Below are 576,716 nucleotides of genomic sequence, written 5' to 3'. Positions count from 1 at the left end.
TTAATTAAAAAGTAAAAATAAAATAATAAACCCTGGGGTGTAGTAGATGCAGGAGATTCTGGCTCAATCCCTTGGTCGAGAAGACATGCTAGAGGAGGCAACGGTGACCCACTCCAGTGGATTAGTCTTATGTTTTGTATTCATTATTTGTAATTTAAATGATGAGGAAGATCTGCAAAAAATAGGACAATCATTTATTTATTTATTTATTTATATTTTTTTAAATATAAATTTATTTATTTTAATTGGAGGTTAATTACTTTACAATATTGTATTGATTTTGCCATACATCAACATGAATCCACCACAGGTATACACATCTTCCCCATCCTGAACCCCAAAACTATGCCTATATCTTTGCTAAATATTGGAAGTCTAGCACTAACAGACAAACCATTCCTGACAGGCTTCTATATTTTAAAAAGGGCAACAGAAGTAAGGCTGATCTTTTGAAAGTTTTGTATATTAAATAGGTGAAGTCATCTTAATCAAAACAATAAATAGTAGCTCCACTCCAAAACGGGTTTGTTAAGGTAGCAAAGCCTGGTAATTGTGTAACACTTAAAACTTTCTATTCAGAGGGGCAATTCTTCTTAACAATATGTTCATTAGTAATGACTTATAATTAGCTGCCTGTGTGCTTGAGCATGCCCAGTTGCTCAGTTCAGTTTAATCGCTCAGTCGTGTCTGACTCTTTGCGACTCCATGAATCGCAGCACGCTAGGCCTCCCTGTCCATCACCAACTCCTGGAGTTCACTCAGACTTATGTCCATCGAGTCAGTGATGCCATCCATCCTCTGTCGTCCCCTTCTCCTCCTGCCCCCAATCCCTCCCAGTATCAGAGTCTTTTCCAATGAATCAACTCTTCGCATGAGGTGGCCAAAGTACAGGAGTTTCAGCTTTAGCATCATTCCTTCCAAAGAACACCAAGGACTGATCTCCTTCAGAATGGACTGGTTGGATCTCCTTGCAGTCCAAGGGACTCTCAAGAGTCTTCTCCAACACCACAGTTCAAAAACATCAATTCTTCAGCGCTCAGCTTTCTTCACAGTCCAACTCTCACATCCATACATGACCACTGGAAAAACCATAGCCTTGACTAGACGGACCTTTGTGTGACAGAATGTGGTCTACCGGAGAAGGGAATGGCAAACCACTTCAGTATTCTTGCCTTGAGAACCCCATGAACAGTATGAAAAGGCAAAATGATAGGATACTGAAAGAGGAACTCCCCAGGTCAGTAGGTGCCCAATATGCTACTGGAGATCAGTGGAGAAATAACTCCAGAAAGAATGAAGGGATGGAGCCAAAGCAAAAACAATACCCAGTTGTGGATGTGACTGGTGATAGAAGCAAGGTCCAATGCTGTAAAGAGCAATATTGCATAGGAACCTGGAATGTCAGGTCCATGAATCAAGGCAAATTGGTAGTGGTCAAACAGGAGATGGCAAGAGTGAATGTCGACATTCTAGGAATCAGCGAACTGAAATGGACTGGAATAGGTGAATTTAACTCAGATGACCATTATATCTACTACTGTGGGCAGAAATCCCTCAGAAGAAATGGAGTAGCCATCATGGTCAACAAAAGAGTTCAAAATGCAGTCCTTGGATGCAATCTCAAAAACGACAGAATGATCTCTGTTCGTTTCCAAGGCAAACCATTCAATATCACAGTAATCCAAGTCTATGCCCCAACCAGTAATGCTGAAGAAGCTGAAGTTGAATGGTTCTATGAAGACCTACAAGACCTTTTAGAACTAACACCCAAAAAAGATGTCCTTTTCATTATAGGGGACTGGAATGCAAAAGTTGGAAGTCAGGAAACACCTGGAGTAACAGGCAAATTTGGCCTTGGAATACGGAATAAAGCAGGGCAAAGGCTAATAGAGTTTTGCCAAGAAAATGCACTGGTCATAGCAAACACCCTATTCCAACAACACAAGAGAAGACTCTACACATGGACATCACCAGATGGTCAACACTGAAATTAGATTGATTATATTCTTTGCAGCCAAAGATGGAGAAGCTCTATACAGTCAGCAAAAACAAGACCAGGAGCTGACAGTGGCTCAGACCATGAACTCCTTATTGCCCAGTTGCTCAGTCGTGACCAACTCTTTGCAACCCCATGGACTATGGCCCTCCAGGCTCCTCTGTCCATGGGATTTTCCAGGCAAGAATACTGGAGTGGGTTGCCATGTCCTCCTCCAGGGATCTTCCCGACCCTTGTATCAAACCTGTCTCCTGCCGTCTCCTGCACTGGCAGGTGGATTCTTTACTACGGCACCACCTGGGAAGCGCTGTGACTAGCTATTCCTGTTTAATTAACCATAGTATTCCTAGCACTAATGGTACAAAAGTTTCAGGGTGTGCATAGCTTCAGAAAAAAAAATCTAGTTTATTGTCTTCTATGGAATACCTATACTAATTTCTGAAGTTCTAAGATTATTAAAGAATCATTATACCCATAAAACATATAGTTCAGCTGTTAGTCCTGAGAATAAAAACCTTCTTATAATTCAATGGTGGATTCCCAACCCAGGGGCTTCCCTGGTGGCTCAGATGGTAAAGCGTCTGCCTGCAATGCGGGAGACCCGGGTTTGAGCCCTGGGTCAAGAAGATCCCCTGGAGAAGGAAATGGAAACCCACTCCAGTACTCTTGCCTGGAGAACTCCATGGACAGAGGGGCCTAATGGGCTATAGTCCTTGGAGTTGCAAAGAGCTGGACACGACTGAGTGACTTCATTTTCTTTCTTCTCTTTTTCTTTTATAATTCAGTGGATGAAGATTTTCAAAATGTAAGCACACTCACATACACTCATGAGTACAAAAACACTGGGGAACCCTGAAAAATCAGTCAATAAAATACTTGAATAGGACTGATGTCATTATCCTGGTGTGTTATTATGCTATACTTTTGCACATCACCCTTGGGGAAGCTAGGCAAAGTGTCTAAGAATCTGTGTATAATGTCTGAGAGCTACATGTGAATTTACAGTTATTTCAATGAAAGTTTCAGATAAAAAGAATTTTAATGACAGCCCTGGAGGTTGGTTCCTTCAGCTCTACGGCACTGTGAGGTTACACAGATTCTAAAACTTTATTATACATCAGCAACTTGGATGACAGTTTGCCATACATATTTGTTGCTAGAAAACACCCAGACCACTAAGGTTGACTTCATCTCTCTGAAAAAGAAAGCTTCCCAACCGTTAACAGTCCCTGTCTAAAGCCGACTGACCATCCTCTGCTTACCCACCTTCTGGTGTCTAGAGCCTCCACCTATACAGGCTTGCCCAAGCTGGGCCAATAGTCTTCCCTCCTAGGGTTTCATTCAGGACATATACATTGTATGCGGCCTGTTTCTATTTTTATTTTTGGTTTTGATAACATGCTTCCCTAATGAAATATAGTATTTATTTATTATAAGAAACAGCTGGACAGATGGATGACTTACAGATTTTTGTACCCAATGTGTCACCTGTAATTGAAAAATAATTAGATGATCCATCTGCTTCCTGTCATGCATGCCCCAATTTTCTTCGCTATCTGTGATATTTAAGAATAATTGGCATTTTTTTTGTACTAATTAGTCACTAAGGAAAACTCCGTAGAGAAATTGATTGACCTTGCAGTATAATTTTGCCAACACTTAACGTACTGTTGTTCTTTTTTAAATAGATTTAAGTCTGACAATGATGCAATGATGAACTTTCTTCTTACTAATGATTTTCATTTTATCATGCCAATGCTATTTAGATAGTAGACACTGCTGAAAATAATATATCATATAATAGGTGGAACAATTATCTCATCTATTATCCCTGTAGTATTCTTGATAAGAAGACCAAAAGTTCACATAGGTTACATCTGTCTGCTAATTTTATTCAGAGGTAGAGGTTGAAATAGACAATAACCTTTGGAACTAATTAAATATAATTGTACCAATTTCTCTCCATGACTTGTAATTATCCCACCGTGAGATAACACATGTCATTGCAGAGGAAAGCTTAATTTTTATTTTTCAAGAATTTGTATTTTAATCCTTTCCTGCTCAGGAATGTTTGGCTTTTCTTCAATCCCCTGATCCAGGATAATACTTCAACAGTTTGGGAGGGGGAGGGATAACATTTTTTAAAAATTTCTTTATTGACTATCCTTTTAAAATTACACATCTATTTTTACAGTTAAATATAACACATAGATTAAAAATAACTACATGCATCACCTAAACATTACTAACACTTTGTTTTTCCTATCAGATTTTTAAAATATGCATTATACCAATTCAGTATCATGCATTTTAAACCAATGCAATGTTATAATACTGTTTATTTCTTACTTCTTGTTTTCTCAACACTGTATGGAGTGCAGCATCTTTCCATGTCAAAAACGTAGATCATCACTGTCTTTTCTAGAGGCAGAATGTCCCACTGTTATTTTACTAGACCGTATTGTTGACATCTAAGTTATTTCAGTATTGCCAGAACTTTAGATTCGTGTTCAGTTTATTTCTGAGCGCTTCCCTGAAGCCTAGAGGGCAGACATATATGATCAGGTCATCCTTACCTGTAATGAGACCCTGGGGCACAATTGCTTTCTCCATTTCTGTAAGTCACTTTATTTTACATAGGAAAAAAAAGCCTGAGATTTATCTAAGGCTTAAGAGTTTCTAACTTGAGTTCAGCTTCCTTCCCTCTGTGCTCTGTTTGCCATTTTTGCATACATAGACCTTGACATTGGGGTTATTTTTGAACATTTTACCTCAAAGTGGCCCCAGTGATGGGAGCAGCTGGCTCAGAAATTAAAGCAGCTCTCTCTTTTTCATGGTACATCTGTTATTTGTGGCTGACTCAGCATACAGTGGCAAATTTTAAGTACTCTTGTTATTTCATAGCTTGGGGGAAAAACAAACAAACCAAATCTTAATAACAAAAGGAATTCTATTTTTCTCTTTCTCCTTCTTCTTTTCATTGTGGTAAGAACATTTAGCATGACATCTATCCTCTTTACGACATTCTAAGTGTACCTCACTCTAATGTTAACTGCGAACTCAGATCTTTAGAACTTACTCATCTTGCATAAATGAAACTTTACAAATGTTGAACCACTTCCCTTTTCTTTGCAAAGGATGTATAAAAAAGTGATATAATCATACAATGACTTATTATCCAGCTTTAAAAATAAGAAAATTCTGCCGTATGAGACAATATGAAGGCATCTTGAGGATATTATACTGAGTAAGTCAGTTACAGAAGGATAAGTATTGTGTGGTTCCACTTATACAAAGTATTTAAAGTAGTTCACTTTCTTAAGAATATGATAGAAAATCACACTGAACGCTTAAATCTCTCATCTCTGTCTTCCTTCTCTCCCTTTAAGAATTCTTGGGGAAAAAAAGAGACAAGACTAGGTAGTTTGATTAAATTTCCCCACATTGAATGGTCATCCTGAAGTTAGAGGGCTGAGTGGACATGCCTATTCTTGGATGCCCCACTTGATCCCTAGAAATGAGCCTGGAGACTCCCCATCAGTGAGGATGTGCAGAGCTCCCCACAGTTCCTCCATTTTTTGCTGTCACTGCTTAAGTGGTCTGGCTTCCTCGACCAACCTGACCTTCTTCAGAAGGCAGGTGAGAGTCTAAATTCATCAGCTCACAGGGGAACATGAGGCTGGGCTTGGTGGCCAGCTCTGAAGATGAACTTCACCTCTGAAGCTGGGGGCTTGGCTATGTTTTCAACAAGGCCCTTACTTTACAGCTCACTCCTGAGAATACGCTCCCTCAAAACCTGGCAGTGACCAACAGGCAAGAGTCAGTCCTATCTTCTTCCGGAATTTTCATCTCTTTCCTTGTGTCACCATGGACGTGTCTCTGGCTCCTGTGGCCTTGATTACACACCTGGACTTAGATGCATCATGAATCCCCTTCAATGTTCTGGATGACAATGGAAATGTTTTCTCGAACTTTCTGGACTTCATGCTTCACTACCCTGCTGCTGTTGAGTTCTTTCTTCTCTGAGGTTTCATCCATCAGCAACGGGGTAGAATAAAATTGAGATTCAGAGCCTTAGTTGTGAACCACAGGAGTTAAACACCTCTGCTCTAAAGGTATTCCTCTGGGGTACGTTTAACCAACAATTCTGCTTTGCTGGCTGTTCCTTGTCTCTGGGTCACTTTCCCACTACCCTCCTGTGGCGGGATTGCCTCCAAAACAAATTCCTAGGATTGAAATCCTCCTCTCAGTGTCTGCTTCTGGGAAACACAACCAAGACTACCCTTTAGCTCACATATACTTTCTGGATCTCCATTATCTGCAGAATAAAACCCAAACCTCCTCTTACTTACAGTCCATTGTGAGTAAGGGCTCCCATCCTTCATTTCTAAGGGTCCTTTTCTCTACACCCCTTAGGGGGCTATTGGTCACAGCCAGATTAAGTCCCTGCTGTCCTCTCTCCACACCTTCTCTTATTTCTGCACCAGGGCGAGCTCTCTCCTTTCTCTCTGACCTGGAAGACCCTATAGTAGGGCATGAGAAGCATAGAACCTAGAGGCAGAGAAGAGGAATAGAAAACTCTGAATTTAGGGCTCTATTCTATTTACAGGAAGTAAAACACAAGTTAGTACTATGAAAATTGAATAACTTAAACAAGAGTTTAGTCCTGCCTATTGAGAAACCTATATGCAGGTCAGGAAGCAACAGTTAGAACTGGACATGGAACAACAGACTAGTTCCAAATAGGAAAAGGAGTACATCAAGGCTGTATATTGTCACCCTGCTTATTTAACTTCTATGCAGAGTACATCATGAGAAACGCTGGGCTGGAAGAAACACAAGCTGGAATCAAGTTTGCCGGGAGAAATATCAATAACCTCAGATATGCAGATGACACCACCCTTATGGCAGAAAGTGAAGAGGAACTAAAAAGCCTCTTGATGAAAGTGAGAGAGGAGAGTGAAAAAGTTAGCTTAAAACTCAACATTCAGAAAATGAAGATCATGGCATCTGAACCCATCACTTCATGGGAAATAGATGGGGAAACAGTGGAAACAGTGTCAGACTTTATTTTGGGGGGCTCCAAAATCACTGCAGATGGTGACTGCAGCCATGAAATTAAAAGACGCTTACTCCTTGGAAGGAAAGTTATGACCAACCTAGATAGCATATTCAAAAGCAGAGACATCACTTTGCCGACAAAGGTCTGTCTAGTCAAGGCTATGGTTTTTCCAGTGGTCATGTATGGATGTGAAAGTTGGACTGTGAAGAAAGCTGAATGCCGAAGAATTGATGCTTTTGAACTGTGGTGTTGGAGAAGACTCTTGAGAGTCCCTTGGACTGCAAGAAGATCCAACCAGTCCATCCTAAAGGAGATCAGTCCTGGGATTTCTTTGGAAGGAATGATGCTAAAGCTGAAACTCCAGTACTTTGGCCACCTCATGCGAAGAGTTGACTCATTGGAAAAGACTCTGATGCTGGGAGGGATTGGGGGCAGGAGGAGAAGGGGACGACAGAGGATGAGATGGCTGGATGGCATCACCGACTCGATGGACGTGAGTTTGAGTGAACTCCAGGAGTTGGTGATGGACAGGGAGGCCTCAGTTCAGTTCAGTCGCTCAGTCGTGTCCGACACTTTGCGACCCCATGAATCGCATCACGCCAGACATCCTGGAATGTGAAGTCAAGTGGGCCTTAGAAAGCATCACTATGTACAAAGCTAGGGAGGCCTGGCATGCTGCAATTCATGGGGTCGCAAAGAGTCGGACATGACCGAGTCACTGAGCTGAACTGAACTGATCCGGTGGTTCAGGTGGTAAAGAATCTGCCTGCATGGCAGAATACCTAGATTCAGTCCCTTGGTTGGGAAGATCTCCTGGAGGAGGGCATGGCAACCCACTCCAGTATTCCTGCCTGGAGAATTCCATGGACAGAAGAGCCTGGCAAACTACAGTCCATGGGGTGGAAAAGAGTCGGACATGACTGAGCAACTAACACTTGATCCTTCCTATTAAAAGTCAGGTCAGGAGAGATTCCACTGTGGAGCTTCATATATAATCCCAGAAAAAGAAAACATAATAAATGAGCAGACAAGGCCTCACTTTGTCCTTAAAAAAATAAAAAACTTTCACAAATGCCTGAGTCAGAGTGTCTGCCAATTCAGCACGATGCTTAGGAAACGCACAGCAGCTGAAAGAAATTCAAACTCTCACAAAGGAGCATTTTCGCCATCTGAACACATGTTTCTCCCAGTGTCTTCTGTGCTTGCAGATTTAAGAATCTGTTCAGGGCACACATACACACACAAAAAAACCCACCACGTTAAGAGGGTAATTTGGGAGGTGTTCTTGGAACAGTGTAGGTTGTATAATTGAAGAGATGCTTCTTCTCGTACATACATGTGGGGTCTCAGAGCTCCTAGTGCAAGTCACTACCAGTTTCTGAGAGGAGGTCTGGTAATGCTTCAAAGCAAAAGCTAGGATGAATTTTTTTAGCACAGAAATGGAGTGGGGTTACAAATTTTCCTCTCATTCCTGCACTTTCCCTTCTCTCCTTAGCTTCTGGGGATCATGCTCCCTGGAAGCACATGTCTCAGGGGTACTAGATCAGTCAGGCAATATTCATATGTTGCCTGAGGACCTACTGTGCACCCAGCGCTGCACAGATAAGAGATGGAAGGGTCTGCTCCCACCTAAGGATCAGACTGGCAGATCACATCTCAGACCTCTCAGGGAGACTTACCCTTTCTTAAGGGCAAGCATATTTTTGTTTTTAGGTATTATTATTGAAGTATAGTTGATTTACAATATTGCAAGGCAGGAATAGAGACATAGATATAGAGAACAAACTTGTGGATACAGCAGGGGAAGGAGAGGGTGGGATGAACTGAGAGAGTAGTGTTGACATATATACCCTACCATGTGTAAAACAGATGGCTAGTGGGAAGCTGCTGTATAACACAGGGAGCTCAGCTCGGTGCTCTGTGATGACCTAGAGGGGTGGGATGGAGTGTGGGAGGGAGACTCAAAAGGGAGGTGGGTATATGGACACTTAGAGCATAATGTTTTGAATCTTATTCTATTGCTGCATTGCTGCAATGATTTTGCAGAGAACATTGTGCCCTGTGCAAACGTTAAATCAAGACAAAGACTGACCAGGTGACCAATGTGCTCCCTCAGCTTAGGTCAGCCCCAAAACCTTTGCTGCACCTTGCTCCAGGAAAAGGTTTATCCCTGTGATCTCCTGGAGGTGCTTGGGATTAGGGTTGCTACAAAAAACTGCCTGACTTTAACAACGAGCACATCTATCTTACACAGCAAGAAGTTAGAGTTGGCTGGATCCAGGGTCCTTCAGCCACAGCTGCCTCCACCATCCCAGCTGGACAATTTCATGCTTTCTCCTCCTGACACGGAGCCTAGTCCTTCCAGCTGTTCGCCACACTGATAGGATAGCATCTTTCCAAAGAAGTCAGATTTTCTCTTCTCATTTCTTTCTTTTCAACAGTAGATGCTTTTCTCAGGACACTCACCTTGTATCTCTTTCATTAATGCTACAGCAACCCCTGTAGCCACTGGCTGACTGTAACCCCTGAGAGACAGAACTGAATTGAACAGCAATCCCTGGAAAGAAGGATTATGGTTATGCTATTTGGCTGAAGATAACCAGTATGGGCTCCCTGAGTCACATGTGGAAGGGATGAACACTCAAGACCGATTCTTGGGTTGGCAGACAACCATGCTGATGATTCTTTGGGACTCAGTTTTACTACTTTTCCAACTGAGGAATAATATCTTACCTCTAAATAAGGGGTGACTAGGAAATCTAATTCAACAAGTATGACTATGCCTCTCTGGTTACTGAACACTGTGCTAGATACCATAAGGTGTGAAGAGATGACTAAGACACTCCCAGTCTTTAGGTTATTTATGAGCTCACAGGGAGAGTAAGATAATTCATCTGATATGAGAAAAAGTTTATTATAATAAATGCCACATGAGAATTTAAACTACTTTGGGCACTAGATTGTGTCAAGATTAGAATCTGCTCAGTAACAGTCCATGGGGTCACAAAGAGTCAGACATGACTGAGCAACACACACACACACACACACACACACACACACACACACACATCCCAGATTGGTCCTTCAAGCAGATCCCTGCTTCTAAGGGCAAGTTTAAATCTGGGCCATAACTGAGGGCCTGTACCTAGGAGTAAGATAAAGGGCGTGGTCAACCACTGGTCTGGCTATCAACTTTCATCAGTGGATTATTCTAGGACTACTGTCTGCTGGAGGTGTAGCAAGTGCAAGTCCATGGAGGGGAATGAAACAGCATTTATTGAGAACCAGTTACAGGTCAGACTTTTTCATACGCTTTATCTCATATAATACTTGGGCTTCCCTGGTGGCTCAGGCAGTAAAGAATCTGCCTGCAATGTGGGAGACCTGGGTTTGATCCCTGGGTTGGGAAGATCTCCTGGAGGAGGGCATGGCAACCTACTCCAGTATTCTTGCCTGGAGAATCCCCATGGGCAGAGGAGCCTGGAGGGCTATAGTCCATGGGGTCACAAAGAGTTAGATACGACTGAGTGACTAAGTACAGCTACCTCATATAATAAAATTGAAGAGCATCCAGCAAGGTTTGAGGTAGTTGTTATTCCTGTAGTTGCAAAGAAGGCGGTTGAGACATTCAGAAGAGTTAAATAACTTCCTCAAATTGCCATAAGGCAATTATCATATCAAAGTAGCTGCAGTCAGATCTTTTGGGAGTCTTGAGTTTCCTAAGTCTTACAGATAGAGAGTAATCCAAGTCCCCACCAGAGTCATAGAAATCTACAGGCAGGAAGCATAGTGGTGGTTAGCAGGAATGTCCTAAAATAATCAGCAGAATGCTAGACAGGATAATGGACATACTGATGGCTGTGAATTTAAATCATCTGCCTGAAGACGACTATGAGACCCCAAGAAGTGAATGTGGGATTTGGGAGAGGAGATCTAATGTGTTTTTATTTCTCCGCAGACTTTACTCTTGAGTTTTTATATTAAGCCACTGCTTTCTTTATTCATTTGAGTAGTCCTTTCCTTCAATGAACTTATATGCTAGCTGTGATTTGAGGGCAAATAGTAAAAAGAGAGTGCAGAAAGAGGGTGTGACTACGTGGAAGGAAGTACTGTGCTGGAGTACACAGTGGGAGCATCTGACCTCAGTAAGGAGGAGGCCAAGGAATCTTAGAAGAAGGGAATGAACACAGTTTACACATTCTTCGTTGGTGAGTCAGAGGAAAGAGCCAAGAAACAATGGTGTGAAGGGAAAGAGGGAGCCCTTAGAGATCGTCATCACTAAAGAATTCTCTTCTTTATCTGTCTTCTCTTTCTTTGCCTACGGAAGTTGGATTTGTTTTGTTTTAGTTGCTAAGTCATATCCGACTCTTTTGCAACACCATGGGCTGTAGTCTGCCAGGCTTCTCTGTCCATGGGATTTCCCAGGCGTGAATACTGGAGTGGATTGCCATTTCCTTCTCCAGAGGATCTTCCTGACCTAGGAATGGAACTCTAGTCTCCTGTATTGATAGGCAGGTTCTTTACCACTGAGCCACTGATGGAGGTTGGATACCAAACTGAAATTCTGAAAAACTGTGGAATCCAGGACAGAGATATTCACACTCAGCGAGCAGGAAAGTGGAGCGGTACTAGTTAATCCTTAGAAACACAACATCTGAACCAACCGCTCTGTTCCCTAGTCATTCCCCAGCTGGTCTAACTAATTGACTTTTGTTGTTGTTTACAAGTTGTGCTTTTCACTTTAACATTTGTGGAAAGCACAGAGTCATTACTGAAAATACGAGAATCATGAAAAAAGAGCAAGAAAATAAAATTAAATGAAAATAGGGAGTAATAGCTATTAAAAGTAATTGAAAAAATCTTCATAAAATTTAAAATCTTTTTTCATTTAATTACTAAGTAGACTGGGAAAAATATTTCCAGTAAGTATGTGAAAAGATTATTATACTTTTATCACAACAGCTCATACAAACAAATAATAAGACACTGATAGAATGATTAAAAAATTAGAGGAAGGATATTAAATTGTAAAATAACCATGTGAAAGAATGTTCATTTTTTTAGACATACTAATTGAAGCAATCAGGAAGATATCACTGTCACCTGTCAAATTGGGCAAGATTTTTTAAAAAATGAGAATGGGCAGTGCTTGTAAGGATGCAGTTAACAGTCATACATTGTTGGCAGTGTACGCCTCTTAAAGGAATTTGAATTGAAGTGTTCAAAGTACCCAAAGCCTTTAACTTGATTGTTCACTAATTAAGACATCTATTTTAAAAAACCCTAAATGTAAGATATCCTTAAGAACAGATATATTTCCAACCCAAATTTTCAAATGTAGAAATCTGTTGAAGTAGAGGATACACAATAAATAACTGAAAAGATCTTCTTAAAGAGATTTTATGGCAGAAAATTCTTGGGAAATGCTGACCCGTGCTAATACAGATCAAAAACTTTAGATTGAAAAAAATACATCTGTACTTGGTGATGATAAATGTTTAATTTTAACCTGGTTGTCACTGGAGAAACTACACTCTAATAGAAAGAGAGAAATTATTTGCCAATCCTGTTCCACTCCACTCCCCTAGCTCATCTACTTTCTCTCTCCCCTTTCCACTGTGAAGGAGCTGATCATCTATAAAATAGATATTAAATGGACTCCCTAAAGAAGAGTTAGCATCTCTCTCTAAATCTACTCATATATATATATATATATATGCTTTTCTTGCAGTAGTCAAGCATAAATTTTCATTTTAATATCCTTCCTCTCTAGTCTCTGCTGATCAAAAGATTCTATTTCAGAGGGGTAGGAGAGGAGAATATTAATCAGATTATTGGAAAATTTCATCATATTTAGAAATCCAATTCATTTCATAGGCAAACAATAGGAATGACTGAATCTTTCTCCTCACTTAATGCCCTCAGTCTCAGTTTATTTAAAATGGAAACCGGCTATTCTTTCTCTTTCAATATATAAATAATCATAGACCTAAATTCATTCACCAAGGGCTGTATTTTATAATTACAGATTGTTTCTTGCTCAGTATGTTGTTGGTTTGAGGTTAAAGTCTAGGTTTTTTGTTTTTGCCTATTGTTTTGGGCCATGTTAATTAGTTTGCGTTTACTTTGGCAATAGCTGTCTAAAATCAGGTTGAGTCAGGTGGGAATAGAACTGGCACAAAGTCTGTGACTTTGCAGAACACGTGGGTGCTGGCGGGGAATGCACCTGGCCTCTGGGGGATGGGCTCTATTATGAACACGCCTGACCACTTGTCAGAGTAATTCGTGTTTATACTATTTGAGTGCCTGTTGCCTTCAGTGACTGTGATGACATTTGCTCACTCTCTGGAATGCCTAACAAAAGAAATATAACCACTGCTCTTGTTCTTAGCACACTCTCCACTAAAGAGTAGGTCAGTCCTTGAAGGAGGCACGTCCTTACTCTCATTCATAAATGCAGCTACTTTAAATCACAATGGATAGCTATGTCTCTCACATCAGCATTATCTTTCACCCCAGATAAAGGCTTTCTGCCTATTTAAATAAGACAAACATGTTTTAACTTTACAAGTGGCAGCTACCCGACATTAAAAACCAATTCTAAAGAGCTGCTTGTGGCTAATAAAGTGGTGCAGTAGGTCATCTTAGATGCTGAAATGCACTAAAATTATAAAAAGGAGAGGGAGAGAGACAGACAGAGAGAGAGAGACTAGCTGCCTGGTGGCATCTGGGTCCCATGTTATAGCACAGAGAGAGAGAAGATTCAAGCCACCCCACCAGTCCCAACTCCTGGACTGAGTTGGGCAGAGGCTATGCCTTAGCCAGTGTGATGTGTGGACAGGGGAGGACAGAGCACCTACAAGATTAAGACAATTTTCATGCCCAACTTAATTTCCAAAATATACAAACAGCTCATACAACTCAATGACAAAAATCCAACAACCCAATCTAAAAATGGGCAAAAGAACTAAATAGACATTTCTCCAAAGAAGACATATAGATGGCCAACAGGTACATGAAAAGATGCTCAACATTGCTAATTATCAGAGAAATGCAAACCAAAAGTACAATGAGATATCACCTACAATGAGAAACCACCTCACACAAGTCAGGATGACCATTATCAAAAAGTCTACCAACAATAAGTGCTGGAGAGGATGTGGAGAAAAGGGAACCCTTCTACACTGTTGATGGAAATGTAAATTGGTGCAGCCACTATCAGAGAACAGTATGCAGGGTTCTTAAAGAAACTAAAAGTAGAGCAACCATATGATCCAGCAATCTCACTCCTGGGCATATACCCAGACAAAGTGAAAGTGAAAGTCGCTCAGTCATTTCTGACTCTTTGTGACTTCATGGACTATACAGTCCATGGAATTCTCCAGGCCAGAATACTGGAGTGGGGAGCCTTACCCTTCTCCAGGGGATCTGGATCTTCCCAACCCAGGGGTCAAACCCAGGTCTCCCGCATTGTGAGTGGATTCTTTACCAGCTGAGCCACAAGGGAAGCCCAAGAATACTGGAGTGGGTAGCCTATCCCTTCTCCTGGGGATCTTCCCAACCCAGGAATCGAACCAGAGTCTCCTGCATTGCAGGCGGATTCTTTACCAACTGAGCTATGAGGGAAGCCTAACTGTAATTCAAAAAGATATATGTACCCTTATGTTCATAGCAGCACTATACACAATAGCCAAGACATGGAAACAAGCTAAATGTTCATCACTTGATGAATGGATAAAGAAGATGTGGTACATATATACAGTGGGACACTGCTCAGCCATTAAGAAATAATGAAATAATGCCATTTACAGCAACATGGTTGGAACTAGAGATTATCATACTAAGTGAACTATGTCAGAGAAAGACAAATATGATATCTCTTATATTTAGAATCTAAAATATTATACAAATGAACTTATCTACAGAACAGAAACAGAATCACAGACATAGTGAACAGACCTGTGGCTGCCAAGGAAGGGGTGAGGAAGGGATGGGTTGGGAGTTTGAGATTAGAAGATGCAAACTATTATATAGAAAATGGATAAACAACAAAGTCTTACTATATGGGAATGCCCAGAAATAAACCACAAAATTTTACTAGCTTGAGCAACATGACACCTTGGAGAGAAAGTCTTTCTAAGAATTCTTATTTCCATGACCCCAAAGGGCTTAAAAAAATCAATGCTCTAAATTCAGTCACTGAGTGATGATCTTGAGCAAACTGCTTGATTATTTAGTACCTCAGTTTTTCTATCTGTCAAGTCAGGATGATTTAATCCCTGTCTGACACACCTTAGAAAGGGTATTAGATGAGATAAAGTATATGTAGTCCCTCCCCTTTTTCTCTTCTGAGAGAGTTTCTGCAATTTAGTCTGCAGACTCACAGGCATTCCTTTGGACCAGCTCCATTTCCCTGTGTCATTAGATATTCTCTTCTGATGTCTTGTGTGTTTCCCCTGTCTCAAATATTTAACATTCTATACTCACTGTTTCCTGAAAATTGCTGTTTCTGTTTGCTCCCCAAAGCCAGTAAAATTTTAAATTAAGAGTAAATGAAAACAGTAAATATTGCACTTTTACCAATCAACATGTGGATGGGAGAAGAAGACGCCAAGTGAACACCCGAAATGACACACAATTGATTCCAAGTAGATTAGGAAACTGCAGCAGAGGTTGTTTTAAATCAGAGTCACTCTGAGGAAGACAGACAATTCTAGGTGGCTGATTGGGGCATATCTTCCAATATAAAAGTATTTCTACTTAGAAATCCCAAATGGCATGATTTTGTCTCTTAAAGGGGGAGAGCTGGGAGCCCAACTCTGAGAAGGCACTGAGGTACTTGCTGTTATTTATGCTTTCTCTTGATTTCACTGACTCATGGGAGGCGCATCAGATATATAATACATATGGGCTTCACAGGTGGCACTAGTGGTAAAGAACTCACCCCAGTGCAGGAGACATAAAAGATGTGGGTTCAATCCCTGAGTTACAAAGATCCTCTGGAGGTGGCGTGGCAATCCACTCCAGTATTCTTGCCAGGAGAATCCCATGAATAGAAGAGCCTGGAGGGCTACAATCCACAGGGTTGCAAAGAGTCAGACACGACTGAAGCAACTTAGTGTGCAAACATGCACACACACTCATATATGCATCGCAGGACATGCAGAGGTCACATGGCTCCAAGGAGTGAGGCTCAAGGAATGTTCAGTAACATGACGCTTTGAGTTCCAATTTCCTTGGTGAATTTCCTAAGGAAGTCTCACAATTAGGTACCATATAGGAAGTACAATAACCTCCGTGGTAGTGAGGCTTCTCTCATGGTCTCAGTAACCAGCACCTTCTGAAATACAGGTAACAGGGGAAGGTTTGGTCAAGAAGGTGGTGATGTGATGAAGGGAATTAAGGAGAGGGTCATCAGATTTCCTGGAAATATAACAAGGACCTAGGAAAAAGCTCCCCATCCTCACCATGGGCCATGAAATTACATTTTTTTCTTTGAGGAATGTTTTGTAGACAGGGAAAAACTGTAAAAAGGCATAGAAGCAAAACAGATATTCTAAATGAATGGTCTCTTAGAAGACCAGAATTATATAAATCAAGCATCACATACTCTTTAGTCCAATCCCTCTCTCATGGGCTTCCCTGATGGCTCAGCAAGGGAAGAATCCACCTGCAATGCAGGAGACACAGGATATGTGGGTTTGATCCCTAGGTCAGGGAGATCCCCTGGAGAGGAAATGGCAACTCACTCCAGTATCCTTGTCAGGAAAATCCTATGGATAGAGGAACCTGGTGGGCCACAATCCATAGGGTTGCAGAGTTGGACATGGCTGAGCGTGAGTAGACCTCCCTCCTGCTCAGATTTTTGCTCTAATCCCACATGTGTCAGCAATGCTGGACCATCACTGGTGATGGAGAGCTCACTGATTCCATGACTGCACAGCTCTAACCATCAGGAAGTTATGCTCCTACTCAGATGCTTATTAAATCACTTTTTAGGCAGAGGAAGCACAGTAGTGAATTAAAAAAAAAAATGTGATCCTAACTTCAGGGACCTTCGAACTGAGTGGGAGATAAAATGAAACCAACAGCTACAATATTGGATTCTTCCTTGTTGACTGCTCATGCCTGCAGACACCACTCACAGTTTAAGCACACAAGGTAAGTCTAATACATCTTCCATACGACTAACCCATCTAGTATTTGAAGACAATGATCATAATTCCTTGAAGAACTAAAAATGCTCATCTTCCTTCCTCTCTTCCTTCCTCCCTAAGGTGAACTCGATGAACCTTGTAAGTTAGGATGAGTAACACAAACTACACTCTTCAGTGTATGCTTCGCCAGGATATTACAGATTATATAAATAAAGTCATACCAGCCAATATTTGTTTTCTTTTTTTGGCCTTCTTAAAGTAAAACAAAACTGAATTCATGAAGTGAGAGGGTGAAGTTCCTCTTGTATAAAAGCTTCTTACCTCTTCCAGTCTTCTTGGAGCATTTGGCTCCCTCTTCCACACCTCCCCTCAATCATCTATTATACTTCTGATATCCTCAAACTTTTCAATAAGAAACATAAAATCTAACAAAGAAACCTAAACAAATTAAATGGAGCCTAGTTTTTTTCACATGCAAAACAGATTTTAGTTTTGCCTTATGAAGGTCTTATGTTTCATTATTAGTAAAAATGTCATGAATATTTTGCCTGCTGGGTGCACAGATTTACTTCCTGTTTTTCAATCTTCCTCAAAATCCCTTATTGCATATTTTATGAGTTATAGCAGCTCTTAGTTGTCGCTTTTTAAAATTACAAACTTGAAAGCCTATGCTGGCATTCTCCTAATGGGCTTTGCATGTATGTGTTATTGAGCATTTACAGAGAGAAATGTAGCAAGAGAAACATTTGTGGGATGAATATATACTTGTAAAGAGTTGTGTCTCTTTATAAACAGAAATAAGGCTATATTGAGGGAGCAAGCTGAGTTTCTCCACATACCAATGCATGAGACCTTCTTCCAACTTGAGTGGTTTAGGTCACAGGCTAGTTTATTATCCTCTCACTCTTCCTCTCCCCTCGACAATTTTGGGAAATCTACAATTAGGGCCATGTACAGAGCTGAAAGCTAGGTTGGGTGCCTTGAAGTCTCTTGTTTTCGCCTTGCCTTGCCTGCTGGGTTCCTGTGAGCTTCTTGAACTTTCATGGCTCGTCTGCAGTGTGAACAGTTCCCCTTGCAGTTGGAGAGAATTGAAGGCGTTCATGGAAAATGGAACAAAATACTTGTGAGAAGTGGTTAAGCTGGGGAACTCTGGGATTTTAGGAATGAATTTTTAAAGAGGCTTTTTTTTTTTTCAAAAAGATATTTACAGCCACTATGGAGAACAGTGTGGGGATTCCTTAAAAAACTGGAAATAGAACTGCCTTATGATCCAGCAATCCCACTGCTGGGCATACACACTGAGGAAACCAGAATTAAAAGAGACACGTGTACCCCAATGTTCATCGCAGCACTGTTTATAATAGCCAGGACATGGAAGCAACCTAGATGTCCATCAGCAGATGAATGGATAAGAAAGCTGTGGTACATATACACAATGGAGTATTACTCAGCCATTAAAAAGAATACATTTGAATCAGTTCTAATGAGGTGGATGAAACTGGAACCTATTATACAGAGTGAAGTAAGCCAGAAAGAAAAACACCAATATAGTATACTAACACATATATATGGAATTTAGAAAGATGGTAACAATAACCCTGTATATGAGACAGCAAAAGAGACACTGATGTATAGAACAGTCTTTTGGACTCTGTGGGAGAGGGAGAGGGTGGGATGATTTGGGAGAATGGCATTGAAATATGTATAATATCGTATACGAAACGAGTCGCCAGTCCAGGTTCGATGCACGATACTGGATGCTTGGGGCTGGTGCACTGGGACGACCCAGGGGGATGGTACGGGGAGTGAGGAGGGAGGAGAGTTCAGGATGGGGAACACATGTATACCTGTGGCAGATTCATTTTGATATATGGCAAAACCAATACGATATTGTAAAGTTAAATAAAATAAAATTAAAAAAAAAAGAAAGACTAAAAGGGAGTGATTATGAAAATTAAATGGTATAAGACCTAGGAAGTGCTGAGCACAGAGTCTGGCACCTGAAAAGTACTCAATAAATGTTTATTATTGTTGTTGTTGTTTTGTTTTTGTTATTAAGTTGTGGACACACTCATCTTGTATCTGGCTCATTGTAAATGCCTCAACGGGATTTGGAAAACAACTTTTTAAAGGGGATTAATTGTATCAGGAGAGAACACCTTATATGGCCTGCATTCAGGATCCAGGACCAATAACAAAGGCAGAACACACCAAGCGGCTGATGTTGTAGACGGTAGAGAGGAATGTGTGTTCCATGAGGATATGACCACTTCCTGTTGTATCTTGGGACAGTCCTGCTCAAAAATGAATTTTGGAGGCTAGTAAGCCTCATGACCTCTCTAAGTCAATTTGGTTTTGGCCTCCCCCAAACAGAACACCGGAGAAGGCAATGGCACCCCACTCCAGTACTCTTGCCTGGAAAATCCCATGGACGGAGGAGCCTGGTGGGCTGCAGTCCATGGGGTTGCTGGGAATCAGACACAACTGAGCAACTTCACTTTCACTTTTCACTTTCATGCACTGGAGAAGGAAATGGCAACCCACTCCAGTGTTCTTGCCTAGAAAATCCCAGGGACAGGAGAGCCTGGTGGGCTGCCGTCTATGCGGTTGCACAGAGTCGGACACGACTGAAGTGACTTAGCAGCAGCAGCAGCAGCAAACAGAACACCACAGGGAAACTGATGCATCACTATGGGGGTCAGAGTAGTGAAACTTCAGGGTCCAGAGGGAGGGTTAAAATGTTGTTCTAACAATGTCTGTATCTTTATTTTTCCCTTATCCCTCAGGACCACATCCCAGTGCCATGGTCTAGCCAAGTATCTATTTTACACAAAGATAATAGCAATTATTCACTGAGCATCTACTGTATACTGGACATGGTTCTTGGTGTTTTCTATGCATTTATCTCATTAAATTCTCATACAAACCCTAATATTTGTTTAATATAATTAAAAAATATATTTAATAAATATAAACATAATATTTACTATAACAATTATTTAATATTATACCTCATTGCAGGAAGGAATGACACAAAGGTCATTCCTACTCTTGAAAGGTGAAATACAGGCTTAATTTTCAGCCTTCCTCTTGATACTTATAGAGAGATACTGAGACAACTGCCCATCAGCAGATGACTGGCTTGCTCTTACTCACACAACACAGTGGAATATTCTCAGCCATTAAAAAGAATTAAATATTGCCATTTACAGCAATATGGATGGATCTAGGGAATACTAAGTTGGTGAAATAAGGCAGATAGGGAAACACAAATGCTATGTAATATCACTACATGTGTAATCTGAAAAATAATACAAATCAATCTATACACAAAGCAGAAACAGACTCACAGACAGAAAACACACTTATGGTTACCAGAGTAGGTGGGGGGGAGGGACAAATGAGGGGCATGGAGTTAACATGCATAAAATAGATACCTGAAATGAACACAATATTGTAAATCAATTATACTTCAATTAAAAAAAAAGATCCTGAGCCACTTATCAGGATTATACTGAACCATTGTGATATTTGCTCTTCTCTCTGATTCTTTTTTTCCTGAAATGCCTACACTCTAACAGAATGGACTACGGTTACTTGACTCATTGCACTTCTATCTAAACAGATCAAGGGTGAGCAGCAGGCAAAAGAGAAGCAACATCTTAAAGATATCCCCTTGCCTGTGATGTGGAGGCCAAGCTGGAGACACCTGAGAAATCAGAGCAGTAACCAGGCCAATACAATTTGGAAGTAACAGGTAGGAAGTAAGTAAACTGAATCTGAACATGTGTTCTGGGCCCTCTAGAAGTCTAAATGTCAAAGCTGGTTACAACAAAGCCTTTTTAGCAGAGGCTCTGGCTACAGAGAATGATATGAAAAGATCAGGTGAACACCCACCAGACATCACAGCTACATCTGCTCACACAGATGGCAACCACATCAGCGGTATCATCCTATAACAGGAAGGCCAGTGACAAGACAGGAAGGCCAGTGACAAGACAGGAAGGCTGGTGACAAATGCATCACAAATGAGAATTATAAGAAGAGACCGATGGCTCTCTTACATTTAGAGCAGAGAACAATGATGGGCAAATTTACTGGTCACACTTTTACTGGTCAAAATCATCCTTTTTAAATCAGTGTCTGCTAATAATTAAAGCTGCAAGTTTGTATTATTGAATTAAAATGTGTGCGTGTTCCTGCATTTATGTATTAGCCTCATACATTTTATCATTTCACAGCAGGAGCCCACTTAGGTTATATTTCTATAATTAACCCAAACACAGATGAATGAATTATGCTTCATGGCAAAAGTCAGAGCAGACCATTCATTCGTGAATTTACTCAATGTTTTCTCCTCCTCAGTTTATCAGTTTGCTGAATGTTCTACCCTTCTATGTGCCGTGGGCATGCTAAGTTGCCTCAGTTGTATCTGACTCTTTGCGACCTTGTGGACTGTAGCCCACCAGAGTCTCCTCTGTCCACGGGATTCTCCAGGCAAGAATACTGGAGTGGGTTGCCATGACCTCCTCCAGGGGGTCTTCCCGACCCAGGGACTGAACCCACATCTCATTATGCCTCTTGCATTGGCAAGCAGGTTCTTTACCACTAGCACTGCCTGGGAAGCCTTGTATAGATATTATTAATTAGCCACCATTTCATTATTAGCTACAACGTTTTTGTGAGCTCCAGACCAACGTTGAACAGGATAATCTATCTTTGAATCAAACTCTTGAAAGTTACTCAAACTGTCCATCCCCAGAATACTGGAGTGGGTAGCTTTTCCCTTCTCCAGGGGATCTTCCCAACCCAGGGATCAAACCTGGGTCTCCTACATTGCAGGTGGATTCTTTACCATCTGAGCCACAAGGAAAGCCCTGGAGATGCTTAGATATATTCTGTATCCTTACTAAGTAGCATTTAAAGTGCTTCAAGCAATGTTCACACCTAAGCTCACTGGTACTTTGTATTTTCAAAAGTAAAGGATCCAGTTGCATCGCAGGCTGGAATTCCTTTGAAGCACAGGCAAGGTGTTCTCTATCTCTTACATAACGGCTGTCATCTCCACTCTTTGTGGACGGGCATTTCTTTTCAGAGGCAAACACAACTACATATCCTTAGTTGAGTATTAGCAGTAATCAAAGTGGAGAGGATCACAGAGATCTTGATAAGGACAGAGCCTATTTCCTGAAGATACTGAAGACTGTCACCTCACCAGGCTTTCCCCTTAGCATTGTTGTCACATATTCTGTGAGTGAAGCTTCTCATCTGCCTTCATTCCCATGAGGCGAATGTTGTCTAGGTATGGTGCTGATGACTGAGTTCTGGCTTACGTGTAGATACAAGGAGTTAATCACTGTCATGGATAGTGAGGCTGTGCTGAGGTTAAATTCAACCATCAACGAGGAGGAAACTCTACTCTCACCATCCCTGAACTCACTGCTAATAGGACCCCCACTGCTTTGCATACAAATAAAATACCTTGCTGTTTCTGTGGGACAGAAATCCCAGTAAGATACGATATAATCTCTGCCTATCAATAAATTTTCCTATGGGACAACGCAAAAGTGTATAAAATTATATTTCTATATCCCTGCCTTTCCATTTTAAGGGTGAAATTTATATTCACTGTCAGAGAGAGAAGAAAACTTCCAGAACAAAAATATTGCCCTTCTTCTTCTTTTTCCTTTTTACAGCTTCATAGCATGCATAAAAATTAAGCCCTAGGTTATGTTATAATTTCTTGGCTTTTATTGCCCTTATGATTTTTTTTAGAACTTACACTTCTTAATATACTAAGATGGTAGTACAATCCTCTGATGGATACTGACCTGGCATATGAAACCACTGAGATGTTTGTTCTCCCCTTTAATTTTCTAAAATGCCTACAGTTCATTTTCATGGCGATAATCTTATAATGTGCTCATTGTTCAAACAGCTATCTTCCAAGATCACATTTTCAAGGTAACAGTATTACTCAGAGGAGTTATGTGATTAGGGCTCAAGGCAGTTATCTCAACTTCTGCAGCTCTTTCTGTTAAGTTTCCTCAAGTTTCGCTTCTGGTTCCACAGATCCATTCTGAGAGCTCACCATAAGTGGAGAAAGAACCGAGACAGGGTAGGCCATAATTTGGAACAATTTGTTTTAGTCAACTTGCCATGTCGTGCAACTATCACCATGAGTCAGTTTCAGAACATTTTCACCACCTCAGTAATAGTTAATGTTGCTGTTGTTGTTTAGCCGTTAAGTCATGTCCAATTCTTTGCGACTCCATGGACTGCAGCACGCCAGGCTTCCCTGTCCTCCACTATCTCCTGGAGTTTGCTCAAGTTCATGTCCATTGAGTTGGTGATGCTATCTAAGCATCTCATCCTCTATCTCCCTCTTCTTCTTTGCCTTCAGTCTTTCCCAGCATCAGGGTCTTTACCCCATCCCATGAGAGACAGTTAACAAACATCTACAATTAATCCCCATTCCCACATCCTCTCCCTGATCAACTACTAATCTACTTTCTGTCTCTCATAGTTTTGCCTTTTCTTATTTCATTTCATATCTTATTTCTTATTTCAGATAAATGGAATTGTACAATACGTATTCTGTTGTGTCTGATTTCTTTCACTAAGCATCATTTTAAAAAACATAAGTGACTTTTTAAAAATAATGCATCATTTCTTTATTTATAATTGCATTTATTTATTTATGGCTGTGCTGGGTTTTCGTCGCTGTGTGGGCTTTTCTCTAATTGAGGTGGACGGCGGCTGCTCTCTAGTGGCAGCGGGCAGGTTTCTCACTGTGGCGGCTTCTCTTGTTGGGCAGCAGGGGCTCGAGGTATGTGGGTTGCAGTGGCTGCGGCACACAGGCTTAGGAGTTGCGGCTCATGGGCTTAGCTGCTCTGGCGCATGTGGGATCTTCCCAAATCAGGGATTTGAAGCCAAGTCTCCTACACAGGCAGGTGGATTCTTTACCGCTGAACCACTAGGGAAACCCTGAGCATCATGTTTTTGAGGTTCATCCATGTCATAACATGTATCTGTAGTTCATTCCTTTTAATTGCTGAATTGTATTCTATCGTATGGACATATGACATTTTGTCTATTTGCCAATTGATGAACATTTTGGTTTTTCCCAAATTACTTAGTGATTATGAATAATGCTGATTATGAATAATGCTAAGAACACTTGTTTACAAGCCTTTGTGTGGACATAACTTTTAATTTTTCTTGGATATATACAGCACTTTTTGAAGAACAGCTTTACTGCAGTATAACTGCAAACAATAAACTGAATATAAGTAAAGTATATAGCTTAATCTCTTTTGATGTGTGTGTACACCTGTCAAGCCATCACCACAATCAAGGTAATGAACATATCCTTCAACCCCAAATCATCCATCATGTTGCTTTGGAATCCTCTTCCTTATCCTTCCCCACCAAATCCCATCTTCTGACAACCACTAACTTGCTTTCTGTCCTTTTAGATTAGCTTCCATTTTCTCGATTTTATATAAATGGACTTTTAAAGCATGTACTATTTTTGTCTTACTCCATTCATGCAGCATAATTATTTTGTCATTTTTCCATATTGCTGTATATATCCATAGCTCATCTCTTTCTTTAAACTGTTGAGCAATAGTTTATCTGCATCTACCTCAGTTTATCATTGATCTGCTGATACGTATTTGGGTTGTTTCCATTTTTTTGCTATTACAAAAAAAGTTACTTTGAACCTTTGTATGAACATATACTTTCTTTTCTTTTGGGTAAAGATTCAGGAATGACCCAGAGGATGGTATGGGGAGGGAGGTGGGAGGGGGGTTCAGGATGGGAAACACGTGTACGCACGTGGCGGATGCATGTTGATGTATGGCAAAACCAATATTGTAAAGTAAAAAAAAAAGAAAAAAAAGATTCAGGAATGGAACAGCTTCATTGTATTGTAGGTGTATGATTAACTTTGTAGGCAATTGCCAAATCATTTTCCAAAGTGGTTGTCTTATTTTACATTCCCACCAGCAGTGCACTGAGAATTTCTACTCCTCCAGATTCTTGCCAGCTTGATATGGTCAGTCTTTTTACTTTTAGACATTCTAACGTGTGTGAACTGGGATTGCACTGTGGTTTTAGTTTGTATTTCCCTAATGACTAATGATGCTGAATATTGTTTCATGTGATACTTGCCATCTATGTGTCTTCTCTGGTGAAGTATCTGTTAAAACTTTTCCTATTAAAAAAATTAGGTTGTCTGCTTTCTGCGTATTGAATTTTGAGAATTCTTTATAAATTCTAGATACAAGTCCTTTATCAGACATATGCATTGCAAATATTTCCTTCCAGTCTGTGGCCTGTCATGCCATGAATCAAAAGAAAGTTGGAACATCTATATTAATATAGACAAAAATAGATTTCACAGCAAAGAATATCAGGGATAAAGAAGTTCGTTTCATAATGGTAATAGGGTCAATTTATCAAGAAGACATTCCAATTCTAAACATTTATGCAGTTAATAACAGAGACTCAAAGTACATGAAGCAAAAACTGTTAGAAAGGCAAGGATAAACAGGCACAATGGTATTTGGAGATTTTAATATCCCTAGCTCAATAATTCATACAAAAATTGGCAGAAAGTCATGAAGGATATAGTAGACTTGATGGACAGCATCAACCTATTTCACCTGAGTGATATTTATAGAACACTTTACTTAACAATGTGTAGCAGGGTACACATTACTTCTTTAAGTGTACATGGAACATTTGCCAAGATGGACCACATTTTGTCTCATAAAAATGTCAATACATTCCAAAGTATTTGAATGATACAATGTATTTTTCTTTGCCCTCACAATGTTGTATGCCCACAAAGCATGACTTAGACTAATCACCAACTCTCAGAGCCTGTGTCCTCTCAAAACCTGGTTTATATAATCTTTATGTGAACCTGGTTTATTTAATCTATGTGTCCAGCTCACAGGAGACTCATAAGCATCCAACTGTATAATCCCAGAGCACCTGTGTGACATCTAGCTTAAACTACTCTCAACAAATAATCACACTCAGAACTTTCATGGCTCTAAGAGGTGCTGGGGCTCCAGCAAAAAGAATTATGCTTCTCAGAAATTGAGAAGCTTGGCATATCTCTTTTTCTCCTGTGGGTACCAGGATATGAAAAAAATATAGTGACAATACCAAAAGGAGTTAGAAAGATATGGCATATTTTAAAGATTTATATTTAAAAAACTAATGCTTTTAACATAAATGGTTAATAAAAATGATATTTAATAGTATACCATGGGCCACGTGGTTAATAAGTATAAAGTTATTTACCAAACATCTCACATTTATTTCGAGAAATTTTTATATGTATCACCTCATTATGATTTTGCATCAAAAATGAAAGTATAAGAGTACTATTGTGTTTTTATTTTCTACTCCTCCCCTCCCTGTGGTTCCAAATGTCCCTTGTCAACCTCCATAAATAACATATATTCCTCAATGCCTGGACTGACCTCTGAATTATATTTATCTTTTGGAAAGGCTTATAAAAGTTTGTAAAGATGGGCAATTATTTATACTGAAGTTTCTCTCCTCCATCACTCTTCCTGGGTTCACATTTTCTGGTCATCTGTAGTGAGTTGCAATAATTCTGTTTTGTGCTTCCAGAAACCTATGCCGGGCCTTTTTGGGAGGCATTATCTATAGGGCTTCCCTCATAGCTCAGTTGGTAAAGAATCTGCCTGCAATGCAGGAGACCCAGTTTGATTCCTGGGTCGGGAAGATCTGCTGGAGAAGGGATAGGCTACCCACTCCAGTATTCTTGGGCTTCCCTTGTGGCTCAGCTGGTAAAGAATCTGCCCACAATGTGGGAGACTTGGGTTTGATCCCTGGGTTGGGAAGATCGAGATCCCCTGGAAAAGGGAAAGGCTCCCCACTCCAGTATTTTGGCCTGGAAAATTCCATGGACTATACAGTCCATGGGGTTGCAAAGAGTCAGACAAACGGAATGACTTTCACTCACTCACTCTTCTATTTGTAGAGTTCACAGTATCATGTGTAAATACCAATTTGCAGCATCCCTGGGAACATTATTTGGTGTCTAAGCGTGAAAGTGAAAGTTGCTTAGTCGTATCTGACTCTTTGCGACCCCTGGACTATATAGTCCATGGAATTCTCCAGGCCAGAATACTGGAGTAGGTAGCCTTTCCCTTCTCCAGGGAATCTTCACAACCCAGGGATTGAGTCCAGGTCTCCTGCATTGCAGGCAAATTCTTTCCCAGCTGAGCCACAAGAGAAGCCCAATAATACTGGAGTGGGTAGCCTAGCCTTTCTCCAGTGGATCTTCCCAACCCAGGAATCGAACTGGGGTCTCCTGCACTGCAGGTGGATTCTTTGCCAACTGAGCTATCCTAAGGTAGGGTGATCCAAAAATGTATTCACAATTTGGTGGCCAACTTATCTTTTCACAATTTGGTTGCCAACTTTTCTTTTCCTGCTCTGATGATTCAAGTCACAGAACCAAAGATAAACAGGCAGCTTGCACTTAGCATTCACTATTTCACTTCTGCAAAAATCATCACATGTAGTAGCACCCCATCCCACAAAAGTTCTCCCCTTTTGGGTTATTATAGAGGTCAGGGGAACTGTTTTCTTGTGGTCACCCATTAGGATGGCCACAAGATATTAGGATGTTTTGGCAGAGGATGACAAAGCCACAGCAAAATTGTGATGCTTCCATCAGAAAATATTGGATCAAGAACCCAAGAAAAAGGTTATGATCAGACCTCCATGATAATAGAACCACTGGGATGTTCTTCCTCTCTCTTATTTTCCTCTTTGTGTCGTGTCAGCCTCTTTTCTTCTATTGCAGAGTAACTTTCTCCATGTGGCCAAAAACATGTCTACCAAGATCTCCCCAGCTTTACACCATATGGATTCAGTACCAGAGAGAAACTGGCCAAATATTCCTTCTGCTTCCAAGCCCAGATATCCAGGAGGAAAAGACTCATTGAGCCAGCTTGGGCCAGGCACTCATTTCTGGACCAATGAATGTGGCCAGGAGGACAGGGTATCGGGTATCTGTTTAGCAAATGGTATCTGTTTACAAAACATGAATTTAAGGATGTGGAGAGAGAAAGGATTCAAGAATAGACTTTTCCTTGGAGAAAGTACTTTGGAATCAGACCAAACAATAAGTGCTGATTACAACATAAAAACAAGAAGGACCTACATCACTTACATAATTGAGTTTACCTCCAAGCAAAGAAAAAATAAAGAAGAGTAGCAAACTACATATACTCAGCCAAAGTCACACAAAAATTTTGTTGCTGTAGCTACCTTCCTCAAGCCCAATCTGAACAGTGTTCTTTTTATATTTTATTGTATTTAAATCCTACTCACCTTACAGGGCTTACTTACCTCTTGTCTCCCTTTCCCCAAGTGTCATGTTCTTTTCTGATCTATTTCTTCCTCCCACTGGATCTCCTGATTATATACTGTCTTATTTTTATTACTGGTTTTGTAAGTAGAGCTCATCTCTCCTTCTATATTCTAAGCTTCAAAAATATCTTTATTATAACTTATTATTAGCATGAATAAGTGACAGTTACCTTTCTTCTGTCCCCTGCAATTTCCAATCCAATCCCACATACACTCTAAGTAATTACAAGTTTGGGAAGAGATTTTAGAAGATGAGGTTTCATATTACTTAAATAAAGTACACTGGATATTTATACAGGAATAAGACTGGATGCATGGCAGGGTTACTGATTCTTTTCCGGACACATAATTACGCTTCCAGACATTGAGTAATTGTTAATGAAAGATCTCAAGATGAAAGCTCAAATCCTAAGTGTAGAATCTGTGACAATGCATTTTGCTATGAAAAGCAGTGAACTCATGAGTAAGGACACAGTTATCCCAACCTTCTCTACTTAGAGAAGACTCCAGAAAAAAGAAGTTCAGAAGATGTATATAAAGAATGTTCTTTCTAAAAGGTGGTGGAAACATTTGCTTAATACAGATTTCCAAATCTGGGGCTTGCCAACTTAATGATGATTAATTTGAATTTGTGAAAAGGATCACATGTATGTGATTTACTGGTATAATTAAAAGGCAAAACACTGATTAACAAAGTGTTATCAAAAATGTCCCATTGAGAGCACCTCCTTTAGTGAAAGAATCTTGAAAACTTTTCATTTTGGGGTACATGTATTTTATACATGTTCTCATTGAATTAAACCCCACATGAGTTGCTGACATCTTAGTGATACTTTCAGTCTAAAAGTCCATTCTCATTTAACTGTATTGACTTCATGAGGTAAGCAGATTTCCAGGTTTGCCAGACAAAGGAAGGGAGACCATGGAGTGGTGGGATGAACTAAAAACCAATATACGTGATTTCTAATACACCAGGCAACTAGTAACCAGAGATTTAAATTGGACAAGTTCTAAATCACGAAATTTTAAGGTTTTTTTTGCTATAGGGAAAAAGTTACAAGGAAAATAACCTTTCTATGGCATTTAGGCTCTTAGGGACAATGTTTATGAGCAGCTGGGGACAAGAAACAGTGATCCCAACCTGATTTTGCCTTAGTTCAACTTGGAGGTAAAATGTATAATTTTTTTATCTTTGTTTCAATCGGAAAAGTGTCTATCTATCCATCTATTTATCTATCTTACAAACAGACATACACACAGATATATTTAAGTAAATTATTATGTTCTGTTGTGTTTATCTAGCAAGAACAGATAACTGAACTAAACTGATTTAAAGTTCTACTCAGAATTCTCCCTCCTTCCCTTCCATTTGCACTGCTTCTGCAAAAAGAATGTTTTTGGAGTAAATTAGGCTCACTGTATGTTTAAACCAGGGCATCTTTCCCACCCAGGGATTGAACCTGTGTCTCTTATGTCTCCTGCATTGGCAGGTGGGTTCTTTACCACTAGCACCACCTGGAAAGCCTATTATATAATTCACTATTATTTCCTTAGTTATTATTTCCCCCCCAAAGTAATTATATGTTTATGAAGGAAATTCTTAAGCTGTAATTTGGTTCAAAGAAAATCAAAAGAGTGTAATCAGTGTACCAAGTGCTTAAAGACTCTTCAAGTGATCTAAGAACATTACTTTAAATAAGTCTCCGGATTGCAGTTGTCAAGAACATGCAAAGCCCTCCTGATGGTCTTCTTTAAATGCTCTCTGCATCAACGAGGCCACAGAACTCTGGCCTTTGTGTCAGTCCTTCTTGTCAGGTATCTGTTCAGTTAAAGACTCAGCAGAAGATAAGGAAAGTCTTTAAAAACTCTCCTTTTAAAAATGTAGTTGTTTATGTTGTCTACCTTGGGTGGGAGGATATGTATTTCAACTAAGAACCACCACTTTTGATAGCTGGTCTTTTCCTTTGCAGAAGTTTCATCTGGATTTTTTTCCTCCTGGGACTTAAGATGTCATTGCCTTGTGATGGACATCAGTGCTTCGACTGAACCAAGGAGGTCAGAGGTTCATTGTGCTTTGTCATCGTGATCCTCCCTATTCAGGTGAAATTAGTCCTACCCTCCCTGATGAAAGGCCTCAGGAACAAAAGTCATTTCAACATATTTCATGAAATTCGGGTTGTGGATGATGGGGATGCTCATGACTACAAATGAGCGATTGACTGGAGGAAATAAGATGGGTCCTCTTTTGCAGAAATCAGCCATGCAGGGCCTCAGTGGGAACAGACATTGTGGGTTATTTCATGACCAGGTTTGCTCTGCTGATCCAGGCTCTGGTCTAACACTGTCACAATCACTTGGGCTCTGTCCAACTCACTGAAAAGAACAGCTTTCCTAAGGGCAGCCCTTAACCCTGGGGAAATCTTGGCTCAATTTTGGTGGTTCTACTTATATTAAATTAGGCATCCCAGGAGAAAATAGGGTAAACAACGGTCATGGTGGAAGCTACCCATCCTGGACAGACATCTATTTTTAACTATTTTAGACAAACATTATATCATAATAATGAATTAGTAATAATATGATTACATTAGCCATAGTTTGGGGCTTCCCAGGTAGCGCAGTGGTAAAGAACCTGCCTGCCAATGCAGGAGATGCAAGAGACGTGGGTTTGGTACCCAAGTCAGGAAGATTCCCTGGAGAAAGAAATGACAACCTGCTCCAGTATTGTTGCCTGGAAAATTCCATGGTCAAAGGAGTCTAGTGGGCTACAGTCCATGGAGTTGCAAAGAGTTGGACACTGAGTGACTGAGCACACACACAGAGCCATAGTTGGGGTTATATACCATGTGTCAGGCTTTGTGGTGAGTATGCTGTATCTCATTTAATCTTCACATTAACCTTGTTAGGTATATATTACTACCATCCCCAGCCCTCATCTTCCTTTCCTTTTTTTTGTTTATATTTCTACTTTTTTTTTTTTTTGGACAAGGGAGATAAGGGTTACAATTCGTAAGTGATTTGATCAAAACCATAAAACACATGGATAAGGTAGTAAGATTTAAGCCCTAGTTTGTCTTTATTCTAAGTAAAAAAATTGCATGCAAGTGCACACACATACTCTCTTACATTTATTTATGACTACGTCTGTCTGTCTATTAAATAGCATGAGTCCTGATATACTGATATCAACAATTCCAACCCTACAGCACAGGGTACATGCTAATCTTCCCTCTCTCCACATTCATAACTCCATCTTGTGCAATTTTCATGCAGATTAAATATAACGGTGTATATAACACCACCAGCAGTGACTCACGTAAATTGGAGAAAGATGTCCCTTCCTTCAGAGAAGGCGATGGCACCCCACTCCAGTACTCTTGCCTGGAAAATCCCATGGATGGAGGAGCCTCGTAGGCTGCAGTCCATGGGGTTGCGAAGAGTCAGACACCACTGAGCGACTTCACTTTCACTTTTCACTTTCATGCATTGGAGAAGGAAATGGCAACCCACTCCAGTATTCTTTCCTGGAGAATCCCAGGGACGGGAGAGCCTGGTGGGCTGCCGTCTATGGGGTCACACAGAGTCGGACACGACTGAAGCGACTTAGCAGCAGCAGCAGCAGCAGTCCCTTCCTTAGGGGCTTCCCAGGGGGTGCTAGTGGTAAAAAACCCACCTGCCAGTGCATAAGAGACATGCAAGGAGACATAAGAGATGCAGGTTCGATCTCTGGGTTGGGAAAATCTCCTGGAGGAGGGCAAGGTAACCACTCCAGTATTCTTGCCTGGAGAATCCCATGGACACAGGAGCCTGGCGGGCTACAGTCCATAGGGTGGCACAAAGTTGGACATGACTGAGGCGACTTAGCATGCACACATGCCCCTTCCCCAAGGTGGACAACTTGACAAGTGGAGTGTGTGTGTGGGATTCTAGTTCCTACTCACCCCTCAGCTGAGCATCTCTGTGTCACTACAGAACCAGAGAGAATAAGATGGGGTGGAGGTCTTGCACAGTCAGCATGCAATGTGGCAAATTATTTACACTTTTGTTCAAGTCTTTCAAGAAAATGGCATAGACAGATTTAAAGAACTTATGAATAAAATAATTTTTACCTTGGAGAATTTTTCACAACTAACTAGTAAGTGGGATGAAAAAGAAAAGTGTTCCAAGATTTTCCATTCTGATGGGAAAATCAATGCACTCCAGTGGGTTGTCAATATCACCAATTATATGCCGTTGAGTATAATTGAAAGTGGGTTGGTTGACCTACAACAGATTATTTTTTAACCTGATACTGACTATATGTCACCCTAAAATCTGAATCAGAAACAGGTTGATAGAAAAATAAAACCAATTCCTGTCTTCCAAATGCCTGGCTAGCAGCCAGGAAGAAGCTGGTCTCTCCATAATGCAGAGTACATAATTCAAAATGACACTGGAGGTAAGGGAAAAAAAAGCATAACCTAATTTCCTGTATATGGTCAGTAAAGTTTGCTGACAGATTTATGAGCTTCCACCTGCTAAACACTCCTCTGTTGAATTTTTTCACTAACTTGTCTTTGAGGAGAGGCAAATGAGCTCATCTTCTGGCTCTTCAGATGATCTTTCCCCAGGACCTGATGGACTTTAAATCTGTCACAGAGAAACCGATTAAATTTGACTTCCTGCTACAAACATCTGATGCTACTATCCGAGGCCCTGAGATGGAGGCTCTGAAAGTATCGCAGACTTCCCTGGCTGGTGTTTTCCGTGAAGGACAGCAACTTGCCTGTGATGATCCCATCTGCACTAAAGATAGAGTGCCGACAATGTGGGCAGTCCCATTCTTCTTCAAGGGTCCACACTGCATAGTGTTACAGTGACACAAATTCCAGTCTTCTGTGGCACTTGCTGGGCCACACCGTGTTATTAAGTATTCAGAGGGGGTATAGTTGGAAGCAGAAACTAACTGCTATTTATTAAAAAGCAGAGACATTACTTTGTTGACAAAGGTCCATATAGTCAAAGCTATGGTTTTTCCAGCAGTCATGTATGGATGTGAGAGTTGAACCACAAAGAAGGCTGAGCATCAAAGAATTAATGCTTTTGAACTGCGATGTTGGAGAAGACTCTTGAGAGTCCCTTGGACAGCAAGGAGATCAAACCAGTCAATCCTAAAGGAAATCAATCCCTAATATTCATTGGAAGGACTGATGCTGGTGCTGAAACTCCAATCCTTTGGCCACCTGATGCGAAGAACTGACATTGGAAAAGACCCTGATGCTGGGAAAGATTGAAGGCAGGAAGAGAAAGGGATGGCAAGGATGAGATTGTTGGATGGTATCACCGACTCGATGGACATGAGTTTGAGCAAGCTCCTGGAGTTGGTGATGGACAGGGAAGCCTGGTGTGCTGCACTCCATGAGGTCACAAAGAGTCAGACATGACTGAGCAACTGAACTGAACTCAACTGAGAGTTGGAAGAATGCAGAACCATCCGGCCTCTCCCTTCCAGAGCAGGGTGACAGTGACAACTAACAAGTGCCCAAGGAGTGCTGGAAATGAAAGAATAACACCCCAGAGACAAAGCAGAGGAAGCACTGCTGCTTCCAGGGTTGGCAGCTCCCATTTGAGAGCCTTTGAAAGCTGCGAAATTCTCAGGCTGAAACAGATAACACATTATAGACAGATTAAGTGGATAAATAATTTGTTTATAAGGAATTGGCCCAAGTTATTGTGGAAGCTGAAATATATAGGGCAGGCTGGAAAACTCAAGCAGGAGTTGATACTGAAGTCTTGAGGCAGAATTTCTTCTCTGGCAAACCTCAGCTTTTGTTTTTAATGCCTTCAACTGATTGGACAAGGCCCACCCACATTATTAAGGTTAGTTTACTCAAAATCAACATAGTGTAAATGTTAATCACATCTACAAAATACCTTCAGTGCAACATCTGATAGTGTTTGACTTAATAATGGTATTATAGCTCAGCCAAGCTAGCATATAAAAACCAACCAAATCTGAAAGAGCCAAGCACAGAGTGTGCATCCAGTAGGTGGTCAATAAATGAGTCCTCTTGCCTTCCTTGTGCAAGATCCCCTTCTCTCTTACTGAGGATGGAAGAAGGAAAGAGGTTAATTCTGTCCCCAAAGGAGAGCCGGGTCTGAGGGTTCCCTGGGCTGATTCCTCAGTCACAGCCAGGATTCAGGATTCACGCTCACTGTCACCCTCCCTGTCACCTGATAAGTGCCCGCAACAGATGGGAGGGAAACATCGTCTCTGTGGGTGTGAGAGGGGATCCCAGCTACTCCTTTGTCAGGATCAGCCTGTGTGCAGGCAGAATGCCTGGTGCTTCTAACTGAGCATCATAGGGAAGGGTCTCCTGCTCACAACCATGGCCTTCACCTGGGTGGATCACAGAGGTTAGGTGTGGTTTTAGAATGAAACAGACCAGCATTTGAATTCATTTCTCCCATGTACTAGCTGTGACACAGAAGGCAAACTCACTAGCTCCACTAGTAAGGTGGAGTCATGCATGTGTCATACACTGACACACGAATAAAATGTGAAGATCATGGTAGAACTAAATAGGAACATGATACCTGTTAGCTGTTGTTGTTTCAACTTTAAAATTTACCACTTGAGAAACATTACAGTCATATGTTTTAGTGCTGACAGAGGGACCACATCATGTTACCAATATCCGGTGTGGGCCAATATCCTTGGTCACTTTCCTACATGAGAGGAGTGATCTGGGGACACTGGAAAGGCCAGAGGTGAGAGGACACAAGAAGTGTAAGTAAACTTTGTTATATTTTGCAGAATATTCCTGGCCTCAGAGATTTATATTTCTTAAGAAAAACTGGGTCTCTTGGCCATATGCTAATTTATTGTAACCAACCTGTGGACCAAGAACAATCCCCACAGCCCACGATACTGCTGTTAGGACATGGTGTAGGAGGAGTTTGGTTGTAAAATGAAGAAAATTCAATTATATTATAAAAAAGGAGAACCACAGAGCTGAGACTCAGACCATCATTCTAGAAAGGGAAAAATAAAGAGGAGAGGGAACACAGAGGAGACTAAAGGGCCAAGAATAATTCTCTGACTTTGAGCTTTCAACATCAAGGCAATGTGAGTATACAAAAGATTCCTAAACAAGTCATAGGTGACACTAAGATAGACAACAGTTTAAAAAACCAAGCATAGCACTCTTAGTTAGCATGGCTCAAGAGATCTGGAGCAAATGAGGGTTGTACAAGCATTATCATGGTTTCAGTGCATGGATAAGAATCAAGTGACGTGGGTGTGAACATCAGGTTCACTGGCTGGTTATGTGAACTTGGCCTCAGCTCCTGCCTCTATAAAATGGGAATGATAGTAATAGTAATAATACCTCACAGGTTTCTTGTGAGGGGTAAATGTGAATGTGTAAGTGAAGTACTTAATTAAGCACTTGATATCTAAGTACTCAATGAATTCTCTTTTTGATTATCATCATCACCATCATTATATCATTCATAAAACAGAAGAAGCTGTAACAGATATGGACCTACAGTGGAAAGTAGTGGATAAATATTATCTATAACAAATTATAATTTACTGTGCATTAATCCCAGGTCAGCCTGTAGTCAGGATTTGGTGAATGAAAGCTCAAGTATCTTAAGACTGAACTTACTTAAAGGCACTGAACTATGGAAACAGAGTCAAGAAAAGGATCTGCAGCTAGTAGAAACAGAAACAGAGTCTCAAGCAGAAGATATTTCAATGAGCCAGGATATCAGTAAAGTCTCCACTGACAGAAGACAACTGGTTCTAGGGCTCATGACCCCAAACAGCCTGCAGAAGACTTTGATGGTCAAGAAGATTTGGGTGTTGGGTCCTTGGCTGGGAAGGCATGTGTTCTATGAATGGATGAAGCATCCATCCACATTGGGCTTCCATGAGCACTGATTTAATCACAAATGTCTAAATGCTGCAAAGGCCTGACAAATGGGAAGGCACAAAATATTAGGATTATAATATGTGTGTGAGGAAGCCATCAAACACTCTCTGCAAATAAAGGGCCATCTAAATACTGTATAATTCCACCCCTTATTACTATGAATAATGTGTCATTTAGCTGAAGCAATTTTTTAAGTATTTTATGTTCCCTGATGGAGTCAAGTCTTTAATTCCATTTTTATAGTTAATGCGGAAGCCCTGAGTCCAAATTAGGTTCCTGAGAAGATGTACTAGTATTACAGGCAAGAAGAGATCCTTTATCCTTTTTACCCCTCTCTGGAAATGTAGTGTTGCTTTTTTTTACGCTTTAACTCAACTTTGAATATTGAATAACATCCTGAAAAGAAGTGGCTATTATGCTCATGATGGCTTTGAGTTGGAGATGACCCATGCTTTCCTAGGACCTCAGAATAACCCTGTTCCATTAATAAGCCTCTTCTCCAGCACTCATTTTCCAACTGGCCCAAGCAATCAGGTTTCTCTGTGTGCCATTAAAATAAGATGGAGAGGGAGAATTCCCAGTGATGGGCCCTCTCAGGTTCTGCAAGGCAATTAGCCCAGGACCCTCTTTCAAAACAAGGGGCAGTAAAGCAAGATGGCTAAGAGTGTGGGCTCCAGAGTCAGACTGACCTGCTTCCTACCCCAACTCACAGGTGATTACCTGAATCATCACTGGTTAAATTGTTTAATTTCTTTCAGACCAAGTTGTCTCCTCTTTTTAAAAAATTTAGCCTTTAAAATGGGTATGCTGCTGCTGCTGCTAAGTTGCTTCAGTCGTGTCCGACTCTGTGTGACCCCAGTGACGGCAGCCATCAGGCTCCCCCGTCCCTGGGATTCTCCAGGCAAGAACACTGGAGTGGGTTGCCATTTCCTTCTCCAATGCAGGAAAGGGAAAAGTGAAAGTGAAAAGTGAAAGTGAAGTCGCTCCGTCGTGTCCGACTCTTAGCGACCCCATGGACTGCAGCCTACCAGGCTCCTCTGTCCATGGGATTTTCCAGGCAAGAGTACTGGAGTGGGGTGCCATTGCCTTCTCCATAAAATGGGTATAGTAGTAGCAAATCCTTTAGGTTTATTATATGTGTTTGTATTAGAAAAGGAAGGAAAGAAGGAAAATAGGAAGGAAGGGAGGGAGGAAGGAAGGGAGGGAGGAAGGAAGGAATGAACACCAAGAGAGGGGTCTCCTTGACAAGTCATGGCTTCACTCAAGAGACTTGGGAGAGGACAGGCTAGAGGGAACCTCCTCAAGCCCAGGGTCTCTCCCCACAGAGTCTGTCCTTGTTCTCTGCCACAGAAAGGGTCAGGAACAAGAAAGCTGTGAACCTGAATGGAGCAGCAGCCTCCTTCAAGGAGCCTGTGAGTAGCCATGAAGTTTTGCTTTCTGCTGGGCATGGTGGGGTATGTCCCATGAGCATGTTTAAAGAATACAACAGAGGGAGGCACTGAGTCCATCTTATGGCTGGGCTCCCAGTAGAGGATGTCTTGGCTGAATCAATTTTTCCTTGTTCTGAAATTACAAGCCTAATTAGAGGAGTAGGTTACAGCCAAGAATCCTAATGCAGCTTAAATGACTGTCAACCACTCTGGCTACAAATATAAACAAATATGTAGTCCCAGCTGGGAACACATTCAAAGCTACATGAAGGAGGTATCATCTTTGGGTTTCAGGTAGATCATTTCAGGAAAATAATAGAAGTTTCCATGGGACTCTTGGAAGAGATTCCAAGTCTCTAAAGAAACTGATCTAAATAAGCCAACAGGGTTATTCAATATGTTTCTCATCAAATGCTTCCAGATTACTCTATATGAGAGGTTTCAAACCAGGAGGAGGTCATTATACATCATCAACAACACATTTGAGCCTCTCAGGTGCCTCAGTGGTAAAGAATCCACCTGCCAATGCAGGAGACTCAAGAGCTGCAGGTTCAATCCCTGGGTTGGGAAGATCCCCTGCGGTAGGAAACGCCAACCCACTCCAGTATTCTTGCCTGGAAAATTCCATGGGCAGAGGAGCCTGGAGGGCTACAGTCCATGGGGCCACAGAGTCAGACACCACTAAGCACACAGACACAACAACATAATTATTCAGTCTTTTCTAAAGGCCAGGTACAGGTGTTAAATGTAATTTAAATATTTAAATACACTTAATCTCACTTTTAGGTAAGTAAACCAGGTTTCTCTGGTGGCTCAGACAATAAAGAATCTGCCTGCAATGTGGGAAATCCGGGTTCGATCCCTGGATTGGGAACATCTCCTGGAGAAGGGAATGGCTATCCACTCCAGTATTCTTGCCTGGAGAATTCTGTAGATAGAGGAGCCTGGCGAGCTACAGTCTATGTGGTCACAAAGAGTCGGACACAACTGAGTGACTAACACTTTCAAACTGGACTAGATATATCAAGTAATATTTCAAGGCCATGTTGATAAGTACCAAACTCAGATTTGAACCCAGGTTTATGCAAACTTTAAATCTTATACTTTTAAAGCACTATGTTCTATTTCCTTTTACAAGCAAGAACACATACAGGGCGCGCACACACACACACACACACACACTTACTGACCTCTACTCTGAGAAGATTGATAGGAAGACAGAGGTCTTGGTGATGTCTGCTGCTGCTGCTGCTGCTAAGTCACTTCAGTTGTGTCCGACTCTGTGCGACCCCATAGACGGCAGCCCACTAGGCTCCACCATCCCTGGGATTCTCCAGGCAAGAACACTGGAGTGAGTTGCCATTTCCTTCTCCAACGCATGAAAGTGAAAAGTGAAAGTGAAGTCACTCAGTTGTGTCCGATCCTCAGCGACCCCATGGACTGCAGCCTTCCAGGCTCCTCCATCCGTGGGATTTTCCAGGCAAGAGTACTGGAGTGGGGTGCCATTGCCTTCTCCATTGGTGATCTCTAGAAGGGATGAAAGAGGCAACTCCGGAATTGCTGATGGTCATCTCCTAGTTAGACATGATTTGACACAAAATGGAAGATTTGTTAGAATGAAGGAGCCCTTGGCTCTCCAGGCAAGTGCCCACTGGACTCTGGATACTAGCCAGTGCTAGATTCCCTGCTCCTTTCTGCCAGGAGGGCTGGGCACAGGGCACAGGCCATCACAGACACGGTGTCTCAGTCACTGAGCACATCCCAAAGCCTCCCTTGAGGCACAAGTTTTGCTGCAGGAGAACAGGCAGCTCTGCCTGATCGTGGAGAGCAGGGATTAGATTCTCTGGAGGGGATCTGAATGAATAAACCCTGGCAAGTGGCCTTGCTCTGCATGGGGGCTCCTAGTCTGCACTCTCCTCCTGCAGGAGTCTCACGTTGAGCTGGGAATCAGAGCCCAGCCTCACGAACAATGGAAGCCCCTGCTGAATGCGTTTTGCTCACTGGCATCCGATAAAATACTTAACATGTTGACTAGGTAATGCCCTCACGTATTTAAAATATAATTAAGGATCAGAATGAAGAGATTCATTCCATTCCTGTCTTTCCTCCCTCAAATTTATACCCATCTCCCTTGGATAAATATTTTTCAGTAGATTTTTAAAAATACATCCCTCTTTTTAAAATGCAAATAAAATATGAATAGAGTTCTTTGTTCTTTCTTTATACAGAAAGCAGCAGATTCTACGTCACCATTTTTCCTAACGAGCAGTCTCCTGTTTTTTTTCAAAGAACATAAAAAGATTCCTCATTCTTTTTATACATGCATAATGTCTCATGGTGTATATATACAGTAATTGATTTCATCAATTTCCTATTGGACACTTGGGTTTTTTCCAATTTTTTGTTATTTCAAAGGATGCTGCAGGGAACAAAGTGCACACACATCATCTTATACATGTACTTCTGGAGGTAAAATTTCCGGAGTTCGGTTGCTCTGTCAAGGGTATGTGCATTTATCATTTTGAAAAATATTGTCATTCAAAGGCTATTCTGAGAATCTGAGTCCAAACTTTAAAACTCATCCTTGAGAGGTGACTTGGAGTGCACTAGGTCACATATGTCTTCTTCATTTTTTAGGGGAGGGATCTTTTCATTTGAAGAGCCTTTCTAAGCTGTGGATGTTGACCTATCCCATTTCTTAGAAATTAAGAAACTTTATGGCCAGATTAATCCTCTAGGACCTGGTTCTGCCCATCACACTTCCCTGTTCAGGTATCTTCAAGCAAGTCCCCAGTGACCACAGTCTGGAAATCCAGGCCTTTCACTCTCAGATTCCGGGGACATCTCCACTGCACCTCTGTGAGCTCTGTGCTACTTGCCTGTCCACCTACAGGCACAGATCCCTGCTCCTTCTCCCCTCTGACACCACATCTCATTTGTCCCCTTTGTTGCTCATTCAGGTTGCACTGTGTTCTGGGTACACACGTCTCCTTCCAGACATGAGATCTTCTGGTGCGGGAGTCATTCTACATTCTCCAGGCAGCCCTCTCACACCAGTAACTTGTTAACAGCTTTGCACACAGTCAGTGCTCAGTATCTTTGGCGTGAAGCTCCAAAACTTCCCATTTGCAGGGAGGAAACTGGAAATGAAGTCTCAGGAACCACTTATTAAGCCTGGAGCTGACTTTGTCAGAGATGCACAGTGAATTCTAACAATGGCTCCGATGTTAAGCAGGGAGGAGGTGAGTCAATCCATTTGCTCCTTTATCAATATCCTCAAAGTGTGGTCCAAGCTCCATTGTGTCAGGACCATTATGGTGATTCTGATGCTGATTAAAAGTTGAGAAAATTTGATCTGATTTTTGCAGATGATTGATGAAAAACCCAGGAAAAGGAGAAGAACTAAGATTCATGATCTACGAGTTGTAGCCCACCTCTTAGACACACCAATTTTGGATTATTTAGTGGGAACTCCATCAGTCATCAGTCATTTGCACTAGAGAAACTGAGTCCAGGAAATTTCTCCAGTTTATAAACTATGCAAACCAAGGGTCCTAACTTGGGGGTGATGGTTTCGTCACTAAGTTGTGTCTGACTCTTGTGACCCCATGGACTACATAGCCTGCCAGTCTCCTCTGCCCAGGGGATTTTCTAGGCAAGAACACTGGAGTGGGTTGCCATTTCCTTCTCCAGGGAATCTTCTTAACCCAGGAATTGAACCCCAGGTCTCCTGCACTGCAAGCAGATTCTTTACTGACTGAGCTACAAGTAGGGAAGTCCCTACTTGGCGGTATGCGGATATATTAAAGTGTGCTTATAAAACCCTCAGTTGTTTTGTGTGATTGGAGTATCAGTCAGGATTCTTCCTTTTGAAAGTATCCAAAATCCCAACTAAATTTGGTTTAAGCAAAAAAAAAAAATTTTTTTTTACTCTTGTAAATGAAGGTTTCACAATATAGGCAGAGCTGTATCTAGAGGCTCGGGTGGCATTGCATTCCTGGGTGCCAGCTTCAATCCCAGGCAGGCTTTTTCTCATCACAGCCTCATGGCCCTAGTCTCAGACTCTCCCCACTTCGCGTCCAGCATAAGAGATGGTTTCCCCTTTATAGAAGCGTTGGCTGGTCCAACTGGGGTTGAGTGTTCAGTTCTGAAGCAATCCGGCCAGAGTTCATGCTATTCCTCCACACAAAACACACACACACACAGGCTGAGACAGAAAACAGGAGAGAAATAGATTTTGAAAAGGAAATTCTTGTTGCCATTACTCAAAACATAAATGGATACTGTGCAGGCAAAGCAATAACTTGCACCATAGTCCATGCATTAAAAAACAACGAAGAAACTGATCGATAACCAATGTAAGGTTGTGGTGCTTCATATTCTTTAAAGGTAATTGTTGTTTAGTAAGAATCCTAAATTTAGAGTCAAAGGGACAAATTCTTGCTCCTACATTTGTCTAAGAGCCTCTTGGGAGCATTCCGTTTTCTTGCTCAGAAAACAGAAGTAATGTCTGCCCTAAACAGCTCCCCTTTCATTTGTCTATGGTGTCCAATAGATTGTAAAACCACAGGGCTAAGCCCATGGTTGTCTCATTCAATGCTGTATTCTCAGGGGCCCTCAGAACTTGACATTCAATAGATATTCAATAAACATTTAAAATACAAATTAAATGAGTTAATACATGGTGCTTCCCTGGTGGCTCAGACCGTAAAGAGTCTGCCTGTGGGAGACCCGATTTCGATCCCTGGGTTGGGAAAATCCCCTGGAGAAGGAAATGGCAACTCATTCCAGTATCCTTGCCTGGAAAATTCCATTGGAGGAGCCTGGCAGGCTACAGTCCATGGGGTAACAAAGAGTCAGAAACGACTAAAAGACTTCATGCATGCATGCAAAAATAGAATTGGAGGAAAAGTTGATAAATCAGAATGTTACAGGTCTTGATCTCTAGGTTCCTATTTTCCTAATGGAAAATCCGATTTGTGATTGAATGTCGTGTAGAAGAGAATGTCAGAAAACTCAGATTCTAACCCCAGCTCTGCTGTTAATTAGGGCTATGACCTTAGATGACCATTAAATCTCTCTGAGCCTCAATTTTTGACTCTGTTAAATATGTTAAATAGCGGAGCTGAATATATGAGAAGTAAAGTTGCTTCACCACAACCAAGTTCTGTAGTTAAGATAGCTGGCAAAGCAGAGTATGAGCCCCTAGATATAATTAATTTATATTTAATTTAAAATCTTAATCTAAAACAATTGCTGTAAACTAGAATCATAGGGCGCGGGTATGAGCTCTGACCACAGACACTGCCAATTTCATCCTCCCTTCCTTTTCTTTCTATTTTGTCACACATTCAAATAATTATTAAGCACTTGTTCTGTGTATTCGGGCTCTGTTGATGATTAAAATTAATTTCATCAATCTACATCTCCGCCTAATAAAGCACCCCCACTTGTGCCCTGAAGGTTCTGTCTTTGATGATGATCAAAGTCTAACCATCAAAGATCTACCATGTTTAATTCCATAAAGTGATTAAGAGACATTCTTTCCTAAACTTGGTGTTTTGTGGAAATGACAAGGGCTAATTCCCCCTGAAGTATAATCTTCAGAGAATACAACTTGGGTCTCAAAACACAGCCAAGTCCATACGGGAGGGGGATTTTCCTACACTACCCTCCTCTGCTTTGTGACTTCCCTTTTCCAAGATGAATTAAGAGGGTGGCATTCAGTTTCCTAATAGATTCTCTAGTCCTCAACCATATATCAGTGCCATTCTTGCCAAACTGATTTCCCTGAAGACACTCTGGGAAAGGACATTGCAAATCTTGAGATGAGTATATACTTTATATCAACTTTTACTGTAGATCTGCAGGTACTGTAGCTTTCACGTGTTTATTAGTTCAATCTATTAAGAGAACAATGATCAAATATAAATACCCCAGGCAGAAACATGGCAAAGGCAAGGAAACAGATGACTACTGGCACTCAATCACAACATAATAAATGGTATTACAGTATGCTGTAAGTTTTGACCTGAAGCAAGAGAAACTTGATGACTTTAATAGAGTTTTCTTCATAAACCATTTCCTTTCTGCTTCAAAACTGCTAATATATGTATATATACATATATATATGTATATATATAATTTATTTTATCCATAGCTCTTTTGCAATTGTTTTGTAGTTCATGTCTCTAAATTTCATTGTATGGGCGAGCTCCCAGCTGACGGCAGGCAAGCAGAGGCTCTTAGAGACTTGATGAAACACAGAATTGGAATGCTGCTCCCTGCTTCCTGCAGAAGTTTCACGCAAGAGACACTGATTGGCTCCAACTATTTAAGCATTTAGCTTAATAAAAATACTCTCTTAGATGTACAGCAAAGAATTAAGAGATTTCTAGTCATCTAGAAACCACTCTATAGATTGAAATTTGAGGCACTGACTTCACTGCTCTGTTTCAGTTTATTCATCTGTAGGATGTAAATGACAACGGTACTTGTGTCACAGGTCAGTGGTGACTATTAAGTAACACTGGGTTTGTATATGACTTAGTAGGGGCCTGGCACACACACACGCTCTGCAAATGGTGGTTATGGATGTGTGGATGTCTGTTTTTGTTCTCCTCCTCATGCCTGCCTCTTGCTATTGTATAAGCAAAGACATGCCTTTAGCTCTAGAGGCAAACCCAGTTGAATCAGGGGAATCCTGCTGAATAGCATATGATAGGCTCTGTGACCACTTCCAGCCCTTCCCTGATCAGTCTGTCTCATAACCATCTTCTTTATACTGCTAATATCATCTCACACATGTCCTTTCAGGGGACTCCTGCATTTACTTGTTAAGTAACATTTCTGTTTCTTTTCTTCTGTGATCTTCCCTGGCCCCTTTCCTCTGTACCCAGGGTCCATTCAAAACTACCCTGCCTCTATCAACTTCTGATGTTTTATTCAGTCTCAGAAAATAGCAGTCTTTATATATATATATACACATGCACATAAAATCTTGATGTGGAAGAGGCCCTCTAAGTATGAATTTATTTTACATAAAATCAAAATCAAAAGACAACAGTCAAACTAAAAATTAAATTGTAACATATTGGAAATAGCTGATTTTCCTAATATGTAAAGAACCCTACAAATCAATAAGATAACATACCAACAGTCTAGTAAAAATTTGGGAAAAGATTGTTTACATAAAACAAATCATATATATGTAGGGCTGGTGGTTGCAGATAAAAGAAAAATGCAATTTAAACATATATTGAGTACTATTTTTATATATCAGGTTGGAAAAATATAACAAAGTCAAATGTACATCTTGAAAATGGTCAGATGAAAGAAACACTCATGTATTACAGACAGCAGTTTTTAAAGGAGAAAAAGTTGTAACATTGGGTTGGCCAAAAGTTCATTCAGGTTTTCTATAAGATGTGAAGGAGAAACCTGAATGAATTTTTGACCAAGCCAATATTTGTCAAAATTTTAAGTACATTTACCTTTTGACCTGGGAATTTCACTTTAGCTTAGAGATACTTTCCCACATGTGTGAAATGATACAAGTATACAACTATATCTTGTATCACTATTTGTAACAGCAAATCATTAGACACAAACCAAATGTCTACCAGTATAAGATTGGTTAAATTATGATAAAATCCCCAAAAGAATGAGAAAACTCTCTATGACCTGATATTGTTTGTTCTCTAAAATGTAAAGAACATCTGTTTTTCAAACTACTGCACAATTGCACTCATTTCACATGCTAGTAAAGTAATGCTTAAAATTCTCCAAGCTAGGCTTCAGCAATACATGAACCGTGAACTTCCAGATGTTTAAGCTGGTTTTAGAAAAGGTAGAGGAACCAGAGATCAAATTGCCAACATCCACTGGATCATCAAAAAAGCAAGAGAGTTCCAGAAAACATCTATTTCTGCTTTAATGGACTATTCCAAAGCCTTTGACTGTGTGGATTACAATAAACTGTGGAAAATTCTGAAAGAGATGGGAATGCCAGACCACCTGACCTGCCTCTTGAGAAACCTGTATGCAGGTCAGGAAGCAACAGTTAGAACTGGACATGGAACAACAGACTGGTTCCAAATAGGAAAAGGAGTACATCAAGGCTGTATATTGTCATCCTGCTTATTTAACTTATATTCAGAGTACATCATGAGAAACGCTGGGCTGGAGGAAGCACAAGCTGGAATCAAGATTGCCGGGAGAAATCTCAATAACCTCAGATATGCAGATGACACCACCCTTATGGCAGAAAGTGAAGAAGAACTAAAGAGCCTCTTGATGAAAGTTAAAGAGGAGAGTGAAAAAGTTGGCTTAAAGCTAAACATTCAGAAAACAAAGATCATGTCATCCAGTCCCATCACTTCATGGCAAATAGATGGGGAAACAGTGGCTGACTTTATTTTTCTGGACTCCAAAATCACTACAGATGGTGACTGCAGCCATGAAATTAAAAGACGCTTACTCCTTGGAAGGAAAGTTATGACCAACCTAGATAGCATATTCAAAAGCAGAGACATTACTTTGCCAAGGTCTGTCTAGTCAAGTGGTCATGTATGGATGTGAGAGTTGGACTGTGAAGAAAGCTGAGTACCAAAGAATTGATGCTTTTGAACTGTGGTTTGGAGAAGACTCTTCAGAGTCCCTTGGACTGCAAGGAGATCCAACCAGTCCATCCTAAAGGAGATCAGTCCTGGGTGTTCATTTGAAGGACTGATGTTGAAGCTGAAACTCCAATACTTTGGCCACCTAATGCTAAGAGTTGATTCATTTGAAAAGACCCTGATGCTGGGATAGATTGAAGGCAAGAGGAGAAGGGGACGACAGAGGATGAGATGGCTGGATGGCATCACTGACTCGATGGACATGGGTTTGGGTGGACTCCAGGAGTTGATGATGGACAGGGAGGCCAGGCATGCTGCAGTTCATGGGGTCGCAAAGAGTCGGACATGACTGAGCGACTGCACTGAACTGAACTGAATCTCTTTTGTTAATACTTGTTAACTGAATAAAGCAAGATAGAAATCAAAGCTTATTTGTTTAAAGATGAGTAAAAAGAAATATATGTTTATATATTTTTTGATTTTGCACAGAATATTTTGAAAGAAAACACAAGAAAATGACAAAGTTGTTTGCTCTGGGGAGGAGATGGGGTGGCTGGTTATTGGGATTAGGAGGAGCATTTTTACCAAACTCTGCGTACCTTTTGAAATTTGAACTCAGTTCAGTTCAGTTGCTCAGTCGTGTCTGACTCTTTGCGACTCCATGGACTGCAGCATGCCAGACCTCCCTGTTCATCACGAACTCCCAGAGTTCACTCAGACTCATGTTTGAACTCAATAAATTTGAACTAAGTACATACAATTATAATTAAATAATCTTTTGTTTTCATCCCTCTTTTAGATCAATGCTTCTCTAAGTGGGACCTAAAGTTATGTCCCAGATGAGTCAGTAAAAAGGCAGGAGCAAAGAACGCTGCTGATATTTCCAGCCAGTCCCGGAAGGAGAGAGGAGGACTTATTCTCAGAAACTTACAGAATTCACTTCTGGGAACTTCTCCACTGCAGCTTAGAGGCCAAAGGTCAGCTGGGACAGAATGTGTTCCTAGAAGGTGTCCCAAGAGAGCTCACATCTACTAATTGGCCTGGATTTCTCATTTTCTTGAAACCTGTGCTTCTGCCTCAACCTGAGATGGTGTTTGGCTTAATCACCAGGTGAGCCTTTTTCTGTTTTTTTACAAGTCGTGATTGGTGAAACTGTGGTCTTTGAAAAGTCTGAAAAACCAGCAGTTTTGCTTTTTGGTTTGGTATGGATTTGAAGAAATGCCCTTCACTGATTTTCTCTTAGGGAAGATTCCTTAACTCCCAGTAGCTTAGATTTTGTTGTCTTGAAGGATCTAAGGTAAATTCATGCAAATCAGTAGGGCCCCAGGTAAGTAGAGATTAGCAGGAAGTTTAGAGAAAAATAAGAAAAAGTTTTGCACCAAAAACTAGGGTAAATTATATGGCCTCCACAATCCTCTCCTTTGCCTTTTAAAAATCCACAGCACATATCTAAAAACAAGTAACAACAATAACAACAGTTAAATATTTTTAGGGATACCTTAAAAAAAAGAAGGAAGCTCTTTGGAATTTGCTTGAATAAGCTTTAATCATGAATTGGGAGCCACCAAACAACTAATCAGGAAGTACATTGATGTATTTAAACACATTCCCATCAATGCACTTTCATAAGTTGTTTTGATTTAAGAAGATCATATTTTGACTTGAATTGCAGCTTTAATCTTTGTTAATAGAGTGAACAGTAATGGAGGGGTGTGGAAAAGAAAAAAATGAAAGTAAATGTTTTATGGCAAAGCCTCAAAAATACAAATAAAACATCATCAGTCTTAATTGTGTCAGTAAACTGACAAAATTCAGATTTGTCTAAAAGCTGTCAGGATGGTCCCTACCTGCTCTTCTTGCTAGGCGATGTTTTCAAACTCATCAGTTCCCATTTACCAGGAAAGAATTGCATTTTCGCTGGAATAAAAGCCCTAGAAGCTATAAAGGACTTGGTATGGATATGATATTCTGCTCACAACTGAGTATATGACTCCAGAGTCTCTCTATTATAAACCTGTTTAACTGAATTTGAAGCAAAAAACCATTTGAAAGGAATAATTGTATTTCCATCTTAAATATTTTCAGGGTGGCTGCAGCTGTTTTGTCTCATACAATCACAGCCACCTCACTTCAGACTCCAAAGAGATCCTATACTATAAATATAGTTTGGATTTAAATATGAACTTCAACACATTCTAGATATTCTAGGTATTTAGAGGAGTGACTAACAGTGACCCAATACAATTGTCAAAGTTGATAACAAAGCACATGTAGTAGAAGTAATTGCCTCTAACATTTATTAAGTATTTAATACATGCGAAACACTGTGCACTGGGGTTTACATACAATATTTTGTTAAATCATTTCTGCTGCACTAAGAGATAAATATTATTATTAACAAAATCTTTATTTTGATTAGAACTGAAACTCTCAAAACTATTCTTTTCTTCGAAAGTGTCTTCATCAAAAATATTGACAAATCCTTCCATGGGGCTACCCCCAGGCAGTTGCCAAAAATAACTGACCCAAAGCATTTCCTCCTCAGGCTAAAAAAGCACTAGTCTATCCACAGGGGACCTGGTCTTCATATGCTTGCCTGCTTGCTGCTTGGAGGTTTGTGCCTGCCCTCAATAACAGGAAGCATATCTGATCAGAGAGCTCCTAATCAGTGGGGGGAGGGTTTTCTGAATTCTTAGGACTAGGTGGCTATTGTCTACTATGTCCCTGCTCCTTTACAAATGGCTAGCCTGTCCATAAGAGACAGTTCCAGATTATACAGTCTACTTCCTGGTAGGTACCCAGCAGTGCTTGCCAGCATCACCTGGTACCCATCATTTTGCCTCCATGCATTTCTGACTCAGAGCTCATGCTCCCAGAGTTTGGCCCACTGAATTCTGGCCCACTGAATTCATGGGGAACTTATTTTCATAGCTTTCAGTTCAGAGGCTCCCCTGTTGCTGAGATCTTTCATGTTCTCAAGAGATCTCAAGATGGCAGACTGAGCCCATGGTTCTACTTTCCTTATCATTCTAAACCCCATGAAAGAAAATATTTTTTTTCAAAAATATTTCAATGGCACTGTAAAATAAAAGAATTGCTACCAGTAGTTGAAAAATGAAAGAATTTCTGAAAATCAGAAACCAAATGACATCATGTCTAGCTTCAATCTCCCCCCACTCTCATCACCAGTCCTCAAAATATAATAAAAAAGAGAAGTGTGCAAAAGAGCATCGTTCGGAAATCATCAAACATCAAGGGAAGTTAGAATCAGTACAGAGAAGTGCCAGTAATATCAAACAGAAGAACTATTCCCCAAGGAAACAAACACAGTAGAATCAATGGATGAAGTATATAAATAATATCATTATAGTCTCAGAAAATACTTAAAAGGTAATTAATTGTATCATTTAAAACCAAGTAAAGATCTTGGTAAAACCAAGTAAAGATCTTGGAATCTTGGTATCTACAGTTTTGTGTGCCAAAATTAGTAAGTGAGGAAATTAATAGTGAAAGTACATAAAGTTGGAAAAAATAAGGCAAAATTTGTGATAAGGTTGAAATTAATTTGAAAAGCACATGAAAAAATATTATACACATGCTTAGTTTGACTGCATATTGGATTTAGAGCTGCCTGGAAGCCAAAGTGAAGAGGGAAATAAGAGCTATAATTATAAAATGAAATCACTATATGTTCTGGAGAAATAGATGCAAGATTCATAACAAAATTGAAGAGATGTTTCTTTAGTAAATCTTCATAAAGCAAATATGTTCACGAATACTTTTATAGTACATATAACTATTTTAATAGGATTTACTGCTGTCATTTTCCTCAGTATTAAACAGTACCCTTTTTCTATTTAGGGATAACATATATAAAGTTCATAAAGTGCATTAATCATAAGTTTGCAGCTCAGCAAATTTTAATATGTAAATACTGAATAATTTTCACTCAGATCAAGAAATAGCATATTTCCAGCAACAAAAACAAGAGCAGGAGCTGACTGTGACTCAGATCATGAACTCCTTATTGCCAAATTCAGACTTAAATTGAAGAAAGTAGGGGAAACCACTAGACCATTCAGGTAAGACCTAAATCAAATCCCTTATGATTATACAGTAGAAGTCAGAAATAGATTTAAGGGCCTAGATCTGATAGATAGAGTGCCTGATGAACTATGGACGGAGGTTCGTGACATTGCACAGGAGACAGGGATCAAGACCATCCCCATGGAAAAGAAATGCAAAAAAGCAAAATGGCTGTCTGGGGAGGCCTTATAAATAGCTGTGAAAAGAAGAGAAGTGAAAAGCAAAGGAGAAAAGGAAAGATATAAGCATCTGAATGCAGGGTTCCAAAGAATAGCAAGAAGAGATAAGAAAGCCTTCCTCAGTGATCAATGCAAAGAAATAGAGGAAAACAACAGAATGGGAAAGACTAGAGATCTCTTCAAGAAAATTAGAGATACCAAGGGAACATTTCATGCAAAGATGGGCTCGATAAAGGACAGAAATGGTATGGACCTAACAGAAGCAGAAGATATTAAGAAGAGGTGGCAAGAATACACAGAAGAACTGTACAAAGAAGATCTTCAAAACCCAGATAATCACAATGGTGTGATCACTGACCTAGAGCCAGACATCCTGGAATGTGAAGTCAAGTGGGCCTTAGAAAGCATCACTGCAAACAAAGCTAGCGGAGGTGATGGAATTCCAGTTGAGCTCTTTCAAATCCTGAAAGATGATGCTGTGAAAGTGCTGCACTCAATATGCCAGCAAATTTGGAAAAGTCAGCAGTGGCCACAGGACTGGAAAAGGTCAGTTTTCATTCCAATCCCAAAGAAAGGCAATGCCAAAGAATGCTCAAACTACTGCACAATTGCACTCATCTCACACGCTAGTAAAGTAATGCTCAAAATTCTCCAAGCCAGGCTTCAGCAATATGTGAACCGTGAACTTCCTGATGTTCAAGCTGGTTTTAGAAAAGGCAGAGGAACCAGAGATCAAATTGCCAACATCCGCTGGATCATGGAAAAAGCAAGAGAGCTCCAGAAAAACATCTATTTCTGCTTTATTGACTATGCCAAAGCCTTTGACTGTGTGGATCACAATAAACTGTGGAAAATTTTGAAAGAGATGGGAATACCAGACCAGGTGGTCTGACCTGTCTCTTGAGAAACCTGTATGCAGGTCAGGAAGCAACAGTTAGAACTGGACACGGAACAACAGACTGGTTCCAAATAGGAAAAGGAGTACGTCAAGGCTGTATATTGTCACCCTGCTTATTTAACTTATATTCAGAGTACATCATGAGAAACGCTGGGCTGGAGGAAGCACAAGCTGGAATCAAGATTGCTGGGAGAAATCTCAATAACCTCAGATATGCAGATGACACCACCCTTATGGCAGAAAGTGAAGAGGAACTGAAAAGCCTCTTGATGAAAGTGAAAGAGGAGACTGAAAAGTTGGCTTAAAGCTAAACATTCAGAAAACTAAGATCATGTCATCCAGTCCCATCAGTTCATGGGAAACAGATGGGGAAATAGTAGAAACAGTGTCAGACTTTATTTTTTGGGGGCTCCAAAATCACTGCAGATGGTGACTGCAGCCATGAAATTAAAAGACGCTTACTTCTTGGAAGAAAATTTATGACCAACCTAGATAGCATATTCAAAAGCAGAGACATTACTTTGCCAACAAAGGTTCGTCTGGTCAAGGCTTTGGTTTTTCCTGTGGTCATGTATGGATGTGATAGTTGGACTGTGAAGAAGGCTGAGCGTCAAAGAATTGATGCTTTTGAACTGTGGTGTTGGAGAAGACTCTTTAGAGTCCCTTGGACTTCTAGGAGATCCAACCAGTCCATTCTGAAGGAGATCAGCCCTGGGATTTCTTTGGAAGGAATGATGCTAAAGCTGAAACTCCAGTACTTTGGCCACTTCACGCGAAGAGTTGACTCATTGGAAAAGACTCTGATGCTGGGAGGGATTGGGGGCAGGAGGAGAAGGGGATGACAGAAGATGAGATGGCTGGATGGCATCACTGACTCGATGGATGTCAGTCTGAGTGAACTCCGGGAGTTGGTGATGGACAGGGAGGCCTGGCATGCTGCGATTCATGGGGTCGCAAAGAGTCGGACACGACTGAGCGACTGAAATGAACTGAACTGAACTGAACATCTAAGGAGCTTCCTTGTGCCTCTTTTCAGTTAGTAACCTCCACTGAAATAAAGACATTTCTGACTTCGATCATCAAAAAACATTATTAACAGCCAAATGATGATTTAACATCCTTTATTAATTCTGTCACTCAAAGTATAACTAGAAAATATATATGCAGCCCATTATTTACATCAGCACTATTTACAATAGCCAAGACATGGAAGCAACCTAAATGTCTATTGACAGCTGAATGGATAAAGAAGATGTGGTACACACATACAGTGGAATACTACTCAGTTGTAAGAAAAATGATATAATGCCATTTACAGCGACAAGGATGGACTTAAGAGATTGTACTAAGTGAAGTAAGCTGCACAGAAAAAGGTAAATAACATATGATATCACATGATATTGCTTATATGTGGGATCTTAAAAAAGAATACAAATAAACATATACCAAATAGAAATAGACCCACAGACATAGAAAACAAACTTATGGTTGCCAAAGGGGAAAGGTAAGGATGAGATCAATTAGGAGTTTCGGATTAACATACACACAGTACCATGTATAAAACAGATAACCAGGCTAACAAACACATGAAAAGATGCTCAACATCACTCATTATCAGAGAAATGCAAATCAAAACCACTATGAGATACCATTTCACACCAGTCAGAATGGCTGCGATCCAAAAGTCTACAAATAATAAATGCTGGAGAGGGTGTGGAGAAAAGGGAACCCTCTTACACTGTTGGTGGGAATGCAAACTAGTACAGCCACTATGGAGAACAGTGTGGAGATTCCTTAAAAAACTGGAAATAGAACTGCCTTATGATCCAGCAATCCCACTGCTGGGCATACACACTGAGGAAACCAGAAGGGAAAGAGACACGTGTACCCCAATGTTCATCGCAGCACTGTTTATAATAGCCAGGACATGGAAGCAACCTAGATGTCCATCAGCAGATGAATGGATACGAAAGCTGTGGTACATATACACAATGGAGTATTACTCAGCCATTAAAAAGAATACATTTGAATCAGTTCTAATGAGGTGGATGAAACTGGAGCCTATTATACAGAGTGAAGTAAGCCAGAAGGACAAACACCAATACAGTATACTAACGCATATATATGGAGTTTAGAAAGATGGTAACGATAACCCTGTATACGAGACAGAAAAAGAGACACTGATGTATAGAACAGGCTTATGGACTCTGTGGGAGAGGGAGAGAGTGGGAAGATTTGGGAGAATGGCATTGAAACATGTGAAATGTCATGTATGAAACGAGATGCCAGTCCAGGTTCAATGCACGATGCTGGATGCTTGGGACTGGTGCACTGGGACGACCCAGAGGGATGGTATGGGGAGGGAGGAGGGAGGAGGGTTCAGGATGGACTTTCTTTTAAAAATTTAGAAAAAAAAAAAAAAAAAGAATTTCATCACTTTTTAAGGTTTAATAAAAAAAATTAAAAAAAAAAAACAAAACAGATAACCAACAAGGGCCAACTGTACAGCACAGGGAATTATACTTAATAGTTTTTAACCTATCAGGGAAAAGAACCACACACACACACGTGTACACACACATACCACACACACACACATATCAAATTATATATTGCTGTACACCTGTGTACTGTGCTGTACATCTGAAATACAACATTGTATATCAACTATACTTTAATTAAAAATAAAGAAAAAATACACTCATACATACATAAAAAATAATTTAAAAACATTCTGTCACTTGGCTAAGTGCCTGCTGGAGGCTGAATCATTGATCCAAGGAAGGAGAGGAGGTTTAACTCTATACAAAGAAACTGACCAGGCCCTACTGTGTTCCACTGAATGCACTGCTGGCATTCTAGTCCTTTATGTCTAAAGATCTGGCAACAGAGGTCAAAGTTCAGGCATTAGTAAGAGCTAGATAACTAATCCCATATACCACACATCTAAACTGAACTTGTTTCAAATAAATAAATATATTTATTTGATAAATAACTTCTGACTGCAATGATTTATTAACTTAGTGTGGGACAGTTCTACAACAGCAAGGTACTAGCCCTGTTTCACAATTTTAAAAGATTTTCCACTTAGGCTGAAAGGAGAGTTTAAGGGAGTATATTTTATTTCCAAGAAGAGGTTAAGGGAAAAAATGGGTTTGTTTTAAGTGTGTGATTTAAAAAGGTGAACTAAAAATCATAAAAATCAATAAAGACACAACAATTTTACTTAAACTTGAAATTGTGGAAATTAACTCTGTCCAGTGAAGAAATGACAGGAAATCTTTAGAGTTAACTAAGTGCCTTAAACTATAAATCACAAAAGGCTTCTCATATTATAAAGTCTTTCTCAATGACCACAAATTAACAGACTTCAGTGGGGTTTGGGAAGTAGGAAAGATAGCTGAAAATAACATGGAGTAATGTATCTGAAACCACAAACAGTAGTAACTAAGTGGTAAAATATAAATCCCATGGTAGACTAGATAAAAGTGGTAAAGGAGAGATCAGGGTTAAGGATGACATCTGGGTTTCTAGTTTGCCAAGTGGAATGTGCCATTCCTCAAGATATGGAAGAGGGACTGTTTGGGGTAAATAACCTTGGTTTTATTTCTCATCCTTCATGGATTTGATAAGCATTTTAAACATTTAAGTAGAAATACTTGGTAGGGGGTTATGCCAGTTTAGAACTTGGAAGAGGGTTTTGGGTTGGGAATATAAATCTCAGAGTCTTATGAAGATAAAATTACCTGCAGAAAAATATAGACTATAAAGATTGCATGGGTTGAACCCTAGAAAGCTCTAGTCTTTAAAAGGCAGATAGGTAAGGACCTCCCTGGTGGCTCAGATGGTAAAGCGTCTGCCTACAATGCAGGAGATCCTGGGTTGGGGAGATCCTCTGGAGAAGGCAATAGCAACCCACTCCAGTACTCTTGGCTGGAAAATCCCATGGACGGAGGAGCATGGTAGGCTATAGTCCATGGGGTTGCAAAAAGTCAGACACGACTGAGTGACTTCACTTTCATTTTTCAGGTAAGGAAGAGCTGGAAAACATGTAGAAGGAGCAGCTGTCAAAGGAGAAGATATAGTAAGAGGGGGTAGGTAGGAGAACAGAAGCCAAAGGAGATGAGAGTTTCAGTTTCGACATTCACAATGTCGAATGTTTCTGAGAAGTGAAGTAAAGCGAGGACCTAGAAGTGCTCACTGGATGTAAAGAGAAGGTCACTGTTGATCTAAGAGCATTCTGATGAAGCAGAACAAGTCAGAGTCATATCAGAGTAAAGGGAGTAATGAACAGTAGGTGAAGAAGTGAAGATAGTTGTGTGTCTTCTTTGGCTGTATAGATGGAAATTTCGTTACCCAAGATGCAGATGTATAGTTTGGATCCTCTTTTGAGATAACTGGTTTGAGCAGTAGCTGGAGGAGAACATGTGATTCATGTAAGTTATTTTAAATTTTATTTGTTTTAAAGATAGAAGTGATTTCGGCATATTTGAATGGTACTGAGAAATGTTGGGGAGAGAAGAAGTTACAGATACAGGAGAGGGGATACTTATATCTCAAGATTTTAATAAGGCAAAGGTTCTAGAATTCAGAGTGCAGGGGAGGAGGACAAATATTGCACAAAGGCACAATAGTAGTTTTAATATATTTTTTTAAACTTTGTGTCAGATATGTGTATTGCTTACTCAAAAATACAATAAAATTCATAACATTAAAATACAGTAATGATGAAGATTTGTATAATGACAAAAAGTACAAAGAGAATCCTTCAGGGTAAAGGTGATCAAAAAGAAAATATACGATTAGATGGCTCTTAAAATATAGGATCTATGATGCAAGATGCCTTTATGATGAGGTGGAACAGATAGGTCTCACCTTTCAAGGTCAAGAGATTCTATAACATCCAGATAGTGACTGAGAAAGAGCATGTTATTAAAATATTTTGAATTTAGTTCTAGAATAACTGGAGAGTAGAACCCATGGAAACTTGCAGTGCAGATGGTTTTAAGTGTGGACTTTGGTGTCTCACAGACCTGTGTGTTTAATTAACGTAAATGAATTTGTTATAAAATAATACCATGCTCCATGGGGTCGCAGAGAGTCGGACATGACTGAGCGACTGAGTACTCACACATGCTGGCCCAAAGTGTTATTGTACGGATTCCCTCCTTTGGGTTGTCTATCAGACTTATTGAGTCAGTTCATACTAACAAAATGTGGCAAAAATGATGGGATATTACTTCACAGATTTAGTTACAAAAAGACTGTGATTTCTAGTTTGCTTGACACCTGCCTGCCTCCTTCTCCTATTTCTCTCTCTCTCTCTGTTTTTCTGTCTCTATGTGGCTCTATGTGTCTTTCTATGTTTGTTTTAAGGAAGCAAGCTGCCATATGGCGAGAAGCTCTATGGAAAAGCCCGTGTGGAAAGGGGTCGGTTTCCCTGGTGGCTCAGCTGGTAAAAAATCTACCTGCAATGCGGAAGACCTGGGTTCAATCCATGGGTCAGGAAGATCCCCTGGAGAAGGGATAGGCTACCCACTTCAGTAATCTTGGACTTCCCTTGTGGCTCAGCTGGTAAAGAATCTACCTGCAATGCGGGAGACCTGGGTTTGATCCGTGGGTTGGGAAGATTCCCTGGAGAAGGGAAAGGCTACCCACTCCAGTATTCTGGCCTGGAGAATTCCATGGACTGTATAGTCCATGGGGTTACAAAGAGTCAGCTAACAACCCAAGTCAGCAAGGACCCAAGGCTGCCAATAACCATGGGAATTATTTTGGAAGAGGATCTTCCCAGGTTGAGCCTCGAGGTGACTGCAGCCCTGGCTGATAGCTTATGATTTATGAAAGACTGTGAACAAGACGCACCCAGATATTTGATCCATAGAATGTGACATAATAAATATTTGTTGTTTTAAAATGTCAAGTTTTAGAGTAATTTGCCATGCAGCAATAGAAAGGCAATATATTGAAGAAGATGTTGAATAAGGAGTAATTGAAGGAAAAATGCTTGTTAATGAGAGGGTAGCACAATAAGTCTATCAGTATCAAATGATAGCCAGGAGATATAACATATTGACTTTTTTGGTGTTAGTCTAGAACCAAAGTAAGTGATTATATATGAAGACATAGATGTCACAAGGAAGCTCAGCAAGCTGAATACTTGTTAGAGCAGTGTTTTGCAACTCTGCTTACACGTTAAGTCACCTCAGGAAACTTTAAAAATAATACCAATATGAGGACTACACCACAAACCCATAAAATAAGAAATTCAATATATTGGTCCTGGAAATTGGCCAATATTAAAAAAATCTCTCAAACAATAGTAATGTGTAGCCTGTTTTGCAAAGAACCACTGAATTAACCAATTTCATCCTTCTATCAAGAATCATATATCTGTATCTATTTTCCCAAATTTATAAGAAATGTGGCAATACCCAATTTTTGATAATCAATTTGTGTTTATTATTGTCTGATTATACACTTGAGTCCCTGTCAGATCAGTTGCTCAGTCATGTCCAACTCTTGGCGACCCCATGGACTGCAGCACACCAGGTTTCCCAGTCCATCGTCAACTCCTAGAGCTTGCTCAAACTCATGTCCATCGAGTCAGTGATGCCATCCAACCATCTCATTCTCTGTCGTCCCCTTCTCCTCCTGCCCTCAATCTTTCCAAGCATCAGGGTCTTTTCCAATGAATTAGTTCTTCACATCAGGCGGCCAAAGGTTTGGAGTTTCAGCTTCAGCATCAGTCCTTCAAATGAATATTTAGGACTAATTTCCTTTAGGATGGGCTAGTTGGATCTCCTTGCAGTCCAAGGGACTCTCAAGAGTCTTCTCCAACACTGCAGTTCAAAAGGATCCATTCTTCAGTGCTCAGTGCACAGTTGAGTCTCTGTGGATTAGACTAATCAAGATGAGACCTTAGACAGTAATTTAATTTCTTTGGCCTCAGTGTCTTTAGTAATAAAATGAATGTATAGATTAAATTATCTCCTAAATGTCTGCTATATTAGTTTTCTATCCTGCCATAAAAAGTAACCAAAAACTTAGTGGCTTAAAACAACACGCACTTATCATCTTAAAGTTCTGAGAGTCAGTAGTCTGGTACAGCTCTTACCTGACTAAAATAAAGATATTGGCATGGCTGTGTTTCTCTCTAGGGATCAAGAGGAAAATCTATTTCCTTGCTCATTCAGGTGTTAGAATTTAGTTCTATCTGGTTGTAGGACTGAGGTTTCTGTTTCATTGTTGGTTGTCAGTCGGGGGCCACCTCTAATTCCTAGAAACTTTCCTCTAGTCCTTGCACATAACCGTTTACATCTCAGACCCAATAAAGGGATAAAGAATCTTTTTCACACTGCCGTCTTCAGATCTTCTGCCTTCCATCTGGCTGCAGTTGGGAAAAATTCTTCACTTCTGAAGATTCATGTGATTGGGCTGACTTGGATAATTCAGAATAATCTAATATCAAGGTCCTTAACCTTAATTTCTCTGCAAAGTCTCTTGCCATGTAAAGTAATATTCAAAGGTTCTGGGGATTAGGATGTAGTTATCTTTGGAGACCATCCTTCTGCCTTGCATACATTACATATACATCTAAGAACCTTAGACCAGTAGCATCATCTAGGGCAGAAGGCAGGGGTCTATCACCTTCATCTGGAGAATTTTTTCCACTGCCACACACCTATACCCCCCAAAATCATAAAGTGCTACCCTGACCACCTCTGCTACCACCACCATACTCCAGAAACTTCAGAAAAGCACAAGTTGCTCTAAATCAGGAACCACAGTCTATTTTTAATGATTTAATAATACCTGTTACAAGTTTGCTCACAGTGGGTACCCAAGTGAGAATGTTGTCAGTCCCATAAGCCAAGTTTCCAGAGATGACAGATGACAGATGGATTCATTCACCCAGTACTGTATAGCGATTAAGTCTCTGGAATTTAAAATCAGACAGTTTGAGTTTTAATCTTAGCTTTTTGTGTGTTTTAGGCCAAATTGTGCCCTGGGCAAGCAATCTCCTAAGTCTTAGTTTCCTGATGTGTAAAACAAGGTTGATGATAATCCTTAGAGGGCTATGTGCTATAAATAAGAGAGTTGGTATAAAGCTAATAGCATGTAGCCTGACACAGGGCCAGACCCTCACTGTCGTCCAAAAAATGTTTCTTATGTGTACTGTGCTAAGTGACATGTAGGGGACTGTGAAGGAATATTGGGTGGGGATACCGTGTTCATGAATCATATATTCAATAATTCTGCATGTTCTGCGGTTGAGAAGAGGGAGAATTTCCTTTCTCCTAGACTCATGAAAAGCCTCATGGAGACAAAGCTTTCAAGGTTGGCTGGGTAGTGACAGATGGAGGTGGGGAGATGAATATGGGTGACTTCCTGCCTTTATGGAAAAGTGTGCTGATTTCACCAATAATATGGATGGTATTGCTCGTCCACATATTAACACCAGGTGGTATACCAAGTATTGAAGGAAAGAAATCAGTATCCTTGTCCTTGGAAGGCTGATAGTCTATTAGTAATGATAGTTGTTAATATTTGTTGAATAATTACCTATTGCCATGTACTATTCTGGGGTTTCCCAGATGGCTCAGCAATAAAGAATCTGCCTGCAATGCAGGAAACTCAAGAGACATGGGTTTGATCCCTGAGTTAGGAAGATCCCCTGCAAGGGGGAAATGGCGACCCACTCCAGTGTTCTTGCCTGGAAAATTCCACGGACAGAGGAGCCTGGTGGGCTGCAGTCCATAGAGTTGCAAAGGATAGGACACAAGTGAGCATGTATGCATGTACTGTTCAAGTCCTTTATATGTATTAACTTTTAAAATATGCCTGATAGCATTATATTATCTCTATTTTATGGTGAATAAAACTAAGACACATTATATGCCCAAGTTCACACAGCTTTAAGTAGCAACTAGATTTAATGCCAATGCAAACTAACTCAAGTGGCTATGCATTTATCTACTACTACACTACACTGTTTCTGCCTATTAAAACTCTAAGAATTGATAGAACCAGGTACAGATTTCATAGAAGGGATGATGTTGAGACAAACTCTGATAGAAGAATGGAAGCTTACCAGCCATAGTATAGAAAATATCAGTGACATTTGCCAATGAATGCATCAATGGAATTATTGATTATTGAACATGTGGCTCAGTTTTCAAGGACCCTGACTTAGTAATTACTCTGGGCTAAAAGAGGCAAATACAAATGGAATTACTGAACATGAAGGAAGTAGGCATTATTTATCAGCTCACCATCATGGCAGGATCCACAGACTATAGCAATGCGATAGACAAAAGTTCTTTGGCTCTTTGTTTTCTTCTGTGATGGCTTCATTCTTAGCCAGGCTTTTGGGACATTTGTAAAAAACTGACCACCAGGCACCCCAGGACCTCATCCTCTGAGGGTAGCCACCCCATAGAAAAAATGCTGCAGCAGAAGTAATGGCAGGCATGCCTGCATCATTTCTTCTTTCTGGCCTCCTAATAAGACTGCATTTCCCAGCTGCTATTATAGCTGCTGCTGGTGCTGCTTAGGCACTCAGTCATGTCTGACTCTTTGCTACCCCATGGACTGTAGCCTGCCAGGCTCCTCTGTCCATGGGGATTCTCCAGGCAAGAATACTGGAGTAGGTTGCCATCCCCTCCTCCAGGTTAAGTTGAAGCCAGATGGCTGGGTTTTAGCCAAGAAAAATGAGTTGGAGCGATTACAGACAATTCAAGACCTGGCTCTTGGACACAACTCTCAGTATCTTCTAGATCTCTCTCTTCCCTTTGTCATGGAGCCTGAGAGGTCCCACGTGTCTGATGGAGGAGCTACAACAAAGTGAAGGGCTGCCCAACATGAATTGAACATTTCGTAAAGAAGAAATAAAACTATTACCTTACACCACTGATATGTCAGGTTTTATTTGTTCGCACAGCATGGTCTAACTTATCCAGATTAATGCGAAGACTACTTTCCCAATTTCCACTCTCAGTCTACTCATCTGGCTCTTGTACCCGTCTTTAGAATAGCTCCAGCAGAGCTAATCCTGTGTGAAGGTGAGTCATTTTTCATAAGGAGGTGGCAAAAGACAAAAGTTGTACTATGTTTTCCCATGACCATTATGGATCTCTTGGAACAAAAATGCTGTATATCATGGCCAATTTCTTGGATCATTGCTACAACACGTGCTACAACACAAGTCCACCAAGAGCTGCAAGGATAATCATTCTGAATGTAAGAATTTGGTCACTTTTGCTAACACACATTCATTGGAACTTTTTTACTCCAGTAACTAAATATTTTTCAGCCTTTGAATTTACCTCTTATTCACTTGTTTTTCATATCTGGGACATCATGCTACTCATTTAGTGTATTTGTTCAAATATAAAATGACTTTATATAAATTCCTTATTTTTCACTAACCTTGTAATCTGACTTTGATTTTATTAAATATTAATACATTTATCTTGGGGAAATTTACTTTTTTTTCCTTGCAAATCCTGCAGAATTGGAAAGTTAAACTCCAGAGATTATGGTTGGTATTGTATTTGGGCAATCTCATCTGTATTAATCCTATTCTGGGAGCAAGTTTCATTATAGAAAATCTTTCTTACACTGAGGAAGTAGGTCAGGGTATGTTAGCATATTCAGAACACAGGCAAACCCATTCACTCTGCATATGAGAGTTTTTATGGTACAAACTGAGAGATCTTTAATGACATAGATTTTATCGACTTATGAATTTCAGATCTCTCTGGAACATTCTACTTCCACTATTGGGCAAAATCTAAAACAGTCTCTGTCTAGATGATTACTTTTGTTAGCAATTATGTATTTTTATTATGGTGTGGGTACCTTACCAGTGCTGCAAAGAATAAAAAAACATGAGACACAAGTGTGCAGAATTAAATGCCCACATTAGTAATATGGGAAATAAGCTAATATTGAAAATATCAAACTCAAGAATTTTAAAAAAGAATATAATAGATACTTGTACACCTCTTATGTAGATTTCCTACACTTAACCTTCCCAAATAGCTCTATCTCTGTGTGTGTGCATGTGTGTGTAAACACAGATACATCTCTGTATGGATACATATAATTTAATAAATCTCTTTTCTCAAATCTTCTAAAAGTAGCATAAATACATATGGACAGTTCTCCACTACATACTTCTTGGTCACGCATAATCCAAGAACAAGCAACCCCCAACCCCCACGCAATATCATTGCCACACCTGGGAAGATCAACTAACTCAATAACATCATCAAACATGAAGTCCATGTACCATTTTTCAATATTGTCACCCAGACATCCTTTATGGCTTTATTTTGAAAATAAGAACCCTATTAAGATATATACATAACATTTGCTGTTGGGTCCCTTTCCTCTCACCCTTTTTCTTTATGATATTGCATCCTTCCTGGCCACATGTCCTGCGTAACGTTACACCTTTTGGATTTGTCTGATTGCTATATCTTGGTTAAATTCAGATCACACATTTCCAGCAAGAGCCCAACAAAGGTGATGAGTACATCACAATGTTCATGTCAGGGGACAGAATATCTGGACATCCTCAGTATTGGTGATGGCAAGCTTGATCACTTGGTTATGGTGGCAACTGTCAGATCACTCAGTTTTACAATTTTCCCTTTGTGATTAGCAATCTGTTGGGTGATACTTTGAGATTATGTGAATGTGTCTTCTAATGCCTTTAATCCAGTGGCTTTTACATTTACTGATGATTCTTGCTTGAATCATTATTATAATGGGGGTAACAGAATATTGATTTTCCAATTCCATCATTCCTTCTGCTTTTACTATCTGAATTCTTTTATTTATTTTTTTAAATTTTATTTTATTTTTAAACTTTACAAATTGTATTAGTTTTGCCAAATATCAAAATGAATCTGCCACAGGTATACATGTGTTCCCCATCCTGAACCCTCCTCCCTCCTCCCTCCCCATACCATCCCTCTGGGTCGTCCCAGTGCACTAGCCCCAAGCATCCAGTATTGTGCATCGAACCTGGACTGGCAACTCGTTTCATACATGATATTATACATGTTTCAATGCCATTCTCCCAAATCTTCCCACCCTCTCCCTCTCCCACAGAGTCCATAAGACTGTTCTATACATCAGTGTCTCTTTTGCTGTCTCGTACACAGGGTTATTGTTAGCATCTTTCTAAATTCCATATATATGCGTTAGTATACTGTATTGGTGTTTTTCTTTCTGGCTTACTTCACTCTGTATAATAGGCTCCAGTTTCATCCACCTCATTAGAACTGATTCAAATGTATTCTTTTTAATGGCTGAGTAATACTCCATTGTGTATATGTACAGCTTTCTTATCCATTCATCTGCTGATGGACATCTAAGTTGCTTCCATGTCCTGGCTATTATAAACAGTGCTGTGATGAACATTGGGGTACACGTGTCTTTTTCCCTTCTGGTTTCCTCAGTGTGTATGCCCAGCAGTGGGATTGCTGGATCATAAGGCAGTTCCATTTCCAGTTTTTTAAGGAATCTCCATACTGTTCTCCATAGTGGCTGTACTAGTTTGCATTCCCACCAACAGTGTAAGAAGGTTCCCTTTTCTCCACACCCTCTCCAGCATTTATTGCTTGTAGACTTTTGGATCGCAGCCATTCTGACTGGCGTGAAATGGTACCTCAGAGTGGTTTTGATTTGCATTTCTCTGATAATGAGTGATGTTGAACATCTTTTCATGTGTTTGTTAGCCATCTGTATGTCTTCTTTGGAGAAATGTCTATTTAGTTCTTTGGCCCATTTTTTGATTGGGTCATTTATTTTTCTGGAGTTGAGCTGGAGGAGTTGCTTGTATATTTTTGAGATTAGTTGTTTGTCAGTTGCTTCATTTGCTATTATTTTCTCCCATTCTGAAGGCTGCCTTTTCACCTTGCTAATAGTTTCCTTTGATGTGCAGAAGCTTTTAAGTTTAATTAGGTCCCATTTGTTTATTTTTGCTTTTATTTCCAATATTCTGGGAGGTGGGTCATAGAGGATCCTGCTGTGATGTATGTCAGAGAGTGTTTTGTCTATGTTCTCCTCTAGGAGTTTTATAGTTTCCGGTCTTACGTTTAGATCTTTAATCCATTTTGAGTTTATTTTTGTGTATGGTGTTAGAAAGTGTTCTAGTTTCATTCTTTTACAAGTGGTTGACCAGATTTCCCAGCACCACTTGTTAAAGAGATTGTCTTTTCTCCATTGTATATTCTTGCCTCCTTTGTCGAAGATAAGGTGTCCATATGTGCGTGGATTTATCTCTGGGCTTTCTATTTTGTTCCATTGATCTATATTTCTGTCTTTGTGCCAGTACCATACTGTCTTGGTAACTGTGGCTTTGTAGTAGAGCCTGAAGTCAGGTAGGTTGATTCCTCCAGTTCCATTCTTCTTTCTCAAGATAGCTTTGGCTATTCGAGGTTTTTTGTATTTCCATACAAACTGTGAAATTATTTGTTCTAGCTCTGTGAAGAATACCGTTGGTAGCTTGATAGGGATTGCATTGAATCTATAAATTGCTTTGGGTAGTATATTCATTTTCACTATATTGATTCTTCCAATCCATGAACATGGTATATTTCTCCATCTATTAGTGTCTTCTTTGATTTCTTGAATTCTTTTATAAAGAAGAGTTTTTCTTTGATGTATCTTTTCTTTCTATACATTATATATATATTTATGTAATATTCATGTTTAATATTACTATAGACTTATAGATTATTTAAATATAGTATTTCCTATTCAGTATGTTTTTATTGTTCTTGTTCAAATTGTTTTAAATTTGGTCAGTGGTCACCCCTTCAAGCCAATTCTGCATTTATTTGATATGAACACATTAATATTTGAGCACTTACTTGTTTTTGGTCCAACAAAATATTCAGTGCTTACAGTTGCCTTCCTGCTAAGCCATGGACTCAGCCATATCTCCCCCAAATTTAAGAAAAACCAAAATCCAAAACAAAAAAACAAAAGCTATTTATTGAGATATAATTCCTATATAATTTACCCATTTAGAGGGCACAATTCAATTAAGGATATTCACAGTGCTACACAACAATCACCACAATCTAATTATAGAATATTCTTGTCCTCTCCTAAAGAACCCTGCTAAAGAACCTACCTGCTAGTGAAGGAGACATAAGATTTGTGGGTTCATTCCCTGGGTCAGGAAGACCCCCTGGAGGAGGACATGGAAACCCACTCCATCATTCTTGCCTGGAGAATCCTATGGACAGAGGAGCCTGATGGGCTACAGTCCATAGTGTTGCAAAGAGTTGGACATGACTGAAGGAACTTAGCAAAAAACCCTGTGCCTGTCAGCAGAGATCTTCTCTCTACTTCAACCCCTAATTCCCTCAGCCCTAGGTCATCACCAATCTAATTTTCTGTCTATACAAGTGTAACCTATTTAGACATTCATGTAAATGAAAGGGTATATGTAGTCTTTCATGGTGGCTTCTTTCACTTAACATTAAGGTTCATGTATGTTGTATCAGTGCTTCATAATATTCATTATACAGATAGTCCACATTTTATTTACTATTCATTTATTAATATAGTGTATTAAATTAACACCTTTTCAGATGTTAAACCAACCTTGCTCTGTTGTTAGGTGTACATATGATAATGATATCCAAGGCATTTCAGTTTTTCCTCTGTGACAGTCCTTCTCATGGAAGAATAAAGCTCTTTTAAAGCCTCTACCCATTTCCCCTATCATATATATAATGCACACTGCTCAGAGTTTAGCCCAACCAGCACATTCCTTTCTCTCCTACCCGGTGATTTCCCTCGCTTCACCACTTAGACATTCTGGCAAATGTCCCCATTACAGGATTATTTTCACATCACCAAATCTCAAGTCTGATTTTTCTCTTGCTGGACAGGGAAAAAATATCATACTTTGAAAAAACTCAAGACTCTTTGTTCTTTAACATGCAAGGGCTTCACTTATATTTCTGAATTCTTTTCTCATTTGAATTAAAAAAAAATTGCCAGGCTCATAATGGATACATTTAAGGTGAGAAACAATGTTTAGCTTTAATTCAAACATCTTAACCATCACCTCTCTCTTTTCATTCTCATTTCGCTTGCTGTTTGTTTGTTGTTGTTGTTCAGTCATTCAGTTGTGTCGAACTCTTTGTGACCCCATGACTGCAGCACGCCAGGCATCCCTGTCCTTCACCATTCCCCAGAACTTGCTCAAACTCATGTCCATTGAATTGGTGATGCCATCCAACAATCTTGTCCTCTGTTGTCCCTTTCTCCTGCCTTCAATCTTTCCCAGAATGAGGGTTTTTTTTAAATGAAAGAGCTCTATGCATCAGGTGGCCAAGTATTGGAATGTCAGCTTCAGCATCAGTCCTACCAATGGATATTCAGGACTCATTTCCTTTAGGATTGACTGGTTTGATTTTCCTGCAGTCCAAGGGACTCTCAAGTGTCTTCTCCAACACCACAGTTTAAAAGCATCAATTCTTCAGTGCTCAGCTTTCATTATAGTTCAACTCTCACATCCATACATGGCTACTGGGAAAACCATAACTGTGACTAGACAGACCTTTATTGGCAAAGTAATGTCTCTGCTTTTTTAATATACTGTCTAGGTTGGTCATAGCTTTTCTTCCAAGGAGCAAGTGTCTTTTAATTTCATGGTAATTTCATCACCATCTGCAGTGATTTTGGAGCCCAAGAAATAATGTCTGTCACTGTTTCTATTGTTTCCTCATCTATTTGCCAAGAAGCGATGGGACTGGATGCCATGATCTTCATTTTTTTGAAGTTGAGGTTTAAGCCAGCTTTTTCACTCTCCTCTTTCACTTTCATCAAGAGGCTCTTCAATTACTCTTCACTTTCTGCAATAAGAGTGGTGTCATCTGCATATCTGAGGTTATTGATATTTTACCAGCTAACTTGATTCCAGCTTGTGCTTCATCCAGCCAGCATTTCACATGATGTGCTCTGCATAGCAGTTAAATAAGCACAGTAACAATATATAGCCTTGACGTACTCCTTTTCCTATTTGAAACCAGTCCATTGTTCCATGTCCAGTTCTAACAGTTGCTTCTTGACCTGCATACAGATTTCTCAGGAGGCAGGTAAGGTGGTCTGGTATTCCCATCTCTTGAAGAATTTTCTATGGTTTGTTGTGCTCCACATAGTCAAAGGCTTTAGCGTAGTCAATGAAGCAAAAGTAGATGTTTTTCTGGAATTCTCTTGCTTTTTCGATGATCCAACAGATGTTGGCAATTTGATCTCTGGTTCCTCTGTGTTTTCTCAATCCAGCTTGAACATCTGGAAGTTCTCAGTTCATGCATTGTTGAAGCCCAGCTTGGAGAATTTTCAGCATTATTTTTCTTGCATATGAAATGAGTGCAATTGTGCAGTAGTTTGAACATTCTTCGGCATTGCCCTTTTTTGGAGCTGGAATGAAAATGGAACTTTTCCAGTCCTGTGGTCACTGCTGAGTTTCCCGTAATTTGCGGCATATTGAGTGCAGCACTTTCACAGCATCATCTTTTAGGATTTGAAATAGTTCAATTGGAATTCCATTACCACCACTAGCATTGTTTGTAATAATGTGTCCTCAGGCCTACTTGACTTTGCACTCCAAGATGTCTGGCTATAGGGGAGTGATAACACCATCGTGGTTATCTGCATCATTAAGACCTTTTTTGTATAGCTCTTCTGTGTATTCTTGCCACCTCTTCTTAATATCTTCTGCTTGTGTTAGGTCCATACCATTTCTATCCCTTATTGTGCCCATCGTTTCATGAAATTTTCCCTTGGTATCTGTAATTTTCTTCAAGAGATCTCTAGTCTTTCCCATTCTATTGTTTTCCTCTATTTCTTTGCATTGTTCACTTAGGAAGGCTTTCTTATCTCTCCTTGCTGTTCTTTGGAACTCAACATTCAGATGGGTGTACCTTTCCTTTCTCCTTTGCCTTTCATTTCTCTTCTTTTCTCAGCTATCTGTAAGGCCTCCTCAGACAACCTTTTTGCCTGTTTGCATTTCTTTTCCTTGGGGATGGTTTTGATCACCTCTTGTACAGTATTACAAACCTCCATCCATAGTTTTTCAGGCACTCTGTCAATCAGATCTAATCCCTTGAATGTATTTGTCACTTATACTGTATAATTGTAAGGGATTTGACATAGGTCTTATCTGAATGACCTAGTGGTTTTCCCCACTTTCTTCAACTTGAGTCTGAATTTTGCTGTTTACACCAATAGAAACCTCTGCTTTCTACCAGAAGAACTTCCTCTAAGGAAACAATTTATTTTGCTTCTTAAGAGCTCAACTCCATGAATGGGGTATATATACAACATGGTTTGTGTAAACATACCAGCTCATAATATTTTAAGATTCTCACTTCTTCTTTTAGAGGCAGCTAAGCCCTGCCAGAGTCCACTGAAGATGACACCAGGCAAATTTAATCATTTGTTTTGACAGTGGACATAAATTCCTAAGAGAAGGAACTGCACTGTTTTATAAACCTCTTTAAGAACTAGAAGTTAGGATGAAGCTAATGGGAAATGGAGCTGGGAAGAATAATTAACTTATTATCTGTAGGCTCCATTATACTTTCATCACTTATCCTCATTAGTTGTTTAAGTTGAAGCCTTTTTCTTTATAGTAATTTGAGAGAGCAATGAATGATAATGTTTAGATTGTTCTATTATTTGACAAAAATCCAACAAATCTAGCCTAATTCAGTATTTATAGCTACATTTCTGAAGGTAAATATAAAGAGAAATTATGACCCCAAATTTTCCTAACAGTGTTTACTGTCTGTGGACGGTAACCTCTTTTGTCTATTGCCATAAAATATAGTTCTTTCACTCTTATTGCAAGCTATGCAATTTTCAGTAAGCCATTTACTCTCACTAAATATTAGTCTTTTTATCTGTAGAAGTAGGATAATAATATAATTCAATTGTCAGGATTAGTTAAGCTTGACACATATCAGAGTTGAATGTATGTTAGCTAAAATTATTATCTTTTAATCAATATATGAAGAGTTATTGGACATCCACTTAATGGCTAACATAAAGCTAAGATCATTGGCAGAGAAACAAGAGACATGGTTCCAATTTTCAAGGAGTTAAACCTTCTGTGAAAGAGTAAAGATTAATTATTAATAGAATAATCTGAGACCAGATATATTGAAGCCCAGAACTCTCTGCTGGTGATTTAGTTTTAGAGAGATGGGACAGATCAGGATGAGCTGGAGTAGAAAGAGTGACAGATGGAGACTTCCACGTACCTCCCATAGAGTGTAAGACTCTAAAACTCCTAGTCCATTTCATAAATTTATAGAAGTAAATTATACTATATATAGCAGAGAAGGCAGAGCTAATGTTACTGCCAAGACAAGAGAGAAGAAAATATTTAACATGAAGTGATGATCTTTCTATTGATCCTTCACTCACAGTACCTGTCCAGTGTCTTTGCAAGCTCAGTCCTTTCCAACTTGGCTATGAAATTTACATGTAACACTAAATTTTAGAATAACATTAGTGGATATTTTATGGAGAAAGAATTAAGGGAAGCTGCTATTGTAGTTTCTCATTGTATACACTGGAAAATCCACTGCCACTATGTTAGAGCTATTTTAATTTTCTAAACCTATCATTTGCACAGTGATTGTAAGCTGTCAATAAGAGCTTTCTAGAAAGATGGTTCTCAGCAGGAAGAAAAGAAGTACGAGTATATTTGTAATTATGGAAACACACACCCTACATTTTTTATACTGAAGAGATGCATGCTTTCAGTCTATGTGGTAAGGGAAATGTTGGCATAATCATCTATTTCTTATGAATAATCACTATTTTTACAAGAAAGACAGAGAAACTTATATGGAAGCTATCAGCTAGATTAAAAGCAGATATGAAATTACATTTGAAGTCTGGATGCAATTGAAGGTGATGTGGCTAGGCTTTTTCTCTCATAATAAGATTTTAGAAGTAGTGCAGAAGACTAATAGGCTCCATTACAGACAGGTCACCTGATTGAGTCCTAGAGACAATGTGAAATTGTTCCCTAGAATAATGTCTATACAATCCTTTGTTCAGACCGATCTGAAATGAACACTCAGGAAAATGCACAGATCTTCCCGTCTTAGTTTTAGTTTGAAAAGCTATTTCATAATGGTAGTAATGACCATTACTACCTAGACTAATGACTAATGACTAGTCTTCCAGCCTACTAACCGTCCATTAAGATGGAAAAGAAACAATATCTTGGGACTACTATGCAACAGAGGAGAGTTACTCACTGATCCTAGGTGATAATCAGATGGTAGCTGAGGTTTCAACAAAGTTCTGGAGTCTCTGATGCTATAAACATTATTCTAAAAGGGGGCTGGGAAAATAAATCTTTGATTACTTTTTAATGGACAGTTTTGTGAGTGACACAGTTATCCTGGAGTTGCAGAGGTGTGTATCTCTCCTTGGATGTTACTTGTGGGGAAGACCATTGATCTTTGAGTAGCAAGTGAAATTCTGTTTGCTATATTACCCATTACGACTTCCAGATGTCAAGCAAATTAGTGCTAAGATTCACTGTTATAAATTATAACACACTGTCATAAGCAGAGACAAGTAGATTGATGGAACAAAAATGCCTAGAAATGATCACAAACACATTTAACACGGAAATAAAAGTTTTTTTGACAAATGGTTCTGGAGTATCTAGAAAGCTGGACAGAAAAAAATGAGACAAGGTCTAATTTTTGTCTCCTATCTTACATGAAAATTTAGACTTATGACAGTAAGAATTCTGAAGGGGAAATAGGAGGAATGATAAACAGGGAATTTGAGGGCAAACAAAATACTCTACTAAGTTGTTTCCAGTTCTTAAAAAGAGGGTTTAAAGTCCAGAAAAGTGCGTTGAAGAGATTAACCATTCTTAGTCCTTGAATGGTGGTTTAGAGTTAAGTAAGTTCAGGAAAAGTACATTCGGCAGTTTTCAATTTATCAAGAAAGCTTTCAATTTAGGTCCATCAATGAAACGCACATTTTCTTGTGTTTTTGCTACACAAGAGTTGCAAACAATCTAATTCTTCACACTCCTATCAAATTTTAGTTTTTGACTCATTTCTTCTACTTTTTTTCTATCCCAGTGTTTTTCTTTTTTCTTTCTCATATTCTCAAATGAACATTAGAGTCTCTTTTTATGTTCCACAACTTCCAAAGGCTCTGTTTATTTTTTTCAATCTTTTTCTCTGTATTTTAGACTAGAAAATTCCTATTGTTACATCTTAAAGTTCAATAACTCATTCCTCTGTTATCTTCATTATTCAGTTAAGCCCATTCAGTTAATATTTTATGTCAGATACTGTTATTTTCAATACTGAAATTCCAATTTGGTTCTTTTTTAGTTTCTGTTTATCTGCAGAGAACTCATCTATCTTTCCATTAATTCCAAGCATTTTTACTTTTATTTCTTAAGCTGATTATAATAACTGCTTTTAAAAGTCTTTGATTATTTCAACATCTGGGGCATCATGGATTAGCATCTGTTGATTGTCTTCTCCCTTGAGAAGTAAGCATTTTGGGGGTTCTTTAAAAAGTAATTTGGATTATATTCTGGACATTGTGAATATTATGTTAGATTCTTGGTATTATATCAATCCACCTGAAGACGGCTGATTTTGTTTATTTATTTAAGCTGCACTCTGTGACCTTTGGGATTTTAGTTTCCTGACCAGGGATTGAACCTGGGCCAAGGCAGTGAAAGACTGAGTCCTCATCACATGACTACCAGGGAACTCCCTATTTGTTTTATATTCAATTATGGTCAGCCCATGAGTTCTGCTTAATGTTGTGTGTGGAGATTCCAATGTCAGTTCAGTTTTCAAAGCCTTTTCTATGCTCCCTGGGGTCTATCTGAAGCATGTGTATCTTCAGGGTTGAGCCTGGAATTTGTTCATGACAGAAATAGGGGATCGTCTTTTCCAGTTTCCTCTTCTGGGATTTCCCTCACATTCTCTTGCTCCTAGTTTCCTAGCCATCTCTTTTGTTTCCTAATCATCTTACTAGAAACACAGGATTCATTTTTGGAATTTCACCCACCCTTATTTCTACACTGTTCCATGTGGTTGGGGTTACCCTGGAGTCAAAGCAGAGAGAGAAAAGGGAGAGAAAAAGAATGCGATTCCTCCACACTCTTTGAATCACAGATCTCTTTTTCTAAATTCTTCTGGATAGAGAGAAATAGGCTTTTCTCTTGGGGTTTTAGGTGACTATTCTGCTTCCAGAGGTCTTGCTGTGTCTAGGGCTGCTTCTGGACAAGTGATGGAAAAAAAAAAAGAGAGAAAGAAAACAAAAATATTAATCCCACCTGCCCCGCCCCCCATACTCGAAGGTTTACAGGGGCTCCTTTTCCTGGTCCTCTGTTCAGAAAGACAGAGTTTCTCTCAGAGATTTTGCTTTGCTCCCTTACAACACAGTTAAGCACTGAGGTAGCCCTTAGGCTAACCTGAGAACTAGAGGAAAAACTTGAGAAACTTACCTCTTCCAAGTTGTCCCTAAAGTTTCATCTCCATTCCTCAATTTTCTTATTATTAACTTCTCTGGGTTCTTAAATAGTTGCTTTTTGTATTGTCCCAGAATTTTTAGCTGAAATTAATATGAGATATGGTCTTCCCAGGTTTTACAGTGGTAAAGAATCCACCTGCCAATGCAGGAGACGCAGGAGACGTGGCCTCAATCCTTGGGTTGGGAAGATCCCCTGGAGCAGGAAATGGCAACCCACTCCAGGATTCTTGCCTGGAAAATCCCATGGACAGAGGAGCCTGGTGGGCTATACAATTCATAGGGTCGCAAAAGAGTTGGATGCAACTGAGAGACTAGGCACTGACGTGTGCCCAGGAGGCACTGGAAATCTCAAAAGGGATGATAATATATACAAAATTCAATCAAACTTGACATTTGTTGGGGTTCAGTTGCTAAGTCATGTCTGACTCTTTGCGACCCCATGGACTGCAGCATGCCAGGCTTCCCTGTCCTTTATTCACCATTGTCTGGAGTTTGCTCAAACTGTGTCCATTGAGTCAGTGATGTCATCCAGCCACTTCATCCTCTGTCATCCTCTTCTCCTCCTGCCCTCAATCGTTCCCATCATCAGAGTCTTTTCCAGTGAGTTGGCCCTTCACATCAGGTGGTCAAAGTATTGGAACTTCGGCTTCAGCATCAGTCCTTCCAATGAATATTTAGTGTTGATTTCCTTTAGGATTGACTGGTTTGATGCCTGTGCTGTCCAAGGTAGTCCCAAGAGTCTTCTCCAACATCACAAGTTGAAAGCATCAATTCTTTGGTGCTCAGCCTTCTTTATGGTCCAACTCTCACATCCATACATGGTTACTGGAAAAACCATAGCTTTGACTATAAGGACCTTTGTCAGCAAAGTGATTTCTCTGACATTGGTAGACTGTTCCTATTTGAAATGTGTATAGTTCCATAGCAAATGACTCAAGTAATTCTTACTTTACACAAAAGACAACATTTGTAACATTCTCTTCTTTACTTACTACTTTTCTGAAATTTCAGTCTGACAGGTTTTTCCAAATTCAAAGGAGTAATACACCCCTCCCCATCATTACTCCACTTTTGGAAGTGATCATTATATCTTTGCCCTATAAACCAGTCATGTGTATACACTTCAAAATATTTTGGCTACCAAATACAAATATTCGGACTTCCTCTCCATTCTTTTCTATGTATCAGTGCCTGAAACATTTAGATTCTTGGTATTACTTTTTCATGCCAAAAATTGCCTAAAATATCCAACATTAGTCTTATAATTCTGCCTGTCTAAGAAGCCATGTTTTCAAAAGTAAGGCTTTTGGAAGAGAAGGCCTTATTTTAATCATGGTTTCTATAATCCCAGGGTACCTAATACACACTGTTGCTGCTGCTGCTAAGTCACTTCAGTCGTGTCCGACTCTGTGTGACTCCATAGATGGTAGCCCACCAGGCTCCCCCATCCCTGGGATTCTCCAGGCAAGAACACTGGAGTGGGTTGCCATTTCCTTCTCCAATGCATGAAAGTGAAAAGTGAAAGTGAAGTCGCTCAGTCGTGTCCGACTCTTCAAGACCCCTTGAAGAGTCTCTTCAGCCTACCAGGCTCCCCCATCCATGGGATTTTCCAGGCAAGAGTACTGGAGTGGGGTGCCGTTGCCTTCTCCAAAGTGAATAAATGATGGAGAGAAACACTAGCAAATCAAAAGGCATGAACTGCCTTACTGACACCTATTTTCTGCAGACCTGTTGGAGGGCAAATCCATACCCAGATTTCTTTTGTGCTAGTTCTAGTACTGCCCAGTGTTTTCCTATAAGGAACAGGAAATAATTAGTTGTGAAACTCCTAAAGGAGAGGATTGAGTTAAGACTCAAAGACTTTTGGAAGCCAGATGCATAAAGTTTCATTTCATGGCAATGACTGAAGACCATCCCATAGTAATTTCCAATGACTGCATTTGAATCTCATACATGAGGTCCTCAGTCGAGGGTATTGATCCCATCTAAGGCAATGGCACCCCACTCCAGTACTCTTGCCTGGAAAATCCCATGGACAGAGGAGCCTGGTAGGCTGCAGTCCATGGGGTCGCTAAGAGGTGGACACGACTGAGCAACTTCACTTTCACTTTTCACTTTCATGCATTGGAGAAGGAAATGGTGACCCACTCCAGTGTTCTTGCCTGGAGAATCCCAGGGATGGCAGAGCCTGGGGGGCTGCCGTCTTTGGGGTTGCACAGAGTCGGGCACGACTGAAGTGACTTAGCAGCTTAGCAGCAGTGACAATGGCAAAGAGCCCACAGGCAAGATCAGCAGTCTGGCTCAGGTAGGAGGAGGTGGCTCAGTGGAGTGCAGTTGGCATAAACACTGCAGTGGAAAGCTGCCAAGTTATTTCATAGCAGCCTGACCTGGCATTCACAGTCATTAATAATGATAATAATAATATCAATAACAATAATGATTAGAAAAGGAAACATCATTAAAACATGGAATTAAGAGGCATGGATAAGATGGCCTAGTGAAGTTTGAAGCAGGAAATGTAAAGATAAATGAATGGCTTGAATTTTATGGACATAGAGGTTTGAGAGCTTAAAGCAAACTTAAGAGTGCAAAATCCATACTCTATATTTGAAGAAATGAAGGCTCAGAGAGAGAAGTAACTTTTCTATTTCTCACTCAGGATTATACACATAAATGATTAAGATCTCATACAAACCTGTAAGAACATTTACCTTTCTCTTTTCTAGAATGTAAGCTCCATGAAGGCATGGTTTTTGTTCCGTTCATTCAGTATATGTTCCCTATTACCTAGAACAATGCCTGATACATATCGGCAGACACTCAATTCTTTGAATGAGTCTTAAAGTATACATAGTGATTAAGATCTTGAGTTTGGAATCACACAGATATGAATTGAAATATTGACTAACACCTACTAGATATGTTACTCTGGACAACTCATTGAACTTTTACAAACCATAAATAAGATATTAAATAAAATAATGCATACAAATCAACTTGATCAGCCTAGTATTACCTAGTAAGCACTCAGTGAATGATAGACATAGTGATAGTATCAGCCATATTTTATGTAACTGTTGAAAACTTTATTATTTCTAACAGATACTATTTCATTCAACTTTTTTCCAAAGTACAGGATTTTGACACCTTGCTTTCATAAGAAACCTTGGGCCATTCCCATACTCAGTCATTCTTAACATGCTTTAATCTTCTTCATGATCATACATTAAGAAGTGTGTTGAGAATTAGCATTCCTATTATGACCCAATTTAACTTGCTGAGCAGCCTGTCAATTACTGTTTTCTTTTTTTAATCACAATTACTCCCCAATTGTTCATATGTTTAAACAACCAATGTCATTAAATCAGAGAACATTCTTAGCTGAGGATATCAAGATAAAAATTATCTGATGGGAGAAGCAATATTGAGTACTATTTTCAGTTGTATAATGGGTGTGCAGCAATTTAAAATAGTGTCCCCCAGTGTTTATGTTTATTAACTGAAAGAAAAATAAGAAAGCTCCAGAGTTCTGTTTACCTAGAAATCACTACAGCACTAACAAACAAGGGGAAACAATTCCAGGCCAGGATTGCCAGAAACTACACATGGAATGAATGATGGGAAGATCTGCTGGGATAATTAACAAAAACTGTTAGATCCTTGTAATGCAAGGTGTTGTTCTTCATTCAGCAGCATTGATATCACCTAGGAGCTTGTTTAAATGCAGACTCTGGTCCCAATTCAGACCCTGGACAATCAGTAGAGTCAGAATCTGCATTTTATCAAGGGTTCCAGGTGATTAACTTTGAGAAAGCGCTAGTGTAGGGCATCTTAAAAGGTACATAGAATAAAAACTGTTTTCTTGTTTTAAAGCATTTTGTTTCATATAACAAATTCTTAGAGGCAATTGAAATGATATTGAATCAAGGACACAGACAAAAGTAAAAAAAAATAATCATAATCCCATCATCTAGCAAAAATCATATTATCTATGAATGTAAGTGTGCAATTTCATGTGTACCAGGCCATGCTATACAAGCCATTTTGCAAATACAGCTTTTTTTCCTCAAATAATGCATCATGCTCCTCAACCTAGGACGATAAACAGAGCTCTATGTTATGATTTTGAATGGCTAGGGAGGATTCATGGTTTTTAAAGTATGCTTTTTTTAAAATCAAGTGTTCTATTGTTTGAAATGTTGATTATTTTCAATTTGATGCTATTATAATCTCTAAGTGGAACACTTTTGTGATATGTCTCCTGTGCTTATGTAGTTATATTCTGAATCCAAGAATATTCATCACTTATCACAAGTTGCACAATGTTTTAACAGAAAAAGCACTGGACTAGGAATCAAAAGATCTAGATTCTAATTCTAGGTTTGGTTTTTACTTCTCCATTGCTATCTCAGTTTGCATATTTGTGCATGAGAAGTTTGAAAATCATCTTTAAGGCAGCCCATCATTTCAAGTTTCAAACTTTCAATATACCTGTGGCAGATTCATTTTGATATTTGGCAAAACTAATACAATTATGTAAAGTTTAAAAAAAAAAAAGACAAAACTAAAAAAAAAAAAAAAGAAAATAATGAATTGTATATCAGATTTGGTATCATAATGCATTTGTGAAGCTTGTCTTGTTTTTCAATCAATGATAAACTCGGCTAACTATATTAATTTAATCTAATATCAAATATTATTTGCACTTTTTGAGTTCATATCAACTTGTCAGTGAAAAAAAGATGGCATAGGGAAATCCTAGGAGCAGAGGAGTTTAACCTGGCATTAGATACTGGCATTGGGAAGTTATAGCTTTTTGCTCAGGCTTTGATCCCAAGATACTCACAGTAAGTATGGGTTGGCATCAGAAAACCAAGGTTTTAGGCCTAGTTCTGTTATTTAGTAACCATGGGAATTTTGATAGGTTATGAAAAACTTCTTTAGCCTCACATTTTTCATCTAAAATAATAATGATCTTTAGAGGTTGTAGGAGATGGTGTGTGTTATTTGAAGTCCTGAGCGCAATGCTTGGTGTGTATAAAATTCTCAGTAACTTTTCAGCATTTATTATATTTTCTAGGATTGTAAATCTCTTTCTACTTTGGAAGCTTTGAGGACAAATAAAAATGCCCAGATACCATGGATAAAAAACATGATGAGAATGTGAAAGCAGTTGAGGCTTAAGGAGATCTGGATCGTATACTCATTTCCTCTAAATTCATTCTGTAGATGTAGAATACAGGATTTAGATGAAGATGTGTGTGTGTGTGTGTGTGCGCGCTCAGTTGTGTCCAACTCTTTGTGACCCCATGGACTGCAGCCCGCCAGGCTCTGTCCATGGGATTTTCCAGACAAGAATACTGGAGTGGGTTGCCATTTCTTCCCCCAGGGGATCTTCCCGATCCAGGTATGGAACATGTTTCTTCTTCGTCTCCCACATTGCAGGCAGATTCTTTAACGTTGAGCCACCAAGGAAGCCCTTAGACTAGGATAGGGTCATTCTATCCCATAAGATTACAGAGTACAGGTTTAGGTTATTATTTCTCAGATGGGGAAAATGGGGTACAGGCAAAAATTAACTTGCCCAAATCCTGTAGCAAGCCACTATCGGAGCTGTGGTTGACTTTCTCTTTTCGGCCTAAGTTTCAGTCACCAGTCTCACTACTGATTCAGGAGAAACACAGGAGTCAGCGATGTCTGAGTGCTCTAGCCAAGTGACAAATTATTATTATTCTATGGAGCATGAATGAGCAGCTTAAAAAATGTCCAAATGGACAAATTATATAATCATCCTCACTATTAATCAGAGAAAAACCATATGAAATGTTGTGCTTGACCTATCAAATTTCCATTTTTTTAAAATGTTAATACTCAGTCTTGGCAATAGACCATGGAAATAGCCATTTGGCAGTAAGTATTAAAAGCTAAAACTGTTCATTCTGTTTTATCCAGTATTTCTTCACAAAGGGATTTATCCTAACAAATGAGTCATAGGCACACAAATATTTATGAACAAATATATTGGGAACCATAGGAAACAACATAAAATCTAATAATAGGACACTGACTAAACAAATTGCAGAAATAATGTGGCCATACAACATCAAATTTTAAAGGAATACTTAATGGCATGAAAAATATTCATCATATATTAAATGAGAAAGTAAATTACAAAATGGTGCAGAATATGCTCCATTCTGCAAAATATAGCTAAATGGAAACATGAAGATATGAAAACTCGGAAGGGTTTACAGGATAATTTATACACTTTGCCTTTGGAATGAGGAATAACTAAGTAACTTTTTCTGCAGCTTAAAAAAAATCTCTACTCAGTTATCCCAATATAATCACCTGCACTGAGACTAAGTACTGAGGTGCTTCTCCTTAGTAAATAATTTCAGGTCCAAGTGTTCTTAAAATTAGCAGTGATAAAAAGATTGCTCTTCCTACTCATCCCCTTTTATGGACCTTCAAATTTAAAAGGCTTCTCCCCCTGGGGAGTTTCTCCATGCAGCAGTGGAATCAGATGATTGGGGAGACAATGTGGAGCATAAGATATTTTATTTTTATCTACACTGAGCACAAGGGAAAATCTATGAAAGATACAACAGATCTGCAATGTCCAAGAAGTTCCCTAACAAAGCTCACAGCAATGAATTTATCACAAACCAAAATCTACCCACTGTGTTAGTACTTCCTTTTGCTACTGCAGGAATCCTTCCCAGACTCTCTCAATGTATTTCTCCAAGGAAGCACACTGAGATTTGGACTCTATCAGCGCATGCTTTCTGTTGTTATATGTTCACATGGTTTTGATCATTATTCTATTATTTTCAGAGGTAAGGTGTCTCTGAGAGTCATGGAGAAGAAAAGTAGTTCAGCTGATAAATCAAAATCTATGACTACTTAATTCGTACCACTCTTTGATGACCCCAGTGCAGGAATTCTGTAACATTTCTCTATGTTGTATGTTTTCCCATAGTATCTTGACCTGTACAGATTTTTTTCTACACTTCTTAAATTCATTTATTTTGTTCTACTTGAAACCCTTTACTTTTTAAAGTACAGTGATTCCTTTACTTACTGATACTGCCCAAGTCTGTCTGCCAGAGTTCTCAATTGCTCATTTCACACGTACTCCATATTTTTGACCAGTTTTCCATTCTCTCTCCACTAAACTAAATCACCACAACCACAAGGTGAAACACATGTTCCCAGCAATCATCTTCCCAAAACAGGTTCCCTAAAATAAGTCTCTGCCTCTCACCATTGAAACTCACCTGGCTGCTTTCTCCACTAAGAGCCAATATTTTAGATGGAGTTGTGGTTTGATACATCATAAAGGATTCTGAAGTTCTTTACTTTATTGACTAATTAAGTGACAAACTGTAGATATCTGGTCTAGTGAAGAACCTGGACTCCATATCATACAATTATCCTTTGGACTCTATAGGAAGAAAAGCATTTAGATCTACTTCCTGATGTTCAAGCTGGTTTTAGAAAAGGCAGAGGAACCAGAGATCAAATTGCCAACATCCGCTGGATCATGGAAAAAGCAAGAGAGTTCCAGAAAAACATCGATTTCTGCTTTATTGACTATGCCAAAGCCTTTGTGTGGATCACAATCAACTGCGGAAAATTCTGAAAGAGATGGGAATACCAGACCACCTGACCTGCCTCTTGAGAAATTTGTATGCAGGTCAGGAAGCAACAGTTAGAACTGGACATGGAACAACAGACTTGTTCCAAATAGGAAAAGGAGTACGTCAAGGCTGTATATTGTCACCCTGTTTATTTAACTTATATGCAGAGTACATCATGAGAAATGCTGGACTGGAAGAAGCACAAGCTGGAATCAAGATTGCCGGGAGAAATATCAATAACCTCAGATATGCAGATGATACCACCCTTATGGCAGAAAGTGAAGAGGAACTAAAAAGCCTCTTGATGAAAGTGAAAATGGAGAGTGAAAAAGTTGGCTTAAAACTCAACATTCAGAAAACGAAGATCATGGCATCTGGTCCCATCACTTCATGGGAAATAGATGGGGAAACAGTGGAAACAGTGTCAGACTTTATTTTTCTGGGCTCCAAAATCACTGCAGATGGTGAGTGCAGCCATGAAATTAAAAGACACTTACTCCTTGGAAGAAAAGTTATGACCAACCTAGATAGCATATTGAAAAGCAGAGACATTACTTTGCCAACAAAGGTCCATCTAGGCAAGGCTATGGTTTTTCCTGTGGTCATGTATGGATATGAGAGTTGGACTGTGAAGAAGGCTGAGTGCCGAAGAATTGATGCTTTTGAACTGTGGTGTTGGAGAAGACTCTTGAGAGTCCCTTGGACTGCAAGGAGATCCAACCAGTCCATTCTGAAGGAGATGAGCCCTGGGATTTCTTTGGAAGAAATGATGCTGAAACTGAAACTCCAATACTTTGGCTACCTCATGCGAAGAGTTGACTTATTGGAAAAGACTCTGATGCTGGGAGGGATTGGGGGCAAGAGGAGAAGGGGACGACAGAGGATGAGATGGCTGGATGGCATCACTGACTCGATGGACGTGAGTCTGGGTGAACTCCAGGAGTTGGTGATGGACAGGGAGGCCTGGCGTGCTGCAATTCATGGGTTCTCAAAGAGTCAGATACAACTGAGTGACTGAACTGAACTGAACTGAAGGAAAAAAAATCTGTAGCAGGGATTACATAAAGGAATTTCAAAAGTTGAAGAGTTTTCGAGTAGAACTTTTAGTGCTGGAGTGAATGTTAAAATCACTGGATCTATCATTCTTTCTATATATATATCTTTGCGTAACTTCAGAAGACTGTCCTAAACTGAGGTCAAAGACCAATTTTGACTCACATTAATAAAAAGTGTCTTAGACACTTTCCCAAAGATACAGTTAAACAATTTACCTGCAAAAACAATACGTAAGAGACTGGTGAGAATTTGTCAGAGAAATTTAGGAGATGTTGGGTAGGAGTTGGGTTAATGATCTCTGTTTCATACCAAATCATACATCTGAGAATATTTCAGTGAAAAGGTGTCCCTTGAAGCCAATGAGAGTAAATAAGAAAAAATTCAATGATAAGTATGCCCATCTCTTAAAGATCATTGATTTGGCGACTGAATGTCTATTTTATGCACCTTAAATGTGACTCCTGCATCCAGCGACACAAAGCGGTACTGGTAGAATGAAAAAAGAACTGGCCCTCAGGTAAGAAAGCCTGAGTTCCGTCTTGACTGGAGAGCTGTGTGACCTTGAGTACTATTATCTCTCTAAAGTTGTATTCCAAAGCTGTAAAATATTTTACAAGTATTGAGTAATTTTACTTATATTCATTTTATAGAAGTTGTTTCAATGGCAATTCTCATTTATAGTTAATAAACTTTTCTCCAAATCTCAGTTTTCGAAGTAACAAAAAGACCAATTACGCAGCTCATATGAATGATAGGTAGTTTCTAAGTCCCCAGAAATGCTGGGGTCTTTTTGTTTTTTGTTTTTTTTTTTGCCTGCAGTTGACATATCAAATGTATTTGGTTTTACACTGTAAATAATTGCCTGAAATAACTTCCTTTTATTAGCTGCTATTATCCATTGTTGGCTTTCATCTTGATTTCTCTACATCTGCAAAAGTAATAAGCCGATTTTATGTAAATCATCTAGAGTAAGAGCAAAGTAGAATAATTATGCAAAGAAAAGCCACTGAATAACTAGTTCTGGCATAGCTGGCATGCATGAAGAAAAACAACATTAACAAGAAAGTCTACTATCTTTAAGGGAATAGGGAACGATTTACATAAAGGAAATTATGGTTGTTCAATACTAGATACAACAGTCAAGTTACATGGCATTTCACTGCTGAAATAGGCTCATCATCCATCTCCATTTTCACAAGCCCAAGGCTTTTAGCTCACTCACTGTGGGAATCAGTGGAGGCTAATGGACTGAGGTGGCTGTGTGGGCTGTTGACTCATTTAGTCACCTTGGGCAAGATACTCATGCCCTTGGAACATATGACTCATTCATGAAATGCAGAGACTCTTTTTGGTTTTTGGTTTTTGTTTTTACCATCAACCAGTCTCAAAGGGTTACAGTTAGACTGTTATCATCCACTTGAGTTTGGAAAATAAAGCAAAATAAAAATCTACATCCTAGAATCTGCCCCCAATCATCTCAGAATATTTTCTAACTATCTGTATTTGTTTGGATGAATAGGAAACAGTGTTGTTTGGTGGTTAAGTGTTTAATTTTTGGAATCAGACTGCCTGGTGTAGATTCCAAGTCTGCTATTGCATAGCAGTTTAATGCCAGGAAATTATTTACCCCCTCTGGCCTCAGTCTTTTCACCTGAGAATGAGGATTACCATTGTAAAATAGGCTTGTTTGGAGCAATTAAATGAAACAATTCATTTCATGGGATGTGCCAGTGAATGCTTAACAACCAGCTTTTCCAGTTGAGATGGAAAGGTCAGCATGATTTCCATGGTGTAAATGCTTCTGCCAGGGCCATTTCAAGGTGGGAAGATTTCCATACAATCAATTTGCTGCCCCAGCACACACCACTGATGTAAATCACTTAGCACTGTGCCTGGAAAATTAAAGTGTGTTATTCGCTCAGTTGTGTGCAACTCTTTGGGACCCTATGGACTGTAGCCCACCAGGCTCCTCTGTCCATAGGATTCTCCAGGCATGAACAGTGGAATGTGTAGCCAGTCCCTTCTCCAGTCTGGAATATTAAAGGGCTCAGTTATTAGTGCTGGAGAAGACTCTTGAGAGTCCCTTGGACTGCAAGGGGATCAAACCAGTTAATCCTAAAGAAAATCAATCCTGAATATTCATTGGAAGGACTGATGCTGAAGCTCCAATCCTTTGGCTATCTGATGGGAAGAGCTGGCTCATTGGAAAAGACCCTGATGCTGGGAAAGACTGAGGGCAGGAGGAGAAGGGGGTGACAAAGCATGAGATGGTTGGATGGCATCACTGACTCAATGGACATGAGTTTGAGCAAGCTCCGGGAGTTGGTGATGAACAGGGAAGCCTGGCGTATTGCAGTCCATGGGTCGCAAAGAGTCAGATAGGACTGAGCAACTGAACAACACAACATAAATTTCCTCATTATCTTCTTTTAAATTTTATTATTACTGAGCTTTACTAAACAAAATTTGCCTTCTCTCCTTCCTGGCTACCTTTCCTCTAAAATATAACAAAGGAAAGAAAAATTATAAATTTGGGAAATAATAATGACAATTAAAAAATAAAGCTCAACAAAAAGTCTCCTGATGTCTCTTGTTTAGAAGGAAAAGCCAAAAATTAGAAGACTTTTGTTTCAGGCCTTATTCTCCCATTGTGATTCATCTGTATTGGGCAAGTCATTTAATCTCTCTTTGGCTCAGTATTTCTGCTTGTAAAACAGGTGAAATAATTTGTGCTTTGCCTACTTTACTGGAAAGTTTGAGTATTAAATTCTGAAACTTAAGAGGGAAATTCTTTATAAACTTAACAAGTCTTTGTTTCATATTCAAAATCATTGATTCAGTAATCCAACTTGTGGGATGTATTCTAAGTCAGCTGTTTCCTGTATCCAGATTCCTCAGCCCTGAGTATGGAAGGCCTACTGTGTTACATCATAATATCCACAGATTCGGGTATCTATGGGGGTCCTGGAACCAATTCTCCGCTGATACCAAAGCATGGCTGTAATTATAAAGTAACAAGCCTCTTGGGCTTCCCAGGTGGCACAGTGGTAAAGAATCCGCCTGTCAACCTGGGAGATGTGGGTTTTCCCTGGGTCAGGAAGATGGCAGTAGAAGTGCCTGGAGTAGAAGATGGCAACCCGTCCAGTATTCTTGCCTGGAAAATCCCATGGACAGAGGAGCTTGGCGGGCTACAGTCCATGAGGTCACAAAGAGTTGGACATGACTGAGCACACACACACACATACACACACAAAGACTTTTAAAAAAAAACCAAACAATTGGAAACAACTGAAATGTGCATGAATGTATTTAACCTGTTTTAGGAAGGCAATGGCAACCCACTCCAGTACTCTTGCCTGGAAAATCCCACGGACGGAGGAGCCTGGTGGGCTGCAGTCCATGTGGTGGCTAAGAGTTGGATACGACTGAGCGACTTCACTTTCCCTTTTCACTTTCATGCATTGGAGAAGGAAATGGTGACCCACTCCAGTGTTCTTGCCTGGAGAATCCCAGGGATGGGGGAGCCTGGTGGGCTACCATTTATGGAGTTGCACAGAGTTGGACACGACTGAAATGACTTAGCAGCAGAAGGTAATTTATCTTAGGTAAATGCAATGGAATGTTAGGTTACTGTAAATGAATTTTATGCAAATGTATATGCATATTATGCTAATATTTTAATGTTAATAAAAGATAACTTTGCCATAGAAAAATATTGTCTTCATAAATATAAAAACAGTACTTTTATAACAGAAACATTTTATGACAGATTATATGCCACAGTCACAACTGTATTATATTGCAGACATAATGCAATATATGGTACATTTGGGAAAAAATGGGAAAGAAATGCAAAAAGGACAAAACTGTGGCATTACAACCATGGATTTCATGCTATAAAAGTCATGAGTAAAACTCAAAATTTTAAAAACCCATTATGAAAATAGTTACAGGGTAATAATGTATTAATGAAAATCCAATAAGTAAAAAGACATCAGCCCAGAGAGTCATCTCTTTCAAAATGACCCTCTATATTTTTTCCCATAACAGGCCAAGTTGTTTGGCTAATTACTTCAACAAAGGTGCTTTTCCTGAGACCTGAGAGAGAATGTAAAGACTTTTTAGAACTTTTTAGAACTAGAAATATATTTGATATTTGAGCTGGTGATAGCCGTTCTTTTCTAGATAAAACACATATCAATACACACACTGTTTCATGCCCATGGTCATCCTTACAAAAGAGGATGGTACATTGGAGACTTCTGAGGGAAACAGACCTTGCATCCCATTCTGGTCCACATCTTGGTGCTCAGAGCACTTGAGTTTTGACTTGATGTACTGTAAGCCACTTCTCTTGCTTTTTTGCATTTCTTTTCCATGGGATGGTCTTGATCCCTGTCTCCTGTACAATGTCACGAACCTCAGTCCATAGTTCATCAGGCACTCTATCTATCAGATCTAGTCTCTTAAATATATTTCTCACTTCCACTGTATAATCATAAGGGATTTGATTTAGGTCCTACCTGAATGGTAAAACTGAAACTCCAGTACTTTGGCCACCTCATGCCAAAGAAGAGTTGACTCATTGGAAAAGACTCTGATGCTGGGAGGGATTGGGGGCAGGAAGAAAAGGGGATGACAGAGGATGAGATGGCTGGATGGCATCACTGACTCGATGGACGTGAGTCTGAGTGAACTCTGGGAGTTGGTGATGGACAGGGAGGCCTGGTGTGCTGTGATTCATGGGTTCGCAAAGAGTCGGACACGACTGAGTGACTGAACTGAACTGAACTGAATGGTCTAGTGGTTTTCCCTATTTTCTTCAATTTAAGTCTGAATCTGGCAATAAGGAGTTCATGATCTGAGCCACTGTCAGCTCCTGGTCTTGTTTTTGTTGACTGTATAGAGCTTCTCCATCTTTGGCTGCAAAGAATATAATCAATCTGATTTTGTTGTTGGCCATCTGGTGATGTCCATGTGTAGAGTCCTCTCTTGTGTTGTTGGAAGAGGGTGTTTGCTATAACCAGTGCATTTTCTTGGCAAAACTCTATTAGTCTTTGCCCTGCTTCATTCCGTATTCCAAGGCCAAATTTGCCTGTTACTCCAGGTGTTTCTTGACTTCCTACTTTTGCATTCCAGTCCCCTATAATGAATAAGACATCTTTTTTGGGTGTTAGTTCTAAAAGGTCTTGTAGGTCTTCATAGAACCGTTCAAGTTCAGCTTCTTCAGCATTACTGGTTGGGGCATAGACTTGGATTACTGTGATATTGAATGGTTTGCCTTGGAAACGAACAGAAACCATTCTGTCGTTTTTGAGATTGCATCCAAGTACTGCATTTCGGACTCTTTTGTTGACCATGATGGCCACTCCATTTCTTCTGAGGGATTCCTGCTCACAGTAGTAGATATAATGGTCATCTGAGTTAAATTCACCCATTCCAGTCCATTTCAGTTCGCTGATTCCTAGAATGTCGACGTTCACTCTTGCCATCTTCTGTTTGACCACTTCCAATCTGCCTTGATTCATGGACCTAACATTCCAGGTTCCTATGCAATATTGCTCTTTACAGCATTGGACCTTGCTTCTATCACCAGTCACATCCACAACTGGGTATTGTTTTTGCTTTGGCTCCATCCCTTCTTTCTTTCTGGAGTTATTTCTCCACTGATATCCAGTAGCATATTGGGCAACTACTGACTTGGGGAGTTCCTCTTTCAGTATCCTATCATTTTGCCTTTTCATACTGTTCATGGGGTTCTCAAGGCAAGAATACTGAAGTGGTTTGCCATTCCCTTATCCAGTGGACCACGTTCTGTCAGAAAAGAAATGCAAAAAAGCAAAATGGCTGTCTGGGGAGGCCTTACAAATAGCTGTGAAAAGAAGAGAAGGGAAAAGCAAAGGAGAAAAGGAAAGATATAAGCATCTGAATGCAGAGTTCCAAAGAATAGCAAGAAGAGGTAAGAAAGCCTTCCTCAGTGATCAATGCAAAGAAATAGAGGAAAACAATAGAATGGGAAAGACTAGAGATCTCTTCAAGACTCTTAGAGCTACCAAGGGAACATTTCATGCAAAGATGGGCTCGCTAAAGGACAGAAATGGTATGGGCCTAACAGAAGCAGAAGATATTAAGAAGAGATGGCAAGAATACACAGAAGAACTGTACAAAAAAGATCTTCATGACCCAGATAATCATGATGGTGTGATCACTGACCTAGAGCCAGACATCCTGGAATGTGAAGTAAGTGGGCCTTAGAAAGCATCACTACGAACAAAGCTAGTGGAGGTGATGAAATTCCAGTTGAGCTATTTCAAATCCTGAAAGATGATGCTGTGGAAGTGCTGCATTCAATGTGCCAGCAAATTTGGAAAACTCAGCAGTGGCCACAGGACTGGAAAAGATCAATTTTCATTCCAATCCCAAAGAAAGGCAATGCCAAAGAATGCTTTAACTACCGCACAATTGCACTCATCTCACATGCTAGTAAAGTAATGCTCAAAATTCTCCAAGCCAGGCTTCAGCAATATGTGAACTGTGAACTTCCTGATGTTCAAGCTGGTTTTAGAAAAGGCAGAGGAACCAGAGATCAAATTGCCAACATCCACTGGATCATCGAAAAAGCAAGAGAGTTTCAGAAAAGCATCTATTTCTGCATTATTGACTATGCCAAAGGCTTTGACTGTGTGGATCACATTAAACTGTGGAAGATTCTGAAAGAGATGGGAGTACCAGAACTCCTGACCTGCCTCTTGAGAAACCTATGTGCAGGTCAGGAAGCAACAGTTAGAACTGGACGTGAAACAACAGACTGGTTCCAAATAGGAAAAGGAGTACATCAAGGCTGTATATTGTCACCCTGCTTATTTAACTTATATGCAGAGTACATCATGAGAAACGCTGGGCTGGAAGAAGCACAAGCTGGAATCAAGATTGCCGGGAGAAATATCAATAACCTAAGATATGCAGGTGACACCACCCTTATGGCAGAAAGCGAAGAAGAACTAAAAAGCCTCTTGATGAAAGTGAAAGAGGAGAGTGAAAAAGTTGGCTTAAAGCTCAACATTCAGAAAACTAAGATCATGTCATCCAGTCCCATCATTTCATGGCAAATAGATGGGGAAACAGTGGAAACAGTGTCAGACTTTATTTTTTTGGGCTCCAAAATCACTGCAGATGGTGACTGCAGCTATGAAATTAAAAGACGTTTACTCCTTGGAAGGAAAGTTATGACCAACCCAGATAGCATATTCAAAAGCAGAGACATTACTTTGCCAACTAAGGTCTGTCTAGTTAAGGCTATGGTTTTTCCAGTAGTCATGTATGGATGTGAGAGTTGGACTGTGAAGAAGGCTGAGTGCCAAAGAACTGATGCTTTTGAACTGTGGTGTTGGAGAAGACTCTTGAGAGTCCCATGGACTGCAAGGAGATCCAACCAGTCCATTCTGAAGGAGATCATCCCTGGGTGTTCTTTGGAAGGAATGATGCTAAAGCTGAAACTCCAGTACTTTGGCCACCTCATGGGAAGAGTTGACTTATTGGAAAAGACTCTGATGCTGGGAGGGATTGGGACAGGAAGAGAAGGGGACGACAGAGAATGAGATGGCTGGATGGTATCACCTACTTGATCGATGTGGGTTTGGGTGAACTCTGGGAGTTGGTGATGGACAGGGAGGCCTGGTGTGCTGTGATTCATGGGGTCGCAAAGAGTCGGACACGACTCAGTAACTGAACTGAACTGAATTTAAGCCATGTCTCTGGGTCCTTAGTCTTCCTTGACCTCTAGTTTGCAGCTGATTTCTTTCAACCATATGCTTCAGTAAAATACCCAAGATCCCCAAATCCCAGGAGTACCCATGGCACACATTCCAGAGCTCCCTGCAGGGCCTGTAACGAATGATTCAGAATAAGAACCATATCCCTATTCTTTCATAGGTCTTAATCACCATTACCTTGAGGGGATGGGGTGGGGAGAATCTTAAAGAACACCAGAATGAAACTTGGCACGCACAAGAAAATGAAGAGCATTTTGTTGACAATACTTGACAGAAACAACTGTTCTCTGTGGTTATCAACAGGGTTTAACTTGAGTTTGCAAACTCAGAATCATACAGGGGCAGGCAGACGGCACCGAAGGTGATGACGGTGCTGAATTCTGTTACAATCCAGAGTAGCACCTTGCTAGTTGTGTTAGGTTTTAAAACACTGTGTGAACTGAAAACATTGACTGCACAGAACATGCCTAGACTGCTGGTCTGCTCAACCTCATGCCTGCTGCTCAACACAGTGTAGAGAGTAGCAGGGATGCTCCTGTGGTGATGGACCAGATTTAGCTGAGAGAGTGTGACCTCTGCCCTACATCTAAGACAATCTGAGCGTAAGCCAGAAAGGATGTGTAAACAGATCCTTTCTGCTTTGAAATAGTAATAAATATACTCTGGTTCCCCACCTTTTTCCCAGGGTCTCTGTCCATCCCACCTTCACAAGCCCAATCAATTCCTAGGTCCACGCATCCAAGCACCTGGGCTTTACTGACTGCCTTCCAATTGCTCTGGTCTCTAGAACGTGATACCTACATTAGTTCTTTCAGAAACGAAAGCCAGCTCCTGCCTTCACAACAGATGCAACCTTCTTCCTGTGGCCTTGTGTCAAATGAGATACTTTGGGACAAACCTGACAGTCCTCTAAATATAAAAATTAAGCTGATGCTCTCATTGTTTGATTATAGAAAAGCTTTTGTGGCTTAGATGATCAAATGCCTATGGATTTTATCAAAAGCTGAAGTGAGTTGCTAGAACTAAAGATGATTTTGAGTTTCCTGTCAATAAATTAATCAGAATAGATATTATAGTTGTTATACCTCTTTACTATATGCTCAGTGCTATGCTAGGAGCATAAGGGATTGAGAGGAAAAGTTAACAGCAGTCTTTGTCCTCAAAAAGTTTATGTTTCAGATGTGGACCCCCACAATCCCCTGCAATTACACTCAGGAAAAGAGTACACAATAAAAGTCAGTATATAATAATAACAGCTAAAAACTACTGAGCTGATCAATTCACATAAGGGATCCTGTAACCCTCACAAAACTCTGAAAGTTGTCAGTCCTCCCTTCCCATTCTACAAGTTATAAACTGAGTTTCAGAGCTCTCAACTCAAAGTCACAGTGTCAGCAGATTGGTGCAGCCATGTATGTCTGACTCCAGCTTGCTGCTCTTTCCTTTGAATGAATGGTTCTCATTCTTCTCTGTGCATTTGAATCAACTGATGTACTTAAAAATATACAGATGCCTGGGCCATGCCATCAGAAATTCTGGTTATTTGAGGCCTGGGTGTGGCATATTTAAAGAATCCTGGGTGACAAATGTACATCAGAAAATGAATAAAGAAGATGTGCTATTAATATATATACACAATGGAATACTACTCAGACAAAAAAATCAAATAATGTCATTTGCAGCAACATGGATGGACCTAGAGATTAAAATGCTAAGTGAAGTAAATCAGACAGAGAAAGACAAATATTATATGATTATCATTCATATGTTGAACCTCAAATATGATACAAATGAACATATTTACAAAACAAACAAACTCACAGACAGGAGCATAAATTAGGAGTTTGGGATTAGCAGATACTACTATACAGCTCAATTGGTAAAGAATCCACCTGCAATGCAGGAGTTCAGTTCAGTAATTCAGTAATGTCCGATTCTTTGCGACCCCATGAACCGCAGCATGCCAGGCCTCCCTGTCCATCACCAACTCCCGGAGTTCACCCAAACCCATGTCCATCGAGTCGGTGATGCTATCCAGCCCCTGGTTCAATTCCCAGGTTGGAAAGATACACTGGAGAAGAGATAGGCTACCCACTCCAGTGTTCTTGGGCTTCCCTTGTGGCTCAGCTGGTAAAGAATTTGCCTGCAGTGCAGGAGGCCTGGGTTTGATCCTTGGGTTGGGAAGATTCCCTGGAGAAGGGAAAGGCTACCCACTCTAGTCCGTGGGGTTGCAAGAGTCAGACATGACTGAGCGATTTTCACTTTTACTATGTATAAAATAGATAAACAAGAAGGTACTACTGTATAGCACAGGGAACTATATTTACTGTCTTGTAATAAACTATATTAGAAAAGAATATATATACACACACACACACACACATACACACACACATAGGCTTCCCACATGGTCATAGTGGTAAAGAATCCACCTGCAGTGCAGGAGATGTGGTTTTGATCCCTGGATTGGGAAGATTCCCTGGAGGAGGGCATGGCAACCCACTCCAGTATTCTTGCCTGGAGAATCCCATGGACAGAGGAGCCTGGTGGGCTATAGTCCATACGATCACAAAGAGTCAGACATGGCTGAAGTGCCTGAACAAACATGCATGCATATCTACAAATGAATCAATTTTCTGTACACCAGAAATGAACACAACATTGTAAATTAACTATACTTCAATTAGAAAAAAGAATCCTACGTAGTACTAACACACCACCAAGGTGAAGAATCATTGTGCCAAGTCATACTTCCATTGAGTAGCCAAATGCTAAAACCAAGTATACAGTATTCTGAACAGAGAGTTTGGTGTGGGATGAGACAATTGGTCCCCAAACCACAGACTTACAGGTTAAGCATCTTGCTCCAGAGTTGCAGCAACAGGTACTTTACTTCATTAGAATCTGATCTGTAAAAAAAAGATAAATGGATGAAATTTGGAATATTTGCATATCGCTCATTTCTGAATGCACTATGTCTTGATACTCTTTTCTTATTTGAGCTTCACCACGGCCTGGGGTGTGATAGGTCAGGTAGTTTATGTACCAAAATGACAAAACAGACCTAGAGTGACCAAGTGACTTACTGAACCTCCCTTGGTTCGTTAATGACTCTGTCCAGGGCTCATTTCATTGTATCACCCAGACTTAGCTGCTCCCACAGCATGGAACTTCGTGGCCCTGCTGTAAACTGAATGGTGGGATCAATCATTGAAGAAGCTGGTAATTGAGTGGGGTGGTATAGCTATATTAAAAGCAATCACTACTCTAGGAAGTACTTTTTAAACTCCTATGACAGATATAGCTCAGCCTGTATTATCATAATCATCCTTCTAAATAAATTATTTAAATTAGGCCATGCATGTTCATGAGCTTGTGAAATGCAGATAAACACATGTTTTCCCAAGCCACTTGCTCCAGGTATTAGTATGCATTTCCCTCCGTCCCACATTCCTCCAAATACAATGGCTTGAAACACTTCAGACCACGACCAGGGGAAGGCTTCGAAATGCCCATTCAACATGGGGCAAAGCATCGAATTAAGAGCTTTCAGTGAAACTGTGCTATTTGGCCTGTGCTTCCAGAAAACAAGTTGTTATAGAATAATTAATTTGAGAAGGCAGCTACAAAGAGCTTCTATAATATAGCAAGGAGCTGAAATACCAGATGGTACTATCACTGAACAGCAGATGTTTGTCAGTGATTTGGGATCCTGGCTTTAAATTCCCAGAGTAAAAGAATTTTCTAAAACAGAGAAGAGCCCCTGTTATGGGTCACCTTTGTGGAATCTCTGTACATGTGGAACTTTCCAGAGTTGTAGACCCAGCTCACTATGTGTCAGGTAGCAGACAGAGGCCAGTGCATTCGTCTTGGCCTCTTGTGGCCATTTCACTTTTCTAGAAGATTTAAAGAAAATGAAGACTTCTGGTCCTAGAACACTCAAGAAATCTGTTGACTGGTAATTACAGAATAACAAAGGAAAGAAGAAAAACTTACTAAATGATTAAGACGTGAAAAAAAGTGAAAGAGTTAGTCACACAGCTTGCAGTATGTGGGTGTTACCATACTGTTTTTTCCCCCTAGCAGAAATGACAACATGGAAACCTCCACCATGCATTTGAGCAAGTATCTAGAGAGTCCCTTGGACAGCAAGGAGATCCAACCAGTCAATTCTAAAGGAAATCAGTCCTGGGTGTTCATTGGAAGGATTGACGCTAAAGCTGAAACTCCAATACTTTGGCCACCTCATGCGAAGAGTTGACTCATTGGAAAAGACTCTGATGCTGGGAGGGATTGGGGGCAGGAGGAGAAGGGGATGACAGAGGATGAGATGGCTGGATGGCATCACCAACTCAATGGACATGAGTTTGAGTAAACTCCGGGAGTTGGTGATGGACAGGGAGGCCTGGCATGGTGCAATTCATGGGGTCACAAAGAGTCGAACATGACTGAGTGACTGAACTGAACTGAACTGAACTGTCAATGAGAGTGGTGTCTACTGAATGTGTGTGTGTGTGTGTGTGTGTGTGTGAGTGCTCAGTCGTGTCTGGCTCTGTGCGACCTTATGGACTATAGCCCGCCAAGCTCCTCTGTCCATGGAATTCTCCAGGCAAGAATATTGGAGTGGGTATCCATTCCCTTCTCCAGGGGATCTTCCTGACCCAGGGGTCAAACCTGGGTCTCCCTCATTGCAGGCATATTCTTTACCGTCTGAGCTACCAATATTGTCAATTAAATAAAATGATATTAAAGACATCTAAAAATAAATAACACAATCAATATGAATATTTGCTTCTTTAAAAATGTGCCTACTGCAAATATTTTCTAAAGAATTATTTCTGACTATTTTTTCTTATTGGAGTACAATTGCTTTACAATATTGTGTTAGTTTATGCTGTACAACGAAGTGAATCAGCTGTATGTACACATATATGTACTCCTTTTTGGACCTTCCCTGCAATTTCCTCTCCCATCCTGTCCCTCTAGGTCATCACAGAACACCGGGGTGAGCTCCCTGTGCTATACAGCATGTTCCCATAGTTATCTATTTTACACATTGTAGTGTCTATATATCAATTCTAATTGCCTATTTCATCCTATTCTCCTCCTCCCCTCCTGTGTCCACATGTCTGTTTTCTATGTCTGCACCTCTACTCCAGGCCTGAAAATAGGTTCATCAGCCTGGCGTGCTGCAATTCATGGGGTCGCAAAGAGTCGGACACGACTGAGCGACTGAACTGAACTGTTCCATTTTCATAGATTTCACATATATGCATTGATGTAAGACGTTTGCTTTTCTCTTTCTGACTAACTTCACTCTGTGTGACAGACTCTAGGTCCATCCACATCACTTCAAATGACCCCAGTTTGTTCCTTTATATGGATAAGTAAAATTCCATTGTATAGATGTACCACATCTTCTTTATCCATTCATCAGTCAATGGACATTTAGGTTGCATCCATGTCCTGGTTATTGTAAACAGTTCTACAGTGAGCGTTGGGGGTACATGTGTCTTTTAGAATTATGTTTTTTCTCAGCATATAAGCCCAGTAGTGGGATTGCTGGGTCATATGGTAGTTCTATTTTTAGCTTTTTAAGGAGCCTTCATTATTGTTCCCCATAGTGGCCATATCAATTATTACATTCCCACTGAAAGTACAAGTTTGCATGCTCAGTCACTCAGTCATGTCTGACTCTTTGTGACCCCCTGCCTAACCAGGCTCCTCTGTCCATGGGATTTCCCAGGCAAGAACACTGGAGTGGGTTGCCATGCCCTTCTCCAGGGGATCTTCCTCATCCAGGGATCAAATCCGCATCTCCTGCACTGGCAGGCAGGTTCTTTACCACTGTGCCACCTGGGTCAGGAACCAGCATTTATTGTTTGTAGATTTTAATAATGGCTATTCTGACTGGTGTGAGGTGATACCTCATTGTAGTTTTGATTTGCATTTTTCTAATAATTAGTGATACTGAACATCTTTTCATGTGCCTCTTGACCACCTGTATGTCTTCTTTAGAGAAATGTCTGTTTAGGTCTTTTGCCCATTTTTTGATTGGGTTGTTTGCTGTTTTGATATTGAGTTGCATGAACTGTTTGTATATTTTGGAGTTTAACCCCTTGTCAGTTCTTAGTTCTCAAATATTTTTTCCTATTCTGAGGATTGTATTTTCATCTTGTTTATAGTTTTCTTTGCTGTGAAGAAGATTTTAACTAGGTCCCATTTGTTTACTTTTATTTTTATTTTCATTACTATAGGGGGTGGGTCAATGAAAAATTATCATCATTAATATCATTTACATGTGAGAACACAGAGTTCCCATCTTGAGGTTACCAGATCAGGGTTTAAATTCTAGCAGCAATTTGAGGATGCATATTACGCTGTATTGCTTTCAAGTAACAAATAGCGTATTGAATAGGAAATGAATGGATCAAAAAAAGGGCCACATGACTGGGCCTTGAAAAGCAGACATGACAGTCCTTCTTCTCCCAAGGAGTTGGAAGTGACTAGAATGCAACTTGGAAATCCTATTAAGATGGAAGCTGTGTGAAACTCAGGCAGAAGGAGGCTGGCAAGCCTCATGCACTTATGACACAGCATGTGTCCGAAGAGTTTCCCATGGCTCCTCATTACTCAAGAGTGAGCAGATACGCACAACAGTTTATGTCTTTCTGAAGATGTCCTGGTTTGTGAGCTCTATCCTCTCTAGTTATCATCAACCTTGAAGAGTCCCACCACCTTTTATGAAATGTGAGGCATGTCTAACAGACAGCCCCTCCTCAACATGCAGACGAAGGAATGTTAGGAGATAAAATGGGGGGAGCACAGGGATACTTTCCTCTGGCTTATAAAACCACTTCATGTATATCCACAGAGAAAAGTGTGACTAAGGACATACCTTTCCCCGCTTCCAACATATCTTTTCAAAGTGGCAATCACTGACTACAATGTGAAATGTGTCAGAAGAAATATAATTAAAAATTAAAATTACAAATCCAGAAGTTTTGTCTACAAAAATGGTAGAGAAATAAAACAGTTTTCTTATTAAATAAGCATTAAACCAGAAGCACATCGCAGTAAATCCTGAGCCTTCAGGAAAGACTGATAAGCAGGAGAGGCTGGCACCGCCCATCCTGGGACAGGTCAAAGTCATTACATTCACCAAAGAGAAATAAATCAATACTCTGTCCTGTGCCAGTGTCTAGTGAGGATTTGATTGACACTTGTCCTTCTCCCTCTGGAGATAGGAGGCCTCAGGAGAAAATAATTCTTCCAACTCCTCTATCAAGGTATCTCCCTTTTCCGCCCTCACACAGCCTTTAATTGTTTGCCCAGACTCAAACTGTAAGGGCCAGAAAAATCCTTTCTAGAAGTGGTAACCCTTAATCAACTGGCTGCTGCTGCTGCCGCCAAGTTGCTTCAGTCTTGTCCGACTCTGTGTGACCCCACAGATGGCAGCCCACCAGGCTCCCCCATCCCTGGGATTCTCCAGGCAAGAACAATGGAGTGGGTTGCCATTTCTTTCTCCAGTGCAGGAAAGTGAAAAGTGAAAGTGAAGTCGCTCAGTCGTGTCCGACTGTTAGCGACCCCGTGGACTGCAGCCTACCAGGCTCCTCCATCCATGGGATTTTCCAGGCGAGAGTACTGGAGTGGGGTGCCATTGCCTTTTCGGTAATCAACTGGCAGATGTCAGTAAATATTAAATAGTCCCAAAATTTCAAGTGTTGGCAAGGCTCATGGGAAATGGGCCCTGTCATGCATACCTAAACATTATCTAAATTTGAAAAACCAGTTTCTCTTTCATTCATGTCTTTGATCCTTTAATGGAAAAGTGCAAGAAAATATGCACACTTAATTCCTAATTTTTGGAATACCGTAATTTCCTAGGCTGTTATTAGGCATGGGTATTGTGGGTATTTCTTGGCCTACAGTAGACATCTGCAATGACGCAAGTGACACAATAACGGTCATACATAGATTGCTAATTATCAAAGGTTGGGACTGCAGAAATTACACACAGTACTCAAAATGGCTGTGCGTGGTAGCCTATTAGCTCAGAAATGCAAGCAATATTACTTTCATTCATTTACATCAACATAATTAGCCCCATGTATCATCTAGCTGGACTAGACATAAACTCAGTTTCAGTCCATATGGGGCCTCTTCCATCCACAGAACTAGTCTAACATCTGGAGGTGTAGGTACTGTCCAGAAAAGGGAGGCAGAACCCCTCTTCCTGCACACTGGCTGCTGACATCTTCATTGTCCATGCCTGTAGGGGGCACTCTCCTTACTGATTCCTTCTGGGGGATGAGAGACTGCGGTGAGGCTAGGTCCCTGGTGCTGGTGGTATTACCCTGGTAATGCTCTCATCTCTTCTCTGGACCTTGCCTAGGAGCTGTCTCAGCACCTCCTACCCTCACCTGCCCAGGGATCTGGAGTTCTTTCTCCTCCCCAGCATGGGGGTATTGCTTCCTGCCTTTGGAAAAGTTCTGCATTCTTCAAGCCACTCTCCACTTTTCTGTAAAACCCTTTATCTTAACAGACTTGTATTTTCATTTTTAAAATAAGGGGGCCAGACAGATGGGCAGTCTTCCTGCCTTTCAGGACAAATACACGTGCATGTACACTTACCATAGATGGTTCTGAAATCATTTCACGTTTTTGCAGTGCTTCAGGGCACACTCACAAACAAAACTGACAGCAATGGTGAAAGGATTCAAGTGGTTAGAAATTTTGGAGTGGCCAGTAACTTAGAAATTATCTAAGGAGGGAGGAGGGTTCAGGATGGGGAACACATGTATACCTGTGGTGGATTCATTTTGATATTTGGCAAAACTAATACAATTTGTAAAGTTTAAAAATAAAATAAAATTAAAAAAAAGAAATTATCTAAAAGTTAATCTTTCGTGAAGTTTCTGAAGTTCTTTACTTTTTTATTTTGTGCAGACATCTGAGTTACTGACCTTCACAAATCTATATTTAGATATATTTATATCTTTATTTTGGCAATGTGGAAGATTAGTGACTCAGAACAGTTAAGCCATTTAAGTTAGGTTACACGAGGGCTTTCTGATTAAAGGCTAAATGCTATTCAGAAGTGCGTGCGTGCACACACACACGCACACTCTCTCGCTCTCTCAGCCAGCTATCTTTTCACTTAAATGTGAACCACCTTAGGTTAATAACACTCAGAGGGGCAACCAAGTTTATACTTTATCAGAGACAAGGGCTGAAATACAACATAACAAGAAAGACTAATATATTGGCCACACACAGGACCTTTGTTTCTAAGCGAAAAAACCCAACTCAAAAGTTTTTATAAAAAAAAGGAATTTATTAGATAAACCCCAGATTTTCAGAATAGATGGCTCTAGGGACTACATTTATATTTATCAAAAATACAGAATTAATTCTTCCCCTTCTCTCCTTCCTTTGATTGCTCCATTCTCTCATCATCTCCCTTCTCTTTTTCTGAAAGAGTAAGATCCTGGCTTAATGGTCATTAACCTCATGTGATCTTGTAAGGAAAGAAACTCTTCCTCACCTAGCATCCAAATCCAATCTCTAAAAATGGCCTTTGATTCGTTTTTGTTGTACCTTTCTACTCTTTCTACTCTTCTGGTGGAAAAAGTACTGCATGTAATTCCTGATTTTTGTACTACCATACTTTCCTAGACTGGAATGAGACACAGGTATTGTCAACAGTCCCCTACAATTCCCCTCAAAGGGAATCTGAGAGGGGCAGTTTCTAAAAGTAAAGATACAGGGAAAGCAAGTCAGATAACAGAAAGCTGTGACAATTGCTGACATTCTGACTTGATTGTAAATGGATGATTTTTATAGTTTTGGGGAATAGGTTTGAACAGGGCTTCTTTCTTGCTTACAGTTCTTACCTAAACTTCTGTTGACTAAGTGCAGCTTCTAAAAATGAAAATCCACAAACCTGCTGCAAATATCCTTGATACGGGAGAGATTAGGAGCCAGTACAGCATTATAATTGATAACATGGGTATAGATGATGAAAATGATCATCAATAATTGTGATCAATAATTAATTACTCATCCTATGATTTAGCCACATCTTTCATATTTTTCTTTTCAAGCTCTTCTGCTTTCTTCACCTTTGCCTCATTTCTATCTGCATCATTTCTATCTAGAGACACAGGACTTAGATACATCATTGCCCTTGGGTTTATTTCATAGCTCCCATTCTGTACAAACACATCCCTAAACTCTCTTGGAATTCTGATTTGCAAGTAAGTTGATGTAGGAAGCTCTTGAGGGATAGCCTACCTTGAGGCTTTAAGTCCATATGATTGTCACCTGCCATCAGTACTATCAAGATACAGAGCCTTCTTTATAAAGCAAAAAAAAAAAAAAAGCAAACAAACAACTTATTCCTCTGAAAATAAAATGACCAGGTAGGGACTGAACTATTTTTCACCATCCTGAACCAAACTGAGGATATCATAACAATGGCAAGGAAGAATGAAGACAGATTTGATGAATAAATGTACACATAAAGAAAAAAGAAAACTCTCAAATAAACAACCTAACTTCACAGCTCAAGGAACTAGTGAAAGTAAAATAAACAAAGCCCAAAGTTGGCAGAGGAAGTAAATATTAAACATCATAGCAGAAATAAATAAAATAGAGAATTACAAAATAGAGAAGATGAACAACATTGAGTTGGTTATTTGAAAAGATAAATGAAATTAGTATATCTTTAGCTAGACTAACCAAGAAAAAAAGAGAGAAGACACCCCTAAATAAAATTTTAAATAGGAGACATTATAACTGATATCACAGTAATATAAAGGTTCATAGAGATTACCATGAAAAATTATGCACCAACAAACTCAATAACCTAGAAGTAATAGACAGATTTCTAGAAACAGAGCATACCAAAATGGAATTATGAAGAAACTGAAAATAATGAGTAAGACCAATGTTGAATAAGGATATTGAATCAGTAATAATAAAACCTCCCAATATAGAAAAGCCCAGGGTCGGATGTTTTCATTGGTTAATTCTACCAAACATTTAAAAAAGAATTAGTACCAATCTTTCTCAAAGTCTTCCAAAAAACTCAAGAAGAGGGAACATTACTATATGAAAGACAGATAATGACTCTACAAGTAAAGAAAACTATATACCAATATCTCTGATGAATAAAGATGCAAGGATTATCAACAGATGCTAACAAACTGAATTCAACAGCTCTTTGAAAGGATTATACACCATGGTCAAGTAGGATTTATCCCCAGGATGCAAGGATGGTTCAATACACACAATCGATAAATGTGATGTGTATGCTTAGGTGCCCAGTCATGTAAGACTCTTTTTGACCCCATGGATTGTAACCCACTAGGCTACTCTGTCCATAGTATTTTCCCAGACAAGAATACTGGAGTGGGTTACCATTTCCTCCTCCAGGGGAATCTTCCCAACCCGGGGATCAAACCTGTGTCTCCTGCATTGGCAGGTGGATTCTTTACCACTGTGCCACCTGGGAAGCCCCAAGAAATGTGACATATTCTTTTCACAGAATGAAAGAAAAAAATATGATCATTTCCATGATACAAAAAAAAAGCATTTGACAAAATTCAACATCCATTCATGGTAAAAACTCTCAACAAATTTGGCACAGAAGGAACATCCCTTCTGTGCCAAAAATAAAAATAAAGCTATATAGGACAAGCCCAGATCTAATATTACACATGTGGTGAAAGGAGAAAGATTGAAAACTTTCCTCTGAGATCAAGAACAAGACAGGGATGCCCACACTTAACCACTGCTATTCAACACAGTCCTGGAAGTTACAGCCAGAGTAATCAGGCAAGAAAAAGAAAGGATCCACACCAGAAAGGCAGAAGTAAAGTTGTCTTTGTTTGCAGATGACATGATCTAATACATATAAAAACCTAAAGAGTGCAAAAAAAAAAAAACAAAACCCTATCAGAACTAATAAATAAATTCAGTAAAGTTGTATGACACAAAACAAATGCTGGTGAGGATGTGAGGAAAAGGGAATCGTACACTGTGAATGCTAATATAAATTGGTGCAGCCCCTGTGTAAGACAATAAGGGCACATCATTCACATTCTGGCCTCAGTCTCTTCATGTGTAAAATACAGACTTATATCTGTCACACAATTTCAGAGTTCTTGTGAGATCCAAATAAGAGAGAAAAGTGTTTTGAAAAACTAAAAGAACTCTCCAAATGGGAGATCACATCATTATTTCTTATTATGTGCTTCCTCCTAAACGTGAAATGAACAGATTTCATTTTTCTGACAGACTTTCTGAAATTAGAGGGAAAGTGAGACTTTGTCGCAATAGCAATTTTATAAACAGGTAACTGAAGAGGCAAAATTTACAGGAAATAATTTATCCTTCTATTTCTATCTTGTTCTAAAATAAGACTTTTACATTTGGATGCTGTTTTTGCCAACTCTGTAGCATGACAGTTCAGTTCAGTTCAGTTGCTCAGTTGTGTCCGACTCTTTGCAACCCCATGGACTGCAGCATGCCAGGCTTCCCTGTCCATCACCAACTCCCGGAGCTTACTCAAACTCATGTCCAGTGAGTTGGTGATGCCATCCAACCATCTCATCCTCTGTCATCCCCTTCCCCTCCTGCCTTCAATCTTTCCCAGCATCAGGGTCTTTTCTAATGAGTCAGCTCTTCGCATCAGGTGGCCAAAGTATTGGAGTTTCAGCTTCAGCATCAGTCCTTCCAATGAATATTCAGGACTGAATGGTTTGATCTCCTTGCAGTCCAAGGGACTCTCAAGAGTCTTCTCTGACACCACAGTTCAAAAGCATCAATTCTTCGACGCTCAGCTTGCATTATAGTCCACCTCTCACATCCATACGTGACTACTGGAAAAACCATAGCTTTGACTAGACAAACATTCATTGACAAAGTAATGTCTCTGCTTTTTAATATGCTGTCTAGGTTGGTCATAGCTTTTCTTCCAAGGAGTGAGTGTCTTTTAATTTCATGGCTGCAGTCACCATCTGCAGTGATTTTGGAATTCCAAAATATAAAGTCTTTCACTGTTTCCATTGTTTCCCCACCTATTTACCATAAAGTAATGGGATCAGATGCCATGATCTTAGTTTTCTTAATGTTGAGTTTTAAGCAAACTTTTTCACTCTCCTCTTTCACTTTTATCAAGAGGCTCTTTAGTACTTCACTCTGTCATAACGGTGGTGTCATCTGCTTATCTGAGATTATTGATATTTCTCCCAGCAATCTTGATTCCAGTTTGTGCTTCATCCAGCCTGGCATTTTGCATGATGTACTGCGCATAGAATTTAAATAATCAGGGTGACAATATACAGCCTTGACATACTCCTTTCCCAATTTGGAACCAGTCTGTCATTCCATGTCCAGTTCTAACTGTTGCTTCTTGACCTGCATACAGATTTCTCAGGAGGCAGGTCAGGTGGTCTGGTGTTCCCATCTGTTTCAGAATTTTCCATGGTTTGTCGTAATCCACACAGTCAAAGGCTTTGGCATAGTGAATAAAACAGAAGTAGATGTTTTTATGGAACTCTCTTGCTTTTTCAATGATTCAAAGGATGTTTGCAATTTGGTCTCTGGTTCCTCTGCCTTTTCTAAATCTAGCTTGAGTATCTGGAAGTTCACGGTTCACATACTGTTGCAGCCTGGCTTGGAGAATTTTGAGCATTACTTTGCTAGTGTGTGAGATGAGTGCAATTATGCAGTAGTTTCAACATTCTTTGGCATTGCCTTTCTTTGGAATTAGAATGTAAACTTACCTTTTCCAGTCCTGTGAAACTGCTGAGTTTTCCAAGTTTGCTGACATACTGAGTGTAGCACTTTCACAGCATCATCTTTTAGAATTTGAAATAGCTCAACTGGAATTCCATCACCTTCACTAGCTTTGTTTGTAGTGATGCTTCCTAAGGCCCACTTGAGTTCACATTCCAGGATGTCTGGCTCTAGGTGAGTGTTCACACCATCGTGCTTATTTGGCTCATGAAGATCTTTTTTGTACAGTTCTTCTGTGTATTCTTGCCCTCTCTTCTTAATATCTTCTGCTTCTATTAGGTCCATACTATTTCTGTCCTTTATTGTGCCAATTTTGCATGAAATGTTCCCTCGGTATATCTAATTTTCTTGAAGAGACCTCCAACCCTTCCCATTCTATTGTTTTCCTCTATTTTTTTGCATTGATCACTAAGGAAGTCTTTCTTATCTCTCCTTGCTATTCTTTGGAACTCTGAATTCAAATAAGTATATTTTTCCTTTTCTTCTTTGCATTTCACTTCTCTTCTTTTCACAGCTATTAGTAAGGCCTTCTCAGACAACCATTTTGCCTTTTTTCATTTTGTCCTGTGGCAGGGCAATGTAAGATAAATTGTGTATCCAATAAAAAGTTTTTCTTGCAATCAAATGATAAGTGTCTCCTTATGTTTACCTGTGTTTGGTAAGCAGAGTTGTCTTGTGGATGCCTCCTTCCTCCCACTGAAAAATTAATTCATAGTCTTATGCATTTACCTGAATCTTTTCTTCTGTAAGCTGAGCAGAAACTCCTCCTAGGAAACACTTCAAATATTCTAAGAGGTCCCTTCTTTGTAACTCCAAATGAGACTGAGGTATGGCTTTAAACTAAATTGTCATTCACTGCTCTAAAGAAACAGGTAAAATGTTGCATTTTGTGAATGACTGAATCAAAGAACCAACCCCAAAAGTGTCAGGCTAAAGAAATGAAATTCATGCTTTGTCTCATTTATTTTAAGAGGTGAAGTTATGCATGCTCACACAGGTAAAGTGGCAGGCAGCATATTGGCAAAGAGGAAAGACACTTTCCTTTTTCTGCCAAATAAAGTCTTGCTATAGCTTGAAAGTTCATCAAATTTTGCCTGAGATGAGCACCAAGCTACTTTGTGTGTTATTACAATTCTTTTGTAATGCACGGTACTGGCAATCTTTTCTAAATCTCATCCTACAATGAGATTTAGAAAAAGCAGCCACATAGGAAGTCCCAGATTTGGTCCCCTGGTGGTGAGGGACTCTGACTTTGGCCTCAGAGCATCTCTCTCTTGGACATCACTCATCCTATGGAGCCCTGGGGCTTGAGAAGAGGCAGAAAGAGCTTCCTTTTATTTTCACTGTGTTTATTTTGGATACAAGGCTGGGACAGAATAACAACTAGGAGAATTGTGAAAAGAAGAGATGCAAAAAAATACAGAAAGCTAAAGCAAAGTATATATAAAGGGGATAAATGATGATACACTGATATGAATTTAATACTTAAGAACTATGGCTATGGCAATCAGCAGGAAACTGAAACCAGGAAAATGATTAAAATTGATTAATTCTAGCAAGTAGGATTTCAGGTGAGGAGCATTGAGATTGAAAGCTGTTGCTTTTTATGATAAACCCATATGAATTTTTATTTAACCATCAGCATGTATTACTTGGATATAAATAACTAATGAGGCATAGTATAAGTATGGCAAAGATTGAAAAGACAGAAGTTGAGATAGAGTGTGAACTAAATCCCAGAAAACTGGTTGGTATCCATGAACCCCTATTTTAGAAATCTCCTCAGAAAAATAATGATAACCAAATGATATTGAATTCTTATGATGTATCAGGTATCATTTTTAGAGCTTTTTGTATATTAACTTATTTAATCTTTAAGAAACATTGTGAAGTAGACACTATTGTTCCCATTTCACACAGGATGAGACTGAGTAACAGAGTTAAATAAATCGATCATTTGCTCAAGTGGACACCAGTAGCTCCAGAGCCAGGATTCGATCCCAGGCACTCTGTTGCCATTCTGCATTTGTCCACTCAGCTACAACCCAGGTGCTTCCCAATGCACAGGAAAGTCTGAAAACACTGAGTGACAGGATGGATTTGTGAGGGTTCCTGACATAGAAGGTCCAAGGCCCAACTTGGGAAACACTGCCCTAAATGTTTAATGGTCTTTACTTTTTCTCCTAAACTGAGACCTCTGGCCCAGATATTTCCATTGAACTCTATACCTCTATATTGTACAACCTATTCCATACATTTCAAATGCACCTCACCATGTCTTAGAACAAATTCACAAAATCCTGAGAGGGGCTTTTCTCTTGGTACTCCTTCTCCCAAGGAAGAGTATTACCTTCCACACAGGTGAGCAAGTCAGAAACTTGGGAATCACCTCCATATCTCCATTCCCTCTTACTCTGCAGTCAATAACTGGTGTCTGTCACTGTTCCCTACTAAATCACAAAACCACATTTTCTCCTTGGCTATTATAATTGTCCTTCCAATCCATTCCTCACACTATAGGGAATGTGAAGAAGACATGAAGTCTCAAATCTTTAACATTTTCCATTAAACCCTTCCTGAGCTGCCCTGTCTGCCTCCTGGGCCTCAGCTTGGACCACTCTCGCTCATCCACATGCTCCAGTCACATGGCCTTCCTTTAATTCCTCCATCTGCCCATGTTTTTTCGACTTCAGCTTCCACACAAAACAAGCTGGTCCCCTTGCCTGGAAGGCCCCCCTCCACCTGGTTCAGGAAAATTACTTAATCACTCAAAGTCTCAGTCATCTCATCTGTCAAATGGGAGTTAAAGTGCTATAGTTCAGAGTTATTAAAAATAGAAAATAAAAGACATAATATTCCTGGTACAAAATAGATGTTCACTAAATTTGTTTCCCTAAAAATATCCCAGAATCTTAAACTTTCCCCAATAAACTTCATATAAAGATAAATTCATTTAAATTTGTTCTTTAATTGTGATTTATAAAAATTCAAAGTAGGAAAGAAACTTTAAAGGTTTATCTCATTTTAGAAATTTATTAAAATCATAATGCATCTTTTTAGTGAAGTATTTGTGGTGTAGTTTTTAATTGTTGTCAAGTTAATAACATGCCCAAGAGTGTGGAGAATTGGTTAAAGGTAGGTATTAGTAGGCTATAATTTTCAAAATTACTGCTTTATTCTATAATCCATCAGCAAAAATAATCCATGAAAAGTATACACTTTTAGAGGTAATGACATGACAAAGGATTTCAAATAATGAGCAAATAAAGAAAATAACTTTGGCCACCTGATGCGAAGAGCTGACTCATTTGAAAAGACCCTGATGCTGGGAAAGATTGAGGGCAGAAGGAGAAGGGGAAGACAGAGGATGAGATGGTTGGATGGCATCACTGACTCAATGGACACAGGTTTGGGTGGACTTTGGGAGTTGGTGATGGACAGGGAGGCCTGGCGTGTTGCGGTTCACGGGGTTGCAAAGAGTCAGACACAACTGAGCGACTGAACTGAACTGAAAGAAAATAAATTAGTATCTAATCTGCAATCATAGATTATAATCCTTGATAACTGGCAAATGAATCTTTTTGTTAATATACAGTTGATCCCTGAACAACGTGGGGTTTAGGGGAGCTAACACTTCATGAAGTTTAAAATTTGCTTATAATTTATGGTCGGCCCTCCATATGGAGAGTTCCCATAGACAGAGGAGCCTGGCAGGCTGTAGTCCACGGGGTTGCAAAGAGTTGGACATGACTGAGCAACAAAACATGGGCTTCCCTCGTAGCTCAGCTAGTAAAGAATCTGCCTGCAATGCAGGAGACCCCTGTTCGATCCCTGGGTTGGGAAGATCCCCTGGAGAAGGGAATGGATACCCACTCCAGTATTCTTGGGGCTTCCCTGATGGCTCGGTTGGTAAAGAATCCGCCTGCAATGCAGGAGACCTGGGTTTGATACCTGGGTTGGGAAGATGCCCTGGAGGAGGCATAGCAACCCACTCCAGTATTCTTGCCCGGAGAATCCTCATTGACAGAGGAGCCTGATGGGCTGCAGTCCATGGGGTTGCAAAGAGTGGGAAATGACTGAGCGACTAAGCACCACATACATGATTTTTCTGCATCCTTAGCTCCAAATTGGCAGATTTAATCAACTGTGGATCATGTAGTACTATAGCATTTAGTACCGAAAAAAATTCTTGTATAAGTGGACCCACATGGTCAAAGCCATGATATTCAAGAGTCAACTGTAGGGTGGGATGGGAGTGAGATGGGAGGGAGGTTCAAGAGAGAGGGGACATATGTATACCTATGGCTGATTCATGTTGATATTCGGCAGAAAACAACAAAATTCTGTAAAGCAATTATCCTTCAATTTAAAAAATAAATGAAAAAAAAAAAGGGTCAACTGTATAAGGTGGCAGCACAGTCACATTCCCAATTTAATTTTATTGAAATTAAATAATTTCAATAAAAATACTATCAAGTTGGGGGAGGGGAGGGATAAATAGGCTGAACACAGAATGCTTTTAGGGTAGTGAAACCACTCTGTACGATACTATAATGATGGATACATATCATTATACATTTATCCAAGCCCATAGAATGTACATCACAAAGAGTGAACTGTAATGTCAACTATGGACTTTGGGTGACTATGATGTGTCAGTGTAGGTTTATCAGCTGTCACAAATGTACCACTCTGCTGGGGGAGATTGATAATGGGCCAGGCTTGTGCAGGAGCAGGGGCAGGGGAAGGGGCTATCTGGGAAATCTCGGTACCTTCCATTCAATTTTGTGGTGAACTTAAAACTGCCCTTAAAAAGTTTATTAAAATACTATAAAGAAAGCAGAATTGTTGAAATAACAAAATTATAATTATATAAGGAATATAAAAGAAAACCTCACTTGTTATAGCTACAAAGGGAGTATTTAAAGTACAGTACACATATGCTAGCTTTTGAATATAAAAATTAAGGATATAGAAAAGCAAATTATTTCATTCTTCTCCCCCGACTGTGTCATTGTCTGGTCCTGCTGGGATTCCCACTCTGACTATGAATTTTGTACTGAAGAGATAGAGAAGGAATATCAGGGAACAGTGATGGGAGTCTGGAAGCTGCTAGGGTAGATGTGATGAGAAGGAGAAAGAGTTGAGATATATTTTTCATGTATGGAGTCTTCAGATTTCTTGTAGGAACCACTCATCTATACCCACTGCCTGGCTCCTGACATCAACTCTCCTTTCCTGTACCCACTGGATAGCTCATCCTTGTAGCATCCCATCAAGGAAATCTGTTCAAAAATCTTAAGGGCAGGCTGTATTAGAAACTACTTAATTAGATTAGTTCACTTCTCTACCTGATTAGGCTATTTCTGTGGTAGTATTATTTAAGGATATGTGTTTGGGGAATTGGTGGTATTTTTCAACCACTCCCTGTTGACAGAGGGCAGATGGGAGCAGAGATCTATGAATTTAAAGGTAATGTGACAGTAGCAACCATAAAAAACTCTCCCCACAAAAGCAAAAAACAACAGACAACAACCAATTTTAGGACCTAATTTAATCTAGATCTTTCTGATTAAATCTTACTTCAAATGGAAAAAAACTAAAATTGGGGATGGAAAAAATAATGAAGCCTCAATAAATTCCTTTCAAGTGGATCTCAAACATCTCGTCTCCAAGCAGATTTTTGGAAGAGGTTAGTACAGGAAGAAAGGAAATGTAACCTTTATGCATAGATAAATCAGCTGTATTTTCACACAGTTTCTGCATGTAGTACTTCATTTTGGAAAAACGATTTAAGGCAGTAATAGTCCTAAGTTAAAATGTAAGCATGCTGTGCTTAGTCACTCAGTCGTGTCCAACTCTTTGTGACCCCATGGACTGCAGCCTGCCAGGCTCCTCTGTCCACGGGGATTCTCCAGGCAAGAATACTTGAGTGGGTTGCCATGTCCTCCTCCAGGGGATCTTCTCAACCCAGGGATCAAACTCAGGTCTCCTGCACTGCAGGTGGATTCTTTACTGTCTGAGCCACCAGGGAAGCCCAAGTGTAAGCATATTAAGGCAAAATAAGTATTGACTCATAGCCTTCAAATATTCTGATTTCTTCTCTCCTATCTTCTTTATATTTGCTTTTCCTAGTCCTATGTTTGGCTAGGGATCTATCTGGGTTCTACTTTTTCATCTGCTTTTCCTCTCTTGGAGGAACTCCAGCTTTACTTACTCAGGTTGGAAAGGAGGTAAGGTGTGCATGAAGAGACAGCATTAAGAAAATGATTCTGCAAAGTTTTTCTGAGTACAAGGGAATGGCTGGTCTGGATTTCACAAAGAACACTTATAATCTGGGGTGAGGGAGTATTTCCACTGTCCTCTCTCCAATCTAGAGGCTGCAGCCCATCAGATGTTGCTACCTTTAAGGAAGGGTACAGAGCCAGGTTCCAAGAATGAGCCATTAGTCAAGGGCCACAAAAGGCATATTTGTTAGGAAATTGCAGGTGGTTTTAATGTCAGACATCCCTCCATTAAATAACAACACATTCAACTTCATTGGCTGAGAAGGCTGCTGTCTTGTTTCTACTTACCTTGGAGTGATCTTAAGAATTATGACTCTGGGAACTTTGTCATAATCCTGCCTTGGTAAAGTCTGTGTAAGACAAATTTTCTTGAACCTATTGGAAATATTGATGAGCATCTATTCTTACATTGTCTTCAAGGTAGGACTGTCACAGACACAAGAGTCAAATTTTCTGTGATGTTACCATAGAAAACACACACACACAATGGAGTTTGTATTATTGTTTTTGTAACAGGCATTAATCATCATGGTATTCATTAATTTAGTCATGATATCTATTGTCTAATTCTTATGCACAAGTAGCATTGTTACAAGTCTGTGAGGACCTAGAAATGTGAAGATATTTTAGCCCATTAAAAAAAATATTAACTTTTAAATAAAAACAATAATTTAAAACATATTTTAAAATTCACCCACGAAAGATCTTCATCTAAACTTTTAAAATAACAACCGAGGTTCTGGGCTGACATCGTTAAACAATTCAAAATTTTGGATATTGGAGGGGACTTTGGTCATCCAATACAACCCTTTCATTTTAAGGCTCACTTAGCTAAGCGGCAGCTAACAACCAAGTAACAGGATATCCAGTACTGGAACTGAAGCTGGCTTAACTTCATTTAGGCTCATTTGGAGACATAAAAGGCACATATCACCCTCCGCCTGAAGGTGAAAACAAGACCAATGCTGCTGGGTACCTGCGCGAGATATGTCTCATCCCTGGCCTTTCAGTTCAGTTCAGTCGCTCAGTCAGTGTCTTACTCTTTGCAACTCCATGAATCGCAGCACGCCAGGCCTCCCTGTCCATCACCAACTCCCGGAGTTCACCCAGACTCACGTCCATCGAGTCAGTGATGCCATCCAGCCATCTTATCCTCTGTCGTCCCCTGCTCCTCCTGCCCCCAATCCCTCCCAGCATCAGTCTTTTCCAATGAGTCAACTCTTTGCATGAGGTGGCCAAAGTGAGTTTCAGCTTTAGCATCATTCCTTCCAAAGAAATCCCAGGGCTTGATCTCCTTCAGAATGGACTGGTTGGATCTCCTTGCAGTCCAAGGGACTCTCAAGAGTCTTCTCCAACACCACAGTTCAAAAGCATCAATTCTTCGGCGCTCAGCCTTCTTCACAGTCCAACTCTCACATCCACACATGACCACTGGAGAAAACATAGCCTTGACTAGACAGACCTTAGTTGGCAAAGTAATGTCTCTGCTTTTGAATGTGCTATCTAGGTTGGTCATAACTTTTCTTCCAAGGAGTAAGCGTCTTTTAATTTCATGGCAGTCACCATCTGTAGTGATTTTGGAGCCCCCAAAAATAAAGTCTGACACTGTTTCCACTGTTTCCCCATCTATTTCCCATGAAGTGATGGGACCAGATGCCATGATCCTAGCACAGTTCTAAGTAGGGCAGCAAAGTTGAGCAAAATTCAACACACGGCTTTCTCTCCTGGAACTAGCGGTTTAGTCTTTCTGTCTTCAAGAAGTTTGCAGTGTTTTGTGGAAGCCAAAACACACACCCATAGATCTGCAGAAGGTGGTCAGTAGGCAAGTGTTCTTTTAAACAGGAAGGTGCAGAATGACAACAGGAGCAGACACAAGAGCAGTGATTGACATCATTTTCTACCCACGCCAGGAAACAGTCTGTGCTCCAGGTGAGGTCAAGATGCCCCCAGAGAGCAGGAAGCCTCCACGTGCCAGCTTTGAGATCCTATAGTACACGGCGTTAGAGCAGCCGGCGAGCTGGGTGCCACCTAGCGGAGGGGTGCTTTTGGCGCTAGTGGTGCACCCAGTGTGTCCACAGCTCGCGCAGGCGCAGTGGGCAGGGCAGGCCCTCTAGCAGCGCCTGGCTCTGCGCATGCACCCCGCAGGTGGCCGCGCTGGGGTTGTCGCGAGACTACAGTTCCAGCCCGCTTGGTGGCGCCAGGCTCCTCGCCGGCTGTCGCCACCTGCATGCTACGCTTCCGTCCGCCCCCCACGGCGGCCTAACTTGTCTGGAATTGGGGTCCTGGAAGTCTCTGCCCCACAGTCCGCCAGTGGAGAGCCCCGCAACGCCACCTACTGTCCGGGATTCCGTCTCCGTTCTTCTCGGCTCCCGCTACAGGAAAATTTGGCGGAGCGGCGGCTCCTCAGCTGGTCTGAGGCGCGGGGCTCTCAGACCTCCAGGTACCGGCGCCTGAAGCGGCGGCTTCTCTTGGGTCCCTCGTTTCTAGGGTCGCCGCCCCAGCGGACCTTCCTCGCTCACCAGAGGCCACGAAACCGGGCTCCTGCCACTTTTTTGCCTTGCTCGCTCCGTGCGCTCCCTATACTGATGGCCAAGGCGAGGACGCAGTCTGTGATCCTGCCAACCGGAGTGGAGGAATGCGGTTCCCAGGCGGAGCCAACCGCCTGGAGCTGCGGAGCTGTGGCCAGTCAGCCTCGCAGGGGCCCTCGACAGGAGACGCCCTGGGCTTCTAAGCCTTGGTGCACTGTTGAGGCCACCACAGCAGCCTGAGGAGAGGCGAGGTGGTGTGGTTGGAGACAGACTCTTGAAGGGTGGGCAGAGTTAAAGCCCGCTAGGGGAGCTCCTGGAGAATGTGAGTAGAAGGGGCTTCTGAACTCCCGAGTTGCTGCAAATTTAGAGCCTTTGCCTATCTTCCACAGAAGTGATAACTCCTGCAAGAACCACCTCCATCACAACCAGTCCCCATGTTCTTTTCCAAAGCCCAGCCCTGACAGAAACTTCACAGTGTGACTTGTCTCCCTGGTCACGGGTGTGAAGGCCAGGCAAAGAATTGGGAGCCATAGAGTGTCAGGGCTGTGTAGACGAAAGAGTTAAAATTCTGCAGGTGGACATTCCTTCCAGGGACTTTACTTGCTAGGCTTTCTTGTGGACTCAGGTTAGACCAAAAAGGCTTTAGTATTTGTAGGGTGATTTAGATAAGGAGTCCCCACCCCTTCTTCCCTCAGAGAAGAGAAGAATGTTGGTGGACAGTCTCAGATTCCCTGTCTGAGTGCCCTCAGAGATTCCCTGTCTGTGGGAACTCACCACAGGCGTTAGCGGGAGGGAACTCTGTGGCATCTTCTCATTGCATGGAACGATTGGTCAGACTGTCCATCCTGTGAGTGAGCCACTGATAGCTGGTGTGATCAGTCCTAGCGAAAGATCCCGGTGACGGCAACTCCCTGTTGTCCCATTGCTTCACCCCTTCTAGGGAAGAGAGCAAATCATAGCCCTGCTCTCTGCTTTTGGAAGGAGAAAATGGATTGCTAGATTCCTGGAAGCTGAAACTTGGGAGAGTGGCATGAGTGGGCTTAGGCTAGACACAGCAGGCAAGCCAGCGATCTTGAGTCTTTTCAGGGAAGGATTTGTTTTTGAGAAAATTCTGCATCTTTTCAGCCTAAAAGAGCTGTTACAATTTAAGCTGGTCCTAGAAACTTTAACTTCCTGAAAAAGAAATTGTGGGTGCAGTAGCTGAAGACCATTTCAAAGTGTTCTCCAAATAAAGGTATATTTCATTTTGTTTTTTGTTGTCATGTAATTGGCAGAAGCATTCCCAGAGGGGTATCACTTTCAGTTGTGATTTATTGTCAGCTGGTAATGAAATTTGTGAACATTTAAAATATTTTTATGAATCCCTTTGGTGTCTAGGCATAGATTGCATTAAGATAAATCAGGATAATAGCAGTTCTTACACCATCAGTTAATTTTGCCTTTTTTGACCTTCAAGTAAATGTGTACTATTTGAATCTGGCCACTTTAGCTCAACATTATGTTTATGAGATTCATATGCATCTGTCCTTTTAGCAAGCGCTTGCTAAAGAGTAACATAATCGTATGAATATCTTTGTTTTTAACTTCATGTGGAACAACAAAAATAAAATGTCAAACATTTTATCAGACTCCTACCATGGATCCAGGCTCTGTTGCAGGCACCAGGGAGACTTAGATGACAAAGTTAAGGGAGCTTTTTCCCAAGGGTTATTGGTCTATATGAGTTGTATCGACCCAAGACCATCATGTTGTGACAAAATGCAGAATGTATGTGCAAAAGTGAGCTGATTGAGGGTCACATTCTCCAGGGCATTGTCACAGACGGGGTGAGCATTGTCACAGAGGAGGTGAATATCTGCTAGTTACTGAAGGACAAGTAATAGCTCACCAAGTAGAAACTTGAGATGGAAACTTGAAGGTTGTTATAGAAAAATCTGTCTCAGTTTGGCTTTGTCAGCCTGACTTGAGATATGGTCTCTGAATCCAGATTCCTTCTCTGACATAGTGAGATATTCTGCACTATCCACACTCACAGGCCTCTAGGTGAGATCTAAGGAATTGATCTCATTCATCCTATGATACACTTCTCATGCTAAGAGTGCTGTATAAAGATAGCCATCATCATTAACTACAAATGGATTCATCAATAATTATTGAACACAACCCATGTGTCAGGAACTACTCTGATGATGGAATCAAGAATAGACTTATGTAGGGACTTCCCTGGTGGTCCAGTGGCTAAGACTCTGCACTCTCAAGGCAGGGGGGCCACGGTTTGATCCCTGGCCAGGGAACTGGATCCCATATGCCACAACTAAGAGTTTGCAAGCTAGAACTAAAGATCCTGCGTGCCCTGACTAAGACCCAGTGCAGTCAACTAAATATTTTAAAAAGGAAGGTATAGCTTTCCCACCATGGATATATTTCTGTTATGCTTTTTACAAGATGCCTTGAAAACCTGTTTGTGTGAGGAGTAGCTGCAAAAGTGAGGAAACCACCAAGAAAGGGTGGTGAATAAACTTGTCAACTTCAAAAATAAAATAGCCAGTTATTTTACCAGCAAAATAAGTTTACTTGGGAATGGCAGAGAATTGCAACTTGGAACAGGCAAGCTATGGTGAATCATAGGCAAATCTGAATAGACAAAGAGATTGATCTTGGAGGGAAAAAGGTGAGTGGTCTTGAAGAGAGATCTGAGTTCCCTGACAGGAATTGAACTTGGGCTCCTGGATGAAAACCAGGAATCCTAGCTACCAGACCACCAGGGGCTAGGGGCTAGAAGCAAAATGGTCCCAGCTCTTCACTCCATTTGAAAACAAAGATGTTTCAAGGAGGCAAAGACTATAAAAATTATGTACAAAGTTTATTAGAGGCATAGTACGAAGTATGAGAGAGCACACAGAGAAACAATTTGCTTATTTAAGATTGAAGCAAAGCAAAAGCACATACCCAAACCTGAAGAGAAAGGATATGGGCATTCTCTCTAATGACATGCAATATGTTGGAAACTAGGCAGAAATACACACCCAGAGAGGAGGGTGGGCGTTCTGAATGAGGAGCGCAGTAAGGAGGTGATTTAAATTGCTTATGTGTGACAGTCCTTCCCATTCTTCGTTTTCCTTTGGCCAATTATCTTGTTTCTTTCTTGACACTTGACTAGTCCTAAGACCCTCCGCAAGATAGATGTGCAGCTTTTTGCGAAGATGGCTCCTACCACAGAGACCTGTGGGTGCATGTCCACACTTATTATGGGGTGGTGTCTCCTCCTTTTTGGCCCCCAAAGAGCCTTCTTGTGCATGTGCAGACAGGGAAGTTTTCCTTGACCTTGAAAGTGAAAATGTTAGTCACTCAGTTGTGTCTGACTCTTTTGCGACCCTATGAGCTGTAGCCTGCAGGGCTCCTCTGGCCATGGAATTCTCCAAGCAAGAATACTAGAGTGGGTAGCCATTCCCTTCTCCAGAGGATCTTCCTGACCCAGAGTTCAAACGCAGGTCTCCTGCTTTGCAGACAGATTCTTTACTCTCTGAGCCACGAGGGAAGTGCATTTTTATCTCTTTACTTCAGCAGAGCTTAGCTTCCATCACTAGCTTTGTTCTTGAAGTGTCAGTTTTGCTCTACTTGACAAACACCAGCTGTCCAGCCCAGGGGCCCACCTATTACCTCAGGATGGTCAACTCATATTAGGGTTTAGGAGGAATATGGAGGGGGGTGTTATTTTGGATAACATTTCCTTAGAGAGAAACAGGCATTTGAAATTGTAGCAGATTCTTACTGGCTGAAACTGGTGGCTAATACATTGTTGCTGAGGCAGGGAGATGCTTAAAAGCAAAAGATGAAATTCCCAAGTGCAAAATGTTCTCCTTTGTACCAGAAGAAAAGTAACATTCTTATCATCATGGATAAGAAGTTGAGCCAGAATTTTGCCCAAAGAATTCTATTCAAAACAGATCTCATTAACATAATTTTTATTGTTCTTCCTGCTGGTGCATGCATGAGAACTTTCCCTTCAGGGCTTCCTGACTCCATTTTAAATGAAGTTTTCTTTTATTATTTTCACATTTTTCTCTCTTGATCAAGATGTTTCCTCCAAAGCATTGCTGATCAAGAATCAGTTTCTCCATATTTAGTGGTTTTGTCCCTTAGTACCAGGAAAGAACTGTCCTGGTTCTCATGTCCCACATCAGAGGGAAAGTGCATAGCAAATGGAAATCATTGAAGTTATATTTACATTTAAGTAAAAAGGAAGGGCATGAGGAAGAACATTCAGGAATTTCTCATTTAAAGTTTATATCCTATCTAGGATGTAAGCATTAGAGATAATTTTGAAGCACTGAGCTAGCATCACTCTATTGGCTATGTCCTTTCTACCAAGATTTGAGAGGCAACAGGTACAGAACTTAATACTAGTTTATGCAAAGCAGAGTTAAAAGTAATATGACAAGTCCAGTTTGTATGATGGTAGCAAGCTAAATAGATCAAAAGACCATGGAGTATCAGGGGAAATTTGTTGTAAAGTGCGCTTGCTCCCTGATCTTCTATTATTGAATTTCTACCTTCGGAGTTATTTATCTAAGTGCCACAGGTGGTATTTGCTATTACACAAATGTCTCCTTGCTCAGAAAGTAGAAAATTAAGGACCATGCTATTGTTTAAAACTACTTTAATGAAATGATCATTGTTGGCCTGCTACTGCTTTGGCTGTGAACTGGCTTGCTCTGCTAATGTTAAGTAGAGATTTCTGATCATGTGTTCATTGGTACTTATTCTGGTCCTAAGAAGAAAGGCTCTTTTTACAGAGACAAACTTAGAATCATGTATGCCCCTGGGTAGTACTTGTATAAGGTGGCCATGGCCATCTCCAGCAGGGGATGGCAAGAGTGAACATAGACATTTTAGGAATCAGTGAACAAAAATGGACTGGAATGAGCAAATTTAATTCAGATGGCCATGATATCTGCTGTGGGTAAGAATCCCTTAAAAGAAATGGAGTAGCCATCATAGTCAACGGAAGAGTCTGGAATGCAGTACTTGGGTGCAATCTCAAAAATGACAGAATGATCTCTGTTTGTTTCCAAGGCAAACCATTCAATATCACAGAAATCCAAGTCTGTGCCCCAACCAGTAATGGTGAACAAGCTGAAGTTGAATGGTTCCATGAAGACCTATAAGACCTTCTAGAACTAATACCCATAAAAGATGTCTTTTTAATTATAGGGGACTGGAATGCAAAAGTAGGAAGTCAAGAGATACTTGGAGTAACAGGCAAATTTGGCCTTGGAGTAAAAAATGAAGCAGGACAAAGGCTAACAGTGTTTTGCCAAGAGAACACACTGGTCATAGCAAACACCCTCTTCCAAAAACACAAGAAAAGACTATACACATGGACATTACCAGATGGTCAGTACAGAAGTCAGATTGATGATAGTCCTTGCAGCCAAAGATGGAGAAGCTCTATACAGTCAGCAAAAACAAGACTGGGAGCTGACTGTGTCTCAGATCATGAATTCCTTATTGCCAAATACAGACTTAAATTGAAGAAAGTAGGGAAAACCACTAGACCATTCAGGTATGACCTAAATCAAATCCTTTATGATTATACAGTGGAAGTAGATTGTATAGATTCTGAGAAATCTATTCACAGAAATAGATTCAAGGGATTAGATCTGATAGACAGAGTGCCTGAAGAACTATGGATGGTGGTATCTGACATTGTACAGGAGGCAGTGATCCAGATCATCCCCAAGAAAAAGAAATGCAAAAAGGGAAAATGGTTGTCTGAAGAGGCCTTACAAATAGCTGTGAAAAGAAGAGAAGTAAAAGGCAAAGGAGAAAAGGAAAGATATACTTATTTGAATGCAGAGTTCCAAAGAATAGCAAGGGGAGATAAGAAAACCTTCCTCAGTGATCAGTGCAAAGAAATAGAGGAAACAATAGAATGGGAAAGACTAGAGATCTCTTCAAGAAAAGTAGACATATCAAGGGAACATTTCATGCAAAGATGGGCCCAATAAAGGACAGAAATAGTATGGACCTAACAGAAGCAGAAGAAATTAAGAAGAGGTATACACAGAAGAACTATACAAAAAAAGATCTTCATGACCCAGATAACCATAGTGGTGTGATCATTCACCTAGAGCCAGACATCTTGAAATGTGAACTCAATTGGGCCTTAGGAAGCATCACTACAAACAAAGCTAATGGAGGTGATGGAATTCCTGTTGAGCTATTTCAAATCCTAAAAGATGATGCTGTGCAAGTGCTGCACTCAATATGCCAGCAAATTTGGAAAACTCAGCAGTGGCCACAGGACTGGAAAAGGTCAATTTTCATTCCAATCCCAAAGAAAGGCAATGCCGAAGAATGTTGAAACTACTGCACTCATCTCACATACTAGCAAAGTAATGCTCAAAATTCTCCAAGCCACGCTGCAACAGTATGTGGACTGTGAACTTCCAGATGTTCAAGCTAGATTTAGAAAAGGCAGAGGAAACAGCTATCAAATTGCGAACATCTATTGGATCATTCGGAGAAGGCGATGGCACCCCACTCCAGTACCCTTGCCTGGAAAATCCCATGGATGGAGGGGCCTGGTGGGCTGCAGTCCATGGGGTCGCTAGGAGTTGGACACGACTGAGCGACTTCACTTTATTTTTTCACTTTCATGCATTGGAGAAGGAAATGGCAACCCACTCCAGTGTTCTTGCCTGGAGAATCCCAGGGACGGGGGAGCCTGGTGGGCTGCCGTCTATGGGGTCGCACAGAGTCAGACACGACTGAAGTGACTTAGCAGTAGCAGAAGCAGCATTGGATCATTGAAAAAGCAAGAGGGTTACAGAAAAACATCCACTTCTGCTTTATTGACTATGCCAAAGCCTTTGACTGTGTGGATCACAGCAAACTGGAAAATTCTTAAAGAGATGGGAATACAGACCACCTGACCTGCCTCCTGAGCAATCTGTATGCAGGTCAAGGAGCAACAATTAGAACTGGACATGGAACGACAGACTGGTTCCAAATTGGAAAAGGAGTACATCAAGGCTGTATATTATCACCCTGCTTATTTAACTTCTATGCAGGGTATACCATGCAAAGTGCTGGGCTGGAAGAAGCACAAGCTGAAATCAAGATTGCTGGGAGAAATATCAATAACCTCAGATATGCAGATGACACCACCCTTTTGGCAGAAATCGAAGAAGAACTAAAGAGCCTCTTGATGAAAGTGAAAGAGGAGAGTGAAAAAGTTGGCTTAAAGCTCAACATTCAGAAAATGAAGATCATGGCATTTGATCCCATCACTTCAGGCAAATAGATGGGGAAACCATGGAAACAGTGACAGACTTTATATTTTGGGGGCTCCAAAATCACTGCCAATGGTGACTGCAGCCATGAAATTAAAAGACACTTGCTCCTTGGAAGAAAAGCTATGACCAACCTAAACAGCATATTAAAAAACAGAGACATTACTTTGGCAATGAAGGTTCATTAGCTATGGTTTTTCCAGTAGTCATGTATGGATGTGTGAGTTGGACTATAAAGAAAGCTCAGCACCGAAAAATTGATGCTTTTGAACTGTGCTGTCGGAGAAGACGCTTGAGAGTCCCTTGGACTGCAAGGAGATCAAACCACTCTATCCTAAAGGAAATCAGTCCTGAATATTCATTGGAAGGACTGATGCTGAAGCTGAAACTCCAATACTTTGGCCACCTGATGTGAAGTACTGACTCATTGGAAATAACCCTGATGTTGGGAAAGACTGAAGGCAGGAGGAGAAGAAGACAGAGAATGAGATGGTTGGATAGCATCACCAACTCAAGAGACATGAGTTTAAACAATCTCTGAGAGTTGGTGATGGTAGGGAAGCCTGGCATGCTGCAGTCCATGGGGTCGCAAAGAGTTAGATATGACTGAGAGACTGAACTCAACTGAAGGTGGCCAAGGAGACATGGACCATAGGAGGCTTCAAATATCCTACTTTGTATCTGATGTCAGTGGGACATGTGGAATTAGTAATACTTTTGACAAGTGAAAAAAATTGTTACAGCTTGTACTCCACAGTCACCATTGTCAAGAATGGGTCAAAGTTTCTAGTGGCAAGCCCAGCAATTTGGTAAGTTTCCCCTTTTGTAATAGTTGAGAAATGCAGATAAGAATGTTCCTTTCCAGGAAAAAGAAGGAGAGGATAAGGTAAGTAGTAACTGTGGGAAAAAGGTATACAGGCCTGGTCCTCACATCTTGAGAAAGCTGTCTCCTTCATTTGTCTTCTGCTTCCATTCCTGGTGAATTTAATTTGGGAAGTCTCCAGTGCTTATACTGGACTACACATCAGGTGGAACCTTCTTTAATTGGAAGGTGTGCACGTAGGGCTTGAGTCTCTGAAGTTTGGCTGCCATCTGGGTAAAGTGAGGAGGATGTGGTATATGTGTGTCTGTGTGTCAGTTGCTCAGTCATGTCTGACTCCTTGTGACCCCATGGACTGTAACCCACCAGGCTCCTCTGTCCATGGGATTCTCCAGGCAAAAGTACTGGAGTGGGGTGCCATTTCCTTCGCCATACAACTGCCTCTGTGTGTGTGTGTGTGTGTGTGTGTGTGTGTGTGTGTGTGTGTGTGTGTGTTAGTCACTCAGTCGTGTCCGACTCTTTGCGACCCCATGAATTGCAGCATGCCAGGCCTCCCTGTCCATCACCAACTCCCGGAGTTCACTGAGACTCACGTCCATCGAGTCAGTGATGCCATCCAGCCATCTCATCCTCTGTCGTCCCCTTCCCCTCCTGCCCCCAATCCTTCCCAGCATCAGAGTCTTTTCCAATGAGTCAGCTCTTTACATGAGGTGGCCAAAGTACTGGAGTTTCAGCTTTAGCATCATTCCTTCCAAAGAACACCCAGGACTGATCTTTAAAATGTGGTATACTCCCTTCCAAAGAAATTTAAGGGACGTCTTTGTTCTTATTGATTCCAAATCAAAAGGGTGAGAAAAAATTGGAAACATTTAGTTTGGAGATTTCTAGTCAGATATTTAAGGAAACTAGAAGAGTTTCGTGATCAAGTCCAGCTTACAGCTTATACTTTAAGGTATAACAGAACCTTAAAGACAATTAATAGGATGCTGTGCTGTGCTGTGCTGTGCTGTGCTTAGTCTCTCAGTCTTGTCCAACTCTTTGTGACCCCATGGACTGTAGCCCGCCAGGCTCCTCTGTCCATGGGGATTCTCTAGGCAAGAATACTGGAGTGGGTTTGCCATGTCCTCCTCCAGGGGATCTTCCCAACCCAGGGATCAAACCCAGGTCTCCTGCATTGCAGGTGTCTGAGCCACCAGGGAAGCTCAAGAATACTGGAGTAGGTAGCCTATCCCTTCTACAGGAGAACTTTCTAACTCAGGAATTGAACTGGGATCTCCTGCATTGCAGGCAGAATATCAGCTGAGCAAACCAGGAAGCCCAGTTAATAGGATACAAAGTTGCAACACTAAGTTCTCACTCCATAATTACCCCCCCACTTTTTTTTTTTTTAAATCAAAGACAATCCTAGTAAAACTAATTGGTTTGCATTAGAATGGCCTGATTATTTACATAAATGCATTGAGAATAACGACTGACCGTGTAAGCTCTTTTTAAGATTACTTTGCTGGATCTTTATAAGCAAGATTTATTCTTGTTGTTTACTTGCTAAGTTGTGTCTGACTCTTGTGACCCCACGGACTGCAGCATGCCAGGCTCCTCTGTCCTTGGGATTTCCAAGGCAAGAATACTCTGGGCCAGGGGTGGGGGGAGTGGAGGAGGGGAAGGGGTTGCCATTTCCTTTTCCAGGGGATTTTCCCTATCCAGGGGTTGAATCCATGTCTCCTGTATTGGCAGATGCATTCTTTACCACTGAACCACCAGGGAAGCCCCTTAGAAGCATACTAGGCTGATTTTTCTCAGCACTTCTTTAAAATTGTTTGATCATGTCTGAGTCTTTGTATCTCTCTCCAGTATGACATTCTAGTCAAATTCTTGGTATTGTAACCAGTCTATCTGATTGTGTTGTATCCTGTTACACGGAGAACAAGTTCTTATTGAACTCATGCAAATGACTATACTACCATGAAAATAAGAATACTCAATGAGAGTTTCCAAATTCTGGAGAGATCAGAGGGAAAAGGTAAATTCTTTGTTTTTGTTTACAAAGATACATTTTATCAAATTGCTGTGAGTCATAGATAGCCTAAGAGAAAAAGTTTCCTTAAATCTGGAAAACTAAAATGTTAAGAAAAATTCAGCGGTGTTTCAGATTAAAAAGTCACATTATAATTATTCTCCTCAGTTCATTTAGTCCCATCTAATTAGTTCTTGTTGGTTTTGATCTTTTGTTAGAAGTTTTGCAAAACCATCAGTATTTTCATTTGAGTTCTGTGAATTCTTATCTAGTTCAGTGGTATGGTCTGAAAAATTCTCAGAAACCTAAATTCTTTTGTTCTTGTCAGATTTCTTTCCGTGAATTTCTTTGAAGATGAAGCACATTTGCAGGAACACTTTTGTAATGTTTTAATTTAATTTGAGGGGTGAAACTACCCAGCATGGATTCCTACTGTTTTAAGGAAAATTCTGGTTTTCCCATTTTAAAATTTAACTTTGTATCATACGCAAGCTATGCAGTGTTACACATCTCTGGCCTGTTAGAAAAGTTAATGATTTTGAATATATTTGTGCCTATTACTTATTTTTTCCTTGCATTATTTTTTATGTGAAAATTGAAAGAAATATGCACACTGGATCAAAGAGTGTGCATTCTGTATGTCACTGTGTGTTCATGAAAAGTGGTAACCATTTATACTCCTTCCAGTAGTGTGTAAAAGTCCTAATTTGATTACATCTTTATTTACATGGTTGATATTATCAGTGACAAATATTTCTACTCTCTTGCTGGGTGAAAAACAGTACCTTAATGTTTCAATTTTCACATCTCTGATTACTAGTGAGAATAATATTGTCCCCTTATTTTGTTTACTGTTTGAGATTTCCAAATGATTTTTCTGTTCACAAGGCATGTGTGCTAAGTCGCTTCAGTCAAGTCCAGCTCTTTGCACCCCTATGAACTGTAGTCTGCCAGGACCCTCTGCCAATAGTATTCTCCAGGCAAGAGTACTGGAGTGGGTTTCCATGCCTTCCTCCAGGGGATCTTCCCGACCCAAGGGTTGGGACCCGTGTCTCTTATATCTCTTGCATTGGCAGGCAGGTTCTTTACCACTAGTGCCACCTGGGAAGTCCATGTTCACACAAAGCAGGAAGGTAAAATAAACATATATAAAACTGTAATGTTCATCTTAACAGAGTTACAAATCCCAAACTGCTACACCTATTTGAACAGAATGGGCAAACTGATGAAGTTGTAATGAGGGGAGGCAGGGGATTCAAGAGGCTGAGAGGCAATGATGTCTTTCAATCCTGAGATTTTTTTTTTTTTTAATTCTTGGGAGGAAGAAAATGTGGAGGCATCTGTGCCTACAAGTACTGAATTCATAGTGGAAGATCACCAAGGAAAAATTCTTTCTCTCATAGGTTCTTCCTCAGTGTTCTCATTTCTTTTCTTATATATTTTCTTTTTACTATCCTAGGAAACTAATTATTGGCAACATTTCTCTAATGGTCACTTTCTAATTAGTATCTTTTAATAACTGATAAGTTTTAACCTGACATATTCTTTCCTTCACTTCAAAGGTCCTAAGGTCCAACCTTGTGGTTTCTCCAAGATGATTTCTCACCAGTAGGTGGCAGCCTGTTGCTTTCAAGAGAAGCAGTGACAAACTTTTGTGTGTGGGGGTGTGTTGGGGGTGCAAGGGGTATGGTGTGTAAGAGATAACTAGAATTTGGGGGCAGATAAAAGGCTGTTGAATCTACTTGATAGTAGAATCAATTTGAACATTTGCTTGAAACTCTTTTAATGATGACCGATTTGTACCAGCACATATTACATAAACTTTAGGGTTACTCTTGGGAAGTTTTGGGGGGCACCCTTCAGAGAAAAATGTTTGTTTGATATATATTTTTTCTGCTTCCATACTCTCACAAAGAGATTTGATTTCATCAAAAAAATATAGGCACCTGGCCCTCCCTGCTACCTCCCCACCCTGAGTCAGAGGATAAGAAGTAACAGGGAAAACTTCTCTTGCTACAGATAAGGTTTGCATTATGCTGATGACTATTTCATCCATGTGCTAAATAGTGGGCTTGGGAGGAAAATGAGGAGTTTTCCTTAATTCCTAAAGGAGAAGAAATTTTATTTTATTGGGTGAATCAAGGAAGCAGAAACTCCAGGGCTAAAATGGTGCCCACACTGGTTAGTGAGGTCAACCAGTTTGTCTTTGCACCTCCAAACGACTTTGCTCAAGACATTCTCCAGGGAAGTAAGGAGCTGGGAAGCACGGAAAGAGCAGTAAATGATGATTAACTCAGCTGGGGTTCTTAATTGCAATCCACCACCAGTTAGCTAAGGGGTTGAATGGACACTTTCATGTCTCTTTCTGGGCACCAGGCTTTCAACTATAGCAAGAGCCGACTGCTGGACAGTCTTCAGGGCCAATTCCTGCTCTAAAATTCTGTGAGGCTTCCATCTATCCTGTCATAAACTTCTTCAAGCAATCCAATCCTGTCTTTTAAAGTGAATATTTCCTTAAAATGGACTTTGGATAAATAATGTGTTGAATGTTTTCTTCACATTTCCCACACTGGGAACAGCAGCATATTTCTTACTTCTCTATTGAATATTTTCCACACAGGAAGATTTTCCTGGTAAGAAAGTTAGTGAGCTCAGTATTGTCAACGTTTTGTGCGTCCTTTAGTTGGCTGAGAGAGCCCTCTGAATTGCCTGTCAGGTCCATTAGATTGCTAAAGAGCAATTCATTCATTCAGTCATTCATTCAACAAATATTCAGTGACACTAAGTTGCAGGTACTCTGCCAGCTGCAGTAGTGCTTCCCAAGGACTCTTTTAAGAGTCTGTCATTCTTTTGCCTAAATATGAGTCTGTTTACATGCCTCTCAGAACTTCTCTAGAGACAGGAGTTGCAAGTGAGGATATAGCCAGTTCCTCCATAGAACCTTCCCTATAGACTCCCACCATCACTGTGTGCCTAGTTGCTTAGTTGTGTCCAACTGTTTGCAACCACACGGGCTATAGCCCACCAGGCTCCTCTGTGGGAGGAATTCTCTGGCAAGAAAATTGAGTGGGTAGCCATTCTCTTCTTCAGGGGATCTTCCTGACCTAGGGATCGAACCCCTGTCTCCTGCATTGCAGGTGGATTCTTTACTGTCTGAGCCACCAGGGAAGCACCCCACCATCATTAAGCAAGATTTAAATCATAAGGCACCCTTCTCTGAAAGTGAGTGGGGCTGAATCCTGGGCAAAGGTAAACATTTTCTAATTTATACAAAAGCATCTAATGAAATGTGATGGGTCTACTTCCAGGATCTAAGCATCTGAGGTTTTATTCCTTCCCTTTCTCTTCTTAGATTCTTTTCCATGTTCATCTTTAGATCTCCACTCCCACAAATGAGAGATTTTGTCCCATTATGAAACCCTCCTATTGCCACACTTTTTCTTGGTAAAAAATGCTCAAAAATGTATTTACATTTCTATGAAGTATTTGGTTCATTCTACTAATAAATCCTGTTTTGACTTGTGGAAGATTTACAGTAAACATAATGACTATATAGAAATTAAGGTAGTACTACATCTTTTGAAATAAACAGACATATATGTAAAAGGAAACAATTGTCTACTGGAAGGAAAGAAGGATTGGGCTTGGAGGAGAGTTTCTCCTCTGTTATTTTCACATATTAACTTGCAGACTATTGACTCACAGCGTCCAATGTGGTAGTGCCTCCTCCTTAAAAAGAGGGAAGTTCTCTTCTTTTCTTCCTCCTTTTCCCCCTGATATTATTGATGTCACAAGCAAGGAAAGCAGTCTGCATCTTTCTAGGGAGAATGGAAGAGGCCTGTCCATTTGCCTGATATAGTCTTTCTGAACCATGTCTGCACATTAGAATTGCCTGGGTGCTTCACAACAAACTCATATTTGAACTCTACTGCAGAGTAATAAATGGCGATTATAATCTCTGCAAGTGGAGATTGGGCATCAGTATTTCTTTAAAAGGCTTCTCAGTTGGCTTGGTAGTAAAGAATCCACCACCAATGCAGGAGATGTGGGTTTAATACCTGGGTTGGGAAGATCTCCTGGACTAGGAAATGGCAACCCACTCCAGTATTCTTGCCTGGAAAATTCTGTGGACAGAGGAGCCTAGTGGGCTATAGTCCACAGGGTTGCAAAGAGTCGGATATGACTAAGCAACTGAGCACACAGACACATTTGTTTAAAGGCTCCCTAGAAGCTGTGCAGATAGGTTAAGGACCAGTGGCCTGTGTTTCCTAAAAGTTTGACAATAGCACAGACTAATTAAGGAGTTTTGATGGACCACATTGAAATTGTTCACTTTGGTCTTCTGTCATAGAAACACATGACACAATCCATTTGGTAAGGGATGTAAACTAGAAGTTTCACTGACAGACGCAACATAGGAGAACATAGATACATATACAACCCTGATGGAAGACTCACACATCACAGAGACATACACATACACACACACACATGTGGTCCGTGGTTAGAGAATGTGGCTCTTGACACACATATAGACATATATCTTGGTACAGAGACACAATCCTAGAACTTCATTAAAAAGGACACAGGTGCAGACACATACCCGCATATATTCGTAATGTAGATAGAAACATTCAAACAAAAATAGGCAGACATATAGTTTCATAGAGACACACTGTTATACACACAAAGACACACAGACACACACAGACACACACACACACACACGAGTTCACATATTGACTATAGATGTAGCCCAAGATACACAAAGAGACACACAGAGACCTGCATTCACAGAGGTATGAAAGGCACATAAAGGCACATTCCAACACCCTGCAATGAAGAGACACATGCTAAGAAATGCATTCTCAGGCAATGTTAAGGCATTTTGTATGTAAGATAAGGAATCAAAGAAGTGCTTTTGTCTAGATCTGTTTCCAAGTGGACGTGAGGCACAAAAGTTGTGTAGCTTCAGTGAACATACTAACTTTCAATGGAAATAGATCCTGCTGAGAAGTCATCCTTCACAGAAACCTGCAGTCTTGGGGCAGGAACAACAACAACACAACAGCAATGAAATTACCCCTGTTGGATGATGGCAGCTCTGGAAACTACAACAAAAGATCTTGTGATAATAATTCCTTACAGTATGCCAAGTTTCCTCCCACCTTTGAATGCAAATCTATCATTTGTAGCAAACTTTACAGGTGTAATGTCATTTGATCTTTTGAAGAACTTAAGTGGGCTAAGTTCTATTTTTTTGCCTTCATTTTGTAGGTAGGAAAACTCAGGCACAGAGAGATTAGTTTAGTAACTTTCCCTGGGTCACAATCAAATTCATGTCTGACTTAAAGCTATGCTCCTTACCACTCCTGACACTTCTTCTTATTCCACAGAGAAGGGGTGGCAATGTAAATTGTTCTTAACTCTTCAGATGAGAAGATAGAGGGTCAGAGAGGCTAGGCACTTTTTCCCTCTTGTGGGACAAACGCTGGTTTGATTTGGTTCCTGATCTGAGCCTGCCTTTACTACAGAGACAGACCCTTGGTTCATTTCTGAGGCTTTTTGTGAACTTGATACATTTTGAGGGTGAGGACCCAGAACTATGAATTAACAGTGATGGCCATGTCACAACTTTAGTAAGTGTCAGTATTTTATTTTCCTAAAAGGCAGAGAGATTGCAAGCCTTTTCTATTTCTACAACTCTATTTGCCTCTCTGAGAACTGGGAATCTTTTCTTTGTACTACACAGACCACTGGAACTTAAAAGCTCTTGAGTTTGAATTTGTCCTGGCAGAAACATCCAGTATGTGACCTGGCATCCCATCCCTTGTGGAAGGATGACCTTGACTTTGGGAGGATCTGTTTTCTGTGCATATGTGTCTAACTGGATGGGTATCATCTTGGTAATATTGTTCCACTGAGGGATACCCTCTAGTCCTCTCCCTAGGACTCCATTGTGGAGAGGACTGTGACTCAGGGTATACAAATGATGTCACATGTCCATCAATAGTCAATCATTGGTTATTGAACATTTGTCATTTGCTTTCTCTGTGACAGCTTCTGTTGTAGTTGCAAAATGGGTGTTCCTGTGCTCAAGGGGTTTATGATTTATTTAGAGAGAAAATTAAATTGATTAGCAACAATCAAATCAGAGGTTAGAGATTAGAGGTGGGATGATTGAATCTGACTAGGGGTTAACTCCCCTTACCTCCCTTCCCCAAACACACATATGTAATGCTTAACAAATATATTTGAACAAGTTGGCAATATTTAAATCTCAGAATATTTCACACAGAAATTTTTGATTCCTGGGTTTTGTTGAAAAAAGAAAGTAGATCCGGCAACTCTGAGCTTTGGTACTACACTGGAGTCATTGGCTAGAGCTGAGTAGCAGCTGCCCTTGAGACAAGACCTGTTCTATTCCATTCCCCGCTCTCATGATGATCTTTTTTATTCTGGCCTTCTTTTATTCATTAAGATGGTCTGTCATGCGTATGATCATCTAATCATATTATTTAATCATTTAATCTTGCTAATTCACTGTCATGCATATGGTCAATTGCTATCAAAGTTCAGTGATAAATATCTTAGAAAGCTGAGGAGGGAAAGTCATTAAAGAATGGTGCAGTCAAGGAAGACTTCATGAAGAGAGTGGTAACTAAGCTGGACTATAAGGAAGTTAGAACTTAGAGAAGGGGATAGAGAACTGGAATGTACTTGTGTGTAGGATACATAAAAAGAGGGACAAAAGGGGAGGACAAAGTTAAATTCTGAATGGATAAAAAGCCTAAATGGGAAAAGCAACATTTTTGGACATTAGGAAGAAAATAATAAGACAATTTATTTTATCAGAACTGGGAAGAATTTATTTTAGTGACATAAAAAGCCCAAGCCACAAAAGAAAACATTCAGAAATTTGACTTCACTAAATTAAAAAAAAATGTTTATATAAAAATGGAAAAAACAAAGTTAAAAAATGAGTTGATGATAGGAAGAATATTTGCAATGCATAAAATAAAAGATAAATATCCAAAATTCATTAAATAAAAATTCCCACAAATCAACAAGAAAAACAACTCAATGGAGAAATGTAAAAAAAACATATGAATATCTGATTGACAGAAAGGAAACACAATAGCCAATAAATAATGAAGAAAAGCTATGACAAACCTAGACAGTGTATTTAAAAGTAGATGTATCATTTTGCTGACAACAGTTTGTGTAGTCAAAGCTATGGTTTTTCCAGTAGTCATGTATGGATGTGAGAGTTGGATCATAAAGAAGGCCGAGCGCCAAAGAATTGATGCTTTCAAGCTGTGGTGGTGAAGACTCTTGAGAGTCCCTTGGACAGCAAGGAGATCAAACTAGTCAATCCTAAAGGAAATCAACCCTGAATATTCATTGGAAGGACTGATGCTGAAGTTGGAACTCTAATACTTGGGCCAACTGAAGTGAAGAGCTGACTCATTTGAAAAGACCCTGATCCTGGTAAGGTTGAGGGCAAGAGGAGAAGGGAATGACAGAGGATGAGATGGTTGGATGGCATCAGTGACTCAGTGGACATGAGTCTGAGCAAACTCCAGGAGAGAGTGAAGGACAGTTTAGTCTGGAGTGCTGCAGTTCATGGGGTCGAGAAGAGTTGGACCTGATTTAGCAACTGAACAGTGATGAAAAGGTGCTCTATCTCAAACATTTTCTGAGGGAAATGAAAATAATTATGGTATATCATTTAATAAATGTCACACTGGCATAACATTTTAAATATGACATTTCCAACCTATTTGTAAGATGTTGAAAACTGGTACCTTTATGTACTGCTTAGAGGAGATAGCCTTGGTATAAAAACTGAGGAGGATGTAGTTTATATTAAGTTGTTAAAATGTATAAAAACAACAGCATGAAAGACTAAGGAAGAAATGGAGGCATACTGTTCCAAAGTTCTTACATTATACATTATTTGAAGATAGACAGTGATGTTAAAGGTGTATGTTTTAAGCCCAGAGCAATCACTAGTGGAACAGAGTGTGTATGCATGCTAAATTGCTTCAGTTGTGTCCAGTTCTTTGCAACCCTATGGACCGTAGCCTGTCAGGCTCTTCTATCCATAAGATTCTCGAGGCAAGGATACTGGAATGGGTTGCTATACCCTCCTTCAGGGAATCTTCCCAACCCAGGGATCGAACTCAGGTCTTTTATATCTCCTGCATTGGCAGGCAGGTTCTTTGCCACTAGGGCCACCTGGGAAGCCTGACCTACACATACTTCTATATATAAAATAGATAACTAACAAGAACCTACTGTGTAGCACAGGGAACTCTACTCAGTACTCTGTAATGGCCTATATGGAAAAATAATCTAAAAAAAGAATGGATTTATATTCATATATAATATGTATATATACATATATATATAATTGATTCACTTTGTTGTACTCCTAAAACTAACACAGCATTGTAAATCAACTATACTCCAATAAAAACTTTTTAAAAAAGGAGCCAAAATGGAGCTAGAATTAAATAATATTCTTTTTTTTATTGGGGGAAAATTTCTCCACAATGTTGCACTGGTTTACTCAAAAACGAAAGGGAAAATGGACTAAGGAAAACTGGGAAGTATAGAAAATAAAAAACAAGATGGTAAATTTAAACATAACACTATTGATAACTAAATGACCTAAAAACATAATTAAAAGTAAAGATTGTAAAACTGGATTTAAAAAGAAGATCCAGTTATATTGACTTTATAAGAAACACATATTAATAAAAAGATGCAGAAGTTTAATTGAAAAGGACTAAAATATATTTAAATATATTGAATAGAATGAGTAATCTTGAGAGGAAAGCTATGACAAACCTAGACAGTGTATTAAAAAGTAGTTAAAAAGTAGAGATATTACTATTTAAAAGGGTCTGTATAATCAAAGCTATGGTTTTTCCAATAGTCATGTACAGTTGTGAGAGTTGAACCATAGAGAAGGCTGAATGCCGAAAAATTTATGCTTTTGGATTGTGCTGCTGGAGGACTCTTGAGAGTCCCTTGAACTGCAGGGAGATCCAACCAGTCAATCCTAAAGGAAATCAGCCCTGAATATTTACTTGAAGGGCTGATGCTAAAGGTGAAGCTCCAATACTTTGGCCACCTGATGTGAAGAGCTTACTCATTGGAAAAGACCCTGTTGCTGGGAAAGATTGAGGGTGGGAAGAGAAGAGGGAATCAGAGGATAAGATGTTTGGACAGCATTATTGACTCAACAGACATGAGTTTGAGCAAACTCCAGGAGATAGTGAAGGACAGGGAAGCCTGGCATACTTTTGTCGATGGGGTCCCAGAGAGCTGGACACGACTGAGAACTGAACAACAATCATGGGAGAGAATAGCAGTGCAATATAAAAAAAAATAGTCTTCATAACAAGGAATGTTTCCAGGTGTAAAGGGAAATTTCATAATGGATGAAAGAGTTAATTTATCAGCAAAACATAACAATCCTAAATGTGTAAGCACAATAATATAGTTTCATGGTGCATAAAGCAAAATTTGGCGTACTGAAAGGAGAAATAGATAAACCTATAATTATGATTGGATATTTCAAAACATTCCTCTAAAATTTGATTTAATAATTGCCACAGAAAAACAGTAATGATGTAGAAGACTTGAATAGTGCCATTATCCAGCTTGAGCTAATTGATGTTTATAGAACACAGCACAAGTAAGAGCAGAAAACAATCCTATCATATGGGATATTTAAGACAGACCACATACTGAGTGAGCCACAAACAATTTTCAATAAATTATGAAGACTGAACTCATACAGAGTATGTTCTGTGACCATAACAGAAGTAAATTAGAAACCAATAACAGGATATCTTGGAAATCCTTGAAAATTAGAATTAAAGAACATACTTCTAAATAATAGATTCAAGAGGAAATCATGAGAGAAAATGGTTTTAATTAACTGAAAATGAAACAAAACTTCAAAACTGTGGCATGTGAAGCAGTGATTGTGGGGAATGTATGTGTATACACAGATTGAAAATTTACAAGAATTATATCACAATGTTAACTCAGGCCCATGGGTTTAGATTACAGGGAAATTATAATGTATGTCTTGCAACTTGCCATTGTTTCCAGTTTTCCACAAAGACCTTCATTATCTTAATATTCAGAGAAAATAATGGTAATAAAAAAACTGACATTCAAAGATATTTTGTAACTTTCCCAATCTCAAACAGCTGACTAGGCAGTGAGTCATTTCAGATCTGATTCCAGCTGTGTCTCTGTCAGAAAACTCATGTCCTGAAGAAAACGGAATCCTCTTACACTGTTAGTGGGAATGCAAACTGGTACAGCCATTCTGGAGAACAGTGTGGAAATTCCTTAAAAAACTGGGAATAGAACTGTCATATAACCAAGCAATCTCACTGCAGGGCATAAACCCCAAGGAGACCAGAACTGAAAGAGACACATGTACCCCAATGTTCATTGCAGCACTATTTGCAATAACTATGACATGGAAGCAACCTAGATGTCCATCAGCAGATGAATGGGTAAGGAGGTTGTGATACATATATACACAATAGAGTATTACTCAGCTATAAAAAGGAATGCTTGTGAATAAGTTCTAATGTTGTAGATGAACCTGGAGCCTCTTATACAGAGTGAAGTAAGTCAGAAAGAGAAAGACAAATACTTTATATTAAAGCATATATGTGGAATTTAGAAAGATGGTACCAACAATCCTGATCCTACATGCAGGGCAGCAAAGGAGACACATATGTAAAAAACAGACTTTTCTCAGTGGGAGAAGGTGAGGGTGGGATGATTTGAGAGAAAACCATTGATACATGTACATTACCGTATGTAAAATAGATGACCAGTGCAAGTTTGTTACATGAAGCAGGGCACCCAGAGCCAGTGCTCTAGGACTACCCAGAGAGATAGGGTGGGGAGGGATGTGGGAGAGGGGTTCAGGGTTGGGGGGACACATATATACGTATGGCTGGTTCATGTTGGTGTATGGCAAAAACAATCACAGTACTATAAAGTAATTATTCTCCAATTTCAATTAATTAATTAATTTTACAAAGAACAGCTCATGTCCTTATCTCTATGTTGTGCTATTTCCTTGTCATAATCTCTGGGCAAATACTTGTCTTAGTTAAGCACACCCCTAGTACAGTTTTTCTTGTGCTGGAGCACTCAAATATATTATCTCATATCCACCCACTTGGGCTTCCCAGGTGGTACTAGTGGTAAAGATCCTGCCTGCCAATGCAGGAGATTTAAGAGACATGAGTTTGATTCCTAGGTCAGGAAGATCCCCTGGAGGAGGGCATGGCAACCCATTCCAGTATTCTCACCTAGAGAATCCCATGGACAGAGAAGCCTGGTGGGCTACAGTTCATAGGTTCACAAAGAGTAAGACACAATTGAAGCGACTTAGCAAGCACACTCACATGTCCATCCACAGTGAGCAGAGTAGTTCATAGGTTCACAAAGACACAATTGAAGCGACTTAGCAAGCACACTCGCATGTCCATCCACAATGAGCAGAGCAAGTGAAAGGAAACCTAGAGTAAAACTCTTCTGTTTTAGAATTAGAATTCATGCTCCACATCTTTTGGACATTTGTGAACATGAGTACTTCTGGTTTTGTGAGCCTCACCTGATACTTATCAATAAAACCCATTCAAGTTAGCATGCCTGTATCAAAAGAGTTCAGAGTATGGATGTATGAACTTAACTGAATCTTTCAGCAGAAATCATGTTGCTGTGATGGCAGAGAACAAGAGGAAAGATCTACCAAGTTTATTTGAGGAGGTCTTTGAAGCTGTCCTGATTCTCCCTCTTCCTATGACCTGGTTATTCAACTATTTATTGGATTCAGTAAGTAACTTGGTATCTTTTCCTACTTGCCTAAGTAGGTTTTTGTTACTCCAAAGCAAAAGAATCCAATATACCTAATCAAGCTTGCCCAGATGTTAAATAGGTATTGGGGATTTAAATAACGATTGGTTGAATTCCAAAAGGAGCAACTGTTTATATTCATGTTCAAATGCAATAGAGGATAACTGCTGTCCAAAAATAAATTGTAATCTGTACACATTTGTCTTGAAGAACAAAATCAACACTCATATAACTTTCTCCTCAATCATATTTGATTTAAATGCTCTCTATTTCCTAGATTACATTTAGCTTATTTTTAATGAAAAAAAGAAAACGAAAGAAGCATCCTGCTTATGTAGGAATGCTTCCTTCTCTCCTTCTGCACTCCACAAATGCACATTTCTAGGTTCAAAAATCTTTCTGAAGTTTTCTTGACAAGAATTCCAGTTTTCAGAAATTTTCTGATAAGATCAAAATACAGGTAACAGGACAAGAAGGCAATGTGCTTGTTCCTCACTTTTCCCTCATAAGGAGTGGAGTTGGTTCTCACAGCCAAATAGTTCTGTGGTGTGGTGTTCAGGGATTCTAACAGAGGTGACTGACAGTAGTAGGCTTTTTTAAAAAATACATTCCAGAAGCTCATGTATTCTGGAAATTCAAATTGCAGATCCCAGCTGGCCTGCAAACATCTGCTGTTCATTGATAACATGATCAGGCTCTCATTGCAGCTCTTCACTCTGTTGTGAATTCGTTTGTGTAGCTGCCTTCCTGAAACTGTTTATTCTGAAATGGCATGCTAGAAGCATAGGCCAAATAGAGTAAGTTTGCTGAAAGCTACAAGTTAATTTGATGGTTTTTCTGCTGTTGAATGAACTTTCTGATGCCTTCACCTTGTCATAGTCTGAAGCATATCAGTTCATTACATTTGGGGATATACATATTAATGTGTTCAGTAAGTAACTTGGGAAGAAATGTGTTTATCTCATTCCAGCAAAAGCTGATGGGCATGTATTTCCTAATCTGAATAATTTACTTAGAGGAGGGTGATTATGATCATACAGCATGGACTGCTGGATTGCATCTATCACAGGTACTTTTGCAGTGTTTCCTGGAGAAGTGATTATTTTTAGAACATCCATACCCTTTGCCTTATTCAATTAGTCACTCTTTGAATTATTGATTTCACAGTTTAATTTGCAGTGATGCCATCAGGGCCTGCTTCATGGGCATGCCACCTGTGCAGTTATTTAGAAGGGCCCATGCTGCTTTAATACCCTGCAATTGCTCTTTTGAAATTCCTAACACACTTTGAAATTATTAATACACTTTGAACTCTGGGTTCTCATTTTGCATTGGGCCTCACAGATATGTATCCAATCCCGAGTGTCATCAAACTACAGGGACTTGAGGGTGGGCTAGTCAGAATCAGGTAATGAGGTGAGCACGGGGCTCGGTTACTGGGTGACCTGAAGCACGTTTGGTCCTTGGTTTTCTCAACAGGAAAGAAAGAAATAAAATAACTATCCTTACTTACTCCCAAATTCTTTTGATATGTGAAATAATGCTTGTGAAGATACAATGTAAGCATCATGAATGATATGTATGTATTAATATATTATATATCCATTTGTTGTTGTTGGTTAGTCACTAAGTCATGTCCGACTCTTTTGCGACCCTATGAACTGGTAGCCCATTAGGCTCATCTGTCCATAGGATTTCTCAGGCAAGAATACTGGAGTGAGTTGTCATTTTCTTCTCCAGGGGATCTTCCCAAACCAGGAATTGAACCCACATCTGTTGCATTGCAAGTGAGTTCTTTACCACTGAGCCTTCAGGGATGTCTAATACCTTCATTTACTGTTTCTTAGACCTGAAGTCAAGCTATGACTATATTGATTAACGTTTAAGTCCCCGATGGCTGGGGAACACCTCTTATAGGGCACATTGTTTCTTCCCAACATAGCTATTAGAAATTTTCACTCACTAACCTTTCCTAATATATATATTCTTTAGACCTTGGGCCATGTAATGAATTATCATTTCAGTTCGATTATACTCCTTGGCTATATAATACACTGGGTGACATCCTAAAAAGCTAAAAAGCTATTAAATTCCAGATTGCAACTGAGTAAGAATCTGAAGAGGAACTGAGGGTCTTGCATTTGTTTGTTTTGCTTGATTTCATTTTAAGTGAAAATAGCATCAACTTTGGTATCAGACAGACTTGGCCCGTCTGTTTTGCTGTGAAAATAAGTGAGAACTTTTGGAATTGTTCTGAGGCTGAAAAATCAATTTTGTGAAGTGTCTAGTTTCATAGATCCTATGTGGAAACTATTATTATTTATTTTTATTGTTTACTGTGTACTCCTGTTCATGAATGGTGTGTGTGTGTGTGTTTATGGATCCACAACTAGACTGTAAAGTCTTTGAGGTCGTAAATTATGGTTTACTTTTCTTTTTAATCCTCTATAGCCTCTAGTATAGTGCTGAGCATTTAACAGATAGGTTCATAAAAACTACTTTTTGATTGATTTTTTGACAGAACTGAAATTAAAAATCAACTGCAGCTTTGTCAAATGCATTTATAAACACCAAAATTGCATTCTGGCAGACTAACCACAAATTTCAATAATATCCTAAGAGCATTTGTGTCTAGGCTACAGAGACATTTTTCAATAATCAGTGTGAAGCCCATCAGTTTAGAAATTCCATTTGAAGAACTGATAAATTTGTCCCGAGTCATTCTAGGCCATACTGGAATACAAAAAGAAAGCTGTGCCCAAATTTTGAGGACAGTGTCTGCATGTCATTTCTGAAAGGACTAATGCAGATGCCATGTTTTATAAACTGGAGACACTGAGGTAGTATGGCAGAAAGTATCAGGGGAGTGGCGTCTGAGCACAGAGAACAGGACTGGGACACAGCTTGGGAATGGAAGTCATTTGACAGTATCAGAATAACAAAGAATGCCTGCCCCTGGGGAGTGGCGATGTCTAACATCAGCACTGACATCTTATCTTTCTGGAGCTCCCAAAGAAGGATGGTTTGGCCTTAGTTAAGGATCACTGGATTTGGGAGGAGAGTAAGGGGAAAGGATGAAAATACACAAGGCTTTTGTGCTCTAAGCCTGGATTTATCTTAGAAGTAGAGCAGAACTGAACCACTAGATGGGAGGCCTGTGGCCTCAATGGGCGTGCACTGCAGAGATTATCTGGGTCATGAAGATCTTTTTTGTACAGTTCTTCTGTGTATTCTTGCCATGTCTTAATATCTTCTGCTTCTGTTAGGTCCATACCATTTCTGTCTTTTATCGAGCCCATCTTTGCATGAAATGTTCCTTTGGTATCTCCGATTTTCTTGAAGTGATCTCTAGTCCTTCCCATTCTGTTGTTTTCCTCTACTTCTATGCATTAATCGCGCAAGAAGGCTTTCTTAGCTCTCCTTGCTATTCTTTGGAACTCTGCATTCAGATGTTTATATCTTTCCTTTTCTCCTTTGCTTTTCACTTCTCTTCTTTTCACAGCTATTTGTAAGGCCTCCCCAGACAGCCATTTTGCTTTTTTGCATTTCTTTTCCATGGGGATGGTCTTGATCCCTGTTTCCTGTACAATGTCAGGAACCTCATTCCATAGTTCATCAGGCACTCTATCTATCAGATCTAGGCCCTTAAATCTATTTCTGACTTCCACTGTATAATCATAAGGGGTTTGATTTAGGTCATACCTGAATGGTCTAGTGGTTTTCCCTACTTTCTTCAATTTAAGTCTGAATTTGGCAATAAGGAGTTCATGGTCTGAGCCACAGTCAGCTCCTGGTCTTGTTTTTGCTGACTGTATAGAGCTTCTCCATCTTTGGCTGCAAAGAATATAATCAATCTGATTTCGGTGTTGACCATCTGGTGATGTCCATGTATAGAGTCTTTCCTTGTGTTGTTGGAAGAGGGTATTTGGGGTACAAATATCTGAGATACTGATTTCATTATCTTTGGCTGTATACCTAAAAGTGAGATTGCTGGATCATATGGTAGTTCTATTTTAAATTTTTTGAGGAACCTTCATACTGTCTTCTTAATGGCTGACCAATTTGCATTCATACCAACCATGTACAAGGATATCCTTGTCTCTTACATCTGCCAATACTTGCTGTCTCATCTTTTTGGTAATAGCCATTAAAACAGATGTGAAGTGATATCTCATTGTAGTTTTGATTTTTATCTCCCTGATTAGTGATACTGTCACCTTTTCATATGCCAGTTGACCATTTGTATGTCCTCTTTGAAAAATGTCTATTCAGTTCTTTTGCTCATTTTTAAATTGAATTTTGTTTTTTTGCTGGAGTTGTATGATTTCATTATGTATTTTGGTTTCTAACTCCTTAGCAAATATAGTTTGCAAAATTTTTCTCCATTCTGTAGATTATCTGTTCATTTTGTTAATTATTTTCTTTGTTGTGCATAAGCTTTTTAGTTTTATGTAGTTCTACTATACTTGATGAAAGTGAAAGAGGAGAGTAAAAAAGTTGGCTTAAAGCTCAAGATTCAGTAAACTAAGATCATGGCATCCAGTCCCGTCACTTCATGGCAAATAGATGGGGAAACAGTGGAAACCATGGCTGACTTTATTTTTGGGGGCTCCAAAATCACTGCAGATGGTGACTGCAGCCATGAAATTAAAAGACGCTTACTCCTTGGAAGGAAAGTTATGACCAACCTAGATAGCATATTTAAAAGCAGAGACATTACTTTGCCAACAAAGGTCCATCTAGTCAAGGCTATGATTTTTCCAGTGGTCATGTATGGATGGGAAAGTTGGACTATAAAGAAAGCTGAGCACCGAAGAATTGATGCTTTTGAACTGTGGTGTTGGAGAAGACTGTTGAGAGTCCCTTGGACTGCAAGGAGATCCAACCAGTCCATCCTAAAGGAGATCAGTCCTGGGATTTCTTTGGAAGGAATGATGCTGAAGCTGAAACTCCAATACTTTGGCCACCTGATGCAAAGAACTGACTCATTGGAAAACACCTTGATGCTGGGAAAGATTGAGGGCAGGAGGAGAAGGGGACGACAGAGGATGAGATGGTTGGATGGCATCACCAACTCAATGGACATGAGTTTGGGTAAACTCCAGGAATTGGTGATGGACAGGGAGGCCTGGCATGCTGCGGTCCATGGGGTCGCAAAGAGTCAGACACGATTGAGCAACTGAACTGAACTGAAATGAACAGGGAACTATATTCAGTATCTTATAATAACCTATGATGGCAAAGAATCATAAAAGGAATATGCATATAAATGTATGTGTATGTATAAACCAAATCACTTTGCTGTATACCTGAAGCTAACACAATATTATAAATCAACTACGAATGTGAAAGTGAAAGTGAAGGTCACTCAGTCATGTCTGACTCTTTGCAACCCCATGGACTATACAGTCCTTGGAATTCTCCAGGCCAGAATTTTGGAGTGGGTAACCTTTCCCTTCTCCAAGGGATCTTCCCAACCCAGGGATCGAGCCCAGGTCTCCAGCATTACAGGCAGATTCTTTACCAGATTAGCCACAAGGGAAGCCCAATCAACTATACTTCAATTAAAAAAAAAACAAAACACCTATTTACCATTTTCCAAATATATTTTGAATATTTAGTTTTTGTTATGATTTTTTATAGAAAAAATTCCCATGAATTTAACATAATTGGCTCATGTTTTTGCAGTCCTTTATCATTCTTGTTCAAATGCATCATAATTATACATTATTATAATAGTTTTTTAAAACCAACTTTCTTTTATTTTGTCTTTAACATCTCTTACAGAGAAACATAATCTATATGACATAATCTTTAATCATAGTATTCAATTGCATATTTACTTAAAAAATAATTTTATTAGCATAATTTGCTTAAAAAAAGACTAAGTAAAATAAAGAACATATCAGTGGTTTCCTATTGTTTGATATTATAAAGAGGTTTCTTTTTTCTCTTGAATTATTTTTTCATTATATTACTAGATCAATGGTTAAAAATATGAAATATATTAATTTTTTATGTTTTAGGTTTTAATACAGCCTCAGTGATGTGAGCAAATTATTTCCCCAGTTTTACAGCTGAGAAGCAGGCTAAGGAAGTCAAGTGATTTTTCCAGTTTCAGTCAGTCAGTAACTGGCAGAACCATTCTTATAAAAGTGACCACTGATTCTTGATTTTTCCTTTTAAATAAGGGATATCAAAAGCTTTTGCTTGTTCAGCTTTGTTCTATTATGGGTTTAAAATTTTCTTTATGATTTCCCCAATTCATAGTTTTTCCATATTTGGTTACAAGATTTTGGAGAAAGGATTTCAAAGAAAGAGAGGAGAATGAAAATGTAAGGCTCTACTATACTTAACCCACAAACTGTCAGCCCATTCTCCCATATAATTTCAAAGAACCTAAAGCAAACAGGAATGCTTGAGGTCCTTCAGAAAGAGTTTTGAGTACTAAGGGAAAGTCAGTGAAACTTTACAAGCCTTGGTTTTCTAATTTGAAAATACGGGATAGTAATTTACCCTGCCTCACTACATTTTCTGAGGAATAAAGGAGAAAATGCTTTGCCATTTTCTTAATAAAAGTTTCTTTTAATAAAAGGTTTCTTAATAAAAGGTGGCCAGTATCACCAATATTTGAGTGCATTTTCTATCTTAAAAACTATTCCAGCACTTGCCTACACTATCTTAATCTTCCTGATATCATTGTGAGACTAATTATTTCCATTCTTATAGACGAGGGAGCTGAAGATTCATAGAAATTGTACTTGTTCAAGGTCACATACTGAGTAAATAACAGAAGCTGGTCTGATTACAAAACCTATTTTCTTTGTTTTATTTATTTATTTTTCCATTATATGTTATACTGAATCTAAAATTAAATAAGTCTGTATTTATAACTCAGATTATGCCTACTTTATAAACATAAACTGGTATATTATAGAAATTTGATTATTTAGGAGGAACAAGAATGTGGCAATTGAATAGATTTAGTTTAGTCTCCAAATGTGACATTGTACCGGTGCTTGTGCGTGTGTGCATGCGCACACACACACAGACACACACACACACAAACACACACACACACACAAACACAGGAAGACTAAATTTTCCAACAGAGTTACTCACATCTCTTCCAATTTTCCATTTTTAAAGATGCCACAAAGATACTGATAATTCTTGGATTATGTTTTTGCCTTGATGTTGACAGTCTAAGCCTCTTGGGATAGTTTTCCTACTTTTTTGCCACAAGTAGCTATGTCCATCTAAAAGCTGGATCATTTCTCTTCAAACATTTTAGACATTTGAAAGTAGAGATGGTGACTTTTCATTGTCCGGCCTTTACTACTATAGTACTGGAGAAGATTGGTGTTCAACACCAGCTGAAATGGTGTTGCCTAGGAAAGAAATAGAGGAAAACAACAGAATGGGAAAGACTAGAGATCTCTTCAAGAAAATCAGAGATACCAAAGGAACATTTCATGCAAAGATGAGCTCGATAAAGGACAGAAATGGTATGGACCTAACAGAAGCAGAAGATATTAAGACATGGCAAGAATACACAGAAGAACTGTACAAAAAAGATCTTCACGACCCAGATAATCACGATGATGTGATCACTGACCTAGAGCCAGACATCCTGGAATGTGAAGTCAAGTGGGCCTTAGAAAGCATCACTATGAACAAAGCTAGTGGAGGTGATAGAATTCCAGTTGAGCTATTCAAGTCCTGAAAGATGATGCCATGAAAGTGCTGCACTCAATATGCCAGCAAATTTGGAAAACTCAGCAGTGGCCACAGGACTGGAAAAGGTCAGTTTTCATTCCAATCCCAAAGAAAGGCAGTGCCAAAGAATGCTCAAACTACCGCACAATTGCACTCATCTCACACGCTAGTAAAGTCATGCTCAAAATTCTCCAAGCCAGGCTTCAGCAATATGTGAACTGTGAACTTCCTGATGTTCAAGCTGGTTTTAGAAAAGGCAGAGGAACCAGAGATCAAATTGCCAACATCCACTGGATCATGGAAAAAGCAAGAGAGTTCCAGAAAAACATCTATTTCTGCTTTATTGACTATGCCAAAGCCTTTGACTGTGTGGATCACAAGAAACTGTGGAAAATTCTGAAAGAGATGGGAATACCAGATCACCTGATCTGCCTCTTGAGAAATTTGTATGCAGGTCAGGAAGCAACAGTTAGAACTGGACATGGAACGACAGACTGGTTCCAAATAGGAAAAGGAGTACGTCAAGGCTGTATATTGTCACCCTGTTTATTTAACTTATATGCAGAGTACATCATGAGAAACACTGGACTGGAAGAAGCACAAGCTGGAATGAAGATTCCCGGGAGAAATCTCAATAACCTCAGATATGCAGATGACACCACCCTTATGGCAGAAAGTGAAGAGGAACTAAAAAACCTCTTGATGAAAGTGAAAGAGGAGAGTGAAAAAGTTGGCTTAAAGCTCAACATTCAGAAAACGAAAATCATGGCATCCGGTCCCATCACTTCATGGGAAATAGATGGGGAAACAGTGGAAACAGTGTCAGACTTTATGTTTCTGGGCTCCCAAATCACTACAGATGGTGACTGCAGCCATGAAATTAAAAGACGCTCCTTGGAAGGAAAGTTATGACCAACCTAGATAGCATATTCAAAAGCAGAGACATTACTTTGCCAACAAAGGTCCGTCTAGTCAAGGCTATGGTTTTTCCCTTGGTCATGTATGGATGTGAGAGTTGGACTGTGAAGAAGGCTGAGCGCGGAAGAATTGATGCTTTTGAACTGTGGTGTTGGAGAAGACTCTTGAGAGTCCCTTGGACTGCAAGGAGATCCAACCAGTCCATTCTGAAGGAGATCAGCCCTGGGATCTTTGGAAGGAATGATGCTAAAGCTGAAACTCTAGTACTTTGGCCACCTCATGTGAAGAGTTGACTCATTGGAAAAGACTCTGATGCTGGGAGGGATTGGGGGCAAGAGGAGAAGGGGACGACAGAGGATGAGATGGCTGGATGGCATCACTGACTCGATGAACGTGAGTCTGGGTGAACTCCAGGAGTTGGTGATGGACAGGGAGGCCTGGCGTGCTGCGATTCATGGGGTCGCAAAGAGTCGGACATGACTGAGTGACTGATCTGATCTGATCTTCCCTGGAGAAGGAAATGGCAACCCACTCCAGTACTCTTGCCTGGAAAATCATATGGACAGAGGAGCACTGATCCCATCTCTCAGTGCCTACCGTCTTACTTTGGTTTCTCTTACCTTGGACGTGGGGTCCCTCTTCACGGCTGCTCCAGCAATGTGCAGCTGCTGCTCCTTACCTCTGATGCGGGGTAGCTCCTCTAGGCTACTGCCCCTGCCCTCTGGTTTGGGGTAGCTCCTCTCGGCCATTGCAGCTGCAGTGTTTGTGTGCCGTGCAGTCCCATCACTTCATGGCAGATAGATGGGGGAAACAGTGGAAACAGTGGCTGACTTTATTTTTCTGGGCTCCAAAATCACTGCAGATGATGACTGCAGCCATGAAATTAAAAGACTCTTACTCCTTGGAAGGAAAGTTATGACCAACCTAGACAGAATATTAAAAAGCAGAGACATTACTTTGCTAACAAAGGTCCGTCTAGTCAAGGCTATGATTTTTCCAGTGGTCATGTATGGATGGGAAAGTTGGACTATAAAGAAAGCTGAGCACCGAAGAATTGATGCTTTTGAACTGTGGTGTTGGTGAAGACTGTTGAGAGTCCCTTGGACTGCAAGGAGATCCAACCAGTCCATCCTAAAGGAGATCAGTCCTGGGTGTTCATTGGAAGGACTTTTATTGTAGCTGAAACTCCAATACTTTGGCCACCTGATGCAAAGAACTGACTCATTGGAAAACACCCTGATGCTGGGAAAGATTGAGGGCAGGAGGAGAAGGGGACGACAGAGGATGAGATCGTTGGATGGCATCACCAACTCCATGGACATGGGTTTGGGTGAATCTGGGAGTTGGTGATGGAGAGGGAGGCCTGGCGTGCTGCGGTTCATGGGATCGCAAAGAGTCGGACACGACGGAGCGAATGAACTGTACTGAGTGGACAGTCTTTTCCAAATTTTTTCACTCTAAATGCTATGAAGTGCTTCCTTGTTTCCAGCCTGAAGTTACTACTGCTCCTCACTTATTTCTGGCTTTTATTCTAGCATTTGCTTCTGTTTACATGATTTCACAGGAATATACTTTATTTCAGAAATATTGTTTTTCCTTCTCCTACTTTTTAAAGATTGGAGGTATTGAAATCTCCCGTTTTCTGTGCAGTACATTTGGGTCATAGTAGAAACTTGGGTTTACTCAAAAGAGAAACTAAGGCTTGCTTCTGCGGAATAGTATACTTGCTTACACAATCTGCTCTTTAATTCATACATAACACTTGTAATTACTCTCCTCTTGGAGAAGTTTGTCATAGGAGGAAAATAATAACAGAAAATGGAAAGGAAGAATGAAGGCTACTTAACAGCTCCCCACCTCCAAACACACTTTTACTTTACAAGATAGCTTTCTTAGGACTTGTATAAATACGAGGATTTCACACTAAAACTGTACTCACTCCATCAACCTATTCCCATTCTCCCTGAAGTTTCCCATCAGAACTTTTTCTGCATGGGCATTTTCTCATCTCTTCTCACCCTTGCCTACAGGTGAGTGTGGAGGAGAATATTCACACTGATAAGATGATGACTTTGTGAAGGTAATTTGTCATCAAGAACTTCATAACATCTCATCATGACAGTGGAAATTTACTATTGTCTGAGTCTCTGCTGTAGTTTCTGCCCATAAAATAAAAATCATTGCTATTTAGTTGAATAAAATAGTATATACGCAATGATCTTGAAAGGCCTTGAAGGTGAACAGCCTTCGAAAAAAAGGGAAAAAGTCATTTTGAGTTAATTTGGAGTGTTAAGTACATCACTGCTGAATATAGCAAAAGAAAATTATTTTAGTCAAAGGCAGACTTTGAAGACAGCTTGTTTAACAAGGCAGGTCACGTAGTGTACTGCAAGCTCCTGCTAACAAGGTTAGAGTTAATAGATTATTGATCCATTTAATGTTTAGTAGCAAGCTAATTTTTTCATCAGCTATGGCAATTGGGAATTTGTCTGTTTTAGAGGCCAATTCAATAAAAATCTTTCATTTGATATTACTTTCTAATGTCGAGTAGCATATGCCTTTGATGCATTAAACCCTGTTAATTGCTACAGTCACCCTGGGGCATTGATATTCCTGCCATTGTGAGCATTTTCTTTTCTGAGGTTTACTTTGCTTTGTCTCTCAAGAGACTGGTAAACCTTTTCTAGTGTAAAAAGGCTTGGGCTTGCAGGCACTGAGATAAGGGCAGAATCTGATCATATCACCCACTGCTAACACCTGCTCCACTTCAGTGAAGTTCCTATTATATGGGACTTTATTCAATATTGCAATGAGGAACTTGAAGTAATGTGTTGCTAGTTATCTCCCTTGTGTCCAAGTAGTTCTAATATTTAAATAATAACAAAAGGAAAATTGTGATAGCATGGAGGCCCTGTAGTCCCTAAGTTTTGAAGAAGAGGCTAGACTTAAGAAAGGACAGACATCAAACTCCAAATTACATGTGAAGTATATGTGTTTGTGTTTACTTTTCCAGGCTTTAACAAAGAAGGGAAAATCTTTTAGTAAATACAATAAAGGTATGTACTCTGCTTCTCCTCCTATGGCGATTAAACACATAGGTGAAGTAGCAAAGAGCAGAGGTTGAAAGCCTATATCTTGCAGCCAGGTGGTCTGGGTTCAAACTCCCTTTACCAACAAGTAGCTATGAAACTTTGAAAAAGATACCAAAGATAGCTTTGGCTCTGTGCTCTTTTCTGGGAAAAAAAAAAAAAAAAGGATATTAGTAGCATTTTCTTCATTGAATTTCTAGAGAATTAAATGAGGTAAAGTATATAAAATGTTTAAAACACTGTCTGGATGAATAGTATTTTGGAAAATGCTTAGCTTTGGTTCTAGGCCTATGTGTTTTCATTATTTCCAGCCTAACATTTACTTAAAAAAAATTAATATGCTTTACTTTTAAAGCAGATTTAGTTTCACAGCAAAATTGAATGGAAAGTATAGAGATTTCCATATACCCCCTGTCCTCATGTAAGCATAACCTACCCCTAAATTGACAGCCAGCACCACAGTGGTGCATCTGTTACAGTCCTTGCACTTAAACATTGATGCGTCATTACCACACAGAGACAATGACTCCTTTTAGTCATTTTGCTTTTTTCATGTTCTAAACTTACTATTTCCTTGCCTGAGTTCAGTGAGCATTGGGAAACAGGTGATTGTTACCCTTAGGATGTAGCAGGAAATAATGAAGATGCAGGTACAAATGGAGACTGTCCCTTTAGTTTCTATAATAGGTAGGTGTGCATGCTTTGTATTCATTCAATATTTAGATATTCATCCACTCAGCTAACATGTAATGGATTCCTTCTGTGTGCTAATACTATTTTAGGTTTGGGGATATAATAATGAATGACACAATCTTTAAATCCAGAGTTTATACTCTGGTTTGAGAGATAGTGACTGATTTGTAACTGTTCAACAAGAGGTTTTGGGGACAAATGATATCACACCAATGTTTAGTGTTGAAATCACAATGATTGCCGATACCTATGTCTTGCTAGCTTTTAGTCATTACTCCCTGGTCCTAAAAATCTCTTCAGTTAATTTTAGAAGTCCAAATGGGTATACCAACTCTTTGTGACTCCATGAACAGCAGCACACTAGCCTTCCCTGTCCTTCACTATCTCCTGGAGTTTGCACAAAATCATGACCTTTGAATCAATGATGCCATCCAACCATCTCATCCTCTGACGTCCCCTTCTTGTCCTGCCCTCAATTTTTCTCAGCATCACAGTCTTTTCCAATGAGTTGGCTCTTCACATCAGGTGGCCAAAGTATTGGAACTTCAGATTCAGCATCAGTCCTTCAAAGAATATTCAGGCTTTATGTCTTTTAGAATTGACTAGTTTGATCTCCTTTGCTGTCCAAGGGACTCCCCAGCACCCAATTTGAAAGCATCAATTCTACATTGCTTAACCTTCTTTATGGTCCAACTCTCACATCTGTACATCAGTTCAGTTCAGTTCAGTGGCTCAGTTATGTCCCACTCTTTCTGACCCCATGGAGTGCAGCACGCCAGGCCTCCCTGTCCATCACCAACTCCCGGAGTTCACCCAAACTCATGTCCATCGGGTCGGTGATGACATCCAACCATCTCATCCTCTGTTGTCCCCTTCTCCTCCTGCCCTCAATCTTTCCCAGCATCAGGGTCTTTTCCAGTGAGTCAGATCTTCACATCAGGTGGCCAAAGTATTGGAGTTTCAGCTTCAACATCAGTCCTACCAATGAACATTCAGGACTGATTTCCTTTAGGATGGACTGGTTGGATCTCCATGCTGTCCAAGGGACTCTCAAGAGTCTTCTCCAACACCACAGTTCAAAAGCATCAATTCTTCGGTGCTCAGCTTTCTTTATAGTCCAACTCTCACATCCACACATGACTACTGGAAAAACCATAGACTTGACTAGATGGACCTTTGTTGGCAAAGTAATGTCTCTGCTTTTATTTTATTTATTTATTTTTTTTAACTTTTTTTAAAATTTTATTTTATTTTTAAACTTTACATAATTGTATTAGTTTTGCCAAATATCAAAATGAATCCGCCACAGGTATACATGTGTTCCCCATCCTGAACCCTCCTCCCTCCTCCCTCCCCATACCATCCCTCTGCTTTTAAATATGCTATCTAGGTTGGTCATAACTTTTCTTCCAAGGAGTAAGCGTCTTTTTATTTCATGGCTAGAGTCACCATCTGCAGTGATTTTGGAGCCCAAGAAAATACAGTCTGTCACTGTTTCCACTGTTTCCTCATCTATTTGCCATGAAGTGATGGGATCAGATGCTATGATCTTAGTTTTCTGAATGTTGAGCTTTAAGCCAACTTTTTTACTCTCCTCTTTCACTTTCATCAAGAGGCTTTTTAGTTCTTCTTCACTTTCTGCCATAAGGGTGGTGTCATCTGCATATCTGAGGTAATTGATATTTCTCCTGGCAGTCTTGATTCCAGCTTGTGCTTAATCTAGCACAGTGTTTCTCATGATGTACTCTACATATAAGTTAAACAAGCAGGGTGACAATATACAGCCTTGACGTACTCCTTTTCCTATTTGGAACCAGTCTGTCGTTCCATGTCCAGTTCTAACTGTTGCTTCCTGACCTGCCTACAGGTTACTCAAGAGGCAGGTCAGGTGGTCTGATATTCCCATCTCTTTAAGTATATTCCATAGTTTCTTGTGATCCACACAGTCAAAGGCTTTGGCATAGTCAATAAAGCAGAAATAGATGTTTTTCTGGAACTCTCTTGCTTTTTCCATGATCCAGCGGATGTTGGCAATTTGATCTCTGGTTCCTCTGCCTTTTCTAAAACCAGCTTGAACATCTGGAAGTTCATGGTTCATGTATTGTTGAAACCTGGCTTGAAGAATTTTGATCATTACTTTGCTAGCGTGTGAGATGACTGCAATTGTGCGGTAGTTTGAACATTCTTTGGCATTGCCTTTTTTGGGGATTGGAATGAAAACTGACCTTTTCCAGTCCTGTGGCCACTGCTGAGTTTTCTAAATTTGCTGGCATATTGAGTGCAGCACTTTCACAATATCATCTTTTAGGATTTGGAATAGCTCAACTGGAATTCTATCACCTCCACTAGCTTTGTTCAGAGTGATGCTTCCTAAGGCTCACTTGACTTCACATTCCAGGATGTCTGACTCTAGGTGAGTGATCACATCATTGTGATTATCTAGGTCATGAAGATCTTTTTTGTACAGTTCTTCTGTGTATTCTTGCCACCTCTTCTTGATATCTTCTGCTTCTGTTAGATCCATACCATTTCTGTCCTTTATTGAGCCCATCTTTGCATGAAATGTTCCCTTGGTATCTCCAATTTTCTTGAAGAGATCTCTAGTTTTCCCCATTCTATTGTTTTCCTCTATTTCTTTGCACTGATCGCTGCGGAAGTGTTTCTTACTTCTCATTGCTATTCTTTGGAACTCTGCATTCAAATAGGTATATATTACCTTTTCTCCTTTGCTTTTGGCTTCTCTTCTTTTCACAGCTATTTGTAAGGCCTCCTTAGACAGCTGTTTTGCTTTTTTGCATTTATTTTTCTTGGGGATGATCTTGTTCCCTGTCTCCTATACAATGTCATGAACCTCCGTCCATAGTTCATCAGGCACTCTGTCTATCAGATCTAGTTTCTTAAATATATTTTTCACTTCCACTTATAATCGTTAGAGATTTGATTTATGTCATACCTGAATGGTCTAGTGGTTTTCCCTACTACATGACTACTTTGTCCTGGAAAAATCATAGCTTTGACTATACAGACCTTTGTTAGCAAAGTGATGCCTGTGCTCGTTAATATGCTGTCTAGGTTTGTCATAGCTTTTCTTCCAAGGAGCAATCTTTTAATTTCCTGACCACAGCCACCACCTGCATTGATTTTGGAGCCCAAGAAATCATGTGTATCTACATATTTCTACATTTCTAACTACACGCACCACTGAACCAGAGCCCCAATTCAGACAATGCTTTCTTGTTTAATCTAAACAATTTATACTCAGAATGTAGGATACATTGTTTGCAAATAAGGACACTCATGATGGATGCTGTATAACCTGTTTACTACAGAGATTCTTAGTACTTCTGCCTGCATCTCACTCCTTTCAGATTTGTTTCTGTTTTCCTTAAGTGTCTGATGAAGTGCTGGGGAGGGAAGGGTCTATTTATTTCATACAAAGGGCGGGGGTCCCTGGATTTTTGAAAACACGAGTGTGAAGTCAATAAGAGTCCATGGAATCAAGGAAACCCAGTTAATCTTCCCTGGAGGTGGCGGCACCAAGTGTTAAATAACATAAAAACGTCAAGGAAAACGCCTGGACCATACGGGCCCTGATGGAAGACATTGTATGAGGCCTCAGTTATGGTTTCCATAGTGCCATCTGACTTTCATTTTCCCCGTTATTGCCCATGCAGTAGTGGAACAATTAGGATATGATTTATGACACTGAATATTGACTGATTAATTCATATCTGGATGTCATGGTGCAGAACATGGATTTGTTTCCTGCTCAAGGAGCAGTAGTGTTCTCTATAGATGAGACTCAGTATCTCTGCAGTTCAATATGCCTTCACCTCCAAACCCCCACCACTTTGAAATAGCCCATGGAATTCTCTCTTATGTTCTTCAGGATCCTCTTTATTTTCTCAGGCTCTCTGTGGGATAAAGTTTATTCTACCAAATGTCAGATGAGTTGGGGCTTAAACAGCACATGATGTAACCACAGCTCCTATCTTTTTATCACCAAGGTCCTGTGAGCAACTCTCCCTTGTGCCTAGGATGTTGCAAAACATTGTTTTCATTTACCTCTTTAATGGAAGATGAATGGGTAGGCAGAGTAGTTATTACTGCCATTAGGAAATAGGCTTTCAAGCTGAAAATTAAAAAGGGGGAGTTTTGGCATTGTGCATTTTCCCCATTATCCATTTCAGACTAATCTAGATAAAGAGCAGACATTGCTGTATGGAACAATTTCACATTATCGCTAGGGCTGAATCATGTGACCTGTCTGTAATGGGTGCTTTTCTCCCTCTGTAGGCACTTCAGAAATCCTATTGTGATGGAAATGACCTGGCCATTTCTGCTTCAGTTTCATCGAAACTCCAAAAATCATCTCATAACTGCTTTTAATATAGCTATTTAAAGGTATAACCTCCAGATGAATTTCTCCATCTATTTCCCTTATAGAAATAGCAATTATTAATAAGGAAGAGATAATTACTTCAATATATCTCTTATCATTTGGCATTTTGAAGTTATACCTACTTTGGGTTTTTCAAGCACATTGTGCATGTTTCCATAATTGCAAATACACTTCTGCCTCTTTTCTTCCTGCTAAGAAAAAAATCTTTTGGAGAGACTTATTGATGACTTACAGTCAAATGTGCAGATAATGTGCTTAGATAACATTAAACATCTCTAGTAATGTGGAAATTTATTTCTTTTCAATGCATATGATGAAAAGGTTCAAAAGCACATGTTTTTAATGATTTCACCATGAAGAATGAAATTCCACTCTAATGTAATTCTAAAATTTAGTGTTGCTGTACATTTCATAAGAAGGATGGATAGGAGAGCAGTAGTTTAAGACACGTGCAATTAGACCATCAGCTTGTATGAAAGCTTTTTTTCTTCTTTTAGAATTTGCAGAGATCAAGATCCTACTTCTCTACTAGAATTAATATATATTATTTCTGTAAAATAGCGAGTCTTTGAAAATATCACTCCACAGCTACCTCTACTGAAGTGTCTGTGAAACTCTTGATTTTGAAGAGAGCTATTTCTCTTTGACCATCTGGGTCACCATGTCAAGTTTCAATGGCCTTGTGTGTGTTAGTCATTCAGTCATGTCTGACTCTTTGTGGCCCCATGGACTGTAGCCTGCAAGACTTCTCTGTCCATGGAATTCCCCAGGCAAGAATACTGGTGTGGATTGCCATTCCCTTCTCCAGTACAATGGCCTTAGAAATATGTTAAGTCAGGTAATGAGGTCTCTGGAGTCCTTGAGGCAATAAATCTGGTTCTGACTCTCAACTGAGCGTGGTCTTCAATGTTGGCAGCATCCAAACTAGCTCTGGTATCATGTAGAGCAGCATGTAGTAGCATGTACAGTATCATGTAGAGTCCTCCCTTTTGATGAAGGGTTATTATTTTATTATTTTACAGAGTAATGAGAACAGGGCAAAGTAGCACTGGGTTCCAAATCTCTTTGATTAAAGCAGTAGAGGAGTCCAGGGAATATTTGGCAAATCTTCATCATGTTTACTTTTGAAACCATAGTTTGATTATCTCTACTGCTTTTCTTAGGTTTTGTTACACTATGGAATATTGCTGCTAATGAACATTTTAGATGAAAAATGCTAAATAAGAAAAGGCCCTACCCTCTATTAAGAAATCCTTTAAAACCCAGGCTCATATTTTGATAATTAAACCTTAGATCAAATCTGCATAATAGTGACAATTTCTTCATTACATTTTCCAATGACTCTATGAATTATCTGTTGATACCCAGGGGTTGGATTATTCTAGTTAACTACTGTGATTTTATGCTAACATAACACCTTCTATTCCAGGGAATTCCTTAAGCATAGTGAAAACTTCATCCCCATCAGTACTTATGAATCTCTTTATTTGTTAAGTGGGAAGGCAGCCTGAGATAAATTACCCTGGATAATTTTAATCAAGAACTTAATTTTAATGATCACCTGCTGCACAAATAAAATAAGAGAAGCAATGACACCATCATTATCAAGGTAAGTCATATGTATCTCTGAGGGATGTTATTTGTAACAATGTTCATTAAGAGTTTCTGTAAACTCTGAATGGAATAACAGGATGCTAGAACAAAACTACAAAGATAGCATAAATATGTAACTACATAATAGAAAGCATCTTATTTTGCATTTGTTGGTAATTGCTTTGAGAGTGTCCTTTGGTTTACTTCTACAAGTCTAGTTCTATAGCCAGGTTGAATATTTCTCTGAAGACTGTGTCCACACTGTCCTAACAATTTGAATTTCTCAGTGAATTACCAGAACCTAATACATGTTCAAAATAAGCTCTTCCCTAAGTAGACATTAAGGGAACAAGCAGATAAAATTAGTTTAGATAAGCAATAAGAGTCAGAAAGGAATAAAATATGAAAAGATAATGATGACTTAATAGTACATCCTTTCCCCAAAAACAGATTTTGGCTTTCTGTATTAGTGTAGAAGAGCACAGGCTAGCATTTCTTTGGACAAAGGAAATAATGCATTAAAAAAAAGTGCATTTATGTATTTTTCTCCTTACTAGTTTTCCTGGATTTCAGTTGTGCTGAGTTTCATGGCAGTGTGATTAAATATAATAAATAGCATTAAGTGGATATTAGAGAGCTAATATTAAATAATTAAATAATTATTTTAAAATAATTTTTAAATTTAAATAATTTTAAATTTAAAATAAATATTTTAAAATAATAAAAAATTATTAAAAATTAAATAATTAAATAATAATTAAATTGAGAGCTGTATTTTGGTATCAGATAGGGTCTTTTCCATTGTCTCTATATAATTGTACTGCCCTTCTTTCTTTTCTTCCTTTCCTGGCTCCTTCCCTCCCCTCTTTCTCCTCCCTCCCCTTCCTCTCTCTCTCTGTTTTTTTTGTATTAGCAGCATAAAGCCATGTTTTTTCATATGATATGAAATTTGTCTAATACTATTAAAATCAAATACTTTATTAGGCCAAATTCAAGTGATGAATTGAGGATAGTCTTCAAAAGATTTGTTGTTGTTGTTCAGTCACACAGTCATGTCTGACTCTTTGAGACCTCATGAACTGAAGCATGCCAGGCTTCCCTGTCCTTCATTATCTCCTGGAGCTTGTTCAAACTCATGTCTGTTGAGTCAGTGATGCCATCCAACCATGTCATCCTCTGTCGTCCCCTTCTCCTTTGTAGCTTAATCATTTATAATTTTTACAAATGTTTCATGACACCTGATATTCATAAGGGCAATGCCTTTACAAATGTTTAATGACGCCTGATATTCATAAAGGCAATGCCAAAGAGTGTTCAAACTACTGCACAATTGGACTCATCTCACACGCTAGCAAAGTAATGCTCAAAACTCTCCAAGCCAGGCTTCAACAGTACATGAACCATGAACTTCCAGATGTTCAAGCTGGATTTAGAAAAGGCAGAGGAACCAGAGAGCAAATTGCCAACATCTGTTGGATTATCAAAAAGCAAGAGAGTTTCAGAAAAACATCTTCTTTATTGACTACGCCAAAGCCTTTGACTGTATGGATCATAGCAAACTGTGGAAAATTCTGAAAGAGATAGGAATACCTGGCCACCTTACCTGCCTCCTGAGAAATGTGTATGCAGGTCAAGAAGCAACAGTTAGAATCGGACATGGAAAAATGGACTGGTTCCAAATTGGAAAAGGAGTACATTAAGGCTTTATATTGTCACCCTGCTTATTTAACTGCTATACAGAGTACATCATGCAAAATGCCAGGCTGGATGAAGCACAAGGTGGAATCAAGATTGCCAGGAGAAATACCAATAACCTCAGATGTGCAGATAATACCACCCTTATGGCAGAAAGTGAAGAGGAACTGAAGACCCTCTTGATGAAAGTGAAAGATGAGAATAAAGAAGCTGGCTTAAAACTCAACATTTAGAAAACTAAGATCATGGCAGCTGGTCCCATCACTTCATGGGAAATAGATGGGGAAACAGTGGAAACCATGGCTGACTTTATTTTGGGGGGCTCCAAAATCACTGCAGATGGTGACTGCAGCCATGAAATTAAAAGACTCTTGCTCTTTGGAAGAAAAGCTATGACCAACCTAGACAGAATATTAAAAAGCAGAGATGTTACTTTGCCAGCAAATGTCCTACTAGTCAAGGCTATGGTTTTTCCAGTAGTCATGTATGGATGTGAGAGTTGGACTATAAAGAAAGCTCAGTGCCAAAGAATTTATGTTTTTAAACTGCAGTGTTGGAGAAGACTCTTGAGAGTCACTTGGACTGCAAGGAGATCCAACCAGTCCATCCTAAAGGAGATCAGTCCTGGGTGTTCATTGGAAGGACTGATGTTGAAGCTGAAACTTCAATACTTTGGCCACCTGATGCGAAGAGCTGACTCATTTGAAAAAACCCTGATGCTGGGAAAGATTGAGGGCAGGAGGAGAAGGGGACAACAAAGGATGAGATGGTTGGATGGCATCACCAACTAAATGAACATGAGTTTGAGAAAGCTCTTGGAGTTGGTGATGGACAGGGAGGCCTGACGTGCTGCAGTTCATGGGATTGCAAAGAGTTGGACACGACTGAGTGACTGAACTGAACTGATATTCAGAAATGCCACTTTGCTTGGACTTCTTGGACCAAGAAGTGCATATGTTTTTTCCAGACTGTAGGGTGAGAGCAAAACAAAGCCTAGATTTCCAGATCCTCTAAGAATGACATTTTCTGTAATCTTTTGCTAATGTTGGAGCTACATTTCCCTATGATGAAAAAGATTGCTGCACTTGTAGCTCTTTCTAATTGTCTGAATTGATTCAGGCAGACAATTGGTACAGGAAAACCAGAGATTATGAAATTCATGATTAGTTGCTAATAATGTAAGAAAAAACAGCTATAGAGCACTCAGGGTGGACGCAGTCCTGGTAATTTTTGTCACCTTGGCCTGAGGGTTCACTGCTGAGAGACTTGGGAACTTATCACCTGGGTTTCAAATCTTGGTATCACCATCATCTACTACAGAGAATGGTGACATAAGATGGTAGGAAAAGTTCTAAAAATTGGGGAGCAGGAGACAACAACTCATCTATCTCTTTCTGTCACCACCACTGAAGGAGCTCTGAAGATTGAGCTAAATCACCCTGTAACAGAAGAATCTAATTTCTGATGCTATAACTGGTCACAACTGCTATTCCTGAGTCCTGATGTGTGTTTGATTGATCAGGCTATAAACACCTATATGTGCTAAGTAAGTGTTGGGACTGAGAGCTGTGAATGGTTTTGGGATTATAGGTAGAAAATGTTTTGTTATTAAACGTTCTGAAGTCAGACAAACTTCTGAATCATCTCAGGCACTGAGTAGCAGTGTGACCTGGGGCAAATTACTTAATGTTTCTCTAACTCAGTTTCCTTCATCCATATATAAAAGAGAATAATAATATCTAAGAATGATATAGTAAGTAGTAAATAAAAGATACACTTAAAGCACTTGGTAGAGTCTTCAGTGTTTGGAATTATTCACATATTATTAATGAATGTGAACTGAACTGAACTGAAAGCAAAGTTATAGAGTTAAATAAATATTGGCTTTTGACCTTAAGGACTTCATTATTTAATGAGAGAAAGTGATATGAAGAATGATTTCTATATAACAAGTGCCATGACGTAAATGTTTCTGTGTTGTTGTTTATGGAGTGTAACCCTGCCAAACTCCTCTGTCTATGGATTTCCCAGGCAAGAATACTGTAGTGGGTTGCCATTTCCCTCTCCAGGGGATCATCCAGACCCAGGGATCAAGCCCTAGTCTCCTGCACTGGCAGGTGGATTCTTTGCCTCTGAGCCACCAGGGAAGCAAATATTTCTATTGTCAATGGAAACACAGGGAGATAAATACCACAGGGAGATATGGCTTCCCTGGTGACTCAGACTGTAAAGCGTCTGTGTGCAGTGTGGAAGACCTGGGTTCAATCCCTGAGTCGGGAAGATCTCCTGGAGAAGGAAATGGCAACCCACACCAGTACTCTTGTCTGGAATATTCCATGTACTGAGGAGCCTGGTAGGCTACAGTCCATGGGGTCGCAAAGAGTCAGACATGACTGAGTGACTTCACTTTTTTTTTTTAATGGAAATACAGGGAGATATATAAATAACTTTTAATAGCTTAATCAGTAAAGTACAGGGATGTCTGTGCATCTTTGGTTCAGGAGACAGTGAGTTTTGTTTGGATCAAAGTAGATACTATGGGGGATTAGTGAGGTGCAGGTAAGAAATTAGGTTGTCTGGGCCATGGCAAATTTACAGAATACAGGATCAATGAGGTTTCTCTGCCCAATAAGGTCCTTCATCCTAGGCAACTCAGTCTTAACAGATTGGTCCCTCCCCTGATGTAGAATTTGCTATGTCTCCAAAAGCTTATCAGAGTTGAGGGATTCACCTGACATACAAGAACCTTCAGGGTGTCTCTCTTCAGGGAGCACTGACTTTACCAAGTGAACACAGTGTTACTGAACTCAGGTTCTGCTGCTTGCCCACATGAAAGCCAATACTCTAGAGATGAGTGCTGGTAGAAATGAAAAGCTTCCTGCTTTATTCAGGAAGCTGGAAATCTGGGGAGAAGGGAGACTCATGTCCCAGAACTGACTCTGAAGATTCTTCTTAGCCATGAGAGTTTTTAATGGGAAAAAGGGGGAAATAATCTGAGTTAATCATCAAAGCAGGGGATAGGATCTTTACCATTTCTCACTGTGTGCAGACTTGTTGACTCCTTGTGATCTTTCTTTAGATGCTATTTCATTCACACATTTGCTTGAGAAGTTACTGAAGGGGAAGTAGAGGAAAAGATCTCTTCATCTGTTAATTACTTATTCTTTATTTCTACTTCTTTAATCTAAAAAAAGAATCAACAGGTTAGAGGGGGCATTTTGCGATCAAAAGATTTGAAAGATGTGTTTAGGCCTGAGGTTAGTTAAAATATAGCTTTGCTAATGTGACAAGACAACAGGGCCCATGCAGAGAGCTGCTTCCTGCAAAGATCTATTTTCTGCAAAGAGCTGCCTGCAAAGATTGGCTTACAATTCCCCACTGTCAGACATCATTCTATTTCTATGGAATTATGGGCAAAGGTTCAACTTAATGTAACTTCTTGTTGATATAGAGTGCCATATTCTTAGAGTAGAAGGTGTCGACATGGGTCCATGGCATATTTTTATTGACAGTTTTAGTTGCCTGCTTCTATATATGGGCAGAGCCAGTTACAATTATTTCAGTGCCCACAAAGATACAGATTATTATGTGCAATAGTGCTAATCCCTTTCTCTTGAGACCAGTACTTGGCTAGCCATAGATTCAGTACTACTTGAAATGGAGCAGCTTATATCATGGCTACAGTCTGGTCATCATGCAGTTAGCTTTTCTCCTCTGGTGACAGTTATACTATCTGTAAAACAATTCAGGCATGTGCATCAGACACTGAAAGATTCTGTGATTCTCTTGTCCTAATCATTAACTGCCTGAGCCTGATCTTTTGTGACTCTGGGAAGCCTGAAAGACTTTGGCTTTTCTACAAACAAGAGGCAGGGGCCAGGAGGGGCCTTTGTAACTTGGAGGGGCTGGTCTGCATGGTTCTGCTCAGTTTCAATAGGATTCTATCTATTATTTCCTCAGTAACTCTGTTGCTGCTAAGTCCCTTCAGTCGTGTCAGACTCTGTGTGACCCTATAGACGTCAGCCCACCAGGCTCTCCTGCCCCTGGGATTCTCCAGGCAAGAACACTGGAGTGGGTTGCCATTTCCTTCTCCAATGCATGAAAGTGAAAAAGTGAAAGTGAAGTCGCTCAGTCGTGTCTGACTCTTAGCAACCCCATGGACTGCAGCCCACCAGGCTCCTCCATCCATGGGATTTTCCAGGCACGAGTACTGGAGTGGGGTGCTATTGTTGGGTCAGACTAAAAACAAGAGTTAGAGATCTGCTGAATAAGGCTGCCCAGGACTTGGTGTAGGAGACACAAAAATAAGTACAATGTAGCTACTGATTTCAAGGAACTTATAAGTATCCTATCAGATAGGTATTCATTCTCACAGGACACAGGATTTCAGAAGGCAATGAGTGAGGGGAATAAGGATTCTGAATGCTAGTCTTTAGATCATGTTTCAAAGTGGAGCACTTTGTAAACCCATTCAAGATGATGAAGTTTTGTATCCTGGCTCTGCAATTCACCAGCTATGTGATAGTAGACATTTAAACCCCTCTAAACCTTGGTGTTCTCATCTGTAAAGTGAGAAAAATAGTAGTATACACTCCCAGGGTTATTGTGAGATGCTGAGATTAAATATGTCAACTGTTGATTGCAGAGTCTGATATGATGAGTATACAATAAATGATAGCTTCTTGTTTTTAAGCTTTAATATCTTTATTCTGTAGCCCACATGCTTTGAAGTGCTATCAAGTGCTACATTTTGGTAGCCCAGTGGCACACTGGACTAATTAGCTTGTTGGTTTCAGTTCAAAAAATGACTTGCTCTCGAAACTTATTAGTGTGTTTACTGAATTGCTAAATCAAGAGTATATTAAAACCAACTGTGATTTTCATAGCTTTGCCAAAGCACTTGGGCTATATAGTAAGGTGTTTAAAGTCAGTAAAAGTTAAGATATTCTTATTAAAGTTTAAAAAATATTATTAGAGGAAATCAACTGCTAATCTATGGTAAATATGACAGGGGATTTTATAAAGATTTTTTCTAAGATTGTGAGGGAAGAGGTTAAATAGCAAACACAAGAAACCTCCAAATATTTATGGGATGAAATCTCAGTTCATTTTCAAACTTGTCTGATGGTTCCCAATTTTGCATACTAGAGAGTATCCATCTCTGTTGATGATTTTATGGCCAGTTTTTTCAGTAGCTTTCATTCTCTTCTATTGTGGTGTTTTGAAATTAAAGCTGATGTCATGAATAAAAGTTAGTTGCTTTTTAGTATCAGATCAGATCAGTTGCTCAGTTGTGTCCGACTCTTTGCCACCCTATGAATTGCAGCACGCCAGGCTTCCCTGTCCATCACCAACTCCTGGAGTTCTCTGAGACTCACGTCCATTGAATCAGTGATGCCATCCAGCCATCTCATCCTCTGTAGTCCGCTTCTCCTCTTGCCCCCAGTCCCTCCCAGCATCACAGTCTTTTCCAATGAGTCAACTCTTCACATTAAGTGGCCAAAGTACTGGAGTTTCAGCTTTAGCATCATTACTTCCAAAGAAATCCCAGGGCTGATCTCCTTCAGAATGGACTGGTTGGATGTCCTTGCAGTCCAAGGGACTCTCAAGAGTCTTCTCCAACACCACAGTTCAAAAGCATCAATTCTTTGGCGCTCAGCCTTCTTCACAGTCCAACTTCACAGTCCAATTCTCCAAGCCAGGCTTCAGCAATATGTGAACCATGAACTTTCTGATGTTCAAGCTGGTTTTAGAAAAGGCAGAGGAACCAGAGATCAAATTGCCAACATCTGCTGGATCATGGAAAAAGCAAGAGAGTTCCAGAAAAACATCTATTTCTGCTTTATTGACTATGCCAAAGCCTTTGACTATGTGGATCACAAGAAACTGTGGAAAATTCTGAAAGAATACCAGACCACCTGATCTGCCTCTTGAGAAATTTGTATGCAGGTCAGGAAGCAACAGTTGGAACTGGACATGGAACAACAGACTGGTTCCAAATAGGAAAAGGAGTTCGTCAAGGCTGTATATTGTCACCCTGTTTATTTAACTTATATGCAGAGTACATCATGAGAAATGCTGGACTGGAAGAAACACAAGCTGGAATCAAGATTGCCGGGAGAAATATCAATAACCTCAGATATGCAGATGACACCACCCTTATGGCAGAAAGTGAAGAGGAACTAAAAAGCCTTGATGAAAGTGAAAGTGGAGGGTGAAAAAGTTGGCTTAAAGCTCAACATTCAGAAAACGAAGATCATGGCATCCGGTCCCACCACTTCATGGGAAATAGATGGGGAAACAGTGGAAACAGTGTCAGACTTTATGTTTCTGGGCTCCAAAATCACTACAGATGGTGACTGCAGCCATGAAATTAAAAGACGCTTACTCCTTGGAAGGAAAGTTATGACCAACCTAGATAGCTTATTCAAAAGCAGAGACATTACTTTGCCAACAAAGGTTCGTCTAGTCAAGACTTTTTAGTATAGTTTCTTTTAACTTTGTCTATAATTTTTACTGCCCTCTTAAGTAAAACAAACCAATTGTTAAAGACCATGATGATTGAATAATGAGAGGCCATTAAATTCACTATAGTTTTTGTTACCATTATCTAGATAGTAAATGCAAACAACGTGAGTGTAAAATTAATGAAAGAAACTCCAATATCTTTCATGGCTATGTAAGTCTAGAACTTTTGCCTCTCCAAAAGCCAGACTGCTTTTGTTCTTTCTCTCCTTCCACAAAATGAAGTCAAAGTGAAGTCCATTGAAAAACTTTTCTTTTCCTCAACAGAAACTCTGCTACAGTTGTTAAAGTATTAAACACTGTCACCCATTTTGAAGGTGATTGCTGGGTGGTTGAGAGTCCATGGGTACACCAAGCTAATTAGGTTGTTGGTTTTAGTCCAAAAAATAACTTATTCTTGCAACTTATTAGTAAGTTTATTGGACTGCTAAATTAAGAGTATATTAAAACAAACTATGATTTTCCTCAGTTTTGCTAAAGCACTTGGACTATAGAATAAGGGACTTAAGGTCATTAAAGGTTAAAAAATTCATAGACATAATGCTTATTAAGCAAAACTAATTTAGTTCAAAAATAGCAAAGCATTTGCTTCACACTTGGAATTCTTAGCAAATTAACTTTAATTCTGTATGAAAGAGAGTTCTAGGTTTTGAAAGGAAATTCAGGTCTTGAATTTGGGTGAGAAGATGGAAAATGTGAGGAAATAATTTTGTGTCTACATGGCATAGAAAGTTTCTTGTATCACAGACCCTGGCCCTTTAAGAATTATCTTCGGCAACATCTGTCGTGGGGAAGCTTTTTTACCCCTTGTTTCCTATGAGTTTAAATGACATATACTTTCTAAAAGTTATCATCACCAATGAGAAACAAGCATCCCAGTCTGAATCACTATTTGTTTTTCAAATGTGAAATATTTTTTTCTCTTGTTGAAGACTCACCACTCCTCTTACTTATCCAAATTTTATACATCCCTGAAGAACCTGACCAGTTTCCTTGGTATCTGTGTTCTTCATTGACTATGCCAAATCCCAGTCAATTTTCAAAGCAATATTCAACTCGGTGCTTGATTTTGTGCATTTTCATTGTGCTTGCTTATTTTATCATGAGTGAAAATTTGTCGTCTCAAAAGAATATCAAACTCTTCAAAGGCAGAGGCAGTGATGCCTCCAGATGGCTTGACTAGGTTTCCATGAAAAAAGTCAGGCATCCTTGGAACTGTTCAAGAAGTCTTTTTGGGTACATTACAATACTATGGCTGGATTATTGTTATTACGTAGGCCAAGGGGCCATTGCCTGACTGGGCTGAACCATTTGACAACTGAATTCAAGGCTTTAACATCATTACTGTCCCATAGTGATTAAATGAGCTAACTAGCCCCAGAATTACGATAGCAAAGATAGAGTTAATTGAATAAAACAACAGCAAGGAAAATACAATCGCAGTTTTCATTTTATAGTTTTGAGTGGGGAATGCTGAAGTAGAGAGCCAGGGATGGCACAAGTTTACTTGTGAGTGAAAGCCATATGGCATGCCCTGTCATGAGTTTATCTGCTTAGGGCCTGAAGCAGGGCCTGAGAGAGAACCCTAAGAGAAGAATGGTCTTTTGATGAAGAAAGCTTCTGTTGTTGGAGGTGAATGGCAATTCTGTACTTGGGTGGAGTTTATTACTTAGCTTTGTCTCTCGATTCAGCAATCTCCTGAAGGAGTTATTTATAGTATAGCACATGGGTGGTATAAAACAGAAGTAAACTCTGCAAGGGCTTTGTGCATTGGAACATTCTTTGGGTGTCCCTGTAACAAAGCATGACCCAAGGTGAGACAAAATTCCTTCCCTGTATCACAGTAACAGCTTACCACATATCACTTGTCTCTAGTGCTTCTGCTATAGTAGAGAACAGAAGACTTGGTATTTTCCAGTGGACACTCAGCTAAAAGAGAAACCTCAAAAGGGCTTAGAGAGAAATGAGGGTCTTCTTCAGCTTTTCTGTTTACACTTACCCTGTGAAATACATCTGCAACTGCTAGCTTAAGCAAGGTCACCCCTTTCATGTTTTTATTGAATCACTCAAGATACCTACAAAAACCTAGTATGTTATCATTCACTGTTCTCTCAAATTACCATAAAAACAAAAGACTTAAGTTTTAGGCAAATAACCAAAGAGTTAGCAAGGGAAATATAAATAGAATATAGATAATAAATATGTTTTTTTTTTCCCTGTTCAATTTCTTTCCCATTTGTTCACTCTAACTTCTTGTCTTTAAAGCTATTTGTGAAATAACAGGCAAGTGTTGTTCCTTCTCTCAGGAATGTATACTTTACAGTCAAAATGAAGGCTTGAGTTTTCCTGGGACCATCCTCACTTTACTCTGGTGGGATTTAGTTAGCTTGGAGAAGACTCTTGAGAGTCCCTTGGACTGCAAGGAGATCCAACCAGTCCATTCTGAAGGAGATCAGCCCTGGGATTTCTTTGGAAGGAATGATGCTAAAGCTGAAACTCCAGTACTTTGGCCACCTCATGCGAAGAGTTGACTCATTGGAAAAGACTCTGATGCTGGGAGGGATTGGGGGCAGGAGGAGAAGGGGACGACAGAAGATGAGATGGCTGGATGGCATCACTGACTTGATGGACGTGAGTCTGAGTGAACTCCGGGAGTTGGTGATGGACAGGGAGGCCTGGCGTGCTGCGATTCATGGGATTGCAGAGTTGGACACGACTGAGCGACTGATCTGATCTAATCTGAAGTTAGCTCTAAGAATCTTAAAATATCATGAAAGCTGATATGAACCGTGCTGTGCAAATATGGTATTCATTGAGTCAGGCTCTTAAGAAGCAAAGTAAGTTCTCTTAGAGGAAGCTGCCTCTGGTGAAAGGCAGAAATTTCTTTTGTTGTAAATAGAATGAAAAGAGAGGCCTATAATTGAAATGTTTGAATGAGAACTAAACATTGTTTCTGAATAGGGATTTAACCATTATGAGGCTGAAAATTAAAAACGTCAAATGGGAAAAGAATTCAGGAATAAAAATTAAGGCCTTGCATGTTAGTTAAAGAGCAAGGAGACTTGTGCTTTCTCAGAGTATAGTGTTTTCTCCTCCTCTTTCAAAAGAAATTCAGACCTGTGACTTGGTGATAATTGGGAGATAATTGTACAATAGGGCTCTTGCTGAATTTAATGATGAAGAGGGGAAATCACCCCTAGTGAATAAATGGGTATGCTGGTTGGGCTGAATTCTGGTTGAGCAGTGTGAGTTGGTGAGTAGGGTGGAGGGAAGGAGCTCAGGAAGGGGCAGTCACAGAGAAAAAAAAAAAAAAAAAATGAGATCCTTTGATCCCTGGGTCAGGAAGATCCCCTGCAGAAGGAAATGGCAATCCACTCCAGTATTCTTGCCTGGAGAATACCACGGACAGAGGAGCCTGGTGGGCTATATTCTGTGGGGTTACAAAGAGTTGGGCACAACTGAGTGACTAACACAATTGCAACTAGGCCTTCAGTGATTTCTAGTGACCTTCACAGAAGGCTGTCAAAGAAAAATCAGAAAGTGAAAGTGAAAGTCCATGGAATTCTCCAGGTCAGAATACTGGAGTGGGCAGCCTTTCCCTTCTCCAAGGGATCTTCCCAACCCAGGGATTAAACCCAGGTCTCCCACATTGCAGGAAGATTCTTTACCAGTTGAGCCACCAGGGAAGCCCAAGATTACTGGAGTGGGTAGCCTATTCCTTCTCCAGCTGATCTTCCCAACCCAGGAATCAAACCGGGGTCTCCTGCGTTGTAGGTGGATTTTAACCAGCTGAGCTATCAGGGAAGCCAAACCAAACCAAACCAAAACAAATGAAACAAAACCAGAAGTGAATAGTAAAGTGGTAAAAACAGATTTTATTCAGGACATCTGCAACTGGGGAAATGAGACCTCAGTATAGAACCAGCTCACATCCAAATATAGCATGAACAAGTGGGAATTTATAGCCAAGGAGTAAGATGAGGGTTAGTGAATGGAAAATTGCTAAAAGGAAATATCAAGGGTAAGGAGAGAATTCTGGCGAAAGGGATCTAATAGGATTCTTGCTGAAGAGAGACTAGTATGATCAGATATCACCTGGGGGATGTTGGAGGATGATATACCTGATTAGATATCAAGCATGATCAGACAGAGAGGATTAGGGATTCTTACTAAACTAACTTAGCAAGATTATTGCTAAAACAGAATTTTATGAGTATACAGATGCGTCTGTAAAAGTATGGTCAAGCAAAGAATCTTTGTCAAAGCTTTTTATAAGTGAATACCTGCTTATGGGTGACTCGGCTGGAGAATGGTACTGGCTGTTACATTTTCATTGTTGGAATTGAAAGACTGAGTTAAAAGGGAATGAAGAATTTAAGAGTTGGCTTGTCATAGCCAAAATTTGTTGTTGCTGATATCTAGCCAGGAGGAGGACTGAGCGATTTCTTCAATAAATACTCTATAGAGAACTTGTGCTTCTCTCCTTTAAATATACCTCACCAAGAACTGCCACCTGACAAGTGCCTCTGAAATATTTTCCAAGGATCTCTTAAGAACAAGAGCAGGGCTGGTTTTGGAGACTGAGAAGTGTAGCCCTATAGCGGCAGAGGTTGATTGCTCTTTGGAATAAAAATCATCAATGTACTGATTCCAAATTGGTTTGTGAAATCTAGGTACTAGGCATGGCTCATCTGACACTGTGGTTTAAGACTCTTGCAATTCATTTATAAGTGTACTTAACACAGCAAGGTTATTTCTTGAATAACCACAATGCAAGTTGAATCATATTTTTAAAGTTTCCTAATGAGTCTCACTTTTAAAAACATTATGATCATTATATTTGAATAAACCCGAGTATTGCTCGGGCTTGTTGTGTTTAGTTACTCAGTCATGTCAGATTCTTTGTGACCTTTGGACTGTGGCCTGCCAGGCTCATATGTCCATGAGATTTTTCAGACAAGAATACGTAAGTGGGTTGCCATTTCTTCTCCAGGGGATCTTTCTGACCCAGGGATTGAACCCATGTCTCCTGTGCCTCCTGTATTGCAGGTGGATTCTTTACTCGCTGAGCCACTGGGGGAAGCTCCTTAGCTTTAGCTAAAGGAAGAAACACAATATCATATGGAACACAATATCATAATATCATGTCATAATAAAAATTATATTGTCAATACTAGCAGTTAACATAAGTATTTGTAAGTCATTGTGCTAAATAATAAAGTCATATGCATTTTCTCATTATCTTATTTGGTGTCTAAGAATGGTACATTTTTGTAGGTACTTCATCAAACAAATGCCACCTTGTAAAGAGGTTTTATTTTCTCACTAAACTGTCCCCTAAATTAGTTGAAAATTGTAGGTCCTAGGATATAAATAGACTCATGATACCTTGTTATGATGCAATAATTTTAATTTTGGTGAGGGTGATGAGTTTGAAGTATGAGAATGAGTTCAGCCTCTTGAAATATAATTTGGAGGAATGGCTAGGTTAATTGTGTGCAGATAAATAGACCCAGCATGCTAGCCAGTCTTAAGAGTCAAGACTGTATCAAACTATTGCCATAGGAGACAAAGCTTCTTGGCTCTTTATACAGGGCAATCTGAGGCATGAGGACATTCTTTCTGGTCTGTTTTGAAGCTGAAAATCTTTACTTGAATTGTTGACCCTCTTTGATCACATGAAACTGACCAAGCCTCCTTTGATTCCTAGAAGCTTGGAACTCTGTCTTTCGTCTGTCATCCCTCATGCTTAGCAGTTTGCCAAAGCAATATCTTTCTTTGAGATCCATTGCATTTATAAGTACATTTTAGACTAGATGTCCAATTTTTTAAAAAGCTAAGATTTTGTTGTTGCAGTTGCTTTTCTTTTAGAGATCCATGTGAAATTGGGATGCATTGATAACTTAATGGTATCATGTCCAGAAATTCATGAACTTGGAATCTCATTCTATCTAGATGCTTTAAAATTTCTGTAAGCAATAATTTATAGTAACTTTTTTTGTGTGTGCTGTGGCCTTTCACATCTTTTGTTAGATTCATTTTTAGAAATACTAACAGTTTTTGATGCTGTCATCTTGCTTTTCTAATTTAATTTTCAGTTGTTTATTGCAATGTGATTTCAGAGACAATACAGTGCTGATAGCTGTTTGAGGCTGAGCCTAGCCAGAGGGAAGAGGCCTTGTTAACACCCCAAACATTCACTGGACATCCAAGAAAAAGCCCTAAGAGTAAAGTAATTGATTATGGAATATTAATGTTTTATCTAGCACTTTTCTAAATTCATTTATTTTAGATTTTTTACCTCCAGTATCATGTCCTCTGTGATAAAAACTATGTTACTTCTTTTTTTGAATTTATTTATTTATTTTTTTGTGGTTTGCTCTGCTATTCTCTTTTTTAAATTTGATTTAATTTTTATTTATTTATTTTTACTTTACAATGTTACTTCTTTCCTTCTAATTCTTATGCTTATCTTTTTTTTCATCTTGCTTTATTGCACAGGCTAAAAGTTTCAATAAAATATTGAATGGTAGTGATTATAGTGGACATCTTTGTCTTATTCCAGACATTAGGGGAAAATGATAGCAAGTTTACCTTTTAGTGTGATGTTAATTATAAGTCTATTGTAGATACTCTTTATCAGGTTAAATATTCCTACCTTATTCTAGTGTGCTGAAAGCTTTTATCATAAATGCATGATAATATTTATCAAATAGTCTTTCAACAATAAATATTCTTGTTCATCTCTTGTAATATTTCTTACCTTAGAGTCGTTTGCTGATATTAATGGAGATAGAATATTTCATGTAGTGTTTATATGGTAAAATGTATCCTATCATATTTCTTTCAACCTGTCTGTCTTTATATTAAAGTATATTTCTTATAGATAGTAGAGTTGGATGATTAATACTAGCCTGACAATCTCTGTCTTTAAATTTGATTGTTTCATTTATACTTTAAATATATTTGGAGTTAATTGCACCATCTTGCTATTAGTTTTTTGTTTGTCTCATTGGTTATGTGATCTTTCTTTCCTAACTTCTTTTATGTTGATCATTATTTTAGTAATCTACTTTATCTCTTTTATAACTTTCCCTAATTTATTTAATAATATTATTTTATTGGTTACTCTAAGCAAAAAGGAAATACATCTTAAATTTTTACTATGTAACATTAAATAATACTGTTGAGTACTTAGTCTCTGTGGTACCTAGATATTTATTTCTATATATTATTCCTCATTAAAATAATTATGTCTCTTTGGAATGGCTTATTACAGGTTTGAGGCAGGGAGTGGAAAACAAGCCTGGAACATCTTTTTGAAACAGAAAAAAAGGAGGTACTCAAAAACTTTATGGGAGTGGAGATTCATATCAATGTATTAAGAATTGGTTGGATCCTCAACAAAATGCTAACAAACCAATGCCAACAGCACGTTAAAAGGATCATACACCATCGCCAAATGGGCTTTACTCCAGAGATGCAAGAATTTTTCAGTATCCATAAATCAATCAATGTGATATACCCCATTAGCAAATTGCAAAGTAAAAACCATATAATCAACAGACGTAGAAAAAGCTTTTGATAAAATTCAACATCCATTTATGATAAAAACTCTTCAGAGTGTGGGTGTAGAGGGAACATACTTCAACATAATAAAGGCCATATATGACAAACCCATAGCTAACATCATTAGTGTTAGCTGAAAACTAACAATGTAAAACTGAAAGCAGTTCCTCAAAGATCAAGGGCAAGACAAGGATGCCCACCCTTTCCACTATTATTCAATATAGTTTTGGAAGTCCTAGCCATAGTAGTTAGAGAAGAAAAAGAAATAAAAGGAATCCAAATTGGAAAAGAAGTGAAACTGTCACTGTTTGCAGATGACATGATGCTATACATAGAAAATCCTAAATATGCTACCAGAAAACAACTAGAACTCAATCAACAAATTTGGTAAAGTTGCTGGATATAAAATTAATATACAGAAATATGTTGTATCTCTATACACTAATAATGAAATGTTGGAAAGAGAAATTAAGGAAACAATCCAACCCTAATGTTCATAGCAGCACTATTTACAATAGCCAAGACACAGAAGCATGTCCATTGACAGAGGATTGGATAAAGAAAATGTGGTACATGAACACAATAAAATATTAGTCATAAAAAAATGAAATAATGCCATTTGCAGCAATATGGATGAATCTAGAGAGTACTTAGTGAAGTAAGTCTGACAAAGACAAATATATGATATCACTTACATATGGAATCTAAAAAGGTGATACAAATGAACTTATCTATAAAATAAGAAATAGACTCACAGACATAGAAAACAAATGTAGTTACTGAAGAGGGTAGCAGGGGATGGATGGCGGGGGGAGATAAATTAGGAATTTGGGATTAACCTACACACACTACTATGAGAAAAGTGAAGCTGCTCAGTCGTGTACAACTCTGGGATCCCATTGACTGTAGCCTACCAGGCTCTTCCATCCACGGAATTTTCCAGGCTAGAATACTGGAGTGGGTTGCCATTTCCTTCTCCAGGGAATCTTCCTGACCTGGGGATCGAACCCAGGTCTCCTGCACTGCAGGCAGATGCTTTACTCTCTGAGCCGCCAGGGAAGCCCCATGCACTTCTATATATGAAGATAAACAAGGACCTACTGTATGTCATGGGGTACTATATTCAATATCTGATAATAACAATAATGGAAAGGAATCTGAAAAAGACTCTTAAGATTAAGTATATATATTTAATTTTGTTGTGAACATGAGCAATTTCAGTACTATCTTATCAGCTGTAGCACTAATAAGGGCATACAATTCTGCGTATCTACCTTCCAGGTCTCATATATATGTATACATGTATTATTTAGGGCACCATAAGAGTCTCCATTCCATAAAATTTAAATCATAAAGAAAATGTGTCTGCAGGCAATTGGAAAAACTGGAGGAATGACAGGAGCTGTTCTTTAAGATTATGCCCAATTGTGAAAGCAGAAATTTTCTAAGAAATGTGAAATTTCAAAATGAGAGGAATAATATGCTTTTAAAAATCTCTCTAATATCATTGCAAAATACTTAGTATATGTTTTCTTTGTGGCTTCAGAATAGGAACATTTCTTGCTCTAATTTTACCAAGAGAGAGGAAAAAAAGAGATTTTCTAAAATGAATCAGATCAAATCAGATCAGTTGCTCAGTTGTGTCCGACTCTTTGCGACCCTATGAATCGCAGCACGCTAGGCCTCCCTGTCCATCACCAACTCCCGGAGTTCACCCAGACTCACGTCCATTGAGTCAGTGATGCCATCCAGCCATCTCATCTTCTGTCATCCCCTTCTCCTCCTGCCCCCAATCCCTCCCAGCATCAGAGTCTTTTCCAATGAGTCAACTCTTCGCATGAGGTGGCCAAAGTACTGGAGTTTCAGCTTTAGTATCATTCCTTCCAAAGAAATCCCAGGGCTGATCTCCTTCAGAATGGACTGGTTGGATCTCTTTGCAGTCCAAGGGACTCTCAAGAGTCTTCTCCAACACCACAGTTCAAAAGCATCAATTCTTTGGTGCTCAGCCTTCTTCACAGTCCAACTCTCACATCCATACATGACCACAGGAAAAACAATAGCCTTGCCTAGATGAACCTTTGTTGGCAAAGTAATGTCTCTGCTTTTGAATATGCTATCTAGGTTGGTCATAACTTTCCTTCCAAGGAGTAAGCGTCTTTTAATTTCATGGCTGCAGTCACCATCTGCAGTGATTTTGGAGCCCAGAAAAATAAGTCTGACACTGTTTCCACTGTTTCCCCATCTATTTCCCATGAAGTTATGGGACCCGATGCCATGATCTTCGTTTTCTGAATGTTGAGCTTTAAGCCAACTTTTTCACTCTCCACTTTCACTTTCATCAAGAGGCTTTTTAGTTCCTCTTCACTTTCTGCCATAAGGGTGGTATCATCTGCATATCTGAGGTTATTGATATTTCTCCCGGCAATCTGAATATTGGCCCTCATATGGGATTAATGGACTTCCCAGGTGGTGATAGTGGTAAAGAATCCAACTCCCAATGTAGGAGATGCAAGAGATGTGAATTCAATCCCTGGGTTGGGAAGATCCCTTGGAGTAGGAAATGGCAACCCACTCCAGTACTCCTGACTGGAAAATTCCATGGGCAGAGGAGCCTGGCAGGCTACAGTCCATTGGGTTGCAAAGAGTTGGACATGACTTAGCCACTGAGCACACTGCACTGAATTGAATAGTGCTAACTCCCAGTCCTGAAAGGTGGTGTGAAGGAGAAAAAAATTTTGATGGAATATGTGGCTACTGAACTACAAAATATTTAGTGATTCTATGTTAGCAAGAGAACAAACTCTTGTTTTTAGAATGGTTATTCTTGCAGCCACTGATAGACTGTGGACATATGTTATACCAAATAATCCAGGAATTCGGCAGCATTATATAATAATTTATTTATGAAAATATCACTAAGGTCGTGGAACATGTAATTCAGCCTATTGGTTTTTCCTATGTTGGTCCTCTTGGGGATGGTTCTGTAGTAAGTACATGATTCAAACCAGTAGAATTAGGATTAAGCCTGAGATTTGTGCTTAAAAGAAAAACAACCAGGGAAGTAGTGTTTACAGCAATCAGAATAGACTGGACTCTGCTGCAGAAACAAATACTCCCTGACAGCTTAATTTCTTGGTCATATCAAGTCTAATTCAGGTTGCTATATTGTAGATCTTCTGTATGAAACATGGGGCTTCTAACAGGATGCAAGCCTTTTTGTATTTTATGAAATACCCTTCAAACAAGATGAATTATTGAACCGTTTTGCAGGATTTTGTCAGTTATCAACACCCCTGCCAGCTGCAGCATCTTTTTTGATAAGTTCAGTCTGTTCTCTATTTACTGCAGCAAACTCTCAGTCCTGATATTTTCATGCAGATTAGTCTTGTCATATCAGCTAGATTTCATATTAGTTGAAAATAGAGTCCTGGATCCCCCTGGTCATAAGTACAATTTAGAGGACATAATAGTGTTTCAAACATGGTTTCTCAGTTTTTTGATTCATCAGTTCTCAGAGGTATCTGACATTGCAGCTCTTTCCATTTTATATACTCAGACATTTTACACAAAAGGAAAAAACCTCCTGAATTATATCTATAACTCTTTTTATTCTTTTCATCTTTGTTATTCACTAGTAAAGGAACAAGGGACTGAAATATTATGCTTCAAGTCATGGACCTTCTTTGACCCCACAATCAATCTCTCCCGATAGGTGTCTTCAGAGCTGAACATTCATAACTGAAGGATGCTTCCCATCTTGCTTGTTTGCATTACCCCTGGTAACACAAGTTGTGTTGAACTTTTCTACATTTCCACTCACTGATTTGACACTATTGAAGGCTGAGTGCTGCTGTGCCCAACTGAGTAACTAAGAATGGTTTATTGTTCTGGTTCCAGCTCTTGTTCTAACATCATCACCTAAGATCTGAGGCTTTGGGGAGAAAGCAAACTGTACATAGGCCCTAGTCTGCTAATTGAGAAGCATCAGCCAGCAAATAAATAAAAATGAGCTGTCATGTAAAAAAAAAAAAAAAAAAAATTGTAGGCCTACATAGCATGCCTCCTAGAACCATCTTTCAGCAATGAATTTCTTTTCTTTTTTTTTTTTAATTTAATTTTATTTTTAAACTTTACATAATTGTATGAGTTTTGCCAAATATCAAAATGAATCCACCACAAATTTCTAATCTATGTTAAATTTTGCATTTAAGAAAATGAAAATGGAGACCCATGTATCAATATAAAAAAAAGAAGAATTGGCTCAAAATAATTTTCACTCTTTAACTGAAAATGTGCACTCAGATTCAGTATTTCATTGGTATTTATTTCATCTTCAAGGAATCTTATCATTAGACATACCGATAGCAAAAAAATAAAGTCAAAGGCCAGTATTTCTCCTGCTGAATCATATAGGTAGCTCTTTGGAGATCTTTATTTTACATTCTGGGCAAAGGAAAACCTGGTTCTGAGAAGCTGTTATGTGAGGCTGAGGTCTCTTTTGCTTGGCACAAATGATGGCCCGAAAGGACAATCAAGAAATTGGTCAAATGGAGCAGCCTTGCCTTTCCAAAGAGAACTATATGAGGAGCAGCCCAAGAGATGAGGCTAGAGAAGCAGACCTCTTTAAAAAGTCAAGATTTCTTGGTGAGTGAAAACTTGGTGAGTCTGCTGAAAAGCTTATGAGTAACAATTCTTAACTTCACCCTTAGTTCAGTTCAGTTCAGTGGCTCAGTTGTGTCCGACTCTTTGTGACCTCATGAACTACAGCACACCAGGCCTCCCCATCCATCACCAACTCCCGGAGTACACACAAATCCATGTCCATCAAGTCGATGATGCCATCCAACCATCTCATCCTCTGTCGTCCCCTTCTCCTCCTGCCCTCAATCTTTCCCAGCATCAGGGTCTTTCCAAATGAGTCAACTCTTCACATCAGGTGGCCAAAGTATTGGAGTTTCAGCTTCAACATCAGTCCTTCCAATGAACACCCAGGACTGATCTCCTTTAGGACGGACTGGATGTATCTCCATGCAGTCCAAGGGACTCTCAAGAGTCTTCTCCGACACTACAGATCAAAAGCATCAATTCTTCGGCGCTCAGCTTTCTTTATAGTCCAACTCTCACATCCATACATGACCACTGGTAAAACCATAGACTTGACTAGATGGACCTTTGTTGGCAAAGTAATGTCTCTGCTTTTGAATATGCTGTCTAGGTTGGTCATAACTTTCTTTCCAAGGAGTAAGCGTCTTTTAATTTCATGGCTCTAATTTCCATCAGCAGTGATTTTGGAGCCCACCAAAATAAAGTCAGCCACTGTTTCCACTGTTTTCCCATCTGTTTGCCATGAAGTATTGGGACCGGATGCCATGATCTTCGTTTTCTGAATATTGAGCTTTAAGCCAACTTTTTCACTCTCCTCTTTCACTTTCATCAAGAGGCTCTTTAGTTTTTCTTCACTTTCTGCCATAAGGGTGGTGTCATCTGCATATCTGAGGTTATTGATATTTCTCCCGGCAGTCTTGATTCCAGCTTGTGCTTCATCCAGTCCAGCGTTTCTCATGATGTACTCTGCATATAAGTTAAATAAGCGTGGTGACAATATACAGCCTTGACATACTCCTTTTTCTATTTGGAACCAGTCTGTTGTTCCATGTCCAGTTCTAACTGTTGCTTCCTGACCTGCATACAAATTTCTCAAGAGGCAGATCAGGTGGTCTGGTATTCACATCTCTTTCAGCATTTTCCACAGTTTATTGTGATCCACACAGTCAAAGGCTTTGGCATAGTCAATAAAGCAGAAATAGATCTTTTCCTGGAACTCTCTTGCTTTTTTGATGATCCAGTAAATGTTGGCAATTTGATCTCTGGTTCCTCTGCCTTTTCTAAAACCAGCTTGAACAACTGGAAGTTCACAGTTCACATATTGCTGAAGCCTGGCTTGGAGAATTTTGAGCATTACTTTACTAGCGTGTGAGATGAGTGCATTTGTGCGGTAATTTGAGCATTCTTTGGCATTGCCTTTCTTTGGGATTGGAATGAATACTGACCTTTTCCAGTCCTGTGGCCACTGCTGAGTTTTCCATGTTTGCTGGCACATTGAGTGCAGCACTTTCACAGTGTTATCTTTCAGGATTTGAAATAGCTCAACTGGAATTCCATCACCTCCACTAGCTTTGTTCCTAGTGATGCTTTCTAAGGCCCACTTGACTTCACATTCCAGGATGTCTGGCTCTAGGTCAGTGATCACACCATCGTGTTTATCTGGTTCGTGAAGATCTTTTTTGTACAGTAGATATTATCTTTTCATCCCACCCAGATAAAAATGAGTTTACACAACTAAGATATGGAATCACATCCTAGAGTTCCCAGGACTTCCTAAGTCCTTTGTCCCTTGCCTCAGCCCAGCAGTCTGGTTCTGCTTTCCTTCACTAAGGACATTGTGTGGCAACACTTGCTGCCAGGAGTCCTTGTCAGCACTGCTAAAGGCCTTTAGATCAAGAGAAAGGGCACATTATAATAATCACAATAACAATGGATGAATGTTAAATTGTGTACAATATTCAGAAAGGAGGAAACCTGTAGTTGCCTGAAGAATTCAGGAAGCTTTTACCTTGTAAATAGATCTTAAAGAATGACTGGGAATTTACTGAGAAAGAGGTATGACATTTTAGGCAGAGGCAATAACATCTCTATGGACGCACAATAAACTTTCATTGGTTAAGAATTTGGAGTATATTTGGGAACAGGTTATGGTGTCTGGTATGCTGCTGCTGCTGCTAAGTCACTTCAGTCATGTCCGACTCTGTGCGACCCCATAGACGGCAGCCCACCAGGCTGCCCCATCCCTGGGATTCTCCAGGCAAGAACACTGGAGTGGGTTGCCATTTCCTTTTCCAATGCATGTAAATGAACAGTGAAAGTTAACTCACTCAGTCATGTCTGACTCTTCTCGACCCCATGGACTGCAGCCTACCAAGCTCCTCCGCCAATGGGATTTTCCAGGCAAGAGTACTGGAGTGGGTTGCCATTGCCTTCTCCCATGATGTCTGGTATAGTTTGTTATAATTTGGCTATCTTAAGAAGGCATCATAAAAGGAAGGATTCTGCAGAAGGTTGTGATCAAGAAGTGAACTCTCAAACTGGAGTTCAATTTCCTGGTACAGAGATCTCATTGTTGGCTATCCAGATATGTTCTTCATCACATTTATTCAATTTCCTATCTGGTTTGCTCTTTCAGTTTAGAGTTTTATTTTTTTTCCCCTTCCTTCCCAGGTTTAATTTTGGTATTTATTTCCTGCTTTGGCTTTAGTCTTCTCTTTCTGGAGTAGAAGTTTCTCAGGTGCATGGCAACTCCCTAGGGCCTGAGTCTAGTACCCACTGTGCCAATATGGCATTCCTAAGGAAAGATCAATAAGAGTCAATTTAAATATGGTCAGTGAAGCTGAGAAGGTATGTATGTGTGATTTGGGAAAGCTTTGGGGTAAAGAGTACATTAGATTTTTTTTTTGCAAAGTTTAAAATATTTATTTGTTTTTATGTTTTGAAATTGTATTCTTTAGAGAACCACAGAATTTTAGAGGTATATCTGAGCTCAGTATCTGGGAAATGGGGAGGTTGAGTGAATGCAGTTTTATTGCTCTCTTTTCTATTGCCTTCTACTTTCTCTTTTTCTACATTCCCTGAGATTTACATAATAGTTCAGTTTTAAAAACTGAAGGTCTACACATTTGCTTTGAAAAAAATTAAAAGATCCCTGCCGCCAGAAAGAGATAAAATTATAACCTTTGGCTAAAGACATGAACCCTAAGTATTTCTGAGGGAAATTAATGATTTAATTTGTGTTTTAGAAGGTAACACTGGTGACGGGATGAAGGATACCCTGGGAGAAGAAAGGAGGAACTAGATGGGCATGAGGGAAGTTGTTGAAAGAGTCTGGCCAGGGAGGATACAGACCTGAACTAAGGCTTTGGAAGTTAGAATGGAGAGTAATATGAGTCAAGAGGCACTTGAGAGGTAGTACAGATATGATTTTATAACAAATTGACTAGATTTAGAGCCCGCAATGGAAGGCTGTCATTAGTAGTTTTGGCTGTCATAACTGGGAAGTCCAATGGGTATATTTGTCTTCAGGCACAGGCTATTTTAGATGATTACTTTAGGTTCTTATCTTTCTCTTGAATTTAGGGAGGACTGAATGCTTCTGTTTCAGAGGAAAATTAGAATCTATTCTCCTTTGGGCATTTCCATGTGATGGTTTCCCTGATAACTCAGTTGGTAAAGAATCTACCTGCAATGCAGAAGACCCTGGTTCGATTTCTGGGTCGGGAAGATCCCCTGGAGAAGGGGTAGGGTATCCAATACTGAAGTAGGCTTCCCTTGTGGCTCAGCTGGTAAATAATCTGCCTGCAATATGGGAGACCTGGGTTCGATCCATGGGTTGGAAAGATCCCTTGGAGAAGGGAAAGGCTACCCACTCCAGTATTCTGGCCTGGAGAATTCCATGGACTGTATAGTCTATGGGGTCATGAAGGGTCGAACATGACTGAGCCACTTTCACTTTCACTTTCATGTGACAGCTGAAGTGATGACCAGAACCCTTGTTGTTGGGCTGTGGGGGAGGGGAGGGACAGGGTGGAACCACATAGAGGGGTTGGCCTCATGGTTGCCTTCTTATCTCTTGCTGCCCTCAGTCTCACCAAAACAGTCTCTTCTCTGACAGACAGGAGACATGGAGTTTATGGGAAAGTCACTCTGTCATGTCTGACTCTTTGTGACCCCATGGGCTGTAGCCTGCCAGACTCCTCTGTCCATAGAGTTCTCCAGGCAAAAATACTGGAGTGAGTTGCCATTCTCTTCTCCAGGAGATCTTCCCGACCCAGGGATCGAACCTGGGTCTCTTGCATCACAGGCAGATTCTTTACCATCTGAGCTACCAGGGAAGCCTATGGAGTTTATACTAGTGGTTAAATCCTGGGCAGCCACAGACTAATGAGAAAGGAGAGAAGAAAGGAAAGAAATCACAATAGGCAGGAGAGAAGGAAAGAACTGCCTTTCTTCTAGAGATTTTCTGTACTTTAGGATATGGGCTTTCACTCTTTTAAGGGACTTTCCAAAAATGGATGTGAGGTTGAAAGATGAAAGTGAGCAGGGTGGGCCCTGAATATGGATACTAGATCACAGAGAATGATTCAATATAGACAAAAAATGCAAGCAACAATTGAAAATAAAAAAATGATTTTGTAGAATATTTTTTAAAATCCTTCAATCTATATCAGAGTCATTCTTTTGAGACCATCTTCTAGTCCAGTGAATTCAACTCCTAAGCATCTTTTAGAACCATTTGTGGAACTTGATAAAAATACAGATGCCTGGATTCTTTCTGGACCCATTGAATCATAATCTTTGGAATTGGGTTTTTTTTTTTACAAATATTGCTCAAGACATTCTGTATCTCAGACAGATAGGCTCTACAGGGCAGCCCAGGCCCCCCAGTCTACAGGTTGAGTTGGGTTACAATCACAAGTATCACCGTCTCTCACCCCTACTTCTCTCATAAGAATTAACATTTCTGAAAGTTCCCTAATGTATTTTTGGTGTCCCTAAGAGAGTCTCATGTGCTTAAGAACAGGTCTGGGCAGATGCCGTGTAATGTTCACTAAGCCCTGATTCTCCAGAAATCACTACTGTGACTTCCTTGGGAGGATTCAGTCTTATCCCAGTGTTAAAATTACCCCTTGGCATCTTCCCTGGTATCTTGGATCCTCAGAGCTTGGATGGCCTGCACTGTGCCATTTGTGAGTTCTCTCTCTAACCCTCCTTTCATAAGACATACAAAATATCTGTGCTTCCCATTAAAAGACCAAGGCACTTATAAAAGAAGAAACCAAGTGCCAGAGAGCTTGTGGTGCTGGGTGCTCATGAGCCAGGGTGTGAGGGACAGAGCTGAATCAGCACCAAGGGCTTGGATTCAGCACTGCCCTGTACACAGCATGGCTGCTCAGGTCCGTAACCAGCTTGCTTTGCTTCCTTGTCGTGTGTCCCTCTGGTCCAGGCTTGTTAAAAATTTGGCTACTGGGATAAAAGATGCAAAATATCAAATGCTAAGATTATCAGAGTGAAATTATGCATCTTCTGGAGAAAGGAATTATGCTCCATTCAGGTGTGAACTAAATTTTATTTCAGTCCTAGAGATATTGCTCATTTTCCAGATGTCATTGCCAGTTAAGTTAGGAAAAAGAAAGAATTAGGTTTATTCTAGATGTGAATAAGTAGTACAAATGGGCAGCAAGAGAGGAGAGGTTAATGGAGAGTTTAATGCTTGAAGGCTTACTGAACACTTTCCAGGAGAAACCTGTCAGACCAGGGCCACGAAGGCAGATAACAAATTCACTTACCTTTGTTCTGAGAGCTAGCAGACAGATCATGAAGTGTGTATAGGGCACAGCATGAAATTTTGTCTTCATCCCAAGTCAGGGAAGCTGAGACTACATTACCTGTGGTTTAAAGTTTACTGTGGATGTTATATGGCAGGCTGGGAGACCAGAGTACTCATTGCTGTGAGAGCTCCCTGCCACCATGGACCTTTGGAACCCAGATGTGTGCATGTGTATATCTAGGTGTTTGGGATAGAGAATCTATTTAATGAAAGTGATATTGGAGACCTCACCCTAGCTCCTGGAAAGAAGTGGACTCTAAGAGTGTTGTAGCATTAAAGAATCAGCAATTGGTCGATGTGCCTCTTTTAATTTGATTTAATACCTCATATAACAAGGCAACACCATGCCAAAGGCACTGAGGTGCTACTGTCCCATCAGGCAGATTTGCAAGGGGCTTGAAAAATCCCTAGGATAGAGGAGCCTGGTGGGCTACAGTCCAAAGGGCCACAAAGAGTTGGACATGACTAAGCACAGGACATACAATTGAGGTGACCACCATCAGTAGTATCCTCCTGAAGTGACTAGAAAGAGGATGCAGGACTGTGACATGATCACTCTACTCAGCACTCACATGCCCTCCTCCTTTCCTCCACCAGGTTCTGACTTATAAATCCATACTCTTTACCCATGAGGGCTGCTGGCCCCACTGATGATGCTGCCTTTGGTGCTTTGGCTTCTGAAGATCAGCACAGACACTCATATATATTTCCTTTTATTTACTGTGAAAAAATAGCATACCCAGAGGAAATGGGACATGCAGTAACAGAGCCCTTAGAGTGACAAATAGAATTTGGGCTACCTTTAGATGAATGTAGCTGAAGCTCTGGACCTCTTTTCCCTTTAGTGACAGAGGGAGCCACATTTGAATTTTTGCTGATGATCTGAGAGATAGCAAGATGTAAAATAGAAGTGAATGGCTACATCTTTTGGAATAAAGAAACCCTAGACAGAAAGCAAGTGATTTAAAAGAGAACCAACATAGAAAAAATCACAAAATCACACCTGGGCTAGAGATTTATGGCTTTAGAACAAAAGAACAGTAAATATGTGAGTGATTTTATGTTTTATTTTTAAAGCTGCAAACCAATTTTAATCAGGAAACACAAAATAAAAACATAATGATATGAATTTTACAACCAAATTTGTAATAAATTAAGTCTGTTAATGGTGAAGATGAGGAGTAACAAAACTTTTACACTCTGCTGATACATTGATATAAACTCTTTGGAAAAGCTGAATATGCTTATTCTCTATCATCAAGTAACTTCCTCTCCTATACACATACCCTAGAAAAATTCTTGAACATGTTCAAGAAACATCTACAAGAATGTTTCAGGGAGGAAAACTGAAGAGGAAGGAGACATAGGTATACCCATGGCTGCCTCATGTTGATATATGTCAGAAACCAAGAACAATATTACAAAGAAATTATCCTCTAATTAAAAATTAATGTAAATAAAGAAGGAAAATGTTTCACAGCAGCATTTATAATGCCAAAACCTGAGAACAAACCATTTATTCTTTGATAGGAAAAATTTAAATTATAAAATATGCATACAATGGGATACAATACTGAAAATGAATAAAATACATGCAATGACATAAAAGTATCTCAGAAATATACCATTAATACAATAAAGTCGCAGTATTATTTCATCCCTATGAAGTGAAAAACATGCAAATATAAACAATATCTTTTATAAATATATATATATATATACACATACATATGTATGTGATTTTTAAAACTGAAAAGAGCAAGAGGACGGTGAACACAAAATTCAGTACAGTCCCTTCCTATCATGAGGGTGTAGCAGTTTTCAAGTGCACTGATAATGCTCTATTTTTTAAGCTAGCTGGTAGATATATGGTGCTCATTTATTATTTTTTTTTTGATATATGACATGGTTATAAACATTTTATATATCAGTTGAGAAAATATGAATTTGAGAAGTGGTAGTCAAACTGTGCTTCATTGAACTGCCTAAAAGATGACTATAGCAGGGGGCAAAAGGATGCCAGAGGTGCGGGAGTGTTCAGGAGCAAAGACTCAGGACTCCCCAACTCCAGCTTCACTCAGAGCAGCTGCAGCCTTCTGAATATAGAAAAAGGTTTGAAAACCACTTCAAGCAAATTTGCAAAAAGAAGGGTGTGCACTGAGTCACAAGGTCCCCTTGTACACATATATTTGCCTATATGGCATTAGCTATTTGGTAGAAGGCCAAAGAAATCAAAAGCCTAAGTAGCAATTTGGCATATTTGGTCATGGTAGTTCATCACTCCCTTTGCAAAGTTGTTTTGTAAATAAGAATGAGAACACTTATTCTGTACAGTATGAACTGAAGCTCTTATAGGAAGGGTGAGCCTCACTTTACAGCAGACTTGGTTCCCAAAAGGTGGGTACAAATGACATTTCTGTATAACCAGCTGTATCTTTCCACAAACAAATATGACCATTTCTAACATGTTTTGTTGGAGAAGGAAATGGCACCCCACTCCAGTACTCTTGCCTGGAAAATCCCATGGATGGAGGAGCCTGGTGGGCTGCAGTCCATGGGGTCGAGAAGAGTCAGACATGACTGAGCGACTTCACTTTCACTTTCCACTTTCATGCATTGGAGAAGGAAATGGCAACCCACTCCAGTGTTCTTGCCTGGAGAATCCCAGGGATGGGGGAGCCTGGTGGGCTGCCGTCTATGGGGTCGCACAGAGTCGGACACGATTGAAGCGACTTAGCAGCAGCAGCAGCAACATGTTTCGTATCCATCTTTGAGTAGTCATCACTACTGATTATTTACCTCTTAAATTTTTATTTTACTAAGGTCTCTCCCCCAAGCCATTAGTACTCTGCTGCTAAGTCACTTCAGTCGTGTCGGACTCTGTGCCACCCCATAGACGGCAGCCCACCAGGCTCCCCCGTCCCTGGGATTCTCCAGGCAAGAACACTGGAGTGGGTTGCCATTTCCTTCTCCAATGCATGAAAGTGAAAAGTGAAAGTGAAGTCGCTCAGTCGTGTCCGACTCCTAGCGATCCCATGGACTGCAGCCTACTAGGCTCCTCTGTTCATGGGATTTACCAGGCAAGAGTACTGGAGTGGGTTGCCATTGCCTTCTCCAGTTAGTACTCTATAAACATACAAATATACCAAGAGAATATAATATTTAAAGAAACAAAATTAGAAATTGAGGGATATGGGAATGCATTTTATAATGTTACTAATCATGTCCCTAATTCATCGAGGGTTTTAACTTTGAAGTTTCTTTTATAAATAAATGCTCTTATATACAAATACCATTATAAAGGATTCTGTATAAAAAGGATTTCCAAGTCCTACTGGATGACCTTGTATTCAGTAAAGGAGCCACTTTATATTGTGCATCACAAACTAGTGTACCAATAGTGTGGGGAGATTCAGCAGTGTGTGACAAGATTTGGCGCATATCCTGGAACAAATTCCTGGGACTTCACTATTACTCAAAGACATTAAGGGTAGGGAAAGATTCAAGTGACTTAATTAAGTAATATTAAACGTTCTTAAAAGGAAATCTATATTCATATAATATTCTTATAATTTTAAAGTACAACTACTGAAAGAAATACCTTACTTTCAAAAGTACTTAGAACTCTGCCCCTCTTACCCTCACAGTTAAAAGTTCACTCTTCTCTCCCATTATGGGTACACTGTCAGAAAAGTTTGAGAAGCTAAATCTACAGCATCTAGGCTTCTGCCTTCAGGTACTACTGCGCTTGCGCATGCTGATTTTATGTTTTGAACTCTCCAAGATGCATGTATATTAAATTCCCTCTCTCTTCTTAGTGTCATGCAAATCTAAGAGCTTCTTGTCAGAGTGGACAAAAAAGCGATAGGGAAGAAATAGAGAAAAAGAGAATAAGTGATGTGGGACACATTTTTCTGCACAAGCAGATGACTTTTTCTGGGTAATATTGATTAGTAGATAGAGAAGACTTGATGTCATAATCAAGTCACAGAAGCTCAGATACTAACTGTGGAACATCCTGAAGCTGGTGATTGAAGTCTGTTAGTTGTGTTTCACATTGCCTTTTGGACACAACTTGTCCCAGGCCACATGGACATATTTATGTTCATAAGGGGTGTGATTGATGGAATAGTTCATGTACTATTATGTGTGTGCAGAGTGGGCTGTCTTAACTCATATATGAAAGCCCTTTCCAATGATTTTTACAATTAGATATTATTATGACAATGTATTTTTAAAAATGTAATATTTACTCAATATTATAATTAATATATAAGCCCTCTCCAGATGAAATCAGAGAAGTTTTTATATAGAGACATTTTTATATAAGGCACGCCATCATATAGGTAGTAAATGTTAATATTTTTATGGAAATATTGATCTACATGCTGTAGTCAGTTTTATATTCATAGTTCCTTTTCTTTCCTCATCTCCAAAACAAATTTCTTACACCTTTCCTTCAATGGTATGATTTTTGCTCCTTTGGCCATTTGAAAAGACTGTTTAATTTTTATTCAGTTCATCAAACAGACCAATACTCCTAGGCTGGTCATTCTGAAGTTTCTTTGTGTTGTATAGTCTTACACTTTTTGTGTGGTAAGGAAATTTTAAACACTATTATTTTCTGAATGGGCTCTTATCATAGGGATCACAGAGTAATAGAAATAAAGATGAGTCAGAAAGCAAATGCATCTGTCCATTGGATGGAGGGGTAAGATGAAGAGGCTTCAGGAACATTAGGAAGCTGGTTATGAGCCAGAGGGAGAGTTTCAGGAGGAGGCCACATTAGTCAAATAGCAGGAGACCCTTGCTTCCATTGGGTTTATATCTAGAGCTAAAGGCATTTCTTTGCTTACACAGTGACAAGAGGCAGGGATGGGAGAACAAGAGCATGGACATCCACACATCTATAACTACTGTTTACAAAGCACATGGTGTGTCCCAGGCCCCTTGTTCAAGCCTAGTGTTTTTTTTAATATTCCCACCACTCGAGGAGGTGGGTACTATGATCACTTATGCCCTATAGGTGAAGAAAGCTTAGAGAAATTGTCAGTGCATCAATTTCACATCTCCACAATGGCAGGGGTGAGGTTTGGTTTTATGTGATTAGAAAGACCTTAATTCTTATGATGTATATCTAAGAGATTATTATTATTGAGCTAAAGGCTTGGAGCTGGAACTCCTCAATGCCCTTTGACCTTTATAGGGCAAAGGCTTTCTGCAGGGAGCAAAAGCAATGTTTTAGTCTTTGAGAGCCTCTGCTTACCATCAGCTGAGAGTATCCACACAATAAACTGAGCATCCTTCAGGTGAACCTTGGCTTTAAAATTTAGAGATGTGTGCAATAGTGAGAGAGCCATGGGTTTTTAAAAAATCAGCAGTTTTGAAAGGGAGAAGAAAGTTTATAAAGATAACTCTATTAAAGACATCAAAATGTCTCTTGCTTATGGTTAAAAAACTTACAGTATGCCAGAACACTATAATATTACAAATGACTCTCAGTAGTCATCCACTTTCTTTTTTTTATATTATGCCTGGGGATTTAATATTTGATCATTTTCCTTTTAATGGCTTTAAATAAATGGATAGGATTGAGAGCCACAATATCTGAAGATGTAAAATTTAAAAAGAGAGAGGTAAGTTTAGGGTCTAGAGATTTTTTTTCTTTGTTTCCCATGCATACTATATCATCTAAGTCAATCTGGCAGAGAAGAGATTTATAGTTGAGGATGAGGAATACTGTCAAGAAAGTAAATGTGCCCGTGAATCCAAGTTGGAAGATGAAAAGTACAAAAAAGGAGAGGTTTCCAAAGGGAATCCCCTCTCCAGAGTGCGTATTTGTAAGGCAGGAGAGTTTTGGGGTCAGGTTTATCCAGCACTCACTTAATTGAGCTGACAGAGATATCTTCTTCAAAGATAATCATGTGTAAATCTTTGGGTGTTGGAAGAAGGATTATGGGTCATATTTTCTATTCCCCTTTCCTTTCTTGAGATTCTTATCATCAATCACCTCCAAAAACTAGATCATTGAGTCTCAAAATCCTCCAGGTGATTCTGATGGATGGTCTTTGAACCATATTTTGAAGACACTGAAATCAAATCACATCATTTTGATTCCCCCAGTTCCTCCTTAGTCTCAGAGCAGCAGTTATAATTTTATTTGCCCATCTAGGAAAAGTCTGTGCTCAGCAGAGCGACTTCTGCTAGGTGGCTTGGAGAGGTGTCACTCTCCTTCACATGGGAACTCATGAGGAGTGATTTGGGACTGTCACTAAGACTATTATTAGGGGTTGGAAGCTGTCAGAATATTTAAAGAAGTCTCTGCAACCCCAAGAATATAGGGATAGGTCCTTTCTTACTGGCCCGAGAACTCAATCAAACCAAGGTAGAGACAAGATCCTGTGTCCCTGTTGGGAGCACAGGAGACAGGAATTGAGGGAGCAGATGGCAGCGGGCCTAAAACCAGAATTGGGAAAAACCAGTTGCAACACAGTATAAATTATTATTGGGCTCTCATTATAACTGCACAGCTTTGAGTAGGCCCGACAGCTGTTTGAAAGGGACTGCTCCTTCATGTATTTCTAAGTCTGTTCCAAATTTAAATGAATGTTCCCTATATAAATTGTTGGAATTTCTTCAATAAATTATAGTTACTCACTTGACAAGTTCTGCATATATGAGCAAATGCATGACTTAAGTTGCATTTTCTTACATTAAACATATATTAATCAAGACTTTACTCTGTGCCGGGTTTGTATTAGGCAAGTTTGTATGCATCATTTCACTTATTATTGATAGAAATGCTAGGAGGTGTGTGTTCTTTTTATCACTGTTTTACTGATGAGGGAGAATGAGAATCAGAGAAGTTATCTATGTGTTCAGATTCACACAGCTGCTAATTGAGGGAGCTGAGGGCTGGCATTCAGGCCTTTATAGTTGCCTCCATTATAGATCTGAGAGACTGGGGACTCTTGGACCACAGATTCTGTACCAGGTGGTCAGCTCTCACTTCCAGGGCCCAGCCTGCTTCTCTAGACATTCAGTAACCAGAGGCTTGGACCAGGCTGAGTGTTGGGCTGTCTGATTAATTTATCAAGCTTGATTCCTCCCTTCTGAATATGTGGAAGGCTCACATAAGGACTAAGCTCTGGATTATTTTCCTGTCCTCCAACCCTATCCCCACATCTTAATAAATTGGGTGTAGTACTCTCATATCCCATCACAAGCATCAGCATCCTCCACTTTGGTATGGCGAGCTTTCCTGGGGGGCCTCAGTTTATCAGAAAACATCAGCACTGCCTACTTAACATCATTTAAATACATAAAAGCATAACCCCTCACCCATCATTCATTCTTTGTGGTGGCCATGCTTCTCCTGGGGGAATCTTGTAACTAGGAAGTGCTGCTACAGGGTTTTCTCAGAGTGGAGTCTGTCAACCACCTGTGTAAATCCTATTAGGGCACTTTATCAAAGTGCAAGTTCCTGGGCCTCACCCACAGAGATTTTGATTCAACAGGTCAGGGGTGAGATGCAGGAATCATTTTAAAATAAGTGCCCCAGGGACTTCTGATTCAGACATTTTGATACTGCATCTTGAGAAACACGGGTACTTACAGATAAATCACCATAAACATGGCCTCTGACCTTTTCATAAATGTTCACATTAAAAAAAAATACAGAGAGGATGTTATCATGGTATATAAATTATCAAACTGAATGGACTTATAACCATTCTATTCTTTTTATCTTTTTAAAAGTCTCATTTTACCTTCTAGTTTTGGTCTTATGCTTTGAACATTTTATCCTTGCTGTTGCACCATAAATGGTCTCTTGCATGGCCTCTGTTTATTATTGGATCCTCACAAGATCCTATCCAGGAGAGCTCATTTTCAGCTGAGGCTGCAGAAACAGAGACATTGGGTAACTTGTCTAAGTGACTTATGGTCAGAGCTATGGACCTCAGTTCTGCTTCCAGATGTACTTTGTGTATCTGCTTTGATACACTGTCTGCCTTAAAGCTTGGTCATATTTGTCCATGGTGGACAGAGACCTTCAGAAGCCACTTGAACTTTGTCCTGCTCCCAGGGCATCTAAAACAATTCAGCTAAAGTAGGATGTAACTTTTAGGCTCCTTGAGATAGGGCCTTACATTCAGGTGGTCTCCAGAGACATGACTCTGCAGGTGACCAGCCTGTTCTCTGACATCTCCAGCCAATCCAAGGCAGCTCAGGTTTAGGTGTCTCTGGGGTCTTTCTAGAGTAACTAGATTTCTTCCCAAGTGGGTAATAAAATTGCTCCTTTCCCCTGTGAAGGTTGGCCTTGATTTTCACCCCTCTGCTGGGTACAAGGTCATACTTGTGGCCAGTTGTTGATAGAGCTGGGTCTAGGATGTACATCTTTTGTGGTACCTTGTGGGTTGGAAAAAAAAAAAAAACCCTAGCAAGAATCAGAAGACCTGGCTTTGCATTCTGCATCGGCTTTTGTGACCTTAGACTTAACCTCTGTGAGCTTTGGTTTCTTCATCTATGAAATGAGGATTATTATAAATAATTCACAGGGCAGTTGTTCATATTAAAGATATATGTTATGAAGCAGCAGTGGGCCTTGTTGATCAGAGTGGATGTTCAGAGAATGCTGGTTCCCTCACTCTATCTCCTTTGGGGCATGGCTTTTCCTCAGGTCTTGTCTGGGAGCAAAGATCCTTTCTCTACAACCACTGTTACATAATGTCTTCTTAGAGGTGGTAACAGCTGTAAAGTGGCATCTTTAGTCTTTGACATTATCAGGTAATTCTATTTTAATTTTAAGGACATCTATGGAGTCAATAAGAATTCTTCTGAAATACCTTTCTGAACACTCAAATAAATAGTAGATATCGTGTCCAGACACCACCTTTGGTCCTGACCATCTCTCTCACTGTCCCTAATGGTCTAAGCCTCACTTCTCAGAACCCCAGGCCTAGAAACCTTCTGAACTGTCTCCTGGGATGGTGCTCATCTAGGGCCAAGTCCAGCATGGGCCTCAAAGACTGGCTTCTTCCTCCAAGAAAAAAGTCCCTTTACCCAAGAAGGTGCCCCTGATGCAGGAAGAGGCTTTTTGTTTACCAACAAAATCCAAGAGGGTGTTGATGCTGCACCAAAGAGAATTTTTCAGTTGATGAGGGAGATGGTGGTGGTGCCAACTCCACAAGGCTGGCTTGGGATGTTGAGCCTTTTCGTGGCCAAAATCAAAGAAGAAGGGCAAATATTCTTCTAATTGTATTTCAGGAACCCTCTTATGGAACAAATGTCCTTACAATGAAAGTAGAACTGGCTGCTAATATCTAAGATTAAACTCCATCTCTCTTGAATCTGTGATATAAAAGCTATTTGGCTTTGTTTTTAAGATCAGCATAGATTACAGTATTTCTGTGGGTGTTTGCTTTCTTAGGGCTTTTTGAGTCTAAGAAGGTTATTAGTAGAAGCACTTTACAGTTAAATCATTTACTTCCCATCACTCAAAAATAGGGCTGGAGGAAATAAAAACATCATATCATTTGTTCTGTTTCAAAACTGAACTGACAGAAGTTCTGTTTTGGAACAAAAGTTCCAAGACAAGAAAGGCTACTGTGGGATTCAGTTGCAGAAAAACGGCAGGGCCTGAAGATTAGAGGTGGCTCCTCCCACCCTGTAGCTCTGAGGCTGGCATTTCCTGACTGCTCTTTTCTCAGGAAGGGACAATATACAGCCACAAACACCCAAGTCACTCGTCAAAGGGCAGAAATCCCAAGCAAGAGGCTTGTGCTGCTGTATATTCATAGATGCAAATCAGGCCTCAGGATTATAGCTCTTGACTCTGATACTTTGAGCTTCTTTCCAAGTTTCTGCGGGTTGTATTAGCTAAGAAGGAGACTGCAAACAGATGGTGAACACCTTTGCATTCTGCATCTGGTTTTGTGACCTTTCTTCCTGCTTATTTGAGAGATGGATATATCTGAGGCAAAAGTCCCCACATGCAGCCTTTTTGTTCTGGGTTTCAGCAGTGGAGGGAAGCTGCGTGGTACAGACTCTCAGTGAGTCACTAGTACCTGTGGATAGTAAGAGCTGGAGTATGCTCATCTTATTCATTAATATATCTTCAGCTACTAAAACAGTGCCTGGCACATACAACATGCTCAGTAAATACATATTGACTGAATATTTCACTAGTTATAGTGCTTAATGGTTTTCTGTCATTTACTGTGGGCTCCTCTATTAGTTTATTAGCTTTGTCCCTACAGCTATACTATAAACTTCTCAAGTGAAAGTGAAGTGTCTCAGTTGTGTCCGACTCTTTGTGACTCCATGGACTATAGCCCACCAGGCTCCTCTGTCCATGGAATTTTCCAGGCAAGAGTACTGGAGTGGGTTACCATTTCCTTCTCCAGGGGATCTTCCCTACACAGGGCTCAAACCCAGGTCTCCCGCGTTGCAGGCAGATACTTTACCATCTGAGCCACCAGGGAATATCTTAAACTTCTCAAAGACAGGGACAAATAGAAATATTAATAACAGGAATTACCATTATTGAATACATATCCCTGGTAACAGGTGCTATGAGAGACACAGCATACATCTAATTTCATTTACTCCTCTCCACAACTCCATGAAACTGATCCTTATCACCATTTGGTGGATGAATATTCAGGCTCAGAGAGGTTAAGTAACTTGCCCATGTTTACACAGCTCATCCAAGGCAGAACTTGGATTCATGTCTGTGGATGATTGAGTTCGAAGTGCAGGTTCCTAATTTCCAAGCCACACTGATGAATCTTTTCTAGCACACGTAGAGGTTTACAGAATTCAGCACATTGTAAATTTTAGATGTGAGCCAAACTTGGCATGGCTGACTCAGGCAAAGACATGACTTGGAGGAATTTGCTTACCTCTTCCCCTAGTTTCCATGTCAAATATCTATAGTGGTATTCTAGGGCAGTCCTGTCTCTCTACTGCCAAACCCCATTCAAGTCTGTCCATCCTGGTAAATGTCCCATCCTTGGACTTCCCCAGACCTCATCATGAAAATCTGCTTATTTTAGTTTAGTAGCTGGTATTTTTGAATGCTTTTGATGAGCAGATGACACGCTGAGCTCTTTTTAATAGGCTGTCTCGTAATCCTGACAATGACCCTATGAGTTAGGTCCTGTTAATATCCTAATTTTAAATGTGTAAACTGAGCCTCAGATGGGTTAAGTAACTGGTAGCATGGCCAAGGTCATGGAAAATGACCTATCCCACTGTGTTCATCCACTTGCTCTGTGCTCTTCAGGCAGTGACTAAATGGGTTACTATCCCACCCAGATCTTCCTGTCATGACTTTCAAAGCCATACTTTCCCCCTCACCACCATTGTCTCTCTTACTGTTCCTCATGTCAACTGTTTGCAGAAAGCAGAACCCTAAGGCTCAAAGAGCTCCAGTGACAACTTTCCGATGCAAGCCTTGATGAAGGGACTTTATCCCCGACTCCTTAGGGCATGCTCTCTTTTTATTACAACAGACCTATCTCTCCAGGCAACATATTTGCTCTGAACCGGAGCCTTTTGCTAACTACGTCAGTAAAGGTGGAAGTGGAAGACCCCATTATGGGACTGTAAGGGGCTTCTGTAAGGCTCACAGACTATCTTTGTGTTCCCCAGGTTTGCTGCCAAGGCTGCCTTCTTACTTTAGCTGGAAACTAACTTCTCTTTTATCCACATTGATTTGATAAGGGATTGGATCTTCCCAGAAGCGGGTTAAATGTGCAGTGTTGTGGGGACCTAGGGAGTTTGAATATAGCAACTCCTCATTCTTGTAATGAAGTAGTTGTGTGAGGTTTAACATTTTCCTTAGTTTCATTTCAGTGTGTGTGTGTGTGCGTGTGCTGTGTAAAATTAAACTCCTTTTATTAAAAGTATCTAGTATAGTATGATTCTTTCTTAATAAAATTATTTTGTCTTTCTACCCAACCTTTCATTTATTTATTCTTCAACTATGAAAGTGTGGGAAAAATGATTGCCATCAAATTACACTCCCTCCTTCCCCCCACTGCACGTGCAGTATTTTCAGTAATCTTTTTGCTCTTTTCCTGTACTTTTCTGTTTTGCTTACTTTTCTATTAATAGTTTTAATATATTTTATTTTAAAATGTTACAATTCTTTTTATTTATTTATTGAAAGGGGAAAAAAAGATTAAGATTTTTTCAGAGGGAGAAGGCTAACTAGTAGAGAGGCTTCTTGCTTCTTTAGAGGGTTCCCAAGGTGTGAAACCTAACCTGAATCACTCTCTGACTCAGCAGTCCATCTCACACTTAGAAAGATCCTGTATCCTTGTTTGCTTAGGACAGTTCCAATTTATGCCTCTTGTCTCTCTGGTAATTAGTACCAGTGTTTTCTTTCACTCTCAACAAAGTGTTGTCTTGAACAATAAATCACATGGTCATTCTATTTAGACCAAAGCATGTGTCTCCAAAGCAGGGGCTCAGGCCCATATCTTATGTATAAGGAGCCTGAGATCTGAGAGTCTCTCTGGGCATAAGGTGTGGCCCTTGCAGTCAAATCTTGGGCACAAAATAAGAGAGAAGCTGCCTCTAAATGCAATTGCCTATTGATGCTGAGTAGAAATTCTGCAGTGCTTCCCCCAGAGGTTACGTGTGGGCAGAATGGTGAATGAATGTCTCTCAACTGTGTTAGCTCTTTGTTGTAACCTCCCCCTATAACTAGGACTGTAACTGCAGTGTAAGAATGCAGTGGTTCTGCAGAGATGTTCCCTCAGGAGCACGACAATAAGATAGACTCATATCTCCCTCTCTTTGTTGTGAGACTTGGACTATAAAGAAAGCCAAGCACCAAAGAATTGATGCTTTTGAACTGTGGTGTTGGAGAAGACTCTTGAGAGTCCCTTGGACTGCAAAGAGATCCAACCAGTCCATCCTAAAGGAAATCAGTCCTGAATATTCATTGGATGGACTGATGCTGAAGCTGAAACTCCAGTCCTTTGGCCACCTGATGTGAAGAACTGACTGATTGGAAAAGACCCTGATGCTGGGAAAGATTGAAGGTAGGAGGAGAAGGGGATGAAAGAGGATGAGATGGTTGGATGGCATCACCAAATCAATGGACATGAGTCTGAGTAAACTTCGGGAGTTGGTGATCGACAGGGAGGCCTGGGGTGCTGCAGTCCATGGGGTTGCAAAGAGTTGGACACAACTGAATGACTGAACTGACTGACTGATATCTCCCTCTGTTTGTTTAAACATGCTCACAGCACATACCCCACCACTTGAATTGGAAAGCAAGAGCTGTCACTGCTCCTTTAAGGGACCTCAGGTCTGGCTCCTAGAAGCTTTCCTGTTCTTGAAACCTTCAGTGACAGAGAACAAGGATAGATTCTGGGAAGAGGCACCCTGGGCTCTGGGGAGGGGCCCTCTAACCTGTTCTTTCATAGGTCCCTTGAGTAAAACTGTGGCTTTTCACAAAGTCCTCTCTTTTTGCCTTCCTTCTTCCCTTCCTTCCTTCCTTACACCCTTCCTTCATCCCCTTCTTTCTCCTTTCCTTCTTTATAGTCATTCACTACTAATATTAATAAACAATTGTCCAAATAATCTTAAGAGTACTTCTTCATTTCCCATTTACGTCATTTACTTTAGAGACAGGGAGAACTAGCTTAAGTGATGTTAACTGACCTGGGAACTTCAGATGCTCATAGAGCTGGGATATAAACCAGGTCTGTCTGACCCTGGAGTGCACTAAAACATTTGACTGTTACGTACATCTATTTCTCATGTGGAGACAGTCACAGACTAAAACTGCATCACCTTGCAGAGTTTAGGGCAAGCACTCATGGTGTGGGGGTCTCTGTCCTGGTTCACTGGCACTCTATAAAAGCTGACTCGGTTTTTGCAGGCTGATGGCAATAAGGATATTCTAGGAGAGAGATGCCAGAGAAGGCAATGGCACCCCACTCCAGTACTCTTGCCTGGAAAATCCCATGGGCGGAGGAGCCTGGTAGGCTGCAGTCCATGGGGTCACTAAGAGTCGGACACGACTGAGTGACTTCACTTTCACTTTTCACTTTCATGCATTGGAGAAGGAAATGACAACCCACTCCAGTGTTCTTGCCTTGAGAATCTCAGGGACAGGGGAGCCTGGTGGGCTGTCGTCTATGGGGTTGCAAGGAGTCAGACACGACTGAAGTGACTTAGCAGTAGCAGCAGGAAAGAGATGCAGTAAAGTACCAGGGTTGCTGTGTGGTCCTAGCAATGTTGGGTTGACCATTTGCAAAACTATTGATGTCAGTGTATTAACTATTTCTGGGTAGATTATTCAGTATTCAAAGTAAAGTTCAGGAGCAAAAAAGTGCTCTCTGGCAAAGCAACCTTATAGCTGTAGAGAAAAATGATTCCCCTTTGTCATTAATTCCAGTACGTTTCTTCAGGACCTTAATTTGGACTCAGGGCTTCCCCATTAGCTTATAAATGGGATTAATGACTTGGTTCCAGCAGAGAACATAAGGTACTTAAGGAACTGTTTCGGCCAGATGATGCATTATTATTGCTAGAAAAAGGTGGGAATATTAGCAGTTATATGGCCCTTTATTTGCAGAAATTATTCCAATGGCTTATTCACACATATTATAATCCTAAGGGTCATTTGGTTATCCCTCATTTGTCATGCTTGTATATATTTGAACATTGAAATTTTGTGATACTAAGGACATGTCCATGGAAGTCTGCAACTGCCTGTTCTGTATGCTGCATTGATCCCTTGCCTTCCCTGCTGAGAATCCTCATCAAGTCTCCTCTACCTCCAAAGGTCTCTTAAGGGATATGCGGGTTCAGGGACCCTAGAATCAGTTGTTTTCTGTTGGTGGAGAGTTTAATATGCATTTTCTGGCTAACTAAGGGGCCTTATATGTGGACAGCTTCCCCTCCACACAGCAGGAAATGAGAGCTCAGCAGGAGGTGACCTTTATTTCTTGTTACAAAATTTTAAATACTATTTTTGCCCTATTTCTATAGATTTTTAATGCATCAAAATACGTTTAGGCTCTCTTTTGAGTATTTGATTTTTTCAAATTTATTTTATTGAAGTATAGTTGACTTACAATTTGTTAATTTCTACTGTACAAAGTGATTCAGTTATATTGTTTATTGTTTATATTTGTTAATTTCTACTGTACAAAGTGATTCAGTTATATATATATAATTATTTTTCATATTCTTTTCCATTATGATTTGTCATAGTATATTGAATGTAGTTCCCTGTGCTATACAATGGGGCCCTGTTTACCCATTCTATGTATAATAGTTTGCATCTACTAATTCCAAAGTCCCAATCCATCCCTCCCTTAATCCCCTTTCCCCTTGGCAACCACAAGTCTATTCTCTATGTCTTTGAATCTATTTCTGTTTCATAGAAAAGTTCATTTGTCATATTTAATATTTTAGATTCCACATATAAGTGATATCATATGATAGTTGTTTTTTTCTTTCTGACTTACTTCACTTAGTCTGATAATCTCTAGGTCCATCCAAGTTGCTGCAAATGGCATTATTTCATTCTTTTTCATGGATGAATAGTGTTCCATTATATTTATGTACCACATAATCTTTATCTGTTCATCTGTTGATGGACATTTAGGTTGTTTCCATGTCTTGACAGTAGAGAATGGTGCTGCTATGAACATAGGGGTGCACATTTCCTTTTGAATTATAGTTTTGTCCAGATATATGCCCAGGAGTTGGATTACTGGATCATGTGAGTATTTGGTTTTTAACTGACCACGGTCTCAGAGTTCAGCTGGGGCAACTTGGGGTAGATACTGGTTTGCTGTTGATGATGTTTTCCACTCCTTTTCATTGTAAGGTCATAACAAGTTAGAGGAAAACAACAATAACAACAACAATAAGACATTTATGGAGTACTGAAATGTCAAAAACTCAGCTAAATATCATAAATGCATTATCACATTTACCCCTCATGGCAACACTATGAAATAGATCCTATTTTTTTGCCATCTTATACAGGATGGAGTTGACAGAGTGTTAATTGGCTTATTCAGCCAGCAATCAACCCAACATTCAACACTAGCTAACTCCACTTGTTGCCAAGTGTGTGCATATACATGTGTGCTCAGTCATGTTCAACTCTTTGCGACCCCATGCACTGTAGCCTGCCAGGCTCCTCTGTCCATGGCATTTCCTGGGAAAGAATATTGGAGGGGGTTGCCATTTCCTTCTCCTGGATCTTTCTGACCCAGGGATTGAACCCACATCTCCTGCATTGCAGGCAGATTCTATTTGTTGGCACACTGCACCTTAAATCTATTGAATGTCACAGTCTAAGAGTAGTTCTGTGCTAGATTGTCTATAGGTTAGTTCAATATATAAGTTCTTTAGGGATCTTCTGTGCTCTCAAATTGCCTATGTAAACAGAGCTAAAATCCAGAGAATGTCCTCAAGACCAGCAGGTAAGTCTGGCCCAGGTGTCTATCAAATTCTTGATTTTGTCCTGGGTCCCGGTATGTGTGAGATTTTGTGTGCACTATTTAAGAGTGAAGTCTGTTTCTCCTAGACTCATAGGGTTTCTGAAATTAAGCCCTGCTGGCCTTTAAAGCCAAATGTCTAAGGACTTGTCTTCCTGATGCAGGGCCCCTGGACTGGGGAACCTGAGGTGGGACTCAGAACTCTTACTCCTGTGGGAAAACCTCTGCAATATAATTATTCTCCAGTTTGTGAATTACCCACTGGGGGGTATGGGACTTCATTATATCACAAGTCTGATCCTCTTATCCATCTCATTGTGGTTCCTTATGTCTTTAGTTGTATATATTTTCTGGCAGGTTCTGGTCTTTTTCATCGATGGTTCTGAAAACAGACATGAGTGTGCTCATGAGAGGAGGTGAGTTGCTTTTTACTCTTCCATCTTAGCCAATCTCTAGCTCTGAATCTTAAGATTCATGCAGCTGCATGTAATTGGCTGAATAAATAAATCTGCCTTGCAGTATACTTGTTAGCAGCAAAGATCACACTTTCTGTGCCTGATGTTCCAGTTGTGATGTTTGTCTAAGGTTGGTCTTCCCACCTCAGTTACCTAACAGTATCCATCTCTTGAGTCTTCAGATTCAAACCTAGTTGGGAGCAAAAAGGCAGCTCTTGAGTATTTTTCTCTGCCTGGACCTTCATTGTACTCCAGTTCTTAGCCACATCAAAGATAAGCTGAAATTTTGTTTCTTTTTCCCCATCTCAGCTCCAGTTTGGTTTTCAAGAAAAAAGAATATTTGGTGTCTTTCTTCTCTACTCTGATCCCTAAATTTCTATTGGAAATGATGGGTAACATGATATGCCTAGCATAAACTCTGAAAAATTGACCCCTTTAGAAGGGTAAAATATAACTATATGACCCATTGTAAATCAACTATAATCCAATAAAAGTTAATTAAAAAGACAACTATATGGCTCACTGGTCTTTTCTGGCAATCAGTTTGCTTGAGGAAATTTGATAAGGGTTAAAAATATAATTAACTTGGCTGACATCTTTGCATCCCTGTATTCATACTTACTACTCTCCTGGTCAAAACAGTACTCTGTAGTGAGAAAAAAAATGGTATATTCTATTTACCAAAGTATAAAGTCTGTTCTATTAAAGGTTTTCAATGGAAAAAACCCTCAAAAACAGATTTTCACAACTTTGGCTGAGTAAATTATATGAGGCCCCTTTATTTCTGACTACTTCTTCCCCTTCCTCTCTTCCCAAGTCAGGTCACTCTGTTTCAGTGCTGCCAAAATAGATGACATGAAGAGGGAGATGGCTGATCCCCATTCTGAATACATGAAGCTTCTCTGTCTCTACACCCACGTGCCATGACTTGGGTCTGGGCAGGACCATGAGGCTCATCCACATCTCCCACCTATCACATTCACACAGCTGTGTGCATGCATGCACAAATGTTCATGCTCTTGAAAGGTCCAAATATTTTCTTATCGATATTTGAGTTAGAAAAAGAAATGACTCAGAGAAAGGGGTCAGTATTTTCTGCTTTCTCCAACATACTGTCTTTAATGTGTCTCTTTTCTATATTCCTATTTTTCTAATGTATGGTGGAACAAGCATTTAGAGCAAAAGGTATGAGTGTTGGGTCTGGCTCTGCTAATTACCAGCTAAGCTAAGACCTAAATTATTTTCCTTCTTAATCTCAATTTCTTTGTTTGTAAAATGGAATGGTCATCAAAATGCCAACCCGACATTTTGATGTTACTCAAAAGAATCTTCAGTTCAGTTCAGTTCAGTTCAGTCGCTCAGTCGTGTCCGACTCTTTGTGACCCCATGAATCACAGCATGACAGGCCTCCCTGTCCATCACCATCTCCTGGAGTTCAGGTTCATGTAAAATATACAGGAATGTTTTTGGACCAGTGAACTCTTGGTGCAGGTAATGGGATGGTTATTCAACAAGAACCCAGGTTTTCTGACACAAGTTTCCTGGACCCTATTAATCTTGCACTGGTGGATTGATGTAAGGATACATTAACACACACCAGGGTGGGCTTTAGATTCAGGCAATCTTGGTTCTTAGCACCATTGCCATATGGTCTCAAATAATTTTATCACTGTGAGCCTCAGTTTTCTTCACCTGTAAGAAGGTAATGTAGAGTAACATTAATATCATTCCACAAAGTTATTAAGAGATTTTAAATAGGATATAACATGCTACCATGCTTGACATATAGTGCACACCCCAAACTGTAGTTATCAGAGTACTAATACTGCTATCATTATAACAATTTTGAATTAAAATTGCTGCAAAAAAGTTTTTCACAGGACATTCAGGTGATGCCCATCTTTCAGGCAGCTCCTCATGATCCTTCTCTGCTTTATTTTCTCCCTGGGCTCTGAGATTAAATATAGCCATCAAAGTCAAGATGAGATTTCCCCAGGGTGCACTTTCTCTGCAGTGAGTCAGGCTGAGCACAGGCGATTGTGACGGTGTTGGATGGAAACATGGATGAATAAGGGTGAGTCTGATCACAGAAAAACTCAGAAAGACTGACCAACAGAGCCACAGCCTGGTTGAGCTCTGCCAGAACATGGCCCATCTCTTTTTCTTCAAATAATAACTTATCATAAATGATAAATTTAAAGAACACCTCCAAAATCTGCCACTTTAATAAAATGACCTGTGGTATCTGAACTGGCTAATGGTGTCAAGGCCTTTCACTTGGGGCAAGCTAATTTCTCCTGAGCATGACAGGCCACTCTTAAAATGAGACGAACCTTTCCCTACTTGGTTTATGGAGAAAATGATACCACGATTAATCAAAGCAGTCAAATCATGGAATTTTAAATGCCAACCTGTCCAGAAAAGATTCTCAGGGAAGCCTTTGCAAAAAGAAATACAGGTGGCTATCAAAGCGTGTGGTCCTTGTTGGAAACCACATCCTCCCAACCTCTTCAGAATGAATGTCTGGCTAAGCATGAATAGGGAAGGGTGAAGTTGTTTACCTACAGCTGACAGACTGGGGAGAGGCAAAATATTATTTATTTAAGAAACCTGGGACAAGAGGTGGTATTGTAAGGCCTTATAGTCATCTCTGATGGGATGGATACTTCTTTTTGGCCAGTTCTCCTGACAAATACAATTTTGGGAATCAGCTAAGGAAATGGATTTTAGATCACTGAGAAATCATTAGAAATTATTAAGTACCATGTATATTCACTATCTCCCTTATATTTTTCTTTGCATCAAATCAAAAGAAGAAAATTTCTTCTATATATATTATTATTCTTGAAACTAGTATGCAGCTAGAATCTTAATTTAGTGATTGATAGTACCAGTAACAATAAATAATTAATATGATTTTATGCATCAGTGTTCATTATTTTGTTAGCTTCCTACACATAAACCTCTAAGATGCTATTGTGTTTTAATAGTGTGGTCTACAGACCTACTGCAATAAGTTCTGCAGACTGGGGTTGGAGGGGGACTACATGCCTATTTTAAATACAGATCATGAGTCTCTCTCAGAATCCAAAGTGTTTGGATTGGGAATCCACATTTTTAGCAGTGTAACACATGATTTTATGTACCACTTGTGATGACAGAGTATTGCTGATGATTCTGTTGCTGGAAAGAGCTCATTTGGTATAGGTGCTAACTTTCCCCCACCATTTTACTGACTGCAGTCCAAGAGAGGTGGAATAATAAGTATGATTGGTAAATGTGTAAAGAATAATCTGGGCATGACTAGCTTCCATTCTCCTATCTCTGTATAGGTAACTGCTTTAAGAAAGGAGGCTCTTTACTCCTTCCTGCAATGTAGGGAGGTCAGTACCCCACCTCATTCACTCTAGTTAGAGAAACAGCTATTTTTTGAAACAAGTCTTGTTTTTATTTTATTTTTTTTTCTTTTTCAATGATAAAGTGCAAGCTGATGTAATTTTTGCTTTCCCATAGGATAGTAAACTTTCTTTCCTCTGTCCATTCTTCCTCTTTATGCCTCAGTTCAGTTCAGTCACTCAGTCCTGTCCAACTCTTTGTGACTCCATGAACTGTAGCACGCCAGGCCTCCCTGTCCATCACCAACTCCCAGAATTCACTCAAACTCATGTCCATCGAGTCAGTGATGCCATCCAGCCATCTTATCCTCTGTCGTCCCCTTCTCCCCCTGCCCCCAATCCCTCCCAGCATCAGAGTCTTTTCCAATGAGTCAACTCTTTGCAAGAGGTGGCCAAAGTACTGGAGTTTCAGCTTCAGCATCAGTCCATCCAATGGACACTCAGGACTGATCTCCTTCAGAATGGACTGGTTGCATCTCCTTGCAGTCCAAGGGACTCTCAAGAGTCTTCTCCAACAACACAGTTCAAAAGCATCAATTCTTCAGTGCTCAGCTTTCTTCACAGTCCAACTCTCACATCCATACATGACCACCGGAAAAACCATAGCCTTGACTAGACGAACCTTTGTTGGCAAAGTAATGTCTCTGCTTTTGAATATGCTATCTAGGTTGGTCATAACTCTCCTTCCAAACAGTAAGCGTCTTTTAATTTCATGGCTGCAGTCACCATCTGCAGTGATTTTGGAGCCCCCCAAAATAAAGTCTGACACTGTTTCCACTGTTTCCCCATCTATTTCCCTTGAAGTGATGGGACCAGATGCCATGATCTTCATTTTCTGAATGTTGAGCTTTAAGCCAACTTTTTCACTCTCCACTTCCACTTTCTTCAAGAGGCTTTTTAGTTCGTCTTCACTTTTTGCGATAAAGATGGTGTCATCTGCATATTGAGGTTATTGATATTTCTCCCAGCAATCTTGATTCCAGCTTGTGCTACTTCCAGGCCAGCGTTTCTCATGATGTACTCTGCATAGAAGTTAAATAAGCAGGGTGACAATATACAGCCTTGACATACTCCTTTTCCTATTTGGAACCAGTCTGTTGTTCCATGTCCAGTTCTAACTGTTGCTTCCTGACCTGCATATAGATTTCTCAAGAGGCAGGTGCCTACTTGCTTTCAGATCTTTGTCTCCTCAAAGTTAATTTTATTTCCTAGCAGATATAAATGTGTGTTGGTGAAGACTCTTGAGAGTCCCTTGGACTGCAAGGGGATCCAACCAGTCCATCCTGAAGGAGATTAGTCCTGAGTGTTCATTGGAAGGACTGATACTGAAGCGGAAACTTCAATGTTTTGGCCACCTGGTGAAAAGAGCTGACTCATTTGAAAAGACCCTGATGCTGGGAAAGATTGAAGGCAGGAGGAGAAGGGGATGACAGAGGATGAGACGGTTGGATGGCATCACCGACTCAATGCACATAAGTTTGGGTAGACTCCAGGAGTTGGTGATGGACAGGGAGGCCTGGCGTGCTGTGGTCCATGGGGTTGCAAACAGTCGGACATGATTGAGTGACTGAACTGAACTGATAAATATGTGTAGTAAGCATGGAGAATGCTTACTTTTGCTACTAACCTTACTTTCCAATGAATACTCGTTTGTTTATTCCAATTAAGGATGTGGCCATGTGCAACAACCTGCAGGTGACTCATTAAAACTCTCTTGCCAACCACTCTTCCTTTGCCCCATCCCTTTGGCCAGTCTTTAATTATTTCCTTCAGCGACCAACACCTGTTATTTGCAACTTGATTGGAAGGTAATTTCATTCTGCCATAGATAAGTAGTTTTTGCATTGTTTCCTACTCTCACTCCATTGTAAGCTTCCTAAGAAAGAGACAACATGCTATTTTTCATTTTGTACAGCTCTAGATTCTATCATGATGCTAAGCACGGAATGTGTGGTAGATAAATGTGTATGTTAAACTAACCTGTCTTGAAATTATTTTTCAATTATGTAGGTAATATGTGCTATTGTAAAAATAGGAAAATTTTGAAGTATGAGAAGTAAATGAAAAGAATTTGTAATGTATTCACCAAAATCCAGCAATTTTAATCTTAAAAAAAAAGCTTTACGAGGCTGCTGCTGCTACTGCTAAGTCACTTCAGTTGTGTCCGACTCTGTGCAACCCCACAGACGGCAGACCACCAGGCTCCCCCATCCCTGGGATTCTCCAGGCAAGAACACTGGAGTGGGTTGCCATTTCCCAAGAAAGTGAAAAGGGAAAGTGAAGTCGCTCAGTCATGTCCGACTCGTAGCGACCCCATGGACTTCAGCCTTCCAGGTTCCTCAGTCCATGGGGTTTTCCAGGCAAGAGTACTGGAGTGGGGCGCCATTGCCTTCTCCGTTACTAAGCTAACATACAGTGAAAAGACTATGTAAGAACTTGCTGGGATGCTCAGTTGTGTCCAGCTCTTTGTGACCCCATGGCCAGTCCCTGCCAGTTTCCTCTGTCTGTGGAATTTCCCAGGAAAAGATACTGGAGACAGTTGCCTTTTTCTCCTCCAGGGGATCTTCCCGACCCAGGGATCAAACCCGCTTCTCATATCTTCTGTGTTGACAGGTAGATTCTTTACCACTAGTGCCCCCTGGGAAGCCCTTACACAGTAAAAAGAGTATGTGCAGAGTTCAATGAATTTTATTAAATGTACACAGTTTTGCAGCTATCACCACAATTCAGTTTTAGGACACATCCCTCATCCCCTAAGTTCCCTTGTGCTTATTTAAATCATATTGCCATAAATGTGTATGTGCTTAGTGGCTCAGTCATGTTTGACTCTTTGCGACCTCATGGACTATAGCCCACCAAGGCTTCTCTGTCCATGTGGACTCTACAGGCAAGAACAGTGGAGTGGGTTGCCATGCCCTCCTCCAGGGGATCTTTCCAACCTAGGGATTGAACCCAGGTCTCCCACAATGCAGGCAGATTCTGTACTGTCTGAGCCACCAGGGAAGCCTTATTGCAATAAATACACTTGACTAATCAAATTCTATGTAGAATTTCATACTTAAAAAATAAAAACATCCAGTTTCATTAAGATAATGACTATATTTTAGCTGGTAAAAAATTCTAGTATAAACTATTTCTTCCATGGGATTAGGAACATTAGATGTAAACATTTGAATCTCTGTTTTATCATCTATTAATGATATGCCTCAATTACCATATGGATTCTAATTTTATTTCAGTGTAAACTAAAAACATAGTTGTGTATTTTTCTGAAATAAACACAACCTTTAATACTGATTACCATATGAGGAATAACTGAATTTTGGCATATTATGTATCATGTGGTTATTTTACATTTACCAACTTCCCCCTGAAACAGCATAAGAGAGTGATTATTGTCACCTTTTAGGTAATTACTTATAGTAATTAAGTAATGATCTTTGTGCTTGTATAAACTTATGTAAATTTGAAGGGTGATTCCAGCAAATGTGGCTGTCTTGGGAATGGGGCTGGTAGGTACACTTTTAAGAAGTTTGCGTGCTCCTGCTTTTAGAGGTGGTTGGAACTGGGATCAGTCTGGGTTGATTAGCCAAGCTCCACACTTGGAGCTGCATCTACCCAGGGGCCTCCTCTAAATTACAGAAAGGTTTGCTCTGCTCAAGGCTTCCCAGGTGGCACAGTGGTAAAGAACCTACCTGCCAATGCAGGAGACATAAGAGATGCAAGTTCGATCCCTGGGTTGGGAAGATACCCTGGAGGGAGGGCATGGCAGCCCACTCCAGTATTCTTGCCTGGAGAACCCCATGGACAGAAAACCTGGTGGGCTACAGTTCATAGGGTTGCAAAGAGTAAGACAAGGCTGAAGCGATTTAGCATGCATGCACATGGTCTGCTCACCAAGCCACAGGCTCTTCTGTTGAAGGCAGTTTTGCCTAATTAGTTCAAAGGCTCCCAGTAGGCCAGCTGGGGCTATGATTGGGCTCTTAGAACAGCTGGAATTTTTGCTTGCTCTTTAAATGCTGCTTTCTGCAAGCAGCAAAGCTCAACTACAGAGATTAGCCTATAGAGGGTCAGGCAAACAGCTGTCAGTTTGGTGAAGTTGGAAGGATTTAAACTCTGTAGTCAAAATTCTCCACCACTGACCTCCCCATCCTTACCTTTCACTGCTGTTCATCTGGGTTCTTCCCCACTGTCCTCCCACATCTGCTGCCATCTTCGTGCTGAGTTTTCTCACTTTTCTTCTATCATTTTCTCTTCCATCCATCCAAATACTCCCAATATTTTAAGGTTTGGCTCATCATATTCTTATAATTGGAACTGTCTTCATCACTCCAATTAACTATTGTTTGTATATTATCTTCCTGATTAATTATCTGTCTTTCTCTTCTATGAACACATAGGATTCTTTGTTATTATATGCTACAGTAGCTAAGTGTACATGCTCTGAGTTTGACTGGGTTTGAAACCTTGCTGTTAACCACAGAGAGGTCTTCTAATATTTCTGAATCACTCTATGCCTCAGTTTTCTTGTGTGTAAAATAGAAACAATGATAATGCCTACCTCTTTGGATTGTTATGAAGCTCAGCCATATGATACGGCTTTTGGAACAGTTTCTGCTGCTGCTGCTGCTAAGTTGCTTCAGTCGTGTCAGACTCTGTGTGACCCCATAGACGGCAGCCCACCAGGCTCCCCCGTCCCTGAGGTTCTCGAGGCAAGAACACTGGAGTGGGTTGCCATTTCCTTCTCCAATGCATGGAAGTGAAGAGTGAAAGTGAAGTCACTCAGTCATGTCTGACTCTTAGCAACCCCGTGGACTACAGCCTACCAGGCTCCTCCATCCATGGGATTTTCCAGGCAAGAGTACTGGAGTGAGGTGCCATTGCCTTCTCCAGGAATAGTTCCTAACAAGTGGTTATTTTTATCTTTTACATGAATTACTTTGTTTTTTCCAAATGTATTACAAGCTCTTTGAGAACAGCAATTTTGTCTTATATTTTGTTGTATTCTCAGAGGCAGTAACAAAATGAGTATTGTTTCTCTTTTCAGACAGGGAAAAGTAGGTTCAGAAAGATAGTGACTCACTAGGGTTGGAGCTGACATTAAGATACAGGTCTGCTGGTTCTTCAGCTCTGTACTCCTTCAACTTTTACTATTTTGTCTGACACTGATAATACTGTTTTCATAATACAGTAGTAACAATACTGATGGTCATATTAAAGATGTCTTCGAAGTGTGTTAAACACAATATTTTTTTTTTAATTGTGCAAATAAGACTTCTCACATAAATGAGAGGTCATACATTTCATATCATAACCTAGGTAATTTTCTTCTCCACTTCCACCCCCACCCTGCCCTAGGTATCCTCTCCCATCCCATGAAATACACTTCAGTGCCATGTTTTCTTTCTTTAAATAAGATATCGGAGGGAGTGTTTAATCAAAACAATTCTAATTGGCTACAAACATAATCATAACCTCATTTTACCCATGTTGTTAGAAGAGTTAATTGGGCCTGCAGAGCCAGCAGCTAAATACATTGGTTTATGCAGACAGTGAATCTAATTGCCTCCAAAATCATCCTTCTGCAGGAGCGGTTGAAGGAGAGAAGATTCCGGGTGCAACTTCAAAAGACCAATTTGGTGTCAATTATCTGCTCTTGCTAGATAAACTTGAAAAAAAAGTCATTGGTCTACTCAAGTGAAAAAATATAATAAATATGCACACATACATAACTCTTTTCAAATTAGAAGAACAAAAACAACAAAAGAAGTAATAAATTTTCCATTGCATTTGAGTTTAGCAAAATTAACAGGGATGGACTCCATACCCTTCCCCAGCCCCACTGCTTTTCCCCCCTGTTCCTTCATAAGTTAGTCTTTAAGAGTTTAGAGAATTAATCCAAAGTGAAAATATTTTTTTCTTTTCTTTTTCTCCTTTGTAATTTTTGCCTTAAGGGAATACATGTCTCTCAGGGATAAAACAAAAACAAAGAAAGTCATACCTATTTAGACTTCACTGATTTAGAATTTGTGCAGTTCAGATTAGTTACTTGATCTACCTTTGGCAAGTCAGCAAATCTTTTTAAAGCCTCATTTTTTTAAAACCCATGAAAGAGGTGAAAAGTCATGTAAAGTTTGCCTGAGAATGTGCTGCTGAACTGTTACGTATTGGACAAATGTGAGAAAAGAATGTAGGAAATTAAATTTCAGAAACAATAATTTAGACAAGTATGAAAGGGGAAATTTGCCTTACTCTTTAATAAAAGGCTGTTTTCAGCCAGTCTGGGACCATTGTTTACAACCTAATAATAAATATGCTAATATAGAATTTTCATAATGAATTCACTAAATAAGGTGCTCTCTGTGGAGTATTTTCCTTTAACATTTAGTTAATCAGATTTCAGTTATTGTGCCTTTCAAATATGCCTCGTAATTTTTACTTTTCACAAAGTTTAAATGATGGCATTTAGTTATATAAATTCGTGAGCCTAGCTTATATTACTTTCTTCACCTTGGTCAACAAGTATCAGATTTTCGAATAGGAAGAATTATAAACTTCCATTGCTTTATAGACAGAATGTTCCTCTCTGTGTATCTTCAAAACTTCCTTTTTATTTGGACTGTTTTTAAGCAGAGAAAAACAAAGGTGGGGTAACTGTGTCCTCACTCCTGGCTCATTGCTGGTATAGCATTTATAGGGTGCTGAGTGGGGTTCCCTGGTAGCTCAGCTGGTAAAGAATACGATCATGTATTTTACAAATACTTGAGATCTCTTCTTTGCATATCGTTTGGTGGCTTGAAATTTTTTGTTGGTGTATTATCTAGTGTATGTCTCCGGAAAGAAACTCACCCTGCCCCTCATATGATCTGTTTGCTGTGGCACTACTGGTGTGCTTTGTGTAAGTAATGCTAAATCTCATCTTCCCAAGGTCTGTACCCAATACTGAGTGCACGAATAAACTGTTAATTTTTTTTGCCTGAAGTCCTTGTAGGATGACACTTTGTTTGACTACGCACATTCAGGAAGCACATTCAATTCAATATAAATGATGTAGAGCCTTCCCTTTTTATGTAGTTTTAATAGGCTTACTATTGTATTTGACTATCAGTTTGCCTTTCTTTGGGCAAAGTCATTTCATTCCTTCGAAAAGACTTTTCAGAAGGTAAAGGCCACTTCATAAATATGTCTTCTAAATAGTCATCATGAACCTGCCCTCTGACCACACCTGATTGGTCCAGGGATAGATACCATGGCTTTCTGACCAAAGCTGGACCAATAAATCTCCTGCCCAGGAATCTGGACACAGAAACAGAAAGAATATCAGACTTTGTAATTATCCAAGGTCTCTTGGGTTGCTCACCAAGATAATTTATCTTTAAATCAAGTTTTCTGATTCTCAGGAAATGGGTTTTGACCACTTCTGTTCATAATAGCTTCTGTAATAACCCAGAGATGTGCAAACTTTTGTGAGGCATGGGGATAAATGGGAAGGGGTAAAAATTATTTGTAAGGATAAAATAATACTGGTGAAAAGGGAAAGTGGCTGGTTTACATTTTGACTTGTGATTTGAACAAGAATTTATCTAAAAGAAAATTTAATAAGTAGAGTAAAAAAACCCTGTAAACCAATGTTATTTATGAATATTGATACAAAAGTACTAAATAGAATATTAGCAACAGGATCTTTGAGCTTCCTCGGTGGCTCAGCAGGTAAAGAATCTGCCTGCAATGCAGGAGACACAGGAAATGCAGGTTCAGTTCCTGGGTCAGGAAGATCCTCTGGAGGAGGAAATGGCAACCCATTCCAGTTTTCTTGCCTGAAAAATCCTATGGACAGAGGAGCCTGGAAGTCTGTAGTCCAAAGGGTCGTGAAGAGTCAGACATGACTGAACACACACACAGCACAAACAGAATCCTACGGCACGTAAGAAAATAGCAAACCATGATCAGGAGAGATTTATTCAATGAGTGCGTGGTTTGCTCAGTATCAAAATACAAATAGTATTAATAAAATACCCCTTATAAGTAGAGCTAAGGAAAAAAAAATCATGTGATTATCTTCTTGAAAAACATTCAATAGTACATACTCCCCTTTTCTGATTAAAAAACTTTGATGGATACTTTCTTAATGTCATAATATATATGTATGTGTGTGTGTATATATATATATATATAAATTTACAAAGAGCTAAATAAATGGAGGAATATACCATCTTCATGAACTGGAAGATGATACTTTTGATGTCAGTTCTTCCCAAGTTGACCTAATGAGTCAATGTAATTCCAATTAAAATCCCAGTAGCTTTATTGCTGGAAGTTAGAAACTGTTTCTAAAGTGTTTATATTAGAAACAAACAGGACTTTGAATTGCTAAATAATTTGTAAAAATAAGAAAACAAGAGAACTTAAACTACTTAATTTCTAGTCTTAATATAAAGCTATAGTAATCAAGAGAATGAGTTATTGGCTTAGGCATGAACATATATAGATTCATGGAATTGAATTAAGGGTCCAGAAGTAGATCCTCACATATATGGTAATTTCGTTTTTTTACAAAGTTGTCCAGGTAATTCAGTTTATTTTTATTTTATTATGGTAAAATTGCTTAACCTGAAAATTATTCTTTTAAATTTTAAGTGCATAATATGCTACTGTTGACTATATGTACAATTTTGTATGACAGATCTCTAAAACTTATTCTATTACTCAACTGAAACTTTATGCTTATTGATTAATATTGCCCATGTCCACCTCCCTGAAATCCCTGGTAAATACCTTTTCATCCTCCTGGTAACTGTCATTCCGGTTTCCTGGTAACCACCATTTCAATCTTTAGGTAATTATTTTTGGCAAATTGTTCTTAAAGTGTTAGTGTATAGGTGACTTCTTAACCCCTTCACCCCTTGTGAGATGACTCTCAAAAAATAATTTTTACTTTGGCTCCAGTGCTTTTCTCTGGAATTTACCACCAGTTACATATGGTGGGAACTTGTTTGAAGAGTCACCTTTTATCAGCCTGCTCCCTTCGTTGCCTCATTTTTCTAGTTCTCACTTTGTATTTTCTGGGGTCACCTCCTAAACAACTATGTTCACTAGTTTATTCTCTCTTCAGGATCTGTTTCTGGGGGGACCCAAACTAAAGCAACACCTGAGAAGAGCCTGTCACTTCTAAAATAGAAGAGCATGTGCAGGGCCTGGAAGCAGAGAGGAGCTGCTATTCACTGGGAAGGTAAGCTCTCCAGTTGGTGTGTGCATGAAGGTTAAAACTGCTTTTGGATTATTTTCCATTAAAGGATATTGAATACTGTTGCTTGTATCATACAGTACATCTTTGTTCCTTATCTGTTTTATGTAAAGTAGTATGTATCTATTAATCCCATACTCCTAATTTAGCCCTCTCACCCTTCTCCCTTTCCCCTTTGATAACCATTAAAGGTTGATTATAAATAGCTATACTTCAGTTTTAAAAATAAAGCAAACTGCTTTTGGAAACACACCTTAGGAAGACACTCTGGTAGAGACCAACATGCCTTCTTTTTTTTTTTTTTTTGCTTTTTTTTTTTTTGATGCCAACATGCCTTCTTTAATTACTTCAACGTGGGCCAATTTTCTTCTCGGGTTGGGATTGATGGCTTTATTTATTTAGTTGTTTTAGAATCCACTGAAATGGCTTAATTTTAGGGACTGTTTTTTAAGAAAAGTTAAATCTTTGAACACTGATCTAGAGTTGCATCTTTGGTGTTCCTACTGCAAGGAAGGGAACAGCACTGCCAGGTCCCTCCTGACGCACGGCCACTGAGCAGGACAGCAGGGAGCAGTCCTTTCGCTGAACACTTACCCGGTTTCTTCTCTTTCTCTCCCTCTCCTACCCCACGCCTCTGCCCCTTTCTCACCATACCCAAATTCCTTAAATGAGTATGGTTTGAAAATGAGGATCAGATGGACTCATACTCTACATATCATGGTTAACAGTCATAATGATTGCGCTTGTATTTAGACACGTGTGACTTACTTGCCACCTAATCAAGCTCCTTAAACTCTCTAAGCTTCAGTTTACTCATATGTCAAAAGGGAATCATGTTACTGAGCATCTCTGTTTATTACAAGAATTAAGTATGAATGTACACTAATTAGCAAGTGCCTATTTATTTAACACCCAATAAAGGCTAGCCATTAATATTTTCTCATAATTGGTGTGGTAGCACCCTTTCCCTGAACTTTTCTCCAGGATTTTCTCTCATTTCTTACATCACTGTAGATATTTGTTTCAGTTATTCACTTTGGCTACCAATGCCTGAGAGTTGGCAGGCTGAGTAATAAATAATTTTCTTTCATTTAGCTTGGATTACTGGGGTCAAGAGGAGAAGGGGATGACAGAGGATGAGACGGTTGGATGGTATCACTGACTAAATGGTTATGAGTTTGAGCAGACTCTGGCAGATAGTGAAGGACAGGGAAGCCTGGTGTGCTGCAGTTCCTGGGTTCCCAAAGAGTTGGACAAAGTTATTAACTGAACAACAGCAACAGCAACTGACAGTCTATTTCATTAACTTTTGCTCCAGTGTCTATTGGCTGGGATTTCAGGTAAATTGTATGTTTCTGTGCTAGGATTTATTTTTAGGTGGACATATTTCTTCCTAACGTGGAAACTTAGGATAAAAATAAAGTGGGTGCTAGGAGAAATGAAAAGTGGCCTGGTGGACTTTTATCATGCTGAGAGCCTCCCTCGCTCAATGCATTTTGACTCAGTTAAGGAGATTTACTTTTTTCTTGTCCCTAAAAAAATAGATCCCCAGAAAAAGTGAAGGTGACAAAACTATACAGTAGATGGTAAATGTACCATGCTTCACAGGGATTCCAGTCACCAGTGACAGGAGACTTTGCCTTTGCAGATAAACAAAGAGAAGCCCCTGCTGTGTTTGGCGTTTAGATTATCTGATTTAAATGCTACTTGACAAAGGTACAGAATAGTCAAGCTTCCTCTCCAGATTTACTTTTAAAACCGTATTCTAGTTGCTGGACAATTTGAGTTACTTTCAGCAAATTTTGATTCAACAGAAAAATTTGATAATTCAGCAAATTATCCATTTCAGTGTTAGTCTGCTGCTTGCAAACTATTGTAGCTAAAGTTGAAATTCTGTCTATAGGAAGGAATGGTATTCAGTAAATTGAGTTGAGGAAGATAAAAATGTATTAATGAATCACATTCTGCTTTGACTTCTGTTGTGAAAGGTAATTAATTCATCTCTGTTTTGGATTAATTATAGAAACATGACCTAAGTGGACTCCTATTGTGAAATGATAAAGTATATGGAGTTAAAGGACAAATGGGAAAATCAACATTTTTAATTTAATATTCTACACTTAAGATTTAATTAAAGCAGTCTATGCACTGATGTTAATGGCTGACTTTGGCCAACTGTGTTGTGACTAATGCATTTGCTCCTAGTTCTCTCTGCTCTAGACTTAAGGGAGTCGTGGGGATTATTGCTGTGACACATATTTGTGATGAATTTGTCACCATTCCTTGTGTTTGAGGATTCAGCTTTTGAGGATTCAGCTGTTGAGGATGTGTGTAGGTGTGTGAGTATGTTGCTGGATGTCAGACATTTTTTTCCATATTATTGTCATGTGACTATCCTCTTCTGTGGTCAAAGATGCTATTTTAGGGTCTATGATTATAGTTGACATTGATGTTTAGATTCTTGATTGGTATATGATTGTTTAGACTCAATCGCTTCAAACATCTTGACCAGCTTATTGATTAGCTTGTTGCTGTGCACTCCCATGCCCACCTGTTTTCCCTCATGCTTCTATATTGGCATGCTGCATCAAGGTATTTTTAAGGTATTTATTCTTATTTGGCTGTCATCCACAACCCAACTGTTTGCATTTAGTGAAATGAGAGAAGAAAGCAAGGCTCATACCATGCTGACAGGTCACCCAACAAGTGTTTTCCCTTCACTACTTAGGAGAAGACTAAAATCAGACTGTAGCCTACCTATCTAGAGTATGTGTTATAAAGATGACAGTTGTGTATGGAATAAAGCTGTGTGTTAAGAATAAATAAATGGATAAGTTCCATGGTCCCATGAATTATATCATCATGCCCTTTATGCCTTTTTGTTATTGCATAGTGCGTTGGCAGCACAGTATTTCCCACATGACCCCTGACATATTACAAGTCAACAAGACACAAGTGAATCTGGCAGATGGGGCTTGTCTGCTTTGGTTGAAATTTTAATCACGTACCATTTGGTGGTGACATACCTACCAAAGTGCTGTGGATGCCCAGTAGGTTTTATGGGAATGCCATAAGGTGGTTAACTGCACACAGATATGGCCAAGAACCGGGGAATATGATTCCCATTTTCTCTTCTTTCCCAACTTATATCATGGTCCTTATTCTTTCATTCTCTTTGGCTTTAAGAGAAGCTGGTCTCTCATGAGGATGTGCTTGTTCCCTAACAAAATCTTTCTGTTCTGGCATGTCTTTTGGCCTCCCTCCTAAAACCTTGGCCAGGAAGGTTTATTGGAGACTCAGGACCAGGATAGGACGTTTGATTAAGGCAGTTAAATGTTCCTATTGCATGTGATGATGATCATGGACATGTATCAGATTGGGACAGATTCTCTGTGAGGTGAACTTGCATCTGTGATACCCACATATCATCATAGCAAAATATCATAGGCAAAGTGGCTTAAACAACAAAAATTTATTTCTTACAGTTCTGGAGGCTGGGAAGTCCAAGATAAAGGTGCCAGCAAGGTAAATTTCATCTTGGGGCCTTCTCTTGGCTTCTCCTGTTCTCTCTAGGTGGTCACCATCTCACTGTGTGCTCACCTGACTTACTGTGTACACGTGAGGAGAGTGAACCAGCTTTTGAATCTCTCCTCATTAGGCTACCAATCCCATCCAGAGGGCCCTACCTTTAAGACTTCATCTAAAGCTAATTACCTCCCAAAGGCTCCAAGCATGATCATGTTTTTGGTTCAAGGCTGCAACACAAAAATTTTGGAGGGATATTAACATTCAGTTTGTAGTACCGTTATTTGCTTAGGAAGACTTTATGGACAAGTTCAGGGGCCTACAAGCTAGACTCTGCTCTGGACTATGTGGTTTAGATAGAGTAGAGATGGAGGAGGGGTGGTAGTGGGACCTGGGTTATCATTCATGTAGCATTAAAACAGTCATCCCAAACTTATTGCACTCTTCTGTGAAACCCTGTTAGGCTAAATACAGAATTCTAGAGAAAATCAGATTTCAATTAGAGAAGGTTAATAACTCATTCTGCCTCCAAAGTACACAATTCTTACAAATAACACTTTGAAAACTTCACAACCTGATAGTTTGGACAGAGGCTAGTGAAAAGTTTAATTGCTTCATTTGTCACTCATGCCTCCCCTCGTTCCCCTCCACCTTGTCCCATCCATCTCTTCCTCCTAATTTTTCTTTCAGTGATCCTTCCCAATCTCACTTTACCTGGAAGTCCACTTATATTCCGCATTCTTGATTTGTATTTCATGCTTTTGCTTCCCAGGAAGCAATGGCTGGTTTGTGATCTAAAAGGAAACTTTGCTTGACATTTCTAATTGCTGCTGCACCTTCAAAGAAAGTTTTGGCAGACTGAACGTGTCCTACTAAACTTCTCTCTCAAAATTGCTTCTTCTTCCATATTTGTCATTTCAGTGAATGACAACATTTTCTCCTAGATCATTTATGCCAGAGATTTTCTTTTCAATCTCACTCTCTTTTTCAGCTCCCACATCTTATTGATCATGAAATCACATCAATTTTAGACTTTAATGACACTCTCTCCCTTTTGCAGAGTCCCCTCCTCCATTCACTGCTTAAGTCCCCCTCCATTTTTTTTTTTTGTCAGAAATAATATAATGGTTTGCTAGCTGGCCTCTCTGCTCCAGCCTTGCCAATTTCTAATTCATCTTCCACAATGTTGGTGATTTTCCTAAAATGCACATGTAATTGTGCCTCTCCTTAAAAAAACTCCTTTAGTAGTTCTTTGATTTTCACAGGCTAAAACTCAAACTCCCTAAGTTGGCCTCCAGTGATCTCTTAATGATCACTGAGATCAATACTTTCCAAGCAGAAAGTCTGCTTTCTGTCTTCATATTATATCACTTTACTTGTATAATTTTCTTTCAAAAGCACTTATTACTTTATTTTCAGTAATCAAATATAAAAACATTCTATGCAAACTCTAGGTGTTCTTGCATCTGGTATACCATTTCTGTTTTGCTTTACAATGTTGTATTGGTTTCTGCCATATAACAACATGAATCAGCTGTTAAGTATATGTCTTTCCCCTCTCTCTTGAGTCTCCCTCCCACCTGCTCCCATCTCATACCACTAGGTCATCACAGAGCATGGGGCTGGGCTCCCTGTGTTATACAGCATCTTCCCATTAGCTGTCAGTTTTATACATGGTGGTATATATATGTCAATGCTACTCTCTTGATTCATCTCACCCTCTTCTTCCCCCACTGTGTCCACAGGACCGTCCTCCACGTCTGCAGCTCTATTTCTGCCCTGCAAATAGGTTTATCAGTAACATTTTTCTAGATTCCATACATATGCATTAACATGTGGCATTTGTTTTGCGTTTCTCTTTCTGACTTCACCCTTTACAACAGGTTCTAGATTTATCCACCTCATTTCAACTAACTCAAATTTGTTCCTTTTTTATGACTGAATAGTATTCCATTGTATATATGTACCACAACTTCATCTATTCATCTGTCAATGGATCCACTTTATAATCTTTGTTTTCACCTTCTTGAGTCACTTATATTTTCTCAGAATAGTATGTTTCACCAAGCTCTATACCTTTGCATGTACTGTTCCTTTGGTCTGGAATGCTTCTTTCTCATTTCTTTATCCAGCAAACCCATATTCAGGCTTAAATATTTATGTCAAGCATCACCTCCTTTTCTTCCTTCTCTTTCCACTCAAGTTTAATTAACTACACCTCCTCTATGTGTTAGTTTTTACTTTCGTAATCTGGAATTTTTAACAGCATTTTAATTTAATTTTTAATAGAAGTATAGTTGATTTATGATATTATATTAGTTTCAGATGTACAGCATAGTGATTCAGTGTTTTATAGATTATACTACATTAAAAGTTGCTATAAGATAATTAGAATTTCTTCATATTTGCATAGGACTCTGAGGTCCTCCTTTTTTGCCCTATTTTTCCTGGGGACTAGCTTAGTGTCTGGTACATAGTTGGTATAAAATATGTTTGAGTGGATGAATAAATGAAGAAACATAAAAATATCTTTTAATAAACTGTTACTGAATTGTCAAATATTACTTGTTTTCATTTCTTTTATTTTCATATTTACTCAGCAACTGATTTTTCCATGAACTTTATTACTCAAAGGTTTAGAAGAGTCTAGAATTATTACTTAAAGGTTTAGAAGAGTCTAGAATTATTACTTAAAGGTTTAGAAGAGTCTAGAATTCCTCTGAGGCACAAAAGACATTAAAAACTAAGTACTTCCTTAAAGATAAAACAGAATAGAATCGGAGGGTCTAACACTGGTTTTAGTAATTTCCCTTGGAAATCATAGTCTCATGTACCACTGTTCAGTCAGAAAAATGTGTCCTATTTCTGGACTTAAGAGGATTGAAGGATGACTGTATTGATAAGACTCATCCACCTCTGAAATTCACTCTCCTCTGTTGGGACTCTTTTTTTCCTCTCACTGTGAAAACAACATTATTTTTTCTATTTATATAATTAGCACATGCTCTTTAGAATAATTTGAATAAGGCACAAAAGTGTAAGGTCCTAAAAACTTGCTTAAAATCCTTCCATCCAGAGATAATCCTAATTGTCATTTGTTGACATTTTTACAACCATTTTAGGTACATATTCATACACATGTATTTTTTGACCTATATGAGATTATTTCAGGCACATTATATTTCTTTGGGGATATTTTAAAATGCATTCTATTGTTATCTTATTTCCATGTTTCAGTTGATCTGTATCAACCATTCTTTCCAGTCCAGATAACCCCTGTTAACCACCTGTGATATAGGTCCTGTTGCAGTACAGGTGGGCAGGAATGAATGAATACAGTGGTATTGTTTCAAAAAATAGTCTATGAATTTCTCCTAGTTTCCTGAAAGTGAAAGTGTTAGTTGCTCAGTTATGTCTGATTTTGTGACCCTATGGACTGCAGCCCTCTGTCTATGGGATTTCCCAAGCAAGAATACTGGAATGGGTAGCCCTTTCCTTCTCCAGGTGATCTTCCCAACCCAGGTTTGAACCTGGGTCTCCTGCATTGCAGGCAGACTCTTTAGCAGCTGAGCCCCCAGGGAAGCCTAATTCCTTCTTTGTTAGTTTATTCTTTAGTAATTTGTTGTGTTTTTGTTTGTTTAGATTTTGGTGGTGATTTTGGTTGACCTCTTGGACTACCACTGCCATGAATACAGCTGAAGATATGACCATTACATTCTTACAACCTATTGTTTCAGTTTCCATCAGATCGATTTCAAGCACAGGTACTGATGGGTAAAACAGTACATGGGCTTTTAATTTTAAAAGACAGGGTAAAGTTGATTTGTTTTTACTTTTAACATTTCTACTTACAATGAAAAATAAAATTTGGGGGGTGCTTTACATTGATATTCTCACAATTAGTAGCTGGTTCCATTCTGTTTAAGATTTTGCCAGTTTGACAGACCTAAAATAGTACCTCATAAATTTAAGAACTTGGATTTCTCTGATTATTAGTTGTACTGGGCATATTTTCACACATAGTTGGAAAACTGGCAAACTTGTTCTTTTGTAAATTGCTTGTTCATAGCTTTTGCCCTTTCCACCTTTCTTTTTTCAAAAACTTGCTAATTTGAAATAATTTTAGACTACCTAAGATATTTTCATGATTTCACTGATAATATTAACTTTTGGAAAGTGAAAAAGTGAAAGTGTTAGTCCGAATCTTTGACCCTATGGACTGTTGCCCACCAGGCTCCTCTGTCCATGGAATTCTCCAGGCAAGAATATTGGAGTGAATAGTCATTCCTTTCTCCAGGAGATCTTCCCAACTCAGGGATCCAATTCATGTCTCCTGCATGGCAGGTGGTTTCTTTAATGTCTGAGCTAACAGGGAAGCCCAATATTTATTACTTGGTTAAGACAGTGTCTTCAGATTTACTTACTGCAAAGGTACTGTTTTTCCCCTTGAAATTACTAAATATTTTGGAAAGAAATACTTTGAGATTTATCAAATATCCTATTTCTTCTCAAACTTTTACTCACTAATTTTAGTAATAATTGGTAGATATTGCCTATAGTAATTATTACTGTGGTGTTCTAGCAGTGAGTTTCTATTTCCCTCATTCTGTCTACATTTACAAATTAGGCTTCTGTGAGGAGTCATCCCTTATTTATTTATTCCACAATTTATTTATATCAGTATATACTCATGTAGTAGTATATCATTGTGGTTTGAATTTTCATTTCCCTAATGGCTCATGATGTTAAACGTTTTTTCATGTGCTTATTTTCCACCTGTATAGCTTCTCAGTAAAATGTGTCTTCATGTTTGTTTTCTAATTGGATTTTTTCTTTTATTATTGTTGAATTTTGAGAGATTTCAATATAAGCTACATACTTGTTGAATATGTGATTCAAAATATTTTCCAACTTGTCACTTATATTTCACCGTCTTAACAGGATCTTTTTCCTTGTAAAAATGTTTAATTATGATGAACTCTAATTTTTCAATTTTTAACTTTATGGATTGTGCTTTTTTGGTATCAAGTCTGTAATTTTTTTTCCTTTAAAATCCCCTATCCCTTTTGACTTCTTTTGGATTATTTGGAAATTTTTAAGAATTACATCCTCATAAGCTGGTTTTTAAACTCTTTTTACAAAAAAATGCTTTTTGTATTTGTAGTGGTTTTCTTGGGATAAAACTACTGCCATGTCCTTTATTTTAGCAGTATGTTTAGAATTAACATTTTAATGCTCCCTGTAAAATATAAAAATCTTGTCTTTTCCACTTAACAAACTCCTTGTTGAATATGTGATTCAAAAATATTTCCCCCAGAAACCCATAAGAGAATATTATGATTTTATTTTAAGCAGTCATATGCATTTTAAAGAAATTAAAGAAAATAGTCTAATAGTTATAAAGATCTTAAACATTCTTCATTCCTGAAGATCTGAGTGTTACTCTACTGTCATTTTTCTTCTGCTTGAAGAAATTTCTTTAGCATTTCTTACAGAATGGATCCACTGGTGACATACTTTCTTGGTTTTATTTATGCAAAACAATCTTCATTTTTTGAAGGCATATATAATTTTAAGTTGACTTTTTATTTTTTCATCATTCAGTACATTAAATGTGTACTTCCAGTGTCTTCTGGTTGCCATGATTGCTGATTTGTTCTTCTCCGTATATCGTGTCTTTTTTTTCCTCACTGTCTTAAAGAATTTCTCAATATTTTTGATTATCAAAAGTTTGAATATAGTTTTCCTAGGTGTCACTGTTTCCATTGTTTCCTCATCTATTTGGCATGAAGTGATGGGACCAGATGCCATGATCTTCGTTTTCTGAATGTTGAGTTTTAAGCCAACTTTTTCACTCTCCTCTTTCACTTTCATCAATAGGCTCTTTAGTTCTTTACTTTCTGCCATAAGGGTGGTGTCATATGCATATCTGAGGTTATTGATATTTGTCTCAGCAAACTTGATTTCAGCTTGTGCTTAATCCAGCCCAGCATCATGTACTCTGCATAGAAGTTAAATAAGCAGGGTGATAATGTATAGCCTTGACTACTCCTTTGCCAATTTAGTACCAGTCTGTTGTTCCGTGTCTGCTTCTAACTGTTGCTTCTTGACCTGCATACACATTTCTCAAGACGCAGGTAATGTGGTCTGGTATTCCCATCTCTTTAAGTATTTTCCATAGATTGTTGTGATCCACACAGTCAAAGGCTTTGGCATAGTCAATAAAGCAGAAATGGAACTTTCTTGCTTCTTCTCTGATCTGACGGACATTGGCAATTTGATTTCTGGTTCCTCTGACTTTTATAAATCCAACTTGAACATCTGGAAGTTCACGGTTCATGTACTTTTGAAGCCTGGCTTGGAGAATTTTGAGCATTACTTTGCTAGCGTGTGAGATGAGTGCAATTGTGTGGTAGTTTGAACATTCTTTGGCATTACCTTTCTTTGGGATTGGAATGAAAACTGACCTTTTCCAGTCCTGTAGCCACTGCTGAGTTTTCCAAATTTGGCATATTGAGTGCAGCACTTTCACAGCATCATCTTTTAGGATTTGAAATAGCTCAACTGGAATTCTATTACCTTCACTAACTTTGTTTGTAGTGGTGCTTCCTAAGGCCCACTTGACTTCACACTCCAGGATGTCTTGCTCTAGGTAAGTGATTACATCACTGTGGTTATCTGGGTTATGAAGATCTGTTTTGTATAGTTCTTCTGTGTATTCTTGCCAACCCTTCTTAATATCTTCTGCTTCTGTTAGGTCCCTACCATTTCTGTCCTTTATTGTGCCCATTTTTGTATAAAATGTTCCCTTGGTGTCTCTAATTTTCTTAAAGAGATCTCTAGTCTTTCCCATTCTATTATTTTCCTCTATTTCTTTCCACTGATCACCGAGGAATGCTTTCTTATCTCTCCTTGCTATTCTTTGGAACTCTGCATTCAGATGGGTATATCTTTCCTTTTCTCTTTTGCCTTTCGCTTCTCTTCTTTTCCCAATTATTTGTAAGGCCTCCTCAGACAACCATTTTGCCTTTTTGCATTTCTTCTTCTTGGGGATGGTTTTGATCTCAGCCTCCTTTACAATACTATGAACCTCTGTCCATATTTCTTCAGGCAGTCTATCCACCAGATCTAATCCCTTGAATGTGTTTGTCACTTCTACTGTATAATAGTAAGTGATTTGATTTGGGTCATACCCAAATGGTCTAGTGATTTTCCCTATTTTCTTCAGTTTAAGTCTGAATTTGGCAATAAGTAGTTCATGATCTGAGCCACAGTCAGCTCCTGCTGACTTTTGCTGACTGTATAGAGCTTCTCCATCTTTGGCTGCAAGGAATATAAGCAATCTGATTTTGGTATTAACCATCTGATGATGTCCAGGTATAGAGTTGTCTCTTGTGTTCTTGGAAGTGAGTGTTTGCTATGAGCATTGCATTCTCTTGTGTTAGCCATTGCCCAGTTTCATTTTGTACTTCAAGGCTAAACTTGCCTATGACTCCAGGTATCTCTTGACTTTTCATACTGTTCATGGGGTTCTCAATGCAAGAATACTGAAGTGGTTTTCCATTCCCTTTTCCAGTGGACTGTGGTTTTTCAGAACTCTCCACCATGACCCATGAAGAGCTATAGATGTAGGTTTGTGACATTGTACAGGAGGCAGTGATCAAGACCATTCCCAAGAAAAAGAAATGCAAAAAGGCAAAATGTTTGTCTGAGGAGACCTTACAAATAGCTGAGAAAAGAAGAGAAGCTAAAGGCAAAGGAGAAAAGGAATTTGAATGCAGATTTCCAAAGAATAGCACAGAGAGATAAGAAAGCCTTCCTAAGTGATCAGTGCAAAGAAATAGAGGAAAACAATAAAATGGGAAAGATTAGAGACCTCTTTAAGAAAAGTAGAGATACCAAGGGAACATTTCATGCAAAGATGGGCTCGATAAAGGACAGAAATGGTATAGACCTAACAGAAGCAGAAGATATTAAGAGGTGGCAACAATACACAGAAGAACTATACAAAATAATCTTCATGACCCAGATAAACATGATGGTGTGATCACTCACCTAGACCCAGACATCCTGGAGTGTGAAGCCAAGTGGGCCTTGGGAAGCATCACTATGAACAAAGCTAGTGGAAGTGAAAGAATTCCAGTTGAGCTATTTCAAATCTTAAAAGGTGATGCTGTTAAAGTGCCACACACAACATGCCAGCAAATTTGGAAAACTCAGCATTGGCAACAGGACTGGAAAAGGTAAGTTTTCTTTCCAATCCCAAAGAAGGGCAATGCCAAAGAATGTTCAAACTACCACACAATTGCACTCATCTCCCACACTAGTAAAGTAATGCTCAAAGTTCTCTAAGCCAGGCTTCAAAAGTACATGAACCGTGAACCTCCATATGTACAAGTTGGATTTAGAAGAGGCAGAGGAAGTAGAGATCCAATTGCCAACATCCACTGGATCATAGAAAAAGCAAGAGAGTTCCAGAAAAAGATCTATTTATGCTTTATTGACAACACCAAAGCCTTTAAATGTGTAGATCACAACAAACTGTGGAAAATTCAAGAGATGGGAATACGAGACCACCTGACCTGCCTCCTGAGAAATCTGTGTGCAGGTCAAGAAGCAACAGTTAGAATTGGGTATGGAAAAACAGACTGGTTCCAAACTGGGAATGGAATATGTCAAGGCTGTATATTGTCACCCTGCTTATTTAACTTATATGCAGAGTACATCATGCGCAATGCTTGGCTGGATGTAGCACAAGCTGGAATCAAGATTGCTGGGAGAAATATCAATAACCTCCGTTATGCAGATGACACCACTCTTATGGCAGAAAGCAAAGAACTAAAGTGCCTCTTGAAAGTGAAGGAGGAGAGTGAAATGTTGGCTTAAAACTCAACATTCAAAAAAGAATCATGGTATCCAGTCCCATCACTTCATGGCAAATAGATGGGGAAACGATGGAAACAGTGACAGACTTTATTTTCTTGGGCTCCAAAATCACTGCAGATGGTGAATGTAGTGATGCAATTAAAAGATGTTTGCTCCTTGGAAGAAAAGCTATGACCAACCTAGACAGCATATTAAAAAGCAGAGACATTACTTTGCCAACAAAGTTCTGTCTAGTCAAAACTATGGTTTTTCCAGTAGTCATGTATGGATGTGAGAGTTGGACCATAAAGAAAGCTGAGCACTGAAGAATTGGTGCTTTTGAACTGTGGTGTTGGAGAAGACTCTTGAGAGTCCTTTTGACTGCAAGGAGATCCAACAGTTCATCCTAATGGAGCTCAGTCCTGAATATTCATTGGAAGGACTCATGCTGAAGCTGAAGCTCCAATACTTTGGCCACCTGATGCTGACTCATTAGTAAAGACCTGACTCATTAGTAAAGACCCTGATGCTGGGAAGGATTTAAGGCAGGAGGAAAAGGGGATGATCTAGGATGAGATGATTGGATGGCATCACTGACTCAATAGACATGAGTTTGAGCAAGCTCTGGGAGTTGGTGATGGACAGATAGCCTGGCATGCTGCAATCCATGGGGTTGCAAAGAGTTGGATACGACTTACTGACTGAACTGAACTGATCTCTTGACTTCCTACTTTTTCATTTCAGTCCCCCATGATGAAAAGGACATCTTTTTTTTTTGGTGTTAGTTCTAGAAGGTCTTGAAAGTCTTCAAAGAGCCATTCAACTTCAGCTTCTTTGGCATTAGTGGTTGGGGCATAGTGTTGAATTACTGTGATGTTGAATGGTTTGCCTGGAAAGCGAACTGAGATCATTTTGTCGTTTTTGAGACTGCACTGAAGTACTGCATTTCAGACTCTTTTCTTGACTATGAAGGCTACTCCATTTCTTCTAAGGAATTCTTGCCCACAGTAGTAGATATAATGGTCATCTGAATTAAATTCACCCATTTTCGTCCATTTTCATTCACTGATTCCTAAAATGTCCATGTTCATGCCATCTCCTGTTTGACCACTTCTACTTTTCCTTGATTCATGGACCTAACATTCCAGGTTCCTATGCAATATTGTTCTTTGTAGCATTGATCTTTACTTCCATCACCAGTCACATCCACAACTGCGCATTGCTTTTGCTTTGGTTCAGCCTCTTCATTCTTTCTGGAGATATTTCTCCACTCTTATCTGTAGCATATGTTCTTTTCATACTGTTCATAGGGCTCTCCAGGCAAGAATAGTGAAGTGGTTTGCCTTTCTCTTCTGTAAGGAGTTATTCCCTCATGTTTACTTCTTTGAAAATTCCCAAGTGATTCACAGGTTACCTAAAATGATGATATGGCTAATAGCTCAGACTTTGGATTCAAGCACACTGGACTTAAATTCCTAGTCTACTAGTTTTAAAAAATATTGGTCTGGGGAAGTTGTTTAATTCCTGACAGCCTCAGATTTTATCACCTATGAAATGTGAATAAACTCAGTACCCCACAGAGCTGTTGAGTGAATTACAAAGCATAAAAATTGTATATGTCACTTATATATTAATACTTAGAGAACACTTGCTTTAACTTTTCTTATTATGTTCTGTACCAGCCCAAATCATCTCTTATTAATATTTCAGAATTTGGTACAAAACACTTCTGTTGCATATCCAAAGGAATAAAATACATGATAACTGGTAGTGAGTGGAGGATAATGGAACAGTTTGCTGTTGCAGGGATGTAATGGGAAGAGACCAAAGTGGTACCTGCAGCAGTGGGTTCTAGGCAACACGAAGATATTGGATTCGGGAATCCCAGGGGGAACAAAGATGGTGATGGAAGGAATGAGGGTGGACAGTGAATAGAAAACATACTCCAGTTTTGCTGAGGTCTGAAACTCAAAAGAAGGTGGCTGATGTGATTGCCTAAATGCAACAGTGTTTTCAAGTGAGACAGTGGACTTTTTTTGTTTTTACTGTCGGGTAGCTGGGATGTGGCTGTAAGGGAAGAGGGAAAGAGAAGATACAGAAATTTGAGTTGTGGCTCTCAGTGTTCATCACCTTGAAAATTCACTTATAGACCACTTATAGAGATGCTGCCATTTCCTTAAGGTGATCTGTTCAGGAAATTCCAAAGCCGACATTGTTTTGGAAAGGCCAGGAGGATTATTGCCTCATCTGTGACAAAGTACTCTTTCAAGCAGTGCTGTCTAGAGATATACAAGATAGGAAGGAGGGAAAGCCTCATCAAATTCACATTCCTTTTTTACTATACACTCTCATCTGGGCCACCATTTTTGATTCTTTAGCATTGCTACCAATCCTGTGAGATTGTAAATTTGCTGTTGAAGTTTAGATCTCTCCTAAAGAGTTTGTGTCCCTTCTCTCTCCCCTTGCAGAATTTACAGAACTTCATATACAAGAGGGATGCACTTGCCCTTAATAATATCTAGAATTTATAAAGCCTTTTATGGCTATCATGTTTATAGTGTATAGTATTTCACATGTCTTATCACATTTAAGTCTCATAATCCTCCTCTCAAATCAGTCTGAGAATGTATTATACAAAACCCTGCTTTGATAAATAATTTCCAAAATCCCAGGTCCTCAAATTCAGCTATTCTCTGCAACCGTTTTGTTCAGTTTTTCCAAGACAGCCTCTTAGTTCTCCCCAAATTCAAAAAGAAAGTTTAGCACATGAATGATAGAGTGAAAATTGATTATGATCCAAAAACCCCAGTGAGTAAGGAAAAGGAGTAAGCAAGAAGTTTCAAGACACTCAACCCAACTTCCATCTCATAATTTTTCTCTGTATTACATTTATTAATATGCTTCTCAAAACTGAGAGTTATGTGAGAGAGAGGAAAGGAAGACAGAATAATAAGTCAGCTTGTCAACTATGCCATTCAATGTGAAAGAGCATGAAGCTAATAGGAGCAGGAACTTGGATGGCTCCCTTCATAAAGCCTTGTTAGTTCTACTTCTGAGCATTACTTACAAGAGAAGAATCATGCCATGTTGGGGGCCAGAGTGAGGCACTCTGCCCATGGCAAAGGTCATGAGGAAGGAGGCTCGACATACGCAAAGGTGGGATCGAGCCTCAGGAGTCCCCCTGGAAATCCTCGAGCATCTACCCCCATAACCAGAGCCTGCCTGCTTTACTACTTTGTGCTCCCACCTACACCTCTGACTTTATGGGGGGCTGTCCCCCACCACCTCTTTTGGAGAAGGAGTTAACCTAGAGCTCCAGTTAATAAAAACTCCTGGGTGTGACAAGAGTCTTTTAACCTACAAACTCCTCTGAAGGTTCTCTAGCCTGACTGACAGGCTTGTCCGGCCACATGTGATTGCTCACAGCCTCCCAACTGTGAGAGGCACGAGATGCTTTAAACCTTCTAAAAACAGGTTCCTTAGAAAAGTTAGAAAACTGTTAGTATAAGTATAATGGGCTGATTAGAAATTGTATTGGTGAAGGGTTTTTCATTTGTTGAGCCAATGTTTGTTGCTAAGTCTCCACATCCCCTGCCCTTACACACATTAATGAATATATAGAAGAAATAAGTATTAACCTTTGATATTAATCATGTTAGACCTTAGGCTGAGTAAATTCTTTCCTTAACTAAAACCCACTATACCCTCACCCTATAGGAATGTAACTTTATTTGGGTGGCGTCTGTTTTAAGAATAATCACCCCTGGAGAAATAAGTGTCCTGGTTGACTGACCACTGTCACAAGGAGAGGGTCATAAATTGTCAGCAGGCCCCCTGGCCAGAAGATGATGTAACACACCTAAGACCTCTGTATACATTTGTATGAAGCACCTGACTTTGATAAAAGTCAGGACTGCTGACCCTGTGTGACTTTTGCATAACATCTCAGTGTATAAAAGTAGACCATGGAAAATAAAGAATTGGGATCAGTTTCTCAAAATACTGGTCTCCCCATGTCGCTCTCTCTCTCACTCTGGCTGAGTCTCCATCTGGAGCGTGGAACCCGCCATGCTTACTAATTATGCCTGGGCTTCTAAGATCCAACTGGGGAGGCCTCAGTGTCTCCTCTCCTTCGGGAGAACGGAAGGACGCCTGTGGCCTACGTAAGTGGTGCAAACTTCTTGTCTTGAAGTTTTATTGGTCTCCCGCGTAAACCAAGCTACTCAGCCTCTTTTCTCCACTGAATTTTCCTGCTGAGCTATCCTCATTCTATTACTCTTTACATCTCTAATTAATATCTAATCGAAGCTATTGTATCCTGATCCTCGCTGACGCTGTCCCTGCTTCGAATACCCTGGATCAGCCGGGGCTGGACCCCGGCAATGCCAGGAACATTTTTTCCTCAATGTGCATATGTGTATGTGTGTGTTTGTGTTTCTGTGTTAAATGCTTAACAACTCTACATGTACAAAATCCATTTAGCAAAATGCTGCCTTGGGTTTCCAAATTTGTAACAATGAAAAGCAGCAATTAGGCCTCCTGCGACTCATAAAATAAGTGGTAAGGGATTTTGAGTAAGATGGAAAAATAAGAGGAAATATTTTTGCTTTTTGGAGGGAATATATTGCTGACATATTTAATAATAATGAAGTATAATTCCTACTTGGGGCAAAACTAAAATCCATTGTGCATTGAAATAATAGATTCATTTAATTTGTTTAGATTTCTTTGTCTGTATTGTGTTTCTTATTAAATCAACTCAAGGTTATAACCAGTGTTACTAGTATCTAAATGGTTGAGGGGAGGCAGGGTACAGAGAACTGATTTTCTCAACCAGATTTTGGAAGGTTTATGTGTTAATGCAAAAAATGATTTTTCCCCTTTGTTGTAAGAATTTAGTTTAATGTTCACAAGCTGTGTGTGTGTGTGCTCAGTTGTGTCCAGCTCTTTGTGATCCAATGGACTGTAGCCCACCAAGCTCCTCTGTCCATAGAATTTTCCAGGCAAGGATACTGGAGAGGGTTGCTGACCCAGGGATCGAATCTGCGTTTCTTGCTCCTCCTGCATTGGCAGGCAGATTCTTTACCACTGTGTCACCCAATTCAATAGCAAAACAACTTCCTCCTGCTACTGCTAAGTTGCTTCAGTCGTGTCCGATTCTGTGCGACCCCATAGACGGCAGCCCACCAGGCTCCCCTGTCCCTGGGATTCTCCAGGCAAGAACACTGGAGTGGGTTGCCATTTCCTTCTCCAATGCATGAAAGTGAAAAGTGAAAGTGAAGTCGCTCAGTCATGCCTGACTCTTAGCAACCCCACGGACTGTAGCCTACCAGGCTCCTCCGTCCATGGGATTTGCCAGGCGAGAGTACTGGAGTGGGGTGCCATTGCCTTCTCCATATATCATCTCTATTCTGGGAGGTATGCATGAATAATAATAAAGGGATATTTCTGTTTCTGGCCTTAACGTTTTACAGTTTATGTAATGTTCACATTTCTGGCCTTTTCTCAGGGAATAAGTCAGGACATGGATCCCCTAATGTTGAGTACTTTATAGTGTACTCGCACATTATTGGTAGGGTTGCTGGTAAAATACAGTATCCAAGTTAAAATTTTAATTTCAGATTAGTTACATATACTTTTTCAGTGTAACTATGTCCCTTGCAATAGTTATCATGCTGTGCTATGCTTAGTCGTTCAGTCGTGTCCGACTCTTTGCAAACCCATGGACTATAGCCCGCCAGGCTCCTCTGTCCATCTAATTCTCCAGGCAAGAATAGTGGAGTGGGTTGCCATGTCCTTCTCCAGGGGATCTTCCCGATCCAGGGATCTAATCCGAGTCTCTTACATCTCCTGCACTGGCAGGCAGATTCTTTACCAACTGAGCCAGCATGGAAGCCCAAGAACACTGGAGTGAGTAGCGTATCCCTTCTCCAGGGGATCCTCCTGATCCAGGAATCGAACTGGGGTCTCCTACATTGCTGGCTGAGCTACCAGGAAAGCCCCACTGGGTAATACTTATACTAAAAAATTATTTGCTGCTTATTTGAAATTAAAATTTAACTGGGCATCCTGTCTTCTCATTAGCTAAATCTGGTTATCCTAATTGTTGATTATCTTTATTCAGAGAGAGATGATGAGGCAGGGCTGGGGTTTCTAGTGAAGTCACTCTCCACAGGGCAAGCTTTACACTCGAAGGGACACACCACTGCTTGAACTTAAATTGACCTCAAGATGATGCAGTTTTAATAGTGTTTTTAAAAGCCTTTAAAGTAAAATTTTAAAATTGTCCTCTGTGTATGAACACATAGTGAGGCTGGAAGGGAATGGTGATGGTACAGTGTACTTAGTGCCTGCTGGAGTCTAAAAGAATTTCTCTTAATTATTATTACTTATGTTAGGCAGAGAGGGAGGAAAATAAAAGTACATTATTTTAAATTTCATTTCCTGGATTAAAAAAAATAGTACTAGAAGATATTTCCCAGAAGCCACCAAGCATTGCTTGTTTCCTTAGAAGAGCTACTTAGGTTTAAGGTAACACTTATGGGCATATTTTAATCTGGTTGAAAGTTACTGTTTGTCATTTGTCCTTAAAGAATTTGCCTTTTCACTCTAAATCCCATCCAAAAGTTTATGGGCTAAAGTGCAGTACTTGTTGTTTACACTTATTCTCAAATTAAAATTTTATTGGTGTTTGGGAACAGGTACAACAATGTTCAGAAAATCTTAAGTACAAAATACTAAAATATCTACAGAGATGGGTATATGGAACATATTAAAATAGGAACTTTAAAAGACAGAAAAAACAGAGCTTACACCCTGAAGCACCCTCACTGAACTCTCAGAAGCTTCACAGACGGAAGTTGGGATCAGTAATGAGAGTTTGTGATTATACATCTTTACTGGATTTTCATTCTTTTGAAAGAACCTATATGCAGGTCAGGAAGCAGCAGTTAGAACTGGACATGAAACAACAGATTGGTTCCAAATAGGAAAAGGAGTACGTCAAGGCTGTATATTGTCACCCTGCTATTTAACTTCTATGCAGAGTACATCATGAGAAACGCTGGGCTGGAAGTAGCACAAGCTGGACTCAAGATTGCCGGGAGAAATATCAATAACCTCAGATATGCAGATGACACCACCCTTATGGCAGAAAGTGAAGAGGAACTCAAAAGCCTCTTGATAAAAGTGAAAGAGGAGAGTGAAAAAGTTGGCTTAAAGCTCAACATTCAGAAAACTAAGATCATAGCATCTGGTCCCATCACTTCATGGGAAATAGATGGGGAAACTGTGGAAACAGTGTCAGACTTTATTTTTTTGGGGGGGGGGGCTCCAAAATCTTTGCAGATGGTGATTGCAGCCATGAAATTAAAAGATGCTTTCTCCTTGGAAGGAAAGTTATGACCAACCTAGATAGCATATTCAAAAGCAGAGACATTACTTTGCCAAAAAAGGTTTGTCTAGTCAAGGCTATGGTTTTTCCTGTGGTCATGTATGGATGTGAGAGTTGGACTGTGAAGAAAGCTGAGCACTGCAGAATTGATGCTTTTGAACTGTGGTGTTGGGAAAGACTCTTGAGAGTCCCTTGGACTGCAAAGAGATCCAGCCCCTCCATTCTAAAGGAGATCAGTCCTGGGTGTTCATTGGAAGGACTGATGCTAAAGCTGAAACTCCAATACTTTGGCCACCTCATGCGAAGAGTTGACTCATTGGAAAAGACTCTGATGCTGGGAGGGATTGGGGGCAGGAGGAGAAGGGGATGACAGAGGATGAGATGGCTGGATGGCATCACCAACTTGATGGACATGAGTTTGAGTGAACTCCAGGAGTTAGTGATGGACAGAGAGGCCTGGCATGCTGTGATTCATGGGATTGAAAAGATTCGGACAGGACTGAGTGACTGAACTGAACTGAACTAGGTGGGAATTATGTTATTCCAATATGATATTTTTTGGGCTTCCCTTGTGACTCAGCTGGTAAAGAATCTGCCTGCAATGTGGAAGACCTGTGTTTGATCCCTGGGTTGGGAAGATCCCCTTGAGAAGAGAAAGGCTACCCACTCCAGTATTCTGGCCTGGAGAATTCCATGGACTGTATAGTTTATGGGGTCACAAAGAGTTGGACATGACTGAGTGACTTTCAATCAGTCAATATGATATTGGGGAAACTAATGTGTTGAGTGGTCAAGTTAATTTCTCCTAAATGTTAGTAACTTAGACACGGAGCCAAAATCTGTGAGATATATCTTATGGGAGATATACCCTTTAAAAATAATTTGAAAGCTATAGATCTTCTTTCTGTAGCAGGCATTGCACAAGTTGGAAGATTTCTGCAGTTCATTTCAGGGGATTCTCAAATCACTCAAGATCTTGGAATCCATGTTAAGCACCCTTTCTCACCTGATGGTTGTTTTCCATGGTCATTTTCTTCACTCCACCAAGCTTCAGGGGGTGATGGTTTCAGAACACTACTGCTATTAAAAGGTAGAGAGGGAATTAAATTTATTTATTCTGTATAGGTGTTTGAAGAGCATTTGTAAAATGGCTTATGAACAACTTACTAACAATGACTGACATAGATAAGCTCTTGAATGTCTGGAGCGTAAATCTGGACTAGGAACTGGAGACCATCATATTGCTGATGTCTTGGTCCTGGGCTCCTGAATGCATGATGTTGGATCCAGCAGTAGTTTTTGACAAAACATCTACCAGTATAGAGTAAATTAAAAAAAAAATAAGCAGACTTTAATTTTTGGGGCTCCAAAATCACTGCAGATGGTGACTGCAGCCATGAAATTAAAAGATGCTTACTCCTTGGAAGAAAAGTTGTGACCAACCTAGACAGCATATTAAAAAGCAGACATTACTTTGCCAATAAAGGTCCATCTAGTCAAGGCTCTGTCTGGTTTTTCTAGTAGTCATGTATGGATGTAAGAGTTGGACTATAAAGAAAGCTGAGTGCTGAAGAACTGATGCTTTTGAACTGTGGTGTTGGAGAAGACTCTTGAGAGTCCCTTGGACAGCATGGAGATCCAACCAGTCCATCCTAAAGGAAATCAGTCCTGAATATTCATTGGAAAGACTGATGTTGAAGCCGAAACTCCAAATCTTTGGCCACCTGATGCTAAAAACTGACTCATTTGAAAAGACCCTGATGCTGGGAAAGACTGAAGGCAGGAGAAGAAGTGGACAACAGAGGACGAGATGACTGGATGGCATCACCAACTCAGTGGACATAAGTTTGAGTAAACTCCAGGAGTTGGTAATGGACAGGAAGGCCTGGCGTGCTGCAGGCCATGGGGTTGCAGAGTTGGACATGACTGAACAACTAAACTGAACTGAACTGAAGGTCAGGTGAATTCTTCATAAAAATAACTGTACTCAGATGTTATGTCCTTATGTAAGTTTTCTTTTCAGTAATAAATATAAATCTTTTTTTTAATATCATGGTCATGGTGCATAGCAAGGCAGTGTCAGAAATGCAAACTCTGATGCCAGATTCAGGGACTGGTTCTATCACTTATTAACTGAATACACTGGATATTATCTCTTTTAAATTGAGGTTCCTTATCTTTAAAATGGAAATAATAATGGGACCCAGGTTAAGGCTGCTGCTGCTGCTGCTAAGTCGCTTCAGTTGTGTTCAACTCTGTGCAACCCCATAGACGGCAGCCCACCAGGCTCTGCTGTCCCTGGGATTCTCCAGGCAAGAACACTGGAGTGGGTTAGGTTAAGGCTATAGTGCTTATAAAATAAGATATTTAAGACACTCAAAAATTTCTAAATATATTAAGTACCCAGGAAAAGCTAGCTAATAATTACAGTGCTTGACTATATATGCATGATATATAAATATTATTTAATGGCAAAATGTTTTGAAAATCCTGTGTAGATCCCCCAAATTCTCTTAAATCTAAGTATTATTGTTCTACTCTGCCAAAAAAAAAAAAAAAAAAAAAAGTGGGAGGGGGAAAAAAGAAAGAGAAGGAGAAAGCAGAATGAGAATAAAGAGAAGTAACCTGGTCTTCCCCCAAAATAGCTTCTTTTCTTTTACAAGGGGTGAAGGGACAGGAACAGGTAATTTTAGTTGCCCTGGACTTCAGATTTAATTTCCTTGGTGTTAATTTTCTGTCTCCCTAACTGGGATACCAGCTTTACAAAAGCTATAGACTAGAATTGGTTTTGCTTGCTGCTTCAACATTTGGAACAGTGCATGGGACAGAGTAGGTATCCAAATTTGATGAATGAATCAAAGTTAATGAATCATATTAAATGAAAAACACTCTCAGATTTGCGTTAAGCATGGAGGCTCTCTGTCCTCCCTTGGCATCAAGTGTCCCCAAAGGACCCACAAGATTAGCACAGTCTCTGCCCAAGCCAGTCCAAAGCCATCACTGTTTGGGAACAGTTAGAACCCTGCCCTTAACCTGGCTGTAACAGCACAAAGGACAGTTCCAGTCACCTTTCCCTTCTGGTCCTCTCTCAGTAGAAATTCAGCTTCCAGGATGACCTAATCTGATAATTCACCAGCCACAGGTAACTAGCTATGATTGTTTTTTTTAATGTCAAATAGCTGCCAACTAAATATGAAAAGATATTTGTCTTTATTCAAGTGGAGAGAAAAGCTTTACCTTGGATGAATATATAATAGTAAGATGAGAGACACGACTATCGGCCGTGGCTTAAAATAGATTTGTTTATGAAAAAGAATAATATCATGCTCAGTTCAAGGACAAACTGCTTTTTAATGAGAAGTGTGCTGGGTATGTGGAGATTATATTTCTTTTATCATCATGAAGGAAAATACATCTATGTCTTAAGACATTCTCTAGGGTAATGGGCAGTATCCAAACACTATAAACTGAACAAATGTGATGAGTAACAAATATAAGGAGTGTCATCAGAGTTGAAGAGCATAGCATGTCAGCTGAGTGCATCCCACAGGACCTGCATCTAGGAGTTTTTCACACTGATGGAGTTTGTGTCTATTGCTGATTCTTACCTGATGCAAGCTGATTTTAAAGAGCCAAAGCCAAGGTTCACATAAACAGCTACCTAAAACAACATGAAGAAAAGATATTACCTAGATTTTAACCCCAAACCAATAAGATGCTGAACTTCTTAACCCCAAGAGCTATTAATCAGAGCCCATAGCTAATTAGCTTGAATCTCTACTGCTTGTACATGTAGGAATAGGAGGGTAGAATATAAATATAGAAGACAAAACAGAAAATACCTACTTTATCTACTGAGTGTGCTAACAAAGGGCACTCCCCCCAGAACAATGTACTTGGTAAACCCTACTATTTTTCCTAGAATAATGACACATTTTGAAATATTGAAATCTGTAAAAACCATTGTTAGCCCTCCCTGCTGGCTTTCAGAATAAGATCTTTTGTCAGTAGGCTGGAGAATAAGAACTTGAAAATCAAAATTCATTTAATTATTACAGTAAAATCATATATAAACAGGTAGAGATTTTAACTCATTTTCAGGCTTCCAGTCAACATCCACTTTATATGTGACAGAGGTTGTTCACAATGGGGAGGGAAGAGGGCAAGTTCATATGCTCAGGGAAGGAGATAGAAAAGCCAATCAGCTTTCTTCTTTCCTTCAGCATATGGTTTTCCCCTTTAAATCAAGTCACTTACCAAGTGCAGAGGTATTTCATTCAGTCTGAAGCTCTTATGTATTATTAATACAGATTGAAATGTATATCTTCTAATATATATAAATTATTTACATATTAATGAATGTTACTCAAATATAATTTCTGCTTTCAATAAGTTTGTTGAGCTTACATATTTTCTTATGTTAAGTAAATGTGGTTCATAGCAGGAGTTTTTGGAATCTTTATTAGCTAAAGCACATTATGACTTTCTAAACTGTGAAGGATTGGCATGTTGATTTGTATTTTGGTATTTGTGAGGCAAGAAGTTTTCAGTTTTTTAGCCCAAAGTGGGAAGCCTTGGCCTTTGGCAAGACCAGATGCCAGACCATTAGCAACAGCTCAACAATTTGTAGAAAAAAAATAACATGGTAAAGATGATGTTTATTGTTGGCCAGTTGTGTACAGTGCTGAATGGCTGGACTAGTGAAACTAGTAAATTTTGACAAGTGGTGCTAACACTTGGGTGCCATCCTTTATCAGGGATGTCATGCTTAGGGGATGAAGACCAGCAACATTTTACTGGGTTCCATGATGTTGGTGGTGATGATATTGTCTACAAAGTGAGTGATCTTCAATTGCTCTTCACCCAGTATATTGCAGGGGGCTTCCCAGGTGTCAAGGGGTCTGAGAGAGGGGAGCGATCTCATCAAGTACCAAGCCATCTGGCAAGGGACCTAAGACAGAGGAGGTCACAGGTGGAACAGAGGGTTCAGATTTGTCTCCATCTTGTAGCAAAGAAGCCTCAGTAGATGTACTAGGTTTTTAGGATGCTGTGTCCATGATCGAAGACGTAATAGGTAGTTGGGTAAGGAAGATTGCAGGTTTAGGGCCTCCCTTCTCTAGATAGCTCTGGCATAATAGAGTTCAACCCTTGAAGACCCTGTTTTAATTTAGATTGGGCCATACTAACTCTTTTAACAGGAGAGATGGCCCATAGGATCTCATTTTGTCAAACCAATTTATAGGTGCCTAAGACTTAATTTAATTTTATTATTCATTGAGTCAGAGTGTCCATGCTCACTATGGAATATAATAGGGTAAGGAGTGATATGTCCATGGGAAATTTAGGCCAGGCAATAGTTCTAATGGTTAGGATAAGGCATCTCACTTTATCTATTTTACATTTAGGAAGTCCTATAATATTGTAGGAAGCACCTTCATTAAATTTAATGGAATGTCAAAGTATAATTTGAGCCCCCATATTGATTAAGGCTGCAAATGTTTGCCAATTACTGCATTTCATCAGATGTTAAAGATAGTTCAGAACCCATATTGTAGAGACACAAAACCAGGGGTACCTTTTTGTCTTGTGTGTTATTAATTCTTTTAGGAAATTTTGTGTTTTAAATTGGGTCATATTGTGGACCTTTCCTTCAGTTTTTTGTTGTTATTATTTCCTGTCCTGCTACTCAGGTTTTTTTTTTCTTTTTTCCATTTTTTTGGTCAATGGGTATACTTTTGTAGGGGTGGGCTACCCAACTCATATTCATAAATTTCTTCTTCCAAAGAACCTCAAATCATTGTCCTCTGGCTAGAGACCTCCCTCATGAAATGGTTGATTTATAGGATTTAAGGACCCTTAGCTTACACTGTGTGTGAACTAACCCCTTTGTTGTGCCTCAGGAGTATGTTAGGTAATTTTTTCCTATAACCTTGAGAATCAGAATCTTTGTTGCCACAAAGGTGTAGGCAGCAATTGCAGCAGAGATATTTAGAGATGCAGACGTGGAGAACAGACATGTGGACACAGAGGGGAAGGAGAGGGGGAACAAATTAGGAGAGTAGCACTGGCATATATATACTACCATGCATAAAATAGCTAGCTAGGGGGAAGCTGCCATACAATAGCATGGGTTTCTCAGCCTGGTTCTCTGAGCAGAGAGAGGTGAGAGGGTGAGATGAAAGGGAGGTTCAAGAGGGAGGGGATATATGTATACATACAGTTGATTCACTTTGTTGTACAGTATTGTAAAGAAATTATACTCCAATAATACAATTTTTTAAAGAATGACAAATAAACTGTTGGTATAGTTAAGAAAAAACACGCAATGAGTTCTGGTGAGCAACCTGTTCTTAGGAGTGTGGACCTCAATGTACTACTGAATCTCCCCACCCCACCCCCTTAGTGATTGCTCTTCCACGGTGACTACTTTGTAGGCCCATATTTCTCACAGGATGTAATATTTCCCCTGTTGAGGATCCGCTCCATTCTGAGATGCACAGATAAGGGTCACATTAAGGAAGGTCTTGATTCCATCCTCCAGTCCTTAAAAGGCACATACTGGAATGTAGGAGGGTACAAACTTTCATCTATAAGACGAATAATTTCTGGGAAGTTAATGTATGGCATACTGACTGTAGATAATAATGCTGAACTGTATAGTTGAAAATTCCTACAGGAGAAAAAATATTCAGTTCAGTTCAGTTCAGTCGCTCAGTCGTGTCCGAACTCTTTGCGACTCCATGAATTGCAGCACGCCAGGCCTCCCTGTCCATCACCGACTCCCGGAGTTCGTGTTTGCAATACATACACACACACACAATGGTGACTAAGTTGAGAGATGTGTTAATTTAGCTTGTTAATCACTTTGCAATATATATGTATATAAAATATCATGTTATATGTCTCAAATATATACAATTTTTATTTGTCAATTATATCTCAATACGCTGGGAAAAATAAAATGGCTATTTGATACCTTTCAAAACAAAATAATCAAAAAAGGTCATTATGTTTTGAAAAGAAATCTGAAATTATACAGTACAAAATATTAGCAGCAATTACTTCTGGATGATAGGAATCCTAAAAGATGATGCTGTGAAAGTGCTGCACTCATATGTCAGCAAATTTGGAAAACTCAGCAGTGGCCACAGGACTGGAAAAGGTCAGTTTTCATTCCAATCCCAAAGAAAGGCAACGCCAAAGAATGCTCAAACTACTGCACAATTGCACTCATCTCACACGCTAGTAAAGTAATGCTCAAAATTCTCCAAGCCAATACGTGAACTGTCAACTTCCAGATGTTCAAGCTGGTTTTAGAAAAGGCAGAGGAACCAGAGATCAAATTGCCAATATCCTCTGGATCATTGAAAAGCAAGAGAGTTCCAGGAAAAGATCTATTTCTGCTTTATTGACTATGCCAAAGCCTTTGACTGTGTGGATCACAATAAATTGTGGAAAACTGTGAAAGAGATGGAAATACCAGACCACCTGACCTGCCTCTTGAGAAACCTATATGCAGGTCAGGAAGCAACAGTTAGAACTGGACATGGAACAACAGTCTGGTTCCAAATAGGAAAAGGAGTACATCAAGGCTGTATATTGTCACCCAGTTTATTTAACTTCTATGCAGAGTACATCATGAGAAACACTGGGCTGGAAGAAGCACAAGCTGGAATCAAGATTGCCATCAGAAACATCAATAACCTCAGATATGCAGATAACACTACTCTTATGGCAGAAAGCATAGAAGAACTAAAGAGCCTCTTGATGAAATTGAAAGAGGAGAGTGAAAAAGTTGGCTTAAAGCTCAACATTCAGAAAATGAAGATCATGGCATCTTGTCCCATCACTTCATGGCAAATAGATGGGGAAACAGTGGAAATAGTGGCTGACTTTATTTTTTTGGGCTCCAAAACCACTGTAGATGATGATTGCAGCCATGAAATTAAAAGACGCTTGCTCCTTGGAAGACAAGCTATGACCAACCTAGACAGCATATTAAAAAGTAGAGACATTACTTTGCCAACAAAGGTCCGTCTAGTCAAGGCTATGGTTTTTCCAGTAGTCATGTATGGATGTGAGAGTTGGACTATAAAGAAAGCTGAGCCCCAAGGAATTGATGCTTTTGAGCTCTGGTATTGGAGAAGACTCTTGAGAGCCTCTTGGACTGCAAGGAGATCCAACCAGTCCATCCTAAAGGAGATCAATCCTGTGTGTTCATTGGAAGGAACTGATGCTAAAGCTGAAACTCCAATACTTTGGCCACCTGATGTGAAGAACGGACTCATTTGAAAAGACCCTGCTGTTGGGAAAGATTGAAGGCAGGAGGAGAAGGGGACGACAGGGGATGAGATGGCTGGATGGCATCACTGACTTGATGGACATGAGTTTGGGGGAGCTCTAGAAGTTGGTGATAGACAGGGAGGCCTGGCGTGCTGTAGTTCCTGGGGTTGCAAAGACTTGGACACAACTGAGACTGAAATGAACTGACTGAAATGTAGATGTTTTCTTTTTTGATTATTTCGTATTTGATTTTCTTTAATTTTTCAATGACTGATAATTAATTATGTAAATCTAAATAATTAAATCTTACTAATAAAAATGTCTAAATGAAGAATCATATTCCCTATCTCTCTGCAAATATTTTAATATTTTATTAACCTGATTCATGGATGGGCCAATATATTAAAAAAAAACTGAAAGTTTCAGAGTGGGGAAGGAGTAAAACTAAAATATTTGCAAGCATAAATGAAATTACTGTGACTTCTCTGTAGTGACATATGCTATATCATTTTAGGATTATTAAAACATGTGTTGGAGAAAAACAAATTGTAACAATTATGTTTAAATGTTTACAGCGTCTGTTGGTTATTTCAGCCTTCACCCCTGAATACCATTAGCAGGAAAAATTAGTCTCATGATATAATTTACATGAAATAGTTTCTTACCCCACTTCACATCTGGGAATCACCATTTAGAACACAGATTAGATTATTTCCTTTATTATATGATGCATCACTTTCATCATTGCCTGTAGGACTCTAATAGCGAGAAATCTAAATAGTATCGACATGGTAAAGCAAAAACTGCTAATATGTAGATATAGTTCTATTTAGTCATTAGATTTGAGTTCATTGGAAGAGCCACAATATGTTGTGTTGTCAAAACTGTATTACAAGACTAATCAATTTCCGTGTGGAGTTTTGTGATTCTATTATATAATTAGTGTAAGTAATATTGACTGCTCTTGAATACCATAAGTACACAAGAAGATCAAGGGATAGATGATGGGAGAAGATGGATTGTTTAATTTACTTCTCAATTAAAGCTGACACTTTGGGTAGAGAAATCTGCAGCTCATTAGTTTTTTTTTATGGTTCATTTTGCAACTGCATTTATTGTTTTAATAAGTAAATATATTATCTCATTAGGGCAGCAGTTTCATAGCTATAACAACACAAGTTTTTCATATCCATTCACAACATGCATTCCCCAAATGGAACCCCGAGAAGATTTATTAAATCCAATGAAACTGAAGGAGAGGCCTTGTGGGGTGGAGACTGTGGGCATTATGAGGTCATAGCAAAAAGCAAAATGTTTTTAACTCAGGGGCTAAAAATGATTGCAAAGATTTTTTTGTTTTGTTTTGTTTTCCTGAGTCCTTCTAATAATAAAGCTATTTAGAAATGTGTGGTGGTTTCCCAGCAACAAATGTGTTGACAAACTACCTTTCAGATTGGGTATGAGTAATATGTTTATTGCATCCCTTTTACACACTCGCCTCAATTCATAGTGCCATAGAGGCCATGGAGGAGAGATCTAAGCCAACCTCTGGTGCTATTATTAAGATCTTAAAAGCTCTAGCCTCTGGGTCAGAGAAAAGTGACCCTGATTCTCAAGCAAACACCTGCCTTGATTAAGTTCTAATAACTCTGTTAGTATGCATGCTGGTGGACCTAGATTGGGTCAATCAATCAATTAGCATGTATTAATTTAATATGTACTATTTTCCCTGGGATTCCCTGGTGGTTCAATGGTAAAGAATCTGCTTGCAATGCACTAGACACAGGTTCAATCCCTGGATTAGGAAGATCCCGTGGAGTATGAAGTGGCAACACTCTCCAGGATACTTTCCTGGGAAATTCCATGGACAGAGGAGCTTGGTGGGGCTACAGTCCATGGGGTCGCAAAAGAGTTGGATAAGACTTAGCGACTAAACAGCAACAACAATTTTCCCTAGCTTGTTACCTGTATGACACTGGCAAAGAGTCCGAAAAAAAAAAAAAAAAAGATATTGATTATAAGCGAAATAGGAAGGAAACAAGTGTCACTGACCACATATAACAGGCTGCTGATAGAAAATTTGAATCTGTTCTATTTTGTTTAAAAGAATTTCAAAGAAAGCAAGAAAGATTTAGTTTGGTTAAATAACAGGCTTTTGGGTACTAGAATTTTAAATTATTTTTCTTGCAAATGAATAACTGTGTGTGAGGGAAGGATGCACAGAAGATTCAGTGTATGTACTGACTCATTCCCCATGTGGCTTCTCTTTGTGACAACTGCCATTTATTGAACATTTACTAAATTATTATCTCATTTTGAACCTGTGGGATGAGATACATTAGCCTCATTGTATAAAGTAGGAAGAATCAAACCATTTACTTGAGGATCCTTAGTAAGCAAATGAATAATTTGCAATTGAACCCAGATCTGTCTGACTCTAAAACATATGTCAGATTTAGATATTTGAATAACCCAGTTGCTGGATTTCAGTGGTTTGAACATGGTTTTCCACTCATTTGTATCTGTTCCAGGAATGTTTGCACGACTCCATCTATGCGTGACCTGTGTTCACACATCCCTAGTCTCTCAGAGTTTGAAGAAAAGCAACCAGTCACTTCCCTGTGTCACCATTTATCACTATAACACTGGTGACTCTTTGAGTGGAGGGTAGGCACTGCTGTGAAAGTATGAGACTCTGAAGTTGCAATTCATCCTGGGCTAAGATCAGGTCCCTGCTTGTGTGTAACGAGGCATACACAAGGATGACTCAGGTCTTGCTGTGCCTCTACTGTGGCAAATCCATGCTTCAATCAGGGGTGAAGGTGGCAAATTCAGTTTGAAATGATCACAGGGGCTGTGGAGTGGTTCCTTAGCCCCTCTCTGAACCTGTGCTGGTGTTTGGGGAACATGCTTTATTCTAACAACAGGGACTGGGATTCCATTTAGGGAGGGAAATACATATATAAAAAATCAAGTGTTTGGTACAAAGTAGGGGACATGAGGTCTTCAGAAGTAAGGTCCAATGCTTCTGTTTTCACACAGAGAGGACTTGAGGCTCTAGGGAGGAACAAAAGAAGAAATAGAAGAGATTAGAGGGAAGAATGGATTTTGGGTGGGTCCTGGGTGATGAGATTGCCAGAAAGCTCTTTGGAAAGGAAAAATAGACCACTTTGTTCACTCTTTGATGTGTGATATCCACTTTTATGAAGTCATATATATGTCATGTGAGTTGGGAATATGGGTGAAAAGTGGATGAGAAATCACTGAAGGGATTGAATTTTAAGTCTGGGTCAGTGTGATGAGCAACAAGAACCTTGAGTGAGGAATCTGGAGCTCAAGAGGAAAAGGAGGCTACAGAAACAACAGTACCTGGGCATTCTCAGAAATATCAAGGAGAGCTTTGTACTCCTGCAAGTGCCAGTTAATTATGCAGAGAGAAAATCCTCTCACTCTAAGATTCTTAGAAGTACAGCCTATACAAGCCTTGGGCTCAGAGATCAACTTATTGGTGAGTTTGCATAGTCCATCAGGGCCTGGATCTGTGCTCAGTGAGTGATTGGGTGAGTGATGGTGGTAGAAGGAAAGACTGGTTGAAGGACAGTGAAGGGGTGTGTAAATTCCTTTGACGATGCCCCAGTGGTATTGGTAGGGCAATATCATCCTTGGTAGGCAGTGAGTGTGTTGGTCAATTCAGGCTGCTCTGACAGAGTACCATTGACTGGGTGGCTTATGAATAGCAGAATTTTATTTCTCCTAGTCTTAGAGACTGAAAATCTAAGATAAGAGTGCTAGCATCGTCAAGCTTTGATGAGAGCCCTCTTCCAGGTGGCAGACTGCTAACTTTTCTTTGTAACCTCACCTGCTGCTGCTAAGTCACTTTAGTCATGTCCGACTCTGTGTGACCCCATAGATGGCAGCCTACCAGGCTCCCCAGTCCCTGGGATTCTCCAGGCAAGAACACTGGAGTGGGTTGCCATTCCCTTCTCCAATGAATGAAAGTGAAAAGTGAAAGTGAAGTCGCTCAGTCGTATCCGACCTTCAGCAACCCCATGGACTTCAGCCTTCCTACATCAATGGGATTTTCCAGGCAAGAGTACTGGAGTGGGGTGCCATTGCCTTCTCCTAGCAAAGATCAAAGGAAGCAAGCTCTCTTGTGATTGTTATAAGGGCATTAATTCCATTCGTGAGGGTTATACTCTCAGAAGGGCTTCCCTGGTGGCTCAGTGGAAAAGAATCCACCTTCTAGTGCAGAGAGAAATGGTTTTGATCCCCGGGTCAGGAAGATTCTCTGGAGAAGGAAATGGCAACCAATTCCAGTATTCTTGCCTGGGAAATCCCATGGACAGAGGAGCCTGGTGGGCTACATCCATGGGGTGGCAAAAGAGTTGGACATGATTTTATGACTGAACAACAACAACATACCCTTATAATCGCATATAATCTTAATTACCTTCCCAAGACCCAAACTTCTAATATGATCACATTGAGGGGTAGGGTTTCAATCCATGAATTTGGAGGGACACCAAAATTCAGTCCATAACAGGCAATCATGGACAAGATAAATGCAGAGAGAAATTTAAATTTACAAACTTAAGTCACAGAGATTGCAACAGAGAGTGGATTTCAGGCTGTTGTTACTTCCCTTCAATGTTTGTGTCTCTGAGACAGCTGCTGGTATAAAACAACCTACCTCAACCAGGACAGGAAGATCAGACTTGTTTCCCACCTATACTTCTGATCATAGTACTTGTCATACTTTAGAAAGCTGTGCTGTTTCTGTAGGTATTTAATAGTGTCTATTTTCCCTGTTAGATATCCATGTACCATAAAGGCAGCACTGGATTTTCATTTCTCCCTGTTATATTCCAAATGTTTTTCTTATCACTTAATGACTATGTACTGAGTGACTGAAATGAAGAGAACCCTGTAATCTGAATGAGTGGCTGGTAGAAACTACATTTGAATTATTTCTAAGAGTAGCAGTATTATGCTTTACAGTTTACCATGTGCTTGACTACCCTTCTTCAGCATTAGTGGTTGGGGCATAGACTTGGATTATCGTGATATTGAATAGTTTGCCTTGAAAGTGAACAGAGATCATTCTGTCATTTTTGAGACTGCATCCAAGTACTGCATTTGTCTTTTGTTGACTATGAGGGGTACTCCATTTCTTCTAAGGAATTCTTGCCCACAGTAGTAGATATGATGGTCATCTGAATTAAATTTGCCCATTCCAGTCCATTTTAGTTCACTGATTCCTAAAATGTCAATGTTCACTCTTCCCACCCGCTGTTTGACCACTTCCAGTTTTCCTTGATTCACGGACTTAACATTCCAGGTTCCTCTGCAATATTGTTCTTTATAGCATTGGCTTTTACTCCGATCACCAGTCACATCCACAACTGGTTGTTTTTGCTTTGGCTCAGCCTCTTCATTCTTTCTGGAGCTGTTTCTCCAGTCTTCTCCAGTAGCATGTTGGGTACCTACTGACCTGGGGAGTTTACCTTTCGGTGTCATATCTTTTTGCCTTTTCATACTGTTTATGGGGTTTTCAAGGCAAGAATACTGAAGTGGTTTGCCATTCCCGTCTCCAGTGGACCACATTTTGTCAGAACTCTCCACCATGACCCTTCTGTCTTGGGTGGCCCTAATCAGCATGGGTCATTGTTTCATTTAGTTAGACAAGGTTGTATCCTTGTGATCAGTTTGGTTAGTTTTCTATGATTGTGGTTTTCATTCTGTCTGCTCTCTGATGAATAAGGATAAGAGGTTTATGGAAGCTTCCTGATGGGAGAGACTGACTGTGGGGGAAATTCGGTCTTGCTCTGATGGGTGGGTCCATGCTCAGTAAACTTTTAATCCAATTTTCTGTTGATGGGAGGGGCTGTGTTCCCTCCCTGTTGTTTGGCCGGAGTCCAAACTGTCCACCACGCCTCCACCAGAGATTCCTGGACACTCACAGGCAAGTCTGACTCAGTCTCTTGTGGGGACACTGCTCCTGGCTCGTGGTGCACACAAGGTTTTGTTTGTGCCCTCCAAGAGTCTGTTTCCCCAGTCCTGTGGAAGTTCTGTAATCAAATCCCACTGGCCCCCAAAGTCAAATTTTCTGGGAATTCTCAGTTCCTTTGCTGGATCCCAGGTTGGGGGAAATCTGTTGTGGGTCCTAGAACTTTCTTAACAGTGAGAGAATTTCATTGGTATAATTGTTCTGCAGTTTGTGGTTCATTTGCTTGGTAGTTCTATGGTGCCCAACCACTAATGCTGAAGAAGCTGAAGTTGAATGGTTCGATGATGACCTACAAGACCTTGTAGAACTAACACCAAAAAAAAAAAAAAGAAGATGTCCTTTTCATCATAGGGCACTGGAATGCAATAGTTGAAAGTCAAGAGATATCTGAAGTAACAGGCAAGTTTGACCTTGAAGTACAAAATGAAACTGGACAAAGGCTAATAGAGTTTTGCCAAAAGAATGCACTGGTCATAGCAAACACCCTCTTCCAACAACATAAGAGATGACTGTACACATGGACATCACCAGATGGTCAGTACCAAAATCACATTGATTATATTCTTTGCAGCTGAAGAAGGAGATGCTCTATACAGTCAGCAAAAATAAGACCAAGAGCTGACTGTGGCTCAGATCATGAGCTCCTTATTGCCAAATTCAGACTTAAATTGAAGAAAGTAGGGAAAACCACTAGACCATTCAGGTATGACCTAAATAAAATCCCTTACAATTATACAGTGGAAGTGACAAATAGATTCAAGGGATTAGACCTGATAGACTGAGTGCCTGAAGAGCTATGGACAGAGGTAACTATGTATAAGAGGCAGTGATTAAGACCATCCACAAAAAAAAGAAATGCAAAAAGGCAAAATGGTTGTCTGAGGAAGCCTTACAAATAGCTGAAAAAAGAATAGAAGCTAAAGGCAAAGGAGAAAAGTAAAGCTATACACCTCTGAATGCAGAGTTCCAAAGAAAAGCAAGAAGAGATAAGAAAGCATTTCTCCAAGATCAATGGAAAGAAATAGAGGAAAACAATAGAATGGGGAAGACTAGAGACCTCTTCAAGAAAATTAGAGATACCAAGGGAATATTTCATGCAAAGATGGGCACAATAAAGGACAGAAACAGTATGCACCTAACAGAAGCAGAAGATATTAAGAAAGTGTGGCAAGAATACCCAGAAGAACTATACAAAGATCTCATTAAAGGTATCTTAATGACCCAGGTAACCACAATGGTGTGATCACTCACTAGAGCCAGATGTCCTGGAGTGCGAAGTCAAGTGGGCCTTAGGAAGCTTCACAACAAACAAAGCTAGTGGAGGTGATGGATTTCTGGCTGAACTATTTCAGGTCCTTAAAGATGATGCTATAAAAGTTCTGCACTCAATATGCCAGCAAATTTGGAAAACTCAGCAGTGGCCACAGGACTGAAAAAGGTCAGTTTTCATTCCAATATCAAAGGCAATGCCAAAGAATGTTCAAACTACCACACAATTACACTCATCTCACACGCTAGCAAGTAATGCTCAAAATTATCCAAGCCAGGCTTCAACAGTATGTGAACTGGGAACTTCCAGATGTTCAAGCTGGATTTAGAAAAGGCAGTGGAACCAGAGATCCAATTGCCAACATCCATTGGATCATAGATAAAGCAAGAGAGTTCTAGAAAAGCATCTACTTGTGCTTTATTGACTACACCAAAGACTTTGAGTGTGTAGATCACAACATATTGTGGAAAATTCTGAAAGAGATGGGAATGCCATACCACCTTACCTGCCTCCTGAAAAATCTGTATGCAGGTCAAGAAACAACAGTTAGAACCAAACATGGAACAATGGACTGGTTCCAAACTGGGAAAGGAGTACATCAAGGCTGTATATTGTCACCCTGCTTATTTAACTTATATGCAGAGTACATCATGAGGAATGCTGGACTGGATGAAGCACAAGCTGGAATCAAGATTTCTGGGAGAAATATCAATAACCTGAGATATGCAGATGACACAACACTTATGGCAGAAAGTGAAGAAGAACTAAAAAGCCGGAGAGTGAAAAAGCTGGCTTAAAACTCAACATTAAAAAAACTAAAATCATGCATCCGGTCTCATCATTTCATGGCAAATAGATGTGGAAACAGTGGAAACAGTGGCTGACTTTATTTTTCTGGGCTCCAGAATCATTGCAGATGGTGACTGCAGTGATGAAATTAAAAGACACTTGCTCCTTGGAAGTAAAGCTATGACCAACCTAGACAGCATATTAAAAAGTAGAGATATTACTTTGCTGTCAAATGTTCATCTAGTCAAAACTATGGTTTTTTCAGAAGTCATGTATGGATATGAGAGTTGGACCATAAAGAAAGCTGAACACCAAAGAATCAATGCTTTTGAACTATGGTGTTGGAGAAGACTCTTGAGAGTCCCTTGGACTGCAAGGAGATCCAACCAGTCCATCCTAAAGGAAATCAGTCCTGAATATTCATTGGAAGGATTAATGCTGAAGCTGAAACTGCAATTCTTTGGCCACCTGATGCAAAGAACTGACTCCTTGGAAAAGACCCTGATGCTGGGAAAGGCTGAAGGTGGGAGCAGAATTGGATGACAGAGGATGGGATAATTGGATGGCATCACCGAGTCGATGGACATGAGTTTGAGAAAGCTCTGGGAGTTGGTGATGGACAGGGAAGCCTGGCGTGCTGTGGTCCATGGGGTCGCAAAGAGTCAGAAATGACTGAGTGACTGAACTGAAATGAACTGACTACCCTTGAGTATCTCAAGCTCCCTCTTGACTTTGGCAGGAAAGACTGGGGTGATGACATGTTGGTCCAGAAAGGGAATACCATTACAGGTGTTAACCTCCAAATCAGATGGTATGTAAACCTGTCTGGAATAGTTATTAAATGTGAGGAATGTTGTTTTTTGAGAAGTGGGACTAAGATCTGAAGGCTGGAAGTGATGAAGTAATAATATTATTAAGTGTAAGACGCAGTGTCAAGACCCACTAAACTGGTGATTTGGAAGAATGTAAAATTAGCTTATTTCAGAAATCTGTCCTCTTGAATCAGGTAACAGCCAGTCCACTGTGGCCAAATGTTCAGAGTAATAAACAGTGAACCAGTGTCAGTGAGGAGACTGAAATTAAAAGGAACTTAAAAGCTACATATTGGGCCATAAGCTGCAGTAGCTCTAGCCTCCTTTTAATTGTTCAAAGGACTTTAGCACCACTCACAAAATTTCCCACTTATCGTCTTAGATCAATGAAATGGACATACTGTTTGCTACCTAGGGTTGCTGGGAGAATCTCTTCTCATGTAGTGAACTCTCCCTGCATACTGTATCAATTCCCAATGTATCTTCTACCATCTCTGTGCAGATACTCCAAGATATCACTACCTTTCTGGAAAGTACAATGAGATCATTATGTTGCACATTTTCACTTACTGTGAATTTTTGTGACTAGTAGGTATGAGTATTAATTGGAGAAATAACGTGGCCTCTAGGCATGCAGTAATAATTCTCACTTTTTCAAGCCTTAGGTTTTTCCAAAGTGCTTGGAGTCTATGAAGTCAATATAGTTTTTAATTCTACCTCTCACACAATTGAATTTTGAGTGTGCTTTTTAGTGAATTAAAATCTTTTAGGAATATATAGAAGATGAAAGCTTTCCTTTACTCTGTCCATCAGTTGAGCTAAGGGTTTAAAGCCTTGAGCTAGTCACTTGTTTCCACATGTTCTCCTGCACAGTGAGAAGATATCCTATCCAACACGCATCAACAGCAGGCACTTGGTTCCACAAGTGTCTTTAAGATACTTTATCACAATTAACCATAGATGACAATTTAATTAATCACAAGGCACAGCATGCTAAGAATTACTGATTTCTTTTTTTCCCCTTGGCAAGGAGCTCAGCACATTATTCAAGGTCAAGGATACAAGGAAATCTATCCATGAATCTCATTTGGCAGTTTTGTAGCCTGGAACTATGTTTGGTACCAATATAGTGTCAGGCTCAGGGTCCAGTTAGGAACAGAGAAGTCATATTAAATATGGCAACAGAAACAATTTAATATATTGAGCTGGAGAAAGAAGTGTTAGCAAATGAAAAGATCAAATAGTGCATTAAAGTACAACAGAGTTATATGTCTAAGGCTTGGGGCATGAAGAAAAGGGGTTGGGATTTCCACAGTCTGGAAACCTAGAGAAGATGCCCTGGAGAAATGAGATTCAGTGTTCTGAAAAAAGAGTGCTATGTAGCCACAGCTAATAGCACAAGAGCTTGGAGAAGGGGTATTGGAGAGCTAGGCTCCAGAATCTGGAGAGGAGGCAATGCTTGGCTACTCTTGGGCCATCAGGAGATCAGAGGTTGAACATCACAGAGTCTGGGTCCAGATCTCTGCGAATGGGCTATCTCCCAGTAAGTGTTAGTCCCCCTGAAGAAACACAGTGATGTTGGTTCCTAGAGGACCAAACGGAGAAGGCAATGGGAACCCACTCCAGTACTCTTGCCTGGAGAATCCCAGGGACGGGGGAGCCTGGTGGGCTGCCGTCTCTGGGGTTGCACAGAGTCGGACACGACTGAAGCAACTTAGCAGAGGACCAAAATTACTGGAGACTGAGACTCATTGCTGGAGTGAAGCTGAAGTGATGCTGGCAGGAAAGTAGGAAGGGACCAGCCTTTTCATTTTCTTCCAGCTTTCCAGTTCAATATAGCACCCTATATTAGTGGAACTTAAGAGGAAGCCATAAAAAATATAAGAAATAGAGGTTTCAGGATTCCAACCATATCATTGCAAAGGCAAGTGTAGATGGGTTGATTTAAATATGAGTGATATAGTTTAAAATAAACTTAATTTAGCTGTTAAGTAATATTTGCATATTAAAAAGGAGTCAGTTCAAGCTCAGGAAAAGGCATAAAGAATGAATAAAGTTGGGATGTGAAGAAGAGAAAGGATGACCATAAAACATTAATATACTATATTTATCTGCAAGATAGAGGCAAAAGTATGTGTCAGAACATTCTATGAACCTTATTAAGGAAAATGTTTGTGTGTGTATAAGTGTGTAGTATGTGTCTAGGCTTTCATTACTTTCAATAATTAGGACTTGAGTTTAAATAGAAAAGTCAACCTACAGTTACCTTAAATTACTTCTATCCCAGATTTTTTGAAAGTCACTTTTATTAAGTTCACTGTACTATAATACAGCAAGTCACCATAAAAAGAAGATATCAAATCCAATATAGACATAAAACATAAACTATGAGGTAATGAGAGCTTATAGAGAAACTCTTATGGCAGCTTTAGCTTTTCTTAGGAGGATTCATTATTTATAATAAAACAGTATATTAGAACCAAAATGTAATAAGCCTTTCTATTTGCCTTTGCAAGAATAAGAGAGGAGAGGTATTTGGAATTTCTAACATGAAGTATTTACACATGGAGTGTGGGATCATAAAAAAATTCCAGGTAAAGGTAAAAGATTTTTGCATAAACAGTGGTTCCATTCTCTCTGAAGAGAAATGGAAGGAAACAGAGAAGTCTTGCTTGAGTGGTGTTGTATATCATCGGTGTCTCTAAAATCAAGTAAACGGTGGTAGAGGGTCATTTTGGACATGATTTAAGAACGATGAATGGAAGCAAGGAATGAAGAAAGCTAGGTTGAGATTTAACTGAAAATCAACAGAACCAATTCTGAGTTGTGGTGTCTGGTGATAAATAATTGCTCCTATTATTGCCAAGTAGTCCTGAGTAGTCGGGAGAAAAGGACAGCATTTTATCTGTGTGTAAAAGCACAGCATTTTGCAAATGATCGTTTGTAGACTGAAATTTTTCTGCTAGAACATTTGGAGGCTATGTACATCTTTTAAAATTTAGCCCTTCAAGAGAAGTCTCTGAATGATGATCAAGGTCAGGGCATCCTGACAAGACATAACAGAGAAAGGAAAACAATCTTCTGTATAAGAGAACTGAACTTTAAAATTGCAGTAGTTTTTTTGAGGTTAAATAGCATATTTTTAACCCTGGAGATAATGATCTTTCTAGAAAGAACAAAGTGGCCAAAATGGTGAAAATTTATTTTGAAATTCTAGATGGAAAGATGGGAAATGAGCCCCACTTTATGTTTGTCATTCTTGAAAATTTGAAAAACTGGTAGATTCAAAACCAAACAAACTAGCTAAAAGGAGTCTTCATATTTTTATCTTGACTTTAGTGTGAGTACTTCTCAGATTAGCCCTGAATGCCAGTTTCTTGGTGGCAAGATTTTTTAAAATTAATTTCATTGGAGTATAGTTAATTTACAATGTTGTATATGCATAAATCCATACTTAAAAAAATTATGTTCCCATATAGGTCATTACAGAGTGTTAAGTAGAGTTCCCTGTGCTATATGGTAGGTTCTTATTAATTACCTATTTTACAGTGTGACATATATACACTGCTATATATAAGATTTTTTTAAATGAACAAGTCAGCAGTTGGCACTTTTCTGCCCATTTATGATTCATTGAGAAAGAATGGATGTGAAACCACACAAAGGAATTAAAATCAAAGTCAGCTGCTGATGGTGTGATTTGGGGCTTGGGTGCATCACACATATCACACTTATTAGCATCCAGAGTCCTCAGTGGGCATCTCCTTTATGAGTTCTCATGCTGATAAGAGCGTAGTTGCCAAAATATAACTTCCAGCTACTGATTTGGGAGTCAGTTTAGTGAGTGACCTCCATCAAGCCCCAAATGCCAATTCCTGGCAACCTCCCTGTCTATGAATACACATCCTCCGGATGTTGACATTCTGTAACCTCTCCTGAGGGACTCACATGCACTGAAGGACTGCAGTGGACAGGACCCTGAGTCTATTGATTCCAAATTAGTGAAGCACAGCCCCTGCCTTTCAGGACATGCACGGTGTTCTGATGACAGGCAGAAGGCTGTGTAATGAAGTAAGAGCTAAGGTAAATGTATCCTCGGTGATGGGGGAGCCCAGTGGAGGACTGAGGAGGGAATGGGATGGGGAAGGCAAGTTAGAGAATATTCTTTTTGTCCCCTCCCTCTTGAGCCTCCTTCCTACCTCCCACCCCATCAGAGGATATTCTTGAAGACATGTGATCTGAGTCTTAAAATATGACTAGGAGCTTGGGAGGTAGACAGAGGGGGAGGAATAGGATTAATATGAAGGTGAAACACCAACAAATGTGAGTGCTTATTATGTTCCAGGAAGCTGCTAAGTGGTTTGTGAACAGTACCATATTTAATATCTTATCATTATGAGGTGACATTATTACCCCATTTTATGGATAAGAAAATGGAAATTGAGGGTGTAAGTTGTGAGCAGATTATTCAAACTTTTCTTGTGAAAGGCCAGGTGATAACTATATATTATACTTTGGGGGTCATATGACCTCTAAGACAATTACTTAGTTCTGCCATTGTATCATGAAAGCAGTCCTGGGACAATATGTAAATGAGTGAATGGGGTTGTACTCTAATAAAATTTTTCTTTTTACAAAAACAAGCCAAACCAGATTTGGCGGGGTGCAAATAGAGATCCCCAACAGAGTACATGGGCTGGATGGAATTCAAGTGAGAGAGAAAATGGAGTTACAGGAAATAGTAAAGTTTTTGACTTTAGCCGTATTTTTTTGTTAGAAATATTGGGGAGGGGATTCTGTCATCAGTTGGGTTTCTATCTTAGAGGCTATAAATGTTTCCTGTGTATATTCTAAGGTTTCAGTAGTGTGTTAGAATAATAGAGCTTATTATTATTTTACATTGTGATAGTGATAATACATGAGAAAGTGAACAATGCTTATTTTTTCAAATCCATGCTGTGTTGAGAGTGCCAAAAGAATTCAGAGAACAAAAAATCACAGGAAAATAAGATGTTAGACATTTTTAGGATTTTAAATAATATATTAATTTTAAAACTTAGCGGTTTTAGGTATTATTATGCATATAAATATTTTTGAAGTACATATTAATTATTCTGGTTTTGACTTAGAAAATCAAATCAAATTCTTGATTTGAAAATTCTTAAAGAGATGGGAATACCAGATCTCCTTACATATCTTCTGAGAAACCTATATACAAGTCAAGGAGCAAAAGTTATAACCTTACATGGAACAACTGATGGTTCAAAACTGGGAAAGGAGTATGTCAAGGCTGTATATTGTCAACCTACTTATTTAATTTATGTGCAGAGTACATCATGTGAAATGCCAGGCTGGATGAATCACAAGCTGAAATCAAGATTGCCAGGAGAAATATCAACAACCTCATATATGTAGATTATACCACTCTAATGGCTAAGAGTGAAGAGAAATTAAAGAGCCTCTTGATGAAGGTGAAAGAGGAGAGTGAAAAAGCTGGCTTAAAATTCAACATGAAAAAACTAACATCATGGCCCCTGGTCCCATCACTTTCATGGCAAATAGATAAGGAAAAAGTTGAAGAGGTGATAGAGTTTATTTTCTTGGGCTCTAAAATCACTGTGGACAGTGACCGCAGCCATGAAATTAAAAGGCATTTAATTTTTGAACGAAAGCCATGACAAAACTAGACAGTGTATAAAAAGCAAAGACATCACTTTGCTGACAAAGGTCCATATAGTCAAAGCTGTGATTTTTCCAGTAGTCAAGTACAGATGTGAGAGTTGGACCATAAAGTGCCAATGAATTGATGCCTTTGAACTGTGATGCTGGAGAAGACTCTTGGGAGTCCTTTGGACTGCAAGGAGATCAAACCAATCAATCGTAAAGGAAGTCAACCCTGAATATTTATTGAAAGGACTGATGCTGAAGCTGAAGCTCCAATACTTTGGCCACCTGATGCAAAGAACTGACTCATTGGAAAAGACCCTGATGCTGGGAAATATCAGAGGCAAAAGGAGAAGAGGGTTTCTGAAGATGAGATGGTTAGATAGCATCACCAACTCAATGGACATGAATCTGAGGAAACTCTGGGAGATAGTGAAGGACAGGGAAGCCTGGCATTTCACATGATGTACTCTGCACATAAATTAAATAAGTAGGTTGACAATATACAGCCTTGACATACTCCTTTCCCAGTTTTGAACCATCAGTTGTTCCATGTAAGGTTATAACTTTTGCTCCTTGACTTGCTCAAACTTATGTCCACTGAGTCAGTGATGCCATCCAACCATCTCATCCTTTGTCATCCCCTTCTCCTCCTGCATTCAATCTTTCCCAGCATCAGGTTCTTTTCCAGTGTCAGTTCTTCGCATCAGGTGGCCAAAGTATTGGAGTTTCAGCCTCAGCATCAGTCCTTCCAATGAATATTCTGGACTGATTTCCTTTAGGATTGACTGGTTTGATCTCCTTGCAGTCCAAAGGACTCTCAAGAGTCTTCTCCAACACCACAGTTCAAAAGCATTAATTCTTTGGCAGTCAGCATTCTTTATGGTCCAACTCTCCCATGCATACATGACTACTGGAAAAACCCTAGCTTTGACTAGATGGACCTTTGTTGGCAAAGTAATGTCTCTGCTTTTTAATATGCTGTCTAGGTTGGTCATAGCTTTTCTTCTAAAGAGCAAGCATCTTTTATTTTCATTTTTTAAATTAATTAATTAATTATTTTTAATCGAAGGCTAATTACTTTACAGTTTTGTAGTGGTTTTTGCCATACACTGACATGAATCACCCATGGGTGTACATGTGTCCCGCATCCTGAACCCCCTCCCAAATCCCTCCCCTTCCCATCCCTCAAGGTTGTCCTAGTGCGCCAGCTTTGAATGTCCTGTTTCATGCATTGAACTTGGACTGGTGATCTATTTCACATATGGTAATATACATGTTTCAATGCTATCCCCTCAAATTATCCCTCACCTTCTCCCACAGAGTACAAAAGTCTGTTCTTTATATCTGTGTCTCTTTGCTGTCTCACATATAGGGTTGTTGATACCATCTTTCTAAATTCCATATATATGCATTAATATACTGTGTTGGTGTTTTTCTTTCTGACTTACTTCACTCTGTATAATAGACTCCAGTTTCATCCACCTCATTAGAACTGATTCAAATGCATTCTTTTTAACAGCTTAGTAATATTCCATTGTGTATATGTACCACAGCTTATCCATTTATCTGCTAATGGACATCTAGGTGGCTTCCATGTCCTGGCTATTGTAAACAGTGCTGCAATGAACAGTGGGGTACACATGTCTCTTTCCCTTCTGGTTTCCTCTGTGTGTATGCCCAGCAGTGGGATTGCTGGGTCGTATGACATTTCTGTTTCCAGTTTTTAAAGGAATCTCTACATTGTTCTCATAGTGGCTGTACTAGTTTGCATTCCCACCAACAGTGTTAGAGGGTTCCCTTTATCCAAACCCTCTCCAGAATTTATTGTTTGTAGACTTTTTGATAGCAGCCATTCTGACCAGCAGGAGATGGTATCTCATTGTGGTTTTTGTGTGCATTTCACTGATAATGAGTGATGTTGAGCATCTTTTCATGTGTTTGTTAGCCATCTGTATGTCTTCTTTGGAGAAATGTCTGTTTAGTTCTTTGGCCCATTTTTTTGATTGGGTCATTTATTTTTCTGGTATTGAGTTGCATGAGCTGCTTGTATATTTTTGAGATTAATTCTTTGTCAGTTGCTTTGTTTGCTATTATTTTCTCCCATTCTGAAGGCTGTCTTTTCACCTTGCCTAGAGTTTCGTTCATTGTGCAAAAGCTTTTAAGTTTAGTTAGATCCCATTTGTTTATTTTTTGCTTTTATTTCTATTACTCTGGGAGGTGGGTCATAGAGGATCCTGCTGTGATTTTATCAGAGAGTGTGTTGCCTATGTTTTCCTATAGGAGTTGAATAGTTTCTGGTCTTACGTTTAGATCTTTAACCATTTTGAGTTTATTTTTGTGTATGGTGTTAGAAAGTGTTCTAGTTTCATTCTTTTACAGGTGACTGACCAGTTTTCCCAGCACTTGTTAAAGAGATTGTCTTTTCTCCATTGTATATTCTTGCCTCCTTTGTCAGAGATAAGGTATCCAAAGGTGCGTGGATCTCTGAGGATTTTATTTTGTTCCATTTATATATATATTTGTCTTTGTGCCAGTACCATACTGTCCTGATGACTAGCTTTGTAGTATAGTCTGAAATCAGGCAGATTGATTCCTCCAGTTCCATTCTTTCTCGAGATTCCTTTGGGTATTCGAGGTTTTTTGTATTTCCATACAAATTGTGGAATTATTTGTTCTAGTTCTGTGAAAAATACCATTGGTAGCTTGAAAGGGGTTGTATTGAATCTATAGATTGCTTGGGTAGTATACTCATTTTCACTATATTGATTCTTCTGATCCATGAACATGGTATATTTCTCCATCTATTTGTATCATCTTTGATTTCTTTCATCAGTATTTTATAGTTTTCTATATATAGGTCTTTTATTTCTTTAGGTAGATTTATTCCTAAGTATTTTGTTCTTTTTGCTGCAATGGTGAATGGAATTTTTTCCTTAATTTCTTTGTTTTCTCATTGTTAGTGTATAGAAATGCAAGGGATTTCCACGTATTAATTTTATATCCTGCCACTTTACTATATTCATTGATTAGCTCTAGTAATTTTCTGGTGGGGTCTTTAGGGTTTTCTGTGTAGAGGATCATGTCATCTGCAAACAGTGAGAGTTTTACTTCTTCTTTTCCAGGCTGGATTCCTTTTATTTCTTTTTCTTTCTGATTGCTGTGGCTAAAACTTCCAAAACTATGTTGAATAGTAGTGGTGAGAGTGGGCAGCCTTATCTTGTTCCTGACTTTAGAGGAAATGCTTTCAATTTTTCACCATTGAGGATAATGTTTGCCGTGGGTTTGTCATATATGGCTTTTATTATGTTGAGGTATGTTCCTTCTATGCCTGCTTTCTGGAGGTTTTTTTCTTTTTTTTAATCATAAATGGGTGTTGAATTTTGTCAAAGGCTTTCTCTGCTTCTGTTGAGATAATCATATGGTTTTTATCTTTCATTAATGTGGTGTGTTGCAATGATTGATTTGTGAATATTGAAGAATCCTTGTATCCCTGGGATAAAGCCCACTTAGTCATGATGTATATGTTGTTTTTAATATGTTGTTGGATTCTGTTTGCTAGAATTTTGTTGATGATTTTTGCATCTATGTTCATCAGTGATATTGACCTGTAGTTTTCTTTTTGTGTGGCATGTTTGTCTGGTGCAGTTTACCTTCCTCTGCAATTTTCTAGAAGAGTTTGAGTAGGATATGTGTTAAGCAAGCTTCTTTTAATTTCATGGCTGCAGTCACCATCTGCAGTGATTTTGGAGCCCAAGAAAATAAAGTCTGTTACTGTTTTCATTGTTTCCCCATCCATTTGCCATGAAGTGATGGGACCAGATTCCACAATCTTCATTTGTTGAATGTTGAGTTTTAAGCCAGCTTTTTCACTTTCCTCTTTTTCTGTCATCAAGAGTCTCTTTAAGCAAGTTACAGGATGACTAAAATATATAACCCTTCATTTAGTTACATGGAGATTGCTGATGACTTTGAGGAGAGAGTTAGTGTGGAGTGATGGAGTGGTAGCATGAGTGGTCTGAGAAGTGATGAAGAGGCAAGGAAGGGAAAAACTCTTTTTTTGCAAAAACTCTTTTTTGCAAAGTTTTGGGTGTGAAGAGATGGGGTGACAGAGGGAATAGCTGTATGAAGTTCCCACTACCAAAATAAGCATTCTCACTTTTGACAATGAGATTCTAGATTTCTACTCCTATATTCCCTGCTTCACAAAATCACACACTTCAGGTTGTTAGAGACATCTTGGGGTTCAGCTCAGAGCATAATCTCTAGTTCTAAAAAGCCAGTGAAAACCACATAAACCATCTCATGAAATAAGCCATTGAAAGGGCTTCAAAGAGGAAAAGATAAAATTCTACAACCTACATAGAGCTTTATTTTTATAAACAAAAATAGAGCTCTGGGAAATCTCTTAATATGAACAATTTTTTTTTCTAATATAGCTGCATTTAAAAGTAATAAGTTCACTCCCTTATGTGGAGAGTGATGAGAACAGTTCAATTCTGCTAATAGCCTGTGTAATAACTAAATATATTTATTTCTTAGTATTAGCTCACTGCTCCTGACATTAGGATAAACAAAGCCTGTCTTAAAAGCATACTTATTTATGATTCTTCCAAATCCTTATTCTCCAAGGCTTCTTTTATTTTTATTGAGTGAGCCTTAGGTCAGTGAAATGTTGTAGTCATCTGTTCCTTTCTGGAAGCAGTAATTTAGCATCTAATGAATGAAGTTCACAGGTTGCTAATAAGTGTAGATCAGCAGCTGATGCTAGGTTTACAAATGGGTCCTGATCTGGCTGAGAAAACACTCTTCAATGTGTCCTGGGTAGGAAAATAAAAGTAGAGACTTTTCAAGGAAAAATATTTATGGGTGTTGAATACACTGCTGAGAGACATTTGTTATGGTAGAAGAGTTAATTTGATAAATAATCTTAAATTGATTTAAAACCCTTATTTATCAACTGATGCACAATTATGATATCATATGCTACACTAGTTGTTTTGCAGACTTACCTCATTATTACTTATCATGCAGTAACTCTGTGAATTGGGCAAATTAGCTTATCTGAATGTTAGTTTATAAACCAGCAACATGGAAACAATGATGATGACTAAGTTCATAAAGCCAGTTTAGAGTGGAAAAAAAAAATTGGAAATTAGGTGCAGACTTTCAGTTACAATAAAGTAGCCAGAACCTATTCACTCTCTGACCTGAAATGACCAAATGCAGCAGGTAACCGAGGTAAAACAATGGTTTTCAAGAGACTGGTAGGGTGACAAACTAAAAAGATACAGTTAAAAAGATATGTCATAAAGAAAGGATATTGTTTTCGACAAAGAAAGGTGGAGCAATTGGATATCCACATGCAAAAAAGTAGATATATACACTTCCAATGAATCTTTCTAGAATGTGACTTTCTAGAAGATTCTAAAGGGCAAACTTCAGTGGATGAAGAAATGTCTGGTGAAAATGTGGCCAAACTTAATTTGATTCAGAGAGAGTTTAAAATAAAGGTGGGTGGTAGGTGTTATAGTTATGAATATAAATAATCTATGATTCCTGAAAAGATGGAAATGATGGAATATAATTTGGAAGACAAGGAGTTGACAAAAAATCAAAGGTAGATAGAAACCAATATAGATGAAAATAAGTTTTTTTTTTTCAAGTTGGTGGATCAATTAATAGAGCTGTAATATAAGCATATTTACATGTTTAAGTGTGATTAGCCTGTAGTCAAGCCCCACAGACTCCTCTTGTGATTCCTGTGAGATAAGACCTGAGTGGACCACCTGGCAATGTTAGGAGAGTTTGATGTCTACCTTGGGTCTCTTTTTCACACTGGAGAGATGGTAGGCCCAGGGAACCCTCTTGGTGTGTTGCTGTGCCAGCCTGGGGGAAAGGCAAAGTGGTCAGTGTGTAGCCTGCTCCTCTTACTCTTCTAATGCCAACCTTCTCAATACCTGTGGTCCAGGAGTCCTTCAGCTTCATCCTCAGCACCTGAGATTTCCCCAGTAGTGTCTCATCTATGGAGAGTTGCTAGTTGGTCTTCTTGGGAAGGGGAATGAAATTGAGAATAGCCCATATCCCTAGATTCCTGATATCACTTCTCTGAATAACAATTTTCAACTCAGTGTGCCTTAGGACAGAGGAGCCTGGCAGGCTACAGTCAATGTGGTCACAAAAGAGTCAGACACAACTTAGCAATTAAGCAACAGCAATACTTCAGGAAAATGTAGGACTTAATTAAAGCATATGAATCAGGTGCATGTCTATTGCCAATAAATTTATATATGTGTTTATGCCTGTATGAATGTATTATAAACTGTATTTTGTCAAAAAAAAGTTGTTGTTCAGTCACTCAGTCATTTCTGACTCTTTGTGGCCCATGGACTGCAGCATGCCAAGCTTCCCTGTCCTTCAATATCTTCCAGAATTTGCTCAAGCTCATGTGCATTGATTCGATGATGCCATCCAACCATCTTATCCTCTGTCACCCCCTTCTCTTCTTTCCTTCACTCTTTCCCAGCATCAGGGTCTTTTCCAGTGAGTCAGCTCTTCATATCAGGTGGCCAAAGTGTTGGAGTTTCAGCTTCAACATCAGTCTTTCCAATATTGACTGGTTTGATCTCCTTGCTGTCCAAGAAATTCTCGAGTCTTCTCTAGTACCATAGTATGGAAGCATCAATTTTTCAGTGCTCAAGCCTTCTTTATGGTCCAACTCTATGTTCTAATTTATGGTCTAGTAGTAGGAGGGAAACTATTTACTGAATAATTTTTAATACTTTTTGAATTCTGTACTATCTGTGCATGTATTAATTTAAAAATAATAGATGTAAAATTTAGTTTGTGGTTAGATGACATTCATATAACATAAAGCCAACAATTTAAAAGTGTACAATTAAGTGACAATGAGCATATTCACAGTGTTGTACAACTATCTATCTAGTTCTTAAACATTTTCATCACCCCCAAAGGATATCCTGTACCCATTAAGCAGTCATTCCCCATCAGTAGTTTTCAAGGGGAAAAAAGAAAACCAGCAAACAAACCCTGAATATGCTTGCAAAGCCATCCACAATCTATGGCCCCAATTCCAGCTATACTTGTACTTCTTATGTTTATTCTTAAGTCTCTTTTCTGTGCTCCTGAATTTGCCACATCCTCTTTTTCTCCTTACTATCTTTTCAGATGCTTCTCTCTCTGCTCCCCACTTTTCATCTATCAGACTTCTCATCCATTTTGAAGTTTCCTTGAATGCCTGGACCAGGTTTTCTATTCAGGTTTGCTGTCCAAACTAGGATACAGACTCACAGCTACAGAGCTCATACAGCTGGTCTGTAGTAGTTGGGATTCAGACCTAGAAAAGCCAATGCTAAAGCCTGTGCTCATAGTAACCCATCTCTTCTGGCCATTCACCAGCATATATAATTACATTTAATTCATACCTGATAGTACGGAGTTACTTTTTCACAAATGCAAGCCATAGTTTTCAAATGCATGCACTCTGAGTACTGGGGCATGTGATGTGCTTCCTGCACAAGGCTTCAGGGCATAAAACAAGATACCACTCAGGGAACATGATTTTGAGCATAAATGATTATTTGAGGAGTTAGAGTAAATGAAAACCAACCAGCTAGTCCTACGGTGACACTAGTGGCAGAAGGAGAAAAGCCAGTACTGTATATAATTCCTCTTCCTGAACTCAAGACCAGTATTCACCTCTAATGAATTATGTGTGAATTGGGAGAGGTTTCCAGGGGAAGTCAAACAAAGGTCTTGAAACAGACATGAAGGATTTTTAATGCATGCTCCATATTTCAGTGCACAAGAAAGCGAACTATAGAAAATTGCACAAAGAAAGTCGAACTTGCATTGTGCGATGGGCAGTTCCTTTGGCATTGAGGTCATAAGCAAACTATTTTGGATCTTCCCCTGAAAAGATAAGTCACTGGTTGTTATACCTTTTTACACATCTAAATTGCACCCCAAGTTTCTTCTATAAGCCTTTAGTTGGGTTTCTTTAGCATTCCCTTCATCATGCATGTAACTCCCTATATAAGAAAGAATGCCATGGATTTTGCACTCTTGCAAAAGTGGATGTATATCCTATAAAACTATATATAGCTATATATCCTATAAAACTGGCTGCCACAGTGCAATTAGAGAAGAAATAAATCCCAGCCATCTTGATAAAAACCTGTATAAATGAAACCAGGGCATATAGATAGCTTTGAGAAAATGAAACTTTGTGGTCTTTGACACTGATTATTACCCTCTGTCAACTTGTATTTTTTCCCCACACATACAATCACTTCTTACAGTTCATGCAGACATTAATCTTGCCACCAAATATCACTTAGGAAAACATTAACAATTTAGGATCTTATATTAAAATTGGCTAAAATGACTATTTCAACAAATACAAGAGATGCCATTACTGTATAGTCTTCTCATTCTGAGAGATTTATATGACTGCTTCAGTCTCAATGTAGGGCATCAAAGAAAATATGGGATCCAACTAATAAGGCAGTGTCTGGGGTTTGGAGGCCAGGATATAAACAGCAGCTTTGGAAATGGTTTATGAGGACACTGTGACTTTTCTCTGAAAGAGAGAATTTTTATCTCAGCAATAGTTTTAACTTCTGCTTCCTGTCTTTTAAAAGCTTAAATCAAAAATCTTATTTTGCAGAGACTCAGGTATTTGACTGATGTGCCCTGATAAGGGAAAAATGTATTTTTGATGCAGTGATGATGATGATGATGATGATATAACAATAACTGACATTGACTGAATGCTCACAATGCACCAGGCACTACCCTAGGTATTTTACTTATACTGCCTAGTTTAATTCCAGTAACTACCATATGAGATAAGCAGTAGTATTCTTATTTTGCACATGTGAAAACTAAGGCATAGGTTGGTCAAGGCAAGTAACTTGATTAAAGTCACATAGCTATAAGACATAAAACCTCTGTGACCACTGCATTTTACCACTTCCCATTTAGAGCTACCAGTTAATGAGTACTTGCATGTCATGTAAGTTTTTATTTTTTATTTGACTTTTACAACAATTGAGCTAGATCTCTTAATTTTATAGATAACATAGCTGAGGTTTATAGAAATTAAACACATTTCCTATAGTCATCCTTTTAATGTTACCTAATTTTCAATCTACTGGTAAAATCTAAGTCTCAGTTTAACAAAGTATTTAGTTTTGGTCATTTCTCTGGTTGTCAAATTTTTCTTAATGTCTCTAATGACACAGCATTTCCAAATTATCTTAGCATGCACAATGCCTTGTGCAGTTAAAAGAGTTTTCTGGACTCTGGTGGAGAATTTTCCAATCTTTAGGATTAAAGACATAAATTTGATACAGAAAAGACTTTGTCTGTATCTTGGCTTATCTTTATAATGAAAAAAATCTCCTGCCCTGAATCTAATTGCATAGAATTGATGTGTTAAGTGCAATTTTTTATGCATTTCATCTTCAATCTATTTTTCAAGAGTTTAAATCTTTGTTCCAATAGTAGATAAAAATAAATTTTGGTGCTAGATGGCTTATGTTAATGCCTTATCTTGATCACTGTAGAATTATAAACTTTTCTTCCAGCAGAGATGTCTATGAGAAAGATTTGGTTGTATTTTTCAAGTGTATTTATAGTAATAATGTTCTTGTCTCATTCATTAGCACTTTATGTAAGTATTTTAATTAACTCTCACTGTGCTCAGAACATAGATATTGTATCCATTTTATTAAGGCTCAGAAGGTGAGAAGCAATCAAGAGGTCATATGGTCTGAAATACAATTGCCGAACGTCAAACAGTAAGGGACAAAACCACTGATACAATAGGCACTGCTTACTGGGCATAGCAATAACATCATTAAAATTAAAATGATCTGGGAGGGGTAACTCAAAGGACATGCTGGGAAGGGAAGCGGTAGGTAGAAGACTGAGGGTTTTCTAGTTGTTCTATGAGGACGTGATGTTAATAGAAACAAGATAGTTGTGTGTGTGTGTGTGTATGTGTGTATGTAGAGAGAATGGGGATATCTTAGAAAGCAAATGGTAAGAGAGGGCAGGAACCATGGAAAAGGAGAGCTTTTAAAGGTATAAAATGTGGTTTGCCAAATGAATAGCTCATGAGACAAATCAACCTGTTGTTTACCATAACGGAAAACCATGTGAAGCTCGGCTGTATCACTTACCAGTGTGAGTTTGGACTGGAAAAGTTGTCTAGTATGGTTAACAATATGGTCCTCATAGTGCCACTGTGAGATGTTAATGAGAAAATGTGGATAAGACCTTTGATAAATCTGTTACAATTTTTACATTGCTCCAAGTAAAATTTGTTTTAAAAATGTCAGGAAAGCAGAGTAGCGATTGTCAAATATGTAAATGCACTAATGTGGGAGAGGAATTAAATATTCTTTTGAGGTACTGGTGAAGGAACAAATTTTAACTTAATGACATGTCTGGTTTCAGTGAGGACTGGCCAAAAGGAGACAGTTTTCTCTGAGAACTGGTGAGTTTTCTGTCACTAGAAACTTCAAAAGCATTGTGGTAACTTACTGTGAAGGAGATTCAAGTGTTAGATCACCATAAGGTAAACTGTAAGATTACTTATAACCTTAAGGGTCTATGATAATAACAAAAGTCAATGCTAGGAGAAAATAAGCTTCTCCATTAATTTTCCCATTTCTAGGCTAATTAAAAAAGTACCTCTTCTTTTAAGACAAATTTAATAAAGAGGGACCTCCTTGTTTAAGACAAATTTATAACAAATAAAAGAACATCTCATTTCATATAGCAAGTAGCATGTCCATGGAATTATGTCATATGATACACATTTTTTGAAAGCCTCTAGGATCCCTTACCATAAAATTTGCCACTTTAAGAGATGGTACAAGTAAAAATATGGATCATTTCAAACAGGTCTTAATAAAATCTTGAAAGATATAATATTGCAATTAAATTTTATTTTCATATGTTGCTTTCTAGGGCAGGTAGGTATCTGTATATTCTTTCTGTAAAGGGCTAAAGAGCAAATATTGTTTTTGTGTCAGCTACTCAACTCTGCTATTGTAACTCCAAAGCAACCACAGACCATGTGAAATGAATGGGCCTAGTGGTGTTCCAATAAAATTTTAAGACAGGAGGCCCACAGGCAGTAGTTAATCTATTGTTCTAGAATGTGAGCTCTATAAGGGCAGCATGCCTGTTAAGGTCTCAGTTGCAAAGGATGGTAATCGCCTTTGCTTAATCTGAGCAGGAAAAGAATTTATTCAAGAATATTGCTGTTTCAGAATATCTAGGACACTAGAGAACCAGAATTGAATGCCACAACAAGAAAAATCACTCCAATCTTTCTTCAGAACAGATCCCATGAAAATACCTCTTCTCCCAGGCATGTAGGATTCCCAGGTGGCACTAGTGGTAAAGAACCAGATTGCCAGTGCAGGAGACGTAAGACACCCGGGTTCAATCCCTGGGTCGGGAAGATCTCCTGAAGAAGGAAATGGCAAGCCACGCCAGTATTCTTGCCTAGAGAATCCTAAGGAAAGAGGAGTCTGGTGGGCTATATTCATAGGGTTGTAAAGAGTCGGACACGACTGAAGCAACTTAGCACAGGCACGCCCAGGCGTGGAACTCTCCAGGCAAGAATACTTTAGTAATTAGGTAAATGCAAATTAAAAGAAAAATCACAGTGAGAAACTACTTCATACTCACTAGGATGGCAATACCTAACCAGTTGGTGAGGATGAGAAGAAATTGGAACAATTGTTCATTGCTGTTGAGAATATAGAATGGTGCAGTAGCTGTTCAAAACCATCTGGTAGCTCCTCAAGAAGGTAAACATAGAGTTACCAGGTGACTTAGCAATTCTTGTTCTTGTTCAGTTGCTAAGTCATGTCGGACTCTTTGCAACCCCGTGAACTACAGCGCACTAGGCTTCTCTGTCCTTCACTATCTCCCAGAGGCTGCTCAGACTCATGTCCATTGAGTCAGTGGTGCTATCTAGCCATCCCGTCCTCTGCTGCCACCTTCTCCTCTTGCCCTCAATCTTTCCCAGCATCAGTGTCCTTTCCAGTGAATGGGCTCTTCACATCAAGTGACCAAAGTATTGGAGCTTCAGCTTCAGCAGTAGTTCTTCCAGTGAATATTCAAGGATGATTTCCTTTAGGATAGACTGGTTTGATCTCTTTGCTGTCCAAGGGACTCTCAAGCGTCTTCTCCAGCACCACAATTAAAAAGCATCAATTCTTTGTTCCTCAACCTTCTTTATGGTCCCATTCTCACATCCATACATGACTACTGGAAAAAACATAGCCTTGACTAGACAGACCTTGTTGGCAAAGGACTCTGCTTTTTATTTTTTAAAATTTATTTATTTTTATTTTATTTTTAAATTTAATTTAATTTTTAATTTTATTTTATTTTTAAACTTTACAATATTGTATTGGTTTTGCCAAATATTGAAATGAATCTGCCACAGGTATACATGTGTTCCCCATCCTGAACCCTCCTCCCTCCTCCCTCCCCATACCATCCCTCTGGGTTGTCCCAGTGCACCAGCCCCAAGCATCCAGTATTGTGCATCGAACCTGGACTAGCGACTCATTTCATACATGATAGTATACATGTTTCAATGCCATTCTCCCAAATCTTCCCACCCTCTCCCTCTCCCACAGAGTCCATAAGACTGTTCTATACATCTGCTTTTTAATATGCTGTCTAGGTTGGTCATAACTTTTCTTCCAAGGAGTAAGCTTGTTTTAATTTCATGGCTGCAGTCACCATCTGCAGTGATTTTGGAGCCCAGAAAAATAAAGTCTGTCACTGTTTCCACTGTTTCCCCATCTATTTGCCATGAAGTGATGGAACCAGATGCCATGATCTTAGTTTTCTTAATGTTGAGCTTTAAGCCAACTTTTTCATTCTCCTCTTTAACTTTCATCAAGAGGCTCGTTAGTTCTTCTATGCTTTCTGCCATAAGGGTGGTGTCATTTGCATATCTGAGGTTATTTATATTTCTGCCGGCAATCTTGATTCCAGCTTGTGTTTCATCCAGCCCAGTGTTTCTCATTGTGTACTCTGCATATAAGTTAATTAAGCAGGGTAAGAATATACAGCCTTGACACACTACTTTTCCCATTTGGAACCAGTGTGTTGTTCCATATCCATTTCTAACTATTGCTTCCTGACTTGCATACAGATTTCTCAAGAGGCAGGTCAGGTGATCTGATATTTCCATCACTTAAAGAATTTTCCACAGTTTTTGGTGATCCACACAGTCAAAGGCTTTGGCATAGTCAATAAAGAAGAAATAGATGTTTTTCTGGAGCTCTCTTGCTTTTTCCATGATCCAGCAGATGTTGAAAATTTGATCTCTAGTTCCTCTGCCTTTTCTAAGACCAGTTTGAACATCTGGAAGTTCACGGTTCACATATTGCTGAAGCCTGGCTTGGAGAATTTTGAGCATTACTTTACTAGTGTGTGATATAAGTGTAATTGTGTGGTAGTTTGAGCATTCTTTGACATTGCCTTTCTTTGTAATTGGAATGAAAACTGACCTTTTCCAGTCCTGTGGCCACTGCTGAGTTTTCCAAATTTGCTGGCATATTGAGTGCAGCCCTTTCACAGCATCATCTTTTAGGATTTGAAGTAGCTCAACGGAAATTTCATCACCTCCACTAGCTTTGTTCGTGGTGATGCTTCCTAAGGCCCACTTGACTTTGCACTCCAGGATGTCTGACTCTAGGTGACTGATCATACCATCATGATTATCTGGGTCATGAAGATCTTTTTTGTATGGTTCTTCTGTGTATTCTTGCCACCTCTTCTTAATATCTTCTGCTTCTGTTAGGTCCATACAGTTTCTGTCCTTTATCGAGCCCATTTTTGTATGAAATGTTCCTTTGGTATCTCTCATTTTCCTGAAGAGATCTCAAGTCTTTCCCATTCTATTGTTTTCCTCTATTTCTTTATTTCCCATTCCTCTATTTCCTCTATTTCTTCTGATTACTGAGGAAGGCTTTCTTATCTCTCCTTCCTATTCTTTGGAATTCTGCATTCAAATGGTGTATCTTTCCTTTTCTCCTTTGCTTTTTGTTTCTCTTCTCAGCTATTTGTAAGTCCTCCTCAGACAGCCATTTTGCTTTTTTGCATTTCTTTTTCTTGGGGATGGTCTCGATCCCTGTCTCCTGTACAATGTCACGAACCACCATCCATAGTTCATCAGGCACTCTGTCTATCAGATCTAGTCCCCTGAATCTATTTCTCACTTCTACTGTATAATTGTAAGGAATTTGATTTAGGTCATACCTGAATGGTCTAGTGGTTTTCCCTACTTTCTTCAATTTAAGTCTGAATTTCACAATAAGGAGTTCATGATCTGAGCCACAGTCAGCTCCCAGTCTTTTTTTTGTTGACTGTATAAAGTTTCTCCATCTTTGGTTGCAAATAATATAATCTGATTTCAGTATTGACCATCTGGTGATGTCTATGTATAGAGTCTTCTCTTATATTGTTGGAAGAGGGTGTTTGCTATGACCAGTGCCTTCTCTTGGGAAAACTATGTCAAGCCAAGGAGGGAACACAGCTCCACCCATCAACAGAAAATTGGATTAAAGATTTACTGAGCATGGCCCTGCCCATCAGAACAAGACCCAGTTTCCCCCTCAGTCAGTTTCTTCCATCAGGAAGCTTCCATAAGCCTCTTATCTTTCTCCATCAGAGGACAGACAGACTGAAAACCACAATCACATAAAACTAACCAATCTGATCACATGGACCACAGCTTTGTCTAACTCAATGAAACTATGAGCCATGCCCCCTGTAGGGCCACCCAAAACGGATGGGTCATAGTGGAGCATTCTGACAAACATGGTCCACTGGAGCAGGAAATGGCAAACCACTTCAATAGTCTTGCCTTGAGAACCCCATGAACAGGCAAAAAGATAGGGCACTCAAAGATGAACTCCCCATATCAGTATGTCCCATTATGCTACTGGAGATCAGTGGAGAAATAACTCCAGTAATAATGAAAAGATGGAGCCAAAGCAAAGACAACACCCAGATTGTGCATGTGACTGGTGATAGAATCAAAGTGTGATGCTGTAAAGAACAATATTGTATAGGAATCTGGAATGTTAGATTTATGAATCAAGGCAAATCGGAAGTGGTCAAGCAGGAGATGGCAAGAGTAAATGTTGACATTTTAGGAATCAGCGAACTAAAATGGACTGGAATGGGTGAATTTAACTCAGATGACCATTATATCTACTACTGTGGGAAAGAATCCCTTAGAAGAAATGGAATAGCCATCATAGTCAATAAAAGAGTCTGAAATGCAGTACTTGGATGTAATTTCAAAAACAGCAGAATGATCTCTGTTGGTTTCCAGGGCAAACCATTCAATATCATGGTAATGCAAGTCTATGACCCGAACATTATTTCTGAAGAAGCTGAAGTTGAACGGTTCTATGAAGACTTACAAGACCTTCTAGAACTAAAACCCAAAAAAGATGTCCTTTGCATTATAGGGGACTGGAATGCAAAAGTAGGAAGTCAAGAGACATCTGGAGTAACAGGCAAATATGACCTTGGAGTACAGAATGAAGCAGGGCAAAGGCTAATAGATTTTTGCCAAGAGAATGCACTTGTCAGAGCAGACCATTGTCAGCAGAGTGATGTCTCTGTTTTTAATACGCTGTCTAGGTTTGTTATACCTTCCTTCCAAAGAGAAAGTGTCTTTTAATTTTGGCTGCTATTACCATTCACAGTGATTTTGGAGCCCAAGAAAATCCTAGGTATATGTACAAAAGAATTGAAAACACATATTCAAGCAAGTACATGTATATGAATGTTCATAGAAGCACTCTTTATAATAGTCAGAATGTGGTACCCTTGCAACCCAAATGTCCATCAACAGATTAATGGGTAAATCAGTTTTGGTATATACATAGTACAGAACATTCTTCACCCGTAAAAATAAATGGAGTACTTAAATGTGCTATGACATAGATAAGCTTGAATGTGTTATATTAAATAAAGAATCTAGACACCAAAATCATATATTGTATGATTCCATTTATATTCCATATCCAGAATAGGTAAATCCATAGAGACAGAAAGCAGATCGGTAGTTGCCAGAGAATGGGACTAACTGCTTAATGGGTATGGGGTTTTTGTTTGGAGTGATGAAAATGTTCTGGAACTTGCTGCCGGTGGTAGTTTTTCAGTATTATAAGTGGCCCAATGCTACTTCTGAATTGTGCCCTTTAAAATGGTTTGTTTTATGTTATGTAAATTTAACTGCACAATTGCACTCATCTCACATGCTAGCAAAGTAATGCAAAAATTCTCAAAGGTAGGCTTCAACAGTACATGAACCAAGAACTTCCAGATGTTCAAGTTGGATTTAGAAAAGGCAGAAGAACCAGAGATCAAATTGCCTACATCTGTAGGATCATAGAGAAAGCAAGGAAATTCCAGAAAAACATCTGCTTCATTGACTAAAGCCTTTCACTGTGTGGATTGCAACAAACTGTGGAAAATTCTTAAAGAGATGGAAATACCATACCACCTTACCTGCCTCCTGAGAATCTGTACGCAGGTCAAGAAACAACAGTTAGAAGCAGACATGGAACAACAGACTGGTTCCAGTTTTGGAAAGGAGAACATCAAGGCTGTATATTATCACTCTGCTTATTTAAGTTATATGCAGAGTACATCATGTGAAATACTGGGCTGAATGAAGCACAAGTTGGAATTAAGACTGCTGGGAAAAATGTCGATAACCTCAGATATGCAGATGACACCACCCTTGTGCAGAAAGTGAAGAGGAACTAATTAGCCTCTTGATGAAAGTGAAAGAGGAGAGTGAAAAAGCTGGCTTAAAACTGAGGTGGATGAAACTGGAGCCTATTATACAGAGTGAAGTAAACCAGAAGGAAAAACATAAATACAGTATACTAACGCATATATATGGAATTTAGAAAGATGGTAACAATAACCCGGTGTACGAGACAGCAAAAGAGACACTGATGTATAAAACAGTCTTATGGACTCTGTGGGAGAGGGAGAGGGTGGGAAGATTTGGGAGAATGACATTGAAACATGTAAAATATCATGTAAGAAACGAGTTGCCAGTCCAGGTTTGATGCACGATACTGGATGCTTGGGGCTAGTGCACTGGGACGACCCAGAGGGATGGTATGGGGAGGAAGGTTCAGGATGGGGAACACATGTATACCTGTGGCGGATTCATTTTGATATTTGGCAAAACTAATACAATTATGTAAAGTTTAAAAAAAAAAAACAAAAAAAACAAACTCAGCATTCAAAAAACTAAGATCATGGCATCCAGTCCCATCACTTCATGGAAAATAGATGGGGAAACAATGGAAACAGTGACAGACTGTTTTCTTGGGCTCCAAAATCAGTGCAGATGGTGACTGCAGTCATGAAATTAAAAGATGCTTGCTCCCTGGAAGGACAACTATGAACATATTAAACATATTAAAAAACAGAGACATTACTTTGCCAATAAAGGTCCGTCTAGTCAAGGCTATGGTTCCAGTAGTCATGTATGGATGTGAGAGTTGGATCATAAAGAAAGTGAGCACCAAAGAATTGATGCTTTTGAACTATGGTGTTGGAGAAGACTCTTGCGAGTCCCTTGGACAGCAAGAAGATCCAACCAGGCCATCCTAAAGGAACTCAGTCCTGAATATTCATTGGAAGGACTGATGCTGAAACTCCAATACTTTGGCCACCTGATGCAAAGAACTGACTCATTGGAAAAGACCCTGATGCCGGGAAAGATTGAAGGCAGGAGGAGAAGGGGATGACAGAGGATGAGATGCTTGGATGGCATCACCAACTCAATGGACATGAGTTTGAGCAAACTCTGGGCATTGGTGATGGACAGGGAAGCATGGCATGCTGCAGTCCATGGGGTTGCGAAGAGTTGGACATGACTGAGCAATTGAACTTAACTGAACTGAAAAGGCAAATGAAGTAAACATGCAAAAAGATGGATGAGGGAACTTTCTAGGAGGCTACAGGAGATAGTATCTTTGACTAGCACAGAGATGCAGATGCAGAGAGGCAAAATATCAATTAACAGACTGAAACTAGGGTTAATATCAGAGGAAGGAGGGGAGGAGGACAGACACCAACAGGCATGTGCTTTGATATGGTTTGTGGCCAACTTAATGCTGCAAAGGTATATTAATGAAAATTCAGCCAGATCAGACTTTCCCCCAAACTCATTGTCTGACCCTTTTAAAAATGGACTTAAAGACTCATAAAACCTGTTCTGGTTAGGGCCATTTATTCCTTTCCAATAAAACTTGAAGCTTTCATTTGATCCAGTAAAATTCTTAATACCACCTTTTAATCTCTCTCTTTAAAAAGCCATTTTTACATGTTCTAAGCATAATAATTATCTACTTGAAAAATTCATTCCTAATTACACAATTACTTTATTATATAGTATCAACTTATAAATGTCTGAAGTCTGAGATCTGTCTGGGAAGAAATTATTTTATTTAAAGTGTAATGTAATTTCCTCTCAAATAATTACTTAAGGTTTGTGAGAGAAAATGAGTTGGGCTGAAAAGCTCTAGTATGTAAATTTAGAACTGATATGCCTGACAGAAATCAGGTAGGATAATGAAAAGAGGTGGAATTGATTAGAGTCCCTGGCTGGGTTCTTACTTGCTGTCAAATGCGAATGTACATCTACATGTGTGCAGGTGTTCACATGTGTGCATGAGTGTGCATATGTGTGTAGGAATATGAGTGTATATGTGCCTAATGCAGCAAGAGAAAGTGCCATTGCCACTAAATAACTTTGTTTTGCATCTAAGTGTTGAGAACTTGAAAATGTTTTTCTGTGATGTATGAATACCTTCCCAACCCAACCTCTAAAATATTCCTCTCAACATCTTTATGTGCTCAGTCACTTCAGTCATGTCCAACTCTGTGTGACCCTATGGACTGTAGTTCACTAGGCTCCTCAGTCCATGGAATTCTCCAGGCAAGAATCCTGGAATGGGTTGCTATGCCTTTCTCCAGGGGATCTTCCTGACCCAGGGCTTGAACCTGATTCTCTTATGTCTCCTGCATTGGCAGGTGGGTTCTTTACCACTAGCGCCACCTGGGAAGCCCGACATTTTTAGAACAGGGGCTATTATCCCTAAATGTTAAAGACAAATATAGAGAGGTGAGGAAGGACACTCTCATCAGCTATTAAAAACCCAATACAATGATTATCAGACCTTTTACATTCTCCAGTAGCTGAGAGTAAATTATTGGGACCATAGAGGTTTTGATAGAAAGCATGTTGAAGTCATAAATTGAGGGCAGAAGGCACTTTGGAGAATTTCTGAAGAACCAATGAGTCTGATGGTTGGGGAAACAATAATCAAAGACCAGCTTTCTAATTTGACAGTTTTGCAGTGGTCATTATCAACTTATCTAATGAGTTTTGCTTATATGGAATGTAATGGCATGTTAATGTAATCAGGACACAGGGAAACCAGGTTTTTATGAATAGAATCACAGTCATTCTTACTAACACAGATCACATTTAGACAAATGCATCTTTTCCTTTGCCATTAAAGGTAACTTTTGATTATTGTCAGGATCAGTGTTTAACATAAAAGGGCTCAAGCAATTGAGGGTTAGAAAGAAAAAATTCTTATACCTTGAAGACTGTGGCTTGTAGTCAAGAAGCTGTGATGGAGCAATGGGATCAATTTACAGCCCAGTAGGTTGGTATCCTTGCCTTTGAACAAAAATCCTTTTATCTCAGAAGCCTTAAGACACAGTTCTTGGCAAGCTCAGGGGCAGAGTATCTTCTCTTGAACTCAGTGCCCAAATGGCCAGAAGCTGGTGTTAGAAAACTTAAATCTTACAAAATGAAAATTGGTGAGAGATTAAATTGGTATAGTCCTTTTGGAAGTTTATCCAGTGATTCCTAGTACAGTTGAGAATGTGTATTTTCTATAACCCCCAAACTCTACCCCAAAGATGTGCCCAGTAAAATCTACTCATATGTGCTCACAGAGACATGGGTAAGAATGTTCATAACAGTTTAGTATATAAGAGTGAAAAATTTGAAGCAAATCAACTTCCATCAATGGAGAATAAACTAATTATGGATATTCATACAATGAAATACAATCCAGCACTGAGAATAATTGAACTAGAATAATTTATATCAACATGAATTTATCTCTTTATATTCTTGATTATAAATGCAATTTTCAGAGGAAACAGAATACAATATAATATTTTATAAATTACAAACATGCTAAAATAAGATTAAAAAATACTTAGGTACCTATACGTAATTAGTAAAGGTGTAAGAGATGCATGGAAATGAGAAATGACAAGTTTACCTCTGAGGAATGAGGGGGATGTGAACAGGGAGGGGTTCACGGGAATTCATTATTGGATGTTTGTAGCGGTTTCATAGTTATTCCTTATATTAGCAATTAAGCTTTTCAAATGACTGAAATAACTTATAATACAACTCCAGAAAATTAATCTGAAAATAAAATTGTTGTTGTTCAGTTGCTCAGTTGTATCTGACTCTTTGCGGCCCCTAAACTTAGAATTCATTTGCTCATCTATGTATGAATCTATTTTGCACCTAGTAAATAGTAACTGAAATGCTTTAGGTAGATGCTCACCTAGGAGCTGAGAGAGAAAGCTGGGACATAAAAGGCATAGCTTATGCCCCACAAAGTGCTGATAGTCTAGTAGGGAAATTTAGGCGATACTGGAATAAGCTGTTGCTGCTGCTGCTAAGTTGCTTCAGTCGTGTCCGACTCTGTGAGACCCCAGAGACGGCAGCCCACCAGGCTCCCCTGTCCCTGGGATTCTCCAGGCAAGAACACTAGAGTGGGTTGCCATTTCCTTCTCCAATGCATGAAAGTGAAAAGTGAAAGTGAAGTCGCTCAGTCGTGTCTGACTCTGTGCTACCCCATGGACTGCAGCCTACCAGGCTCCTCCGTCCATGGGATTTTCCAGGCAAGAGTATTGGAGTGGGGTGCCATTGCCTTCTCCAACTGGGATAAGGGAGGAATCTAAAAGGAAGACACAACTTGAAGCGTTGGTACACACAGAGCCTGTTCCCAGGAATGTGGTGAAAGATAAGGAATATCATGAATTGAGACAAAATCATTTAATAGGATAAAAATCCACTCATTGGACTCCTGGCTTTTGCCAGGGCAGTAGAATCTGTTTACTTTGCAAATGCTTCCACTCAGCCCTTTGTTGTTTCAAACTTACAGTTGCTGAAGCTCTGCACCAAGGATAGTTTTCCTTCTATGTTGTGTGTGGTTTGTCAATGTAAGTGTCACAGCTCTCCTCCTGGAGGTGGAACAATGGCAGGGCTATATCCATTAGTCATTTAGATGTCTTGTATCAACAGAACTCTCTGTGACTCTGTTTCACCCAAAGAACATAAAAGAACACATTGTATTAGATCAGAGCAGCTTCATACCCCTCTTATAAGAGATCCAAGGGATGCAGTATAGGAGGGCCCAGTTGTCCTTGCTGACAACCATTTTATGTGGGACTGGGTGAGAGGTATTATGGGAAAAGATAGATCTTCTGGAAGGTTCTTATCAGCTGTGATATTTCCTGCTTCAGTTTCCCAAGTATGGGATCCTTGAGGACATAGATGCCTCTAAACCTCCTTTTTAAGTTGCATTTCTTTAGTTACTATACTAATGGTCTTGAAAATAGCAAACTCCATAAAGTTATTTTCCTTGATGGCTTATTTTTATCTCTCCCTGAAATTCTCTTTTGAGATTTGAAGGGAACCTCAAGTATTTCATAAATAGTGAACCAAATTAAGCTTGCCTCATTTCAATTTTACATGCTTTTTATAGACTTGAAACTTAGCTCTTCATTCTTACTTTACTTTTCTAGAATGAGAAGCTATTAACTTTCTTCCATATTTTTCATATTTTATTTTAAAAATTTATAGTATCCTTAAAATTAAACAGGGACATATTCTATTGATTTGTTTGTGTTTATGTAGGAACATTAGGGGATTTAGATTGTATGATGTACCACTTAAGTTTTATCTTGTCATGGATTATGGCAGAGGGATTGGAGAAGAAAACCAAAATCAGGATTTACTAATTCTGAGTCATAACTTAGAAAGCCATTTATTGCATCTTCACCATCTTCTTAATCCATGGGAATATCTGTCTGCCAAGATTTCATAAAATACCTAAGGTAAAAAGAAATCTTGGAGTATCATGTTGAGGTTTCCTAAAGTGAGTCCAGGGATTGTTACTGCTGAGATGCTATTATAAATTGCTTTTATTTAGAAATAAAGGATTCCATGATTAATTGTTTCAAGGACCTTGCTTGCCTGCGCGGTTGCACCCAACTCTTTGCGATCCTGTGGACTATAGCCCACCAGGATCCTCCGTCTATGGAATTTTCCAGCAAGAATACTGGAGTGGGTTGCCATTTCCTTCTCTAGGGGATCTTCCTGATCCAGGGATCAAGCCTGCATCTCTAGGATCTCCTGTATTGGTAGGCAGATTCTTTACCACTCAGCCACCTGGGAATGGAGAAGGCAATGGCACCCCACTCCAGTACTCTTGCCTGGCAAATCCCATGGACAGAGGAGCCTGGTAGGCTGCAGTCCATGGGGTTGCACAGAGTCAGACATGACTGAGCGACTGCACTTTGACTTTTCACTTTCATGCATTGGAGAAGGAAATGGCAACCCACTCCAGTGTTCTTGCCTGGAGAATCCCAGGGACGGGGGAGCCTGGTGGGCTGCCATCTATGGGGTTGCACAGAATCGGACACGACTGAAGCAACTTAGCAGCAGCAGCAGCAGAACCTGGGAAGCCTATTGAAAGGATAAACTGGGTGAAAACAATCAGGCTTCTGTTCTGTAGGACTTATCAGAGCCTTCATGATGCTAATGTGATGACGAGTCTCTGAGAGGGGATAGAGTTTGCAGCATTTTGTGAACATTCTTGTTTGCAGAATTATTTTTTGTCATTTTTTGTATGCTGCTGCTTATGGAAAATGTTTCAGGGAACACAGATCTAACCTGATGTTATTAGTTCACCCAACAAAAATGAAGACATAAAAATAGAGCAATTTACTAAAATCATACAATTGCTTAGTGTTGAAATTGAGCAGGGGAAGAGGGAGGGGAGACTTCACTATACAACATTTTTCCAAATAGATGTGGACAGTAGGCATTGAATGCTTACAGTATGTATAATGCTAATGACAGAGATGTACTTGCCTTTGAACTAAACAAGGAGTGCTGTACCATACATGTTATTGAGTCATGTTACCAAAGCTGTCCCTCATTATTAAGTGCATACGGACAACCAGAAATAGTTTACAGCAGTGACAAATATTCTTGTATTAAATACTTATTATGACATCCAGGATAATGAGAATAGGCAGTTTAACAAAACTAACATCATTATCCACCCACATCTAAATGCTTTCAAGATAAACACACATGTACTAATGTATATTTTTATAGCTTAATGGTTTAGTAAAAGACAGATGAACCTTCAAGACTGTTAAACTAAATTTATCCTTTCAGCTTTTAGATAAGGAAAATGACGACCAAATGGATTAAACAGTACGGTTATGCAGTTTGTTTGTGAAAGACCTGGGATGGGAATCTGGTTCTCCCTATTCTCATAGCACAGTGTTTCCAATGCTACTGTTCGCTGCAGTGCCGAATTATTGGAGGTCATGTACTACTATACTTTATTCTCATTTAGACTTTCATTTGTTTTTGCAGACTAAAGTATAATAGTGAAATAAAATCATTTGCTATTCCCAGGAGACTATATCTCTTGTTCACTTAAGCCAGAGAATGGGGACTATTAGCCCTATAAGCAGCCTGATGGATGAGAAGTAACTGTTTGTGGAATGCAGGATTCATTAGTCATGAATTCCCTTGTTTAGAGATATTTCATGTCCACTCATCATTACCCATTCCAGTCCATCTTAGTTCACTGATTCCTAGAATGTCGATGTTCACTCTTATCATCTCCTGTTTGACCGCTTCCAATTTGCCTTGATTCATGGACCTAACATTCCAGGTTCCTACACAATATTGCTCTTTACAGCATTGAACCTTGCTTCTATCACCAGTCCCATTCACAACTGGGTGTTGTTTTTGCTTTGGCTCCATCCCTTCATTCTTTCTGGAGTTATTTCTCCACTGATCTCCAGTAGCATATTGGGTATCTACCGACCTGAAGAGTTCATCTTTCAGTGTCCTTTCTTTCTGCATTTTCGTACTGTTCATGCGGTTCTCAAGGCAAGAATACTGAAATGGGTTGCCATTCCCTTCTCCAGTGGACCAAATTCTGTCATGGGTGAATTTAACTCAGATGATCATTATATCTACTACTGTGGGCAGGAATCCCTTAGAAGAAATGGAGTAGCCATCATGGTCAACAAAAGAGTCTGATATGTAGTACTTGGATGCAATCTCAAAATGACAGAATGGTCTTTGTTCATTTCCAAGGCAAACCATTCAATATCACGGTAATCCAAGTCTATGCCCCAGCCAGTAATGCTGAAGTAGCTGAAGTTGAACAGTTCTATGAAGACCTACAAGACCTTCTAGAACTAACACCCAAAAAAGATGTCCTTTACATTATAGGGGACTGGAATGCAAAAGTAGGAAGTCAAGAAACACCTGGAGTAACAGGCAAATTTGGCCTTAGAGTACAGATTGAAGCAGGGCAAAGGCTAATAGAGTTCTGCCAAGGGAATGCACTGGTCATAGCAAACACCTCTTCCAACAACAAAAGAGAAGACTCTACACATGGACATCACCAGATGATCGACACTGAAATCAGATTGATTATATTCTTTGCAGCTAAAGATGGAGAAGCTCTATACAGTCAACAAAAACAAGACCGGGAGCTGACTGTGGCTTGGATCATGAACTCCTTATTGCCAAATTCAGACTTAAATTGAAGAAAGTGGAGAAAACCACTAGACCATTCAGGTATGACCTAAATCAAATCCCTTATGACTATACAGTGGAAGTGAGAAATAGATTTAAGGCACTAGATCTGATAGAGTGCCAGATGAACTATGGATGGAGATTCATGACATTGTACAGGAGACAGGAATCAAGACCATCCCCAAGAAAAAGAAATGCAAAAAATCAAAATGGCTGTCTGAGGAGGCCTTACAAATAGCTGTGAAAAGAAAGGAAGTGTAAAGCAAAGGAGGAAAGGAAAGATATACCCATTTGAATGCAGAGTTCCAAAGAATAGCAAGGAGAGATAAGAAAGCCTTCCTCAGTGATCAGTGCAAAGAAATAGAGGAAAACAACGGAATGGGAAAGACTAGAGATCTCTTCAAGAAAATTAGAGATACAAAGGGAACATTTCATGCAAAGATGGGCTCAATAAAGGACAGAAATTGTAGGGACCTAACAGAAGCAGAAGATATTAAGAAGACATGGCAAGAATACGCAGAAGAACTGTACAAAAAAGATCTTCACGACCCAGATAATCACGATGGTGTGATCACTCACCTAGAGCCAGACATCCTGGAATGTGAAGTCAAGTGGGCCTTAGGAAGCATCTCTACAAATAAAGCTATGAAGGTGATGGAATTCCAGTTGAGCTATTTCAAATCCTGAAAGACGATGCTGTGAAAGTGCTGCACTCAATATGCCAGCAAATTTGGAAAACTCAGCAGTGGCCACAGGACTGGAAAAGGTCAGTTTTCATTCCAATCCCAAAGAAAGGCAATGCCAAAGAATACTTATACTACCTCACAGTTGCACTTATTTCACACACTAATAAAGTAATGCTCAAAGTTCTCCAGACCAGGCTTCAGCAATATGTGAACCATGAACTTCCAGATGTTCAAGCTGGTTTTAGAAAAGGCAGAGGAACCAGAGACCAAATTGCCAACATCTGCTGGATCATTGAAAAAGCAAGAGAATTCCAGAAAAACATCTATTTCTGCTTTATTGACTATGCCAAAGCCTTTGACTGTGTGGATCACAGTAAACTGTGGAAAATTCTGAAAGAGATGGGAATATCAGACCACCTGACCTGCCTCTTGAGAAACCTATAAGCAGGTCAGGAAGCAACAGTTAGAACTGGACATGGAACAACAGCCTGGTTCCAAATAGGAAAAGGAGTACGTCAAGGCTGTATATTGTCACCCTGCTTATTTAACTTATATGCAGAGTACATCATGAGAAATGCTGGGCTGGAGGAGCACAAGCTGGAATCAAGGTTGCCGGGAGAAACATCAATAACCTCAGATAACACCACCCTTATGGTAGAAAGTGAAGAAGCACTAAAGAGCCTCTTAATGAAAGTGAAAGAGGAGAGTGAAAAATTTGGCTTAAAGCTCAAAATTCAGAAAATGGAGATCATGGCATCCAGTCCCATCACTTCATGGCAAATAGATGGGGAAACAGTGGAAACAGTGGCTGACTTTATTTTGGGGCTCCAAAATCACTGCAGATGGTGATTGCAGCCATGAAATTAGAAGATGCTTACTCCTTGGAAGAAAAGTTATGACCAACCTAGATATTAAAAAGCAGAGACATTACTTTGCCAACAAAGGTCCGTCTACTCAAGGCTATGGTTTTTCCAGTGGTCATGTATGGATGTGAGAGTTGGACTGTAAAGAAAGCAGAGCACCGAAGAACTGAATCTTTTGAACTGTGGTGTTGGAGAAGACTCTTGAGAGTCCCTGGACAGCAAGGAGATCCAACCAGTCCAACCTAAAGGAGATCAGTCTTGGGTGTTCAATGGAAGGACTGATGCTAAAGCTGAAACTCCAATACTTTGGCCACTTGATGCAAAGAGCTGACTCATTTGAAAAAACCCTGATGCTGGGTAAGATTGAGGGCAGGAGGAGCAGGGGATGACAGAGGATGAGATGGCTGGATGGTATCAGAGACTCAATGGACATGGGTTTGGGTGGACTCCAGGTGTTGGTGATGGACAGGGAGGCCTGGCGTGCTGCGGTTCATGGGGTGGCAAAGGGTCAGACATGACTGAACGACTGAACTGAACTGAACTGATTCATCATCAAAGGGGAGGGAAGGTTCTTCTTTTTCATATATAAATGCCATATTTCCTGCAAAACATAAAAAAGAGCAAAGAGGAAACATGAAGTTTGTGTTGCTCAGAACAAAAGAGCAATGGCTCTTCATAATACATAGTAGAGACAATCACTGGGATGTGTTTGTGATTCCTTTTTTGACTGTAGAGGAAAAGGTCTAAGCTCTCTCTTCCCCAGACCTGGAGCATATTTCTCCAAGCATGTTTCATGTCATCACAAGTGCTTTGCCATCACGTCCTCACTCTCCCTGGAAGCAGATCCTTTAGTTGGTCCTTGTTATGTCTGAGCACTAGTGCTGATGTTTGAACTGCTCTGGTGTGTCTGACTTTCTGGAATCTAAGCCACACCTACTCAGAAATGCTTGCTCCCTGCCTGTCAGACCCAAGTTCTCTTTGTGAGGACTTCCTAGGGGCCCGCCATTTCTGCCTTGTCACAGTATGCATAGTTTCCCTTACAGGTATCTGACTGCCTGTCTGGCTCTAAAAACAGGTCATTTTACTCAGTAGGCATTAATCACAGGTCTGACTCCACAGCCTCTGATTATGGCCCCAGTTAGCGTAGAGTGTTCTCCTTTGACTCGGGCTGGGCTTGTTTTTATGAGACACTGATCCCCAGACTTTAGGTCCTCTTGTTTGGATCATCAAAATTAGTCTGTGCTTTCTTCCTTATTTTGTTTCTTTAGAGCTAGTTCCTTTCCTATCTCCTACTCTTGGCCTCTATTTTTCCTAGACACTTGTAATAAGTACCAGCTACCTGCTGGCTCATTCAACTCTATGTCTTCCCATACTTGGCCAGCCTCATTCTGTTATAGTTAAAATTCTGAAGCAATGTTCTGTGTGGAAGCCTGGAGGATTTCAGGTGATTAGGGGCATACTCTAAGGACTTAAGTACTTGATTATCAATTGTGATGCTGTCCCTGGAGGTGCTGATTCTTGGTACTTATAATATTCCTAAGCAGAGATTTTGTCTCTGTTCACTGTAGAGATGGATGCTTCTTCTCTCCTGAATAAATGGAAGCAGCATTTTATGTGTTCTGTGGTAAGATTAGTGTCAGAGGCAGTAGTAAGTTTTGAAGTATCTAGGGTACTTGACAGCTTAGGTCCAAATTGTTACAGCAGCCATGCTTTTACAGATTTCTGCATCTCCATATGTGAGTCTGAATAGATACTTTAATATAATACAAATCCATCTGAATATCCCCCTGTTTCTCTAAGAAACTTTGTCTTTGGCTGAGAAAGTATGGTGTGGCTCCCTGTGCATTGAGGATCTGTATCTCCTAGGGATGCCCCTCATGTTTATGTCCCAATGAGATGAACATTATGGGATCCTGATGGAGAGGTTGGCTGGGAAGCTTTGGGGGAACTGGCCAGATTTATTCAATATTTAATTGATAGACCAAGGCATCAGATTTTCATCAGAATATTTGGCTGTTTTTCCTTGACAGCCCTGATGATTCCAGAGTTAGACCACTTGTGGTTGATGGGCCCAGAGCACCCTCAAGAACTTGGAGCTTATGGGTTATAATAGCTTGGGTTATGGCAGATGCCTCTGTGTATTCCAAATCAATTCATGGTAGTATTCTCTTTCCTTTTCAACTTGAAGAAAGAAAGAATGGGAAAGAGAGTACGTAGTTATGGCCTAAAGGGAAGTTTAATTTCAATGTTAAAGTAATGTTTATTATCAGAATATAATCATTAATTTGGTGGATATTTAGTATATAATATTCACAAAGTACGGAAAGAAAAGGACTCAGGTAAAAATAAATACCAACAAAATTGCACCAGAAAAGGATGAATAAATTCCCATGTTATCTTTTTGGTTCTTCACATATGCATGTATAAAACAGTTATTATATGTAATATGTATATTTTACATGACATAAAATAAATTGTGAGTTTTCTAGCTAGCTAAATGACTGGATTTTTAATAACAAAAATGGAGTTTATTTTGGTTTCATAATTTTGTTTGGCCCTTTTTTTTTTTTTTTTTACTACAAGATCCACTGGGCACTTTTTTCTGTACTGAAATACAGCAATTACTATTGTTTTGAGAATACTTTAGCTATTTCTTCTCTTGTATCCTACAAAACTTCTTCCAGCTTTTTGTTTACTTTCTACTTTGCTTAAAGATGATGTGTATTTTTGTTTAAGTAACTATTTTACAAGTAAGAAGAAAAAGAAAAGAAGTATTTTTTTTCTAAAATAGCTATTTGCAGCTTGAAATTTCAAAGTTCACATGCTGACATAAAATGTGTTATTACAAAACGGGTTTCCACAGAATAATGTGTATGGCATTTGATTCTTTATCTTTGCCATGTTTCTGGACAAGAGGCACACCTAATTCACAGCCAATGTTCTCTCTGCCCAGCAGTTAAGAAGATTGATGTTCTTGCATACAAACAATAAATCTACAGGGAAACTGCCCATAAAGTCTCTTTCAAGATGTTTAGTGGTGTAGACTTTGGCGTAAAGAGAAAATTTCAGCTATATTGTTTTGAAATTCTTTGAGAAATCAGCAGTTGAGTTTTGATTGATGGACATTTCCCACATCATTTATACCCAATGTCTCTGCAGTTTACTTCTGAAAACTCTAATACATTTTCCCAGAGGAAATGCATAAAGTTCTTTTTCAGGTTGTGAGATCTTTTTACTTCTTGTATCTAATGCAGACAGCAGACAGGTTGGAAAAATGACCAAAAGAATTATCAGGCATAGAGACAAACAAGAAACATAAACAACCATAAAATTAACACAAATTAAAAAAAAAATGTTTTGGCATGTAGCCCACAGCTATCTCTAAATGTCTTTTAAGTTCTTTTTCTTGTATCTCTACTGTACCATATGACTTGATTCTTATCTATTCAAAAGACAAGAGTACCATCAGTTGAAGGTGACCAATCTGGGATACAAGGAGAAATATTTAATCCTATTGCAAATTTAAGGTTGAATCCATTCCTTGGCTATCATTAAAAAGTCTATAAAAAACAAAAGCTAAAGAATATGTGAAGAACAGGCAGTCCTCCTGCACTTTTGGTGAGAATGTAGATTGCTGCAGCCACTATGAAAAACAGTATGGAGGTTCCTTTAAAAACTAAAAACAGAGTTTCCATATGATCCAGCAATTCCACTCCTGGGCATATATCTGGAGAAAACTCTAATTTGAAAAGGTACCACTTGTTCATAGCAGCACTAAATAGTGCAATAACTAAGACATGAAAGCAACTTAACTGTCCATTGACAAATGAATGGATAAAGATTTTGTGGTACATATATACAATGGAAGCTACTCAGTCATAAAAGAATTAAAGAATTCCATTTGCAGCAACATGGATTGACTTAGAAATGATCATACTAAGTGAAGTAAGCCAGACAAAGAAATATACCATATGGTAGGTATACTTATATGTGGAATCAAAAATATGATACAAAGGAACCTATTTACCAAACAGAAACAGACTCATGGATCTAGGAAACAAACTTATGGTTACCAATGGGGGAAGCAGGGGGAGAAACAAATGACGGATTTGTGATTAGCAGATACAACCTATTATATATAAAACAGATAAACAACAAGGTGCTACTGTATAGCACAAGGAGCTATACTAAATATCCAATAATAAACCAAAATGGAAAAGATATGAAAAATAATATACATTATATTTTGTATTATATATATAAATATATGTGTATATATATATATAAGTGATTTACTTTTCTGTACATGAGAAACTAACATAATCTTGTAAATCAACTAAGCTTCAATTAAAAACAAGATTAAGTCCATTTTTGCATAATATCTTTCCTTAATATCTTGCACTTATATTTTAAATCATACAGTCTCAGCAATATAGGAGGCCTTATAGTCTTCTAATTAAGTAGTCATAACAAAGAAGATTGATACTATAGCTGTGTGCCCTTATCTATGCCAAGTAAACGTAAAATCCTATCATCTTGGGAATAGAAAATAATGGATTTGCCAGATCAGTGGCCACATACTGTGTACCTAAATATTAATGTTAATTTGCTTGAGCAAAGGAATCATATTTGACATAGCAGCTGCAATTGAAGCTGTTATCAGATTGAGTTTATATTAGTTCACTGTCAGCTTTTTGCTTTCAGCTGATTTTGCTAGTGACTAGACTGGTATTCTAAATGGGAATATGATCAGAACTACCAACCAACATGTTATCATGTAGGTCTTTCAGTTCAGTTCAGTTCAGTCGCTCAGTCATGTCTGACTCTTTGTGACCCCATGAATCGCAGCACGCCAGGTTTCCCTGTCCATCTTAATTAATTAATAAGCGTCTTTTAATTTCAAGGTGATACTAATCTCTGATCTTCTCCCTAATAGAGTTTCATATGCTTTCACTTGGTTTTCTCCATTTGATAGCTCTTCGGTTCCATCACTTCATGGGAAATAGATAGGGAAACAGTGGAAACAGTGTCAGACTTTATTTTTCTGGGCTCCAAAATCACTGCAGATGGTGACTGCAGCCATGAAATTAAAAGATGCTTACTTCTTGGAAGGAAAGTTATGTCCAACCTAGATAGCATATTCAAAAGCAGAGACATTACTTTGCCAACAAAGGTCCGTCTAGTCAAGGCTATGGTTTCTCCTGTGGTCATGTATGGATGTGAGAGTTGGACTGTGAAGAAGGCTGAGCTCCGAAGAATTGATGCTTTTGAACTGCGGTGTTGGAGAAGACTCCTGAGAGTCCCTTGGACTGCAAGGAGATCCAACCAGTCCATTCTGAAGGAGATCAGCCCTGGGATTTCTTTGGAAGGAATGATGCTAAAGCTGAAACTCCAGTACTTTGGCCACCTCATGCAAAGAGTTGACTCATTGGAAAAGACTCTGATGCTGGGAGGGATTGGGGGCAGGAGGAGAAGGGGACGACAGAGGATGAGATGGCTGGATGGCATCACTGACTCGATGGACATGAGTCTGGGTGAACTCTGGGAGTTGGTGATGGACAGGGAAGCCTGGCATGCTGCGATTCATGGGGTCGCAAAGAGTCAGACACGACTGAGCGACTGAACTGAACTGAACTGAACTACATAGACCAATGAATCAGTGTAGGGATTCTGCATACATCAAACATGTGCATTCTAATTATAAACTCTGAGTCTAGGGAAATGACCTTTGGTATCTCTGGACCAAGTGAATTCTCTGTAAGGTGGACCTGGGTCATGAATCCATTTATTAATTGTAGCTTACTCTAATTAGATGATGCATAATAACACTGCATGTCCCTAGTTACTAATGTCAATTAGGCCATGTATCCAAGAGTTTTTGAAGTAGTTAAATAGTCTCCTTTTCCCAGTATATGGTGACATAATTGGACAGTAATAAGTCCTTTTCGGGAAGAAGTAGGAGTATTGTCATCATAATACTTACTGTCATATTGTAGGTCATTTCTTGTGGATTGTAGGCCTCTTCTTCAGTCAGTTCATTCTGGTTCTTTGAACTAGCTCAGGTCTGGAAATTTCCTTTAGCCTCATAGACATTCATCCATGGTTTCTTGGGAGCATATCTATCTACCTTGATATTACAGATACTATGTTATAAGAACTATCTACAAAACTCCCTGCAGGTCAAACTCAGTTGGCTTCTATTCTTATGTTGCTACTAAGCTCATTATAATCATTCCTACTTTATTCTGATAGTTAAATACCATAAACTGACCTTTACTCTTTTAGAACCTTACATTTTCAATGACATAAGTGAAATTATTTCTGTGATAACATCTCCTGTCTTTAGCTCTGGCCTCCAGAAGACAGCTACTACTGACCTTAATGTCTCTCCATTTCCCCCTTCATAGCTTTTGACTTCCATATGGTTTCACATTCAGGTCATGGTCAAATAGGTATTAAACATTTGTTGGCAAAATATAGGTAGGTCTATGCAGAGCTGGGGTTGGCACCTGAATACAGTGGAAGAAAGGGTGGTGTTTGCCAATGAGTGAATGTGAGGAACTGTGGAATCGAACAGGGTAAGAAGGGAAAGTTGTCTCTTTAAGGTCTTGATTCCAATTCCTTCAGATGTGTACTCAGAAGTGAGACTGGTGGATCATATGATACTTCTATTTTTAATCTTTTAAGAACCTCTGTACTGTTTTCCACAGAGGATGTACCAATATACATTTTCACCAACAGTTAAATCTTGTGGCACCTCTACTGAGTCTTCCTGGTGTGAGGAAAGGATTAGAAAGCATCCATGACTATTAAATTTACCCCCCAAAGGAAGGGACTGCCTATAACATAGTGACCCTTAAGAGAATTATATTGTGGTAGCCATGATCTTGTGTGGATCATAAGCCAAGATTCACAGTAAGAGTACAGAAGCAAAGTGGGGTCAGAATTCAAGAAGGGCAATAGTAGAAAAGAATGAATCTGGGAAAATTTTTTACAAGTAGCTCTGGAACACATACAGTGCTTTTTAAAAGTTTCATGCACATAAACTCCATAGGGTTATCCCACCAGCAGTGCACAAGGATTCCCTTTAATCCTATTTAGCTTGAATGGTAAACCATTGTTTCAGGATGGTAAATCATTTATAACAAAGCTTTTGGGTCCTGACTCAGAAGACCCAAGGTGTAACTCCATTTCCCTGCTATAATGACAGTGGCTAAGGTTCTGTGAGCTGAATTGTAATACATCTTCAGTACAAAGTAACATTTGGAACTTCTTCAATACTCATCCAAATTATAGCAAATATATCAGAGGAAATGAATGAAAGGGTGATATCTGTGAGTTTTATATTATTTTTTATCCATGTCACATGAAGTAAAGGTTTGTATGTGCATACAGAATTTTTAAAAATAATTTAATAGTATCTTAAAAGTAAGTCACAATCACTATTCCATGTCACCATTGACCTTCTAGAATAGTGTTAACCCACCATTTTAAGTTCTGCTCTCTCATCAAAGTTTTGAATGAGTGAGAATTATTTTAGTTAGGTCATTGGATGTTGTGACACAGGTCAAAGGATTATTAAGAGAGGTTGTTATTGTTCAGTTGCTACGTCATGTCTGACTCTTTGTGACTCCATGGACTGCAGCATGCCAGGCTTCCCTGTCCTTCACTATCTCTTGGAGATTGCTCAAATTCATGTCCATTGAGTCAGTGATGCTATCTAACCATCTCATAGCTCAGTATTTCCTAAGAAACTGGTGTGAACAGAATCTTTTAGAATTCCTAATTATGGCATCTCCTCCATAAGGCAGTGGTTGTGTTGGTATATTTTTTGATTCCTCACTGTTGTAGATGAAGACTAAGTCCTATGATAGTTTACAGAAAAACCTTTCTGAGAACTTCATTGCCTGTGCCAGGCACCATCCTTGATCTGAAAATAGAAAGATGATAAATATTCAGTTCTTGCACTTAATTTCTCACATATGTATTTGAGCATTTTGTAGCTAGCCTTAAATTTACTTTTGAAAGTAGGTGAAATATCAGTAACTGTTCATAGGTAATTAACATATGTGTGATTATGGTAGAGCCTTTACTAAAAACCCTGTGAAGACGTTGATGGATCTTACTAAACTCTCCATCTCTGGAAGTGCCTGGTCTCCAAAAGATCTTTATAAATATGTGTTGTTAAAGAACTGTCTTGTTTTGAAGATAGAGCATACATATGTGAACAGTTAAATAACATTACAGATACATAATGGTTAAATATAACAATAAGTAATACTTAGACACAAATATATACTTAAATAAAAGTAATCACAAAAATTTATTGAATTGAATCTTTAAGGTTTATGAAAAATAGAGTGCTCAATGTTTTCCCATATATCATCTAGATATATATTAAGAATCAAACATAAGCGCAGAAAATATTCTGGAATATTTATAAAGAAGCATACAAATGTGTGGTGATGTAAAATATATGTTATAGTAAAGATTTGGGGTGAAGGCTACTTTTTCTTCAGGTATTTTGGAATTGTATAATTTATGCCTAGGGAAGTAAACACCTACCTTCTGCCAAATGGTTAATGAAGGAACAGTGTGAGGTAGATCTGGGTACAAGTCAATTGTAGATCAAGGAGTCAGTAGCGGTCTGCAGTGGATACTTGCTTTGAGTTCATCATTTTTATGGAAAGCTTGATTAAGATGAAACATTTTGAGGAGGATATGCTTCCAACATAAATAATCACAACATCTCACTAGACATCAGAAAGCTATTCCTCCCTTGTCTTATCACTTAAAATAGGTTAACTTTGCCTTCAAATTTCCCCCTTGGAGTTCCCGGTGGTTTGGGTATTTTGCTAGCTGTTCTTTTAAGATTGCTTTCTTAAATAAAGAAAGGTTTTTAGTGGAAGAGAGTGTCTATGTGGTCGATTGCTTTGCTGAGAAAGATGCAATGGAAACCATATTGTCTCCCTCCAAAGAACTCTCAGGTTTCCCCTTAAAAAGTTGACTATGGGATCAATTACTCACTAATGTTTGGAAGGTGCCTTATTTTGTATTTAAATTGACATTCAAAAAGGCCAAGCACTGGCAACAAAGCAAGTTTCATGGCCAGAATAAAACATGAGATAGTGAGTGATAGGTAATGAAGTGATTAGAAGAGGAAAAAGGGGGAAAATAACTTACGTGTATAAATATTAATGTATTTTGTTTTACTGGTAATTATTAGAATGGGAAAGGCTAGAGATATTTTCAATAAAATGAGAGATACCAAGGGAAAATTTCATGCAAAGATGGGCACAATAAAGGACTGAAACAGTATGGACCTAATGGAAGCAGAAGATATTAAGAAGAGGTGGCAAGAACACACAGAGAAACTATACAAAAAAGATCTTAATGATCCGGATAATCACAATGTATGATCACTCACCTAGAGCCAGACATCCTAGAGAGTGAAGTCAAGTGGGCCTTAGGAAGCATCACTATGAACAAAGCTAGTGGAGGTGATGGAATTCCAGTTGAGCTATTCCAAATCCTAAAAGATGGTGCTGTGAAAGTGTTCCACTCAATATGTGAGCAAATTTGGAAAACTCAGCAGTGGCTACAGGACTGGAATAGGTCAGTTTTCATTCTAATCCCAAAGAAGGGCAATGCCAAAGAATGTTTAAATCACTGCACAATAGCACTCATTTCACATGCTAGCAAGGTGATGGGCAAAATCATCCAAGCTAGGCTTCAAGAGTACATGGACCAAGAGCTTCCAGATGTTCAAGCTGGATTTCAAAAAGGCAGAGAAACCAGAGATCAAATTGCTAACATCCATTGGATCATAGAAAAAGCAAGAGAATTCCAGAAAAAAAATCTGCTTCTGCTTCATTGACTACGCTAAAGTCTTTGACTGTGGGGATCACAACAAACTGTCAAAATTCTTAAAGAGATGAGAATACCAAACCACCTTACCAGTCTCCTGAGAAACCTGTTTGTAGGTCAAGAAGGAACAGTTAGAACTGGACATGGAACAATGGACTGGTTCCAAATGGGGAAAGGAGTATGTCAAGGCTGTATATTGTCACCTTGCTTATTTAACTTCTATATAGAGTACATCATGTGAAATGCTGGGCTGGATGAAGCACAAGCTGGAATCAAGATTTCCAGGAAAAATATCAGTATCCTCAGATGTGCAGATGATACCACTCTTATGACAGTAAGTGAAGAGAAGTTAAAGAGCCTCTTGGTGAAAGTGAAATAAGAGAGTGAAAAAGCTGGCTTAAAACTCAACATTCAGAAAATAAAGATCATGGCATCTGGTCCCATCACTTCATGGGAAATAGATGGGGAAACATGGACAAAGTGACAGACTTTATTTTCTTGGGTTCCAAAATCACTGGGATGGTGACTGTAGCCACTAAATTAAAAGATACTTGCTCTTTGGAAGAAAAGCTATGACACACCTAGACAGCATTTTAAAAAGCAGAGACATTACTTTGCCAACAAAGTCTGTCTAGTCAAAGCTATGATTTTTCCAGTAGTCATGTATGTATGTGAGATTTGGACCACAAAGAAGGCTGAGGAATGAAGAATTGATGCTTTTAAACTGTGGCGTTGGAGAAGACTCTTGAGAGGAGAGTCTCTTGGACTGTAAGGAGATACAACTAGTCCATCCTAAAGGAGATCAGTCCTGGGTGTTCATTGGAAGGACTGATGCTGAAGCTGAAGCTCTAATACTTTGGCCACATGATGCGAAGAGCTGACTCGCTGGAAAAGACCCTGATGTTGGGAAAGATAGAAGGTAGGAGAAGGCTATGCCAGAGGATAAGATGGTTGGATGATATCACTGACTCAATGGACATGAGTTTGAGCAAGCTCAGGCAATGGTGAAGGACAGAGAAGCCTGGTATGCTGCAGAATATGAGGTTGCAAAGAGTCAGACACAACTGAGTGACTGACAATAAATTTCTTATTTAAGAGATGAGGGATAACAACAATAAAACTAAGGACTTATGACTAAGTCAAATATATCAGTATATCAGACACATATCTTGCCAGGTGGTCAAGGGAATTCTCCACTGAATATCCATCAGACTCTACCACTTCCTGGAAAATATGCAGTGTCCCATAGTCTACTGTCTCCTGTGGATGGTGAGGATTTTTATAGTTTAGCTTTTGTGCTCTTTCTGAAGAGACTAGACCCAATGTAGGGATGTGAAGTCAATGTCAGCTATAGAAAGCACCTCTGGCAAAATTGCTGGGCATCAGTGGGAGCATATGTGCTTTCTTAGAATAAAAGGAACCATATTTTTTACTTGATTTCATCTAAACTGAGGCTCCTATCATAGTCTTTTCATAATTCATTGAAAACTCTTGTCCCAGAACTAAATGTCAGAAGGTTAGTGTTATCTGTATTTGCCAAAGAATCAAAGGGAGGCAATTTTATAGCATGCAGGTCACCTGTGCTCATATACCTACTTTACATGTGACGATGAGGAGGAGGAAGAGCTTATCCCAAAGGAAGGTAAAATCTTCAGTGAGAATGAGGCAGGCATTCCAGGAAGACTAGAAAAACACTCTTTAAAAAAGTTGTCTCTACAAATCTTCCCTACCTCAAATATGGGGCAACAGTTCTCTTCCCTTGCCCTTCTTTAATAATTCTTTGCAGAAGCATTTGTATGTTTGTAGTAAAGCTAAGTGGTTTTTTTTTTTGGGGGGGGGGTTTATTATTTGTCTTTGTTTGGGTGGAGTCTGCATAGCTGTAGGAACCATGAAATCAGAAAGATTTGGATTTAATCTGAGATACACAATTACTAGTCATATAACTAGCAATTTATTTACATCTCTGCTGCTACTGCTGATGCAAAGTTGCTTCATTTGTGTCCGACTCTGTGTGACCCCATGGATTGCAGCCTACCAGGCTCCTCTGTCCATGGGATTTTCCAGGCAAGAGTACTGGAGTGGGTTGCCATTTACATCTCTAGGTATCAGTTTTCTCAGCTGTTAAGTGGAGATAAAGCTTATGGTAGAGATGTCCTGAGGATTACAGTAAGATGATAGTGCAGAGTGCTTAAAACGACTTACTATATGGAATAAATATGTATAGTAGGAAATAAGGGCATTACTTCATGACTTTCCAATTTGATTTTTGTATTAGTCATGTCTACATCTCCCACTAGAGTAGAGCAGTGAGTTACTGTGCTTTCTAAGCCTTTGAAATGAGTGTGCCATGTTTTCATAGGATGTTTGAGCTACAGAATCCTTTCAGGTGGTTCATTTGGTGTAATTTCTTTATTTTATAGAAGAAATTGTGATCTCAAAAGGTGAGATAATTGTTCAAGGTCATTTGGCTGAGTGGTAATAGAGCAATAATTCAAATCTATTCCAAGTCATCTTCCATTCTGTAATCCTACTTAACAGCTGAAATTGAAAACATCATGGCTTTTTTCTGGGATTATCTTTCTGCTAACTTTTTAATTAACAAAATATAAAAGGACCTGATTTTTCTTTCCCACTTCATCTTGGTCCAGTATCATACACTCAAGTTTTAAGTCACAGGAGAGCAGAACAGGTCAAATTATGTTTGTATTTTAGAGACCAGCAAGAGCTAACCAATACCATATGACCCAAACATTCTTTAAAAAACAATCTTCTTTGAAGAGTCCACCCAGGTTCCAGTAAAGAAATATAAGAGCCCTCCCAGTCCACTCACATGGCCAGGAACGCACAGCAGGAGGCTGACAACAGGAACTAGAAAGGAGGCTAATTAAAGCACACAGGAGGGAATGAAGCTGGGCTACCTGCATTGCCAATATATAGTGAGTGCTTGTTTAAATCAGAGGAAAGAACAAGGAGAGAAAATTCCATGATTGTAGCTGGTTCTAAAAGAAGCCTGGTTTTATCTCTTTGATGTCCCACCAGAGGAGATCTGCAACAAGAAGCCAGGCCTTGAAATGCAGACCTATTCAGTTGGCGGTCAGCATTAGGACTAAATGATATCAGGAGATGTGGGCCTGATGATTTCCACATGTGTGACTTGAATGCAGAGAAAGATTGTTTTCAAGTGTTCAGCAACCATCTCTGCACCGTGCACTGAAGTGGCCAAGACAGATGGCAGAAGATGGATCCTGGTCTCCTTGATCTAGCTAGAGAGGCAAGACTATTCCACACTAATGATACTGGCCACTAGAAACATCAGAACTCAGTGCCCTGTGACTGAAACAGCCGTGAAAACAGGAAGAGTCCAGTTGAGAAGAGATTTCTGGAGGTGGAGGTGAAGGAGACATTACTTGGTAGAAAAGATCCTGACTCTCTTTCCTTCCTGATCACTTCTTATTTGGCTTATGGGTCTTATTAGCCTTAAGAAATTATTTGGGACCATTACAGTATCATCCAGTACTGGCTTCATCATGTTCCTGTTCAGACTTCTGAAATTTTAGGAACCATGAGCTCCTGCTTCTGTGCCACCATCTTATGTTCCCAACATTGGCCAAGGCTGCATGTTCAGTTCAGTTCAGCTCAGTTGCTCAGTCATGCCTGACTCTTTGCGACCCCATGAACTGCATGCAGCACACCAAGCCTCCCTGTCCATCACCAACTCCTGGAATTTACCCAAACCCATGTCCATTGAGTTGGTGATGCCATCCAACCATCTCATCCTCTGTCGTCCCCTTCTCCTTCTGCCCTCAATCTTTCCCAGCATTAGGGTCTTTTCAAATGAGTCTGCTCTTCACATCAGGTGGCCAAAGTACTGGAGTTTCAGTTTCAACATCAGTCCTTCCAAGGAACACCCAGGACTGATCTCCTTTAGGATGGACTGGTTGGATCTCCTTGCAGTCCAAGGGACTCTCAAGAGTCTTCTCCAGACCACAGTTCAAAAGCATTAATTCTTCAGCACTCAGCTTTCTTTATAGTCCAACTTTAACATCCATACATGACTATTGGAAAAACAATAGCCTTGACTAGATGGACCTTTGTTGACAAAGTAATGTCTCTGCTTTTTAATATTGTGTCTAGGTTGGTCATAACTCCCTTCCAAGGAGTAAGCATCTTTTAATTTCATGACTGCAATCACCATCTGCAGTGATTTTGGAGCCCAAAACAATAAAGTCAGCCATGGTTTCCACTGTTTCCCCATCTATTTGCCATGAAGTGATGGGACCAGATGCCATGATCTTCGTTTTCTGAATGTTGAGCTTTACGCCAACTTTTTCACTCTCCTCTTTCACTTTCATCAAGAGGCTCTTTAGTTCTTCTTCACTTTCTGCCATAAGGGTGGTGTCATCTGCATATCTGAGGTTATTGATATTTCTGCCTGCAATCTTGATTCCAGCTTGTGCTTCTTCCAGCCCAGCATTTCTCATGATGTACTCTTCATATAAGTTAAATAAGCAGGGTGACAATATACAGCCTTGACGTACTCCTTTTCCTATTTGGAACCAGTCTGTTGTTCCATGTCCAGTTCCAACTGTTGCTTCCTGACCTGCGTATAGGTTTCTCAAGAGGCAGGTCAGATGGTCTGTTATTCCCATCTCTTGAAGAATTTTCCACAGTTTGTGGTGATCCACACAGTCAAAGGCTTTGGCGTGGTCAATAAAGCAGAAATAGATGTTTTTCTGGAATTCACTTGCTTTTTCTATGATCCAGCAGATGTTTCCAATTTGACCTCTAGTTCCTCTGCCTTTTGTAAGATCAGCTTGAACATCTGGAAGTTCATGGTTCACGTATTGCTGAAGCCTGGCTTGGAGAATTTTGAGTGTTACTTTACTAGTGTGTGAGATGAGTGCAATTGTGCGGTAGTTTGAGTATTCTTCAGAGAAGGCAATGGCACCCCACTCCAGTACTCTTGCCTGGAAAATCCTTGGACGGAGGAGCCTGATAGGCTGCTGTCCATGGGGTTGCTAAGAGTCAGGTACGACTGAGTGACTTCACTTTCACTTTCACTTGAGCATTCTTTGGCATTGCCTTTCTTTGGGATTGGAATGAAAACTGACCTTTTCCAGTCCTGTGGCCACTCTGAGTTTTCCAAATTTGCTGGCATATTGAGTGCAGCACTTTCACAGCATCATCTTTTAGGATTTGAAATAGCTCAACTGGAATTCCATCACCTCCACTAGCTTTGATTGTAGTGATGCTTGCTAAGGCCCACTTGACTTCACATTCCAGGATGTCTGGCTCTAGGTGAGTGTGAGTGATCACACCATCATAATTATCTGGGTCATGAAGATCTTTTTTTGTACTGTTCTGTGTATTCTTGCCACCTCTTCTTAATATCTTCTGCTTCTGTTAGGTCCATACCATTTCTGTCCTTTATTGAGCCCATCTTTGAATGAAATGTTCCCTTGGTATCTCTAATTTTCCTGAAGAGATCTCTAGTCTTTCCCATTCTATTGCTTTCCTCTGTTTCTTTGCACTGGGACACTATTAACTCAACCTTAACACAAGAAGATGACATTGTGTCATGATCTTGCTTTTACACTCTTCAGGATCTGTATCTTTCTCTCAGTGAACACAATTTACTCTCATTTCTCTAAATCTTCATGATTTCTTTACCCAACAACACAGCTAGAGCCTCTATTTCCATAAAATGACTGGCTTATTTATGTGCTTAGGGACTCCTGCAATGACTGGGATTTCTATTCACCAGTTCCCTTTACTTGTATCTTTAAATAATACAGCTTATGTGTTATCAATGACTTGTTCCTGTTAGGAACACTGTTGCACCTCTTTACCTTTATTATCCATATGTACCTTGGATTCAAAATCACAGTACTATCTTCTGTGTAAGATCAAAAAGATACTTTAAGTACCTCTTAATTTTCCCAAGACATATGTTGTGTTTATTATGCTTAAGTATTATTCTAAGTGTTATTTAACACTGTACTGTCTCCAGTGAAAAACAAAGATGTGTTCTTTTCTCAGTAGATCAACAATTTGAATCAGAAAAAAAACATATTCTAGAAATCAAAGAAAGTATAGGAGTTGGACAAAATACCTAGGAGATGGGTAATTATTTTGGAGAGGTATATGTCTCTGATCATGAGGTTAATTAACCTAGGAACCCACTGAAAGGGACTTGTGGGACCCGTTTAGTGATGCTTTGATGATTTAAACTGGCAACAAACTAGTTTTCAGTTGAAAAAGGTTTCTTTCACTCAGTTAAATAGCTGCAGTTAATTGTTCTAATCGTTTTGAGAAACCACTCACAGGTCTCTGGATTCTGGTGGTTAATCTCTGACCATCCAGACAGGACATACATTGCTATATGGTTTCTGGGCATAGGCTGTGACCTATACAGCCATATTTCCTACAGAAAGGAGTAAATTTACAGTGTACCAAAGCCATTAGCAGGCCCCAAAGATAAAGTGGTTAGCAAAGCAGACAAAGTCTCTGTGCTCATGGAGTTTACATTCTAGTGTAATGGACACACTTACATGTATACATATGTGATTTTGTGTCTAATTATGGCTGCGATCCAAAAGTCTACAAATAATAAATGTTGGAGAGGGTGTGGAGGAAAGGGAACCCTCTTACACTGTTGGTGGGAATGCAAACTAGTACAGCCACTATGGAGAACAGTGTGGAGATTCCTTAAAAAACTGGAAATAGAACTGCCTTATGATCCAGCAATCCCACTGCTGGGCACACACACTGAGGAAACCAGAAGGGAAAGAGACACATGTACCCCAATGTTCAACGCAGCACTGTTTATAATAGCCAGGACATGGAAGCAACCTAGATGTCCATCAGCAGATGAATGGATAAGAAAGCTGTGGTACATATACACAATGGAGTATTACTCAGCCATTAAAAAGAATTCGTTTGAATCAGTTCTAATGAGGTGGATGAAACTGGAGCCTATTATACAGAGTGAAGTAAGCCAGAAGGAAAAACACCAATACAGTATACTAATGCATATATATGGAATTTAGAAAGATGATAACAATAACCCTGTGTACGAGACAGCAAAAGAGACACTGATGTATGGAACAGTCTTATGGACTCTGTGGGAGAGGGAGAGGGTGGGAAGATTTGGGAGAATGGCATTGAAACATGTAAAATATCATGTATGAAACGAGATGCCAGTCCAGGTTCAATGCATGATACTGGATGCTTGGGGCTAGTGCACTGGGACGACCCAGAGGGATGGTATGGGGAGGGAGGAGGGAGGAGGGTTCAGGATGGGGAGCACATGTATACCTGTGATGGATTCAATTTGATATTTGGCAAAACTAATACAATTATGTAAAGTTTAAAAATAAAATAAAATTAAAAAAAATAATAATTATACCTGCTTTAGAGGCAAAATCATCACAGGGATCCAAGCTAGTCTGGGAAGAGAGATGATTAAAGAGCACTTCCTTAAGTGGAAAGTGGAAAGTAAAAGTCACTCAGTTGTGTCTGACTCTTTGCAACCCCATGACTGTACAGTCCACAGGATTCTCCAGGCCAGAATACTGGAGTGGGTAGCCTTTGCCTTCTCCAGGGGATCTTCCCTACCTAGGGATCGAACCCAAGTCTCCCACATTGCAGGTGGATTCTTTACCAGCTGAGTCACAAGAGAAGCCCATGTTCCCTAAAGATGGACTAATTAAGCAATGGAATGAGAGATGTGAAGCGTGGAGGTATGCAATGTTTTACGAAGCTGATGACAGCCAGTGAAGACAGAATGCAGGGAAGACTAGCCAGAGACAAGGCAGGAGAGAAACAGAAACCAGATCAGACAGGATCTAGTGTATGGTACTGAGGATTTTGAATTTTGCCCCAAGAACTAGAATAGTAATTTTGGGGAGTGTGGAGTTAAACAGGAGATTGCCATGATTAGAGGTGTTGTTGGGCATCTGGAAATTATGACATTAAATCTATACTAAATAAAGCAGGATTTATTTTGATGAAAGCATACCCACTTTTGGCAAAATGAAGGAAAACCTATATGAATACTGATCCTATTTCTGTATTTTTTTTTTAACAACAAAACTCTAAGACATTAGAGCTTTATGGCATTAATCTGGAAACTCTAATCTTAACCACTCAGACAAGTAGGATGGAAAAAGTCTGGCTGTACTTTAGCTCTAGAGACTGTAGAACCTGTTGATTTGTTTACATATTTACTTCTTTGAGAACCCAAAGTTCAGAAATGGATAGATGTGGGTGATGGGGAAGAATGTGAACTTCGAATATAGCAGCTAGTAAGGGTCTATGGGGGCTTCCCTGGTGGCTCAGATGGTAAAGAATCCACCTGCAGTGCAGGAGATCTGGGTTTGATCCCTGGATTGGGAAGATCCTGGAGAAGGGCACGGCAACCCACTCCAGTATTATTGCTGGAGAATTCCTATGGAGAAAGGAGCCTAGTGGGCTACAGTCCATGGGGTCGCAAAGACTCGGACATGACTGATTGACTAAGCACAGCATAGCACAGGAGTCTGTGGAAAAGCAACAGCTATTTTACATGTCGGGGGAAGTTAAGCTGCCCCTCTCCTCCCCTCCCCATCTCTCCTCAAGACTGGTGTTCTCACTTTCCTACACAGGTTAACACGGGTAGCTATGGATGGAGTTTTAAATGGATTAAACATCAATTTGATGGTAACAACCAGAGAACTGACCAAATCCATAGTGATTCTTGAGGTTAGTGTCTTGAGGCACAGAAAGAAGGAGGGGTTAGGAAAGGAATTTACTGCTGCCACCTCCTTAAGTCCATTCTGAGGGGATAGATTTCCCAACTCAAACTTCCCCACCTAGAACTTAGCCCTCCCCTGACATTTACACCCACAACTGCTCTTTTTCTTCAGTGTGCCACCCAGTGATGTTTGTCCTCTTCTAGTTTGCTAAATCATACTCATTGTCTTAGATTCTTTATTTCCATAGTTAGATGTAGTGTGGAATGAAATAGGATTTGGGATTTGATGACACTTGACCTTTGTTATTCCAGCATGTCATGTGATCTTAAGCAAGGCACTTCACTTCCTATCTGGCAATTTCCTTATATTACACACAATGGAGCTAGAAGATCTCTAAGATTCTTGTCTGCTATAGAATTATGTATTTCTATAAACACAGTTGATGTAATTTGAGCCTGTTTGAACTAAGCTAGAGCCAAGGTTATGAAGGATGATGTAATTATAATTACATTCAAACCATTTCCCCTGGTGGGCCCAGACTGAATTTTTGTAAATCAGCTTCATGCTGCAATTAACCCAGCAACTTAGTCCTTTTATGCCTCTCCTGAGGCTAGACTTCCAAGGTGGTGCTATTGGTAAAGAACTGGTCTGCCAGTGCAGGAGACATGAGACGTGGGTTCAGTCTCTGGGTCCAGAAGATCCCCTGGTGAAGGGCGTGGCAACCCACTCCAGTATCTTGGCCTGGAGAATCCCATGGACTGAGGAGCCTAGTGGGCTGCAGTCCATGGGGAGTCACAAAGAGTCTGAAGTGACTTAGCATGCATGTAGTTGGTCTCATTCTGGCAAGTTGGGTAACATTCATACTCTTGGATGGAAATATTATCTACCACTGATTCTGTGTATAGGAATCTTGTCATCTGGTTGGAAGTCGAAGATATCAAATTTGTTTTGAAGCTCCTCTTTTAAGGAGTCAATGACTCAGTAAATCTAACTCTGTTATTCACACTTCCAGGTGAATAAGTACAGTCAGATTGCTTTCCTCTAAAATCACAATTTTAGAGGATATGTTAACAAGTATCAAAATCACAAAGAGCAGGGGCCCCCAACCTCCAGGTCATGGACTGGTACCTCCTGTCAGATCAGCAGCAGCATTAGATCAGAAATAAAGTATACAATAAATGCAATTCACTTGAATCATCCAGAAACCATTCTCCCCACCCATCCATGGAAAAACTATCTTCCATGAAATCAGTCTCTGATGCCAAAAAGGTTGGGGACTGATGGACTTTAGGGTTGTGCCATTTCAGAGTATTTGATTCAAAAGGTCTGAACTGGGGCCTGAAAATCTATATTTCTAGAAAACCCTCAGATGCTGCTGGAAAACAAAAATACAAAACAAAACAAAAAACTGCATTTTGAGAACAACTGCACCGACTCTTATATGATTATGTGAAGAAATGAATGACTGGCAGCTATAGCATTCCTGGGTACACTCGGAAAAGTTTTGTGGTGAGGAAGTGGAATAATGTGGGATTAGAGAAGACCTAGAAATGCAGATAGGAATTCCTCAGTGACAAACTTGCTCACTGGTGACAAATGAGTTAGATGAGTAGTCATTTGGATTGCAGAATTAAATGGAAAGCAAGTATCAATGCTAAGTGTGTCTGTGATGCTGCTGTTATGTTTGGAAAATGTCATTGACTGAAAGGCTATGTAATTGAAATTCATCCTTTTGAATTTTACCTTTAGAAATTCATAAACATTTAGAGGCAAGGTCCTTGTTTGGGCAGCATTTGCTACTCCTGTATCTGCTTGCTCCTTTAGCCCATGCATGAGTGCGTGCTTAGTCACTTAATCAGTGTTCAGCTCTTTGCTCACCAGGCTCCTGTGTCCATGGAATTCTCCAGGGAAGAATACTGGGGTGGGTAGCCATTCTGTTCTCCTGGAGATCTTCCTAACCCAGGGATTGATCTTGGGTCTCCATATTTTAGGCAGCTTCTTAGTCCAAACACTGTCCAAAAGCCTGTTTCAGTGATCTGTGTTTGAGATCCAGGACTTGTAACATGATACTTGTCAATACATTTGCTTCTTGAATGCAAATCCCAGTTGTTGTTTTTTTTTTTCATGTCCCTTTCTTTGCATGTCAGTTTGCAAGTTTTTGTTCAAAAAATTTACACAGTTTACAGAACATTTGCTGAGTGCTCATTATATGCAAGTGGTGGTGGTTTAGATGTTAAGTCGTGTCTGACTATTGTGACCCCATTGACTGTAACCCACCAGACTACTCTGTCTATGGGATTTTCCAGGCAAGAATACTGGAGTGAGTTGCCATTTCCTTCTCCAGGGGATCTTCCCAATCTAGGGATCGATCTGGGTCTCCTGCACTGCAGGCAGATTTTTTACTGACTGAGCTACAAGGGAAGCCCATATGCAAGGCACTGAGCTAAATGTTCTTATATACATTATCTTATTGAATTGAAGCTATACAACTGCCCCACAGAAAGATACTTTTATCTCCGTTTAATAGATATGGAAGCCACAGCTTAAAGTGGACAAGTAATTTGCTCAAGACATTACAGAATTTAAAATACAGAGCCCAGTGTATTTAAAGGCTGACTCCTTTCCATTCTAGTTTTGGGAGATGGAGCCTATTATCCTGTCAAGGCATCCCCTGTTCCCAAAGTAAGGTTTAGTGCACATGTATTTGTGTGTTCCTCATCTGTATCATGGAGATAATACCCCATTAGATTTTAGGAGTGATTAAGTGTAATAAGTATATAAAGTGCCCATGGCATACAGTCAAACTCTATAAAGAACAGAATCTGATACATAAATAAAAATCCCCTCTTTATTTATCTCTTTAAAATTACAGAGCATACTCATAGCACATCATTTCATCCTCACAACAACCACTTTAGCTAGCAGATATTCTTATCTCTTTTGCCCATGTGGTTCATGAATAGAATGTTCATTTAGCTGATTTATCTAGATTTGCAATCCAGAGCTTGATAGAGGTTCCCCAAGTCCTGTGAGACACAGGAAAGCTACTCAAATCTGTTCACATGGCAAAGCCCATAGAACAAGATGGTCCCTACAGAATGCCTTGAGGCTAAATAAGTTCTCTTATTTAGTTTCTAATGTATATAGGTTAAAGCAGCCTTTGAAGTTAAACATCTGTGAAAGAAAAATAAATCATTGCAAATAATTCAATCTGTTATCTTAATTTCTCAATGAAAATTTGGAAAGCACATTATTTTTCAATGTTTAAATGTGAAACATTTTGATCATGCTCCTGAATGAATGACACTTTCAAACTTCCTGGTGTAAGATGAGGTCACACTGGGAGAAGTTGCCTTCCAGCAAGAGAAGATTCCTTCATGAAGAGGAAGGGAAAGGTTGAGACCTATTACAGTAGTCACTTGGTCTGTTCATAAATATTATGTTATTCTTCCATTCAGCACAGGCCAGGATTATACTTTCTTCCTGCCTCTAAAATGAGTGTAGCCTTGTAAATTGCTTTGACTAATGAGATATAAGTTAAATGATATGTGATAGCCAAGTGCTCATAATTGCTCATAACTTACCATTGACTGGAATTGACCAAATTTTAGTTAGGGTTCTCTCATCCCACAACCCCTGAACTGTGATTTGATCATAAGCTTAAGCAAGTTCTAAGGTACTGAAGGTAGAGAATGCACTGGTCATGACAAACACCCTCTTCCAACAACAATAGAGATGACTACACATGGACATCACCAGATGGTCAATACTAAAATCAGATTAATTGTATTCTTTGTTTCTGGAGATGGAAAAGCTCTATACAGTCAGCAAAAACAATACCAGGAGCTGACTGTGGCTCAGATCATGAACTCCTTATTACCAAATTCAGACTTAAATTGAAGAAAGTAGGGAAAACCACTAGACCATTCAGGTATGACCTAGATCAAATCCCTTACGATTATACAGTGAAAGTGACAAATAGATTCAAGGGATTAGATCTGATAGAGTGCCTGAAGAACTATGGATGGAGGTTTGTAATGTACAGGAGGTGGTGATCAAAAAAATCCCCAAGAAAAAGAAATGCAAAAAGGCAAAATTGTTGTCTGAGGAGGCTTGACAAATAGCTGAGAGAAAAAGAGACGTCAAAGGCAAAGGAGAAAAGGAAAGATATATCCATGTGAATGAAGAGTTCCAAAGAATAGCAAGGAGACATAAGAAAGCCTTCCTCAGTGATCAATGCAAAGAAATAGAGGGAAACAATAGAATGGTAAACACTAGAGATTTCTTCAAGAAAACAAGAGCTACTGGGTGCAATTCCAAGATGGCAGAGGAATAGGACGGGGAGACCACTTTCTCCCCTACAAATTCATCAAAAGATCATTTGAATGCTGAGCAACATCCACAAAACAACTTCTGAAGGCTGGCAGAGGACACCAGGCACCAGAAAGGCAGCCCATTCTCTTCAGAAGGAGGTCACCTCTATCTCCTCTCTCCCCCTTCTCTACTTAACTCTGTGAATCTCTGAGTATTCTGGGCTGTGGAGAACACTTAGGGAACTGATTATTGGCTAGATTGGTCTCTCCCCTTTTGACTCCCCCTCTTCTCCTCCTCGTCACCTCTACCTCCCTTCTCCCTCTTCTCTTCTCCATGTAACTCTGTGAACCTCTCTGGGTGTCCCTCACTGTGGAGAATTGTTTCACCATTAACCTAGATGTTTTATCATTTGTCCTGTATGGATGGAGACGTCTTGAGGCTACTGTAAGAATAAGACTGAAATCTAGAGGCAGGAGGCTTAACTGCAAACTTGAGAACATCAGAGAACTCCTGATTCCAGGGAACAATAATAGACAAGAGCTCACCAAAAACCCTCCATACCTACACTGAAACCAAGCTCCACCCAAGAGCCAACAAGTTTCAGAGCAAGACATACGATGCTAATTCTCCAGCAAAGCAGGGACACAGCCCCGAGCATTAAAAGGCTTCCCAAAGCCAGGCTGAACCCATAGACATCCTAAAACTCACTACTGGACATTTCATTACACTCCAGAGAGAAGAGATCCAGCTCCACCCACCAGAACACAGATGCAAGCTCCCCTAACCAGGAAACCTTGACAAGCCACTAGTCCAACCCCACCCCCAGGAAGCAGGCTCCACAATAAAGAGGAATCATGAACTTCCAGCCTACAGAAAGGGCACCCCGAATACAGCAATATAAACAAAATGAAAAGGCAAAGAAATACTCTGCAGGTAAAGGAACATGATAAATGCCCATCAAACCAAACCAAAGAGGAGGAGATAGGAAGTCTACCTGAAAAAGAATTCAGAATAATGATAGTACAGATGATCCAAAATCTTGAAAGCAAAATGGAGTTACAGATAAATAGACTAGAGACAAGGGTTGAGAAGATGCAAGAAATGTTTAACAAGGACCTATAAGAAATAAAGAAGAGTCAATCAATAATGAGTAATGCAATAAATGAAATCAAAAGTACTCTGGAGGGAACCAACAGTAGAGTAACTGAGGTACAAGATAGGATAAGTGAAGTGGAAGATAGAATGGTGGAGATAAATGAAGCAGAAAGGAAAAAAGAAAAAAGAATGCAAAGAAATGAGGACAACCTCAGAGACCTCTGGGACAATGTTAAACACCGCAACATTCAATTCCTAAGAGTCCCAGAAGAAGACAAAAAGAAAGGGCATGAGAAAATACTTGAGGAGATAACAGTTGAAACCTTCCCTAAAATTGGTAAGGAAATAGCCACCAAAGTCCAAGAAACCCAGAGAGTCCCAAACAGGATAAACCCAAGGCGAAACACCCCAAGACACATATTAATCATACTAAGGAAGATCAAACACAAAGAGCAAATATTAAATGCAGCAAGGGAAAAGCAACAAATAACACACAAGGGGATCCCCATAAGGACAACAGCTGATCTTTCAATAGAAACTCTTCAGGCCAGAAGGGAATGGCAGGGCATACTTAAAGTGATGAAAGAGAAAAACCTACAACCCAGATTACTATACCTAGCAAGGATCTCATTCAAATATGAAGGAGAAATCAAAAGCTTTACAGACAAGCAAAAGCTGAGAAGATTCAGCACCACCAAACAACCAGCTCTTAAACAAATGCTAAAAGATCTTCCCTAGATAAGAAACACAGAAAAGGTTTATAAACTTGAACCCAAAACAACAAAGTAAATAGCAATGGGATCATACTTATCAATAATTACCTTAACTGTAAATGGGTTGAATGCACCAACCAAAAGACAAAGACTGGCTGAGTGGATACAAAACAAGACCCCTAAATATGCTGTCTACAAGAGACCCAACTCAAACCAAGGGACTGAAACAAACAGACTGAAAGTGATGGGCTGGAAAAAGATATTTCATGCAAATGGAGATCAAAAGAAAGCTGGAGTAGCAATACTTATATTAGATAATAGACTTTGAAATAGAGGCTGTGAAACAAAGAAGGACACCATATAATGATCAAAGGGTCAGTTCAAGAAGAAGATATAACAATTATAATTATATATGTACCCAACACAGGAGCACCTCAATATGTAAGGCAAAAGCTAACAAATATGAAAGGGGAAATTAACAGTAGCACAATAATAGTGGGAGACTTTAATACTCCACTCACACCTATGGATAGATCAACCAAACAGAAAATTAGCAAGGAAACACAAACTTTAAATGATACAATGGACCAAGTAGACCTAATTGATATCTATAGGACATTTCACCCCAAAACAATGAATTTCACATTTTTCTCAAATGTACATGGAACCTTCTCCAGGATAGACCACATTCTGGATCATAAATCTAGCCTTGGTAAATTAAAAAAATCGAAATCATTTCAAGCATATTTTCTGATCACAATGCAGTGAGATTAGATGTCAACTAGAGGGGGAAAAACTCTATTAAAAATACAAACATATGGAGGCTAAACAACACGCTTATGAATAACCAACAAATAATGAAGGAAATCAAAATATGCACAGAAACATATGAAAATGAACACATGACAACCCAAAACCTATGGGATTCAGTAAAATCAGTGCTGAAAGGGCAGGGTTCATAGCGATACAAGCTTACCTCAAGACACAAGAGAAAAATCAAATAAATAACCTAACTTTACACCTAAAGCAATTAGAAAAAGAAGAAATGAAGAAGCCTAGGGTTAGTAGAAGGAAAGAAATCATAAAAATTGGAGCAGAAATAAATGAAAAAGAAACAAAGGAGACTATAGCAAAAATCAACAAAACTAAAAGCTGGTTCTTTGGGAAGATATATAAAATAGACAAACCATTAGCCAGACTCATCAAGAAAAAAAGGGAGAATCAAATCAACAAAATTAGAAATGAAAATGGAGAAATCACAACAGACAACACACAAATACAAAGGATCATAAAAGACTACTATCAGCAGCTGTATGCCAATAAAACGGACAACTTGGGGAAAATGGACGAATTCTTAGAAAAGTATAACTTTCCAAAAGTGAATCAGGAAAAAATAGAAAATCTTAACAGACCCATTACAAGCACAGAAATTGGAACTGTAATAAAAATTTTTTCAACAAACAAAAGACCAGGACCAGATGGCTTCACAGGTGAATTCTACCAAAAATTTAGAGAAGAGCTAACACCTATCCTACTCAAACTCTTCCAGAAATTTGCAGAGGAAGGGGAACTCCCAAACTCATTCTATGAGGCCAACATCACCCTAATACCAAAACTAGACAAAGAAGCCACAACAAAGAAAACAACAGGCCAATATCACTGATGAACATAGATGCAAAAATCATCAACAAAATCCTAGCAAACAGTATCCAACAACATACTAAAAAGATCATGCATCATGACCAAGTGGGCTTTATCACAGGGATGCAAGGATTCTTCAATACTCACAAATCAATCATTGCAACACACCACATTAACAAATTGAAAGATAAAAACCATATAATTATCTCAACAGATGCAGAGAGAGCCTTTGACAAAATTCAACAGCCATATATGATGAAAACTCTCCAGAAAGCAGGCATAGAAGAATCATCAGTTCATTCAGTTCAGTTGCTCAGTCGTGTCCGACTCTTTGCGACCCCATGAATCGCAGCACGCCAGGCTTCCCTGTCCATCACCAACTCCCGGAGTTCACTCAGACTCACGTCCATTGAGTCAGTGATGCCATCTAGCCATCTCATCCTCTGTTATCCCCTTCTCCTCCAGCCCCCAATCTCTCCCAGCATCAGAGTCTTTTCCAATGAGTCAACTCTTCGAGTGAGGTGGCCAAAGTACTGGAGTTTCAGCTTTAACATCATTCCTTCCAAAGAAATCCCAGGGCTGATCTCCTTCAGAATGGACTGGTTGGATCTCCTTGCAGTCCAAGGGACTCTCAAGAGTCTTCTCCAACACCACAGTTCAAAAGCATCAATTCTTTGGTGCTCAGCTTTCTTCACAGTCCAACTCTCACATCCATACTTGACCACAGGAAAAACCATAGCCTTGAGTAGATGGACCTTTGTTGGCAAAGTAATGTCTCTGCTTTTGAATATGCTATCTAGGTTGGTCATAATTTTCTTCCAAGTAGTAAGTGTCTTTTAATTTCATGGCTGCAGTCACCATCTGCAGTGATTTTGGAGCCTAGAAAAATAAAGTCTGACACTGTTTCCACTGTTTCCTCATCTATTTCCCATGAAGTGATGGGACCAGATGCAATGATCTTCATTTTCTGAATGTTGAGCTTTAAGCCAAATTTTTCACTCTCCTCTTTCACTTTCATCAAGAGGCTTTTTAGTTCCTCTTCACTTTCTGCCATGAGGGTGGTGTCATCTGCATATCTGAGGTTATTGATATTTCTCTTGGCAATGTTGATTCCAGCTTGTGCTTCTTCCAGCCTGGCGTTTCTCATGATGTACTCTGCATATAAGTTAAATAAGCACAGTGACAACATACAGCCTTGACGTACTCCTTTTCCTATTTGGAACCAGTCTGTTGTTCCATGTCCAGTTCTAACTGTTGCTTCCTGGCTTACATACAGGTTTCTCAAGAGGCAGGTCAGGTGGTCTGGTATTCCGATCTCTTGAAGAATTTTCCACAGTTTATTGTGATCCACACAGTCAAAGGCTTTGGCTTAGTCAATAAAGCAGAAACAGATGTTTTTCTGGAACTCTATTGCTTTTTTGATGATCTAGTGGTTGTTGGCAATTTGATCTCTGGTTCCTCTGCCTCTTCCAACAACACAAGAGAAGACTCTACACATGGACATCACCAGATGATCAACACCAAAATCAGATTGATTATATTCTTTGCAGCCAAAGATAGAAAAGCTCTATACAGTCAACAAAAACAAGACCAGGAGCTGACTATGGCTCAGAGCTCCTAATTGCCGAATTCAGACTTAAAATAAAGAAAGTAGGGAAAACCACTAGACCATTCAGGTATGACCTACATCAAATCCCTTATGATTATACAGTGGAAGTGAGAAATAGATTTAAGAGACTAGATTTGATAGAGTGCCTGATGAACTACGGACAGAGGTTCGTGACATTGTACAGGAGACAGGGATCAAGACCATCCCCATGTAAAAGAAATGCAAACAGGCAAAATGGCTGTCTGAGGAGGCCTTACAAATAGCTGTGAAAAGAAGAGAAGTGAAAAGCAAAGGAGAAAAGGAAAGATATAAGCATCTGAATGCAGAGTTCCAAATAATAGCAAGAAGAGATAAAAAAGCCTTCCTCAGCAACCAATGCAAAGAAATAGAGGAAAACAACAAAATGGGAAAGACTAGAGATCTCTTCAAGAAAATTAGAGATACAAGGGACCATTTCTTGCAAAGATGGGCTCGATAAAGGACAGAAATGGTATGCACCTAACAGAAGCAGTAGATATTAAGAAGAGGTGGCAGGAATACACAGAATTGTACAAAAAAGATCTTCAAGACCAAGATAATCACGATGGTGTGATCACTCACCTAGAGCCAGACATCCTGGAATGTGAAGTCAAGTGGGCCTTAGGAAGCATCACTACGAACAAAGCTAGTGGAGGCGATGGAATTCCAGTTGAGCTCTTTCAAATCCTGAAAGATGATGCTGTGAAAGTGCTGCACTCAATATGCCAGAAAATTTGGAAAACTCAGCAGTGGCCACAGGACTGGAAAAGAAGAATCATACCTCAACATAATAAAAGCCATATATGACAAACCCACAGCAAAATTATCTTCAATGGCGAAAAATTGAAAGAATTTTCCCTAAAGTCAGGAACAAGACAAGGGTGCTGACTGTCACCACTACTATTCAACATGGTTTTGGAAGTTTTAGCCACAGCAATCAGAAAGAAAAAGAAATAAAATTAATCCAGACTAGAAAAGAAGAAGTAAAACTCCCACTGTTTGCAGATGACATGATCCTCTACATAGAAAACCCTAAAGACACCACCAGAACATTACTAGAGCTAATCAATGAATATAGTAAAGTTGCAGGATATAAAATTAACACACAGAAATCTCTTGCTTTCCTATACACTAACAATGAGAAAACAGAAAGAGAAATTAAGGAAACAATCCTATTCACCATTTTGTTGAAAAGAATAAAATACTTAGGAATAAATCTGTCTAAATAAACAAAAGACCTATATATAGAAAACTATAAAACACTGATGGAAGAAATCAAAGATGACACAAATAGATGGAGAAATATACCATGTTCAAAGATCGGAAGAATCAATATAGTGAAAATGAGTATACTTTCCAAAGCAATCTACAGATGCAGTGCAATCCTGATAAAGCTACCAACAGCATTTTTCATAGAACTAGAACAAAGAATTTCACAATTCATATGGAAATACAAAAAAAACCCCTCAAATAGCCAAAGCAATCTTGAGAAAGAAGAATGGAACTGGAGAAATAAACGTGCCTGATTTCAGACTATACTACAAAGTTACAGTCATCAAGACAGTATGATATTGGCACAAAGGCAGAAATACAGATCAATGGAACAAAATAGAAATAAATAGATAAAAAAATAAAGATAAATAAATAAATAAATAGAGATAAATCCACACACCCATGGACACCTTATCTTTGACAAAGGAGGCAAAAATATACAATGCAGAAAAGACAATCTCTTTAGCAAGTGGTGCTGGGAAAACTGGTCTACCACTTGTAAAAGAATGAAACTAGAACAGTTTCTAACAACATACACAAAAATATATTCAAAATGGATTAAATAATTAAATGTAAAACCAGAAACTATAAATCTCCTAGAGGAAATCATAGGCAAAACACCCTCTGACATAAATTACAGCAAGATCCTCTATGATCCACCTCACAGAGTAATGGAAATAAAAGCAAAAATAAGCAAATGGGACCTACCTAATTAAACTTAAAAGGTTTTGCACAATGAAGGAAACTCTAAGGAAGGTGGAAAGACAGCCTTCAGAATGGGAGAAAATTATAGTAAATGAAGCAACTGACAGAGAATTAATCTCAAAAAATATACAAGCAGCTCATGCAGCTCAATACCAGAAAAATAAATAACCAAATAAAAAAAATGGCCAAAGAACTAACAGACATTTCTCCAAAGCAGGCATGCAGATGGCTAACAAACATATGAAAAGATTCTCAGCATCACTCATTATCAGAGAAATGCAAATCAAAACCACAAAGAGGTACCATCTCATGCCAGTCAGAATGTCTGCTATCAAAAAGTTTACAAAAATAAATGCTGGAGGGGGTGTGGAAAAAAGGGAACCCTCTTACACTGTTGGTGGGAATGCAAACTAGTGCAGCCACTATCAATATCAATATCACAGAAATATCAATAACCTCAGATATGCAATGACACCACCCTTATGGCAGAAAGTGAAGAGGAACTTAAGAACCTCTTGATGAAATTGAAAGAGGAGAGTGAAAAATCTGGCTTAAAGCTCAGCATTCAGAAAACTAAGATCATGGCATCTGGTCCCATCACTTCATGGCAAATAGATGGGGAAACAGTGGAAACAGAGACAGGCTTTATTTTGGGGGGCTCCAAAATCACTGCAGATGGTGACTGCAGCCATGAAATTAAAAGACACTTGCTCCTTGGAAGAAAAGTTATGACCAACCTAGACAGCATATTAAAAAGCAGAGACGTTACTTCGCCAACAAACATCCATCTTGTCAAAGCTATGGTTTTCCAGTAGTCATGTGTGGATGTGAGAGTTGGACTATAAATAAAGCTGAGAGCCGAAGAATTGATGCTTTTGATCTGTGGTGTTGGAGAAGACTCTTGAGAGTCCCTTGGACAACAAGGAGATCCACCCAGTCCATCCTAAAGGAAATCAGTCCTGAATATCATTGGAAGGACTGATGCTGAAGCTGAAACTCCAATACTTTGGGCACCTTAAGTGAAGAACTGACTCATTTGAAAATACCTTGATCCTGGGAAAGATTGAAGGCAGGAGGAGAAAGGTACAAAAGGGGATGAGATGGTTGAATAGCATCACTGACTCAATGGACATGAGTTTGAGTAAATTCTGGGGGTTGGTGATGGATAGAGAGGCCTGGTGTGCTGCAGTCCATGGAGTTGCACAAGTCGGACATGACTGATCTACTGAAAAACTGAACTGAATAGCCACTATGGAGAACAGTATGGAGATTCCTTAAAAAACTGGAAATACACTGCCATACAAACCAGGAGTCCCACTGCTGGGCATACACACCAAGGAAACCAGAATTGAAAGAGACACGTGTACCCCAGTGTTCATCTCAGCACTGTTTACAGTAGCTAGGACATGGAAACAACCTAGATGTCCATTGGCAGATGAATGGATAATAAATTTGTAGTACATATACACAATGGAATATTACTGAGCTATTGAAAAGAACACATTTGAATCAGTTGTAATGAGGCAGATAAAACTGGAGCTTATTATACAGAGTGAAGTAAGTCAGAAAGAAAAACACCAGTACAGTATATTAACGCATACATATGGGATTTAGAAAGATGGTAACAATGACCCTATATGCGAGATATTAAAAGAGACATAGATATAAAAAACAGACTTTTGGACTCTGTGGGAGAAGGCGAGGGTGGGATGATTTGAGAGAATAGCATTGAAACATGTATATTACCATATGTGAAATAGATGACCAGTCCAAGTTCAATGCATGAAAAAAAAACAAAAAACAAGAAAATGAGAACTACCAAGGGAACATTTAATGTAATGATGGGCACAATAAAGGACAGAAATGTTATGGACAGAAAAGAAGCAAAAGAAAAAAAAAAGAAAGAAAGAAAAAAAAAAGAAAAGAAGCAAAAGATATTAAGAAGAGTTGGCAAGAATACACAGAAGAACTACACAAAAAAGATCTTAATGACCCAGATAACCACAATAGTGTGATCACTCATCTAGAGCCAAATATCCTGGAATGTGAAGTCAACTGGGCCTTAGTTCAAAGTTAGTGGAGGTGATGGAATTCCAGCTGAGCTATTTCAAAAACTAAAAGATGATGCTGTGAAAGTGCTGCACTCAATATGTCAGTATATTTGGAAAACTCAGCAGTGGCCACAGGACTGAAAAAGTTCAATTTTCATTCCAATTCCAAATAAAGGCAATGATAAAGAATGTTCAAACTACCACACAATTGCACTCATTTTACACACTGGCAAAGTAATTCTTAAAATTCTCCTAGTGAGACTTCAACAGTACTTGAACTGTGAACTTCCAGATGTTTAAGCTGGATTTAGAAAAGTCAGAGGAACCAGAGATCAAATTGCCAACATCTGTTGGATCATAGAAAAAGCAAGAGGGTTCCAGAAAAAAAATCTACTTCTGCTTTATTGACTATGCCAAAATGTTTGACTGTGTTCATTTCAGTTCAGTCACTCAGTCGTGTCCAACCCTTTTAACCCCACAAACTACAGCATGCCAGGCTTCCCTGTCCATCAGCAACTCACGGAGCTTGCTCAAATTCATGTCCATCGAGTCAGTGATGCCATCCAACCGTCTCATCCTCTGTTGTCCCCTTCTCCTCTTGCCTTCAATCTTTCCCAGCATCAGGGTCTTTTCCAATGACCCTGTGGATCATTTTTTACTGTGTGGATCACAACAAACTGTGGAAAATTCTTAAAGAGATGGGAATACCAGACCACCTGACCTGCCTCCTGAGAAATCTGTACGCAGGTCAAGAAGCAACAGTTAGAATTGGACAAGGAACAATGGACCGATTCCTTATTTTGAAAAGAGTATGTCAAGGCTGTATGTTGTCACCTTGCTTATTTAACTTATATGCAGAGTACATCATGAGAAATACTGGGCTGGATGAAGCAAAGCTGGAATCAGGATTGCAGGGAGAAATATCAGTAACCTCAGATATGCAGATGACACCACCCTAATGCAGGAAACAAAGAGGAAGTAAAGAGCCTCTTGATGAAAGTGAAAGAAGAGAATGTAAAACCTGGCTTAAAACTCAACTTACAGAAAAGTAAGATCATGGCATCTGGTCCCATCATTCATGGCAAATAGATGGGGAAACAATGGAAACAGTGAGAGACTTTCTTTCCTTGGGCTCCAAAATCACTGCAGATGGTGGCTGTAGCCATGAAATTAAAAGATGTTTGCTCCTTGGAACAAAAGCTATGACCAACCTAGACAGTGTATTAAAAAGCAGAGGTGTTACTTTCCCGACAAATGTCCATCTAGTCAAAGCTATGGTTTTTCCAGTAGTCATGTTTGGATGTGAGAATTGGACCATAAAGAAAGCTCAGTACTGAAGAATTGATGCTTTTGAATTGGTGGTGTTGGACTCTTGAGAGTCCAAGACTCTCCAAGGCTCTTGAGAGTCCTTTGGACAGCAATGAGATCAAACCAGTCAATCCTAAAGGAAATGAGTCCTGAAATTTCATTGGAAGGACTGATGCTAAAGCTGAAGCTCCAATACTTTGGCCACCTAAAGGGAAGAACTGACTCACTGGAAAAGACCCTGATGCTGGAAAGGTGGAAGGCAGGAGGAGAAGGGGATGACAAAGGATGAGATGGTTGGATGGCATCACCGACTTGATGGACTTGAGTTTGAGCATGCTTTGGGAGTTGCTGATAGACAGGGAAGCTTGGCATGTTGCAGTCCATGGTGTCGAAAGAGTATGAAACGACTGAGCAACTGAACTGAACTGAGGGTACTGAATACCCCCACTGCTCTCCTCTACCCTCTTAATGGCTCAATTCAAGAATCAATCCACAAGAGGGAAGAACATTTCCTGTTGAACCACCATAATCATGCTGTTTGCTGGTCCCCACTGGTTGCTGCCTTCCCCAGTGATGTTCCTGTCCACTCTGCTTTACCTCTCCATAAAAGAAAAGCCTTTTCTGCTTGATTCTGAAACACAGATTCTGAGGTTGGAGCAGAGAATGCTCTACTGCAACAGTCATCTTGAAAAAATTCTCTCCTCAGTTAAGCCTGGATTTTTTTTTTTTTTACAGTAACTTCCAGGTAGATGTTTTCAGTCAAGGAATGATAAAATACAAGTGATAATTTATCCTTTGGTAACACTATGTTATTTTTATTGATGGTGGTGTGTGTTCTCAGTCATTTTTGACTCTTTACGACTTCATGGGTTGTAGCCTGCCAGGTTTCTCTGTCCATGGGATTTTCCAGGCAAGAAAACTAGAGTGGGTTGTCATTTCCTTCTTCAGGGGATCTTCTGGACCCAGGGATCAAACCCGCATCTCTTTCATTAGCAGGCAGATTCTTTACCACTGAACCACCTTGGAAGCCATATTTTGAGAGTGAGAGAAAGAAAGAGAGAGAGGGAGAGAGAGACAGAAAAAGAATATATCTTGTATGTCTTGGTACTTTCTAAAATGAGAAATAATAGCAACATTTGTTAGCTATTTACTACAATGAAGTGCTTAAAGGGCATCATCTAATTGAATTCTGATAAAAACTCTATGATGCATGCCCCAGAAATATCTTCATTGTATAGGTCTAAAGAAACCAAGACCTAGAATATTTAAATTCTTTTAGCAAGTTTTCACAGTTAGTAAGTTGAGTTCAGTTGGTAAAGAATCTGCTTGTAATGCAGGAGATCCGGGTTCAATTCCTGGGTCAGGAAGATCCCCCGGAGAAGGAAATGGCAACCCACTCCAGTATTCTTGCATGGAGAATCCCATGGACAGAGGAGCCTGGCAGGTTACAGTCCATAGGGCCGCAAGAATCAGACTTGACTTAGCAACTAAACCACCATCACCAAGTTGCAAAAGTGTTTCATAATAAATTTCATGCTTTTAATACTCATTCCAAATTGCTTTTCTCTAATTCTCTGTACCCAGTTTGTTGCTAAATTACTGTTGTTTTAAAACATAAGTTTGTTTATCAGGAAGGATTGAATTAGTTTTATATACATTGGTCTAGACACAAGGGAGTTCAAAAAGATGACTGAAACTCAGAATGTTTTTTAAGGAGTTTACAGTTTGTAGAGGAGATGAGATATTTATAAGGAAGTAACTCTAAATGAGGCAGATTATTAATAATGTGGAAAAAGAAAGACAAAGAACTATGAGAGTCTAGAATAGGAAAGGGTTCTTCCTGGTGGTGGAAGAGAAACTTTTAATTGAGCTTGTATAGTGTATGGGATTTGAAATGATGAAAAAAAGGCAACAGTGTAATTGTGAAACAGACTCCAGGCAGAATCTTCAATATAATACTTTGCAATTAGGTTTGGTCCATAAGACTGCCATTAAAAATGAACTCAGGGTAATTTATAAAATTTAATTTTTAGGTGCACGATAGTTAAAAGCATTGTGAAGATGAAATGAGCTGGTGCTGGAGAGATGACAAGAAATTAAGTACAGGGCAAAGTGTACCATGCTAGATCAATGTCCTATGGGGTGACTAAATTAGATGGCTGCGACAGATCTGAATCCCTGACGACATTTTTGAGGAAGATGTTTAAGTTCTCTTGTTAGCTATTTTCAATACATAGATATAGAATTTAGCACCCTTTGATAGTACACAGGGAGGCAACTGGCCTCTGCAGTATATGGTTTAAAATGTGATCTCACCCTAGTTAGGTGCCTAATGACTTCAACCCCCCTCCCCTGCAACACACACAGGAAAGGACCTGGATTTCCCTTAGACAGGGCACTTCTATGAGCTGGTGTCTTCTAGAAAATAACCAGCTCCTGTTAAGAATCTATAGTTATTCAGAATGCTAAGTAAGAGAATCTGGCATTTCTATGAAGATGAGATTTTATATTTTGATGAAGATAGTACTTTTGACTCATGATTGAGCTTTGGATATAATTTGCTAGTACTCTCTTGCCTGGGCAAGTCTGAGATATAGACTTGGAACTGCCAGTGAAGCCACTGGTTGGCCTTCTCCCTGATGAAAATGTTACTCCTTGGTGTCCCAATTATATTATTTGTTTCCATCTCTTCTCTAGTGACCCTTCTCTCAGCTTATTACATTTTAATACTCTAAGTCTAAAAAAGGGTGATTGTGTTTCAGTGGATGTGATTTTTCTCCAGTCCTTGAGTAATATTAGTGAGACTCTGAGCTCAAAATACCTGGGTTAAAAACCCCATGTCACCTCTTACAAGAGTGAACCACACTGTTATTTGAGATGGCGAAAGGGATAAGTTGGCTTTGGAGTCAGGCAGAGAAGTTTGTGTTCAAACCTCAGTTCTCTTGAAATGGGAAAATCGAGTTCTGTTTGAGGAACTGAGAAATGAACTCCACAAATTCAAAAACACTCACACAGGCAAAGTTTATTTTAAAAGAGAGAGATACAAAGCTCTCAGCAAAGACACAGAGGGGGTGAAGAGCCCCCAAAGGTGGGAATAACAGCTATTCATATTTTTATTAGAATTGATCTGTTTGTCTTTGGTTGGTCTGGTACCAGATACGTGTAATTTCTGACCAATCAGTTTAAAAGTTACAATGTTTAGTTTGTCCTTTTTATGGCTTTCATTTGGTTCCCAGTTTCTCTGTTTCCCCAGACACTGCAACCATTCTTTGACCCTTTCTCAAGACCCCAGAGCATTATTTAAGGACCAAATGTATGTTTAAGAGTTAATGGTCCACCTGGAGTTTTTCTCCTTGATAAACTGAACAGCAGTTAATGATTGTCTTGTGCAGAGTCTGAATGTTCTATGACCCTCCAGACCAGGGAGGCAGTCCTCTGAATGCCTAGAAACTGGAGCAACAAATATAGCTTTAGGATAATGGAGCAAAATGTTTATATGAGGGAATAAGTTGAAATTGAAATTAGAAAAAGAACTGAGGCCTACATTGACTCTACTTTGACTGCCTAACAATTTCTACCTATCTCTCACTTAATATATGGGTACTTATGTTTGATCATCAATGTATAGATGAATTTGGTTGATTGGTATTCTAGGAGAGTGGATATCATGTGGGATAACTGATCACTTTGGCAGTGAGAACCAAATTCTTATATTTCTAGTGTTTCCACTTCTGACATGTGTCCACTGGACCACTTCCAGACTCAAAAACTTCTGTGTCTAATACACCCCTTCAGTTTGCTGTCTTTCTCCAAACGCACACTTCAGTGCACCTTCCTCAAGGGGAGAGATGTCCTTTCTAAATGTTTTGAACAGCATCTGAACATATCTTTTTACTGATAATAGAAAAACGAACATTTTTTATAGCATGTGAAGTGGACCTAAGTTGGTTTTTGTTTTTGTTTGTTTGTTAGCAGCAACAACAACAAACCCTAATAGTATAAAATATACACATATAGGTGTCTTAGCTTGGGCTGCTATAATGAAATCCCGTAGACTTGGTGGCTTAAGCAGCAGTTAATTTCTCACATTTATGGAGTCTGAAAAACCTGACTTGGGGCTGGCAGGCAGATTCAGTTCCTATTGAGAAGTCCCTTACTGACTTGTAGATGGCTGCCTTCTTGCTGCATCTTTACACAGAGAAGAGAGGACAGGCTGGTATCTTTCTCTCTTCTTATTAGGGAGCTAATCCCATTAGAGACCCCACCCTCATGCCCTCATCTAAACCTAAGTACCTCACCAAAGTCCCACTTGCTACTGCCATCACTTTGAGAATTAGGACTTAAACATGTGAATTTTGGGGAGACACAGGCATTCAGTTTATAATGATAGGTTAAAAAAATAGGGCTACTATTCGTTTATCCAAAAGTAATTACTGCTGGGTTAAACTGATCATCCTGGGAGTATTTCAGATAGAATTTTAGCCATAAAAACAAGGTAGCCCACAGCCATTGAGGCACACATCAGTTAAACTGATTGTCTCTTTCTGTATCATTTATCAAATATTTATTAAATGCTTAATATCTACTGAGATCTACTTAAGGTGCTATAAGAGAAGGTATATTCATATTCCAAAAAAGAACACATCCTGACATGAGAAAATTAATGTTGCACTCAACAGAAAAAAAAAATATACCCCCCAAATTTTGTATATTTTAATAGCATCTAGAAAAAATATACAATATTGGTAAAGAGGAAATAACTCACCCAAACTTCAATGTACAAAGCTAAGTACTATTCAACGTGTGAACCCAGGACTGAATTCCTTCCAGCCCTTCTCCAGTGATAATAGTTTTACTAGTTGTTACCATAGCAAAATGTAATTTTGCATCTCTGGTGGATTTTTGTCATAGTTTTTGGACATAAGATATCCAACGCTTGTCTTACTTTGATGAATTTTATAACAGATAGGATCCTCCTCCCATTATTGTAGTTGAAATTGCCACATCCTTGCTTTCATAACATCCTCTGAACCCAAAGCACTGCCCAGGAACAATCAGACACCCTTACCTAAGACTGAATCAGAAACTGGTGACTTGAGGATACAGGGGGTGGGGGAGGGGCTGGAAGTGGCACACAGTTACATCTAGCTTCCAGAGGAGCAGCAGAAGTGATTCCAGGCTCTGCCAAGACTCCAGCGTTAGTACTGCCAGCGCTACAGGTGAGAAGTTTGTGCCCAGTGAAAACAGCATAGCGTCTTCCTTGGACTAGACCTGTCATATTCCTGACTGTATAGTATCCAACCTTGTTTTCCCAGTCCCCAGTGACTAAAGTTGTTCATATTGCAGAAACTAGCCAGACTTTGTATTACTGATTGCAGATAACATCCTGACTAATACAGTGTTCTGCTCTTTTACATTAATATTATATTATCAGCAAACTCCTTGATGCTACATATTTCTGACCATGGTTTAGAATTACTGTATCATAAACAATGTGTTAACATATATCGATAAATGTAGCTATTATCCTACTGTTAGAAAAGTAACTCATTTAAAAACAATCATGTACTTGGTATTGTGTTTATAACTTTAAAAAATTATTAATAATAAGAAATGTCATATTATGTGCCTTATTATAGTGTCTTCTTGAAAGTTAATAATTTATTATGTTGTTAACAGTGTATGGGAATTGCAGTTTTATTGCATTTTTATGTACTTTGGGTATCATCAATGAAAAAAATAGTTTTGTTAATATTCTAGGTGAAAAATTATAACTGTGTTGGTTGAGATCTATCTATCTGTCTATCTCTGCCTGTCTAATTATATGTATCTATATATCAACATCTCTGGAATTATTCATCTGGTAGAATAAATGCACAGTGATTTGATAGATGAATTTCAAGAGAGTTAGTTGGAGTATATATCCATTAAGTTTTTAAACTCTGAGATTTCTATGAATCTAGCTGGAGATAAAGAAAACATTGAAACATGCTATTTATGCAAGTGCTAAATTCAGAATAGAAGAATCAGTGATGTAATTTAAGTTTTTTGAAAGTGTTTCCTCAAATTGATTCATTTGATTTTTTTTCTTATCCTTTTTTTTTCCTCCCCTCCCCGAAGATTAGATCTTGATAACATTTCTCTACTGGTCACTTTCCGATTACCACTTTTTAAGGACGACCAAATTTTAAACTGGCCTTTGCTTTTTTCCCTGTCTAAAGTCTCAAGATCCAACTTTGTGGTTCCCAGAACTGAATTTTCATCAGTGAGTGGAACCCTGTTTCTTTTGAAGGCAGGTAGCACAAGAAGAGATAAGTGTGTATCTGAGAAATAGGTTGTGTGAGAGATAACCCAAATTGGGGCAGATGAAGGCACTGGAAACTACTGGAAGGCAGGATGATTTTTGCAGTTTACTTGACTAACAGCCTGTGACGACCTGATAAGAAAGACCACATACTGCATGGGAACTCTAACATTATAATTATTTCTGGGAAATATTTGGGCCATCACAAAAAGAAAAATACTTTGATTTTCTCTCTAACTTCTCATATATATTTGATAGCATCAAGGAAGAGAGGCATTTAATATGTTTTCTGTTGTTGTTGTTGTTTGTTTGTTTATTTCCAGGAAGCCATTGCTCTGAACCAAATGTCAAGCTAATAACAGGATTCAATCTAAAATCTTTCACACGAAGAACTAGGCTGTATGATGCCGCAAATCACTTTCCCCATGTTATTAATTATTGAATTTAGATAATTGAGGACATATCCCTCTTAGTCCTCATAGGAAAAGATACTTGGATTTTTCTGTCAAAAAACATTAGAAGATCAAACAGAATTTTTATGTGTGCACATGTCCATCCAGCAGTCATCAAGGGTATTCTACTTCAAATAGGCTTTGGTTAAGCCATTCTAAATGGAAATCTAGTAGCCTGATATCATGAAGCGAACAGAAGATAAAGAGTATAAATATACCTGAGCTCCCATTCTGTATCTACTACTGGCTTGCTGAGTGACTATACATACTTCTTTATGTCTGGGCACCAGTTTTCTTGACTGAAAGATGAAAGAGCTCAATTGGATAGTCTATAGAAAAAAAAATGCCCTCTCTAAAATTCAGCAAGGCAGCCATTTTCCTGTCTTAAATTCTTTAGGAATAGGAATCTCACATTTTCCTCATTAAATCTTTCCTTAGACTTGGCTAAAGATACATTTTTGTTGTACTCAAGCAAGCAGCTCATGTTATGGGGTGCAAAAGACGGGGATCTGAAGGTTTTAAAGCATAAACTATCTCTGATTCTCTACCATTGTTCGTAGTTGTTATGTTTTCCTCGTCCTTAATGAGTAGGTGGACAGGTGGTAACTAATTCTCTTGTTAATAATAAATTAATACCTACATGTTGTACTGTTTAGGCTGAATCATATGACCTGAATTGGGTTCTTAATCATGTGACCTGAGATGGACTTTTTTTCTTTAACTTATTATAAATTAATTAACCCCTCGAGACTTCTTTCCTGTTGATGATAAAGCAGGGATTATGATAATATCAACCTCATCAATTAGTTTAGAAAATCAAATATGACAAGCCACATATATAATATATAGTGGGAATGCAGAACCGTCAGTATAGCTCTCCATAAAAACCCATAAGGAGCTGCACTTATAGAAACATCAAGAAGAATGGAAATATTAAGAAATTAAAAATTTTTTTCTTTCTACTAGGGTGATTTTCAGCAAGTCTGGCTAACACACAAAGACTGATGTTTCCTACCTATATCTTACTTTGTTTCCCAAGAATATTTCTTTGATGAGAAAACTATTGACATACATAAACTTTTTACACCTGCAGCCAATGTGAGAAATTTATATGGAAATTGTCAGCTACATCTTTTTTTTTTGATGCATATGTGTGTGACACACACATAAGCAATCATATACACACATATGCACATATTTATAACATGTATAATTTTAATAACATGTATAAATATGTTTAGCATATTAGTATGTATTGCATATATACATATATGTCCATTTATACAGTAACTTTTAGGTCTCTGTTGGGTTCAGAAATTAGCCTGCCATTGTGGTTATTTGTTGCCTCTTCATAGATGTGACTTTGCCTAGACTCAACTCTTAGTGGGCAGAATGGGTGGCAAGATGGCTATGGTAGTCTAGGAGGAGGGTACTATGTCCCTTTTCAGTAGAATATAGATCCTACTTTCTAGGATCATGAAATTTTCTTCATGTGATCCTGTAACCTTGGAGGAAACAAAAGTGGCAGAGTACAATAATCAAATAATCATATTTAATTAAAATATGTACACACATTTACCAGAATTTTTCATATCTACTAATTCATTTCTCGTATCTATAATTTAGGGGGAGGGGGCTTTTGTAAGGGTGATAAAGGTGGAAGACAGCTATGTTCACCACTGTGCTACCAACATGCACTAGGGTGGTAAGGACGAATGAAAGAGAAAGAAACCATTTTCCTCCCTTCTCCTTCTTAGAATGTCTCTTGGGGCCATTTTGGGTCTGAGTTGAGTCCTTTCCCTAAGCTTTGCAACAAAGAATAATTTCTCCAGGGACCAAAAGAGTCCAGTCTTCAGTTTCATAATGCAGAGTAGTGTTCAAGGTCATGAGCTTCATTCCCTCTTGAAATGTGGAAACATGTCTCTGGGAGCCACTCTCAAGGTGTAATCATTTATTTTTTCCAGGAGGTAAGAGAAATTTTATTATTCTTACAAATGAGGTCAATTAACTAAACAAATAGCTACCTCAAACCCCAAGTGAATTTTATATTGCTTTGCTGTTTAAATTGTATAAAGTTTTATTCTGGCTTTGTAGCTTCTTGCAAGATACATATATGCATGTATCCTGTAATGCTTACTAAAAATACATTGGGTTTTTTTTTTTTTTTTATTTCCATATTGATGTGATGGTGTTTTTCTTTGTAGGTAGAAGTTTTATTTCTGTAGTATTTTAAAAGTGTGATCTCATGAGAATCCTCTGAACAACCCAAGAGATAGGAGCTATTGTTATCCCCAGTTTTTATAGGTGCAGAATCTAAATTTCAGCAAAGGTAACTTCTAATAGACTATGAAAGTGAAAGTGTTAGTTACTTCAGTCGTGTCTGATTCTTTGCGACCCCATGGACTACAGCCCACAAGGCTCCTGTGTCCACGGAATTTTCCAGGCAAGAATACTGGAAAGGGTTGTTATTTCCTACTCCAGGGAATCTTCCCTACTCAGGGATTGAACCCATGTCTCCTTTGTCTCCCGCACTGCGGGCAGATTCTTTATAGTCAGAGCCATTAGGGAAGTCTAACAGGCCAGTAGAGTGTAAACATGACTTTTATATACACTGGGAAATAAACAAAAAATCACGTGACTCACTTTGTTGTGATACTTGCTTTATTGTGGTGGTTGGAACCTAGCCCTCAATATCCCTGAAGTATGCCTGTACTTGATTAATGGATGCAATTGCATATGAAAATGAAGCCTTGGTGGGAAATTCTCTCCGGAGGAGGATGGCTGATTTGTATTGAGCATATTTTCCTTGGGATTCAAGCTGCTTGTTTATGAAAAACACTCTAGTGAGCATTACTATACCAAATCTGGATGTGATAAATGCATTATGACATTCTCACATCACTTTATAGTTATCAACACCTTATAAATTATTATGCTGTTTTCCCTTGGTGAGCATGTTGGGCACATTTTATTCCATCCATTTTCAAGACGAAAAACTGAGTGTCAGAGGATTAAATGACTTGCATTCCATTTCTAATCATCCTCCTTACAGCTGCTAGTTTGAAGTACATATAATACGAAGCTTACTCTGTCCCACCCTTACTTAAAACTTTGGAATTAGTATAAAAATCCTTAATGTGACCCATGAGTACTTCTGTGCTCTGGTCATTTGCCCTCCCTCAGCCCAAACTCTTACCACTTCATACTGTGAACTCTTACTACTTCATACTGTGAACTCTTACTACTTCATACTGTGAACTCTTACTATACTTATTACTTAATAGTAATAACTGACTTTGATGAACATTCACTGGGTACCACATGTTGTGTTAAGTGCTTTACACACTGCATGACTTCTATGACAAGACATGAAAAAGCTAATATTATTCTCCCCACTTTGTATTTAATTAATTTATTCATTCACTCTTTCTTTCAATAAATAGCAATTATTCTAGATGACTGTGATTCAACAGAAAACAAGGATGACACACTTCTGCCCTTGAGGAAGAGGAAAAATAATTTTCCCTCTACCATTCTAGGACACAGAGACCACCCTATAATAAATGACAGATTAACAGTAGTAACACAGAAGTTTGATAACATATATACCTCCTGAATACATGGGAGAGACCTGTAAAACTGAATATTTCTCTGAAATGGCCTAAGTAACCACCTTAAATATAATCTCCAGCTAAAAATAAAAGAAGTTGTTGTAGGGATAGGGGAGCCAGTTATGGGATGCTACCAGGAAAAGTGCAGTGAACAAAGGTATGGTTGTTATGTGGTATTTGCCTTCTATACTGCTAAGGGTTTCTAGAGAAGTAGTCATCCTTCCAGAGAGAGAGACATCCTCACAAATGGGTATTTATCTTATAAATGTAAATGTCTCTTACAAAAGAGTAACTTCTACTTGGTTTTCAGAGTTTCTCCTGTGTCTGCTGCTTCTTAAAAATAATCAGTCTAAAATTCTTCTTCTACCAAAGAGGCATTTTGGGGGGCAGATAATTCTGCTCTCCTTTATCTTACATTCTGGTGGGAATAAGATACATAAATAAGTAATATAGGTGGTAGATTAGAAAGTGATAGAAAAATAAAGCCGTGGAGGGGATTAAAGTGTGCTATGAAGTGGACTGTTGGCAATTTTAAAAGCAGATCTAAGCTCCAAAGGGGTGAATTTGCTGGTTCTGTTCACACAGCTAGTAAGTGGTGAAGCCAGGTCTGTCTGAAATGAAAACTCTGCTCTAGGGTCCCACTGAGGTACGTGAGAAAACTGAGGATCAGAGGAATCACATACGTTTCTAGTTGTTTCATGCCATCCTATTTCCCTCAGCTTAAAGGGTCATACCTTTCCATTTGCTGAGAAGCACACACTATTTAGCTTAACACTATTTCAAGTGTTAAGAGAGATAAATCAAGGCGTACTAATATTTTTAAGAGTTAATTTGAGCAAAATTCTATTTGAATCAGGCAGCATCCAGTTTAGAAGTAGAAAGAACTCTGCAAAATGAGAGACTTTTATAGTTACTTCCAAATTTTTTTTAAGTAGATGATAGTTTAGCTCTGTCTTTTCTTCATATAGTACTAGGCAGGAAATCTACTATTAATATCTCTAAAATAACGAGCCCTTGTTCTTTCAACAAACCAGTTTCCTTAACAGTATTCACATTAGGGTGACACTAATTTTTTATATATCATACATAAATATGCTTCCACCTTGTATAACATGTAAAGGTCACAGTACAATTACTGAGTGTTTCATGCTGCTCTTACAAATTAAATGCTAATTAATGCTCTTTGATCTGCTCATTTATTTGAATTCTTTTTCACATGTTACAGTTTATGAAAGTGTGTAAATTTTATTATTCATTTTTCCTTGTTCATTAGATGCTTTAAAGAAAAAAAGCAGCAGTTGTGACAGTTATAACAGTCCAATACCTATAAGATGCTATCTTCTAAGGGATATTACTAACTTGACAGTAATTAAAAATTGACTTCAGTGAGATTATGATTTTCATGAATTTATGAACTGCGATAGAGAATTCTTTTACAGGTTCTATTTAATTTGACATTCTTTGAAAAATGGCTAGAAAAATAATGGACATGGTTACTTCATTTTGATATGAAGATTAATAGGATACACTTAAAATGTAGGCTTATATTAAGTTCAGTTCAGTTCAGTCACTCAGTCATGTCCGACTCTTTGCAACCCCATGAACTGTAGCATGCCAGGCCTCCCTGTCCATCACCAACTCCTGGAGTTTACCCAAACCCATGTCCATTGAGTCGGTGATGCCATCCAACCATCTCATCCTCTGTTGTCCCCTTCTCCTCCTGCCTTCAATCTTTCCCAGCATCAGGGTCTTTTCAAATGAGTCAGCTCTTCGCATCAGGTGGCCAAAATATTGGAGTTTCAGCTTCAGCATCAGTCTTTCCAATGAATATTCAGGACTAATTTCCTTTAGGATGGACTGATTGGATCTCCTTCCAGTCAAGAGTCTTCTCCAACACCACAGTTCAAAAGCATCAATTCTTCAGTGCTCAATTTTATAGTCCAACTCTCACATCCATACATGACCACTGGAAAAACGATAGCCTTGACTAGATGGACTTTTGTTGACAAAGTAATGTCTCTGCTTTTGAATATGCTGTCTAGGTTGGTCATAACTTTCCTTCCAAGGAGTAAGCATCTTTTAATTTCATGGCTGCAATCACCATCTGCAATGATTTTGGAGCCCAAAAAAATAAAGTCAGCCACTGTTTCTCCATCTATTTGCAGTGAAGTGATGGGACCGGATGCCATGATCTGAGTTTCTGAATGTTGAGCTTTAAGCCAATTTTTTCATTCTCCTCTTTCACTTTCATCAAGAGGCTCTTTAGTTCTTCTTCACTGTCTGCCATAAGGGTGGTGTCATCTGCATATCTGAGGTTATTTATATTTCTGCCTGCAATCTTGATTCCAGTTTGTGCTTCATCCAGTCCAGTGTTTCTCATGATGTACTCTGCATATAAGTTAAATATTATATTTATATTATATATACTATAATTATATATATCATATATAATAACTATATATAATATATAGGCTTATATTAAGGAAATAAAAGTTTTGAACACCTATGAAATAGGTACATATATTTAATTGATTTTATGTTTTAAGCATCATTATCTGTGATGCCTTTTATTTCCATTTTATAGGTGAGGCATTTTTTAGAGTGATCAAGTAACTTATCTGAGACAGGTCAAGAGGAGCAATTCAGTCAGAAAGTCCAGGGTGAATGAAGGAATAATGCCAAGGAACAAGGTAAAAACCAAAAAAAAAAAAAAAAAAAAAAGACACATGGCTATAGCATGGATAGGGGAAGAGGGGTCTGCATCAGGACCATGAGGCAGGCAGGTGACACATGCTAGGTTGTCTGGGAAATGTTAAGAGTCCTGGGTTTTCCCATTGAGCTTCAGAAATACCACTGAGAAATGCATTGGAGAGATTATCCTGTCCTTCTGAGGAGATGATGACTCAGGTGTTGATGGGAGGTAGACAGTAGAGGGTCTGCAGAGGTATCAGGCAGGCAAGACCTGTAGAACGCACACATTATATAGTAGTTGAGGAAGGAAAAGTTTGGTGCTGGAGATGACTCCTACATTCAGCGCTTGCATGACCAAGGGACAGTGGCTTTATTCATTAAGACAGGAGCCCACGTTGAAGAGCAAATGGCAGGACAAATTTCAAGTCCATTTGTGAAGTATCTGCAAGGCATCCATCATAGATGATTCGTATCTGGAGTTCAGAAAATACTTCTACTGGAGATTTAAATTTGAGAGCAACATCAAGAACCTCATTTACTGTAGAGTTCTTAAAGTTTGCTTGGAGTTCTTACATCAGAAACCCCTGAATATCTCTCCTGTATCTCAATGGCCCATAGACGTTTTTGCATCAAGTTCTCCTGATTGTAGTCCAGAGGGGAAGATGGAAGCCCTTCTGTGTTTGAATCCCAGATCTGCCATTTACTATTATAAATGTAAGCAATTTATTTAACCCTACTGTGTCTCAGTTTCTTCCTCTGTAAAATAGAAATACCAGTACCAAGCTAACAGGCTTGTAAAAAAGTTAAATAAGTCCACTCATATCTTAAGATCTAATAACCCAATAGAAGTTATCTATCATTATTATCTCCAGAACTTGCTAAAATACAAGTTTGTGGATCCTGATCCAAGATTCTTAGGCACGTTGTATTATAGGACAGATAAGCCTTTGAGTGTGGGTTTGACTGAGTTTTCATCTGCAGATGAAGAATGAAACATAATCCATGATTCTGAACAGGGAGAATCAGAATCCTGGTAGACTCCTTAAAAATACTTATTAGATCTTAACACAGACCTCAGAAGGACAATATCTGTGTTCAGGGCTAGTAAATCTCTATTTTTAAAAATCAATTCCCCAGGGTTTGGTAGTGCTGATCACCTACCAGGTCTGGGAGCACAGCATTAGGTGGTGTTATGACTCTTTTTATGTCCAAGGTAACTATATATCCACCAAAGTCTGTTTCCCTTTCAAAGTAGAGCTTTTATGCTTGGAATTGGCTGCCATCTTTCAATGGACATTTCCAGGCAGGTACACAGGTGACTGGTTTAGGATAATGGAGTATAAGCAAATCCAGAGCTTTTAAGGAGTCCAGTAATTTTCACAGGGTACTTATCTTTCAGCTCTGAGGATGGTGTTTTCATAAGATGGAAGGGATTTAGGATTCCTTGAAATGTGTAAAAAGAGAGTGGTCTATTACATGAACAAGAAGGGAATGTCTACTGTAATAAGTCACAGATCTCTGGGGGTTATTTATTACAGCAACTAGTTCAGTTCAATTCAGTTGCTCAGTTGTGTCCAACTCTTTGCAACCCCATGGATCACAGCATGCCAGGCCTCTCTGTCCATCACCAACTCCCGGAATTTACCCAAACTCATGTCCATTGAGTCGTGATGCCATCCAACAATCTCATCCTCTGTTGTCCCCTTTTCTTCCTGCCTTCAATCTTTCCCAGCATCAGGGTCTTTTCAAATGAGTCAGTTCTTCGCATCAGGTGGCCCAAGTATTGGAGTTTCAGCTTCAACATCAGTCCCTCCAATGAACACTCAGGACTAATCTCCTTTAGGATGGACTGGTTGGATCTCCTTGCAGTCCAAGGGACTCTTAAGAGTCTTCTCCAACACCACAGGGAAAAAATATCAATTCTTCTGTGCTCAGCTTTCTTTCTAGTCCAACTCTCACATCCATACCTGACTACCGAAAAAACCATAGCCTTGACAATACGGACCTTTATTGGCGAAGTAATGTCTCTGCTTTTTAGTATGTTGTCTAGGTTGGTCATAACTTTTCTTCCAAGGAGTAAGCGTCTTTTAATTTCATGGCTGCAGCCAACATCTGCAGTGATTTTGGAGCCCAAAACAATAAAGTCTGTTGCTGTTTCCACTGTTTCTCCATCTATTTGCCAAGAAGTGATGGGACCGGATGCCATGATCTTCGTTTTCTGAATGTTGACCTTTAAGCCAACTTTTTCACTCTCCACTTTCACTTTCATCAAGAGGCTTTTCAGTTCCTCTTCATTTTCTGCCATAAGGGTGGTGTCATCTGCATATCTGAGGTTATTGATATTTCTGCCTGCAATCTTGATTCCAGCTTGTGCTTCATCCAGCCCAGCATTTCTCATGATGTACTCTTCCTATAAGTTAAATAAGCAGGGTGACAATATACAGCCTTGACGTACTCCTTTTCCTATGTGGAACCAGTCTGTTGTTCCATGTCCAGTTCTAACTGTTGCTTCCTGACCTGCATATACGTTTCTCAAGAGGCAGGTCAGGTGGTCTGGTATTCCCATCTCTTTCAGAATTTTCCACAGTTTATTGTGATCCACACAGTCAAAGGCTTTGGCATAGTCAATAAAGCAAAAATATATGTTTTTCTGGAACCTTCTTGCTTTTTCAATGATCCAGCAGATGTTGGTGATTTGATCTCTGGTTCCTCTGCCTTTTCTAAAACCAGCTTGAACATCTGGTAAGGTTGCCCTAATTGCTCTTCTACATGAATTTTCCTCTAAGTGATTAGCATACGAAGCCTTGTGAGGAAATGCAACACCTTCAGCATCAATGTGCTAGATAGACCCTGAGGATACAAACAATAAGTGTCTATCATCTGGTTCTTATAACATAACACTATGTCTAAATAATGCCAACATTTGAGTTGGTATTCCTCTTTTATGTTTTATGTTGATTGAGTACTTAGTAAGTAGAAAATTATGTGTTTGGAAGACATCTCTTGATTTCCAAATACCCTTTGAATATAAATTATTGAAAATCGCAGCTTTCAGATCAGCCTCACCTCCTTCTCTATTAGCTTAGATGTGGTTTAGTGGTTTTGTTTATCTCTAAATAGGAGATGGGTCTGTATTCTGTATCTTTTCAGACAATCACCTAGATTTATAAAATACAAAAATGCTGCTTCCTAACCATTAATTAAAAGCATGAACCTCTCACAGATTAACAGTGTAAGCATAAATATTCACAAATTATTTATTTTTAAAGAAAGGTGGTTAAATTTACATATAGATTACATTTGAAATGTATGAAGTATTATTTTCTTTCATCCTGATGGGTTAACGCCACTTATTTTTAATGGTTGCAGTTTCAGGGACAAAGTATCCCTGGTCTTTCCATTTAACTGGAGATGTGAGAGCCCTAGCCCTGGGCAGAACCAACAGGGTTAGTCTGCCAATTGCGTCTAAGAAGGCAGGGAAAGAGTGTGTTGTAGAGAGATTGATGAGTGAGAATCAAAATGAGGTGAATTGATTTATGGGGCTTGAGGAACTCACGATAACCCTGTCCCCTAGCTCCTCTCAGAAAGAAGTTTATAGATGGGTTGGGGAGACAGTTGGTAATAATCAACCCTTTATGTTTGGTACCAACTTTTGATTAGCATGACATGATCTCATCTTGATCTTTGCCTGGGAAAGACAAGTATTTCTTGAAGTTTGTCAGCCTCCGTTATTCCACAGGAATTGTCATGGTCCAAATCCTTACAATAAAGAGCCTCTATTACAGTGGAAGAGGAGAGTGAAAAAGTTGGCCTAAAACTTAACATTCAGAAAACTAAGATCATGGCATCCAATCCCATCACTTCACAGCAAATAGATGGGGAAGCAATGGAAACAGTGACAGACTTTATTTTGGGGGAGGGGGCTCCATAATCACTGCAGATGGTGACTGCAGCCATGAAATTGAAAGGAGCTTTCTCCTTGGAATAAAAGCTATGACCAACCTAGATAGCATATTGAAAAGCAGAGATGTTACTTTGCCAACAAAGGTTCATCTAGTCAAAGCTATAGTTTTTCCAGTAGTCATGTATGAATGTGAGAGTTGGACTATAAAGAAAGCTGAGCGCCAAAGAATTGGTGCTTTTGAACTGTGGTGTTGGAGAAGACTCTTGAGAGTCCCCTGGACTGCAAGGAGATCCAACCAGTCCGTCCTAAAAGAAATCAGTCCTGAATATTCATTGGAAGGACTAATGCTGAAGCTGAAACTCCAGTACTTTGTCCGTCTGATGTGAAGAACAGACTCATTTGAAAAGACCCTGATGCTGGGAAAGATTGAGGGCAGGAGAAGAAGGGGATGACAGAGGATGGGATAGTTGGATGGCATCACTGACTCAATGGATATGAGTTTGAGCAAGCTTAGGGGGTTGCTGATGGACAGAGAAGCCTGGCTTGCTGCAGTCCATGGGGTCGCAAAGAGTCAGACAAGACTGAGTGACTGAACTGAACTGATATATGTATATATATGTGTGTGTGTGTGTGTGTGTGTGTGTGTGTATGCTGTTTCTCTGAAGAGCCCTGACTAATGTATAGAATAGCCTGTCTGTTGTTAGGGGTTGTATATTTGGCCAATCCCCTTGACTCATTCTTGGAGTGGGGTCTGGAAAGCTGCTATTTCAATAAAATTCTCAAATGACCCTGAGAATTCCTGGTTGAGTATGTGTGCAGCTTTAGATAGCTTTGAAAGACTGATAATAAGCAGAAAACTCAATAATTACCTGTAATGAGTTTTTAGTTTTGAAATAGCATGGAAACTTACCATCCTTGTTCCCCACCTGCCATCCCACCCTCCTGCCTCAGCCCCATAGCTGCACTGGGATAGAATGAACAGACCAGCTCCAATTCTCCCTGCCTGGGTCATTTGTAGGACACAGCCATGGTACTGAAGCAAGTGTGCTTAAATAACTTCAGATTCTTCTTTGTAAGAAGGCAGGTACTAGCTTACAAATAAACATTTGAAAAGGGGAAACAACAAAAGCACTTTACAGTCAGCTATAGGACTCAAGTCTTCAAATCCAAGAGTAGTCAATGGGGAAACTCACAAATCATAAATATGTAGCCAACCTTGCAAATAGCCCCTGGAATAGTGCCAATGCCACAGAGCAAGTGTGAAATAAAATCTTTTTGTTGGCTAGTGATATAATCTCCTTATTAGTTCCAAGCCAATAGCCATAATTGAAGAACTTGTTTATGTTTATATGGGAAACATAAACAGGGAACATAAACAAGTACTTTAATATACATGTTTTAGCACAAATCCATCTTAGCATTATAGTTTCATTGACTCCTACATTTTGAACTTTTGATTTTGCACTGGCTGAGAAACATGCAACAAACAAGCTCATAAGTGTGTACTTTTCAGATCATTCATTCATGAATCTAATAATTAATGTTATTTTGTATCTTCATTAGAGATTGTTAGCACATTAGTATGGTGTTTGTTGAAACTGACAAAGTAATAAATTATACTCATGTTTACTATTTTTTGCCCATGGTTATTGGATATACTAATGAAAATGGATAAATATTTGCATTATTAAATTAAATGCTGAGTTTTCACATGTACAGTCAATAACTATTCCTAATGCTAGAATACTGACATTGGACTCAGAATGATCAGAATTAAAGGTAAGTAAAATTTAGGCCTTCTTATAGAAGGAAAGGGGGTTGCAATCCCTAATACATGGGAGCCTTTTCCAAACTCTGTTTCACTAGAATCTTGGAATCCTGATGAGATTCCTCTAAGGGCGTCTTGTCTAACAGCCACCTGCATCCATGGAGACTCACTGCCAGCAATTCATCTGTTCTGAGATATGAATTTTCAATCGTGAAGTGATATTTTTGCCAGAAAAATGGTTGAGAACCATAAACTTGGAGCCCAGTTTTCTCATCTGAAGAATGAACATCTTAGTGTGATGGTGAGGACAATTCTCAATGCCCAGCATCTAGAACTCAGTTGATTACATTTGCTTTTTTGAACCAACGATTATCCCAGTTTACTTATTCGATTAAAACTATCTCGGCTCTCAATAGCTGTCATTTCTAATCTTCCTATCTAAACCTATTCTTGTAAAGGACTAGAATCATTCTCTTAACATTATATCTAAATGTCTCATTAATTTTCCGAGACTTTTTCCCCTTTCCTGATTTTTCACTTCCCTGCATTAGAAGGAATGCATATATTATATTTTAATATGTGGTGCCAGACTGTGCTCCTCTGTAGTATTTCCAGTATGTGCTTTCACCAGGGTTTATGAGCTAATTTACTTCCCATTGTTTTCTTCAATACTTAAGACTTTTTAAAGTGGTTCTTCCCCCACCTCCGAATTAATGTCTGCCAGTTTTAAAACACCATCACCTATGAAAAAAGCAATGTTTTCCTGAGTTGTTAGCAGTTTGAGTCTAGTCAAGCAGGTAAATGTGTGCATAGTAATGGAGGTTCAGCTGGTGAGCGGAGTGTGGGAACAAAATAATTTTCTGCTCAGTAGTCAGATCAAAAGGAGGGAAATAAGATCAAGTGCCAATTGGTCCTCTGACCAAGGGCAGAATGCAGGGGTGCAGCACAATGGTTTATTCTCATTTGGTGGCTATAATGGCTTTGCTCTGTTTAGGACAGAGGCAGCCAGTCTCTGAGCTTGTCAGGTCAGTCAGTTTTCTTTGCAGCCTACAGTGAACCCCACATGATTCTGGGGCTGTAGGAAAAGACAAAGCAGAAGACAATCTCCTGTTTTCAAAAGTCTATGGCTCATTGAAGCAAAACCTCAAAGAACTTGGATATATTTGACTGATAGCTTTTTTTTTTGGCCTGGGTAGTGTTTGCTGCTAAGTCACTTCAGTTGTGTCCAACTCTGTGCAACCCCATAGACGGCAGCCCACTAGGCTCCCGCGTCCCTGGGATTCTCCAGGCAAGAACACTGGAGTGGGTTGCCATTTCCTTCTCCAATGCATGAAAGTGAAAAGTGAAAGTGAAGTCACTCAGTTGTGTCTGACTCTGAGCTACCCCATGGACTGCAGCCTACCAGGCTCCTCCATCCATGGGATTTTCCAGGCAAGAGTACTGGAGTGGGGTGCCATCGCCTTCTCCGTGGGTAGTGTTTGCATTATTGTAATTAGCTACTCATTTTAAAAAAATCAGCATTTTATTAAAAATGTAGATTACTATCATACCTTGGAGAATGGAAGATTTGGCATTATTGGGCTTAATTTAAATTCCTTTAATGTTTACCTCGGAGAAGGCAATGGCACCCCACTCTAGTACTCTTGCCTGGAAAATCCCATGGACAGAGGAACCCGGTAGGCTGCAGTCCATGGGGTCGCTAAGAGTCAGACATGACTGAGTGACTTCACGTTGACTTTTCCCTTTCATGCATTGGAGAAGGAAACGGCAACCCACTCCAGTGTTCTTGCCTGGAGAATCCCAGGGACGGGGGAGCCTGGTGGGCTGCCGTCTATGGGGTCGCACAGAGTCAGACACGACTAAGGCGACTTAGCAGTAGCAGCAGCAATGTTTACCTGGAGCTAAAAAGCTCACATGGGTATGAACTTCTCAGTTTTCTACAGTCCTCTCCCACCACCCCTACCCCCAAGTATAATATTCAGCTTGTCTCATTCTTATTCAGTATCTGTGAGGGCTGAAGTTTCAGTATATTGGCTTGGACACTTGAGTCAGAGTGCTGATAGGGGGGTCAGTGATAACAAGAAGGAAAAGATAAAACTGACCCGAATTCTAATTGACTTGTAGGTCTTTCGAATCAAAATGATGTTAATGAAACTTTTAAAAGCCTGGCATTTAAATGGGATCATATTATATACAATACATGTTTTCTTCATTTAACAATAAACAGTAACAACATGTACTGTTCTTTCAATCTTTTTTTCTTGAAAGAAATGAAGTCTGATGCTTATTCTAATATGTTTCCTACTGTCTTTAAAAAATTCTTGTAATTTTGGTTATAGAATCTCCCCTTTTCTACACTAAAAGTTTCACTGATTATGTGTTGTCTTTCCTTTTTCCATCTACTTCCTATGATCTGGGACTTGGGAAAGCAGTATAGTCCCAGATCTAGACTATGTGATTTAAATTCCAGCATTGCCACTTAGTAGTTGAGTGACTTTGGGAAAATTATGGAGCTGAAATTTCCTCATTTATGCAGTAGCGGTAATTAAAATAATAGTTTGCCTACCACATGAGGTTGTAGTGGAGATTCATGAGTTAATTCATATAATGTATTTTGAACAGTGCATGATATAAAATAGATTTTGTTATTCAATTACTCAATTCAATTATTCAGTCATCATCATGCTCAGTTGCTCAGTTGTGTCCAACTCTTTGTGCCCCAGGTACTGTAGCCTGCCAGGATCCTCTGTCCATGAAATTTTCCAGGCAAGAATACTGGAATGGGTTGCCATTTCCTACTTCATGGGGGTCTTCCGGACCCAGGAATTGAACCCATAACTCTTGCTTATCCTGCATTGGCAGGCAAATTCTTTACCACTGCACCACCCGGGAAGCCCTGATTATTCAATAAGATCTATTATAACTTATAACAAGTTAACCATTTTTGCTATTTTCAGGGGTATAAGAGCTTGGGAAATGTTAAATGTAAGAATTTTAATAACCACTATTTATTGCTCATCCCATGTAATGGCAAATACATTGCTTAGTTTATTTCATTTTGTTCTCAAAGCACTAAGTCACTCCATTGTCATTCAGTATATTTATTGAGCATCTATTTTATAACAGACATCCCTCAAGGCACTAGAAATGCAGCAGTGAAGTCATCAGACAAAAAGCTGTCCTCTCACAAAGCTTACATTTCATTGGAGAAAAACAAAATTTTGCTTTATTAAAATAAAATATCTATCATATTAAGAGGCTATGAAGAAATAATAAGGCAGAAATGGTTGGTGACAGATCAGATTTTCTCCATTTCTATAGGGAAACCAGCACACAGAGAGAAAATTATTAATTATAATCATGCTTCTTTTTAGGGCATTTGCCCAGGTCCTAATAATCTCTCTTGTTTTCTATTACTAGAATATTCAAGGAAAGACAGGACAGAAGCTGTAATTGTAGTCTATGTATTACACCTGGCCACTGTGGATTGGGGCAGAAGAGGATGTTTGTTTCTAGCTAGGCCAAGGATATAGTTTCTCTTTAGAGTTTTGTAATTTGAGTCAAAACTCTCAGGTACTGCAAGTTGGTAGTGGTTATGGACACTGCCTATCTGAGAGTGAATGCAGATGTTCGAGCTCACACACATTAGCTTAAGTGAAGACATTATAATTGAAAGAATATGTTAACAGAGGTATAGAAGATATTGACACATCTACTACAGCCCAAGTGTCCTGCAAACCCATGGAACTAGCAAATGCCCCAAGGCACTGAAGTTGTCCATTTACCACTTCTAGGTGTGTGAGCCTCACACACATCAGCTCAAATCTGTCCTCAGGGAGCTGAGCATGTAAGTATGCCCTTCATATAAATTCTGCTGAGTCCATCAGTAAAAGCTAACACACCTTGAACCACATCTCCAGTTGGGAAGAACTTTTCCTATTTGTTTGAAATGATTACTATTACTTGAGAACAAAAGAACCTTTTAATAAATATACATATATTTATATGCACATATACATGTATTCATACACGGACACACATACATATATACATATACATGTATATGCATACACACAACTATTGAGTATCTATAGGAATTTGATCTCATATCTGTATATTATCTGTAAATAGGTGGCTCCAGTGATAAAGAATCCACCTGCCAATACAGGAAACAAAAGAGATGTGGGTTTGATCCCTGGGTTGGGAAGATCCCCTGGAGAAGGGCATGGCAATCCACTGCAGTATTCTTGCCTAGAGAATCCCATGGCCAGAATGGTGGGTTATATGCCATGGAGTTGCAAAGTGTCAGACATGATTGAAACAACTTAGCTCACAGCACATATGTATTTTGAAGAGTGAGATACATAAAACTGCTTTGAAGAATAAAATGCAGTTTATCTAATTAATATTTTAGGAGGTTAAAGCTTTTTTCATTTCACATTTTTTTTTCAGTTCAGTTCAGTCACTCAGTCGAGTCCAACTCTTTGCCACACCATAAACTGCAGCATGCCAGGCCTCCCTGTCCATCACCAACTCTCGGAGTTCATGGAAACCCATGTCCATTGAGTCGGTGAGGCCATCCAGCCATCTCATCCTCTGTCACCCCTTCTCCAGCCCTCAATCTTTCCCAGCATCTGGGTCTTTTCAAATGAGTCAGCTCTTTGCATCAGGTGGCCAAAGTATTGGAGTTTCAGCTTCAATATCAGTCCTTCCAATGAACACCCAGGATTGATTTCCTTTAGGATGGACTAGTTGGATTTCCTTGCAGTCCAAGGGACTCACAAGAGTCTTCCCCAACATCATAATTCCAAAGCATCAATTCTTCAACTCTCACATCCATACATGAATATTGGAAAAACTATTGGAAAAATAATAGCCTTGACTAGATGGACCATTGTTGACAAAGTAATGTCTCTGCTTTTTAATATGCTGTCTAGGTTGGTCATAACTTTGTTTCCAAGGAGTAAGTGTCTTTTAATTTCGTGGCTTCAATCACCATCTGCAGTGATTTTGGAGTCCAAAGAAATAAAATCTGACACTGTTTCCGCTGTTTCTCCATCTATTTGCCATGAAGTGATGGGACCGAATGCCATGATCTTTGTTTTTCTGAATGTTGACCTTGAAGCAACTTTTTCAGCTCTCCTCTTTCACTTTCATCAAGAGGCTCTTTAGTTCTTCTTCACTTTCTGCCATAAGGGTGGTGTCATCTGCATATCTGAGGTTATTGATATTTCTGCCTGCAATCTTGATTCCAGCTTGTGCTTCATCCACTCCAGCGTTTCTCATGATGTACTCTGCATATAAGTTAAATAAGCACGGTGACAACATACAGCCTTGACGTACTCCTTTTCCTATTTGGAACCAGTCTGTTGTTCCATGTCCAGTTCTAACTCTTGCTTCCTGACCTGCATACAGGTTTCTCAAGAGGCAGGTCAGGGGGTCTGGTATTCCCATCTTTTGAAGAATTTTCCACAGTTTATTGTGATCATGCAGTCATAGGCTTTGGCATTGTCAATAAAGCAGAAATAGATGTTTTTCTGGAACTCTCTTGCTTTTTTGATGATCCGGCAGATGTTGGCAATTTGATCTATGGTTCCTCTGCCTTAAAACCAGCTTGAACAACTGGAAATTCACGGTTCATGTATTGCTGAAGTCTGGCTTGGAGAATTTTGAACATTATCTTACTAGCGTGTGAGATGAGTGCAATTGTGCAGTAGTTTGAGCATTCTTTGACATTGCCTTTCTTTGGGATTGGAATGAAAACTGACCTTTTCCAGTCCTGTGGCCACTGCTGAGTTTTCCAAATATGCTGACATATTGAGTGCAGCACTTTCACAGCATCATCTTTTAGGATTTGAAATAGCTCAACTGGAATTCCATCACCTGCACTAGCTTTGTTCATAGTGATGCTTCCTAAGGCCCACTTGACTTCACATTCCAGGATGTCTGGCTCTAGATGAGTGATCACACCATCGTGATTATCTGGGTCATGAAGATGTTTTTTGTACAGTTCTTTTGTGTATCCTTGCCACCTTTTCTTAATATCTTCTGCTTCTGTTAGGTCCATACCATTTCTGTCCTTTATTGAGCCCATCTTTGGATGAAATGTTCCCTTGGTATCTCTAATTTTCTTGAAGAGATCTCTAGTCTTTCCCATTCTGTTGTTTTTCTCTATTTCTTTGCACTGATCACTGAAGAAGGCTTTTTTTTTTCTCTCCTTGCTATTCTTTGAAACTCTGCATTAAGACGCTTATAGCTTTCCTTTTCTCCTTTGCATTTCACTTCTCTTCTTCTCACAGCTATTTATAAGGCCTCTTTTGACAGCCATTTTGCCTTTTGCATTTCTTTTTCTTGGGGATGGTCTTGATCCCTGTCTCCTGTACTATGTCACAAACCTCTGTCCATAGTTCATCAGGCACTCTGTCTATCTATCAGATCTAGTCCCTTAAATCTGTTTCTCACTTCCACTGTATAAGCATAAGGGATTTGACTTAGGTCATACCTAATTGGTCTAGTGGTTTCCCCCACTTTCTTTAATTTAAGTCTGAATTTGGCAATAAGGAGTTCATGATCTGAGCCACAATCAGCTCCTGGTCTTGTTTTTGCTGACTGAGATAGAGCTTCTCCATCTTTGGCTGCAAAGAATATACTCAATCTGATTTCAGTGCTGGTCATTCTGTGATGTCCATGTGTAAAGTCTTCTCTTGCATTATTGGAAGAGGGTGTTTGCTATGACCAGTGCGTTCTCTTGACAAAACTCTATTAGCCTTTGCCCTGTTTCATTCCGTATTCCAAGGCCAAATTTACCTGTTAGTCCAGGTGTTTCTTGACTTCCTACTTTTGCATTCCAGTCCCCTATAATGAAAAAGACATCTTTTTTGGATGTTAGTTCTAAAAGGTCTTGTAGGTCTTCATGCTATGCTATGCTATGCTATGCTAAGTCACTTAAGTCGTGTCTGACTCTGTGCGACCCCATAGACGGCAGCCCACCAGGCTCCCCCGTCCCTGGGATTCTCCAGGCAAGAACACTGGAGTGGGCTGCCATTTCCTTCTCCAATTGTAGGTCTTCATAAAACTGTTCAACTTCCGCTTCTTCAGTGTTATGGTTGGGGCATAGACTCAGATTACTGTGATATTGAATCATTTGCTTTGGAAACAAACAGAGATCATTCTGTCGTTTTTGAGACTGCATCCACGTACTGCATTTCAGACTCTTTGTTGACTACGATGGCTACTCCATTTCTTCTAAGGGATTCCTGCCCACATTACAGTAGTAGCCATAATGGTCATCTGAGTTAAATTCATCCATTCCAGTCCATTTTAGTTCTTTGATTCCTAGAATGTCGATGTTCAGTCTTGCCATCTCCTGTTTGACCACTTCCAATTTGCCTTGATTCATTTTTTAGTGTTTAAAAATCCATCTTAAAATTTAGAAACAAGTTCTTTTCCTCTTCCTCACTCCCTAGTTACCACTGTCCACATTCCCCAGTTCAAAAGACTTTCTTGAGTATCTGTAGATTCCATCCATATTTTCTAGAAGATTTTTAGAAAGAGCAAGTTAGCAATGAAAGGCCAATAAGAGCAATGAGCTTCTCTGCCTCCCCACTCAAAGAGGAACTGGCCTTCACACCCAGTTGGTTTCTTGGATATTACAGTGATTCTATAAGAGTGACTGTTAGTACTGGGCTTCTTTCATTTCAAAAGACCATTTTCCTCTGCAAATTAAAGCCAAGAACCCCAGCTCACCAGTAAAATTCTGCTGTTCCTTGAAAGGACTGCCAGGCACTTATTTTTGACTCTTCACTCTGCTCTGTTATCTTCTGTATAGTTGCCTCACTGAAGTCGTTGGTTCTGAAAATACATGCTGAAATCTACACCATATAGTTAAGATATGTCAAAAGCTACTAGCTAATTCATTGGTTTCCTGCACTTGAATGGCTTCTATTGATGTCTTCACCTGCTAATGGTCTAAGTATGTCACTCATTACATTTGGGGAAAATGCATATTAAGGTGCTTTGGAAGTAGCTTGGGAAGAAATGTGTTTATCCATATTATACAAGAAACTAATGGACATACATTTCAAGTCTGAATATTTTATTTGGAGGATGACTGTCATGGTACTGGTTGCGTTGCATCTCTCTTAAGAGCTTTAGGAGTACTTCCTAGAAAGTGATTGGTTTTCACTCTTTGCCCTACATAATTAGATGCTCTGTGAATTGTTGATTTTCCATTTTAACTCACAGAGAAGCCACAAAGTTACAGTGGTTTCAGAGCAGTCATATCAGAGTAGTGCAATGATGTGAATACTGGATGGAGGTGCTAACAGCTGTGTGATCTCTGCTGCTGCTGCCTCTTGGTCACTTCAGTCATGTCTGACTCTTTACAACACTATGGACTGCACCCCAACAGGCTCCTCTGTCCATGAGATTCTCTAGGCAAGAGTACTGGAGAGGGTTGCCATGTGCTCTTCCATGATCTTCCCAATCCAGGGATTGAACCCAGGTCTCCTGCACTGCAGGCAGATTCTTTACCATTGAGCCACCAGAGAAGCCTGTGATGTTCTATAAGTCACACAGTCACTCTAAGACTCAGTGTTCTCATTGGTAAATAAAATACCTACCCTCATTTCCCTCCAGGTTGTTGTGATTCTAAAGTATATGATGTATGTGAAAACACAACTTTATTTAAGGGATTAATAAAATTATTATATATTTTGTTTGATTATAATTATTTGTTTTTTTATTTTTTATTTTTTTTTAATTTTATTTTATTTTTAAACTTTACATAATTGTATTAGTTTTGCCAAATATCAAAATGAATCTGCCACAGGTATAGTCACTGTATATCCTTCAATTCATGGCTTCATGCTTTTATTTTTAATAACATTAGGGTAAATTCCTTTAAAAAAAAATCCTTAGGGTAAAAAAAGATTTCTGTTTCAAAGATTATGAACATAAACAAAACATGTTAAATTGACAAAGAATGTTCTCTAAGTTTTAGAGTTAACACTCAAAATGTCCTGAAGGTGAAAAACACATAGTTCCTTCAGTTTATAGATAGAAAAACTGAGGCTAAGATGATTCAATGGCTGTTTAAGGTCAGACAGAATACAAGAAGCAGAGTCAGTTGTATAACTTTTTGCTGGCCTAGGGATTTTCTCAGCCTGGGGAAAATAAGGAGCTTGTTTCTGTTTTTTTATTTTTTCACTTTTACTGATTACTTTGTATTTTATATTATTAATAATTCAGTATTTATTTCCTCATATTAGAGGAAAGAGAGCAAAGGAGGAATGATTGATACTTTTGTTTCAGTGAATTTAGGTGAACATCATCAGACAACAACAGAACAAACTTACTAAGTAGTAATACTATTGTTCATTTATAAGGAGAAGGAGGGAAAAAAAGAAGGGTGCCTCTAGCTTTGTTCTTAATTTTTAAGACCAAGCTGGCTATTTGGGGATATATTTTAGGATTGTTTTTTTCTATTTCTGTGAAAGATACTATTGAAATTTTGATAAGGATTGCTTGGAATCTATAGGTAACTTTAGGAAGATTGGATATTTTAACAATATTAATTCTCCTGAGCCATTAATACATCTGTGGGGGAGTTGGACCCAAGAATAGGGCCCGTTCAGAATCTCTGGGGCACAGACAAGAGTTTGGAGGGTCCTATTCAAATCCTGAAAGATGATGCTGTGAAAGTGCTGCACTCAATATGCCAGCAAATTTGGAAAACTCAGCAGTGGTCACAGGACTGGAAAAGGTCAGTTTTCATTCCAATCCCAAAGAAAGGCAATGCCAAAGAATGCTCAAACTACCCCACAATTGCACTCATCTCACATGCTAGTAAAGTAATGCTCAAAATTCTCCAAGCCAGGCTTCAGCAATATGTGAATCATGAACTTCCTGATGTTCAAGCTGGTTTTAGAAAAGGCAGAGGAACCAGAGATCAAATTGCCAACATCTGCTGGATCATGGCAAAAGCAATAGAGTTCCAGAAAAACATCTATTTCTGCTTTATTGACTATGCCAAAGCCTTTGACTGTGTGGATCACAATAAACTGTGCAAAATTCTGAAAGAGATGGGAATACCAGACCACCTGATCTGTCTCTTGAGAAATTTGTATGCAGGTCAGGAAGCAACAGTTAGAACTGGACATGGAACAACAGACTGGTTCCAAATAGGAAAAGGAGTTCATCAAGGCTGTATATTGTCACCCTGCTTATATAACTTATATGCAGAGTACATCATGAGAAACGCTGGACTGGAAGAAACAAGCTGGAATCAAGATTGCCAGGAGAAATATCAATAACCTCAGATATGCAGATGACACCACCGTTATGGCAGAAAGTGAAGAGGAACTAAAAAGCCTCTTGATGAAAGTGAAAGTGGAGAGTGAAAAATTTGGCTTAAAGCTCAACATTCAGAAAACGAAGATCATGGCATCCAGTCCCACCACTTCATGGGAAATAGATGGGGAAACAGTGGAAACAGTGTCAGACTTTATTTTTCTGGGGTCCAAAATCACTGCAGATGGTGACTGCAGCCATGAAATTAAAAGACGCTTACTCCTTGGAAGGAAAGTTATGACCAACCAAGGAAAGTTAGATAGCATATTGAAAAGCAGAGACATGACTTTGCCAACAAAGGTCCGTCTAGTCAAGGCTATGGTTTTTCCAGTGGTCATGTATGGATGTGAGAGTTGGACTGTGAAGAAGGCTGAGCGCCAAAGAATTGATGCTTTTGAACTGTGGTGTTGGAGAAGACTCTTGAGAGTCCCTTGGACTGCAAGGAGATCCAACCAGTCCATTCTGAAGATCAGCCCTGGGATTTCTTTGGAAGGAATGATGCTGAAGCTGAAACTCCAATACTTTGGCCACCTCATGCGAAGAGTTGACTCATTGGAAAACACTCTGATGCTGGGAGGGATTGGGGGCAGGAGGAGAAGGGGACAACAGAGGATGAGATGGCTGGATGGCATCACTGACTTGATGGACGTGAGTCTGGGTGAACTCCGGGAGTTGGTGATGGACAGGGAGGTCTGGCGTGCTGCGATTCATGGGGTCGCAAAGTCGGACAAGACTGAGCGACTGAACTGAACTGAACTATGTCAGGAAGCACGGCGGCGGCTTCGATGGACCGCGCAGGAAGTGCGGCGGCCTAGAGGAGGTACCCCACATCCATGGTCAGAGGCAGCGAAGGAGAGAAGCAACCCCACGTCCAAGGAGCGGTGGCTGCGCGGGCGCAGGAGGGCCGAGAGGAGCTAGTCCACATTCACGGTCAGGAGGGGGACTCATCCAAGGTAAGGAGCAGTGGCTGCACTTTGCTAGATCAGCTGTGAAGAGATACCCCACGTCCAAGTAAGAGAAACCCAAGAAGGACGGTAGGTGTTGTGAAAGGGCATCAGAAGCAGACACACTGAAACCATAATCACAGATAACTACCGAATCTGATCACATGGACCACAGCCTTGTCTAACTCAATGAAACTAAGCCATGCCATGAGGGGCCACCCAAGACAGATGGGTCATGGTGGAGAGGTCTGACAGCATGTGGTCCACTGGAGAAGAGAATGGCAAACCACTTCAGTATTCTTGCCTTGAGAACCCCATGAATAGTATGAAAAGGCAAAATGATAGGATGCTGAAAGAGGAATTACCCAGGTGGCTAAGTGCCCAATATGCTACTGGAAATCAGTGGAGAGATAACTCCAGAAAGAATGAAGGGATGGAGCCAAAGAAAAAACAAGACCCAGTTGTGATATGACTGGTGATAGAAGCAAAGTCTAATGCTATAAAGAGCAATATTGCATAGGGACGTGGAATGTTAGGTCTGTGAATCAAGGCAAATTGGAAGTGGTCAAACACGAGATGGCAAGAGTGAACGTCGACATTCTAGGAATCAGCAAACTAAGATAGACTGGAATGGGTGAATTTAACTTGGATGACCATTATATCTACTACTGTGGGCAGGAATCCCTTAGAAGAAATGGAGTAGCCATCGTAGTCAACAAAGAGTCTGAAATACAGTCCTTGGATGTAATCTCAAAAACGACAGAATGATCTCTGTTCATTTCCAAGGCAAACCATTCAATATCACAGTGATCCAAGCCTGTGCCCCAACCACAACACTGAAGAGGCGGAAGTTGAATGGTTCTATGAACATCTACAAGACCTTTTAGAACTAACACTTACAGATCAGATCAGATTAGTCGCTCAGTCGTGTCCAACTCTTTGCGACCCCATGAATTGCAGCACGCCAGGCCTCCCTGTCCATCACCAACTCCCGGAGTTCTCTGAGACTCACGTCCATCGAGTCAGTGATGCCATCCAGCCATCTCATCCTCTGCCGTCCCCTTCTCCCCTTGCCCCCAATCCCTCCCAGCATCAGAGTCTTTTCCAATGAGTCAACTCTTCGCATGAGGTGGCCAAAGTACTGGAGTTTCAGCTTTAGCATCATTCCTTCCAAAGAAATCCCAGGGCTGATCTCCTTCAGAATGGACTGATTGGATCTCGTTGCAGTCCAAGGGACTCTCAAGAGTCTTCTCCAACACGATAGTTCAAAGGCATCAATTCTTCGGCACTCAGACTTCTTCACAGCCCAACTCTTACATCCATACATGACCACAGAAAAAACCATAGCCTTGACAAAATGAACCTTTGTTGGCAAAGTAATGTCTCTGCTTTTCAATATGCTATCTGGGTTGGTCATAACTTTCCTTCCAAGGAATAAGCGTCTTTTAATTTCATGGCTGCAGTCACCATCTGCAGTGATTTTGGACCCCAGAAAAATAAAGTCTGACACTGTTTCCACTGTTTCCCCATCTATTTCCCATGAAGTGGTGGGACCAGATGCCATGACCTTCATTTTCTGAATGTTGAACTTTTAGCCTACTTTTTCACTCTCCACTTTCACTTTCATCAAGAGGCTTTTTAGTTCCTCTTCACTTTCTGCTATAAGGGTGGTGTCATCTGCATATCTGAGGTTATTGATATTTCCCCTGGCAATCTTGATTCCAGCCTGTGCTTCTTCCATCCCAGCGTTTCTCATGATGTACTCTGCATATAAGTTAAATAAGCAGGGTGACAATATACAGGCTTGATGAACTCCTTTTCCTATTTGGAACCAGTCTGTTGTTTCATGTCCAGTTCTAACTGTTGCTTCCTGACCTGCATACAAATTTCTCAAGAGACAGATCAGGTGGTCTGGTATTCCCATCTCTTTCAGAATTTTGCACAGTTTATTGTGATCCACACAGTCAAAGGCTTTGGCATAGTCAATAAAGCAGAAATAGATGTTTTTCTGGAACTCTCTTGCTTTTGCCATGATCCAGCAGATGTTGGCAATTTGATCTCTGGTTCCTCTGCCTTTTCTAAAACCAGCTTGAACATCAGGAAGTTCATGATTCACATATTGCTGAAGCCTGGCTTGGAGAATTTTGAGCATGACTTTACTAGCGTGTGAGATGAGTGCAATTGTGGGGTAGTTTGAGCATTCTTTGGCATTGCCTTTCTTTGGAATTGGAATGAAAGCTGACCTTTTCCAGTCCTGTGGCCCCTGCTGAGTTTCCAAATTTGCTGGCATATTGCAGTACTTTTACAGCATCATCTTTCAGGATTTGGAATAGCTCAACTGATATTCCATCACCTCCACTAGCTTTGAACTAAGGCCCACTTGACTTCACATTCCAGGATGTCTGGCTCTAGGTCAGTGATCACACCATCGTGATAATCTGGGTCATGAAGATTTTTTTGTACAGTTCTTCTGTGTATTCTTCCCATCTCTTCTTAATATCTTCTGCTTCTGTTAGGTCCATAGCATTTCTGTCCTTTATCGAGCCCATCTTTGGATGAAATGTTTCTTTGGTATCTCTGATTTTCTTGAGATCCCTAGTTTTTCCCAGTCTGTTGTTTTCCTCTATTTCTTCTCATTAATCGCTGAGGAAGTATTTCCTATCTCTTCTTGCTATTCTTTGGAACTCTGCATTCAGATGTTTATATCTTTCCTTTCCTCCTTTGCTTTTCACTTCTCTTCTTTTCACAGCTATTTGTAAGGTCTCCCCAGACAGCCATTTTGCTTTTTTGCATTTCTTTTCCATAGGGATGGTCTTGATTCCTGTCTCCTGTACAATGTCACGAACCTCATTACATAGTTCATCAGGCACTCTGTCTATCAGATCTAGGCCCTTAAATCTATTTCTCACTTCCACTGTATAATCATAAGAGATTTGATTTAGGTCATACCTGAATGGTCTAGTGGTTTTCCCTACTTTCTTCAATTTCAGTCTGAATTTTTCAATGAGGAGTTCATAGTCTGAGCCACAGTCAGCTCCTGGTCTTGTTTTTGCTGACTGTATAGAGCTTATCCATCTTTGGCTGCAAAGAATATAATCAATCTGATTTCGGTGTTGACCAGCTGGTGATGTCCATGTATAGAGTCTTCTCTTGTGTTGTTGGAAGAGGGTGTTATGACCAGTGCATTTTCTTGGCAAAACTCTATTAGCCTTTGCCCTGCTTCACTCCGTATTCCAAGGCCAAATTTGCCTGTTACTCCAGGTGTTTCTTGTCTTCCTACTTCTGCATTCTAGTCCCCTATAATGAAAAGGACATCTTTTTTGGGTGGGCGCAGGAGGACCTAGAGGAGCTATCCCATGTTGAAGGTCAGGAAGGGTGGCGGTGAGGAGATATCCCTCGTCCAAGGTAAGGAGCAATGGCTGTGCTTTGCTGGAGCAGGCATGAAGAGATACCCCCATGCCCAAGGTAAGAGAAACCCAAGTAAGATGGTAGGTGTTGCAAGAGGGCATCAGAGGGCAAACACACTGAAACCATACTCACAGAAAACTAGTCAATCTAATCACACTAGGACCACAGCCTTGTCTAACTCAATGAAACTAAGCCTTGCCCGTGGGGCAACCCAAGATGGTCAGGTCATGGTGGAGAGATCTGACAGAATGTGGCCCACTGGAGAAGGGAATGGCAAACCACTTCAGTATTCTTGCCTTGAGAACCCCATGAACAGTATGAAAAGGTAAAATGATAGGATACTGAAAGAGAAACTCCCCAGGTCAGTAGGTGCCCAATATGCTACTGGAGATCAATGGAGAAATAACTCCAGAAAGAATGAAGGGATGGAGCCAAAGCAGAAACAATACCCAGCTGTGGATGTGACTGGTGATAGAAGCAAGGTCCGATGCTGTAAAGAGCAGTATTGCATAGGAACCTGGAATGTCAGGTCCATGAATCAAGGCAAATTGGAAGTGGTCAAACAAGAGATGGCAAGAGTTAATGTCAACATTCTAGGAATCAGCGAACTGAAATGGTCTGGAATGGGTGAATTTAACTCAGATGACCATTATATCTACTACCGTGGGCAGGAATCCCTCAGAAGAAATGGAGTGGCCATCATGGTAATTAAAAGAGTCCGAAATGCAGTCCTTGGATGCAATCTCAAAAACGACAGAATGATCTCTGTTCGTTTCCAAGGCAAACCATTCAATATCACAGTAATCCAAGTCTATGCCCCAACCAGTAATGCTGAAGAAGCTGAAGTTGAACGGTTCTATGAAGACCTACAAGACTTTTTAGAACTAATACCAACACCCACAAAAGATGTCCTTTTCATTATAGGGGACTGGAATGCAAAAGTAGGAAGTCAAGAAACACTTGGACTAACAGGCAAATTTGGCCTTGGAGTACAGAATGAAGCAGGGCAAAGGCTAACACAGTTTTGCCAAGAGAACACACTGGTCATAGCAAACACGCTTTTCCAACAACACAAGAGAAGACTCTACACACAACATCACCAGATGGTCAACAACTGAAATCAGATTGATTATACTCTTTGCAGCCAAAGATGGAGAACTCTATACAGTCAGAAAAAACAAGACCTGAAGTCGACTGTGGCTCAGATCATGAAATCCTTATTGCCAAATTCAGACTTGAAGAAAATACGGAAAACCACTAGACCATTCAGGTATGTCCTAAGTCAAATCCCTTGTGATTTTACAGTGGAAGTGAGAAATAGATTTAAGGGACTAGATCTGATAGACAGAATGCCTGATGAACTATGGACAGAGGTTCATGACATTGTACAGGAGACAGGGATCAAGACTGTCCCCATGGAAAAGAATGCAAAAAAGAAAATGGCTGTCTGAGGAGCACTTACAAATAGCTGAGAAAAGAAGAGAAGGGAAAAGCAAAGGAGGAAAGGAAATATATAAGCATATGAATGCAGAGTTTCAAAGAATAGCAAGGAGAGATAAGAAAGCCTTCCTCAGCGATCAAGACAAAGAAATAGAGGAATATAACAGAATGGGAAAGACTAGAGATCTCTTCAAGAAAATTAGAGATACCGAGGGAACATTTCATGCAGAGATGGGCTCGATAAAGGACAGAAATGGTATGGACCTAACAGAAGCAGAAGATATTAAGAAGAGGTGGCAAGAATACACAGAAGAACTGTACAAAAAAGATCTTCACGACCCAGATAATCATGATGGTGTGATCACTCACCTAGAGCCAGACATCCTGGAATGTGAAGTCAAGTGGGCCTTAGGAAGCATCACTATGAATAAGATAGTGGAGGTGATGAAATTCCAGTTGAGCCATTTCAAATCCTGAAAGACGATGCTGTGAAAATGCTGCACTCAATATGTCAGCAAATTTGGAAAACTCAGCAGTGATCTCAAGACTGGAAAAGGTCAGTTTTCATTCCAATCCCAAAGAAAGGCAATGCCAAAGAATGTTCAAACTATTGCACAATTGCACTCATCTCACACACTAGTAAAGTAATGCTCAAAATTCTCCAAGCCAGGCTTCAGCAATACGTTAACCGTGAACTTCCAGATGTTCAAGCTGGTTTTAGAAAAGGCAGAGGAAACAGAGATCAAATTTCCAACATCCACTGGATTGAGGGAAAAGCAAGAGAGTTCCAGAAAAACATCTATTTCTGCTTTATAGACTAAGCCAAAGACTGACTGTGTGGATCATAGTAAACTGTGGAAAATTCTGAAAGAGATGGGAATACCAGACCACCAGTCCTGCCTCTTGAGAAAGCTGTATGCAGGTCAGGAAGCAATGCAAAAATAGGAAAAGGAGTACGTCAAAGCTGTATGTTGTCACCCTGCTAATTTAACTTATATGCAGAGTACATCATGAGAAACGCTGGGCTGGAAGAAGCACAAGCTGGAATCAAGATTGCCAGGAGAAATATCACTAACGTCAGATATGCAGATGACACCACTCTTATGGCAGAAAGTGAAGAACTAAGAAGCCTCTTGAAGAAAGTGAAAGAGGAGAGTGAAAAAGTTGGCTTAAAGCTCAACATTCAGAAAACTAAGATTATGGCATCTGGTCCCATAACTTCATGGGAAATAGATGGGGAAATGGTGGAAACAGTGTCAGACTTTATTTTTGGGGCTCCAAAATCACTGTAGATGGTAATTGCATCCATGAAATTAAAAGACACTTACTCCTTGGAAGGAATGTTATGACCAACCCAGATAACATATTAAAAAGCAGAGACATTACTTTGTCAACAAAGGTCCATCTAGTCAAGGCTGTGGTTTTTCCTGTGGTCATGTATGGATGTGAGAGTTGGACTGTGAAGAAAGCTGAGCGCTGAAGAAATGATGCTTTTGAACTGTGGTGTTGGAGAAGACTCTTGAGAGTCCCTTGGACTGCAAGGAGATCCAACCAGTCCATCCTAAAGGAGATCAGTCCTGGGTGTTCATTGGAAGGACTGATGCTAAAGCTGAAACTCCAATACTTTGGCCACCTCATGTGAAGAGTTGACTCATTGGAAAAGACCCTGATGCTGGGAGGGACTGGGGACACGATGAGAGGTGGGTAACAAAGGATGGGATGGCTGGATGGCATCACCGACTCGATGGACGTGAGTCTGGGTGAACTCTGGGAGTTGGTGATGGACAGGGAGGCCTGGCATGCCGCAATTCATGGGGTTGCAAAGAGTCAGACACGACTGAGTGAATGAACTGAACTGAACTGAACTGAACTGAACTTTATCAGTAGAACTGTTCATGGACTGTGGCTTGGATAGGCTAGAGCCCAGTTAATGGGCCCTTTCAGAATCATTCCTCAGTTTGGTGGGCCTACCTCCATGGGCTCATAGACTACATTTAAGGGATGCAGTCGGAGAAGGCAATGGCACCCCACTCAAGTACTCTTGCCTGGAAAATCCCATGGATGGAGGAGCCTGGTAGGCTGCAGTCCATGGGGTCGTGAGGAGTTGGACATGACTGAGCGACTACACTTTCACTTTCACTTTCATGCATTGGAGAAGGCAATGGCAACCCACTCCAGTGTTCTTGCCTGGAGAATCCCAGGGACGGGGGAGGCTGATGGGCTGCCATCTGTGGAGTCGCACAGAGTCGGACACGAGTGAGGCAACTTAGCAGCAGCAGCAACAGTTTGTTCACAGGCCCCTCCAGCATTCCTAGGTGGGACAGAGGTCTGTACACATATTACCCGATACACATGTAGCAGTGACTGTTCCCAGAAAGCCTGGCATATGGTGCTGGTGACAGAACCAAAGCCAAACTGGGCTGTAGCTGAGTCCTCAGGAGTACAGAGTTGTTTATGTATCTGAAGCCAGGATCCCATTTGACTAGTCAGTTACTGGAGTGCAAGTATGCCTCCTCAGACATCTCTCTACAGTCTTAGAGTCCACTGGTTTTCATAATCTCCTACCAGGATTTCAAAGCTCCCATGGAGGCACTTCTGCCTATGAAAGGGTGCCAAACTATTGCTGATGTCTTAATCTGCCATCTTGCTGACATCGCTCCAAAACAAGCATTACATCTTGATTGAAAAAAAAAAACAAAAACAGTACATAAGGCTAGAGACAGCCAAGAAATTAAAGAGGGCAGACTCTGAGTTGTAGATTTTACATTTATTTTACTTTTCTCAACCTCAGGGGGATGATGAGGTTCAGCTTTGAGTCTTGTTTCTTTCCTGGATCAGTTGTGCCTCTGGATATGTGAGGTTAGGTTGGAATTGGCTGGGGTTAGTTGGTTCAGCCCTGAAGCAATCCTCTTACTATGCTCCTTCCATAATCTGTGGCCCTGTGGTGTGAGTTGATGGTAAAAATCCCTATTTTTATTAATGATTCCAGTGTCTCAAGGGCAGATGTATTTTGCCCAAGGTGTCTGAATAAGCCTGCTGGCTCTACTCAGGCCATTACAGTTACCAGTTTCCTAGGATGAATGAACTGAGAGCCCTGGCTTGTGGCTCAGGAAGCAATGGAGATGGATGCTCAGCCTGTTTTATCAGTGAGATTGTCATGTGACTCCATCGTATTTGGTAATGAGCAATCATGATTTTCTTTATGAAAATCTCTCTCCTCTCTCCCTTAATGATTATGAGCTTCTTAATATCTTTGTTCTTCTCATGTGTTATCAATTAAGTGCCAGTTATTCAGAGTAGAATCTTCTAAAGATAAATCTTCCTCTCTGCTTTGTTCCAGATGGCTTCCATAATTGGCTTATTACTTTTGCAGCTGTTATAGAGAAATACAGAAAATAAGCCAACAATGGATTGTGGCAGCTAGTGAAAGTGGCCTTTTGCTGTTGATTATTCTCTGTTTGGAAACAAATATAGTCTGTATATCAACTGAGGCATTTTGCTCCCTAAACTCAAAAATTATGAGTTTTTGGAAGTACAGACCTATCATCTGGTATGGGAAGGTGGTTTTGTTGCTTCTGGGAAGACTGGCTTTCTGAAAATAAATTTAGTAGGAAAAACCATATTTTTCATTGAACTGACTTTTGAATAAATTATGAAATTATAGTCTTTTATACTTTAAAATCTGCCTATATAGTTTTAAGAGTGTTTCAGCAATAATATTGAAAAGAAAGCCAGGCAGGTTTAATTATAACTATTGTGATTATTCCCATATTCCTGAGGGACAGTTGAGGTACACAGATGTGAGATGGCTACTGAAGGTCATATAGCTCTCCAGTGGTAGAATAATTCAGGTCTTCTGGTTCTTGGCCTAGTCCTCTTTGCTTTTCACTATTGCCATATCATCCTAGTATTCAGGAGCCTTAATTGAATATCATAAGATAGATATTGTACCTCCAATAGGAGATGGTTCTTACACTTCTAAGTTTCAGGGAAGGAAGCAGGAGGAAACTCAGCTTTTCACTACAGTATTCTCCCTTCTATGATATGAAATAGTCTAAAATGTCACTGTCCATCTAGCAGAGGAATCTTTCCTATAGCTTCTGTTACTGAAGCCTTCCAGTCTCTGATGAAGTGTTTCTAGTGATAAACTGATTTGTTTCACTTGGGGATAATTCTCAGTTATTAGAATGAATGAAAATAGGTCTCTCATGGCCTTAAATTGGTCTTAGGATAGACATCTGTGTTTTCATTTCATATGCTTGCAGGTGTCAAAACATTTTTTATTAGATGATTTAAAGTTTATCTAAAAAATTTTAACTAAAAATCGTTCATATATTAGAAATTTGTCATTTTATTTTTGCTATTTTCACATAAACCTTTAACACTCTATTATATCATCATACACTATTTACTGTCATGTTGGTCAATTTTGCTTGTCAGCATCTTTAATATTTTTCAAAATGTGCAATCAAAAGATCTTCTCAATATATCTGCTAAGTGAAGAAATGTTTCAGTGTTATGATGAAGAGATGTAAACATGTTTAAAGCATCTATTTGGAAAATTATTACAAAGTTCTTCATGCTTTAGAGGTTAAATTGAAAGATCATTTGGGTGATCAAAGTAGAACTTAAAGTAGGTACATAGATGTGGAGGACATGTAAAAAGAATGATGAGAAATTTTGTTTTACCTCTCAAAAAAAAATTTCATAGGCTATATGGATCAGAAATAAAATGTATTATCCCAGTTGAGAGAAAAAGGTCAAAGTTGATAACTGCTGCTGCTGCTGCGTCACTTCAGTCATGTCCGACTCTGTGCTACCCCATAGACGGCAGCCCATCTGGCTGCCCCGTCCCTGGGATTCTCCAGGCAAGAACACTGGAGTGGGTTGCCATTTCCTTCTCCAATGCATGAAAGAGAAAAAAAAGTGAAGTCGCTCAGTCATGTCCGACCCTCAGCGACCCCATGGACTGCAGCCTACTAGGCTCCTCCATCCATGGGATTTTCCAGGCAAGAGTACTGGAGTGGGGTGCCATTGCCTTCTCCGAAGTTGATAACTAGAAAGAAATAAAATTATATTATTAAATTTAGGGAAAAAGTCACATAAACTGTATAATGATCATATAAGAAATTGACAAAATAAGATTTCATAATTAACCCTTCTTGGTACCATAAGAGTGGAACAAAAAAGACCTCAGCTGGAGCACAACCAAATAATCTAAGATCTGATTTATGGTAAACTGCATATGTCCCACTCTCTGTTATGCTCAGTTATCTCTGAGCATATTTATCTCTGAGTTATCTCTTTGCTTATTTAAGCAAAGCCATGTCCAAACATCAATAACATGACTTGGGTTAGTAAAATTGTTATTCTAGCTAGCTTCATATTGGGAGAAGACTGGAAAGAAATTTGAGAGAGTTGAAAAGAACCAGCAATATTGACAAACCTTTACCTAGACAGACAAAGAAAAACAGGGAGAACGTAAAAAAAAAAAAATGCTCAAATCAATAAAGAGACGTCCTTACCAATACCATAAACATTAAAAAAATAATAAGGAAATTGTTTGAACAACCTCATACCAAAAATTAGACAACTTAGATGAAATAAACAATTGTTTAAGCAGATATAAATTGCCAAAAGAAGCAAAAAAGAAGATCTGAGTTGACCTACAACAAGTACATGAATTAGTAATTATAAATCCTCCCACAAAGCAAAGCCCAGGTTTAGAGGACTTCTCTGATTGAATTCTATCAAATATTTAAAGAAAAAATAATATGAACATTTTATAAGCTCTGTCAGAAAAAAAGAGTAAGAGAACATGTTTAAATTCATGAATTGTTGAATAAAGCCAATTAGGTTTTCAAATTCACTCATCAAATTCTGTTTTTTAACAGCGCTTAGTGTAGATTTTAATGTCAAAACAAACATTTCCTAGCATAAGATTTCAAATATAAATTACAGCATATAAAGTAATGAAATATTATGAATCCATTAAAATAATTCAGAATTTTATTTATTGATCTGGAAAGATATTCATGGATAATTGGTACTTTACAAAGCAGATAGAATAAATAGCATGTACTATATAATGTTCCATTTGTACTTCTAAGTACAGAGAACTGTCTAAGGATATTCAGAGTTAACAATAATTACCACTGAGTTGTGGTATTGAGTATCAGGTTTTTTCTTTTTCTTTATATTCTGGGACAAGGGATTATGGTTTGAATTCTTTAAATAAGTATATATTGATATTAAAAAACCCAAAGCAATGTACTTTAAAAGATAAAGAGTTTGCTTCTATGTGTTTCCTTTGACTAAATAAATTGGTTTTGTTTGTTTTTGGAATACTCCGCCTGGTCTTTCTCTCTCTCAGACCTCTGTGTATAGTTTCTGGCAGTTCCGGCCTGGTATTCTTTGACTTCATTTGTTAGTTCTACATCTTATCTTAGTTTCTAGGTAAGTGGAACCCTGGAGTTTTCTTATCCATCATTACAGTTAAACATAAGTTTAGTGGATATTTTCTTAATTTCACAGCATACCAGCTGTACAACAGGGAATCAAATTTGGCATTTTATACTCCCTTTAGATAAACTTAAAGTTTATATTCTTGACTGAGTTGCTCTCTGATTTAGTGGCACTGATTGCCTGTTTAAATGTATGAATGAAGGGGGAGTAATCATGCTTCCCAAGAAACAACCACAATTGACAGGGTATTCAGCAAGGAAAATGATGTCTTAATGTGAATGTTAATTTCCCACACATTTCCACTGTGTATATGTTTAGGAAGAAGATGTAAATCTTAAGAAACATTTTATTTTTTAAATAACTTTTAATTTGAGAGTAGTTCTAGATTTACAGAAAATTTACAAGGAGAGTGCAGACTTCTCATATACCCATACCAAGTTTCCCCTGTTACAACTCATATTAGTATGGTAAATTTGTCACAATTAATGAACCAATATTTTTACATTATTATAATTAAATTCTGTATGTTATTCAGAGTTCCTTAGTTTTTAATTAATGTTCTTTTTCTTTTCAGGATCAACGTAGGACCCCATATTGCATTTAGTCATGTTTCCTGAGTGAGGTTCCTCTTGGCTCTAATACATGTTCAGGCTTTTTAAGGCTTTGAAAAGTTTGAGGCATACTGGTCAGGTATTTTGTCAAAATAGAGCTTCCCTGGTGGCTCAGTAGTAAGAATCTGCCTGACAATGCAGGAGGCATGGATTCAATCTCTAGGTCAGGAAGATCCCCTGGAGAAGGAAAGGGCAACTATTGGGCAACAGTCCATTATTTTTGCTTGGGAAATCCCATGGAAAGAGGAGTCTGGAAAGCTACAGTCCATGGCATTGCAAAAGGATCACACACAAGATAGTGACTAAACAACACGTTTTGTAAAATGTCCCTCAACTAAGGCTGGTCTGATATTCTTCTTAGGATAAACTTATGGATGTGGATTTGGGGAGGAAACCACAAATGTAAAATGCCACTCTCACTGTGTACATGCATGCAAAGTCGCTTCAGTTGTATCTGACTCTTTGTGACCCCAAGGACTGTAGCCGACCAGGCTCCTCTGTCCATGGGATTTTCCAGGCAAGAAGACTGGAGTGGGTTGCCATGCCCTCCTCCAGGGGATCTTCCTGACCCAGGGATTGAACCCACACCTCCTATGTCTCCTGCATTGGCAGGAGGGTTCTTTACCACTGGTGCCACCCGGGAAGCCTGCCACTCTCATTATATCACATCAAAGACGTATTCCATTAGCATACCTTCGCTCTCGATGTTAGTCATGATCACCTAACAAAGCAGTATTTATTAGGTTTCTCCACTGTCAAGTAATTTTCCCCTCCTTTCTCCATGTTGCACTCTTTAGAAGGGAGTTGCTATATACTGCCCACATTTAAGGAGATGGGAATTATGTTCTGTCTTCTTTAGGGTAAAGTGTCTGGAAGAATTATTTGGCATTTTCTGATGGGAGATTTGTCTCTTTTATCCATTGTTTATTTAAGCATTCATTTATGTAAGTATGGACTTAAGAATATTTATTTTATACTTTATAATCCAATGCTACTTAATTTTGTGCTCAAATTGTTTGAACTTTGACCATTGGGAGCTTTATTAGTTGGTTCTTTGTCTCTTTGAAATGTCCCTGTCCTGTGTGTTCCTTACTTTTTACACAATGCTTCAGGCTTATCCCATGTATTTCCTTCCCCAGCTCTAGAATCAGCCAATTTTCCAAGGAGTCCTTGTTTCAGTGGTGGCCTTGGCATCATTACACATATGCAAACTCCTTAAGTATTGTCCAAAGTTCTCGCATGTTTTGTTTTCTTTTTTTCTTTCCTTTTTACATTTCAGATTGTTAAGTTTCTATCGACCTAGCTGCAAGCTCACTGATCCTTTCCTTGGCTGTGTTGAATATACTGACAATGCCGACTTCAAAGTGTGTTATTTCTTACTTTTTGCGTGGCTTGTGCTTTTTGTTGATGTCCGAACACATTGTCTTTGGTAACACAGTATGATGTAAATAGACCTCTAATGTGAGGTCTTTACTTTAATCTGGCTATGAGTATTTAATGCTTCTTGAAACTGTAATTGCCAGAGGCTTTACATTCTTTTGGATAGAGAATATACATTCTTTTGTATAGAGAAGCTCTGTACAGTCAGCAAAAACAAGACCAGGAGCTGACTGTGGTTCAGATCATGAAGTCCTTATTGCCAAATTCACATTTAAATTGAAGAAAGTAGAGAAAACCACTAGACTATTCAGGTATGACCTATATCAAATCCCTTATGATTATACAGTGAAAGTGACAAATAGATTCAAGGGTTTAGATCTGATAGAGTGTTTGAAAAATTATGGACAGAGGTTTGTGACATTGTACAGGAGTCAGGGACCAAGGCCATCCTCAAGAAAAAGAAAGGCAGAAAGGAAAATTCCTCATCTGAGGAGATCTTAAAATAGCTGAGAAAAGAAGACAAGCTAAAGGCAAAGGAGAAAAGGAAAGATATACCCATTTAAATGCAAAGTTCCAAAGAATAGCAAGGAGAGAAAAGAAAGCCTTCTTCAGTGATCAATGAAAAGAAATAGAGGAAAACAATAGAATGGGAAAGACTAGAGATCTTTTCAGGAAAATTAGAGATACCAGGGGAACATTTCATGCAAAGACGGGCTCAGTAAAGGACAGAAATGATATGGACCTAACATAAGAAGAAGATATTAAGAAGAGGTGGCAAGAATACACAGAAGAACTGTACAAAAAAGATCTTCACGACCCAGATAATCACGATGGTGTGATCACTCACCTAGAGCCAGACATCCTGGAATGTGAAGTTAAGTGGGCCTTAGGAAGCATTACTATGAACAAAGCTAGTGGAGGTGATGGAATTCCAGTTGAGGTATTTAAATTCCTAAAAGATGATACTGTGAAATTGTTCCACTCAATATGTCAGCAAATTTGGAAAACTCAGCAGTGGCCATAGGACTAGAAAAGGTCAGTTTTCATTCCAAACCCAAAGAAAGGCAATGCCAAAGAATGCTCAAACTACTGCACAGTTGCACTCATCTCATACGCTGGTAAAGTAATGCTCAAAATTCTCAAAGCCAGACTTTAGCAATACATGAGATTGCTGAAATGGATGTGAGAGTTGGACTATAAAGAAAGCTGAGAGCTGAAGAATTGATGCTTTTGAGCTGTGTTGTTGGAGAAGACTCTTGAGAGTCCCTTGGACTGCAAGGAGATCCAACCAGTCCATCCTAAAGGAGATCAGTCCTGGGTGTTCATTGAAAGTACTGATGTTGAAGCTGAACCTCCAATACTTTGGCCACCTGATTCAAAGAGCTGACTCATTTGAAAAGATCCTGATGCTGAGAAAGATTGAGAGCAGGAGGAGAAGGAGATGACAGGATGAATTGGTTGGATGGCATCACCAACTCAATGGACATGGATTTGGGTAGACTCCAGGAGTTGGTGATGGGCAGGGAGGCCTGGTGTGCTGCGGTTCATGGGGTCTCAGAGTGGGACAGAACTGAGTGACTGAACTTAACTGAACTGATAGTGTATAGCCTCAGGTTAATTCTCAGCCTTTTAGTGGGTGGGTATCTCAGGGCTGTGCACTTCCAAAGGCTTCTATGCTGGTATTCAGTGGTATAGCCTCTGGCTGCAGTGTTTCTGTACTTATTTAAATGTATTTTTCCTGTTGATTGAGTTTTTTCCTCTTTTATATGAGATAAGAAGAGTGTAAGAAAGTTACAGTAGGAGGGATTCCTTTTCCCTACTTGAGATTAGGTTTCAGAGTTGCACACTGTGGGAAAATCTTTTTTTCTTGACATTAAGTCTTGTTATGAAGGAGGTCCTGCATGTATTGCATAATGGTTACACTTTCCTGTCTCTTGCCTGAGTCAAGAAGGAATCTTTCTTAGATTCTCACCATGAGAACTCCGTGAGGTTCCTGGTAGAAAAGCCTATGAACTCCCCTAAGACTGAATCCACAAGGAGTTTCTCATTTTCAAATTAGTCCATTCTTCAGTTCCAGCATTTTGTCAAAGTTACTGCTTACATGTTCTTACCAGTTTATGGCTCCATAAGTTTGTACTCCGGGTAAGTGGATCCCAGAAGCTGTGTCTCTCCAGATTTTCTCTGAGGGCCATTTGCCTTGTGACTTAAGTATTTTGCTAGAGCTAAGACAACTGGTTGATTTTGTTTGTTCACCACCTGACAAGTATGAGAGTGATAGCTTCCAAACTCTTTACATGTCAAAGCTGAAGCCAGAAGCCAAATTTTGCTTTTCAAAGGTAAGGGGAAGAGTTGAGCTATTTAAATGTTGTTTTAAGAAGATCCTGTAGAATGACTAGGCACAGAAATGGTTTAAATTTTCTTTAATGGAGACAAGATGAATCAAATCCAGAAATTAGGGGGAAAAATTTTTTTTTTTTCTTTTTTTGGTTCTAGTCTGTGCTTACTAGATATGTATCATTCATCTACATTCAATCCTCTTGACTCTTAACCTCTATATATCAAAATGTTAATGAGATGACAAAAATTTTATTCTTAATATGCTTCACATCAGTTCAGTTCAGTTCAGTCTCTGAGTCGTGTCTGACTCTTTGCCACCCCATGAATCGCAGCATGCCATGCCTCCCTGTCCATCACCAACTCCCGGAGTTCACGCAGACTCACGTCCATCGAGTCAGTGATGCCATCCAGCCATCTCATCCTCTGTCATCCCCTTCTCCTACTGCTCCCAATCCCTCCCAGCATCAGAGTCTTTTCCAATGAGTCAACTCTTCTCATGAGGTGGCCAAAGTACTGGAGTTTCAGCTTTAGCATCATTCCTTCCAAAGAAATCCCAGGGCTGATCTCCTTCAGAATGGACTGGTTGGATCTCCTTGCAGTCCATGGGACTCTCAAGAGTCTTCTCCAATACCACAGTTCAAAAGCATCAATTTTTCAGCGCTCAGCCTTCTTCACAGTCCAACTTTCACATCCATACATGACCACAGGAAAAACCATAGCCTTGACTAGATGAACCTTTGTTGGCAAAGTAATGTCTCTGCTTTTGAATATGCTGTTTAGGTTGGTCATAACTTTCCTTCCAAGGAGTAAGCGTCTTTTAATTTCATGGCTGCAGTCACCATCTGCAGTGATTTTGGAGCCCAGAAAAATAAACTCTGACACTGTTTCCCCATCTATTTCCCATGAAGTGATGGGACCAGATGCTATGATCTTCGTTTTCTGAATGTTGAGCTTTAAGCCAACTTTTTCGCTCTCCACTTTCACTTTCATCAAGAGGCTTTTGAGTTCCTCTTCACTTTCTGCCATAAGGATGGTGTCATCTGCATATCTTAGGTTATTGATATTTCTCCCAACAATCTTGATTGTCTTGTGCTTCTTGACACACAGAAGAAGCTTGTGCTTCTTCCAGTCTGGCGTTTCTCATGATGTACTCTGCATATAAGTTGAATAAGCAGGGTGACAATATACAGCCTTGACGTACTCCTTCTCCTATTTGGAACCACTCTGTTCTTCCATGTCCAGTTCTAACTGTTGCTTCCTGACCTGCATACAAATTTCTCAAGAGGCAGGTCAGGTGGTCTGTTATTCCCATCTCTTTCAGAATTTTCCACAGTTTATTGTGATCCACACAGTCAAAGGCTTTGGCATAGTCAATAAAGCAGAAATAGATGTTTTTCTGGAACTCTCTTGCTTTTTCCATGATCCAGCAGATGTTGGCAATTTGATCTCTGGTTCCTCTATCTTTTCTAAAACCAGCTTGAACATCAGGAAGTTCATGATTCACATATTGCTGAAGCCTGGCTTGGAGAATTTTGAGCATTACTTTACTAGCGTGTGAGATGAGTGCAATTGTGTGGTAGTTTGAGCATTCTTTGGCATTGCCTTTCTTTGGGATTGGAATGAAAACTGACCTTTTCCAGTCCTGTGGCCACTGCTGAGTTTTCCAAATTTGCTGACATATTGAGTGTAGCACTTTCACAGCATCATCTTTCAGGATTTGGAATAGCTCCACTGGAATTCCATCACCTCCACTAGCTTTGTTCGTAGTGATGCTTTCTAAGGCCTACTTGACTTCACATTCCAGGATGTCTGGCTCTAGGTGAGTGATCACATCATCGTGATTATCTGGGTTGTGAAGATCTTTTTTGTACAGTTCTTCTGTGTGTTCTTGCCATCTCGTCTTATTATCTTCTGCTTCTGTTAGGTCCATACCATTTCTGTCCTTTATCAAGCCCATCTTTGCATGAAATGTTCCCTTGGTATCTCTAATTTTCTTGAAGAGATCTCTAGTCTTTCCCATTCTGTTGTTTTCCTTTATTTCTTTTCACTGATCACTGAAGAAGGCTTTCTTATCTCTTCTTGCTATTATTTGGAACTCTGCATTTAGATGCTTAAATCTTTCCTTTTCTCCTTTGCTTTTCGCTTCTTTTCTTTTCACAGCTATTTGTAAGGCCTCCAAAGACAGCCATTTTGCTTTTTTGCATTTCTTTTCCATGGGGATGGCCTTGATCCCTGTCTCCTGTACGGTGTCACGAACCTCAGTCCATAGTTCATCAGGCACTCTGTCTATCAGATTTAGGCCCCTTAAATCTATTTCTCACTTATACTGTGCTAATTGTTTTCACTCAGTATCTGGCTTAGTCCTCACTATAAAAAATTGTTATTTCACTCTTTTAAGAATATTTTGCCAATTGTTACAGAAGTTTAGTGATTTTTTTCAGTATCATTCAGCTAGGGAAGGGTTGATATTCTACTTTGAACTTGGATTCTCTGACTCCAAAAAACAAATTCTTAACCATTATACCATCATTATTATTTAATAGATCATAATAATGAAAGCTGTTTTAGAATTCTCTGGAATGACATAGATACATTTAAAGAAATGAGGATAAGATTGTGTATGTCCCTTGATTACTTTGGGATAGAATTTATGCTTTGCTCTACATTTGACCATTAAGAGTCTCTCCTAAACAGCTGTTTTATCCACTCATGAATCCCAACATTATCTTTGATTTCACAGACAACTGATCTTCTAATTTGTCTTCCATGGCAATGCAAGACAACTTGTCTCTCCCTGTGTTTGGATTAGTACCAGTGTACTGGGTCTGCCAGAGGAAGTCTCTAATATTGGCAAATAATTAAAGTGTAAAGAAGGGAAGGTATTGGGAAATAGAATTTCCCTGAATTTGTGTGTTTCTCTCTAAGGCCTCCTGAGCGACAGAAACATATATACTATGAAATTAGAAAATGTTTGCTTTCACTTTTCCTTTAAACATTTTATTATATCACAGTGATTACATCTGTAGCTATTCATTTAAAACTTTTCTTATGGAGCCAAAATCCAGAAGATTTCATTCACATATAGGCACCTAGGTTATCTCTGCAGGTACAGGGTAAGCTGGAGACCTTTCTTCCTAGGTACTACATTTTAAGAAAGTCTGAGGCCTGGGGATTTCGTGACATCTTTAGTTGACAAAATCCAACAGTTTTGTGGCTGTCTGTCTCCTAGAGAGTTTTTCTTTACATTAGAAAGAGTTAAAGTTAGAAATCAAACCTATTACATTTCCACGTAGACCCTTTCAGGAGGGGAAGGTTACAACTTCATCCTCTCTCATAAATCAAGAAAAAACAGTTCGTTTCTTCTCCTTCTCCTGTGGAGTGTCTGACTACTTATGTAAGAAAAAACATTCACTGGCTTCCATTTTGTCACCCCAGGTAGGATGACTGGCGTAAGAAGTGGGGAAGGGAGAGGCAGTACACATCACTTACTGTGAAGTAATTAATAAAAAGTCTGTCTTCAACCAAGAATGCCTTGTGTGTGCATTCAGGATAAAGTTAATGAAGATAAATATTAAAAACCCAACAGGAGGAAAGGAAGATGGCTGTCATAGAGTGACAGTGAATCCAACTAAGACAATTTTAACTGGATAAAGTTTCTTTCAGCCAAGCTGTGAGACCACCAAGAACTCTAAGGCTTGTTGAGGGGTCTAGTGCCCCATCCAGGCCTGGACTTGGTGAAGATGGGGATAAAAAACTGATTGTACATTATTCCCAGGCTCGCCCTCTCCTGTGCTTCCTTCCCAGTTCTATGTCCCTCTTCCCCTCAGCCCTCAGGATCCCGCTGGTTTCTCCCAGGAGTTATCATCACTATACGCCTTGAACTCTACTGGATGCATTGTAATCATTCTCCCTTCCCAGCGAGGAAAACTTTAATAGACTTCCCTAGATTACATAGGTAATTTGGAGCCAGCACCAAATCTCTATTATTTTCTGCCTAATCATAAAGTCTGTGTTTTGTCCACATTGTATACTTTCTTTTTTCATGACACTCCCACAATTAAAATTTATATTCAGAAGAGACATTGTCTCAGATGTTTATATCCAATCATGCAATTGTGAAAGTCAAAATGGAGTTGATATTGATAAGAGAGCTCTCCAAAATGGAGCTGGAAGCCATGGAGGAAGTGTGGCATAAATGTCTCAGCTCTGATAAAAATCTGACTTTTAACCATTTACTGTCTAAACACAGGCTCCAGAAAGAGCATATGCACAATATTCCAGACTCTTAAGATGCTTACTGGACCCTTACCCTAAGTGACTGGTGTTAGGCTACTCCATAAGGACAAATAATTCTTTTCTTGTGTTAAAGTCAATCATAATTCTTGCCAGGCAATTCTAACAAATTTGTGGCTTTTGTCTTTATAAGTCACTGCATCTTTCTTTTCCCTAGAACACTTTTTTGGTTTGACATGAATCTGTGTCTTCTGAACTGGAGTTCTTAAGATCCCAAGTAAAGATATTTATTCTTTGCAGCCATGATAGAGATTATTATTTGACAAAATTCAGTAAATGTTTTCCTCTTTTTAGGGGTATTCATTTTAAGTCTTCTATCTCAAAGTTGAATGAAAGCTTTGACTCCTTGGTGTAGATATTTTAAATATCAGACAAAGATGACTTAGGTGCTTCGGGTCAGTGGGTCTTTTCCATGCGTCTGAAGTATGCTCACATAAGTAACCCACTTCTTTCATTTTTTATGCACAGTTCTTAGATTATTAAAACAATCAAAGAGATGGGAAAGCTTGCACTGGGGTTACCTTTTTTTATAAAGAAAGATCTTTTACATATTTTTGTCAATAGTGCAGGGTTGGAAGGATTTGAGTCAACTACAATGGCTATTTTTAAATTATTATTCAAATAATACACAGACACCCAGAGTTTGCTCCAGATTTGAGTAATCATTTTCTTTTGAGCAAACTAAAGGTCTCAAATAATGTTGCCCAGATGAATTCTAACATCTTTCATTTGGCTGAAAACTCTTAATGTTTCATTAGAGGCAAAATTACCAGTAACCAGCATGACAAAAATTTTTGTTTATCCAGGAAATTACTAGTTTAATTCTTCTTTGACCCAACCTGTCCTAATAGCATCCCCTTTCTCTATCAGAAGGGTTCCAATTTGGCTGAATTGTATAACTAATCAACAGATCTTTTTTTCTTTTTTGCATTCTCCAATAATTCCAAAAAGCCACGAACAATCATTGTTTTCCAACCCATTCTAGGGAGAGATTTGGAGTCGTCACAGAAAATGTCTTTTTCTCTGCTTGCTCTAGTTAGATTCTCTTGCCAACAAAGACATTTTCCTATACTCAGAAGCTTACTAAATATGATATTTGCCTTATTGCTTTATAATGCAGGGTGTGCTGATGGGGCCAGCAGAAGTAAAATAAAAAGAAAGCTCCATTGCATATTTAAATGGATTCCCAGTTCCGGGAATCATGGTAGCTAAACATTACGAGGCTATAAACAGCAAAGTGGTTGAAAACAACTCACTGGACTATTCATGCTTTCCAGGTTGCTGCCTGTGGCTGCCTCTCCCTGCAGTGGGAGCCGTCCTTTCTCCCATCAGACTTGGGAGGCTCAAGCAATAATTCCAAGAAAGAAGCAGGGTCACAAATGTTTCTTAAGAAGGCAACAGTGTGTTTGAAAGAAAGGGTTTATTTAGACCCAGGTTTAAATCCTGTGACTAGAAATAATGTATAAGAAATAGTTTGCACAATAATTTTCTAATCTCTATGAAGTGGACAATAATTCCTGTCAACTACAAACTGGCACTTACCAAGAGCACTGCGAATGACTGAACAACAAAGGCATTTGCCATCTGCCTCTATGGAGACTGAACCCCATGCTGCCATAGCTGTTGACCTTCAACAGTCCCTGAGGGAGTTCAGGGTGGAGTGAAGCACTCTGTGCTCCAGGGAATCTGGTGGGACAGGTCTTTAGATAGTTGGATGTTTTTAGAAACAGATTTTATGATCCCAATCCTTGTACCTCCTTATATCTAGAGAACCACTAAATCCCTTCATGGTGATGTCAGACCCTCATGACTGACAAAAAAACCTTTTGTAAATTGAGTGCTTCATGGTATTGAACTCCCCATTCACTAAAGCCTTATATATTGGCTTTCCCTGACTGCCCTTTTGGAGTAGTCTCTCTAAGGGTATCTGAGATGCTGCCTCCTGGGCTGCAGTCCTCATTTGCCCCAAATAAAACTTAACTCACAACTCTCAAGTTGTACATCCTTTTTTAGTCAACATTCCTCTCTTAGAGAGTTGTTTTAAGATAATGAACACATAGTGTCAACTGTTCTGCCAGCTTTGTTGTCTGACTCTTTGCGACCTCATGAACTGTAGCTTGCCAGTCTCCTCTGTCCATGGGATTTCCCAGGCAAGTGGGTTGTCATATCCTTCTCCAGAGAATCTTCCAGACCCAGTAATCAAACCTGTTTGGCAGGAAGATTCTTTACCACTGAGCCCCCTAGGAAGCGCATCTGACAGCTAGTAGGAGCTTAATTAGCTCTGTACTTAGGACATTCTTTGGTTTGGGGCTATGTCCCTCTGTTACCCCTGTCCTTCCTCTTAGCTTTTCCATTTTCTTTCTGATTTTAACCATGTCTGGGCTACCTATAGTTTTTTTTTTTTGTTGTTGTTGTTGTTGTCGTGTGTAGTTTCAAAGAACATATGGAGCTCTTTGAAAAAGACAGCGTTTATACACTGTGTGCTAACACAGCCTCTCTGCTTTTTTTTTTTTTCATTTGGTGTTTCATTTTGAATGCTCACAATTTTTTTGGTATTTTCAGCTTTATGGATTTATGTGAGGGGAATGTGTGTATATGTATTTTCTATCCAACAGTCATGATTCAAATATTTGTCTTCTGCAGCTAATAATGGGAGTGTTAGATATCTGCAGCCTTTTGGTTTGTTTGTTCTTTGCTTCTCATCTGAAAAATGCCTCAGGCCCTCTCCTTATCCCACTTTGTTTGAAGTGCAAGCAAGCTTACATCTGTGATCATCACTATAACTACTGAACTGAGTTTTAGAACATTTTGCTCCTGTTGTGGAAAGCACCAGGAGGCTGGATTTAGAAATCAGTGGCTATGCTTGGGTGGAAATGGAGGTCCTATGGGCTTCTCTTTAGAACATAACTATATCTGAGCATCCTAGTACCTGGAAGCTGTCAACAAATGGAGTGAAAACTGACTAAGGAAGGAGGAAGCAAAATGATGTACCAGGTCAGAGGGGTGACCCCTCTGGGTAAAACCATTAAATATTGATGGCTTGGGGAAAAGGATGGTAAAGAAAAATTGGGATAAGAAAGAGCTCTCTGAATATCTTACCCTGTCCCCTACTCCACCAAAAAAGAAAACAGAAAAGGCGCCAAAGGCCTGAGAGAAATTGTTTAGTGAGAATGATTAGGAGAAATTTGAAAATGCAGTAAGCTGCTGCTGCTGCTGCTAAGTCGCTTCGGTTGTGTCTGACTCTGTGTGACCCGATAGACGGCAGCCCACCAGGCTCCCCCGTCCCTGGGATTCTCCAGGCAAGAACACTGGAGTGGGTTGCCATTTCCCTCTCCAGTGCATGAAAGTGAAAAGTGAAAGTGAAGTTGCTCAGTCGTGTCTGACTCCTAGCGACCCCATGGACTACAGCCCACCAGGCTCCTCTGCCCATGGGATGTTCCAGGCAAGAGTACTGGAGTGGGTTGCCATTGCCTTCTTCTCTGCTAGCAGCAAGCTAGCAGATGGGTAATATTCTGGCGTCTTACTGTAACAAAATCTCTTATGGAGCAAATTCAAGACAGAGTAAGTTTTTCTTAAATCCAAAGGTAAGGGAATTAGTATACTAGTGGATGGAATATAGAATACATTTGTGTTTATATTTTCTATTTCTGGACTCAGAAAGACTAGAGATGACATCTTAGCTCTGCTGCTTTCTACCTGAGTAACCTGTGGGCAAGTTAATCCTAACTAGAGTTGGTTTTCTCATCTATGAAATGGGGATCCTAATAGTTTCTATCTCACAGGATTGTGAAGAAAGGAGATTATGCACAGAGGGTACTTGTCACCTGAGTGCTTAGATTATAGAGCATCTTTAATTAATTGTGGTTATTATTGTTTTAATGACCTTCTGTCCCAAATACTCTGACAATGCTTTACATACATTAGCTTATTTAATTCCCACCACATGAAAGTAGACGTTATTGCTAGCCTTCCCCATTTTATAGAAAGGAAAATGGAAGACATAAAGAAGTTCAATGATTTTTTCATTCAAGACCAGATGAACAATAAATAGTAGAGCTGAAACTTCATCTCTAGTCTGTAGGCCTCCAAATCCTGTTTTTTCTTTTCTACTACATCATACTGACCTCAATATAAGATAATTAAGTTTATATTATACCGATAACTCCAATTATGCCTGTTTTCTAAATAGAATATGTCATTAATATAGGTAGAAAATCTAAATAATGCAAGAAAACAGCATAGCATTGTAAGTGTTGGACATGTACAAGTGAAACATCTCTAATGACATCTCTTTGCATGCTAATGCACAAAGATACCCTCTTCAAAAAGTATAATCACTAAAGTATTCAATATCCACTTCTTTTGCAATTGTCCTTTCTTTTAAGGCTGGAGAAGGAAATGGCAACCCACTCCAGTATTCTTGCCTGGAAAATTCCATGGACAGAGGAACTTGGCTGTCTATAGTCCATGGGGTCACAAAGAGTTGAACACTACTGAGCACACACGAATTTCTCTTAAGGCAGAAGAATAGTGAAAGGATCCTAAAAATTCTCTGTGTATGCTTTTTATAGGCAGATGCTCATCTATACGACTCGGAACAGCCTATATTCTTCTTATCTCTGTAAATCTTTAAGGGTAAAGTATCACTTAACTCTTATAAATGGTGTTTACTTAGGATACAAATTATAATTCATCTCTCAATGTGAAATACCTTAAAAGGACTTTTCATATGTATCCATTCTTTTCATGTTCATTCATTGTTTCAACAAATGTTTAGTAAATGCATAATCTGTTTCAGTAACTGTTCTAAGTGCTGCAGATAGAACAGTGAATAAAAAATAAAACACACAAAAACTCCCCTGCTCTCCTGCAGGTTATGTTCCAGTGACAGGAGACAGATGATGAATGATGGGAACACAATAAATACGTGCATTGCACAATGTGTATAATGCAAAATGGAAACGTGAAAAGGAGGGATCAGCAATGCTGCTTTGTGAAGAAGGTGTCACATTTATTATGGGTGATTCAGGAAATGCCATGTTGAGATGTGATATTTAAGCTAAGACCTGAGGAAGGCCAAGGAGTGAGCTTCAAGGATGTCTGTAGGAGGAACATTCTAGCCAGAGGGAACAGGTGGCAGCGATGTGTATTCTGTCCAGCTTGGTTGGAACTGAATGAGCAGAGAGAAAACTAGTAACAGCTGCCACCAGGAGCTAACAGAAGATCAGATTGTGTAGAGCACTGTTGCTCATTTTAAAGACTTCAAGGACATTCTTTTTCTCTGAGAAATTGGGGAGCCCATTGGAGATTTGGGAGGAGAGAAATGACATGATTTGATTTATTCCTCAGAGGACCTTCTGAGCAACTATATTCACAATGGACTTTGTTATGCAGCCTTTTCTCACCTCATTGTTTTTCCTACCTCTTTTCAGTATTTAACTGAACCATCTAGATACAGAAAATTCTGTGTTTTATAAGGACAACCTTTTCGAAGAGAAAAATTTTTTTCTCTATTATATATTCTTTGTGTGTGTGGGTCTTTTTATGTATTTGTTTATTTTTTATTTTTAATTGGAGAAAACTTGCTTTACAATGTTGTGTTGGTTTCTGCCATACAACACCACCAGTCAGTCATATCTCCTCTTGAGCTTCCTTCCCTCCCCTCCACCCTATCCCTTCTAAGTCATCACAGAGTGCCAGGTAGGTTCCCTCTGTTGTATAGCAACTTCTCATCAGCTATCTGTTTTACACATGGTAATGTATATATGTTGATGTGACTTTCTCTGTTTGTCCCACTCTATCCTTCCCCCACTGTGTCCACAAGTCCATTTTGTATATCTGAGTCTCCATTCCATTATATGTTCTTGCTTCCCTTGTTGGAGATTAATTGACCTTAGGAGTGTTGATTTATTTCTGACCTCTCTATTCTGTTCCATTGATCCATATGTCTGTTTCTGTGCCAATATCATGCTGTTCTGATTACTGCAGCTTTATAGTATTGTCTCAAGTCTGGGAGGGTTATGCCTCTAGCTTTGTTCTTTTTCCTCAGGATTGCTTTGGCAATTCTGAGTCTTTTACATTTCTGTATAAATTTTAGAATTATTTTTCTAGCACATTTTAAAATTAATGTATATTTGCTATAAATATAATTTATTGTAAAAATTTTTCTCTTTTCATTTGCTGACATCTGAAGACTAGAGACTCATGTAATGTTTTCCTCCTTCCTTCCCTCCTTTTCTCCCTCTTTTTTTCTCTCGCTCCCTCCCTTCCTTCTTTGCTTCTTTCCTTCAAATAGATTTAAATGCCAATGGAGTTACTTTGATAAGAACTCCAAGCTATGATAATACAACCTGAGTGTGTAGTTTCCTTGGATTCTGTGCAAGGAATAAACTTCCTGTAAAAGTCATCGGTTTTCTCCTTCAAAAATGAGGTCTTTTCTTGCTCCCCATCCTGTAGAAGTTATTCCTATGTGTGAAACAATATTAGAGAGATAAAAATCAAGGTTACTTTGCAACTGTTCTTCTCTTTTTTGGTGCTAGATAAACTTTATATAATCTCATATTAAAATGCAGCTTTCAACATAATACTGTCCTCCATCATTCTATCTCCATCTGTACTGCAGTTTTCTAACATTTATTTTCTAAACATTTGCTGACTCTGCCTTCCAAGACTCATAGAGGTGGTTATACGTGAAAAGATTTACATGGATATGGAAATGACTTTGAGAAGATCTTTTAGCACTAAGAGTTTTTAAAATATTTCATCTCAAACTGATTACTTAAGGTCTTTGGAGATTTTACTTTCATTCTATTATAAAGGAAATCATTATAAAATAAGTTGAATATAATGATGCATTATATAATGACTTGAAATGCCATGAAGATAAACAGCTTTCAAAGAAAAGAACAATTATTCTTAAGCTTTGGGATCAGGGGTAAGAGTGTAATTGCTATCCACATGTAAATACAACTTTTAATTTGAATAGCATTTACAAAATTAAGGTCATAATTATAATGAATACTTGCTGCTAGAAAGATAAGAGATTATTGTTTATATTTTTGTATCAGCTCTGCTGTTGGACATCTGCCTAATAAGGCCAACCCAATAAAATTTTCTAATTTGACTGTTTTTTTTTTGCATGTATGTCCTTGGCACATGCTGTAGGTGGAATGAACCCTGACTAATGTGGCACACCCTCAAGGGTACTGACATCCCAGCTATTGCAGACACACAGGCACACTGTCTGAGACTTCTTTTTCTTCTTCCCGCTTGAGACTGATGAAAACAATTCTAGCATGAAATGCCTGGGTTTGCAGGCACTGAGAAAATGGTAGTATTTTGTTTTACTGTCACTGTCTAATGCTTATTCTGCTTTGCTAAGACCCCAATTATGTGACTGTATTCAACATTTTCATGAGAGACTTCAATTGATACAATGTTACTGATCTTACCGATTTCAACTTGTTTAATAAAAAGAGAAGAAATCTTTTGATAGCACCAGCATCAAAGTCTCGGAATTTTGGAGAAGATTGTGGAGTTTTAGAAATCAGACTTCAAAATTCCAATTTCATTTTCTGAATCATTAAAGAATATTGTGTTTCGGTTTGTACATATATGTGGATTTATCTTCAAGCCTTCAGTAAAAGTGAGACCATATATTTTCTTCTGATGTGTCAAATAATGATTTGAAAACCTTAGTATATAAAATAAAACAGTAAAGTGAAAGAACTTAGTGCATTGAGGTCTTTTCCTCTCTGCTTTAAATTATCTGATTTACTTCTCCATTGAGCATGGACTCCAGACTTAAAAATCAATAAGAGTTTAAATCAATAGAGTTTAAGGATGAAGACCCTGGTGCCAAGTGACCTGGATTCAAGTCTCAGTTCTGTCCTTTAGTTGTTCTATGACCTTGAGTAAGTCAGTTGTTTCTCTGTGCTTTTATTTAGCTGTAAAAAATGGATAACAATATTACTTCCCTCATAATGTTATTTTGAAGGCAAAATGACTTAATATGCAAGAACAAGATACAGCTGTTTAGAACAATGCCAGGCACAAGATGAGTACCATATAAATGTTAACTATTATTATTATAAATAATCATCTGTAGTAAATGTGTATTGTTTATGATAGCCCAGCCATGTATAGCAGATCAGAATTGTGAAGCACACAACTTGCATGAATCTTGAAGGCATTGTACTGAGTGAAAGAACCTGGTATCCAAAGGTTACTGCTGAGGGATTACACTTACATAATATCCAAAAATGATAAAGCTGTAGGTATGGAAAATATACCAGTGGTTTCTAGGAGTTATTACTGAGAAAATAGGGTGAATATAAAGAACTTTCTATGCATGAACTTTCCATGCACTGATTATTGTGGTTTTTACATGGACCTATAAACATGTTAGGAGAAGGCAGTGGCGACCCCCTCCAGTACTCTTGCCTGGAAAATCCCATGGACGGAGGAGCCTGGTAGGCTGCAGTCCATGGGGTCGCTAGAGTCGGACACGACTGAGCAACTTCATTTTCACTTTTCACTTTCATGCACTGGAGAAGGAAATGGCAACCCACTCTAGTGTTCTTGCCTAGAGAATCCCAGGGACAGGGGTGCCTAGTGGGCTGCCGTCTATGGGGTCACACAGAGTCGGACACGACTGAAGCGGCTTAGCAGCAGGAGCATAAACATGTTAAAATTCACTGAACTGTATGCAGCCAAGTCAATGTTCTTATATAAATTTTAAAAATAAAATAAACAGATTGTTAAAGAAAGATAAGGCATAAACTGAAGGAAAATATTTTCAAAACACATGCCTAATAATGAGTATGTACCTAGAATGTATAACACGTCTCAAAATTTATAATATGAAAATATTCTACCCAATTTAAAAATAAGATTGAACAATGTTTCAACAAAGAATACAAATATGCACATGAAAATGTACTCAACATCATTCATGATTAGAAAATTTCTATTTGAATGGCTTAATAAAAACTCACAGTACCGAGTACTTATGACAATGCAGAGAATTTAGACCTCTCATACACTGCTGGTGGGAATATAAAATGTTTTAGTCATCCTGGAAAATAGGTTTGTAATTTTTTTATAAAGATAAATATATGTAACCAATATAACCCAGTAATTCCATTCTAAATTTTTAATCTGAAAAATATGTTCTGATAAAAATGAAATTAAATATGAAAACTTATGTTCCCAAAACACTTGGGCATCAATGTTTCATTCAGGTATGTTAATAACCACCTCAAATTTCAACTTGTGAATGGGTAAATAAGCTCAGGCACACCCTTGCAAATGGATACTGTTCAGCAATAAAAAGGAGCATGCTACTGATACAAATAATTATATGGATAAATCTCAAATGTATTAGGCTAAATGCAAAAGTCAGATTCAAAGGGCTACTACATTCTGTATGATTGCATTTGTATGATATTCTGGAAAAAGCAAACACATAGGGGAAAAATATGCCAGTGCTTGCTAGGGACTAGGGGTGAGGTTGGTAAAGAATCTACCTGCAATTCAGGAGACACCGGTTCAATACCTGGGTCAGGAAGATCTGCTGGAAAAGGGATAGGCTGCCCACTCCAGTATTCTTGGTCTTCCTCTGTGGCTCAGCTGGTAAAGAATCCGCTTGCAATGTGGGAGCCCTGGGTTCCATCTCTGGGTTGGGAAGATCCCCCGGAGAAGGGAAAGGCTACCCACTCCAGTATTCTGCCCTGGAGAATTCCATGGACTGTATAAGTCCATGGGATCTCAAAGAGCCAGACATGACTAAGTGACTTTCACCTTCATTTTCTTTCAGGGTGTAAGGGCAGTGTTTGATTATAGAAGAGCAAAGGGAACTTGGCAATGTGATGAAAAACTCTGTGTGTGACTGTGCTGATGGTTACAGCAATATTCATTCATTAAGGTTTATAGAACTGTACACTAAAACAGATGCATTTTTCTAGATATAAATGATATATCAATAATTTGAATTAACATATAAGGTTACAGAGGTGGTATGATATTCCCAATCGATGAAACAGAGCAATGGGCATTTGAGGACTTGTTACATAATCTTCTTTGTTTTGCATATATTTGAAAAGTAGAAAGCAAACGAAATCAAGGAGGCCAACACCTATTGCTGGCAGGAATTTGAGTAAAAAAAGATGCTCCTAAATTGCTGATAAACATATAAATTGTCATGGAGTTTTCTATTTGTTTTTTTTTTTAAACAATCTTATAACAGCTGTTAGAAATTGAATCTACATAAACCCTTTCTCCCAGAAGACCCACTGTTTGAATCTCTTCCACAAAAATAAGAGCTTCAGGGTTTTGAAGGTATCTGTACTAGGATGTTTATCAAAGCATTGTAGTTAGTGGTAAATGACTGAACACAGTGTCTGTAAATGCAGTTCTCCCAAAACACTCCCTTGTGATACCCACTGTATAGTCAGCCACTTGTCCCAATGGCATAACGACTTAATTACAGAACAGCTGCACTCTAAAATAATGTGCAGATACTAAAAAGTTATGAATCAGAGTATTAGTTTACAAACTGAGTAAATGATGAAGTAATTTTTCATATCTAATTCTGCCTTAACTCCAGGGTTTGTATAATTGACCTCTATGTGCTACTACATTTTAAAATTTCCCACTTTTCCCCCATGGTATGTTCTTCCTGGCCTTCACCTTATCGCATTTAGGTAGTAAGGAACTGAGATTAGGGTTTTGGGCAAAAATGAAGGGCAGTTGAGATTGCTGAGCTTTTCTTGAAAACGGCAGTCTCACTTCTCACTTGGGCAATACCCACTCACTAGCACAGTGCACAAAATATTTGGCATTCTGAGGATAATTTGTGGCTGTGTGAAACAGGCAGGGTGGGAGGCAGCCATCATTCCTCACTGGAATCCTTGACTTAAATGCTGAGGCCAGGTTCTGAGAATCTAATGTACTTGTCCGGTACTTCCATATATCTTACACTTGATTTTTAACCAAAATATATAAGTGACTTTCAAAATTCAAAGTGCAATATAGATAAATCTATACAATGAGCAGCACAGCAACATCACTACTAGGTAGAAATTGATGTATTTATCCCCCATTTTCCAGAGGACCACTTGAAATTAAAATTAAATTAAAAATGTGGGGGTTGAAAGTTGGGGTTGCCTCTGTTGTACTTAGGTGCCAATCAACTTTTCCTATCAGAAATGTAATCATCTTTTGTATAACATTGTTTCAGACAAGTGTGTTTACTTATCTGATTTAAGAGTGTTTTGCTTTATATCTTCCTCCATTCAAGATATTTTCTGATGGCTTCAGCATGTCTTGTGTTCTTTTCCACTATTTTGAGTCTTTTTTTTCTGTCTTGCATATATTATAGTCTTGCCTTCTCTGCTAGACTATTCCTCTTTGAAAACAGTTTTGTCTTGTTACACTAAGCACGGTGTGGGAGGCAAATAGTTGTAAAAAAATGAAGACATTTTGGTTCCTTGATTCATTGGTCTTGGAAAATAACTGGCATTATCGTTTCTTTTTCTTTTCGTAATTTCTTTTATCAGATTTTATACAAGAACAACAAAACATCAGTATCGTAAATTTAAATCTTCATATCCATTTCCTCTTTGCATTTAGTCAGTGAGAAAGCCAAAGGCTAGGTTGCAGTGTTTACCATCATGAAGCTACACTGGTTTCTCATCTTGTGAGGTGAGGTACAGAGCTAAATTTTATGAAATGGAGGATGCCTCCCACCCTCCCTGTTTCACATGGCCACAAATAATCCACAATATGCTGAATATTTTGTGCTGTTATGCATTATCCATTGAATGCTCTCCCACATTTACTGGTTGGAGCCATGTGCCTGTATGGGCTTCAAGTTCTGGTGCTATCACTTTGAAGACTTAAGGCAGTTTGGTGTAAGTGTGATTATTTCCTGGGATCTCTATTGCCAAGTTGGAATCTTAGACAAGCAAAGAAGTAGCAATAAAATGTCACATAAAAACCAATACATATCCAATTAGCATATTTCCAAGAAGAGTTTCTCAACAAAATGTTTAATTGGCATTTTAGGTTAACTGGTGATTCTGTTAAATAGATCAATTCAATGAGAGAAAAACAGAACAAACCAATTTTTGCTTTCTACTGTGAAACATGATCTCTCTATGGATGTGAATAATTTGGTTTTCATTCCCATTATCTTCAAATTATTGCATCATTAGCCATCTTGGCAATAACAATAGCAAACATGGAAAGGCTATGTTTTCCCTGCTGAGTCATCCCGGTTCCTCACTGGAATCCTTGACTTAAACGCTGGGGCTAGGTTCTCAGACTCTTGTACTTGTCAGGTACTTCCATGTATCTTACAGTAGATTTCTAACCAAAATATGTGAATAACTTTTGAAAACTGAAAAACTGAATACAAGATCAGATCAGATCAGTCCCTCAGTCGTGTCCGACTCTTTGCGACCCCATGAATCGAAGCACGCCAGGCCTCCCTGTCCATCACCAACACCCAGAGTTCACTGAGACTCACATCCATTGAGTCAGTGATGCCATCCAGCCATCTCATCCTCTGTCGTCCCCTTCTCCTCCTGCCCCCAATCCCTCCCAGCATCAGAGTCTTTTCCAATGAGTCAACTCTTCGCATGAGGTGGCCAAAGTACTGGAGTTTCAGCTTCAGCATCATTCCTTCCAAAAAATCCCAGGGCTGATCTCCTTCAGAATGGACTGGTTGGATCTCCTTGCAGTCCATGGGACTCTCAAGAGTCTTCTCCAACACCACAGTTCAAAAGCATCAATTCTTCGGTGCTCAGCCTTCTTCACAGTCCAACTCTCACATCCATACATGACCACAGGAAAAACCATAGCCTTGACTAGATGAACCTTTGTTGGCAAAGTAATGTCTCTGCTTTTGAATATGCTATCTAGGTTGGTCATAACTTTCCTTTCAAGGAGTAAGCGTCTTTTAATTTCATGGCTGCAGTCACCATCTGTAGTGATTTTGGAGCCCAGAAAAATAAAGTCTGACACTGTTTCCACTGTTTCCCCACCTATTTCCCATGAAGTGGTGGGACCAGATGCCATGATCTTAGTTTTCTGAATGTTGAGCTTTAAGCCAACTTTTTCACTCTCCACTTTCACTTTCAACAAGAGGCTTTTGAGTTCCTCTTCACTTTCTGCCATAACGGTGGTGTCATCTGCATATCTGAGGTGATTGATATTTCTCCCAGCAATCTTGATTCCAGTTTGTGTTTCTTCCAGTCCAGCATTTCTCATGATGTACTCTTCCTATAAGTTAAATAAGCAGGGTGACAATATACAGCCTTGACGAACTCCTTTTCCTATTTGGAACTGGTCTGTTGTTCCATGTCCAGTTCTAACTGTTGCTTTCTGACCTGCATACAAATTTCTCAAGAGGCAGGTCAGGTGGTCTGGTATTCCCATCTCTTTCAGAATTTTCCACAGTTTATTGTGATCCACACAGTCAAAGGCTTTGGCATAGTCAGTAAAGCAGAAATAGATGTTTTTCTGGAACTCTCTTGCTTTTTCCATGATCCAGTGGATGTTGGCAATTTGATCTCTGGTTCCTCTGTCTTTTCTAAAACCAGCTTGAACATCAGGAAGTTCACGGTTCACATATTGCTGAAGCCTGGCTTGGAGAATTTTGAGCATGACTTTACTAGCATGTGAGATGAGTGCAATTGTGGGGTAGTTTGAACATTCTTTGGCATTGCCTTTCTTTGGGATTGGAATGAAAACTGCCCTTTTCCAGTCCTGTGGCCACTGCTGAGTTTTCCAAATTTGCTGGCATATTGAGTGCAGCATCTGAATTAGGATGGCTTCCCAGGTGGCACTACGGGTAAAGAATCTACCTGCCAGTGTAGGAGGTGCAAGAGATGACATTTCGATCCCTGGATCAGGAAAATCCTCTGGAAGAGGAATGGCAGCCCACTCTAGTATTTTTGCCTGGAGAATCCCATGGAAGAGGTGTCTGGTGGGCTACAGTCCATGAAGTTGCAAAGAGTTGGACATGACTGAGCATACACTCCACACTCCATAATTTAAGTATACCCAGGTCTCCTGCATTGCAGGCAGATTCTTTACCAGCTCAGCCCCAAGGGAAGACCAATAATACTGAAGTGGGCAGCCTATCCCTTCTCCAGTGGATCTTCCTGACTCAGGAATCAATCTGGGGACTCCATCATTACAGGCGGGTTCTTTACCAACTGAGCTATCAGGGAAGCCTTAATTAAGCATAACATTCATAATTACAGCTCAGGCCCTCCTATGATTAAGAACAAGGACAGAACACCCAAGGAATGGTTTTAAGGTGTTAAATGTGGACATTCTTGACTTTTCAAACAACAACAAAAAAATATAGGTTTTTTTCCCAACCCTTTCAGGTAAGACTAATGACAAACCTTAGAGTCTTGTGGGAATTTTGAAAGTTCAAGCTTTCTGTTTCCAGTTTGCTCAGTACTGGAAATGCCCAGGATAATTTCCCCTGAAAACACACGGGTCTTTTCATTCTTACATGAATCAGAAATTAATGGATGTCTAAGGCACTTGATGAAGAAGGAAACGGCAACCCACTCCAGTATTCTTGCTTAGGAAGTCTCCTGGACAAAGGAGTCTGGTGGGCTACAGTCCATGGGCTTGCAAAAGAGTCAGGTATGACTTAACAACTGATCAAAGACATTTGAAATCATGCCTCAAAAATTCTACAGGTACCCAAGACTCTTGGGGGTTATGAGCCTTGAATATTCTGCTTTGCCATTCTCTACACTTTAAGAAAGCCTGATCATCCCAGCCTTGTTGCCACCAGAAGGCTTTGTTACTTTTGCTTTCTAACAGGACTTTCAAGTTGCTGGAGACAATCCCATTAATTTTCAGATTGTGGGTAACTGGCAATATCCATTAGTTTTGGATTCCACATCTCTCTGGTTTCTTCATTAGTGAAAGTGAAGTTGCTCAGTTGTGTTTGACTCTTTTTGACCCCATGGACTGTAGCTTACCAGGCTCCTCCATCCATGGGATTTTCCAGGCAAGAGTACTGGAGTGGGTTGCCATTTCTTCATTCAGTTCAGTTCAGTTGCTCAGTCGTGTCCGATTCTTTGTGACCCCATGAATCCCAGCATGCCAGGCTTCTCTGTCCATCACCAACTCCCAGAGTTCACTCAGACTCACGTCCATCGAGTCAGTGATGCCATCCAGCCATCTCATCATCTGCCGTCCCCTTCTCCTCCTGCCCCCAATCCCTCCCAGCATCAGACTCTTTTCCAATGAGTCAACACTTCGCCTGAGGTGGCCAAAGTACTGGAGTTTCAGCTTTAGCATCACTCCTTCCAAAGAAATCCCAGGGCTGATCTCCTTCAGAATGGACAAATCCAAAGAAATCCAAAGAAATCCCAGGGCTGATCTCCTTCAGAATGGACAAATCCAAAGAAATCCAAAGAAATCCCAGGGCTAATCTCCTTCAGGATGGACAAAATCACTGCAGATGGTGACTGCAGCCATGAAATTAAAAGACGCTTACTCCTTGGAAGAAAAGTTATGACCAACCTAGATAGTATATTGTGGAGAAGGCAATGGCACCCCACTCCAGTACTTTTGCCTAGAAAATCCCATGGATGGAGGAGCCTGGTAGGCTGCAGTCCATGGGGTCGCTAGAGTTGGACACGACTGAGCGACTTCACTTTCACTTTCACTTTCATGCACTGGAGAAGGAAATGGCAACCCACTCCAGTGTTCTTGCCTGGAGAATCCCAGGGATGAGGAAGCCTGGTGGGCTGCCGTCTCTGGGGTCGCACAGAGTCGGACATGACTGAAGTGACTTAGCAGCATAGTTACTTTGTGTGTGTGTGTGTATTGAGACCATTTAAGAGATACTCTGGAGAAGGCAATGGCACCCCACTCCAGTACTCTTGCCTGGAAAATCCCATGGAAGGAGGAGCCTGGTGCGCTGCAGTCCATGGCGTTGCACAGAGTCGGAAACGACTGAAGCGACTTAGCAGCAGCAGCAGCAGCAGCAGATAGCATATTGAAAAGTAGAGACATTATTTTGCCAACAAAGATCCGTCTAGTCAAGGCTATGGTTTTTCCTGTGGTCATGTATGGATGTGAGAGTTGGGCTGTGAAGAAAGCTGAGCACCGAAGAATTGATGCTTTTGGACTGTGGTGTTGGAGAAGACTCTTGAGAGTCCCATGGACTGCAAGGAGATCCAACCAGTCCATCCTAAAGGAGATCAACCCTGGGACTTCTTTGGAAGGAATTTTTTCATTAGTTGTGTTCAATTATGATTTCTTGAAGCCTTCCGTTAAAGTGGGCCCATTTATGGTGTCAAGTTTAGACTAATACCAAAACATAATTGTCTTTGTTTAGATTCCCCAGAAGTAGGCACAAAGACAAGGATTTGTGTGTTATTTCTTAAGGGGATGCTCCCAGGAGAATCCAAGAAGGGAGTTATAGAAGCAGGAAAGAGAAGGGGAAGAAGCCAAGCTGGGTTTTAGGCTTTGCATTAGCCTTTGATCTGGTGCTACAGGAGCACTGGTGCACAATTAACCTGCAAAGTTTGTAGCTTGGCTTCATACCCGATCGGGAGAGCCTCATGATTCTCCCTTTGGAATTAAACTCCCAGGTATTTCTGACTTCTTGTGTGATCAAAGTAAATCTAAAAGCCCAAAGAGGAGCCTCTAAACAGTTTGCAGGTGCAAATGCTTAGGAGAAGCTCACAGAAATGCAGGATTTACCTGCAGGGTTGATAAAGGAGATCTGGGGGACATCAGCAGCATTTGCTACAGTATTTTTTAAAAAGAAATGAATGAAAGCACCTACTATGTTATCAGACAAAGCTGAATTTAAGTCTTATCTGAGCACTTCCTGTGTTACATTAGGCAAGTTACTACATCTCCTTGATCCTTGGTTTCCCTCATAATATAAAATGTTCATGATAGTAATGTCTATACTATCTTTATAGGACTAAATTTGAAAACCTATGCAAAGCTTTTTTTTTTTTTTTTTCTCCTAGTATCACTTAAGTGTTGAATCTGAAATAAAATCAAACTCAGAAACAGAAAGCAGAGAATGTTTGCCAGGGGATGGTATGTGGGGGAAATAGGAAAAGCTTGGTGAAAATTCTAGAAATGAGAGGCAAGGGAAGGGAATAGATTCCCAAATAAAAAAAGACATGTTATCAGAAGTTTGTACAGAAAATAGGTGTTGGGGAGAGAAGAGAACTAGAGACAAGAGGCTGTTACAATTGTCCAGTCAAGGGACAATAAAAAATATAAACTATGGAAGTCAAACTGAGATGAAGAGGAAATAGTGATAGTCAAGAGGTATTTTGGAAGTATGCTTGAAATGATTTTTATGTTTGGTTGATTAGAACTAGGAGTATCAAAGAAAGAGCTCTGTTTCCAGTTTTAGCTCTCATAATCTGCATGTTCAGTATTTAACTTCAGATGTACCTAGACTCCATTTCCCCTGTAATGTTGTGAGGGTTTTTCTCTATACTTTGACTTGATTCCCTTTGAGCCAGATTCCTTCTTAATAGGCACCCCATCAGGCAGCAGGTCCAGGTTCACAGGATTCTTAAAACTTATCATTCTAGTGTCAGAGTTCAAATATTTGTTTCCCAGCGTGGCTCAGAGGGTAAATCATCTGCCTGCAATGCGGGAGACCCAGGTTTGATCTCTGGGTTGGGAAGATCCCCTGGAGAAGGAAATGGCAACCCACTCCAATATTCTAGCCTGGAAAATTCCATGGATGGAGCAGCCTGGTGGGCTACAGTCCATGGGGTCGCAAAGAGTCAGACACGACTGAGCAACTTCACTTTCACCCACGCACAGGACAAGAGAGAATTCTGATTGGTCCTCATTTGGAATACTGCCTATTATGTGCTGCATTATATTTCCCTCTCTCCCAAGTCACACATTGAAGTCCTAGCTACCAGTACCTCAAAATGTGACTGTATTTTGAGATAGGGCCATTAAAGACGTAATTAAAGTTAAATGAGGTCATAGATAAGGGCCTCTTTTAGTCAGGGTTCGCCAGAGAAACAGAAGCAATAGGATCTGTATATGTAGAAAGAGATTTGTTTTAAGACATTGGTTCATGTGATTGTGGAGGTTTGGAAAGTAAAAGGGAGGTTTGCGGTTTGGAGACTCAGGAAAGAGTTGCAGTTTGAGATTGAAGGCAGAGTGCTGGCAAACCAGGAAGAGCAGATGCTGCAGATGGAGACTGCAGGCTGTCTGCTGGCAGGACTTGCTCTTGTGTGAGGGAAGGTAATCTTTTGCTCTATGTAGACATTTAACTGATTAGATGAGCTTTCAGCTCATGACCAATCCCTGGTCCAGCTCTATGTGATCACAGTTGTAGAGATGGTTTTATTTACTTAGAACATGAAACATACACCATAGCAAAACATCTAGGAAATAACATTAGCGCTACTTTTCTGAGTCATTAAGGATTCCTCACCATGAAATCAAACTGAATAGCTCAGAATCCATAGATGATGATGAATGATCATTACAATGATAATGGTGGTTATGATGATGATAATGTGATAGTTATCACTAAAATTTCTCTTTAAGTGTGTATTTTATTTACTTATTTAATCTCCAAAACTACTCTACCAAGAAAGAAGTAGTATTAACAAATTCCAAGGACATGGAAAATAAGCAGAGTTTAAATAGGTTGCCCTACTCTTCAAAATTAGTAAGTATTGAAGAAGGCAAAACAGTAATGTAATCAGAAGCCTAGTTCTAAAAAGTCCTTTAGCTTTGATGAATAGGCTTAATGTACCATGATAATTTCTTTGGTGTTTTCCCCAAAAGTACTTCAGAAGTTGCCCAAGGATTATTTTTCAGGAAGCACACCATTTTGAATTCAAGAAGGGATTTCATCCAGCAGAGAGAGGGAGTTGTCCTGAGTCCCAGAGCTGAAGGCTGAGATTCCAGAACTCTCCTGCTTCTGCGGTTGTGCTGAGTGGCTTTCACCATTCACTTAAGATGAAACATTTCAAACTCAGACTATAGTGACCACTAGCTTAGCTATAGGGTGATGAATTTGGGATTTCCTTTCTCTTATGAAAGTGCTCATTTTCTTACTTTTGCTGGAAAAGTGTATAAGAACTCCCACCTTCCTTACTCAGCATTATAAATTGCTCATTTGTTGACACTGCATGTGTATCTGAGAAGTTATAGTTTTTAAAAAAATATAGTTTCAAAGTTTTTGTTCTTCTGCAATGAAATAAGAATTATGCTTGAACAACATCTCCCTTCAGGTATAGAAGTTTCCATCAACTTGTGTTTCCAAAACTATTGAAATCACTATCTCCATCACTTATTTCATAGCTAGGTTAATCACACAACAATACATGTAATACCTTCATATTACTATAGATAGTGTGTCAGTGAGATCTGGCAATATTGATACCATCCAACATATCTGATGAATCTGATAAAGTATCTTTATTTTGCTAGCTTTGAAAATGTTAACTGACTGAAAGATGACTTTTCACAGGAGTCAGAAGGAGAATAATTCAAGTTGTCATATATCAATTAATAACTAATTACAATATTACATATTTTTAAATAATCACAAATAATTCTACACAACAGAGCTACAGTACCTGGTGTTCTGTAGCTGAATGAATCACTAACTTTGTCCATATCTTTGCTATTTGGTGAGTAAATAACTAAGAAAGGGTAGAAGCTTCCATAGGGATCTGTGAGGATCTTGGAGAGCAGTGTTCCTGGTCATTGGGCTTCATCTTTGCTCCTTACATCTTCTTTCTTGTGTTTGGACTCTGAGTAGCAGCTCCAACTCCTTCAGTTTCATTGTAACCACTACTGTTTTTGAACAAGGTCCTCCCTTTCCTGAATTTCCTGTGGAACACAAAGGATTCTCATAGATTCTCTTATCTCCCAGTTCCTAATATAAGTATAGTAACTATGGAGGGTTTCTAAGATTTTCACTCTGTTGGTTACCATGGGAATCCGATGGGGAGTAAAACAGTGCCAGTTTTACCTGCTCACCATACACACTAAGACATGTTTGCCCCCCCGCAGTGGAAATAGGCACTTACAGATAAGGAACTGAGAGCAAGAAAACTTGTGGTGATTGCAGCAAATGAACTGTTCCCTCTACACCAAGTGCATTACTTGGGCACATAGAGAGCTTTCCTCTGCTTCCTATTATGTGCCTCTAATGGGCCAGGCTCATTTTGAATGTTGGCACAGGCTGTCCATGTCTGCTACCAAATTAAGAGCTACAAAAGGATCAAACGCAAGGATCATTAGAATGAAAATTATACTTTTCCCAAAAGTCTCAGATGGAAGTTCCACTTCAGTTCCTTAGTCTTAGTTCTTAGTCCAGTGCCAAAGACAAATTGTTACAAGCAATAGGCTTATCTAAAATATGGGGCAGAAGCATATGGGCAGAAAGGGGAGTGATTCAAGAGGGATGGGAGAGATGTGCTGGGAGAGCCGACAGTCTCTTAGCTCATAATCATGTAGATAAATGTCAGCTTCACTTTCTTTTAGTTGTTCTCCCAGAACTTTGACAAAGTTGTCCCAGTCTAAGAGCTCAAATCAGATCATAAGTATCACTAAGGACACGGTGTGTGCTAAGTCACTTCAGTTGTGTCTGACTCTTTGCGGCCCTATGGACTATAACCCACCCTGGGATTCTCCAGGCTAAAATATCGGAGTGGATTGCCATGCCTTCCTCCAGGGGATCTTCCTGACCCAGAGATTGAACCCAGAATTCTTATGTCTCTCCTGCATTGGCAGGCAGATTCTTTACCACTAGTGCCATATGGGAAACCCCTAAGGACATGGGTTTGATTTTAAATCAGGAGAAGCCACTGAAACAATTTAAGCAGAGAAATGTCAATATCTAATTTATGCTAAGTAACCTCACTCTGGCTATAGAGAGTCAATTAAAAAGAGCCAAAAGGAGAAGCAGGAAGATGAGTGGGGAGCTGTGGCAATAGTCTTGGTGAAAGCTCCTGGCCAGCACACTGGAAGGTGATTTAAGTAGAACTCAGACATACATGTGACTCTGCCTCGGTCGCTGAGCCAGGCTCAGTCAGATTAGAGACTCCTCCCTAGGCTGCAGTAACAGACCACTCCATTTTCTGGTCAGTTTTTGGGCAACTTGCCTCTGAAAATAACTTCTTGAGAAATTTCTATCTTTTAAACAGAAAGAGAACAGAAAAGAAGAATTTGGCACACTTGTGGGCAAAAGTAATAAGAGGACAGTCTTTCAGCATAAAAATAATTATTCCAAATCAAAGACATGAAAGTGCTGGCTGGCTCTCATAAATGCATTTTGCATCATGTAAATCACGTTAAATTTGAACGTGAGAAATGACATTTCAGCAGAAAGGTTATATGTAGTTTTCGCCAAATTAATTCATTTTCTCTCAGGCGCTAGGCAGGGGTCACCTCAACCTATGATCTAACGTGAGAAGCATGAGCCAGGTCAATGGATCTATGAAATGCATTGGGTGAGGTGCTGTCTCCTATGTCTGTAGGTATCTTAGCTATATTAGGCTGACACTATTTAATAGCAGACATTATAGAGCTAATGCTGCATCTGCTTTTTGATTATTAGAAAATTGGTGGCTTTCATCTAGGGAAATGAATTTCTGACATTTTTTTCCAACCCTGCAAAGCTTTAAAGACTAGTGCAAAAAGCATTTTTACTGTTACATTCATTATGAGATATTAAAGGACTAAGTTCCAGAATTACATTTTCTCTTGGTATTCTTCATCATCTTTTACTATAAGCCTTTTGGCCTTTTCCCAAAAAACATGTATAATAAAAGCTGAAGCAACTTGAGCAACTTCTAAGGACCTATCTTGTGTTTTAGAGAAGAAAGATCTGTACGATTCCTTTTATATGCCGCTTCTATATCTGTCTTTGGGCTTCCCTGGTGGCTCAGAGGTTAAAGCGTCTGCCTCCAATGTGGGAGACCCAGGTTCGATCCCTGGGTCGGGAAGATCCTCTGGAGAAGGAAATGGTAACCCACTCCAGTATTCTTGCCTGGAGAATCCCATGGACAGAGGAGCCTAGCGGGCTACAGTCCACGGGATCGCAAAGAGTCAGACACGACTGAGCAACTTCACTTCACTTCACTTCATATCTGTCTTTAGAGTCAATCCAGCTCATTATGTATATTCACTCATTCATTTTATAATTAGATTATTTGATTATTATAAAAAGCATCTTCACTGCTATACTTATTATGGAATATTAAAAGACTAAGTTCAAGGATTAACTAAACATAATTACAGTATTATGTGATACGCACAATAAAAATTCACAGAGAGTGCTTTGGGTCTTTGAGGGGGTGGAAACTAATTCTGCCTGAGACAAAGGTCTTTACAATGAAAGTGATGTTGAGTAGACTCTTAAGGGTGTCCTAGGTACGTGGATGAGGGAGTTGGGGTAGAACTGGATGTCACCTATATGGCCACACATGGCACATAGAAAAGTTTTGTTTGTTTTTTTCATTAACAGAAAAAGAAGAAACAAATTTGTGAACCCAAATAAAACACCTCTTCATATTGATAGCTTATGGTGAATGATGTCGGATTTGTGATCTCCAAAGAAGATTTAGCTTCAGGACCAGGGACCAGGCTTGATCACTCAAGAGCTTTTCAGTAGCAGAGTTTTATTAAAGTGAGAAAAGAGACAGAGAAAGATTCTGACATGGACATCAGAAGGGGGACGGAGAGTGCCCCCCTAGTTAGTCTTATCAAGTCTTATATACTTTTTTCAGACCCACTGCCACAACATACATCTTAAATTAACAAAATTAGAATGAACAATAGAAAGATTTTACCAGACCCACTCCCATAATATACTTTTTAAGATGACAGGATTAGTCAGAAGGTTCTTGTTAAGGAGAAACATGTCCTCAAGCAATATACATTGTTATATTGACTCAGTTCACTTCAGTCCAGTTCAGTCACTCAGTTGTGTCCGACTCTTTGTGACCCCATGGACTACAGCATGCCAGGCCTCCTTGTCCATTGCCAACTCCTGGAGTTTACCCAAACTCATGTCCATTGAGTTGGTGATGCCATCCAACAATCTCATCCTCTGTCATCCCCTTCTCCTCCTGCCCTCAATTTTTCCCAGCATCAGGGTCTTTTCAAATGAGTCAGCTCTTTGCATCAGGTGGCCAAAGTATTGGAGTTTCAGCTTCAACATCAGTCCTTCCAATGAACACCTAGGACTGATCTCCTTTAGGATGGACTGGTAGAAGTAGAAGGTTGGAGGATTTCTCTGAGGTCAGATCATCAGTGTTCCCCTGCTGTAGGGCTGGGCCTTGATTGCACCCCGTCCACCATCTTGGCGGCAGAACTCTGAGGCTGCTATTGGGAATAGGGGAGAGGTTGCCCTAGCAGCTGCCCAGGCTTTCTTTGTCTTCAGGACACCTTTGTTTTTCCTTCTCCACATTGGTCCTGGCTTCCACTCTGAGAAGACATTACTTTTGCAGGAAAAGAAAGAGGGCATTTGGTACCTTGAAACATGCCCGCCAGCAATTTGTAACAAGGCTGTGCAGTACAGAAGTGGCCAAGAGGAGATACTCCATGTCCAAGGTCAGGAGCAGCAGCTGTGACTCAGTTCAGTTCAGTTCAGTTCAATCTCTCAGTCGTATCTGACTCTTTGTGATCCCATGGACTGCAGCACGCCAGGCCTCCCTGTCCATCACCAAGTCCCGGAGTTTACTCAGACTCATGTCCATTGAGTTGGTGATGCCATCCAACCATCTCATCTTCTGTTGTCCCCTTCTCCTCCCACCTTCAATCTTTCCCAGCATTAGGATCTTTTAAAATGAGTCAGCTCTTCACATCAGGTGGCCAAAGTATTGGAGTTTCAGCTTCAACATCAGTCCTTCCAAAAAACACCCAGGACTGATCTCCTTTAGGGTGGGCTGGTTGGATCTCCTTGCAGTCCAAGGGACCCTCAAGAGTCTTCTCCAACACAGTTGGAGAAGCATCAGTTCTTTGGCACTCAGCTTTCTCTATAGTCCAACTCTCACATCCATACATGATTATTGGAAAAACAATAGCCTTGACTAGATGGACCTTTGTTGGCAAAGTAATATCTCTGCTTTTTAATATGCTATCTAGGTTGGTCATAACTTTTCTTCCAAGGAGTAAGGGTTTTTTAATTTCATTGCTGCAGTCGCCATCTGCAGTGATTTTAGAGCCCCCCAAAATAAAGTCAGTTACTGTTTCCACTGTTTGTCCATCTATTTGCCATGAAGTTGGACTGGATGCCATGATCTTAGTTTTCTGAATGTTGAGCTTTAAGCCAACTTTTTCATTCTCCACTTTCACTTTCATCAAGAAGCTCTTTAGTTCTTCACTTTCTGCCATAAGGGTGGTGTCATCTGCATATCTGAGGTTATTGATATTTCTCCCAGCAATCTTGATTCCAGCTCATGCTTCATCCAGCCCAGCGTTTCTCATGACGTACTCTGTATATAAGTTAAATAAACATGGTGACAATATACAGCCTTGACATAGTTCTTTTCCTATTTGGAACCAGTCTGTTGTTCCATGTCCAGTTCTAATTGTTGCTTCCTGACCTTCATACAGATTTCTCAAGAGGCAGGTCAGGTGGTCTGGTGTTCCCATCTCTTTCAGAATTTTCCACAGTTTATTGTGTTACATTGACTAAGACAAAGCAATGTAGAAAAGAAGATTTGTCCTTTTCTCCTTGAGAGCCCCAGACCCCTTTCTCCTCCTCTTGAAGCCTGGACTTCTTATCACCCTACCTAGAAATTGACTCTCTCAATATTATTGGGGAAGTAAATGCATATCTCCTTTAAAGGGTGAGCACCTCTATATCCATCTCCTCCACTTCATTTTGCAACACCCTCACCAGTCTTTGCTTCATGAGGCTTCCTCTGAACATCCAAGTCAAAAAGTAAATTTTCCTTCCTCTCAACTTCTGAGCACTCACATTTATTGAATGTAAATATTTTTCTCATAGGTTCCTGATATAAAGCATCATTGCAGCATCCCCTAACAGCAAACAGAAGTCCTTATACCTAATAATCACATTATCGCTTTCATCTTTGTGCCAGATACTGTGCAATTTTCACTTCAAAAATCCTCACCTTTAATTCTCAGATATCCTATGAGGTACTCAGTATTTAACCTCATTTTATAGATCCAGAATCTAAAGCTCTGTTCAGAGAATAACTTGTGTAATTGAATCAGAGCAGGCCCATGACCATTAGCACACCACTGTTAGCATGGGACCCTTAGCAGGAAACCTATGCATGGTGGTTAGAGGTCTTGATCCCTGAGGTGACAGGTGTACTGCAACCTCTCACCTCCAGGTCCTGCATCCTAGGGCTGATGGGTGAGCTGGGGGCTCAGGGACAGGCTGTGCTCTGCAGATCTCCAGAGGCTTTGCTACAGCTGCCCACTGGCCAGGAAACAAAGTACTTAATTGTGTGATTTCTGATTCAAATATTTTGTATATTTATATTATTTTTTAAAATAACTTTTTGATTGATTCACATTCTCTTAACATCTACTCACCTTTAACATGTTCTTAACATGCATTTACTACAAACTTTTCTTTTTAATCTTAATCTCTCAAAAAAGAATAATATATTTTGCCATCCTCTTTCAGCCTTCAATGAAAAACCCAAATCCAAAACAAGTCTAGTAGCTGGCCATTGTAAGCTACTACATTTCACACTCAGTTGCTAAATTATTCAAGCAGGAGTCATTTGTCTACCATATATATACTTGAATAAATTAGACTAAAGTGTATGGTAGATTTATTAGCTAGTGTTTACTAGTAACTTATCACACTCTCATTTGTTTGAAATATTATTAAAAAATAATCCTTAATTCGATTAAATAAAAGTGTCTATCTAGTATTAATGCACTGGAGGAAGCATAAATACAGCTCATTGCCATACCATAATAAACATTATGGTGATTCTTATTGACTAATGTTGCTATTTTATTTCAAAACAGGCATAATACAGACCATTCAATAACACTTTTGTTTCCAAATATGAGCTTTTAAATGGTCAAACCATTAGGAGAAACTGGGTAAAGGACAGACAGGATCTCTCTGTATTGTTACTTACAATTGCTTGTGGAACTATAATTATCTCAAAAAATGTTTTAAAAGAACAGTTGACATTCTCCATTGCTATACATAATACCCCCATCCATATTTTTTTTTTTTCCTGCTTCTGAGAGTGAATAGAAAAAAATAATACTTTCAGAAGTGTGTTGATTCTAAAGAGTCTTTGCTTTTTTTCTGAGATCTTCACCAAATTCCAACATCATAGAAGCCACTACATCTTCAGAGGACATCTCTGAAATGCTGCAGTACTCAAACAAAAATATAGTATCTGCTACTATAAAACTCTTAGAAGACCTTAGAAGAAATGAAGTAGCCTTCACAGCTAATGAAGGAGTCCAAGATGCAGTACTTAGGTGCAGTCTCAAAAATGAGAGAATAATCTTGGTTCATTTCCAAGGCAAACCATTCAATATCACAGTAACCCAAGTCTATGCCTCAATCACTAATGCCGAAGAAGCTGAAATTGAATGTTTCTATCCAACCAGTCCATTCTGAAGGAGATCAGCCCTGGAATTTCTTTGGAAGGAATGATGCTAAAGCTGAAACTCCAGTACTTTGGCCACCTCAGGCGAAGAGTCTACTCACTGGAAAAGACTCTGATGCTGGGAGGGATTGGGGGCAGGAGGAGAAGGGGATGACAGAGGATGAGATGGCTGGATGGCATCACTGACTCGATGGACATGAGTCTGAGTGAACTCCGGGAGTTGGTGATGGACATGGAGGCCTGGCGTGCTGCGATTCATGGGGTCGCAAACAGTTGGACACGACTGAGCGACTGAACTGAACTACTGAACCGAACTGATGAAGACCTACAAGTCCTAGAACTAACACCAAAAAAAGATGCTCTTTTAATCATAGGGGATTGGAATGCAAAAGTAGAAAGTCAAGAGATACCTGGAGTAACAGGAAAGTTTGGCTCTGGAGTACAAAATGAAGCAGGGAAAGTCTAACCAAGTTTTGTCAGAACACACTGGGCATAGCAAACACCATCTTCCAACAAGAGACAGCTCTGCACATGAACATCACCAGATAATCAGTACTGAAATCATATTGATTAAATTCTTTGCAGCTGAAGATGAAGATGCTCTATACAGTCAGCAAAAACAAGACTGGGAGCTGACTGTGGCTCAGATCATGAACTCCTTATTGCCAAATTCAGACTTAAATTAGTAGGAAAACCACTAGACCATTCAGGTATGACCTAAATCAAACCCCTTATGACTGATGTTGAAGCTGAAGCTCCAATACTTTGGCCACCTGATGCGAAGAGCTGACTCATTTGAAAAGACCCTGATACTGGGAAAGATTGAAGGTGGGAGGAGAAGGGGACAACAGAGGATGAGATGGTTGGATGGCATCACCAACTCAATGGACATGAGTTTGGGTAAACTGTGGGAGTTGGAGATGGACATGTACCGGGAGCCAGTGTGAGGAACTCCACCTGTGGCAAAGGTCATGAGTAAGGAGGCTCGGCAAAGGTGGGATCGAGCCTCAGGAGTCCTCCTGGAAATTCTCGAGCATCTACCCCCAAAACCAGAGTCTTCCTACTTTACTGCTTTGTTCTCTCACCTACACCTCTGACTTCACGGGGGGCTGTCCCCCACCACCATCTCTCTCTCTTTCTCTGAAAAAGAGTTAACTTACAGCTCCAGTTAATAAAGTTCCTGGGCGTGACAAGAGTGTTTTAGTTCACAAACTCCTTTGGGAGTTCTCTAGCCTGCCTGAACAGGTTCTTCCGGCCACATGTGATTGTTCAGAGCCTCCCAACCGTGAGAGGCATGAAATGTTCTAAACTGTCTAAATACAGATTCCTTTGAGCAGTTAAAAGATTGATTAGAAATTGTATTGGTGAAGGGTTTTTCACTTGTTGGGCCAATGTTTGCTGCTAAGTTTCCATATCCCTTACCTACTGTGTCCCTGGGAGTATATTGATTAATATAATTGGTGTATAGGAATGTAAGTAATAGCTTTAATGTTTGTAACCTTGGACCCTTGAGTTAATTCTTTTCTTGTTATAGCCCACCACACTTTTGCCCTATAGAAATGCAACTTTATCTAATGCTTTCGGAGGGTGGCGCCTGACTTTAGAATAATCACCTTTAGAGAAAAATAAGTTTTCTGAAGAAAGGGTAATAAAATGTTAACAGGCCTCCTGGCCAGAAGATGATGTAAATCACCTAAACTTTTTTATATGGTAAGTTTGAAAGCCTGGCTTTGATAGGGATCAAGGACTGCTGTCCTTGCCTGACTCTACCCCTTCCCCCATTATCCTCTATGCACAACTTAAGGTATAAAAACTACTTTGTAAAATAAAGTGCAGGCCTTGTTCACTGAAGCTTGGTCTCCCCATGTCGTTCTTTCTCTCACCTTCTGGCTGAATTCCCATCTGGAGTGTGGAGGCTCATCAAGCCTACTAATTTTTCCTGGGCTTCTAACATCTGACCGGGGAGGCCTTAGTGTCTCCTCTTCTTCGGGAGAACGGGATGATGCCTGAGCCTACGTAGGTGATACCAACTCCTTGTCTTGGAGTATTTATTGGCTTTCCACGTAAACCAAGTTATTCAGCCTCTTTTCTTCACTGAATTTCTTCGCTGAGCTATCCCTATTTAACTACTCTTTATATCTTTAATTCTATCATATCCTGATCGCCAAAGTTGTCTCCTCTTCGAATTCCCTGGATCCACCGGGGCTGAACCCCAGCAGACATGGAGGCCTGGCATGCTGCAGTCCATGGGGTCGCAAAGAGTCAGACATGACTGAGCGACTGAACTGAACTGAAAACCCCTTATGATTATATAGTGGAGGTGACAAATAGATTCAAGGGGTTAGATCCGGTAGACAGAGTGCTTGAAGAATTAAGGACAGATGTTCATAACATTCTACAGGAGGTGGTAACTAAAACCATCCCCAAGAAAAAGAAATGCAATAAGGCAAAATGATTGTCTGAAGAGGCCTTACAAATAGCTGAGAAAAGAAAAGAAGCAGAAGGTAAAGGAGAAAGGGAAAGATATACCCAACTGAATGCAGAGTTCCAGAGAAGAGCAAGGAGAGATAAGAAAGCCTTCTTAAGTGAATAATGCAAAGAAATAGAGGGAAACAATCAAATGGGAAAACTAGAGATGTCTTCAAGAAAATTGGAGATATCAAGGGAAAATTTCTTGCAAAGGTGTGCACAATAAAGGACAGAAATGGAAAGGACCTAACAGATGCAGATGAAATTAAGTGGCAAGAATATGCAGAACTATATAAAAAAGGTCCTAATGACCCAAATAACCACAATGGTGTGGTTTTTCAAGTAGTCATGTACAGCTGTGAAAGTTGGACCATAAACAAGGCTGAGCATCAAAGAATTGATGCTTTTGAACTGTAGTGCTGGAGAAGACTCTTGAAAGTCACTTGGGCAGCAAGGAGATCAAAACAGTCAATCCTAAAGGAAATCAGTCCTGAATATTCATTGGAAGTACTGGTGCTGAAGCTGAAGCTCCAATACTTTGGCCACCTGATGCAAAGAGCTGATTCATTAGAAAAGACCCTGATGCTGGGAAACATTGAGGGCAGGGCAGAAGGAGGAACAGAGGATGACATGGTTGGATGGCATCACAGACTCAGTGGACATAAGTTTGGGCAAACTGTGAGAAATAGTGAAGAACAGGAACATTTGGCATGCTTCAGTTTATGGGGTTGCAAAGAGTCAGACAAGACTTAGTCACTAAACAACACTATAAAACTCAAGGGCAAAGATATATTTTGATTTGACACATTGGGTAGTTTCCATGATATTTTTGCATTGGGGCCAGTAGGTTGGTTTTTGCTCATGTGGTCCAGAAAAATAGAAAAATGGTTAAGTGTGTAGTCTCTAGAGTCAAGCTGTTGACTTGAAACCTTGTTCTATCACTTCCTATCTATGTGACCACAGACACGTTTATTAATCCTCTTTTGCCTTAGTTGTCTATTTTAAAATAGAATTAGTTGTAGTGCTCACTGCTTAGAATTCCTGAGATAATTGAATTACAGAATACATATGTCTGATATTCAATGAGCTCTCAGTGTAGGGGTACTGAGGTTATGATTCTACTACCTCAAAATATTTAGTCAAGAGAAACAGCTGAAGTTAGATGCTTTCTACTTTCAAGATCTGTTATATCTAATTCCTAAGGCAGTCCTGACCAGGTGGTGGAGTTCATCATCAGCCTCCACCCTCCAGGTCATGCCTGCCTTTGATCTGGCATGAATTAACTGCACCTGTTTTGTAGTTTGGGCCCCCCCCCCCACTCCCACCCCCACCCGCCTCCCCACCGAGTACCCAAAATGTCTCAACCTTTTCAAACCCAGCTTGTTGCTATGTTGATTCTTTTTTGCTTTGCTTCTTCTTCTGTACCTGGATTTTCTTTGCCTTATACCTGGTTTCCTGTTGAAAGCAAATTTTGTCTCTGGATCCCTGACCCTCTCCTCTGACCTTACCATCATTCTCTTTTATGGAATTGAATCCTGCCCCTTAATTGCCGGCCACAGAATGGCGTATTGATGCAAATAGACCAATTACTCAGAGCTATAGGACTTCTGACTACATGGACTAGACCACTATGAACAGGATTGGCAAGCATCACAGAGGGTGCTTCACTTCAGTTCAGTTCAGTTCAATCGCTCAGTCGTGTCTGACTCTTTGCGACCCCATGGACTGCAGCACGCCAGGCCTCCCTGTCTATCACCATCTCCCGGAGTTTACCCAAACTCATGTCCACTGAGTCAGTGATGCCATCCAACCATCTCATCCTCTGTCATCCCCTTCTCCTCCCACCTTCAATATTTCCCAGCATCAGGGTTTTTTCAAATGAGTCAGCTCTTCACATCAAGTGGCCAAAGTATTGGAGTTTCAGCTTCAACATCAGTCCTTCCAATGAACATTCAGGACTGATTTCCTTTAGGATGGGCTGGTTGGATCTCCTTGAAGTTCAAGGGACTCTCAAGAGTCTTCTCCAACACCACAGTTTTTCGGCGCTCAGCTCTCTTTATAGTCCAACTCTCACATTCATACATGACTATTGGAAAAACAATAGCCTTGACTAGAAGGACCTTTGTTGGCAAAGTAACGTCTCTGCTTTTTAACATGCTGTCTAGGTTGGTCATAACTTTTCTTCCAAGGAGTAAGTGTCTTTTAATTTCATGGCTGAAGTCACTATCTGCAGTGATTTTGGAGCCCCCCAAAATAAAGTCTCTTATTTTTCTCCATTGTTTTCCCATCTGTTTGCCACGAAGTGATGGGACCAGATGTCATGGTCTTAGTTTTCTGAATGTTGAGTTTTAAGCCAACTTTGCACTCTCCTCTTTCATTTTCATCAAGAGGCTCTTTAGTTCTTCACTTTCTGCCATAAGCGGGGCACTTAAAGAAATATTATCTGGGTTATGTGAGGTATCCTGTGAAGAGGGACTAGATGATCATAGAGAGCCAGGCCCCAGCATAAATTGTAGCTTCCTGGTCCAGGAGATCAGCCTTGAGTACCCAGAAAAATTCATCACTATACTCCTCACTCCACCTCCCTAGGATGGAAAGAACTCTGATCAGATATCAGATATGTCTGATTCACATGAATAATGGCATAAATTGATGATTTTTGTTTGTGATTGAGGAAGGAAACCACAGGGCTGTTATTGCTAAGATTTCCCTGGTGTTTCCTCCATGGAGAATTTTTCAGTTTGTAGTAGAGTTAATCTGAAGAGAGGATAGGAACTTGAGAGCTCTGGTTAGTCAAAAAAAAAAAAAGATATTGTTAGAGATAAAATTAAACCATATTTTTAACACACATTGAAATGCTTCAATAAATCTATACAAAGCCCAAAGAACAGAGCCAGACACACTTTGTTCAAGAGATATAAGGAAGTATTATTTTTGTTATCCATAATTTGTTAGCTGATTTAAATATCATAATGGGTCACTCACCTCTCCATAATATCTGAGGTATTTTGGAGTTAAAATAAAATCAGACACATCAGCCAGGTGAGGAATTTCATAAAACATAGAAATATAATTACCAACAACATTAGAATATTAGTATAGAAATATAGTATAGAAAGAATATTAGTATAGAAATATAGTCTTCCTTTCAAAACATGCTTCAGCCTTAAACTCAGACATGATTAAGTAGAAGAGAACTTGAATTCCTATATGTATTCATCCAAAAGTTAATGTGATCTGGTAAAGCCCTTTGCAACTTTTCAGGCTTCTGTACTAAATCAATTCCTTCTTGATAAATGCAAGTTGAAGAGCTTGTAAACATCTCCCAGTTGGAGTCAAGCAAGAGATCATCTTTCAGCAGTTTCAGAGCTCAGAGTAGCGTCAATCAACTGACTCAGTTGAGATAGACAAGCATTAAATTTGTATTTTTCAAAACTTTGATACATTTACTTTCACTTCTTTCCTGTTTAACACCTCTATTTTTGTTCATTCCTTGTGCATAAAGTTCTTTTACAGAATTTAAAAGATTCTGTTCAAGAAACACCATCTATGAAAGCACATTGATAGGAATGTACCTAAACAAGCATATACTTTCTAATTAGCTCTTTTCAGTTGCTCATATTGCATAATTAAAGCTCATTGAAGCCTATTCAAATGAAGAACTGTCTTCTTTATTTTTTAAAGCATCATTTAAAGTGGTTTTGAAATTGACATTATCCTAATTACCTTTTCTTAGAAATGAGCTTATGAGCTTTCATCATGAACGAGGAGAAAATGAGATCAGCCTGGTGGTTGATGTAGGTTTGCTGTTGCTCTTTTGTTTGCTTTTGATCCTAGGACTTATTGGTTGTCCTTTATTGTACCAAAGCCCTGACTTCCAGTGTGTGTGTGTGTGTGTGTTGGAGTGTAATAGGGAAGAGCCAATTTTGACTCCATGTCCTTTACTTTGAACCAAAGCCCTGGCTTCCTGTGTGTGTGTGTGTGTGTGTGTGTGTGTGTGTGTGTGTGAGTTGGAGTGTAACAGGGAAGAGGCAATTTTGACTGCATGTTGGATCTGTTTTTTTTTTTTTTTTTTTTACTTTAATCTTTGCTTTTGTTATTATAATCATACATAAGGGCCTGCCTTAGGGAACCCTGCCCTCTGACTGTTAAGCTAAAGTGGCTTTATTCAGCTCACAGGGAGACAATCTGACCCTGTGTACCTGTGAATGGCTGCAGAAAAGAAGAAATTAACACATCCGCTTTTATTTTACAAGATAAAGTCCTTTTTATTTCGCTTCCTTACCTCCTCTCCCTCAGTATAAAAGAAAATGGCATCCAGACCCCAATAAGATTTTTTTTTTTTGCCTACTCTAGCCAGCTTCTCCATTAGCCAGTTTTCTGAACAAAGTTATTATTCCTTGCCTCAACATCAAGTCTCCTGATTCATTGGCCTGGCCTGTCATGCTGCAAGCAAAGCGAGCTTGGACTCAGTAACAGAAGGAGAGGTGCTTGGCATGTCCACAACCACCTGCCTCGTCGCTTTGAACTTGTTTTGGGAATTGGATGGGAAGGGATGTTGATAGTTTTTCAGGTAAAAACAAGAAGTGCATGCTGAGTTGTCTGGACCCTTGCCTAGCTTTCTCTTTCTGAAACATGGATGATCTATGACCACTAATGCGTTGAAGAAAAATATGTTAAATTAATAGACTGAATAAACAAAAATAAGTGAATGTGGTAAAAACATGAATAAATGACCCAGCCACATTTTAATCAGCTTTTTTAAATGATTATAATTAATTAATAGGAGGGTAGAGCACAGGAGTTAAATGCTTTCTATATCCTGTCCAGTGACCACAGACTTTCTCTTCATTCCAGGGGTTGTAATTTATAAATGTGCCTCCTTCCCCATTAATCATAGCTGTCTTTGACTACTCTGATCTTCAAAGGTCAGAGTTGACATTTTAATGTAGCACCTGGGCATCTCTACTAATTTCTTTCTACATTATTCACTAGAATAGCATTCCTAAGGAAATGGGGCATGTGTTTTCTTAGCCCTTTAAGTAACAGTTGGTGTTAGCCCTTCCTTTAGTTCTGACCCTATTCAGCCATTGAGAAAGGGAACAACATTTCATAAATAAAGACACACACACACACAAAATAGACTACATTTATCCCAATAGAGTAAACTGAGAAAGGATGCAGTTCATTTAAAATCAATCTAGTTTAAAAACTTTCAGGCTCCTCTGTCCATGGGATTTTACAGTCAAGGATACTGGGGTGGGTTGCCATTTCCTTCTCCAGGGGATCTTCCCCATTGAGGGATCGAACCTGGGTCTCCTGCAATGCAGGCAGATTCTTTACTGACTGAGCTATGAGGGAAGCTCAGTTTTAAAACTTTCATTAAAATTGGAAATTTTGAAAATTTAGGGAATTAAATTTCCAACACCTTTTGGGTATAATACAAATTTCAATACTTTCCTATGCAGAGGAATAAAAAATGATAAGGAATGTCTTCAGACAGGGGGACTGGTATGTGTGTGTGGGAATGGTATCTGTATATAGGGTGCTGGGTTGTTGGTTTGAAACCTTGGGATTTTATTGGGTGAAAACTGAAACTGGCCTTCTTACACAGAGGGCAAGGAGAAACTATGAAAGAGGCAGGCCACCCAGATGGGTATGTGGCAGGTTTAATAGGCAAGGGAACTTACATCCAAAGCTTGCTTTGGGCAGCCACAATATGAGTTGCTCTCTGCCCTGCCTGCCAGAGTCACAATAGTTCAAATAGATGCCTTACTTAGGTTAAATCATGTGTACTATCCAGATGGTCACAACAACACTTTGCTCTCTCAAGGCTGTGTCCTTGAAAATGGTCCCCACTATGGGAATGGTGAGCAGAATGTACATTTCAAAGGCAAGAGAAGAGGTAAGGAATTTTGAATTGCCTGTGTCTGGCTTGCTGGTCAACCAATATTTACATCCTCTAAATGACCATCTCTAACACGAGTGCCCTTGTGTACTTGGAAAGTAGACTTTATCATGCCCTGTTATGTTTATTTGAGCAGATAGAGGAGGATTTAAGTTAGAATCAAGTCACAGAAGAATAGAAACTGAAAACTGCTGAACCTCTTGAAGCAGGTGATTGAAGTCAAGGGTTAGCATAACATGCCTTCCCTCCCTTCTTTCTTTCTTTGCTTTCTCTTTCTTTTCATCTCTTTCCTTTCCTTTTCATTTCTTCACACATATACCTTTCATATATATATATATATATATATATATATGAAAAAGTGAAAGTGTTAGTTGCTCAGTCATGTCTGACTCTTTGTGACCCAGGGACTGTAGCCCACCAGGCTCCTCTGTCCACAAAATTCTCTAGGCAAGAATACTGGAGTGGGTAAGCCAGGGGATCTTCTCTGACCCAGGGATCAAACTTGGGTCTCCCACATTGCAGGCAGATTCTTTACCATCTGAGCCATCAGGAAAGCCAATATATATATATATATATATATATATATATATATATAAATATTATGTTTGAAACTCCAATACTTTGGCGCCTGATGCAAAGAGCTGACTCATTTGAAAGGACCCTAATGCTGGGAAAGATTGAGGGCAGGAGGAGAAGGGGGTGACAGAGAATGAGATGGTTGGTTGGATGGCATCACCGACTCAATGGACATGAGTTTGGGTAAACTCCAGGAGTTGGTGATGGACAGGGAGGCCTGGCATGCTGCGGTTCATGGGGTCACAAAGAGTCAGACACGACTGAGTAACTGAACTGAACTATTATGTTATTATGTTATATATATAAATATTATGTTAATGTTATTAACATAACATTAATTATTATGTTATATATATATATACACACAAGTATAAAATCATGATACAATCAAGTTAATTAACACATCCTGTACCTTACCTAGTTATCATTTAGCATAGCCTTTCAATGATCCTGATTACTTTCTAACACACTATGGTAGACTCAAAGGGGAAGGTATTATTGGAAAATTTGATGACTGTTGGGTGTGGAGTGAGGCAATTGGATTAGTTGACATCTCAGGGCATTTTTATGACTTTGAGATTAATTAAATCACTATTATATATACAGTATTTATCAAATGTTTTATAGACTTCTGGTTTTAAAGAACACATGCAAACTTTTCCAGATAGAATTAAAGACTATTTTTTTCCAGAAACAATGGGTTTTAAATCCTGACAGAGTTCTATCCTAGAGTTGGGAAAACGTATGTGTTTTTATGAAAACAGTTAACAGTATGCCTATAATAATTTTCTACTTTCTCATCATTTTCATTTTCACCATCACAAAATGAAAATCAGGCACATCTTTTTGTAAACATTATTTGTTTGATCCCTTTGACTTGTGAAAAGGATTTGTTTATTTTATTCCTCAGTCCTCTTCTGCTGCAACTAACATTACACCAAAAAGACTCTAGCTCTGGTTCTTAGAGAAATTAAGTTTTTCTCTCTGGACAATAATGACCATTTCTCTACTTTAATCTTAAAATGATGCAAAGACTGCTTCAGGAGCATGGTATGCATCTTGAATCTTAGATAGAAAATAAACTGATATTTGTGATGCAGTGACTCCCAATTTTTATTGTGAAAACCAGCATTTTTATTTTTGGTGAGATAAAGGATTTTAAAAATTATATTGTTCAGGATTCAAAAAAGTGGGTGGACGAAGGCTGTGTTTGATTGGACTATGAGTAGAAAAGAGAGGACACCAGCAAAGCTTATTAAGTAGCTGAAATGGGAAACTGGGTTAGAAAGCAACAGCAATATCCTGAAGGTGTGGGGAGAGATCCCAGCAACACACGAAGGCTGTTTATGCACGAGGCTGATCAAGTGCAAGGGCCTAGATAACAAATTGATCACATCGTATCTTTTAACTTATTTTCATTTATTTTTAATTTTTATTTTATATTGGACTAAGTTGATTTACAATGTTGTATTAGTTTCAGGTGTACAGCAAAGTGATTCAGTTAAACATACGCATATATTTTTTTTTTGTAAAATTCTCTTCCCACTCAGGTTATTGCATAATATTGAGCAGAGTTGCCCGTGTTATATAGTAATTCCTTCTTGGTTATCTATTTTAAATACAGTAGGTTTATATTTCAGTTCCAAACTTCCAATGTACCCCTCACCTCTACCTTTCCCCCTCTGGTAAACACAGGTTTGCTTTCTAAGTCTGTGAGTCTGTTTTTATTTTGTAAATAAGTTCATTTGTATCACTTTTCTTTAGATTCTGCATATAAATGATATCATATGATATTTGTCTTTCTCTTACTTCACTTAGTATGATAATTTTCAGGTCCATTCATGTTGCTGCAAAAGGCAGTATTTCATTCTTTTTAATGGCTGAGTAGCATCTCATTGCATATATGTACCACTTCTTTATCCATTCATCTGTCAATAGACATTTAGCTAGCTTCCATGTCTAGGCTACTGTAAATAGCATTGCTATGAACACTGGGGTGCGTGTATGCTTTTGAATGATTTTCTCTGGGTATATGCCCAGGAGTGGGATTACTGCATCTTTGACCTGGGTTCAAAACCTGGGTTGAGAGGATCTCCTGGAGGAGGGCAGGGCAACCCACTCCAGTATTCTTGCTTGAAGAATCCCATGGACAGAGGAGCCTGGGGGGCTACTGTCCATGGGCTTGCAAAGAGTTGGACATGATTGAGCAACTAAGCACAGCACAGCACATGATAACTTCATTTTTAGTTTCTTAAGAAACATTTCTACAGTCTTCCATAGTGGCTGCACCAATTTACATTCTCACCAACAGTGTAGGAGGGTTTCCTTTTCTCTATACCCTCCCAAGCATTTATTATTTGTAGACATTTTGATGATGGCCTCCCTGAATGTGCCCAATCTCATCTGATCATATATCTTAAACAACAAGATTTTTTTGTCTTTTATTTGGGTCACTTCTAAGATCAAAAGTCTAAAAAAGTCAGGTATAAAGGGGACAGCAAGAATGTCCATGCCATACTTCACACAACCATGGCTTATACCTATCTTGTTTCTAAGTACCATAGACAAATTTGTGAAGTTTTTACTTTATCTGTCCTATACAGTACCTGAAGATCTATCTTGAAAACTTCACCATAACCCTATGAGGTATGTACATTACTTCATTTTAAAGGTAAGGGCATCCAGGCTTAAAGAATTTAAGTAACACAAACAAAGTCTCATGATTAAAAATGGGAGTGAGAGTGATGGAGTTTGAATCTAGATATGTAAGACCAGAAAGCTCTTAATTATTGTTCTGAATTACTAGGATACTGTTGGTGTGAAATGATTTATTTTTAGGTAATTGAAATTAAAGAAGTACCATTTTATTTTGAAATAAGATTTTATTGAGAGGAGTAATATCATTCAAATGCTGTATTTTTTACAATTAATAATTTGTGTCTTTTTCTTATCACCAAGTGCCCATACAATTAACCAAGCATTATTGAGGCAGCTTTGCAATTTAGAGATGTGTGTTGGCAAGTAATTGTATGAGAGCCTGCGGTAAACGTTGGCAGTTTTTAAGCAGAAAGGAAAAAATTTAGAAAGAAAACTATATTACAAAATCATCAACTTCTTCCTTAAGGTAAAAATCTTACAACATGCTGGAAAAATATATTACAAATGAGTGCAAACCATCATCTAGATTTTTGCTCCTGTTTGTTTATGCCTGAGGCCTTTTTATTTGCTCATTGTTTTATTAATGGACTTGAACCAATGAACAAGCTGGTGAAAGCTGCAGTACCTGTGGTATAAAGTATATTGTCTGAAGAATGACTTTTTTTTCACATCCAGGTGTAATACATCATGGAAACCAATTTAGCATGGGTAGTGTTAATATATGGTTGAGGGCTAGAAAAGTTTTCAGGGAAGTAAGCACAGCCAAATCAATCCGCATTGGAAGAGGAAATTCACCAGAGAGAACAGTTCTTCTTCAGTGTATATTTAGTTGTATTATTATGTCCAAAGTTCTATTCTTAAAAGATTATATTATAGGGAGATAAGTCTGTCATCTACATAACATGTAATAGGCTGTGTATTCAAGATCAGGAAATATTTACCTAGTTAATGCTATAATGTTAGGCTTTGAAACTTCTAAAAAGGCAAATACTATGCGCTCAGAGAAGGCAATGGCCCCCCACTCCAGCACTCTTGCCTGGAAAATCCCACGCACAGAGGAGCCTGGTGGGCTGCAGTCCATGGGGTCGCGAAGAGTCGGACACGACTGAGCGACTTCCCTATGGCCCTGGAGTAAAGTCTGTTACTGAAGATAGGAATAGAGAAATTGGATTCATTTTTAAAATCTCCTATAGAGCTGGTGCATACAGAGAAAGTTCAGTAACTAGTGAATACAGGAAAGAATCTAAAGAAAGTGAAGACGAGGAAAGTATACAATGCATGGTATCAGGTGTCAGGACTCATACACGTGATCTACAACTCAGAGCAATTATTTTACATTAGGATTTGGTATGTGAAATGGCTGTTTCAGGACTCATACTTTGTTCTGCTACATATGAAGCCAACATAATTTTATCCGAATGGGATTTTGAGGATCACCCCCTTTAGTTCCCCATATGTTGCAAATGAGAAAATAAAGCTTCAGAGAAATTAATCATGTAAAGTCACCCTTTCAGATAATAGAAGAGTGCATTAGAACAAAGATTTTCTGAAATTCCCTTCAACACAACAGATGATTTTTTTCTCCCAATACAGATTTTCCTGCTTTCCAAAAGTTCACACTTTAATGCTGCTTCACTCTTAGGAATATATACTTTACTACTTGTTTTGACTACCTGAAATAAAGCCAAGGAGGATTTTCAATTTTATGAAAAAAGCCATTACTATACTAAGGCAGATCTTCTGTAAAAGCAAAGTGGTAAATTTTCAGAATGTAGAGTATACTTTTCATTTTATTCATTTCTGCTTATGGAAAGTTCCACAGGAATGCTCTATTTTCTGATGGTGCATAAAACTGTAATTTGAGCCTATGGATAGAGATTAATAGAATAGAATAATATATAGAATTTACTTATTCTCCAATTTTATTGATAAAATATGAAAGGACAAGCAACAGTGTGGGGAGAAAATATTTAGGCATTATACGCATGATAAAGTACTTGAATCCAGAATATACAAAGAACACTTTATAACTCAATGATGAAAAAACACAGAACACAATATAAAAATGGAAAATAAACAATGGATTTGGAATCATGTGTGATTCCAAAGAAAGGCAATGCCAAAGAATGTTGAAACTACCACACAATTGCACTCATTTCACACGCTAGCACAGTAATGCTCAAAATTCTCCAAGCTATGCTTCAACAGTATAAGAACTGAGAACTTCCAGATGTTCAATCTGGATTTAGAACAGGCAGAGGAACCAGAGATTAAATGGCCTAACATCCGTTGAATCATAGAAAAAGCAAGACAGTTCCAGAAAATCATCTACTTCTGCTTCAGTGAATATGCTAAAGCCTTTGACTCTGTGGATCACAACAAACGGTGGAAAATTCTTAAAGAGATGGGAATGCCAGACCACCTTACCTGCCTGAGAAACATGTATGCAGATCAAGAAGCAGCAGTTAAAATTAGACATGGAACAATAGACTGGTTCCAAATTGGGAAAGGACTATGTCAAGGATGTATATTGTCACCCTGCTTATTTAACTTCTATGCAGAGTACATCATGTGAAATGGTGGGCTGGAAGAAGCACAAGCTGGAATCAAGACTGCTGGGAGAAATGTCAATAACCTCAGGTATGCAGATGACACCACCCTTATGGCAGAAAGCGAACAACTAAAGAGCCTCTTGATGATGGTGAAAAAGGAGAATGAAAAAGCTGGCTTAAAACTCAACATTCAGAAAACTAAGATTATGGAATCTGGTCCCATCACTTCATGGCAAATGGATGGGGAAACAATGAAAACAGTGACAGACTTTATTTTCTTGGGCTCCAAAATCACTGCAGATGGTGACTGCAGCCATGAAATTAAAAGACGCTTACTCCTTGGAAGAAAAGTTATGACCAACCTAGACAGCAGAGAACAGAGACATTACTTTTCCAACAAAGGTCTGTATAGTCAAAGCTATGGTTTTTCCAGTAGTCATTATCGATGTGAGAGTTGGATCATAAAGAAGGCTGAGCACCAAAGAATTGATGCTTTTGACCTGTGGTGTTAGAGAAGACTCTTGAGAGTCCCCTGGACTGCAAGGAGATCCAACCAGTCCATTCTGAAGGAGATCAGCCCTGGGATTTCTTTGGAAGGACTGATGCTAAAGCTGAAACTCCAGTACTTTGGCCACCTCATGCGAAGAGTTGACTCATTGGAAAAGACTCTGATGCTGGGAAAGATTGAAGGCAGAAGGAGGAGGGGACAACAGAGGATGAGATGGTTGGATGGCATCACCGACTCGATGAACATGAGTTTGAGGAAGCTCTGGGAGACGGTGAAGGACAGAGAAGACTGGCATGCTGCAGTCTATGGAGTCTCAAAGAGCTGGGCACAACTGAGTGACTGAACAAGAGCACCATGCTAGGTATACAAATAGCCAAAAAACTTGTGAGAAGATGCTCAATTAAATTATTTGTCATTGTGCTGTGGTTATTCACTTAGTCGTGTTCAACTCTTTGCTATCCCATATACTGTAGCCCACCAGGCTCCTATTTCCATGGGGGTTCTCCAGGCAAGAATATTGGAGTGGGTTGCCATGCCCTCCTCGAGGGGATCTTCCCAACCCAGAGATCAAACCTAGGTCTCACGCATTGCAGGCAGATTCTTTACCATTTAAGCCACCAGGGAAACACATTCAGATGAGATCAGATCAGTCGCTCAGTCGTGTCCGACTCTTTGCGACCCCATGAATCACTGCACGCCAGGCCTCCCTGTCCATCATCAACTCCCAGAGTTCACTGAGACTCACGTCCATCGAGTCAGTGATGCCATCCAGCCATCTCATCCTCTGTCGTCCCCTTCTCCTCCTGCCCCCAATCCCTCCCATCATCAGAGTCTTTTCCAATGAGTCAACTCTTCGCATGAGGTGGCCAAAGTACTGGAGTTTCAGCTTTAGCATCATTCCTTCCAAAGAAATCCCAGGGCTGATCTCCTTCAGAATGGACTGGTTGGATCTCCTTGCAGTCCAAGGGACTCTCAAGAGTCTTCTCCAACACCACAGTTCAAAAGCATCAATTCTTTGGCGCTCAGCCTTCTTCACAGTCCAACTCTCACATCCATACATGACCACAGGAAAAACCATAGCCTTGACTAGACGAACTTTGTTGGCAAAGTAATGTCTCTGCTTTTGAATATGCTATCTAGGTTGGTCATAACTTTCCTTCCAAGGAGTAAGCGTCTTTTAATTTCATGGCTGCAGTCACCATCTGTAGTGATTTTGGAGCCCAGAAAAATAAAGTCTGACACTGTTTCCATTGTTTCCCCATCTACTTCCCATGAAGTGATGGGACCAGATGCCATGATCTTCATTTTCTGAATGTTGAGCTTTAAGCCAACTTTTTCACTCTCCACTTTCACTTTCATCAAGAGGCTTTTGAGTTCCTCTTCACTTTCTGCCATAAGGGTGGTGTCATCTGCATATCTGAGGTGATTGATATTTCTCCCGGCAATCTTGATTCCAGTTTGTGTTTCTTCCAGTCCAGCGTTTCTCATGATGTAATGCAAATAAAAAACACAAACCACTTCACACGTACAAGGATGGCTAAAATAGAAAAATGACAGACAATAAAAAGTGCTGGCAATGATATAAAGATATTTAAATTCTCATATATTGCTATGGGAATTTTAAAATGGTACAGACATTTTGGAAATCTGTTAGTTTTATAAAATGTTAAATATAAACTTATATGACTCATCAATATCACTCCTTAGTATATATCCAGGACGAATATAAACATATGTCTGCATAAACACTTGTACAGAAATTTTCATAGAAGTATTATTTACATTAGCAAAAAATGTCCGTGAACTGTTGTACAGAGAAATAAAATATGAAATATGCATACAATAGGATGTCATTTGGCCATTGTAAGGAATGAAATACTATATAGTCTACAATGTGGACGAACCTTGAAACATTATGCTAAGTGTAAAAACTTCACAAAAGGCCATATTTGGTATGATTCTGTAGACTATAAATGAAGTCAATCCTAATGGGAACAAGCTGAGGTGATTTATTCAGAGCTGTCTATATTGGGGGAGGCACCCACCAACCCTCACTTTTCAAAGAGACTCAAAGGCAGGGAGAGAAGTAGGAAAGAAGGTCAGCTTCAATTATGCCCTGTTTGGATGGTGTTGACATAGGAGAGTTGTAGGATGGGCCAACTAGAAGCAGGGCATCCTAAGTAATTGATTAAGGGTTCATATTTGGTTTTTTCCAGGTGACCCTAATTTGGAAATGGGTGAAAAACTCCGAAAGCTGTAAGTCATTAATCAAGTCCTGGCCATGTGGGGCCTGTTGTTACATGGGTTTATTATCCAACTTCCTGGACTGGTTACTTTAAAACATAGGTTGACTTCAAGGCTTTATTACTACAGGTTGTGGATCAGAATTCTATTTTTGTGTGTAATCTGTCCACCTTTGTTTTTGTGAGCATTCAGTCTCTCAATTCATTATACGAAATGTACAGAATAGGTAAACATATAAACACAGATAGTACATGAAGAATTGTCTGAAACTGGAGGGATAGGATGGAAAGTGCTAATGGGTATAAGGTTTCTTTTCAGGTTGATGAAAATATTCTAATATTAGGTTATGGTGATTTTGTAAAACTGCTGCTGCTGCTGCTAAGTCGCTTCAGTCGTGTCCGACTCTGTGCAACCCCATGGACTGAAGCCTACCAGGCTCCTCCGTCCAAGGGATTTTCCAGGCAAGAGTACTGGAGTGGGGTGCCGTTGCTTTCTCCGTCTAAAACTGCAAATACACTAAAAACGACTTCATTGTACACTTTATTTGAGTACACATTTGTTACTTTAGGCTCCCCTCGTAGCTCAGTCGGTAAAGAATTTGCGTGCAATGCAGAAGACCCAGGTTTGATTCCTGGGTCAGGAAGCTCCCCTGGAGAATGAAATGGCAACCCACTCCAGTATTCTTGCCTAGAGAATCCCATTGACAAAGGAGCCTGGCAGGATACAGTCCATGGGTTTGCAAGGGTTGGACACAGCTTAGCGACTAAACCACCACCACCTTGTTACTTTATGTGTCAGTGAAGCTTTAAAAATAGTTCACTGATACTCATGTTTATTTGAAATGATAACAGTTTGAATATAGTTGTTTAAATGCCTTTATAATTAAAATTAATTTCAATTTCCTTTCATTTTTCTTAATCTACTAGAAATTTTAAAATGACATATATGGCTAACATTTAATTATTGGTATAAAAAGAAGTCATTAAAAAAGTGATTACAAGTGTAAAGAATGCTATCATGGGATCTTTGAGGTTTTTCTTTATACTTTTTATAAATATAGATGAGGGAAATGAAATTTCTAAGGGTTTATTAGGAAGATGTAGGAGCTACAAAGTGTACCTTCTATATCCTGGTTTGAATACTTCTTTTCTATTTCACAACTGCCTTCATTGTAGATAAGGAAATAGGGGCTTCTATCAATTATTAGCAGCTTCAGAGGTTTTTGACAACTTTGACAATCTGATAAAAGCCATGCACACTCTTCTCGGGGCGGGGGGGCGGGGGGGCGGAAATTAACGCACTTATGAACCATGGTGAAACCTTTTATTTTGCCTGTATAATATCCATTCACACTTCTGGCAAGAGCAGGTAGACTTTGTCTGGAGTGGGGGGCAGGTGATATCCTTCCCGCATTCACAATCCTTGGGACTTGGTGTGTGCAGTAAGTCACCCTTACTAGTCACGGTGATTAATTCAGGAGTGAATGCTTTACTTTAATTGGCTCAGCCTGGAGATTTTAGGAAGCTGAAACTCCCTCTTTTGCTGCAGTCAAAGCAGGAAAAGTCTAAGATTTTGAGTGCTATCACATGGAGACAGAGAGATGGAAAATAACAGAAAATCTTTAATATCACTTCAGCCTCTGGATTCAGCCCTGCCTTAAACTAATTTGTCATGTAAGGAACCTGATACATTTATATTTTGGTGAAGGTGATTTGAGATGTATTCTTTGACACTTAAAACACAAAGAAACCTGGATGTTACCTGTGGTAAACACAAGAGGGCTTTATGGATATCACTGGGCACATCCACAGGTTCATCATAAGGATCTATGAACTATATCGTAGGTAAGGTAGGAGGGCTGCTTTGTGGACTTTGAACAGTGGGTAATTAACCAACTTAAACTTTATATATATATATATGTATGTATATAAAATAGGTATATAATTTTTATAACCATTCTGTGTGCTTGTTAGTGGAAGGTGATATTTATGAAATTGAAAGCCCTGCATCTTCTCTTTTTCTTGTGTGATCACCAATTACATCTAATCATTAGTTAAGTGGTTTTCAACTTAGATTTTGTCAAAATAGCCCATATATTTATAATGTGATAAACCCTGGATCACAGTTTGAGAATACTGAAATAGAAATGTATAGTTTTGGTTTTCTCCAATGCCATCCCTCCAACCTCAGTCCTCATATAATCTCAGAGCCACTATTAGAGTCTTATATATTCAATTAAATTATATGTGCAAGAAAATGACTTCTGGAATTTGATTAGCAAATGGTGCTCATGAATAATATTGGGAATTTTGAGGAAGATTTGGATCTGTGGTTAAATCTGTCATCTGAGTTTGGAAACTGAGAATTTCCTACCTCATGAATCAAAAAGCCTTTTGTGGCATGAGAGTTCACCTAAACCAAACTGGATTCGTAGGCATTTGGCTGCCTTGGGGGACAGGAGAGGACATCTAATGGACAGCGGGGCAGTGCACCTGTAAATTCAAAGGCCAGTTGCAGCATAACATCCATTACGAATGGATTTGCGTTATGGCTATGCTTTAGCTGCTTTCTGGAAGCAAGTCCACTGAAACTGTTCAGATTCAGAGGAACCTAATAGTGTTTTGAAGGTGTGGGGGGATAAAAACACTCAGGACTTCACAGGACAGTTACTGGTAGTAATCACTGGAGGAAGCTGCTGCTACAGTTGCTTGGTATAAGAAAAAGAAAGTTACAGTTAAAATCTCATGGGAGCAGTTGCTGAGAGTGATCACAGATATTTTTTATTAAGTACTTTCTCTGTGCACAGCTTCTGCTGACTGAGAGGGCAGTCAAAGAAGCTCCATGGCTCCTGGTCTAGGAGATCTTGCAATCTGGAGCAATTATAAGTATCTCACCTATCAGTGGGGATCATAATATCTGTCTGACAGGGATTCTTATGAAAAATACACACTGTAATCTCTTATAATATAAAACAATCCTGAAACATGATAAAGAATCTCAATAAGTGTGTAGTTAATTATCAGTCTCATTTCCTCATTGTGAATCAATATATAGAATAATATGCATACTCTTGGTAGGAAAAAATTGGACAGTCTTAATCCAGATGTGTGATTTAGTTTCAATAAAGGGAGAGAGAACCACTGCCTTATTTCTGGGAATATCTCTGTTTTTTGTGGATTACCCCAACTAGAATTTAGGTGTGATGGCTCCTTCATGGACTTCCAAATATTGTCTCAGTTCAAACAAGTGTGTGCATGTGTTAACATTCATCCTAGAAATTATAATTGCTTACTTGGCAAGTTTCCCAAATGAGAAAGATCAAAATGCATGACTTATATGATCTATTTTCCTAGGAAACTGACATTTATCAAGTCTTCATTCTGTGCAAAGTACTGTGTTAGGAATATGCCATTTTATATTTACATGTGCTAGGCAACATAGACTGTTATTATCCCAGTTTTGCAGATGAGGTGAATGGAACTGACTTCCCTGATCACATAGCTAATAATCAATAGAGTTGGGATTTCATCATAGTTGTTCCTATATTGGAGGCCACGGTCTTAACCACTATACTTATGTAATTCCTTGGTGGATGGTCTGAGGTTCTCAGAGCATTAGGATTATTGATTCTAGTCCAAGTGTCAGCTGTTAGCTCTTGGGACATTCCTAGTTCTATTGCTATATAATAATAGAAATGCTGTTCTTTGGAAAGATTTTGGGTACCCTGATTAAACTGATCCCCCATTCCTTGAAATATAAGAAAGGTCCATCCACACCTGCCACCAGCTGCTGCCAGGTACCCATTATTATCTGCTTAATTAATCCCAGAAAAAAATATTTCATTGTTAACCTGCATCAAAAGCTTTCAGCTTGCTCTCTGTCCTCAGAATCCTGTGGGTCATCCATATGCGATTCAGTTGATAAAGTAGGTAATTAGTTAACGTATAGATCCCTAGGTCCTACTCCTGAAAATTCTGAGGCAACTGATCTTATTGGTGCCACAAGCATCTTCTTTTATACGTGTTCCCAGCATTTTTGACTTATGTTTTTTGGATCATGATGATGAATATAGATGACTTTGTCAGAAAACATGCTTTCTGTACTTAAAATTAGTCATTAAAATGTACAGAATATTAATATTAGCAGATACGAATGATCAAATTTAACATATTTTAATATATACATTTAAATATGTTTATTCCTTTTATGATATCAGCCTTATGCTCTCTCCTAGTTATAGATATCTAAATTGCCTACTGAGAATATTTTATCATTTTCCAAGCTTTTCCACATCTCATTTTTGTTATTTGAAATTCAAGGGATCCAAATGAGAATATGTATCATCCTCCCATTTTACAAGTGCAGAAACTGAGGCTTAGCAAGTTTAGATGAGCTTTCTAGATTAATCAGGTTTGTAACTATTGATTTTGCCTCTGTTTATGCCAGACATAGCCTTAAATTGCAATCAGAACTATCTCAAGTAGATAGAGACCTCTTTAAAGGCCATTCTTTAACTCCCAGAACAGACAGCATCAACAATTTCTTGGACTAAAGAAAGGTCATTTAAAGCCATCTTGAGTACTAGACTCACCATGACACCATATCCAGAGAAATTCTTCTACAAGTAGCACACACTGCTTTTGATGTCCCCAGCTCTGTCTTTGATGTTCCTGGTCAAGTCCTATCCAGAAGGTTAGGAAGAGAGCATGAAGAGGGCTCAGATAACCTCTAGTCCAAAACACTCATTTATTCATAAACACAGAGCCCAAGAGGCAATGCATTATCTATCTGTAGCAGCTCAATGAGTTAGTGACAGAGCTACAGCCAGTGTGTCTGTCCCCTGAGGCTCCGTAATAGGGTAGAATGAGCTCTTGGGTGGGAATCAAATAGACTAGGCTTTGAAATTTACTCTGCCCTTCACTGGCTTTGTGACCTTGGCCAAGTCACTTAACACCTCTGAGCCTCAAGCTCCTTACCTGTGAAATGGGGATAATCATACAAACCTGACAGATCAGTTTTTCAAAATATTGGTATCATTTCAAGGCATCTGGCTTGATTCAGGGTAGATTTTCAATGAATGATGTTTGCTTCCTTGCCCAGTTTCCATAATGGTTCAAAGATCAGTTTTCAGGTCAAGCCCAGCACCAGATAACTTGCTCTATAACCATTAAGATGTATATTGTTTCTTAGCCACTGCCATGTTTGTAAAGCAATATCCTGCTATTCATGAATGCAAATCAGGCTCCAGAGCAGCAATTTGATTCTTCAAATTTATATTTGGTTATTAACAGGAATTTCTGTACTGGTCTCTGGATATATTAGTCAGAAACAAGAAGAAAAACAACTCCTGCAGAGTCACCAACACCAGGGAAGGAGTGTTGCAACTTTATTCACTTCTGTTTCTGTAGCTTATAGTACAGTGCCTGGCACATAGGAACACACAATTACTAGTACAGTACATAGTTAATATATATTAATGAAAGCAATCTCTAATTTTACTTCTTAATGGTTTCCTAAGTTCTATTGTTGGCTCAAAATTTCATTTTGATTAGTCTGGTCCCTCTAGTTATGCTGTAACCTCCTCAAAGGCAGGTTCCACTAAAACTCAGTTCATTTCAGTTCAGTCAGTTGCTCAGTTGTGTCTGACTCTGCAATCTCATGGACTGCAGCACGCTGGGCTTGCCTGTCCATCACCAACTCCCAGAGCTTGCTCAAACTCATGTCCAATGAGTTGGTGATGCCATCCAATCATCTCATCTTCTGTTGTCCCCTTCTCCTTCTGCCTTCAATATTTCCCAGCATCAGAGTCTTTTTCAGTGAGTCAGTTCTTCACATCAGGTGGCCAAAGTATTGGAGCTTCAGTTTCAGCATCAGTCCTTCCAATGAATATTCAGGACTGATTTCCTTTAGGATTGACTGGTTTGATCTCCTTGCAGTCCAAGGGACTCTCAAGAGTCTTCTCCAACACTATAATTCAAAAGCATCAATTCCACTAAAATTAGTCATGAAATTAGCTGCAATTTCTGAAGTATCTGCTTCTGGTAGCAGGGCCTATCAGACATATATTGCAAACAGAATACTGTGCACATTTTAAATTAAGTCAATTATTACTTCCATATGACAGATGAAGAAATAGGGAGGTTAAATCATTTGCCCTTGATCACACAGTCTGTGCAAGGTACAGCCAATGGTTGAATCCAAGGCCTATATTCTTCCCATATTGTTCGGTCTCTAAATCATGTCCAGCTCCGCCACCCCATGAATTGCAGCATGCCAGACTTCCCTGTCCTTCATTATCTCCCAGAGTTTCCTCAAACTTTTATAAGTCCACTGAGTCAGTGATACCATCCAACCATCTCATCCTCTGTCTTCCCCTTCTCTTCTTGATTTCAATCTTTCCCAGCATCAGGGTCTTGTCCAATAAGTCAGCTTTTCGCATCAGGTGGCCAAAATATTAGTGCTTCAGCTTTAGATCAGTCCTTCCAATGAATATTCAGGACTGATTTCCTTTAAGATTGACTGGTTTGATCTCCTTGCTGTCTGAGGGACTCTCAAGAATCTTCTCCAGCAACACAGATGTTCAGCCTGCTTTATGGTCTAACTCTTACACCCATATATGACTACTGGAGAAACCGTAGCTTTGACTATATGGACCTTTGTCAGCAAAGCGATATGTCTGCTTTTGAATATGCTGTCTAGGTTTGTCATAGCTTTTCTTCCAAGGAACAAGTGTCTCTTTAATTTCATGTCTGCAGTCACCATCCACAGTGATTTTGGAGCCCAAGAAAATAAAATCTGTCACTGTTTCCACTTTTTCCCCATGTATTTGCCATGAAGTGTTGGGACCAGATGCTATGATCTTAGTTTTTTGAATGTTGAGTTTTATTCTTCTCATACTTCCTCTCTATTCCATTCAGTGTTTTGCAGAGAGTTTATACATTGCAGGCATTAACTGTAAATCATATTAGCAGAACTGGGTAAGATTAAAAAAATATGACAAGGGAAAAATGGCTTTTTCTGCTTGTTTTCATTATGGGTTGCCATTATGCTCCTCTGGAGCTGTTCATGGTCATGAATCCCTATTGCCATATTCTATTCAGTTCTGTCTGTCCCAGAAAGGACCTTTTCCTTGCAGTTTCCCTGACCAGTCCTCATGAATGTTTGTTTTGTTGTATTTTGCTAGCTGAATCCACTCTATGATCATTTAATAAGGTATATAGTGTATTTTTCACAATAACCCTACAAGGCAAGTTTTATTATTCTGATTTAATGATGTGAAAACTGAGGTTCAAGGAAATTAAGAAACTGGATCATCAAGTCCATAGAAATGAGGTTCATTTGCTTTTCTGTTTGTTCTTTACTCCTATATCAAAATCTTAAATGCAGTGAATTTAAGCATACAGCAACGATTTAACCCATACAGCAACTGAATGGGTTACTGTACTGGCCATACCTTAGAGTTTTATGTTTCAGGGATATCAAGCAATATCTCACTTTCGATCTTCACAATAGCATTAAAGGATCAAAATCTTAAGTGATAATTAGCAGCAAGTGAAACTAGCAAGGATGGAAGGCCTTGGTCCTGTCTTTATTAAACATTCTTCCTGTTGCAATGCACCTTCCAAGACACACTTACATATTACGTCAGAGGACTTTCAAAAGGCAGTGTCTGAAGTGGACATTACAGACCCCAGGACCACAGGGAAGATATTGTGGCACAGGGAATATCTTTGGTGTTCTTTTGGCTTCACCACCAGGCTATTGCCCTACTAGTGGCTAACCTTCTCTTTAACCTAAATTAAACTGACACTGGACTTGGGTAAATCAGGAGATTAAGGTGTGTAGTCTGTAGAGTCCTGGAGAGTTTGGGACTAAAAACTCAACATCCTTGTGAAGAAGCATTTACTTCAAGTTCAATACTTCCTTTTATTTCTTCCATTTTCCTTTCCTTTGTCATGCCAAATTAAATTAAAAACTTTTAATGAATAATATTGAATATATTATGATTCTGTTTAATTAGAGTTCTTCAATACAGCTATTTTTCTATCCATCTATTTATTCTTAATGAATAGAAAGACAGTGGAGCCAATGTCTAACAAATGGTAATACTGTTTCAGCCTCCCTGAGATGTGAAACATCTAGTGATTTTATTTTAACTTTCCTTTTTGTATGGTTCTATATTACTTATTTGTTAAAACTTTACAGTATACTTTATTTTCAGAAATCATTGCTAGAGAATAACGTTAACTGGCATATTAGTTTCTTGTGGCTGCTGTAAACAATTACCACAAATGTGGTGACCTAAATAACTGTTAGTATTTATTTTCTCGTAGTTCTGAATCCAGAAGTCTGAAATCAGTATTACTGGTCCAAAGTGCAGCTATCAGCAGGGCCATGCCCTCTCTGAAGGCTTTCATGGAGAATCTGTTCCTTGCCTCTTTAGCTCTGATGACTGCTAATACTTCTTGGCTTATGGCTGCATCAGTTCCATCTTCAAGGTCAGTATCTTTAAATTCTCTCCGCTCCATCTTCACACTTTCTTTTCCTCTATGTGTAGTCAAATTTCCCTCTTTCTTCCACTTATAATGATGCATGTTATTGTACCAGGGTAAAGACAGATAATCCAGGGTGATTTCCTCATCACAAAATCCTTAGCTTAAAGTATTTGCTGTCTTTTCCATTCAAAATGATACTTACAGGTGCTAGGGATTAGGTCCTGATCTTTTTGGGGACCATTAATCAGTTCATTCTAAGTAGTTTCCAAAGGGAGAATGATGACCAATTAATATCTCATAGCTGCTTTTTAAAATGGATTTATGCAGCAGGAAGCACTAAATTCTTGTCCTGCATCGGGCTTGTGTCTATATTTAGATAAACTCTTGGTAGTTTACCTGGGATATCTCTAATTTAGATCCATTGCCTAGAGACTTGTTAATACACCATGTTCACTCTTAATACCTCTCTTAGTCTGTGTGATATATTACATGGTTACCCACCATATGCAACAGCATATGTTCACAAATCCAGACTCTTTTAGGTTTATGAGAATCATGATCTTGGGGCCAGAGACTCTTGTTAGGAACAAATTATGGTCACTATATTCCACTGTACATCTCCTATAAAATCAGCTGCCCAGTGATAATGAGAAGGCATCTCAGCAGACTGGGGCTGGAGCACAAGTACCTCCCCAGTTAAGTCTGAGGATGTGTACAGGCAGAAGGCCCGACAACAGATATTTAAGTTACCGTAGGTGCTTTTGCTTTCACTTACTCTTCTAATGGTATCTGTAATTGCATAACAAGAGCAAGGACATTTTCTGCTGATATTATTTGTTAGGCCACATGGCCACAGGGGAACTCAGCATCTTCTCACTCCCCGCTCCTCACCACCAAATGTGCTTGACACTTGGATGGCCTCTACACATGCTCCTGATGACAATGTTTCTTCCATGTTTATATTCTCCTTTACTTTCTAATTCATGTGGCTTATAATTATATCGGTGAAGTTCAAGAGCAAGAACAGGCTTTGGTAGAAATGCTTCAAAAAGGATGTCTCCAACCTGTCCTATTATAGACAGTCATATAAATTATATATAGCTGACTTTGGACAGTTTTCTTTGGTGTCTTCTCTTTTTTTTCCCATTTTTCCTTTCTTCTGTTAAATATTCTTTCTCATAAGCCTAATGTGGGCACTAGTATTATATCCTTTTGTAAGTAGGAAATTCTACACTTAAAAATGTTAAATAATTTACCCAAATTATTGGGTAAGGTTACTCAGCTACAGACTGAGCTGAGATTCAAACCTGATCTATGTGACTCTGGAATCCTCACTGCTAGATATTATATTCTATACCTTACCTTCTGAATAGGATATCAATTTTTAAATGGACAAATTATGAAGCTATAGGCCCAGGATTGTACCTATGTAATCTGAAAGCTACAGAAATAGAAGGATGGAACTAGACCCACTGACAGCAATAGGATGAGAGAACTCTCAGTAATATAGGCTACTTGGTAGCATTTAACCCCAAATAAATAGCATATGTAACAGCATTTGAGGAAGAAAATGATGTTACAGAAAATTCCCAGGAGATAAAGAGGCAATTGAAATAAAAGCCTGAAAGTCAGAAGGGAAGAATCCTTGGTAACTTATGGAGAGGCTCTCATCTTTGGGAACAGGAGTACTGAAAAATCCGAGGACCATGTACTGAGCCAGAGTGGCTAAGCTCCAGAGAAGATTATAAACTGAACTAAGGGAGGTCTGCTTTGCTGAGAACTTGTGAAATGAGACCCTTTCAAGGGAGGTCTTGCTGCCAGCTCCCAACAAACAGATTTCAGTTGTCAGCTCATTTAGGATTCACTTCAGTGCAGACAGCCACTACCCCTGAGGACATTACCAAAAGCCTGGACTTTTTGGCTCAACATGGAACAACTCAGACAAGGCATACATACTGTAACACCTCCAATGGGATTGGCCAAGGTCTTGCATGACCTGCTTTGCAATTAGACTTCTCCCTTTACCAATCTCACTTCCTCTAATACATTCTCACAGATATTGATCTGTAATAGATATCTAGCATGCCAAATTCAATCTTATTATCTGTTTGTGATATACTGATTTTCAATAAACCCTGAGAATCCTCATATGCAGCTCTCCTTTGGACAGAATTAATATTCTTCCTTCCCCCGTGCTAAGAAGAAATCCCCTAGTCAGAAGGGTAGGTGCCCTGGATAGGTGAGAGAAGAAGACCCCTTAACAGACATCTGTTGTGCACTAGGCTTTTGCCTGGCACCATCTGACTTTCCACCCAGAGATCTCATTTCTATTTTTCTTGACTAGGTTCTGGTGCCTAAGCAATGTTCTCTGGAAGCAGACAAATGGAATACATGCTGTAGAGAACTCAGTATGCTAAAGCATTATTATGCTTGGACTTTTGATGGTTTATTCACACAACAGAGTGTATTAGAATGAAATTTTCCCAAATCTGACACTAGAATGCTTCAACATCCATAGCTGGCAGCTGACAGCTTTGAGTACAAAACCACCACCACTTACCCATCTTTTGGATAGTATTCATTAACCAGTTCTAGAAAATCACATGGCTCTGTGTTCCTTCATCTAACCACCCACCCACTGACCTGAGAACGAAGCTTAATCCTGCAGTACAGTTATCACAGCTGCCCAGGGTTGGAGTCTGGGTTGTTTTATAAGATGGACCCCTCTAAGAAGGAAAGGAATTGCAAATGCTCCATCCCATTTCTATCTTGGAGATCCTAACAACCTCTGCCATAAAGTGCCACATGTGGAGGTGTGTGTCATCTTTAGAGCTGCTACAACTCAGGGCCTCAGGCTGCTACCATTTATAGCATCGAGTTAGATTTAATAGGTCTCTATGTGACAGATTTAATGTCCAACAACTCATGGGGAAAATTTATCCAAAGGGCCTGAAGATGAAAGAGTTTGCCTGTCTACAAAGAGGACTGAGTGATACATTTCCACGCAGAATCTTCAGTAGGTTATAACCCATAAATCTGTCAGCAGTCTTTACCCACCGTGTATGTGAAATTATGCAAGTTTCTTTTTTTCTTTATTGTCATTTTGAATTATGCACTCTGTGTTATAGATGGATCAACTTTCGCTAGGCAGCTAACTGAACCTTGGAAGACAGGGATGTGTTTTATTTTCATGTCAATCTGCTCTGATTCAGTGTTTAGAGTGACATATAATCAGGCATTGAGTTAAAAAAAAAATCTGTATTAGGTGTAAACTGCTTTACATCATGACCGATGGGATGTAATTGGTGCTATTGACAGCAGTCTAGGCTGCATTGATTTTCCCATCAGGCTGAAACCTTGACGACAACATTTTTTCCCACCCCCAACTACTTGATTAGTTATGAACCATCACGAAGGAAAAATTATATAAAATACAAGTTGTATACAGCCATGCTACTTTTCCAAAAGAAGCAAACTTGAACATAAATTACTGGTGCAACAGGATAATAATTACCACGTAGTGACTGTTAAGCAGAGCTGCCATAAACTGCTCTTCAGAGACCTACTCTACTTGCCAGTTGTTTGCCCAGAAGAAAAAGCACAACTTTCTTATTCCTATAAATGTTATATGGATTTGTGGAAAGCCCACTACTGTGGGTCCACAAACTGAAGGTTTAATGCACATTTAATTTATGTGGAACTCACATAAACTAGATATTATTGTCCCTGATTTATAGCTTCAGAGGGTGAGCCTTATAAAGGTGATGTTACCCATCCAAGGTCAGACAATCAGTAAATGGAGGACTCAAGTCCTGCTCTGTGCAACATCCCCCACCCCCCCCCTACCTATCCCCCCCTGCCACCCCGCTATGAGGTCTACAGTGCATCACAGAGATGCCTTTCCAAGGAAAGGAGATGCATCTTTATTAGTCAGATTGGATAGCAATTGGTTCTCCTACAACTCTCTGAAGCTATTGTTGTGGGTAGTTTTGCTTATGGTTTTTCTGGATAATCCCAAAAGCATTAGCCAGCATGAAGTGAAACTCTAGGAAAAGAAAACTTTGCTTAATTGGTTCCTTCAAATCTTTGCTTTTAGAATTAATATAGGGGTTCTGATCTATTTGGAAAGAAAGGAAAATAAGTAGGTACAGATGAAGAGGATGGAGTGGGAACCATGGAACAACTGCTGTGAGAATTCATGAGAGCTGAGCACAAGCCTCAAGAACACCAGCAACTAAGCCTCCAGGAGGACAGATGAAACTGGCTGCTCTCTCCATCTGCTATATTTCTTGTGATCTCTCTGCTTCTCTCTAAACATTCACTCTGTTTAATTTCGCCTGATCGGCCCCTCTGGGACTTTCCTTCTTTATGACAGAACTGTCTATGTGGGCTGGTAACCTCCACTTTCAAGGATCTCTCTCTCTCTGCTCTACATCTGGAATTGGAATTTCACTCTATTCAAACTCCCAGTGGAAGGAGAGGGTGAACAGTGATGTGGTCATGTGGTGTACCACACTCTCCAGGTACAGTGCTGCAGCCTTAGAAGGGCTGCAGCCGGAAAAGTTGACTTGGAACTTACTCCGTGCTCTAGTTCCCACTCTTTGCTTTAGATATATTTCTCTATTCCTTTCGGTGGTAGAGTCCATGGTCATCACTCTTTTTTCTGATGAGCCTATTGGACTGGCAACAGCACTTTTAGTGATCTCTAAACTCTGATGTGACACTCCTTGCAATGCTGTTTCCTATATACATTCTTGAGCCGCATTCAAGCATATCCAGTTTTGATCTTTTCCTTTAAGGTTTTGCTTGTTACTGCTATTATTACTGTAACTACTGCTACTATTACTATTCACTCTAGCTAACAAGCGTGAGAATGTACAAAACATCAGTGTTCCTTTTTTATGTGTTAGCTCATTTAATTTCGTGAAAATGTTATGAGATAGCTAGTATCACCGTCTGTTTTATAGATAATAATATGAAGTTCTGGTGAGAAGAACTGCCTTATCCAAGCCAGCACACCATCTAAAGTATGTCCCAGGTGTATCTGACTGGAGCTTATTCTCTTAAGCACAACGTTCAGGGAAGAATAGAAAATGGTAAAGACAGAATACAATCAATATTGACAGATTTCTCCATCAACTGCCCTCTGACCCTCTGAAATCTTTATTTTTAATTTCAACCAGTCTCTGAGCTGCAGTAGAAGAGATCTTTGAAGCTGAAGACCCAGGGTTGGTGCTGGCTCTGCTAATTACTAACCAAGTGTACGCATGCCTGCTAAGTCACTTAGTTATGTCCGACCCTTGGCAAACCTATGGACTGTAGCCCACTAGGCTTTCTGTTTATGGGATTCTCCAGGCATGAATACTGGAGTGGGTTGCCATGCCCTCATACAGGTGATCTTCCTGACCCAGGTATCAAACCTGGGTCTCCCTCATTGCTGGCAGATTCTTTACCATCTGAGGGAAGTCTGTAGAATAGGAGATAAATACTTTCCATCCTATTTTCTTACATGGCTGTTGTAAGGATCTAAGAGGGTAATAAACACTAAAGCCTTCTGATTTGAGATTATAAATCTCAAGTAAGTATTACTATTATCATTTATTATTTCAATTTACTGTGCTGGTAAGTGAATAGATTAGGAATATAGAAATACATTTTTTCCTTTTGGTAACTATGGCAAACCTTACCTTTTTTCTAGGACTTTTTTTATCTTAGAAAACAACATTTTTAAAAAGGAAGATTATACCTGTGGCAGATTCATTTCGGTGTTGGGTAAAACTAATACAATATTGTAAAGTTTAAAAAGAAAATAAAATTAAAAAGGAAGATAAATCGTCCTATCATTATTCTGACATCTTCTTAAATTACTTGGTATCTGGGCTCTCTCTTCCTTTATGCTGTTCTTTATCCTGTTTCCATTTCCTCAAGTCACACAAGATGCCTAAATATCATCCAAAGAATCTTGATACATTCCTATTCCTGTATACACAAGATATTTAGAATTAAAAGAAGACTTTGCTGATGACCAAGAATAATCTATGGCCTACTGCATATATGGGTTTTTGAACATGTAAAGTTTGATGCCCCCCCCCAATCTTATCAGTAAATGGGGGCTCATAGTACTTGTACCTGACAAAGCACTCATGTCATCAGAGTTTTCTGTCTCTCATTAATCTGAATTGGCTGATAAGAATACTGGTGGGCTATAACATTGTGGGTCAGACCATAGGCTTCAGTATATTATTAATCTGGGCTTTAATCGTAAAACCACCGATCATTAGCCACATAGCTTTGGACAAAAATCTTAAATATGTTGAACCACATTTTCCTCATCCCCCTAAAAAATGGTGTTAGTAATAAAATCTATCTCACAAGATTGTTGAATGAGGTATAGTGCTTACCACAATATCTTACACTTATATATTCCCATGGGGCTTCTCAGGTGGTACTAGTGGTAAAGAACCCATCTGCCAATGTAGGAGACATAAGAGATGCAGGTTTAATCCCTGAGTCAGGAAGATACCCTGGAGGAGGGCATGGCAATCAACTCCAGTATTCTTGCCTGGAGACTCCCATGGACAGAGGAGCCTGGCAGGCACTGTCGATAGGGTCACAAAGAGTTGGACACAACTGAAGTGACTTAGCATGAAAGGAGGCATATATCCCCATGAGTTATAGCTATTATCATCTTATTACTGCAATTATTAGTTGAATTAGTAAACACAAAGTTGAAATGATTAAAAATCTTTATACATGTATAAATCTTTATATACGAGAACACCCACGTAACTCCCATTTTCATTCTAAGAACATCTCCATCATTCACCACCTAATATAAATGAAATACTTTGTTAACTAAAACAGTGATGCCTGAAATGTCTATTGATTCTAAAATGTTTATTGATTCTAAAGGCTATCAAAGGGACCAAGTGTAGCACCACAATTAGTTAAATAAGTCAGACATAGACAAAGAAAGCACTCTCAGTGAAGCCTTTGCAAGAACAAAATAGACAGCTCTCAAAGCCTGTGTCTCCTTGCTTCATCTCACAACCTCCATTCTTCTGCAGGTTTACTGTCCTGTCTCAGCATGGAAAAGGAAGTATAGTGTTTAATTACTTGTTGCTGCTGCTACTGCTGCTAAGTCGCTTCAGTCGTGTCTGACTCTGTGCGACCCCAGAGATGGCAGCCCACCAGGCTCCCCTGTCCCTGGGATTCTCCAGGCAAGAACACTGGAGTGGGTTGCCATTTCCTTCTCCAATGCATGAAAGTGAAAAGTGAAAGTGAAGTCGCTCAGTCATGTCCGACTCCTAGCGACCCCATGGACTGCAGCCTACCAGGCTCCTCTGTCCATGGGATTTTCCAGGCAAGAGTATTGGAGTGGGGTGCCATTGCCTTCTCTATAATTACTTGATATTGGTCCTTTATTTGAAATAGCACCTAAAACACCTGAGGAGTAGAAAGATGTGATTGTTTCAATGGGTACCCATCCAAGAAAGCTGGGATTATATTCGTGTGAATGCCGGGGGCCTTAGGACATTTCTGCTGGGATGGAGAGCTCTTGGAAAAAGATTGTCAGAAGAATTTGAAGGCTGTTTCTCACAACTGGTTTGGAGAATCATTTGGCAGAGTGCTCTTCAACACACTTAAAGAGTCATCAAACAATTCTTCACTTCACAATAATCTTTGACTTTCTTGGGACCAACAAGATAAAGAGAATTTATTTAAAATATATATATGTAATTGGAAAAATAAAATGAAAACAGAATAACTATTCAATGAATAGTTATTGAGGTGGGTAGTGTATTGCTCCTCAGAGCATTTACAGACAAACTGCAAGAAAATCACTAACAGTAGGGGGCAGGCTTGGAGTAGGGAGGGAAGGACAATGAGACAGGAGTGGTAGCTGCTTGTTAGAAATGAAGAATTATGAAACCCCTTTGGAATGACCTATTGGACTGGTAAATTTGCAAATAACATGTCAGTCTTCCTTGGCTTTTCCTCTCAGGTGTCAACTGCCTGCAGGTAAGTGGTGTTCTCTGCTGTTCTTTTTTTTTTAATATAAATTTATTTATTTTAATTGAAGGCTAATTACTTTACAATATTGTATTTGTTTTGCATACATCAACATGAATCCGCCACAGGTATACCTGTGTTCCCCATCCTGAACCCTCCTCCCTCCTCCTTCTCCATACCATCCCTCTGGGTCATCCTGGTGAACCAGCCCCGAGCATCCTGTATCATGCATCGAAACTGGACGATTCATTTCACATATGATATTATACATGTTTCAATGCCATTCTACCAAATCATCCCACCCTTGCCCTCTCCCACAGAGTCCAAAAACTGTTCTATACATCTGTGCCTCTTTTGCTATCTCACTTACAGGGTTATCGTTACCATCTTTCTAAATTCCATATATATGCATTAGTATACTGTATTGGTGTTTTTCTTTCTGGCTTACTTCACTTTGTATAATTGGCTCCAGTTTCATCCACCTCATTAGAACTGATTCAAATGTATTCATTTTAATGGCTGAGTAATACTCCATTGTGTATATGTACCACAGCTTTCTTATCCATTCGTCTGCTGATGGACATCTAGGTTGCTTCCATGTCCTGGCTATTATAAACAGTGCTGTGATGAACACTGGGGTACACGTGTCTCTTTCCCTTCTGGTTTCCTCGGTGTGTATGCCCAGCAGTGGGATTGCTGGGTCGTATGGCAGTTCTATTTCCAGTTTTTAAAGGACTCTCCACACTATTCACTCCAGTACTCTTGCCTGGAAAATCCCATGGATGGAGGAGCTTGCTAAGTGCACTCCATGGGGTCGCTAAGAGTTGGACATGACTGAGTGACTTCACTTTCACTTTTCACTTTCATGCATTGGAGAAGGAAATGGCAACCCACTCCAGTGTTCTTGCCTGGAGAATCCTAGGGACAGGGGAGCCTGGTGGGCTGCCGTCTATGGGGTCGCACAGAGTTGGACACGACTGAAGCGACTTAGCAGCAGAAGCACACTATTCTCCATAGTGGCTGTACTAGTTTGCATTCCCACCAACAGTGTAAGAGGGTTCCCTTTTCTCCACACCCTCTTCAGAATTTATTGCTTGTAGACTTTTGGATAGCAGTCATTCTGACTGGTGTGAAATGGTACCTCATTGTGGATTTGATTTGCATTTCTCTGATATGAGTGATGTTGAGCATCTTTTCATGTGTTTGTTAGCCATCTGTATGTCTTCTTTGGAGAAATGTCTGTTTATGTCTTTGGCCCATTTTTTGATTGGGTCATTTATTTTTCTGGAATTGAGCTGCAGGAGTTCACAATTTGTATGGAAATACAAAGAACCTCGAATAGCCAAAGCAATCTTGAGAAAGAAGAATGGAACTGGAGGAATCAACCTGCCTGACTTCAGGCTCTACTACAAAGCCAGTCATCAAGCCAGTATGGTACTGGCACAAAGACAGAAATATAGATCAATGGAACAAAATAGAAAGCCCAGAGATAAATCCACGCACCTATGGACACCTTATCTTTGACAAAGGAGGCAAGAATACAGAATGGAGAAAAGACAATCTCTTTAACAAGTGGTGCTGATAAAACTGGTCAACCACTTGTAAAAGAACGAAACTAGAACACTTTCTAACACCATACACAAAAATAAACTCAAAGTGGATTAGAGATCTAAACGTAAGACCAGAAACTATAAAACTCCTAGAGGAGAACATAGGCAAAACACTCTCTGACATACATCACAGCAGGATCCTCTATGACCCACCTCCCAGAATATTGGAAATAAAAGCAAAAATAAACAAATGGGACCTAATTAAACTTAAGAGCTTCTGCACAACAAAGGAAACTATAAGCAAGGTGAAAAGACAGCCTTCAGAATGGGAGAAAATAATAGCAAATGAAGCAACTGACAAAGAATTGATCTCAAAAATATATAAGCAACTCCTACAGCTCCATTCCAGAAAAATAAACGACCCAATCTGCTGTTCTTTCAAAGGTGGCTTTTCCCTTTGCTTCCTCCTTGAGTGTGTGGGGGTACTTGCCCTGGTCCAATACTTCTGAGTGCACTGATAGTCTTTCTGATTTGGGGGTTTAATTGGCAAACTTATTCTGCTTTGTTTTGCTTATGTTTGTTATTATACTAAGCTCTCTCTCCCCTACCCCTTTGATTTTTATCACAGTACAGGTAATATTTTGAACTCCCATTGACCTTACTCTTTTGTTCAGAATCCAGGATGGGACAGAGGGCTGTTATTGATTTGATCTCCTGAGAACATAATCCATTTAGCTAAGCCTTTTCCTACTTAAATTTACCTACAATTGACTCATTAGTACAAATCAATGCACTGAATCTGCAAACTTCCTTTGATCTGTCTATCCTCAGGCCCTTCACTCTACTTGGAAAATCCAATGTTTTATTTGATAGTGACTTTTTTCTAATCACAGTCCCTCTTTTGTGCTAAATCATCTTTATCTTGCAACTCCTCTGGCCCCCAACACTTCTCTAAAAATATTTTCCTGCCCTCAATCCAGAATCTATTTGTTTAAAAATTTGTTTGGTTTTCCTTAGTATAGATAAGGTTGTTTGTTCTTCAAGCAGAATAGATTTCCCTCCTTCATTGAATGCTACTTTGAAAAGTCCTTTAATTTATGTAAAAAGATATATAACTCAAAGTTGGGTTCCCCTGCTTTCTGCTGAAAACCCAATAAAGAGGCAAAGTTGGTGGAAAAGAAAGTTTGCTTTATTTCTGATGCCTGCTGGGGGTGGGGTGGGTAAGTGGGTGTGGCAGGGTGGACTCCTGCCCAAAGGCCAACTCCCCTTCAATAACAATCAGTGAGCAAGAGCTTTCATAGACACAAGGTGGGGGGCTATACGTAGAAACAGCACAGTTAGCACTCAGAGTCATCTCAAAATTGGTCATGTGGTGATCTGGCCAGCATTATCTTGATTGTTTTAACTACAGTTAATTTTGAGTTCTGGGGCTTCTCAGGTGGCACTAGTGGTAAAGAACCCTCTTGCCAATGCAGGAGATATGAGGTGCCAGTTCAGTCCCTGGGTTGGGAAGATCCTGTGGAGGATGGCATAGCAACCCACTCCAGGATTCTTGTCTGAATGAATCCCATGGACAGAGGAACCTGGAGGGATACAGACTGTAGGGCTGCAAAGAGTTGGACACGACTGAAATGACTTAGTACACACACCCACAATCTTTAGTTCCAGGGTCAGTCCCATTCCTTGAGGCCAATTCTTGGAATTTCGGCAGTTTGTAACACGGCTACAGTCTGGTCATCATGTTCTTTCACCTGATATGGTGTCAGTATGTATAACACAGCTTACAAGATATGGCTCAATATTATCTATAGCCCTGGAGGACGAACTAAAGGTCTTTGACTATGCTTAATGACTAAACTATTTTATTTGGTCTCCTTTGACTGTTTTCCTTTGTTTCTGTGTTTTCTCATTTCTTTGATTAAACTGATTTTTTGGCTAAAGTTTTTTCACAGACAAAAGACAGGTGGAGGACATGGGGGAAGGACCATAGGGTTCTGCTCCATTTGAGAGACACACGCAAGAAATCCTTGGCAGAAGTTTCTTCCTTAAAGTCTCAGGGCAAAGAAATGTTACTTCCATGAACTTTCCTATTCAGTTCAGTTCAGCTCAGTTCAGTCACTCAGTCATGTCTGACTCTTTGCGACCCCAGGAATCACAGCACGCCGGGGCTCCATGTCCATCACCAACTCCTGGAGTTCACTCAGACTCACGTCCATCGAGTCAGTGATGCCATCCAGCCATCTCATCCTCTGTCTTCCCCTTCTCCTCCTGCCCCCAATCCCTCCCAGCATCAGAGTCTTTTCCAATGAGTCAACTCTTCGCATGAGGTGGCCAAAGTACAGGAATTTCAGCTTTAGCATCATTCCTTCCAAAGAAATCCCAGGGCTGATCTCCTTCAGAATGGACTGGTTGGATCTCCTTGCAGTCCAAGGGACTCTCAAGAATCTTCTCCAACACCACAGTTCAAAAGCATCAATTCTTTGGCGCTCAGCCTTCTTCACAGTCCAACGCTCACATCCATACATGACCACAGGAAAAACCATAGCCTTGACTAGACGGAACTTTGTCGGCAAAGTAATGTCTCTGCTTTTGAATATGCTATCTAGGTTGGTCATAACTTTCCTTCCAAGGAGTAAGCATCTTTTAATTTCATGGCTGCAGTCACCATCTGCAGTGATTGAACTTTCCTATTACTCGCCAGCTAATTAGTTGCTCTTTCCATTCACCTTCCAGAAATTGCTTCTTGTAATGTTGTTGAGGGAGAAGGCAATGGTACCCCATTCCAATACTCTTGCCTGGAAAATCCCATGGACGGAGGAGCCTGGTGGGCTGCAGTCCATGGGGTTGCTAGGAGTCGGACACGACTGAGCAAATTCACTTTCGCTTTTCACTTTCATGCACTGGAGAAGGAAATGGCAGCCCACTCCAGTGTTCTTGCCTGGAGAATCCCAGGGATGGGGGAGCCTGGTGGGCTGCTGTCTATGGGGTCGCACAGAGTTGGACACGACTGAAGCGACTTAGCAGCAGCAGCAGCAATGTTGTTGAAAGCTAATGTTACTGTGCCTTACATAAGTAGTTTGTAAGTTATTATTCCTCTTGCCAAACTGAAGCCTCTTAAATGCAGGGGAAGGGGCTTCCCTTGTAGCTCAGTTGGTAAAGAGTCTGCCCGCTTATGCAGGAGACCCAGGTTTGATCCCTGGGTTGGGAAGATTCCCTGGAGAAGGAAATGGCAACACCCTCCAGTACTTTTGCCTGGAAAATCTCATGGATAGAGGAATCTGGTGGGCTGCAGTCCATGGGGGTGCAAAGAGTCGGGCATGACTGAGTGACTAACACTTACTTACTTACTTAAATGCAGGGGATGTGGAGTTTTCATTTCCTTTGTATACTTCTGGGTTCTAACTCAATTCCCAGAAAGAGTATGTCATCTAGAACATCAAAGCCCTCATGCTTTTGTGCTCAGGACCAACATAGACAGCCCTGTGAGTGAATGCTTACAATGTGCTTTACACAGTGCCAAGACAGAACTACACACAGCAGTGCAGAGGAAGTGCCCCTGGCTCGGATAGAAGGGGGAGGGAGGAGATGGGGCATTACATACCACTGTAGCCAATCTCATAGTTCCCATGGCACTTCCGACCAGAGTGCCTTCTATCCAGTGGTATGGAATAGATGAATGATCAAATTGGAGGGCTTAAAATTTTCCTTAACTTGGAAATGATTTTCCTTAATTGAAAACAATTGGAAATAGTCTTTGGGGGGAGTACTGAGTCAGAATTGACGATGTTTGTATGTTTAACGAATTTATGATAATCTGATTTTGCATATGGATGTTCATCTGACAAAATAGCTTATATAAAAAGTTTGGGTGTTTGTTTAGAACTACTGTAGCTGAGAAAAATATTTGTATTTGTTGCTGATCAGGCAGTAACTAGGCAGCAAGCTTCTTACACCTTAATTACAAGATCGTATTAAAACAAGGCAATTTAATTGCAATCAGTGTAGAATAATTTATTTATAAACTGCCATTATATGTATTTATATCCTGTAATACATATTACTCCAGCCTCATACTGTATGTGCCTCATTATATTGTGAAGTACAAGGTCATTAACCTACAATTTCATTTGACATCTTATTTATTATATTCTGTTCTGTGTTTAGTATGAAATTGTTAAATTCTCTTCAGTTATTTTTTACTACTTAATTTCTGTGTGAATCTCATAAGGCTCTGATTATAGCTATTTAAGCAAGTATGACTTGTGTTGTAAGCAGTTGGCTTTCCTTAAACATCTTGAGTGGATCTGGAATGGGTTCTGCTCTTCAATTGTCTCTCCTTCCTCATGTTTGGCCCTGGTTGGTAGTGATTCTGGAAGCCCAATACATTTTCCCAAGTACTGAAATGGTTCTTGGCATCTTTCAGAGAATATTTGGAACACAGCAAAATGAATTGCAGATAAACTCCATAAGCAAAATACTACTCCTGATTCTGAAGCTAGCAGATTTCTAAGCTTTGAGTGGTCTGGTTTGGTGAATTGAGCTTGGTTAATATATGTAACAAGTCAAGGGCTATAGAGTTGAAATCCCGTGTTGATACTTTCTCTCAGTGTGTGTGTGTGTGTGTGTGTGTGTGTGTGTGTGTGTGTGCGCACACACACACATGCTCAGTCCTGTTCAACTCTGCGACTCCATAGCCTGTTGCCCACTAGATAAAGCCAACTTAACAAAATATACGTATAAACATAGTCAAGAGTAGACATCACTGGGCGCTCTTGGGCTCCAAGATGAGGCTAGATCAACACAAATCTGTCTCCACTGCTAGCAGAGTGGGCTGAATGTACGTATGAATAGAGGGGAGCTACTCCGTATTAAGTCTGTACTATCAATGTGCCAAGGGCTTCCCTTGTGGCTCAGTGGTAAAGATTCTGCCTGTCAATGCAGGATACCTGGGTTTGATAGTTGGGAATATACCCTGGATGAAGGAAATGGCAACCCACTCCGGTATTCTTGCCTGAGAAATCCCGTGGACAGATGAACCTGGCAGGTTACAGTCCATGGGGAAACAAAGAGTCATCAGATATGACTCAGCGACTAAATAGCAACAATCAATATGTTTTAATTTGATGTTTCAACCCAGTTTCCCAACTTTCAAAGCCAGGTATTATTAAAATATTCATTTTATATCCCCCGAAACTCAGGTTCAGAGAGAAAATTCCTTGTTCAAGATTACACAGTCACTAGAGAGCTGAGCTAAGCTTCAAACCCAGCTATCCTGGTCTCTGAAACTCTCTACAGTATACTGTACTCCACTCGTCCTTTTTGCACCGCTATTTACAGTTTTCCAAGGGTTAGCTATTCTTTCTGAGAATTAATTCTGTAAGCCGTCCATCCTTCTGCATAACCCTATATTTACTACATAATTGTTTGCCGAAGCCTTTCACACAGGAGGCATACAGAAAGGGGAGAAAGCATAAGGCAGTTACTATATATAAAAGTCCAGTTATTGGTTACTCCTGGGGAATGAATACTTCAGAATAACCAAGGTTTCTTTATTTATTCATAAAGTGTGCCCATACTTATTCTCTCAAGATTAAAAATAAGGTTCTATTTGATGCTTTTTTCTAAGAGGTATTTTATTTCTTACATTTTAAAACATAACCACTTTATAAATGTATTAATTTTTTTTATAAATTACCCTCACCATAGGATTGTAACTCCGTAACAGCTGTGACACTGATGGCAATATTAATTATACATTCCCTGCATCTACAGCAATGCAAATAACATGCTAATGTGCTTAGTAACTGTTGGATTAATCAATGCCTATTATGGTCATTATGCATTATCCTGAACTTAATGTAATGTGCCTTTAAGGATATCAGAAAGTGTAAGATTACTTGCAACTCATCCTAAAGATCTGAGTTCATTGTTCACTTACTCGTTTTCTACAGTTCCCAGTCTTCTTCACTGTCGGCTCTTAAAACTCCACTGTTGCTTATTGTGTTTTCAGCAGACGTCTGACATTGGGAAGCATCTGCTGCATCTAATATGAAAGCTACGGTGAATTAGGGAACCAGATGCCCTTTGTTATTCAAATTTTGTAAAGGTTTGAATCCTCTGGTAGGAGTGAGCAAATATGTTTAAGTGGGAATCTGTGGCATTTTCCAAAGGAAAGGAGCTTTGAATATTCAACAACTTCAAGGTGATTAAAATAATATCAGGCACCTTTTTTTTTTTACCATGATGATATGAAACTAGAAATCAATTACAAGATGAACTAGAAAAACTACAAAAATGTGGAGATTAAACTGCATGCTGTTGAACAATGGATCATTAAAGACATCAGAGGAGAAATAAAAAAAATACCTAGAGCCAAATTAGAGCATAAATACATCATACCAAAATATATGAGATGCAGCAAAATTGTCTCTAAAAGGGAAGTTTAAAGCAATACAGGCCTTCCTCAAGAAACGAGAAAAATCTTAAACAATCTAAAGTTATACCTAAAGAATCTAGAAAAAGAACAAAGTTCACATTTAGTAGAAGAAATAAAGGTCAAATCAGAAATAAATGACATAGATGCATAGAAACTAAAATGACTAATGAAACTAAGAGTGGGTTCTTTGAAAAACAAACAAACAACAAAATTGACAAATGGACAAGTAGACTCACTGAGAAAGAGAGGGCTCAAATAAGCCAGAAATGAAAGAGAAGATGTTACAGCTGATACCACAGAGATACAATGAATTTTATACTTTAAATGTGTGAATTATAACTCAATTAACATGCTAAAATGCTCACCAAATGTCTAAATACAAATAGTAGCAATGTATTCTATAGTTTATAACTTTTGTGTTAGTAAAAATGTGTGCTCAGTCACTCAGTCGTGTCCGACTCTTTGCGACCCCATGAACTGTAGCCTGCCAGTTCCTCTGTCTATGGGATTTTCCAGGCAAGAACAGTGGAGTGGGTTGCCATTTTATTCTCCAGCAGATCTTCCAGACCTAGAGACTGAACCTGCATCTCTTACATTCATGGCATATTCTCTATCACTGAGCCACCTGGGAGCCCTCCTTTAGGTTACTCACTTTCAATGCTGCTACCAGAAAAGCCGTATTCCATTTCTGTATTCCGTGTTAGTAAAATATATGACAATAAAATCACAGAGTTTGGGAGTCTAGAAAGCAAAGTGTACAATTATGTCTATCAACTACATATTAGAATATTGTTTTAGCATTATTATCATTCTGGATGGGGTATTTCTCGCTCTCTGTGTGGTCTCCCCTTTGCATTGTTTAGCAGCATCTCTGGCCTCTGTCTTCTATCCAGTTGATTCCAGCAGCCTCTTTCCTTTTCCCACCCAAGGGAATGGCAACCCACTCCAGTATCCTTGCCTGGAGAATTCCATGGACAGAGAAGCTTGGTGGGCCACAGTCTCTGGTATCTCAAAGAGTTGGACACGACTGAACAACTAACACACACTTCCTTTGACTGCTTCCTTCTGTGCTAACAAAAAATGTCTCCAGATTTTGTTAATTGTCTTCTAGGGGGAAAAATAATTCCCAGTTAAGAATACCTGCTACATATGAAGTGGTACAATATGATTTGAATATAATGTGTTAGTTTCCTATGTCTACCCTAACAAATTACTACAACTTAATGATGTAAAACAACACAATTTTATTACTTTTGTTCTAGAGCTTAAAAATTAAAAATGTTCTAACTGTACTACAATTTAAAGTGTCATCAGGATTCATGCTGGAGGCTCTCAGGAAGAATGCATTGCCTTGACTTTTCCAGTTTTTATAGGCATTCCTTGGCCATTGTTCCTTCCTCTATCTCAAAGCCAGAGTGTAACATCTTTAAGTTTCTCTCTTTAGCTTTCCTCTGCTTTGTCATCATATCTCCTTCCCTCTGACTCTGACCTTCTACCTTTCTCTCATAAAACTTCTTGTAATTACTTTGGGATCACCTGATTAAGACAGGATTATTTCCTTATCTCAAGATCCCCAACTTAGATACATCTGTGGAGTGCCTGTTAAGGACACATATTTACAAATTCCAGGGATTAGGACATGGACATATTTAGGGAGAATTATTCAGCCCATCACAGTAGACTTTGATAAGTTAAAGATGTACACTATAACACCTAAAGCAACAATTAAAATAATAATAAGCTAAATATTTAACAATATACTACAGGTCTCTGAGGCTGTTTATTTTGCATTGTCTGTCTATTCTCTGGATTAGGTAATTTCTCTTGTTCTATCACAGAGATTTTAGCCCTTTCCGATTGTTTATCACTAAGACCTCTGTTGTCCTTAACAGAGTTCCTGGATATGTTTTTTTCCCCCACATTCTGCTTCAAATAATGCTAATATCCTCAAGGCAGGGTCACGTAGCTGATGACCCTCACTTTCTACTCACCTATCTGTAGTGGAATGTCTGTGCCTTGGGGCTAGATGTGGAGCAGAGAGGGAACTGGAGCTGCTAGTTCTCACAGCCTGACTTGCCTGTTCAGAATAAAACTTCTGCAACATGGAGTTCGGGGAAATGATGCAGCCTCTGATTTATTAACAAACACCATATAGTTCCACTCTTCTTACTGAGATTCATTATATGTTGTTGAATAATTATTTCCTAATTTGTTGCATGCTGGAGAATTGTCAGAGTTTTTAAATGATTGTTTTTGAAATTTTGTCTAGATTTATTGCTACTGTTTTGGAGAAAGGATTTGTTAAGCTCCTTACACAGTCGTTCTAAAAGTCTCACCTCTGTGCTGTCTCTTGATGCTTCTGTCTCTTTTTTCATGAGGTTGATGAGGCAAAGACACTGAACTTTGCTTTTGCTGGAAATGCTCACTGTTTCAGAAGGGACTTAGGCGTTGTATTGAACTAGGTCTGCTCTATGTATTGAGGGAATCTCTTTTGTTTATCTCCCTTAGAGATTTTTACTGAGGTTTTCAATCTATCACCACTGTATATTTTAACATTTCAAAGCATATATTTCAGTGAGGATATAGTTATATGTCCAATGAGGATACTCACACTTTTTTGTGTGTCTGGAGTTACATCTTATAGGGATCAGGATGAAAGAATTCAGGGAGTCCCAATGTTCCAATCCAGTTCACAAATAAACTAAATACATCCTTTGGAGCAAAAATCTATGACTATAAAAGCCATGCATCTTTGGTTTACAGGAAAAAAAAAAAAAAAAAGAAAGAAACCTACTTAAGTAAATTTATGTAAATAGAAGAACAAAGTTGTTTTAAGATTTTAGAACTCTCACAGATTTTAGGGGAATTAAATTTTATAACTGAAAACAATTACAGATTTTACTCTTCATCAAAGTGTGTTTCTGACTCTATCAGATTATGTCTCAATGTCTATTTCTGTCTCTGTGTGTCTCTCTCTGAGACCATATTATCCCTCATTTCAGCTTTTGTCTATTCATGTGTCCCATTATTCTCTCTGCAGATAAGCACCGTTTGCTTTAACCCATCTGCTTTACTTCTTCTACTTCCTTCTTTGCTAAACAAACCTTGGTTTTTTAATTGGGGCATAAGCTTTAGCTCTAACACTACCTAAACTGTTAGGTCAGACATTTATACCAACATAAAATATTAAGGAAGTGATGTTTTCTACATAAAAAAAGATGGTATGAGACTTAAGGATTAATAATTGCTACAAGTAAGAGAATTTCAGACAAGTTATTTCACGATTGGTTTTAGAAGCCCCCCAGCAGCTTTGAGTCTGTTCATACTATACTGTATCACTTTGAGTCTGTTCATACTCATGACCAAGGATTTTCCTGGTTAAAAATAGTTTCTAAGCAGTTTAAATAGAGACTTCTTTGTGATTAATGATAAATTTGTCCTTGTTGGTTTGAGCTGTGTAAAACGGAAAACAAACAGTCCTTTGTGTTGATAGGCTGGTTAGTGGATCACAGACAATGATAGGGTCGACATATGACCCTTAACCCTACCATCTCATGGCAGCCATGTGGATGTTCTGAGCAATTTAATGCTCTCATTATCTAGTTCTGCCTTCTCACTCTGTTGGGGAATGGAGGAGCCCAATCTGTCACTTGCTCTTGCCATCATCTGATTCCTCCAGGAACTGTCTGTATTTGTCTCTTCACTATGTAATCAAGAACATTTGGTGTTTTGATGATAAGTAAGAGAAGGAAAATGAGTTAGGAGTACACAGGTTACAAAAATGAAAGCAGACTTGTCACTTCAGTAGAAATACCTGACTTCTTTGCTTAGAGTAAAGGAATAAAAAATATATGAGCTTTGGAGTTCTCAGGCAAAGCTTAAATAACTCTTCACTTATTTGCTGTGTGACTTTGAGGAGATTACATAATCTCTTGGAGTCTCAGTTTTCTTATTTTTGAACTGTGGATACAAATACCAAGCAAGAAGTATTCTTGGGAGAATTATCTATTAATGTTGTCATTGTTGAATCAGGGCTAAACTGTGGCTGTAGAGGGTAAGAACTGGTGATGGGAGATTGAAAACTGAGGTGAAATTTTTGGTCCTTGTGCTCAGAACTGCTCACTTGTTTGGCTTTTAGTTTCTCAAAAGATCCCTTTCTATTGCTGGTCTGCCCACTCATGGTGACTTTTTGCTTTTCTGGCATATGCTCTTCAATTTTTCTGTGGTATATTGCAATCTCCATTCTCATTGGCAAATATTTATACCAGGGGAGTGAGAAAAGAGGTCTACTGATTTGTCTTTAGCACAATTAAAGTGAAGTTTGATTCTCAAATTTTTTAAATAAATATTTCCTTGTGTGCATTTCTAATGTATGAAGTAAGATTTGCTTGCATCAAAGTTTAACATAATTTCAGAAGAATTACATATTATTCTAATTTTATTTTATGTATTATATCTTATGATGAATACTTTTCAAAGCATATCACATATACTATTTCATTTAATTTTGATGATAGCAAAATTATTTATTCCACTTTTCAAATGTGAAAGATTATGGAGCAGGGAGGAGCAGCAGAAATAAAACTGGGACTTGAGTCTATTGATTTCTTAACACAGTATTCCATCCATTTTACATGTTGTCTACCATCAATATTAATATTTCAATTTGGTAGTAATGATATTATTAATTATAATCAAGAGACTTCTTTCTGCTAATTTATGCACTGGATATTTCTGATTCTTACATAAAAAAATCCTTCTTTACTCCTAAACATATGTAAGAGCTTATAATTTTCATATCATGATCTAAAGAATTGTTTCCTCCCAAATTTTGTCTCCTACTCCATGAAATATTTCTCAGAACTAGGATTTCATAATTTTAGATAATGTTACAAGAATGAGTATTCAGCCATGACTTTTCTAATAGGCTACAAACATAATCCAATATCCTAATTTTATTGTATTGTCAGAGAAGTTAATTGGATTGGTATAGCCACTAGCAAAATATATTGGTTCAAGCAAATAGTGAATCTAATTTTCTCCATAAATATTCCTGCACAGGAACAGTGCAGACAGAGGATCAAGGGGAAAGGGTGCTTGTGTAACTTTAAAAGATCAATTTAGCTTCAATATTTTACTCATGGAAGAAATAGAAAGGGATGAAATTAATTTATTTTAGCATACATTATTATTTTTAAATTGGACTAGAACAACAATGAAATAATAAACTTTATAGTGCAGTTCAATTTCCCACAAAGCAGGGGAGATGGGCCCCTCCGTCCCACTTTCCAACACTTCATACACCAAGTCCCTAGGAACTTTAAGAATTGACACAGAGAGGTGATTTTTATTTTTGGGAATCAATATATATCTCTTTAAAAATCATTCAGACTTTAATGATTTACATGAGTAGATTTTGGTCAATGTTTACCTGAGTTATGAGTTGGAACTTGGTTCTACTGATTTCTAGCTTCACCTACCACACACACCTGTCCTCAGGAAAGTCACAAAATACCTTTCTGTCTCATTATTTTGTCCAGAAAATGAATCCACTGCATCAATGAAAGCAGCCTTTTCTTTGAAAGGTTAAATTCTTTTTGCACCCGTCTACTTTATTGTTTGTTGAGTTTTATATTTTTTTTCTTAAATAGATGCAATAGGTTAAAGTTTAAAACTTAAATGAGGATGTCAAATGAGAAACTTGACATTCTCATTTAATAATTGCTTATCTTCAAGAGGTAAGTAAAGCCATTTTCATGGTTGAATAAATAAGATGAAGGGAAGAGATAGGAGCTTGAATATGAACAGAAAAGAACTCTAGTGTGTATTTGAAGTTTATATTTATCTATTCTAAGAACAAGCCTGATTTGATAATCTCCCCTGTGCACTACCTGAAGATGAAAAAAGCTCCTATTTTTATAAGGCGCTTACTGCAGACATTCATCTCCCTTGTCCTTTGTATTATTATTTTCCTTGGATTTCATTTTAGGCGGAATTTTAGGGATGCAAGACGCAGTTCGAGTTACAAATGATAAATTTTATGTTGAGGCCATGACCATCTGCAATCCACAGAAACACACCAAAGAAACGCAGTAGATGCCTCTTTCAGTGATTTACCTCTCCTGACCTTTCAAAATATTTAATTAATTATAATTAATGGGTGACAAATCCAATTATGCTCTGGTAGAGAAATCACAGGCTTCCCTGGTAGCTTGGTCAGTAAATAATCCGCCTGCAATGTAGAAAATTGGGATTCAATCCCTGGGTCAGGAAGATCTCCTGGAGAAGGAAATGGCAACCCACTTCAGTAATCTTGCCTGGAAAATCCCATAGACAGAGGATCCTGGTGGGCTACAGTTCCATGGGGTCGCAAGAGTCAGACACAGTATAGCGACTAAATCACAGAGAAGTCAGGTCATTTTGTATCACTTCGAATAGCCTGATCCATCAGATCAGATCAGATCAGTCGCTCAGTCGTGTCCGACTCTTTGCGACCCCAGGAATCGCAGCACGCCAGGCCTCCCTGTCCATCATCAACTCCCGGAGTTCGCTCAGACTCACGACCATCGAGTCAGTGATGCCATCCAGCCATCTCATCCTTTGTCGTCCCCTTCTCCTCTTGCCCCCAGTCTCTCCCAGCATCAGAGTCTTTTCCAATGAGTCAACTGTTCGCATGAGGTGGCCAAAGTACTAGAGTTTCAGCTTTAGCATCCTTCCTTCCAAAGAAATCCCAGGGCTGATCTCCTTCAGAATGGACTGGTTGGATCTCCTTGCAGTCCAAGGGACTCTTAAGAGTCTTCTCCAACATCACAGTTCAAAAGCATCAATTCTTTGGTGCTCAGCCTTCTTCCCAGTCCAACTCTCACATCCATACATGACCACAGGAAAAACCATAGCCTTGACTAGACGGACCTTTGTTGGCAAAGTAATGTCTCTGCTTTTGAATATGCTATCTAGGTTGGTCATAACTTTCCTTCCAAGGAGTAAGCGTCTTTTAATTTCATGGCTGCAGTCACCATCTGTAGTGATTTTGGAGCCCAGAAAAATAAAGTCTGATACTGTTTCCACTGTTTCCCCATCTATTTCCCATGAAGTGGTGGGACTGGATGCCATGATCTAGTTTTCTGAATGTTGAACTTTAAGCCAACTTTTTCACTCTCCACTTTCACTTTCATCAAGAGGCTTTTGAGTTCCTCTTCACTTTCTGCCATAACGGTGGTGTCATCTGCATATCTGAAGTGATTGACATTTCTCCCAGCAATCTTGATTCCAGCTTGTGTTTCTTCCAGTCCAGCGTTTCTCATGATGTACTCTGCATATAAGTTAAATAAACAGGGTGACAATATACAGCCTTGACGTACTCCTTTTCCTATTTGGAACCAGTCTGTTGTTCCATGTCCAGTTCTAACTCTTGCTTCCTGACCTGCATACAAATTTCTCAAGAGGCAGATCAGGTGGTCTGGTATTCCCATCTCTTTCAGAATTTTCCACAGTTTATTGTGATCCACACAGTCAAAGGCTTTGGCATAGTCAATAATGCAGAAACAGATGTTTTTCTGGAACTCTGTTGCTTTTTCAGTGATCCAGCGGATGTTGGCATTTTGATCTCTGGTTTCCCTGCCTTTTCTAAAACCAGCTTGAACATCAGGAAGTTCACGGTTCACATATTGCTGAAGCCTGGCTTGGAGAATTTTGAGCATGACTTTATTAGCGTGTGAGATGAGTGCAATTGTGCAGTGGTTTGAGCATTCTTTGGCATTGCCTTTCTTTGGGATTGGAATGAAAACTGACCTTTTCCAGTCCTGTGGCCACTGCTGAGTTTTCCAAACTTGCTGGCATATTGAGTGCAGCACTTTCACAGCATCATCTTTCAGGATTTGAAATAGCTCAACTGGAATTCCATCACCTCCACTAGCTTTGTTCGTAGTGATGCTTTCTAAGGCCCACTTGACTTCACATTCCAGGATTTCTGGCTCTAGGTCAGTGATCACACCATCGTGATTATCTGCGTCATGAAGATTTTTTTTTGTACAGTTCTTCTGTGAATTCTTCCCATCTCTTCTTAATATCTTCTGCTTCTGTTAGGTCCATACCATTTCTGTCCTTTATCAAGCCCATCTTTGCAAGAAATGTTCCTTTGGTATCTCTGATTTTCTTGAAGAGATCCCTAGTCTTTCCCATTCTGTTTTTTTCCTCTATTTCTTTGCATTAATCGCTGAAGAAGGCTTTTTTTTATCTCTTATTGCTATTTTTTGGAACTCTGCATTCAGATGTTTATATCTTTCTTTTTCTCCTTTGCTTTTCATTTCTCTTCTTTTCACAGCTATTTGTAAGGGCTCCCCAGACAGCCATTTTGCTTTTTTGCATTTCTTTTCCATGGGGATGGTCTTGATCGCTGTCTCCTGTACAATGTGACGAACCTCATTCCATAGTTCATCAGGCACTTTATCTATCAGATCTAGGCCCTTAAATCTATTTGCTACTTCCACTGTATAATCATAAGGGATTTGATTTAGGTCATACCTGAATGGTCTAGTGGTTTTCCCCACTTTCTTCAATTTCAGTCTGAATTTGGCAATAAGGAGTTCATGGTCTGAGCCACAGTCAGCTGCTGCTGACTTTTGCTGACTGTATAGAGCTTCTCCAACTTTGGCTGCAAAGAATATAATCAATCTGATTTTGGTGTTGACCATCTGGTGATGTCCATGTATAGAGTCTTCTCTTATGTTGTTGGAAGAGGGTGTTTGTTATGACCAGTGCATTTTCTTGGCAAAACTCTATTAGTCTTTGCCCTGCTTCATTCTGTATTCCAAGGCCAAATTTGCCTGTTACTCCAGGTGTTTCTTGACGTCCTACTTTCCTACTGCAGTCCCCTATAATGTAAAGGACATCTTTTTTGGGTGTTAGTTCTAAAAGGTCTTGTAGGTCTTCATAGACCCGTTCAACTTCAGCTTCTTCAGTGTTACTGGTTGGGGCATAGACTTGGATTACTGTGATATTAAATGGTTTGCCTTGGAAACGAACAGAGATCATTCTGTCGTTTTTGAGATTGCATCCAAGTACTGCATTCCGGACTCTTTTAATGACCATGATGGCCACTCCATTTCTTCTGAGGGATTCCTGCTCGCAGTAGTAGATATAATGGTCATCTGAGTTCAATTCACCCATTCCAGTCCATTTCAGTTCGCTGATTCCTAGAATGTTGACATTCACTCTTGCCATCTCTTGTTTGACCACTTCCAATTTGCCTTGATTCATGGACCTGACATTCCAGGTTCCTATGCAATATTGCTCTTTACAGCATTGGATCTTGCTTCTATCACCAGTCACATCCACAGCTAGGTATTCTTTTTGCTTTGGCTCCATCCCTTCATTCTTTCTGGAGTTATTTCTCCACTGATCTCCAGTAGCATATTGGGCACCTACTGACCTGGGGAGTTCCTCTTTCAGTATCCTATCATTTTGCCTTTTTATACTGTTCATGGGGTTTTCAAGGCAAGAATACTGAAGTGGTTTGCCATTCCCTTCTCCAGTGGGCCACATTCTGTCAGATCTCTCCACCATGACCTGACCATCTTGGGTTGCCCCACGGGCATGGCTTAGTTTCATTGAGTTAGACAAGGCTGTGGTCCTAGTGTGATTAGATTGACTAGTTTTCTGTGAGTATGGTTTCAGTGTGTTTGCCCTCTGATGCCCTCTTGCAACACCTACCGTCTTACTTGGGTTTCTCTTACCTTGGGCGTGGGGTATCTCTTCAGGGCTGCTCCAGCAGAGTGCAGCCATTGCTCCTTACCTTGGACGAGGGGTATCTCCTCACTGCCGCCCTTCCTGACCTTCAAAGTGGGATAGCTCCTCTAGGCCCTCCTGGGCCCACGCAGCCACAGCTCCTTGGACGTGGGGTTGCTCCTCCCGGTCGCCAGCCTTGGCCTCAGGCATCAGGGCGTGGGGCAGCTCTTCCCGCCCGTGGCCCCTGGCCTCGGGCTTAGGGGCTTGGGGTATCTCCTCCTGGCTGCCCCCCTTGACCTCAGATGCAGGGTAACTCCTCTCGTTGCCGCCCCTGACCTTGGATGCAGGGTAACTCCTCTCGTCCCCGCCCCTGACCTCGGACGCAGGGTAACTCCTCTTGGCTGCCGCCCTTCGGGCATGGGGTCCTCCTGGCTTCTGCCCCTGACCTCGGACGTGGGGTGGCTCCTCTGGAAAAGTAAGCTCCATGATTAAAAATCAAGTTTTTAAGTTCCCACCCAAGAAAGTTGTCTCCAATAAAAGTTTTTTCCCACCAATGTCTTCTTGATGTCTTGACATTTCTTGACATCTCATGCCATCATTATCGTCATCATCTTCAATGTCATTATAATATTTGATTTTCCATATATGATAAAGCACTTTATGTACATTTAAAAAATTATACAAAAATTGTATAAAGTAAGAGGTATTCCTATTATTCCCATTTTACCTTAAAGGATTTGAGTAACTTCCCAGTTGGCTAGTAATGACAGAGTAATAATGCCTGTCTTCTGGAGGGAGAATCTGATTTTATAACCATTTTGCACTCTTACCTCTCATCTAAAGCATCTTTAATGAAAGTTTCTCAGTGCCTAACACAGTCATAAATTAACTTCTTTCTCAGTCCTACAGAGACACTGAGCCTGGTAAAGGGAATATGAGTCATATTTCCCATATTTAGTTCCTCTAAGGAGCATAGTAGTGAACAAAATAGAAGGAGGCTCTGTTTCTCACTGATTGTCTAGTATTCTCTCTCTCTCATATGAACTTTCCTCTTTCCTTAAGTAGGTACATTTGCAAATTTCCATAGGATGCAAATCTATTGCTGCACTCATAATGGTTGAGAGTCTTACTGCCTACATTTGAATTCAGGCTCCAGGACTTAGTTTTCAGCTTAGGTACACAACTTAAACTCTATAAGCCTCAATTTCCTCACTTGTAAAATGGGGATAATAATAGTTCTAATACCACTGAGTCATTTAAGAGAGATAACAGATGTGAACAGCACAGTGCCCACTGCTTGACAATTTCTCAATAGTAATTGCCTGCTAGTGCTCTCTTGCTGTGTGTGTCCACTGCTGAATGCTCTGATGCCCACTGTGGCCACCTCTTCTCTGTTATGTCTCCTTAAACTGTGTTTTAGTGATTTCCCATTTCTGCAAGAGCCCAGAATCTAGTATAGGTTACCCAAAGAATGATTCTTTTTCATTTAGCTTTAGCACTGCTGTAGCACTTTACCGCTGTTTAGAGAATCAAATTCTAGGTAAATATTTAGTGATCTGTGCTGGGTTTTGTATTCTAGGTTGGCATTTTCTTCTCTAAACTTGCAAGATGTAGTAAAAAATGAACCAGTAATTTAGAAGAATTAGTGGAGTTGGGGGGTGGGCAAGAGGAGCTTTATCTTTCTAGGTGATCCTCTCTCTTTTCATTTTTCCTTTTTACACAAATATATCTAGTCTTCATCTTTCTTGTCTATTGCCTTTCTCAGCTCATTTAAACAGAGGGGTTCTTGTGACACAGAACCTGAGAAAACTCAGCTGAGTGGGTTGCAGCATTTATGACACCATGCTGTGTGCTAAAAAATAAATAAAAATCTGGTAGCTATTATTATTTTGAAAATAAGATTTGGAAGATAAATATTTGAAAAATGAGTATGTTAAAAATATGAGCGGCCAAATTAAATTTAGATGTAACAGAAAATTAAAGAGGAACACACACATCAGTGGCTGGGAAACAGCTTGTATCTATTAAGTGATAGTGTCATCCATCTTAGTATATTGAACAGAAGTTTAAATACTGAAAGATTCACGAAGGAAAATGAAAGCAGGAAGCTGTTACAATGTCGAGCTCTAGTTTGATGTACACTGTTCTGACAGGATAAGGGGAGAAGAGTAAGAGAGTAAGACCAAGGGAAAACCTCCATGCTTGTTTTTCTTTCTTTTCTGATCTTATTTATATACTTTTGCTTATGCAATGGGAATGCCAGAAAAAAATAAACATACATGCTTCCAGGAAGAAATCTTTTGTGTATCTTTCTAGAATTTCTTCTAGGAATATTTAGATACAACATCTATATGCAAAGCAATGTGGGTCTTGGTGGTGGTGAATTTGGTTAGGATAAAGTAGAGTGGTCTCTAGGCTGATGGTGGATTTAACCCACAACATAGTCTCACTGTCTGATGTCTCTTGTGCTTGCAAGTAAGCCTGACTCCAGTTAATATGCAATACAATACACTTGGACAGAAGTGGCTTAATTATTAAAAAAGAGGTAAGAAATTTCACTGTCAGAAGATGTGCAAATAATGACATTGAGGAAAACCCAGTGAAGGTCAAGTGCAAGTGGTACTGGGGACTGAAGAGCTTTGTTTACCAAGATCTCAGTGACTCTCAGACCTGCTGAAATTTGCCTACTGCTATGATTAAACTAAAGATATTTACTTGTCTTCAGAAAAGAGAGAGAGAGCACAAAGGTGGCAGAAACTATATATAAGATAATTAATGCATACAAAAGAAACCAACCAACAGTATTTTTGGATTTTTTCTTCTAAAGATATATGAAGAAAGGAATTACTTCTTCATGTGTTTGGTTGTATAAGTTGCCAGGAATGCTAAAACTGAACATTAAATGATATAGAAGAAATGCAAGATCTTCTCTACAAGATGTACTTTGTTTTGCATTATAGGATGGGGAAATTTCACTTACTTGCAAAAATTTTAACTCAAGAACAGATCATTCAGTTCAACATTAAGCTGGGGCTCCAAGACACCACAGGTAGAGATGTGGTTAAGATGTATATGCAGAATGAACACTCAGTAATTTTATGATTGAAAACTCAGTAATTTTCTGATTGAAAACTATTCTGCAAACTAAAGAACTGCAATCTGTTTGGATTCTATTGTGGAAGAAAATTCACTTTTTTATGTTTAGAGTTATACATAGAAATATAATCTAAGTGGATTCCTGATGTCAAATGGAACAAGATATATGAAATAAAAACAGAAGTATCAAAACACATATCAAGTTACTCATGGACACTAACAGCTTTGACTAGATTTTCCACTGATAATGAATGACTGACCCCAGCCAATAGAACTGTGACTAATATATTTGATTATTGTTCTTTTTTAATTCTAAACATTAGGTAATCATTGGTCTCTGACCACGACTCACATACTTCATGCCTCTGTCACTGGTCTCTGGCATTTGAGGATTATGCTGCTGAGAATGCTTACCACCTACATGTGCAGTTGCAGCTACAAATTCTGGTAGGTCTTCTACTGTTCTTTCTTTATTATTGAGTGACTGTTTTTCAGGCTTGGGTAAGAATTTCTGCTTTGGAATTTGTTGCTATAATCAACTTTGACACTTACCTTCCTAGATGGACCAACTCAACTGTCCTAAAACTCTTAATTTTATGTTACAGAAGTTTGGTTACTTTATCCTTTAAACCATCCTTCGCTATGCCTTGATACTGATATATAGGTATTAGAATGTATTTAAGGTGTTTAGTTCTGGTCTGCTCCTGGCACCACAGCGGTTTTGTCTGGGAGGCAATAAGAATTGCAATTATGGTGCATATATTACAGTACATTATAAAACTCACAAGTTTCTCTCTTTGCACTGATGGAAGGAAACTGAGACACAAAGTCAGGTTCCCACAAGTGTTTAGCACTTTGTGGCAGTTCTTTCTAGAAAAGGTGGAGTAGGAACTAGCCAATTAGGTAAGATTTGTGGTGTCATGGGCTGCCGTTTTGTTCTTTATTCTTTGTGATCATTGCTGATCTCTTTAACAATATTCTCTCTCCTATCCCAATAAACCATGTGTGCATGCTCCAGTTGAGGCAAATGTGGGTGGAGATAGCTGCTGTGATTTGTCTAGTTTGAAAGTCTAAGTCTGCAATTTGATCAGAGTCCATTTTGGTAGTTGCTTACCTACTTGGTATATTTTACTCTGCGAGGCTTGGGGGTAATTCACAAGATGTCTGATAGCACTTCTTTGTAATTTAGAGTACAGTCATCTATTTCCTGTTTCCACTCCTCTCCATCATTTTGAATCATGACAACTTTCTTTCATCACTGTCCTTGACCTTAGGAGCAGCTCATGTTTATTTGCCTGTAAAAACTCTATTCTGGCATTCCTTCTTGTTTTGCTCTCAATAACTCACCCAGGAAAAGATTTATGGTGGGAGGGAATCCTAAATGGTGACAGATGCTACAGCATCTGAATTTTCTTGTTGAGCTATAATGCCAGCCATAAAAATGAATCAGATTTGGGAGTACATTCTTTGTCTGACACTCTCGCCTGTAGTGGTAGTGGCTATTGTTTACTAAAGAGAGACTTTATAAGCAACTGTACAGGTCATTCTGGAGGTGCCTGTGCTGGTCACTGCTTGGCTTGTCATGGAGAATGGACCATGGAGCCCAGGATTACCAAAGATTGACCCAAGGGGCTATGATAAATGTCACCACAAACATTATACTTTATTGGAAAATCTGAAATTCAGTGGTACAGAGAAAACTAGCTTTAAATTGGTTATTGTTGTTGTTTAGTTGCTAAGTCATGTCCCACTCTTTTGCTAACCTATGGATTGTAGGCCACCAGGTTTCTCTGTCTATGGAATTCTCCAGGCAATAATACTAGAGTGGATTGCCATTTCCTTCTCCAGGGGATCTTCCAGACCCAGGGATCAAACCCACGTCTCCTGCACTGGCAGTGGATTCCTTACCATTGAGCCACTAAGGAAGCCGAGTTTTAAATTCAGTTCAGTTCAGTTGCTCAGTTGTGTCCAACTCTTTGTGACCCCATGAATCACAGCACACCAGCCTTCCCTGTCCAACACCAGCTCCCAGAGTTCACTCAAACTCATGTCCATCGAGTCGGTGATGCCATCCAGCCATCTCATTCTCTGTCGTCCCCTTCTTCTCCTGCCTGCAATTCCTCCCAGCATCAGGGTCTTTTCCAATGAGTCAACTATTCCCATGAGGTAGTCAAAGTATAGGAGTTTCAGCCTCAGCATCATTCCTTCCAATGAACACCCAGGACTGATCTCCTTTAGGATGGACTGGTTGGATCTCCTTGCAGTCCAAGGGACTCTCAGGAGTATTCTCCAACACCACAGTTTAAAGACATCAGTTTTTCGGTGCTCAGCTGTCTTCACAGTCCAACTCAAACATCCATACATGACCACTGGAAAAACCATAGCCTTGACTACATGGACCTTTGTTGGCAAAGTAATATCTCTGCTTTTTAATATGCTATCTAGGTTGGTCATACCTTTCTTTCCAAGGAGTAAGCGTCTTTTAATTTCATGGCTGCCGTCACCATCTGCAGTGATTTTGGAGCCCAAAAAATAAAGTCTGACACTGCTTCCACTGTTTCCCCATCTATTTCCCATGAAGTGATGGGACCAGATGCCATAATCTTTGTTTTCTGAATGTTGAGCTTTAAGCAAACTTTTTCATTCTTCTCTTTCACTTTCATCAAGAGGGTTTTTAGTTCTTCTTCACTTTCTGCCATAAGGGTGGTGTCATCTGCATATCTGAGGTTATTGATATTTCTCCTGGCAATCTTGATTCTAGCTTGTGCTTCATCCAGCCCAGCATTTCTCATGATGTACTCTTCCTATAAGTTAAATAAGCAGGGTGACAATATACAGCCTTGACATACTCCTTTCCCAATCTGGAACCAGTCTGTTGTTCCATGTCCAGTTCTAACTCTTGCTTCCTGACCTGCATACAGATTGCTCAAGCGGCAGGTCAGGTATTCCCATCTCTTTCAGAATTTTCTACAGTTTATTGTGATCCACACAGTCAAAGGCTTTGGCATAGTTAATAAAGCAGAAATAGATGTTTTTCTGGAACTCTCTTGCTTTTTCAGTGATCCAGCAGATGTTGGCAGTTTGATCTCTGGTTCCTCTGCCTTTTCTAAATCCAGCTTGAACATCTGGAAGTTCACGTTACATGTATTGCTGAAGCCTGGCTTGGAGAATTTTGAGCGTTGTTTTACTAGTGTGTGAGATAAGTGCAATTGTGCGGTAGTTTGAGCATTCTTTGGCATTGCCTTTCTTTGGGATTGGAATGAAAACTGACTTTTTCCACTCCTGTGGCCACTGCTGAGTTTTCCAAATTTTCTGGCATATTGAGTGCAGCACTTTCACAGCATCATCTTTCAGGATTTGAAATAGCTCAACTGGAATGCCATCACCTCCACTAGGTTTGTTTGTAGTGATGCTTTCTAAGGCCCACTTGACTTCACATTCCAGGATGTCTGGCTCTAGGTGAGTGATCACACCATCATGATTATCTGGGTCATGAAGATCTTTTTTGTACAGTTCTTCTGTGTATTCTTGCCACCTCTTCTTAATATCTTCTGCTTCTGTTAGGTCCATACCATTTCTGTCCTTTATCGAGCCCATCTTTGCATGAAATGTTCCCTTGGTATCTCTAATTTTCTTGAAGAGATCCCTAGTCTTTCCCACTCTGTTGTTTTCCTCTATTTCTTTGCATTGATTGCTGAGAAAGGCTTTCTTATGTGTCCTTGCTATTCTTTGGAACTCTGCATTCAGATGCTTATATCTTTCCTTTCCTCCTTTGCTTTTCACTTCTCTCCTTTTTATAGCTGTTTGTAAGGCCTCCTCAGACAGCCATTTTCTTTTTTACATTTCTTTTCCATGGGGATGGTCTTGATCCCTGTCTCCTGTACAATGTCATGAACCTGCGTCCATAGTTCATCAGGCACTCTATCTATCAGATCTAGTCCCTTAAATCTATTTCTCACTTCCACTGTATAATCATAAGGGATTTGATTTAGGTCATACCTGAATGGTCTAATGGTTTTCCCTACTTTCTTCAATTTAAGTCTAAATTTGGCAATAAGGAGTTCAGGATCTGAGCCACAGTCAGTTCCCAGTCTTGCTTTTGCTGACTGTATAGAGCTTCTCCATCTTTGGCTGCAAAGAGTATAATCAATCTGATTTCGGTGCTGACCATCTGGTGATGTCTATGTGTAGAGTCTTCTCTTGTGTTGTTGGAAGAGGGTGTTTGCTATGACCAGTGTGTTCTCTTGGAAAAACTCTATTAGCCTTTGCCCTGCTTCATTCTGTACTCCAAGGCCAAATTTGCCTGTTACTCCAGGTGTTTCTTGGCTTCCTACTTTTGCATTCCAGTCCCCTATAATGAAAAGGACATCTTTTTTGGGTGTTAGTTCTAAAAGGTCTTGTAGGTCTTCATAGAACTGTTCAACTTCAGCTTCTTCAGCGTTACTGGTTGGGGCATAGACTTGGATTACTGTGATATTGAATGGTTTGCCTTGGAAACGAACAGAGATCATTCTGTTGTTTTTGAGACTGCATCCAAGGACTGCATTTCGGACTCTTTTTTTTGACCATGCTGGCTACTCTATTTCTTCCAAGGGATTCCTGCCCACAATAGTAGATATAATGGTCATCTGAGTTAATTTACCCATTCCAGTCCATTTGAGTTCGCTGATTCCTAGAATGTCGATGTTCACTCTTGCCATTTCCGGTTTGACCACTTCCAATTTGCCTTGATTCATGGACCTGACATTCCAGGTTCCTATGCAATACTGCTCTTTACAGCATTAGACCTTGCTTCTATCATCAGTCACATCCACAGCTGGGTATTCTTTTTGCTTTGGCTCCATCCCTTCATTCTTTCTGGAGTTATTTCTCCACTGATCTCCAGTAGCATATTGGGCACCTACTGACCCGGGGAGTTCCTCTTTCAGTATCCTATCATTTTGCCTTTTCATACTGTTCTTGGGGTTCTCAAGGCAAGAATACTGAAGTGGTTTGCCATTCCCTTCTCCAGTGGACCACATTCTTTCAGACCTATCCACCATGACCCGCCAGTCCTGGGTAGCCCCACACGGCATGGCATAGTTTCATTGAGTCTTACCTTGGACGAGGGGTATCTCCTCATGGCTGCCCCTCCTGACCTTGAAAGTGGAGTAGCTCCTTTTGGCCCTCCTGTGCCCGCACAGCCACCACTCCTTGGACTTGGGGAGCTCCTCTCCACCGCTCCTGTGCCGTCGCAGCCTGGCACTCTCGCGACTGACGGCAGGGAAGTGCGCTGGCTGCGATACCGTGTAGAGGAGTTCAAATGCATATATTGCTGAAGTAGAACGTGACAGTTTCCAAGAATAGTTGTTGAGTTGATGAGAGTGGAAGAAGGTGAGAATATGAGGGTAACTTGAACGTTCAAGTTTGAAATAAAGGGTTGATATCTTGGAGGGATATATTTAGAGGAAGACATCAAGAGCTCTATTTTGTTTGTATTAAGTTAGACCTGCCTGAGCAGTATCCATGGGGAAATATGAATTAAGCAGCTAAATGTATTGACCTGGAATTAAAAGTTAAAGTATGATGAGAGACATACAGTTATTATGTGATTAGATGATATTATCTAAGGGGAGTGAGTAGACAGAGAAGCAGATTCCAGTCAGAGAAAAGGAGAAGAACCAGCAAGAAAAACTGAGAAGTATTTAGTGAGGTAGCAGGAAACAATTAGAATTCAATTAGTCTCTGTATTAACCCTGAAGACATTACAAGGAAATCCCATTATGTTAAAGATGATATTATTATATAGTATTTGGTGGACTCTGTGGGAGAGGGAGAGGGAGAGGGTGGGGAGATTTGGGAGAATGGCATTGAAACATGTATAATATCATGTATGAAACGAGTCGCCAGTCCAGGTTCGATGCACGATACTGGATGCTGGGGCTGGTGCACTGGGATGACCCAGAGGGAGGGTATGGGGAGGGAGGAGGGAGGAGGGTTCAGGATGGGGAGCACGGATATACCTGTGGAGGATTCATTTTGATGTTTGGCAAAACTAATACAATATTGTAAAGTTTAAAAATAAAATAAAATTAAAAAAAGAAAAAAAAAGAGAGGAAAAAAAATGTACTGTAAAAAAAAAAAAATTAACTGAGAATTTTTTCCTGAAGTCTAGAATTGTAAATAAGCATCATACCGTAATCAAATGCCTGTCCTCTTCTGCTGCAAATATCTAACCTAAACACATTCTGTAGAAATCCTACAGAAGTGCACGTGTCCAAATTCTAGACTTTCAAAGAGATAGTAAAGGACAGAGAAGCTTGGTTTGCTCTAGACCATGGAGTTGCAAAGAGTTGGACATGACTTAGAGACTCAACAACAACAACAAAAAAAGAGAAAATAGAATAAGCTTAGTGATTTAGCATCCAATTTATTACTTTCATTTAATTGATAAAAATATCATGTGTTTCATTAGCTATTGTCAGAGAAACACCAGATAGGCTCTGACTGATATACATATTTGTAACATATAAGTAAATTCTGAGTACAGCCACTTGGCCTAGAATGATTGATATATATATATATATATATTTTTTTTTTCTGAGATGAGCCACTATTAAAGATACATATTCTGGTCTTCTGGGTTCAATCAGTTTTTATTCAATGTTGCTATCTGTGCATCATGTACCAGTTGGGGATATAGCAGTAAAAAAGAGGAGCAGGGCCTCTCCTCCTAAAGTTTATAGCAAGTTTGGAGTAGGGTTAATATGGATAATGTATGAACTATAAACAAACTGAAATAGATGAATATATTAATTTAATACTGTAGAAAATGGTGTGAAGTAAAAAAATAAGGTAGTATGGAAGAGTGCTGTGGCTGCTACTATATGGGCCAGGAGGACCTTGCTGAGGAGCTGACTGTGTATCTGTGCTCATCTGTTAGATGATTCTGATCTGTCCTTCATCTCCAAACCCTACCTCAGGGATGAGGGTTAGCAGTGGATGGCAGGGGAGAGCCACAAGAATAGAGTGGCATGGACTTATTCCTTAAGTGTTAATTTAAAAAGCTGAAATTTAAGTTTTTCTTTCTTAGGCCATGTTAATATATCTTCGTTTAAAATTGGTTATATGAAAGAGGGCTTCCCTGGTGGCTCAGCTGGTAAAGAATCTGCCTGCAATGTGGGAGACCTGGGTTCGATCCCTGGTTTGGGAAGATCCCCTGGAGAAGGGAAAGGTTACCCACTCCAGTATTCTGGCCTGGAGAATTCCATGAACTCTGTAGTCCATGGGGTTACAAAGAGTCGGACAGGACTGAGCAACTTTCACTGTATTAAAGTAATCCATCAAAGAAACATGGCAATGTTTGGAGTACCCAATGGATAAACGACAGAGAGGCTTTTGGGGAACTCAATAGTGAAATCAGAGATTCAGGCCAAGAAAGTAAAGGAGATTAAAGAAGATCATAACCAGTATTAAGATGTTCCTCATCCCTCTGGACATATTGGAGGTAGATTAAACAGTGTGTAGTGTTTTGGTGGAAAGAAGACAAACAACAGTTGTATTCTCTGTCTGTCCTAAAGGCAGGAGTTAGAGACTGAAGCCAGAGGAGCCTATGATGCAGAACTGACCTAGAGCATTTGCTGAGAGTGTTTTCCTAGCAAGTTCCAAGTTTTATTGTTTCTGTATGGCCTCAAAATGTTGGGTGGTGCATTGCAGGATAAACTGAAGCCCTAAGTCTTAGAAAATAATCCAGGAAAAGGAATAAAGCATAAATTACCATTGATTGGGTTAGTGGGTTTTGTGGATTTAGTAATCTTCAAATACTACGCATAATTTCTACACTAAAATCTCAGTATTTGACATTCATTTTATGCTGTTTTTAATAAATGTAAACATCACTGTATTGTTACTTTCACATATATTTAGATACCCTGGATAGTGATGGAAAAGGGAAATAGACTAATCAGGTATATTCTATATATCTAATTCAGTGAATTCATGATGAATGAGGTGAATGAAGTAACTACACTTGTTCTATCACAGGCCTGTATGTTTCTTGATGCCAGAGATGTGTCACTTAGTTCTGTGCCTAAATCAGTCTTTAGCACAATGCTTCCCTGGTGGCTTAGATGGTAAAGAATCTGTCTGCAATGCAGGAGACGTGTTCAATTCCTGGGTCAGGAAGATCCCCTGGAGAAAAAAATGACAATCCACTCCAGTATTCATGCCTGGAGAATTTCATGGACAGAGGGGCCTGGTGGGCAACAGTCCATAGGGTCACAAAGAGTTGGACACAACTGAGTGGCTAACTTGCACGTTCACTTTATTTAGAGAGGAGGACTTAAAACAACTATAAGAAAAGGAGGGATGACTACTTGAATTGTAGGCGTTGTGTTAATACATAATTTGCTGTATCTCCACATCATGGCACATAGTAGATGCTCAAAAAAAAAAAAAAAAGACTGGATTAGGGATTTTTCACTTACAAAGCTGTGATAGTCCTCAAATGCCTAACAGATGTGTCTCTGGGATATAATTAAACTTGTTATATGTATTGCAAAGAGATTAATCCAGAACAATAAGTGAGATTTACATATAATAATGTTTAGTTAAAAGTAACAAGATGTGCTATAATGTAATTTCTAATCTAATTGTCTCTCTACTAAATCCATAGCTCCCTGTAGTAGAGACTCTTTTCCACTGCTGTGCTCCTTGTTCATAGCACAGGGCCAGCAGATCGTAGAAATTTAATCAATTTTTGAGGTAATGGATAAATGAATGATGATTAAAGCTTTCTACATGGAGGTAGTTAGCTACCTGTTAGAGGTGTTGTAGTATGGACTACATGACTATATATCATAAAGTGAAAGGCAGTGAAAGTCGACTGCTCAGTCATGTCAAACTCTTTGTGACCCCATGGACTATACAGTCCATGGAATTCTCCAGGCCAGAATACTGGAGTGGGTAGCTAGTCCCTTCTCTAGGGGATCTTCCCAACCCAGGGATAGAACCCAGGTCTCCTTCTTGGCAGGCAGATTCTTTACCACTGAGCTGCATAAGCCTTATAGCAAAGATTCAAGAAAAAAAGACTGAACTAGGAAACACAAAATGATTGTTCTAATTGTGGAAACTGTGTTAGGGTTCTCTAGGAAAACAGAACCAATATGACATATATTAATATTAAGCTCTCCCTGTTTCCTGGTTACCTGGATTTCAGAAGCGGCACGTTTCCCCCAGCCACTGTTAGAAGCATCCCACTCACCCATAGAAGGGTAACACAATACAACCTTGGTCCTAAATGTCACCTAATTACAGATTTTCTGCAGGGAATTCAAGATAGATGATAATCCTAAGAACTCAAGCTATCAGATGTACCATCAATGCCTCTAGGTGCCATTTGTGGCTTTGGGGTGTGTGTGTGTGAGCATATGATGCTTCTCACGGACAAAGAAGCAGAACCATGAGAGAAATCATGGCAATGTCATTGGTGCTTGCTGGAGCCTTCTTTTTAGGGACAAAATTGCTTCCTTGGGGGCAAAATTCTTTTTCTTCTGGAGATGTCCTGATATTGGAGTACAGTGCTGAAGCACAACTACAAAGCACTGCTTATTTCCTTAGAAAAGCTGCTGTGCTTTTAAAATAACCTCCTACTGGGGTTTGAAAATCAGCCTGGAATGATGCTGTGTAATTTGATGTTTACGTGTTCACTTCATCTTCTATTTCTAGAGTTGATGGGCATACTTACTGTTTTCACTTATCCTTAATTTAACTTTTTCTTGGCTATTGGGACAAATTGGAATAATTTTCCATAGACAGCGAGCACAGAATACTAAAATATCTTCAAAACTAAAAATACAGAAATCATTGCACAGATGAAATTTAGTCATTTGCCCAAAAGAATTTTCATAACTAGTTTTTCACAAAATCTCTCTAAAGAGAAAGACTAAAGAAAGAATAATAGCTAATGTACAGGTGGCTCAGTGGTAAAGATTCCACCTCCCAATGCAGGAGACACCGGAGAGACAGATTTGATCCCTGGTTTGGGAAGATCCCCTGGAGGATGAAATGGCAACCACTCCAGAATTGTTGCCTGGGAAATCCCACAGAAGAGAAGCCTAGTGGGCTGCAGTCCATGGGGATACAGAGAGTCAGACATGTCTTAGTGGCTGAGCTTGCATGCAATGTATATGCAGCACTTTATATCATTCAGTCTTCACCCTTCAAAATATTTGTCAGAGTAGAATTAATTGTGATTTGACAAGGATGGAAACTGAGGTACAGTGTGGCAAAATTACTTCCATAAAGTCACATGGTAAATTAGTCCTCAGGCCTAGAGCAATAGTTCTTACATTCTTTTGGCTTAAGGATATTTTCAGAAATCCTCTGAAACCTGTGATCTTTGCCCTAGAGCATGTGTGTGTGTGTGTGTGAGAGAGAGAAAGAGAGAGAGAGAGACTGTGAGTGTGTGTGCATGTTTGTGTGTGCACGTGCGTGCATGCTGAGTTACTGACATTTAAATTCATTTGAATTCAGGTGATTCCTAGGCATCTCAAGTCCATCTGTGGGCTCTGTGATAAGAACTTTTCATCACCTGAGGGTCATTTCTCAGTTTTCTGACAACCAGGTTAATAATGTATTATTAAAAGAGGTGGCACAGTGGTAAAGAATCTGTCTGCCTGAGCAGGAGATGCAGGTTCTATCCTTTGGTCTGGAAGATTCCCTGGAGAAGAAAATTGCAACCCACTCCAATATTCTTGCCTGGAAAATCCCATGGACAGAGGAGCCTGGTGGGCTACAGTCCATGGGGTCACAAGAGTCAGACATGACTTAGTGACTAAATAATATCAACAAAAGCCAGGGAGGGTATTCAAAATCAGGTAGTATGTATAGTTTTTGAAAGCCATTTGGCAAAATAATTATAAACAGCATCTTATAAACACAGTTAAGCTCTTTTCCTACAACATCTGTAACATAAATCTGGGATGAGAATTATAAACTATCCTAAGGCTGATATCATGCGACTGGGATTTCTGGACACAGGTTAGTGAGTCAAAGCAGAGCTTTGACAAAATTTTCAACAGTCTTCAGGGAAATTGACAAAATAAAAAGGACAAGTGAGTTTTTTACCCTAATAATATTAGGGTCCACCTTACATGGAATGGGCAGGAGAACAAGTTCTGGGGCCAAACTTCCTGAGGACACAGCCTGGCTCTGCCATGGGGTTGGACTGGATAGTACACCCAACCACTTTGAGTTCCAGTTCCCATATAAAATGGGAATAATAGCAGTACGTATCTTATAAGGTGTTATGTGGATTGCATGAGTTAGTAGACAAAAAAAAACAGAAGATTAGTGATTAGGAAATTTTAATATTAAGAGTGAATGGCAATGAAAATGTATACATCTTAATATTGCAAAAGTATATGACTTAATATTGCAAAATATTTTGCAACCCTATGTCAATTTTCCAAATTATTATTGTCATATTGAAATAATACCAGTTATGAACATTCATATGTGTAGTATGTGAAAGGGAGAAAAAGGGGGAGAGGAATAGGGAGAGAAAGAACAAGGAGCACTGAAGATAAAAATAGCGCTTTAGTTCTTTCTGAGAAATACTTTCTTTGTCTAGAAGGGGGTGGGAAGAAGAGGGTTAAGTAAATTGGGTTCCATTAGAAACCCTTTTATTTGAGGCCCTCATATTAAATTCACTCTGTGTTTGTTCCCCCTTCCAGTGTCAACTTTGAAATCATCACTCTTGTCTTTCTTGTTTGCTGCTGTTTCCTAACACATAGTCATGAAACTCAATAATTATGTATTGAATGAAAAAGGGACAATTCACTGAAACCATTACTGCCACAGGCTCTGACATGAAACTATTTTGATAGTGCAAGTGCTCTGTCCTCCTGTGGCCCATGCATGCCACTGGCTAACGCACAACCACTGTCCAACCCAGTCCAGGAGCCATCACTGGAGGAGTGGCTGAAAATTTCCCTTTGTAAATTTTGTATTGTATATGGTACATTTCATACACGTTGAACCCACGTCTCCCTCATTGCAGGCGGATTCTTTACCATCTGAGCCACCAGGAAAGTGCAAGCATACTGGAGTGGGTAGCCTATCCCTTCTCCAGGGGATGTTCCCAATCCAGGAATCAAACTGGGGTCTCCTGCATCGCAGGTGTTTTCTTTACCAGCTGAGCTACCCAGGAAGCCATATATATGTATATACACATACATATATATAGCTCATCTAAAGGTCAGTTTTCATTCCAATCCCAAAAAAGGCAATACCAATGAATGTTCAGACTACTACAAAATGCTAGCAAAGTAATGCTCAAGATGCTCCAAGCCAGGCTTTAACAGTATGTGAACCATGAAATTCCAGATGTTCAAGCTGGGTTCAGAAAAGGCAGAGGAAACAGAGATCAAATTGGCAACATCCATTGGATCATTGAAAAAGCAAAAGAGTTCCAGAAAAACTTCTGCTTCATTGACTACACCAAAGCCCTTGACTGCGTGGATCATAACAAAATGTAGAAAATTCTTAAAGAGATGAGAATACCAGACCACCTTACCTGCCTCCTGAGAAATCTGCATGCAGGTCAAGAAGCAACAGTTAGAACTGGACATGGAACAACAGACTGTTCCAAATAGGGAAAGGAGTATGTCAAGGCTGTATATTGTTACCCTGCTTATTTAACTTATATGCAGAGTACATCATGCAAAATGGCAGGCTGTTTGAAGTACAAGCTGGAATCAAGATTGCTGGGAGAAATATCAATAACCTCATATATGCAGATGACACCTTTATGGCAGAAAGTGAAGAAGAACTAAAGAGCCTCTTGATGAAAGTTAAAGAGAAAAGTGAAAAAGTTGGCTTAAAACTCAACATTCAAAAAATGAAGAATATGGCATCTTCATTGGGACCATGAAGTGGTCCCATCGCTTCATGGAAAGTAGATGGGGTAACAGTGGAAATAGTGTGAGACTTTATTTTTCTGGGCTCCAAAATCACTGCAGATGGTGACTGCAGCCATGAAATTAAAAGATGCTTGCTCCTTGGAAGAAAAGCTATGATCAACCTAGACAGTATATTAAAAAGCAGAGACATTATTTTGCCAACAGAGGTCCATCTAATCAAAGCTATGATTTTTCCAGTAGTCATGTATGGATGTGAGAGTTGGACTATGAAGAAAGCTGAGCACCAAAGAATTGATGCTTTTGAACTGTGGTGTTGGAAAAGACTCTTGAGAGTCCCTTGGACTGCAAGGAGATTAAATGAGTCAATCCTGAAGGATTCATTGGAATTCATCGGAAGGACTGATGCTGAAACTCCAATACTTTGACCACCTGATGTGAAGAGCTGGCTCATTGGAAACGACTCTGATGTTGGGAAAGATTGAAGGCAGGAGAAGAAGGGGACAAGAGAGGATGAGATGGTTGGATGGCATCACCACTTCGACAGACATGAGTTTGAGCAAGCTCTGAGAGTTGGTGATGGACAGGGAAGCCTGTTGTGCTGCAGTCCATGGGGTCACAAAGAGTTGGACATGACTGAGCAACTGAATTTAACTGAGATATATATATATATATATATATATATATATATATGCATGTTCTTTTTATATATCTATATAATCATCCATTTAATATTTCTGTTTGTTGCTGTTTTCTCAGTCTTACCATTAAATTAACTGTGTGCAATTAGCTAATTGACTTTTTAACGACAGGGTGTTTCTATCAGTAAGATTAAAAGGCGTTTGTCTTACTTAAGACAGAGGAGGGATGAACATGCTTTGGTAGTGTGAGAGCCACAGCAGTCCGTATGATTTAAATCTCTCTGCTTATGAACAAGAATAACTGATTATTTCCTCTTCCAGAAATGAACATTTCTTTTTTTATCAGGAGAATAAATAAATGTCTTATATTCAGTATAAAACAGAGAATCAATAAATATCTTATATTCACTAATGTCAAAAGGAAGACCTTTAAAGGCAGCAACACAGACAAGTTGACAACTACTCTGGTGTGGCTTGGAAACCTTTGCAGTGTGAAGGACCCATCTATGGTGCTTTTCAAAATCACAGGATTTGTGCCAGTTATATCTTACCTGGTTCAAGCTTATATTTGACAGCTAATAAAAATATTAATTCAAATAAACTTTAGCTTTAAAAAAGAAGGAAGGGTGGATAGAAAAAAGAAGGAATAAATCACCTTGGCCTATTGCCCAAGCAGCATCCTGAGCTTCTTAACAATGTGTAGTTATTTATCTCAGCACACAGTAAATTTATCTGCCTTGGACAGCAAGGAGCTCAAACTAGTCAATCCTGAAGGAAATCAACCCTGAATATTCATTGAAAGGACTGATCCTGAAACTGAAACTCCAATACTTTGGCCACCTGATGCAAAGAGCTGACTCATTAGAAAAGACCCTGATATTGGGGAACATTGAGGGCAAGAGGAGAAAGGGTCAGCAGAAGAAAAGATGGTTAGATAACATCACTGCCTCAAATGACATGAATTTAAGCAAACTCCAGGAGACAGTGAAGGACCAGGAAGCCTGGTGTGCTGGAGTCCATGGGGTCACAAAGAGTTAAACACAACTGAGCAACTGAACAGTGACTACTATTTATATTTGAGCTGAGGAACAAGCAAACTTCCAATTCATTTATTTAATGAGGCTTGTTGGAAAGGATAAAGTTTGGAAAATCAATCTTCCCTTGTTCTGTACATGCTTCTATTCTTGTACACAATGACAATAACTTTAGATTATCATTGATGCAAATATTCTAATTATTAAGGGATCCCATCCCCCCTCACTTCTTAAACAGAATGTCTTAAAATGAACAGAAACTGGAGAGTAAGGACTTGAGAATAAAAATTCATACTTTATTACTGCAAAAAGACATAGTTTAGAGACAGAAATGCTTCTGTGGTTGTCCATTTACCATCCGTTTAATAGCTGACACCATGGACTCATTAAGCAGACAGGATGAGGAAGGCAGTTAAAGCAAGAGAGTGGGTTAAGTGAGCAAGACAACATGCACCATTATTTAGAGTATGTCTCCAGTATAAAATCCTTCTTACGGTAGTCACTTATTATAACCAGCATAAGCACATTCTATTTTATCTGAAACTTTTAATATAGTTTATATATATATAATATGTCTTTCTATCTCTACAGATAAGAATTCCTAGGCAGTTTTTGGCTTATGTTAATTCTTCATAGCATTAAGAGATATTAATTGGCAGGGGAGAAAGCTTCATTTCTTTAAATAATGGTCTCTATTCAGATTCTCCCAATGTTAAATAAATGGGGTATCTTGTGCATTGTGAATCCTCAAGGGTGCTAGTTCATATAATTCTTCCAAAATTATTTGAACATAAGACCCACTCCCTTTTTTTTTCTCTATGGAGTGTTCCATGGTGGGGGTGGGGTTGTATAGTCCACAGAATATATTTGGGGAGATGCTGGTATAGATTTTGGCTCTTTTAATTTGAAAGTTAAAGCCTTGCTGGCAAAGAGTCACTAGTCAATAATGTCTAAATTCCAAATACCCTCCTCAAAAAAGGCACACTACTCCTGCATGGGAGAGTGTGTATTCATTATTGGAAGGCACTGACCTCAACTCCCTCCCTCTGGGTCTAACAGGATTGTTACAAATCAAACTTTACAGTAATAGGAACACTTTCTCTAATCACCCCAACTAATTACAGGGAAGAGTGAATCAATCGTTAAGCATCACTAGCACTGCTAATAAATCACAAAATCATTTAAACAGGGTTTTAAATCCCAGGGGAAAAAAAAGAGTAAAGAATGAAGGACATTTAAATGAGTGTCCCTGTTGCCAGAGACTTAGCAGGTTATGACTTCTGGGGCACCACTGCCATCCTCTGACTCAGGGTGCTATTTATCGAGCATCTCTTACATGGTGGGCAAAGTGCTAGACATCTTTGGAGTGTCTTATTTAATAATCCTGACAGCCCTCTAAGGTCAGTCTTGGTACTCTCTCTTTGTGAGACTTGTGAAGCTCAGAGTAGTTAATGTTACCAAGTCCTAGAGTTTATAAATGGGGAAGCTGGGATGTGAAAGAAGGCACTGGGTCCAAACCACCCTTCTTCAGCTACCTCAACCACTCCCTGACCAAAGCCAGATGACCTTCTTAGTGGCTAGGAGAGGGGACATCAGAGTGACACAGAGTATGGAGGAGAAAAGTATGAGATTAAAAGTAATCATTATAATAACCAGTAATATATGTTTTATTGTGGGGTGGGCACTTAGGAAAGTGCTTTTACAAATTATGTCATTTAATCTCCATGATGACCTTGTGAATAAGTTTCTTTTATTGTCATCCCATTTTATACGTGCACACTTATGAGTCCACTGAGGCCACTGATGATTTAAATAACATGTCTGAGATCACAAAACTTAGGACTTGAACCCAAGGAGCCGAGTCTTTATGTAATCCTTAGTGGGAATAGGAGGTCTGACCTCTTGTTCTAGAGACACCAAAGACGCAGGTTTGGGAACTCAGTCTCAAATAAAATTCACTTGATTTTTTGATGGTTAATTCAAAGAGTTTGACTAAAATAGATGATGTCTAGACAGACTCTGCCCTTGAAAATGCATACAATAAGTTCCCTATATATGGAACTTCAAGTTGTCAACTTTCAAAGATGTGAATGTGCATTTGCATGTCCAGTCACATGTTAGTTCACGTGCTGGGCTGCATTGCCATGTGCATGCATCCTCTGTAGGCGGGTGTGCTTTTGTGTACTTTATTGTATAATACTACACAGAGTGCAGTAGCATAATATCTTCATTTCAAGCCCAGGATGACCAGAAGCAAGCGTGAAAGCAGCAGCAATGAAGCTGCTACTATTGTACTTTTCAAGGTGCTGTACTGTAGGATTAATTTTTACATTTTTTTGGTTTTTTTTGTATCATTTGTGTGAAAAGTATAATGAACCTATTACATATATCTGATTGTGTTAGTTGGGTACCTAAGCTAATTTTGTTGGATTTAACAAATATATTAGACTTATGAGCACACTCTTGGAATGGAAATAATTTGTCTATGGTGGACTTATGTATTTATAGTCTGGGTTATCTTTAAAAATATCAGTTAGGTTCTTGAATGGAGTGTAAATGACATCATCACAGGCACATTAGAAGGATCCTCTGCTTGTTATTGCGTGAGTATCTAGTCACTCTCTCCCAGGTCTCATCTTACGGAGTCAAGGTTTAAAAACAAAAAGATGTATTTGTTGAAGGAAAAAAAAAAGTGATTAAACACAATGAGAAAAGAAGAAATTAAACAAAATTGAAAGAAATTGAGATAATTTTATATTCTTTGATTTACTTTATCTTGTATTATTCAAATTTTTGGCAATAGCTTTCAATTACTTTCAGTATTACAAAATAGATATAAAAGGAAAATTCACAGATTAGTCTGTTATTTTACTTTGCTTTTCTGTAACATCCAATTTTTGCTTTTTATATTATTCTCAAGTTTTTATTAAATACTATATCACATTGTTGTCAAGGCTTTTCCGGTATGTGCTTTGTCCCCTTCAATTATATTGCAGACTCCCGAAGGACAGGGACCACAGGGAAATTCTTGATACACCACTTCATATTTTCTCCTTGTGTTTAGCTATTGTTTTAAAATTGTAGACTACTATGTGTCAGTTTTTAAAATGCAAACATCTCCTTTAAGTATTTTGGACAAAAAGAACATATTTGGATGTTTGCATGTAGAGCTTATTCTGGGCTTTGTACTGTTTTTACAGGGTAGACCCTCATAATTGACATTATGAACTCTGTCTTTTGACATTTTTAAAGTTCAGATATACATTTTCTAAAACATTATCTATAGCATTGTATACTCTTAACACAAATATATGAGTGCCTGCTGAATTGTTCTAATCATTGATGATTTTCATTAAAAAAATATGGTCAGTGTGATAAGTGAGAAAAGCATCTCATGTTTCTTTTAATTAACATCTTTGAAAGTTGGACACATGTACTTAATTTCCTGATGCATTTCCTCTTGTGATTGCTTCTTCTTTATGTGTGCTCTCTGTTTAGTTTGGCCTTGGGTATTGTTTATTTGCTTCTCTTAGTCCTTATAGAAAAACATTTTGCCCCTTTGATGTACTTCCTAGAAATACTTGTTTCAGTCTGTGTTCGGTTAGATAAAATAGGATTTTAAAATTTTACTTAGCAAAATATTTGCCGTTTCTTCTCTTGCTTTCTTATTTATTTCATGCTTTTAATATTATACTTTTCAAGGACAGCTCTGTGTTTACTCTAGAATGTTAAAATGTAAAACACAATTTATAGTCAAGAAATAAAATAAAACTTTAATTGCATGGAATAAATAGCAAGTGCTTAAGTTATGCAAGTGATTTACATGTGTTTCACTTTCCCCAAGGCTAACAAGACATCCCTTTTCCCCCCATTCTTGTTAGTTGAAGTCAAACCAATCAAGACTTTACAAAAACAAGACTATACAAAAATATGTGTGTCCCTGTACTTTTTGGAGAAAAAAAATCTGTTGATCATTGACTCTTTGTCAGGTATTGTGCTAAAAATTTAAATAGATACTGTTTAATTTTTTACAGCAACTGTTTAAAGTCAGTCTTATTTCCATTTTATGGCAACATAGGCATTAAATGCTTAGATAACTTATTTAAACACACACAGTTAGTAAGAAGAGCCAGGACTGAATCCCAGATATTCTTACTCCAAATTTTATCAGTATTAGCCACTTGCAAAACTGCCCTCTGGATGCTTCCAGGTACTGTGTGCTCCACCACTTCCTATTTTCTCACATTGCTGGTTTACATTCCCTATCTGGCCTTGGAAACCTTTAACTTCCAACACTCACTGTAGCTTCTCCCCTGTATTCTCAGAGAACAGTGGAGATGGATGGGGTGTACCCCTATTCACTCTCAGGGAACTAACTTGATGGCATTTTCTTCCATTTATCTCTGATGAGCAGTTTGTAAGACGAAAACATCAAGAATATAGAGTTTTGCAGTCACACAGCTGGTGACAGTGATGCACAGTGCAGCTATTTGAATGTTTTGGTAAATGTGATCAAATTGATGAAAAAGAGCACTAAAAATCGAATCTTGTGTTTTGTGTGTGTGTGTGTGTGTGTGTGTGAGGGGGTGTCCTCTTCTTCCTGAGGGTTGCAGTAACACTTACTGAGAGGCCTGATGGCTGCTTTGTACTTTGCTTTGTATTTCCCAGTAACTTGGGAAGTTGATATAAGAAAAAGAATGTTAGACTGTACTTTCTTTTTAAAGTTACTTCTTTCTAACCCAGAGTACTCAAAAACTAGAGCATCAGGCATAAAGACTGGTGTCTCTTTTTCCTTTAAAGAAAAGGCTATCTGGACTAATTTTCACACCAAAAATAAAATTTCTAGCAAAACAAACATACCAACACATAAAATGTATTTTAAATATAATTCGTTTAAAAAATAAACCTTATGTATTCATTGATGGAATGAATTTCTGGTTTGACATAATTTAAAATCATATAGTGGGAGTGAATGTGTGATGTGATGCAGTCATGTTTAAAACTCCATTTAGATATATATATATATATAGATAAACATATAAGAGATTTACAATTTCTGATTTTTGAAAATGTGAAAAGTTGGGGCATGCTATAGTGTTCTGAACCTCGCTTCTCTTATTTGCTAAAATAAGGTTGATACCATCTGTCACAAAAAGGTTGCACACACTGCCATGTGATTGAGAAAGACAAGGCTTAGGAACACCTGTCTGTGACAGTTTTCAACAGATGCTAATTTATTTCCTTCATTGAAGCACCACTTCCTCAATTTCTGGCACATAGTTGCCCTAGGAAAATTCAGTGATGAGAACTAGTGGTTTGACCATTTGACTGCCAAGCTCTTTATCCTAACACTAGCTCCAGGGTCTTAGTTATGATTCAGATTTAAAACTTGCCCTGAGAAACAAGGATCTACTCAAAGGGTCTGTCCAGAGCGATCAAGTTCTCACCCTGACTCAGTCCATTTCTCAGAATAGCTCACTTTTCTGGACCTCATCCTTCCCAGCTCTGTTGCATTCCTGTGGTCAAGAAGAATAACATATTTCAGAGTAATCATTTATTTATTAATTACAGCTGTAGGGAGCAATTGCTGATCTCTCTACCACAATTGACTGTTTTTCCACATCCCTGGAATTTGCTGGGAACCTATATAACTATCTTAGACTCTAAACAGAATTGTGTGTTGATCTCCATATCAGTAGAATCAAGTAGGCAAGCTCTTAAAAAAAAAAAAAAAGTAGGCAAGCTCTTCATTGACCCTATCTAAAAGATCTTCAATTCAGTTGCTCAGCCGCGTCCTATTCTTTGCAACCCCATGGACTGCTGCATGCCAGGCTTCTCTGTCCATCATCAACTCCCAGAGCTTGCTCAAGCTCATGTCCATCGAGTCAGTGACGCCATCCAACCATCTCACCCTCTGTCATCCCCTTCTCCTCCTGCCTTCACTCTTTCCTAGCATCGGGGTCTTTTCCGATGAGTCAATTCTTCACATTAGGTGGCCAAAATATTGGCATTTCAGCTTCAGCATCCAATATACCAATGAATATTCAGGACTGATTTCCTTTAGGATGGACTGGTTGGATCTCCTTGCAGTCTAAGGGACTCTCAAGAGTCTTCTCCAACACCATAGTTCAAAAGCGTCAACTCTTCAGCACTCAGTTTTCTTTATAGTCCAACTCTCATATTCATACATGAGTACTGGAAAAACCATAGCTTTGACTATACAAACATTTGTCAACAAAGTGATATGAAATGGGAAAAAAAAAAGTCTGACAGTCACATTAAAAGACCCTTCATTGCCTTGGCTTCATTTCTGTTCTCTTTGAGATTTAGCTTATTGAAGTGTACATGGTGATGTCTGACACTGAAGGTAAATGTCAGTTCCTGAGAGTGCAAAGTGTTGACAGCTATTGATAATAAGATATTGCAGAAACCTTCCTAGTGCCAGAGAAATATTACTACTTCTACACATGATTTTTCATCTATGCATTTATTTACTAAATCAATTTTAGAAGCAACAGAAAAAATAAGTTCCATAACATGCAACTATCTGAACTCAATTGTCATTATCCTGGTGAATTTGTTCCCTTCCTCCATTTAATCCAAATAGCATTTGTGCTTCTCATGTGGACTTTATTTTAATGTGCTTTTTCTTACTTAGATAAGTGTGAACATTTGTCTTAACTAAAAGCTCATGAAGGGCAGAGACTGTATCTCATCATCATATAATTCTTTAAAGCAACCAATACAGTGACTTATAATCAGGAGATATAGTAAATACTTCCTGAATTAGATTCCAATTCTATGCTTCTAAAATGCTAATTATATTTCCACTAGAGCATTAAACAAAACAAAACAAAAACCGAGCTCCACTCTATTCCTTTGGCAGAAACTGTTCTAAAATTTGGATTTGAAATCTTGTGAAGCCTGTCTCAGAAACTGGAAGCAATTTGAATATAGAGATATGAGTTAGTGTGGTAGATAAATGAGGAGCATCTCTTCAATTATAAAGCAGGAACTATTACATGTAATTGCCTTCCAAATCACTATCTTAGCATGGTGATTTTTAAAAATGTGAACTGAATAGACTCTTAAATCAAGAAGGAGATAAGAGACTGGGGAGAAACATGTTTGAATAAAAATAATGTTTTTGTGTGAATGTTTGGGCTACTTAGAGTTTTTATGTGATTCGTAAACCGGGGGAGTAATTGGAAATAATATTTTAGTCTAGAGGTTTGTGTGTTACAGACAATAACAACAGCAGCAACAAAGCAGGCCCATTCTCTTCATTTGGAACCTTATTTTGCTTGTGATATAAATTAATTCACAGTGGAATCAATCCTCATATATAATAGAAATGAACAAGTGAGGTTGAACTGTTATTTAACTTCCACAGTTTTTAACGTGTGATTTGTTTCTGAGGGGTAAAATGAAGTTTAGAATTGGGAATTCACTGCTTTTGTGAGTTGACATTAAGATATTATAAATTGACAAGTATTAATGTGTGTTATATATTTTTCTATTTTGTGATAAAAATTAAGTCATTTGTTAAATATTTATTTAGTATGTACTATGTTCTATGAATTGAGTTGGATACAAAGAAAAGAAGTTATATTTTACTTAGGAAACATACAATTTTATCAGGGAAGTTAATTTTATGTATGATGCACAGAAGCTAAATGCACAAAGTATAGGTAAAGAGAAACTTTAAGAAACGTAATGCTTATATATAGCTGTGGATTAAAAAAAAAAAGGCTTTCTTGAGGTAGAGGGTTAAGCGGCTTCAAATGTAAGATTTGGAGATGGGATAATAATAACAACTGACATTTATTTAATATTTGCTAAGTTATGGGGTACCTTTCTAAGTGCTAGTTTTTTAATTGTCATATTTACCTCATGAGTTAGGTGCTAGTATAAGTCCTGAAAAATAGATAGGCAAATTGAGGCACACAGAGCCTAAGTAACTTGACGAAGAACACACAGCTAGTAAGTATCAAAATCAGGATCTGAATGCAAGCAGCCTGACTTTGGAGTCTGTTTTTAATCACTACTATGGGAAATTCCAAATATAAGTAATAGTATGAGCATTAAAGTGAGGACTGGAGAATATGACGCAGATGCAGGAAAGAAGACAGGGCTGAATCTGGTTGTAATAAATTTTACCCTGCAGAATGTGTTCAGAAAGAACATTAGAAATGACAATTAGGGTGAATGTCCAAAGGCCATGTAAACTAAGAAATTTGGGTTTTATTCTTAAAGTAATTGAAAGGTTAACAGAGTTTGAGCAAGTCAGTTATCCATTGGGCTCTTGATAGTAAACCCTAAAGCACGCATTTTAATCAGGTATTTAATTTGATAAATGATTCCAGGAAAGACTTAACATGTGTAGTGAAGTTATAAAGTGAAGAAAAGGATGTATGATCAACTAGACAGTGTATTAAAAAGCAGAGACATTACTTTGCCAACAAAGGTCTATATAGTCAAAGCTATGATTCTTTCTAGTAGTCATGTATGGATGTCAGATTTGGACCCTAATGAAGGCTGAGCACTGAAGAATTGATGCTTTTGAACAGTGGTGTTGGAGAAGACTCCCTTGGACTGCAAGGAGATCAAAACAGTCAATTCTAAAGGAAATCAAACCTGAATATTCATTGGAAGGACTAATGCTGAAGCTGAAGCTCCAACACTTTGGTCACCTGATGCGAAGAACTGACTCATTAGAAAAGACCCTGATGATGGGAAAGATTTAGGGCAGGAGGAGAAGGGGACAACAGAGGTTGGATGGCATCACCAACTCAACAGACATGAGTTTAAGCAAGCTGCAGGAAATGGTGAAGGACCTGGATGCCTGGCATGATGCAGCCCATGAGCTACAAAGAGTCAAACATGACTGAGTGACTCAACCACAAGAAGAAGAACGTGAATTCCACTTTCAACCAGATACCAACATAGCCCCAGATTGAAAGGTAGAGCAAAGAGCAAGTACGCTTCTGCTTCTTTATTATGCTTTACAGATATTACATTTTTTTCCTACAGATTGAAAGTTTGTGACCACCGTGTCATGTCCTTAAGTACAATTTTTCCAACAGCATTTCCTCACGTTGTGTCTCAGTGTGATATTTTGGTAATTCTCACAATAGTTTGAAATCTTCCACTAGCAAAAAGATTATAACTCACTGGAAGCTCATATGTTAGTCAGCTCAAAAGGTTAGCATTTTTTAGCAATAAAATATTTTTAATTAAGGTATATACATTTTTTTTTACATATATCATATTACACACTTAATAGATTGCATTGTACTGTATACATAACTTACATTTGTTCTGGGAAGCCCAAAAAGTTATTCTGCTCTGGCCAGTCAGGAGCACCATATTTTTCACCTTCTTCTTCACTGTCCTTCAGTGAAGATACTTTTCTTTGCCCATCTTCAAGATTCTTGCTCTTTACATGCACAGGTTAGCATATGGCCAGAAACCTAGTGGGTCATCTTTAAATTTGGAAACTCCTTTTTCTGTGTGCAAGGCTTCCCTGCAAAGCTTAGATGGTAAACAATCCACCTGCATGGCTTTGATCCCTGGGTCAGAAAGATCCCCTGGAGAAGGGAATGGCTACCTACTCCAGTATTTTTGCCTGGAGAATTCCATGGACAGAGGAACCTGGCAGGCTACAGAACATGGGGTCACAACCGAGTGACTAACTCAGTTGTCAAATTCTCTGTCCTCTTTCGGCAAGATGGTCATGTTCTGCCTAAACTCTTGGCTCTCTCAGGCCATAGATATGTGAAAGTAATCTAAGTCAGAAAGTTTGAGGAGTTGAGGGGCTCACTTTACACACTTCTCCGCCATCAAGAAGGGAAGTTCTATGCCATCTGTAGTCCAGTGTCTGAAAACAATTGCTTTATATAATTTATCCAGTTTTGTATTTGTTTTTGGTGGGAAGGCCAGGGCTAGTTTCTCTATTATGGGCAGAAGCAGATGTCATACTTAAGTAGTCATACTAGTTATACCAGTATGCACTTCACTGATCCCAATGGCCAATGGTTATACCTACATTACCCCTTGAATAATGTTATCAGTGGGATTTAATCTTACATTGTTACTTGTAATATTAGTTTTTCACCCTCCCCGTAGGAATTATAACCAGGATAATAGATTATCGGTCTGCTTGTTATCTATAATTTTTTACACTGTGTGTAAGATACAGATAAAGATAAAATTCAATGTTATTGACATGATAAAATGAAAATGATTAATAAGGAGAAGAGGTTGATCATACCATATATGAATGGATTGGAAAAACAACAATATATTAGATTAAATATTTCATAAGACTAATCAATTTCTATTTGTAATTATGTCATAAGGAATTAATATAAATTATAATGACAGTTTTTCAATAACATGGACACTGAAGAAAATAGAAAGTGAGTGTTAGTCACTCATCCTGTCCGACTCTTTGTGACCCCATGGTCTGTAGCTGCCAAACTTCTCTGTCCATGGAATTCTCCAAACAAGAATACCGAAGCGAGTAGCCATTCTCTTCTCCAGGGGATCTTCCCTGACCCAGGGATCGAACTTGGGTCTCCTGCATTGCTGGCAGATTCTTTATCTTTTGAGCTACCAGGGAAGCCCAAAAGTAAGAGGTGTGAAACAAAGAGATAATGTATATTTCAGGTGAGATAAAATATTGAGTATGGGAATATGCACATTATACAGTTTATGATACATTTTAGAGTTATGTTTATTTGTATAAAATATATTATCTCATTAGGGCAGTGATGGAGAACTTTGCAAGCAATAATAAATTCTTATGCTAACCCATGATATGCATGCTTTAAACAGCACCATGTGAGGGGATGTTTACTCAGACAGGAACAGCTGAGTATAAGGATAGAAGATGTGGTCACAGAAATGAGCAATGTTGTCATTTTAATAGGGGTTATTATAATTTGGTAAATTCCTTTGCCGGATAAACATTCTTATAAATCTGTGTATGTTTTGCAGCAATGAATGTGTATTTCAACCTTATCCAGGATGTATGTAAATGATAAAGAAAAATCTGACTGGAAATTACTTTCAATCAAAGCATATATACAATTGTACATTTCAGAGAAGGATTTATAATATTTAGCTTCTCTCAGTCAGTAGAATAAAGATTTATATGAAATTTAAATGATCCAATATAAAAATGCATTTTACAAATTACCTTGCAAACAATCATAATTTAACGAATCTTGATTCAGTGAACAATTGCATATAAGTACTATCATTATCTTCATATTATAGGTGTGAATATATTGCTGCTGCTGCTAAGTTGCTTCAGTTGTGTCTGATTCTGTGCGACTCCTTTGACGGCAGCCCACTAGGCTCCTCTGTCCCCGGGATTCTCCAGGCAAGAATACCGGAGTAGGTTGCCATTTCCTTCTCCAATGCGTGAAAGTGAAAAGTGAGAGTGAAGTCATTCAGTCGTGCCCTACTCTTAGTGACCCCATGGACTGGAGCCTACCAGGCTCCTCCGTCCATGGGATTTTCCAGGCAAGAGTACTGGAGTGGGGTGCCATTGCCTTCTCCGGAATATGTTGCTAAGCGAGGTTAAACAACTGGACAAAGGCCTTACAGGCAGGCTATTATAGATTTAAGATTCTAACAGAGCCACCTGACTCCAAAATTTCTTCTGGCCTTGAATTTTAAAATATTCAAGTAGTAAAACATAGAATTCTATATTCCAATACTAAAAAATGAAGTAAGAAACATTTGACCTTTTCTTTCCTGGTATCCTGGATCCCAGAACAGAAAAAGGACACTAAGGAAATCTCAATAACTATGTCCTTATTTAATAATAATTTATCTATATCAGTTTATTAATATACAGATATATCATAATTATATAAAATCTTAATAATAAGGGAAACTGGGTATATTGGAAACTTTCTGTATTATCTTTATAACTTTTCTGTGAGTCTAAATCTGTTATAAAATAACATTTTCTCAGAAGAAAACCCACAAAATAGGAGAATACATTTGCAAAATACATATCTGTTAACATCTAGGTTATATAAAAAACACTGAAGAATCAATTTTAAAAAGGAAAAATGGATAAGATTTGAATAGTCACTTCATAAAATGTTACAAATGATCAATGAATATATAAAACTTGTCTCAGCTCCATCAGTCATCAAGATGATATAAACGAAGTCGTAAACCACCCCCCATCCCAACCCTTGAGAATGTATACCAGCTACTCTGTAACTCCAGCTCTGGAGCCCTGTAAGAAAGCACAGGCAGCCTTCTCCTGCTATATATGAATCCTATTTGGCCTTTAAGTCACATTTCTTCCATGTTGACACCCTTGACCATTAACTCACAGGACAGTTTGTCTTATTTGTTTTAGGATTAACTATGACCAACCTCGGAGAAGGCAATGGCACCCCACTCCAGTACTCTTGCCTGGAAAATCCCATGGACAGAGGAGCCTGGTGGGCTGCAGTCCATGGGGTCACTAAGAGTCAGGCATGACTGAGTGACTTCACTTTGGCTTTTCACTTTCTTGCATTGGGGAAAGAAATGGCAACCCACTCCAGTGTTCTTGCCTGGAGAATCCCAGGGATGAGGAAGCCTGATGGGCTGCCATCTATGGGGTTGCACAGAGTTGGACACGACTGAAGCGACTTAGCAGCAGTGGCAGCATGACCAACCTAGACAGCATATTCAAAAGCAGAGATATTACTATGCCAACAAAGGTCCGTCTAGTCAAGGCTATGGTTTTTCCAGTGGTCATATATGGATGTGAGAGTTGGACTGTGAAGAAGGCTGAGCGCCGAAGAATTGATGCTTTTGAACTGTGGTGTTGGAGAAGACTCTTGAGAGTCCCTTGGACTGCAAGGAGATCCAACCAGTCCATTCTGAAGATCAGCCCTGGGATTTCTTTGGAAGGAATGATGCTAAAGCTGAAACTGCAATACTTTGGCCACCTCATGTGAAGAGTTGACTCATTGGAAAAGACTCTGATGCTGGGAAGGATTGAGGGCAGGAAGAGAAGGGAACAACAGAGGATGAGATGGCTGGATGGCATCACTGACTCGATGAACGTGAGTCTTAGTGAACTCTGGGGGTTGGTGTTGGACAGGGAGGCCTGGCATGCTGCGATTCATGGGGTCGCAAAGAGTCAGACACGACTGAGCGACTGAACTGAACTGAACTGAATCACATCATTACACATAATTTTTCTTGAATTGCAGTCATTATCTGAATATTTGTATGATGTTTGATAAGTATATTTTTCTATGTGAATTGAATTCTGTGTATTACATTTATATGGTATCATGTTATATTGCAGCAGGCCCACATAGATGTGTCAGATCAGACGCCTATTCCTCAGCCCAGTGTTCCAAGACATGCAAATAAGCCTTTCCCACACAAAATGTGGGCACTGAGTTTCCTACCAACTCTGGGTCACAGCGCTAGGGGTGGGGATTATGGTGAGATTGTATCTATCTGCTTCTCTCTTTTGCCCAATGTGAAATCGCTCAGCCAGTTTTTACATTTTTTTTTTTTTCCCCCAGAGAACACTGTTTCATATATAGCTGTGAATTTGGTATGTTTCTGGGAGGTCAGCATCCTGTTGCATCACCACCTGCAACCAGAACTTGTCTATATTTCTGTGCATTTGCACAGAAATATAGACAATATTTCTTATTGTCTATATAGACAATATAGTTTTCTATGTGTGTTTTTATTTGGTTTTTCTATGTGTTAAATTCTACCCTTCATAAAGGTATAAGATGGTGTGTTAAAAACAACTAATAACTGAGTTAAGTTTTAGGGTTTCATAACCACAATCTCATTTCATTTGTATGCCCCACATATCTCCTAAATCTGTAATAGTTAATGCCTTCATAGTAAAGATGAAGCAACTGACTCTCAGACGGGGAATTTCTTCATGCTTATAAAGCCAATAATAATTCAGAGCTTCTGAGTCTAAATAACTTATCTCTATTCCAGCCAGTGCTTTTTCTATGTGTAATTTCTATCTTTGACTCAAACATAGGGAACCACTCACATAGGTGCTTAAAAATGTTTGTGACTGTAGAGATAAGCATAAATGTACATTTGGTCCTAATAGATGATTTGGAGCTTTCCAAGTGAATAAATAGGGATGGCCATTACATACAGAGAGATCAGTATGTGCAGAAGCCATGGAATTGGAGATATACAGGGAGGTGAGAATGGTGGTGTCCCTGAAGTGCAGAGACAGGGTGAGGAACTGGTGTTATTAGCAGAGCAGGCTGGAGAGACATGCATGGCCTCTCTCTGGAGTAATTTCTGTCTCCAAGAACAGAGTTAATTCTCTACAATCCTGCTTATCGGAGGACTTATACAATCTATTTTTTATAACAGAATATAAAAAACAAACTATAGGAGCCACTACTTACTATGTTCTTCTTATATATTTTAGTCCTACAGTAGGTACTTATGGATGTCATAAAGTTAATGGACTAGAATAACCCTACAAACTAGACACCATTATTCTCATTTCACTGATGATGGATTTGAAGGCAAGAGAGGATAACTAACTCACCTATGGCCACAAAGCTTATAGGCAATGCATCCAGGATTTTACTCCAGATCAACCCTGAAACTTCTTATGATTTTGCTGGTGATCAGAAGAAAGGGATACACATGCACATCACATGTATTGGAAGCTGGGAGACCAGTTATGAAAGAGAGAAATCATAGACCAGATACTTGACGTGTCAAGATGTTATAGAGCCTGAGTTAAGGCAAACTCAATGGGTTTGGAAACAAAGATGGAATTTGAAGGATGTTTCTGGGGTTGACAAACTCTTGCCCTTTTCCAGTCTATCATGTTACACAGTATTAAAAATCACAATATTTTCCTTTGGTCTCTTTGTGTAGAATTAAGTTTAAAAATTAATATAGAAAACAAGTATCTGTCAATTTTTCCAGCCTCCTATTCCAAGAATATCAATCTTCCTCAAATTCTTCCAGTGTAATGAGGTCTCTCTGATCTCAGGGCCTTTGCACATGCTCCTTTCAATTAGCTAATTTAGCACAAAAACTTTTAATTAGCTAATATATCCTATACTCAGCTTACAGAAAGATATTTTTTTTTTTAAATCAAGAATTACTTCCTAATTATAAAATCTGGTCAAAACACTTAAAATAGACTTAATATGCAGTAGAGCTACAGGTCATTGGAGTATTTGTAGAGGCTGCTGCTAAGTCACTTCAGTTGTGTCCGACTCTGTGCGACCCCATAGATGGCAGCCCACCAGGCTCCCCCGTCCCTGGGATTCTCCAGGCAAGAACACTGGAGTGGGTTGCCATTTCCGCTCAGTTGTATCCGACTCGGCTCCTCCATCCATGGGATTTTCCAGGCAAGGGTACTGGAGTGGGGTGCCATTGCCGAACTATCAAAAATTTATAGGCTACAACAGACTGCAACAAAAAATAACAAAGGGCTTAAAATATATTGACATATAAGGATATCCTCATTGAAGAAGTGAAATTTTAGCTGAAGGCTTAGGACAAGCCAGTTTAATAAAAGTAGAAGAGGGCTTGGTGGTGAAATGAGGGAAATTGAGAGAAAGATCATTCAGGAAAAATGAGAGTGGGCAGAGGACCCAGGCTGCAATGAACTTGATTACATTCAAGTACCAGAAAGAGTAACTGTGTAGCTGGACTACAGTCAGGGCAGGGAGGTTAAGGTTGGATTGGCAGGCGGGATTATTGTGCAGAAATGGGCCTTGATGCCTATACTGAGAGGTTCCCTCAATGCCACCGGGTACAGAAGCTCAAGTAAGCTTCATCCTGAGATGCAAGTGTAAAACTGTTTTTTCTTGGAGGAAACTTGGAGTTCAGCAATGACCTGTGGTTCTGGCCAATTTCATCAACCACTAAATTACCATCTTCTCATCTGGATGGAGAATTCAAACAAGTTTCTTACACAGAGTAGAAAACAGATAAATCAAAATGCGTCTGAGGAAAAGGTCAACAATGAGCTGGTAAATCTTCCCACACTTCCCACATGAAAAGAACACTTCAAATCTGGTCCTGTCAAGTACTCTTGTTCACTTCAATATTGTTCTTGGCCGAAGGAAAGGCCTATGGGGTTTGTGAAAGTTGGCTCTTTCAATATAGAATTTTTCATGCTCCTTATAAAAATGTCAGTGGGTTGATCCAAAAATATTTTTATTGGCACCTGAACCAGTGAGTCTGCAAAAGACTCTGTACAAGTTGATTCTTTAGAACACACCATGCTCCCTCCAGGGAAGAACAAATAAAGTCCTTGGATCTGAATCTAGAGAAATTTCCTCTCAAAGTTCTTTGCGAACACATTATTTTACAGCAAACCTGAGACAACTAAAACTGCCCTAGCCTGCCAGGAAATATCCATTTTATTCCTCTTCTTTTTCTTTTGACTTAAAAAATATCAGCTTCAAATAGTTTTATATGTTTTATTTTGTAATGATTTTTGTTTTAGGGTGACAGAGGCATCACCAACTTGCACCCGTAAAGTAGTCTATTTTTTTTTAATTCCAAAGCGTTCATTTATAAAATAACAATAACTCCTGTATAGTCCTCTTAACAGTGTAACATGTGTTGCTTCTTTGATAAGAGGTAGAGAAAGCACTCAGAGAAGGCAATGGCAACCCACTCCAGCACTTTTGCCTGGAAAATCCCATGGACGGAGGGGCCTGGTAGGCTGCAGTCCATGGGGTCGCTAGGAGTTGGACACGACTGAGCGACTTCACTTTCACTTTTCACTTTCATGCATTGGAGAAGGAAATGGCAACCCACTCCAGTGTTCTTGCCTGGAGAATCCCAGGGACGGGGGAGCCTGGTGGGCTGCCGTCTCTGGGGTCGCACAGAGTCGGACACGACTGAAGCAACTTAGCAGCAGCAGTAGCAGCAGAGAAAGCACTGATCTTTCAACTTAGTCTGCAGCCTGGAGACCAGACCATTGAACAAAGCCACTGATGAAGCCACACCAATCACTTCAGTCAGACTTCCCTGAAGGGTCAGACCTTTCACCAGTGTTCAGTTGAGGTTATTTCCAAGCCAATTCTAGTTTTCCCTGTGGAGGGAAGGGTGAGGACAAGCTGGGCTATGGCAGTTAAAGGAGGAGAGAAGCCATGATATCTATGTCATGAATGGTCTTTTGCAGGTGTTTCTCATGAGAAAGAATAATAGCAGTTACTATTTGTTGAGCATCTACTCCTCATGAGACATTGTGCTAAACACCATAGATGGATTATTTTATTTACTATTCTAATCATGGATATTATTACTGCCTCTACTTTGCAGATATGGAAAGTAAGGCTTAAAGTTAGTGTGGGATAAAGCCAGTCCTGGAGTTCCATTAAGCTTTTTAACACATTCATAGGTAGGTTGGTGACGTTGAGTGGGCTCAAGAGTGATCCCCTAGAGGTTTGGTTTGTCTGTTAAACAGTGATCATTTTAAGATCATGATGAAAATTAAATAAACCAGAATTAGTGAGTGGGCCTGGCACATTGCCTGATACCATGCAGCTGACTTTGCTCGACTCTGAACTTTGGAATCGTTTCAAAAGCAGACAATGATTGACTGTTTTGGCTCATTTAAAGGCATTTGTTTTACTAAAAAGCATTTTTATAAGTGGCTGGCTATTCACATCTTTGAAGTACTTGAATAATCTTATCCATGAAGATACAGAAAAAGTGAAGATACAGCCATTGGGCAGCTGATCAGATGCAATCATCTGTGATATTCAAAGACAGTAAGAAGGAGTTCACAGAAAGCTTCAATCAGTAGATATTTATTTCTTCGATTGCAAGATATATATACAGGTGTTCACAGTGTGTGTTGATACTCTCTTTATACCTGAACTATTTCATTATTACAAACAAAAATGTAATGCTAGCAAAGAGAGCCCTCTCAATGCCTCCAGTTTTCAGACTGAACACTGTTTTATTTAATATTTTCATTTTTGCTTCTCTTTCAAGGAGCCTACACAGAGGCAACATGCTCTCAGTTTTGGGTTGATTTATCTTTGGACCTTTGTATTTAAGGGTCAATATTTTTATCATTAAATAACTCTCTAATTGTGCCTTCTGTGACTCTTATGTCTCTAGAATGTTTGCCAGAGAATAGGCACTATATCTCAGTCTCTTATTTTTACTCTGGGCATGAAGCACACTTAAGAACCAGCAAGATGGAAAGTTCAGTGATGCGAGGAACCCATTTGTATTTTCCTATAGAATCTTTAATGTCTAGAATAGCATCTGGCACATAGGTCGTGCTTACGAATATTTGCACATTAACTGACTTGCTTGATGCTAAGCACTAGGACTTTATAAACTGTCATAATTAAGGGTGGGTTAGTCTTGTCAAGGATTGTCATTCCTCAAATTTCAGCCTTTAACCCTGATGAAATTAATCTTAGGAAATAAGCAGCAGATGTAAAAGCATGGCTGGAGGTTATGAAATAACAATACCATCATCAATTGCAATAATAGCAATAAACATGAATTATGTTTACTATGTGCCAGGTACTACATTTAGTGCTTTATGCATTATTTCATTTGGTCCTAAGAAAACAGATTTTTTTTTTTTTTTTACCATTTATGAGTGAAAAAAACTGAGGCACAGGGAAGTTAAATAACTTGCTCTAGGCCCTAAGAAGTTGCAGGTTGGGCTTTCAGCCTTTCAGTCTAACATCTCCAGATCCTGTTTGCTTTCTCAAAATAAAAGTGGATATTGTAGAAGACTTCATGTGGAGGGCTTGTTTTCCTTCCTCTAGTGCATGCTCCTACTGGCATCAAATATTTATAAATTCCATATCATCTTCTTTTGGCAGCATGGTGAGGTAGTATTTAACAGGTATACTGATGTCAAAAGGGCCAGATTAAGAATTCCTGTTTTGTGTTTAAAAGTTGTTCTCTTAAAAAATTCTACATAAGTGACTAAATCAGTTTCTTATTTTATAAGTGGGTATGGATTTGTATTCTACAGCTATGTACTGCTTGATCCTGTAATATGCAAAATACTTTAGCACAAAGTCTAATATAGATTATCATTATCTTGTAATACTAAAAATGATTGTTATGGAAGTAGCATGGATTCTTGGTGTTTCTGTCATGAGATGAATATAGAGCAGTGAGTGAGATTTTGATGTGGACGCTAAGTAATTTAGAAGACCCTGGATCATTAGAATCCCCCCATGTTCATATAATCTTTTTTAAAAGCCAATTGTCAAATCAAAATTATGTGGTTAGAATGAGCATATTTTCCTCTAAAATAGGATCTTGTGAACTAACATGAGATTTTGTTCTGATATATAAACACACACGCACAGGCTTACCAATCCCTTACAGTAGATTTAGTTATATGAACAAGACTGAATAAGAAGATAAAATTATCTACAATTGTGACTGACTTAGAAAATCTGAGATGCACAACCACACTATCTATAATGCAGAGTTTTAATAAAAGAGATACTTCTCTCTGTACTAGAAGATATCAAAGACCTCATTCATAGAAGACATATTTTTCTTTCTCCCAAATCCAGAAACTTTTTTCTTCCCTACCGTCTCTTCACTTTTAGTGAATATTTGTCGACAACACAGCCATGTTATTATCTTTCTAGGTTAATTTTTCCGACATTTCACATTTTTTCAACTCTTGGACATGTTCTATAGAATGTTATATTCCATGAGCATATTACTCTATTCTCTCTTCCCAACTTCATATTATGCTGCTGCTGCTAAGTCGCTTCAGTTGTGTCTGACTCTGTGCAACCCCATAGACTGCAGCCCACCAGGCTCCTCCATCCCTGGGATTCTCCAGGCAAGAACACTGGAGTGAGTTGCCATTTCCTTCTCCAACGCATGAAAGTGAAAAGTGAAAGTGCAGTCCCTCAGTCGTGTCCAACTCTTCGAGATCCCATGGACTGCAGCCCACTAGGCTCCTCTGTCCATGGGATTTTCCAGGCAAGAGTACTGGAGTGGGTTGCATTGTGCTGGGTGGTATTAAATTTTGTGATTGATTGATTCTTCCCAATTTTTTCCTTTCCCTATTTTTTCCCTCATGGATGATTAAGTTCTAAAGCCATTATGTTGGGCAGAGTGACAGAAAACCTGTGCCAAAAGGTAAGGAAGCCACAGTGACCCTGGCACAGGGAGTCAGAAGTGAAGCAGGGCAGAAAGGTCTGGCTCCATGTGGTGGGTGGTGGGAGAAGCCCAGCTTGGTGTGTTGGATACAAATAGATAAGGACTAAAGGCTCTCCTGTTAGGGATGGCCCCACATTAACTGTTGTAGACCAATAACCTCAGATATGCAGATGACACCACCATTATGGCAGAAAGTGAAGAGGAACCAAAAACCCTCCTGATGAGAGTGAAAGAGGAGAGTGAAAAAGTTGGCTTAAAGCTCAACATTCAGAAAACTAAGATCATGGCATCCAGTCCCATCACTTCATGGCAAATAGATGGGGAAATAGTCAGACTTTATTTTTTGGGGCTCCAAAATCACTGTAGATGGTGATTGCAGCCATGAAATTAAAAGATGCTTACTCCTTGGAAGAAAAGTGACCAACCTAGATAGCATATTGAAAAGCAGAGACATTACTTTGCCGACAAAGGTCCGTCTAGTCAAGTGGACCATGTGGTCATGTAAGGATGTGAGAGTTGGACTGTGAAGAAAGCTGAGTGCCGAGGAATTGATGCTTTTGAACTGTGGTGTTGGAGAAGACTGTTGAGAGTCCCTTGGACTGCAAGGAGATCCAACCAGTCCATTCTGAAGGAGATCAGCCCTGGGATTTCTTTGGAAGGAATGATGCTAAAGCTGAAACTCCAGTACTTTGGCCACCTCATGCGAAGAGTTGACTCATTGGAAAAGACTCTGATGCTGGGAGGGATTGGGGGCAGGAGGAAAAGGGGACGACAGAGGATGAGATGGCTGGATGGCATCACCAACTCAATGGATGTGAGTCTGAGTGAACTCCGAGAGTTGGACAGGGAGGCCTGGTGTGCTGTGATTCATGGGGTTGCAAAGAGTCAGACATGACTGAGCGACTGAACTGAACTGAACTGAACTGAAGGTGGGTAAGATGGGGATTGGAAGAGGTGAAAGATTGGTTATGAACAGGGGGATTAATAGAGAAACAAGAAGATTAAGGACAATGGGAGCTTTCTTGCACACTGTCAGAGAAGGGAGACCAAATATCAAAAGAGAGAAAACTGAAAGGAATAGTTTTGGTAGATTGGAATTTGAAGTATCAGTATGACTTCATGGAAGTGTGTGTGTGTGTGTATGTGTGTGTGTGTTGTTTAATTTCATTCATTCCCTTTTTTTGTCCACTGAAAAGGTCTGGGAAAGGTGAGATATCAATAAAAATGAGCACACATTATGCTCATACCTTATTTTCTGAATGTATTAATATTATCCATTAATAGGAACCAGTGATATCTTTTGTGTCAGAAAATAAGACAATGCACAAAGAGTGATGATGCATGTCAAAACAACATAAAAGTCAGTTGGGAGGGGACTCTCTTTGACAAATTAAATGTAATTTGAGCATTAAAATAAATAATGGGAGAAGGCAATGGCACCCCACTCCAGTACTCTTGCCTGGAGAGTCCCATGGATGGAGAAGCCTGGTGGGCTGCAGTCCATGGGGTCGCGCGACAAGTCGGACACAAATGAGCGACTTTACTTTCACTTTTCACTTTCATGCATTGGAGAAGGAAATGGTAACCCACTCCAGCGTTCTTGCCTGGAGAATCCCAGGGACGGCGAAGCCTGGTGGGCTGCTGTCTGTGGGGTCGCACAGGGTCGACACGACTGAAGCGACTTGGCGGCAGCGGCGGCAGCAGTGTACTTGTGTACTAGGTCACTTCAGTTGGGTCTAACTCTGTGACCGTATGGACCAGGCTCCTCTGTCCATGAGATTTTCTAGGCAAGAATACTGGAGTGGGTTGCCACGCCCTCCTTTAGAGGATCTCTTATGTCTCCTACATTGGCAGGTGGGTTTTTTACCACTAGCACCACCTGGGAAGCCTCAATAATGCTAGTAACAGATTAATCATTATTAATTATTATTATTAATAATAATTATTATTAATCATTGCATAAAACAGGAAACCATGAATCTAACCATATATAAGTAAATGAATAATTTTGAAGAAAAAAATAAACTTTGTATCCTTTCAAAGTAAATCATTACCAAACAATTCCTGGAGAAAAAAAAGAGTTATTTTTGCAGTGGAGAAGCACCACTTAACATGGTCATTTATAATAACATGAGCACTACCAGTAATGGGGCAAATTTAAATCATTAAGATGACAAAAAAAGAAAGCAGAAGAAAATGTGTATATAATCTAACCATGAGGTAATAGCAGACAAACCCATGAGGGACATTTAGCAAAATACCTCACCTGCGATCTTCAACTATGTCAAAGTTTGAAAGTCAAGGAAAGACAGGAAATAGGCCATAGCTAAAAAGGACATGACAGAGAAATACAGTGAATGGTTCTGAGTAGGATATTTTTGTTATAAATTCATTCTTGGGACAATTGGTATATGAGTATTATAGGGCAGAAATATATCAATATTAATTTCTGGCTTTAATGATGATCATTGTAGTTATGTGGGAGAATGTCCTTGTTTCATGAAATCACATGAAAGCGTTGTGGGTATCTGAGATCAGCAACTCACTCTCAAGTGGTTCAAGGGGAGAAAATGTTCTTTTGTAGTCATTTTATGGCTGTAGAGAGTATTTTGAAGTGCCAGTGCTCTTTTGTAAGCTGTAATCTACTAGCTTTGTCTCTCCTTCTCTCTTGTTGGGAAAACAGGCAGCTTTCTGTTTAGCTCTGCCACTTCAAGTTGTGTTACTTGATTCAGAATATATACAATCTTTCCAAACCTCAATATTGTAGCTTATAAATTGAAGATAACACTATATGTAAAGGGAATAGCACAGTAGCTGATCCGGGTTAATTACACAGTGAAAGTTAGGTGTGGCATGATCGTTGTTGTTTAAGCATTTCTGTCTCACATCAAATCTCACCCTTTTCAACCATTTTTAATGGTCAATATTTTGGTATACTTTCTGAATATATATGTATTTTTATTATACATACATTTATAAGTTATCTTTTGTGTACTTTAGATTGTTTTTAAACTTCTTGCTATTTTGCACACCATTACAGTAGACGTCCCTGCCTGCATCTTTATTTGTTCACTTGTTCCCTTAAGATACAATCTTAGAATGAGCTGTAACTCCTGGATAAAAGGCACACTTGTCAATTTAAAATAGGGGTAAGCAAGTTTTTTTCTCTAAGGAGACAGATATTTTAGATTTTCATGCCATATAATTGTAGTGTTCCATATTTCTTTGTTATTAAAATCATGAAAGAAAGAATTCCTCTGGTATTTTTAGTTTCAAAATACTGAAAACACAGGAGGAAATAAATTTTTATTTTATAATAACCTGTATATAGAAATTTTACATGATGATGGGGAGAGGTCAGTTGCCAAGGATGGAAACTTGTTTATCTCCTCTGGCAGCCTTGACTCTTGTCATATGAGGTCCACCATCCAATGTATCTCCTGAAATCACTGACTTTTAGGCAGAGAAGAGCTTGAAAATACGTTATAGTGGTGTTTTGGTCTCTAATGTAGAAGTGATTAGCTTATTATAATGGATTTTACACATCATTTTAAAGCAGGAGAAAGGAGCACATGGGTCATGAAGAACTGGCAGTGTGGCTTTTAAAAAAGAGAGGGCGATATATTTAGCTACTTCTAAAATGGCAGAGATGAAAGGCTCTAGTTTCTTCAAGGTTAAGCCTTACTCTGATACCTTCTTGTTTATTTATTTGCTCAGTCGTGTCCCACTCTTTGCGACCCAATGGACTGTCCATGGAATTCTCTAGGCCAGAATACTGGAGTGGGTAGCTTTTCCCTTCTCCAGAGGATCTTCCTGACCCAGGAATAGAATAGAACCGGGATCTCCTGCATTACAGGCGGTTTCTTTACCAACTGAGCTATCAGGGAAGCCCTTATTTATTTGCACCATCTGATAATTACCTCCCTCTTTTTGCCTTAGGATGGTTTGCATTTCCCCAGCTGATATCTTCTCTTTAAGAGAATCTGGGCACTTTTCCTGATCTAAACCTCCTGGTTATGGAGCAGGAATCTAGGCAGCAACATGTCTGATATAAGTGTTAAGTGCTAGTCACTCAGTCGTGCCCGACTCTTTGCGACCCCATGGACTGCAGCCCACCAGGCTCCTCTGTCCATGAGGTTTTCCAGTCAAGGATACTGGAGTGGGTTGCCATTTCCTTCTCCAGGGGATCTTCCCAACCCAGGGATTGAACCCAGGTCTCCTGCACTGCAGGCAGATTCTTTACCAAGTGAGCTACAAGGGAAGCATGTCTGATATAACCAGGACTCAAGAGTGCTTTTGGGGAGAAAGTCAAAGTTCCTGATAAGGGCATTTCACAGGACAGATTTTGCTGTTCTACCACTTTCCCTTATCACACAATGTGTATTGTTGTGGGAACTGGAGGCTCCTAGAACTAGGAAGGATTACACTTCAGGAAAGAAAAAATAATAGAAACTATGTTCAGAATGTCTGTTCTGGAGGTAGGCTGAAGATGTCATGAGATGGTTTCACAACTAATTGTGATATTAACCACATAAGCACCTCTATAGGACCCACTATTTTCCAAGTACTGTTCTAAGATCTTCACAAATATTAACTAATTTAATTCCCACAACAACCTTGTAAGATAGATGCTTTTATAATATGTAACTGCATAACCTGAGGCCAAAGAGGAGTTACATGCCTGCTCAAAGTGACTTGCATGTATTATGAAAATAAAATGGCAGCAATGATGTTGGAACCCAGGTGATCTAGCAATGGTCAAATTCTTACACTGGGCCACATTATTTAAATAAAATGATTTTATATTAAATTATAGAGGCTCTAAATTCCCACAGAAACCCCAAGGGCCATATACATCTCTGAAAATAGGGTTATGGCACAGGTAATGATTAAATAACATTTGGAAGCACTCTACATGTGGGTTTCCAACACTATACTTTTATTTTCTTAAATTTCTTTACCACTAGTGCCACCTGGGCAGCCCTAAATTTCCTGCAAGATAGTTTCTATTTCTATTATCATTTGACACATGATGGTGCCAAGGCTTAGAGCTACTGAGCTTTTCTTTCTAGATCAAACCATTTCTAAGTGGCTGGGTTGGTATTCATATGCAAGTCTATCTCCCAAATCCAAAATCTTAACATATATCCTATACAATTTCAGAGATAAAATAATAGGAAAAGCACTGGATTGGAATTCAGGTACCTAAATCTTAGACCCAGGTCTTCTGTTGTATCATTAGGAGGCACTGGGCAAGTCATTACTTGTCTCTGGGCCTATGTTTCCTCTTATATTAAGTGAGGAAACTTAGCTTAATTACTCTTCTTTCCATTCAAAATGATACTGTATGATTTTGTGATTTTTTTTTTTTAAATCTAAAAACATGCATGGATACATTTTCAAATTCTAAATTATTCCAAGATATGTCTCAGTCCCTAGAGCTTAATCTAAATAAGTAAAATAAATTTATATAAACATTAAATTTAGTCATTGGGATAAAAATCTAAAATCTTAAAATATAGAACACAGACTTTGAAAAAATAAGTTAATGCCAATCTTTAATAGAAATCATGCTGTTTCTTCAGGCCTTGGTTTTCACATCCACACTTTGGCTACCTGAGTGCCAGTGCTCAAAGCCTCTCTTTTTAGACTACCCACATGTGACACACACAGTAGAAAACAAGAGGGGTCCAGAACTCTCTTGTGCCAAGCCTTCTTGCAAAGCCCAATCTGCATTTCAAGGCATTCTTCAGTGCTGAGTTCCTGATCACTTTAATCAGGGCATACCAATGAGAAATGGAGAGTGAGTAGACTATCTTATGGTTGCTCCCTCTGCATTTTGCAGGATCTCATTAACTCAAGTCCTCTGAGTCCTTCAGCATGCATGCATGCTCAGTCACTTCAGTCATGTCTGACCCTTTCTGGCCCCGTGAACTGTATAGCCCTCCAGGCTACTCTGTCCATGGGTATTCACCAGGCAAGAATACTGGAGTGGGTTGCCATGACTTCCTCCAGGGGATCTTCCTAACCTGGAGATCGAACTTGCATCTGCATTGCAGGCAGATTCTTTACCCACTGGCCACCCTGGGAAGCCCTGAATCCTTCAGGGTCATTTCCAATTCCTAGCTAAATGTAACATTGCAGTATCTATTGTAATCATAGAAGAGCTCTCACTGGGATCTTTCTAGGCCTACTTATTTACAATCTCTTTCTTTTTTCCTTAATGCCTTCATTCCTCAGGGTATATATACCCTGTTCATATGTCTAGGCTTCCTTCTATAGATTGTTAGAATCTGAAAAACAGAGCTCATTTCTTGTACCATTTAAGCGGAAACAGTTCCTTAAACTATTTTTTCTCTCTCATTTTAATGATTTATTTCCGACTTTGTTGATTTATGACTGATTCTTTACAAAAAGTCTATGATATAAAAGCTGAAAATGACAGATAGTACATGTGATCTGTTCCATGCAATGGGTCCTGAGAGAAGGTATATAATTGTGGGGGATGAGAAGGTGTCTTGAAAAGTTATACACAGAAGATTTTACACTTTCTTTGCACATGCATAGTTAGGCAACTATATGATGCATGGAATGGTGGCAGTCATTTTGTGATCAAGAGGACCTGAGGATTAAGACCAGCATGCTAAAGATACTGAATAGTAAGATGGAAGCACTTGGGTCATAGATTACATCACTGTGCTTCCTAAATAACCAAATCTGAAGCAGTCTGGATCGTTTAGTTAAACGATAAAAGCACTGATCTTAAAACACTTTGATCATTCTATGAGTTTTAGCTAAGAGCTTTTTGATACATTATGCAAATCCAAATTACCTACTTGCAAAAATTGTACATTCTCTTTGTCTAATTTAACATACTTTATTTCGAGATCCTGGTAGAAGTGTTATTTCAGAAGGACACTAGATGGCAATATATGCTCCTTAATTTATGGTGGGGGAAGGGAATTTGAATTTAAGATTGAACTGTCAAAAGTACACAAAATGCTCAGCAATGTAAAAGATACATCAGTGTTTTATTTATTCTGTAACTTTGTAATAATTATTCTTTTAATTAAGTAGAAATAAGTCAAGGGAAATAGTTAAGCACTGGGAGCCATTGTACTAGAAATCTAATACCCTGCCATTTTTAGGGAACAGAGAACACTCTATCTCAGAAGACTATGAATAGAGAAAGGGTAGAGATGTGCAACCTCATCTATCCCTACTTTTTATGTCAAGCAGGCTACTTATGATTTCTGTGGCACAGATGGTCATGTAGGAGTGCAGTGGGTAAGGTAGATATGCCTCAATATGGAAAGCACTATACTTTCTTAAAGAAAAAATATTTAAGAAATATTAGCCACATGTTCAAAATTTGCCCAAATATCATCTTTTGTATAAATTGTTTTTAATTCTTAGAGATAGTCTTAAGGGTTGTAGTTGTTTTCATTCTTGACAGTAATTTGCATATGACTTTACCTCCTTACTCTATCAATAAAACACTGTTGTATAAAATATATCTTTCTACAAATAAGTTTATGTATGGTATCAGCTGTTGCTTTCATCATCTGATGTTTACAAGTGGTACACTGGATGCCACTTTCTATTCTCAGGAGATTTTTGTGTGTGTGTTCATGGGATAATATCTATGTATTTATATTCAGAATTTGCCTCATATACCCATCACCCTCTGCACCATCTGTGAATTCTTTATAGTTGCAGTTAACCTTTTTAGACACACTGCTGTACATTAATAGCATGATCACTCTTTGATCCCAATTGGTGATTTATTTTAATGAAATATGGGATACATATACATATATATATATAGCTGTTGCTTTACTTTTTTATAAGAACAAGGGCTTGAAAAACAGAATAGAAAGTTAGTCAGTTGATTATTTGCTATTATGTTCCACAGACTGGGCTGCTGATTTTTGGTGGCAGCTCTAGTTTAATTGTTTTCATTGGCACATCACTCTCCTGCTGAAAAATAAACAACTTGTTTCAAAGTGTCTTCTTCCATAACTAATGAGGAATTAATTGGCTTTAAATCTTGTAAGTAAAAACTAGATTATCTTTATCTTAAATATTTATAAAATAACAATGTTTAAAGTTATGGAATAAGTGTGTGTCATTGTAAATATTTAAGACACAGAACTCTTCTTTTTACTTTTCTCTCGAGGCAGAAATAAAAATTTTTTTGAAAATAATATGTGCTCATTTTCTCATTAAGAGATTGTGGAAAATCAAGACCAGAGGCTAAAATTACTTGCAATTTGAATGTCCTCCCCAGAAAGATTTATGAAAGGCAAAGTGTCAGTATAAGACATTTTAATTGAGTATCTGCCTAAAAGGATCAGTCTCTAATGGAGACATATTTACACTTTTCATCTGTAATCGAATAATTGGACTCATTTCTGAGTTTGAGATTACTGAAGGGTTTCTTACACAGCAACTTGGTACAACATATTCAGTTCAATGAATAGTCAATAGGAGTGAACTTTCCCACACCCAACTCAATGGATAAGCAACAGAATTGAAGTCAGAGAACATTTCTCATCAAAGGTTGAAATAGCTAACATTTCATGAGTGCCTGACCATTAGGTGACAAGAATTTAAAGTGAATTATCTCTAACCATTGCAATACTTTAAGATGACTGTTTTCTCCAGTTTACAGGGGTGAAAATGAAATCTGGTAAATTAAATAGCTTGCTATTAATGGAAGTTGTCTTATTCCACACAGACAAGCCAATTGCCATGTTAATTCTCCAAAGTACAATGCACATACACACCCACCCACCCACATACACACACAGTACACAAAAGATTGTGGGGTTGGACCCGTTTAAAATTATATATTTTATAATTATTTGTGATGAAAAGCTATGCATAATTATGTTTGGAGAACTAAATAGTGTATATGCCATGTTGCCTAGAAGACGGCTATTGTGTTTAGCTGCTAAGTAATGTCAGACTCTTTTGCGACCCCATGGACTTGTAGCCCACCAGGTTCCTCCATCCATGGGATTATCCAGGCAAGAATACTGGAGTGGGTTGCCATTTCCTTCTCCAGGGTATCTTCCTGACCCAAGGATCAAACCCACATCTCCTGCATGCATCTCCTGCATTGCAGGCAGATTCTTTACCACTGAGCCACCAGGGAAGCCCAATGCCTAAAACATACCAGATGTTTAATAAAATTTGGCAAAAGATTGAATGAATGCAGTGGCATTGCAGTAAGCTTTTATTTGTGGCAATGTAAAACATTTATTAATACTGTACAAAAACAGTATGTCAATGTTTTGAGATAATATTAAAAATACGGTTTACTGAGATGAGTCTCACTGATGAGGATAGAGAGGAAGAAATAATCTCGTATTTTTTAATCTTCAACAGAGATTAAAATTATTCCCAAAGACACATTCAGCTTTAGATATGATTCACAAATGAAATTCATCATGAAAAAATTTTGAAAAAGGTTGTTACTTTCTAATCCTCAAAATGGATTTTTTTGAAGACATTATAACGTTTCTTTGTCCCTAAGTCTCTTTGGAGAATTTTTATTTTATGAAACTACAGTAAGAAAAAAAAAAAACAAACTATTCAATGGGACAATACTTATGTTCCAAAATTAGAAGAATTCTGAAGTCTCTAAGGCTCTCCAAGTGAATTATCCAAGGCACCATGGTTTCACTGAAAGTGAAAGTTGTTCAGTCATGTCTGACTCTTTGTGACTCCATAGACTATACAGTCCATGGCATTCTCCAGGCCAGAATATTGGAGTGGGTAGCCTTTCCCTTCTCCAGGGGATCTTCCCAACCCAGGGATCAAACCCAGGTCTCCCGCATTGCGGGCAGATTCTTTACCAGCTGAGCTGCAAGGGGAGCTAAAGAATACTGAAGCGGGTAGCCTATCCCTTATCCAGAGGATCTTCCTGACCCAGGAATCCAACCAGGGTCTCCTGTACTGCAAGCAGATTCTTTACCAACTGAGCTATCAGGGAAGCCCATGGTTTTATTAATACCAATAAAATTAAAAAAGAGTTTCCTTGAGAGAAATTTAAAATCAGTACATGTGGCAACTACTCACTAGTTTCTATAAATAAATAAGATTAGTTGTATTTTGAAAAAATAGGAAACATATAATGAAGTACCTGCTTTAAATGAATTCTTAAGTCATACAAAAAGAAATAGTGAAAGGAAATATTTGGCTTATTTTTGATAAATATTAATCTAGTGCTTCTTTATGAAATTGTTAATGATTGTCACAGAAAGGTTAATATTTGTGATTTTTGTTTTCAGCAGTGTGGTTGAAGAGTAAAATTACTTTGCTAAAGAATGCAGTTATTTGCATTTGCTGGTCATACACACAAATAATTTATATTTTAAGACTGATAGATTTTTAAAAAATATGAACTACAAAAAAGGGTTTTAAAACTCAGCATTCTCTCCTTTACCTTCATAATTATCAAGTTTTCAGTTTTCTTTTGTATGAATCAAATTATATTAAATAAGTTAATGTTTTATTCCTTTTGCATCATCTTTAATAACAATTGTTTTCTGAGTATAAACCACATCTAAGAAAAGTATGGCAAGGGATTCGAAAGAGATGGAAGCCTGTTCTCGAGGGACTTCTACCTAGGGTTGGCAAAGTCTTACAAAGTGGGGCTTATTCTTCCTGTCTGGCAGGAGACCAGTCCACTGCTCTCTGCTCTGGGAAACTGGAACTTGTCTTGTGCAGCAAATCTTGGGCTGTTCTCAGTCTCCAGTTTGAAAAATATTACCAGTATTCTTGATTGTGTTTCTTGCTCTTGAGTATTTAGTTTTGTAATCCTTCCTAGAAGTTTATGTACGTATCTTAGGATTTCCCCCAAGAAATCAGGAGTCTGAAGTTTTACTTCTGAGATTCTTACAAGCTTGTATCAAAAAGCCCGTTTACATTCTTTATCAAATTAAAGATCCAAAAGGCCTTGTGATGGGGAAGGATCTTTACTCAGAGAAATGATAGATCGAACACTAAACTGGTTCATGAACACCCCACAGAAGATTGTTATCATCCTTAAGGGATGTTCCTCCTCTCATCTTTGCCACCAAGTGAGGATTCTCCTCCCTGAACAGCCTCTAAGGTTGGAGTTTGATTTTATTTAAAGATATGGTAGAGTCCTTACACTTTTGAGCTTTTTTTTAGAGATAGGAACAGTGCAACACCAAGAAGTGAACCCATGAGACAAGAAAGAACAAAAAAGGGAAGTGCATCTTTTTCCTAGTGTAAATAGATTTGATTTTTTTTTAACTCATTAACAGCTCTTTTTGAATATGAGAAAAATCACCTTAATGTCAGAGAGTAGGTTGAAAGTGAAAAGTAAAAGTAAAAGTTACCCAGTTGTGTCCGACTCTTTGCGACTCCACGGACTGTAGCCTGCCAGGCTCCTCTGTCCATGGAATTCTCCAGGACAGAATACTGGAGTGGGTAAGCCGTTCCCTTCTCCGTGGGATCTTCTCAGGGGATCTTCCCAACCCAGGGATCGAAGCCAGGTCTCCTGCACTGCAGGCGGATTCTTTACTGTCTGAAGCATCAGGGAAGCCCAAGAATACTGGAGTGTGTAGCCTATCCCTTCTGCAGCAGATCTTCCTGACCCAGGAATAGAACTGGGGTCTTCTGCATTGCAGGCAGATTCTTTACCAGCTGAGCTGAGAGTAGGTTATAGCACCTTAAAGGTTACACTGGTTAGGAATCATTTTGGGTCCAAGAAACAGAAATCTTCACTGTTCCTAAAATGGCTTGAACATTTAAAATATTCTTCTCTCAGAAAGGATTCCAGATATCAGCAGCACAGAGCTGGTAGAGCCTCTTAGTGATCCCATCAAGGAACTTTCTCACTGTCCACTGTATCCTACTTAGTGTTTTTTTTTTTTTTTTTTTAATCCTCATGGTTGTTGCCTCATGGCTCCCAATGGCTATTTTGTCTCCAGTCTTCACATTCCAGCAAAAGGGGGAGTAAGAGAAAGAGGCAGAAGCAGTAAGTTTTTTCTGTCCCATTGGCCAGAACGGTCACCTCTCCCCCTGTTCCCAATCTATTAAGAAGGCTAAAAATGTGCTTCTATTTTAGAGGTATTGAGCAGAGAAGGTGATTGGGAAATGAATGATGGATCAGCCACCTAAAGTGTCTGCCAGAGAGAGAGATGTGTGTGTACTCCTTAGCCCATTTTTGGCACATTGGCAACATTAAGTCAGCATTGAATACTTGGATGAACGCCATACACCTTGGGGCTTTCCCCCCTTTAAGAAGTTTCCTAATAACATTTTGGAGACACTATTCATTAAGAATCTCAAATCATTTCAAAAGTGTAATCAGTTGTTAATGCTTCTGCAAATATGTACTTATCAGATCAGATCAGATCAGATCAGTCGCTCAGTCGTGTCCGACTCTTTGTGACCCCATGAATCGCAGCATGCCAGGCCTCCCTGTCCATCACCAACTCCCGGAGTTCACTCAGACTCACGTCCATAGAGTCAGTGATGCCATCCAGCCATCTCATCCTCTGTCGTCCCCTTCTCCTCTTGCCCCCAATCCCTCCCAGCATCAGAGTCTTTTCCAATGAGTCAACTCTTCACATGAGGTGGCCAAAGTACTGGAGTTTCAGCTTTAGCATCATTCCTTCCAAAGAAATCCCAGGGCTGATCTCCTTCAGAATGAACTGGTTGGATCTCCTTGCAGTCCAGGGGACTCTCAAGAGTCTTCTCCACACCACCATTAAAAAGCATCAATTCTTCGGCGCTCAGCCTTCTTCACAGTCCAGCTTTCACATCCATACATGACCACGGGAAAAACCATAGCCTTGACTAGACAAACCTTTGTTGGCAAAGTAATGTCTCTGCTTTTGAATATGCTATCTAGGTTGGTCATAACTTTTCTTCCAAGGAGTAAGCGTCTTTTAATTTCATGGCTGCAGTCACCATCTGCAGTAATTTTGGAGCCCAGAAAAATAAAGTCTGACACTGTTTCCACTGTTTCCCCATCTATTTCCCATGAAGTGATGGGACCAGATGCTATGATCTTCGTTTTCTGAATGTTGAGCTTTAAGCCAACTTTTTCACTCTCCAATTTCACTTTCATCAAGAGGCTTTTTAGTTCCTCTTCACTTTCTGCCATAGGGTGGTGTCATCTGCATATCTGAGGTTATTGAGATTTCTCCCAGCATCTTGATTCCAGCTTGTGTTTCTTCCAGACCAGTGTTTCTCATGATGTACTCTGCATATAGGTTAAATAAACAGGGTGACAATATACAGCCTTGATGTACTCCTTTTCCTATTTGGAACCAGTCTGTTGTTCCATGTCCAGTTCTAACTCTTGCTTCCTGACCTGCATACAAATTTCTCAAGAGGCAGATCAGGTCATCTGGTATTCCCATCTCCCTCAGAATTTTCCACATTTTATTGTGATCCACACAGTCAAAGGCTTTGGCATAGTCAATAAAGGAGAGATAGATGTTTTTCTGGAACTCTCTTGATTTTTCCATGATCCAGCGGGTGTTGGCCATTTGATCTCTGGTTCCTCTGCCTTTTCTAAAACCAGCTTAAACATCAGGAAGTTCACTGTTCACATATTGCTGAAGCCTGGCTTGGAGAATTTTGAGCATTACTTTACTAGCGTGTGAGATGAGTGCGATTGTGAGGTAGTTTGAGCATTCTTTGGCATTGCCTTTCTTTGGGATTGGAATGAAAACTGACCTTTTCCAGTCCTGTGGCCACTGCTGAGTTTTCCAAATTTGCTGGCATATTGAGGGCAGCGCTTTCACAGCATCATCTTTCAGGATTTGGAATAGCTCAACTGGAATTTCATCGTCTCCACTAGCTTTGTTCGTAGTGATGCTTTCTAAGGCCCACTTGACTTCACATTCCAGGATGTCTGGCTCTAGGTTGAGTGATCACACCATTGTGATTATCTGGGTCATGAAGATCTTTTTTGTACAGTTCTTCTGTGTATTCTTGCCATCTCTTCTTAATATTTTCTGCTTCTGTTAGGTCCATAGCATTTCTGTCCTTTATCGAGCCCATCTTTGCATGAAATGTTTCTTTGGTATCTCTGATTTTCTTGAAGAGATCTCTAGTCTTTCCCATTCTGTTGTTTTCCTCTGTTTCTTTGCACTGATCACTGAGGAAGGCTTTCTTATCTCTTCTTGCTATTCTTTGGAACTCTGCATTCAGATGTTTATATCTTTCTTTTTCTCCTTTGCTTTTCGCTTCTCTTCTTTTCACAGCTATTTGTAAGGCCTCCCCAGACAGCCATTTTGCTTTTTTGCATTTCTTTTCCATGGGGATGTTCTTGATCCCTGTCTCCTGTACAATGTCACGAACCTGCGTCCATAGTTCATCAGGCACTCTATCTATCAGATCCAGTCCCTTAAATCTATTTCTCACTTCCACTGTATAATCATAAGGGATTTGATTTAGGTCATACCTGAATGGTCTAGTGGTTTTCCCTACTTTCTTCAATTTAAGTCTGAATTTGGCAATAAGGAGTTCATGATCTGAGGCACAGTCAGCTCCTGGTCTTGTTTTTGCTGACTGTATAGAGCTTCTCCATCTTTGGCTGCAAAGAATATAATCAGTCTGATTTCGGTGTTGACCATCTGGTGATGTCCATGTATAGAGTCTTCTCTTGTGTTGTTGGAAGAGGGTGTTATGACCAGTGCATTTTCTTGGCAAAACTCTATTAGTCTTTGCCCTGCTTCATTCTGTATTCCAAGGCCAAATTTGCCTGTTACTCCAGGTGTTTCTTGACTTCCTACTTTACTACTACAGTCCCCTATAATGTAAAGGACATCTTTTTTGGCTGTTAGTTCTAAAAGGTCTTGTAGGTCTTCATAGAACCGTTCAACTTCAGCTTCTTCAGCGTTACTGGTTGGGGCATAGACTTGGATTACTGTGATATTGAATAGTTTGCCTTGGAAACGAACAGAGATCATTTTGTCGTTTTTGAGATTGCATCCAAGTACTGCATTTCGGACTCTTTTGTTGACCATGATGGTCACTCCATTTCTTCTGAGGGATTCCTGCCCTCAGTAGTAGCTGTAATGGTCATCTGAGTTAAATTCACCCATTCCAGTCCATTTCAGCTCGCTGATTTCTAGAATGTCAGTGTTCACTCTTGCCGTCTCTTGTTTGACCACTTCCAATTTGCCTTGATTCACGGACCTGACATTCCAGATTCCTATGCAATATTGCTCTTTACAGCATTGGACCTTGCTTCTATCATCAGTCACATCCACAGCTGGGTATTCTTTTTGCTTTGGCTCCATCCCTTCATTCTTTCTGGAGTTATTTCTCCACTGATCTCCAGTAGCATATTGGGCACCTACTGACCTGGGGAGTTCCTCTTTCAGTATCTGTCATTTTGCCTTTTCATACTGTTCATGGGGTTCTCAAGGCAATAACTTATACAATCACCTATACATAAAAAATAAAAATTTCAAAGACTTTATCACTGTTGTTTCCTTTCTATATGGTTTATGATTCTTCATCCAAAGTCCAATTCAGTCAATTTGGTGAGAGTTATCTCAATGATCCTTTTGCTATTTTGTACTCTTTGTTTCTCTAATGGTCTGTTTCTACCTGTCTTTGTCTGAAGTTCTCATTTGAGTGTTTCTAAGTTACTAGTGTCCTACCTTGGGTAGCAAAGTGGTTATTGACTTGAGATGGACTCAAATGTCTGGATTACTTAGGAGGGCAGCTCCCCCTTGTCCACTAAATTGTCTTCCTGGGATGGATCTCTCTGATCAGCAAAGGTGTGTGATATCTTAGTTGACAGGTAAACCATAACTGTGGTGTAGAGTCAGGAAATGAATCTCTCCCTTCAATTAACTGAAATATCTTCCTCCCACCTGTGTGTGTGTACACTTCGTTCTATAGCAACCTCCTCCTCTGCCTCATTCTTCTTCTAAAGCCTGTGTTCGTTGCTGTGTGGCTGGGCTTTGATTGAGTAGATCACGCCTGTTGCCTCTCCTCTCTTTAATTTGAATATCAATGACTAACAGAGAGCACCCACCACTGCCACCACCACCAGAGGGCACAGGGAAGATAGTAGCAGTAGGATTTCTTTCATTGGTTTGGTTCCTGGGGACTCCAGACTTCTCTGTGTCCAAGATACAATGAGAAGACATCCTCGAATTTAACAACAAACTTCAGAACTAAGGTAAAATCTCTCCCCAAATGAAAAACAATCCAGAACCTCTGAAAGATCAAGGAATCCCTTTTGTGTGAATTAAAACTGCCAACGTGCTGAGCAAAAGCAGTTTTGTAGATGGAAGCTTTTCTTATGGAAGGTTTGAATCAGTTTTTAAAAACCAGGTCCAGAGGCCATTACTCATGGATGTGTGTGCACATCATGCCCACAGTGACAGAAGAGATGGATCAGCAGTCAGGGTGCCGGCAGACTCAGCTGGTCCTGTCCTACCCGCAGACTGCTCCATCACCTACTTCTTGCCTCAACACCACCCTACTCTGTTCCTCTTCCACAACTCCAGATCCAGAGAGGCCAGATGTCAAGAAGCCCTGTCTTCAGGATGTGGTTTATTGTCAACTGTTTACTTAAAGCTGTAGGCCTTTGAAGTATATCTTTGAGAATCTAGAAGGTGGGTTAGGGAAGCACTGTAAATACCATTGAGGCTGGGGCTGTAAGGAAGGCAGCAGGAGGTGGTTTTGGCATCAGTGTTATTAAGGGTCAAGTCCAGACTCCACCACTGGCTGCTGAGACCATGAGCACATGGTCTAAACTCTCTGAGTATCAGTTCCTCATATCTTTCTAGAAATCAAATGGAGGAAATACTACCTCCTGCAGAATTTCTAAGAGGATCTAATGATTTAAGAAAATATGTACAAAGTATTCAATATACATCATCTCAAAATGGTAGCAGTTGTTATGAAATATCAAAACTATGAACAAGCCACTCATGACTTAGACATTTTGCATAAATAATGGAATTAGCCAGACAGGCGTGATTTTCACTTCTGTGTCTACTTGCTCCACAAAGTGATTTCTCTGCATTGAGTGAGGAAATCAGTTGTTTGGTAAATGCATTCTGGAGACATCCTTATTCCTGCTGTGAAAATTAACAGTGTGAAGACTTTCTATGAATGCCATCATTTTTGAAGTGTGTAATTAATTATTCATTAAGTAATATTTTCATTGATGAAGTATCCAAGTTACTTCCTTTATCTCATTTTTTTCTCATAAATTTAATTGTTGAGTTTAATTATAATCACCTTATAATTACTGTATTTGGCATTAATTATATTATATTAAGCCACTAGCAATATTATTCATCATAAAAATAATCAAATAATGAACAAACATAGCACATGGCTTACCTGTAATACCTTCTTTCTTCCCATTTCCCTCCTTTCCTTTGTAACATATTTGAAAAGACTTCTCAACGAATTAGTTTTTTTTCAGTCCTATTTTCTCAGAAGCATACAGCTCCCACAGATGTCTTATGGAGCCTTATTTTATAAGTACAACCTTCTCTTCTCACTTACCAGTCTCCTAGATATTGGTCTCTTTAGCAAAAGGGACATTGAAGTTATCAGAGATGTTTGTTAGGATTGAATTCTTGCTACAAAATATAACTCTCCATGTCTGTAATTCCACATACAAATTTTACTAAGTCTGGAGTTTAAAAAGCTGTTACTTTGTGAGTCTGAGTCCTGTAAGAGGAGCATTATGTATAGAAATCTACCACATTCTTTGGGTTAGGTGACATATTAAATCATTTATGAGGCGATTTCTAGCAAAACCTTCTGTTTTTCACTTTCTAGTTTTTTGCAATATGTCAAAAAAATGTTTAAAACCTAAAACAGAAAAACAAACTATAGATTCAGTGTGTCTCTCATTTTCCCATTTGTGTGTGTGGGTTTGTGTGTGTATTTAAAATAAAAATGCTCATAACAAAATACAGGAAAATTCTTCCACACTACTTTTTACTACCCAGTTATCCTTCCCAGAAGTAATCTCTTTTTTATTTATTTTAGTTGTTTATTTAAGTTTTTATTTTTAAATAATATATTTGTATTGATTTTTAAAATTTTTCTTGTCTTTTCAGTAATGTACAGTATCTGCTGATATGCTGTAGTAATAAAGCTGTATCATTCTTATACAACACCATATCCTCAGTTTTTCCCGTTCTGCCAGTACATTTATTCTGAATATTCTTGGGATAAATATTCACTGTGTATATTATTATGACTATTATACTAATCATTGAAGATACAGAATCATTTTTTCTTTATGGAATATTTTATTTTTCCCTTAATTTGTATCTGTTATTTTGATCAGTTTCTTGAGTTTCAATATGCCTATTTTAATGTTTCATTGAATATATCAAATGCTTCTTGATCAAAATTTTCCCTGAAACACTCAAACATGTCTAATATTTAATCTTTTAAAAAGTTTCCATGGAACTCTCTCGCTAGAAATCTTAATTCACCTGTTGCAACCTAAACTGGTTGATTTTTAGGTTTTTTACAGTTGATGTTTCCTAGATTCTATATCTTTTTCTTTATTTATAGGCTTTGTTTCAGTAGATAATAGTTCTTAGTAGATGCCTTAGAAAAGTCTTCAAGCAAAACACCACGGTATTGAATGTATGAAATGTCTATTTCACACTTGATTGGAGCTAAGATAAATATATAATTCTAAGGTAAAAATAATTTTCTTGACAATGGCATGTTAAATACAATTGTGAATTCTTTTCTAATCCTTCTGTTGAGAGGAACAGGCTTCCCAGGTGATGAAGTGGTAAAGAATTCACCTGCCAATGCAGGAGACACAAGAGATGTGGGTTGATCCCTGGGTTGGAAAGATCCCTTGGAGTAGGAAATGACAGCCCACTCCAGTATTCTTGCCTGGAAAATCTCATGGACAGAGGAGCCTGGCAGGCTACAGTCCACGGGGTTGCAAAGAGTCGGACATGACTGAGAGATTGAATATTGAGAGGTACAATCCAATTCCCTCTCCTTGAATCTGGGTTGGCCTTAGTGACTTACTTGAAAAACTTGTCATTGTTTAGTCGCTAAGTCATGTCTGACTCTTTGTTACCCATGAACTGTAGTCCACCAAGCTCCTCTGTCCAAGGGACTCTCCAGGCAAGAATACTGAAGTGGGTTGTCATTTCCTTATCCAGGGGATCTTCCTAACCCAGGGATTGAACCTGGGTCTTCTGCATTGCAGGCAGATTCTTTACCATCTGAGCCACCATGAGATTGGCAAAAAATATTTTGGGAACTGTGGAGGTAGATCATTAAAACCATTGTGGCTTCCACCCAGTCATCTTGAAAAACTTGCGCTAGGGAAGCTGTCCCCTGGGACCACCATGTCATGAAGAAGCCCAGGATAACCATGTGAAGAGGCTGCCTGGAATGAGAGATGCTTGTGCAGCCTTCAGATGGTTAACCATCCCAGCCCATGCCCCAGCTATTGAGTGAAGAAGCCATTGTGGGGATTTCAAACCCAGTAGACGTTACTGGAGAAATAAAATGATCCATCTAGTGACAAAACCTGAGACCCTAGACTTATGACCCCAGTGAGCCTATCCCAGCTATTTTTGGCTGTTTGAGTCCCTTGGTTGAGGCTTCTTGGGGAAGACAAGGACTGTCACCACTGTTCCTGGCCACAAATTTGTAGGTGTAATCAAGTCATTATTTATGTCACTAAATTTTAGGGGTAATTATTTGTTACTTAGAAGTTGATTGAAAGTCTACCTCTGTCTTCAATAATGTGATTGAAAAAGAATGAACTGGGAGTTCCTACATTTTTGGCTTCTCTGAAAGCTTTTAGGATTTCTCATTATTCTGAGATTCTGAAATTACACAAAGAGGCACATTGGTTTTCTCATTCCGTTTATTATGCTAAGCACTTGGTGGATTCTTTGAAACTGGAAAGAGGTATTTTTTGTCTTTCATTGTGTGGATGTGGTATTTCACATTAATTGATATTCATGTGTTGAATCATCCTTGCATCTCAGGAATAAATCCCATTTGGTCATAGTGTATGTTCCTATGAATATGTTGTTAAATTTATTTTGCTAGTATTTTGTAGAGGAATTTTCCATCTATTTTCATCAACAATATTGGCCTATAGTGTTCTTTTCTTGTAGTGTTTTGCTTGGCTTTGATATCAGAGTAATTCTGTTTTCATAAAATATATTTGGAAGTACTCCGTGTTCTTTGATTTTTCTGGGGGGAGGTGAGAGTATATGAAGTTTTGAAATTCATTCTTTGGGTGAAATGGTGTATGACAAAGCTATAGTAATGAAAATAATATGTTGTTGGCACTAAAAATAGACATATAGATGATAGAACAGAATTGAGAACCCGGAAAGAAAATAGACACATTTGTGGTCAATTAGTATTTCAAAATGGAAGCAAGAATATTCACTGGGGAAAGGATAGTCTCTTCAATAAGCAGTGCTGAGAAAACTGGATACTCGCATACAAAAGAATGAATTTAAATTTCTATCTAATTCATTCTATCTCACACCACTCACGAAAACTAACTTGAAATTAAAAATTAACATGATTAAGGACTTAAATGTAAGACTTGGAATCATAAAACTCCTAGATGAAAACAGAGTGACAAAGCTCCTTGATGTCAATCTTGGCAATGATGTCATGTCTATGACCCTAAAAGCACAGTGACAAAATTAAATTTAGGCAAGTGTTAGTACATCAGACTAAGAAGCTTCTGCACAGCAAATAAAAACAATCAACTGATTGAAAAGGCAACCTATGGAACAGGAGAAGACATTTTCATATCATATATCTGATAAGGGATGAATTTCCAAAATTATATAAGTAACGCCTACAGCTCAATAGCAAAAGTCTAGTAATTTAAAAATAGGATAAATTCTTACACAAGACTGGGAGATGACTGGCTCAGATCATGAACTCCTTATTGCCAAATTCAGACTTAAATTGAAGAAAGTAGGGGAAACTGCTAGACCATTCAGGTATGACCTAAATTAAATCCCTTATGATTATACAGTGGAAGTGAGAAATAGATTTAAGGAACTAGATCTGATAGGCACAGGGCCTGATGAACTATGGATGGAGGTTTGTGACATTGTACAGGAGACAGGGATCAAGACCATCTCCATGGAAAAGAAATGCAAAAAAGCAGAATGGCTGTCTGAGGAGGCCTTACAAATAGCTGTGAAAAGAAGAGAAGTGAAAAGTAAAGGAGAAAAGGAAAGATATAAGAATCTGAATGCAGAGTTTCAACTAATAGCAAGGAGAGATAAGAAAGACTTCCTCAGTGATCAATGCAAAGAAATAGAGGAAAACAACAGAATGGGAAAGACTAGAAATCTCTTCAAGAAAATTAGAAATACCAAGGGAACATTTCATGCAAAGATGGGCTCAATAAAGGACAGAAATGCTAGGGACCTAACAGAAGCAGAAGATATTAAGAAGAGGTGGCAAGAAGACACAGAAGAACTGTACAAAAAAGATCGTCATGACCCAGATAATCACGACAGTGTGATCACTCACCTAGAGCCAGACATCCTGGAATGTGAAGTCAAGTGGGCCTTAGAAAGCATCACTACAAACAAACCTAGTGGAGGTGATGGAATTCCAGTGGAGCTATTTCAAATCCTGGAAGATGATGCTGTGAAAGTGCTGCACTCAATATGCCAGCAAATTTGGAAAACTCAGCAGTGGCCACAGGACTGGAAAAGGTCAGTTTTCGTTCCAATCCCAAAGAAAGGCAATGCCAAAGAATGCTCAAACTACTGCACAATTTCACTCATCTCACACGCTAGTAAAGTAATGCTCAAAATTCTCCAAGCCAGGCTTCAGCAATACATAAACCATGAACTTCCAGATGTTCAAGCTGGATTTAGAAAAGGCAGAGGAATCAGAGATCAAATTGCCAACACCTGCTGGATCATGGAAAAAGCAAGAGAGCTCCAGAAAAACATCTATTTCTGCTTTATTGACTATGCCAAAGCCTTTGACTGTGTGGATCTCAATAAACTGTGGAAAATTCTTAAAGAGATAGGAATACCAGACCACCTTACCTGCCTCTTAAGAAACCTGTATGCAGGTCAGGAAGCAACAGTTAGAACTGGACATGGAACAAAAGACTGGTTCCAAATAGGAAAAGGAGTACGTCAAGGCTGTATATTGTCACCCTGCTTATTTAACTTATATGCAGAGTACATCATGAGAAATGCTGGGCTGGAAGAAGCACAAGCTAGAATCAAGATTGCCGGGAGAAATATCAATAACCTCAGATATGCAGATGACACCACCCTTATGGCAGAAAGTGAAGAACTAAAGAGCCTCTTGATGAAAGTGAAAAAGGAGAGTGAAAAAGTTGGCTTAAAGCTCAACATTCAGAAAATGAAGATCATGGCATCTGTCCCATCACTTCATGGGAAATAGATGGGGAAACAGTGGAAACAGTGTCAGACTTTATTTTTCTGGGCTCCAAAATCACTGCAGATGGTGACTGCAGCCATGAAATTAAAAGATGCTTTCTCCTTGGAAGGAAAGTTATGACCAACCTAGATAGCATATTGAAAAGCAGAGACAGTACTTTGCCAACAAAGGTCCGTCTAGTCAAGGCTATGGTTTTTCCAGTGGTCATGTATGGATGTTAGAGTTGGACTGTGAAGAAAGCTGAGTGCTGAAGAATTGATGTTTTTGAACTGTGATGTTGGAGAAGACTCTTGAGAGTCCCTTGGACTGCAAGGAGATCCAACCAGTCCATTCTAAAGGAGATTGGTCCTGGGTGTTCATTGGAAGGACTGATGCTAAAGCTGAAACTGCAATACTTTGGCCACCTCATGCGAAGAGTTGACTCATCGTTAAGACCCTGATGTTGGGAAAGATTGAGAACAGGAGGAGAAGGGGACAACAGAAGATGAGATGGCTGGATGGCGTCACCAACTCAATGGATATGAGTTTTAGTAAACTCCAGGAGTTGGTGATGGACAGGGAGGCCTGGCGTGCTGTGATTCATGGGGTCACAAAGAGTCGGACACGACTGAGCGACTGAACTGAACTGAAAGACTTACACAAACATTTCTCCAAAAATTTTAAAAATGGCCAACAGTAAGTTAAAAGTGCTCAACATCAGTAATTATCAGAAAAATGCAAATCAAAGCCACAATGATATTACATCAAACCTTTTAGAATTGCTTTTTCCAAAACACAAAAGACAAGTTTTGGTGAAGTGTTGGTTATATATTTTTGGTAGGATTGCAAAATGCATCTAATGTGCAAAATAGTATAGTTGCTAAGTCACGTCAGTCGTGTCCGACTCTGTGCGACCCCATAGATGGCAGCCCACCAGGCTCTGCCGTCCCTGGGATTCCCCAGGCAAGAACACTGGAGTGGGTTGCCATTTCCTTCTCCAGTGCATGAAAGTGAAAAGTGAAAGTGAAGTCCTCAGTCGTGTCCAACTCTTTGCGGCCCAATGGACTATAGTAGTTCCTCAACAAATGTACACTAGCATTGCCAACAACCTAACTTCTCAGTGTCTAGCCAAAAAAAAAAAAAAAAAAAAAAAAATCTGCATCTCAAAGAGATATTACCATTCCAATGTTTATTTCAAGGCTATTAATAACAGCCTAGATATAGAAACAACCTAAATTTTCATTGTTAGATGAATGGATAAATAAAATGTGGCACATGCACACAACGTAATATTATTCATCATTGAAGAAGAAGGGAGTTCTGCCCTATGTGACAATTTTAGATTAACCTGGAGGACATTATGCTAAGTGAAATAAGCCAGTCACAGAAGGATTAAAACTGCATGATTACACTTGTATGAAGCATCTAAGGTAATAAAATTCATTGAAATAAAGAACAGAATAGTTGTCAGGGGCTAGAGGGAGAGGGAAGTGAGGACTTGCTAATCAACATATATAAAATTTCAAATGATGAATTAGCTCTCAGTTCAGTTCAGTCACTGTCGTGTCTGACTCTTTGCGACCCCATGAACCACAGCACACCAGGCCTCCCTGTCCATCACCAACTCCCGGAGTTTACCCAAACCCAAGTCCATTGAGTCGGTGATGCCATCCAACCATCTCATCCTCTGTTGTTCCCTTCTCCTCCTGCTCTCAGTCTTTCCCAGCATCAGGGTCTTTTCTAATGAGTCGGCTCTTCGCATGAGGTGGCCAAAGTATTGGAGTTTCAGCTTCTTCAGCTCCTTCCGATGAACACCCAGGACTGATCTCCTTTAGGATGGACTGATTGGATCTCCATGCAGTCCAAGGGACTCTGAAGAGTCTTCTCCAGCACCACAATTCAAAAACATCAATTCTTCAGCACTCAGCTTTCTTCATAGTCCAACTCTCACATCCATACATGACCACTGGAAAAATCATAGTTTTGACTAGATGGACCTTTGTTGACAAAGTAATGTCTCTGCTTTTTAATATGCTATCTAGGTTGGTCATAACTTTCCTTCCAAGGAGTAAATGTCTTTAAATTTCATGGCTGTAATCACCATCTGCAGTGATTTTGGAGCCCAGAAAAATAAAGTCAGCCACTGTTTCCACTGTTTCCCCATCTATTTGCCATGAAGTGATGGGACTGGATGCCATGATCTTCATTTTCTGAATGTTGAGCTTTAAGCCAACTTTTTCACTCTCCACTTTCACTTTCATCAAGAGGCTCTTTAGTTCTTCTTCACTTTCAGCCATAAGGTTGGTGCCATCGGCTTATCTGAGGTTATTGGTACTTCTTCAAGCAATCTTGATTCCAGCTTGTGCTTCTTCCAGCCCAGCATTTCTCATGATGTATTCTGCACATAAGGTAAATAAGCAGGGTGACAATATACAGCCTTGACGTACTCCTTTCCCTATTTGGAACCAGTCTGTTGTTCCATGTCCAGTTCTAACTGTTGCTTCCTGACCTGTATATAGGTTTCTCAGGAGGCAGGTTGAGTGGTCTGGTATTCCCATCTCTTTCAGAATTTTCCACAGTTATTGTGATCCACACAAAGGCTTTGGTATAGTCAATAAAGAAGAAATAGATGTTTTTCTGGAACCCTCTTGCTTTTTCGATGATCCTCTACAGGTGTGATATACAACATTGTGCCGATAATTAACAATACTATGTTAGATACTTAAAAATCTGTTTATAGGGTAAATCTCATTCTAAGTGTTCTTACTTTAATAAATACATGAATAGAACTTCCAAACAAACTGTGAACAGAAGTTGGTCAGTTCAGAAAAATTCTCTGTAAATGTTGGTTGATCATTTATCATTTTAAATTAGAAATTTTCATTACGTTTTCATTCCATTATGCCCGTTTGGAAAATAAAATTATTCAAACCCATTCTTCCTTGCTTGATTATCTGCAGATATTGTTTGGCATCACCATAATTGTGACTAATTAGTCATCACTTGCTGTTAAACTCATTTCCATGTTCATGTTTTGGCTCAATTTTTTGTCCCATGTTTTCCCTTCTCTTTATCCAAATATTACTAGTCAACAGGTCCAAGTCAAGTTTCATGTCCTTAGGAGGATTTCTTACTTTTTTATCTGTATTATTATCTCTCTCTTTTCCTCCCAAATTGCTAAAGGTTAGCACTTAATTTTTGTCTCTATTACACGGATGGAAGCAAGCAGTTCCAGATGAGTGCTGTCCCACAGAAATCTAATGCAAACCAAATAATTTTACTAGTAGTCACCATAAAAAAGATTAGTTGAAAATAATTTAAATAATGTTTTTATTTAACTCAAAATATCTTTAAAAATTATCATTCAACCTGTGAGCAATATAAAAAACATTAACTGGACATTTTATATTCATTTTTGGTATGTACTCTTCAAAATATATTATGTATTTCATACTTGCAGAACATCACATAATGTGTTCTAGATAGTACTCTTTTGAATTATTTATAATTTTCTCTAACTTTATTTGTATAAGAATTTTTATGATGAGATTTGTCATATTCTAATGTTTAAATGAACTTTCCTGGTAAGTTGATGTAATCAGAGTTTAAATACTGCTTCTCCTGTTCTTTTGCTAAATGGCAGCTCAGGAGTTACAAGCTCTTTAGGACATAATGGCATGTATTATGTCAGACTCATTAGTTTTATTTTTACAACCACATTATGACATTTTTGTTTCTCTTTATCCCTTACTACCCAGCATGATGTTGAGAACATTTTGAGTGTTCGATATCCTTGATTCCCTCCTTCCCCCTCTCTTTTTCTCACTTTCCCATTATTTTCCCTCTGTTCCAAAAAACTTCAAATTGCTTAAACAGCATAAGATAAAATGATGTTAATCCTATTGGTAATTAGGTAATCAGAATGTTTTAGAATCTTCATTTAGAACTTTAGCTTCATAAATAATATGATATTTAGCAAGGTACTTTCAGGTGACATGCTCAGTGGTCATTTCTCCTCTAGGAAAAACAGTACTGGTTGCTTCGACTTTTCCTGTGAAATGTTTGTATACATTCCAAACTAAGGAAGTTTCCTTTGTGATTGATTAAAAAGCAAGCAAACAAACAAACAAAAAAAACTCACCTAATATTATGTCCCTATATGCTTATGGTGATTGTAACAATTTAACTTCATGAAAATACTTTTTAATCAATTTCAGTGTTCTTATTGAGCCACAATCTTTGTTATATTCTTTGAGAACAATATGGATGCCATTAAACATGCCTAAGTAGAGAGAAGACATTTATTTCCATTGGGTTTTTGAGTCAAATGAGATTTTGTGATTTTGTTTTAGCTTTTAACTACATTTTTAACTTAAATGTACTTCTAAGTATAGCTTTAAAATATCTCCTACTAAGTAACCACAATGTTTTAATTTTTAAAGTAATCATATTATAAAAATGTATCCACAATGGTCTGGGACCTACTTATATGCTTTTTTTCCCCCTTAAATCCTTTTTTAAACTTATTTAACTGTACTTTAATGTTATGGAGTTTTAGAGTAGTCAGATACAAGATGTTATTCCAAATTGTCCAGGTTCCATTTTCAAGACCTTCAACAGAGAATTTTCAGAAGTAAAGCAAATTTACAAAATGTATAAAATTTCAATAAATTATCTAATGAAGAGTCATGGGTACAAACTGTTGAAAGCTAAAAAAAAAGAGAAGTTGATGTAATCAATGAAGTAATTGGGGGTGTGGGCTGGAGGAAACAAGGAAATGCTAATTTATACCCAGCTGTTTGGATGATTTCTGTTAAGATAAAGTATCAACTTCCTAGTATTCCTATTTCTGGCAAATTGTCCCTTCCAATTACTATATTTTGAAGGACAGCTGAAGGTGAAAGAAAATTTTTTTGTTGTACAAAAATAAAATGAATCATCAGCTTTCTAGACATATATTATCTCAAGAAGAAACCTGACTGATTCCCTCCCACAGACTATGCAGAGTAAGAATGTGCCTAATACCACAGGGAAACAATCATCTCCTGTGGACACTTCTTGGGTGAAGATAGGATCCCTCTTCTAGTGCCCCAAGATGACATTATTAGTGTTCACTAGGTACCACCAGAAAATGCAATGGGAAAATTAACTGCAGGAAAATACATGATAATTAATGAGGATTGATCTGGAATGAGCACTGAGCCCAGGTTAGGCTCAGAGAGGAAGCAAACAGAATGGTGATGACACCTGATACATGCAGAGCACTTAGGCGCTAGATGATGTTCTCAGTCGCTTATGTCATCCACTTCAACCTACCTGCTGGAGAGCTAGGACTAATTTTGTTATGCACTCACGCTCGGAGATATTCTGGATTTGCTTCCAGACCTCCTCAATAAAACAAATATCACAATAAAGTGAGTCACAGGACATATTTTGTTTTCAGTGTATATAAGCATTATGTTTACACTACACAGCAGTCTATTAAGTGTGAAATAGCATTATGTCTAAAAAAAGTACATACCTTAATTAGAAAATATTCATTGCTAGAAAATGCTAACCACCATCTGAGTATTCAGTGCATTGTAGTAGTGAAATCAAAGATCACTAATCACAGATTTCCATAACAAATAAGACGATGAAAACGTTGGAAACACTGTGAGGATTATCAAAACCTGACCCAGAGATATGAAGTGAGCAAATGCTGTTGGAAAAATGATGCTGACAGACTTGATGACCCTGGGTCACCACAACCTTTAATTTGTAAAAAAAAAAAAATGCAATACCCATGAAGAGCAATACAGCAAAGCACAATAAAATGAAGTATGCCTACTTTTACAAATGAGGAAATGGATGCACAGAGATGTTATGTGACTTTCTAAAAGCTACACAAATGGTAAACTGCAAATTTGAGATTTGAACCCAGAAGGTCTGATGGCAGAGTTTAAACTATTAGCCTTCTGTGATGTGCTGAGTTACAGGTAAATTTTCACTAATTATGGTTTGAAAAGTGAAGTCGATATTGTGTGTTTGATTCAAAGCCGTCTCTGTCCATTGACCTGCATTCTGATATATATTTCTAGACATTATATTTACAATGAAGAATAAAATGAGTTGAAATGAAGCTGGCTTTTTGTGGAGACTCAACATAGGTGTCAGTTATTAGGAATAGTATTTGTCAAGTTTCCTTAGCAGTAAGATTACCTCACATTTTTGTTAAAATTGCAGGTTTTGGAGCCCTGACTTCAGAAATTCTGATTTAAAAAGTCTAGTTTACAGTCCTGCAATAGGTATTTTTTTAAATAAACAATGCAAGGTGTTCTGGTACGGTTTAGAAAACTGTTTTATTAGATATATTTCCCGGCACCAAGACTGCTTAGCTGGCTCACATATTGCCCTCAAAAACAGCACACTTAACTTATTAGAATGCTTTCCACATTCTGGGGTCATTGTGCATTTACTTCTCTTTCTCTGATCATGGACTTTGAGATCTTTAAGGGCAAGGATTACATTACACCACTGATGTATCTCTAATACACTGACCTTCCCCCAGATAGGTGCTTAACTGTGGAATGGATAGGAATAAGGAGTGAATAAATGATTATGAGGCAGTCTTAGGCTATGCAAAGTGATGAATCATTTTCAGATGACTGGGTTTAAAATGCTTCATTGTCTCACTTGGTTGAATATGTGTGGACACAAAGATACATATTTTTTGTTTGTTTCAGTGATCTATTCTTCATAACAAACTATCCCAACCTTATTGATTTATGCTTGTCTTTACTTCTCTCTGCTTGTCTTGTCCAGTTTTAACCTTTCCTTTCAAATTCAAATTCATTTTATAGAATTTTTCAGAACTCGCTCATGGACTAAACTATAGTACTCACTGAAAATGGATACATTTCTCTGGCAGTTCTTGTGAATGAGTCCAGGTTCCAGAATGTGGCATTTGCATCACTTTCTTCTTGGAAGGGAGACAGAGCCTTGAGCTTTTGCATTAATGTCGTCTGCCCTAGCAAGGACCTTGATCAATGATCAACTCACATCATTCATTTTAACAAGTATTTATGTTGGCATGATATTAAATACTAGAGAACAATTTAGTATGCAGAGGGATTTTCAAATTTTTACATTTCCCCACACATAATTCCACTTTATTTTTGAAGTAACCATTTGAGCTACACAGACCACTTAATATAATTCTTATTTTTTCAAAAACTACTGAGTCTCATAAGCAGAGTGATTGCCCAAGGTTAAACACCTGCTTAGTAACTCGGTTGGGACTGGAACCCATTTCATAAAATTGGAGAGAGAGTACAATCCAGATTCTCTCTCAAAGAACTCATTCAATTAAATCAACAAACATTTGCTGAGCCAACCTCCAGTGATGGCTAGTGAGCTAGGAACTGAGAACAAGATGAATAAGAAATTCTACTTGCCTTGAGTAGCTGAGATATGACAGGAAATAGACTTGTAAGCAAGTACACTAAAATCAACATAGCAAGTGATATTATAAAGGTATGAACTAAGTGTAGGTTGCAGAGGAAGGAGTAAAACTCACTGAGGGTCAGCAGAAAAAGCTTTTGTTTTCTTAAGTTCAGTATTGAGCATGAGAAAGATAATTTAGATTTGGGTACCAGCAAGATGGGAGAGGGCAATGGCACCCCACTCCAGTACTCTTGCCTGGAAAATCCCATGGACAGAGGAGCCTGGTGGGCTGCAGTCCATGGGGTCGCTAAGAGTCGGACACAACTGAGCGGCTTCACTTTCACTTTTCACTTTCATGCATTGGAGAAGGAAATGGCAGCCCACTCCAGTACTCTTGCCTGGAGAATCCCAGGGACAGCGGAACCGGTGGGCTGCTGTCTATGGGGTCGCACAGAGTCAGACACGACTGAAGTGACTTAGCAGTAGCAGCAAGATGGGAGTTAGGGGATATGAGAGCTCAAATGCTTCCAGAAAAAAGGAACAGCTTGGCAGAAGCATAGCCTGATAAAAGACTCAGCCTGTTTAGGGCAAGTGCTGGCTTCTAAAGCGGTGCCCTTATACAGAGGCAAGGAGAGTGAAGAAAGGGAAAAGTCAGATTGCTAGGTGGCAAACCAATAAGCAAGGGACTTACATATAGGCTTGTCTTGTGTGGCCATGAGATGTGTGGATCTTGGCTTTTGTCCACTAGAATCTTAAAATTTATAGTCTTATCTAGATCATGTATACCACTGAGATGGTCTTAACACACATTGCTCCCTCAGGGTTGCATCAGTTAAAATGGCTCTCACAGTGGAACAGAATGTACATCTCCCAAACAGGGGAGGAGGCAAGGGGCCTCCAGTTGTCTAGATCCAGCTGTTAGGTCAACTACTGATCATGTCCTCTTGATGACGTCCTCCAAAGTCAAGTGAAATTTGCAGTGCCCTGAACCAGGACTTGACAGGATAGGAGTATGTCAGGAAGGGTAAAGATCTTGGTGTTTCTTTTCACCAACATGAATTTTATTTATTTATTTAAAGAGATTCACTGATAATCTTTTAAGAGAATGGCAGAGACAGAGGGGACTGTTATGGGAATGCTTGATCTCTGTTATTCCTCACAATTTGTTTGAATCTTATGTGTAGATATATGTCTCAGCACAGCAGATCTTAAGAAGGAAGTTTAGTGACCATGTTTGATAACTCAGCTTGCCTTTTGGAAGTGTTACCATCCCAAATAGCTTAGGAAAATATGCTTTTGAATCACATGTAGCACTCCTTTTTTTTTTAAATTTAAAATATATTTTTGTGTTCTTTACAGATCAATATTCTGGAAACTTAGTCCTCTCTGGATAAGTAACTGAAGAGGAGGGTACAGGGAAGGTGTGAACAGCCTCAAGTAACAGATTAAAATATCTGGACTTATTCAGGCACTGGGAAACCAAGATAGCTTCTATGCAGGGAACTGTGAGGACTAGGTTTTACTTTTAAGAAGCTGTTTCTGGGGGGGATTTCACCTTACTAGTTACATGAATTAGAACAGAGAGAGTCACTGAAACTGGAGAGACCAGAAAGAGGACTATTGGGAAAGCATAAGAGACCAGGGCCTGCTTTGGTGATGTTGCAATATCATAGTATTGCATCCAGAAACACTATGAGCTACAGTCAGCTTCATTTACAGATTGAGCTATTATGAGAAGTAAAAGAGGAGCAGGGATTTAAGGGCAAGTCCAAGGTTTCTAACTATGAAGACTGATTTTCCTGTATTCAACATTGAGAAAGAAAAGAAAAAATAAACTAATGGAGAGAGAGGCTAATGCTTTCTCTTGTGGCAATGTTAGATTTGAGGGGGCCCTTAGATAGCAAAGTGAATGGATCCAGGATGTAGCTCCTGACTCCAAGTTCAATTTCTGTTGATATTTTGTTTTACTTTAATTTTATTTTATACTGGTGTATAGTTAATTCACAATGTTGTATTGGTTGCATGTGTGCAGAAAAGTGGTTTAGTTATACATGTTTGTATATTCTTTTTCAGATTCTTCCTTTTCCCATATAGGTTATTGGAGAGTATTGCATATGGTTCCTTGTGTTTTAGAGTAGGTCCTTGTTGTTCATCTATTTTACATATAGTGCTGTGCATGTTTTAAAATTAAGTCATTTCTGTGAATTGCCCACTACAGGTTAACAACATGTTTCAAAACAGAATGCTTGAATTGGGAAATGCTTAAATTTGATGATCTGAAACTAATATGCTAAACATCTTTCAATAAAAAAATAAAAATTGAAAAAAGACTATCATTTATTTACAAGCTTAGACCAATGAAGACTCTGTGTCTTTTCTTTAAATACGTCACAAATCTGAGTACTGCCATGATAGACTTGCATTTCATTTTTTTTTTAATTTTACCAAAAATTTAGTAATTTTCTGTCCAGAGCTTATAAATACTTCTTGCTTATTTCTGAGATTTGATATTAGCTCACATTCTAATCTACTGGCTGTGGGATAAGGTACAAATCTTTACTTTTGACCATGATTATCCCCAAGACCATGACCATCATCTCTGATGGTGTGGCTCATTTTAATGATACAAAATACATAATTGCAGGATGTGATTATTTGGATAATCATTTCCATAGCTTTAACAAGATCATGTAATTTCCTAGTGCCTCATAACATCTGTAGCCGTTCTCCATGAGACAGCTAAGAAAATATTCAAATATTCTCGCATCAGTGCATAAAACAAGTGCCCGGAGCACCAGAAAGTAATTTCCTTTCCCATGGTACATTGTTGTTTTATTTCCTGGTTGTTCTAATCTTAGAATTTTGAGATATTGTTAATTCTGAGGGCAGAGGTTCTGGATTTGGCAAGGTGGCTTTTAATTCCAAACATGTCATAGCTAAGGCTCCAGAAAAACTGGGAAAACACACCCTCATCTCAGCCTCAGGATATTTAGGGGCTAGACTTGGAAATATCCTTACCTATTGCTTATTTCCCCAATTTTCAACCTATTTAATCAGCTAATTAAAAACATTCTAGGGAGCATTTGCCAATGTAAAGTGCACAAAACTAAATTAGCTGAGAAAGATTAAATTTTTACTCCAATATGTCCTTCATTTACTAAATATAAGAAATTCAATGTTTATTAAATTTCTCTGCTCTTCAATATCTTTTAATCTTAAAATGATGATAATCCCTCCTTTGTCTACATCATAGATAAGTTAGCTTATATAAAACTATAATTTATAAAATATCATATTTTATGCCCGCACACTTAATAGTTTTGCTCCATCAAAAGAGAAGCACTAGGGACTTCCCTGGTAGTCCAGTGGTTTGTGTTCCTAAGGCGGACTGCATCCCTGGCTGGGAAACTAAGATCCCATATGTCACATGGCCAACAAATAAAAAAAAAAAAAAATCACTTATGATAGTACATGGTAAAGTGATAACTAGGTGGTTTAAACAATACGTGTTCTGGAAGAGACAAAACATTCTAAGTATTTTATACAAAAGTCAATTTCTACTCACTCCCTAATTACCAAATGACTAGGACAAATCATATGAGGACATATCACTCTATTAGGTTACGTCAGTGAGTATTCTAACACTGCTGCTGCTGCTGCTGCTAAGTCACTTCAGTCGTGTCCAACTCTGTGCGACCCCATAGATGGCAGCCCACGAGGCTCCCCTGTCCCTGGGATTCTCTAGGCAAGAACACTGGAGTGGGTTGCCATTTCCTTCTCCAATGCATGAAAGTGAAAAGTGAAAGTGAAATTGCTCAGTTGTGCCCGACTCTTAGCGACCCCATGGACTGCAGCCCACCAGGCTTCTCTGCCCATGGGATTTTCCAGGCAAGAGTACTGGAGTGGGTCGCCAGTGCCTTCTCCATTCTAACACTAGACATTGTCAAAGGCTATAGATAACAAATGTGTTTCTTGTTGAAAATTTGGGAGTGGCTTCTTTGATGGCTGGACTCTTAAGCCTGGCCTCTTAAGGAATTAAAGCTTCCTAATTCCTTAACAGAGAGGGATTTTGTGCTAAATTAGAGCTTGTGTAAGTGTCCACATTTTTTTGAACCTTGTCACTTTCATATTTAGAGCCTAATTCTCCAATCCTTAAATATGGGCTGCTTTGAAATATGATTCAGTGAGCAGAATGTGGTGAAAGCAATTTTGTTCTGAGTTCTGAACCTAGATATCAGGAGGCTTTCTATTATTCTGCTTTTGCTTCTAGAATTTTCACCACTACCTTAATTTGAACAAATTCATACTATCCCTTTGCAGAATGAGGGTATGTACCTGCAAAGACCAGCTCTCCCAACGGAGCCGGCTTAGAACATTCATCCCTGAGCCAGCACTGGGGCTGACTATAAAATGTGTGAGTAAGAATGAGCTGGAGTAGATGAACCCAGCCCAGACCAGGAGAATTTCCCAGCTCACATGCACAATTGTGAACTAGTAAATGCTTCAGGCTACTGAGTTTTGTGGTGGCTTGTTACATAGAGATAAATCCATAATTGTTTTAATTAGTGAGGTCTGCCAAGGGTGGAAGATAAGATTGATGTACATTTTCTAGCACTGTCATAGTTATCTTCATTCCTTTGATTCTTTCCCCTGCCTTTTCCTCTTTCCTAAGTTCACAATTCCCGTCCAATAATGCTGAAAGTCACAGCATTTCTTTGGACAGTTAGTAGGGATGGGAGTTGAATGATCAGGCCTTCTGTTAGTACAGCATGTGTGTGTTTTCTGAGCCTTATAGTTTGAAACCGTGACAGTCTGTCAGCCTATCAGTGCCTGTTCCTATATGTTTTTTCTCTCCTGTATAATGTGACACTATTAGAAAATCCTTCATGATGGGATCCATTGGAACCACATTAACTTGTGGGCTGACAAATTTAATACAGTATATTCCAAATGATTCCTACCTCTGGTATATTCTGAATATAAATCCCAGTGCCCTGCTGGGGAAATAGAAAATTGTGTGAAAGTGTTAGTCGCTCAGTTGTGTCTGACTCCTTGTGACCCCATCGATTGTAGCCCCCCTGACTCCTCTATCCATGGACTTCTCCAGGCAAGAATACTGGAGTGGGTTGCCATTTAGTCTTAATAAATGATCACCCAACAAAACAGGGCTGTGGGTGGAGTGCAACAAGAAATAATGCATATAACTTCCTTTGCTGGTTCTTCATTTAAATATTTTTAAGCCTGTCCTAGTTCTTGGCAAATAAATACTGAAATTACCACTGAAAGAAGGAACAGAGGAAGATGAGCAATTCCGGTTGACGAGAAATGAACTCTTTGTACCCTAGAGGCAGAATTGTGTACCTTACTGTATTTCTGAGTGTTTCTGATTTTTCTGTGTGTGGTTTCTCCGCTTGGCAATGGCCCTACTCACGCCAAGGAAGACATAGTGACAACGGCAGTGCTGTTCCTAGATCTTGACTCTATAACTATGATGAAGGATGAAAGTATTTGCCTTAAGTCTAGATTTAGAATCCATAGAAAATAGCCTCTTTCCTTTCTGAAACAGACTGAATGATTGAAGTAAATTAAAAAAAAATCACTTTCTACATGATATTTTGTAGATTAATGAATGTATTGAACCATTCTAATGATAGATAGGGAAATTATTTCCACTCTAACTTAAAGAACTAAAACTGCTCTATCTTAAATTAAAAAGGTCTAAAATTTGTCAAGCTTATCAAAAGTGCATGAGCAATGAAGAAGTATAAGTTTATTACCCATAATGGAGCACATTAATTTCTTAACATGGATAATTTTTCTGCTTCATTACTATTGATGTGATCCTTGTGGGAAACAGTAAATTTTGAAAAAAAATAAATATGGGTCAGAATAATAGCTTTTAAGGGGAATATTAAGCTTTCTCCACTTGATTAATATGTTGCAAATTAATTTTATTTCTCTGGCATTGCCCTTTTTCAGCCTCTGTTTTCCAAAATAGAAACATGATCCACTTTGTTTAGTAATGAAATCCAGATTTGAACTAAATCCAGTGAAAATTTTGGCCAAGTCTGAAAAATTGGTGAACAAATGACTTAATAAAGTCAAGAAAGGCAGTTAGGAAAAGGTGATATCAAGCTAGGGAAGAATCTCCTCAAACCATGTAAGGGAAACTAGCTTTTGTGGTTACCTGGAAGCTAGGAAATTTACATGATGAACTTGTGAGCCTTGGAAAGATGCTTTTCATCCAGAATGTTACAAATACCAGTTGGTTTTGTTTTATTCCATATGAAAAGTTAGGAGGAAAGAGAAAGGAACTAAAGAAGGAACTGTTTTGTTTTAAGCAACATTTTGGAGCTATACAAAGAATAGAGCTTACCTGGTTAGTAATGTATTTCTTTGCTTTAGATGTTCCAGACATTAAACAATTTTTCAAGTGAAATGAGTCTGGATCAAAGTGCACATCAAGGGTATAGCTATAACACATTTCATCAAAACCTTTGAAAGGTTTAAGTTGCTCTCCTGGTAGCTCCTCTCAAATGAAAGGGCTTGTGTGTTTTCTAGGAGAAACTTACTCCACATAACTCCACAGCAGGCTGACACACCTATGTAGAGTCCTGTCTCAGATTTTCCAGTTATTTCTCTTAATACAATTTTTTTTTCATGTCTCTGCTTCCCAGAAAAGTTTTACTTACATTAAGCAGAAAGAGATGTTCTGTTTCCCAAGAGCTGCAAATAAAAATCTAGAATTGTATATCAATGATTCAAGTGGTTCAGGCTTGGGTCATGTGACTAACTCTAAATCAATCACTGTGGCCAGGTGTACATGCCATTTTCATTGGTCATTCCTAAATGACATTTCAATGCCTGATATTCACCTTTCTTTCTGGTTTATTTTTCATACTGGCAGCTTGTGAATTGTAGTCTTCTCTACCATCCTGTCAGCCTCCAAATAACACAGACAGTCCTTCTACCTGGCTTCTCACTGTATTTCCTACCTCCCTTTTCTGGGCAAATGCACATCTCTTTACAAACACTCCATTAGTTTTGATGTTTATCTGAGTGCTGTGGTGTGTTTAAAGGGTTTCTCTAAGCTCTGCTGACATTTCCTGATTGCCTGCTATGTGTGATTTCTGTTTTTCTCCTGGGTCATCATTCTTGGAGAGGCATCCACTTCATCAATATCCTTAAACACTGTTTGGATTTGTGGGTGTGCTTTCAAGCAGGAAGGGAGGCCTATGAGGTGAGCGGAATCTCACTGATATGTTTTGTCAAGTACCAGGCAAATTTCATGATAAACAGAGGAGCCGACTTAGGCAGGCAGGCTGCTCCTGTCATCTCAGGGCTAACAGGACAAAACAGGTAGGGTATTGGAGGAGACGCTCAGGTGAAAAGGAGGGACAAGTTGTTGACTATATGTAGGTAAGAGTCTTAACATTTTATCTCTCTGGCAGAACATAAAGTCTTGAGTATTTTAAACTGAGAGTAAGAAACTGTGGCCACCACTCTAGCTAGAGTCTCAGGAAAAGACAGTATTGGCGTGTATTTCAGAGCTTCCCAGCTGTTCATTGTGAAAATTCTCAGGTGCCCTTGACTGGTATGGGCATTTCTACCCAGACTCATAAGAATGGCAAAATTCATCTTGAAGATGCTCTTGTAAATGCAGTTTTCCTTGGCTAATGTACACATCTTAGAGCATGCTAAGTAATGTTCATGTCTCTGTGACCCCCATGGACTATAGCTCGCCAGGCTCCTCTGTCTATGGGATTCTCCAGGCAGAAATACTGGAGCGGGTTGCTGTTGAGACCGGCTCGACAAGCAGGGTTTCCAAAAGTGTGATATGGAGAGAGAGTGAGAAACAAGACACAAGAATTCAGTGAAAAGCGAGGATTGGGAGACCAACACCACTCCAAGGTGAAGGTGCCGAAACTGAACCCAAGCCGGCTTTATTATACTTTCAGCTGTGGAGGAAAGAATGTGCAGGGAATCCAAGCCAGCTTTATTAGACTCTCAGCCGTGGAGGAAAGAATGTGCAGGGAGTTAAGCTATAACTCATGTGGCCTTCAGGGCCAAAGAACAAAGTGATCATTAATCACTGAGTAACTAAGAAACAGTAATCAATAACAAATCAGTAACTCAGACTAATATTCTTATCTATAGATTTTCCACCAGATATGTAAAACACGTGACTCTGAGATGCCAGTTTAGAAACAGCCTGGGGTCGGTTTTCCACCCCCAGGATCATATCTTGTTTTCAAGACTATGAACTGTTCCCTCTGGACTTGTCCCAAGAGTCTCATGCCTTGTAGCATCCAGTTTATCAATAATTATAAATTTCTTTTGCGGCCTTTGCCAGGGCCTTTTCTTTTATTTTTCCTGTCTCCTGCTGCTGCTGCTGCTGCTAAGTCGCTTCAGTCGTGTCCGACTCTGGGCGACCCCATAGACAGCAGCCCACCAGGCTCCTCTGTCCATGGGATTCTCCAGGCAAGAACACTGGAGTGGGTTGCCATTTCCTCCTCCAATGCATGAAAGTGAAAAGTCAAAGTGAAGTCGCTCAGTCGTGTCCGACTCCTAGTGACTCCATGGACTGCAGCCCACCAGGCTCCTCTGTCCATGGGATTCTCCAGGCAATAACAGGTTGCCATTTCCTCCTCCAGGGGGTCTCCCAACCCAGGGATGGAACGCTTATGTCTCTTATGTCTTCTGCATTGGCAGGTGGATTCTTTACGACTTGCACCACCTGGAAAGCCCTCTGAGACCGTAGTAGTGAATTTAAATTTCTGGATAGCTCTAGGCTATTCTCAGATCCTCAACAGTCAGCTTTGTAACCCTTGTCACTTGATCACAGTGAGGACTGTAAAAGAAAGGGTATGTGATTCTGTACAACAGACGCTTTTTATTCCTTTCAAACTTTCACCATCAACTTCTTTCACTATCCTAAAAAGATCCTTGCCTGATTTACCTTTTTCATTGGTGATTAAAGTATTAGTTTTCTAATTTACCATTCCCTGATAGCTCAGTTGGTAAAGAATCCACCTGCAATGCGGGAGGTCTGGGTTCGACCCCTGGGCTGGGAAACTCCCCTGGAGAAGGGAAAGGCTGCCCACTCCATTATTCTGTCCTGGAGAATTCCATGGACTGTATAGTCCATTGGGTCACAAATAGACGGACATGACTGAGCAACTTTCACTTTCACTTCTTTATAGCAGAGAATTGACTTGGGAAGGTCAATTTTAAAATTGTACATTGTGAGATATGTTGTCATGTATATAAGCATGTCATGAAATATTTGTCATGCTTCATAAATAACCAAGAAAACCTATGTGCTCTACAGGCCTGTGGCAAATGTGTACAGCTGAGTGCTGCTTATTTTTGAGCCAGACAGAGAACATACTCAAATTCTTTTTGCCAATTCAATTATGGTCATTTTTCACCATATTTCTATCACTGCTTTTTCTATATGTATCCTTATGATGCTTACTTTACTAAACTCATCTCTTAAAGTGTTTGTCAAGGGAGTGTGGTAGGCCATTGTATAGGTTTCATTATATTATAGTTCAAAGAATATTGAACTCAGAGCCTAGAATTACAGATGCTGCTAACCAGATTGTGACCCTCAACGTCCATACTCACAAAAAGATGACTGGCTTTTTCCCCTAGAGATTTATAGTATTTTTATTGAGATATAATTAATACAGCACATTGTGAAAGTTTAAAGTGTATAACATATTGAATTGGTACATTTACATACTGCAATATAGTTACTAATATAGTGAAGCTGGGGCTTCCCAGGTAGCTCGGTGGTAAAGAATAAGCCTGCCAAGCAGGAGATGTGTTAGCTAACACTTCTTTTATTCCTAACATTGGTTGGTTCTGGAATTCTGTGCCTTTAAAACTTTTTATGAATGATTTGATGGGTTCCAGAGGGCTTTATACAAAAGTCTTCACTATTTATTAAAGAACATCTCTAAAAGTTTCTCAGTCTCTAAATTTTTTTAAGAGCATAGGCCTTACTCTATGTCCAAAATTCAGTATCACCATCACCATCATCATAATTATCATTATCACTATGACCGTCACCATCATTTACGTTACCACTGACATCTCTTCAATGTATTTTATGTTCTAAGCCTAATGCTAAAGACATTATGTGTATTTTCACTTGTAATCTTATAATAAGAGGTACTAGTATTATTCTTATTTCACATATGAGAAAAATGAGATTTAAAGGGAACTTTCCCAAGGATGTAGAAGAAGGAAATGATGGAACTCAGTTCTCAAAATCAGTTTGGTCTGACTTTGAAGTGTATGTCCTTCACTGCTACTTTATCACTCCTGAATGGACACAATTAATGAGATAAATTATTGAACTCTTTATGAGGCCCATTATCAAATTAAGCAGTATAACAAGGACATGTTATTCCATTTTATACATTGGTCCCCTATAACTGTATATGCTCATAGATTCATTAATACCCATTCTTAAATTTTACCTCTATCCAATGAAAACAAGAACCGGATTTGTCCACTATAAGGTTCCCAAAGTCAGGCTTCAACTTCAAAATGCTTCCCTTTGGTCCTCCTTTAAGTCTCTTGTATTGACACACTTCATTGCTCCATTTTTTAGTTTCTAAGTAAAGCTTCTAGTTTCTAAGAAGTTTACTAAAACTAAAGTTTACTTTAGTTTCTAAGTAAAACTTTCTTCTTCTAACTATTCCCATGTATTTTCAGCATTGAATCTTCCAGTGACTCATTACATTTTAAAAATATTTTTTTCACAGTAATACTAAAATTTAAAGTCTAAAATGTAGAGAGATTTCTGTGCTGATGTCCAAGGAAAATTTGCTATTATTTTCTTCCTGCCAAATTTTCAACAACGGAAGCAGTTATTCTAGTGTCTTAGTTTTATGTCTTTACCAAATAATGAATTTTTTATTTATCCACATTACCACTCATAGAGAAAGAAGGCAAATTCTCAATCACCCAGGAATCTCAAACTATATGGCCCCAACTCTTTTTTTTCCCACTGTAGTCTACCCTTTGAGTCAACTTTTAAGGATTTTTCAGAGGCCAGAAGTGGAGAGAGGACTGTGGAGAAATTTTGCATATTTATGCTATTTGCATATGTTTATTTAATGTGATTCCAAACATTTCCCTGTGACCTTCAGTTGCAAGTTTAAAAATTAAAACCTTAACATTTCCACTCAATTTGAAGAAGGAAATTTTGCATAGAAGGAGAGAAAGAAAGAGGAGAAATAGAAAGAAGAAGGATTAATGAGCAAGGGAGAGGCATGATAAGCAGAAATATGTGGGTATTGAGCACAGTCTGTAAACCTCAGTGTCCACTGTATTATGAGGGGATCACAGTAACATTAGATTCTGATTTAAGGGTTCTGATTTGGGGCTAATATTCTGTGTTTCTCTCAAGTTCCCTGGTGATGTTGATGCTGCTGTTCTGAGGATTCCACCTAGAACAGGAGAGAGAAGAGAACAGGTGTGTATGCAGGTGAGATGTAGTAAACATTGTTTGAAGGAGAAAATGAAATACACACTCTAAAGTGGAAACCTGCAGCCTGAGGTCAGGAATGAAGTGAAACTGAGAGTCAGTATTTCCTAAAACATTGTCTGTTATCCTCCTTAAAGTCAGGGGCATGGCTGAGAGCTAGTAAGTGCCTACCAGTTACATGAGCTGGCTTTGGCAACAGTTGGATAAGGCATCACCTTATCTTTCCTCTTTCCTCCTTTCTCAGCTTTGTTCAGTTCATGTGGAGTGAGCTTGCTGTGCCTTGGAGAGTAAATGCTTCACTGAGCAGGATCATGCTGCTGCTGCTGCTGCTAAGTCGCTTCAATCGTGTCCGACTCTGTGCGACCCCGTAGACGGCTGCCCACCAGGCTCCCCCGTCCCGGGGATTCTCCAGGCAAGAACACTGGAGTGGGTTGCCATTTCCTTCTCCAATGCATGAAGGTGAAAAGAGAAAGTGAAGTCGCTCAGTCATGTCTGACTCTTAGCGACCCCATGGACTTCAGCCTACCAGGCTCCTTCGTCCATGCGATTTTCCAGGCAAGAGTACTGGAGTGGGGTGCCATTGCCTTCTCTGGAGTAGGATCATAGAAAGGGTGTAATCCAACTCTGTTTTCAGGATAACATAGACCCTTCCACCACTCATTTCATACTTTCATTTCACACTTCAAACATGCTGGTTTTAACTTGGAGTCTAAAACTAAATTAATTTGTTTTCTTAATTGATTAAGATTAATTTATTAATGTGTTCTCTTAGAAGAACATATGGAGAGAACGTTCTCTTTAACTCTTCACATAAAGGGCCTGATGCTGAGATCATATGAAAATTTCCAGTTATCTCAACATAAATTCTACATTGATCCATTTTTCTTTCTCCCTGTAATTTCCACATTTAAAATTAATTGACCTTCCCATAAGTGAAAGCAGACACATAGCAATATTTCTCCACACATTAAAAGAAAGTGTTGGCTATCTTTCTCTGTATTCTTCCCTTCCCAGCCATTTGGGAAATAAATGATGTTGTCATGTTTACAGGAGTACCTACATGAATCTGGATATTTTATTATTGGTGTCTCATACCGACAAATTTGCGAAATGTGCTGATTTATGTTTCTGTAAATCACCACACTAGAGTAATGAAGAATAAGTATTCAGGAAAAGGAATGGGCTTAGCAGATACTAAAAGAAACATTAGTCATTGTCCTTTTCCTGAAACTTTAGCCATCTTGTACATTTTAACTCCTTTCTCAAACTACAGCTTAGAATGATGGCATTAAGCTGTGTTTCTAAGAAAGGAATGGCAAATGGGTTTCATCTCATATACTGAATGGAATCATTTAATAAGTGGCTGATCAGAGTATGTATGAAAAAGGATAATGAAACCTGTATAGCCCAGAAACTTCTGGCTTGATTACAGCTGACCATCACAGACACAGACAAGAGTGACAGGATACAAGCCACACAATTTCCCAGCTTGATATTTAAAAATATACCACGACGAAAGACTATGTCCACACAAAAACCTTCGCACAAATATTCATAGCAGCTTTATCTATAATGGCCAAAACTTAGAAGCAACCAAGATGTCTTTTAGCGGCTGAATGAATAACTGTGGTACATGCAGACAATGGAATATTATTCAGCACTTAAATGAACTATTAAACTGAAAAGACATAGAGGAACCCTAAATGCAAATTTTTACATGCAAGAAGCCAACATGAAAAAGCTATATATGTATGATTCCAAGTATATGTCATTCTGAAAAAAGCAAATCCATGGAGACAGTAAAAAGATTGTTGTTGTTCAGTCGCTAAGTCATGTCTGATTCTTTGTAACCCAATGGACCGCAGCACACAAGGCTCTTCTGAACTTTGCTATCTCCTGGAGTTTACTCAAATTCACATCCATTGAGTTGCTAATGCTGTTTAACCATTTCATCCTCTGCCGCCCACTTCTTCTTTTGCCTTCAGTCTTTCCCTGCGTTAGGGTCTTTTCCAAAGGCCAAAGTACTGGAACTTTGGTTTCAATATCAGTCCTTCCAATGAATATTTAGGACTGATTTCCTCACTTTATATTATCTAAAACTGCTCTAATAATTAAAGCCTTAAAAAAAAGAAAATATAGGCCAAAGAACAGATTTTAAAAACTGTGATAGAATTCAGGTGCCATAGAGCCTGGAGACTGGGAGAGTCCTGTCACATCAGTTTAGTTCAGTTGCTCAGTCATGTCCGATTCTTTGCAACCCTAGGATGGCAGCACGTCAGGCCTCCCTGTCCATCACCAACTCCCGGAGTTTACTCAAACTTAAGTCCATTGAGTCGGTGATGCCATCCAACCATCTCATCCTCTGTTGAACCCTTCTCCTGACTTCAATCTTTCCCAGCATCAGGGTCTTTTCTAATGAGTCAGTTCTTTGCAACAGGTGGCCAAGTATTGGAGTTTCAGCTTCAACATCAGTCCTTCCAATGAATATTTAGTACTTATTTCCTTTAGGATGGACTCATTGTATCTCCTTGCAGTCCAAGACACTCAACAGTCTCCTCCAGCACCACAGTTCAAAAGTATCACTTCCTTTTCTTTAAGGTCCAACTCTCACATCCATACACGACTACTGGAAAAACCACAGCTTTGGCTAGACAGACATTTGTTGACAGAGTATTGTCTCTGCTTTTTAATATGTTATCTAGGTTGGTCATAGCATATCTTCCCATGAGAAAGTGTCTTTTAATTTCATGGCTGCAGTCACCATCTGCAGTGATTTTGGAGCCCCCAAAATAATGTCTATCACTGTTTCCATTGTTTCTCCATCTATTTGCCATGAAGTGATGGGAACAGATGGCATGGTCTTCATTTTCTGAATGTTGAGCTTTAAGCCAACTTTTTACTCTCCTCTTTCACTTTCATCCAGAGGCTCTTTAGTTCTTCTTCACTTTCTGGCATAAGGGTGGTGTCATCTACATATATGAGGTTATTGATATTTCTCCTGTCAAACTTGATTCCAGCTTGTGCTTCATCCAGCCCAGCGTTTCTCATGATGTACTCTTTATATAAGCAGAGCGAAGATGTACAGCCTTGATGTACTCCTTTCCCTATTTGGAACCAGTCTGTTGTTCCATGTCCAGTACTAATTGTTGCTTCCTGACCTGCATACAGATTTCTCAAGAGGCAGGTCAGGTGGTCTGGTATTCTTATCTCTTTCAGAATTTTCCATAGTTTGTTGTGATCCACACAGTCAAAGGCTTTGACATAGTCAATAACACACAAATAGATGGTTGTCTGGAACTCTCTTGCTTTTTTGATGATCCAATGGATGTTGGCAATTTGATCTCTGGTTTCTCTGCCTTTTCTAAATCCAGCATGAACATCTGGAAGTTCACGGTTCACATACTGTTGAAGGCTGGCTTGGAGAATTTTGAGCATTACTTTGCTAGTGTGTGAGATGAGTGCAATTGTGGAGTAGTTTGAACATTCTTTGGCATTGCCTTTCTTTGGGATTGGAATGAAAACTGACCTTTTCCAGTCCTGTGGCCACTGCTGAGTTTTCCAAATTTGCTGGCATATTGAGTGCAGCACTTTCACAGCATCATCTTCCAGGATTTGAAATAGCTCAACTGGAATTCCATCACCTCCACTAGCTTTGTTCATAGTGACGCTTCTTAAGGCCCATTTGACTTCACATTCCAGGATGTCTGGCTCTAGGTCAGTGATCACACCATCATGATTATCTGGGACATCACAATCTTTTTAATATAGTTCTTCTGTGTATTCTTGTCACCTCTTCTTAATATCTTCTGCTTCTATTAGGTCCATACCGTTTCTGTCCTTTATTGAGCCCATCTTTGCATGAAAATTTCCCTTGGTATCTCTAATTTTCTTGAAGAGATCTCTAGTCTTTTCCATTCTATTGTTTTCCTCTGTTTGCACTGATCACTGAGGAAGGCTTTCTTTTCTCTCCTTGCTATTCTTTGGAAATCTTCATTCAAATGGGTATATCTTTCCTTTTCTCCTTTGCCTTTCACTTCTCTTCTTCTCACAGCCATTTGTAAGGCCTCCTCAGACAACCATTTTGCCTTTTTGCACGTCTTTTTCTTGTGGATGGTCTTGATCCCTTCCTCCTGTACAATGTCACGGACCTCCATCCATAGTTCATCAGGCACTCTATCAGATCTAATCCCTTGAATCTATTTCTCACTTCCACTGTATAGTTGTAAGGGATTTGATTTAGGTCATACCTGAATGGTCTAGCGGTTTTCCCTACTTTCTTCAATTTAAGTTTGAATTTGGCAATAAGGAGCTCATGATCTAAGCCACAGTCAGCTCCTGGTCTTGTTTTTGCTGACTGTATAGAGCTTCTCCATCTTTGGCTGCAAAGAATATAATCAGTCTGATTTCGGTGTTGACCATCTGGTGATGTCTGTGTGTAGAGTCTTCTCTTGGGTTGTTGGAAGAGGGTGCTTCCTATGATCAGTGCGTTCTCTTGGCAAAACTCGATTAGCCTTTGCCCTTCTTCATTCTGTACTCCAGGGGCAAATTTGCCTGTTACTCCAGGTATTTCTTGACTTCCTACTTTTGCATTCTTGTCCCCTGTAATGAAAAGGACATCTTTTTTTGGGAATTAGTTCTAGAAAGTCTTGTAGGTCTTCATAGAACTGTTCAACTTCAGCTTCTTCAGCATTATCGGTCAGGGCATAGACTTGGATTACTGTGATAATGAATGGTTTGCCTTGGAAATGAACAGAGATCATTCTGTCACATATTGGCCTTATATTATGAAGACCATAGTTGGTACATTCTTTCAAAAATTCCGCAACTCTTGATCATGGAAATAATGCTCAACATTTACTAATCACTTACCATGTGATGATGATGATTATTCCTTTCTGTCCTTACCAGAGCTACTGGATAGGTGCTATAGATTTCTTGACTTATTTATTCTTCATGATAATCCTGCTTGGGAAATGTTATTATTCATACAAATCAACCTTGCAATCATTAGTGAGTTATCAGAATTATGAATATCAGATGCATAAACACGAAATTACTGTATAGTGCTAAGTACCTGTCATCACTATATCTTGAAATTAAGCCTTTGGAAAACTGAACAGGAGAAAAAAATGTACAGACCTTTTTATGATGTTTTCATTATTCATGTTAAGATCTTTAAATAAAAATGTAAAAAAATCATATTGTAGAAATATCTGTGTTCAGTGGAATGCCCTGTTTATGTTTCTTTACATTCAGATATGATCAAATCCCACTTCACTACAGATAAATATTTTATTGAACTCTTTTGTGTTCCTAATTTATTATGAATCTCATTTCCTTTCTGCCAGTATTTGTAATGCATTGTAAGAGCTAACAATAAAATTAAAATTTTAATTTAATTAAAATTATAGTTGGAAATTAAAATTATAGTTGTGGTGGGGGCTTCTTTTGCCTCCCACTTGTTTCCTCCACCAAGGAAATATTATCTGCAGAATATGGGTTGAGTTCATTTATTTTTATTAAAATTTGCTTTGCAAAATTCCCCTCTTTATTATGACACTTGTGGTAAAATTATATGTCCACTTTCAACCCATTCCTTGAAAACTAATATACAGATGGTCAACAGTTCACATGAGTAGGCTTAGGTCATGTAAACAAATCTTCAAATTCAGACATTATTATAACCAGAACATCTTGGAAATAAAGCCAAAATGTGAGTAATAGCCAACTGCTTCTGTACATCTTCGCATAAGTCCTGTTTGGAAAAGCAGCAACTGCTTTTATCCCCCGTGGGTCTGTTCAACTATAGCCGTACTGTTACTTCATGTAAAACAGTGATGTTCAGGGATGAAGTGTCAGATGGCAGAAAATGAAGTAATTTTCAGTTAATTTTTTCTTTTATAATTGAGAAGTTTTATATAAAAGAAATGGGAAAAGTGATGTCTAGATGCACATATATAAAGTGTATAAAACCTTTAGCTATAACTGCCAAAATACTGCAGATGTGTGCCTGTGTGCTCGTCATGTCCAGCTCTTTGCAACCCCATGGACTAGCCTTCCCAGATCCCTCTGTCCATGGAAATTTCCAGGCAAGAATACTGGAGAGGGTTGTCATTTCCTCCTCCAGAGGATCTTCCTGGCCCAGGATTCGAACCCTCATCTCCTGCATCTCCTACATTGGCAGGTAGATTCTTTACCACCGAGCCACCTGAGAAGTCCTTGCAAAAATACTAGAATATAGATATAAAGAGCTATGATAGAATTGGTAGGAACAAGAACTTCAAACTCACAAAGGCCTACTCAAATCTTGTATCTACTTCTCAGTTATTTGAGATTAAGCATGGTGATGAATCAGAGAAGGCAATGGCGCCCCACTCCAGTACTCTTGCTTGGAAAATCCCACGGACGGAGGAGCCTGGTGGGCTGCAGTCCATGGGGTCGCTAAGAGTAGGACACAACTGAGTGACTTCACTTTCACTTTTCACTTTCATGCATTGGAGAAGGAAATGGCAACCCACTCCAGTGTTCTTGCCTGGAGAATCCCAGGGATGGGAGAGCCTGGTGGGCTGCCGTCTATGGGGTCGCACAGAGTCGGACACGACTGAAGTGACTTAGCATAGCATATGGTGATGAATGTCGCAGAAACTGTTTTCTCACCTTTGAAATGGAGAACTAAGAAAATGCCCAAAGCTGGTCTTATGAGGCAAGGCTGGTGCCAAGTACAGATGGGGACCAGAGTAGGATCGATAGTGATTTATTTACAGAATGGCTTATTGTTTCTTCTGGCAGCAAAGTGGAATGAGGTAGAATCTCAAAAGAGAAAGGAGGCTTGCACTGAATATTAATATTTGATGTTAAATTTTAAGATTATATCTCCATTAATAAACTATTTTGGTTAAAAATTTACAAATCAGAGTTGATCAATCTTTCATTTTACATTTTAAAACAGTAATTTTAATTAGATGTGAGTAGGTATAATTTGTTATTATATTCTGATACTCTTAAAATTAGCCATCTTAAAATATGCTTTTTCTTTTTTGATGCAATGTGTGAAGTGATGAAAAGGAAGGTCAATTGATGCTGTGAATCTACTACCTTTTTTGATAGGTGTGTGATTTAGGACAAGCTCATTAACTTCTTTAAGCCTCAGTTTCTTCACCTAAAAACAAGTATAAGAATGCTAATTCTATAATCCGATAGGCTCCTTAGGACACTATGCACATTTTATGAGTTATTTTTCCCTGTCTTGGAACAAACCCTATCCCCAAATCATCTTCTTCCATTTCTTCCATGTCATAGGTCACCTTTCCCCTGATCTTATTTGCTTTATTAGAACCTACAGTCCTTGAGGACAGGGAAGTGTCTTATTTGTTGTATTCCTAACAGTACTTCTTACATAGTAGGTGCTCAAAAATATCTATAAGGAGGGATCGAGAAAGGAAGGTAACGAGAATATACTTGCTGATTCAATCACCCATCCATACTTTCATTCATCTTAGAAAATGCCATAAAATTGTCATATTATTATCATATTTAGCAAAAAGAAATTGAACTTCTGACTCCAGCTCTTTATATTGAAAGCATTTTGTTTACGCTACTGTTATTATGTTTGCTCTTTTCCTGGACAAGTAGCCCGTGAGTATTTTGCCTACCATTTTGCTTAGAAGATGTGTGAGGATCTAAAGCAATGGGATCCATCAATAGGTTGTCTGGAGAGGTTGAGAAAAGATAGGACAAAAATAGATTAGTGTAGCTGACTTTATAGTGATATGGCTCCTTCATAGACATGACATCTCTCACTGTGCTTCCTCTTATGCTTTTCTTTGTAGAGCAACAATTTATTTCTTTACTTGCTTCTTGTCTTTAGAATTTGGTTATGCCACTAATTATGTAAGATTTTGAAAATCAATTCCCTTGAGCAAAAAGACAGGTTTTCCTGAAGCCTGATGCTTTCAGACCCAATTTTTGTAACTTCACAGCATGACCAGAGATAAATCTGTAGACTCAATGAATACCTATCCAAATGCCAGTGGCATGCTTTTAAAAAACAGGGGGAAAAATCAGAAATTTCCTATGGAACCAAAAAGAAACCTAATAGGCCCTGAATTTTTGAGAAATAAGAATATACCTGAAGGCATCACACTTCCTGGTTTCAAAATATATTACAAAGCTATTGTAACAAAAACAGTATTGGCCTAGCCCAGAGCAATGGAATAGAACAGAGTCAGGAAACAGATACAGACATTTATAGTCAACAGATCTTCAAATAGGGTGCCAAGAACACAAAATTGGGAAAAGATAGTTTCTTTAACAAATGATGTTGGGGAAACTTGATATCCACATGAAGAAGAATGAAACTTTACCCTTATCTCAACATCTCAACACCAGATACAAAATTAACTCAAAATGAATTCATAAATGTATAATAATTAAATGTAGGACCCAAAATTGTAAAACTACTAGAAAATAATACAGGGAAAAACTTCTTGACACTGTTTTTGGCTTTTTTTTTTTTTAGTCATGGCACCAAAATCATTAAAACTATTAATAGATTAGGTATTAAAAGTAAAAATAGATAAGTGGGATTACATCAAACTAAAAAGCTTCTGCACAGCAAAAGAATTAAGCAACAAAGTGAAAAGGCAACTTATAGAATGGGAGAAAATATTTGCAAGCCATATGGCAAGAAGTTCATGTACACAAGCACATAGGGAACTCAAATAACTCAATAGCCCCAAACCAAATAGCCCACTTAAAAAATGGGCAAAGGACCCGAATAGGCATTTTTCAAATGAAGACATTCAGACGGTTAACAGATATATGAAGAGGTTTTCAATATCACTAATCATCAGGGGAATGCTAATCAAAATCAGTAAGATATCATCTCATACCTGTGAGAAGTGCTATTATCAAAGACATAGATGGTTACAAGTATTGGTGAGGGTGTGTAAAAAGGGAACTCTTATTCTTTGTTGATAAGAATATAAACTGGTACTATGTAGAGATCCATCAAAAAAGTAGAGAGACGTACTATACGATTTAAAAATCCCATTTCTGGGTCTATATCCAAAGTAAATGAAGTCTTGAAAGCATATCTGTTCTTCCACATTCATTGCTATTTATTAAAATTAACCAAGATATGGAAATAACCTAAATGTCCATCAACAGTTAAATAAATAACAAAAAAGTGATTATATGTGTATATATACATTATTCAGTCTTATAAAAGAAGGGAATCCTGCCATTTGTAGCCACATAGATGAATACAGAGTGAAGCGAGTGAAAGTTGCTTAGTCGTGTCTGACTCTTTCCGCCCCCTGTGAACTATACAGTCCATGGTATTCTCCAGGCCAGACTACTGGAGTGGGTAGCCTTTTTCTTCTCCAGGGGAATATAGAGGGCACTGTGAAAAGTGAAATAAGTCAGAAACAGAAAGACCAAAACTGTGAGTTTCCACTTTTGTTAGGCATCCAAAATAGTCAAACTCAAAAGCAGAGAGTAAAATGGTAGTTGCCATGGGATACAAGAGAGAAATGAAGAGATACTTTCTCAAAGGGTACAAAGAGGCAGAGTTTTGGAGATCCAATGCACAGAGTGATGACAAAAGTTAGCAATACTGTATGGTATTCTTGAAATTTGCCAAGATGATAGATATTAAAGTTTTCTCACAACACAACACACACACACACACAAATCCAGTTCTATCTACTATATCCTTAAATGTGGTTCTGATCTGCCCCTCTCTGTTCTTTGGAGGTGGGGAAAGGGTTGTATACATTCAGAACCATGACCAAAATGATATTGCTTTTCATAAGCCATCATATCAGTATCACTTCTCTCAGGAGCCCATTGTTATTTTCAGCAAGGTCTCACAGCTACAATGGAGGGAGCTCTGTAAGACACTATCAGTGGGAGGTTCATTTTTATCCTCAAATTAGTGACATGTCCCCCAGAGTTGCATATTTTCTCCTGAGATTCTCTAAACGCCCAGCTTCTTCCTTCCCTAGAATTAATTTTTGACTAGATAATACTGATTATTACAGCTAAATTCTCCTTGTGGTCATGGATATTATATTGAATAAAAACTAACTTCAGACAGAGAAAATATAAAGAGAATAGGATAGTAGCCCTAAAGTACTGAGCAAATAGGGTCATGGGTGGGAACTAAACTAATTGGCTTTTTGAACAGAACCCTCCTCAAGGGGCTCCAGTGACCTTTCATTTTAATGAGTATTTGCCAAAAATTAGAGACCTCTGTAAGTGACAGTCACCTAGCTATAGTGCAGAATTGTTAAAGTCTAAACTAGAAACATTTCAATGAGTCTGACAGAGAATGGAGTATTAAGAAGATGCACTGTTATTAAGAGTCCATTAGCATTATTTTAACTTCCTTCATTCCCACAAAGCTCAGGAAAAGTAATTTTATTTATATCCTATGAATAGTATAAACTGAAGTTCCAGGTAGCTATAATTAGTTATTCAATCAGTTTGTGAATTAGAACTCATAATTTCTGGACTCCACACTGGAACTTTTACCCATTAGCCCAGTCATTAATAACTGCTTCTATTGTATTATTTGCCTTTAACACTTATGACACTTAAATTCCCTATTATTCTTTTATTCTTACAATAAATATTTCCCTAATTACCTGTATTGGAGATTAGTTGAGAACATTTGAAGACCCTTCTATTTAATTAAGATCTGGACGCATAATATAATTAACATTGTATGTGTTAAATTTGTCTTCAGAATACCTGCTTTAAAATTATCACCAGAGGTGCTATGAGAAGTCTTCCTAATGGGAGTAATGGTTAAGAGAGTTGATATAAATGATGAAGGAATATAAAGGTGTTGTTTATAATAGCCAAGACATGGAAATAACCTAAACGTCCATCAACAGAAGAATGGATAAAGAAGATGTGGCACATACATTCAATGGAATATTACTCAGCCATTAAAAATAATAAAATAATGCCATTTGCAGCAGCATGGACTGACCTAGGGCTTCCCTAGTGGCACAGTGGTAAAGAATCTGCCTGCAATGCAGGAGACGTAAGAGACATGGATTTGATCCCTGGGTCAGGAAGATCCCCTGGAGGATGGCATGGCAACCCACTCCAGTATTCTTGCCTGGAGAATCCTGTGGACTGAGGAGCCTGGCAGGCTACAGTCCATGGGGTCACTAAAAGCCAGACAAGATTGAAGCGCCTGAGCACAAGAAAGGACTGAGCTAGAGATTTTGGTATACTGAGTGAAGTAAGTAAGGCACAGAGAGAGAAATGTCATATGATATCACATATACAGAACCTAAAAGGAAATGATACAAATGAAACTATAAAACAGAAAGAGACGCACGTAGACAATTTTATATTTACCAGAGGGGAAGATGGAGGGAAGGATAGTTAGGGCGTTTGGGACTGACATGTACATACTGCTATATTTAAAATGAATAACCGTCAGGGACCTACTGTATAGCACAGGAAATGCATCTCAATATGGGAAATTAATTTTCCAGCTAAATGGGAAAATAATTTAAAGAAGAATAGATACATGCATATGTATAATTGAATAACTTTGCTGTACACTTGAAATTATCACAATACTGTTAATCAACTATATTCCAATAAAAAGTTTAATAAGAACTTTCAAGCCTGGTTATTATTATTCCCCTAGCAACCAGTCAACTATCGTGTATACAATACCATTATGGACTGGTGAAGGCCTTTGCCTCTTCCTTGCTTTGCTCTCTCTGTGTAGCTTATATGGGCACACAGGAGACACTCAAGGCTTCTCAGGTGGCGCTAGTGGTAAAGAACCCACCTGCCAATGCAGGAGACGCAGAGACATGGTTTAATCTCGGGGTTGGGAAGATCCCCTGGAGGAGGAAATGGCAACCCACTCCACTATTGCCTGGAGAATCCCAGGGGCAGAGGAGCCTGACAGGCTATGGTCCTTAGGGTTGCAAAGAGTCGGACACGACTGAAGTGACAGCATACATGCAAGAGACACTCAGCAAACGCTTAACCTGAGGCACAGCATAGCTTAGTGAAAAGATTTAAAATCAAATAGATTTTTGACGTGATCACTGACCATGTGTCAAAGATAAAATTAAATGCAGCCTGGGACTGATTTTCCTCTGTTGATGGGGACACACAATCTGCCTCATTGTACTTTTCTGAGCATCTCTTCTCACTTTAAAAATGTCCCTGAGCAAATGCATGCACAGGGTTGCTTCTGCTCCCATCTACACGCTGAGAACTTCCATGCCTGAATTTCCAACATCTGAGTCTCTGCTTATTTGCCTGACATAGCCTACATGATATCCACCAGATACCTAAAAAAAAAAAAAAAAAAAAGTGAAAAAAAAGAGAGGAAAAAAGAAGATATTCTTTCTTCTTGTTCCCTCCTTCTCCACAGTCTCCTATTGCTCTGATACTCTTCATAGCAGTGGAGAGTAACCTGTCCATCTCAAAAATCCAGTTTCAGAAAAAAAGTCTCAAATAACTGAAAGAAAAAAAAAAAAAACATAAATCTGATCCAGCAAATAAAGGATAGTTAACTGTATCATGTTGCCTCTGGGGTATTTTTTTACACTACACATATATAAATAATTCTATTTGTATGTTCTAGAGAATTCTATATATATTCAGAAGAATTAATACTTATATATTTTAATTATCAAAGGTTTTGGAGGGACAGTAGATGTAATTTTAACCAGAACAGTGGTCTGGCTTCAACAACTTTTCACATACCACTTAACCAGTATCTTTTCTAGTAACTTGGGCTTGCCTGGGTTTCTCCTACACTCACACTTTGCAGATGTTAGTGTGATTTTTATTTTACTGTATTTTGTTTTGGCTACACGGTGTGGCTTGTGGGATCTTAGTTCCCCCTCACAGTGATTGAACTTGCACCTTTGGCAGTGAAAAGAGTCCTACCCACTGGACAGCCAGGGAATTCTCCAGTGAAAATTTTAAAATCAATGCATACATGAATTATTGAATGTGGATCCACTAAAAGTGGACATAAGCACATGGGTAGCTGGAATAGCAGTCTCCTAAACCATAAAACTGAATTCTACCTCATTTGGCGCTTAACTCAGGAGACTGAAAATAAATTTCATTTAAACTGTAGACAATAATTTTGATACCTATTTCTTATAAATTTCAGATCATTAGCAGTGAACTCTTACTCCACAGTTGCTTAGAAATGATATAACAAAAACTCCAAAAGTGAGGATTCAGAATTTTGAGAGATAACATAAATTTGAGCTTAATTTTTAAATTAATTAATTAATTAATTTTAATTGAAGGCTAATTACTTTACAACATTGTGGTGGTTTTTTTCATACATTGACATGAATCAGCCACAGGTGTACATGGTCCCCTATCCTGAACTGCCTTCCCCATCTCATCCCTCTGGGTTGTCCCAGTACATCAGATTTGAGTGCCCTGTTTCATGCATCAAACTTGGACTGGTCATCTATTTCACATATGGTAATATACGTGTTTCAATGCTATTCTCTCAAATCATCCTACCCTTGCCTTCTCCCATAGAGTCCCAAAGTCTGTTTTTTTTATATGTGTCTTTTACTGTCTCGCATATAGGGTTATCTTTACCATCTTTGTAAATTCCATATGTATGCGTTAATATACTGTATTGGTGTTTTTCTTTCTGACTTACTTCACTTTGTATAATAGGCTCCAGTTTCATCCACCTTATTGGAACTAATTCAAATGCATTCTTTTTAATAGCTGAGTAATATTCCATTGTGTATATGTACCACAGCTTTCTTATCCATTCGTCTGTTGATTGACATCTAGGTTGCCTCCATGTCCGAGCTATTGTAAACAGTGCTGCAATGAATATCGCAGAAGTCAGCCTTTCTTCTGTGTTTGGATGTGCTACATACATTCTTAGGACCTGAATTATTAACTTTGTATTCTGACAAAGATGATATAAAAGACCCAAGTTCTTATAAAAGAACTGAGAACTCTTGGTTAGATTCTAAACCAAACTACCCTCCTAATTTTGATAAATAGACCTTAGGACTTTTGCTCATTTTTGAGTTGATAATATATATGCTTATATACAGTATACTATATATTTATATAAAACATTATATAGATACTATGTATATATAACATAGACTATACAGTTCATGGTTCACAGTTCACTTATTATAAATATATACTATACTGTATATAAAAAGCCTCTTGATGAAAAAGAAAGAGGAGAGTGAAAAAGTTGGCTTAAAGCTCAACATTCAGAAAACTAAGATCATGGCATCTGGTCCCATCACTTCATGGGAAATAGATGGGGAAACAGTAGAAACAGTGTCAGACTTTATTTTTTTGGGCTCCAAAGTCACTGCAGATGGTGATTGCAGCCATGAAATTAAAAGATGCTTACTGTTTGGAAGGAAAGTTATGACCAACCTAGATAGCATATTCAAAAGCAGAGACATTACTTTGCCAACAAAGGTCCATCTAGTCAAGGCTATGGTTTTTCCAGTGGTCATGTATGGATGTAAGAATTGGACTGTGAAGAAAGCTGAGCGCCGAAGAATTGATGCTTTTGAACTGTGGTGTTGGAGAAGACTCTTGAGAGTCCTTTGGACTGCAAGGAGATCCAACCAGTCCATTCTAAAGGAGATCAGTCCTGGGTGTTCTTTGGAGGGAATGATGCTAAAGCTGAAATCCAGTACTTTGGCCACCTCATGCGAAGAGCTGACTCATTGGAAAAGACTCTGATACTGGGAGGGATTGGGGGCAGGAGGAGAAGGGGACGACAGAGGATAAGAGGCCTGAATGGCATCACCAGCTCAATGCCCATGAGTTTGGGTGGACTCCGGGAGTTGGTGGACAGGGAGGCCTGGCATGCTGTGATTCATGGGGTCGCAAAGAGTCGGACATAACTGAGCGACTGAACTAAACTGAACTGAACTGAACCAATACAGTTCACGGAATTCTCCAGGCCAGAATACTAGACTGAGTAGTCGTTCCCTTCTCCAGGGGATCTTCCCAACCCAGGGGTTGAACTCAGGTCTCCCACATTGCAGGTGGATTCTTTACAAGCTGAGTTACTAGGGAATCCCTTACATAACATACATGTAACATATTAACATATTTTATATAGCATATGTTATATGTTTAAAAGCATGCTTATATATATATATTTAAATTTTTAAATTGTTTTTTTAATTAAAGGATAATTGCTTTAAAGAATTTTGTTCTTTTCTGTCAACCCTCAACATGAATCAGCCATAGGTATACATATATCCTTTCCCTCTTGAACCTCCCTCCTTTTTAAATAAAAAGTAAACTGGGAAAAACGGCACTGTGCCTCTGGAATTTTTGCTCTAGGTGTCTCTTGAATCTCTGAGCCAGAGGTTTTTGAAGGGTTTCTTCTGCTGTTACATTTGGGTGCTGTTACACTGGTGTGTGTGTTTGTGTGCTTAGTAGGCTACACCTTAGCTGATTTGGGCGTGCCATGATTGGCAGCAGTTGTGGCAGAGCTCAGCTTTACTGAAGAACAACTGAGATGGCTTAGGTTGATGGGTAAGTGGTTGCCAATCATTAATCATCTCACAAGGAAAGGAGGCTCAACTCTTAACAAAGTTGGCACTTGTTTTAAGGGAGACCCACCCTAATTTAATCTTGCCTTTTTTTTTTTCAGTTTAGTAATTATGTACATGTCTTACTGGTGCTAAATTTGTAATAATAAGTCATAAATAGGTGATAATATGAGCCTGCTCTATACTCTGGAAATACCAGAAGTTTGATGAAAATCTTTCTCAAATTCCTTAAGAAACTCACTCAAAAGTAGTTGGTTAATAAGGATATGTACAGATTGTTTCTAGCAAAAGGAGAGGGCAAGTGTAGATAACAATGCAAATTTTTTAAAGGATATTGTTTTGTGCAATTAGAGGAAAATCCTTACAAGAAATGAAACCGCATTCTTGGGAAAGGGTATGAATTGAAGATAAATGTCTGCTTGAAGTGTACATTTGGGATTGATTCAATACAGAGAACCAAGCATAAAATACAGCCGTCTTCATTTACTCCAAATCCTTTGAAATGCTAGAAAGGATATTCAGAAAATCTATAAGTATTCTTGAATATAGAGGGATATCTTTCAACGGATGAGTAGCTGTGAAGAATCCTAAGCAGATGAAAAGCAAAATGGGATAAACTGCAAAAGGGAACTGCAGCTCTGGCATGCACAGCAGAGGACTGCTGAGGAAGGAGAGGGTGGGTATGTGTTCTAGGTGTCCTCCAAGCGTAGTGTCTTACCCATTTGATAAACATGAAATATGAGGCTCAGTGTAAGTAGTTTGTCCAAGTCAGTTACGTTTCAAACCCAGAAGTGTTTCACCCTCAAGCCTTTGGCTTAGTTGTTCTTCTAATGCCTCTCTCTGTCTCACACTTGACCTCATATTTCTCATTGATACCTTACAAAAATTCTATGAGTCTTCTCTTATTTTACAGTGAGAAAACTGTATGTGGACATTGAACTAGTTATCCCAGTAGGACCATGTTTTCTAAGAGTCTGTTTTTAAAATCCACTCTTTCTGCCCACTCTTTCTGCATCTTTCTCCCTGTAGTAATATTAGTAAAGAGCCCAATAAAGATTTAAGGCCTTCTAAATCTATACTCTCTACTCATTTAATTGGAGAAGTTAATCTTTATTCTGGATTTAACACATTATTACAGATGTGTGTTTCACATTGTCATATTGTCACCTCATTTCATTGTTGGAGAAAAGATTATTATTGTGAACATTTATCTGTATCCCCATTTTATATCCTAGCCTTTGGCCCTGGCCATTGGGTTCAGAAGTTGTAAAGCTTGATTTGATATAGCTTGACATAAAAAAAGTCCATTTTAAGTATAATTGTTATGATTTTGCTACTATCACAGAAGATTTTGGAAATGAGTTTTATGTATTTAATTTTGGAGAGTAAAATGATGACTGAGTGACCAGGAGAATCAGCATCTAAAGATCAGAGAGGCAAAATTCTTACAGGAGATTCCTTGTTTGAGGAATCCCAGATACAGAGAGCAGAGTCACAAAGCTGAGGCATTAGTGAGTGGCTATCAATTTTTACAAAGATCTGATGTACAATGGAGTTAAACTGGGAGGCTCTTTAAGTGATAACTTCAACTTTTTAAGTGTTGGTTCATAGCCCACGGTCAAAGGGAGGATCCAATGGAGATGTAAAAAGCATTGAGCTAAAATGAAATAAACTATTGCATACAGAATATAAATTTCAAAGATGTGGTATTTTAAAAATAATTGATAAAAAGCAAGGTAGAAATGCTTTTGATTCATAACAACTTCAGCATATCAGTTGAGGCCATCTTAGTCAATGACAAAGCAATGAGTTAAGCATTTTCAGCTTTTTTCTGATACCTCCATACTGTTTTCAGTGGCAACATCACTAACTCAATGGACATGAATTTGAGCAAACTCTGGGAGATAACGAAGGGATAGAGGAGCATGGCGTGCTACTGTCCATGGGATCACAAAGAATCGGACATGATTTCATGACGAACAATAACAACAAGCACCATTTTATATTTGCATTAACAGAGTACAGGCGTTCCAGTTTCTCAGCATTTTTACTAACACTTGTCTCCCTCTGTCTCTCCCTTTCTCTTTCTCTTTTCCTCCCTCTTCCCCTCCCACCCTCCCTCTATTTTTTTTTAAATTATATCAGTTCCAAAAGGTGTGAGGTCCCATATGACCCAGAAATCCCACTTCTGGGTATATATCCAAAATAACTGCAATCAGCATCTTGAAGAGGTTAGATTTTATCTTTATTGCAACGTTATTCTCAATAGCCAAAATATGGAAAGACTGCAAGTGTCAGACTAATACATGAAGACATTGTAGAATACATGCAATGGAATATTGATTAGCCTTAATCCTGCCTTTTGTGACAGCACAGAGAAATCTGGGGGACATGCTAAGTGAAGTGCTAAGTGAAATAAGTGCTATGTGAAATGAAATGCTATGTGAAATAAGCATGCTAAGTGAAATAAGCCAGTTATAGAACGTAAAAAACTACATGAGTCTACTTGTATGAGAAATCTAAAGTAGCCAAATTCATAGAAGCAGAGAATATAGTAGTAGTTGCCAGGGTCTGGAGTGGGTGAGAGAAAATGGGAATTGTTGTTCAATGAATTTAAAGTTCCAGTTTTATTAGATGAGTAAGTTCTAAAGAGCCGCTTACAATATAGTTCCTATAGTTACCAATAGTGGTGGTATGCACTTCAAAATTTGTTAAAAGGATAGATAATGTGTTAAGTGTTCTTACCAAAAAGTAAGCAAATACATACCAAACAACACAAGGAAACTTTAGGAGGTGCTGGGTGTGTCTATCACTTTGGCTTTAATGATGCTATCACAGTGTTTACTTGTGTCCAAAATCATCAAACTGTACACAGTAGATCTGCATAGTTTTTGTATATCAACTATACATCAATAAAGCTGTTAAAATGGGTTAAGCATAAAGTGGCACTTTTCTTATAGACTAGAAAGTGGAAAAGTCTAGGATTAGATTGGCTTCTAAAATGGAGATTAAATGATGCTCTCTGTACTTTCTATATTGGGGTCTACCTTTGTATTGGTCTCACTCTTGGAAGGTTGAACGTGTAATGAGTCTGCAGTGGCAGGTCTGACCCATATACGGATTCAATCCAGGAGAAAGTAAAATCATGTCTTTCTTCTGGCCCATTCAACCAAGTTCTGAAATCAACTCCAATTGCCTTCCTTTGAGTTCCATTACAAGCCATGAACAATTTTTTTGTATATATCTAAAAGGATGCACTATGCTGATTAGCTTAGGCCTACTTCTAATGCTCATTTCTGAAGCTAGAGAAAGGATCACCCAAAAGATGTGATTTGAGAACCCAGTGGTGAAACATAAAAAGAGTAATACAAGTTTCCACTATGGTTCCACTATGGTCAGCTAGAACAATGCTCAGCTTTGGGATAAAGTATGAGCTTTTAGATAATTAGGTGATATGCAGTATACAGAAGAATGCTGATAGTATCTTTACACTAGAGGTGGGATGGGATCTTGGTCTTGCTTCAAAGTCTACACAGAACACAGACACTGGCACAAGCTTTTCTACCAACATGATAAAAAGCTTCTCATTTCCTCTGAAATATTCTGTAAGGACTCTCAACACAATCCTTATTACTTCCACCAGTCACGCAGGAGTCTCATGCGTTGTCTCAACCCCTAATGCAGTCCTAGAACCTGGAGTGGTATGAAAGATGAGATCAATTAGATTGAGGATTGGAAAGAGAATATTCCTTTTTTCTTTCTTATATTACAAGATAAAAAATGCAGACGAAGTGTTTAGTTTGCTGTGGGTTTCCTAAGTCATCTGGGCTGTAGTTTAAGAATTATTAAATGCAATCCAAAACCCTGAGAAACAATGTAATTATATTTTAGAATACTATTAAATCAGTGAGGCTGCTTGTTCCCATTTAGCTATGATAGTATTTAAAAATAAGCTGTGTAGTTGATCCTACTGCACGTACAGATTAAGAGAACCCACTCAGGCTTCTGTTGTTGGGTTGTAGCCCAGTGAGACCAGCTGGAAAGACAAGGTGAAATAGGCAAGTCTCTGAACTTCAATGTGTTTCTTTGTATTTTTTTCCTTTACATTCAAGCTTTTGGCAGGATTTCTAAGGATCTTGGTTGCTGCCTCAAATGATATTCTTTCTTTGCTCAGTTGTCATCTCCTTATAGAAACCAATTTAAACATTTCCAGCTGAGTCTGTGGTAGGATGACAAGGATTCTGAGAGTGCTGAGCTAAATTCATGATGTTCTAGAATTACATAGAAGCATTTTAATATGGATCCAGCCATTTCTTTGGACCTAGTGCACCACGATGAATCTTTTTTTTTTTTCCATTCATTTTATTTATAGAAGCTTTATTTTGTCATATATCATTTAACCAGACAACAAGCCCACAAAATACACTCAAAACTCTCAGGTTCACCAAAAGCCTCTGGAGAGCAAGGTAGGACACGCTTCTCCCCGGTTTCCCCATGCAAAGCAGACAAATTGTCACCTTGCCTCATCTTCTTGGAGAGAGCTGCTCGATGAATCTTTGAAATCCTGTATATAGACGTTGCCATGCTGCTTTTTGTAGACTGTGAGTGTGTGTGTGTGAATGCATGCCCAGTTGTGTCTGGCTCTTTGTGACCCCATCAACGGTAGCCTGCCAGGTTTCTCTGCCCTTGGGATTCTCCAGGCAAGAATACTGGAGTGGGTTGCCATTCCCTTCTCCAGGGGACCTTCCTGATCTAGTTATCAAACCCGCATCTCCTGTGTCTCCTACATTACAGGTGGATTCTTTACCACTGAGCCACTGTGGAAGCCCTTTGAAGACTTTACAAAATTTTTATTCTCAATTTGTCTATCTAATTTTTCATTAGCCATATACATTGCATTCATTACCACCTCCTCAGATTCACCTATTTGCCTTACCTCAGATATAAAACCTTTTCCTCACCTACACATTCATCTATATTTCAAGTCCTATCAAGTTACTCTTCTCAGATAATTTAGTTTGACTCGTGTCTCACCGATCCTTGAAATGCTTTGAGTAATTGTCATTAGAATTACTCAGGTTAATCCTTAAATATATTTAACTTGTTTCATACTTACAAGTATTTAATATGCTTAAGGCCTTAGTCAACAACTCATAACACGAGGCTAGGAATAATACTCTAAATTCTTCATGGTACCCAGTTGCTGGAATTAATCTCATTCTTCCCTTATCACTATGGCCATTTCTCCAGTTCTTACTTGTATCTTACCATTGATTTCTTAATGCAGCTGAGAAATACATATACAATTTCAGTGTGTAGGGAAAAAGTTTCCTGGGCCCCAAATCAAGACATGTGATTCAGTTGATTTGGGGAGAATTCATAAATGAATCTTTGTGATTCTAAGGAAGGTGAGTCGAATACTGAACTTGGAAAAATGTTTTCATAGATCCTTAGACATCTTCTGTTTACAGAACTTTAAGAACTTTAACTTTACAGTCTCTTTAATCCAGAGACCTTGGATTAGAGCAGGCTCTTGATACAAGTGAGTGGGACGACTAGTGTTTGGTCATGACATTCACTTTGAGAAATTTCAAAAACTGGGAATTAAGGAGTCACACGGGACAAAGTGGGTGTAAGTTTTATACAATGAGAGGATCCCTGCATCAGATGGTGGAAGTCTAGGTTCTAGTGCTCAAGTAATAAGAATGTAACAGGCAAATGTTTGTCAAGTACTTCCCATATATTCTAATTTAGTCTTCCCTGAAACATCTTCAGACTGGTATTATCTCATCTTTATTTTATGGATGTAAGACACAAAGCCTAAAAAATATCAAATGAAATGACTTGTCCATGTTAATAGCTGCTGCTGCTAAGTCACTTCAGTCGTGTCCAACTCTGTGCGACCCCATAGCCAGCAGCCCACCAGGCTCCCCTGTCCCTGGGATTCTCCAGGCAAGAACACTGGAATGGGTTGCCATTTCCTTCTCCAATGCATGAAAGTGAAAAGTGAAAGGGAAGTCGCTCAGTCATGTCTGACCCTCAGCGACCCCATGAACTGCAGCCTACCAGGCTCCTCCATCCATGGGATTTTCCAGGCAAGAGTACTGGAGTGGGGTGCCATTGCCTTCTCCTGTTAATAGCTAGTAAGTGGCAAAATTGGGATTTTTAAACTTCCAATAATGTTAAACTATTACATTCTCCTTACATTCTCCTGGCAGAGGTTGACTTAGATATATCTTTACACATATCAAAAATACATATATATATAATTGTGTCAGTTTGTTTTTATTTCATAAGATTGGCGACATTTTATGTTAAATGGTAGATATGAAAGTCCTTGTAAAAGTATATAATGCTATACCACGGAGAGTACGGAAAACTTAAGTGTCTGCAGAGACCAGGCAGAAAATACGAGCCCAAACTAAAGGGAGGCCTGGCACATTGCTGCTGTGTTGGAATGTAGGCCCAGAATTGTGAGATTTTGAGTTTTTAAGGAAAATCCAAGATTCCTTAGTTCAACTGGTAACTTTTAACTATTAAATATAGGCTTAAAATAACAACAATGAAAAAGAGCTGAGGTTATGAAGGTCAACAAAACCTACCTAGAAACTACTGGATTGAGATATCTGTACCATATAAGTAGGAAATCTTGTTTTTCCACAAATAGTTATTGTACTAGAAAACAAATGCACATACACACACAAGTTATATAAACTTTGGTAAGGCATAAGACCTCCTAGGGCCTCAGTTGCCTCAGCTATATTCTCCCAACACCCTGTACACTTCTCCTGTCCCAACTCTAAAATCTCAGGTATTTACAAGAAAATTCAGGATACTTAATTTGCATTATTCATAGGATGGTTGAGGAGATGTAAAATACTTAGATTAAAAAAAATGTTTCGAAGATTCTTTTGTAGCAGAAGACAGATAACTTCAAATGGGCTCTTACACACATCTTTGGTCTCTTCTTGTCAATTGAAGATAATTAGATTAAGTAAATATAAAATTCCAAAGGTATCCGAGTGGTCAGAGCCTAGAAAGTATTTAGACACCTGGAACTCTAGCGGTAGAATATGTTTGGCAAAGATTAGGTCAAAATGAATTTGGGAAATGAAGACTGGCAATTTGGTGAGCAATATATGAGTCTATAATATGGCATATGCCAATTGGTAATATGGTGAGCAATATATGATTTCAAATAGATTAATGGCTATCAGACACAAAGAGGTGTTGATTTTTATTTTTCTGCATGACTCTAGGTTTGCATTTGTATCAGCAATGAGGAATGCTGGAGAGAAACTTCGCTTGGGTGGAATTAATAGCATTTTAAAGCTGTTATATATAGACAGATGATTCAAGAGGGATTTTGAGTTCATTATTTAAAATTTTTAAGCCAAAGTTACAGAAACACTTGGCAACAATATTGAAAAAGGGAATTGAGTGATAGAATTTATGGGGAGATTAATAAAATGGTGATTTGCAAGTATGACTGCTATCAGTCTCACTTAGAAGGAGTATTCAGTTTTGTTCAGTTCAGTTGCTCAGTTGTGTCCAACTCTTTGAGGCCCAATGGACTGCAGCATACCAGGCTTCCCTGTCCATTGTCAACTCCTGGAGTTTACTCAAACTCATGTCCATTGAGTTGGTGATGCCATCTCATCCTCTATCATCCCCTTCTCCTCCCACCTTAAATCTTTCCCAGCATTAGGGTCTTTTCCAATGAGTCAGTTCTTCACATCAAGTGGCCAAAGTATTGGAGTTTCAGCTTCAGCATCAGTCTTTCCAATGAATACTCAAGACTGATTTCCTTTAGGACTGACTGGTTTGATCTCCTTACTATCTAAGGGACTTTCAAGAGTCTTCTCCAACACCACAGTTCAAAAGCATCAATTCTTTGGCACTCAGCTTTCTTTATGACTTTCCTGGTGGCTCAGATGGTAAAGCGTCTGTCTACAATGCGGGAGACCTGGGTTCAATCCCTGGGTTGTGAAGATCCCCTGGAAAGGAAATGGCAGTCCACTCCAGTACTATTGCCTGGAAAATCCCGTGGACAGAGGAGCCTGGTAGGCTACAGTCCATGGGGTCGCAAAGAGTCAGACACAACCGAGCAACTTCACTTTCACTTTCAGCTTTCTTTATTGTCCAACTCTCACATCCATACCTGACATGTATGGATGTGAGAGGGAGTATTAGGCATATATTAAACAGAGTGGGTTTCCCTCATGGCTCAGATGGTAAAGAATCTGCCTGCAATGCAGAAGACCCAGGTTTAGTCCCTGAATCTGGAGGATCCCCTGGAGAAGGAAATGGCAACCCACTCCAGTATTCTTGCCTGGAGAATACCATGGACAGAGGATTCTGGTTGGCTACTGTCCATGGGGTCCCAAAGAATTGGACACGACTGAGCAACTAACACTTTCACTTTCAATCATAGTATTGAATTCATTATCTATGGAGTCAAGAATGAAAAAAAAAAAAAAGCAAATGTACATTTATTTTTTTTTTAATCAAGCAGCTCCAAATGATTCTGTTGAATCCACCTGTCTGCAGAAGCACTTGGGTAGATTTTCTTAAGCTTCTCAAATCCCCAGCATTATCAAAAAAGAAGAAAAAAGTGATTATTAACATCCATAGAGCAAATGCTTTGTCCCAGGTATTGGCTACTTGCATTATATTATTTCATTGTAAGCTCACTCATCCTTACTGGTTTATGGGTAATAAAAGTGGGCCTTCAAATGTTAAACTAAATGGTAATCATGAAGTTGTGGGGTAATTGAAGCAGCAGAAATTTGAAATTGGAGATTTACTGCAAGACTTTTTAACTCTTAGATATATTGTCCATGGTTTTTACCATGCCGTAGAATCTGCTCTTGGAGACAGGGTCAGGCAGTGAGTAAGGTGATACTTTTAGGAAGAGATTAGTAGCTTTGCCGAGAATCAGCATCTGTAATCTTCTTCCCAGAACAGATAGATTGCAACTGCTACCTTACCCCTAATCACTGAGGTGGTATCTATGATTATATATGAATAAATTAAGTCAAGGGGCAAGGGCAAAGATAAAATGAAATGAGGCAACAAATAAAACATTATTTTTTTAAGTGGAATACTATTTATCTGATTGATGCTCTAGGCTTACTGCTCACATTTAATGAACTCTTCGAGCCACACAGAACACTGTAATGAATATGAAAAAACAAAATAATACAAACACAAGCAAGAGGGTCTGTTTCAGAGGGGAGCAGGGGCAGTGCCTACAGTGTTATATATTTTAATTTTCAATATCTCCACAGTTGGAGCAAGGCAGAGCAATGTCTGTGTGATTAAGCAGAAAATTTTGTTCATTTCTGTAATTTATTCATTCCTCCAAGATAGGACAAGGCAAATGTGAAGGCATTTCTGTTTATAACAAGAAGACCAGATTTTGCCAAATTAAAATAGTCTCCAGGTTGTAAAATTTGGCCTTAGCCTTGACTGGTTTTATTTATTCTCAACAAGTCAATGTCCAGTTTTTGTTGCTTTCAACTCTTTCAACAGAGGTACTTGAAGATGCCATGAGAAATGGCCAGTGATGCATATAATATGTTACAGAATTATAAATAGCTGAGGAAGTTTCAGCACACATATATGCTCACAGACACATACACATACCACAGTCACATTGACTAAGGACACTAAACATGTATTGCATATGATATAATATTAAATTTAAATATTATGATCTTTATAGAAAAAAAAAACAATGGGACCATTGTGTTGTGCAGTTCTGCTACTTGATGGCTGATTGCTTAGAGCCTGCAGTTATAGAGGTGTTATTAGCAAAGAAATCAAGTGACTGCTGAAACACAGCATATTTCTTTTTTTCTTTACTGAGATCTTGCGATATATTGATATCTTCTTTACGATGCAAAACAGACATTAGCTTCCCAGATAGAATGACAAAAGTCCCTGCTAACAAGTATAATATATAAACGAAGAGAGCAAGAAGAGAGAACAACTGTGGGAATGATGTCATAGGGTAGTAGAAACAGAAAGTGTGAATAGGATTTGAGGCTCAGTTCAGAGACAGAATTTCTGCCTGTCACCATGCAAGACACTTAATAAGTTCCCAATAAATGTTGCTCCTTTTGAAACTGAATTAAACCTGGCAACTGATTGGATAAAGGACAAGTTAATGCCGACTGTAAGTTGAAAGCCAACACGTTCATGATAGAGGACCCAGGAAGATTTGGAATTTGAAAGTATATGAAAGCTAGTGATTTGGATTTTCGCTGAATGGTTTTGCAACATTTGTAAATGCTTCAAAAATTCAGATAAAAACATAAAATGAGATAATAAGCAACAAATTGTGAGATGTGAGTTTTTCAACAAAAAGATGATCCTCCACATCTAAGGAATATGGATTTTTAACAGTTGGCCCTCTGGCTGGCACTTGGATACAAAGGGCTGGAATTTGGAGCCTGCTTTAGTATTAATAGTTTTAGTTTCCACAAGTCACTTTTGCTTGTAACAACCCATTGGATAATGCACCAGTTTGAGGGAAATGCTCTGTCCTTAAAAAAGACTGACGTAGGAGTCAGAGTTGGAAAGCATATATGTGCATCTTAAAGTCGGGGTCAATTGTACTGCAGTGACGTCTGTCACCTGAGTGAGCATTTCATTCTATCAGGTCTTTGACATGTTATCTACTTCATAGTCATCATCCCTTTAAAAAGTCTCAAATTTCCCAAATGTACAAACTCAGAAATGTTATCATTGGATAGATTTACATAAAGGTGGCTAAAATATTTGATTTACTTCTTATTTATTTAAAGTCCTTTGCATCTTGAATTTCAATAATTTTAATGAGAAAATAGAGACACATTGATACTTGTGATCATCAGGACTTAATGCTCCCTTTTAAATAACTAATATCTTAAATAGTTATTTCAGATTTCTAAGCCTAAATGTATAATCCTACCTCAGTCACAAATGTGGTGGTTGTAGGTTACCATGTCTGTTTCTGTCTCTCAGCATGGTTTCGTCTCTTGCCTTCACTTTCTACTTAAAGAAACTAGATTACTTACCAGTAATTACTTACCAGCCTATTTCATGGATGCTGAGGGGAAAGATACATTTGACCTTCTTTCAATGATGCAAACTGGTCTCATTGAAAATCACATTAATGTTTTCTCTGGACTTAGTTTCTGTCCACCCCCCCCCCACCCCAAGAAAAAGTCTAAAAAAAGAGAATAATATTCAAGTCTTGAAGACAGGATTCATATTTCTTTTAAATCATTTATCTATTATTCCTGGTTAGTTTATTTCTTTGGGTGTATAGTGGTATCCATTCTATTGTTCATTGTATTGATCCAGAAAGGAGATATTTTTGATTCCTGCCAACATAGACAGCCTTCCTAAATTCTCAATTTATGGCTCCACATTCACAGTTAGGCCACCTCTTTGCATAGTTTCTCATGCTGTTCTCAAAAGCCAGTGTATGCTTTCTATTTTGGGCATGGAGAACATTCTTATCCTAAGCTTAGTCATCCGGTGTCTCCTAATTATTAGATCACATTATGAAATAAATTTCATACCCTTCTTGCTAGCCATGCATCACAGGACATAACCACAATTGCAAAGATACTAAGCAGTGCAGGTTATTTGATGCAAGGAATATATATGGATCAAAGAGAATTAGGAGCACTGTTCATAAAGGAGCTCCCCATAGCAGGTGTTTTCCTTATTTCTCCAGAGATAGCATTCAGTCTTCTCTGAGGATGTCCATTGAAGTTGAGCATCTGGGAACATCCCTCAATACTGTCTGTTTTTAGTCAACTAGACAATGGATATCAACTATCTAATGTTTTTAAGACCTTTGATTTAACATTATTTCATACTGAGCAGATGTTCTACATTCCTATCCTATACTATTTTTTAATCCTTGCATGATAGAATAGTTCCACGTTCTCAAATACCTAATTGGAAGCAGGCACTTCTATTACCAGTAAGTCTCATTATAACACATTACAAAACAAAATCACAACATTACATGGAATGGTGAATTACCGGGAGTTAATTGAATTTATAACTATCTTTTCTTTCCAAATGTTTTTATTTTTTATACTACATGATGTTTGAAATTCAAATGGATAAAGCATCCAATTTACCTATGAGTCAGTGAATATAGCAATTTGGAATTTGTTACTTTGATATCTTACACTTTTATCATGTAGGATCATCAAAATATCCTAGGGGAAGTGATAAACCTTTGAATAAACAGTAATTCAATTATCTCTGCCCAAGAAATGAAAGATTTTGCAGAAGTTAATTATTATATATTACCTATCCTCCAAATCAAAGCAACTTGGGAAAGGGCATTATTCTGGAAGAGGTTTAAGTCAGATAAAAAGGGAAGAAAAGACTGAGAAAGAGCTGGCGTACACTAATCAAACTGCAAACTGACTGAAAATATCTGAGTTTCACTTGTGTCCACAAAAATTGCACTAGTTATTGCTAGGTAATCCTGGAGAATCCAAAGAGAAATACCATTCCCTAGATGCAAAGGCAGGGATTTATGAAGAGAATTTTGCTGAGAATCTGAAAAAATTATTTATTATCTACCTATCTATATGAATCTGTGTGTGTGTTAGAATCTCCCCTATGTATGTACCAGCGGAGCTATCAGGGAAGCCCATGCATTTTCTAATTGATTCTTAATTTTATCGTATACTGAGAAAAAATTGTAAAGAAGGGAAATGAATCTCTTTTACAGTGGAAGCTGGGCTTAAAGTGGAAGAAGTTCCCTCAAGGATAAGACGATCATTTTCCTAATTCTGGATGCAATAATCTCTCTTCAGAGAAATGTGGATAAACTAATGAAAGATAGCTTTGAAATTCCAGATGGGAAAAATCATAATATGTATCATTTTCAGATTTGTTGCCTTTGGAAAGGTAGAAAAACTGGCATCTTCATCAAAATGAGGTCTTCTACTTACCATCATGATTTTGATGAAGGCAGGTTCTCATATTCATTCCAAATTTTGGCTTCTCAGAGACAGTTTTTTCCCACAATAAATGATAAATTAGCATTTTAAAGCAAAGAGCTATATAAATTTTTTTAGGGAAACTGAGCTGGTAACTACATAAAAAAATCAGCTATTTCTGTTATGAGCCACCCCTTGGCTAGATCACAGTTATTTAGACCCAGGATCCTGGTAGGATGCCTAGGTTACCTACCTGGTAGGATGTCTGGGTTATGTTTGAACTCAGCTGGCTGGCAATATATTCCTTCTAGTCATTGATGTAGAAGACACTAAAGTACATAACCATAACTGAGCCAAGAGCTCTTTATGCTTGACAGCCTTTCCCACTATGACTATTCATTCTCTTCTCTGCTAAAGCTGAGCCTTGATGTTTCCAAAATTCACAAAAGGAAACATGTTCACAGAACACCTTCAACGGATTAGGTGCAGGTACCTGTAATTTACAAGTAAACTAGGTCCTGTCCCTGCCTTCAAGAAGCTTACAGTTCTCTGAGGGGAGACAAACAGATCAGCTATTATGTTATTGGTAAGAGCTACTATATTGCATGTCCAGGGTATAAGAGGAACAAAGTTGAGGAATGAGCATGGGAGTGGAAGCAGTGCAGCAAGGAATGTCAGCCAAGGGTCTTTGAGAATCTGTGGTCTGTATGTTGAAAAATTAATAGGGGATTCTAAGAGGTAATGGAGAAGGAAATGGCAAACCACTCCAGCACTCTTGCCTGGAAAATCCCATGGATGGAGGAGCCTGATAGGCTACAGTCCATGGAGTCGCAGAGTCGGACACGACTGAGCGACACCACTTCACTTCTAAGAGGAAAAAAAAGAGTATTTATAATAGTAGTCAACACTTGTGGAGTTCTTACCAGGCATAAGTTACTGACATCCTCTATCATCCTATATGTAGGGCTTCCCTTGTGGCTCAGATGGTAAAGAATCTGCCTGCAATGCAGGAGACCCAGGTTTGATCCCTGCATTGGGAAGATCCCCTGGAGAAGGAAATGACAACCCACTCCAGTATTCTTGCCTGGAGAATTCCATGGACAGAGGAGCCTAGCAGGCCACAGTCCATGGGGGTTACAAAGAGTCGGACATGACTAAGCGACTAACACACACCCTATGTATAAATTGCTGTTAGTATTTCCATTTTACAGATAAAATAAAGTAAAAACTTTTGGGAGGTTTTAAGTGATGAACATGATACTTAAACCCATCTTCTTTACAGAGACTATGCTTTTGGCCAAGGTTCATATATGGCAACAGAAGGAGGGGAATCAAATAAAGGTGACACATTATAACTGTTTTTCACATTTTTGTAATATGGATATATAGGAAAGTAGAGAAAATAAGAAGATACTAACTATACTGAAGAGGTAGGAAGGAAATACATCAGGTGGAATCATCTCAGCTATAGAGTATGGGTTTTATCTGGAAAGCAATGAAGTATCACTGAGAAGTTTTGAGTAGTATATCCCACTGGGGTCAACTGGAGTTCAGCTATATTATTCTGCTGTTCATGGAGACACCTTTAAATCTTTGTGTGTAGACAGATTGGCTGTTGGCTAATTTAGGGTAACTTTGGCTGGGACAAACTGCCTCCTGCCTGCCAAGCTTACCTGACTGCCTCCATTTACTTACTCTCCAGCACCTAATCTAAGCATCAGTTCAGTCGCTCAGTTGTGTTGGACTGCGTTCTGCATTACAATCCATTTTGAACTCACTTCAGTTAGTTCAGTCGCTCAGTCTTGTCCGACTCTTCGTGACCCCATGAATCGCAGCACGCCAGGCCTCCCTGTCCATCACGAACTCCCGGAGTTCACCCATTCCACGTCCATCGAGTCAGTGATGCCATCCAGCCACCTCATCCTCGGTCGTCCCATTCTCCTCTTGCTCCCAATCCCTCCTAGCATCAGAGTCTTTTTCAATGAGTCAACTCTTCGCATGAGGTGGCCAAAGTACTGGAGTTTCAACTTCAGCATCATTCCTTCCAAAAAAATCCCAAGGCTGATCTCCTTCAGAATGGACTGGTTGGATCTCCTTGCAGTCTAAGGGACTCTCAAGAGTCTTCTCCAACACCACAGTTCAAAAGCATCAATTCTTCGGCGCTCAGCCTTCTTCACAGTCCAACTCTCACATCCATACATGACCACAGGAAAAACCATAGCCTTGACTAGACAGACCTTTGCTGGCAAAGTAATGTCTCTCTCTGCTTTTGAATATGCTATCTAGGTTGGTCATAACTTTCCTTCCAAAGAGTAAGCATCTTTTAATTTCATGGCTACAGTCACCATCTGTAGTGATTTTGGAGCCCCCAAAATAAAGTCTGCCACTGTTTCCACTATTTCCCCATCTATTTCCCGTGAAGTGATGGGACCGGATGCCATGATCTTAGTTTTCTGAATGTTGAGCTTTAAGCCAACTTTTTCACTCTCCACTTTCACTTTCATCAAGAGGCACTTTAGTTCCTCTTCACTTTCTGCCATAAGGGTGGTGTCACCTGCATATCTGAGGTTATTGAGATTTCTCCCAGCATCTTGATTCCAGCTTGTGTTTCTTCCAGTCCAGCATTTCTCATGATGTACTCTGCATATAAGTTAAATAAGCAGGGTGATACTATATAGCCTTGACATATTCCTTTTCCTGTTTGGAACCAGTCTGTTGTTCCATGTCCAGTTCTAACTGTTGCTTCCTGACCTGCATACAGGTTTCTCAAGAGACAGGTCAGGTGGTCTGGTATTCCCATCTCTTTCAGAATTTTCTACATTTTGCATTACATAGTTACTATTTTGCTCAGCACTGTACTAGTAGATACATGTGATTCTGAATGGAAGAGGGTATCCTTCCTTCTATAAAGATTTTGAGGCCTAGGTTAAGAGTCAAGCATAATACTCTGAGTGGAAATGACATAAAACAAAATGTAATTTTGAACTATTGGGGCATTTAAAAGCATAATTTAGAATTCTAGTTTTTGTGCAAGCTGCTCAAATGTGTCTAACTCACTCATCTTCTTTGAGTTTCAAATTCCTCAAAGAGAGCATTTTGTTCATTCCTCAGACCTAGAACCTTGTCAAAAAAAAAAAAAAAAAAAAGTGATAGTTCACCTGTTAATGCCATGTCCCAGCTTGGGGGGAAATTTCTCCATCTTAAAAAATGCTAGAGTGAGAGAGTAATATTATTTATATTATTCAGTAATAGTTCAGAAAGAAATAGAAACACATGGAAGCTATTTGGAGCTAGGCTGCATGCATTTTATGTATTTCCCAAGAAGTGACATTTAATCTGTTACAAAAGTACTGAGTTTTTGATGAATATCTATACATCTGTTTTATCTTGCAGAGAAGGGAGAGAAAAACCTCCAGGGGAATGCTATGGAGAATTTCACCCAGGGGCAATGTATCAGGAAAGGCCAGTCCACATTAAGAATGGAACTTGAGAAGAATTGTTGGAAGTCACTTCACAAAGGTAAGTTACTATGCACAGAGGAGAGAATTTGAAACCAAGAACTCCTAGAAAGAGAACATTCTAAATATATGTGCAGCCATCTCACCCTCAGGTATGAGGTTTTTCCTCCAAGGTCAATTTCAAAGTGTTATTTTAAATGAAAGTTTTATTCAATCTCTAATGCATTGAGATTTCAGCAGGTAGATCTCATAGAAAGTCTTCCTGTAAAAACGTAGGATTTATTCAACCATATCTCTGAAATATTAAAAGGAAATTGTCCATGGGGTTGTGTCATTAAAGCTGCTCCAAATTGTGTGTGTGTTCGGTCAGTATATTTTAAAGTAATGAAATAGTCTGAATAAAAATATATTTGAAAAGGTATGCAATCATTTTCATTTGTTGAAATTTGGACTTCAGAGAAATTTATCTCTTCATATGTATGGTAGACCAATAATGACCCCAAAGATGGCCATGTTCTAATTCCCCAAACCTGAGACTACGTGACCATGGGCTTCCCAGGTGGCACTAGTGGTAATTAACCTGCCTGCCAATACAAGAGACGCAGGAGACACAGGTTCCACCCCTGGGTCGGGAAGATCCCCTGGAGGAGGGCATGGCAACCCACTCCAGTATTCTCGCCGAGAATCCCATGGACTGAGGAGTCTGGTGGGCTAAGGTCCATAGAGTTGCAAAGAGTCAGACATGACTCAAGTGACTTGGCACGCACGCAAGAATATGTGACCATAAATATAAAGGAGAGTTTGCTGATGTATGTAAATGCAGGGTTTTGAGGTGAGGAGATTATATAGTTGTCCCCATGTAGTTAGAAGGGTTCTTATAAATAGGAAGCAATAGGTAAGAGAGACAAGGAGGCAGTGTGAGGATGCAAACAGAGATAGGAAAGATGTGGCTACATGGTGAGGAAAGCCAGCAGCCTCTAGGAGCTGGAAGAGACAAGGAAGGAATCCTGCCCTGGAACCTTCAAAAGGAAGCAGTCCTGATAACACTTCAGTCCTGTAGAAGTCCTCTGTCTTTTGATTTTCAAATGTGTGATGTTTTAAGCCACTAAATTTGCAGTAATTAGTTAACAGGAATATGAAATTAACATAATATATAAAAAGCTTAAATAAATGAGATAAAGAACAGAGTCAATCCACTCTTCAGATCAGATCAGATCAAATCAGACGCTCAGTCGTGTCTGACTCTTTGTGACCCCATGAAAGCAGCACACCAGACCTCCCTGTCCATCACCAACTCCCGAAGTTCACTCAGACTCACATCCATAGAGTCAGTGATGCCATCCAGCCACCTCATCCTCTGTTGTCCCCTTCTCCTCTTGCCCCCAATCCCTCCCAGCATCAGAGTCTTTTTCAATGAGTCAACTCTTCACATGAGGTGGCCAAAGTACTGGAGTTTCAGCTTTAGCATCATTCCTTCCAAAGAAATCCCAGGGCTGATCTCCTTTAGAATGGACTGGTTGGATCTCCTTGCAGTCCAAGGGACTCTCAAGAGTCTTCTCCAACACCACAGTTCAAAAGCATCAATTCTTCGGCGCCTCAGCCTTCTTCACAGTCCAACTCTCACATCCATACATGACCACTGGAAAAACCATAGCCTTGACTAGACGGACCTTTGTTGGCAAAGTACTGTCTCTGCTTTTCAATATGCTATCTAGGTTGGTCATAACTTTCCTTCCAAGGAGAAAGCATCTTTTAATTTCATGGCTGCAGTCACCATCTGCAGTGATTTTGGAGCCCCCAAAAATAAAGTCTGACACTGTTTCCACTGTTTCCCTATCTATTTCCCATGAAGTGATGGGACCGGATGCCATGATCTTCGTTTTCTGAATGTTGAGGTTTAAGCCAACTTTTTCACTCTCCACTTTCACTTTCATCAAGAGACTTTTCAGTTCCTCTTCACTTTCTGACATAAGGGTGGTGTCACCTGCATATCTGAGGTTATTGAGATTTCTCCCGGGATCTTGATTCCAGCTTGTGTTTCTTCCAGTCCAGCGTTTCTCATGATGTACTCTGCATATAAGTTAAATAAACAGGGTGACAATATACAGCCTTGACGTACTCCTTTTCCTATTTGGAACCAGTCTGTTGTTCCATGTCCAGTTCTAACTGTTGCTTCCTGACCTGCATACAGGTTTCTCAAGAGGCAGATTAGGTGGTCTGGTATTCCCATCTCTTTCAGAATTTTCCACATTTTATTGTGATCCACACAGTCAAAGGCTTTGGTATAGTCACCAAAGCAGAAATAGATGTTTTTCTGGAACTCTCTTGCTTTTTTGATGATCCAGTGGGTGTTGGCAATTGGATCTCTGGTTCCTCTGCCTTTTCTAAATCCAGCTTGAACATCTGGAAGTTCACGGTTCACATATTGCTGAAGCTTGGCTTGGAGAATTTTGAGCATTACTTTACTATCATGTGAGGTGAGTGCGGTAGTTTGAGCATTCTTTGGCATTGCCTTTCTTTGAGATTGGAATGAAAACTGACCTTTTCCAGTCCTGTAGCCACTGCTGACTTTTCTAAATGTGCTGGCATATTGAGTGCAGCACTTTCACAGCATCATCTTTCAGGATTTGCAATAGCTCAACTGGAATTCCATCACCTCCACTAGCTTTGTTCGTAGTGATGCTTTCTACGGCCCACTTGACTTTACATTCCAGGATGTCTGGCTCTAGGCCAGTGATCACACCATCGTGATTATCTGGGTCGTGAAGATCTTTTTTGTACAGTTCTTCTGTGTATTCTTGCCATCTCTTCTTAATATCTTCTACTTCTGTTAGGTCCATACCATTTCTGACCTTTATCGAGCCCAATCCACTCTTTGATTTGCCAAAATCTGTAATTCTCCAACCTAAATCCCCTAGTGGAAATAGAAACCAGCTCTAATCAGAGAACCTTGAGCCATCAGTTCAGTTCAGTTCAGTTGCTCAGTTGTGTCTGACTCTGCAATGCATGAACCGCAGCACGCCAGGCCTCCCCGTTCATCACCAACTCCCGGAGTTTACCCAAACTCATGTCCATTGAGTCAGTGATGCCATCCAGCCATCTCATCCTCTGTCGTCCCCTTTTCATCCTGCCCCCAATCCCTCCCAGCATCAGGGTCTTTTCCAATGAGTCAACCCTTCACATCAGGTGGCCAAAGTATTGGAGTTTCAGCTTCAGCATCAGTCCTTCCGATGAACACCCAGGACTTATCTCCTTTAGGATGGACTGGTTGGATCTCCTCTCAAGAGTCTTCTCCAACACCACAGTTCAAAAGCATCAATTCTTCGGTGCTCAGCTTTCTGTGTAGTCCAACTCTCACATCCACACATGGGCACTGGAAAAACCATAGCCTTGACTAGATGGACCTTTGTGGACAAAGTAATGTCTCTGCTTTTTAATATGCTGCCTAGGTTGGTATTAACTTTCCTTCCAAGGAGTAAGCATCTTTTAATTTCATGGCTGCAGTCACCATTTTCAGTGATGTTGGAGCCCAGAAAAATAAAGTCAGCCACAGTTTCCCCATCTATTTGCCATGAAGTGATGGGGCTGGATGCCATGATCTTAGTTTTCTGAATGTTGAGCTTTAAGCCAACCTTTCACTCTCCTCTCAACTTTGTGTAACTGGTCATAGTGAGAAAGGAAAGGGCTCCAACACCCATGCTGACAGCTGCTCTATAACTGGTCACCTGCTAGGAAACTCTGTTAAGAAATTCAGTTACCCTTCAAATAATGAACAGAACTCGAGGCACTCCTCTAAATAATATTTGAGTCTTTTCCTATTAAGATATGAGCACCTGGCTTTCTTGTTCTGAGAACGATGGAGTGATGGTTATCAGAATTAACCTCTGGCTGAAGTAAATATGACACTGTATTTAATTCATGAAAAACTTGCTTTCAGGCATTGGATGACAAACAGCCCAAACATATGATCTTTGAATGAAGAGAAACATGTGAGGTGAGTTCCATATTTGTGTGAAATTTGTGCCAGGAGGAATCTTTAACCATGGAGAGGTGAAGTGAAAACAGAGAGTAGTGGTTTTTCTGGGCGGAGAAAACAGAAATTTGGACTGAGATCCTAGCTGAACTTTGCAGGGAAAGAAATTGGAACAGAGGAGGTTGTACAGAGAAGTAGCCTCATTTTCTGTGTTAGGGTCCCCTTGCATTTCTAGCTGTGTACTGAGTTTTGCATGCATAAAACAGGGTCCTGTGGGGCCGGATAGAGAAGAACTGCCAAGAAGCTTTGAACTTATTGAAAATTCTGTAATTTGCAGTCTTGGGTAATATTAAAATTCCAACTAGCCAGGATGGATAGACATCACTAAGTAACTGAGGCATTTGTTCGAAATTACAGAAAAGCTACATTTTAGAAGTAAATTTTCTTTAGCCCTAGATTAGCCCTACATTAGACCCACCCCAACAAAGTCTAAAATAAAACCTAAACAGTGCCAAAATAAGCCAGTATTTAACTGTTCATCAGAACACCACTCAAAAATCTTTAGGTGTACAGCTTAATTCAGATTCTCAACAACACTAGCATTCACAGAGTTCAGAATGATAGTCAGAGAAGTTCACCATCAAGGTTTCTCTTCAAGAAATAACTTGCTGTCCAGCTGCAACCAGGCCAGTTAGCTGGGAACCTCTGGCTGCAGAGATTTCATGATTCAGGTCAACTTATGAGACATAGCTTTTGAGGTCAGCCTTTTGCTGCTGTAAGGCTCTCAAATAAGAGCTTGGGTTTTTAAGTGCTATCTTTTCACTGTAGCTAGTTGGAATTCTATTATCTGCTAGCATTGTGTGACCTCTACATCCTCCAGAATCTCCATTCTGCTAAAACCATCTAATCATAATTAAATTCTTACTTTCCATCACTCTGGCTATCAGATTATTTCCAAATATGGTTGCTTATTCTTCCCTAGTATCTTATCTTTGTGACTGCTTTTCTTGACACACAAATCTTCCATTTATATAATCTTTCCAGTTTGCTCCCTCATTATTTCTTCCCTAGATTATTATAAGCACATCATACCTGATCTCTAAAAATGCCTGCTGCTGTTTGCATTCTAGGAATCTGGGGCTCTTCTAGTTCCCTTTATCCAACACTTTCTAAGAAAATTTCAAGCATAAAAAAATTAAAGAATTTTGCAGTGAATACCAAACTATCTGCCATCAATATTATACAATTAATATTTTTAGGTTCTGTTTGTAGATCTATTCATCTGCTGATCGATCATTTTGTGTTAAATTTCAAACTTCTAGCTGTCAGTAATTATAGCTGAATGTATTTAACTAGAGGTTAGTATTTCGCAGTACCTTATTTTCTTATGAGATAAAATTTATGTACAATAAGGTGCATGTATTTTGTACTTTTTCTTTACATCACAGAATAACAATAGTTTTGGCAGGTCATGGGGGCCACCTGACCTGCCTCTTGAGAAACCTGTATGCAGGTCAGGAAGCAACAGTTAGAACTGGACATGGAACAACAGACTTGTTCCAAATAGGAAAAGGAGTATGTCAAGGCTGTATATTGTCACCCTGCTTATTTAACTTATATGCAGAGTACATCATGAGAAATGCTGGGCTGGAAGAAGCACAAGCTGGAATCAAGATGCTGGGAGAAATCTCAATAACCTCAGATATGCAGATGACACCACCCTTATGGCAGAAAGTGAAGAACTAAAGTACCTCTTGATGAAGGTGAAAGAGGAGAGTGAAAAAGTTGGCTTCAAGGTCAACATTCAGAAAACAAAGATCATGGCATCCAGTCCCATCACTTCATGGCAAATAGATGGGGAAACAGTGCCAGACTTTATTTTGGGGGGCTCCAAAATCACTGCAGATGGTGACTGCAGCCATGAAATTAAAAGACACTTACTCCTTGGAAGGAAAGTTAATACCAACCTCAAGTCAAGTCGAGTCTCTCACTCAGTTGTGTCCGACTCTTTGCAACCCCGTGGACTGTAGCCCACCAGGCTCCTTCATCCATGGGATTCTCCAGGCAAGAATACTGGAGTGGGTTGCCATTTCCTTCTCCAGGGCATCTTCCTGACCCAGGTCTCCCGCATTGCAGGCAGACGCTTTAACCTCTGAGCCACCAGGGAAGCCTTAATACCAATCTGCTTTTTTTTTTTTTAATACCAACTTAGGCAGCATATTAAAAACCAGAGACATTACTTTGTCCACAAAGGTCCGTCTAGTCAAGGCTATGGTTTTTCCAGTGGTCATGTGTGGATGTGAAAGTTGGACTATAAAGAAAGCTGAGCACTGAAGAATTGATGCTTTTCAACCGTGTTGTTGGAGAAGACTCTTGAGAGTCCCTTGGACTGCAAGGAGATCCAACCAGTCCATTCTGAAGGAGATCAGTCCTGGGTGCTCATTGGAAGGACTGATGCTGAAGCTGAAACTCCAATACTTTGGCCACCTGATGTGAAGGGTTGACTCATTGGAAAATACCCTGATGCTGGGAAAGATTGAGGGCAGGAGGAGAAGGGGATGGCAGAGGATGAGATGGTTGAATGGCATCACCGACTCGATGGACATAGGTTTTGGTATACTCTGGGAGTCGGTGATGAACAGGGAGGCCTGGCGTGCTGCGGTTCATGGGGTTGCAAAGAGTTGGACACGATTGAGAGACTGAACTGAATTGAACTGAACGGGGGGAAATAATGGTAGAAAAAATGAACAAAAATAATGTTTTTTCCTTTATATAAAAAACATGCCTACACATATAAGTATCTACATGAAATTGTTTGAAATAGATATGAAAATATGAGTTATAATATTTGTGTAGTAGATGGGAGGATTTTAAGAAAGTTAAGTTATTTAGGTTACTATTTTATGTTTTTTTTTCCCCAGAGTCTAACTCATAATATTTTTATCAATAAATTAAAATAAGTGGTGTTGATAAGAGTTACTTGAAGAAAATGAACATGAAGACTGAAAATACAGAAACTAGGAATTTTACCGAGACCTTATGATGAGAGATACAGGATGGGAGAAATGCTTTGCTTATAAATGCCAGGAAATCTTCCTCAAGGCCAATTAATTCATGCTAATTTAGCTTTATTAATTTAGCTCAGTGTATTTACTTTGGCACTGCATATTGAATATTTGGAAGATGATATAAGCAAAAATCACACATATTATAAATATATGGAGGTAAAATAGAGGGTTTTCTCAACTATATTTAATTAATTAGTACTATTAACAATATCCCCACTGCTATTACTATTGCTAGAACTTTTATTTGTCAATATTGAGTGACTCTTCCAATTTGCCAGTCCCTCTAAGTATTATCTATGGTTAATATGTACAGATAAGAGATGGTTCTATATATCCTGCAAGTTTTGCCTTTTCCAGAATGTCATATAGTTAGAATCATAGTATGTAGCCTTTTCATATTGTCTTCTTTCATTCAATAATAAACATTTAAGTTTCCTCCATGTTTTTCATAGCTTGATAATTAACATCTTTGTAACATTGACTAATATTACTTCCAATATGTTTGTATCTTTAGGGAAAAATTCAACAACAATGTTTTTTTCTAATAAAACATGTCAATAATAATTGTGGATATTTAAGTTAACATGTCTTATTAGTGGAAATTCATATTAAATTTGGCTTCTTAGGTGGCTTATATGGTAAAAAAATCTGCTTACAATGGGAGAAACCTATGTTCGATATCTGGGTTGGGAAGATCCCCTGGAGGAGGACATGGAAACCCACTCCAGTATTCTTGCCTGGAGAATCCCCATGAACTGGCTGGCTACAGTCCATGGGGTTGCAAAAATTTGCACATGACTGCACGACTAAGCGTAGCATAACATATATTAAATATATATGCTTTTCATATATTTTGAATATTAATCTATCAATGCATAAGGTTTATTTTCTTACTGATAGTAGGAACTTTTTGTGTATTTAGTAGATTAACTCTTTTCTGATATATTTCAAATATTTTTATATGATTATTTTAACATGTGTTGGTAAAAGGTATTGTTTCTATTTGTTTATATATTTGTTTTAGGGGTGGAAAGTGATAGAACAATTCTTTCAAAAATCAATATTTACAACATGAAAATTCAAAATTCATTTGCCCATATCACTATCTTATTACAGACTGCATTTCTATAGAACGGAATCAGTGTTTGATGGTTTTTACCCTTCAATCAGACATACTTGTTTCACAGTTTGAAGTTCTCTCTGCCCAACATTTAAAGAGGTTGATGTTCTTGCATTGCAAATACTAAATCTATAGGAAAACTGCCCATAAAGTCTTTTTCAAGGTGCTTAGTGAGGTAGGCTGTGGAGAAATAGAAAATTTGGCCTATATTGATTCTATGTCCTTTGAGAAACAGGCAGCTTGGGCTTGATTAATGAGCATTTCCCATCTCATTTATGTCCAAAATTCCTGAAATTGACATCCAAAAATTCTCATGGATTGTGCTGATTGCCTTCTCTGGTTGTGCATCTCTTTGCCTCCAAATGGCCAACTGCTCTATTCCTAGCCATGTAAACTGCAACCAGTTTGGGAAGAAGCAAAAAAGACAAAATCAAAACAAAGCAAATCAAACAAAAAAATTGAAATATGATAAATATGCTCTGAATCATAGACTATAGCTATATTGAAATAATTCTGAGATGATTTTTCTTGCATCCCTGGACTCTAAAAGGACATTTTTGTTTGTTTTTATATTTAAAATAGAGTAACAATATCAGTATGAGTTAACCAGTGGGAGACTAAAGATTTTTGTGTCATTATTCTGAGATTAAAATTGCATCTTCTATTTCATGAATTTATAATCTGACATCTACAGTGAAAGACTCAGAAACATAATGGATCTTATAGATATGTTAATAGAGTTTTTCTGTAAAACGGTATGAGAGGGAGAGGGTGGGATGATTTGGGAGAATGGCACTGAAACATGTATAATATCATATATGAAACGAGTCACCAGTCTAGGTTCGATGCACGATACTGGATGCTTGGGGCTGGTGCACTGGGATGACCCAGAGAGATGGTACGGGGAGGGAGGAGGGTTCAGGATGGGGAACACGTGTATACCTGTGGCGGATTCATGTTGATATATGGCAAAACCAATACAATATTGTAAAATTAAAAAATAAAAAATTAAAAAAAATCATCTAGGAATATTCTTTTTATTTGTTTTCAAAACACACATGTCAGGCTTATCTCCTAGAAGAGGCTTTGGTAAAAACTCTCTATAAAGGGCCAGATACTAAATATTATAGGCTTTTTAGTCTAGTCAGTGTTCATAGAAATGACTCAATCTCTGCTATTATAGCCTGAAAGCAGCTGTAGATAATAAGCAAATGGGTTTAGCTGGGTTACAATAAAACTTTATTTCTAAAAATAGATGGTTTTCCAGATTTGGCCCGGGGCTATAGTTGTTGACCTCTGCTCTACAAGAGTAAGCAGATATGTTTGTGGGTTAATTGGCTAATAGAAAAACAATAGCATTTGTCTTCAGAGAAGAATTGTAGAAACCAGAGTATCTCTGATGTGTCACCCACAGTGTCTTGAAAAACTTAAAAAATGCTGGACATGACAATAAAACAGAAAATATCAGGCACAGTGAAGAGCAGTAATACTTGAAAGTAAGAGTTTCACAAATTGCTCAAACATTGAAATTAGCAAAGCCTTTAAAATAAGGTTATAAAGTATATCAAAGAGGATCAAGCTTAATTAGAACTTAAGAACACAATAAATGGAAAATAATAAACATGAAGACCAGACAATAGGGAGCTAAGTGGATCTTGGGTAAAAGGAAGATGGGCGTTCCCAGCAGAAGACAACTCTAGTAAACTCATGGCAGCATTAGAAAGAAGTACATGTGATAAAAACTGCACAGAGGTGGAATGACTTGTCCAATATCATGCAAGAATTCAGTGACACAGCTTGTTTTCGGGTTTAGTATTCTTCTTCCCTGGTTGTTAAGTATCCAGGTTCTGCCTAACACAGTGGTTCAAGCTTCTTGAATGGGATACTTGCCTGATTAATAGCCCTCCAAATAGGTGCTCAGAGCAAATTATTATCTTCACTACTTATTGGCAACCACCATTGTTTTTTTAAGGGAAGCCATTTATCCATACTGGCAAATTAAAACAGTTATGATCATGGTAATAATATAATTTGAATAATCAAATGAAATTGAAATGTAAATGCACCTATTTAGGCTGGACATGAGCTATTGTGATGTGTATTTATATTTAATGTCCTTTATGTTTCCCTGGATGCTGTGATGGTCTGAGCTCTGCAATTTAGTTGTATAGGCAAATTTTCTTTCAACAGTCTCTCTCTGTACATTTGAAAGGGAGGGAGAACAATCAACTTGCTATAGCCTGATTACAAACAAATTACACTAGGGCTCAGGTAATAAAGGATGGGCAATTATAATTGCATTCAAATTATTATCACTGGCAGAGCTATACTGTACTAAAGTTAGTAGATATGAAATAAATTGGATTTAACAAAGCACATCTGTTCTTCTGTGCATTTTCTGTAGCCTTGTTGAACACTACAGTATATTGTAAAGTGTGGATGTTTCTATTTGGCTGCTCAATAAATTCTAATATTAGTTGAAGACAGTGTCTGCTGAAATGTTCAGTTTTCTATATAGGAAAAGCACAATGTGTTTGGCAACTGGAACACCATGATGTATATTAAATAAAATTTGCATATCAAAGACACTGATTTTATCTACATGATGTTGTGTATTCACTTGAGATAATTTGGGACCGAAGCACAGGAGAGGGGGTGACCTGTTACAATTACAGCTCTCCCAGGTTACCCTGTAGGGGTCACATGTTTTGGAGACCAGCTTGCCCTCCATCATATAGCAATTGAGTTGAATGTATAAACATACTCCAAATGATCAAGCCAGGGTTGGCACCTCTTCTGTGACAATTTATACCAATAAATAAGGACCCAACACCCCCTTTCCAGCTTTATTACTCTGAATAGAAAACAATCAGTCCAATTCATCTACATTTCTTTTCCACGTATGACCTACTAGACATTTCAAAATGTGTTCGGCAGTAACTAGCATCCTGTCTAACCACTTAACACAGTGAAGATACACAACTTGAGGCTATTACAGTAACAATTCTGAATTTGTCAATTGAATTTACTTACGTTTAACTGCTAAAAGTATTGAGATGGTATTGTGCTGTGCTTAGTCGATCAACTGTGTCCAGCTCTTTGTGACCCCATGGACTGTAGCCCACTAGGTTTCTGTTTCCTGGAGCTTCTCCAGGCAAGAGTACTGGAGTGGGTTGCCATGCCCTCCTTCGGGGGTCTTCCCAACCCAGGGATTGAACCCAAGTCTCCCACATTTCAGGTGGATTCCTTACCAACTTAGCTATAAGAGAAACCCATTGAGATGGTCTTAGCTAAAGCTAATTCAAGCTCATAGGCCTCTGAGACAGCATATTAAAAAGCAGAGACATTACTTTGCCAACAAAGGTCTGTCTAGTTAAGGCTATGGTTTTTCCAGTAGTCATGTATGGATGTGAGAGTTGGACTATAAAGAAAGCTGAGTGCCAAAGAATTGATGTATTTGAACTGTGGTGTTGGAGAAGACTCTTGAGAGTCCCTTGGACTGCAAGGAGATTCAACCAGTCCATCCTAAAGGAAATCAGTCTTGAATAGTCATTGGAAGGACTGATACTGAAGCTGAAGCTCCAATACTTTGGCCACTTGATGTGAAGAACTCACTCATTGGAAAAGACCCTGATGCTGGGAAAGATTTAAGGTGGGAGGAGAAGGGGATGATAGAGGATGAGATGGCATCGCCAACTCAATGGACATGAGTTTGAGTAAACTCCATGAGTTGGCGATGGACAGGGAGGGCTAGCGTGCTGCAGTCCATGGGGTCACAAAGAGTCGGACACAACTGAGCAGCTGAACTGAACTGAACTGAACTGAGGCCTCTGAGAAAGGATGTGTCCTCTGACATAACCAAGCCATCCCTGTGGGTGGAAAGGATGGACCACTCTAGACTTCCCACCCTGTAGACTCATGATATAAATAAGAAAGTGAAACAATTATATGTTGTCCACAAATATGTCCTTTTATGCCCTATTTCCATCAACTTTAGGCAAGTCTTGTCCCTATATGTTAACTAATAGAGATTAGTTATAATAATTGAAATAGCTATTTTAGTTATAATAAATATATTATGTACCTATAATTGTAATATATAATCAATAGTTATTTCAGTGGTAATAATTGAAATAATAATTGAGATTTAAATATTTGACATTTCATTCTTCTAGAAGATCCCTCAGAATAAAAACATATTTGTGCTTGGGCTTAGCAATGGCCAACAGAGAAACCAAAATTAATGATTACTTTCAATGTATGTTATTATGTGTCTGGCACCAAGCTGAGCATCTTCAAGCATAAGCTTATTTGATTCTTTTCCATGGCCCTACAACAAAGTTATTACTATTATCCTAATTTCATCAGTGAGGAAACTGGAGCTTACATATAGCTTCCCTGGTAGCTCAGCTGGTAAAGAATTCACCTGCAATGGAGGAGACACCAGTTTGATTTCTGGGTCGAGAAGATCCCCTGGGGAAGGGATAGGCTACCCACTCTAGTATTCTTGAGCTTTCCTGGTGGCTCAGCTGGTAAAAGATCCACCTGCAATGTGAGACAGCTGAGTTCTTTCCCTGGGTTGGGAATATCCCCTGGAAAAAGGAACGGCTAGCCTCTCCAGTATTCTGGCTTGGAGAATTCCATGGACTGTATAGGTCATGGGGTTGCAAAGAGTCAGAGCTTATATGTATTGTTCAAGAATTTGGTTGTTCAAGAAAGTAATGGAAACAAGAGTACCAGCATTAAAATCCATACTCTGAACCAGAGATCTGCAAACTAAAATGAAGGTCAAATGTGGCCCACTACCTATTTTCTTATGGCTTGTCAGCTATTTTTAAATAGTTAAAAAAAAAACAAAAAAACAAAAAAAAAAAACCCACTAACGATACACATTATTTTCCCAGCCATGAAAGCTATACTAAATTTGAATGTAAATGTCCACATGTAAAGTTTTATTGTACTACAGCTATGCTCAAATGTATTCTCCATGTCTATTTTCCAGCTACAGTGGCAGAGTTGAACAGAGACCACATATGGTGCAGCCATGACTTTGCACTGCTGCTTAGCACACCACAACATGACAGATGCAGTTGTAACCTGACAATTTTTTGATGCCTCATAAATGGCACTCAAATATGGCATAAAGTATCAAGCTATTTTATTTATTACTAGTGCATAATAAACAATGTCAACATAACAAGTAGAAGAAAAAAATCGTGTGATTTAAAGGCACAATAGTGTAGATTACTTTGTTATTGAATAGAAATCAAAGTATTCCACTTATTATGTGATGGCATTATAACTATTCTAAAAAACTGTATTTACATTGCCTTTAGCAAACTAAGCAACCATCACAATATCCTTATTGTGGAATACTGGAAAGCAATGTTAAGAAAAACTAGAAAGTCTAAAACAATGTCTTACCACAACACAATTTCTTCAGAAAAAATATAAATAAGACTACAACTAAAGTGTCTAAGTGACTCATTTGTTAGCCAAGCAAAGAAAACAGTTTACCAATTGTGGATTAATTATACCATTTTTGATTACAATAGAAAAAGAAATGTGTCTGGAAAGAAACAAAATTGTTAAAAGCTATTTGCCTTTCTGTGGGAAAAAAAAATTTGAAGGGCTGTGAATATTAGAAGCAAATCAGTAGTCAATTAAAGATAAGCTGGAACATTTTGAGTTGTCTTCCATGACTATTGATGAGTTAACAAATTTTGCTTTTTTCCAGGAGTCAATACTGAATTTGAAGTGATTGAAGGATTAGCCATTATTAATAGACTGCATGGAATAACCACAGGTAAGAATATTTTCAAAGAAGTTGAGAAAACACTAATTCATTGAAATCTGAAGTGGAACCTACTGCGATGTGTTATAACTGATGGTGGTAAAAGTATGTGTGAAGCATAAAAAGACTCACTGGGAAAGTGTAAGTTATTTACAGGTGTGTTTATTTATTATATTATTATCAGCATGAACTATGTGGAAACTATTTTAGTCTATTGTGCAGTGCTGAATCAGTAGTATCAATTGTAATATCATCAGCTTTAGTGGATTTAACATTGTTGTTTCATGATTTTTCATCAGAAAAATGAAATATAAATTTTTTTTTTCACTTGGTATATAGTTTGACTGTTTGTTCCTCTGTTTGGATATAACTCCAGTCTCCTTATCTCCTTCTGACCCCTCTTGGGGGCATGTGTGCGAGTTCTCGTTCTGATTGTCAGAAATTTCTTTTCCACTGTGTGGGCAGGAGACAGCTTGTTCCCCCTACAACTATCTCCCCTCTCCTTTATTTATTTTATCCTCCATTTCTCTCCTTTCCCTTCTTCTGCCTCCCACCTCTTCCCCCCACCCCCCAATACCTCCTTCTTCCCCTTTCAATTTCACTGTCTATCCTGCCTGCTCTTCCTGTGCCCCTCTCGTTACCTTTGTGCCCTTTTAAAAATAATTCAGTGATGTCTTGGGAATATTAGCACACTCTCCTCATTCAGCTGAGCACGGGATTCGGCATTAACTCAAGCTCAGAATAAGGAAGAAACAGTGTCCTAATAGAGCTGTCATCCAAGGTAAGGAGCAGCGGCTGCGCTTTGCTGGAGAACCTGTGAAGAGATACCCCACGTCCAAGGTAAGAGAAACCCAAGTAGGATGGTAGGTGTTGCGAGAGGCATCAGAGGGCAGACACACAAACCAAACTCACAGAAAACTAGTCAATCTAATCACATGGACCACAGCCTGGTCTAACTCACTGAAACTAAGCCATACCCTGTGGGGCCACCCAAGACAGAAAGGTCATGGTGGAGAGATGTGACAGAATGTGGTCCACTGGAGAAAGGAATGGCAAACCACTTCAGTATTCTTGCCTTGAGAACCCCAAGAACAGTATGAAAAGGCAAAATGATAGGATACTGAAAGAGGAACTCCCCAAGTAGGTAGGTGCCCAATATGCTACTGGAGATCAGTGGAGAAATAATTCCAGAAAAAATGAAGGGATGGAGCCAAAACAAAAACAATACCCAGTTGTGGATGTGACTGGTGATAGAAGCAAGGTCCGATGCTGTAAAGAGCAGTATTGCATAGGAACCTAGAATGTTAGGTCCGTGAATCAAGGCAAATTGGAAGTGGTCAAACAGAAGATGGCAAGAGTGAACGTCAACATTCTAGGAATCAGCGAACTAAAATGGACTGGAATGGGTGAATTTAACTCAGATGACCATTACATCTACTATTGTGGGCAGGAATCACTTAGAAGAAATGGAGTAGCCATCATGGTCAACAAAAGAATCCAAAATGCTGTACTTGGATGCAGTCTCAAAAATGACAGAATGATCTCTGTTCGTTTCCAAGGCAAACCATGCAATATCTCACTAATCCAAGTCTATGCCCCAACCAGTAACACTGAAGAAGCTGAAGTTGAACGGTTCTATGGAGACCTACAAGACCTTTTAAACCTAACACCCAAAAAATATGTCCTTTTCATTATAGGGGATTGGAATGCAAAATTAGGAAGTCAAGAAACACCTGGACTAACAGGCAAATTTGGCCTTGGAATACGGAATAAAGCAGGGCAAAGGCTAATAGAGTTTTGCCAAGAGAACGCACTGGTCATAGCAAACACCCTCTTCCAACAACACAAGAGAATACTCTACACATGGACATCACCAGATGGTCAACACTGAAATCAGATTGATTATATTCTTTGCAGCCAAAGATGGAGAAGCTCTATACAGTCAGCAAAAACAAGACCAGGAGCTGACTGTGCCTCAGATCATGAACTCCTTATTGCCAAATTCAGACTTAAATTGAAGAAAGTGGGGAAAACCACTAGACCATTCAGGTGTGACCTAAATCAAATCCCTTATGATTATACAGTGGAAGTGATAAATAGATTTAAGGGACTAGATCTGATAGAGTGCCTGATGAACTATGGAATGAGGTTCGTGACACTGTACAGGAGACAGGGATCAAGACCATCCCCATGGAAAAGAAATGCAAAAAAGCAAATGGCTGTCTGGGGAGGCCTTACAAATAGCTGTGAAAAGAAGAGAAGTGAAAAGCAAAGGAGAAAAGGAAAGATATAAACATCTGAATGCAGAGTTCCAAAAAATAGCAAGGAGGGATAAGAAAGCCTTCCTCAGCAACCAATGCAAAGAAATAGAGGAAAGCAATGGAATGGGAAAGACTAGAGGTCTCTTCAAGAAAATTAGAGATACCAAGGGAACATTTCATGCAAAGATGGGCTCGATAAAGGACAGAAATGGTATGGACCTAATAGAAGCAGAAGACATTAAGAAGAGGTGGCAAAATACACAAAAAACTGTACAATAAAGATCTTTATGACCCAGATAATCACAATGGTGTGATCACTGACCTAGAGCCAGACATCCTGGAATGTGAAGTCAAGTGGGCCTTAGAAAGCATCACTATGAACAAAGCTAGTGGAGGTGGTGGAATTCCAGTTGAGCTATTTCAAATCCTGGAAGATGATGCTGTGAAAGTGCTGCACTCAATATGCCAGAAAATTTGGAAAAGTCAGCAGTGGCCACAGGACTGGAAAAGGTCAGTTTTCATTCCAATCCCAAAGAAAGGCAATGCCAAAGAATGTTCAAACTACCGCACAATTGCACTCATCGCACACACTAGTAAAGTAATGCTCAAAATTCTCCAAGCCAGGCTTCAGCAATATGTGAACCGTGAACTTCCAGATGTTCGAGCTGATTTTGGAAAAGGCAGAGGAACCAGGGATCAAATTGCCAATATCCACTGGATCATTGAAAAAGCAAGACAGTTCCAGAAAAACATCTGTTTCTGCTTTATTGACTATGCCAAAGCCTTTGCCTGTGTGGCTCACAATAAACTGTGGAAAATTCTGAAAGAGATGGGAATACCAGACCACCTGATCTGCCTCTTGAGAAACCTAGATGCAGGTCAGGAAGCAACAGTTAGAACTGGACATGGAAGAACATATGGTTCCAAATAGGAAAACAAGTATGTCAAGACTGTATATTGTCACCCTGCTTATTTAACTTATATGCAGAATACATCATGAGAAACGCTGGTCTAGAAGAAGCACAAGCTGGAATCAAGATTTCCAGGGGAAATATCAATAACCTCAGATATGCAGATGACACCACCCTTATGGCAGAAAGTGAAGAGGAACTAAAAAGGCTCTTGTTGAAAGTGAAAGAGGAGAGCTAAAATTTTGCTTAAAGCTCAACATTCAGAACTAAGATCATGGCATCTGGTCCCATCACTTCATGGGAAATACATGGGGAAACAGTGGAAACAGTGTCAGACTTTATTTTTTGGGGCTCTAAAATCACTACAGATGGTGATTGCAGCCACGAAATTAAAAGCCGCTTACTCCTTTGAAGGACAGTTATGACCAACCTAGATAGCATATTGAAAAGCAGAAACATTACTTTGCCAACATAGGTCTGCCTAGTCAAAGCTATGGTTTTTCCAATGGTCATATATGGATGTGAAAGTTGGACTGTGAAGAAAGCTGAGCACTGAAGAATCGATGCTTTTGAACTGTGGTGTTGGAGAAGACTCGAGAGTCCCTTGGACTGCAAGGAGATTCAACCAGTTCATTCTAAAGGAGATCAGTCCTGGGTTTTCTTTGGAAGGACTGATACTAAATCTGAAACTCCAAAACTTTGGCCACCTCATGCGAAGAGTTGACTCATTGGAAAAGACTCTGATGCTGGGAGGGATTGGGGGCAGGAGGAGAAGGGGAAGACAGGGGATGAGATGGCTGAATGGCATCACTGACTCGATGGACAAGAGTTTGGATGAACTCCGGGAGTTGGTAATGGACAGGAAGGCCTGGCATGCTGCAATTCATGGGGTCGCAAATTGTCGCACATGACTGAGTGACTGAAATGAACTGATCTAGTTTGAAGCACACTGTCAAAACTATTAATGTAGTTTAAAGCAGAAATTTGTAGATTGAGTACTGAAAATTTGTGTGATAATGATAATTTTACTTTCTGTTTTAATTCTTGTCAGCATGGGAAAGTTATAAGCCTATTGACATTACTTATATTTCAAACATTAGTTTTTATGGAAATGACATTAAACCAATATATATTTCATATATAAGTTATGTTTTACCTTGAAATTTTAGATTAATTCACTAAGTATTATCATGTGCAACAGAAACTTCTTTCTAAACCAGTCAGTGTTTAATGAATAAGGGTAGTTCTTCTTATTCAAGAAAAGTTCAAAAATCTGTCCTGATATCAGAACTAACAACAGAACTTCACCAATGGTAAACCATCAACCTGCTATGTGGTAAATCCAAGTAATGATAATCAATTCTTTTTTTCTGATGAGCTCTGGAAGAGCTCAGCAGAAACTTCAGCAGCATTTTTGCTGTTCAGTCGCCAACTTGTGTCTGACTCTTTTGCAACCCCATGAATTGCAGCACTCCAGGCCTCCCTGTCCTTCACCATCTCTGGAGTGTGCCCATGATGCCATTAAACCATCTCATTCTCTATCATCCTCTTCTCTTTCTGCCTTCAATCTTTCCCAGCATCAGGGTCTTTTCCAAAGAGTCAGATGTTTGTATTAGGTGGCCAAAGTATTGGAACTTCAACTTCAGTCCTTCCAATGAATATTCAGAGTTGATTTCCTTTAGGATTGACTTGTTTGATCTCCTCACTGTCCAAGGGATCCTGAAGTGTCTTCTTTAGCATCACAGTTTGAAAGCACCAATTCTTCAGGACCTGCCTTCTTTATGGTCCAACTCTCATATCCGTACATGATTACTGGAAAGACCATAGCCTTAACTATATGGACCTTTGTCAGTGAAGTGATGTCTTTGCTTTTTAATACACTGTTTAGGTTTGTCATAGCTTTCCTTCCAAGAAGCAATCGTCTTCTAGTTTCATGGCTGCAGTCGCCATCTGTGATGATTTTAGAGCCCAAGAAGAGGATATCTGTCACTGCTTCCACTTTTTCCCTTTCTATTTGCCATGTAATGATGGGACCAGATGCCATGATCTTAGTTTTTTTTTTTTTTTTAATATTGAGTTTTAAGCCAGCTTTTCGCTCTCCTCTTTCACCCTCATCATGAGGTTCTTTAGTTCCTCTTCACTTTCTGCCATTAAAAAGCATATCTGCATATCCTTTCTGCATATCTGAGGTTGCTGCACATTAGAAAAAAAACTCTGAGAATAATCAAGCAAAAAGTGAAAGAACAATAGCTTCTTTTTGTCTGCCCCATCTCATTTCTCAGGCCAGCACGGCTCAGTGCCAAAAGGAAACTCCCTATCCAGAAAGAGTTCCTCTGACCTGGAAAGAGAAAGGAGTGAGTGACCAGCTTCCCAATATTTTGGGATAGCAAACAAAGGACCTGATTTGGTTTCAGCCCACTCAGAGACCAGCACATCGGTCATATATAGAGAGATGTCTAGAAGCAAAAAAGAAGAGCAGGGGCTACCAGTATCAGCCATATAGCAGGAGTAGCTGTAGTGAGGAGCTCCACAGGTGGTTTTAGAAGCTTTTTCTACTGAAGAAACCAATGGACAGCAAGCCATAGTGGCCCCCCCTGTGGATTTCACCATGCTTTGCCTTAGATGTATTCATGTTCACCAACACCAGCTATCCAATTCCCTCCTCACCCCCTTCTTGCCACCACCATCAGAGCCAGTGAATCTCTGGCTTCTGTGGCTGAGTGGGTACAAGATGCCAGCCTAGATTCCCATGTCTGACCCCCACCTCTGTGTGTACTTGAGGTGTGCCTCTCCAGCTGTGCACCTGTACAATGCCAGCTTGACCGTATCACCAGCCTCTACCATGGTATGCATACCTATGCCAAGATCCTGCTACCATAAAGGATAGCATTTAAACTAGCCTCTATTTTAATAATATAAATAAACTTTAATAATGATATATTTGAAAACCATGTTATATTTATAATGCAGTTTCTAAAACAGATGCACATGGCATATTCATTTTGCAGTCCAATAAATTATAGATACAGCAATTCATATTAATGCTTTCAAGTTATCATCTCAGTGTAAACAAATTTTCCTTTAAAAAGATTATTTTTAAAAGTTTTATTTTGAAAGATACTATTTCTACAAATTTTTTAGAATACATAAATATATCAAGACCATAGCATGTCCTGGCAAGCATTCGTGTACTCTCCACTTTTACCTGTATCATTTCTGTATAGACAAGGCCATTCCAGCTCTTTCTTAAGTGAAATGAATAATTAGTCTGTGAGATGATATATTTAATTACATATTTATTAAATAAAGGAGATATTTTAAACTACACCTTTAATAGCATTGTGAACAACTTTCCACTTTTCTTTCAGCATCTAAAAGAAAATACTGGCAACATTATTGAACAGTAAAACCTGTGCAATCAAATGAACACGGTAGGGAGAAAATGTCAGAATGATGGAGTAAGGACTTTCAAAATTTCTCTACTTCATGAAATCAGAGAACATTGGCAAAAATTGTAAATATCAACTTTTTGAGAAATCTGAAAATCAGTCATATACTTACAACAATACATGAAACAGTTAATCCAGAAAAAATGGCTGTGTATTTGTAAGAATAACAAGCATTGTGGTGTTTTAACTTTCTCTATTCACATCTGCTATTACCTGACTCAGGAGTAGCCTTGAAAACTAATAGCTTCATAATTACAGAAGATCAGCACCCTAAAACCCCGTCTGGGAAAACTGAGTTGAAGCTCCTCTAAAAAATTGGGTTGAGGCTCTAATAGAGCTCTGTTTCTAGGGACATGTCATTATTTGACCTATTTAGAATTTCCCCAGAAAGCTCCATCTGCAAGAGTGTCCTTTACTTGACCAGATATACAGCCTACCTAATGTGAACAGCTTTTTCTCCTAGAATAATTGTCAGAAACAGCAGCAATGGTTTAACTTTGCAGGACAACAACAAAAAGACAGAGAGAGAGAGAGAGAGAAGAAAATCTGAGAAATGAGATGGCCATAGAGGCTTTATAAAGTTCTGACTTTGTAAATATTCCCAAGAATTTAATAGTCCGTGAACATAAAAAGGTATAGGCACAAGCTCAAGAAAGACCTGAGAAGGCCCTAAGTTCTCACCTCTGGCTGAACTTAAAGTTCTGTATAAGCAAGAAGGCAGAGTTATAAACTGTCTCCTGGAGCATTCATGGTATGTCCCAACATGCACACAGAGCCCCCTGGCAAATAATCTTATGGACTTATTCATCCTAGGCATTTAGGGAAATATCTGGTGATCACTGGGAGATGGCAATGGCAACCCACTCCAGTACTCTTGCCTGGAAAACCCCATGGACGGAGGAACCTGGTAGGCTGCAGTCCATGGGGTTGTGAAGAGTCGGACATGACTGAGCAACTTCACTTTCACTTTTTACTTTCATGCATTGGAGAAGGAAATGGCAACCCACTCCAGTGTTCTTGCTTGGAGAATCCCAGGGACAGGGGAGTCTGGTGGGCTGCCGTTTATGGGGTCGCACAGAGTTGGCCATGACTGAAGCGACTTAGCAGCAGCAGCAGCTGGCGATCATTAACTAACACTAAGTTACCCGACCTCACAGGCGGCAAAGTGGTGAAGAATCCATCTGCCAATGCAGGAGATGCAGATTCAATCCCTGAGTCAGGAAGATCCCCTGGAGAAGGAAATGGGAACCTACTCTGGTATTCTTTCTTGAAAAACTTCATGGACAGGGGAGCCTGGTAGGCTTCAGTCCATGGGGTAGTAAAGAGTCAAACATGACTTAGTGACTGAGCAGGCATGCAGGCTATCTGACCAGAAACTGTAGTGGGCACAGAAGACAGAGTACATAGACTTTACAAAGTTAAATCAGAAAAGTCATTAAGCAAATAAACAGGAACAAAAATAAAAATAACAAGCAGCCAAAACAGCACATTTAAAGGAAGGGGGAAAATCTGATATCCAGAGTATTCACATTATATTATTTAAAACATTCAGTTTTCAACAACAACAAAAAATTGTAAGACATACAAAGAAACAAGAAAGCATGGCCCATACACAGGAAAAAATAACCAATCACTAGAAATTATCCTTAAGAAAGCTAAGACACATAATTTATTGGTATTTGTTGCCTACCTATTCTGATTTTATCTCAAAAAGTCAGGAATGCAACAGTAAAAGACTTAATAAGAATCATTTCTTATTTCCCAAATGTATGTATTCTCTCCGTATTTTAAATATATTGAAAGAACTAAAGTAATCCATGAGTGATTTGCTATAAAAATATGAGAACAATCTATGACTGAGGAAAGAACATCAAAAGTTGGAAGCTTTAAGGCTTCATCTTCAATAAGGATAGCAAAATAAAACGGAAGATCAAGAAGGTAATAGGACAAGAAAGACACTAAAAACCAACTAGACTGAGTAAATATCTATAGAGTACAGCTATGATCTGAATGTTTGTTCCCTCTAAAGTCATATCCTCAAATTACAAGCCCCAAAGATGAAGGTGTTATGAGACGGACTTTTAGGAAATGCTTAAATTTGAGGATATAACCCTGATGAATGAGATTTGTACCTTGTAAAAGAAACTCACAGGGATTCCTAACCCTTCCACATTCGTGAGGACAGAGAAAGAAGGAGCATGCTCTGCACTAAAAATGAACGCTCACCCAAAACTCGCCCATGCTGGTGCCTTGATCCTGGACTGTCTAGCCTCCAGAACTATGAGTGATACATTTTTGTAATTTATAAGCTATTAATACCAAATGTGTGGCATTTTGTTACAGCCACCTGAAAAAACTAAGACAAGCACAACAATTGTCGAATACCTATCCTCTTCAAGTTCAGAAGAGTCATTCCCCAGGGTAGACCATATGCTGAACCATAAAACAAGTTTCAGTATAATTAAATGCATTGTAATCATACATATTATATTCTTTAAGCAAATGAAATTCATAATTTATTGTAGAAGGAAAGTTTGGAAATTCACAATGTGGGACCATTAAACACATATTCTCACTAATACTCCATGGTTTAAAGAAGATAAATTAGAAAATACTCTTATATATAAATGAAAACAAACACAATATACCAGAGCTTTTGGAATGCAGCTGACACAATGTTTCAAGGGAAATTTGTAGTATAAGAGGACATTTTAAAAAAGGAAGATCTCAAATTTATAATCTAACATTCCACTGTAAGAAACCAAAAGAAAAATAAGTGGATACTTTGTTACAGTAGCTCTGAGAAAGTAACACAAATTTTGGCACCGAAAGTGAATATGCGGCTATGTGGCAAGAGAATTGAATAATGTATTGAGGCTGGAAGACTTTTGAAGAGAAAGCCTAGATAGTGTTGAAGAGACTTTTGGTAAAAATGTGGAGGTTAAAGCTTTTTCTTGAGATCTCAGGTGGAAATGAGGAATATATTACTGGAAACTAGAAGAAAGATGATTCTTGTTACAAGTGGCAGGCAGCTTGACCAAACTATGTTCTAATGTTGGACAGAAAATATAACTTGTAAACAATGAACTTTGATGTTTATAAGCAGTGTGTGGTACAGCCTAGTGTCTCCTTGCTACTAATAGTAAAATGTGAGAGGAAAGAGATGGAGGGACAATTACCTAAAAAGGAACCAGAACTAAGTGGTTTGGAAAATTCTGTATATCCATATTACTATAGATACTAAAGCATTCTCTGGAGAGAAAACCAAGGATAGGATCAGAAAATATTTTGCTGAAGATTTTTATCATTTCCTACTAATCAACCATCTCAGCAGAAGCCAGCATAGTGCTGGTGTGAATCCTTTTGACTTTACATCCACATTAGACTCACAGAGTTTTTGAGAAGGATATATATGTCAACAGAAACACTGCAGACTTGGACTGAAGGATACAGAGACAAAACAAAATGAAGGAATGCTATCAAACTTCCAAAACTCTATAATAAAAAAGCAGGTTGAGAGGATTAAGTCCTGTCTGCCTCTGTAGATCCCAAGAACAGGGCTCCAGTTGTTTCCATATGCAAAGACGTGGGGCAACCAACACCTTCACAGTGGAGAGGGCAGTACCATCTCAGAGTGTTGAAGTGGGTGGGCTGCTGCCATTGCCAGAGCATGGGGCTACTCCTTGGGACCCAAAGAGAATTATTCTCAGGGCTTGAAATCTAATGGAATTTCCTCTGCTGATTTTCAGACTTATTTGGGACATGTTACCCTTTATTCCTTCCAATTTCCTCCTTTCAGAATGTGAATGTCTGTTCTATCTATGCATGTTTCACCATTGCTTTTGTAAACAGATAACTTGTTTCTGAATTTCATTGGTCTAAAAATGGAGAGGAATTTTGCTTCAGGATGAATGGATCATACCCAAAATCTCACCCACACTTGATTTAGATGATGACAACTTAGATTCTGATTTTATCATAATCAGGTGAGATTTTAGACTTAGAGTTGATGTTACAATGCAGTAAGGCTTTGGGGAATGCTAGGGTGTGGTGAATGTATTTTGTACATGTATACTGGAAGGATGTGAATTTAGGGAGGCTAGAGGCAAACTTGGTTGAACTGTGTCCATCCCACGATTTATATCCACCTGTAAATATGAACTGAGTTAGAAACAGAATCTTTGCAGATGGAATCAAAGTTAAGATGTGGTCATAATGGATTAGGATGAAACCTAAATCCAATAAACAGTGTCCACATAGGTAGAAGGAGAACACTGAGACACAAGGAGGGAGGAAGGTCATGTGAAGATGGAGGCAGACCTTAGAGAGATGAAGCTATAAGTGGAGGAACACCAAGGACTGCCAGTAACCAACCTCTAGAAGTGAGAAAGAGACAAGGAAGAATGGCCCTGCCTACAGCATGCTTTTAAACATCTAGACTTCAGGAATGGGAAGAAATACATTTCTGTTGTTTAAATATACAGAATTCGTACTACTTCATTACAGCACCTGTAGGAAACTGTTAGTCTGTAACCCCTCCTCACCAGCACCAAAAAACACAAACTGAATGGGTCATCAAAATTTTCCCAAAAAGAAAAGAATTAAATGGATTTATTGATGAATGCCACAGAATGTTTGAAGGGGAATTAACTCTAACCCTTCACAAAGTCTTCCAAAATTCTTCCCAACTTATTTTATGAGGCCAGTTACATTTGAGCAAACAAAGGTGTTATAAGAAAATAAAACTACAGGCTCCCTTAGGAATGTAAACTCAAAACTCCTCAATAAAATCTGTGCAAACCAAATCCAGCCAGATATACAAAGGATTATGTACCATAACCAACTGATCAGTAGCACAAGGATGCTTTGGCAAACAAGATTAAATAATGCAATATACTGCATTTATAGAATGAAAGACAAAATTCAAAATCCTCCCAATCGATTCAGGAAAAAAGTGTTTGGAAAAAACCAAACTATCTTCTATGTTAAAAACAACCTCAACAAAACTTTAAATAGAAGGAAACTTTCTCAAGGTAATAAAAGGAATTTATGAGGAACCCATAGCCAGATAAGGCGATGGCACCCCACTCCAGTACTCTTGCCTGGAAAATCCCATGGATGGAGGAGCCCGGTAGGCTGAAGTCCATGGGGTCGCTCAGAGTCGGACAGGACTGAGCGACTTCACTTTCACTTTTCACCTTCATGCATTGGAGAAGGAAATGGCAACCCACTCCAGTGTTCTTGCCTGGAGAATCCCAGGGACAGGGCAGTCTGGTGGGCTGCTGTCTATGGGGTCGCACAGAGTCGGACACGACTGAAGTGACTTAGCAGCATAGCCAAGATCGTCCTTAATGGTGAAAGACTGAAAGCTTTTCTCTGAAGGACGGATACAACACCAGAATATCGACTTTATTTAACATCATATTGGAAGTTCTAAGTAGGGCAATTAGGCAGGAAAAGTAAATAAAAGTCATCAGATTGAAAAAGAAGTAAAAATTTCTTTGTTCACAAATAAATGATCTTGTATACAGAAATCCTAAGAAATTCACACACAAAACTCTTAAAGCTGATAAACTACCTCAACAAGGTTTCATGATATCAGATAATGTATGTATATTATCACACACTCAGTTGTCTTTCTACACATAAATATCAGTTGTCTTTCTAAACATAAGTGTTGATTACTCAAACAAAAAAGTAAAATATATTTACAATGCATCAAAAACAATAAAATACTTAGGAATAAGTTTAACAAATTTGTAAAAAATGTGCATTTAAAACTATAAAGTGTCATTAAAATAAATTAAAAAAACCTAAATAAATGGAGAAATACATCATGTTCATGAATTGGAAAATTTAATATTAATATAGCGCTACTCCCCATATTGACCAACACATCCTACATCACAATCCAGTTTTCTTTTTTGTGTGTGCAAAAATTGACATGATCCTAAAATTGTATGCAATTTCAAAAGAACCAAGATATCTATAACTATCTTGGAAAAAAAGAGTAAAATTGAGGGACTACTATTATCTAATTTCACAAATTACTACAAAAA

At 39.2% G+C, this 576,716-nt stretch overlaps 1 long non-coding RNA gene across 1 annotated transcript; it reads left to right on the top strand.

Annotated features, from left to right (window-relative positions):
* The first annotated feature begins 149,062 nt into the window (after positions 1 to 149,062).
* On the top strand, positions 149,063 to 567,916 carry LOC139179976 (uncharacterized). Its single transcript, XR_011564279.1, has 10 exons — positions 149,063 to 151,305; positions 152,733 to 152,912; positions 167,239 to 167,348; positions 168,396 to 168,455; positions 208,567 to 208,683; positions 215,866 to 215,987; positions 442,320 to 442,443; positions 550,017 to 550,142; positions 554,019 to 554,075; positions 563,980 to 567,916. It is a non-coding gene; the product is annotated as an uncharacterized lncRNA (long non-coding RNA).
* The last annotated feature ends 8,800 nt before the right edge of the window (positions 567,917 to 576,716 follow it).

The sequence above is a fragment of the Bos indicus genome, chromosome 26, assembly GCF_029378745.1.
Source record: "Bos indicus isolate NIAB-ARS_2022 breed Sahiwal x Tharparkar chromosome 26, NIAB-ARS_B.indTharparkar_mat_pri_1.0, whole genome shotgun sequence".
NCBI classification, from domain to species: Eukaryota; Metazoa; Chordata; class Mammalia; order Artiodactyla; family Bovidae; genus Bos; species Bos indicus.
The sequence above is the reverse complement of the archived record's forward strand: the minus strand, read 5'-3'. Positions and strand labels throughout refer to the sequence as shown.